The 576,716-nt window shown below is 44.0% G+C and overlaps 2 protein-coding genes and 1 non-coding gene across 7 annotated transcripts in view; 2 read left to right on the plus strand and 1 right to left on the minus strand.

Annotated features, from left to right (window-relative positions):
- Positions 1-906: 906 nt before the first annotated feature.
- Positions 907-301,133, minus strand: MAP1A (microtubule associated protein 1A). The gene is made up of 7 exons (XM_077474271.1): positions 300,899-301,133; positions 189,442-189,543; positions 33,391-33,473; positions 30,500-30,640; positions 21,254-29,942; positions 15,612-15,847; positions 907-5,631 (listed from the first exon to the last, which is right to left on the minus strand). Exons 1-7 carry the CDS (start codon positions 301,116-301,118, stop codon positions 5,476-5,478), a joined length of 9,627 nt encoding a protein of 3,208 aa, XP_077330397.1. The 5' UTR covers positions 301,119-301,133; the 3' UTR covers positions 907-5,475.
- A 131,771-nt stretch (positions 301,134-432,904) lies between these two features.
- The window catches only part of TP53BP1 (tumor protein p53 binding protein 1), a 170,256-nt gene continuing 26,444 nt past the window's right edge, over positions 432,905-576,716 (plus strand). For 3 of the 5 annotated variants that reach the window (XM_077474293.1, XM_077474295.1, XM_077474296.1), the window contains exons 1-18: positions 488,750-488,910; positions 508,309-508,496; positions 515,019-515,109; positions 516,584-516,671; positions 519,496-519,569; positions 529,097-529,222; positions 530,979-531,051; positions 531,948-532,123; positions 543,078-543,186; positions 545,551-545,645; positions 546,252-546,439; positions 549,102-551,049; positions 555,670-555,789; positions 558,111-558,347; positions 559,818-559,872; positions 561,794-561,886; positions 563,930-564,413; positions 571,178-571,330. In XM_077474293.1, the coding sequence (XP_077330419.1) occupies positions 508,317-508,496; positions 515,019-515,109; positions 516,584-516,671; positions 519,496-519,569; positions 529,097-529,222; positions 530,979-531,051; positions 531,948-532,123; positions 543,078-543,186; positions 545,551-545,645; positions 546,252-546,439; positions 549,102-551,049; positions 555,670-555,789; positions 558,111-558,347; positions 559,818-559,872; positions 561,794-561,886; positions 563,930-564,413; positions 571,178-571,330 (4,290 nt within the window). In that variant the 5' untranslated portion in view covers positions 488,750-488,910; positions 508,309-508,316. Of the gene's footprint in view, positions 433,000-488,749; positions 488,911-508,308; positions 508,497-515,018; positions 515,110-516,583; positions 516,672-519,495; positions 519,570-529,096; positions 529,223-530,978; positions 531,052-531,947; positions 532,124-543,077; positions 543,187-545,550; positions 545,646-546,251; positions 546,440-549,101; positions 551,050-555,669; positions 555,790-558,110; positions 558,348-559,817; positions 559,873-561,793; positions 561,887-563,929; positions 564,414-571,177; positions 571,331-576,716 lie in introns of those variants that run through there. The other 2 variants (XM_077474294.1, XM_077474297.1) reach the window with 2 other exon arrangements.
- LOC143965202 (small nucleolar RNA SNORA35) lies at positions 523,681-523,804 on the plus strand. Its single transcript, XR_013271585.1, has one exon. It is a non-coding gene; the product is annotated as a small nucleolar RNA SNORA35 (small nucleolar RNA).

The raw sequence follows: 576,716 nt of genomic DNA on the forward strand, positions 1-576,716 counted from the left end.
AGATTTCAGCTCTTTCAGTCATGGAGGCTCAGCATTGTATGTAGGCCTTACCTAGGAGGGTGTGCATACAAATACAGCCTGCCCAGGAACATTCACTCTTCAAGACTGACATCACCCATCAAAACATTTAGATTTTTGCATATCCCCTTCAAAAATTGGGCCTACTGTTTTTAATAGGGTTAATGGCTCTTAAGAGGTGTACTGAGGCAGGATGCTGTGATGTTTTTAGGAACCTATGTATTGCCCCCTGCAAGCTCCCCCCCACCAGCCATGACCTTCCTACATTCCATAGAGAAGCAGTGATGAGATCACTGGTCTAAAATAAAAGATGTCATAAAACAGAAATGTTTTATTTTTGTATTACTTCTTTAAGAAATGTTTTATTTAAAATTTCCATTAACATGTTGATAACTGTTGAAAGGAAGAGCCAGGCAAGGCAAAATATGGACCCCCCCCCCCCCCCCCGTCCAGCTATACAGGAGTCCCGCTGTCACCAGCTGTGAGACACTGGGCTTTGAAATCCTCCTGGTTTCCCCTCCTCTAGCGCTGACAGGATGGACTAGGCAGGTTCTGATTGGTCAGTGCCATCCATTTGACAGCACCAACCAATTAGAATTCATCCTATCCGTACACGCTGAGAGGTACGGATAGGAGATTAAGCTGCAGGGATTTCAAATCCCAGGACTGGTGAAGCTGGGACTGTCTCACAGCGAGGGATCGCGGGACTCCTTTATAGCTGTACCGGGGGGTGGGGAGGGAGTCCAGTGTAACTTTACCATACAGATTTTCTGTAAAGGTGAACTTACACTTTAAGCTTAAAGTGGAGAATAGATAAGAGGAAAAAAATATATCATTTTAATAACAACCTTTTCAACCTTGTAAAATAAAGGCAAAAAGAACGACAGACCTATTCATGTCATTTTATTGTTAGAGTTTCAGGCGTTTTCCATTTACAGAAATTCAAAATGACAGAATATTGCACACAGAAAAGTGGACATTAAGAAACAGAAGTAGAGAACAAATTTAAAAAAAAAAATGTTTTCGGTAAACAAGTTTCTTAGTAACGCTGCAGAACATTAAAGGAAAAGAATGAAAAAGTCGGGGGTCTTATTTATACAACATCCAACGTAGAAAGAAGCTATCAGGAATACAGGTTGCAATTTTCAATACAATTAAGACGTATTCACTTTTTTATATATTTTGTAAAATAGTTATTTATTCTTTTGTTTCACCTATTACATACAGGGGTATAACTCATTGTAGTCCACATGCAGAAACAAGCAACAGCTGATTTTAAATGTTTCTATATTTATATATCGCCTATATGTTACGTTGTAATGGTAGTAATGAATTTACAGAGATTCTGCATTTATTTGTGATACATGTTAGCGAATACAGTCTCTGCCCATGTTGTCTGGTTAGGAGGGCGGAATCATGAGATTGACCTTGGTTAACTTTGGGTTGTTCCCTTTATGCAGGGCCCCAACACAAGCCCTATAGCTATTGTCAGATTAAACAACAATTTAGAAATAGCTGAGAACCTAGGTCTGACCCTTCTGCTTTAGTGCTACAAAACTACTAATACGCATCAAAAGGCAGCAATGAGAAGCTCTGTTTGGTAGTCTGTTGTAGGTTTACTATTCTTGCTATTGGTCAACTATTTAAAGGGGAATCACAAAAATTAAACTTGTCAATGCACAGTAATAAAGGGAAAAGGTCTAAGGTCTGTGTACATTCTTATTCATAACATCATTGCTGTGTTTAAGTGTTTCCATTCAGTATTGTCATGTGCAAGGCAGGTTTCTTAGTGACCATGGTTATCCTGTTTCTTGGTCTTTATTTTTTTTGTATTAGCTTTCAAGTTTAAGAGAAATAGAAACATTCATAGCTCATTTCTTTTTAGTGCATTATCTATTCTGCCTAGACACCCGTATGGATGTGATCAAAGGAAATGGCTGTACGCTAGCGTGTTCCTTTTGGGTCGTCATCAGATGAGTGCGCTAGGCATCCAGGCACCTATGTTACTGGCTTAGAGCCACAAGCATTGCAGCAAGTAGGTGGGGCTTGTAGGTCGAGCATCCACATTAATAAAAATGGAACATATAAGCAGATTCAACAAAATCTAACAGCCATATGCAGAGAACATAACGCATGCATACTTTAAGATTTAGCTTCATTAAAAGAAATCAAGCATACCATTCCAGTACAGTGTAGTGCTGATACAATGTGCATTTTTTTCCTTAGTTCAGCACTAAAAGAAGACAGGGACTTGGTTGGGGTAAAATGCGTAAAAGCATGTAACAAAATAATAGACAGTTGCAAATACATTTTAGAAAAGACACCTGATCGCCTTCTTAGTTAAATTTTAAAAACATTCAAAACAACAAAGTCATTCCATTCTAGTAGCTTTACTTTGGATATTATATGTCATTATTTTGGTTTGTTGGGTTTTAGCCTACAGGTCCTTACACATACACAGTATACTAATCACAAGGGATGGTCAGAATGTAGCTATCTTGTGATAATACATAATGACAGCTGGGGACCGACCCCCCAGTCCCATTACACACCATTCCTATCTGTATCACTTTGCTTTATTACAACAGTACAATCAACTCATATCATAACACTATATACCCACTGCCAGCCAATCCATAGCAAATATTTCACAGACACTTGGTTAGATAAGAAGAGTATGAGCTTTCCAAAAATCACCACTCCAAAAATCATTTACTTGGATCTGTTCTTACAAAAACTGGAGAAAAAAAAAAACATTTCATGTCATGGTACATCCTGTATTTATATTTCCACAAGTTAGCCTAGGAGTCACCATGGAACTAATAAAAAGCAAGATCATTTTTTTTTAAAAGGACTTCATTTTATATGTGCAAAATCGCGAGGGGTTATATTGATTTGTAGAGTATGGACAACTAGTGCAAAAAATGTACTAAAACATCATTTCATACTATTAAAAGCAACAGTATGATGACTACACACAGATAAAATTACATACCTACGATTCTCTAAGTCTTGACTATGGGTAATTTCCCTTTATAACTCTGTGTGTTAAAGAAAAATTAACAGCCTATAAAATGATATCCCAATTAATAAGCAATTGGCTTATTGCCAAGTCCAGTGCGATAATCAATAGATTATATTAAAGGTTAGATGCATCTAAATAGTTTAGCCTACAAAAAAAAAAAAAATACAAACATCGCCTACTGTTAGACCCATAAATTAATAACACATAGCTTAGTTCTGACAATAAAAATAAATATATAAATTAGACAGCAAAATACACCATTGATATATAAATGGTTTGCTCAGCAATAAAGAAATGTGTTCTGTTGTGTAAGGCAGGTAGCTCCCTAGAGCAGCCAACAAAATCTAAAATGTAAACAAACAAGCTATAAAAATGTTTTTTGTGTAGCAGCTTCCATGGTCGGTGAAATAAAAAGATCTGATAATGTTCTTAAGCTTTGTGGATCTACCACCTATACAGCTGATATGAGCAAGAATAATAGTAAGTGATAAATACCCAACATTCACTTTATCTTATTTAATGGTTTGTATGTGGGCTGCCCGCTAAGGGATCACTAGGACATGTCCCCACTGTAAGAAAGCACATCAATAGGTACATCACAATCACACTATCGGACTTATTCAGTAAGGCAAAGAAAAAAACAAATTGAAGATCACATGTTATTTTACTTAAGTGAGACCACTAAAAAAAAAAAAAAACATTCTACGTGATTGCTATGTGTTACAGCACTTTGCTCTTCGTCCTTATTAAATAAGCCTGAGTGAGCGATCAACTGTGTACAATGGAGGAGCCAAAGGAAATCAAGTGCTCTAACCAAGCAGGTTATAGGATTATAGATAAGTAGAATACTGAAGCTTAATATTATATGACAGTCAAACTACCATCTACTGACACTACCAGTAAACATGTTGATCATATCCTTCCTGGAAGCTGAGATAAATCACTGAAAAATATAAATTGTTCTTAATGTCATTACACGTTTTTTATTTCTGGATATTCATATAAAATGGCATTTATTTGTTTTGACCAGTGGTATAAGCCAATAGGTATAAACTGATAACCACCATAACAGGGGCCGGGTGCAGTATATTATAGGCAATTCAGCAGTGTCAAAGAAAATATTAAGTCAGCAGTCTGAGTTTCATTTATAAAAATAGGATGGTGGTATTCTTGTGTTTATGACACTATGGGAAACTTTCATTATCTTTCATTGCAGCTATTACATTCATGCAGACTATCCATCCACAAGGTTGCTAACTGCTTCCAGGGACTCCGCTTCATTGCTCTGACTGGGCACCTAGGGCAGGACCTGAAAAATAGGGCCATACAACAGTGTATATAAAGTTAGACCCAAGGCCTCTCATTCGAGTGGGAGGCCTTGGAGAGAGAGGCCTTCTAGTGAGAGGCCTACTAGTGAGAGGCCTTCTAGCGATTTCATGGCAATGTACATTTTAGGGGTCTATGTTCCACATTCTACGATTGAGCAATGCCCAAATTGTGTTCAGTCTGTCGCAAGTAATTTTATGCTACAATACTCATACAGCTAAGAACTTTTTCGATATTTTTCTGGAAAATCCATGGGAAAAACTCCCAGATAAAAATGATCTTTTTAACTACATATCCAAACAGCCCTAACAAACCCCCCTTATGCAGATCATACTCTAGGGTTTCAAAGCTCAGCATAAGTATGTCCCTAGCCGACTCTCTGCTTTCTTACTCTGAAAATACTTTGGTTTGTTACAGAATATGGACCCAATGTGTCTTCTTGTGTGTGGGTGTATAAGTAATCCATATGTTTTATGTATCTGAGAACATTTCAGACCATTCCTCTGGTTTTTGATCCAGATTTACAATCCTAAACTGATAAGTTAAAATAAACAAGTAGTCATCTATTTACAGTATTTTTCATTACATGGTAACCGAGTCTCAACTGCCATCAAAAATCATGTTATAATATCTAATGGCTGTATTTTCTGCCAGTAACTGACCTCCCTTAACCCAAGTCTCTTGAATGATCGTACTACAGAAATGAGGCTGCTAAAACAATATTCATTAATGCATCTATATAAATAATCCCTTGCTGCTGTTATCATACATTATTGGTTTTATCTTTCTTCCTGCTGATAATTGGCAATGCATGAAAATGTAACAAAAATTACACAGATAACGGCAACATATAGCAAACGAAAAAAGTTTGCCGTAACGGTCTTGTCGTGAAGAAAAATAAAAGCTGCGTGTGTCACAGACATCCAACATTGGTAGATATGTCACCAATACAGATCCTAACCAGCTAAAGAGACGCTGGATGTTCAGTTGACAGGGTTTGCCAAGGTGGACTGCTACAATCCAGATCTGTAGAAAGAACCGGATTGTGCCTGGACACACACCTAAAACACAACATACACATAGACACACTGTGACTGCTGTGATCCTTAGAATTCTATTTTGCATGCTGGGAAGGATTCGTCTTGCATCACTACAGTACTGCTGCTAGCTAACACCATTATATTAAGCTCCTGCTGCTTCTCATGGGTTTGCTGGTACCATTCACGTGTCACTTCGGTGTCATGGGTTGGGATTAGTGTCACCTGGATAAAAGGGAAAAAAAAATACTAAAATAATATTGTTAAATACACTGTATTGCGAATTAAATAGGTCAGCTGGTAATCATTAAGCTGGTCATAAATGGATCGGAATTTGTCTGGTTCCGCAGGGACCACCCGAATTTTTGATCCATCTATAGGCAGGCTGGTTGTACAGAAGTCGATCTCTCAATCGACTTATGTACAACCAGCCTGTTGGAAACTTTTCACTCAATCAAAGCCCTGGCTATAGCTGGCAGTGCTGATGAAAGTATTTTGATGGCAGGAAAGCCTACCCACTGTCAGAATACAATACCAGAGCAGGAGGGATTCCTCCATCCACCTTCAATGTGTGGATGGGGAATTGATTCATTTTCTTTTGTTTAACCCACTGGTTGAACGAAAGAAAATGAATCATGCATAGCCTGCCTTAATTTAATATATATACAATATATATTTTAGCCTCTAGACCTGCTGTACTCTACAGTAATTAACAAAAGACAAAACTTTTTTTTTTAGTTTTGGATCAAGTGGAGAGGGATTAGAACACCTGTCAGTTTTTATTGCTGTCTGTGCCCGTTTCGTAACATATGGCGACCCATCACATTTGGCTACCCGCTGGACTGCGCATGCACAACACCGCCATATGCGTTCCAACATTGTGGCAATCTGCCCACACCCCTGAATCCAGGTTCAAGCCCCACCATCCAAGTGGACATAGAGTCAGATCCTAATTAGGCAGAGCGAAGCGAGGCTGTGCCCGAAGCGTGGCAAGCAAAGCGAGCCCGCGAGGGGCCCTGTGTTGGAAAGCATATGGTGGTGTCGTGCATGCACACTCCTGTGGGTAGCAAAATGTGATGGGTAGCCGAATGTGATGTGACACCCCCATTAAGGAGATTCATTCTCTCTATTTGTCCTGTTTACTATTATCATGGAAAGTAAAAGTAAAAGAAAATCCCACATTTTGGGTTGTCCACAGAAAAATACTAGAGGGGCAATTTTCCAATGAGGACACTATTTCTGGTGACCTAGGAGTCCCCAAGAGATTCCCTTAATTTGCCAGGATTTCCTCTAACTTTGTGTTTGGCTATGGGGCAGAAAGCAAAGGTATATTTCCTCAATGGGACAACAATGGCAAAAATAAAGTTTACAGGGTTATAACCCTTCTATACTCTATCCAAAATGAAAAAAAAAGTTTTGCCTATAGTTTTACTTTAAGCTAAGTAGGTGTAAAGGCTTCAGGTCTCAGTACTTCTGGTTCCAGTAATGTCTGAAGTTTCTCATTTATCTAGGTCATGGTAAATTTTATAGTAGGCAGTCAGATTAAACGTAAAAAAAAACGAAGCCAACAAAGATGAAACATGATGCCGATGTATTATAAAAAATAGTAATCAACTCTACCCTCTCATTTTCACTTTATACTGGTACTGGTGTGGTGGATGTGTGTGGTGTGCATGATAGGGGATCAGATGACAACACTGACAGTTTTATAACTTTCACCTTGAGAGGAGAGCTCAGTCATTTACTATTTGAGATAATAAATTATTTTTGCAACAGCTGTGTCCTGTTTGATCTTTCTTTGCTTTTCTTTTGAATATGATACCGTATATACTCGAGTATAAGCCGAGATTTTCAGCCTCTTTTTTGAGGCTGAAAGTGCCCCCCTCGGCTTATACTCGAGTCATCGCTGTCTGCCTGCTCGATCAGCGTGTCGAGCAGACAGACAGCGGCCATTCTATAATTCAAAAGCCGCGCCTCCGGCTCCGCCTTCGCCTGTGATAGGCGGAACACTGAATTTCCCAGCAGCCTGTGTTCCGCCTATCACCGACATCGTCTCATCCTCGTACTACGGACCAGGATGAGACGATGTCCGTGATAGGCGGAACACAGGCTGCTGGGAAATTGTGTTCCGCCTATCACAGACAGGGAGGCGCGGCATTTGAACAGGGGAATGGGCGCCGACGAAGAGCGGTGATCCTGGGACGGGACCGGACGGAGGCTCGGCTCGGGACGGGACGGGACCGGACAGAGTCTCGGGACGGGACGGGACGGGACCGGACGGAGGCTCGGGACGGGACCGGACGGAGGCTCGGGACGGGACGGGACCGGACGGAGGCTCGGGACGGGACGGGACCGGACGGAGGCTCGGGACCGGACGGAGGCTCAGGACACAGGTAGGCTGGACACACAAGGCCACACACACACACACACACACACACACACACACGGATGGACACACACACACACACAGGGATGGATGGATGGATGGACACACACACAGGGATGGATGGATGGATGGACACACACACACACAGGGATGGATGGATGGATGGACACACACACAGGGATGGATGGATGGATGGATGGATGGACACACACACACAGGGATGGATGGACACACACACACACAGGGATGGATGGATGGATGGACACACACACAGGGATGGACAGGCATATCTCACCCTCGGCTTATACACGAGTCAATAGGTTTCCCAGTTTTTTGGGGGTAAATTGGGGGCCTCGGCTTATACTCGGGTTGGCCTATACTCGAGTATATACGGTATGTTGGTATTGGATTGCTTGGTATGTTACATCTCTATACAATTAGGGTATAACTGATCTATGCATATCTATGCGTATAACTGATCTATGCATATTGTAGACCATATCAACATCCTCCTGCGCAGAAGTGTGATGCTCAGACTCAATGTTTCTTACTCATCCACTTCTCCGCAGTTCACTGTCCTCTTAGGACTGGGGGGTGCCCCAATAACATGGCATTAAAAAGCAAAGAAAGAGGGCACACCAGCCTAGCTCATTCCCTTTGTAAACTCTTTATTAATAAAAGCAAGATGGATATGTACTCACAAACGACAGTATACCACAAGCTCATCAAAAACAAACCAAGGATAATGACCACCCCCCCCCCCCCATCCACTGCACATGTTCCTTGACCCAGGAACCCAGATGGATCGAATTGGCGTACACCTTTGTAAGTGGCTCTGATAAAGAGGGGAACCCCCTCGAAAAAACACATCAGCTAAGTAGATTCAGGCGGCATCTTCCTGAGCAACATTGTCTTTGGTTGTTTTTGGTATGTAGTCGTTTGTGAGTATACATCCATCTTGCTTTTATTAATAAAGAGTTTACCAAGGTCATGCACTAGGCTGGTGTGCCCTCTTTTTTGCCATCTTTTGTGACATGAGTGTTTATATTTTACTTTTTTTTAGCTAGTCACATACAACTTGACTTGTTTTGTAATGCTGAAAGTGTTTTACAAAACATCCAACTTGGATAGGAAGCAAAACATCCTCAACATTAGAGAACAAGAACATTTTAATGTGACTAACTACTAACAGATTCCAGTAATATTTTTTCTAGCCTTTACTGTATAAAGAGCTGACAATATAGGTACCACATTGTTTAGTGTTCTATGCAGTACAACCTCTCAGGCCGCGTACACACGCGCGGACTGTTTGCCCAACCTTGTTCGTCAAACAGTTTCGGCAAACAGTCCGCTCAAAATTTGCATGAGCGGACTTGCCCACACACGAGCGGACTGTTTCAGCGAACTGTTTGCCAAACAGTTCGCTCAACTTTTGAAATGAACGGACTCGCCCACGTAAGGAGGAGGCAAATCCGCCCATTTCGAGCGCGTGTACAGGTAGGCGGGGCCCGCGAAGGAGACGTCGCGGGCTCCGCCGACTGGAATGGGCTTAAAGGGGAACCCCAACGCCGAAAAAAATCGGCGTGGGGGTTCCCCCAAAGTCCACACCAGACCCTTGTCCGAGCACGCTACCCGGCCGGCCAGGAAAGGGGGGCGAGCGAGCGCGCCCCCCCTCCTGAGCCGTACCAGGCCGCGTGCCCTCAACATGGGGGGGTGCCTTGGGGAAGGGGGGGCCGCGTGGCCCCCCCACCCCAAAGCACCTTGTCCCCATGTTGATGAGGACAAGGGCCTCTTCCCGACAACCCTGGCCGTTGGTTGTCGGGGTCTGCGGGCGGGGGGCTTATCGGAATCCGGGAGCCCCCTTTAAGAAGGGGGCCCCCGGATACCGGCCCCCCACCCTATGTGAATGAGTATGGGGTACAATGTACCCCTACCCATTCACCTGTGAAATAAAGTACAAAAAAAAACACAACACAGGGAAAAAATATTTTATTGCACAGCTCCGGGGGTCTTCCGTCTTCGGGGGTCTTCTCGCCGGACTCCTCCGCTATCTGTGTGTAGCTCTTTTGCTAGCGGAGGAGTCCGGCTTTCTTCCTCCCCGCCGCCGGCCTCTTCTCCCGACTTCGGGGGTCTTGTCCCCCTCTTCGGTTCTTCTGCCGGGCCACCGCGCCTTCTTGTAGCTCTTTTGCAGGCGGTGGCCCGGTCTTCTGTCGCCGCTGCCTTCCGTTCTTCTGTCGCCGCCTTCGGTTCTTCTGCCGGGCCACCGCGCCTTCTTGTAGCTCTTTTACAGGCGGTGGCCCGGTCTTCTGTCGCCGCTGTCGTCGCCGCCGCCGCCTTCCGTTCTTGTTCTTCTTCTTGTTCTTCTTCTTCTCCTGGAGATGTTGACTCGACGAGCTCTCCGGCCGGAATGCCAGGGACACGCTCCGCTGCCACTTATATAGTGACAATGGGGCGGTGTCACATGGTATATGTCACATGGGTTGGTCACATGGTGACCCCGCCCCCTTACGATGTCATAGTCCCCATGTGACATCAACCCATGTGACCAACCCATGTGACATATACCATGTGACACCGCCCCATTGTCACTATATAAGTGACCGCACAGCGCGGCTCTGGCATTCCGGCCGGAGAGCTCGTCGAGTCAACATCTCCAGGAGAAGAAGAAGAAGAACAAGAAGAAGAACAAGAACGGAAGGCGGCGGCGGCGGCGGCGGCGACGACAGCGGCGACAGAAGACCGGGCCACCGCCTGTAAAAGAGCTACAAGAAGGCGCGGTGGCCCGGCAGAAGAACCGAAGGCGGCGACAGAAGAACGGAAGGCAGCGGCGACAGAAGACCGGGCCACCGCCTGCAAAAGAGCTACAAGAAGGCGCGGTGGCCCGGCAGAAGAACCGAAGAGGGGGACAAGACCCCCGAAGTCGGGAGAAGAGGCCGGCGGCGGGGAGGAAGAAAGCCGGACTCCTCCGCTAGTAAAAGAGCTACACACAGATAGCGGAGGAGTCCGGCGAGAAGACCCCCGAAGACGGAAGACCCCCGGAGCTGTGCAATAAAATATTTTATCCCTGTGTTGTGTTTTTTTTTGTACTTTTATTTTACAGGTGAATGGGTAGGGGTACATTGTACCCCATACTCATTCACATAGGGTGGGGGGCCGGTATCCGGGGGCCGCCTTCTTAAAGGGGGCTCCCGGATTCCGATAACCCCCCCGCCCGCAGACCCCGACAACCAACGGCCAGGGTTGTCGGGAAGAGGCCCTTGTCCTCATCAACATGGGGACAAGGTGCTTTGGGGTGGGGGGGCCGCGCGGCCCCCCTTCCCCAAGGCACCCCCCCATGTTGAGGGCACGCGGCCTGGTACGGCTCAGGAGGGGGGGCGCGCTCGCTCGCCCCCCTTTCCTGGCCGGCCGGGTAGCGTGCTCGGACAAGGGTCTGTTGTGGACTTTGGGGGAACCCCCACGCCGATTTTTTTCGGCGTTGGGGTTCCCCTTTAAGCCCATTCCAGGCGGCGGAGCCCGCGACGTCTCCCTCGCGGGCCCCGCCTACCTGTACACGCGCTCGAAATGGGCGGACTTTCCGAGCGGGAACAGTTTGCTCATTTCGAAAGTAGCCTACACACGGGCGGACTGTTCGCTCAAACACAGTTTCAGCGGACAGTTTTTCGGAATTTCCGAAAGACTTTGTCCGTCCAACTGTCCGCTGAAACTGTCCGCTGAAAGCCCACACACGGGCGGACTGTCCGCCCAAACACTGTTCAGCGGACAAGGTTGGGCGAACAGTCCGCCCGTGTGTACGCGGCCTCAGTGTTCCTGTACTGTATAATTTGGACTTTGCCTGTTTTTTAGAAGTTGGAATGAAGCTGGCCATATACAATGCTTTATTTTGGTGTTTCTCTACTCCACTCCTCAAGGCGCCCCAATAGGTCATGTTTTCAGGATTTACCTCAGATAAAATGCCTGTGGTAATCACTGAAGCCCACATTTGGGTATCTGATGTTGTTAAGCCTAGAAGAGCAATAATGTGAATGAGCTGTAACCGAATTGTAGCAATGCTGGAAAGTTAACTGAAACTCAAGTTGGCACAAAGACAATATCAGACATTGCTTCTTATTTAACCACTTCCGGACCCACCCCACCCCCCATGCATTTACACTGAGCAAAATTATTACGCAACACTTTTGTGTTTGCTCCTATTTATCATGAGCTGAACTTAAAGATCTACGACTTTTTCTATGTACACAAAAGACCTATTTCACTCAAATATTGTTCATAAATCTGTCTAACTCTGTGTTCGTGAGCACTTCTTCTTTGCCAAGATAATCCATCCACCTCACAGGTGTGGCATATCAAGATGCTGATTAGACAGCATGGTTATTGCACAGGTGTGCCTTAGGCCGGCCACAATAAAAGGCCACAGATGTCGCAAGTTTTGAGGGCGCATGCAATTGGCATTCTGACTGCAGGAATGTCCTACAGAGCTGTTGCCCTTGAATGTTCATTTCTCCACCATAAGCCGTCTCCAAAGTTGCTTCAGAGAATATGGCAGTACATCCAACCGGCCTCACAACCGCAGACCACGTGTAACCACACCAGCCCAGGACCTCCATAGCTAGCATCTTCACCTCCAAGATCATCTGAGACCAGCCACCCGGACAGCTGCTACAACAATCGGTTTGCATATCCAAAGAATTTCGGCACAAACTGTCAGGAACTGTCTCAGGGAAGCGCATCTGCATGCTTATCATCCTCATCGGGGTCTCAACCTGACTGCAGTTCATCATCGTAATTGACTTGAGTGGGCAAATGCTCAGATTCGATGGCGTCTGGCACTTTGGGGAGGTGTTCTCTTCAAGGATGAATCCTGTTTTTCACTGTACAGGGCAGATGGCAGACAGCGTGTATAGTGTTGTATGGGTGAGCGGTTTGCTGATGTCAACGTTGTGTTTTTGAGTGGCCCATGGTGGTGGTAGTGTTATGGTATGGGCAGGCATATGCTATGGACAATGAACACAGGTCCATTTTATTGATGACATCTTGAATGCACAGAGATACCGTGATGAGATCCTGAGGCCCATTGTTGTGCCATTCATCCACGACCATCACCTCATGTTACAGCATGATAATGCACGGCCCCATGTTACAATGATCTGTACACAACTCCAGGAAGATGCAAACATCCCAGTTCTTGCATGGCTAGCATACTCACCGGACATGTCACCCATTGAGCATGTTTGGGATGCTCTGGATTGGCGTATTCAACAGTGTGTTCTAGTTCCTGCCAATATCCAGCATCTTTGCACAGCCATTGAAGAGGAATGGACCAATATTCCACAGGCCGCAATCAACAACCTGATCCACTCTATGCGAAGGAGATGTGCTGCACGGCATGAGGCAAATGGTGGTCACACCAGATACTGACTGGTTTTTGGACCCCCCCCCCCCCCCTCCAATACAGTAAAACTGCACATTTTAGAGTGCCTTTTATTGTGGCCAGCCTAAGGCACACCTGTGCAATAATCATGCTGTCTAATCAGCATCTTGATATGCCACACCGGTGAGGTGGATGGATTATCTCGGCTAAGGTCACTAAACACAGATTTAGACAGATTTGTGAACAACAGAAATAGGCCTTTTTTGTACATAGAAAAAATCATAGATCTTTGAGTTCATCTCATGGTAAATAGGGGAAAACACAAAATTGTTGCATTTATAATTTTGCTCAGTGTACGTCGCTACTTTGACGTAAAAGCCGTTATGGCCATAACCCTGGTATTATCTTCAAGGGCGGGCAGTCCGCTTTAGGATAAAAGTGGTCTGCGCGGAGGATTCACCGCAAGATCACTATTATCGTTGGAGGGAAAGGTGCCCACCCCCCTCCGGCCGCATCCCTATCATCTCCGACCGATTCTTTTGCCTGATAGGCAGGAAGTCAAGTGAGGGAATGATGGCCCCCACTCGACTCTATGCCATTGGATAAAAGGAGCGGCGTCAAACGTCACTTCTGCCACAACAGAAGTGTAAATGTGATATCCGATGTCTTTTTGACCCCAGATCTCACATTAAAGAGGTCCTGCTTTTTTTCTATTAAAAGGGATGTTAAATTAAAATTAATAAGAAAAAAAATCTAAATTTAAAGCGCCCTGTCCCTCCGTGTTTGTGCACAGAAGCGAATGCATAGGTAAGTTGCACCCGCATATGTAAACAGTGTTCAAACCACACATGTGTATGTGTTGCTGTGATCGCTAGAGTGGGAGCAATAATTCTAGCAAAAGAACTCCTCTGTAACTCAAAACTGGTAACCTGTAGAAATCTTTAAACGTGTAGATTTTTAAGTGTGAGTTTGTTGCCATTCCACGAGCAGGTGCCATTTTGAAGCATAACATATTGGTTATCAATTTACTTGGTGTAACATTATCTTTTACAATTTAAAAAAAAAATTGGGCTAACTTTACTGTTTTCTTCTTTTCTAATTCAAAAAAGTGTATATTTTCCAAAAAAATTGCACCCGTAAGACCATATCCCCTTAATGACCAGGCAATTTTATGTGATATGGCACTGCGTTACTTTAACTGACAATTGCGCCGTTGTGCAATGCTGTACCCAAATAAAATTCATGTAATTTTTTGCCATAAATAGAGCTTTCTTTTGGTGGTATTTGATCACCTCAATTTAGACCAATATGTATTCTGCTACATATTTTTGGTAAAAAAAAAACTCCCAATAAGCGTATATTGATTGGTTTGTGCAAAAGTTATCGTGTCTACAAACTGTGTGGGGGGATGGTCTGACTGGATGAAGACAGTGATCGGTGTTCCTGCTTTGCAGGAACACAAGATCTGTATCTTCTTCCCTGTCAGAACGGCAATCAGCCTTGCTTGCATAGGCAGATTGCCATTCTGTCTCTCTGGGGAACAATCACGGGTGGCATGCCAGACCCGCTGACTGGCTCCCCCTCTATCCAATCAGCACGTACGCCCCCAGTGTTTATTGCACCAAATGACGTACGGGTACGTCGTTTCGCATAATAGAGCAGACCTGCCTTAATACATCTGGCGGTCAGGAAGTGGTTAAAATAGGCAAAACTTTTATTTTTCATTTTTTAAAGAGTAAAGGAGGGTTATAACCCTTGACAGGTTTTCTTTTGCCATCTGTGTCCCATTGTAGAGATTTCCTTTCACTTGCTCTCCTTTAGCCTAACAGGAAGTGAGAGGAAATCCCTGCAAATTAAAGGAATTCCTTGGGGACCCCCAGGTCACCTGAAATAGTGTCCCCATTGGAAGATTTCTCCTCTATATCTTTTCTGGGGACAACCCAAAATGTGGGATTTTCTTTTACTTTCCCTTTCAATGATAATAAGAAACAGAACCAATAGAGAGGATGAATCTCCCTAACGGGGCACAGACAGCTTTAAAAAACTGACAAGTGTTCTAATCCTCCTCCACTCTATCAAAAACTAAAAAAAAAAAAAAAAAGGTTTTGTTTTTAGTTATACTTTAAGCAATGCCATTGCCATCTAGTTAAACCATGGAGCAGGGTGGACTTTGGCAAATTTGACCATATTGTACATGTGTATAAGGAGGATTCAGAAAGTAGTTGTAAGATACCATTTTAATCACCTTTTGTATGACCACTGCTGTTCTGCATTCTAAAGTGTTGCAAGTTACCTTTTTATTTATTTTTTTACACTGGAACAGTCGCTGTTTTTTTTTTAAATGAACTATGCCACCACTTTAATGTAACAGTTGTATTGTTCTGTAATTTATGGTCTGGTAATAAAACCAGTATATGACAATATAAGAATTTTGACAAAAATCTTACTTACTTGTAAATTCTCTCCCCATTGGGCCTTTCCTTCCAGAAGCGAATCAAGTACAGCTCGATTTGGTTCTCCATTGGCTGCATCATTGCCACTTACAACATAATACGCAGCTCGAACTCTTTTAAAAAACTCCATATCAGTATTTTTGCTATTGCAGTGATTAGGAATGTATGCCAGATCCACATAGACAGGTGGGCCAGGAGGAATAGTAGAGCTTGACTTAGTTGTGCTGCTTGTACCTTGAAGAGAATACAGGTGGACGCTCAGTAGTGACCAATGTATTCAACATACTTATACTTTCATTTTAGATCATTTTAATAGGATAACAGTAATAGCATATAATTCTAGTGATCAACTGCGCATTTCCAAAGCTTCTGTCAGTTAAATTTAGGTAAGTATGCATCTGTTGGGGTGGGGGAGATGGTTGTGAGCTGAATGAAGCTCCTTTCTTTTTGCAGTCAGCCAGATTAAGAACTGAAATTGGATGGAGTTCTATATATCATTATAGCTATATTTCCTTAGATAATTTTGCAAATGAGTAGTTCATAAAATACCTCATTGCTCTATTAACAAGTCTGAATATTTCAAGTTTCATTTTTCTATTGCTATTTCACCATATTTTATCATTGAAACCACAAATCTCAAAACTCTGTAATATTTTTTTGTAGATATGAATTGATTCCTGATGCTGGTCAGTGGGATTATACTGGACATCAACAAATGTTTTCTGCATGCTGGACAGTATGTACTGAGTACTGGGCTATGGGAGTATAGAATATTCTGGCAGCAAAAATGAACCTCATTGCCAGCAAATTATTTGTATACTTGGGATGGGTCCTATACTATATGTGATTATGTATTTTGTATGCAAGGCAATTAGACTATACAGTACAGTGCAAAGTCATCAATTTACGTAAGCTGGTTCATGAATTTTAAAAACTGCCTTACTTGACAAATTATTACTTTGGTATGACCCATTTGTAACCACAGAAATATAGTAAAACATCCCTTAGTGGATTATAATCTTACAGTGCCTGATTTACACAAGAAAACGCTTGCAGTGCAGGCTTACATGAGCATGCGGATGACCACATCCCTAGTGAATGCAATCCCTAACTCTGTCTAGCCTTGCATTCTGTTCTGATAAGGTACACAAATAATTGTGTGTCAACATTTGACTCTATTTTACTAAAGCAACCGACTTGCTAAGCAATCAAATCTAAATGCGCTTAGCAAAGCATCAGGTAAAAAGAGGGGAATTTTGAATTACTCGTACATTCTATAACTTGGAGCATAGGAGACAGGCTCAGTATTCATAGATCCTGGGTTATAGGTTTGTACCTTCAGGTGAATGGACACCGGCAAGCTTTTGAAGACACACTCCCTGGACACCTCCTCTTTCACTCTACCTCACTCCATGAGTCCTCAGTTTTATAGTTTGTAATGCATAGAAACCAAGGATAGACGGGAGGGTGACTTGTGTCCTATACTGTACTCCAAAATATGGAATTCACAAGTAAGTCAAAATTTCTCTTATATAATGTAATCGTGCAGTATAGGACACAGGCTGATAATTCATAGACCTTGGGATGTCCCCAGGCAATGAATGAGAAGGGTGGGCAACAACTGGGAAAACAAAACTGTGTCAACAGACCCAACAACAAGGGTCAATAGATCCAACTTCAGAGTGTCGCTGCAAGATCCTTGTGGCTAAAAGCTGCTTGCTCGGAAGACTGGATGTCCACCTCACAGAACTTTGAGCATGAATAGAGGACTAGGTAGCAGCCTTACAAAGCTGGGCTATGGGATGCCAGAATGGCCAGAAAACTCCCACCAACCTGGAATGGACATGTAAAAGCAAAGAAGGACATTTGTCTTGGAGAGTGTAAGTGCTAGTGATCAGATGTCTTATCTGTGGAGCGATGGTGGACATGGAAGCAGGATGTAATTTGCAAGGTCCTGAGGATGAGACAAATATGGAAATCCATCTTCCTAATTGATGCTGTTTGAAAAATCCAACAGATTCTCCTCTCATTCACATATAGATACTGTAAGCGCCACAGCTCTTAAATATCAGGGTTCCCAGAGTTGACTGAAGAATTTGAAGGTAAAATGATAAATTGTTAAGCTAAGAGGGATTTCTCTGTAAGGGAGAAAAGGTCAATCCCCTTAGGAGACTATCAAAAAACTGAGGACTGAACAGGGTAAAGCTCGTTACACACAGGTCGAATGTTGGGACACCTGTCCGACAAAAGCCTTGTGGCCAGCTCCTGTCAGATGAGCACGCTGGAAAACCAGCAGCCGGCCGCGATCAGCGCTCTCAGTCAGTGGTGGAGAGCACTGATCGGAGTGTTCTGGCGGGGGAACGTACCCCTGTCAGAATACAACAGCTCAGTGGGGGAGATCACTATACTAACTTTGCATAGTTAGTGCAGCTGCACCAAACAGAGCTGACAGTTTTTGGGTTGAACGAAAAAAAACCTCATAGTGTGTACTAGGCTTAAGGTTAAATGGAAGGTGCCCAGAGGGAATTTCCTCAAAAGCTTACAAATGTCCAATCACCTATAACCCAGGGTCTGTGAACAGCCTGTGTCCTGTACGGTATGATTAAGATAAATATATACACCATGCTGTGGGAGCAAAACAAGCAGCGTATAGGTATTTATCGTAAAGAACCTGTTCAGAAGCAGCAGCATAAAAGATTGTGAACTCACTTTGGCTGTCACCACAGCAGACATATCTGCACATGCGCACTGTAATGCCCAATTTTTACTTGCCCATGTAAAATATCTGAGAATGGTTAGATGGAGCCAACAAAAATTTGAAATAAAATACTTTAGACATCTATTCAGGTGCTGGAGCAAATGCTCCATAGCAACTCACACCTATCAATAAAATTGCCATGGATGCCTAAAGCAATATTACATTGAAAAAACAAAAAGGATCTTTATTGCAACTTACCAATCCCGAAATGTTGTGGCTGTAACAGTTTTCCTTTATTTTGTAACCTGAATATCTGCCCAGTAACACACTTCCTGTTTTAGGGTGTCTAGATGCACTAGCAGATTTAGGGCTCACTTCACAAAAGGAGATTACATATCATATTTGGGTCATGTATCCAAATATCACATGCGATATATTGAAAAGCTCAATTTACTGTAGATTTATGCATTATTTACCACAAAAATAAGAAAATACCACATAAACCTAGTTAAAAGTAAATTTACTAACAAAAATGTAAACAAAAGCATTTGTTAAATAAGTTGTGGTCTAGCCGGTTGTTAAGCAGCCAGCATCTGCCGGCATCCTTAATAACCAGGGAATAGCTGTTTTTTTAAGGAGCCAACATCCACTGTGTTCGTAAAGCGGGATTCCACCCTAAAGTGGAACCCCCGCTGATCGGATCCCTCCCCCCCTCCGGTGTCACAATTGACACCTTTCAGGGGGGAGGGGGGTGGAGATACCTGTCAAAGACAGGTATTTACACCCACTTCCGGGCATAGACTCCCGTGGGAGTCTACGCCATTTCCTGCCCTGCCGCGCTGTCTGCTGGGACACACACGGGTCCCAGTGACAGCGCGGAGATTTCCTATTGCGCGGCGCAACTCGCGCATGCGCAGTAGGGAACCGGGAAGTGAAGCCGATTCACTTCACTTCCTGATTCCCTCACCTAGAATGGTGGCGGCAGCAGCCGAGGGCCGAGCGATCGATCGGCCTCGGCTGCCGGCATCGCTGGAACCCGGGACAGGTGAGTGTCCATTTATTAAAAGTCAGCAGCTGTAGTATTTATAGCTGCTGGCTTTTAATATTTTTTTTTTTGGTGGAATCCCTCTTTAACAACCAGTGTTTCATCTTCTGTCAGCAGGGATTCCCCACTGACAGAATGTAAACAAGAGCCAAAAAATTATAATGTGCAGTTTCCCCCCTCAATCCACCTGGCACATCAGGAAAGAAGGGGTGAATGAGCATACACCCTCTGAACCCACCCCCAACAATAACAGATCACATGCCCTCAACATGCCACCCCTGACACTTGGCTCCTGCCAAATGACATGCCACGCTTAAGTCAATGAGGGAAGCATGGTCAATGGCATCATAAAGGGAGGGATCACCTGGAGACATCATTGATCATACATGGTTAATGACATCACCGGGTGGCCACATCCCTTGTAAGGCCATTGACCCCTGCCATAGTCGATGTCACCGAGTGGCCCTGCCCCATGTGACATCATTGGCCCCACTCCCTCGTTTACATGGTAAGTGGTGTGCCAGTGAGCAGAAGCCAAGCAGTAGATTTTTTTGTGCATGTGGTGTTCTTCTTGATTGAAGATAGATCTACATGGGGGGGGGGGGGCATTTTTCTTTTTTTTAATAAATGACTTGTTGAGGGGGGCTTCCAGATTCTGGTAAGTCATTACCTCCATGTGCGAACAACCACAGGGCCAGGGTTGTAAGGAAGAGGCAATTGTCCTCATCAACAAAGCACCACCCCCCATGTTGAGGCCATTTGGACTGGTATGTTTTATTTTTGACATGAAGTCCCCCCAAAAGCTTTAAAGGAACCGAAGTGTGTGCTGTTTTTTTTGTGTTGTTTATTAATTGAAATGTCAGCTCTTTTGTTTACATTCTGCTGGGTGCGTGAAGGGTGCTGGCTCCTTAATAACCTGCAGCCCTAAGCTGAACTGTGACATTTAGCAGTGGTAGGAATCAGGGGCATACCTAGAGCATTTGGCACCCGGGGTAGATCCTATATCTGAAACCTCCCTACTTAAAAATGTAAAAACACCCCTCTGTGCCCCCTGCATACCTCCGCACCCCCGAATATCTCTTTGTTACTACTGTGTACTCCCTCTCCACAACTGCACCTCTGGACCCCTTTACATTACCCAGCCCCCACAGCTCTGGACCGCTTTATACTACACAGCCCCCCACTTAACTTGAAAAGTTAAGTCCAGCAGTTACCGCCCGTCCTCTATTCAGAGCTGCTCACTGTCTCTCTCCCCTGGCTATGAGCGGTGCAGAGTGAATCCGGTGGCCGGCCCTGGGTGTCAGTCATGCACACGGGCACCCCCGGACCCTGTCACAGCTCACCTCTCCCTGCCCTGACTCTCACAGAGCTGTCGCTGCTGCCTGTGCCCGGGGCCCCCGCGGGCTGACACCCCCCCAATGCGTGACACCCGGGCAGGCCGTCCCCCCCACCCCCCCTCGTTGGTAGGCCACAGGTAGGAATACCACTGTTAAATGTTTCACTTCATGTTGCAGCTGGAGGTCCAGAATGAGTTAAAATAACATACAAGGGCACCTTAAATAATGCAAAATAAAATATTTAACTCATGAGATATTTACTGTATTTTTTTGTGAACTGAACATTCATGAGTTAAATATCGCATTGGTTATTGATTTGATATTCAACTCTTAGTGAATTGACTCCTTAGATAGACTGGACTAATAAATTAAAGCCTCTCTCATAATTAATACAAATAACTCCTAATTCTAAAAAAATAGCTTTGACATATGCCAGCAATATGCATATAGGTAGTACACAACATTCTTCAACACCCATCAAACCTCTAGTGTGCACACAATTTTAATTATGATAAGCGGGCATTAAATGAACTTGAGGCATAGTTCAAAAATGAAATTACCTGTAGATTTGATGCTGTTTACCAGCTTGCTAGGATTACTGCTTCTAGAAAAGTCTTCTTTGTCTTCTCCCCTAGAGGAATGGGTCTGCAATGAAGTTTTTGTTTTTTGAGATTTCTCTGTTGTTTCCTTCCTTGCTGTTGTATGCTTTGAAGATTTCTCTGTTGTCTCTCGGGATGTCTGCTTTGATAGTGTTGGAGAATGTTTTACTTTAGATTCCAGCTTCCTAGCCGGCGAAGTAGATTTGGGTTTATTTAAAGATTTTCTAACACCTTTAGTTTTCTCCTTTAAATCTTTTTTGAGCAGTTTTTCTCCTTTACCCAGGGATAATTCATTTACTAACATTTCAGGGTCTACCATACAGACATCAGGATGTGGAGGATGAGGATAGGGATCCATCATTGGAGCTGGATGTGGATCATGACCTTGTCTTGAGCTGCTGTGGTGAGAATTTCCCACTGCTTTATCTACAGGAAGGAAGTCCGCATCCTCATCAGAATCCATTGCTGCATCAGCTGTTATTGATGGACATTCTTCAGTTTCTGGTGGGACATCAGAATCTGATTGGGAGGATCTAGAATCGCTAACAGATGTTGGAGGTGTTTCCTCAGCAGTGGTCCCCTGTACATGACGGGTTGACCCATGATGAGACCTTCCCTTAACTGAAGGATGACCCTCATCTTGTGACACATCACTATCATCTGAAAGGTCAAGGGGGCTAGGGTTTATAAAAGATGGAGAGAGTTCATCTTTCTTGTGTAAATACTCAGAGGAGGATATTTTGTGCTCATACTCACTTGATGTTCCTAGGCATGGTTCATGTTCATGGGAAGCATCTCCATGATCTTCAGGTCCTCTACCTTTCTGTGTATCTGGAAAGTAAGGTTGGAATGTGTGGTCAGGAGACACAAGAGAAGAGGGCCGGTTTGGTTTTTCTGTATCTTCCTCAGAGTATGGAGAGTCTCTATCAGAATCTGGAGATGCTTTTTCACCCGTTATATCTGAAGAGTAGAACTCCTTTTCAACATACTGTGAATGTTGAAATAATTCCGGCATTGTGTTAACCTCTGTGGGGCCATTTGCCGCTGACAGTTCTTCTTGTTGATGGGGTGGAAATGAAGTCAACACATTAGAAATTGTCGAAATGCCATCCATATTTTCTGCCTGCATAGGTGCTATATGGCCACTAAAAATTTCTTTAACAGTATCTGTTTTTGAGGTGCACGGTGTTCCTTTGCATTCAATTCTACAAGGCAATGTACAGTCATCCATATCATAGGCGCTTGCAGACTCATGATCATCAGTGGCATCCCTTTCCCCTGGTATACAGGGTTTGGCAGCATCAGCTGGAACAAGAGGAGAAACATCCCACAGATTCCTGACTGCTGGCTCAGTATCCGAAGAATAACTGCTAACAATCTGTGAGTAAAGTCCTTCAGCAGTGTCTTTTTTTACTGGAGTGCTAGCTTCAGAAGATGTTTCTGATGCACTGTGAGAATCTTTTTGGTAATCTGCTTCTGAGTATTGTTGACTTGAAACTTTTGCATATAAAGGATTATCTTCAGATGAGCTTAGTGGTGAGAATTGGGTTAAAGAGAAGGAATCTTTTTTGCAAGCGCTTTCAGAAACCTCAAGGTATTCGTTCTGTCCTTTTAACGATGCAACTAAGACATCTACACCTAATTCTTTAGAATCTGAAAATGACAAAGAGTCATAATGTGGTTTGTATGATGCAGAAGCTGCCAAACCTTCAATTTCTTTTTCTGTAACTAAAAACATTCCAGATGAATACTCAGATTCAGTAGCTGAGATTGCAGTTTCTGCAACACCAAAAGATTGCTTCTTGTCCTTACCACATAAAACACCACTTTCTAAAAATGAATCTGCTTCATGGGATTCAATAAAAGCTTCTTTCTGATGGTAATCTATATGGAATTCAGATTCAGGTATATCCTTTGTAAAATCACTTTGTAACTTGAAAGGAGAGTATGTGTAATCCATTTCACGATCGTCCCTCTGCTCTTTTTGTTCATCTTCATGAAAGCTGTGTTCTGTTCTTCCCAGTAAAGAATGTTCAACAGTTTGAGCTCCAATTAATTCCTCAGTTTTTGCTCCAGCCTGAACATTAAAGTGTTCTATTTCTACATCTTTGTGTTCAGAAAGAATACTAAAATTAGCCAAGTCATTCCTTTCCTTAACATCATCAAATGTGTATGTTTCGTATGGCCTTTCTATATCTGCATGCGGAATGGGATCCTTTGTCTCCTTTTCTGACTTCTCTTTGGCTCCTTTCTCCAATTCAGAATCACTTGCATTTTCTTCCCACATGTCTGTTTTTTCATAATAAGAATCTTTAACCTTAACAGGACTTATTTCAGAAAGGGCAACATTCTGACTAGCTAAATCGATGTTACCATCATTTTTTTGTGAAGCATCGAGGTAAGAAACAGCCCTATCTTGGTGACTAGGTTCTATTGTATCTGATTTTTGTGAATGGTCCATGCAGCTAGATGATAATTCGAACTGATCATCTGCTTTTTGTCTTTGTAGCTTTTCAAATGACATATCCGTGTCTAATTTTTCATTACTGACTGATTTAATACTTGACATTTTATCAATGCCTGAGCTTGCTAAATCATGTTGTTGTGTTTCTGTGTACTCAAATGTTGAACGGTCTCCTTTCCCTTTTGGAGACATTGGTGAAGAGAGCTCCTTTTCTCCTGATGTATATAAATGTGACTCTTCCTCCTTTAAGGACATTTGATGACACTGTATGCTTGTAGATACTGCATCAACAGAAGGAATAGTTGACTTTTCTTTCTCTAGATAACTAGCACTTGTTGGCTCAGTCTCTTCCATGATGTGCCCAACACCGGAAATAGCAATCTTCTCATATATATCTGCATACTGAAATGATTTGTCACCTGGATAAGGTGTTGGTTCCCGTTCTTCAATTTTTTTTGTAGAACAATATATTTCTCTTTCTTGTGCACTGGGCTCCAATTGACTATGAGATGATGTAAAGCTGGAATCTGTAGGATAGTCCAGTGAAGTTGGAGAAAGTTTTTTGTCCCGTTTTGAAAGTACATCGCCTTTTGTGTTATCTAGTTTGTCTCCCAAACTATACTCAGTAGTGACTTTAGACAATGGTAGAGTCTCTTGGTATGATGTTTCCACGTATTCTTGCTCCGTGCATTCTCTGGAATATTCATATTGTTCATCTTCCTGTTTTAACTTTTCTTTATAGGCATTATCACTTGATTCCTTGACTGGAGAATGTTCATATGCATCTAATACATTAACAGCATCTGTGCCAAGCTGAAGATCACATTTCTTTTCAACAAAATCACTATCATGAAAATAAACCCTTGTATCAAAGACAGGTTGTGAGTATGGATACTCTTCTTCCTCTTGTGAATCATGGTCTTCAAACCCCTTTGCTACAGGCAAGGAAGCTTCCTTTATTTTTTCTGTATTGCCATCTTGATGGAATATAGGCTTGATTTCTCCATCGTTCCTGTCCAATAAAGCATTAACGGGTGAAGATGTTGTTACATAGGACAGTTTATCTAAGAGGTCAGCTTCATCCGATTGATATGTTGTTTCTTGTTGCAAGAGAGATTCAGCAGGTAATACCTTGTCATCGGTGAGATGAGTTTCAGCGGATATGTAAGAAGACTCCTGCAAAGGGTCTATATGTTTATCCTCTTGGAAATGTGCATATTCTGTATCCAAAATATCCCTCTCTACTCTATCAGGTGTTGACTGTTCTGAACCCTCTAAATTGGAGGCTGGCTGCTCCTCCCAGTCAGAAACATCATCAAGGAAGGTGCTCTCGCCTTCTTCAGTATATCGTAGCTTACTTTCTTTTTTAACATATTCTATTTCTTTAACTTCTTTTGACTCTGTGAACCATATTTTCTTCTCTGAGTTTAGTTGTTTAAGATAGTTATCTTCTGTTTTAGTCAAACCTTCATTATTAGCTTCCTTTTCTGATAATATGTCCTTCTCGAACATCTTTGAGGAACTATTATTTTCCTGTGTGCTTTCTGTAGAATCTACAGATTTTAAATAGTCCAGTGAATATTCCACATCTTGGTAATCTTGGCATGGTTCTTTATAAGAGCTTGTTTTTACTGATTCACTTTCTTTAAGAGCACTGTGATCTGCAAAAGATAGAGAATCCGATTCATCAGGGCTTGAGGAGGAAATTACTGGAGATTGTTCCTTATGCAATACTGGTTCTTCAAGGTGATATGCATGTATCTTTGCCACAGGTGATTCCTCTGAATGGGTTTCTTTATCCTCTCTAGGTTCTGTGGTATGGAGAGAGAGAGGCTGAAACTGATCGTGAAAATGTGTTTCAGGAACCTCTTCTAGATGTTTTTGATCATCCTCAAAGCTTTCCTGTGTGGATAGCAAAGATTCCACATATCCCTGTGATGTTTCATCAGACCCATATCTTGTTTCTTTTTTTTCAGTTTGATCTTTAAACTGTAAAGAACTTTCATTATCCAAATATGTTTCTTTTGTTGGACTATCTTGATATGTTTCATTCACAATTGGACTTTGCTCTATTAATGACATCTGTAAGGAGGTGTCATCTTCTTTTCCTTGTTCTGTGAAGGAAAGTGACTTAGCATCTCCTAGGAAAATATCCTGACTACAACTCACAGGTGACATTTCATCTTTTCCAGGTTTTTGGTCTTTAATATCAACATACTCTGCATACTCTGGCATCTGTTTGGGTGACACTGACTGGAATAGATCAGTGTCTGTTTCTTGTACATGTGAAGATTTCCAGTCTTCATGGGATATTTCCTTAGATGCAATTGTTTCTTCAAGCTGCATGTATGGTCTAGAACCCATTGATATCACTGGCTCTGTAGGAAGCTCACTGAATGGAGCAAGGTCAATGTTTTTATCAATTACTTCGTCTTCCACGCTCTGGATTATTTCTTTCATTGCTGGCAATGTTTCATTGCTAAAATTATCATAATCTTGATCTCTGGTGTATGTTGGCTCTTTTGACGTAAGGGTTTCTGATAGAGTCACCTGCTCTGCAGTTTGAGAAGGCACTTCTTTTGATTTATAATGCTGCTCTGTGCATTTTTCATATAATTCATATTTGTCATGTGCTTCATCTTTCACATCTTCTGCATGTGTAAGTATATCTGCTGCTTCAAAGAGTTCAGCTTGTGTAGTCTCAGATCGGTCCTCAACAGGTGACTGGTGGAATGGTGTGTGTCCTGTGCTTGTAGGCCCAGACTGAGTTGGAGATGCCATTTTAACAGTACTATCATCAGGACTCAAACATCTTTCCTCAGTCTCTGCAAAGATGGAGTCAACTTTCTCTGATTCACCACAAGGAACAGAGGAGGAGAACTTCATATCCATGCCATATGTATATTGGACATCAGCTTGGTCATGCTCAGAAAATAAAACGGAGCTGTAATTTCTTTCATCTGTTGCACCAATATCTGTAGTCTGATCGCTTTCCTCCACCTCTGCAAGACAGCTCTCATAGAGATGACCTTTAGCAGAAGCAATAATTGCCTGAAAATCTTCTGGAGGTGGAGATTTGAAGCACTTATCTTCTTCTAGAGAAGAGGTTGGGGATATTGTACCAGCAGATGGTAAATACTCTATGCCCTGGGTAGCTTCAGTATGGGAAGAGGGAATGCTGTTAGCAGTGTCAAGAAGCAAAGAGCTTTTGCCTGTCTCTTCTGTTTTTGGTGCAGTGATAGAGGCAATAGACTGGTCTTCTGCAACAGATGTGGCAAAAGAAGATAATTTGTCACATTCAGTAATCGATGTTGCTGAAGAAACATGTTCCTCTTCTGCAAGAGGTGCTGCAACAATATTAGTGGAATAACCCACTATTTCAGGCTCTTGTACTCCATACCCCTTCACAGTCACCTCAGAAGAAGGTATAGCCATGATACCATGTATTGCATCAAATGATCCAGGATGATCTGGAACTGAAATATCATAACTTCCTACATCATATTGTAGGTGAGGAATTCTTTCTTCCTGCTCATCATGTATTTCTTCGTCAGAAATTGTCTGCTCGGTTTCTGAATAGCCAGGCATAGTTTCATCTTGGATGTATGATATGTGCTCAGCAGCAGTTCCAGATGACAAAGGGACACCAGCCAGATATGATGGCTCCTTTTCTGCATCTTTTCCATAAAGATTTGATGTATCTGTCTCCTTTTTTAGTGACATTGTAAAATCACATGATATATTTTCTTCTTTTTCATTTAATTGTTCTCTGTACTCACTGTCCTTACATTTCAGTTTATCTTCAGCTTCTTCTACATATTCCTCCATTTCTTCTACATCGGCTTTTTCTACCACCTCGATGCTCTTCTCTGTTTCCTTTTCATCTTTCTCTTTTTTACTGACATAATCATCTTCACATCGCTCAATTATTTCTTCCTTTTGCTTTCTATCCAAAATGCCCTTTTCATCCAATTCATTTTCTTTATCTTCATCAGTTTCCAAATCTTGTATGTCCAAAGTTGGCATAGATTCTAACCTGCTTCTCGCAGACACTTTTGTTTCCACATCTGGTGTGTTCTCATTCTCTTCTTCTGTTGCTACCTCTTCCTCATATTCTGCCATCTCAGCAGGTTCATCCATTGCCGCACCTTCATCTACCAGTTCATTTGTGTCATCTATTTGGTACAATGGCTTCTCTTCATGCTGTGAATCTCCCTCCACATCAGTAGTGGTAATACCCTCATCTGGAGACTCAATAGGGCTTTTTTTATCAGATGTCATCTCTTCTATTTCATTTTCATCTTTGAACTGATTTTGTATAACTAACATATCTGATAGTATGTCTTTAGTAGTATCCTTTTCTAAAAGAATAGCATCCTCTTGTTTTTCATTGAATTGCTCCAGTTTTCCTTCAAACTTCAACTCCTCAAAATCTTTGGTTAGATCTTCAGGAGATGACATAATTGATCTTTGTTCTGCTATATCAGCCATCTGTGGCGACTTTCCCATGGGAACTTGTTGTACGCGACTTACTTTTTGTTCTGATATAGCATCTTTCTCTGCTTTACTTTTTATTTTTTCAGCCCTAAATTTGCCTGGAACTTTTGCTTTATGTAGTGTTTTTCTTACTTCAGGTGTAAACGGTCGTAAGTCAGGCTTGGGTAGTTTCCTAATTTCAGGTTTAACTTCTCTTTTTTTCTCTTCTTTCTTTACATCTTTCTTTTCTTCCTTTTTAACATTTTCTTTCTTGATATCAATTTTTTCTTTCTTTATTTCTTTTTTCTCTTTGTCTTTTTTTTCATCAAGTTTAGAAATCTTGTCCTTGATAGACTTCTTGCCTGTTTTCTCTTTCAAAAGTTTCCGCTTTTCTGCTTTTGCAGAATCAGTTGATTCTGTTTTTGTTTTTTCAATCTTTGAAGGCTTTTCAGTATGTTTTTCTAAAGCTTCTTTAACCTTTTTCTCAGTTTTGGGCTCTTTTGTGATCTCTGATTTAACTTCCTTGACCACCTCTTCTGAAATGTCTTCCCTTTTACTTGGTTTACCTGTGCTTGGTCTTGTAGATGATTTGAGACTTTCTTTGCTGTCTGCCCTTTGTTTGATTTTTGTGTGCTTACCAATAGATGGTGGGCCACCAGCAGAAATGTCCTTTTGTGTTGCAACTGGATACCTCAAGAAATCTAAATGCTTAAGCTTTTCAAGACCTTCAAGAATTTTATTTTGTGGTGCATTTCCAGGAAACAAGACACGTACTATTTTTTCAGTTGGGCTGGCTGGGAGCCAGACGACTAGGGCAGTGATGGATGTAAGATATGGTACTGAAATTTCACCCTCTTTGCCATTTGGTAGAATTATGCCAGTTTTTGCTTTGCTGTTTCCAGCCCATTTTTGCATTAAAAACTGCATTTCTTTGCTGTCTTTCACTGGATTCAACACATACATATCCAACCTGCCAACACCCATTTTATGAAACAATGTTATGGGCTCTATTGTGTTGCTCACTACCCTGTACAAAGGCTCTGCTTTTATTCCTAATTTATTTAAGTATTGTAATGTTAGACAAGCTTCTTCAATACTTCTTTTAACCTTCATACCAGATTCAGGCATTTTGAGTTTATCTGGTACATTGAAGAACACAACCCCAAGTTCTGGGGATATTAGGTTCTTCATCCAGTCACTATAAGCAGTAGAGCCCTGAGATTGTTCTTCATCTTGTTCAGCTATCTTTCTTTGAAGAAGTCCATTTATTCCAGGTAGATTATCTGCTCCAATATGTGTCAGCAATATGGAGTCAATCCTATCTAAATGCCGAACTAGCTTCCAAAAGCAGGATTTCCTTTCAGATCCACCATCTACTAGAATATTAAATCCATTAACAGCAAAAAGGGCAGAGTCTCCTCTGCCGCCAGGAAATATGTAACAACATGGCTTTGACAGTTTCAAAAAACCACCAGAATTGGGTGGCTCCAGGAGATCAAAAGGAGAAGGAACATCAACAGTCTCTGAGACATAATCTGCAAATTCCGAAACACCATCCATTGCAGGTAAGACTGGTTCAGGATTGAGCTTTAAACTGATGATATCCTGGAAATTGGAATGTCCAAGGTTGCACCAATCACCTTCTTCCAAACAAGAAACCGTTAAAGAAGCCTTGATCTCTGGATCAGTGTTACTGAAAAGCTGACAAACCTGCAGTGACAAAAGCAGAAAAAATGAGTTACTCAACCCTGATGAGAAAGCAATCTTGGTCTAAAGGAAACTGACATTTTTTATTTATTGATCAACCCAGCCATGAATGATACATAAAGATAAAACCTCCCATCTACAGCCCTTGAATACAACAGCATAATGCAAAGCAACTAATTGGAGGAGTACTGTCCTGGGTTTTGATCTCTGTTCACCAGCTGTGGCAATTATAAATAGTTCCCACTCCCTATGTTGCAATTTTATCTAATTTATGACACAGATAATGCAGCATGAGGAGCTGGAACATTAGTATATAGTGTATACAGTGTAAACAGTATATGATATATACACTACTTTGCAACCACAATGAACCTTTCACTAATATCACTTTTAGGTGGACAGACATTGTAAGCTGAAATTGGCTCATATTTGAACCAAAGACAAACATATCACAAAAGTCCAACCAGTATGGCGCCAAGCTCCAAAAAGAAAAGCTGATTACTGATAAGTAAAACAGTTTTACATCATTTAGTTAATGATTTTGACTATACGATACTTACCTCTGGGTCACTGAACACCTCTCCAAGTCTTCGAAGGGGAAAAGTGCCACTTTGTAGAATTAAGTCTCCTTCTTGGTCTGAACACTGACCACTTAAGATGAGTAGTTTGTAGGCAGAAGGATCCGTGATCAAGGAGCGTACCTTAAAAATAGAATTCAGAGCACATTTAGCAATGTGCAATGCAAAACAATCTAATATGCTTTGAATAACCAGAGAACTTGGCCCCTCAGAGTGACAACATATATGGATTTTGCCTCTGCACAGAATAGGGATAATGTCTCAATTTATACAAAGTGTTGGGTACAAATATAGACCAAGCTGTGAATGTTACCAGTACCATTTTTGTTCTAGAAATAGTGATGATTTAATATTTAACAATCCAATATAAATGGCATCCTTTTTTTCTAATCAGAGCTCAGGAAAGTTAACCTACTTTCCTGGCTAGGGCTTAAAAAGTAACTTCAGGCTAAACTTTTTTTTCTTTGCTTGAAAAAGTATGTGTGAGTGTGTGCTTTCCATTTATTCTACACATGCTTACCTCACTGTCTTGAAAGATGTTTAAAAACACTTCTCTATTACTTCTGCCTTACTTCCTCGACAGACTTTAGGTTATGACAGAGGAAGGAGTTGACCAGCTGATGGTAGATGATGCAGGGTGTGTGCTAATGAGATCGGCTGGTCAACTTCTCTCTGTGTTGTGACCTAAAGTCTGTCCAGGAAGTAAGGCAGAAGTAATTGATATGTGTTTTTTTAACAGCTATGCAGAGAGTGAATTTAAGCCTATGTAGTCCTAATGCAAAGCTGTTTTATTTTTGCAAAATAAGTACATTAATCCTATACTGGTACATAGGCGAGCTGGAATTTAGAAAAAATGGTGAACAAAGATGAACTTAGCCTTTAAGCTAGCGATACATTATACAGTTTTCTAGTTTCGTTTCCTTTAGATTTACCTTCAACTACGTAGAGCAGCCTTTCTCAACCTTTTTACCCCAGGGGAACCCTTAAAATAATTTTCAGGTATCGGGGGAACCCCTGATAAAACCCATTGATTGGGGGTCAGTGGGAACAATGCCCCTTACTTTGGTGGTCATTGAGAAGAATGCCCTTTTTTACAGTGGTGGTAAGAATGGCCCCCTTAAAGAGAGCTATAAAGATCTTTGGTGTCATACCACTGGTTCCTCCAAATGACATTGGCTCAGAACTATGTAGGCACCATCAAAACAAGAGGTAAATCAGCCACAGCTCAGGGAACCCCTTGCCACCTCTGGAGGAACCCTGGTTGAGAATGGCTGACGTAGAGCAAGGTCCTGCCTGACTGAGTACAAACTGTGTTTAAAGGAAAGTAACTTTGTGGGAACAAAAATATAAAAAAATATATTAATATAGCATATACAATTGCAACACAAGTCATATTGTAATGTAATATGGCTACCCACAGGTGTCCTGTACAGAACACCCTGCAGATAATTTCCTGCTTGTGTGATTGGCTCACTGATTTTCCCAGAAGTCTGCACTAAGATACAAGTCAGATTTCAGGCATCCCCTGCAACACAAAACTTTAGGTGAGATACTCTCAATAGGAAATCAAGTCTAAAGGGATGCAGATCCAGAAATTTTCCTCATTAGAGCTTTGCAGGTGCAGCAGCTGGTTGATAATTATGAAACAACTCCCATTAGACTCACTCTAATGGACACAGACAAACACACAGGGATTTCTTTTGAATAATAGAAGTTAGTAATCTGCAATAAAGTTTGTCAAAATCCTTGTAATGTACATACTGTTGATCATCCAGAGGGGAATGCTTTTTTTTGCAAAAAAAGTAGAGTTACTCTTTAAGTTTGACCTCACATGATATGTTTTTTGTAAATATAAAGGAACATTTTACAAGAATATAGTTTAATGTATGGCCAGCCTTACACACAAGAACAAGCACACCAATTTGGGAGACTTCCTCTTAAGGCTTGTTCCAGTGACAACAATGACATTTTGGGTCTTCCCTCACTTTCTCTTCTATTGTAAAAGATCTAAAAGTATGGCGAAATCTCAACAAAAAGGACAAAAAAGTCAGGAAAAAAAGGGATGGTGTCCCTAACCTTTTTCACGTTTTCTCCAAAGGCTTTGGCCCCTCTATAAAATATGCAAGTTCATATACAGTATAAGCTATGCAATTTATATTCTTGATGGATAACACTGGGGAGATATTTAAACTTGTTTTATACATGTACTTATTGGATCCAAAGGATCAAAAAATGAGTTTGAAAGCTGGCTTTTTATGTCTACTGCAAGGGTGGACTAGCACCTCCTCTTGCGTGTATTGTTCTAAAGCAGTCTTAGCCCTTGTACACACGGTCGGACATTCCGACGGAAAATGTCCAATCGGACCGTGTTGTCGGATAATCCGACTGTGTGTGGGCTCCATCGGACTGTTTCCATTGACATATCCGACGGACAAAGTTTTAGAGCTAGGCTATAAAACTTTCCAACAACATGATCCGATCGCCTTTGTCCGATTGTGTGTAGAGAATTCCGATCGGACAAAGTGCCACGCATGCTCAGATCAAATTCCTAGACCAAAGCTATTGGCTACTAGCCTGAACGTAGTCCCGTGGTAATGAAATAACGTCATCACGTTACGTACGATCGGATTTTCCGACAACTTTGTCCGACCGTTTGTATGCAACACAAGTTCGACGGATTTTGTTGTCGGAATGTCCGACCGTGTGTACAAGGGCTTAGACTTTTCAATTACAGCAACAGGTTGTGAGATGGGCACTAGGAACCAATGTTTAATCCAAAAGTTGAAATTTGAATCATGCATGCTTAGAAGGTAACTGTACAATCAAATATATATACACAATTTCAGCAGTATACATTTTAGAAATGGTTGTACCTCATGAACAATGCTTTCGGCATTGGGATTCACCAAGATCACTGTCTCTAGGACATCACTTTGATGCTGTAGAGTTCTTTGGCCTATGGAAAATATTGATATAACAATATTATTTTGGATATTACAGAAAACCGACAATTAACCCTGTCACTTGTCTGCTTGAATGATAATTGAATTCACGAATAATACATTACTGGGAATGAAACACATTTGTGGAAAATATGTGAATAAAAGCCATTCAAATGAAGGAAAAAACGAAAAATGTGCTATTCATTTTACTTCCAAATCAGTTTGTAATTTTCCTCCCACACAGCACTTGCATTCTGTAAACCTAATGCAAGAATATTATCTTACCAGCTGTAAACACTTGAGGAATTTACATCTATACAAAGGCTACCCACAGACAATTCGGAAGTAAACTCAGCAAATCATTAACAAGTAATTTTATGTTAAGATCCAAAATCATAAACTAAATAAGAAAATAGAATGGCATCCTTGGATTTCTACTAATTGAGTTTTCTTTTGTATTGTGCCAATTAAAAATGTTATAATAAATAAATGCCAATTGCCTTCTTTAACTGAGAGTCTAAAGGAAAAGGCCCCTTCAATATGTACGTATCTGGAAAGAAAAAGCCCCCGAGTATATATGTGATTTATGAGCTTTAACTTACAGTAGAACTTTAGTCAGGTGAAGTCCTTCTAGGTCACTAGATGTTGGTCCCTTTTGCAGGTATAGCTATGTAAAACATTAACCACTTGCCGACCGCTGCACGCCGATATACGTCAGCACAATGGCAGCGGTGGGCAAATGAGCGTACCTGTACGTCCCCTTTAATCGGCGAGGTTAGTGGGCGTGCATGACCGGTGGATTTAATGTCCGCCAGTCTCTCGTCGATCGTGCCATGGAGCCTCAGAACTGGGAAGTGCCTATGTAAACAAGGCACTTCCCCGTTCTGTCTTGTGTCATGACAGAGATCACTGCTTCCTGTCATCGGGAGCAGTGATCGCTGTCATGTGAGTTGTAGCCCATCCTCCCAAAGTTAGAATCACTCCCTAGGACACAATTAACCCCTTCATCGCCCCCTAGTGGTTAACCCCTTCCCTGCCAGTGTCATTTACACAGTAATCAGTGCATTTTTATAAGCACTGATCGTTGTATAAATGACAACGGTCCCAAAATAGTGTCAAAATTGTCCGATGTGTCTGCCATAATGTCGCAGTCACGATACAAATTTGCAGATCGTCGCCAGGGGGTAAAATCTTGCGGGGCTGAAGCAGTTAAAAATATGTTTAACACCCAGTAATATACTGTCTCGCGCAGCGTCTTGCAAGAAGAAAAAGGAGCAATGCTAATGCTGAAGGCAATTCACAGTACACACTAATTTTGGTAGAATAATCATCAATGTAGAATGCATGATACTTGGTAAAGAACATCATTTTTTTTATCAAGTTGTTATGGGTAAAATTTTAAGCCAGAAGAATGGCTTAAAGCTCAACTCCATGTTTTTCCTCCCCCCTAGCAATCCTCCCCATCCATAAAATCCCCTCAGATCTTAACAGGAAAAAGAAAAGAAAAAAAAAACTCAACACAATACATACCTTCCATCCAGGGCTTTTTTTCAGCTGGAACATGGGGGAACGCAGTTCCGGCACCTCCATTACTGATTTTAGGTAATGGCAAAGGGTGCTGGGGTGTGCTGGAGGGTCTATTGTTGCTGGAGATCTATTTTTGTGTTGTGGTCTATTGTTGCTGGAGATCTATTTTTGTGTCGTGGTCTATTGTTGCTGGAGATCTATTTTTGTGTGGTGGTCTATTGTTGCTGCAGATCTATTTTTGTGTGGTGGTCTATTGTTGCTGGAGATCTATTTTTGTGTGGTGGTCTATTGTTGCTGGAGATCTATTTTGTGTGGTGGTCTATTGTTGCTGCCGGAGGGACTTATGTTGCAGTAAGGGATCTACTGTTGAGGAGAGGAAATGTATGATGCTGGCTGCTCAGAGAACTGTTGCTGCTGCTGTGGGTCTGTTGTTGCTTATTGTTTCTTGGGGGGGTCTATTGTTGCGTAGGGGGGTCAATTTTATTACTTGTTACCATTAACAAATTCCATACAAATTATTTTGCACCACAAAATTATATTTGTGTTCTCTAAAATGAGCAGTACTGGGAGGTGGGTAAGGGGTGGAAACAAGGGATGGTGCTCGGAGGTGGGTAGGGGGCGGAGGCAAGATGTGACTCGTAAGGGAGGGTTCCTGCACCTATTCTCTGATAAAAAAAGTCCTGCTTCCATCTATACTTTTTCTAGCGTTCTTAAAGCTAATCTTCACCTTTAGATTTAGGTTCCCTTTCCACCCCTCCTCTACACACAGAGCGCACTTTTGTTTTGTTTACTTTTTTTTTTTTTTTTATGTAAAAGTCCTGCCCCCCCCATACACTCACCTAAGCCCAGTGTTGAAACAAAGGGTCACGTATGTTTATGGGCTATTTCCATGCATTGACAGCCTATACAAAATAAATGGGTGGTTTTAACAGAGAAGTATAAAAAAAAAAAACATGCATACTCACCTAGGTGGATGCAGCATTAATCTGTCCCTTGCTGCCTCTAGACCGAGAACTGAGCAATCAAACACTACCGTCATTTTACCTCTCTCAGAAGCCTTCCCCCTGGCAGCAGAAAAATACCCGATGATTGTAAAAGTGTCTAAAGCTTTTGCAAGTGTTTACAGGGCAATAATTAATTTCATTGCCCAGAATAATAATTTTTTCTGGCCATTGAAATTAATTAATGTTCTAGCGCTAAACATGCCTAGCATTAACATGCATTTAGATGTATTTACAAGCATCGTGTGTTTTTTCTGCCCAAACTCTGCTGCTCCTGGACGCACGGCCAGTGTTTTTTTTTTCCTGCCTCTAAACTCTCTTGCCACTAAACGCTACTAAAAGTCTGTGTATGCATGAACACATAGGCCAACATGCAGGGGAATCTAGAGGCAGGAAACCAAAAATCTAGACGCTAGAGCAACTGTAAAATAAAGTCCAGTGTGTATGAGGCCTAATACAGAAGCGCTGACATATAGTACCTTGATCCTGTATAAGCAAACCCTGTAAACAAAAAGCTAATGCCCCATTCACACTTTTTGTAGCAGGAATGTACGTCCCTGCTCACAATTTTTTGGGGTAATTTACATGCATTTCTGTGTGTTGTGCATAGGGAAGCCCATTCATGTATCTTAGCGTGGTAAGTTTTCTGGCTGTGCTGGGTGAACAGCATAACTGCCCTCCAATGGCCAAGACTTGTGCTGACATGCTCCCTGCACAGCCATTCGCTGGGAAGATCAGTGTACTGCTATTTCTCCACCCCTAACTCCCCAAACCCCTTATGAAGCTGAGAACAGAGATAATGTGATCACTTATAAAAACAGAAAAAAAGTATTTATGCTGTAAATATTTTATATATATATTCAAATGTTTTACAAGGTCACATATACTTTTGTCAGGACTGGGCTCATGGTATTCACAAGCAGCTCTTTCTTTCAGTACACAGAGGCTGCTCAGCTTTCGGTTAGTTACCAGCCACTAATTGGTTCCACAGTGACTGACCTACTTACCATTACCTGCCTCATTAGTCCAGCCTTCAGCCAGCCCCTATTGTCTATTTAAACAGCTTTGTTAATTTCCTCCATGCCCTTGTGTGGTCAACATCTCCTGTGTTTTCCTGCTGTGTTCCTGGGTATCACTTGGCCTGGCCGACTTCTCTTCTGATTCCTGCTCCTGATTTTTGGTTCCTAAAAATGCTGACTTCTGGTTCCCTGACCCTGGCTCGTCTGATTACCCCCTCTGGCTTCCAAACCCTGACTTCTGTTTTTGACTAGGTTCCTGAACTATTTTTGCTATTACTCTAAAAGTGTGATTTTAACTGCATTTTCTGTCTCTGCCCGGTTCATTGCTCCTGACACTTTAAATTTAAAGTGGGTCTGTAATCACCTATGCATGTTTTAACTAAATCATTGGGTTTCATGCATAGGCAAACATTAAATCATTGTATTTAAATAGTACTGGGCATTACAGTTCCACTTTAAGAGAAAAAAATATTACCCAATATCTAGAAATATAAAGATAATTACCCAATATCTGTATCCATTTGATAGAATCCTGCCATCTTTAATAAGCGAAAAGCAATACAATACAGTATCTAGTCTGGAATCCTGGAGGCAGTTTCAGTTTCAATAAAACCTCTGTAGTGTTCCTGTTTTTTCAGCTGTGCAGGCAGCATCAATTACTGCCATCATAGTGAAACATATGTCTTTTATCTGGTTAGCGCACACATCATCATATAATATTTAACTGCATATGCAGGCCTATTTTTGTGGGTAGAAAATACCATCCACGGACAATGTCACACAGAATAATCTGCTTCTGTCTCATTATCTTGTCAGTTTAAATCCTTTAAAATCATGTAAATTTGCAACCATTCAACAAACAATATATTAGCTTCAGTTATAAATACTATTTACTTATGTATGTTATAAATGGTTTAAAAAAATGTACAGCCAAAACAATTTGTAGTCCTGTAAAAAGCCTAATGCCCCATACGAACGGTCGGAGTTTCAGACGGAAAATGTGCAATCAGATCATGTTGTCGGAAAATCCGATCGTGTGTGGGCTCCATCTGACTTTTTCCGTCGGATTTTCCGACGCACAAAGTTTGAGAGCAGGATCTAAAATTTTCTGACAACAAAATTCAATCACATAAATTCCGATCGTGTGTAGACAATTCCGATGGACAAAGTGCCATGCATGCCCAGAATAAACTAAGAGACGAAAGCTATTGGTTACTGGCCCGTTTATAGTCCCAATGTACGTGTTTGACCTCACCTTGTTCAGAACAGTTGGATTTTCTGAGAACTTTGTGCGATCGTGTGTATGCAACACAAGTTTCGGCCAAAATCCGTCTGAAAAAATCCGACGCATTTTGTGGTAGGAATGCCCGACCGTGTGTATGAGGCATTACAGTAGTGGCTCAGGATGCACATATCTGGAATTTAGCAATGGGTGCCTGTGGATGTTTATTGGTACTGGTTAACAAACATCATATTTCTACTAATCCCTCATATTTAATTTAATCTCTAACCCTGATAAATTTGAATATGTTGTTATATCTGTGACAATCAGTATCTGTGTACATTAATCAATTTCAGAGTTCCCATCAAAGGGAAAGTGCACTTTTTAAATGACAAGAACATGGTAACATTTCAAAGGGGGGGGGGACAATCTAAAGAAATATTGAAATATCGTTAACCTCCGTTTTTTGCCATTCCTTATTGACTTTGTTCTGTTCTCTTTTTCCTTGTTTGTCTGGCAAGAGCCATCTTACACAAAGACCTAGGCTAGTGAACAGGCAGACATAGCTAAAGGTAAATTTCCACTTTTTTTTATACAAGCCAAGCGGTTTTCAAAGTGTGGCCTTTTGCTAGCCTTTATCCAGTTTTTGGGGCACTATTCCTCCCACTGATATGAGGTGGTATTCCTTTCATGGACACCAACAGTGGGGCACTATTTTCCCCCACTAATACTAATGATGAGGCACTATTCTTTCCACTAATACCAATGGTGGGGCACTATTCCTCCCAATGATACCAATGATGGGGCACTATTCCTCCTACTGATACCAATGATGGGGTAATCATTTTACTACCACTGACCACCAAGCCTAAGGCATTGTTTACTCCCTCTGATGTCAGGACTTTCTGAATCCCCACTGGTCCCCGTTCAGGCCCACCTAATGTTTGAAGGCCTTGCTATGCATTTTAAGAAAGTTTATTTAACTACTTCCCACCCGGCCAACATACATATACGGCCAGGTGGGAGCTCTCTCCTTCTGAGTGGACGTTCAGGAACGTCCTTCAGAAGGAGGAGAATGGCGAGCAGAGGTGCAATCCCGATGCACTTGTGTCACCAGGTCACGTCGCATCTCCAATCGGCAGGTGGGCTCTGTGATTGGCTCTCCTGATCACATGACGCCCGTGTCCAATCACAGCCGTCATGTGACGTAAACAAACCGCCGGGTTGCTAGGCAATCGGCTCTCCTCTCCTCACATGGAAGTTGTCGCTGAGGAGAGGAGAGCGGATCGCTGCAGCCGGCTGCTGATCAGTGAGTATGAGCTGTTTGACACACACATCCACCCAGGCTGCAGCCCTGGGCGTTGAAGAACCCCGATCACCTGACTCCTCCCGAATGAATAACCTATTCCAGCTTGCACAGCGGCCAAAGAAACTCCTGCTGATTGGCTGAGACAACTTATTTACCCATCACCTGAATTCACTGTAATCCATCATCCTAGTGCCAAAGGCCCAGTGCCACCTATTGGCAGAAGAGAGAGACTACAAATTAAACTCAGACTTAGGACAGAAATCAGTGGATCAAAGACTACCAATTAACCAGGCTAGTTACCACCTAGCACAACTAGATTTATTAGCAGCCCTGTTTAGGACCAGGGTGCTACATATGCATAAAGGTGAAAAACCTGTGCTGCAGCTGCCCCACAGAGCCCCCCCTTTTTTATCTGAACCCGATCGTTCCAAAGACAAGCACGAGCACAGGTCCTCATTGGATATTGGAATTGCCATTGGCTCCTGTTGCTGTCAATCAAATCCAGTGACACGGGAGCCGGGAGTGGGGGCGAGTCCTGCTGTCTGTGTCAATGGACACAGCAGCAGGACTAGGAAGCATGCCCGCATGGGTGCCCTTCTCTGTGGAATTCTGATATTCCTTGGCAAGATATATTATAAAAGATCAGTGGAGACAAAACCTAAAATAAGATAATGTATCTCTTAGGCCCCTTTCACACTGGGGTGTTTTTCAGGCGCTACATCGCTAAAAATAGAGCCCCTTTCACTCCAGTGTGAAAGCCGGAGGGCTTTCACACTGGAGCGATGCGCTAGCAGGACGGTAAAAAAAGTACTGCTAGCAGCATCTTTGGAGCGGTGAAGGAGTGGTGTATTGAAATCAATGGGGTAGCGCAGCTATACCGCCGGCAACGCACCGCTGCAATGGCACTTTGCGGGCGGTTTTAACCCTTTACTGCTAAAACAACGGTAAAACAGAGTTAAAAATAGCGCCGCTCCCGCCCCAGTGTGAAAGGGGCCTTACTGACTTGAAGGCTTTATACCATGGTCAGTGGGTCTGACGGACCCGATGTCCGCTGGTCACCTATGATCATTCCCAAGAGAGGCAGAATGGCGGTCTGCCTATGTAAACAAGAAAAATCGCCATTTTGACATGGGAGAGGATGGAAATCTTGTGTTTCTGCTAAACAGGAACCCTGATCTTTGTCTTCACCCAGTCAGAGCATCCCCCACACAGTTAACAAGTACTCCCAGGGAATACATTTACCCTTTGATTGGCCCTTCCCTGCCAGTGTTATTAGTACAGTAACAGTGCAATTTGTATTAGTGTCACTGGTCCCCAAAAAGTGTCACTTAGTGTCAGATTTGTCCTCCGCAATGTCACAGTCCTGCTAAAAATCGCTGATCGCCGCCATTGCTAGTAAAAAAAAGAAAAGTTCCAGAAATCTATTCCATAGTTTGTAGAAGCAATACATTTTGTGCAAACCAATCAATATACACTTATCAGGATATTTTTTACCAGAAATATGTAGCAGAACACATATTAGCCTAAACTGATGAAGAAATTAAATTTTTTACATCTTTTTATTGGATATGTTATATAGCAGAAAGTAAAAAATATTTTTTTCAAAATTGTCGCTCTTTATTTGTTTCTACCGCAAAAAATAAAAACCGCAGAGGTTTGGGTACAGCATTGCATGACCATGCAATTTTCAGTTAAAGTAACGCAGTGCCGTATCGCAAAAAAAAAGGTCATTAAGAGGGTAAACCTTTCTGGGCTGAAGTGGTTAAATGACAGCTTTGTTTTAAAGGTGTATACAAAATGAAAATGTAATGGAATACAATATGGCTATACGTTTTGCATCTGTGGCCTAATTTCTTGCACAAAGGCCCAAAAGAAAAACAGGGTTAATCAAGGCATCAAGTAGAAGTTGCACTGTATATAGATTTTAAAGGTTTAGAACAAGGGTCTCCAAACTTTTCAAACAAAGGGCTAGTTTATTGTCATTCAGACTTTAAGAGGGACAGATTGTGCCCAGCGGGTGCAGAAAATGTCCCAGGCCTGGCATCAGTGAGAATAAATATGGCCTCAGGGTTGGTGGTCAATAGGAGGAGGAGTGTGTCTGTATTAGTAGCAGGAATAGTATCCCATCATTGGTATTGGTGGAAGAAATAGTGCTCCATTGTTGGTATCAGTAGGAGGAATAGTAACTCAAGGGCCGGATAAAGGCTAGCAAAGGGCCTTGGGCCATAGTTTGGAGACCCCTTGTTTAGAAGATAGATATGCGAGTATAGCAGCACTGGAAATAACATGCCTACAAGTCAGAAAATACAGACACAAGTAGAGAAGTTAATTAAGGATGTAACAGAGCAGAAAACACCATGATTAGAGAAGACAATCTTAAAAAAGGCATAGACTCAACCCATTCCATAAATGAAGAGAGAGCATTGGTGTGCTCGGAAACATGCTGTGTTGTTAAAGATTAATATTTTATACATTTGACCATTGTACCTTTTTACAAGCAATTTATTTCCTTTGTTATTTCAAGCGCCAATTACTGTGGATGTTTCACCTTGTAATACTTTGAGTTGAGCCTTTGCTTTTCAACTTTGCTAAGTGGATAAACTTAGATACAATCTTTTTTTTTCTAGCATGTCATCAACAAAATACATCTTCAGAAGGACTCAAAATCCTGGATGAAGGGATTACTGTTTTACAAACAGCTTGAAGGTGAGCGTACACTGTTTTACCTGAAATTTAATGCAAGTATACAGATACTGTAATGCCGTGTACACACGGCCGGACTTTGACAGCATAGGTCCAAAGGAACTAATCTAATTCGACCGTGTGTGGGCTAGTTTTATGGATTTTTTTTATTTTTATTAGTAATGGAGGTGATCTGCGTGAACCCACAATGCCGCTTCTTAAAGGAGACATACTTTTATGCCCATTTGCCCAGCCGTGCCTGACGTATATTATCGTGCGCTGGTCGGCATGTGATTAATTATCACCTAGTTATCCAGCCAAGTGAGTCTGTCATTTTTCAATTTCCTTTAAAGTGCAACTTCACCCTAAGGCCCCTTTCACACAGGGCTGTCTGCATTGAGCCCGTAAATAGCTCAGAGGGGATCCCCACTGAGCCGGCGGATGACAAGTCCGCCTCTGCACTCTGTGGATTGGATGATTACCGACCACCTGTCCGTTTTCATCCAATCCGATCTACCAGATGGATGAAAAATAGGGTTGCATCCATCTGGTTTTAGTGGAAAGGATCGGATTGGGGCTGATCGGATGTCCACTGACATCCACCGCTCCATTAGGTACATGGAGCTCCCATTCAGACCCGCCTGAAAAACTGGCAGGCGGATCTGAAGGGTCCGCAGGTGTGAAAGGGGCCTAAAGGTCTACTTTATGTACCCTCCTTTCTTTTAGATTTTCTTTGGGGGGGGGGTTCCTGGTTTTGGGCAAGTACCTACTTCCACTTTTAGATCGCCTAGATGATTACACTGGAAGTTCTTTACAGTATTTGTAGCTGCTTACTTTACATTTTTTTCAAACAGGGTGAAGAATCTCTTTAACTTGACCAAGCTGTTCAGCAAAAGTGGCAATAAAAAAGTTTAACGCAGGGGTGTGTATAATGGTCAGCTTTTTATGCAAAGGAAAACAGAACTGGTGCTGTAACTGATTAAAAACGTTAACTAGAATTCAGCTTAAAGCAGAGCTCCAATTAAAAGTTAGAAGCTACAAATACTGTCGCTCCTGACTTTTAATATTAGGACACTTACCTGGCCATGAATCCAGTTGTGTCCTCACCTGAGACGATTTTTCAATTGGCCCTCAGGTGGTGCCTCCTCCATGTCGGGTAAGAGAAACCATCGGTGAAACCTTGTGGCTTCACAGCCAGTTCCCTACTGTGCATACGTGAACCCTGCTGCCCTTTGTGAATGGCCCGGCGGCAGGGGAAGGATGACTTTGCCGCGGCAATGCCATCTGGAAGTGGGGGAAAGTACCCACCACCCCCCCCCCCCTACAAAAGGTGCTAAATGTGGCAGCAGAGGGGGGAGGAGGCAAATAAGCAGAGCTTCCCCTTTTGGGTGGAGCTCCACTTTCAGCTTATTAATTTATTAGTTATGCCCATCTTCTGTGAAGGTTGACAAACTGCTGTTCAAGTGGGGCTTTGTGTTCCGCCACAAAGTGGAGACATCCTAAAGCCTCCTACATACTACTATTTTTTTTGTTCAACCCGCTGTGTTGAAGCTGACAGCTCAGGTTGTATCCGCTGTACTAATAATCCAATGTTGGTAAATCGCTCTCCCCTGCCGAGATATCATGTTCTGACAGGGGGACGCCCAGTCCCCCCACCAAAACACTCCTGTCAGCACTCTTAGCCAAAAGGAAGACCTTTTTAGGTTATGAGCCGACATTCGGCGCGTGTGTATCAGGCTTAAAGAAGTACAGCCTGAGCTTTTTAGGCTGGGCCTCTCCTCTGGGTCACAGGAGTGCAACTTGTTTTGCACTCCTGTGACCCATTTTCAACGGAGAGTGGTCTGAAGTCTGCTCTCCGCTGACATCACTACAATCAGTCCAGGCAGCGTGTCATCCCGACTTCCCAAGTCTGGATCCGCCAGGTGCCTGGACTGATGGCAGTCTCAGTGGCTTAGTGAGCCCCTGAGACAACCACTCCCCTCCCCTCCACAGCTCATTGGTCCAATGAGCGTGTAGGATCAGAGCAGGAGAGATGCTGTTTGACAGGCAGCGTCTCTCCACTCGGGGAGGAGTGAGAACCGAGCCATCGGCGATGTTCGTGGCTCGGTTTTCAGTGCAGAGACAAAGGTAGACAGCTGCAGCATCGGTCTGATGCTACATCCACCTAGGTAAGTATGAATCTACAAAAAAACCAAAACCCATACCCCTCTTTTAAGGCTTGCTATATACTGATCAAAATTTGGCTGGTTCAGCAGGGATTGGCTGGATTTCAATCAGTATGTGGCAGTCCCTGCTCAAATAAAGTTGGTCAAATGATCCACTTCTGTCGAAGGGACATGTTGGATAAACTTTTATTGATCAGTGACTGTAGCCAATTGCCTGCAGCCTCTGATCAGTGTATTCTGACATCTGCTGGTGCAACTGTCCGAATGCAATATCCTTATTTGTGTAGATAGAAGAATATTTTTTTTTTTTGTTGATTTTTTTTTTGTTCAGCTGACTGGCTGAATTAAAAAAACTAACAGTGTATAGTGAGCTTTAGACATGAATTCTGTTACTGGCTCCATCACCAGGTGAAAATAAAAGAAAAAAAAGCCACCAAATCAAGGGATTATTTTTGCGTTAATACAATTTTAACTTCATAAATCACACGTTTTTGCATTCATCTTTTTTTCTATTTTTTTTAAATCTTCCCTAATATCTGAATAAACTATGGTAATAGAGAATACATAAACAATTTCATTAAATTAGTTCTAGATGAAAGGAGATATTTATGTTGGTCCTGGTAAATCACAAATGGTTTATTTTCTGGGAGTGGTATACTCCTGAGAGAATTACAGGAGCTTGGCCTGCCACCGCTCACCCCAAGCTCTCACATCACACATCCCAGGAGGCGCTGGTGATGACAGTGATGACAGCGCTGGTGATGACAGTGATGACAGCGCTGGACTCCTGGATAGGGGTTAAAAGTCAGCAGTTACAGTATTTGTAGCTGATGACCGCTATTTTATTTTATTTTTTAAAGAACCAAAGTTGCCCTTTAAACAGGTTCACTGGCACTCAGATATTCTTAATGTGAGAATACGTTTTGTAAGATTGCTAATTTTAAAAGAAACCTGTCGAGACTAAAATATAGGAACTGCTGTTGGTGACCCGTTTTTAAAGGCGCATGATCCAGATCTGTCACCCTGACCATGCCTTTACTACTTGGTGAGTCATTGACCTAGAAGAAGTATGTACATACAATATCATGTATGCAACTTCTTGTTCTGGGTCCATGACTAGCTAAATTGTGAAGCAAGGGTCGGGATAACAGATTTATGCATCATGAAAAATAGTTAACAATAACAGATCGTATTCTGTATTCTTCCCCTGACAGATTTCCTTTTTATACTCCTAAATGCCGGCCAAGCCCAGCCACTGGGGTTCAGGCAGCAGTTGTAGTAAGACCTGGACATGTGAAACCAAAGGTCTTGGCTTAATATATAAGATCACAATTTCACAGGTTCCGCAAACTATTCCTTTAATTTTATTTTCAGATGTTAAAGTCTGTGGGGCGTACACAGCATATCCTTGCAGATTACTCCATGTTGTGGGTGGGACCACCTTGCCCTGCACATGGGAGTACCTTTCATGTGTATGCACACTCATTAATGCCTGGGACCAGGCGGGGATGTTCATGTGAGAATCAAACTTTATGATGGGTCGACATCTTAGAGATGAGCTGTAGACCGTGTGCAAAAGTAAAAGTACAGAGTCCTTCTGTCAAAGTGCCTGTCCTGTGACACTACACACCTTCCTTGTTGTATATCGCATTTAGGAGGGACACCACTGAGTCTATGACCTCTCCACCAGTCCAGAATACCCCTGTCACCTTGCTCCCAGTGACATCAATGAGGTCCCACCATGCACCTAGCGCAGACCTCATGCATGCACTTAATTCACTCCTTCCACTCACCTGTACTATGTGGCCAGGTACACAAGGTCTCTAAACCACGGGTTCAGTTCCAGTTACTTTAGAGAAACTGACAGCTAGGGAGGGAACCAGACCATTCATCCCGTCGCTACCAAAGACCAGTCACCTACACCAGGTAGCATGCTTCGTGACTGGCTGCAATGTACCTTACACTAGTTAATGGTTACCAATAGCAACTGCATACTTCCTCCTACTTGTCTTACTGTGTGAACCGTTTGTGGTGGCTTTGCTTCGTAACCCATCTGTGCTTTACTGACTCTGTTCTTTCTTACGTCAGAAACCATCATACACCCCCCTGAATGACTTCAGGCTAGGCTGAAAACATTACTACAACTTCTTATGGTAAAACAGACAATGTGCATAACAAAGTCCCAAGCTTAAACTGGCTAACAGAGGTGGCTGCCCAGGCATACCTTTACAGGTGCTAGTCCAAAGCTGGCAATCCTCAATGACTGGTACTGTTTACCGGAACATCAGCATCTTGTGCTGAATATATGCTAATTCTGAGGTTCCTGGGCTCCATGTGCTGTGGTTCTTCATTCTTAAGCTCCTGCGGCAGCCCTTCTGAATCAGACATTTCTCCTATTTACTGGGGCCGGCCCAAGACAATAAGCCTGGGAACTGCAGTGCATAAAATGTAACCTTTCCCCAGCCTGGGCACGCCAACTTCCTGACTAGTACAGAAAACTCACACTGTCTGCAAAGTTTACATAGTAAGTAATTAGTTGTCTTTACACAGATATGGCAGAGCACATTAGGGTATAGTTCACATATATGCATTTTTTTTTGGGCGTGTAAGGATTAGTAAACATCCTGCTTGCTGCATTTACCATCAGTTGCAGTTTCCAGTACATGCATCCTCCATACTGCATCAAAAATGCCCTAAACTGCTTATGAGGACATGTTTTTTTTGATTCGGCTGCAGTAAAAAGTACACACAGTTTAGTATAACAGATGCTATGGGAGCCCTAATTGGCTACAGCTCCAGGGTTATCTAGCAACTCAATTCCCTGGACTGTTACTTGTTGTCAAGTCATCAGGGACAAACCTCCTAGAACAACATGTATACTCAAACACGCCACCCTGTATCATCTAAGAATCAACTGCTGATGCCGATTATAGCATCTAAGCATAGTAACCCCAACTCAATCTGTTCACAATCTTCCCTATATGGTTTAAAACTAGTTTTACATCTCCAGATTGTTTATGTGACTACAAACTGCTATGGACTTATTGCCCAACTCTGGGAAAATGTTAAATAATTCCTTGCCAGGGGCTATGCCTGTACTAAATGAGTTAAAGGGATTGTAAAGTTAATACATTTTTTTTTTTTAAATAACAAACATGTTATACTTACCTCCACTGTGCAGCTCGTTTTGCAGCTCTTCTGGGGTCCCTCAGCGGCTGTCTCTGCTTCCTCCCGCAGGTACTTCTCACGTTCATGCGAGCTCCCTCGCATGGTGAGAAGCATCTGCAGGCGCGCTCCCGTGATACAGCCGGCTGCTATAGCCGCTCGCTGTATCACATGGCCCCGCCCCGTCAGTACATGTGATTGACAGCAGCGCGAGCCAATGGCTGTGCTGCTTTCCATCCATCCACTCCAGCCAATCAGCGACCAGGCTAAGTGGTGAAGAAGAACGGCGGGGGCGAGCGCGGGATTTTCGAGGGGTGAGGTAAGTAAAATGGGGGGGCTCGGGGCGCCGGCACTGTCAGATGTTTTTTCACCTTAATGCATAGAATTCTAGTTTTGAACGCTGGAGCTCTTCCAGTGAAGCTCCCAATCAGTCACACAGTCAGGTGTGCACAGAGCCTTATGGGACAGAGATTTCTCCAAAAATGTTAACCATTCCCTGCTCTATTCAAAACTGATAAAAAGTTTTGGCTTAGAAAGACTCCATTCACCTGGGGCAGATCTGTCCGAGTGGAATCCGCCAGCTCAGTGGGGATCTCTCCGCTCATCCCTGCTGAGCAGGCGGATGACAGGTCCGTGTCTACTCCGCTCCGCAGAGCAGACAAGGACAGAGCCCGCTCTCCTCTAAAGGGCGGTCAGATGGAAATGAACTACATGTCTGTTTCCATTCGATTGTCATCCGATCCGACCTGTTGGATGGATGGCAAACGTATTGCCATACAACTGTTTTCAGCAGATTTCGATCGGGATGACCGGCTGGTGTCCGCTGACATCTGCCGCCCCATAGAGGACAAAGGATGGCCCGATCAGGTCCGCCGTAAAAATGGACAAGGGGACCCGATCGGTCGGCTGGTGTGAAAAGGGCCGAATATGTGAAAGGGGCCAAATACTTTAAGAGTTAATGAGTTTCCTAATTTGAAACATTTAAGGGCCATGATGGATGATCTGCTAAAGGGTTTCTCACCATTACATTTTTTAGATGTAAAACTGAAGTGTGGTCACATGCACACAAAACCACATGGCAGACAGTCATTCTATGTATAATATGAACCAAACCATATATGGATGCCAAAACATACACAACAAGAATATGCGCATGATGAGGCTGTTAAAGCTGTGATACTATTCCAAATTTTTCAAAGCATATTTGAATGTTTTCAATATGCTAAACAAAGCAAATAAAATTACAAGTATCTTTGCTCAGAGCATAAATGTAACATTTTAAAAAGAAAAGACCCAACTACATCGCTTCAGGCTACATTCACGCCTATGTTTTTCTGTAATGTGAGTTTCTGAAAACACGCTAAAAACGCAGCAAAACATGCAATTATTTCTTAATGGTACTCCAAACGTGGGTAGCAAAAAGCACAGCAGAATGCAGAATGCAAAACGCTCTTGGCATAGGTACATGAGCTACTTTGGTACTTCCTTCACACGTAGGCCAGCGCGTTCAAGGAAATTGGCTGCCCTATGCTGTTACAAGACAAAGCGCCAAACAACACACTAAAGACAGCAACATGATGTGTTTCACAGGTGTGAATGCGGACATATGATTAATGAAAAGCTCTAATGCATTTTAAATAACACTCATTAAGATTTTCTAAATGTGTGGATCCCATAGGTCACCCATGAATCTAATACGGTAGACTTTACCTCACTCTCTTGTGACCACAGTTTATGCCCATGAGCCCTCGCACCTAGCACTGGTTGTGCCACCTACCCCTTTCCCCATCACTCCTTACTGCCTACTCTTTACTTCTGTTATCCCATTCTACCTTACTTGCTCTCTTTTCAGTATTTCAAGTTGTCCACTATGTCCACATATGACCCTTCTACTTAATTTGGAGCGAGATGGTTCGCATCTCACAAGCTTGCTTTTACAATCAGGAGGCATTCATAATTACATATAGTTACATAGTAGGTGAGGTTAAAAGAAGACACAAGTCCACCCTATGTGTGTGATTACATGTCAGTATTACATTGTATACCCCTGTATGCTGCGGTCATTCAGGTGCTTATCTAATAGTTTTTTTAAACTATCAATGCTCCCCGATGAGGCCAGCACCCGTGGAAGGCAATTCCACATCCTTGCCGCACTACAGTAAAGAACCCTCTACCTAGTTTAAGGTTAAACCTCTTTTCTTCTAATTTTAATGAGTGGCCACGAGTCTTGTTAAACTCCCTTCTGCAAAAAAGTTTTATACCTATTGTGGGGTCACCAGTATGTTATTTATAAATTGAAATCATATACCCTCTCAAGCGTCTCTTCTCCAGAGAGAATAAGTTCAGTGCTCGCAACCTTTCCTCATAACTAATATCCTCCAAACCCTTTATTAGCTTTGTTGACCTTCTTTGTACTCGCTCCATTTCCAGTACATCCTTCCTGAGGACTGGTGCCCAGAACTGGACAGCATACTCCAGGTGCGGCCGGACCAGAGTCTTGTAGAACGGGAGAATTATCGTTTTATCTCTGGAGTTGATCCCCTTTTTAATGCATGCCAATATTCTGTTTGCTTTGCAGCTTGGCATTGCATGCCATTGCTGAGCCTATCATCTACTAGGACCCCCAGGTCATTTTCCATCCTAGATTCCCCCAGAGGTTCTCCCCCCCTGTGTATAGATTGCATTCATATTTTTGCCACCCATCTGCATTATTTTACATTTTTCTATATTAATCCTCATTTGCCATGTAGTTGCCCACCCCATTAATTTGTTCAGATCTTTTTGCAAGGTTTCCACATCCTGCTGAGAAGTTATTGCCCTGCATCACAATCCTATGCTCAGGCCTCATAACTTTTGATAGCTTAAAGAGGAAGTAAACCCTGATGAGTTTACTTCCTCTTTTTTTCCCTGCAAAGGTAAAGCATAATGGACTACTATGCATCGCATAGTAGCCCATTATGTGTCACTTACCTGACACAGGAGCCAGCGATGTCACCGCTGTCCCCTGTAGTCCGCCGCATCCATCCTGCTGGTGGCGTCTCGCAGCTCTGCCGCTGTCATTCGGCAAAGGCGCGATGACGTCACTCCCGCGCATGCGTACGGGAGTCGACAAATGCGGCAGCTCCATTTTTGGAACTGCCGCATTCAGTGCGCCTGCGTGCCGCTGTCTACGGCGCATGCGCCGTAGACAGCGGTGCCCGTTTTCGGGCAAAAATCTCCTAAACCATATAGGTTTAGGAGATATTGCTTGGACCTACAGGTAAGCCTTAATCTAGGCTTACCTGTAGGTCAAAGTGGTTTGTAAGGGTTTACAACCACTTTAACATGCATCTATCCCATTTCAGCCAATGCTGGAGTATGCACAAATTCACAGGGAGTTCATACAATGAGTCTACAGCAGCCTTTCTCAAACTTTTTACCCCAGATGAACATCATTTTCAGGTCTCAGTGACCCCTTAATAATTGACTGATTTAGGGGTCAATAGGATAAATGGCCAATATACTGGGGACCAGTAAGAGGAATGCAGCCCTTACAGTTGTGTTTAGAATGCCACCCTTACATATATTTAAAAATTGGCGTCATGCTGTTGGCTTTGCTAAGTGGCACTGCTCTTGAAACTTTGCAGGCGCCATCAAATAGGTGATCAATCAGGCAAAGCTCAAAGAACCCCTCTTAATAGCTGAAGGACCTTTAGGGTTCTACAGACCCCTATTTGAGAATGGCTGTTCTACATGATGTGCACAGTACAGGGAGATAAAACATAGAGTAGGAAGAGGTTACATCTTCTTCTTTTTTTTTTTTTTGCTGTTGTGCTGTTGTCTGTGTCCCTCTTAGGGGATTTCCCTGCACTTCCTGTCCCTGGGATGCAACAGGAAGCAAGTAAAAATGTCTCCAAATTGGATGAACATCTCACTAGAACAAGCAATATCATTGTATTTCCCCTTTATTCCTTTTCTGATGATAACTGTAAAATTTAGGATTATTCATCACTTTCTACTGCAGTGAAAACTGAGAGGGTAAATCTCAGTCTAGTGGGGACAGCAGTTCTGTTTTCTACTATATCCCGAAAGTAAGATTTGGTTAGACATACACTTTAACATATTTTTTTTTGTCTGTGAGCTACAGGCCACCAACTTCCTACCAACCCAGGTTCCAGAAGACCACTGATTCCAAACATGAAGGGTAATACATTGTGCCAAGTATAACTTTTCTAACAGTAGTCAAAAAAGAGAAAGAACTGAAAAGTGTACCAAAAAAGAAGTTCTCAGAAGGACAAACATAGTCATCTGTGTTGCCTGTAAGCTCCTCGCATCTGAACTTTCCCCCCATTACTGACTTCTCATGCCTTGTTCTGTACTATGTGTCTGTGTTTGGGTGACTATCTTGGTATAGGCAGTGATTTGTTTCTTCATATCTAAGCTGCACCTTCATAAGATTGCTGGTTATGTAGTGACTGATGGGGAAATATTCAAAAAGCAGAAGCAGATGTTCAAAAAACAACATGGACAGAATGAATGAAGAGCAGGAAGATTCTTGCATTGCAGGTCTTCGGATACAGCTTCCTCTCCAGCAAGGAGAAGTTAGCAGCACAAAAACGATAACACCTAATCTCCTGACACTAGAAGCCAGAGGCATGGCGCCTTAGTCACAGTGCATTTCAAGGTACTTCTAAGGCACAATCAACAATTCTAGATGTCCCCCATAACATAGAAAATGTTCACTTTTCAAGATCAGGTCCACTTTAAGATAGACCTCTAGGGACATGTCTAATCTGTATATAAAAACTGTTCTCTCTAACACTAATTGTAACTTTACACCAAGTAATTTGCCTTTGCTTTTTCTTTTCATGGGTGCAGTAACTAAGCTCCAGCACCGCCTGTCACTAGGAAATACCTTCAGATTCATTCGTGACCTAATCCACTGCAGCTGTTTACATCGGTGTGTTCATCTATTTTATTTGGTCATGTTTTATTTAAACATTTTCTAAATCAGAAACCAGAGCAGGACCGTTTTTAGAGATCCAATCATAAAAATATATTAAACATGCCTGGAAGGGGCTTGTGCTGACAACTGCAACAAAGTCATATTAAATGGAGCAGGCGATGAGTTACAAAGATTTGTTGTCCAACTTTGTTTTACATTGAGATCTTATTTTAGCATTCATGCAAACAATGACTTTTAAGTTAATATTCTGCTCACAGCGCGCTGTTTTCCTGCTGCCACTATTTAAGAAAATCTTGTGAGTTACTGGATTTTAATGCAAAGCAGGTTAGTGCTGCAGGGCTGCAAGATGTAAAATAACTGCAAGGAGGTCTGGAGCTTTATAAAATGTAGGACAGATGCCTGAAGCTCTGAATCTGCTTTAATATAAAAGTGAAATAACTGTATGTGTGTGAATGTGTGTGAATTTGGTCATTAGTGATGTCACACCTATTGATGTCATACGTGAAATTATCACCATGTGTGATTCCACCACCCGTACTCCCACCTTTATCTGCTTTCATGGCCCCCAAGGACAATATGTGGCTGTACTGTATAGAATGTTGAATGGTTTTTTTTTGTAGGATTGTGTGTATTGAAAATAATACTGGGAGTATGCTATATGCCCCCTAACCTAAGGGAGGAGGGGGAGACAGATCTCCTATCACATTTGGATTAGCAGCAAGGATGGGAATTGTTATCATAATGGGGATTTTAATTATCAAGATATAGACTGGGCGGAGGGAACCGAGCATTCATCTAAGGCTCGCCAGTTCCTAAATGTCTTGCAGGACAATTTTATCGGTCAGGCGGTAGACGCACGAACTAGAAATAAACCGTTACTGGATCTACTGATTACCAACGATACAGACCTGATCACGAATGTGGAAATACGGGCAATTTAGGTAACAGCGATCACAGGTCAATTGGCTTCAGTATAAATCACAAATAGGAAACATAAGGGGAATACAAAGACACTGAATTTCAAAAGAGCCAACTTCCCTAAACTACAATCCTTGCTAGAAGGCATAAATTGGGATATAATCTTAGGAACAAAGAACACTGAGGAGAGATGGGTTTGCTTTAAGAGCATATTAAATAAGGGCATTAGCCAATGCATCCCATTGGGTAATAAATTTAAAAGAGAGAACAAAAGTCTTGGATGGCTTAACTCCAATGTAAAAATGCATATAAAAGCAAAGGAGAAGGCCTTCAAAAAATACAAGGTTGAGGGATTATCATCAGCATTCAGACTTTATAAAGATTGCAACAAGAAATGTAAGGACGGCTAAGATAGAACATGAAAGACACATAGCAGAGGAGAGCAAAAAAAAAAAATCCAAGAAATTCTTTAAGTATGTAAACAGTAAAAAAAAGGAGGACAGACCATATTGGTCCCATAAAGAATGAGGAAGGACATCTGGTTACAAAGGATGGGGAGATGGCGAAGGTATTGAATTTATTCTTCTCAGTCTTCACAAGGGAATTGGGGGGCTTCAATAAACCAAAACTGCAGTGTTTATCCCAATGACACCTCACAGGAAGCACCTCCATGGTTAACAGAGGACAGAATTAAAATGAGACTTGGGAAACTTAACATTAATAAATCACCAGGACCAGATGGCTTGCACCCGAGGGTACTTAGGGAACTCAGTCAAGTAATTGCCAGACCATTGTTCTTAATTTTTACTGACAGCCTACTGACTGGAATGGTACCAGCTGATTGGAGAAAAGCCAATGTAGCACCAATATTTAAAAAGGGCCCAAAATACATCCCTGGGAATTACAGACCAGTTAGCCTAACATCAATAGTATGTCAGATATCAGGCTGGCTAGCATACAACCACGAAGGCCTGATAAATAAACAAGAACAGGGATAATACTAATCATACATCAAATCATATATCGCAAGATGACATAAGATCAGATGATACATGCACAGCCAACGCGATCCCCGAATCTAACAAATCATTCTCTGATGTTTAATGTCTATGGTGTGCCCTCCATTTGTGGTGAGCTTGGCACATCCAATTAATGCTGCTTTACGTCTTTCCATTGCAGTAAGAAATGGGCGTGGCAACATTTTATCTCAAAATTCAACAAAAATGTGCATGTTCCAAGCAATTAAACATGTCAAAAACAAATGTCTTGCTGTCAGAGCAAACACGACATCTTATGTACAGGTATTTATCACTGGAAACCTTTGTAGAGGCATCAGCAGCATGTAAGCCCTGGTTCACATTGATGCGATTTGGTATTAAATCGGTTATTGCCTGCAATGCCACCACCTGAATCGGCGCCACACCGATTCGGAACCGCACCAATTCCCAAAAGTCGTTTCTGTACTACTTTGGCGAACTTGCACGATTCCAATCCTGCAGCAGTGTGAACCTGGGCTAACATTGTGTAATAATGCTTGCTGTGGTCACCACAGGCATAACTTTGCATTATGCTGCGTACACACGGTCGAACTGTATGACGTACTTAGTCTGTTGAAACACATTTCAACGGACAATCCGCTCGTGTGTGGGCTTCAGCTGACTTTTTCAGCGTGCAGTCCGGAGTACTAAGAATTTCGGTTTGCACAAAAATCTTTCCGTCGTACTTTGGTTTCAGCGGACAATACGGTCGTCAGTATGCTAGTCCGACGGACTAAGAATGGCGCATGCCCAGAAAGGATTTACAGGGCGGAAGCGCTCTGTCTTGTAAAACTAGTGTTCGTATTGAAGCTAGCATATTCGTCATGCTGCTAATTTTGTGTTTTTTTAATATAGCACATTCTTTTCTTCTTCATAATGCAAGAAAAGTGAAGTTGCTTTGCTGCTTATATTCACACAGAGTTATCACAAATGTCTTTATTCATCCTCATCCTATGATTAATATTCCAATTCGAGAATAAATAAAAATAAAAGCGCGAATCGTCTCTAACCAAGCTTCCACTAACGCAAAGTCAGCAGAAGGAGCCCAAAGGGTGCTTTGCTGTGTCTTGGACCTCCTATTTCTAGTCCCGTCGTACGTGCTGTACGTCATCGCGCAAGCTTTCGTCGGACTGTTTGTGTATCCGTGTGTGGTCAAGTCTGTTCAGTGGAAAGTACGCCGGATTGTCCGTCGGATTGTATGACAGACTAAGTACGTCATACAGTTCGATCGTGTGTATGCGGCATAACTATTGTAATTCCCACCCAGACCACAGTTTACATTATGGCATTTTTTTTTACTTTTGTTGTTTTCAGTCGCCTTCATTATATTAAATGGTCAACATTGCCCTGCCAATTTGTCACTATGTCAGTATAATTAAAGAAGCCCCAATGACTACCCACCCCTTTCTGCACTCTCTTCCATTCATAAAAGTCCTTGTATTTTTTTACTGAATACAACATATCCTGTGAATGGGATATGGGATCCTGCCATTCATTTGCCTCTCCTCCATTCACCGAAAGTGCTGCATGCTGTAAAATACTGTTAGGGCTTTTCTGAATGAAGGATAGGACAAAAAAAAAGGGGTGGACAGCCATTGGGACTTTTTTAATGTTCTACAATGTAAGAGCTGAGGAAGTTAACCCCTGCAGCACCAGAAGGGGACCTGTCATTACTGCAGGAACATTCCTTCACTTAAGGGCAATCAGCAGGATGTGGGGTATACTTCATTAGAGGCATAGGGTGTACACTCCAAAGTTCAAAGACACATGCCTTTTTCTGCAGTCTCAGCTGCATTGGACAGTGAATAAATGGGAAGTGCTCTATGCTGGCTTTCTTGTTCATTCACAGACTGAAGCATAGTAAACACAGTTTACTATGCCTCAGTTATGATTTAACACAGTGAGTGAGTGTGTTGATGTAGAAAAGGAAGGGGCCTTTAAATGACATATTGAATAGCCCCTTCCCCCAGCCTCCATCCTGAAACATCCCCTGCAACTAAACTTTAACTTTAAAAAGTGTGATTTCATTAACTAGCCTCATCTGAATCACAATCAGTTTATACTATATGGCTACATTCACATGGGAGTAAAAATGTTTGTAACTCAATTGTAAAAAACCCTGATTCAGCTCAACCATCCCCATGACAATAAACCAATAACGCAACTCACTGTACATACCAGAAATATATATGTTTATTATATCTATATCAAAAAAGGAATAGAATCAACATTAAAAACAGTATCAAACAGACAATGAAATACATACTATAAAAACATCATGAACACCTCCTGTAAACATAATATAACCACAGTATCAAAACCAATATTTACAATGTAAGGTATAGTACCCCCAGACTCAATGGGCCCATATGGGGAATACATGTAAATAGATATATGCAAGACACTGGGGTGTATGGCTAGTGACCCTGTGAAAAGGAGGCTGTTCACAAAGGCTCCTAATTGGTTGAAAGTTGTAAACAAAGTCTATGGATCCAATGATTGCTCAACAGAAGTAAACACAGTCCAAGCTGAAATCAACACAATGGGATGATGATAGGGTAGCATAGCTAAGTTTGCTAGGTATAATGATGATTGTGCAGGGGAGGTATCAGGATCAGGATTAAGGCCTCGTCCACACTCGACATTAAAATAACATTATAAAAACGCCAGTAGCTTTGCAGTGAGTTTTTCAACTTCTTTCAAAGTTTTTGTGGGTTTTTTTTTTGCGTTTATTAGCGTTTTTCCGTGCTAGCGTTTTTTACCGTTTTTTTTTTCATATTTTTTTCAATGGATCAAAATGTTAAAAAATGCTGGTGAGCGAAGTTTTTGAGTGTTTATCGACGTTTATCAGCGTTAGCGCTTTTACAGCTGAAAAACGTCTCTCAGAACCCACTAGCTTTGTTTTTGTTTTTACTGCTCAAAAACGCAGATAACAGCCTATAGAAAAACAGCCCCTGTAAAAACGTCAAAAAACATCCAGTGTGCATGAGGCCTCACACACAACCGTTTTTTCCAACGGAATTTCAGTCAAGCTGTCTTGGGTACATACGGTCACACCAAAGTCAGACCATCAAGAACGCGGTGACGTACAACATGTACGACGAGACTAGAAAAAGGAAGTTCAACAGCCAGTAGCCAATAGCTTCCGTCTCCTACTTGCTTCAGAGCATGCGTCGTTTTTGGTACGTCAGAACAGCATACAGACGAGCGGTTTCCCTGATAGGAATTGGTTCCATTGGAAAAATATAGAACATGTTCTCTTTCTAGGTCTGTCAGAATTTTCGAAGGAAAAAGTCTGATGAGGCATACACACGATTGAAATATACAATGAAAAGCTCTCATCTGACTTTTTCTGTGGAAATTTCCACTCCTGTGTATGGGGCATTAGGGTTGTAAAAGGTTGAATAGATGATATCAGAAGTCTACTGTAAACCAATCTGTTTTCTGAATTGCCTCCCTCGCACTGTATTAATGATCCACAGGCAAAATCACATTGTGCAATAGAGCTACCAGTTCCGGTCCTGTAGGGACCAATTGTAATCCATGCTAGAAATACACAAGAGAGGAATGATCAGTCCCAAATCCAAATGTATGGGCATTCCATACATTGGGCCATGCCCATCTGTGCCGCCTATCCATGCCCATCCGTGCCGCCTATCCATGCCCATCTGTGCCGCCTATCCATGCCAATCTATGCCACCTATCCATGACAATCTGTGCCATCTATCAGTGCCTATTTGTGCCACCTATCAGTGTCTATCTATGTCGCATATCAGTGCCACCCATCAGTGCCGCCTATCAGTGCCACTTCATTGGTGCCACCTCATCGGTGCCCATCAGTGCCACCTTATCAGTGCCTGTCACTGCAGCCCCATCAGTGCCCATCAGTGAAGGAGAAAAATTACTTATTTACAAAGTTTTGTAACTGAAACAAAAAAAAAACATGTTTTTTTTCAAGATTTTCTGTCTTTTTTTATTTGTTTAGCAGAAAATAAAAATCCCAGAGGCGATCAAATACCACCAAAAGAAAGCTCTATTTGTGGGAACAAAATTATAAAAAATTTGTTTGGGTACAGTGTAGCATGACAGCGCAATTGTCATTCAAAGTCCGACAGCGCTAAAAGCTGAAAATTGGTCTGGGCAGGAAGGTGTATAAGTGCCCGGTATTGAAGTGGTTAATGTTAATACAAAAGCAATGTTAAGTTTGTCTAATGCCACGTACACACGATCGGAATTCCGGCCAGAAAAAGACCGATGAGAGCTTTTCTTCGGAAAATGCCACCGTGTGTATGCTCCATCGGAATTTAGCTGTCAGAATTTCCGCCAGCCAAAAATTGATAGCATGTTCTCAATTTTCCCGACGGAAAAACTTTCTATCGGTAATTCTGATCATGTATATGCAATTCCGACATGCCAAAAATCACGCATGCTCACATTCAACTATGAGACAGAAGCTATTGGCTACTGGCTATTGAACTTCCTTTTTCTGGTCACGTTGTACGTGTTGTACGTCACGCGTTATAAATGATCGGAATTTGATGTGACCGTGTGTAGGCAAGACAGCTTGAGCCGAATTCCGTCGGAATTCCGTCAGGAAAACCATCAGAGCTTTTTCCGACGAGAATTCCGATCGTGTGTACGCAGCATAAGGCCTCTTTTACAGGGCTGCTTAGAGGCATACAGCAGATTGCAGTAGCAGGATTCAGCGGATTCTTGCAGCTTGGATGACGGGTGTATGCCAATAGATGTGACCGCTCAGCCTGTAGCAAACCCTGAACCCTCACACATCATCCATCCCTATCTGCAGGTAACCACTAGGTAGTTACTGAGAGAATGGCTCCTGTCAGCCTATCATTGTTTTGTACAGGCTGACTGGCTGCAGCTGTTCGCATATACTGGTCATCTATGCTGCAAGAATCTGTTGGAATTTTCTGTTTGTCCCTAATTGTCTGAGTGAAGGAGCCCTAAAACTGCAGCTTTTGTTACAATAAATATGTGAACCTACCTGTCCTTGTTCAGGTACTTCCTGTTATAGTGTGACAACGCACTGTCCCTGTAATTCTATAATGATTTTGCATTGTCACCCTTTCAGATGGGCTTCCAATGGAGACAAGTGCCTGTTTCAAAACACATTGAATGTAGGCATGGTCCAGCGGTATCGTCTTCTGCAAACCTGTCCTGAGAAGTGCCTTGCAGCTATAACAGGAATGCATGCATACCGACAGAAAGTGGCTGCAAAGAAGCATTGGCTAAAAAAAAACATTAAAAAAGTACTTTTTTTAAAAAAACAGTAGTTTATTATGACATACAATGCATTAGAAAACAAAATGTTATTCAGTAGGGGATTACATCTACTTTAAATAAAACAAGGTTTAAATTATTATTTTACTGAAACAAACTCAAAATGAGGACAACCAAACAAGAACAAAGAAGTCAGTGCTTCTTTACCCTATACAAAATATAATGGAATCCCATAGTATATACATAACGATTGGGTCCACTGAGCCAGGGGCTATTCTACTCTCTGGGGGGTATTTACTAAGACTAGAGCACTCAGAATCTGGTGCAGCTGTGCATGGTAGCCAATCATCTTCTAACTTCAGCTTGTTCAATTAAGCTTTGACAATAAAACCCGGATGCTGATTGGTTTCTATGCAGAGCTCCACCAGATTTTGCACTCTCCAGTTTTAGTAAATCAACCCCAATGTGCCTACTGTCGTCTTCTTTAAAGGGAAACTATAACGCTGTGTACACACGACCGGACTTTCCGGCAGACTAGGTTCGACAGTCTTCCCGACGGACTTTCAGTGGACTTCCGAACAAACGGACTTGGCCACACACAATCACACTAAAGTCTGACGTATTCGACTGTGATTATGTATGACCGGACTAGAATAAGGAAGTTCATAGCAAGTAGCCAATAGCTGCCCTAGTGTCGGTTTTCGTCCGGCGGACTAGCATACAGACTAACGGATTTTTCGACCGGACTCGAGTCAGTCGGAAAGATTTGAAACATGTTCTAAATATAAAGTCCATCTGATTTTTTTTACAGCAAAGGTCCGATGAAGCCCACACATGATCGAATTGTCCAACGGATTCATTCTGTCGGACCTTTGCTGATGAAAAGTCCGGCCGCGTGTACACGGCATTAGGCCTCATGCACACTGGACATTTGCTCACCTCTTTTAAACACCTTTCTCCAAGCAGGAGAAAAGCAGCTTCAAAAACACACCTAAAGCCATGTTTTTGCAAACGCGTTTTAGGTGCTTTTAAGCACATCATGTGCTTGGTCATTAAAGCCTCGTACACACGATTGGATTTTCCGACGGGAAATGTGTGATGACAGGCTGTTGGCAGAAAATGTTTGTACACTCCATCGGACAATTGTCGGATTTTCCACGGACAAATGTTGGATAGCAGGTTTCATAATTTTCCGCGGACAAATGTCTGTTGTCCGATTTTTCGAGTGTGTGTATACAAGTCTGTCGGACAAAAGTGAAAACACGCATGCTTGGAAGCAGAAGCGGTCGGTCTTATAAACTAGCATTCGTAATGGAGAATTAACATTCGTGACGCAGCAAATTATGAAATCTCGAAATGCAGCGCACAATTCTCTTCTTCTTTAATGGAATAATAATAAAGCTGCTTTGCTGGTGATACTGATGGAGTTATTGCAAACAAATTTTCAAAGGCTTTTTTTTTCTAGTGATCAAGAATAATATTTATTTATTTTCTTTTTTGGACAAGTTACCACAACACCATTATCCTGTAGTTTTTAACATCAAAGATACAACTATGTTGGTGTCCCTTGTCAATTTGACATTACATTGTATTTTTTAAAATGTAACTGCCTACTCCCAAACTGTCACTTGAAGTAAAACACATAGCCAAGTATTATTCGCCACAATTTTTTTATTGTGCATTAAAAAAAGAAAACAAATAAAATTAGACATGCTATCTGCCAATAGAACTTAACCAAAAAGTGCATTCTATGCATCCAAAAATATAGAAAATATGCCAAATCAAATCCTTATTCAACCAAAAAATTATGTCAAAGCAATAACTCCACGACCAATAATACATAAAACATTATCTCCTCCGATTCTGCAACTGGTTGACGAACGACCGTTCAGAAACGAACTGAAAAGCACGAAGTGAAAAGCACGAATCAGCACTCACCAAACTTCTACTGACACAAAATTAGCAGAAGGAGCCCAAAGGGTGGAGCTAAAGAGCTGAAAAACCATGTAGTACGTCACTACGTTCGTGATTGTTAGCCAATAATTGTGTGTCGTGTGTATGCAAGACAAGTTTGGGCCAAAAGTCCACGGTTTTGTTGGCCAACAATCCGATCGTGTGTACGAGTCTTTACTCTTTCCATTGGCTAGAATATTAATTTGCGCTTAAATATGTTTACACGCGTATAGGTGTGTCAAGCATTTTTTATGCCAAAACGCTGCTGCTCTTTTTTCCTGCATGTAAATGCCTATGTGTGTATGGACACATACTGTAGGCTTGTATTAAGTCATGTTTAGAGGCAGAAAAAAATGCAAGATGCCTCTAAAAGGGGCATTTAAAACACTCAATGTGCTATTTTAGTGTTTTCTTTGTTTTTTCTTGTATTATTACACTGCCCTGGGTAACATTATTATTCAATAGTACAAATGCATTAGAATAGTAAAGAAAATAGTAAAGTACTATTGTAGATCGTCTTCATGGTGCAAATAATTCCCAGCCATGCTAATAAGGATTTAATAACGTCTGGCCTCAGACTTATTCCCTGGGAAGGGTGAAATCCAGAAAAGGGTGTGGGACATGGTGCCTAAATGGGGCTATTTGTGTGTCTAGAATGATGTCATGCATTATGTTCCAAGGCAGATCTCATTCACTTGGAAATAAGCTCTGCTTCAATGAATGCACAGACATGCAAATACTAGTGAGGTCTAATTCTTTCTCGGGTCCACCTCTTAACTTTGCATAGAGGCCGAAAAACACAGCGACAAGCCCATAGGAAGATCAGCTCTACAGAATGACCTCATAGTTCTCCAGCAGTCTCAATGCATAGCAGTTCAGTCCTGACACCTGCATACACTGTGGCCTGTCCAATATAGAGGATTAAAGACAACGCCGCCAATCTTATTATTTTTAGTGAACAAAAAAAATTAAAGATGTAAAACCTTTTTTTTTAAATGGTATATGGGAAATCGTTTAAATACTTACAATGCTTTTTACACTCTGAAACACAAGCCTTGTAAAAGTGGCAGCTGTTGCCCTTCACCAAAACACCAGATTAAAGAAAATAAATCTCTCACATTTACACGTATACCGCAGAGTTCATGGACTAAAAGACCGAAGAAATTTACTTGTCAAAAAGAATAAAATGAAGCTTCAATCAACCAATCAGCAAGGCAAAATCCAATTTTCATAAAAGATTCACCCACATATGACTGCACAGTTAAAGTGAACACTTAACTCCAATATATATATATATATATATATATATATATATATATATATATATATATATATATATGTACACTCACTGGCCACTTTATTAGGTACACCTTGCTAATACTGGGTTTGGACCCCCTTTTGCCTTCAGAACTTTGTCAAAAGCGCCTTCTGCCCTCTTAACAAAAGCACAGGCGCACAAACATGTCATCTACGGCAACCCTCTAATTTGCGGTCTATCGCATGTGTCTCGGTCTCTGCACCCGGAAGAGTGCTGACGTCACATACGCGTCTTTGCGCATGCTCAGCCACGGCCGGCATCCCCATCTCTTGCGTCTCGGCTTCACCTCCCGGGACTGACGGACACCATCCCAGCCAGCAGTCCATTGAGGGACTCTAGAGGTTAGCTCTGCACACCACTGTGGCCAGCAGAAGTATCCTTCGTTCAGAGGCGGACTGACCATTCGCACACTCGGGCACTGCCTGAGGGCCCCATGCCACCAAGGAGCCCCATTAGGGTTGCCAGCCTCAATAAAACCAGGGACAGTATGTAAAAATCTGTGTTTTTAAAAAAATCCCAAGATTATAGCTGCTCCACCTCTCCAGTACCTTTTCAGTGTGTGTATATGTGTATTCTGTGTGTCTGTGTGTGTATAATTTATTGCCCGGGGGCCCCATAATCTCCTATTGCCTGGGGGCCCCATAATCTCCTATTGCCCGGGGGCCCCATGAGTTGTCAGTCCGCCCCTGCCTTCGTTCCTCCATCTCTACACTCACCGACCCCGGTATTACAGGCGGAGCCCTCTGCCATTCTAACCATTGGACCCTGAGCGTTTTCCACTACATAACTTCCTGCCCGTGGAATTGTGAGCCTTCCGAACCCTTCAGGAACATACTGTTGGTACCGTGCTAAAAAACGCTTTCTTTTTATTTTATACATTTTAAATGTATAGTCTTACCAAACATTTTTTTATATATACTATATCATATTAAACTCTCCTTTTTAGCCCCATGGATATTGTGGGGCCCCAATCTTACTTGCAATAAAATGCTTTCTCATAAATCCAATCTAATGTGTATATACATTTACATGTCAATACACATGTGGTCACTGACATTTTGACTTTTTTTTTTCCCATAGAGCACTCATTGTGTGTTTGTATGCCTTCAGAACTGTCTTAATTCTTTGTGGCATAGATTCAACAAAGTGATGGAAACATCACTCAGAGATTTTGGTCCATATGGACATGATAGCATCACACAGCTGCAGCAGAGTTTTTGGCTGCTCATCCGTGATGCGAATCTCCCGTTTCACTACATCCCATAGGTCCTCTATTGGATTGAGATCTGGTGACTGTGGAGGCCATTGGAGTACAGTGACATACCATCCAACTTTTTTAGATGGGAATGAGGGACACCTATCAGCAAAAAGTGTGCAGGCATAGGACACATCCCTGGTCATGCCCCCTTAAAGGAGAATTGTACAAAAAAAACAAGAGTGCTTTTTTACCACTACTATTCCTTTATATTGGCTTTTGGAATTTACAAATGCAGCAATTTAAATGCATCAGATGAAAGGTTTAGTGCTAGAAAACACTTTTTGATAGATAAGTGCATTTTATATACAACTCTATAGATCAGACCAAAATGAGGGACAAATGAGGGACTTTGTTCCAAATCAGGGACAGTCCCTCAAAATCAGGGACAGTTGGGAGCTATACAGGGACCTCATTGTCATGTTCAAGAAACCAGCGGTGAGATGATTTGATCTTTGTGACATGGTGCATTATCCTGCTGGAAGGAGCCATTTGAAGATGGGTACACTGGAAACATAAAGGGAGGGACATGGTCAGCAACAATACTCAGGTAGGCCGTGGCGTTTAACCACTTGCCGCCAGCCCTATAGGGAATTGACGGTGGCAAAGTGGTTTCATAATCCTGATCGGACGTCATATGACGTGATCAGGGGGCGCGCATCGTGGCGATCGTTGTTGCGGGGTGTCAGTCTGACACCCGGCAACTACGATCTCGGTAAAGAGTCTCCGACGGAGACTCTTTACCACGTGATCAGCCGTGTCCAATCACGGCTGATCACAGTGTAAATGGGAAGAGCCGGTGATCGGCTTTCCCTCACTTGCGTATGTCAGACGCGAGTAGAGGAGAGCCGATCGGCTGCTCCTCTGCCAGGGGGGGGGTCTGTGCTGATCGATTATCAGCACAGCCCCCCCGAGGATGCCCACACTGGACCACCAGGGACGCCACCAGACCACCAGGGAAAAGGTAATCCTCCCTAGACCACCAGGGATGCCAGTCAGCACAATGGATGCCAATCAGTGCCCATAATGGATGCCAATCAGTGCCCACAATGGGCATCACTGATTGGCATGCATTATTGTTTGGCACTGATTGGCATCCATTAGTACAGTATAACACCAATGCCGCCTATGAGTGCCCACCTGTGCCGCCTATGAGTGCCCACCTGTGCTGCCTATCAGTGCCCACCTGTGCCGCCTATCAGTGCCCACCTGTGCCGCCTATCAGTGCCCACCTGTGCGCCTATCAGTGCCCACCCATGCCCATCTGTGTCGCCTATCCATGCCCATCTGTGCCGCCTATCCATGCCCATCTGTGCCACCCATCCATGCCAATCCGTGCTGCCCATCCATGCCAATCCGTGCCAGCTATCAGTGCCAATTTGTGCCACCTATCAATGTTCATCCGTGTCGCCCATCCGTGTCGCCCATCAGTGCCGCCTATCAGTGCCGCCTATCAGTGCCACATATCAGTGTCCATCAATGCCACCTCATCAGTGCCACTTCATTGGTGCCACATCATTGGTGCCCATCAGTGCCGCCTTATCAGTGCCCATCAGTGTAGCCCCATCAGTGAAGGAGAAAACGTACTTATTTACAAAGTTTTGAAACTGAAACAAAAAAATAATTTTTTTTTCCAAAATTTTCGGTATTTTTTTATTTGTAGCGCAAAAAATAAAAACCGTAGAGGTGATCAAATACCACCAAAAGAAAGCTCTATTTGTGGGAAAAAAATGCTAAAAATTTCATTTGGATACAGTGTAGCATGACCGCGCAATTGTCATTCAAAGTGTGACAGCGCTGAAAGCTGAAAATTGGTCTGGGCAGGAAGGTGTTTAAGTGCCCTGTATTGAATTGGTTAAACAATGCTCAATTGGTACTAAGGGCCCAAAGTGTGGCAAGAAAATATCCCCCACACCATTACACCACCACCAGCAGCCTGAACCATTGATACAAGGCAGGATGGATCCATGCTTTCATGTTTTTTAGGCCAAATTCTGACCCGACCATCTGAATGTCGCAGCTGAAATTGAGACTCATCTGACCAGCAATGTTTTTCCGATCTTCTATTGTCCACTTTTGGTGAGCCTGTGTGAATTGTAGCCTCAGTTTCCTGTTTATAGCTAACAGCAGTGGTACGCGTTGTGGTCTTCTGCTGCTGTAGCCCATATGCTTCAAGGTTCAATGTGTTTTATGCTCAGAGATGGTATTCTGCATACCTTGGTTGTAAAGAGTGGTTATTTGAGTTACTGTTGCCCTATCTATCATCTTGACCCAGTCTGCCCTTTCTCCTCTGATCTCAACCAGGCATTTTCCTCCACACAACTGCCATTCACTGGAAATGTTCTCTTTTTTTCTCTGTAAAACCTAGAGATGATTGTGCATGAAAATCCCAATAGATTGGCAGTTTTTTAAATACCTAGACCAGCCCGTCTGGCGCCAACAACCATGCCACGTTCAAGGTCACTTAAATCCCCTTTCTTCCCATTCTGATGCCTTCATCACGTCAAGATGCCTAAATGCATTGAGTTGCTGCCATGTGATTGACTGATTAGCAATTTGTGTTGCCAAGCAATTGAACAGGGGTGCCTAATAAAGTGGCCAGTGAGTGTATACAGTGTATACGGAAAGTCTTTTAGTAAATCTTTGCAAATTTATTAAACATTAAAAAAAATCACATGTACATAAGTATTCACAGCCTTTGCTCAATACTTTGTTGAAGTGCATTTGGCACAAATTACAGTCTCAAATCTTTTGAGTATGAAGCTACAGGCTTGGCACACCTTTTTTCTGGGCAGATTCTCCCATTCTTCTTTGCAGAACCTCTCAAGCTCCATCAGGTTTGATGTGGAGCGTTGGTACACAGCCATTTTCAGATCTCTCCAGAGATGTTCAATCGGGTTCAAGTCTGGGTTCTGGTTGGGCCACTCAAAGACATTCACATAGTTGTCCCGTAGCCACTCCTTTGTTATCTTGGCTGTGTGCTTGGGGTCCTTGTTCAGTTGGAAGTTGAACCTTTGCCCCAGTCTGGGGTCCAGAATGCTCTGGAGCAGTTTTTCATCAAGAATGTCTCTGTACATTGCTGCATTCATCTTGCCCTCGATCCTGACTACTCCACCACCATGCTTCATAGTAGGGCTGGTATTGGCCAGATGATGGTGCCTGGTTTTCTCCAAACATAACGCTTGTCATGCAGGCCAAAGAGTTCAATCTTTGTTTCATCAGACCAGAGAATTTTGTTTCTCATGGTCTGGGAGTCCTTCGGGTGCCTTTTGGCAGACTCCAGGTGGGCTGTCTTGTGCCTTTTAGGCTGGGTTCACACCGCTGCGGCTGGGAGACCCGGATGTGATTCGCACCGCACTGCAGTGCAAATCACATCCGATCTCTGTGCGATGCGAGTTCAGCCATACAGATAGTATGGCTGAATTCGCATCGCACCCGCTCCAAACTCGCACAGGACCCTTTTTTTGGTCCGCAGCAGAATCAGATCGCATGGATGTTCACACCATGCGATCCAATTCCTGTCCGAGTTTGCAGATCGCACTGCGATATGTGAACTGATCTGGGGGTGTCATCAAGGTTTCACTGACACTCCCAGCAGTCTGCATAGGGCAGTGTGAACTGCCGGCGGGAGGCATGCGATGCGGGAACCCGCCACGGATTCGCTGCGTTCCCGCATCGCTTCAGTGTGAACCCAGCCTTATAGAGGAGTGGCTTCCATCTGGCCACTCTACCATACAGGCCTGATTGGTGGGGTGCTGAAGAAATGGTTGTTCTTCTGGAAGGGTGTCCACTTCTCCACAGAGAAACACAGAAGCTTTATCAGAGTGACCGTCGGGTTCTTGGTCACTTCCCTGACTTAGGCCCTTCTCTCTGGACCGCTCAGTTTGGCCGGGGGCGGCCCACTCTAGGAAGAGTCCTGGTGGTTCCAAACCTTTTCCATGGAGACCACTGTGCTCATTGGGACTTTTCTGTACCCTTTCCCAGATTTGTGCCTCGATACATGTACATGTGATTTTTTTCCTTTTTTCTTTTTAATAAATTTGCAAAGATTTAAAACAAACTTTTTTCACGTTGTCATTATTTTGAGGAAAATAATGAATTGAATCCATTTTGGAATAAGGCTGTAACATAACAAAATATGGAAAATTGAAGCGCTGTGAATACTTTACGGATGCACTGTATATAGTATTATAATATAGTCTACATTATATTAAAGTATGTTCCTGAAACAAAATTATATTCAAGGTGGTTTTAGATGGGTGATGCTCAGGATGTCACGTGTGAAGATATGGCAATCCATAGTACCCTGAAAAGAAGCTGTTTTTTTTTTTAGAATACTGCACCACTGGTACCAGTCAGGCATGTCAAAGGTAAGTGATGTCACCATTATTTTAGTCTTTTTGCATACTAAGTAGCAGCACTAAATGGGGATAATAAAAAAATAAAAAAAATAGGTCTCACCTGTTGATCTAATTCCCAAAATTAAAGATAACATCTGTCTCTATACAACTATCTATACATATTTAGATTTACATAGGCTGAACAAGAGAAATCAGTCAATTCTCCCCCATCCACACTAGACAGGAATCTCTCCTGCTGATTATTGTATTTAGGCAGCCACAGCGCCTACGGTTGTCAGAATACCGGAACAGTGTCTGCATCTGATTGGATGCCGTCACTGGTGACTGTTTGGCTGAAAATTTTCCACCTGGTTCCTTTGAGTTTTTTGGTCAACTTTTGTGGAGCTGGGTGGTGCCCAAATCCAAGCCATGTATGGCTAGCACATATGTCCCTGCATTTCAGTTTATGGCCGAATAGACAATAAAACTCTGGTTTTAAACAAACATTTGGCCTCATTACCTTTTGAAATCCAATACTATAAACCCTGTTTTTTTTATATAATTTAATACTTACTGAGTATGACTGCTTACATGGCTATAAGGTTTATTGAGTCTAATTTGCATACCACTTGGATTGTTGCCAACTTTGCTCTTATATCACCGTTGACATCTTGCATGAAAGTAAGCATTCCCTGAAAATGGTAAGATGATTGCAACGATGATAGTAATTCTTTAAAGTGAACCTTGACTTCCCAGGGATTTGCAAAGCAGGCTACAAAACTATTTCATCTTCTTTCCTTGCAAATGCTTGATATCCCCATTAACACTTTAGTGTTACGGTCAGTGCAGCGGAGGGGGGGGGGGGGGCTAGTGGCTATAGCTGACAGCAATAATTATATGCAAAAAAATCCAACAGGCTGGTCATACCCAAGTTGATCTGTGGATAGTCCCTGCTGAAATGACTGAATTTCGATCCATGTATGTTCGGCTTTAGGTCCTCTTGGTCGCTCCTCCCCACCCCCGCAACATAAACCGCATAATCCTTTTTTATTTTTTTAGCTTTGCTTACTTATTGAATTATTTTTTGTCAGGTCAAGCCCACCTACCCCTCACATCCTGCCAACCCCCCCCCCCCCCCTTTCCCACTGCCATCCTTAGGTGAAAATAAGGTCACTAAATCACTGAAGAGGACCAAGATGGTGGCAACTAAGCTTCATCACCTGAACAATGGATCATAGCAGGACAACTGACAGCTGGATCCACTGGACAGGTGAGTATGTGAACTGAAGACAAGCTATCATCACATGTAACGGGAGTAACAGAGTGAAGTTCCACATTAAAGCTGGCCATACATTGATTGAAATTTGGTTGAATATGGGGGCCGACCAAATTTCGTTCAGTGTGTGGCTCTCCCAGTTTGACAGAAGAATGTTGTTTCATTAAAGGGACATGACAGGAAACTTTTATCGATCAGCAGCCAAAGCCATTGATTAGTGTATTCTGAGAACTGTGGGTCCTACTGTCAGAATACAATATCCCAGCAGGGGGAATTCCTCCATCCACCTCATTTGTGTGGATGCAGAAGTATGTTGGTTTTTTGTCTCCTGGCCATCCATGTATGGCCACCTGTGGTTTGCTTATTTAGGTCAATGCAATTTGTTTGCTTTAACCTTCTCTCCTCAACAATATCTTTCATTTGTATTCTGCCACACTGTGACAGGTAGATAGAAGCGGAGAACACAGGAAGCGCCACCTAAGTGCAGTATTAAAATCATGGTTTTAATGACGAGGTACATGAGAACACTCACAAGAGATAAAAAAGATATAGGCTCATCTGTCATCCAGTAGTCCTGGGGGCTCCTTGCATCCGGAAAGGGCTCCAATGCGTGACTGTGTAGATCAGGGGTCTCAAACTGGTGGCCCTCCAGCTGTTGCAAAACTACAAGTCCCATCATGCCTCTGAGTGTGGGAGTCATGCTTAAAACTGTCAGCCTTGCAAAGCCTCATGGGACTTGTAGTTTCACAACAGCTGGAGGGCCACCAGTTTGAGATCCCTGGTGTAGATGGTGTGACCTCGCTTTCCACGCTGGTTCCGTTTGCCTTTCTGGTGGCCACAGGATGTGCTGAGGGCACACCATCTATACAGCCACGCATTGGAGCCCTTTCCGGACACAAGGAGCCCCCAGGACTACTGGATGACAGATGAGCCTATATCTTTTTTATCTCTTGTGAGTGTTCCCATGTACTTTGTCATTAAAACCCTGATTTTAATACTGCAATTAGGTGGTGCTTCCTGTCTTCTCCCCTTCTATCTTTCTGTATACAGAGGTGACTCTCTGAGGACATCAGCCGCCTCTACCACCCCACCATTCTTTTGCCATGAACTGATGATGCACTTATGAACTGCTTATATACTGAATATAAGTGATTTTTTGTTTGTATTATCACTACTTTTACTACTAATTTTAAACTTAGTTATACTGTTCTTTGCGCTAACAGTTAATGATACCACTGTTTACTCTATGACTGGTGCTAAAGGAAGTACCTAGTTTATTATCCGTATGTAGAAACATGTAAATGTGTCAGGGCTGGGCTCAGCCCTTCCTTCTCAGAGCTGGCCACTCAGCTGTCAGCTAATTGTCAGCTCCTATCTCTCCACAGTTACTCAGCTGTTGATGATATGCTGCTCATCAGTCCTGCCTACTTAAGCCATTCAGCCCAGTGGATCTCTGCCTTCGCCTTAGTCAACATCACAGAGACTATCTCCTGCATTCCTGTTAAAAGACTTGCTTGGCTGACATCCCTTCTGGCTCCAGATCCTGCTTGCTGTTTTATTACACTCATCTCCGCCTCCCTGACGTTTGGCTTGTCTGACTATCCCTTCCGGTTCCTGAACTATGAAAGCTATGTTTTGACTACGTTTTGTTCTATTTACTTTTATTATTAAACAAGTGTGATTTAACTGTACTTCTGTCTCGGTCTGATTTCATGGTTTCTGACAGAATGACTCCACATGACTCCACGTGACAATAATGGGCCAACAAGCACTGACACACAGAGAGTTTATAGCACTGTGTACTCCGGTGATTTATAGTTTACATGGGGCTTTTCTTTGCTTTCCATTGGCTAAACGGAGCAGCAGGGAGAAAAAGGAAGGTAGGTACAGTTAATGCTACTACTATATCTGAATAACTGTGATGTTTTTTTTTACCCTTTAATTATATTTAGCGATGACTGTCATGGGGTATTAGCGATTATCTGGCTTTGTAATATGACAAAAGGCCCAAGTCATATCGCTTTCATCATAATTTTTCAGCATTGTTGAAATCAGATAGGATCATGTGTTTATGATGTCACTGGTTTTAAGGGGACAGATCAGTCTTCAGTGTATGAGGGAATGGTGCATTCAAAATTCAAAACTTTATCAATACACCTAGGTAAGCCAAACAAGAGAGGTGTCAGCTATCGAAAATGGTTAAAGAATATTCAATAGCCCCCATGCTTTTCTAAATCACTACTTACTATACATTCTTCATATGCAAACAGGGCTTTGGATTCCTCCTACTGTTTTTTTTTTTTCCATATGACCTGTAACAATTCATGGAGCCTATGCATTTTTAGTGCACTCATAGACATTACATGTCAGTAACCCAATCAGTTATCTAATGGACACTGTCTGGGGAAACACTCTATCAGCAACTGTCTCTGCTGAAATAAGCAGCACCAGCAGTATCTGCCATTACCACTTCCCTTCCCCCTTTTTCTTTTCCATAGCAACAAACACAACGCTTGAGCTGAGCAATGTACAAGCTAATTCTGGTACCTAAAGGTCTGCCATGCACACCTGACTGCCCACGTAGGTCTACGGGAGACCTTAGATCTGTTCAAATCTGAGATCAGGGAGTGTCAAATGCATACATGCTCTTTGTTGAGAGATAAGCTGTCCTTAAATAAAGCGAAAGAGGTCAAGTTGCAGTGTGATCTCGTGGTTTACAGACCCCGAAAAAGAACAATGGTCAATCATATTAGCAGACCCACAACAAAAAATAGGATTTTTACAGGCAATGGGAAATATTCTGGGAATCCATCAGGGATAGGGGAAAAATGACAAAATAAGGGAAACAATATTAGTAAAAACTGTATTTATACTGCAATTATTAGTAATTATAAGCCAAAATATATTGTCCATAGCTGCTGTTTGTATCACAATTGATGGTTTTAAAGTTCAGGTTGGAAAATAAATGGAAAATGCCAACTGGTTGGCAACATAGACAGTTTTTCAAATATGTTTGAAGTATGGGGAGCTTCATATGCTAAATTATTATTATCATCATCTTCTACGGTGCTTTTCTTGTTCTTTTATTACATGGTGTGCTGGATCTTGGTAGAAAGTAACACACCAAAGCCAGTCTTCCTAAATAGCTTAGAACTCTATACAGCTGTAGATGAGTAGATACTGTATGTAATTACTTAGTTATGTAATTGTATCCTAAGGCCATGTAAGCAACAAACACAATTATAGGGAAGGTTCAATCCTCTACTGGAGCTGTCAGCTTCTTTAAGATCTCCCATTTTTTTTAATGATGACGATCTAAATTCTATAACCTACAATATAATTTGAAAAGTGGTCTTCATGCTTCTAAATGACAGGTGCATATTCAGTCATTAAAATTTTTGATCTCTTGTGCAAATATTCCTTCTCCACAGAACTTCACAGATAAAATCCCCAAATGCTTTGGATCCTTCCTGCTCCACTTCTAATGACCTGAGCTCCCAGCCATCATGGTATGGGGTAGGTACATATTGTAGTTTATGAAGGAACCTGGTATTGGAGAGTTGCTAAGATACTCTACCATTTCAAGAAAAGCACGGAAAGCATTAATTGTATGGGATTATTCATTTTAACATCTGTCCGTTTTAAACAATATCCTGTTTTTATACAGACTGTAGTTCTGCTGTTAGGTTTTCTAAAGCCATCTGTGGTCACTACAATGGTGACTTGTGTAAAAGCTACATAAGTCTGCTCTCGTGAATGTATCCCCTCCTCTGCCAGTTGAACCATTTATGTCCATGATGGTACATGTAGACTGTGGTCTGTTGAAATCTGGACATTATGTTTACATACACAACTTTCTTAGGGAAAGGAAAGCATGACCTTGGGTTGAGATGCCAAATGGGGTCCCAGAATCAAGCTTTGGCAGTCAGCACATTGTTAGAATTGTGTTTTATCCTATGCAAAGTTTGCATGCTTCAATAATGATGACAAATGCTTGTAAAATAATCCATCTTTCCTCAACTGCTAGGCTTGCAATAGAGGCATTTGTTGTTGGGAAAAGCACTTGATGTGTCGATACAGTGAAAATAGATATCTTATTAAAGGTAAAATGGCTTGCTCTGCAGCAGACAGCTTGTAGGAATCAGCTGCAGCCTTTGCCGCAGTGTGAGTGCGTGTGTATGTGTGTCACGACCAGCCCCTCCCAAACCAACAATATCTCCCTGTGATGAATGGGTCTGTACAACTCCCCTATCAGACTTCCAATGTCAATTCTTCTTCTCAGCTTGCTCTTGGTCATTTTGTTATAGTTACTGACACCGTGATGCTCCCTTCTTTCCTCCCCCACCTCCTCATTAAGGGGACTTTTGCTGATGTATCCTCCTTGACAGCACATTGGGTAATGCCTATGACTCCCTTCCTCTCCAGTCCACCTTATATTCAGCAAAACTGATAATTGGGATTACTATGAGAAAAGTGACTGTGTTTGTAATGCAATACATTTACTTTAGACCCCATTTTTTCCTTTACAGAAATGATAACTGAAAATCAAACAAAATGAGAGATTATAAAATCATGCTACATATGGAATTGAACTATCTATACACACACATGTATGTGTGTGTATATATATATATATATATATATATATACATTGTATATGTCATTTGTATGCTCATTTGTGTCAATGTAAAATTCACAATGTCATATGTCTTTTATATATATATATATATATATATATATATATATATATATATATATATATGGTTGTGTTTGGTAGTAATGGAATTTACCTATTACTTTATCTATCTATCTATCTATCTATCTATCTATCTATCTATCTATCTATCTATCTACCTACCTACCTATCTACTTACACCTCTCTTTCTCTCTCTCTCTCTCTCTCTCTCGTCTTCTCTCTTTCTTTCTCTTCCCCTCTTTTTTTTCTCACTATAGGTATAGAAGGAAATCAAAGAGCTTCTACAGATTAACAAGGACAGTATAATAGTTTTATTGCACCGGCTTTTAAGCAAGTCAAAGCCCACCTTTCTCAAGGATATATATCCATATATATATATATATAGAGAGAGATATATATACTGTATATATACAGGAAATAGATTAATATGGGTATTTATAAAACATAGTGATAGCTTTTTATTATAGCACAGTTAAGACTACCCAAGAATGGCAAAAAAAACACATCTGTTAAATGTTACCTTTCCAATGTCAAAAAATCTTTAACAATTCAGTGATATCTGAATAATCTACTGAAAACATAAATCTGACTTGATTGTTATGTATCTATAGCTATATAGCTATCGATGTATAGATAGATACAAAATCGAGAGACATAACCTAATACTTATGGTACCACAGGCATGAGGAACACAAAAAGAAAAAATAGGAATTATTGGACTTTAACTGTTGCCAACTGTAATCCCAATCAGGAAAAATTGCTCAATGTATAAAAATGTACAAAATGTATTTAACAACACACATATATATATATATATATATATATATATATATGTGTGTGTGTGTGTGTGTTTGTGTGTATATAGTTAAATTCTATATGTAGCATGATTTTATAATCTCTCATTTTGTTTGATTCTGAGTTATCATTTCTGCAAAGGAAAAAAAGTAATTAGGCCAGATGATATGCGACCTGCTGAAATGGAGTTGATCGTGATTGTGGCAAGCGTAGGCCTCAGACTTCGCCCACAGAAGTCATTTAGCCTGCCAGCTTTGAAGGTCTCTATATGTTCTACAGCTCTTAAAATAAAGATTAGTCAATAAAGGACATGGCACTATAGCAACAGAGAGATGCATATGTAGAAGTAGAGAGAATAATACATGGAAAGAGACTTAAGAACCAGACCATCAGATAAATAACCCAGATAACCAGACCATCAGATAAATAACCCAGATAACCAGACCATCAGATAAGTAAATACATGCCTATATGATTAACAATTGAACAATTATAACGCTTCCAAAAGAGAAAACAGATCATCATGATAGACATGATATGATGCACAAAAAGCCTTTTCCTTTACAAGGCAATCCAAACAAATACAAATAAATCAGATTTTCACCATCGTAAAGCAAACGTTGGTAGATCTATAGACCAAGAAAAGCAGCTACACTTTGACGGTAGTGTAAGGGTTACAGAGCTCTAAACGTAGGATAAGTCTTGGAAGGCTTCAGGTACCCAGAGGAAACAGTCGCCATGGAGATAAAACCTCCTATTGAAATACTGCCTCTCTGAGTTCCTTATTTTGCTGTGCCGGGAGGTATATGAAAGGCCTCTGAGCATGAGCGTGACACAGAATATTCGAGTCCAGGCCTTGGGTTTATCCATGAAACCTTAGCTTATCTTTCATATTTTTACACTACAATATGTCCCATCCAAATGAACAAAAGCATAATGTAAAAGAAACCACAATATGAGATATAGAAACCCTGTAAATCAATGGCCAACACATCCTGGCCGAGTAACAGGTCCTAAAAGTGTAACATCTGGATTGAAAAGATGTCTGTTTCTTAGACACTCAATAAAAATACATTATTTTACTTATTCATCTATACATACATACTGAGCAAAAAACATGTAAAGGAGCCATCAGTGCCCTTCAGATGTCAGGCCTCCATTTGGGACGGGAGTGACAAGGGAGGAGCAGACACACCTATCACAAAAAGACGCTACTTTACGTTCATGCCATCCCTAATGCCCTTTTGACTTTTATTATCATTATTGTTTCATCCGAGATGGAATGTGGAGAATCAGGCAAGGAGCTGCACAGATGGTCCTTCTTTTACTTTCTCTAATGACGAGAATTAGACAGACCAAGGCATCACTTAAAGGATGCCGGAGGAGCGAGGATCAAATAACAGCCTGTGTCTGAGAGCAGCAATGATGAGGAAAGCAGGGAAGGGATTGGGAAGGCTGGTGTTAGGAAAATGAGAAATGTACATAGCTCTGCCTTCTAAGGCTGGCTTCTCCAGAATTTCCATCCTAGATTCCAGCTGGATGAATACACCCAGACATAACAATCGCATGAGCAAAGGGGACAGCTTCAATTAATCTGTTTTTAGTGCAAGGCTTCTTATATGCAGGCGGCGGCTAATCTCAGCTTTACCAATACATTAGCACACTAATTCTTCAGTGTGACAGCGTGAAAAGATTTACATGTTGCATTCTGGTGATTTTATGTCCTACAAATTGAATCAAGCTTAAAAAACAAAAACAAAAAAAAAAAGATAGAGATCAGCAATCTAGAACTACTATGTTACAGCGGAAAGAGTCATCTTAAACATACCATTCCATATCAGGACTCCAGAGTTGTGTCAGTCGCTGCTGGAGATGCCGCACAAGCAGGAGGTCAAACAAAGAGTCTTTAGATTGTGATTTCAAATAAATAAATAAAATAAAATGTAAAAGAATTGGGAAAGAAGAGAGAGGTGCAGTGATACAATCATAGAGAAGAGCCAGCACAAGGCAGCTGCTTTCTGAACGCAAACCAGGGAGGAGCGGTCCAGCCTCTCTCTGACACCCACTCCACAATGCACCAGGCAGACTTAACCCCTCGCCAGCCAGCCATAGATCACACACACACAGGGATTCCAATCCAGCCTGGACAGTGACAGATCCTTGCGCTAGACAAGGGTTAACTAACCAAAATGACATGGGATTTTAATGCACAGTTATGGATTTTTATGTAGTGGCTGAAAAAAAAAAAAAAAAAACTTTAGTAAGGTATGACATTTTGGTAAATGAAGTGTGGTCCGCAATTTTAGAGTTTACATCTAAGAAATTAGACGGGAGGTAAAAATCTAAAACTACAATTTTAAAGTAGAAGGAAAACAAGATATCCTTCATGTTATATAGCATTAATATTACACATTGCTTTAGACAGTAAATCTATACTTAGAAAAAAAAGGATATATATATATATATATATATATATATATATATATATATATATATATATATATAAATTAAAATTAAAAGGTGGAACAGATTTAATAAAGCAACTGATCTTTTTTCTGCCGTAACTCTTCGAAACAGAGCTTGCAATCTATTATCTTTACCATAGACACAGAAGAAGCCCCAACACACATACTCAAAGAAGACAGTTTGGTATGTACTAGGGATTGGCTGTGCCTTTAAGATGAACAGGCTTTCCTAGTACTCCACCTTTTCCTAAATGACATCTCCCATGATGCTCTGCATGCCAGAATCACGTAATGATGGAGTATCTCAATTTCTGGTTGGACGTAAAATAAAGCTGTACATGGGTAGAAGTGACAAGAGCTGGATTCTCTGTGCTAGTCAGCTGATCCATCCTGATACTGTAGGTTACATTCTGTGCTACTATTAAGTACTGATAGTCAGGGCCGTCTTTAATATTGATTGGACCCTGGGCAAAAAATTTCTTGCCCCCACATGCAATTTCACTCTGCGCCTGCTCTGAGACATACAATACATAGCAGCTAGACTTAACATCAGTTTACTGTATCAGATCAGGCATCAATTTTGATTGGTTGCTAGCGGTTACAGCATATAATTACTGCTTACTGACTGGTTGCTAGAGGTTACAGCACACATTACAGCTCACTGATTAGTTGCTAGAGGTTACAGCAAAGGATTTCTGCTTGTTAATTGATTGCTAGAGATTACTGTACAGTAATACTGCTCACTGATTGGTTGCTAGAGGTTACAGCAGAGCTATGCACACTGTACAGTAATACTGCTCACTGATTGGTTGCTAGAGGTTACAGCAGAGCTATGTACATTTCTCAATGCTGCTGGCCACAGCTATTTACTTATGAATGCCGCCGCTATTTACATATGAATGCTGGTTATTTACATGTAAACACAGGGTCTGCAGGTGAGTCATCTGTACACAACAATAGGGCAGAGCTGGGCAGCATTAGTGCCAGCACTTCACACTGAGATATCGGGACACAGCACAGGACTAAAATTTCAAAGGACAAGGGAATTTAAACTGGGATAGTTGACAAGTATAAGGCATCTGCTTTGGGCCCCACAACAATGACAAGCTGCCCCTTTTGCCCTGCCTTATAGTTGGCCCTGCTGATAATACAGGCCACATCTGCCAATCAGTAAAAAGAAGTGATCAAGCCAATGCAAATGAGAAAGCAAATGAATGGCCACTCTTCTACACAATTACACTTAGTAAGTAAATAATCCCTTGAGAATGGTCAGCTGGTAGAGACCCGCTCTAGAAAAGATACACTTTACTGTTAATGGATACACACAGCAGAGAGAAGAACGTTCAACAGCAGGTCCACTGTGGAAATCAACCATTTCATCCAGGGAAAATTAGTTGCAACTCTTTCCATTTTTACATGTCTGCTGAAAAGACCCAAGTCTCCTGAAGGCTTGCAGCTGTCAATTTATTTTACTTAAAGCTCTTATAAAACTAAAAACTACATTTAAATTCCTAAATTTGGTAGTCAGTTTCTTTTTTTAAACCCTTTTCTTTACTTTTCACCTGGTGATCCTGCCAGTAACCCACTTTCTGTCTTAAGGTGTTTCCACTGTGGATGGACGAGCAACAGAGACACCTTGCGGCAGCAGCATTGTCAGTCTGGGGAGATGGTGTTGGATACACTGGCAGATTTAGATGGGCTCAAAGTCGAACACCAGCTAATACTATTTAAGAAGGTATAGCAACATTTATTACCATTTTTAAGATAAAGTTTTTACATAAATGAATAAAAGCTGATCATTGAAAGCACTCCTGTTAGTGTTATATGCTACATTGAGGAGAAAAAAAGTATTTGATCCCGTGCTGAATTTGTACGTTTGCCCACTGACAAAGAAATGATCAGTCTATAATTTGAATAATAGGTTTATTTTAACAGTGAGAAACAGAATAACAACAAAAATATGCAGAAAAACGCATTTTAAAAGAGTTATAAATTGATTTGCACTTTGAGTGAAATACGTTTTTGACCCCTTCGCAAAACATGACTTAGTACTTGGTGGCAAAACCCTTCTTGGCAATCACAGAGTCCAGACGTTTCTTGTAGTTGGTCACCAGATTGGTTGGTCACCACTCATCTCAGGAGGGATTTTGTCCCACTCCTCTTTCAGATCCTCTCTAAGTCATTAAGGTTTTTCAAGGCTAACATTTGGTAACTCGAACCTTCAGCTCCCTCCATATATCTTATATGGGATTAAGGTCTGGAGACTGGCTAGGCCACTCCAGGACCATAATGCACTCCTTTGTTGCCTTGGCCGTGTGTTTTGGGTCATTGTCATGCTGGAATACCCATCCACAACCCATTTTCAATGCCCTAACTGAGGGAAGGAGGTTCTCACCCAAGATTTGACAGTACATGGTCTGTCCATTGTCCCTTTGATGCGGTAAAGTTGTCCTGTCCCCTTAGAAGAAACCCCCCCCCCCCCAAACATAATGCTTCCACCTCCATGTTTGATGGTGGGGATGGTGTTCTTGGAGTCATAGGCAGCATTCCTCCTCCTCCAAACACGGCGAGATGATTTGATGCCAAAGAGCTAAATTTTGGTCTCATCTGACCACAACACTTTCACCCAGTTCTCCTCTGAATCATTCAGATGTTCATTAGCAAACTTCAGACGGGCCTGTACATGTGCTTTCTTGAGCAGGGGGAACATGCGGGCGCTGCAGGAGTTCAGACTTTGATGCCAGCTGCCTTGAGATCATTAATAAGATTCTCCCGTGTAGTTCTGGGCTGATTCCTCACCATTCTCATGATCATTGAAACTCCATGAGGTGAGATCTTCCATGAAGCCTCAGACCGAGGGAGATTGACAGTTATTTTGTGTTTCTTACATTTACGAATAATCGCACCAACTGTTATCACCCTCTCACCAAGCTGCTTGGCGATGGTCTTATAGCCCATTCCACCCTTGTGTAGGTCTACAATCTTGTCCCTGACATCCTTGGACCACTCTTTGATCTTGGCCATGATGGTGCAATTGGAATCTGATTGCTTCTGTGGACAGGTGTCTTTTATACAAGCAACAAGCTGAGATTAGGAGCACTCCCTTTAAGAGAGTGCTCCTAATTTCAGCTTGTTACCTGTATAGCAGACAACTGGGAGCCAGAAATCTTGCTGATTGATAGGGGATCAAATACTTATTTCACTCATTAAAATAGAAATCAATTTATAACTTTTTTGAAATGTGTTTTTCTGGATATTTTTGTTGTTATTCTATCTCTCACCGTTAAAATAAACCTACCATTAATATTATAGACCGATCATTTCTTTGTCAGTGGGCAAACTTTCAAAATCAGCAGGGGATCAAATACTTTTTTCCCTTACTTTATGTCTCAACTGTATAACTTCCAGGGAGTGAAGGGAGTTGAAAAATAACAGACTTACAGGTGAAAAAAAAAAGAAAACAAATGCAGCCACCACATTTAGGAACTGGTAAGATGCAATATAATACATTCTTGTTTTTGGGTTTAATACCACTTTAAATATAACTGTATTTTTTGGAGGCCCATTTATAATGGTGGATACTGTTATACACTCTACGCTAGACATGTGCGCCGTCAATAAATTTGTTTCATTTCGTTCCATTGCATATTAGCCGTTAATTCGTCTTTTGTAATTCATGTCCAAAATTCTATTTTTATTCGTATGAAATACGAATTTTCGTTAGGTTTGTTACATTTTCGGAAAACAATTCTGAATGTTCGTTATGATGAATTTATCATTATGAGGGGCTCCCACCATCCCTGTGCTGTGCTGACTTCCTGGGTTCTTAACTGCATCATAACCAATAATCATAATTAACGAACATTCTTATTTTGTCCAATGCTGAATCTCCCATCGACTACCAGTACCAGTCTCCCACTCCCATATTAAAAAAGGTCATTTTTCCAACCCTCACTCAGCAGCAGAAGAAAACCTCTGATTGGTCAACAAAACACCAGTCATGTTTCCGTTGTAACGGAATTTGGATCCGAAATTCGTAAATTAAATTTCGTACAAAATTTGGAAGCATAGCGATTCGTATTTCGGATCCCACCGAATGTACGAATTTTCGATTCGTACAAAACTAATCACACATGTCTACTCTACGCTGGACACCACAGTACTTACTCCACCCTGCCCTCTACATTTTGCTTGTAATTCATAAAAGGCAGGCCGAGGTGCGCAGTCTGTGGTGCCCCAAGGAGTATCACCTTTAAAGCCTTGTATACCTGCTGACACTTTGTTTTGTTTTTAATGCCCCTATAAGGCAAAAGGCATAATGAGCTAGTATGCACCGCACCTGATAGTACCTGATTTTGGGGCATTCCCACCATATGTGGAGCATGGAGCCACGCAACTTATCATATTTTCCGCACAATAAGACGCACTTTTTCCCCCCAGAAATATGTGGGAAATGCCTCAGAGTCTTATGGAGCAAATGGCACCGCCCCCCCCCCCCCCGGCAGCGCCCCCCCCCCCCCCCCGCCGCCACCGCCGGAAGAGAGGCAGCAGAGCGGAGGACAGACATCTTAAGTCCCTGTGAGCGCCAGACGATCTCCCGGCTGGGTCTGACATTGTTGCTGAGACAGAAGACAGAGCATTCGGCCGCTCGGGCTGCTCTGTCTTCGGTCAGGAGGATGGAATGACATGAGGCTGTGTTGAGCCACTAGTAAGGCTACATTTTTTATGGTAATGTTCAGGCTTCATTTATGGCAATAGTAAGGCTGCATTTCATGGGCACTGGTAAATATTTTTTGGTTCAGAGTATTTTTTTTTCTTGTTTTCCTCCTCTAAAACCTAGGTCCGTCTTATGGAGCAAAAAATACGGTCCAAACCCTAAAACACTCCGCAGAAGCCGCACTTCTGCCATTTTTACCAGTACAACATTGTTTTAGGCTCTAAACCTATTATATTGTAATTAAGAAAGGTTCTTACATTGATCAAACTCTTGATCCTGTATGGTTGGAGGAACACTGCTAGGACAGTACTTCTCTCATACATTATGATGACGATCTGAAAATGTGCGTAAAACTGAAGTTTAATCTGTCTATATTTGTCTTCCCTACCATTCGCCCCAGCAACCTCCCACATGTTTATGACATTTTTAAACCCTTCCATATCATTTATATACTTTATTTTAGACCCAGTGACATCATCACTGGGTTTCTGTGCTTAAATGACAAAAGAATAGTAGCGTGGGATCCTCATTAGAATAGTAAGAAACATTTATTGAACAATTAACCACTTGACCTCTGAAAGATTTACCCTTCCTGACCAGGCCATTTTTTTGCGATACGGCACTGCGTTACTTTAACTGACAATTGGGACACTGTACCCAAATAACAGGCGTACCCAAAATGATCTATCGCTCGGCTCTCGGGTGCTGCCACTGCCATCTTCGCTATTGGAATCAGGAAGTGAAGACTTGCGGCTTCACTTCCCAGTTCCCTACTGCGCATGTGCGAGTCAGGCTGCGCAATACGGATGGTCCCTGCTGTCTCTGGGACCCATGTGTTTCCCAGCAGACAGCAGGGAAGGGACAGGAAATGGCGTAAATACCCGCAGATTCTGCGGCTATCTATGCCTGGAAGTGGGTGCAAATACCTGTATTATACAGGTATCTGCACCCCCCTCCAACCTGTAAGGTGCCAATTGTGCCACTGTAGGGGGGAGGGTTCTGATGAGCAGAAGTTCCACTTTAGGGTGGAGCTCTGCTTTAAATAAAAGACAGTTTTTTTACATCTAGGGTGATCAAGGGGTTAAATATGTGCCTAACTATGTGTAATGTGTGTAAAGTGTGATGCTTTTACAACTAGATCTCTCAGTTTCTCATTCCTGCTTTGCAGGGATGAAAAACTGACAGATTGCTCCTCTGTACCAACATAAAGCTCTAGGCTGTGATTGTACACAGACAGTTAGCATGTCCTGGCCGTGAATCAATGGGTGAGACCTAGTGACAGACTCCCACTGTGTAAAATCACAGCGCGTGCCAGGTGCACGCGCCCCAAAAAAACTCAGGTGTTCTAATCCCTCTAAACTCTTTAACTACTTGCTGAAAGACGGCTTCAGCGAAGGCCTTAATTGCCAGAAGGGCGTCCATGGACGTCCTCCCGAGCAAGCACAGTCTGCGTGACCCGGGTCACATGCGGCTCACTCTGGGATCACTGAGTCTATGAGACTCAGATGATTACAGATCCAAGTAAGGGGTTGATCCCGGCCCCTTACCACGCGATCAGCTGTCAGCCAATGACACCTGCCAGTGCCCACTGTGCCACCTACCAGTGCCACCTATTAGTACCCACCAGTGCCACCTACCAGTGCCCACAGTGCCACCTACCAGTGCCCCTCAGTTCCACCCATCAATGCCCACCAGTGCTGCCAATCAATGCCCATCAGTGTCTAATTATCAGTGCCACAGATCAGTGCTGCCTATCAGTGTCACCTACCAGTGCCCATTAGTGCCACCCATCAGTGCCCATGAGTGCCATCCATCAGTGCCAATCAATGCCAACCATCAGTGCCACCTATCAGTGCTGCCTCATTAATGCTTATCAGTGCCACCTAACATTGCCCATCAGCGCAGTCTATCAGTGCCCATCAGTGCAGCCTTATCAGCGCACATCAGTGAAGGAGAAATATGATCTGTTTTCAAAATTTTATAACAAACTATGAAACAGTTTTTTTTTTTTAAATTTTGGTCCTTTTGTTTTGTTTTGCAAAAATAAAAAACCCAGCAGCAATTAACCACTTACGGACAGCCCACCGCAGTTTTACGGTGGCTGTTTGAAGGAGGATATTGTTGTTATGGCAGCAGCTAGCTGCCATAACCCCGGTATCCCCTTCTTCAGCGGGTAGTCTACTACAAGATAAAAGTGGTCTCTGTGGCGGATTCACCGCAAGATCACTTTTATTGGTAGCGGGAGAGGGGCCCCCCTGCCATGATCCGGTGCCCTCCGCTGCTTACTGGAGCCATCGGCAGCGGTGGAGGTGATCACGTCCTGCCTCCTGTCAGGTATGGAGATGAGTGAGGAGAAGATGGCCCCCACCCGTCTAAATACAATTGCTGGGTGGAAGCGACGTCAAAACATCACTTCCGCCCACAGCTCTTAAAGGGTCAATTTTTTTAAATTACAATTTTTTTGTAATTTTAGTCTAAATGTGAGATCTGAGGACTTTTTAAACCCAGATCTCATATTTAAGAGGTCCTGTCATGCTTTTTTCTATTACAAGGGATGGTTAAATTCCTTGTAATAGGAAAAAAAGTGACATATTTTTTTTTTAAAACAGTATAAAAAAAAAAAAAAAAAAAGGTAAAATAAATAATAATATATATATATATTTTTTTAAACGCACCCCGTCTTGCTTAGCTCACGCACAGAAGCGAACGCATACATGAGTAGCGCCTGCATATAAAACACACATGTGAGGTATCGCCGCGATCGGTAGAATAATTCTTGCCCTAGACCTCCTCTGTAACTTAAAACAAGCAACCTGTAGAATTTTTTAAACGTCGCCTATGGAGATTTTTAAGGGTAAAAGTTTGTCGCCACTCCACGAGCGGGCGCAATTTTGAAGCGTGACATGTTGGGTATCAATTTACTCAGCGTGACATTATCTTTCAGAATATAAAAAATGGGCTAATTTTACTGTTGTCTTATTTTTTTATTCAAAAAAAGTGATTTTTTTTTCCAAAAAAAAGTGCGCTTGTAAGACCGCTGCGCAAATACGGTGTGAAAAATAGTATTGTAATGACCACCATTTTATTCTCTAGGGTGTTAAAAAAAAAAATAACAATATATAATGTTTGGGGGTTCTAAGTAATTTTCTAGCAAAAAAAACATTCAAACATGTAAACACCAAAATCTCAAAACGAGGCTGGTCCTTAAAGTGGTTGTAAACCCTTACAAACCACTTTGACCTACAGGTAAGCCTAGATTAAGGCTTACCTGTAGGTCCAAGAAATATCTCCTAAACCTACACGCTTTAGGAGATATTTGCCAAAATACAGGCACCGCTGTCCACTGTCAATGGTGATATGCCGCGAGTGGCGGCTCCCGTGCGCATGCGCGGGAGTGATGTCATCACGGTTTCGTCGACTAACAGCGGCAGAGCAGCAAGACCCACCGAGAAGATGGACTCTCCGGACTACAGGGGACAGCGGTGACTTCGCTGGCTCCTGTGTCAGGTAAGTGACACATAATGGACTACTATGCGATGCATAGTAGTCCATTATGCTTTACCTTTGCAGGGAATCAAAAAGGAAGTAAACTCATCAGGGTTTACTTCCTCTTTAAGTGGTTAAATACCACCAAAAGAAAGCTCTATCTGTGTGAAAAAAAAAATGATAAAAATGTCATTTGGGTACAGTGTAGCATGACCGCGCAATTGTCATTCAAAGAGTGACAGCGCTGAAAGCTGAAAAATGGTCTGGGCAGGAAGGGGGTTTAAGTGCCCAGTAAGCAAGGGGTTAAATCTAAAACTAAAAAATAGTTTTACCTTCCTTTATACTTTTAATATCTATGGACAGTAACTATGTAAATAAATGATGATCAATACTTTGTAGCTGTCAACATGAAATCTTATCTGCATGGCTATAAATACTTCCACGGATTTCTTTGTAAAGTATTTCCAATGGACAGATCATGTGTCTAATATAATATATTATATTGTTTTTGTTTTGTTTTTTTGTTTTTACAAAATGAGACATTCCAGATATATCTCGGTCTATATTGGATTAGAACGATCACATTTCTTTTCTGCTTCAACCACTTCAACCCCGGGGCCAATAGAGATCAGTCATCTTACTGTAAATGGCCTGGATTCAATCCCTAGCTAGTTTCATATTAGCAAATCAATGCATAAATGATTACTGCGATGTTTCTGGGATATTTTTGACTTTTGGTGAGTCTGATTTATAAGCGGGCACATTAGATGGAAGTACCGCTGGTAACTACGAAATCCCTTGTTTTTCATCCAGCACTCACTTCCCCGTAGTGCTCATTCTTTGGAAGTCATTATGAATGTGAAGTCCTATTACCAGGGACCTGCTGTTTACTTTAGATACTGACCTAGTTTTTTAATGACCAATACCCATTCTCCAACTTCATAAGTGGGCAGATTTCGCAGAAGCTGGAAAGCCACCATTTACGTGATTAAGATTGATGAGAAAAACTGAACAAAGCACAAAGGCACCCGAAAATATTATTCTCAGAAACCCTTTATTAAGCACGATGTCCTTTCCAAAACATCAACATCATACTAGCAATGCAGAAAATAGAAACCCATTTCCTAACTGAGATATTCAATGCATTGCTTACCTCCAAATACAGCTTAATAGGTTGTAGTAAAAATACATAGTAATATTGTGGCTACTCTCGGATTCCTTAAATCAAATGAATCCCCGCTCTATCAAATGCATGTGAAAAAAGAAATATGAATATGTTAAAAATATATATAAATAAATCAAAAATATATAAATAAATCAATACAATAATTTATATATTCCCTGCAGCTGCAATATATCCCCCTATCAAATGTACCAATTGTGCAGACAAAATCACTAAAATCTACTTTGCAGTGCTATAAATGTATTTGCACAACTGGTACTCTGAGATTATACCATCTGAAAAGACTGAATAACCACACACAGATGTCAATTGTATATACTGTAGATAAATAAATAAATATAATATATATATATATATATATATATATATATATATATATATATATATATATATATATATATATATATATATATATATATATATGTATATATATGTATGTGTATGTATATATATATATATATATATATATATATATATATATATATCACAGTGGGTATAGAAAAGAATCAACCCACCCCTTTAAAATAATCACATTGTGTTGCTCTGTAGCCTGAAATGAACAGACACAGTTTTTGTTTTATCCAGCTGTATTTACTTTGTGCAACTTATAACATCCAAGTGAAAGATATAACACCATGTCAGAAAAAAAAAATCAAAAATAGAATCACTGAGTTGGAAAAAGGATCACCCCCTCCAGACTTTCAACAGTGATCAGCTGTAGTGATTTTGATTAGCTCAACATGAAAAGAGCTTTCCTGGAGCATTTCAGTCCCTGTTATGCCACGTACACACGATCGGACTTTCCGGCAGACTTGACAATTCGATCGTGTGTGGGCTCCAGCTGACTTTTTCTTCCCAAAAGTCCGGCGGACCTAGAAATAAGACTGGCTTCAAATTTGTCCACCGGACTCGGCTTTTAGCGGACAATCCTTTTGTCTGTGTGCTAGTCCGACGGACTAAAACCAACACTAGGGCAGCTATTGGCTACTGGCTATGAACTTCCTTATTCTACGTCGTGACATTCAAATCCGTTGGACTTTTGGAGTGATCGTGTGTGTCCAAGTCCATTAGTTTGAAAGTCCGGTGGACCTCAGCTGCAAAGTCCGTCGGATTGTCCGCCGGACCAAGTCCGCCGAAAAGTCCGGTCGTGTGTACACGGCATTAGTGTAACTGAAGCCAACAATCAATTATGGTTTGCAAGGCACTGGCACCAGGATCTCTGGGATAAAGTTGTGGACAGGCACAAGTCAGGTATGGATGCAAAAAATAATTCAAAGGCTTTATCAAAGCCTAGAAGTACAGTGACATCTATCATTAAGAAGTGGAAGGTATTTGGTTCAACAAAGACCCTCCCTGGATCAGGACATCAATCCAAACTGGAAGAAAGAACCAGGAGGAAACTGGTGAGAGAGGCTACCAAGAGGCCTACAGCAACTCCGAAGCAGTCGCAGGAATTTATGACAAAGAGCAGACTAAAATTTAATTATTTGGCCTCAACACCAAACAATATTTTTGGGAGAAATCCAATACAGCTCACCATCCAAAATAACACAGTTCCTACAGTAAACATGGAGGCAGTAAAATATCCTGTTATGGGGGTATTTCTCTGCAGCAGGGACTGGAGCACTTGTCAGGATAGAAGGAAAAAATAATGGGGCAAAATACCATCAAATTCTTGACGAAAATCTGCTGCCCTCTGCCAGAAAGATGTCAATAGGAAGAAGGTTTACCTTCCAACATGACAATGACCCAAAGCACACAGCAAAAATGTCCACAGGGTGGTTGAAGGATAAAAAGGTGAATGTCCTTGCATGACCTAGTCAGAGTCTAGACTTAGACCTCATTGAAAATGTTTGGAATTACTTGAAGACTCCAGTCCACAAACTAAAAATTTTGAATACAATTTAACTGAACTTGAACAGTTCTGCAAAGAAAAAGGGGCACATTTGCAACGTTAGTAGAGACATCTCCCAACAGACTAAAGGCTGTAATTAAAGACAAATGTGGTTCAACAAAATACTGACACAAGGGGGTGATCCTTTTTCCAACTCAGTGATTCTGTTTTCATTTTTTGCTGACACATTGGTGTTGTATCTTTCACTTGGATATTATAAGTTGCAGTGAGTAAATACAGCTAGATAAGACAAAAATTGTGTCTGTCTTCATTTCAGGCTACAAAGCAACAAAATGTGATTATTTGAAAAGGAGTGATTTTCTTCTATACCCAGTGTGTGTATATATATATATCAGTCAAAGTCCAGGGGTCCCTTGAGGCCTAATGGTATCCTTCAGAGTAAGGGAAAGCTGACATCCTTCTGTGTAGAGTGGGTTACAAGCCACGGTGGGTGTACTGCGAGATGAAATGGTGGGCACCAGACTCTTTTTGAATGCAAACAGATTTATTGTCTCTTGAACAAAACTGTGAGAGAGGGTTAGGGCCAGGACACGCTTAAGTAGATGCAATGATAATTGTCAGACTCCAAGACTTCTATAGACAGACAGCTATACAGGTGAAGGCCTCCAGCTGGGCACTGCTTCTGTATAGGTAGGACCGCTGTCTCCTATGGCAACTATCTTGTAAACGTTACTAACGGTAGTTGTTTTCAACTACTGACAGCACGAACAGTTCTCCACTTACTCCACAGTCACTCCCTGTGGGTCTTCACTTAACAAACTCCCAGTCTTTTACTAGACTTCAGATCCACTAGCCACTGGATCCTCTGAGTTCTTCCACTTTTAGCACTCGGTATCTTCCTCAAGCGCCACCTGCTCTTCCCTGCTGGGTCTCTGGCTTGGCAATCACAAATACCCTTCAAGTGTCACCCCTGCTGACCCGCTGGGTACCTGGCTTGGCCTCAGCTGATGCTCCAAAAGCGTCACCTCTGCTGTTCCGCTGGGTCCCTGGCTTGGTACCCACTGATACTCTGCAAGCCTCACCTCTACTGTCCCACTGGGTCCCTGGCTTGGCACTCGCTGAAGTTTTCCCACTTCTTCACCATCCCCGGCTGGTGAGAAGACTGCTCTGGTACTGGCTTTAGCTTACTCAGAGTGGTCTCTGGTAATGAGGTGGATGGTCCCTTAGTGACAACAGCTTCCCCCTCTACCTCCAACCACAGCTGCTTCCCCCATCCAGCTGAACTACTACTTCTGGTTTGACTACAACCCAGCAGTCCTAACCCTACGCTGCTCTCCTGCTTCTGGATAGGCCCTCAGACAGCCCAGCAGCCAGAGATCCCTGGGATAGGCCTCAGGCTTCCAGCCTAGGAGCCCGAGGCAGCATAACACACATCCATACAGACAGCCATTCAGGTGGAACAGAACCCCGGTCACCTGAGTCCACTCAAACAAATAGGCTCTCCCAACAGGCCAAGGAACCAAAGAACATCCCTTCCCATTGGCTGAGACACCCCATTAATTTGTGTGTGAGGTTGCAAAGCCCCTGTCTTGTTTTTTTTTTTTTTTTAAACAGAGATGTTTATTGGAGATCAAATCAGCATAACAATGTTATATCAGAAAAGACTTAAAATACACATGATAACATCGATTGGAGAACAAAAAGGGGAAAGAAAGAGAGAAACACAAAGGGGGGGAAAACAACGCCCTTAGTAAGTTCAGCGTCGTTCTAGGGCGCCGGTCCCAGTTAAGTGTTAGTATACCAAAGCCACCTGGGGATTGCCCCTACTGCAGTCAGGATTTGTTAATACGCCCCTGTCTTGTTTAATGTCACAGGCATATTGCCACCTAGTGACAGAAGAGAAAGGGTGCGATAAGTCCAAATTTAGGGAGGAATCAATTTATCTCCCAACAATTGGCCAAGGCTACTATCGCCTGGCAAATAAATTTGATAGCAATCCTACCTAAGCATCAGGGTGCTACACACACACACACACACACACACACACACACACACACACACACACACATATATATATATATATATATATATATATATATATATACATATATATATACATATATATATGTATATATATATATATATATATATATATATATATATATATATATATATACACTCTCAGGCCACTTTATTAGGTACACCTTGCTAGTACCATGTTGGATCAACTTTTGCTTTCAGAACTGCCCTAATTCTTCATGGCATAGATTCAACCATGTTGTTGGAAACATTCCTCAGAGATTTTGGCTCATAGTGACATGATAGGATCATGCAGCTGCTGCAGATTTGTCGGCTGCACATCCATGATGCGAATCTCCCATTCCACCACATCCCAAAGGTGCTCTATTGTTAGTCTACCCCTACGTGAAACGATAGGGGGACACTGGCAGACATCCAGTCCACGGGACCCGCGGGCACAGTCACGGAGTATGTGGCGGCGTGCGCATGCCCACAATGTCGTGTCTTAAAGGGGACTTTACAGGTACGCCCATTTGCGCAGCTGTGCCATTGTGCCAACGTACATCATTGTGCGCTGGTCGGCAAGCGGTTAAGAAAGTGGAAAGAAGGGTAAAAGCAAAGAAGAGGGGAGGGAAGGTAGAATGCAAAAGATGAAGGGAAGGGTAAAAAGAGAAGAGAAAAGAAAAGGAAGAAAAGAAAGGCGATAAAGAGAGAAGGGATAGTAAAAAAAATGAAGGAAACAAGAAAGGAAGGAAAAAAGGATGAGGAAAGAGAGAGGGGAATAGACATAAAGACAGGAGGAAGGAAAAGAGAGGGTGTTGGAATGAAAAGAATGGGGGGAGGGGGTGGAACAGAAAGAAGAGAGTGATGAAGAGACTGAAAGAGGAAAGAAGAGAGGGGGGGGGGGTGGAAAGGAAGTCTGGAGAAAGAAAAAAGGAAGTAAGGATTGCAGAGATGGGGGTGTAGAAGGAAAAAAGGAGTGGAGGAAGGAAGAGGGGGGATGGGAAAGAAGGACAGAAGGGGGAAAAAGAAGATGTAAGAAAAGAATAAAGGGAGGGAGGGAGAAAGGAAGAAAAAGAAAGACACAAGGAAAGATAAGAAAGCGAAAAAAAACACAAAAAGAGGGAAGGAAGAGAGGGGGAAGGGAAAAAAATAGAGGAAAGGATAGAAAAAGAGAGACAGGAAAAGAAAAGGAAGGAAGGAATAAAAAAAGGATAAGAAAAGAAGATACAGAGGAAGAGGTCAAAAGAGGAAAAGAAAGAAGAGAGGGGGAGAATAGAGAGAAAAGAGAGGAAAGGAGGGAAAGGGAGAAAAGAAATAGGAGGAGGAAGGAAAGAAATAAAGCTAGGAATTAGGAGGGTGGGAGAAGGGGATACCGTGGAACAATATTTGAATAAATACATGCTTTTACAAACTGAACTCCGATTAGTATCAAAATGTTCAGTTTCATGTGCCCTCCCTCCATACTGTAATGCCGCATACACACGATTGGAATTTCGTTCAGCAAAAGACCGATGAGAGCTTTTCATCGGAAAATGCGACCGTGTGTATGCTCCATCAGAATTTAGCTGCCCGAATTCCCGCTAGCAAAAATTTGAAAGCATGTTCTCAATTTTTCCGACGCAAATTTCTGATCGTGTGTATGCAATTCTGACACGCAAAAACTCACGATTGCTTAGATTCAACTACGAGATGGAAGCTATTGGCTACTGGCTATTGAACTTCCTTTTTCTAATCCCGTTGTACGAGTTGTATGTTACCGCGTTCTTGACAGTTGGAATTTGGTGTGACCGTGTGTATGCAAGACAGCTTGAGCGAAATCCCATACACTTTATTAACGGAAAAACGAGGGATCCCCAGCATTACATCTGAAGCAAGCCAGAGAGCGACACAATAGCTGATATTGTGAAGGCTGATCCACCCCGGATGGGGTCTTTTTTCCGGTGAGAGCATAATATAGAAGTGACCACTGAGCACGGGGAACAACATTTGAAATCATCACCCCCCCTCCATCACTTACGGAAGATTCCGTCACCTACCAGAGACTATTCACAATTTTTCAAATTTTTCAAATATATTTTTTAATTTTTATTGCACACGTTTGCACTTTTATGTACCAGCATTGTGTCATTTATTATTTATTATAATATTAATTTGTTCATATTTCACATTAAGTTTTTGTAAACACCACAGTTATCACATTCACTGGCAGTTTAAGATAACACATCCTGCCTTATTCGTTTTTAATTTTATATTTAATTTTTTTCTATTCATTTTACTTATTATCATATATAAATATTGGCACATGTAGACGCACTGGCACTTGCACTTTACCAATAGTAGCATATTGTTATAGCCATTTTTTGGTATATGGATAAGCATTTTCCACTCTATGGTTTTTATCCCACTAGTTTTCATTTAATTGCCAGCACGCTAAAAAAAATTATATATAATTGAGTTCTTATTGATAAGTTTTCAGTAGTAAAAGGTATGGCGCCAGATCTATTCCTTGTTGTCCCCTTTAATATCTTCCACCTTATCAGGTAGAAATTAATAGAGGCTGCTCTTACCTATTTCTGTATATATACATATATATTTTCTTGGTACTTTTTAAGCTGAGTACTCCATAGCGCAACCTACCCCCCTCTTAATTATTTACATTAGCCCTTGTTCCTGCAGGTTTCGACTGATCACAGAAGGCCGTTTTTCTTTGTCGCTTTTCTGGTCACACTTTCTCTGATGTCATCATGTACAACACAGGACCAGCAATACTGCATTGTACATGAGAAAAGCAAAGGTCCATCCGAAAACCAGGAGCAGAGTTGATCAGAGCTCAGCTGCCAGGGAAGTGACTAATACATTTTATGCATCCCTTAGACCAAATGACGGATTAAATCTTGATATATACTGACTGGATTTCAGCTTTAAACTTGGTAGATCAAGTAACTCTCTTGCATGACCTACAATGCCATGCATTAGTCTAGATTGTCTATCTATCGATCGATCTACCAACCTAGACTATCTAACTTAAAGTGGTTGTAAAGTCTAATTTTTTTTCCTATAAATATAATGAACCTGTTATACTTACCTGCTCTGTCTGATGGTTTTTGCAAAGAGTAGCCCAGATCCTCCTCTTCTCGGGTCCCTCTTCAGTGCTCCTGGCCCCTCCCTCCTCTTGAGTGCCCCCACAGCAAGCAACTTGCTATGGGGGCACCCATGCTGAGTCACAGCTTCCTTTGTCCATTCAGACACAGAGCCCAGACATGGCCCTCCCCCTCTTTCTCCTGATTGGCTAGCTGACTTTGATTAACAGCAGCCGGAGCCAGTGGTGCTGCTGCTGTGTCTCAACCAATCAGAAAGGAGAATCTCGGCATTGCTGGACAGAGAGGGAACCTCAGGTAAGTATTAAGGGGGCTGAGGGGGGCTGCTGCACACAGAAGGCTTTTTATCTTAATGCAAAAAATGTTTTCAGATAAAAAAAAACCTTCTGCCTTTACAGTCACTTTAATATACAGTACATATATAAAGCCTATAAGTTTTGGAAATTATTTATATGCTTTACCTTTGCAAAATCCTAACATCCTTATCTTGCTTGCAGTCCACGTTTCATAATTATTTTTTGAGAAGGCTCTGTAATTATTTCAGCAATTTGAGATGGTTAATGTGGTCACACTGAGCCAATGTAAATGATAAAATCCCTGCAGCGTTCTTGAATGCTTATCGTATTCTCTGACTGCACTACTTAACGACAGTCCCTGAGCCCTGAAAAGATGCCCAATCTGCTATCTCATATGTAGGAGAAAACAATGGGGAACAGCAAGAACAATCAAACCTCAAATCAATAACCCCTTGAATAATTTATCCTGGTGAATTATTGATCAAAATGCACAACTAAGGGCTTCAAAAAATCAAACTACCCTACTTCAGTCCAAGCAAATTTAAATCAAATAGGAAAAAGCTGATCACGAGGAAAATATCCACGCTGTACAGTATCTGTTTACTACATGATACATGATTCATCAAGTAGTCTACATTACTTGTACAGATTGTATCTCCTGGAATTTATACCACTGATGGGCGTTACAGTTTTCATTATTTTTCTCTCTTAGGGCGTTCACATCATGCCGTTCCGAATCGCAGTTGGAATCGTGGCGATTCTGCCCACAATTCAAAATAGTGGCAAATCGCAGGACGCCCGTGCATTCCCTGTCACCTCAATCGCGATACGATTCTTGGGCAACAATTGCATTAAAACCGCGCAAACAGAATCGCAGGATGCCTGTCACCCAAAAGAAGTACAAAAGCTTTTTTTGGGCGACAGGTCTCCCATGATTCTGTTTGCGTGATTTTTACCTCAATTGTCGCATGACTAATTGCAGAAAAATCGTGCCGCAATTGGGGTGCCATTGGAAGTGACGGGGATCGCACACGATTTGCTGCTAATTCGAAACGAGAGCAGGATCGTGGTGATTCCGCCCACGATTCTGAATGCCAAGATGTGAACGGAGCCTAAAATACAAATAAATCGACGTTGTTCTGATCATACAGTTTTGTGAAATGATCATTTTCATCTAAGTAAAAGCTTTGCCAGTAGCCTGAGCAAAACGAAGTAATTCACAAAAGAAAAAAAAACATTTTGTAGCAGACCATATTCCTGACAATGGTGAATTATGTTATTATTTAAATTATGTCTATGGTTACATTGTAAAATCATATATTCATATCCACATTGAATTTCAGTTATTTCTAGTCTAATACTAATAGGCCAAGTTCAGATCTGGCCTTTTGGGATCTCTGTACACACGGTCGGACATTCCGACAACAAAATCCGTCGGATTTTTTCAGACGGATTTTGTTCTAAACTGGTGTTGCATACACACGGTCGGACAAAGCTGTCGGAAAATCCGATCGTTCGTAACGTGATGACGTTCGTTCGTTACGACAGGACTACGTTGAGGCTAGTAGCCAATAGCTTTGGTCTCGTAATTTGATCTGCACATGCGTGGCACTTTGTCCGATCAGAATTCTCTACAAACGATCGGAAAAAGTCAGATCTGATTTTTTGGACGCAAAATTTGAGATCCTGCTCTCAAATTTTTTCCGTTGGAATTTCCGACACATGATCGGATTTTCCGACAATATAATTCGATCGGACATTTTCCGTCTGAATTTCCGACCATGTGTACAAGGCATAACGCTGTTATTCTGCCCACGATCTCGACTCACACTGCAATAGTGGCAAAATGCACCACACGTGTTTGGGTGACATTCTTTTGTAATGCATACTAGCACATTATGCAATTGTCTTGCAGGGTTTAAAAAATAAAAAGTGCGGTTTACTACCGCTTTTAGATCCAGTCACTTTGGTCACTCCCAAGATGGCGGCGTGCTCACTTCCACTTTTGAAGCATGACATCATCGGTTCCTCCCCAGGCATATGGAGAAGCCAATGATGTCATGCTACAAAACCAAAAGTGAACACACCGCCATCTTGTGAGTGACCAAAGCTGCTTCACAGGGGGACACTCATGGATGCTCGAACCTGAGCCCTACTGCTGTGTCAATTGACACAGACTGCGGGACTCAGCTCTGCCTCCCCCTCCCTCATCACTGGCTTTGATTGACAGCACTTGTGCGCAGTCATGTTGGAACAGGATCGGGCCATCCCAAAACTGTTCCCACAAAGTTGGGAACATGAAATTGTCTAAAATGTCTTGGTATGCTGACGCCTTATAAGTTATCTTCACTGGAACTAATGGGCCAAGCCAAACCCTGATAAACAACCCCACACCATAATCCCCCCTCCACCAAATAATTTGGACCAGTGCACGAAGCAAGATCCATAAAGACATGGATGAGAGAGTTTGGAGTGGAAGAACTTCACTGGCCTGCACAGAGTCCTGACCTCAACCTGACTGAACACCTTTAGGATGACTTGGAGCAGGGACTGTGAGCCAGGCCTTCAAGTCCACATCAGTGCCTGACCTCACAAATGCGCTTCTGCAAGAATGGTCAAACATTCCCATAGACACACTCCTAAACCTTGTGGTCAAAATTCCTAGAAGAATTTAAGCTGTTATAGCTATAATTAAAGTTTATGTGTGTGTAAACACAGGTGTCCCAATACTTTTGGTAATATAGTGGTTATGGGACTGCTTGTACAGGGATGCACAAAACACCTGGGCATTGCTGTGTGGGTAAACACAGCTCATTGATACCCCCAGGGTTCTGTGCTGGGACCAATCCTGTTTAATTTGTTCATAAACGACCTGGAGGATGGGGTAAACAGTTAAATCTCTGTATTTGCGGATAATACTAAGCTAAGCAGGGCAATAACTTCTCGAAGGATGTGGAAACCTTGCAAAAAGATCTGAACAAATTAATGGGGTGGGCAACTACATGACAAATGATGTTCAATGTAGAAAAATGTAAAATAATGCATTTGGGTGGCAAAAATATGAATGCAATCTATACACTGGGGGGAGAACCTCTGGGGAATCTAGGATGGAAAAGGACCTGGGGGTCCTGGTAGATGATAGGCTCAGCAATGGCATCTTTACATTAATCTCCATTTGAACCATGGTTATATCACAGTAGCGGTAATGAATGTATATCGGTACTATCTATGTTTTGTGGAATTTTAAAAGGTTTTGTAAACATTGACATATGTTTTTATGTTTATATCAATAAAATTATATTATTTTGATATTTAAATGTTTTTTTATTACTGTGCCTAAAAAGTCTATAGTCCCTTCTCTATCCTTTTTTGTTATGTTAGGATGTGGCAGATTGTTATTTTGATCCTGTATCCACAGCACCACTCTGCGATTGGATACATAGAATTTTTTTTTTCAAGACTCTGGTCCAGCCATACCTGGAGTATGCTGTCCAGTTCTGGGCACCAGTCCTCAGGAAGGATGTACTGAAAATGGTGCGAGTACAAAGAAGGGCAACAAAGCTAATAAAGGGTTTGGAGGATATTAGTTATGAGGAAAGGTTGCGAGCACTGAACTTATTCTCTCTGGAGAAGAGACACTTGAGAGGGGATATGATTTCAATATACAAATACCATACTGGTGACCCCACAATAGGGATAAAATGTTTTTGCAGAAGGGAGTTTAACAAGACTCATGGCCACTCATTAAAATGAGAAGAAAAGAGGTTTAACCTTAAACTACGTAGAGGGTTCTTTAATATAAGAGCGGCAACGATGTGGAATTCCCTTCCACAGGTGGTGGTCTCAGCGGGGAGCATTGATAGTTTCAAGAAACTATTAGATAACCACCTGAATGACCGCAACATACAGGGATATACAATGTAATACTGACATATAATCACACACATAGGTTGGACTTGATGGACTTGTGTCTTTTTTCAACCCCGCCAACTATGTAACAAGGTCTTAAACAGGCCATAGACCAGCCTTTCTCAACCCTTTTACCCCAGTGGAACACCTGATAAAACCCATTCATTGGGGGTCAGTGGGAACAATGTCCCTTAATTTGGTGGTCAGCGAGAAGATTGCCATTTTTTACAGTGATCGTAAGAATAGCCCCCTTAGGCCCCCTTAAGCCCCTTTCACACTGGGGTGTTTTTCAGGAGCTACAGTGCTAAACATAGTGCCTGTATAGTGGCTGAAAAAATATGGCCCCTTTCACTCCAGTGTGAAAGCCAGAGGGTGAAAAAAGTCCTGCTAGCCGCATCTTTGGAGCGGTGAAGGAGCGGTGTATTCACCGCTCCTACCCATTGAAATCAATGGGGCAGCGCGGCTATACCACCAGCAAAGCGCTGCTGCAGCGGCGATTGCGGGCGGTTCTAACCCTTTTTCGGCCGCTAGCGGGGGTTAAAACCCCCCCACTAGTGGCCACATAAAAATAAAAAAAAATAGCGCTGCTTTACCGCCGACGCCGTTCCCGCCCCAGTGTGAAAGGGGCCTTTCTGAGAGCTATAAAGATCATTGATGTCATAACCCTGGCTCCTCCGAGTGGCTCAGAAGTATGTAGGGACCCTAAAAAACAGGAGGTAAATCAGCCACAGCTCGAGGAACCCCTAGCCATCTCTGGAGGAACCCTGGTTGAGAATGGCTGCCATAGACCGTGCATATTTCTTTCCTGCAACCATGGGTTGAAAGACTTGTCAATTTTACAAATGGTTTGATGTCTTCATATGACAAATGGACAACTGGAAGCATGATAAAAATGCGATGGACAATATATGTTTTATGGACATTTATAAATGTACAAACACGTTAAAAAAAACAAAAAATGAATTTCATGTACCCTTTGTTATAAAAGAACACATTAATGTAACCAACTAAACGTTAAGTAACACTGGCATAGAAAACAAATAAAGAATGTTAAGATTTATATTGCTCATTGCCTGAATTAATGTTGTAGAACGTAATCACAGCTGTGGAAAGAAAACTGTGCTTTTGAAATTTACGGTCTCCTAAGATATGAAAATGTATTTATGCCTTCACTGGTTTTATTTCCAAATTAGTTATTCATTTCAAGCCCAAGTTTTTTTTTTTTGTTTTGTTTTTTCCTATTCCACATTATTAGGAACAGTGACATATGGCATTATATTTGTCCTAAAATAAAAAGAGCAAATGTTAGGATTTTGAAAGTCTGACGCAGCAAATTCTTTTTTGGATGTAGGAATTTAATATGCAAATAAAACTTTCAGAACTCACAGGAAAGTATTATTTCCAAGGACTTTTCTTCTAAAAACAACCTTATCTCTGCTTGAAATATTTTAATAAGAGCTGGCAGGTAGCTTCATGACAACATTGCTTCAAAACAATTTTAATAGATGGGAAAAATGAGGCTGTCTTCCATTTTACGTAAGGAGGCTAAGGTGCTTGCAAATTAACTAACTAATTAGAAAGAGAATGATCAAGAACATCTTCCTGGAGCTCAAGTTGGGATTCCCAAGAGTCCAACAAAGCGCATTTTTGCTTCATTATTGTTTAAATAGAAATCTATGTGTAAATTGAGAGAATTTAAGCACCATAATTAGAGCTTTTTACTGTTATTTTTTTTTTGAAAAAGCTTGAGGCAAACATCACTGGCTAGTGTCCATAAACACTTCCAGCAACATATGTTCCCTCCAGGGGTGGTGCAGGAATTATTGCATTAGGACTATAATGACATATGACAGCAATTAATCTGATACCAAAATGGGATTACCAGATTGTCTTCGCTTTACTGCTTAATGCTCCTGGGAATTCAGTTGGAGTTAATTTTTTTTTCCCCCGAAAATGACAATGAAGTTTCTCTACGAGTTACCTAATTTTAGTATTCAAAAAAGACGGGGCTTTCACTGTGTCAAAAGCTGTGGCATGGCGGTCCCATCCCTACATCAAATGCAAAAAAGAAACCCCCTTGATGAGACTTTAATAGACCACCAATACCACCAAAATTGCAGGTAAAACTTATATTTTTATTCATTACAAAATAAAAAAAGACACCCAGACACAAAGTGTCTACAATAAAAAATATACAATCGAAGAAATACACAGAAAAAACATCTATACAAAAACCACTGATACTCTCATAGGTGTCCCAAACCCGACATATTTCCGGTCTCTGCTGTTACAGAACTTTCATCAGGGGTAGAGAGCAGGAAATAACAATATTGTGGTAGTTCTTAACACCAGTGTTCCTCCATGTATATAAGGTAGGAACGCTTAACAATGCCGAGATCATATGGCCACACTTTCAAGATCTTTCATTAGAATAGTCACACACCGTACAATCCTCCAGAATTGTTTCACGATAGGGGATGTAAAATATACATCCGCTTCCCCAAACGGGGCTATGGGTGTTTTTTTTTTAAATAATAAATATTCCCTCAACGACATGTTTGTCAGCCCCAAAATGGGGCTCCCCAAGTCAAATACCGACAAGATGGGGGTGTGCGCTGCAATCTGTCCTTGAGCTAGTGGTGTGACTGGTCAGGGACAGATTGCAGCGCACACCCCCGTATTTGTATCCATAGGTGACTTGGGAGCCCATTTTGAAATGGTGGCGGCTTAGTAAAGATGGTGGCGGCAGCATCCAAGGACCGAGAGGCGGTTCGGTCTCGAGTGCCGCCATCACTGGACCCTGTGACAGGTGAGTGTCCTTATTTTAAAAGTCAGCTGCTGCAGTATTTGTAGCTGCTGACTTTAAAAAAAAAATTTTTTGGGTCACCCGCTTTAAAGTTGGAGTAAACTCCCATCTCAGAATTACCTAAAGGTACAGTAAATATCTCCTAATGTGCACCATTTAGGAGATATTTACTGTACATGCAGATGGTGATGTCAAAACCCACCCGACCCGGGCTGTTCCTTCAGAGTCCTGTGCCGTAAACGGCGGCTCCAGCACACATGCGCGGGAGTGATGTTATCGCGTCTCCGGCCAGTCACACAGCCGGAGTCAGCAGATCCGGAAGGAAGACCTTGTGAAGATGGAAGCACCTGTAGCGTTGACAGCTCAGCACAGGAAAGCTTAATTTTCAGGTAAGTTTAACCACTTGCCGCCCGCCCTATTACAAATTGACGGCGGCAAAGTGGTTTCATTATCCTAACCGGACGTCATATGACGTGATTAGGATTATGAGCCGCTGCACGCCCCCGGGGGCGCGCATCGCGGCGATCGTTGTTGCGGGGTGTCAGTCTGACACCCGGCAACTACGATCTCGGTAAAGAGTCTCCGACGGAGACTCTTTACCACGTGATCAGCCGTGTCCAATCACGGCTGATCACAGTGTAAATGGGAAGAGCCGGTGATCGGCTTTCCCTCACTCGCGTCTGTCAGACGCGAGTAGAGGAGAGCCGATCGGCTGCTCCTCTGACAGGGGGGGTCTGTGCTGATCGATTATCAGCACAGCCCCCCCGAGGATGCCCACACTGGACCACCAGGGACACCACTAGACCACCAGGGAAAAGGTAATAAAAATCCATAATCCTCCCTAGACCACCAGGGTGCCAGTCAGCACAATGGGTGCCAATCAGTGCCCATAATGGATGCCAATCAGTGCCCACAATGGGCATCACTGATTGGCATGCATTATTGTTTGGCACTGATTGGCATCCATTACTATAACACCGATGCCGCCTATGAGTGCCCACCTGTGCCGCCTATGAGTGCCCACCTGTGCCGCCTGAGTGCCCACCTGTGCCGCCTGAGTGCCCACCTGTGCCGCCTATGAGTGCCCACCTGTGCCGCCTATGAGTGCCCACCTGTGCCGCCTATCCATGCCCACCTGTGCCGCCTATCTATGCCCACCTGTGCCGCCTATCTATGCCCACCTGTGCCGCCTATCCATGCCCACCTGTGCCGCCTATCCATGCCCATCCGTGCCGCCCATCCGTGCCAGCTATCAGTGCCAATTTGTGCCACCTATCAGTGTCCGTCCGTGTCGCCCATCCGTGTCGCCCATCCGTGTCGCCCATCAGTGCCGCCTATCAGTGCCACTTCATTGGTGCCATATTGGTGCCCATCAGTGCCACCTTATCAGTGCCCATCAGTGTAGCCCCATCAGTGCCCATCAGTGAAGGAGAAAACTTACTTATTTACAAAGTTTTGAAACTGAAACAAAAAAAAACATTTTTTTTTTCAAAATTTTCGGTATTTTTTTATTTGTAGCGCAAAAAATAAAAACCGTAGAGGTGATCAAATACCACCAAAAGAAAGCTCTATTTGTGGGAAAAAAATTATAAAAATTTAATTTGGGTACAGTGTAGCATGACCGCGCAATTGTCATTCAAAGTGCGACAGCGCTGAAAGCTCAAAATTGGTCTGGGCAGGAAGGTGTTTAAGTGCCCTGTATTGAAGTGGTTAACATAATGTGCTAGTATGCAATGCAAAGCTTAATTGAACAAGCTGATTGGTTCTATGATGGTCTCTATGCAGAGATTCACTCGATTTTGCACTCTATAGCTTTAGTAAATCAACCCCTATGTGTCCATGCACACATAGGCTTTTACCGGAGTTTAGGAGTATTAGAGTTTAAAGCTCCTCTCCTGAATGCAGAACATTTAGGAAAGGAGCTTTTGGGCATACAAAATGCTAAATGCATCTAAAAAGCTCCAGGTGCATTTAGCACTTCAGCATTTATTCATTTCAATTGCCAGAGCAAATTCAAATTCTGGCCAATGAAATACATAAACTCCAAAACACCAAATGTCCCTAGTGGTCTGCCCAGTGTCCTGCATGCAGTTTTATATGATAAAAACTGTTCTTTCTGCCTGGAAACTGTAGATTGTCCATAGCAACCAAAACTGTCCTTTTATATCAAAAGTGGTTTTAGACCAGCTAGAAAACAGCGATAATAAATTAGAACCACTTGCAGAATTGAGCGATAGTGATTTGTGGGGAGATCCGTCATCAAATACTGAAAAGTAATGACAGTGACAATTCTGCAACTGAGCAAATTTCAGTGTTTTTGATTTGATTACATTTTTGAATAATTATTATTATATTATTATTTGGTATAATTCTTTATAGATATTTATTATATATTAATTTATGATTTTGTTTTTCAAATTTTATCATACCCGGAATGTGTACTTGATTCTGGTTTGGACAGATTTAAAGCGGGGTTCCACCCTAAAGTGGAACCTCCGCTGATCGGAACCCTTCCCCCCTCCGGTGTCACAATTGGCACCTTTTAGGGGGGAGGAGGGTGAAGATACCTGTCAAAGACAGGTATTTACACCCACTTCCAGGCATAGACTCCCGTGGGAGTCTACGCCATTTCCTGTCCTGCTGCGCTGTCTGCTGGGACACACACGGGTCCCAGTGACAGCGCGGACAATTCCTATTGCGCTGCGCGACTCGCGCATGCGCAGTAGGGAACCGGGAAGTGAAGCCGATTCGCTTCACTTCCTGATTCCCTCACCTAGAATGGTGGCGGCAGCAGCCAAGAGCCGAGCGATCGATCGGCCTTGGCTGCCGGCATCGCTGGAACCCGGGACAGGTGAGTGTCCATTTATTAAAAGTCAGCAGCTGTAGTATTTATAGCTGCTGGCTTTTAATATTTTTTTTGTAGGTGGAATCCCTCTTTAAGTGAATTATTCCTAAGAATTGCAGGCCTACAATATAAAACGCCAAATTTCCAAAATCATTGTACCGCTTTCAGCACCAAAAATCTGAAATAATCATACTGCCAGAGAGGTTAAAAACCTTCTGACTTTAGAACCACTTTAAAAGGATAGTTCACCTTTTCAAAAACCTGCCTTTGCAGGTAAGATATGATAGTCGATTAAAACAAACCGTGCAGCTCTGACTAAAGATAAAGATAAATAATACCCTTGCTATAGGTGTAGGTCATGTACATACCTTATGAAGCCTGACTGGAATACTCCCAGGATGTTGCTAAGGCTGCTTTCACACTGGGGCGGTGCGGGCGCCGGACGTTTTACTGTCGTTTTAGCGGCAGTATTCAGCCGATAGCAGGGGCGGTTTTACCCCCCTGCTAGTGGCTGAGTAAGGGTTAAATCCACCGCAAAGCGCTGCTGCAGCGGCGCTTTGCCAGTGGTATGGCCGCGCTGCCGCATTCATTTCAATGGGCAGGAGTGGTGAAGGAGCGGTATACACACCGGTCCTTCACCGCTCCAAAGATGCTGCTAGCAGGACTTTTTTTTACCATCCTGCCAGCGCACTAAATTAGGCTTAGTCATCAATGCTCACCTCCCCCATCGCAGGAGTGAGTTCTTTCTCTGATTCAAACCCCCTCACCTACTCTTTCTCTCCTCTGATACAGTAGCTCTGAGTGAAGGTGGGCAGTAATGACTAGGCCTCACTTAACAATGTCCTGGGAGTATTCCAGTAAGGGGTTATAGGGTATGTAAATGGCCTACACCTGTATCAAGGGTATTATTCAAATTTAGTCAGAGCTGCACAGTTTATTTTTATCAACAAATGCCCCTTATGGGCAGTTTTGTGGTAAGGGTCAACTATCCTTTTAAGCTCTACTCTGGGCATTTTGGATATCCCCATAGGATTTTTTTTATGGCCCGCTACCTCATTTCAACAGATGAAGAACAGGATGAAAATAACAGAGGTGCCCCAGGCAGCACAAGAACATCATGGAGTTGAAGCTATACAGCAGAATTGCTAGTGAAGGATGCAGAGCGGTGCTTTAACATGCACCATTTACTCACCTTCCAAAGCAAGGCTTCTCTTCCTGTTTCTTACTAGAGATATTGCCCCCTGTACCCAAAGCAGATTGAAGAACTGGCTTGGGGGATGACATGACTGGATCCCTGGACAAGTAAGTATTCTTATATTATAAGTCAGCAGCTGCAGTATTTGTATCTGCTGACATTTAATTTTTTGAGGGGAGCCTGGAGCTCCTCTTTAACAATATGTAAGAAAAAATGGCAACCCTGACAATATAGGTGCTAGAAACGGCAACTGTGATAATCTGCAGGCAACTAATGGGTGATGATTGCTATACACAGGAAACAAATAAGCAATTACAACAGCAATGACAATAACTGGGGCCTGTTTTGTCTTAACCACCCTCTTCATAGACCCCCACCTCTTCCATAATCTCTCCTCCTCTCCAGCACTGGCTTACTGCTCTGGTCATTGGCTGACAGGGAGAGCGATGTCACAAATGCCAAATAGATTAGCCAATGGGTTTAATCTTGAGAGCTCCCAGATATGGGAATGGGTCAATAGATTGCATGCATTTTTGTTCTTTAAATACATGTGCTAAAAGCTGTTTGAGGCCTGATAAAATAATCCCACCGCCACGCGCTGACTCCAAAAAACAAATAAAAATGAAAAAATTTGAACTAACGAAGGCTACGAATATAACCAATGTTCGAATGAACAATGGGTCCAAGTCTGAAGTAACGAATGCGGCATCCAAACAAACAGAACTAAACAAATACGAATGCATCCGAAGTTACGAATGATCTGAAGTAATAAATGTTGATCATAACGAGTGATCCGATAAACGAAAAAAAACAAAAAACAAATGAAACGAAAAGAAACAAATTTTTCGTCAGTACACATGTCTAGTGTTTGGGGTTTAGTGCTTATGTTTTATCACTACTGTACCTGTGTATTGAAGCTTTGCTTGTCAAAGTGTCCAGGATAAGGCCAAGACAGGGCAGGTTTGGAGGTTGCTGCATGTATTGTAAAAGACTCTTGGTGCCTTCACTTTATAACTGCAGCAACTTTGTTTTTTGTTCCCAATGACAAAGTCTCTTTAATGCAAACACAAATACACACTCCTGCAAACATACACTATTGGGGCTATTTATGAAAGGCAAATCCACTTTGCACTGAAAGTGTACTTGGAAGTGCAGTCGCTGTAAATCTGAGGGGTAGATCTGAAATGAGGGGAAGCTCTGCTGATTTTATCATCCAATCATGTGCAAGCTAAAATGCTGTTTTTTATTTTCCATGCATGTCCCACTAGGATTTACAGTGACTGCACTTCCAAGTGCACTTGTAGTGCAAAGTGGACTTGCCTTTCGTAAATAACCCCCCACGTGTACTGTATTTTATTAATAGTATAGTTTTTGTGAATTAACAAGTTATAAATTCATTTAATTCATCTGTATTCTGCTTGTATTTTTTGAATATTGTAATAATGAATATATTCAATGAGATATACTGATCCAGATAAATAGATGTTTATTTATGGATATAAATGGGTCTGATTTCAGCTCACATTATACAGTCTGCAATCCATAGTGCATTCTTAAATCCTGACTTCTATCATATTGTGAATAGACTTTTAGAATGTTATCACTGAGAATTGGGATACTCAATGAAGAGTGTTTAAAGCGTAATTACTTTCTTTCATAAAAAACAGAAGATGTAATTTCTGCTCATCTGGAGCAGGGGACAGCACACTGTGCATGCACACTACCGCCATTATTAGTATATATAAAAAAAAAAAATCCAGTATATATACCATAGTTTGTAGAGGCTATAACTTTCATGCAAATCAATGAATATACACTTACTGGATTTTTTTTTTTTTTTTACCAAAGACATGTAGTAGAATACATTTTGGCCAAAATGTATTAAGTGATTTTATTTATTATTTATGAGATATGTTTTATAGCAGAAATTAAAAAATAGTGCTTTTTCTCTTTTAAAATCACTGATCTTTTTTCGTTTATAGTGCAAAAGATAAAAAAACCCAGTGGTGGTCAAATACCACCAAAAGAAAGCTCTATTTGTGGGAAAAATGACATGAATTTAATTTGTGTATAGCATGACTGTGCATTTACCAGTTAAAGTAACGCAGTGCCGAAAAGCAAAAAAAATGGCCTGGTCATGAAGGGGAGTAAATCTTCTAGAGGTCATGTGCTTAAGTAAATATTTATTACCGTAAAGTTCAGGTTTTCAAATCTCGCCTAGACGAGGATGATGTACCCGGACCCCACACATGTGCAGGAACGTCGCAGGTCACTCCAGGATCTGTTACAGCGTTTGTTTGCATGCGTCCGGTCCAGAGAACTGCCTCTTGGTTTTTTCTATGTCATGCGTCCCAAGAGGCAGCTCACAGGATGTCATTCATACGCAGAAACACCATGGTGCCTGAAGACCTGGAAAAGATCCCTGCACGTGTCTGCACTTGCACTGTGTCTGAATTCAAGATGGTGGCACCGGAGAGGAGCAGGATAAGGAGAAATTTCCTTACAAGCAAGACAACATTGATCTTCATGGACTAGTAAGTATGTTTTTTTGTACTTTTATATAGGGACAAGTTTTAGGATTTATGTTAAAAAATTTTTTTTTTAAAAGGGTAGAGTTCCTGTTTAACTTTGAATTCATTTATGTTTAATTTCTACATATTCTCAATGTTTGCTGAACTAGGACATGGTTTTATATCTATTCTGCTTCGTGGTGCATCCAAAACAAAAAGCAATCCAAGGTATGTGTCTATGGCTTATTTGTTAATGGATGCTTTTTTTTTAAGTTATCTTCTAATTAGGTGTAGAGGGTTAGATCAACCATATGAAGGTACTGCATCATTTAATAAACACATTTAAAAAAAAAAGTTAATTGAACATATGCAGTGGTGTAGACTATATGTCATTAAATGTATATTGACGTCAATATATATGTTATGCTCCTTTAAGCGTGACTACTATTTCCTCGGATCCTCTAATTAGATTTCCTTCAGATTTAAATAATAATATAAATATCTATGTGTCAATGTGTGCGTTAATTGAATTTCTACATACTTAGGATGTTGATGGTAATTATAAAAAAAAATCCATACTATAGCCAATGGAATTGACATCTCAGAACTGGGCCTATTTAAAGCGGAGTCGGGTTTACGTTTGTTAAAAGTCAGCAGCTACAAAAAGTGTAGTTTCTGACTTTTAATAAACAGACACTTATGCCGCGTACACACGACCAGACTTTCCGGCAGACTAGGTCTGAAGGGATTAGTCCATCGGACAATCCAATCGAGTGTGGGCTAGTCCGATCATTTTTGAAAAAAAAATCTGACGGACCTAGAAATAGAACATGTTTCAAATCTGTCTGACGGACTCAATTACGACGGACTAAAATCAGGAAAACTGTTCATCTGTGTGCTGGTTCGAAGGACCAAATGCGACGCAAGGGAAGCTATTGGCTACTGGCTATTGAGCTTCCTTGTTTAGTCCCGCTAACATCATCACGTTCAAAATGAACGGACTTTCGAATAGACTTAGTCTGTTTGTGTGTGGCCAAGTCCGTTCTTTCGGAAAGTCCGTCGGAAGTCCACCGAAAGTCCATCGGGAAGACCGTCAGACCTAGTCTGCAGGAAAGTCCAATCATGTGTACGCGGCATTACCTGTCCCACGATCCAGTGATGCGGCCATCCGTAGCCTCGTTCCTCTCCCTCTCCTCTCCATGGCAATGGCATTGTAAGTGTGAGCACCTGGGTGTGACAGCATGCGGCTTCACAGCTGGGTGTGTACTGCGCATGAGCGAGTCGCTCTGTGACATATCCCAGAAGATTGCAGGAAGGGAGTAGAGGAGTCGCCTAGGCGGTGAGAGAGGAAGTGAGAACTGTGTATCTGTCAAAACTATGTACCCGCCCCCCCCCCCCCAAAAAAAATACATGCCAAATGTGGCATGTAAGGGGACGAGGAGTGATTAAAGTGGAAGTTCCACTTTTTGGTGGAACTCCGCTTAACCACTTCAATACAGGGCACTTAAACACCTTCCTGCCCAGACCAATTTTGAGCTTTCAGCGCTGTCGCACTTTGAATGACAATTGCGCGGTCATGCTACACTGTACCCAAATGACATTTTTATCATTTTTTCCCCACAAATAGAGCTTTCTTTTGGTGGTATTTGATCACGTCCATGGTTTTTAATTTTTTGCTAAACAAATAAAAAAATACCGAAAATTTTGATTTTATATGTTTTCTCCTTCACTGATGAGCACTGATGGGGCTGCACTGATGGGCACTGATGAGCTGGCACCAATGAAGTGGCAATGATGAGGTGGCATTGATGGGCACTGATATGTAGCACTGATGGGCACTGATAGGTGACACTTATGGGCGACACGGATGGACACTGATAGGCGGCACAAATTGGCACTGATAGCTGGCACAGATTCGCATGGATAGGCGGCATGAATGGGCATGGATAGGTGGCACAGATGGGCATGGATAAGCGGCACAGATGGGCATGGATGGGCACTGATCGTTGGCATGGATGGGCACTGATAGGTGTCACAGATGGGCACTGATAGGTGGCATGGATGGGCCCTGATAGGCGACATTGTATTGTATGGTTTTGTGCTGATGGATGCCAATCAGTGCCAAACAATAATGCATGCCAATCAGTGATGCCCATTGTGGGCACTGATTGGCATCCATTGTGGGCACTGATTGGCATCCATTGTGGCACTGACTGGCATCCCTGGTGGTCTAGGGTGGCATACCTGGTGCTGGGTATCCCTGGTGGTCCAGTGTGGGCATCCTCGGGGGGGCTGTGATGATAACCGGTCAGCCCAGACCCCTCCTGTCAGAGAAGCAGCCGATCAGCTGTCCTCTACTAGCGTCTGACAGATGCGAGTGAGGAAAAGCCGATCACCGGCTCTTCCTATTTACACTGTGATCAGCCGTGATTGGACACGGCTGATCACATGGTAAAGAGTCTCCGTTGGAGACTCTTTGCCGAGATCGTAGTTGCGGGGTGTCAGACTGACACCCTGCAACAACGTTCGCCGCTATGCGCGTCCCCGGGGACGTACAGTGGCTCAAAATCCTGAGGACGGTTTATGATGTCCAGTCAGGATTTTGAATCCACTTTTCAGCCGTCATTTGACAATTGGCGGGCGGCAAGTGGTTAAACTGGCCAGTACAAAAAGCTAGGATGTATACAAAAATAGGTAACCAATCAAATCTCATTTTACTGAAAAGAGGTTTAAACTGGATAATATGTAGTTTCTGACTTTTAATAAAAGGACACTTACCTGTCCAGAGATCCAGCGCCATCCTCACCTGGGCCAGTTCTTTGCAGGTGTTCGGTTTCCCGGCGCTGGCATGTTTGTTGTGGGAAGGTGGCAGTGACTCCTTGTGGTTTCACAGCTGGTCTCCCACTGCACTGTGTGAATGGTCCCGCCGCCTCTTGGGAAATGTGACATGTCCCAGAAGTTTTTAGGCAGAGAGGAGGGGGGATCAAAGCAATTCCAGCAGAATTGGGAGAGCAGGTGCATTAGAAACCTAGGTGCTCATCAACCCCCCAAAAAAAGGTCCAAAAGAAGAAGAGGAGGGGAGAGGAGGACATAAAATAGTGTTCCTCTTATCTGCTCCCTTGGTCTCTCACACATTTGGAGACAATTATTTTATTTTAAGCAGAATCTTTAACCACTTGACCTCCGAAACATTTACCCCCCCCCCCCCCCCCCGATAAATGGCACTGCATTATTTTAACTGACAATTGCACAGTCATGCAACACTGTACATAAATTAAATGTATGTGATTTTTTCCCACAAATAAGGCTGTCTTTAGGTGGTATTTTATCACCACTAGGTTTTTTATTTTTTGCGCTATAAAAAAAAAAGCCCGACAATTTCAGTTAAAAAAAATATATTTGTTACTTTCTACTATAAAATATATCCAATAAAATAATAGATAAAAAAATCAAATGTCTTCATAAATTTAGGCCAATATGTATTCTGTTACATATTTTTGGTTAAAAAAAAAATTATTTGATCACCTGCAGATTTTGTAAGTTTACCCACTTACAAAGAATTGAAGGGTCTATAATTGTTATCATAGGTGTATTTTAAATGATAGAGGCAGAATATCAACTAAAAAAAAAATCAAGAAATAACACAATACAAATGTTATAAATTGAGCTTCAGTTCAGTGAGTAAAATAAGTATTTGATCCCCTACCAACTAACAATAATTCTGGCTCCCACAGACTGGCTATAGTATGTGCTCATGTGGTACACAGATTAGACCTGTCAATTTAAGACGACACTCCTAACAACAACTAGTTGTGTGTATAAAAGACACCTGTCCACAAAATCTCTTTTTTCCATTCAAACCTAACCATCATGGGTAAGACCAAGGAGCTGTCAAAGGACAATATTGTAGACCTGCCCAAGACCATCAGCAAGAAACAACACTTTCTATTGAGCCTTTCCATCTCAAAGCTGGCCGCTCAGCTGTTGGCTAATTGCCAGCTCCTATTCTCCACAGTGACTCACCTGTTGATGATATCCTGCTCGTCAGTCCTGCCTACTTAAGCCGTCCAGCCCAGATGATCTCTGCCTTTGCCTTGGTCACAGAGACGCTCTCCTGTGTTCCTGTCAAAGACTTGCTTAGCTGACAATCCTTCTGGCTTCAGATCCTGCTTGCTGTTCTACTACTGTCATCTCTGGCTCCCTGACATTTTTGGCTTGTCTGACTATCCATTCCGATTCCTGAACTCTGCCTATGTTTTGACCAAGTTTACTGTTTACCTTTTTTTATTATTATTAAAGAAGTGTGATTTAGCATTCTGTCCCAGTCTGCTTCATGGTTTCTGACAAGAGCGTCTAAATTCAAGTTTCTCAAAGTTGTTGGCTTTACAACTCTTGCCTTTCCATCTGGTAGATTTTGTTTGCAGAATGTGCTGTACCACAATGGCAGGTTCCCAGTCACTATTTCTTTTCACGTAAGGCTTTTCACATAAGGCTATTCCAGCTCTCTACCATCACGTGGAAGGTAATGTTGTGGCATCATTGAGCAAGGCAGTCAGCCGCAAGGTCCACGTTACTGCTGACACATGGTCCAGCAAGCATGGCCAGGGAAGATATATTTCATTCACAGCACACTGGGTATCTATGCTTGCAACTTGGAAGGATGCAGTACAGGGCTGAGTGCTGCAGCTTGTTGTGCCCCCACATCAACATATACAGCTAGTGATGCTAGTCGCTGATGAGGCTATTCAATAAGTCAAGCTGAAAGGTGTCATGCAGTGCTTCAGCTGGTGTGTATAGGACACAGGAGCTACCCTGGATAAGAGATTCTGGCAGCTCTCTACAGGGGCAGGACCAGAGGTGGTTTATACCACGCCACTGATTTATTAAGGATAAATCAAGGTGAATAGAAAGTTCAGTTCCTGTAATGCTTTGCTGTGGCTTGTACAGTGTGATTCCGATGTTTCAACAAAGGCACGGGAAATTTCATTTGGAGTGCGGCTGTCCAGAACTTTCTATTCAGGTTGGTTTGCTATATGCATTAGCCAGCACCTGGGGCACTTCATTTCCTAGAGGAAAAACTTTTTGTTTCAGTGGACCTACCTGAAGCGGTGGTAACCCCATCTCTTTTGCTAATTAAGGATGCATGCACTGTACTGTCACCATTTGAGGAGGCCACAAGGGTGGTAAGCTGTGACAATGCATGCATCAGTGACACAATCCCTGTCGTGTTCCTGCTGGAGCAGACTCTGCATGGCAACATGGACAGGGCACTGGAGGCAGAGCAGCAGAAGGAAGAGGAGGACCTCCTTTCCTCTCAAGGCCCGCTTTATGCATTCTTCCTATGCCACAGAACACACAAGGGGAGAGGGAGGAGGAAGAGAATTCTGGCAGCTTTGGAGGCATTGAAGCAGAGCAATACATACGTCAACCCTTAACAGATGGTTTTCCATCCCCAGAACCCTTGGGAGTAGTATGTTTCTGGGAGGAGGCAGTTCCAGATACTGTAATCCTCAGTGACCCCGACGAGTCTGCTTATCATGCCTCTGCAAACTTGTGGTGCATGGGCTCCCTCATTCATTGAAGCAGAGCAAGACATATGTCAAGCCTTAACAGATGGTTTTTCCATCCCCAGAACCCTTGGGAGTGGTATGTGGCTGGGAGGAGGCAGTTCCAGATACTGTAATCCTCAGTGCCCCCGAGGAGTCTGCTTATCATGCCTCCGCAAACTTGCGGTAAATTGGCTCCCTCATTCTTCAAAGCCTGCAAAAGGACCCGAGAATACATGGCATCAAGGAGAAGGTGGGCAGCCCTCCTTGACCACCATTACAAATGTAAAGTCTCAGAACTGATCCCATCCCCACAGAGCGAGCAGAAGATGAAATCTCGAAGACACCTTAAAGAGGTGTTTATGTAACGCCTTTTCCGACTCTTGTAGGTTACAGTCTGGTGGAAAACATTGTTTTGAGGCTTCTGTTGGTCAAGAGAAGAGTGGTGGAGAAGGGGGCTGCCTCAGTAATGCCTTTCAAGAAAAATGTTGTCCTCGGTGCACAGGGCTGTCAGCTGCCACATCCCATCTGCAGCGTCTTCATTATATAGTGGGAGATTATCTAGTGGCGAAAGCAGATATGAGGAGCTAGGGATATGAATTATTGTTTTATATCTGGAGTGAATCCTCTTTTTAATGCATGCCAATATTCTGTTGGCTTTGCTCGCAGCAGCCTGGCATTGCATGCCATTGCTGAGTCATCTACTAGGACAGGCCAATTCTTGTTTTCATCACGAGCACCTTTGTAGAGTTATGATGTGAAGGCACCACCGACACCCAAAGCCCAATTTTTCTGCAACTGCTACTTCTATCCAAAGTCTGAGAAAGAGATACTAGAATTTATCCAAAAAATCTTTAATCTTGTTCTGAGTGCACTAAATTGTGGCCTCATCATACAGACTCGTCCCCCAAGCCATTGTTTATAAAATAAAGAAAGCTTGAATTGAAAATGTAATTTATTATTGCTGCAGCAGGCTCTATACACGCTACAGATGTGCTATATTGCAGGCAGACTAAGGGGACCCCCGTGCACCATATTTAAAGGAATTATTCATTTTTTTGTTATTTCTCATGCTGATGGTTTCACTTTAAGCATCAGTAAATCACTGCTCATTTAGAAATGATGTTTTTTACAAACTTTTTTCACTGATGCATGTCCCCCGGGGCAGTACCCGGACCCCATAACCATTGTATGCCCAGTTACTTGCATATAAGCCTTCAAAATGGGCACTTTTGATTTTTCCAGTTCGGTTCCCATAGAATTCAATGGGCTTCATTATTAGTTTCTGAACTTTTGAGATGTACGAAAGTTCTGCCGCGAATCAAACAGGGGGTTATTCCGCCCATCTCAAATGTACAGGTCATGCATCTTTGGAAGCAGTGTATCAGTGAAGAATGAAGCGTTGCTTAATCCAGCATGATTCATGTATTTGGGAGATATCTGCGCATGCGTAAGATCCCACAGTTAATTAACATATCGGAACACTGTTATAGAAATTACATTTAGTTTTAGCTAGGTGGGGTGGAATTCCCCTTTGAGCTGTTTCCCTCAATGGACGACAGAGAAAATACTTTTGCTTTGTTGATTTGTTTTTCACAAAGATAACTTTGTGAATGATACAACACAATGTAATTGAAAGAAATATGCCTGGCTGTTGTCAGGTTCCCAATACCATCTGAGGATAAGTCAATTTCTAGGTCTGCATGGTGTGTTTGATTTGTTACATTTCAGTATTCTGTATTATGAGAAGGACAGATAAAAAAGCTTGTGAAGACAAGAGCTCTGGCTGATGGCTGTGCATTTATGATGTGCTGTAAGCCAGCCAGGCTGAATAAGACTTCATGCGTCCAAATCTATTGTCATTTATCTTTATCACGTGTTTCCAAGAAATCTTACAAGGTGAAATCAAGGACTGCAGTATTTTAGCATTTATGGCAGACAGCTTGCAGGCCATATTAACGACATTTTCATTTAAAGCAGTATTAAACCCCAAACGGAAAATGTAATATATTACAGCTTACCAATCATTAGATGTGGCGGCTGCATTCGTTTTCTTTTTTAGGCTTTTTCCCCCTGTGTTTTCATATGCTGATCTGCCCAGTAGCACACCTTCTGTGTTAAGAGTACCCCCATTCTGAATGAGAGAGCACAGGGGGCACCTTTGGACAGCAGCATTGTCAGTCTGGGGAGAGGGTAATGTTAGATGTACGAGCAGATTTAAAGCGGAGGTCCACCCTAAAGTGGACCTTCCGCTCATCGGAACCCTCCCCCCCTCCGGCGCCACAATTGGCACCTTTCAGGGGGGAGGGGGGTGCAGATACCTGTACAGTACAGGTATCTGCACCCACTTCCGGGATAGCTCTCTGCGGAAAGGGGCGTAGATTACGCCCCTTTCCGCAAGTGCCCGCCCCTTTCCGCAAGTGCCCCGCTGCCTGCTGGGAAACACTCAGATCCCAGAGGCAGCGGGGACCGTCCTTATTGCGCAGCGCGACTTGCGCATGCGCAGTAGGGAACCGGGAAATGAAGCCGAAAGGCTCCATTTCCTGATTCCCATACCCAAGATGGCGGCGGCAGCACCCGAGAGACGATCCAGAGATCGGCTTCGGGTGCCGACATCGCGGGCGTGCTGGACAGGTAAGTGTCACTATTTTAAAAGTCAGCAGCTGCAGTATTTGTAGCTGCTGGCTTTTAAAAAAAAAAAAAAACGCAGAGTCCCGGCGGACTCCCGCTTTAATACACTAACAGACTCAGCATCATGTTCACTTCACCTTTTTTTTGTTCTTTATAATCAAATTTGAATAATGGTGTTCATTTAGTGACGACTCTTCTCTAGGTTTTAATGAGCAAGGACATATTGGTGTACATATATCTCCTGTGTGATTATGGCCTTATAAAGCATGACAAATCTGTCATATTTGGTGATTTATATCTAAGTATCTTTGGTGATCTATACCTTAGTATTTAGACTTGTTGATATTGAAACATGGATCCTGAGGAAGCCCTGTACTTGGGGCGAAACGAGTCGATCCAGACATACCCGATCCATATGTACCCAACCACGCTTTGACTAAATTAAATGGTCATAAAACATGTTGATTGATTGTACCTTTTAATATGTTCTGATTCATATGTTTTTCTGACTTTTTGTATAAATAAAACGTGGTTTTTACAACAATTTGCATCTATGTGGTACTCTGTGTTTAAAAATCCCCTTTTTTCACATTACCTCCTCCTAGTGAGGAGATGTATGGACCTACCTCCTATTAAAAAATAAAGGTTTTTTTTTTCCCATTTATAGCGCAAAACAAATAAACCAAGTGGTGATCAAATACCACCCAAAGAAAGCTCTATTTGTGTGAAATAGAGATATAAATTTATTTTGGGTACAGTGTTGCATGACTGCGCACTTGTCCATTAAAATAATGTGGTGCCTAAAAGCAAAAGTCCTGGTCATAAAGGGGGGGTAAATCTTCCACAGGGCAAGTTATAATTAGTTACAGCAAACAGTTTTTCTTTTAGGATACATGTTTAACAAGAATAAATAAAAGTTGATCATTTTAAGCACCCCTGTCAGTGGTAAATTGTTTATCTCAGCTTGTAAACTGATACAGTGGATATAAAAAGTCTAAACAACCCTGTTAAAATGTCAGGTTTCTGTGATGTAAAAAAAAGAGACAAAGATAAATCATTTCAGAACTTTTTCCACCTTTAATGTGACCTATAAACTGTACAACTCAATTGAAAAACAAACTTAAATCTTTTAGAAGGGGGGAAGTAAAAACTAAAAAACTAAAATAATCTGGTTGCATAAGTGAGCCCACCCTTTTATAACTGGGGATGTAGCTGTGTTCAGACTTAAGCAATCACATTCAAAATCATGATGAATAGGAGTCAGTACACACCTGCCTCTGATTAACCCCAAATAAAGTTCCACTGTTCTAGTAGGTCTTTCCTGACATTTTCTTAGTTGCATCCTACAGGAAAAGCCATGGTCTGCAGAGAACTTCCAAAGCATCAGAGGGATCTCATTGTTAGAAGGTATCAGTCAGGAGAAGGGTACAAAAGAATTTCCAAGGCATTATATATACCATGGAACACAAAGAAGACAGTCAATATGGCACAACAGTGACATTACCAAGAACTGGACGTCCCTCCAAAATTGATGAAAAGACGAGAAGAAAACTGGGCAGGGAGGCTTCCAAGATGCCTACAGCAACATTAAAGGAGCCGCAGGAATATCTGGCAAGCACTGGCTGTGTGGTGACAACAACCTCCCATATATTTCATATGTCTGGGCTATGGGGTAGAATGGCAAGATGGATTCTGCAAGGGAGAATGCTTGGTGCAAATTAAATTAACAGACAATAGGTTCCCAATATTATTAGCAGTTTAAAATTTACAAAAAGCAGAGCAAACATGGTTGCTTTGAAGGAAACATTGCTAGGATTATTTTCTGCAATACCACAGGACTTTATCTTCTGTATTTTAAAAAGGAACAAGGTCACCACGGCCACTGGTGTACAATTAAAAAAGCGCAGCACTGAAATGACATCCTTGACCAATGGCATTAAATTCTGCACCTGGTGCTAAGCTCCGTCCCATGTGATTCTGACCTTTTCTGCCTATTAACACTAGGACAACGGTGTAGGGATTCCTATACTGCACCCTTGTAACATTTTCACAGCAGCAGCTAAAAAATTATTAGGTAAAGTCTAATGCTCTTTCTCTTTTTTTTTTGCAAACTCTAGGTTTTGGCATCTGAGACAGGAATATTACCCCCCCCCCCCCAGTGGTTGCAGCCATGTATAAACATTGTCAGCGGATAGTAATGGTAACATCCTGCTATGTCAATGTTTCTGGTTATTTTCTATTTGAATACCTGGGAACTTGCCAGTCTTTGACCGAAGATGTTGGATTTTCATGTGGTTTACCATCTTTGAGGTTTTCAAGGTAAAACTACTGCCTAGTAACACACCTCCTATATTAAACTAATGCCACCATATGTGTGTGTATATTTATGTGTGTGTGTATATATATATATATATATATATATATATATTTATGGTTCAGAGCCCTCTGACCGATACGGATAAGGATGACAAACAAGGTTAACATAAACTCGCTTACTTGAAATGGACCTGAAAGTGTGCCCTGGTCTAACGTACGGTATACCAAAATAAGGGGGCATACCCTAGAGTGAGAAATGAGTATTAAATGAAATGAATATGAAATGGAGTGTAATGAGTACTCTCATGAGGAGTATAATGCTTGAGAAATGCCCTAAAAAGGGGATGGGTGGGTGGGTATCGCGCACCGGAACCGACAAGGAAGACAGGCGAACGGGCTGGTTATATACCCCACCGGGCTCCTCCCATAATTCCAGGCCACCATACTGGCCTTTTTATTTCATGGTTCAGAGCCCTCTGACCGATACGGATAAGGATGACAAACAAGGTTAACATAAACTCGCTTACTTGTAATGGACCTGAAAGTGTGGCCGGTACTAACGTACGGTATACCCAAAATAAGGGGGCAAAAACATTCAGGTAGGGGTTGTGCTTTATTGTTTCAAGTTTGTTACTGGGTGAGCTTGACAAAGGCCTGGGCCATCTCCACTTGTGGATTGGGTATGTAACGGGCAAAACAGGTGGACTTCCATCTGCCCAACTTCTTGATGACATGGTCCGGGACCCCTTGGCGGGAGGCTGTTGAGGCTGCTCCGATACGGAATGAATGTCCGGAGTAGTGAGTAGGATTGAGCTGAAGGATACTCAGGAGTATCCTGACATGTTCCATAAACCGGGCAGCATTCAGAGGTTTAGTATGAAATGGCAGAAGCGGGCTAGTTTCTGGTTGATCGGCCAGAAGGGTCAACAAGCGGGTAAGAGTGGCGACCGGGCACCAGCGGTTGTTGGTCTTATAGAAATGTATGTCCGTACCCGAGCCAAGCTGCTGCGTTTTGGAATCTGCTAAGTGTAAGATGAATGGTCTTCGTAACGGACCAGGTGGCGTTTGCACAGCATGCGTGCTGTGGGGCTGTTACAAGTAAACTCGCTTGGCCGTAAGAAGCCGTAGAAGGCCAGATGTATGGCTGCTTGTAAGATGACACTAGGGCGGAGACCTAAAGGTGATGTGGCCAGGATATCCGACATGTTTCTAAAAATATCTCCTGTGATAGGCAGCCATCTGGTGCTGGCCACTGGCTGGCGCTTCTGGACGCCGCGTATGATAGCCCGAACAGCGTGGTAAGAAAATAAGGAAGGTTCGGTAGGGTCCTGGAGGGACGTGAAATGTTGTACACCGGCCAGGTATAGCCGGATCGTATTATAGGATAATGCCATCTCCGAGTGGCAGTAGGAAATGAAGGCCAGGACTTGCTTGACACGGGACGTCTCTGTGCTGTGACGTGTCATAAAGTGGTTAAAGGCCCTCCAGGCCGTTTGGTAGGCCTTGAGGGTATTACGTGAGAGGGAGAGATCGATGAGCTGGGTTGCCGCTAGGAGGTGTGGGGCTAGTCCAGGGTCAGCTGAGACCAGTCCGGGATAGCTGCTGATGTTGGTCCGGCTCCGGGCACCTGATCGAAAAATGAGACAAAGTTAAAGCGGGAGAGGGCGTCCGCTGCCTGATTGAATTTACCGGGGATAAAGGAACAGTGGATGTTGAACTGAAATAATAACGAGAGCTGAACCAGCCGACGTAGGAAGGACATCATCGCTAGAGACCTGGACCTGCCTTTATTAATGACCTCTGCAGTGGCTCAATTATCTGTTGAAAAGGTCACAGTTTGACCCGACCAACTGCGGCCCCATGTGTGTGCTGCAGCTACGATGGGGTATAATTCAAACAGGGAGGATGTTTCGGCGAAGCCAGGTATCGCCAGTATCTGGGGAGGCCAGGGAGCTGCGAGCCAGAGGTGGCCAAAAATTGCTGCAAAGCCTGTGGAGGCCGCCGCGTCGGTCACCACCTGGGGTGAAAGGGAAGACACGGAGGGAATGAACAGGGACACGCCATTCCAAGATGATAGGAATTCCTCCCACATAGCGAGGTCCGCTATCGCCGCGGGATCAACGCTGAGGACTTTCTCCGGGTCCTGTGTGAGGGACAGTAAGACCAATAGGCGTGACACAAAGGCGCGACCCTGAGGGATGATGCGCATGGCGAAATTCAACATGCCGAGTAGGGATTGTAGCTGTTTCTTGGTGCAAGTTCTGGCGTGGGTGAAGTCCCTCAGGACCGTCCTGATGCGGGCCAGTTTACCCGGGGGGAGGCTGGCCTGCATGGTGTTGGTGTCTAGGTTAACCCAGAAAAAGGTGATGGACTGCGTTGGACCATCCACCTTGTGCTCGGCAATGGGGACGTTGAGGTTTCTGAAGACCACCCTTAACTTATCCAGATCTCCTGGCAGGGAGCCGGGTGGCTCGATCAGCAGGAAGTCATCCAGATAGTGTATGACTCCCTGACACCGGGCTACATGCAGCAAGATCCATGTGATTGACTGCGCGAAAGTGTCAAGGGGCTGCTTTTGGACCCGAATGTCAGTTTGGTGGCAAAATAGTACAGCTCCCTCCACTTGATGCCATGCCAGCACCAGAGAGATGGATGGATGGGAAGGAGCTTGAAAGCATCCGAGATGTCGGCCTTGGAGAGCCAGGTGCCCGTGCCTGTTTCGAGAATGGCCTGGATGGCCGTGTCTACGGATGCATACTTAAGAGAGAACTCCTCGGAGGGGATAAGGGAATTAAGACTGGGGACAGAAGAGGAATGAGGCGCTGACAAATCGTACACCAATCTGAGTTTATTTGAGAACTTGCCCTTGACAAGCCCAATAGGGCTGACTCTCCAGGTGTTGAATGGGGGCTGTGTGAAAGGGCCTATGATAAAGTTCTGGTCTAACTCTGTCTGTAGGAGTTGGTCAATGGCTCGTTCATCCATGGCTGCTGACCGCAGGTTCCGGCATTCGTGCGTGAGGTGAGGGAGAGAGATAAGTCCAGTGTGAAAGCCTTGAGTGAAGCCCTGAACAAGGTAGACGGATAGTGAGGGAGTGGGATGAGCTGTAAGGTAGATGCTGAGCCATGAGACGTTGACCCGGCTCAGTCAAGATTTCTTAATCTGTTTGACCTCGCACATAAGCCTGGGATGAGCCCTATGACACTGCGTGCATATGTGGAGCAGCCTGCATTGACTAAAATTGCATGACCCGCTATTGTAGTTGTTGCAGATTGCTGCACCTCCCATGGTCTTGACCGGGCGCCCAAATTTATCTGTCTGCGGCAGGCGTGCCGGCGCCTGTGGGCCCTGAGCAGTACCTGAGGCAGAAGGATTGTCTGAGGGCCGGGCTGTCACTGAGTTAGCGCACCAGGTCGCGGTATGGGTAGCCGACTGGCAAATCGCACAGAGGGGAGACCGTAGACCCGCGAAGTGGCGGCAAAATAGCTCGGTATCCATGACGCTCCAGTCAGTAGGCGTCTGGAATTGGAAGAGCCTGGCGGCCGCTTTAGCGGAGAAGGAGCGGTGGTAGTCATAAAACGAAAAACTGCCGTATTTGTAACCTAGATCTACTATTGCATGGAGGTAGCGATCCAGCTCCTCCCTCCTGTTGGGGGAGGCTGAGCAGATGATATCCCTCAACATGCCGAAGGCCAACGTAAACTCGGTGACCGAAAGCTTTCTGTCCAGCCTGGGGTCTTTGGCCTTGAGGACCACTGACACGTCCCCCCACGTATAAGCCTTGTTCTCCGCAAGCTCGTGGATGGAGATGAGTAGAGAAGCCAGATTGACGTCCTTGCCCTCTAGGATGTCCTTCCTGATGCTAGCCGATACCAGATGAGAAGGGTACACAACTGACGTACACCCGGTGATACCTGCGAGTGGGCTAGTCACTGCCTGGGCTGCTGGTACTGGAGGAGAAACGGGCGGGCGGGTCTCGAGGAGGGCCACCCGATTCTGGACCTCTGACATTGAGGTCGCCAGGGAAGATACCAGGGTATGTAGCTGCGAAATTGAGGAGGCGATAGAGCCCAGGGAGGCCTGCTGGGTACTAGCTTCTGCCACAGCTGGGGGAGGAAAGAGGAGCCTGAAAAGCTCGGCCTTTCTGGCTGTTGCCGGAAAGGGTACACCTCTGCGCCTCAGCTCAGCTGTCAGTCTGGGAATGGTCCATGCTCTGGGGGACCGCTGGCTGCCACTCTCTGAGACTAGAGATGGAGATAATGGGGCTCACTGCCGGCCCGGGACATGGTGGCGTAATCCAGGCCTAGGCGAGCCTACTTGTCCTCGGGTTTGGGTTTTCTTCTAAGCGGAACCTACATAAGGGTGACATGGATTACAAGACTCGTTGGTGACTCCTGAAGAAATACATACTTGATGAGAAGGACACTTCCGCTCATGTGCGTTTCCTTCACAGATGTTTTTTTTTTTTTGTCTTTTGTTTTTTCTTACCTAAGGAGGCACCGTCCGACCAGGTGCAGGGTGGACCTACTGAAAACTCGACTGACCTGAGAACATGAAGGTGAAGTTTGTTTGAGGGTTCAATACCTAAACCGAGATGGCTAGCTAAATAGTGACTTCATGGAGGTGAGATTTAGAAATGAAAATGAAATGAAATAAATGAAATGAGACAAACAAATGAAATGTTGCCTTTTGAATGAAATGCCTACCATGACAGAGATGTGATTTGGTCGCGTTGCAGATGCAACTGACAGCGAACCGAACTCTGGAGCATGTATTGAAATTTGAGGCAACCTTAGTGAAATGAGGCCGATGAGCAAGGCCCCCCGGCCGGAATCAAAACATTGAAAAAACAACTGGATTCAAACCGGGAAGCGGTACGTGACAGTGAAATGAGTGAATCTGCCATGCCAGAGGTCCGGATCGTCATGCCGCAATCTTGTGACCGAGCACGAAACGGGTTCTGGAGCATGTACTGAAATGAGGCCTGTCCTAGGGCACACCGGGACGAATTTGGTACACAGGTGTGACTATTCGTACCGGAGCGTGATAGGTGAGATGAAATGATACCCATGACAAAGACAAAAATCAGAGGGTGAGCCCATGAAATGGAAAATTAATCCTGTCTTTGGAGCATGTACTGAAATGAGGCGTAAACAGCTGGGCACACCAGAACAAATCGGTGCATTAAATAAATGCAACAGGATTCGAATCGGAGCGTGATAAGTGACAGAAATGACCTGCCATGACAGAGACAAGAATCAACGACTGGACTGATGGTTGTAACAAAGAATCCGTCTCTGGAGCATGTACTGAAATGAGGCGTAAACAGCTGGGCACACTGGAACAAATTGGTGCATCAATGAATGCGACAGGATTCGAATCGGAGCGTAATAAGTGACAGAAATGATATGCCATGACAAAGACTGGAATCAGGGACTGTGCCTGAACCTGCGAGTGACTCCGTCTCTGGAACATGTATCGAAATGAGGCTGAAACCTGGGGCACTTCGGAGCGAATCGGTGCATCGGGGATGCGACAGGATTCGAACCAGAGCGCGGTAAGTGACAGAAATGAACGAAAGATTCGAAATGATATGAAATGATTTGAAATGATTCGGAAATGACGTGAAATTATTTGAAATGATTCGAAATGACATGAAACTGATTGAACTGATTCGAAATGATATGAAATGATCGAAATGATTCAAACGAAAAGATTGAAATGATTCAAATTATATGAAACGATACGAAATGATTTGAAATGACCCGACAAGGTTTGACGACTCGTAACGATATGAGACGATTCGAAATAAATTTGAACCGGACTGCTTGATTTTGACATGACGAGCAGTCGGTTGTGTTTTCGAAATGAATCGAACGATTTAAACACTTTGAAATGATTGGGGAGTCGTTTCGACTAGAAATGTAAGCCTACAATATGAAGTGCCTGATGTGGCATGATCGACATGTCACGAATAGGTGATAACGACTTCTCTTCGAAAGGAGAAGGAGTAGTGACATGAGGTAACAAGTAAGGGTGACATGATTTAAAACATTCGTGAAATGTAAAGTGAGAGGTTCGTGAGTTCAGGATATCGTGTTTAAGTGACATAGAAAACATGAAATGAAAAAATGGGTGCCGAAGCCCTACCTGCAACAGCCTGCCCAGCTGTGTTGTATGACAACGGCAATTCCTTTGAGTATGCGACACTCAGACCGGAAAACACACAAACGCTTTAGAAAGACGAGACAATTGACAACACGGACACGATCGGGACTAACAAACACGGAAACTCACGAACACAACTCACTGCGAATGGTCTCGAACAGTCGGCCCTTGATCTCTGACGTATCAGATATCGCGCACCGGAACCGACAAGGAAGACAGGCGAACGGGCTGGTTATATACCCCACTGGGCTCCTCCCATAATTCCAGGCCACCATACTGGCCTTTTTATATATATATATATATATATATATATATATATATATATATATATATATATATATTCAAAAGTATTGGGACACCGGTCTTTACACGCACATGAACTTTAATGCCATCTCAGTCTTAGTCCGCAGGCTTCAATATTGAGTTGGCTCACCCTTTGCAGCTATAAAAGCTTCAACCCTTCTGGGAAGGCCATCCACAAGGTTTAGGAGTGTGTCTATGGGAATGTTTGACCATTCTTCCAGAAGGGCATTTGTGAGGTCAGGCGCTGATGTTGGACAAGAAGGCCTGCCTCGCAGTCTCCACTCTAATTCATCCCAAAGATGTTCTATCGGGTTGAGGTCAGGACTCTATGCAGGTCAGTCAAGTTTCTCCACCCCAAACTCGCTCATCCATGTCTTTATGGACCTTGCTTTGTGCACTGGTCCAAATTATTTGATGGAGGGGGATTATGGTGTGGGGTTGTTTTTCAGGAGTTGGGCTTGGCCCCTTAGTTCCAGTGAAGGGAACTCTTATGCCACGTACATACGATCAGACTTTCCAGCAGACTAGGTCCGACTGACTTTCCGGCGGACTTTCGGCGAAGATCCAACAGACTTTCCGAACGAGCGGACTTGTGCACACACGAGCGGACTTTCAGGCAGACTAGGTGTGACGGACTTTCGTCAGAGTTCCGATTTCTAAATTACTTTAAAAACCTGTCTAGTGTGTTTTTTTATTGACACTTTTTTTCCCCAGGTGAAAGGGTAGGGGTACGATGTACCCCATACTCATTCACATAGGGTGAGGGGCCGGGATCTGGGGGCCCCCTTATTAAAGGGGGCTCCCGGATTCCGATAAGCCCCCCGCCCACAGACTCTGGCAACCAGCAGCCAGGGTTGTCGGGAAGAGGCCCTTGTCCTCATCAACATGGGGATAAGGTGCTTTGGGTTGGGGGGCCACAGGGTGACCCTTTCCACAAAGCACCCACCCCCCCATGTTGAGGGCATGCAGCCTGGTACGGTTTAGGAGGGGGGGCGCTCGTCCCCACCCCCTTTCCTGACCGGCTGGGCTGCGTGCTCGGATAAGGGTCTGGGCTGGACTTTGGGGGGACCCCCACACCATTTTTTCAGCGCAGGGGGTTCCCCATAAAATCCATAGCAGACCTAAGGGACATTGGCACCTATCTCTCATGCTCGCTGCAATAGGAAAATGTGTTTTTCCTATTGTAGCCAGTGCGAGATGTACAGTATCCTGCAGCCAAGAACCGAAGGTGCAGGTGCTGTAGCTGCCCGCATGTCGTATTTGGTCCGTCAGACCAGCATACAGCCGAACAGGCTTCTCGATAGGAACTAGGTCTGGCGGACTTCCGACGGCAAGATTTAAACCATGTTCTATTTCTAGGTCCGTTGGACTTATGGGAAGAAAAAGTCGGACGGAGCCCACACACGATCGAATTGTCTGATGGATACTGATCCACCGGACCAAGTCTGCCGGAAAGTCCGATCGTATGTACGGGGCATTAAGGTGTCAGCATACCAAGACATTTTGGACAATTTCATGCTCTCAACTTTGTGGGAACAGTTTGGAGATGGCCCCTTCCTGTTCCAACATGACTGCACACCAGTGCACAAAGCAAGGTCCATAAAGACATGGACTTAGCAGGGGTGGTGGGAAATTAACTTCAAGTGCAAAAATATATAAAATTATAACCATAACTAAAACATATACAATAAAGTGTAACATTCTAAAAAATTTAAATTCCAAAGTGCTTTAATGGTGTGAACCTCCCAACTAAAAAGTTGTTGCACTTGAAGGTAATTTGTATTGCAATTATCTGTAGAGGGGTTTCCACCATCCCTGCTAAGGCACTAATAGGAACTAATAGGCTGCACTAATTGACAGCACTGATTGGCAGCGTTGATGGGCACTAATTGCTAGCACTGATGTGCACTGATAGGTGGAACTGATAGGCAGCACTGATTGGCACTGATAGGTGGCACTGATGGGTGGCACTGATGGGCACTGATATGCATTACTGATGGGCTCTGATTGGTAGCACTTATGGGCACTGATAGGCTCTGAATGGCAGCACTGATGGACACTGGCCCTGATAGGCAGCACTGATTGGAAGCACTGATGGGCACTGATTGGCAGCACTGATTGGCAATGATAGGTGACACTGATAGGCAGCATTGATTGGCACTGATAGGCAGCACTGATATGCAGCACTGATGGGCACTGATAGGCAGCACTGATGGACACTGATAGGCAGCATTGGTTGGCACTGATTGACGGCATTGGTTGGCACTGATTTACAGCATTGGTTGGCACTGATAGGCAGCACTGACTGACACTGGTTGGCGCTGATAGGCAGCTTGGTTGGCACTGATAAGCAGCACTGGCAGTGATAGGCAGCATTGGTTGGCACTGATTGGCAGCACTGGTTAGCACTGATAGGTAGAATTGGTTGGCACTGATAAGCAGCACTGGCATGGATAGGCAGTACTGGTTGGCACTGATAGGCAGCATTGGTTGGCACTGATTGGCAGCATTGGTTGGCACTGATAGGCAGCATTGGGTGGCAAAAATTGGGGAGAGGGGTAGTTTCACATTCATGAGAATTGTCAGAGTTGTTCAGTGTATGAATCTGTCGGATAGTGACACTGCATGCAGAGAGAGAGACCAGCTGTTAAAAGTCAGCGGTGATGTCGGTGGTGGGCAGGACTGAACAGTTACCAAACATTAGCCAATAGGATGGGTCTGGGAGGGCCGCTACATTTCTCTGGCTCCGCCCCCTCTCTGAAGCAGCCCAATCATTGGCTGGCGTTGGAGCTTGGTCATTGCGGCTGAGTTGTGATGACTTACAACACAACCACGATGTCAGGGTGGGCGGGACCAAGCGCTATAAACACCAGCCAATGTTTGAGCTGCTTCAGAGAGGGGGCGGGGCCACATAAATGTAGTGGCCCGCCCAGACCCCATCCCATTGGCTCGTGTTTGATGGCCGTTCGGTCCCCCCCCCCAAACATCACCACTGATTTTTGACAGTTTCATACACTGAAGGCTCTGGCAATTCTCACAATCTGCATCCAGATGTTTCAGTTTCACAGGCAGCGTTGGCCACACACTCTCTTGGATGCAGCATTTTGGGGCAAATCTCTGGAGACAGCACGGGGTGATAAGAGTGTGCCCAGGCACAAAATTCCAAAGTACTAACACACATGCTCGGAAGCAAGGACGAGCCAGAAGCGGTCGGTCTTGTAAACTAGCGTTCGTAATGGAGAATTAACATTCGTGACGCAGCAAATTATGAAATCTCCAAATGCAGCGCACAATTCTCTCCCTCTTTAATGGGATAATAATGAAGCTGTTTCGCTGGTGATACTGATGGAGTTATTGCAAACTAATTTTAAAAGACTTTTTTTTATAGTGATATCAAGAATAATATTATTATGTTTTTTTTTTTTATTTGGCCAAGTTACCAAAACACCATTATCCCATAGTTTATAAGATCAAGGATACAACTATGTTGGTGTCCCTTGTCAATTTTACATTGTATTTTTTAAAATGTAACTGCCTACTCCCAAACTGTTCTTTGAAGTAAAACACATAGCCAAGTATTATTCTCCACAATTTTTTTATTGTGCATTAAAAAAATAAAACAAATAAAATTAGACATGCTATTTGCCAATAGAACTTAACCAAAAAGTGCATTCTAATAAAAAAATATAGAAAATATACCAAATCAAATCATTATTCAACCCAAAAAATAATGTCAAAGCAATAACTCCAAGGCCAATAATAAATAACACGTAATCTCCTCCAATTCCGCAACATGTCTGGTTGACAAACGGCCGTTCAGAAACAAACTGAAAAGCATGAATCAGCACTCACCAAACTTCTACCAACATGAAGTTAGCAGAAGGAGCCCAAAGTGTGACGCTAAAGAGCTGAAAAACCACGTAGTACGTCTAGTTTGTCACTACATTTGTAATTGTTGGCCAACATTTGTGTGACCGTGTGTGTGCAAGACAAGTTTGAGCCAACACCCTACAAACTAAATTCCACAGTTTTGTTGTCGGAAAGTCCGGTCGCGTGTACAAGGCTTAAGATGTACTAGCAGATTTAGGGCTAGTTTACACTTGCTTCAAAACAAGGCTTCAGACATACTTTTTTAAAGCTCTCTGATAGCCAGTCAAAGCTCCTGTCACTAAATATAATGGTTACCTTACAGTCTTGTTTACACCTGCTTCAATGGGGCCTCGTGGGGCTTTGGAGGAGCTTCAATGGGGTTTTGTTGGGGTTTTAAAGGGGCTTCTAGCAAGTTTTGCCGTAGACTTCTATGGAGTATTTTTAAGCCCCATACACACTATCAGATTGTCTGCTGATTTTTTCCATCAGATTTACCAAAACCATATAATATGAGGTCAAACCTTAGGGGTTTCAATGTGTATGCAATCAGGCAGGCCCTTGTACTACATGGTTTTGGTAAACCTGAAGGAAAAAATCATCAGACAATCTGATAGTGTGTATGGGGCTTAAAGCGGAGGTCCACCCTAAAATGGACCTTCCGCTCATCGGAATCCTCCCCCCCCCTCCGGCGCCACAATTGGCACCTTTCAGGGGGGAGGGGGTGCAGTTACCTGGATAATCCAGGTAAATGCACCCACTTCCGGGATAGCTCTCTGCGGAAAGGGGCGTAGATTACACCCCTTTCCGCAAGTGCCCGCCCCTTTCCGCAAGTGCCCCGCTGCCTGCTGGGAAAACACACAGATCCCAGAGGCAGCGGGGACCGTCCTTATTGCGCAGCGCGGCTCGCGCATGCGCAGTAGGGAACCGGGAAATGAAGCCGAAAGGCTCCATTTCCTGATTACCATACCCAAGATGGCGGCGGCAGCACCCGAGAAACGATCTACAGATCGGCTTCGGGTGCTGACATCGTGGGCGCGCTGGACAGGTAAGTGTCACTATTTTAAAAGTCAGCAGCTGCAGTATTTGTAGCTGCTGGCTTTAAAAAAAAAAAACGCTTTAAGATGCTTTGAAACACCACTGAAGCTACATGGGGTATAATTTTTGAAGCAAAGCCGAAGCAAATCAAAAGCAAGGTCTAAACAGGACTGTAAGCTAACCATTTTATTTAGCGACAGGAGCTTTGACTGGCGTTCAGTGAGCTTTAACAAAGCACGTCCAAAGCCTTGCTGAAGCTGAAGCAAGTGTAAATGAGCCCTTAGGCACACCAACAAGTTGAAGACAAACTCCAGCTAACACTTTATAATGTCAGGGCCCATGCATACCAGAAACTGCACATACCTGCGCGCTTGTGACTGCATGTTTACATGCACTTGAAACGTGTTTGAAGCACTCTTGAGTCAGTTTTGCATGTGTTTTGTGATGCATATTCTATGCACGTTTCCTGCCTTTGCGGTGTGGAACAATGTAGCATGCTCTACAGTTGGCTGCAGCTGGATGCATTTTGCTAGAGCATGCTGCATTCTTTCGTATCGAAAATGCAGATAACCTGATACAAATGCACTTCAAATGCAATGCTTTTCAAATGCAATGCACTGTGCCCCTTTAAGCCCAGAAAGCCAAGCCCAAAAACGTATGTAGCGCCCACCCACGTAGTGGGTGCTAAATAGGTTTTCTGTACATAGTGATAGGTAAATTTGGCCAGGGCCTTACACTTTTTAGGCCTGGTTGTTTGTTTTGGGAGGTGGGAATGACAGAATAGAGGGAGGTGTGGCCACCTACACTCTGTCTCAGAGAGATCCCCTTTACCTTCCAGTGGAAATGTTCTGGAAGGGAGACTGGATTTGGGACTGGAGTGGCAGGCAGCTTGTATGGAGAGCTCTGGACCAATCATTAATTTGTGTTGGCAGGGGCAGGTCTCGCATATAAGCTGGAGGTCACATGCTTCCTGGGGGAGTTCCTAGGAGGAGGAGGAGCTGAAGCAGGAGAGATGTGGTGTGCAGTGGGAGCAGGCTTGAAGGCCTGGGGGTTCAGAGACCCCAGTGCTGCATAGCAGGAGCGGGTTTGAAGGCCTAAGGGTTCAGAGAGCTCAATGCTGGATAACTCACACAGTCGGTATGAAATCTGAAGGAGAAAAGTCCCAGCCTGGGATGTACCGGTCCATGCGGAGGAGGAAGTAGATGAAAACCGGACGGAGGAAACTGGGATCGACCTTCTGTGGCAATCTGGATTGGTGATGGGAGAGAGTAAAGGGAGTGCAACCCACGGTGCTTATCTGTCAAGGACACTTTCCAGAACTGACACTGGGCGGATTGCAGGAGTCAAGGTAGGTGGGGAGGCCTGGGACTTTTAATATCCATAACCCACAGCATCTTTTAGAGGGGTACTGGTCAGTTCATAAAAGTAAAGTACAGAGTATCAGAACTAGGAACCAGATTATTGGAGGCAACTCATATCCTCTATTTCATCGGATCATCACTAAAGTTTAAGCAATAAAGCTTCATAATGTTTTGCAAAAGACTGTCTGCTGCTTGTGAATTCTTGCATGGGAGGAACGGGACAAGTTAACACAAAGGTAATGAATAGGGTTGCCATCTCATCCATTTAAACCCAAACACATATTCACTACACAGGTTCTGAGGCTGATTAAGATGGTAATGAAACTCACTCGTTGTCTTATCTGAATTAAATTAGCCTTCAGAATCTGTGTAATTCATATGTGTTCCGGCTTAAAGGGATGAGGTGGCAATTCTAGTAATGAACACACTTTGCAGCTTCCAAGGGAGTAGTGCGCTACATGTATAGAAAAATGCACTGCAAACGCAGTGCCAAAACACAGCACAAAACACATGTGTAGCACTCCCCCCGAAGGAGCTGCCAGCTAGATTTGGGCTTACCGTTACCTTCTCTTCTCCTCGTTTCATGTCTAGGGGTGTCCCGTGGTAGATGGCCCAGCAACTTGAGAGACTGACAACAGATCCACTTGAATTGATTTTATTTGCAAAACGTAGAAAATTAACAGTCTCTTAAATTGGGATCAAGGGTTGGAAAGGAAGTTCAGGTTCTCTTAGTGTCAAAGTCAAAATGTTGAAGAACTTGCTTACTTTGACTGCATCCAGAGAATGGCCATTCGCAACTGGATGTTCACTCAAGTTGGACAGTCCTTCTCTCACAAGACCTAGCAGCCAAGAAGGGGCTGGTCAGGAGGACCAGGACCATAAAGTCAGTACATCATTCTGGACCGGAACACCAAACCACGTGACGTCTGCATCTTAAATACCCTCTCCCATAAAGCACAGTGAGAGCGCCCCTCTTTGGGGGCGGGCTCCAAGAGAGAGTAACTTAACCACTTTCAGACCGGACCATTTTGCTGGTAAATGACCAGAGGTCTTTTTACACTTTGGCACTGCGCTGCTTTAACTGGTAATTGCGCGGTCATGCAATGTTTTACCCAAACAAAATTTGCGTCCTTTTCTTCCCACAAATAGAGCTTTCTTTTGATGGTATTTGATTGCCTCTGCGATTTTTATTTTTTGCGATATAAACGTAAAAAGACCGCAAATTTTGAAAAAAAATTATATTTTCTACTTTTTGTTATTAGAAAAATCCAATAAACTCAATTTTAGTCATACATTTAGGCCAAAATGTATTCAGCCACATGTCTTTGGTAAAAAAAAAGTCAATAATTGTATATTTATTGGTTTGCGCAAAAGTTGTCACATCTACAAACTAAGGTACGTTTTCTGGAATTTACGCAGCTTTTAGTTTACGACTGCCTATCTCATTTCTTGAGGTGCTAAAATGGCAGGGCAGTACAAACCCCCCCCAAATGACCCCATTTTGGAAAGTAGACCCCCTAAGGAAATTGATAAGAGGCATGTTGAGCCCATTGAATATTTTATTTTTTTGCCTCAAGCGATTGAATAATGACAAAAAAAAAAATTTTTTTTTTTTTTTACACAAAGTTGTCACTAAATGATATATTGCTCACACATGCTATGGGCGTATGTGAAATGACACCCCAAAATAAATTCTGCTGCTTCTCCTGAGTACGGGGATACCACATATGTGGGACTTTTTGGGAGCCTAGCCGCGTACGGGGCCCCGAAAACCAAGCACCGCCTTCAGGCTTTCTAAGGGCGTAAATTTTTGAGTTCACTTCTCACTACCTATTACAGTTTTGAAGGCCATAAAATGCCAAGATGGCACAAAACCCCCACAAATGACCCCATTTTAGAAAGTAGACACCCCAAGCTATTTGCTGAGAGGCATGTTGAGTTCATGGAATATTTTATATTTTGCCACAAGTTGCGGGAAAATTACAAACTTTTTTTTTTTTTTTTTTTTTTTCACAAAGTTGTCACTAAATGATATATTGCTCATGCATGCCATGGGCATATGTGAAATGACACCCCAAAATAAATTCTGCTGCTTCTCCTGAGTACGGGGATACCACATATGTGGGACTTTTTGGGAGCCTAGCCGCGTACGGGGCCCCGAAAACCAAGCACCGCCTTCAGGCTTTCTAAGGGCGTAAATTTTTGAGTTCACTTCTCACTACCTATTACAGTTTTGAAGGCCATAAAATGCCAAGATGGCACAAAACCCCCACAAATGACCCCATTTTAGAAAGTAGACACCCCAAGCTATTTGCTGAGAGGCATGTTGAGTCCATGGAATATTTTATATTTTGCCACAAGTTGCGGGAAAATTACAAACTTTTTTTTTTTTTTTTTTTCACAAAGTTGTCACTAAATGATATATTGCTCACGCATGCCATGGGCATATGTGAAATGACACCCCAAAATAAATTCTGCTGCTTCTCCTGAGTACGGGGATACCACATATGTGGGACTTTTTGGGAGCCTAGCCGCGTACGGGGCCCCGAAAACCAAGCACCGCCTTCAGGCTTTCTAAGGGCGTTACAGTTTTGAAGGCCATAAAATGCCAAGATGGCACAAACCCCCCCCCAAATGACCCCATTTTGGAAAGTAGACACCCCTAAATTTAGGGGTACACTAGTGAGACTAGGTAATAAATGGCGGGTGCCCTGAAACTATAAAAAAATAACTAACCAACCAGCGTCACCTGTAACAGTTATATGGTGATCACTGGTGAAAGGGTTAACTAGGGGGCAATCAGGGGGCTTTATGCGGTAAAAAAAAGGGTCCCGTGCAAATTTGCGGCGGGTGCGGCGGGTGTGGCGGGTGCGGCGAATGGCTGAACTCGAATCGCACAGAGATCGGATGTGATTTGCACTGCAGTGCGGTGCGAATCACATCCGTTCTCATAAACCGCTGCAATGTGAACCCAGCCTTAGTGACACTGGCGACAGGGGGTGATCACGGGGTTAAACCTTTATTGGGGGGGTTGGGGGGGTACCTTAGAACTAAAGGGGGCTAACCCTAACTGCCCTAACAGTTATTAGTCACAAATAACACCCGCCGGGTGATCAGGGGGTTAAACCTTTATTAGGTAATAAATGGCGGGTGCCCTGAAACTATAAAAAAAATAAACTAACCAACCAGCGTCACCTGTAACAGTTATATGGTGATCACAGGTGAAAGGGTTAACTAGGGGGCAATCAGGGGGCTTTATGCGGTAGTATATGGGGGTCCCTGGCGCTATAAAAAGCTGCGGCGAACCTAAATACCTACCTGCCTAACTAGCGTCACCTGTGACACTAATACGGCGATCAGAAAAATGATCGCTTATTAGGCTGGGTTCACACTGGAGCGATGCGGAAACGCCGCGAATCCGCGGCGGGTTCCCGCATCGCATGCCTCCCGGCGGCAGTTCACACTGCCCTATGCAAACTGCTGGGAGTGTCAGTGAAATGTTACTGACACCCCCAGATCAGTTCGCATATCGCAGTGCGATCTGCAAACTCGGATCGCATGGTGTGAACACCCATGCGATCCGATTCTGCTGCGGGCCAAAAAAAGGGTCCCGTGCGAATTTGCGGCGGGTGCGGCGGGTGTGGCGGGTGCGGCGAATGGCTGAACTCGAATCGCACAGAGATCGGATGTGATTTGCACTGCAGTGCGGTGCGAATCACATTCGTTCTCATAAACCGCTGCAATGTGAACCCAGCCTTAGTGACACTGGCGACGGGGGGTGATCACGGGGTTAAACCTTTATTGGGGGGGTTAGGGGGGTACATTAGAACTAAAGGGGGCTAACTCTAACTGCCCTAACAGTTATTACAGTCACAAATGACACCAATGCAAAAAAAATAAAATAAATGACATTGGTGTCACTGTGACTGGGGGGCAGGGGTAATTAGGGGGGTGATCGGGGGGTAAAGGGGGGGTGTGAGTGTGCCTGGCATGTTCTACTGTGTGTGTAGAGTGTTGGTGCAACTCACCGATCCGCTCTCCTCCGTGTCGGAACGAAAAATACCGACACGGAGGAGAGAATACATCACTTCCTCTCCTGTGTTTACATTACAGGAGAGGAAGTGATGTCACGGGGGATTTCTATTCGTCGAGAGCGATCGCGAGGGGGTGGCCATGAATAAATGGCCGCCCCCTCATCCCGGATCGCTCTCGAAGGAATGCCGACCGCCGCAGGCACCGGGGGGGGGGGCCCGATCGGGCCCCCCACCCGCGGGCAGGCAGGGACTTATATATACGCCCATATGCCTGCCCGTGCCATTCTGCCGACGTATATCGTCGTGCGGCGGTCGGCAAGTGGTTAAGCACCTAAAGAGTTCCATGCCTACCAGAAGAGACAGTGCCCCCTGTGGCCAGGCTGAACATCTCACAGTCCAGTCAGACTGATGCCAATGTCTAAATTTAGACAATTGTACCCAAACCAAACTGCAGTTCAGGCATAACTTTAACTTTGAAAAACTCATAGCGCGTGCTCTTCAGGAGCCGCCACTACACATGCAAAACATATTCCAGCGCATATCAAGCTTGCTTCAAATGCATGTAAACATGCAATAACTGTTACTGCTATTTCTTTTGTTGAAAAAAAACACTTACTGGCCATCTTACTGGATCATCAGATGAAAATAGAAGAAAAAAGGCCAAAAAAGAAAATGAATGCATCCATCACTCCTAAGAACTGGTAAGATGCAATATAAGAAATGCTTGCTTTTGTAGTTAGGTGTAATGCCGCGTACACACGAGCGGACTGTATGGCGTACTTAGTCCGTCGAAACACATTTCAGCGGACAATCCGCTCGTGTGTGGGCTTCAGCTGACTTTTTCAGCGTGCAGTCCGGCGTACTAAGTATTTTGGTTTTTTTGAAATTCTGTCCGTCGTACTTTGGTTTCAGCGGACAATACGGTCGTCAGTATGCTAGTTCGACGGACTAAGAATGGCGCATGCCCAGAAAGGATTTACACGGCGGAAGGGTGCTTTGCTGTGTCTTGGACTTCCTATTTCTAGTCCCATCGTACGTGCTGTACAAGTCATCGCGCAAGCTTTCGACGGACTGTTTGTGCATCCGTGTGTGGTCAAGTCCGTTCAGTGGAAAGTACGACGGACTGTCCGTCGGATTGTATGACGAACTAAGTACACCATACAGTCCGCTCGTGTGTACGCGGCATAAGCTGAAATTCCACTTTAAGCTCTGAAAATGAAAGTCAGAAGCTGACTGGTTGCCATGCACAGCTGCTCCAGATTCTGTCTGCTCCAGTTTTGATACGTTCCCCTCATTGCTTTTTACTGTACAAACAGAAATCTTCAAGTATAAAGCTTTAATCAATTTCTTTCCAATTTGATTGTAATACATAAATGCACTTCTCTAACCTCAATATTTCTGTAGACTCCGATCTCCAATGTAAATGGCACTACAATTCTGGAAAGAGGTGTAAATGTGAAAATGTAGCCTGGTGCTGAATGAGGTTAGCTGCTAATATTAGCATAAAGCCAAGAGAGCAAATTAAATTCTTGGCATCTATTCTTAAAATAGGACAGCAAAACCCCAAAAACAGAATACTAGAGAAAAAAAAGAAAGGAACATCTTTCATGAACTGGATATCTTATTCAGCACATAAATTAGCTCCGGTATTTCTCTATTGTGCTTTGACAATGAAAATTTGAATTACCGTCTAAGGAAGTCAGGGAGGCATTATCTGTCATTTCACCAAGATAACCTGTCATAATACTAAATATTTTAGTTTCCCTCTTGTCACAACAGTTACAAGTATTGTAATTCAAAAAATTTACATTTGCTTAGTGGAAGTAATAAAGAAAATACAAATTGCAGGCATTATTTGAAGATATTTCTCTGCTGAATTTAAACCTATGGATTTGGTGGAGTAATGAGCAATGTGTCAAAGGAAAGCATCATAGTAGTATATTGTAAGAACCGCCATTGTGAGTTTAAAAAAAATATATATAATATTGATCTGGGGATCCTGTGTCTCCTAAAGGTCTATATAAAATATGAGTTTGTTTTCTTTACAATTCTGCACTTTAAGGCCTCATGCACACTGTATTCTCTATGACGCCTTTTCTCTAAGCCCTTGTACACACAGTCGGACATTCCGACAACAAAATCCGTCGGATTTTGCCCAACGGATTTTGTCCGAAACTGGTGTTGCATACACACGGTCGGACAAAGTTGTCGGAAAATCCGATCATTCGTAACATGATGACGTTATTTCATTACGACGGGACTACGTTCAGGCTAGTAGCCAATAGCTTTGGTCTAGGAATTTGATCTGAGCATGCGTGGCAGTTTGTCTGATCGGAATCCTCTACAAACGATCATGTTGTCAGGAAATTTTATAGCCCAAAACTTTTTCGGCTGGATATTCCAACGGAAACAGTCCGATGGAGCCAACACACGGCCGGATTATCCGACAACACGGTCCGATCGGACATTTTCCGTCGGAATGTATAACCGTGTGTACAAGGGCTTACAGGAGTTAGCAGCAGACAAATGTGATGAAAAACTGTTTTTGCATGCGCGTTCATGCATTATATTAGCCAGAAAGTAAAAGTTTTACTAAACCCAGGACCCTGCATTCACTATATCTGGTCTCCCACAGTATACAAAACATGGACATGCAATTTATTTAGTAACTACGAACTGCTAAATACCTTTTCTCATCAGCAATTAGAGCAGTCTTGTGGCTTCTATCAGTGTCTGGTCAAGCACTGGTTGAAGCTTGTAGGAGTTTTCATCGCTGATTGTCCTATGAGGCTGCATGACCCCTGACCCTCTGTCTGGACAGTGCTGGTTGGCACCATGCTGATCACATGCACTCTCCCAAGAAAAAAAAAAACTCTCTAGCAATACAAACCAAACTGGTAGCAACACACCCAACCACGACACTACCTGCGTGGAGTTTGCATGTTCTCCCTGTGCTTGCGTGGGTTTCCTCTGGGTACTCCGGTTTCCTCCCACATTCCTAAAGACATGCTGGTAGGTTAATTGGCTTCTATACAAAATTGGCCCTAGTATATGAATGTGAGTTGGGGACCTTGGATTGTAGGCTCCCTGAGGGTAGGGACCGATGTGAGCATGCAATGTATGTGTAAATTGACGGCGCTATATGGGTACCTTAAATAAAATAAAAAAATAATAACATAATAGATGAGCATCTTAATGAGATGCAATGTACACAGATAGTGATAATTGTAGACACTCTCTCAGGTTGAACTGAATGGACTGGTGTCTTTATTCAACCTTACTAACCATGTAACTATGTAACAGCCTTTTTACACAATGCGGAGTATTAATCCCTTAGGTTCCACAGTAAGTATAGCAAACATGCTTTACTGCATATACAGACTGGTTTTACTGTTGTGGGTTTAGTAACACTTTAATCACTTAGGGGCCGAGCCTCTTTTTGAGATTTGTTGTTTACAAGTTAAAAACAGGTTTTTTTTTCGCTAGAAAATTACTTAGAATCCCTAAACATTATACTTTGTAACACCCTAGAGAATAAAATGGCCGTCGTTGCAATACTTTCTGTCACACCGTATTTGTGCAGCAGTCTTACAATCGCAATTATTTTTGGAAAAAATACACTTTTTTAAATTAAAAAATAAGACAACAGTAAAGTTAGCCCATTTTTTTAATATATTGTGAAAGATAATGTTACGCTGAGTTAATTGATACCCAACATGTCACGCTTCAAGATTGCGCCCACTCGTGGAATGGCGACAAACCTTTACCTTTAAAAATCCCCATATGCGACGTTTGAAAAATTCTACAGGTTGCATGTTTTGAGTTACAGAGGAGAACTAGGGCTAGAATTATTGCTCTCACTCTACGGATCGTGGCGATACCTCACATGTGTGCTTTGAACACCGTTTTCATATGCGGGCGCTATTCACGTATGCGTTCGCTTCTGCGCGCGAGCTCAGTGGGACTGGGCAAGTTTAAAAAAAAAAAACTTTTTTTTTCTTATTTATTTTATCTTTTATTTTTACACTGTTCGTTAAAAAAAAACAATTCTGTCACTTTTATTCTTATTACAAGGAATGTAAATGACTGGACCTCATACATCTGGGGTCAAAAAAACCTCATAGTTACACTAAAATGCAATTTAAAAAAACAAAAAAATTGTCATTTACATCTTTTTTTTTTAAATGACCCTTTAAGAGCTATGGGCGGAAGTGTCGTTTTGACGTTGCTTCCACCTTGCGATGGTATGGAAACGATGGGAGCCATCTTCCCCTCACTTGTCTCCATGCCAAGGAAGGAGCAACATTCGATCACCTCCACCACTCCAGACGGCTCTGGTAAGAGGCGGAGGGCACAGGAGCGCGGCGGGAGGGGGAGCCCTCTCCTGCCATCGATAAAAATGGTGAATCCGCCGCAGAGACCACTTTTATCTGAAAGCGGACCGCCGGCCAAAGAAGAAGATACTGGGGTTATGGCAGCTAGCTGCTGGCATAACAACGATATTCCTCTTCAAAGTTAGAACGTATATCGCTGTGCGGCTGTCCGTAAGTGGTTAACTTATTCTGGTCATTAGAATGCATTAAGATTCAAATGTGCATAAACACACCTTGTGTTTATGTGCGTTTAGGCACTTTTTGTGTTTTTTATGCTCAAACGCTCCTCTCCTAAACAAGATTTTCAGCCCCCTCCTCCTTCCCCCCACAGCCAGCCTATTCACAAAGCGCAATGCGGTTTTCACATGCACAGAAGGAAACCGGCAGTGAAGCCGCAAGGCTTCACTGCCGGTTTCCCTTAGCCAAGATTGCGACGCCAGCACCTGAGAGCCAATTCAAGAATCGGCTTGGGTGAGGACACTGCTGGATGCCTGGACAGGTAAGTGCCCTAATAGTAAAAGTCAGCAGCTACAATATTTGTAGCTGCTGATTTTTCATTTTTGGAGGGAGGCGGATTCTTAAATCCGCTTTAAGCTCAGGTATGGAGGCAGGATGGTGTGCTTAGCTGAGAAAAACTCTTCTCCCCTCCTGAGATGAAATAAATCATTTACCAAAGCCTGGAAAACAGAAAGTAGCTGAAGAAATGTAAGAAAAAAAAAGTTTGAAACAAGTGAAAAGTCCACATTTTGTCATGTTACAACCAAAAACGCAAATGTATTTTATTGGGATTTTATGTGATAGACCAACATAAAGTGGCACATAATTGTGAAGTGAAAGGAAAATGATAAATGGTTGTCAAGTTTTTTTACAAATAAACATGTGAAAAGTGTGGCGTGTATTTGTATTCAGCCCCCCTGGTCAATACTTTGTAGAACTTCCTTTCACTACAATTATAGCTTGCAAGTCTTTTTGGGGATGTCTCTACCAGCTATGCACATCTATAGAGTGAAATTTTTGCCAATTCTACTTTGCAAAATAGCTCAAGCTCTGTCAGATTGGATGGAGAGCTTCTGTGAACAGAAATTTGCAAGTCTTGCCACAGATTCTCAATTGGATTTAGATCTGGTCTTGACTGGGCCATTCTAACAGATGAATATACTTTGATCTAAACCATTCCATTGTAGCTCTGGCTGTATTTTTAGATTTGTTGTCCTGCTAGAAGGTGAACCTCCACCCCAGTCTCAAGTCTTTTGCAGACTCGAACAGGTTTTCTTCTAAGATTGCCATGTATTTGGCTCCATCCATCTTCCCATCAACTCTGACCAGCTTCCCTGTCCCTGCTGAAGAAAATCATTCCCATAACATGATTCTGCCACCACCATGTTTCACAGTGGGGTTGGTGTGTTCAGGGTGATGTGCAGTGTTAGTTTCCCGCCACGCATATCGTTTCGCTTTTAGGCCAAAAAGTAACATTTTGGTCTTATCTCCCAGAGCACCTTCTTCCATGTTTGCTGTGTCTCCCACATAGCATCTCACAAGCTGCAAATAGACTTCTTACGGCTTTCTTTCAACGATGCCTCTCTTCCATAAAAGCCAGATTTGTGGAGTGCATGTCTAATAGTTGTCCTGTGGACAGATTCTCCCACCTGAGCTGTGGATCTCTGCAGCTCCTCCAGAGTTACCATGAGCCTCTTGGCTGCTTCTCTGATTAATGCTCTCCTTAACTGGACTGTCAGTTTAGGTGGACGGCCATGTCTTGGTAGGTTTGCAGTTGCGCCATTCTCTTTCAATTTTCAGATGATGGATTGAACAGTGCTCTGTTAGATGTTCAAAGCTTGGGATATTTTTTTTTTTATAACCTAACCCTGCTTTAAACTTCTCCACAATAATATCCCTGACCTGTCTGGTGTGTTTCTTGGCCTTCATGATACCGTTTGTTCACTAATGGTCTCTAACAAACCTCTGAGGGCTTCACATAACAGCTGTAGTTACACTGAGATTCAATTATACACAGATGGACCATTTACTATATCGGTGACTTCTGAAGGCAATTGGTTCTAATACATTTTGGTTAGGGGTATCAGAGTAATCAGGCTGAATACAAATGCATGTCCCACTTTTCACATATTTATTTGTAAAAAATGTGGAAAACTATGATTCATTTTCCTTCCACGTCACAATTATGCGCCACTTCTGTTGGTCTATTACATAAAATGCCAATAAAATACATTTACGTTTTTGGTTGTAACATGACAAAATGTGGAAAATTTCAAGGGGTATGAATACCTTTTCAAGGCACTGTACCTTCCTATTTATTTACTAATGCTAGCAACATGAGAGTTAAAAATAGTCAATGTTAATTAACAGAGTGAAGTTCCGCTTTAAAGCACAACTATCCCATTCATTTAACTGTTTCCCAAAACAGATGCATTCAAGGCATACAACAAATGATAACTGTCACAGTTACTTGTGCACTCAATCGAACCGTCAAGCCATCAGATGGCTGGTGTCATAACTGATCACATGTGCAGCACCGTGACAACTGCAGAAAAAAACAGAGGTTAACATGACAGCTTCTTTGGCTGTAAAGGAAAGGAGCGTTTAACTATGGTCTAAAAAACCTTTTTCCCTACAGTTTACATTCATGCGGCGCTTCGGACCATTATAAGAGAAACTGCTACCTGAAGAATGATGGGCTTCCATTAGCTATGTGGAGGACAACCAATCATCAACCACAAAGAAAAAGAGGTGAAAAAAGAATCTGAACAAGGATTCCTCAGGAGAGGATCAGGTTAAAGAGAGTCAAGCATCTCAGGAGGTGCAATTATCTGTGATAGAAAAGGACTCTCCTGGAATGAGGAGTGCAGGATCGAATTCAGAGGCCCCAGGGTTAGTGGGAAACAAAAACAAACTTGGGAATGTAATAGAAAGAAAATGTGTGCCTAGAGTAAAAATTGTGTCCAGAGCTGCACTCACCTGAATGCACGATGATAAACAAATTACAATTTTTTACATTGTAAAGTGCTGCATATACTGTTTGCGCTATATAAATCCTGTATAATAATAATAATAATTACATACACAAATACACCAGGTAAAATAAATATTGAACATGTCACCATTTTTCTAGCTAAATATATTTCTGAAGGCGCTATTGACATGAAATTGGCACCACATGTCGGTAACAACCCATGCAATCCATACATACAAATAAACCAAAACAAATTAGTTCAGAAATTAACTTATGTGTAATAAAATGGGAAAAAGTATTGAACACACTAACTGAAATGTATTTAATACTTGGTACAAAATCCTTTGTTGGTATTGACAGCTTCAAGATGAAGGAGAAACTAGTCGCATGCATTGCTCAGGTGTGATTGTGGCCCATTCTTCCACACAAACAGTCTTCAAATCTTGAAGGCTCTCTGGGCCTCTTAATTGAACTCTGATCTTTAGTTCTTTCAATAGATTTACTATGGATTCAAGTCAGGTGATTGGCTGAGCCATTCTAACAGCTTTAATTTATTTATTTCTTTGACAACCAGTTAAGAGTTTCCTTGGCTTTGTGTTTGGGATCATAGTCTTGCTGAAATGTCCACTCTCATTTTATCTTCATTACCCTGGTAGACGGCAGCAGATTTTTATCAAAAATGTCTGAGTACATTTTTCCATTCATCCTTCCTTCAAGGACATGAAGTTTGCCAGTACCGTATGCTGAAAAACAGCCCCACAACATGAGGTTCCCACTGCCAAACGTCACTGTTGGTATTGGGGTGTTTTTGAGGTGATATGCAGTGCCATTTGACCTCCAAATATGGTGTGTATTATGGCATCCAACAAGTTCAATTTTGGTCTCATCTGTTCAGACTATATTCTCCCAGTATTTCACAGGCTTGTCTAAATGTTGTGCAGCAAACTTTAAATGAGCTTCAACATGCTTTTTCTTCAGCAATGGAGACTTGTGTGTTGAGCGTGCATACAGGCCACGGTAGTTGAAACAATTTTACCTAAAACAATTGTACCTGCTAATTCCAGGTCTTTCTGATGCTCTCCACAAGTGGACCTTGGCTCTTGGATAACTCTCTTCTAACAATTCTTTTCACTACTCTGTCAGAAATCTTGCATGGAGGAACTATGATTGGCCTCCTGCTATTTTTGCCAGGAAAGTTGTTACGTTGTGCTGAAAGAAGTGACCCCCCCCCCCCCCCATTATGCAAACAACAAGTTAATAATGTTCTACCCTATTATAAAGAAACGTATGCAAATAGGGGTTGCCCCAAGAACTACTTCAGGGTCCCTTGGGGCTTTTTGGACATGATGTGGTATGGTGGGTTGGTTGTCACGAGTCTTATTAGTTGTTGGTTTTGTGAGTTGTTTTTCTCCATAAGGCTAATGTTCAATATCATCCTTTTTTCATATATTGTGTACACTCCTACATGGTCTAAATGCCTGAGGTATTAACAGGTATGGCGTGACTTTATTTTTATGTTTCTGTACCTACTCAAAATAATAAAAAGATTAAAAAAATAAAAGAAATCTCGTGAGGAGCACCTGGTCATGGCTGGTTTATGGTGAAATTACGTTCTTTCCACTTCTTGATTATGGCCCCAACAGTGCTCACAGGAACATTCAGGAGTTCATAAATCCTTCTGTAAACAATGCCATCAGTATGTGTTGCCATGATAAGGTTTCGAAGGTCTTGAGAGAGCTCTTTGCTTTTATCCATCGATAGATGTTTCTTGTATGACGCCTTGGTAAAGAGACATCTTTTTATAGGCCATCGGTTGAGACTGAACCAGCTGATGGGGCAGGATTGCTTTCTAATTACTGATAGATTTCAGCTGGTGTCTTAGATTTCCATGCCTTTTTGCACCTCCCTTTTTTCATGTGCTCAATAATTTTCCCTGTATCACTCCATTTTATTACACATGACTTAATTTCTGAACTTATTTGTTTTGGTTTCTTTGTATGTATGGATTACATGGGTTGTTACTGACGTGTGGCACACATTGCATGTCAATAGCACCTTTAGAAACATATTTACCTAGAAAAATGCTGTTGTGTTCAATGCTGTTTTGCCCGTTGTAAGCGCATCCAAACAAATCACAAATAGTATAAAAATGTGTGAGAAAATCTCCAGAAAATCAATATAAAAGAGACCAGGAATCAAACGTTATGAAACAGTGAGTCCATCAAACGAATAACTGTATGAAAGAATCCCGCCTTCCATCAATGAAGTGAACACTTCTTGAAAAAATAGATCTGAACACCTTGTGCGCTCCACCACAAATATGAGCCTCTTACTGGATTACATTGATCCCTTTTGACAGAGATCAATAACGCATGTTGTTATCAAATGATTCCAGGTATTCAGCGATAGTCTACATCAGACCGCCATCAATTGTAACTCATGGCTCCCTAAGTAGTTATACCAGACCAGATATGATCATGAACCGTATTTGGAAAAAGGAACAAAGGCTGCACATAGTGTACAATTGCTACTACAGCATTTATTTAAAATAGAGACAGGTACCTACAATTTAAAATCAAATCAACATACAATACAAACACCACACCAGCGAAGCCTCTGCAGATGTAATGATGTCACAAGTCAGGCTCCCCCCAATGCATTTTGCATCAATACACGTCATAAGGGGAACGGGAGTATCTTGGGACTTGAGGGTAGTCCCAAACTTGGAAAAAACATTGTCATAGGCAGAGACACCTACTTTTAATGGGCAAGTAAACCAAGTGTTCCTCAACTGCTTCATGTGCCAGACACAAAACCAAAGCGACCTAGATATATGAACAGAAAATATGCCCATGCAAGACACAAACTTAGATGTTTGAAGGAGACCATCGCAGCTGAAATGCAGGGCACAAAACATAATTTTTCCAAAACTTTAGAACATGATGCTTTGTCTTTGATATGTTGATTTGATCTACAATGACACAGATTCACCAATCTGAGTCACCACTAACAGGAGAAAGCCCAACTGTCAGTCAGGGAACCTGTTTAGTGGTTTGCTTGGTAAGCTGGAAAACGATTATTTACAATGAAAAGAAACCACTTATCAGTAAATTCCAGTTCAAAGGGAAAAAAGCTCATTCACCCTGTCAGGATGGAGTCAGTATTCCATAGGTGGTTTCCAGTGCTCATGGAGGAATGTCTTACATGCTAAATATATTGGGAAGGTCTTTGCAGCCAAAAGAGCTCTAAGCCCTTGTACACACGGTTGGAGATTCCGTCGGAATGTTTCCTATCAGACCGTTTTGTCGGATATTCCGACTGTGTGTGGTCTCCATCGGACTGTTTCCGTCGGAATATCCGTCGGACCAAGTTTTCCAACTTGCCGGTAAAATTTTCCGACAAAATGCTCCTATCGGACATACTCCGATCATGTGTAGCCTACTCCGACGGACAAAGTGCCACGCATGCTCAGATCAAATTCCTTGACCAAAGCTATTGGCTACTAGCCTGAACGTAGTCCCGTCGTAACGAAATAACGTCATCACGTTATGTACAATCGGATTTTCTGACAACTTAGTCCGACTGTGTGTATGCAACATCACTTCCGGACCTCTTCCGAAATTAATCCGTCGGAATTACTCCGACAGATTTGGTTGTCGGAATCTCCGACCGTGTGCACAAGGGCTAAAAGACCCTATGCATGAAACAGCGGGCAAATCCTCCATCTGCAGAATGGAAAGTACTGCATCAATCAGATTATCAAAACCTTCTCATAAATCTGAGTCATATGGAATTTGCTGAAATACAGTCACTTCAGCACTCAGCTGTGGGGACTCTGAATCGAAATCAGTAATCTTTATAGAAGCCTCATGTACATTTAGAGGTGGGTCTCCAACTGGAGCAGAATTATAGAATCGTAGATGGCTTTGATGACTCTGCAAGCAGATTGTGCCATTTTTGTGCACAAACTGACAAGTGGGTAATAGGGGTCTTATGTACACATGGGAGGCCAAGCGTATGTAAGACTCCAATGAGGGCAACTCCATTGTGGTAGGGGACCCAGAATCTAGGTTACAGCCATTGGTCCCTTCTGAGGTTATCAAGAAAGGTTACCATAGAAACACTAGACTCAAAGTCAAGCATGACACAGTCCCAAACCCAAGCATCTGATGCTAAAGAGGGTCATAGGTGGACAGACATGATCAAGTCATTGTAGGTGAGCGATGAAAAGATATACACAAAGCATTGCAGAATCAGGAGCTTTTTGTCAAGTACTTGCTAATACCAATTACCGATACCTATTTTTAGTGTCGTGACAGTTATTTTTAGCACTTGTTCACACCATACATACATGAAAACTAAAGGGAATATCACACAGATTTCACTTGCAGAAACATCAGTTTCACATCAGTTTTCATGTGCATTTCAGTGAGTTTTTACAGCCTGTTTGCAATGCGATTTGAAAGAGTCCTATGCGTTTTCAGCCTAGTTCAGGTTCCATTTCTAATCTCATACACTACAATTCACATGGGAATTGCACCTGAAATCACACTGCAAACCGGCCCGGAAGGTATCAGTTTTAGTACCGGAGCATATGCATGAGAACATGCAAATGCTTAGTATCGGCATACCGATACCACTATCGGTATTGGTGCAACCCTTGTATGTACAATTACTTGATAGAGGAAAACACTGCTAAAACATATTGTTAAACAGGACTTATGCAGTATTTTGTGAAATGTACAGTATATATTACCCACATCTTGGCCAGCACATATGCCATTGCTTTTTTAACAAACATATTAATATTTTATCCGATTGAAAAAATGTATATTTATATTTAATATCTAGCATATAAAGCAGCCACATAAGCATTTTAGATATTTGAGACAAACTACCCTATAATGCCTGCTTAAATTATTTTTTATTATAAGGAGTTTACATTTCAAAAAATATGTCTAGAGAGAGGGGATGCCTCACGTTAAGAAGAAGATTCCATCTAATTTACAATTTTAAAAATGTATGATTGTGGGTAGCCTATGTCAGTATGGCGAGCAAGTAAATATTTTATGTGTTGGACTCAGACAGACGATATGCCATAGGGTAGCCACAAAGACTAACAAATATGCTCAAGAGAAGGCACCAGGGTTATCGGCATTCCTCAGATCCTGGCAGTCTATCCACAGATGGATATAGCCCAAGGAAACTGCTGCAGGGAAAAATCTATTATTTTTTAAAGACATGTTGTTTTCATGAGACTAAGCCCTTGAATTGAAAAAAAAAAAAAAGAGAGCGCATAGATCATCCTATCGGGACCATGCCTTTTTTTTTTTTATTTTTTTTTTTTACATTATATATTATGCACTACTTTGTTTCCAGGTATGTATTACAGCTGTTATAAACAGTATCTCTTTATCACTGGAAAATGCAAATTAGCAAAAGAAAGTACTGCATGAGGGGATATAATGGAGTTAGTTAGTTAGTTAGTTAGGGATATAATGGGTCTGCAACAAGAGTACCATTTATTTCTGCATTTGTTTTAATAACTAAGCCCAAGTTTGTGGTGGAAACAAATAACCTTAATGAGCAAGCCCAGTAGACAACAGACACAGAAGGTCTGGGATCATGCATTTTATATTGAGAAATAAAAACACACTAGTTAAAAAAATTTGCATGGTTACATGTCCATCTCTGCCCTAAAATCTTTCCTTAAACTTGACGTGTCACAATCCTTGGCAATTCAAAGCCAAACTTGACCAACACTGGCCGTAAGTATTCCCACGCTACACTGTCAAAAGTGTTAGTGACATCTAATAACCGAATAGCTCTATTCCCAATATTGACAGGAGAGGTTTGAAAGTTCAGATATAGACATCTGATATTTGTGTCAGTGTATCGAAATGGGATAACTCCGAATTGTATAACCTTATGAATGCATTTGGATAGGCAACTGGCAAAAATGTAATCAATTGCTTTTTATATCTGAGGTAAGGAGGGAAATTGGACAGTATAATTCAGGGTGTAAACAGATTTTATCTGGCTTGCAAAGAACAATTATCACCCCCTTCCATGAGCATAAACCTCATTAATAGTCATATGTTCTGAACTATAACTTTTATAAAGTTCTGATGTTGGGACCATGGCTGCCCCATACAGCATACCTTACAGACCCCTTCCCATTCGTTGTGACTGTTGGTACAAGTGTGTAACGGTAGGGCAGGTCAGTGAGGTATAGGTAGAGATTGGGCAGTGCAGTAAGAATTATGTAGTGGCAGGGCAGTCTGTGAGCAGTATGTAGCTGCAGGCAGTGAGAGGTATATAGTAGCAGGGCAGGACAGTGAGCAATATTCAGGGACAAGACAATGAATAATAAGCAGTGACAGGGCAGTAAGTGGTAAGGGTAAGCAGTGGTAGGACAGTGAGCAGTATGTAGTGGTAAGGCATGGCAGCGAGTAGTATGTAGAGGTAGGCATGGCAGCGAGTAGTATGTAGAGGTAGAGCAGGGATTGGTACGTAATGGCAGGACAATACAGTAAGAAGTATGTAATGGCAGGACAGGGCAGTGAACAATATGCAGTGGTAGGGCAGGGCAGTGAGAAATAGTGGTAGGGCAGTGAGCAGTATGTAGTGGCAGGGCAGTGAGCACTATGTAGTAGTAGGAAAGCAAGCGTTATGTAGTGGTAGGAGAGGGAGCAGAATGTAGTGGCAGGGCAGTGAGCACTATCTAAGGCAGGGCAGTGAGCAGTATGTAGTAGTAATAGAGTGGGCACTATGTAGTGACAGGGCAGTGAGCACTATGTAGTAAGGCAGTGAGCAGTATGTAGTGGTAGGAGAGCAAGACGTATGTAGCGGCAGGGCAGTGAGAATTATGTAGTAGCAAGGCAGTTGGTTAGTAAGAATTATGTAGTGGCGGAGCAATGAGCAATAAGTAGGGGCAGGGCAGGGTAGTGAGCAGTATGTAATGGTAAGCAAGGGCTGCCCCATACAGCATCTCTTACAGATCCCTTCCCATTCTTTGTGACTGTTGGTACTAGTGTGTAAAGGTAGGGCAAGTCAGTGAGGCATATTTAGAGATTGGGCATTTCAGTGAGAGCTATGTAGTGACAGGGCAGTCTGTGAGCAGTATGTAGCTGTAGGCAGTGAGCAGTATGTAGCTGTAGGCAGTGAGCAGTATGCAAGGCAGGACAGTGAGCAGTATGTAGTATCAGGAGAGCAAGCACTATGTAGTGGCAGGGCAGTGAGCAGTATGTAGTAGTAGTGACAGAGCAATTAAACCAGAAGTATCTAGCCAAGAGTATAGTGCAAGAGAAGTTCCTCAGCCATCTGTTTGTATGCAGTGGCCCCAGGCCCATAGCAGGACAGATAGAAGGAATTCCTTTAGGGGAGCCTTTCCCCATCAGTCACTTACTGCATGGCTTCAGGTGAAAAACCTATCCCACTGCCATCTCTGCTTTGCATTTTCAGCATCACCACATCTTCAGCAGCTTCAACCAAAGTGAAACAGATACCTGTTCGGAGAGGACAGGAGGCAACAACACCCCAGACCCTGAACACCAACTACACTTGTCCGGGAATAAGCTGTTTAACCTGAAAGAGCATCTGCCGGCTACCTGGTATGGGTGGACCCCGTATACGCCTCTATCAAGGGCCCTGGGTAGGCCATCTACACCCAAAGGCCTAATGGTTGAAGGCCTCAAACCAATTATATGACAACAACATGCATAAGCACAGGTTATCTTTAATGAGAACTGCATGTCAAAACAATCAATAGGTTCAGAGATATGGTCAGCTGAGGTTTGCTCCTATCAAGTCCACCCTCTGAGCCTCTCTATTACTCCCATAATGTGATGTGCTGTCTCACTGACCAGCATGGAATTCCAAGAGGTGGAAGCAGTGAGGTTAAACTGAAGACATGCAAGGTAAAAAAAAATATTCCATAAAAAATATTCCATATAAATATGAATTAGGGCTCAGGTTTAGGTTAGATGCTACTATTGGTTTGGGAAGAATGCCCAGAATTTGCGAAGTTCCCTAATCACAAACTTTTGCTTCAACCAACTTCAACAGAGTTTACTGCAAAGTTCAGGAACTTTGGGCAAGATCTGCAAAAGATCTATGTGGGTACCGAACCCAGATACATTTTCGTATCCCTACTCTGGATCTACTAAATATTTTGACCTTCGGCATTCACTAAGGGGGACTTCTGCTTATACATTTCTCATCTTCTGTTCTGAATTGTGGTTTGTGACAATAATCCAGAAATGTTCTTGGAAATGTTAAGTCAATCCTTCCAATAATAAGTTTTAAGAGTTTTATATCTCTCAGGGACTCCAATATACTGAATTTTATGGTCTGCCCATCTGTCACAACCATGAATAGTAAGGAAGGCATTCTGTTTTCCTGTTGCAACTCATGTTACATTATGGACAATGGAGAAGTGAAACAATGTGGGGATCAATGTGGGGATCAAAACTAGATAACTGCTTAGGATCTAGTTTCTGAGAGATATTTATAGTGTGTGTAGCACCCTTGTCCTAAAAATGGCGGGTAGCAAATTTAGTTGTGCCAGGTGGTAACTAGCCTGGCTAATTTGTAGTTTGATCAACTGCTTTTCTCCTAAGCTTGAATGGAACTGTGATTCTCTCTTTTTGTCAATAGGTGGCACTGTTACCTTTTGGCATTAGTATGATAGATTACAGTTAATTTCAGGTTACGAGTGGATGTACTTTCTCAGCCAATCAGCAGGAGTTTATTTTACTGCTGGGATAGTCTATTGGAAGAGAGTCAGGAGATCGGGGCTCTTTCCACCCGGGCTGCAGCCTGTGTGGGTGTGTGTGGAGCAGCAGTACAGGTGTAGGCCTGAGGCCTAGCCACGTGTAAAGGGGCTCAGCCCAAAGGGATTTTTAGATCAAAAAGCACATAAGAAAAAATCTACTTTATAGGCACCAATTATAAAAATAACCTAATCGTTTATTAAACACAAAATACAAAAGGGAATTTTCATTAAAACGTTATTTTGCAAAATCAATACATGTAAAACTATGTTGTTACTTTTCTCTCAAAACAGCAGAAAAATCATACCAAACATCATATTAATCCTGCACCAGTATATGGTATGCAGTAACACGGCGGATACCCATAAGTGACATGCAACAGGCAATTTGAGGTTGAGCGTGGGGTTGTGCCAGTTAGAAAACAGGGAAAGACAGAAAAAGTAGATATTTGTAGAGAGAGGCAAGGGTATGTATCCCCATTGTCAAGACGTCCATTATTAAAGTGAAAGTAAAGATAACAAATTTAGAAAGAGACAATTCCTGCACAAAAACAGATGAGAGAGAATAGCAGCTAGTATTATTAGCCAAAAGCCTACCTCCACACATAAACCATAATGGAGCTATCTCATAGGCAGCCAGATACTAGGTAGTATTGATAAAATGATAAAAAGCATAAACAGACCACAAAGTGACCTAAAGCACAGAAACATATGATAACAAAGGATTAGTATATAGTACCTAGTACTAATAATAAGAAAGAGAGGAGGTGTTTAACACTTAGCTCCTCTCACCTGTTAGATAACACTAAGCCCTTGTACAAACGATCGGAGATTCTGACGGAATGTGTCCGATCGGACCGTTTTGTCGGATAATCCGACTGTGTGTGGTCTGCATCGGACTGTTTCCATCGGAATATCCGTCGGACCAAATTTTCCAACTTGCCAGAAATATTTTCCGACAAAATGCTCCGATCGGACAAACTCCGATCATGTGTAGAGAATTCCGATCGGACAAAGTGCCACGCATGCTCAGATCAAATTCCTACATCAAAGCTATTGGCTACTAGCCTGAACGTAGTTACATCGTAACGAAATTACATCATCACATTCTGAAAGATCGGATTTTCCGACAACTTTGTCCGACCCTGTGTATGCAACAGTTTCGGACAAGATCCGTCGGACAAAATCCGACGGACAAAATCCGATGGATTTGGTTGTCGGAATCTCCGACCGTGTGTACAAGGGCTTAGTTGAATGAATCAAAGCCATCTGGTATATTTGTTAAAGCAAGAAGACAGACGGTGTATTGGGCTCCTGATAGTTGGCCCAAACACACAGTTTCCTAACTAAAAGCCATAAAGCTGACAGGGAGCATGTATCCAGTGACTGGATCTGAAAGGTAAACAAAGATATTGTAGCAATCTAGCAATTAATAAGAACAAGTCCAAGAAGCAACAAAGTAGCTAAGATAGCCCTCATAGTAAAGTGAAGGGGATACACACCTTGATCTGCAGAAAATTTGTAAGCAACTGGAAACAACAGACAGCAACAAACCACTGCCTGTGGAGGATGTCATGGTATAGAGCTAGATAGAGCTGCTCTATATACACACCCCAAACAGGTGTGCGGCTAATTGCCACATCACCCGACTCGGACAGCACAAGGGTGCACACCCACACAGGTGTGCGTGCAAGCGCGGCATGTAGCGCACAGGCACAACAGGGAAAACAGCCCAAAGGGATCCTGATCGTTGCCAGGAGGCTTAGGAGAAGAAGTTGCTAGAGAGTGAACCACTCTTGTTCAGGGCCCCAGTGCAAGAAAGCATGAAGGACCCCCACCAGGAGCATTGCTTGGTCTACAAAAGATCTTGGGCGAAAGCCCGTAGCAGAGAAGTAAAGAAAAACATACGCTTGGCCGGGCATACACATGTATATAATATACGTGTGTGTGTGTGTATTTATTTATATATATATATATATATATATATATATATACAGTCACAGTACATGTTGGCATTCATGGTTCCTTCAAGGAACTGTAGCTCCCCAGTATCGGCAGCACTAATGCAGTCCTAGACCATGACACTCCCACCACCATGCTTGACTGTAGGCAAGACACACTTGTCTTTGTACTCCTCACCTGGTTGGCGCCACACACATCAGACACCATCTGAACCAAATAAGTTTATCTTGGTCTCAGACCACAGAACATAGTTCCAGTAATCCATGTCCTTAATCTGCTTGTCTTCAGCAAACTGTTTGCAGGCTTTCTCGTGCATCGCCTTTAGAAGAGGCTTCCTTTTGGGATGACAGCCATGCAGACCAATTTGATGCAGTGTGCAGAGTATGGTCTGAGCACTGACAGGCTGACCCCCCACCCCTTCAACATCTGCAGCAATGCTGGCAGCACTCATACATCTATTTCACAAATACAACCTCTTTATATGACGCTGAGCACATGCACTCAACTTCTTTGGTAGACCATGGCAAGGCCTGTTCTAAGTGGAACCTGTCCTGTTAGACCGCTGTATGGTCTTGGCCACCGTGCTGCAGCTCAGTTTCAGTAATTATATAAGAGATGAACCATAAAGGAAAGCATCAAACTTTCCAATATCATTGCCGCTGACATCCCAAAACGTGTAAGTAGAAAGATCCCCTAACAAGGAGATCACAGTACCCCCCGGTACAGCGGGACTTTTAAGGCAGACAAAAATATGAGTAAAAAATATATTACAAATGCATTCACAAAAATAATACACAAAATCGTTTTACAGGACAGTATAAAAATCCATACATATATCAATGTGTGGAATCATACATGTAAATATATAGTCTGCACAACATAAAATGTTTCATATATAATTTTTTGATGTGAACTCCAAAATGCCTGACATGTTTCAGGAAAACATTCCCTTCTTCAGAGGCATATCTAAAGAGAACAAATAGCTGTAATCATTTATTTGTAAATTAAGAAAACTATTGAGAATAAATCTCATATCAAGAGTAAATAGTTGTGTGTGAGTACATATATAAATGTATATCAAAAATGTTGTCTGCCAGAATTATTGATAGATCACCCCACGGAGATCCACAGCCAGAAAGTGCTAGGGACCCATGGGTGGCCTGCATCAAACCCGCACATAGGTCTTATATTGTGCTGCTGGGGGAACAAACTATCTCCATGTGTGGTGTCTAGGCAGTTGAACAGCGCTCAGTTTCAGGGTCTTGGCAATCTTCTTATAGCCTAGGCCATCTTTATGTAGCAACAATTCTTTTCTTCATATCCTCAGAGAGTTCTTTGCCATGAGGCGCCATGTTGAACTTCCAGTGACCAGTATGAGATAGTGAGAGTGATCACGCCAAATTTAACACACCTGCTCCCCCATTCACACCTGAGACCTTGTAGCACTAACGAGTCACATGACACCGGGGAGTTAAAGTGGCTAATTGGGCTCAATATGGACATTTTCACTTAGGGGTGTACTCACTTTTGTTTGCCGGCGGTTTAGACATTAATAGCTGTGTGTTGAATTATTTTGAGGGGACAGCAAATTTACACTGTTATACAAGCTGTACACTCACTACTGTACATTGTAGATAAGTGTCATTTCTTCATTGTTGTCACATGAAAAGATATAATAAAATATTTCCAAAACTGTGAGGGGTTTACTCACTTTTGTGAGATACTGTATATATGTTATATATAAAATATTGTTACATATTTGAGTGCGGATCCTCCCTTACATCAGGGTCCCCAGAGATCCCCCACTTACATCAGGGTCCCCAGAGCCCCCTTATTACATCAGGGTCCCCAGAGAGCCTCCTCTCATTACATCAGGGTCCTCAGAAAGCCTCCTCTTACATCAGTGTCCCCATAGACCCTCCCCTTACATCAGGGTCCCCAGAGCTTCCCCTTACATCAGGATCCTCAGAGAGCCCCCTCCTTATATCAGGGTCCCCAGAGAGCCCTCCTCCTTATAACAGGGTCCCCAGAGAGCCCCCCTTTACATCAGGGTCCCCAGAGAACCCCTCTCCTTACATCATGGTCCCCATAGAGCCCCTCCCTTACATCAGAGCCCCCCAGAGTGCCCCCCTTACATCAGGGTACCCAGACAGCTTCCCCCCCTTCCAGAGGTTCTCTGCTGTGCACCTCCAACCCCCAGCACATCTCTGGACCCCCCCCACCTGGGTGATGGTGGGAGGTGGTGATCGGCAGCTCTATGGTGCCCACGGCCTGTGGGATCTTCCTTGGGCTTGTAGTTCTCTTCCTGAGTAGTGATGGCCGAACGGTTCGCCCGGCGGTCGTTTCGCGGCGAATTGCGGGTGTTCGTGATTCGCCCAATCGGCGGACTATTGCCACCGTTCGCCCGGCAGACTTCCGTGTTTTCTGTGTAAAAGAACTTTGACCTATGATGACACATCCATCATGGGGTACAGGACAGCCAATTGAGACATTACAGCACATGGACACTTGGACATTCCCCCTAACTTATAAATACACCCGATCCAGCGGCCATTTTACATTCTTTCTTCTGTCACTATAGGGAGAGGTTGCTGTGTGGAGAAGGGAGAGATTGCAGTGACCCAAATCGCTAGCTATTTGGTACACAAAAGTTCTTTTCAGGACTGGTATAGGTGTTAGGTGTATATAGGTTTGCTGTGCTACTGATTGTTGCAGCAGCCTGAGTGTCTTTTGTCAGTTTAGAGAAAGGGACAGGACGGTGTGTCTGCTGTAGGGACAGTTAGTTTAGTCATTAGCTGTTACTATCAGGTCCACAAAAGTGCTATTCCAGTTATTGTTCTAGTTGCCTCTGTTTTGTCAGTTTATATAGGAACAGGCAGGAAGCAGTGTGTGAGGCAGTGAGGGTCAGTTTAGTCAGTAGCTGTTACTATATTAGGTCCACAAAGGTTCTTTTCAGGACTGGTATCAGTGGTATGGTAATAGGCTTGTACACGTATAATATTCTTTCTTCCAAATATAGAAAGAATATTATGCTTGACTGCTGCCCTTCTGCTGCAGTCTGCTAATCATTCACAACCTACTTGTTCCACAAAGGTCCTTATAAGGACTGGTAAGGTAATAACCTGGTGTAGGGTGCTATAGTACATAGGGTTGAGTGAGGTACAGTCTGCTATTCTATAAGGACTGGTATAGGTCCACAATACATAGGGTTGAGGTGCACTACTGCTGACCGCTGCCCTATACTGCAGCAGTCCTTCATCAGTATAGGGACTGACGTACAGTCTGCTAATCACTCACACACAACCTACTTGGTCCACAAAGGTCCTTATAAGGACTGGTAAGGTATAGGGTACTACAGTACATAGGGTTGAGTGAGGTACAGTCTGCCATTCTATAAGGACTGGTATAGGTCCACAATACATAGGGTTGAGGTGCACTACTGCTGACCGCTGCCCTATACTGCAGCAGTCCTTCATCGGTATAGGGACTGACGTACAGTCTGCTAATCAGTCACAACCTACTTGTTCCACAAAGGTCCCTATAAGGACTGGTAATAACCTGGTGTAGGGTGCTATAGTACATAGGGTTGAGTGAGGTACAGTCTGCTATTCTATAAGGACTGGTATAGGTTCACAATACATAGGGTTGAGGTGCACTACTGCTGACCGCTGCCCTATACTGCAGCAGTCCTTCATCGGTATAGGGACTGACGTACAGTCTGCTAATCAGTCACACACAACCTACTTGTTCCACAAAGGTCCTTATAAGGACTGGTAAGGTATAGGGTACTACAGTACATAGGTCCCTGTGCTGTGCTGACATCCTCCTGGGGCTGTACCTCTGCTGTGCATATTATGAGGGGCTCCCACCATCCCTGTGCTGTGCTGACTTCCTCCTGGGGCTGTACCTCTGCTGTGCATATTTTGAGGTGCTCCCACCATCCCTGTGCTATGCTCATTATGAGGGGCTCCCACCATCCCTCTGCTGTGATGACTTCCTCCTGGGGCTGCTTATTATGAGGGGCTCCTACCATCCCTGTGCTATGCTGACATCCTCCTGGGGCTGCTTATTATGAGGGGCTCCCACTATCCCTGTGCTATGCTGACATCCTCCTGGGGCTGTACCTCTGCTGTGCATATTATGAGGGGCTCCCACCATCCCTGTGCTGTGCTGACTTCCTCCTGGGGCTGTACCTCTGCTGTGCATATTATGAGGGGCTCCCACCATCCCTGTGCTATGCTCATTATGAGGGGCTCCCACCATCCCTGTGCTATGCTCATTATGAGGGGCTCCCACCATCCCTGTGCTATGCTGACTTCCTCTTGGGGCTGCTTACGGTGCAGGTGTCAGTGCTGTATATCACGGTGCTGATGTCAGTACTCTCTATCACGGTGCTGCTGTCAGTGCTGTATATCACGGTGCTGGTGTTAGTGCTTTATGTCACGCTGCTGATGTCAGTGCTCTCTATCACAGTGCTGCTGTCAGTGCTGTATATCACGGTGCTGGTGTTAGTGCTTTATGTCACGCTGCTGATGTCAGTGCTCTCTATCACGGTGCTGGTGTCAGATCACTCTATCACGGTGCAGGTGTCATTGCTGTATGTCACGCTGCTGATGTCAGTGCTCTCTATCAGGGTGCTGCTGTCAGTGCTGTATATCACGGTGCTGCTGTTAGTGCTTTATGTCACGCTGCTGATGTCAGTGCTCTCTATCACGGTGCTGGTGTCAGATGACTATCACGGTGCAGGTGTCATTGCTGTATGTCACGCTGCTGATGTCAGTGCTCTCTATCACGGTGCTGCTGTCAGTGCTGTATATAACGGTGCTGGTGTTAGTGCTTTATGTCACGCTGCTGATGTCAGTGCTCTCTATCACGGTGCTGGTGTCAGATGACTCTATCACGGTGCAGGTGTCATTGCTGTATGTCACGCTGCTGATGTCAGTGCTTTCTATCACGGTGCTGCTGTCAGTGCTGTATATCACGGTGCTGGTGTTAGTGCTTTATGTCACGCTGCTGATGTCAGTGCTCTCTATCACGGTGCTGGTGTCAGATGACTCTGTCACAGTGCAGGTGTCATTGCTGTATGTCACGCTGCTGGTGATCATCTCCTGCACCCTCTTCTTTGCCTACCCTGGTCCCTGACCTTCCCTCTCCTCCATTGCCTTCATGCGCTCCACAGTCCTGAATTGTCACAACAATTTCCCATATAAAAAAAGAATGCTTGTAGTTGTCGATCCCAGATTCACCTCATACATGTGTTATGTCATTGGCCATGTGGTGGGACTATGTTTGCACAGCTATTAATTATTTTGTGGCTACAAATTTGACCTGTAGGTTTGCGAAGTTCGCCTCCCATTGAAGTCAATGGGGCCCGCCGCGAACGTTCCGGTTCGCGAACTATCGGCCGCGTTCGCTGTCCGCGTTCGTGAAACGTCCCGTCGGAAGTTCGTCCATCACTATTCCTGAGTGTATACAGTGAAGAGGGGAAGGGCATGTATCAGAAAGAGTGTAGAAAGAGTGTAAAAGCAGAGCGACTTACACTGAGTGACACAACCGGGTCAGAGGCCCTTCTCCTCTCTACTTTATACTGTAGAATGGAAGAGAACTACAAGCCCCAGGGAGATCCCGCCACCCGTGGGCACCATAGAGCTGCTGATCGCCGCCTCCCACTCCCCCCATCACATCCCACACTGACAGCCAGTGGTGCAGGGGGAGATGACGGGTCTTTGTGCCCCCCCCCCCGAGGCAGAATGCCAGGGCCCAGTCGCAAGTACTACTGCTGCTACCCTGAAAGTTCTGCCACTGACTCTTGTTGCCAGAGGCATGTGTCGAAGGCATGGAGTTCTGAAGGAGTACTAGAGCAGACTCTTCATCAGCCGGGGACTGTGAAGTGTTGGGAAAGCTTCAGGAGAGAACTCATCCAAGATGTACAGTGGGCAGCTGTAAGTAAAGCTTAAAGAGAAGTACAGCGGGTAGTGTGAGTAAAGCTTGAGGGATCCAGCAGGTAGCTGTGAGTCCGAGGAACCCAGTGGGTAACAGTGGGTGAAGCTTGAAGAATACAGCTGGTAGCTGTGAGTGAAGCTTCAGAAGCCCAGCAGGTAGCTGGGAGCTAAGCTTGAGGATCTACAGTGGGATACTGTGAGTGAAGTTGTTGACATAGGAGACAGCAGTTGCTACAATATACAGATCGCTGCATTCAGCTTAAAGAGGAAGTAAACTCTCCCACTCTGATGCTTCTTTTCATTTAGTCCATTATAATATTTAATTATCAAACTATAGCCACTGTAATCCAGCCCAAATCGCATATTACTGTTTAAAGAAACTTTAAAAAACTTGTTTCCAGGGTAAGGCAGCGCCATCTTAAGTATTGTTTTGTTTATTGTTATTATGTATTTCCGCCCTTACATTGAGCACTTCCTGTACTGTTAACTAAGCCTCCTTCTCAAGCCAACGTTTCTATGGCAACCCTGCTTCCCTGTTCATAGCCAACTTGTTTTATTTCATAGTATTTACTTGTGCTGATTATCTAATGTTTGCCTGTGTGAGTCTTATCAGCTCCAGCTGATAAGACCGCAGTAATGCTGTCCAATGCCCTGCTTTACACTGCATGTGATGTCACATGGTCACATGGGGGTGTAGGAGGAAGCTCTGAGTGACTATGAAGTCTCCTCGGATTTCAGTAATGTGCTGTAGAAAGTCTTGATAACAGATAGATAATCACATAGAGAGTGTGCCATAAATCAGGGGAGATCTGGGCATGTTCAATGATGTCATTCTAAAGGAAAAAAAGGATTACAACAATACTAATCAAGTAAGGAGATATCTACAAGCAGTGTTCATTAGGGTTTTTTATGCTGATAACATATTCACATATTAAATTGTTTATTTCAACAAAATGCAATGTTTTGTGTTGATGCAAATGTCAGTATGTCCAGTGGGTGGAATTCTCCAACTCAGGTAATAGGAAAGATGTGCGTTTGGTATTAAATTGGAGCAAATTGGTGAGTGGGAGTTCAAAACGGATAGGCTGATGTTATTGCTTGCCATGTAGACAAGGTTATTACTGTGTGGGAGGGCACTGTGCTTGTGTAGGAGAGAATTAAATTATAAATCAGCGTGTGGGTAGCTTGTGTTTGTCACTAGAAGTCAAATACAACATTGTCAACAGCAACTATGTGTCAGTTGATTGATTTAAAGGAAAACACCACTTCTGATAAATTGGGATATGACATTATTGTTACACAAGGCATTTTGTAATATAATGTTATTAAAAATTTCCCATTCATGTTGATCTGCAGCCAATCATGATTTTCCATGTCTGCAAACATTCAAAAGTCCAAAAAGAGATTTACTAAAACTGGAGAGTGCAAACACTGGTGGTGCAGCTGTGCATGGCAGCCAATTAGCTTCTAACTTCAGCTTGTTCAATTAAATTACATTAAATTACATTACCATGTACTTGTATGAGAAAGTATCCTGTTCTCTTTGTATTGCTTCCTTTGTGTGAATTCCCTGCTGTTCCTGCTAGTCCACTTGCTTTTCTATTAAATACTCACCACACTAAGCAGGAGAGCACAGCGTGGTCACTTCTCTAGCTATGCTGGGAACTCAGTGTACTCTCCTCCAATGAGGAGAGCTTCTTGTGTCACTTTTCTAAGATACTGACTTGCTGTTAATATGGACATTGGATTGCAAGCTCCTGAAGTGAATGGTTCGTGTACTCAACAGGATGTGCCTGATCATCTCTTGATTGTAAAAAAAGGACAAGTAATATGTGTTACATTTAGAAATCTTACTGTTGTATACTGCTGGTCAGTGGTGGTCAATTTCTTGAAATGGGAACTTACATCATCACATGGCCACACATACAATTTAGTGAATGTTCATAATTAGAGACCGCAGACACAACAGAATAGAATTAAATACTATAGGCATGATATGGGAAATGGTCAGAGACTGCAGACATAATACAGGAGATGGTCAGAGATTGCAGACATAATACAGGAGATGGTCAGAGATTGCAGACATGATACAGGAGACGGTCAGAGACTGCAGATATAATACAGGAGATGGTCAAAAACTGTGGACATGATACAGGAGATGGTCAGAGATTGCAGACATTATACAAGAGATGGTCAGAGACTGTAGACATGATACAAGAGAAGGACAGAGACTGTGGACATGACACAAGAGATGGTCAGAGATTGTGGACATATTACAAGATATGGTCAAAGATTGAGGACATAATACAAAAGATGTTCAGAGACTGTGGGCATAATACTCGAGATGGTCATAGATTGCATACATAAAACAAGAGATGGGTATAGACTGTGGACATGATACAAGAGAAGGACAGAGACGGTGGACATATTACAAGAGATGGTCAGAGAATGAGGACATAATACAAAAGATGGTCAGAGACTGCGGACATACTACAAGCAGTGGCGGTGCGTCCATAAGACCCCTTTCACACTGCCGGCATAAAAAAGGTTGAATGCAGACCTTTGGCCCAACTACAACAAAAGCTACCCTTACAGTGGGGCCCCTTTAAATGCTCATTAATTTTAGGGTATGAAAATAATGTATAATACACATCTTACGCCTCATTGTGGCATTCTCTTCCTCTCCAGGTTGTGGGCAGGTCTTTGCCCTCTGCACATACACTGCAGAACTATTGGTCCTTCATTGTATTTCATGAATTAACTTTTTGACTGCAGCCCAGAGCATCTTATAAAAGAGGGTTTGAGGGATCAGTTGCACAGATGGAAGGAGCCTGCTGGATCATAGCAAAGAGCAAAGTATAATGCCTTATTCCTAATTTCCTAGTATTGAGAAGCATTTTACCCTTTCAGGATGGGGGGGCACAGCAAGTGCATTTTTTTTTGTAATTCTCAGCGTTGAGCTTTACTATTTGCCAGCACCAGGGGCAGTTGTTACTTATGAGGCATAACAACTGGAAGCTCTATCACATGACAATGACCAGTAGGGTGTGGGTGAAGTGTGGGTCATTAGTTAGCTACTAACTGGGCATTTATACCTACTTTATAGGAACCTGTAGCCTACATTCCAGCAGTAAGCATAAGCCAAACACCCCCTGCCTTTGGCCAATTATGGCTCTCTTAGCAGAGGGCACTGTGATAGGCCAAAGCATGCAGGTCAGGTGCATGCTTTGGCCAATCATCCAGCAATGCACTGCGATCTCGCAGTGCATTTTGGGGCATTCTGCGGCGCTAGAATTTGCTGCGAATACCCCATAATGTTCGCTCTTCGGCAAACGGGTGAACACCTGATTTTCTAACTTATGTTTGACCCGATCATCAAGCTCATCCCTACCCAGCAGCAGTCTAAATAGATAATTCACAGCACTTGCACACAGCCCACAGCGCGGGGAGCATAGTATTTAAACTAACTTTAAACCTGTTCTCTGCCACATTCTAAACCTAGACATGGGCGGCGTCAATAAATTTGTTTAGTTCTGTTCCGTTTCGATTCGTAATAAAATGAATTCGTACTTCTTATTTCGTGTCTGAAATTCCGTTCTGTTTTGTACGAAATACAAATTGTCGTTAGGTTCGTTAACGTGTACGAACGTTCTTTACGATGAATTTAAAGGCAAAAATATACCTCAATATGACAGTTGATGCTGATGGAAGTTTGGTTTTCATCCGAAATACGAAATTCCGTTGAAGAATTTCCTATCCGAAATACAAAGTTTCATTAGATGAGAAGCGGATTGTCTGCCATGCACCGCTGGTCCAGTTTGCGCCTGCTTCTCCTGGGGCTGCTTATTATGAGGGGCTCCCACCATCCCTGTGCTATGCTGACCTCCTCCTGGGCCTTCTTATTATGAGGGGCTCCCACCATCCCTGTGCTATGCTGATTTCTTCCGGGTGCTGTACCTCTGCTGTGCATATTATGAGGGGCTCCCACCATCCCTGTGCTGTGCTGACTTCCTCCTGGGGCTGCTTATTATGAGGGGCTCCCACCATCCCTGTGCTGTGCTGACTTCCTCCTGGGGCTGTACCTCTGCTGTGCATATTATGAGGGGCTCCCACCATCCCTGTGCTGTGCTGACTTCCTCCTGGGGCTGCTTATTATGAGGGGCTTCCATCATCCCTGTGCTGTGCTGACTTCCTCCTGGGGCGGCTTATTATGAGGGGCTCCACAGGGATGGTGGGAGCCCCTCATAATAAGCAGCCCCAGGAGGAAGTCAGCACAGCACAGGGATGGTGGGAGCCCCTCATAATATGCACAGCAGAGGCACAGCCCCAGGAGGAAGTCAGCACAGCACAGGGATGGTGGGAGCCCCTCATAATAAGCATAATGACTGAGTCGTCGTCGATTCGACGACAACTGATCCGAAATCCGAAATTTGTAAACAAAAGTTTGTATTCCGTACAGAATTCGGACGCACGGCAATTCGTACTTCGGATCCTCCCGAACGTACGAATTTTGGGAAATTCATACGAATTTGAGATTCGAACGAAACGAATCGCACATGTCTAAAACCTAAGCTATCTAACCATGTAAAGCAAAAATCACTGTACTTACATATTCTTCAAACCATGGAACCTGTGCGCAGGAGAGAACTGACAACCATTCTGAAATAGCTGGCAAGTGACGTCACCAATAGACTTACTATGGGGCTTCCGTTGGCGGCTGCCTCTCCTGCACTTGCCTGCACACTGAAGCCACTGCTGGCAGCTGATGCTGGGACCGGTCCGGATAAGCTGGAGAAAAGGTAAGTATAGCGATTTTTTTCTTTACAAGGTTAGATAAATTAGGTTTAGAATGTAGCAGAGAGCAGGTTTAGCGTTAGTTGGTTTTGTTTGAACTTCCACTTTAATGAATTAAAAAAAAAACACAATATTTACCCCAATTTTTTTGTATAATGTGAAAGATGATGTTACACCGAGTAAACAGATACCTAGCATGTCTCGCATTAAAATTGTGCACGTGCATGGATTGGTGACAAGCAAAGGTACTTAAAAATCTCCATATGCAACACTTTAAATGCCTTTACAGGTTACCTGTTTAGAGTTACAGATGAGGTCTAGTGCTAGAATTATCACTCTTGCTCTCCTGTTCGTAGTGATACCTCACATATGTGGTGCGCATAGCGTTTACAGATGCATGCGTGACTTACATATGCGTTCACTTCTGTGTGTAAAAATGGAGGGATGGAGGCGCTTTAGAAAAAAAAATCTTATTTGTTTTACTTTTTTTCACTGTCCCTTTATCTATTTTTTTTTAATCACTTTTATTCCTATTACAAGAAATGTAAACATCCCTTGTAATAGAAATAAGGATGACAGGTCATCTTAATGGAGAGATCTGGGGTCAAAAAGACCCCAAACCTCTTCTTTACCTTTAAAAGCAAAAGATCAAAAAAAGAAAAAAATGTTGATCTTTTGCTTTAAAAAAAAAAAAAAAATTATTTACTTCCAGCCCAGACCGGAAGTGACGTCGCTTCCAAGGCCATAGAAGCGATCAAAGAGTATCTACACTTTGATCGCCTATGGCAGCAACCGACCACACTGTCGCATCATTTCTCGGGCGAACTGGCGGAAACGGTAAACCCGAGACATCAAAGCATCGCACTTAACCCATATAGGTAGGCGGGCGGGCAGCTTGTCCAATGGGTGGCGGGCAGCGTGTCCGATGGGTAGCGGGCGGCAGCTTACATCGTTCCTCCTTCTGTGGATCATGGTGGCTTCCGCCATGCGTCTCCTCCCTCCTCCTCCTAGGCATCCAGTAGGATCGCCTGTCCTTTCAGCCAATCGAGTGACAGATCTCATGACCCGCTTCCTAATGCCGGGAGGAAGATCAGTATGAAAATTGCAAATATTTATTCACTATAGTCACGCAACTGGGTGGACTCGGAGCTCTAATCACGTGCTTAAAAAAAAAAACACCCCCCCATTGGAATCCATGGATCCGGCACCCTGTATGTAGATCAGGAGGCCAGACGCATGGACAGAGGGGGCGGCGCTCGTGCACCCCTAGTGGACGGGCTGCCACTGCTCCGGCTTCAAAAAAAAATGATACTGGGGTTATGGCTGATATTTTTAGTCATAATCCCAGTAAACCACTTGCAAACCGCAATGTAAATGCCTGACAAATTTGTATTGTGTCTAGATAAGGGTTTGATAGAAAAGCAAAGTACTCCTTTTCCTGTAGTTTTACCATGATTTGGATCCTCTATAACGTCTTTTAAGTTGCTGATCTCATTTGCTTTTTCACCTCTGATCCCTCTAATGTATTGATGTATTTTTGGTGTAAAGGCAGTAATGGCTGAATGATTTTACCGCAGTGCTCCCCAGGGCACATCAGCACCTCCACAAAGTCTACTGTCAGCAGAGCCATGACAACATCATTTGTTGCAGCTGACACCGTTGCTGTACAGAGAGGTAGCCAGGAGATGACAACGCTGTACATTTAAAAACATGTATTCATCGGGTGCATGGTTTACATCAACATCAGCTTAACAAGTAGTGCTATTTACAAAGCAGATTTCAAATTCATTACTCATCAGGTTGATTTGTGTCCATTTAATTTAGTGAATGATCTTGACACAATCTAGCGCAGTTTCGTGACATTGAATAAACATTAGGTTATTAGATGAACAAACTGCACTGAAGAGTAACTAATAGATTCTGACACCTAACAAACAACTCAATTTTAATTGTTCCCATCTCCTCATATACTTAAAGTAGAACTTTACTTACAAAATAAATATTTGTGATCAGGCAGGCTTTTTATTGCAGAAGAGACATAATGGGGGTTGATTTACTATAACTGGAAAGTGCAAAATCTGGTGCAGCTGTGCATGGTAACCAATCAGCTTTTAAAGTGGTTGTAAAACCTTACAGACCACTTTAAACTACAGGTAAGCCTAGGTTAAGGCTTACCTGTAGGTGCAAGAAATATCACCTTAACCTACATGGTTAAGGAGATATTTTCCTAAAAATGGGCACCAATTTCTACGGCGCATGCATGACGTAGACGACGGCGCAGGCGCACTGAGCGTGCCATTAGTGAAGGCGATCATGCCGTCATTGACAGGTCCCGTGCGCATGCACCGGAGTGACATCATCGCTGCTCCGGCCAGTCACAGCACCGGAGCAGCGATACCCGGAAGTCACTAATGTCAAGTCATTAAACCTTTGTTTTTTTTTTAAATGAAAACAACAAACATGTTATACTTACCTGCTCTGTGCAATGCTATTGCACAGAGAAACCCTGATCCTCTTCTTCTGGGGTCCCCCGCTGGGGCTTTAGGCCCCAGAACCACTTTGAAGGTATACTCAGCTTCCACACCCCATGCATAGCTCCCAACTGTCCCTGATTTTGAGGGACTGTCCCTGATTTGAAGCCTATCTATCCCTCTTTCCTACTCCTTTGTCCCTCATTGGGGTCTAAACTATATAGATGTATATAAAATGCACTATTTATCTTTCAAAAAGTGTTTCCCAACGCTAAATTTTTCATCCAATTTTTAAATCGCTGCATTTGTAAATTTCAAAAGCCAATAAAAGGAATAGTAGTGGCTAAAAAAAAGCACTTGTGGGGTTAACTAATCTTTTATTTTTGGTTAATTCTCCTTTAAGGGGGCGTGACAGGGGTGTGTGTCCTATGCCTACATATTTTTGGTAGTAGGTGTCCCTCATTACAATCTCAAAATGTTGGGATGTATGTCCATGTTGTTTTCATTTTCCCCTCTTCCCTCTCGCAAATCTATTCTAGTTTTGTCCCATTATGATCTGCTATTCCAAGTACATACCTGAGTCCCGCACCGCCTTCCTGGTCCTCCTCACCCGGCTGCCTCTTCCCGATGCAGGCAGCCAGCTACCAATGACAGGCTGGGTTCTCCCTCTGACCTGCCCTCCAGCCCATCCCCTTCAACTCTGTTTGCTCAATCATGCAGCCTCCTGAGAGATGTAATGTAAGTATCCCAAGAGGCTGCAGGACAAGGTACACAGTATTTTGGCCTAGGTCAGACTGTCAGCAGAAGGTGAAGCCAATAAGTAAAAAATGCAATTCTGCCTGAGGAGGGGATTGTTTGAACAGAACTAACTTCCATTTTGGAGTTAAGTTCTGCCTTAATACATCGTAAAATTTATTTTTAAAATACAAGCAGTGCAAGTACGTGAATGTGACATGGTAGCAGCCTCTTGCAGTCCTTGTGCATTAGGTCTGGAGTGTTAGAGGAAAAAGCAGCACAAGAAGCCATTCAGTTCATATACTAATAGGAGGAGAAAGCAGAGTAAGGCCCCTTTCACACGAGACGGATCCGTAATGATCCACCCGCGATGATCCGCTTGCTCAGTGGGGATCGCTCCGTTATCCCCGCTGAGCCGGCAGATGACAGGGCGGTCCCGGTACACTGTCAGATCTCCACTCTCCTCTATGGGGGATCGGATGAACACGGACCTTCTGTCTGTGTTCATCCGATCCGCTCTGCAGACGGATAGAAAAATAGGATTTTCCTCCGTCTGCAGAATCGGACCATTGTGGAGACAGACGATATCAGGTGTCTGCGGATGTTCATCCGCAGACACCTGTTATCCCATAGGAATGCATGTATGTCCGTATTTCATCCGCAAACGGATGGATAAAATACGGACATAATGTCCGCATGTGTGAAAGGGGCCTAACAGAGAGATAACCTCATGCCTGTATACTCACTGTGCTGACAGGTCTAGGACAACCTGGGCTCAGAGGAAGTGGGGTAAAAGATGCTGGGTACTAGACTGTGGACATCTAGAGGCAGAAAAAATGTATTGTTGGAGAAATCTCTGGCTTGAAACTGAGAATTACAGCAAAATCTTGTTTTTTTGTAATCTTTCAGTTTACCTGTTATCTTTTAATGGCATATTTATTTTTATTTTTGACTGGAGTTCTGCGTTAAATGCACATTCTGGTCAAAACTAAAAAGATTATCCTTGAGATGCTTCCGGGATGCCTGTTTGCTCATACTCAGTATTTTAACCTTACTTCCAGACATTGCTGTAATGCACTCATCTACCCCCCTTCCCTTTTGTTAGTAATCTAGTTTGTGATTCAGGAGAGCTTTCCATACACATCCACAGCAGGACCTGTGTTTTTCCTCAAAGCTTGGAATAGAAAAAAAAGTCACTGCCACAAACCCTATTCCATCCCACCATATAGATTTAAAGCTGAGCTCTGGGGAAAACAAAAATGATTCCATGCAATGGGGCCCTAGCCACACTGAAAGGTTAAAAGCTTGTTTAGGTCTAGGAGACCACAAACATTGGAATTTTGACTGGTAAATTCCAAATCTTCGAGTACAGTACAGAACACAAAGTCATAGACCATGAGTTATATGTCACTATCTTCAGGCGATTGGACACTGGCAAAAGTTTTGCTGGGAATGCCTTCAGTGCACCCTCCTTTAACCCCACAAACTCTGTGGGGCTCCAGTTTTGTTGAAAGCAATAAGGAGAAACAAGGAATAGACAGGAAGGATCTGTGTCTTTTTACGTACTTCAAGATATGGAAATTACTGGTAAGACAAAAAGTCCCATTACTGTAATCATACAGTATAGGACATCGCACAGGAAGTCACAGACCATGGGATAACCTCAAACAATAAACTGAGGGCAGGGCAACAACATAGAAAACGTCAGAAACGTGTTTCGGGCAAGACATAGGGGAAGAAAAACCATATCCTCACTGAGTTGAAAGAAAGAGACTATCTTGGGGAGGAAGGAGGGCCTGGGTCTCCTGGGTCTAAGTATCACCTTGTTAGTATGTGGCCTGCTCTCACACCAGCCAAGGTAAGCCCTCCAGGTGCAATGTTAGACCCTAAGAGAGGAAGATTTTCTTGCCTTGTGCAAGGTGGGAATAACAGTGTCAGCAATGCCCTTATCCTTTAGGACCTGGGTTTTAACAGCCATGCCATTAAAACTAGCAACTAAGAAGTAGTGTTGTCCTGTGACAGGAGGTCTGTCCTGTTTGGAAGAGGCAAGGATCATCCACCAGGTGTCTGTGTATATCTGTGTACCAAGTTCTCTTTGGCCAATTTGAAGTGATGAGGATCATCAGAATCCATTCTTCCTCTATGTTCCAGAGCAGTCAAGGCAGAATCTTCACTGGTGGGAATGCACCAGGCCAGAAGATTCCTGGACTTAGTCACAAACCTGACAGTTTCTTATTGAATCTAAGGGCCTTAGAGTCCACATCTGGTGTATCCAGAGCAGCAGGGAGATCTTGGGGGGGGACCACTCCCACTCCCCTGAGTCGTAGCATTGGTAAATGAGTCTTCTCAAATGTAGGCAGCAGAAAGAGATGGAATGTGGTTCTCCATCCAAAAGAGGATCAGGTTTGCTTCTTCATAATTGTCCCCTTGGTGGTTTATGTAAGCCACAGCTGTAACATTGTCCAACTGCACCCTGACTGACATATTATGAGTATCGCCTCTGGTCTAAATTTTTATAAATATTGTATAATGTACCATCATCCAGAATTTGTAATTAAAGGAAAGAGGGCTTAAATGGGAATACCGGGTAGTCGCTCACACCAACCCCATATGTAGTTCCATTCGGCCATATAATAAATTGGACTATACCGGTACTTGGTAATGGAAAAACACTAATAAAATTTAAAATCAATATAATGTTTAATAAAGATATAAAACAAAACAACACTGAAATATCACTTGAAGGAGTACAATAATATGCACATCACAGTTGAGGTATTCCTGACGGGTTCTCCATAGGGAACATTCAACCGTAGAGAGTGCACAATAAATTTCCTCGACTAGTTTCGCGGGAAAAGGCCCGCTTCTTCAGGAGGATATCTATATAAAAGTATCACAGTCATTAAACAATACACACATGTAAAGATATAAGCAATACAGTTATCATAATGTTATTGATTTTACATACACAAATTCCCTATATGTTTAAAAGAGGAGGTCAGCTCACCCTACTTCAAGGAACAGGCTGCAGGTAAGGAGATCCGCAAATTCCCCCCACGGTGAACATGGGGGATTGGTAAACGCCGGCTCTGGATAAATAATATTATAATAATTTGTCAATTAGGAGGGGTATATCTTGAATTAAGGAAGAAAGGGGAAGGGGGGGAGAGAGACAAAGAAGAGGAAAAAAGGACCTCGTGAGGGTAAAACCGTGATATTGAGTGGCTAGAAAAGTGAGGAGGGGGGGGAGGGGGGGGAGGAAAGGGGGAAGGGGAAGGGGAAGGGGAAGGAAGGGAAAAAGGGGAGGGGAAGGGGAGGGGGGGGGGGGAAGGGGGTGGGAGGAGTGAGGTGAAATGCTCCAGGTGACTACATATAATTACCAGAGGTATAAGGTCAAAAGTGATTAAACCATACTATTTGATATAAATGTGTGAAAATTATTAGCAAAGCAAACGTGAATAGTCAAGTGTATCCATGTGGATTGAGCAGTGTAAAAGGAGGAAAAGAAAAGAAACCCTTCACCCCAATAAGGATCCTTAATTCCAGAGAGGGTTACAATAAGAACGAATTGGCTTACCAACAAGCCAATCAAAAGATCGTATAAAGACAGGACATCAAGGTTGAGCTGGTTAAAACAAGCTTGTAAGGATATTGTACCGTTCGCTGAGTATCAAATACCAGGTCCACTGTTAGATAGCTTAATGGCCATCAATACTGCAAAAGGTATATAAAACATTTGAATATAGACAAGGTAAAAGGTCGACGGGCATTATAAAGCCAAAACGTCAGAGAAATTTTTTTTGGATAAATTCATAAGTAAGTAACATCATATAAAGTGGACTCTCAGTTCCAGAATGTTGATAAGGAGTGTCGACTCTGGACTAGACCAGGTTCCTTGGACAGTCAGGAAATGATAGATCATGCTACAGCCCATTGGGCTTATATCCATTATTACCACCTTCCAAGGAGAGGAAATGAATGATTTCCTGGATACTAGGGCTGAGGTGGAAGTCCACCATGCCAAACCTTGCTTGACAGCAGTAGTGGGCAATTGAGAGAAAGAACCAGCTTGTCCCACATTGTGGGAATGTTGAGCTGTAAAGGTCTTGAGTTAAACTGAGCAAAGGGATCCAAATTAAGGATGCCACCACAAGGCCTGATTGACCTGAGAGTCCAACAGTTGAACCTCAGGAAGCAACCTTTTCCTAAAGAAGGAAAACTGTGGCCTGAGCCCGTGTTCAAGATGGTCCCCTAATACTCCAGGTGAGGAGTGGCAGACTTCTTGAAGTTGATCAGCCATGAGAAAGTTTGTGTTTTTAGTTAATGGCTGAGGAATCTTTCAGCAGAAGGTTGTCCAGTTAACCCCTAAGATGTTAGCAGGGTAAGGAGTGGAACAAGTATTTTTGTTAAGACTTATGGTGCAGAGGAGAGTCTAAATGGCAGGGTCACATATTGAAAATGTTGGTCTCCCACACCAAAACATATAAAGTGTTATTGGGCAGGAAAGATTGGAATGTGAAGTGGGAAGGGAAATTCCCCAGATCTGAGAGAAGCGATGATCTTGCAGACTTCATGCAGAATTTTGGGACATGCTGCTTACAGATTTTAGATGCAAAATGAGGAAAGTGCCTCATTTGGTTTAAGGGCTGAGAATAGGTTCAAGTGAAACCCTTTGAACCTTTCCTCTGCAGGAACTGGGATTACCACTCTTTGTGCCTGAACATGACTCAGGGTGAGGCACAAATTTGCTTATCTTTGAGGCAAAACTGGCAGACTAGAAGTTAGGAACCAAGGAGGGTGCAAAGATAGAAAAGTCTATTTTGTAGTCCCTGGAAATTACAGATTGGACCCCGCCCTGTTGATTGTGAGGAGGGCTTCTGGGCAGGGTTAAAGGGGTTTGGGTCCAAGGTATGCAACAAAAGGATGGACCTGCTCCATCTAATGTTGTGGTAGTTTCCTGATTCACTCTATGAAGAACATACGACCTGGAAAGAAAATAGCCTAATAACATTCATTTTTTTTGCCCCCATGCGGTTTCACGGGACAAATAGCCCTGCAAATGCTTTTTATAAATGCACTGCTTAGCATCTGCGTGTCCCTGGAAATAAATGTTGTAATTTTAGATAAACTATAGAGTAAAAAGTCTTTGTGGAAGCAATTCAAATAGTATTAAAGTTAGCTCAGTGGAGAGTGTTTCTTCACAGTTGGGGTAAATGGGGAGGTTGGTTCATATTTGTGTCCACATAAGTATTTAATAAACATATGGAGTTAGCTTGTGTTTTACAACATTTGTATCTGCCATACTGCATGGCTAACTGCTTCTGTACAGTTCCTAACAGTTTGCATTTGTATTTCTCACATACTGCTTTTCAACGGTTTATCTGAAAAATATCTGCAGTTTGCTGAGATCTATGGATAGGAACAGGAGAGTTCTGTTGCCATAGCAACCCACGCATACCCTTGTTACAGCACCACCTGTTCTGCAGCAGTCTGGAGACGGTTGCATGCTCTCTGCAATGTTTAAATGAACATTCCAGCCCTTATCCTGCTGCAGCTCATGATAAAACTGGCTTATGGGACCGGCCATCAATCTGGTAGTTATATGAAAATGATTTCACAATGGATCCATTCTGCTCAGAGAACTGAGTGAACGTTATAAAATATAAAATACATCAGTGTTCTCTACACACCATAAATTAAACAGATGCACCATGGATTGCTGATGAAAGCAACTATTTGTTAGAAATAACACAAGTTTGCATTCAGACTTAAAGTAGTATTAAACCCTTATTTGTTTTTAATTGAACACATTGAGCACAATAAAAGAAACATTTTCCAGTAAACAATTTGTTACAATTCTTAACCCATTACCTGCAGTTTTCACCCTACAATGCTGCTGTCTCTGGATGTCTCAGTGCTACTTCCCTGAACTTCCAGTCATCACAGGACAGTGCTAACAGTGGAAAATGCAGTCTCCAGTCAGTCTTTTAGCTCAGAGAAGAAAGGTGGGAGGAGGAGGAGCAGGGCAGTACCATGCAGGGGCGGACTGACCACTCGGGCACTGTCAGAGGGCCCCGGGCTACTAGGTGGCCCCATCAGGGTTGCCAGCCTCAGTAAAACCAGGGACAGTATGTAAAAATCTGTGTTTTTTTTACATCTGTGTCTAAAATGTCTCTTACCGACATCCTTTTGGTCTAAAAATCTAGAAATTATAGCTGCCCCACCTCTCCAGTACCTTCTCAGCCAATAGAAACATGTCTGTATATACTGTGTGTGTGTATACTGTGTGTGTGTGTGTTTGTGTATACTGTGTGGCCCCATAATCTCTGATTGCCTGGGGGCCCCATAATCTCCTATTGCCTGGGGGCCCCATGAGTTGTCAGTCCGCCCCTAGTACCATGTCATTCTAGACTACAAGGCTGTGTGTTTCTATTGATGCACACAGTGTATGGAGGGACAACTCTAGTCCCTGCATGCAAGGGTGACTTCATAGGATTCTGAAATCCATGGCACCAGCTGGATTCTGACTTCCAATGATATCATTGTGTTCCACAACTGGAACACAAGCAAGAGATTAAAAGGTAAAGAATCTGCATACTTAGTAAGTGATCAAATCAGCTGCCGAAAGTACTTAAAAAAAACTGAGGGTTTAAAATCACCTTAACCACTAGCTGACCAGCTCACACAGATATACTGCAGCAGGTCGGCTCTCCTGCACAAACCGATATACCTATAAGTCGGTCTGTGCAGGGAGGATAGTGGGCGCATGCCCGTGGGTCCCATGGACTCGATGTCGGCCGGCAACCCGTGATCACGGTGGGGAGAGGCAGAATGGTGGAACTATGTATGTTTCTCCATTCTGCCTAATGACATGACAGATCTACTGTTCCCAGTGATCGGGAACAGTGATCTCTGTCAAGTCCCTGGTAGCCCACCCCCCCCCCCTACAGTTAGAACACACCCAGGGAACACAATTAACCCCTTGACCGTCCCCTAGTGTTAACCACTTCCCTGCCAGTGTCATTTTTACATTAATCAGTGCGTTTTTATAGCACTAATCAATGTAATTATGTCACTGGTCCGATTTGTCTGCCGCAATGTCGCAAGCCCCGCTAAAAATCGCAGTTCACCGCCAGTACCAGTAAAAACAATAAAAAAAAAGTCTCTGAATCTATACCATAGTTTGTAGAAGCAATAACGTTTGCGCAAACCAATCAATATACGCCTATTGCAATTTTTTTTACCAAAAATATGTAGAAGAATACATATCGGCCTAAACTGATGAATACATTTTTTTTTTATATTTTTATTTGGATATGTATTATAGAAGTAAAAAAAAATATTGGTCTTTTTTTATAGCACAAAAAATTAAATCCGCAGAGGTAATCAAATACCACGAAAAAAAAAGCTCTATTTGTGGATAAAAAAAGGACGTACATTTTGTTTGGGTACAGCATTACACGACCACGCAAATGTCATTTAACCAATTTAATCAATCAATCAATATATGCTTATTGCGATTTTTGTTTTTACCAAAAATATGTAGAAGAATACATATCAGCCTAAATTGAGGAAAAAAAATGTTTTTTTTATACATTTTTGGGGGATATTTATTATAGCAAAAAGTAAAAAAATAATGTGTTTTTTTAAATAATTGACACTCGTTTTTTGTTTATAGTGCAAAAAATAAAATCCGCAGAGGCACTCAAATACCACCCAAAGAAAGCTCTATTTGTGGGAAAAAACTGCCGGCACACGACCGTGCAATTGTCAGTTAAAGCGACGCAGTGCCGAATGGCAAAATGTGCTCTGGTCAGGAACAGAGGTAAATTCTTCTGGGGCTGAAGTGGTTTATAAAGAAACATTTGTGACAAATGGAGTATTAAATGTTTATTTTAGAATAAATGAATGATCTTATAAAAGCACTGGCAATAGTCAGGATCTCTAATTCCAAGCGGGTGAATAGTGAGTCTTGCAGAATCAATTATGGCCGGAAACCATAGAGAACAGAAATGTATAGGTACATGGAACCCAGCCTAGGACAGAGAGGACAGGATGTCCCATGCGCTTCATTTGTGTATTATTTGTAACTGAAGTGAAACTCCGGCTTCTCTTAGCTCTCTCTCAGTAGGGGGTATGAGAATACTGGGAACCCTATCTATAAACAGAACTATTGCCATGGAAAGGATATTGTATTTTGTGTCAGTTTGGGGAGATTACAGCTAGCAGCAGTTTAACCACTTCAGCCCTGAAAGGTTTTACCCCTTTACTGACCAGGCCATTTTTGCGATACGGCACTGTGCCGCTTTAACTGACAATTGTGCGGTTGTGCGACATTGTACCCAAACAAAATTGACATCCTTTTTCCCCACAGATAAAGCTTTCATTTGGTGGTATTTGATCACCTCTGCGTTTTTTATTTTTTGCGTTATAACCAACAAAAGAGCAACAATTTAGAAAAAAAACTATTTTTTTTTACTTTCTGCTATAAAACACATCCAATACATTTTTAAAAAAAATCAAATTTCTTCATCAATTTAGGCCAATATGTATTCTGCTACATATTTTTGGTAAAAAAAAAAAATCCCAAATAAGCGAATATTGATTAGTTTGCGCAAAAGTTATTGCATCTACAAACTATGGGATAGATTTATGGATTTTTTTATTGCTTTAAAGCGGTTCTGCACCTAAAATAAAAATATTAAAAGCCAGCAGCTACTAATATTGCAGCTGCTGACTTTTAATAAAATCACACTTACCTGTCCCAGGGTCCCGCGATGTCGGCGGCAGATGACGAGCGATCGCTCGTCTCGCTGCTGCCCCCGCCGCCATCCTCTGTCAGGGAATCGGGAAGTGAAGCATTACAGCTTCACTGCCCGGTTCCCTACTGCGCATGCGCGAGTCGCGCTGCGCGTCTCTTATGGTCCCCCGCTGTGTCTCTGGGAACTGTGTGTTTCCCAGAACACAACGGGGGGGGGGGGGGGGGCGGGGCGTCTGCAGGAGTCTGCGGCGGTCTGGCCGGAAGTGGGTGCAGTTACCTGGATTATCCAGGTAACTGCACCCCCCTCCCCCCTGAAAGGTGCCGATTGTGGCACCGGAGGGGGGGAGGGATCAGATTAGCGGAACTTCCCCTTTAGGGTGAAGAACCGCTTTAAATTTTTTTTACTAGTAATGGCGGTGATCAGTGATTTTTAGCGGGACTGCGACATTGCGGCAGACAAATCTGACGCTAAGTGGCACTTTTTGGGGACCAGTGACACTAATAGTGATCAGTGCTAAAATAAGAAAATTGCACTGTCACTGTACTAATGACACTGGCAGGGAAAGGGTTAACATTAGGGGTGATCAAAGGGTTAAATGTGTTCCCTGGGAGTGATTACTAACTGTCTGGGGATTGCTCTGATTGGGGGAAGACAGAGATCCGTGTTCCTGCTTAGCAGAAACACAAGATTGCCATCTTCTCCCGTGTCAGAATGGCATTCTGCCTTGTTTACATAGGCAGACCGCCGTTCTGCCTCTCTCGGGAATGATCGCGGGTGGCCGGCGGACATTGGGTCAAACGGAACCAACTGATTGGCTCCCCCTCTGTCCAATTAGAGCGTGATCTGATCTCTGGCATTGCGCGCGCACCCCCAAGAGGATACTGCACGAAATGACGTATAGGTATGTGAATTCCCACAATAGAGCCACTTTGCCACAGTACATGTACGTTACGCGGTTGGCAAGTGGTTAAAATGTAAAAGTTACTTTTAACCACTTGCCGCCCGCCCTATAGCAGAAACACGGCGGCAAAGTGGTTTCAAAATCCTGACCAGATGTCATATAACGTGATCAGGATTTTGAGCGCCCATCGCGGCGATCGTTGTTGCGGGTGTCAGTCTGACACCCTGCAACTACAATCTCGGTAAAGAGTCTCCGACGGAGACTCTTTACCACGTAATCAGCCGTATCCAATCACGGCTGATCACAGTGTGAATAGGAAGAGCCGGTGATCGGCTTTTCCTCACTCGCATCTGTCAGACGTGAGTAGAGGAGAGCCGATCGGCTGCTCCTCTGACAGGGGGGGTCTGTGCTGATCGATTATCAGCGCAGCCCCCCCGAGGATGCCCACACTGGACCGCCAGGGACACCCCCAGGGATGCCCAGGACAAGGTATGCCACCCTAGACCACCAGGGATTCCAGTCAGTGCCACAATGGATGCCAATTAGTGCCCATAATGGATGCAAATCAGTGCCCACAATGGGCATCACTGATTGGCATGCATTATTGTTTGGCACTGATTGGCATCCATTAGTACGGTATAATGTAATACAATGCCGCCTATCAGTTCCTATCTGTGCCACCTATCAGTTCCCATCTGTGCCGCCTATCAGTGCCCATCCGTGCCGCCTATTAGTGCCCATCCATGCCCATCTGTGCCGCCTATACATGCCCATCAGTGCCGCCTATCCATGCCCACCTGTACCGCCTATCCATACCCATCCATGCCGCCCATCCATGCCAATCCGTGCCAGCTATCAGTGCCAATTTGTGCCACCTATCAGTGCCCATCCGTGTCGCCCATCAGTGCCACCCATCAGTGCCGCCTATCAGTGCCACATATCAGTGTCCATCAATGCCACCTCATCAGTGCCACTTCATTGGTGCCACCTCATCGGTGCCCATCAGTGCCGCCTTATCATTGCCCATCAGTGTAACCCCATCTGTGCCCATCAGTGAAGGAGAAAACTTACTTATTTACAAAGTTTTGAAACTGAAACAAAAACATTTTCGGTATTCTTTTATTTGTTTAGCAAAAAAGAAAAACCGTAGAGGTGATCAAATACCACCAAAAGAAAGCTCTATTTGTGGAAAAAAAATGATAAAAATTTCATTTGGGTACAGTGTAGCATGACCGCGCAATTGTCATTCAAAGTGCAACAGCGCTGAAAGCTCAAAATTGGTCTGGGCAGGAAGGCGTTTAAGTGCCTGGTTTTGAAGTGGTTAAATCCATTTCTTACTAAAATGACGTTCTATAATTTATTACACATATGAACAAGGTGGGCACTGTATCAGCTACATTCAGTACATTTGTAGTGGGATTGGTAATTTGTGCGACATCTCTAAAATTATCCTGTTAACAAATATATACAGTATCTCACAAAAGTGAGTACACCATTTTTGTAAATATTTTATTATATCTTTTCATGTGGCAACACTGACGAAATGATACTTTGCTACAATGTGCTGAGTGAAAATGTCCAAATTGGGCCCAAAGTGTCAATATTTTGTGTGGCTACCATTATTTTTCCAGCACTGCCTTAACCCTCTTGGGCATGGAGTTCACCAGAGCTTCAGAGGTTGCCACTGGAGTCCTCTTCCACTCCTCCATGACAACACCACGGAGCTGGTGGATCTTAGAGACCTTGCGCTTCTCCGCTTTCCATTTGAGGATGCCCCACAGATGCTCAATAGGGTTTAGGTCTGGAGACATGCTTGGCCAGTCCATCATCTTTACCCTCAGCTTCTTTAGCAAGGCAGTGGTCATCATGTTGGAATACTGCCCTGCGGCCCAGTCTCCGAAGTGAGGGGATCATGCTCTGCTTCAGTATGTCACAGTACATGTTGGCATTCATGGTTCCCTCAATGAACTGTAGCACCCCAGTGCCGGCAGCACTCATGCAGCCCCAGACCATGACACTCCTACCACCATACTTGACTGTAGACAAGACACACTTGTCTATGTACTCCTCACCTGGTTTCCGCCACACACTTGACACCATCTGAACCAAATAAGTTTATCTTGGTCTCATCAGACCACAGGACATGGTTCCACAATCCATGTCCTTAGTCTGCTTGTCTTCAGTAAACTGTTTGCAGGCTTTCTTATGTATCATCTTTAGAAGAGGCTTCCCTCTGGGACGACAGCCATGCAGACCAATTTGATGCAGTGTGCGGCGTATGGTCTGAGCATTGACAGGCTTTCCCCCACCCCTTCAACCTCTGCAGCAATTCTGGCAACACTCATACGTCTATTTCCCAAAAACAAACTCTGGATATGACATTGAGCACGTGCACTCAACTTCTTGTGCCAATACCCTGCCAATACTCTGCAGTACCCTGCCAATACTCTGCAATACCCTGCCAATACTCTGCAATACCCCGCCAATACTCTGCAATACCCCGCCAATACTCTGCAATACCCCGCCAATACTCTGCAATACCCCGCCAATACTCTGCAATACCCCGCCAATACTCTGCAATACCCCGCCAATACTCTGCCATACCCCGCCAATACTCTGCCATACTCTGAAATACTTTGCAATACCCTGCCAATACTCTGAAATACCCTGCCAATACTCTGCCATACCCAGCCATACCCTGCATTACTTGGTGATACCCAGCCATACCCATCCATGCTCAGCCAATATTACATTGGGGGAGATGACGTGGATATTACAGTGGGGGAGATGCATATTACAGTGGGGAGATTGTGGATATTACAGTGGGGACTATATGGTGGTGGAATTTTCACAGGTTTTTGCAAATTCAATTATTATTTGCTGATCAGAAAAATGATCCGATCCGTGACTCTGATCCGAGGAACGATCCGATCCGTGAGTTTTTTGATCCGTTGCGCCCCTAATGTTATACCATTAGAGAATCCTCCAGAAACCTGCGATTGAAGCCCCAAGGTTTCAACTGCCTAAAGGCAGTTCATCTGCTACACCCTGCACTCCTCCACAGTAAGGATACAGGAAGAAGGCGGAAAACAGACATCTTGTTACACCCACCGGAGTCTTTCATTGCAAACTTATTTTTAACAGTAAACTCAGCTTATATAGTGAAATACAGTATTTCAAAATCCGTCTGACTCTTTAGATGTTGAATTTGTGGAAAAAAAATCAACATCAAAACAGTCTGATGGATTTCAAAATACTGAATTTCACTATATAAACTGAATTTACTGTTAAAAATTAGTGTGAAATGTAAGACTCTGGTGGGTGTAACAAGATGTCCGCGTGCCGCCTTCTCTCTGTATCCTTACTGCGGACGAGTGCGGGGTGTACCAAGATGGCCACAACGGAAGGTCACTTCCGTTATAAAATCGAACAAAACACCGACACTGGCTGCAGATACTGATTAAGAAAAGTATCCATGTCCTTTTAACACAAATGATCAACTTCTGTTGAGTTGAAATGGCCACACACCAAGTAAAATGTGTCCAGTCCCTGCTTTACCAGTCAAATGTCACTCAGTGTATGGCTTTAGATGTGATGGCTGCATTTAGTTTCTTTTTTCACACTTTTTGAAAAAACAAATAATTCTGCCATTTAATAGAATGCCCTCTCCTAGGGAAACTGTCAGGGCTGGGCTCAGCCCTTACCTCTCTGAGCTGGCCGCTCAGCTGTCGGCTAATTGCCAACTCCTATCTCTCCACAGTTACCCAGCTGACGATGATGATGATGATCCTGCTCGTCAGTCCTGTCTATTTAAGCAGTCCAGTGCAGAGTAGCTCTGCCTTCGCCTTGGTCAACATCACAGAAACTATCTCCTGCAATCCTGGTCAAGACTTGCTTTGCTGACATCCCTTCTGGCTCCAGATCCTGCTTGCTGTTCCACTACATTGATCCCTGACTTCTGGCTTGGCTGACTATCCGTTCCGGTTACTGAACTTTGGCTATGTTTTGACTAGGTTTGTTCTTTTTACTTTTAATATTTAAAAAAGTGTGGTTTAACTATAATTCTGTCTCGGCCTGATTTCATGGTTTCTGACAAACAACTGTACTAAGCAGCATTGTCAAACACTGTGTTGGGACTACACATCACCTCCCTCTCTTCTCCACAACAGTGGAGGTGTTTTGTAGTCCACAATGATAACAGGGAACAATGCTAACTGATAACAGTACAGAGGCAGAAAGCGCAGGCAGTTATCAACTCACAAGATTTCAGGTTGAATGAATGGCTGTTTTTTTTTTTTTTTTTTTTTAACAGGTATAATAAAACACTTTCAATGTCACATTTAACAGATCAAAAAGGAGCAAATAAGTGAAACACTTTAATAAACAGCTAAAGACTCCAGAAAGATCCATGATTTGCAGCTAGGAAAACATTTTTTTTTCAAAATAAAAGTTCTCGAGGTACCAAATACATGAGCACTGTAGTATTCTGTAAATATCTTACATTGTAATTCATTTGTCACTGCTAGGTGGCAGCAAAGCACCTTTACTACACATTGAAAATACTTTGATGCTATGATCACAAGGAAGTATAGAACATCACACGTCAGGTTCAATAGTAAAATCAACATGACTACAAAAAGTAAGCTTATTCAACAAGGTTCCTAGAGTACAACAGCTCACAGCAACATATCAGATGTCCTTTTTATAATAAGATCAGTTAAAAAAATAAAAATAAATAACGGGTTGTTGTAGGTTATTGCCATTTGCACATTATTTTTTTTACTCTTTGCACTGAATCACTGAATCATCCTGGATAGTACATAAAAGCCTTTTTAAACCAGGGTGCTTTGAGGTTTCTCCAGGGGTGCCTTGGCAAAATGCCTAAAAATTGCCCAAAAATGCATACAAGCCAGTAGGTGGATCAAGCCTGCTTTTAGTTACTTAAAGCCACAGGCTTTTATTGTGCACCACTTCAACTTTCCAGCCACCGGCGTCCTAACAACCAGTGATGTCATCAATTTTATTAACTTTTTTAAAAGCCAGTGATGTGGGAAACACACCCAAAAACTCCCCCCAGAGCCACTAAGACCCCTTTCAAATTGAGCAGCCCCGGGCGTCATCGGTAAAGTGGCGCTATTTTTTGCACCGCTTTACTGTCGTTTTAGCGGCGCTATTAGGCTTTTTTCAGGAGCTATACAGGATCTATTTTTAGCGCTGTAGCGCCTGAAAAACACCTCAGTGTGAAAGGGGTCTTAAAGAGTGACACGAAATGTGAAATATGGTCCTCCCTAGGAAAGACCTTACCCCGATCCCCTGGGGCGTTATGCTCCAGACGGGGACTGAGGTACACACTATGGCCCGTCTGGCCGAAACCAGACAGACCCCATTCTCTGGAGGGTCTGCCGAAACAGACCCATCCAAGTACTTGGTGGGGCTCCCCCAAAGGGATACCCCATAGAGAGGGCGACCCAAGCCAGAAGGCCATGTCCGCCTCCTCCCAAAACTTTCAGGGTAGGCCCGAGGACCCACACCCTACCAGTCACACAGTGACAAACATGTACACAATCAACAAAAAAAAATACAAAAAAGTGACAAACACGGGGTAAATAAATGAGTGATGGAGAGAAACTAAAGCAGAGGAGAAACACTGGAATACTAGTCGGTACCACTGTGCAAAAGTGTATTTGTTTTTGCAAGAATAAATCACCATCTAATGTTGGGTATCCTACATGTGGATGTTGCTGCATTTCGTAAAAACGATTAGAATAGTTTTTCACATTTTAGAATGGGGTTTGTACTCCCCTGTCAGAACGGGGATCTGTTTGTGTACATTGACAGATCCCCACTCTGGCTATCTGTAGAGTGATTGCGGGTGGCCGGCAGACATTGGGGCCGCTGGCCATATGCATTTGCTCCCCCGCCGTGCAGCACGCACCTACTATAGCTGTTAAATGGACAGACGTACAGCTATGGCGATTTGCGGGAACAGGCCGACCTGCCGCAGTATAATGACAGCGGCTGGTCTGAAAGCAGTTAAAGAGGGACATCGTTCCCTGTGAAGCTGATCCTGCTCCTCCTTGCTGGTGTTGCCATCTTTGAAAATCTGGTTCGTGCACAGAAGTACCAAAGGGCTTTGTTTGACCTTTGGGAACTGGCACAGACCTGCGGCACATCCACGCATGTGTCAAGTTTTAATGCGCATGCGCTGATAATTACAGATTCAGGACCTTCAGAACTGCAGCATCTTCACGCATGCACAGGGAAAACTCAGTGCACAGATTTGCCAAAGGCATGTCAGAGTCCTGTGCATGTGCGGAATCTGGCTGCTAGGTGGCACCAAGACCACAATGTCATTTTAACCTTGGTGAGAAAAGAGGAAGTGCTGCAATGCAGCAAAAAATTTCAAGAACACTTTAAAACAATGATCTAATTGTGGTAGAGGGAGGGGCTGGTGCCAGGTGAAAACAACATGTTTTTTGGGGGTGAAGTTCCACCCTAACCCCTTCAATACCTGCCATTTTTACCCCCTTCCAGTCCAGGCCAATTTTCAGCTTTCAGCGCTGTCGCACTTTGAATGATAATTGCGCGGTCATGCAACACTGTACCCAAATTAAATTGTTATCATTTTTTTTCACACAAATAGAACTTTCTTTTGGCAGTATTTAATCACCACTGGGGATTTTATTTTTTGCTAAATAAATGAAAAAAGACCGAAAATTTTGAATAAAAACATGTTTCTCTTTTGTTTCTGTTATAAAATTTTGAAATTAAATAATTTTTCTTCATAAATTTGGGCCAAAGTGTATTCTGCTACATTTCTTTGATGAAAATAACCCAAATCATTGTATATTTAGTCTGTAGGAAAGTTAGAGTCCACAAACTGGTATATTTCAGAAAATCAATCAATCTTGATGTACTGACAGCCTATCTAATTTCTTGAGACCCAAAAATGAAAGACAGTACAGATATCCCCCAAATGACCCCTTTTTGGAAAGTAGACAATACAAATTATTTAGTAAGAGGCATGACAAGTTTTTTGAAGTCGTCATTTTTTTGTCATGAATTTTTGGAAAATTAAGAAATATATATATATTTTTTTTACATACTGTCACCAATGCAGTACAGTGTCATCATATAACTTGTGTAGCTGTGATCAGGGATACTGACTGGTGGCATTACGGAAAAAAAAATTATTTAATCCAATATCTAATATACATCAATTAACAAATTAATGAATGGATTAGATCTTTACAGAATAAATATATATTCAATAAACCAACATACAGATAAATGCTACAAGATAGTCCCTATCCCCAGACATTCACTGTTATATGATGTCTTTACGACGAAACGCGTCAGTGTGGTAACGTACGATAGAGAAACCTATAGCCGCAGAAGAGAGATCAGGGGAGGCCGATGCGTGTAACAACACAGATCCCAGCGATGGGTGAGCAACATTGTGAGCCTTAGAGAACCTGATGACCCTTCTGTGACTCTGATTTTTGCCTATTGAGGAATTTGTGTTTGTGAGTGGATAATTTGCTGTTTTTATATGAATAAAGTTAAATGGTGTTTTATTGAATTACATTATATGTGGCCCTTTTTTTCTACATAACCAATATCTGGGAGAATTGGAGTTAGTGAGATGAAAAGTTTTTGTGGAAGAAGGAGCAATGAAAACCAAAACCAATATGGATATGGATTATGAATTATGTTCTTGTGAAATTTTGACTATATCAGTGTATTCTGGTAAGAATATCACCAAAAGGGGGTCCTCACTCATCACAAACCTCCTTTGAGTGGAGTGCACGTGTGAAGGTGGTGTAGAAAGACTGGTGGTGGTGAAGGACTTTCCAGCACAAAGAACTTATTCTGGGGCATCTTTTATGAGAGATGGACTGATTTATATGGATGCACAGATATATGGATTGATTGTGATTGATTTATTTATTGATCTTTTTATTGATCCATTTATTGTATTTATTGATTGATTATATTTCATGGATTAATGGCAATAGATATCCACTAATAATATTAATGATCGAAATAATCGATCGATTAGAATAGCGCTGCTTGATCAATATAACAGTGAATGTCTAGGGATAGGGACTATCTTGTAGCATTTATCTGTATGTTGGTCAGTTTTCATGTTTTATTGAATTTATTCATCTTTGGGAAGAATAAATACAAGCAGCTGCTTGATTAGAGATCCCACAGCTTCCAATAGATACACACATTTGTGTGTGTAAGCGCTTGTGTTTATACGCAGTGGTTGTTATAGGGCGTGAGAGTATAAACAGAAGTGGAATATATATATATATATATATATATATATATATATATATATATATATATATATATATATATATATATATATATACATATATACATATATACATACATACATACATACATACATACATAATATATATATATTTATGGAAAAAGTGAAATTATATTGACTTTTATACTTGTGAAAGTATACATATTGTTATAAGCTTCACAAGCATTTCTATAGAGTGCCAACATGTGTTAGTAATTAAGTTTATTAAGTTTAAGTTGGGTTCTTACTATCCTCCCATGGCAAATGAGATGAAAGGTTTCACATTTCTTAAGATGCATAATTTTGTGTATATATGAGAATATAAGTTCTTTATATCACAATATTTATTGAATAGGATATTATTAAGACCATTGGGTTTTCAATGAATATAATATACATACTGATTTATGTAGTATTTGATGTAGATGTTATATTGTATATGTTTAATGCTTTCACACATTGTTCTTGCCCATTCCTCAGGAATGTCAATGCATAGAGACTGAACAACCCCCATCCTTGCGTGAGAGGTTGGAGGGAAGCTATGTCTCATTAGAAGAGTATGTAGGACAATAATGCTCAGAGGAACTTTAAACAAGCCCTTTTAAAGATAAAGTGGGGGTCAGATTTTAGTAGTAAAGGCTATAAACAGAAACACAGTTGGGCAGACTGATTCAGGTAGACATTGAAGGAAGCTGCCACAGCTTCACGCACACACAAATACACACATCTAATTCAATCTTCATCTTAAGATAATAATTGCATTATTGGTGTTATTTTTACATTTTACATTTTGATATTATTCTTGTAATATTTTGCTATTTTATTGTTAAATCAATTTTTGAGTTTTTACACAAGAACTGAACAGATTTTCTTGGAACTTTCCTTATCAATATAATTTAAAGAATATTGATATTAACCACTTAAGGTCCGCCGCATGGCAATGTACGTCATCAGAATGGCATGTACAGGCACAAGCACGTACATGTACGTGCTTGCCTTCCAACAGGTGGGGGGTCCGATTGGACCCCCTCCCGCTGGATGCGGTGGTCCGTTTCGCTTCAGGAGCCATCCGGGATGAGGGGATGGCCGTTGGTTTCTGGCCATCCCCTCTCGATCGCTCCTGGCGAATGAGAAGCTTCCTCCCGCTGTGTATAGTAAACATAGGCAGGGAGGAAGTGATGTCATTCTCCTCGGGGCGGTCTTTTTGACCGGACTACAAGGAGAACACTGAAAGTAAGTGCACCAAAAACTACACTAACATGTAGGCACACATAGGCACACAAATTCCCCCCCCCCCCCAATCTCCCCCCTTCCCCTCCCAGTCACAGTGTCACTGATTGCAGTGATCATTTATTTACTGATCACTGCATTCAGTGTCAGTTGTGACAGTAAAAAGTGTCAGGGCAGTTAGTGTTAGGTCCAGGGTAGCCCCCTACCCCCCCAATAAAGGTTTAACCCCCTGATTGCCCCTAGTTAACCCTTTCACCCCCTTCTGCCAGTATCACTAAGCGATCGTTTTTCTGATCGCTGCATTAGTGTCACTGGTGCCGTTAGGTAGCTAGTTATTTTTTTAGGTTCACCGCCAGGTTTTTATAGCACTAGGTACCCCCATATACTACCCAATAATGGTTTTAACCCCCTGATTGCCCCTAGTTAACCCTTTCACCAGCGATCACCGTATAAGTGTCACTGGTGACGCTGGTTAGCCAGTTAGTTATTTAGGTTCCCCGTCAGGTTTTTATATAGCGCCAGAGACCCCCATATACTACCTAATAAAAATTTGAACCCCCTGATTGCCCCTAGTTAACCCTTTCACCAGTGATCACCGTATAAGTGTTACGGGTGACTCTGATTAGTTAGTTTGCTTTTTATAGCATCAGGGCATCCGCCATTTATTACCCAATAAAGGTTTAACCCCCTGATCACCCGGCGGGTGATATCAATTAGGTTTTAGGGTCAGGGTCTGCGTCGCCCCAGGCAGCCCTAGGTTAGTGCCAGTACCGCTAACACCCACGCGCAAAGAATAAACCTCCCGTAGTGGTATAGAATCTATACAGATCAATATCTGATCTGATCAGATCTATACTAGCGTCCCCAGCAGTTTAGGGTTCCAAAAAAACACATTGTTAGCAGGATCAGCCCAGATACCTGCTGGCACCTGCGTTTTTCCCCTCCGCCCAGCCCACCCAAGTGCAGTATCGATCGATCACTGTCACTTACAAAACACTAAACACATAACTGCAGTGTGCGCAGAGTCAGGCCTGATCCCTGCGATCGCTAACAGTTTTTTTTGGGAGCGTTTTATATTTAAATCCGGAAGGCAGTGCTTGGTTTTCGGGGTCCTGTACGTGACTAGGCTCCCAAAAAGTCCCCCACATGTCGTATCCCCATACTCGGGAGAAGCAGCAGAATTTATTTTGGGGTGTAATTTCACTTATGCCCATAGCATGTGTGAGCAATATACAACTTTGTGCAAAAAATAAAATAAAAAATTGTAATATTCCTGCAACTTGTGGCAAAATATAAAATATTTCATGGACTCAACATGCCTCTCAGTAAATAGCTTGGGGTGTCTACTTTCCAAAATGGGGTCATTTGGGGGGGGGGGGGGGGTTGTGCAATTTTGGCACTTTATGGCCTTTGAAACTGTGATAGGTAGTGAGGAGTGAAATCAAAAATTTGCACCCTTAGAAATCCTGAAGGCAGTGATTGGTTTTCGGGGTGCCGTACGCGGCTAGACTCCCAAAAAGTCCCACATATGTGGTATCCCCGTACTCGGGAGAAGCAGCAGAATATATTTTGGGGTGCAATTCCACATATAACTATGGCATGTGTGAGCAATATATCATTTAGTGACAACTTTTTGTAAACTTTTTTTTTTTTTTTGTCTCATTATTCAATCACTTGGGACAAAAAAAAAAATATTCAATGGGCTCAACATGCCCCTCAGCAATTTCCTTGGGGTGTCTACTTTCCAAAATGGGGTCATTTGTGGGGGGGATTTGTACTGCCCTGCCATTTTAGCACCTCAATAAATGAGATAGGCAGTCATAAATTAAAAGCTGTGTAAATTCCAGAAAATGTACTCTAGTTTGTAGACGCTATAACTTTTGCGCAAACCAATAAATATACCCTTATTGACTTTTTTTTACTAAAGACATGTGGCTGAATAAATTTTGCCCTAAATGTATGACTAGAATTGAGTTTATTCGATTTTTCTTATAACAAAAAGTAGAAAATATCTTTTTTTCTCAAAATTTTCGGTCTTTTTCCATTTATATCGCAAAAAATAATAATCGCAGAGGCAATCAAATACCATCAAAAGAAAGCTCTATTTGTGGGAAGAAAAGGACGCAAATTTAATTTTGGTACAACATTGCATGACCGTGCAATTACCAGTTAAAGCAGTGCAGTGCGAAATTGTAAAAAGACCTCTGGTCCTTAGGCTGACAATTGGTCCGGGGCTGAAGTGGTTAATACAACAATAAAGGTATTTTAACAGCACAGAGCTGTCATTCAAAGTGTGGTAGTGCTGAAAGCTGAAAATTGGCCTGGGCAGCAAGGGGGTAAAAATGCCGGTGTTGAAGTGCTTAGAGTGTTTCATGGTTGTTATTCTTTAATCCTTATTTATGGGTAGAATATGTTATCCACTCTAATTATTACAATACAATAATAATACAATACAATAAATGAGGATTTGAAGATGAACAGTGTTCATCCCTAATTATAACACGGAAATTATTTTTTAATTTTTTTGGACACATGAGGATTTGAAGATGAACAGGGTTCAGCCTTAAGCATAACACGTAATTATTTTTTTTGCACATTTGCAGATGAACAGACAGTGTACAACACAGAGAATTTTTTTTTTTCTTCCTTTTTTTTCTCTCCTGTTGCTGTCATTCTCCTTTCATATCCTCTTTTGCTGAGGAGGGGCAGGAGTTAATGCTAGGGGGGGGGGGGGGGGGTTTCTGTTTTTTTTTTTTTCCTTTTCGTGGTTTTATTTAATTTGTTATTTGTATATAAATATAAGTAGAAAAAACAAGGTATTTATAAACATTCAAATGTGTACAATGTGTAAGTAAAGAAGGAATATATGTTGATATATGTTAAAGTGGAAGTAAACCCTTCTATCGTTTTCAGTCAAGGAAGCTGCCATCTTGGCCTCTAATGATTCTTCAACTGCCATAATGCTGCACATGTGATCAGTTATGACACCAGCCATTGGATGGTTTGAAAGTTTGGTTGAGAGCACAATCAATGTGAAAGTTAGCATTTCCGGCACGCCGGGAATGTAAGTGTTTTTTGAAACTGGGTTTACTCCCGCTTTAATTTTCTCCCAATTGGAAATGTTTATTATGGTACTTTGATTCAATAAAGATATTTAAAAAAATAAATAAATACAATACAACATGGCATAATGGTGTCATTAGGAAAAGATAATAGGGATATATTCAAACCTTTGACATCTGGAGAAAAGTGAGCAAGATGCCGGGTCACAAAGAGTTTGAGCTGTGCGTCCAGGTCACAGGAGCCAAGGCTGATATTCCATGAGCGGATTCCTGGAAAGAGAATATCAGTGTGTTACTGAGTGCAGTATAGATTTTTATGTAACTCTATGTACATTGATTGGACCCTGGGCAAAACTTTTCTTGGGCCCCCCATTGCAGTTTTTCTCTCCACCTGCTCTGAGACATGCAATAAATAGCAGCTAGACTCAAAATCAGTTTACTGAATCAGATCAGGCAGCTATTGCAATTGGTTGCCAGAGGTTACAGTGTATTATTACCACTCACTGACTGGTTGCTAGAGGTCACAGCACACAATATAGCTCAATGGTTAGCTGCTAGAGGTTACAGCACAGGATTTCTGCTGGTTGATTGGTTGCTAGAGATTACTGTGGATAGGACCTCAGGGGGGCATGAAATACATATAAATACCGCCGGCTGTCGCTATTTACATATTAATGCCATCACTATTTACATATGAATGCCGGTAATTTACATGTGAACAAAGGGTCTGCGGTTGAGTCATCTGTACACAAAAATAGGGCAGAGCTTGGCAGCATTAGTAGCAGCACTTCACACTGAGATATTGGGACACAGCACAGGACTAAAACCTCAAGGGGTGAGGGAATTTAAACCAGGATAGTTGCAAGTATGAAGCAGCTGCTTTAGGCCCCACAACAATGACAGGGCCCAGGGCAGCTGCCCCTTTTGCCCTGCCTTAAAAATGGCCCTGTCTGTATCTGTTTTATCCATATCACAATGGTTTAAAGGCACACAGCATGGCGAAGAGCAGGTGTAACTAAGACCCTGGATCCTGGCATTCAAATTGATGATGGTATGCATTCCATCTCAGTGGAAAAGTCAAGATGACGGTCAGCAGTTCACACTTTGTTCAGTGCCATCAAGGATTTTTTGCCACAATGCAGGAGACACACCATGGACCAGAGCTGTCTTTAATATTGATTGGACAGTGGGCAAACATTTTCTTGGGCCCTCCCAAATCCACTTATCAACTATTTGTGGACAATGTCCGCTCCAGGGGCAGCTGCTTTGGGCCCCCAACAATGACTGGGCCCAGGGCAGCTGCTCTTTTTTCCCTGCGTTAAAAACGGCCCTGCCATGGACCACATGGCTTCAAGCATGTTCTCATATCACCTATCTTGGTCACCATATGAACTAAAAGGTTCTCTAGCCACCCTAAACTATTTGTTTGCTTTGAGGACACACATGATTGACACACATGTCAACACTAAGGGATTTCTCACACATGCTTTGATCACCGAAGAGCCATCTGCATTCAGATCGCTCTTCAGAAAGCATTTGACAGGCAGTGGGGTGACGTTGTATCCTGCTTTAACCCCTTGCACCTGCAATAGTGTGCAGTGGGGCCCCATTACCTTGAATAGGTCACACTCAGCTGGCTCTACACCCCCTGAAAGCAATGGCGGGTATAATTCACACCACCAACACTACATGTGTACATCCCTGGCTGCCCATGCAGCTAAAGGTGGAGCGGTTAGGGGGGGGGGGAGCGATAAAAACGTAGTCGAACCATGGGGTTTTCCTGCCCCCTCAAGTGCTAGTGTGAACAAACCCTAAAAACTAGGTCCTTTAAAAGTAGAACTATAGGGAAATCGTTTTTGCTTTACTTTAAGATAGAGATGACAGGTTTACTAATCTATCTCAGGATTTTTTTTCCTGTCTGTTCCCCCATCAAAAAGATTTGTCTTCCCAATTTGTCCCGATGACCATTATTGCCAGGAGTGATAATGGTCCCAAATTTTGGGATGTCACCAGAACAGGGAAAGAGGAGAAATCTTCCAATGGGGACAATAGTTATGGTGACACCTAGGGATTCCCTCTCACTTCCTGTTGTGACTATGGAACAGGAAGTGAAGGTAAATCTCCCCAATGGGACGCAGATGGCTAAAAAAAAAAAAAAAGCACTGACAAGGGTTATATCCATCCCTTATTCTATCCAAAATTAAAAAAAAGTTAACTGAACACCAGGCAGATTTTTTTTTAACGTTTTATCACAATAAAGGTGTTCTGTGAATAAAGACACAGAAAAATTGAGCACTATTCTTCTCACTGACACAAATGATGGGGCACTATTCCTCCCAGTGACACCAATAAAGAGGCACTATTCCAGTGACACCAATGAAGAGTCACTATTCTTGATATTGACACCATCAATGGGGCCTTATTCCTTCTACCGATATCATTTTCTACTCCCACTGGCCACTATCCGGCCCCTCTAAAGTCTAAAGGGCAGTAAACTGGCCCTTTGTTTAGAAAGTTTGGAGACCTCTACTCTAGTGCAAGGATATCCAAACTTTCTAAACAAAGGGCCAGTTTACAGTCCTTCAGTAGGAGTAGAAAATGTCTTTGCGTTAGTGGGAGTAAACCAATGTCTCAGATTTGTTGGTCAGTGGGATTAAAAATTACATAGTGCCTGTGGTCAGTAGGAGGAATAGTGCTCCAGGATTGGTATTGGTGGGAGGAATAGTGCTCCACTGTTGGTGCCAGGGAAAGGAATGATGCCCCATTGTTGGTGTAAGTGGAAGGAATAGTGCCCCCGGTGTCTGTGGGAGAAATAGTACCCCATTGTTGGTGTCAGTGGGAGGAATAGTGCCCAATTATGGGTGTAGGTGGAACGAAAATTCCCTCATTGTTGGTGTCAATGGGAGGAATAGTGCCAAATTATTGGTGTAGGTGGAAGGAAAATTGCCCCATTGTTGGTGTCAGTGGGAGGAATAGTGCCCCATTGTTAGTGTCAATGGGAGGAATAGTGCCCCATTATTGGTGTCAGCAGGAGGAATATTGCTATGTATTAGTACCCCACTGTTGGTGTCAATGGGAGGAATTATGCCCCACTATTGGATTCAGTGTGAGGAATAATTCCACCTTTGTTAGTGTCAGTGGGAGGACGAGTGTCCAATCATTGGTGTAAGCAGGAGGAATAGTGCCCCATCACTGGTGTCAGTGGGAGGAATAGTGCCCCATCACTGGTGTCAGTGGGAGGAATAGTGCCCCATCATTGGTGCCAGCAGGAGGAATAGTGCATTGTATTAGTTGGTACTGTTGGTATCAGTGGGAGGAAAAGTGCTCCAAGGGCCAGATAAAGACAAGAAAAGGGGTGCATCTGGCCACTGGGCCACAGTTTGGAGACCACTGCTCTAGTGCAATATTACAATTTATTTCCATGCCTGAGCTATTTCCACACTGATACATTGATTTCTTTAAATTTTCCGGCCAGTGCAGAGTTCCCCTTTTTGTTATTTTGTACACTCCTTAAATAATGACCATGAGATAAATAACAAATGTTTTTTTTTTTTTTTTTTTTGTGAATTGACTTTAATGATTTATCTCAACTAGCTTGTACTAATTATCTCATATATTTATTGAGTTTTCAGTATTTACTGTAAATTCCATGTTACTTTGATGAATTGACTCTTTTATTATTGCATGCAATATTTCCAAAATAACACAAATATCACATGTGCTAACAGTTAGTGAACTGACCCCACTGTGCCATAGATATATTGCTGATAATTATGTCATAACATAATGCAAAACAATGTCATCACATCCACCTCCGTTTCTCTATCAGGCTCCAGCAACCACATGCTATTCTTCAAAATTATAGTCGTTCTGTGCTAGTAATTTTAATCTATTGTATATATAAATTTCCAGCAAGAAAATTCAAATACACAATTGCACATTTTATGTATTTAAATGTCGTTTTTATTAAGATAAGGGAACTATCTGGCACTATATGGTAGCAATTAGATGTTTGTGAAACACACATCATAAAAAAACATTATCTGTCCCTAAAAACGACGTTGTGATTTTGTGATTGCAATATGTATTTGGCTATAAAACTGTTTAATCCGGTAAGCCATGCAAACAAAAAATGTGGTTAGGGAAGCCATAAACTGCAGGAAGCAGTTCAGAATCAGTGGAGAATAAGAACACACTACATGTAAAACACACACAATTTTTCTCAACTTGTTTTTTTTTTTTTTTTTTAACACCCGACGGCCGGGCAATGGCTTTCTCATCCTGACTGGACATCATATGACGTCCTTCAGAATGCGCCGCTGGTGTGCGTCCCTGGGCACATCACCGATCGTGATAAAGAGCCTATGACGTAGGCTCTTTACCATGTGATCAGCTGTTTCCAATCACAGTTAATCACAGTATAAGACCTCATGTACACTGGATGTTAAAATAACGTTATAAAAACGTCAGTAGCTTTGCAGTGAGTTTTTCAAAAGTTTTTGCAATAGCGTCTTTTAGCATTTTCCGTGTTAGCGTTTTTAACTTTTTTTATTTTCTTAAATATTAAATTTTTTTTTTTTTTACAATGGATTAAAAAACATTAAAAAAAGGCTTTTGAGTGGCGTTTTTGAGCGCTTATCTACGTTTATCAGCGTTAGAGCATTTTTACAGCTGAAAAACGTCGCTCAGAACCCACTAGTTTTGTTTTTGTTTTTACTGCTCAAAAACGTTACTGCCCAAAATTGCTGCTAACAGCCTATGTGTGCATGGACACATAGGATAACATGATGGAGAGTTTAATGACTGTAGAATAAAACGTCTACTGCCAAAAACAGCTGCTGTAAAAACGTCCAAAAACATCCAGTGTGCATGAGGCCTGAATAGGAAATGCATTCCTCTCCTCACACTGACAGCGCATGAGGAGAGGAGAGCCAATAAGGGGCATTCCCCAGTGGGGACATCTGCACTGATAATCAGTGCCCTGATTGTCAGTGCTACCCTTCAGTGCTGCCTACCAGTGCCATCATGGCCGCCTATCAGTGTCCATAAGTGCTGTCTATCAGTGTCGCCTATCAGTGCTGTATATCAATGTCTCCTCATCAGTGCCAGTCAGTGCAGCCTCATCAGCGCACATCAGTGAAGGAGAAAAATTACTTATTTACAAAATTTTATAACAGAAATATTTTATAACAGAAATCCAAATTTTTAGTATTTTTTCATTTGTTTAGCAAAAAATAAAAATAAAACAGCGTTGATTAAATACCACCAAAAGAAAGCTCTATCTGTCTCAAAAAAATTATAAAAATGTAGTTTGGGTACAGTGTTGCATGGCCACGCAACTGTCATTCAAAGTGCTACAGCACTGAACGTTGAAAATTGGCCTGGGCAGGAAGGGGGTCAAAGTGCCTGGTATTGAAGTGGTTAAACAAGATTCCTGAAAATATTACCTTTCTTTTCCAGGCATTAATATGTACATATGTATATGGCCTCGTATTAAAGTGGTTATACCAGGATCATGGTTGACAGGTAGTTCACACTGCCTTATGCGAACGGCTGGGGGTGTCAGTTCACAGATCGTAGTGCGAACTGTGAACTCGCACAGGAATTGGATTGCATAGGGGAGAATACCGATGCGATTCGATTCTAGTGCGGGGGCAAAACAAGTCCCTGCACTATTTTCTGTGCGAATATAATGCGAATTCAGCCACAAAACCGTATGGCTGAACTCGCATTGCTCAGAGATCGCATGTGATCGGCACCTGCAGAGAGGGTTGCAAATCACATGCGATCTCTGAGATCGCAGCAGTGTGAACCCGGGCTTAGGCTACAACCATGATCACAGTACCGCTTTTTATACAGTAAGCGACTCTAAATGGTAAAACGAATCCTTTACAGCCGCTAGATTACTTTTACAGGCGATGGAAGGGAGTGCCACCCTTTTCTTGCCACCACTTTTGCTGGGCTCTCCTGTCTGATAGGGGAGACCGGTAAAGCCCCATACACGCTATCAGATTTTCTGCTGATTTTTTCCTTCAGATTTACCAAAACCATATAGTGCAAGATCCTGCCTGATTGCATACACATTGAAACTCCTAAGGTTTGACCTCATATTATATGGTTTTGGTAAATCTGAAGGAAAAAATTAGCAGAAAATCTGATGGTGTGTATGGGGCTTGGCATCATCTTCCCCAGAAACAGTTAGAGGAACTGATGTTGTCCCTCCTACTGTGTGACATCAGAAACCAGAAGAGATGAGGATTTCGTTTTTTTTTTTGTTTTGTTTTTTACAAGCTATTGCCGGCATGTGAAGCAGCAGATTAAACCGATCTTGTTTTGATCCGGTGCTTTTGAGTTAAGAGACGAAATCTAGGGTATGCGCAATTTTAAAGCATGATATGTTTGGTATCTATTTACTTGGGGTAACATCTTCTTTTATATTTTACTAAAAAATGTGGGTATTATATTGTGTTTGTGTTCACTAAGATTAATTAACCTCCCTGGCGGTACCATTATTTCGGATTTTAGGTGCTAAAAGCGGTACCATTATTTTGCATGAAAATTTGGCGTTTTATATTGTAGTCCTGCAATTCTTAGGAATAACTCTCTTAAATCTGTCCAAACCAGAGTCTAGCAGACATCCCGGGTATGATAAAGTTTGAAAAATTAAATCATAAATTATAATATAATAAATAACTATAAATAATTGTACCAAATAATAATATAACAATAATAAAAATTATTCAATAATGTAATCTAATCAAAAACACTGAAATTTGCTGAGTTGCAGAATTGTCACTGTCATTACTTTTCACTATTTGATGACGGATCTCCCCACAAATCGCTATCGCTCAATTCTGCGAGTCATTCTAATTTATTATCGCTGTTTTCTAGCTGGTCTAAAATCATTTTTGATGTACAGTGACAGTTTTGGTTGCTATGGGCAATCTCCAGTTTCCAGGCATAAAGAACAGTTTTTACAATATAAAACTGCATGCAGGACACTGGGCAGACCACTAGGGACAACGGGGATGTGAAATATTTACATACAGCAATGTAATCTGTAAGATTACATTATACTGTATGTATACTGTTTATTTCACTTTTTGAATTTGGCGCCGATCTCCGTGCCCGTGCGTCGCAACGCTCGCAGGGCACGGAGATCGCCGATGTGATAGATCGAGCGAGACACGGCTCGCTCGTACAGCGGGGAGACAACGCTGGATTCGAAGGAGAAGGTAAGGAAACCTCCTCCTGGATCCAGCGACGCTGTCCCGAGTCTGGCTCGGGGATACCGCTTTTGGTATAAAAAATCCACCCCGAGTCAGACTCGGGAATACCGTCAGGGGGGTTAAGGTGTATTTTTTCCCAAAAATTTGCATTTGAAAGACTTCTGCGCAACTACAATATGACATTAAAGTTGCAACACCCCAAATATTTTATTCTCTTCGGCCTCTGATTAAAAATAAATAATTGTACTATATTGAAAAAAAATGGCTAAAGTGTACCACATCCTAAAATATTACAAAAATAACAAAAAAACTCATATGTCAGATGTTATTGGTATGCATTTTCTATAACTTTGATATATTAAAGTGTCTGACCTCTCTAATACCAATAACGTCCAACATATATGTTTTTTTTTTTAAGATAAAAATATGTTTGGGGGTTCTAAGTCATTTTCTAAAAAAAAATGCAGTTGTACGCCAAAACTGTGAGAAATAGCCAGGAAAACAAGTGGTTAATACACATAAAGCATCTCAATCCAAAAACAAAAATGTAATATCTTGCAGCTTGCCAGTCCTTAGATGTAGTGGCTGTATTTGTTTTCTTTTTTTTAAGGCTTTTTTCCATAATGTTCTCCTGTCAGCAGGGCCGGACTTACCATTGGGCTTGACTGGGCTCAAGCCCATGGGCACCCCTGAGATACATAGCCGAGTGCACTCGGCTCGGCTCCACTCACAGTCATGCCCAGTCCCGCCCTATGATGGACATAACACAGGGACTGGGCGTGACTATGAGCCGAGCCGAGTACACTCGGCTACTCTCGGCTCCACTCCGGACTGCGAGAGGACCCGAAATCCACCGAGAGGACCCGAGAGCTGCCAAGATACACAGGACTCTGTATCTCGGCGGCGCCATTTTTAAACGTCAAGACTGCAATGACAAGGCTGCAAATGACACTGGACAAGGCTGTAGATGGATGGGCAAGGCTGCAGATGGACACTGATAAGGCTGCATTTGATGGGCTTTTCTTTAAACTTCCCTCCTAAAAGTTTTTTTCTTTAAAATTCCCTCCTAAACTTGGGGCGCATGTTATACGCCGATAAATATAGTAATGTATAGAAGGTAGGGCCTGAAAGTAACTCAAACCCAGGGGCCCCCACCACCCAATATCCTGCCCTGCCTGTCAGTAACACACTTCCTGTCTTTGGGTGGCTACAGGCACTCCTCCATTGCATCTATCGGTGTGTAACATGTAACTCAGCTGTAAAGGCCCTTTTTACTTACCTAAAGCTGTGCTGTGGTCACATGAAGCTCCAGTCTTAAGTCCTTTCTTTTACATAGTACAGGAGGTTGAAAAAAAGACACAAGTCCAACCTATGTGTGTGATTATATGTCAGTATTACATTGTATATCCCTGTATGTTGCAGTGGTTCAGGTGCTTATCTAATAGTTTTTTGAAACTATCCATGCCGCCTGCTGAGACCACCGCCTGTGGAAGGGAATTCCACATCCTTGCGGTTCTTACAGTAAAGAACCCTCTATGCAGTTTAAGATTAGACCTCTTTTATTCTAATTTTACTGAGTGTCCACGTGTCTTGTTAAACTCCCTTCTGCGCAAACGTTTTATCCCTATTGTGGGGTCACCAGTATGGTATTCGTAAACTGAAATCAAGTCCCCTCTCGAGCATCTTTTCTCTAAGTTCAGGGCTCGTAAACTTTCCTCATAACTAATATCCACCAGACCCTTTATTAGCTTTGTTGCCCTTCTTTGTACTCCCTCCATTTCCAGTACATCCTTCCTGAGGACTGGTGCCCAGAACTGGACAGCATACTCCAGGTGCGGCCAGAACAGAGTCTTGTAGAGCGGGAGAATTATCGTTTTATCTCTGGAGTTGATCCCCTTTTTAATACATGCCAATTGCCAATATTCTGTTTGCTTTGTTAGCAGCAGCTTGGAATTGCATGCCATTGCTGAGCCTATCATCTACTAGGAACCCCAGGTCCTTTTCCATCCTAGATTCCCCCAGAGGTTCTCCCTCCAGTGTATAGATTGCATTCATATTTTTGCCACCCAAATGCATAATTTTCGTTTATATGAGAAGCGATCAATCTTTGAGTGGTTATGCCACTGCCAGCATTATGTGGACAATCTTACTGGCTGACTAGTGGGGTGGTTCTCTCACGGTCCAGAAGGGCATTAAGTGCAGGGGGACTGTCAGGAACAGAATGGTGTGGGAAGATCTGCAGTGCAGAATTAACAGTCCCACACCCTTTAGTAGCACATGTGAATATTATAGATGGTAAACTTAGGTAAGTATACCTTGTTTCAAAAGGTAAGAAAATGTATGTTATGGTTAGATAAGGTTTTTTTAGGTTTTGAGAGGGTTCATGTTATGGGCTTTAAAGTGGAAACAATCCCTCCAACCAGAAAAAAAAAATGCTAGGAAGTCTACATTTGTGGCATAGGAAACATTGGCAGCCAATAATGGTAACAGCAGTGGATGGAGCAGCGACAGGGTGGCAGACTAATTCTGAATGTGATTGTTGTGACTCACTAAATATAGAAGCAAGGATAAGAATAACATCAGAAGTCACAACTTCAAATTCAAGTCTGTAGGTGATACCTAACCAGCGAACCCAAGAACTAAGTAAACACACATATATTCCCAAACTTTTTTTTTTTTAATGTAGAATTTGAATGTTCACAGAAATAAGGCAACTTACAGCAATGGTACCATATATATTGCAGGTTATTCACTTCTTCAGGCAGCAGAGGGCACTACTTATCCAAAAACCACCTTCCAATAGAAATATATCAAGCACTTAAAGCGGTGTTCCAGACGCAATTTTTTTTTTTAAGTCAGCAGCTACAAACACTGCAGCTGCTGACTATTAATAAGGACACTTACCTGTCCTGGGAGCCCGCAATGTCGCCCCCCCCCCCCCGGCGCCGCCATCTTAACAAAGGGAAACGGGCAGTGGAGCCTTGCGGCTTCACTGCCCATTTCCTACATGCGCGAGTCCTGTGGTTCTTTGTGAATGGCCCTGTTGATTTTTGGGACACACAACGGGGCAGCTCGCCAAAGAGGAGCAAGTGAAGGAACAGCACCGTGGAATAGGAAGAGGCAGATTAGGAAGATTGCCTAGCAACAGGGGTTTCTGGCAATTTTTTTTATATATATTTTTGAGAATATTAATGTAATTTTTTATTTTAGGGAGGACCTCTGCTTTAAATACCACAGAATGCCAGAGGAGCACTTCCCTAAGAGGGGTTACGACATTACTTGGTCATACTGCAATCCTCAACTGACCCTGCAGATATACTGCCAGAGGGAGACTATTCCAAAAAGCTGACAGAGGAGACACCATGTATGGGGAAACATACTTTTCCCTTCTTCCTAATGCTAATCCTACTTATACCCCAAACAGCATAAGCTCTATCCCTATCAAGAGTCAAGTTGGCCTTCAGACTCTCGCAGGATTTTTGTATCCAATAGAATTGTCATTCTTCTTACGATGGCTGCCTGGAGCCCATAGCAGGGGACATACTGGTCCTTAAGGGTGCCCTGCCAGCCTTAAGAAATGGTACAGTGCCACCTTTGGGTGGGAGGATATACTGCAGCTCAACACCTGCCTGCAAGTCAGCAATGGCAGTTCACATGGCCCTGTCCTTTTAGGGGGGTAGAAAACTTTGGAAAGGGGACTTTCCAGGGTCCCTCGTGACATCAAATATGGTGAATTTTGTAATGCTATTTTCTATAATAGTCTAATACCATATTAGGTATAATAACTTTAAACTAATATGGTGAATAATAAACTGTATAATTATTTGGTGAACCCTGAGTAATCCCCCACTCCTCAAACTTCCCTGCAGCTTTAAAACTGCTCTTCAACTAGAGTCCATCTCATTCCGGAGTATGAAGAAGACGTGTGCGCTTTAATAAAACAAGATCCTTCTTTCCGGTCATTTTCACTATAAAAATTGCTCACATTGTTATTTAATATATATTAATCTTTGTATGCGTATCAGGAGCCCCAACTGGGATTAATGTTTAATGAAAAAATAAAGCCTTCTTTATTATTTTCTTTACACTTAAAATATACAGTTATTTGGGTGTAAAACTGAACTCCGGGGAAATCTCCCAAAAGTGAAGGGAATTCTCCTCTTACGTTTCATTCACACATGCGGACCGGGGGGGGGGGGGGGGTTGAAACCAGGCGGTTATGCTACGACATTTACCACCCTCTGACCTCTCGCCAGAACACTAACATGCAGCCGCTCATGGCTGTACACACTGCGCAGTTGAGTCCTTAGCCAGTTGATGCCCAGAACAGGTGCTCTTATTGGAAGATTTACCCTTACCTTGTGTTCTGGGCACAGCTTTAAAATTTTTAATTTCCCCTCAAAAAATTGTTTTTACCAAGAGGCACACTTTCAAATAAATGTTAAAGCTGTAGTAGTAGTGTAGTAAAAAAAAGTTGTACAAACTAGAACTTGAGTGGTCCAGTCACTAGTGGGGTACCACAAGGCTCTGGACTAGGTCCTGTTCTACTTAATCTATATAAGTGATATAACAAAGGCCCCTTTCACACAGGCAATATTATCTGGTCCACCTGTCAGTTTTTCAAGCGGTTTTGATTGGAAGGTCCATGCATTCCTATGAATAGATGGGATAGACGGGTGTAAAGGGACTTGTGTCTGTTTACATCCACCTACCTCTGCGCCTGATCCAGTCTGCTAAAAAAAAAAACGGAAGGAGATCCATCCTCTTCCGTTTAGGCAGATCAGATCGAAGGGTAGTTAGGTGTAAGTGGACAGTGGAGTCCATTTACTCCTGGCCACCCATAGCGCAGAGCAGCCTCTGAGCATACATGGATGTGTCATCTGCCTGGTCTGCTCCGATCATCAGGGGATCTGTGAGCTGATCCCCTACAGATGGCAACGAAATCCACCCTGTGGGAAAGGGGCCTAAAGATTTTTTCGCAAAGATATGTCTTTTTGCTGATGATACAAAGGTGTGTAATAGGGTTGAAATCCCTGGAGGTGTCTGTAACATGGAACATGGATTGGCATTGCTGGAAAATTGGTCAAAGCAGTGGAAACCATAGTTCAATGTTTTTCAAGGTATAATAATTCACCTAGGGAAAAAGAATCTCTTTATAGAGTATAATATTAGGGTGTACAGTGTTGACTAGCACTACAGAGGAAAAAGATTTTTCTTTGGGGGTGGGGGCTTATTTTAGATGACTGCAAAATAAACAGTGTGGGCAGGCTGTAGGAAAAGTGAATGTAATTCTGTGATGTATTACTAGAGGGGTCACCACAAGAAGGAAGGAAGTCCAGACTCCCCTATATAGATCTTAGGTATCACTAGAGAGGTCACTAGAAGGAAGGAGGTCCTGATTCCTCTATATAGATCTTTAGTTATCACTAGAGGGGTCACCAGCAGGTAGAAGGAGGTCCTGATTCCTCTCTATATATATCTTTAGTTATCACTAGAGGGGTCACCACCAGAAGGAAGGGTGTCCTGATTCCTCTATATACATCTTTAGATATCACTAGATGAATCACCAGCAGGAGGAAGGAGATCTTGATTCCTCTATATATATATATATATATATATATCATTAGTTATCACTAGAGAGGTCACCACCAGAAGGAAAGAGGTCATGATTCTACTATAGAGGTCTTTAGGTATCACTAGAGGGATCACCAGCAGGAGGAAGGAGATCTTGATTCCTCTATATATATATATATATATATATATATATATATATATATATATATATATATATATATTATTAGTTATCACTAGAGGGGTCACCACCAGAAGGAAGGAGGTCATGATTCTACTATAGAGGTCTTTAGGTATCACTAGAGGGATCACCAGCAGGAGGAAGGAGCTCCTGATCTCCCCTATAAAGATCTTTAGTTATCACTACAGGGGTCACCAGCAGGAGAAAGGAGGTCCTGATTCACCTATATAGATCTTAGTTATCACTAGAGGAGTTACCACCAGAAGGAAGGAGGTCCTGATTCACCTATATAGATCTTAGTTATCACTAGAGGAGTTACCACCAGAAGGAAGGAGGTCCTGATTCTATTATAGAGGCCGTTAGGTATTACTAGAGGGGTCACCAGCAGGAGAAAGGAGGTCCTGATTCCCCTATATAGATCTTTAGTTATTACTAGAGGAGCCTCAGCAGGAGAAAGATGGTCCTGATTCCCCCACATAAATCTTTAGTTAGACCTTATTTAGAATACAGTGTCCAGTTCTGGAGACCCCATGGTCCTTTTTCTGCCATCAGTCATAAATTCTATGTTTCTATATTGTTCTAACTGCTCTTTTTGCTTATGGCATGATAAATAAGTTGGTACATTTACCCAATTTCCCCACCACAAGTGACACACATGGGGGGGGGTGTCAGGCACTCCCCAGGGACCCCGGGTGCATGTGGGGCCCCTGCACTTTCCCTGTCATCACAGCTTTGTAAAAAGTTGATCGTTTCAGCACAGAGCCCAGTGGTGTGGGGGAGGCTGTCTGTAACTACCCCTGTCATCTCATCAAGTTAGGCCAGTGATGGTGAACCACTGAGTTAGGCTATCCCTCGAGGATGTTCACTATCTCCCGAGGCAGCTGCAGTTGGTGGGGGGGAGGGGGGGAGGGTGTGGCTGCCTTCACCACTCCTCCTACAGACTCCTCCGCTCAGGCAGAAGAAAGAGGAGAAGAGACCACAACAGGTCGTCATCACATGACATGCTGTAAAGCGACTGATCAGTGCACACTGTCACTACATGCAGACCTAACCTGTCTCTATATCACCCTAACCTGTCTCTATATCACCCTAACCTGGCCCTATCTATCACCCTAACCTGGCTCTATATACCACCCCAGCCTGGCTCTATCTATCACCCTAACCTGGCTCTATCTATCACCCTAACCTGGCTCTATCTATCACCCTAACCTGGCTCTATATACCACCCCAGCCTGGCTCTATATATCACCCTAACCTGGCTCTATCTGTCACCCTAACCTGGCTCTATCTGTCACCCTAACCTGGCTCTATATATCACCCTAGCCTGGCTCTATATATCACCCTAACCTGGCTCTATATATCAACCTAACATGGCTTTATATACCAACCTAACCTGGCTGTTTATCACCCTAACCTGGCTGTATATATCACCCTAACCTGGCTCTATATACCACCCCAGCCTGGCTCTATCTATCACCCTAACCTGGCTCTATCTATCACCCTAACCTGGCTCTATCTATCACCCTAACCTGGCTCTATATACCACCCCAGCCTGGCTCTATATATCACCCTAACCTGGCTCTATCACCCTAACCTGGCTCTATATACCACCCCAGCCTGGCTCTATATATCACCCTAACCTGGCTCTATATATCAACCTAACATGGCTTTATATACCAACCTAACCTGGCTGTTTATATCACCCTAACCTGGCTCTATCTATCACCCTAACCTGGCTCTATCTATCACCCTAACCTGGCTCTATCTATCACCCTAACCTGGCTCTATATACCACCCCAGCCTGGCTCTATCTATCACCCTAACCTGGCTCTATCTATCACCCTAACCTGGCTCTATATAACACCCCAGCCTGGCTCTATATATCACCCTTACCTGGCTCTATATAACACCCCAGCCTGGCTCTATATATCACCCTAACCTGGCTCTATATATCAACCTAACATGGCTGTATATATCACCCTAACCTGGCTCTATATATCACCTAACCTGTCTCTATATATCAACCTAACATGGCTCTATATATCACCCTAACCTGGCTCTATATACTAACCTGTCTCTATATATCACCCTAACCTGGCTCTATATACTAACCTGTCTCTATATATCACCCTAACCTGGCTCTATATACCACCCCAGCCTGGCTCTATCTATCACCCTAACCTGGCTCTATCTATCACCCTAACCTGGCTCTATCTATCACCCTAACCTGGCTCTATCTATCACCCTAACCTGGCTCTATCTATCACCCTAACCTGGCTCTATATAACACCCCAGCCTGGCTCTATCTATCACCCTAACCTGGCTCTATATAACACCCCAGCCTGGCTCTATATATCACCCTAACCTGGCTCTATATATCAACCTAACATGGCTGTATATATCACCCTAACCTGGCTCTATATATCACCTAACCTGTCTCTATATATCAACCTAACATGGCTCTATATATCACCCTAACCTGGCTCTATATACTAACCTGTCTCTATATATCACCCTAACCTGGCTCTATATACTAACCTGTCTCTATATACCACCCTAACCTGGCACTATATACCACCCTAACCTGGCACTATATACCACACTAACCAGGCACTATATACCACCCTAACCTGGCATTATATCACCTAACCTGGCACTATATCACCTAACCTGCTAGTATACTACCCTAATGTCACTTGACATTGATTTGCGGTACACTGCCTGCCTGGGGGGGGGGGGGGGTCGATCAGTGGAGGAGAGCACCAGCTGCCATGGGAGCAAGAAGTCAGATAAGTATATACAGTGCATATCCTAGAACAGAAGAAGCACACATTTCATACTAAATGAAACAATTGTTTCGGACATCCCTAAGGGAGGGTGGGGATGTCCTGAAACAGTTGTTCCATGTGAGATGAAAGATTCAATTGTAGAAACAGCAAGAAGAAATCTGTGCTTCATCCCTCCTATTTTGGATTTATATGATTAGCTGACTGGATGTTGGAGTACTAAGGATTGGATCACATGGGACTCACCACTGGTTAGATTGCATATAACTTCCTGTTGCAACTCTGGGACAGGAAGTGAAGGGAAATGACCGCAATGGTACGCAAAGAGAGGAAAATAAACTGAAAGGTGTTTCATATTGTATTCTTTCATACTCTATCCAAAACAAAACAAATGTTTTGGTTATACATACACATTAACTCCATTTTTAAAACTAAAAGATAATCCTATAATATACAGTAAATGTTTACATCAGTGCTCCTGTGATATAGCAGAAGCACTGTGAGACCCGATGATCAAACATATTTAGTGAGTGTGTCTAGCACAACAAAGTAGATAACAGTGTTACTTAGCTACAACTGGCAGGTGGAAAGCTAAGTGAGGCTGCGTTTACACCCAAGCATAGCGGGAATGCACATTTCTGCTCGTGTTTTTTTCCAAGTTTTTTGAGAATTACTACTTGTCACGCAGAGGGCACAACAAACGCCCCACAGAGGCTCCAAAAACGTTTTTGAAGGGGAGCATAGCGAGTTTTGGCAGGTTTTGCTGCATGACACACATCTGCTACCCGCACTTGGGGCGCCATTAACAATAAATGCCACCGCAAGCACAACATGCCTTTGCAGCATGCCTGAGATGGACCAGATCGATTCACTGTGACAGGTGCTGACCACTCAGCATCGATCTGTCCTGAAAGTGCTGCACAGAGAAGTAGAAGAACTGGGATTTCAAATCCCTGGACTGCCACACTGGCTACAGGAGTGCTGACAGCTCAAAATCACCCGAGGTAAGTATAGAGAGGAAAGGGGAGGGTGTAAGGTCTTAGTTCGCCATTGTTTTTTGTAACGAGACATGGGTGACGTCACCGGCGGCTGCTCACTAGAATATCTCCTAAATGGTGCATGTTTAGGAGACAATCAATTACCTACAGGTGAGCTTTATTATAAGCCTACCTGTAGCTAAAAGTAGAAGAAACAAGTTTACTATCACTTTAAGACAGAGATTCATCCGTCCCTTTCTGTGCACCTCAGCTGCACTGGACAATGAATGAATGGGAGGCTCTCTGAGGCTTTTAGTTCATTCAAAAACTGAAGCATAGTAAATACAGTGATGAATGAACACAGGAGCGATCTGTACCAATCTCTCAAAGTGCTCATTCAGAAAAGGAAGGGGGCAGTAAATGTGACATTTGCTGTCCCTCTTCCACTATTCATCCTTAAACACCCCCCTGTGTTCCAGCAGAAAACTAAAGGACAGAAACTGTCAACGCTGTGGGGGGCACATGGGGCCTTGACAGCGGGGGGGGGGGGGGCGGGTGATGGAGCAGATACCAATCCCTCTGCAGTGCAGCAGGAAGGAGAAAAACAAGGAGAAGCCAACAATGCTGCAGGGGAAGGAACAGGAGTTGGCAGCCAGCCCTCCTGCCCAGCCTCCTCCCCTTTTGAACTGATGGGGCACAGGCCTAGTACAGGAGGGCTGGCTGTACTGCCTTATCAGCGGCCCTGGTCCTGTACCAAGTGGCTGCCCTGCTGCTTACTGAGCATAGGAAGTCATCCATTTGGCATGAATTCTATTCAGGGAACACTGCATTTTCTCAATGAATGCAACAGTTTTTTTACTGGAAAAGGTAGACAGGTGGGGCGGTGACATCATGATCTCTACCTCGTCCAAGCAGAGAATGCTTTTCATTAATTGAGAAAAGCAAAGAGTTCTCTGAACGGCACCCATGCTATGCTTGTGTTCAGTAAGCAGAGGGGCAGCAGATTGGCATAGGACCTGGGAGCTAATGGAGATCACTGTAATAGCGTTACCTACGACAATAATTTTCAGCTTCCATGGGGATCCCACAGGTATGGCACATACATGCTTACATTGGTCGAAGCTGGATCAATATACAGGCATACCCCACTTTATGTACCCTCACTTTACGTACACACGCGAGTATGGACACATCGGTGTCTATGGAAAATCTTGGTCAGCTTGACACGGCACTGCTCCCAGTTTTTTTTTTTGTAAATTTTTATTTATTAACAGTTTATCAACATATACAGTACAAACCCATAGGTACCAAAAGCCCCCCCCCCCCCCCATCCCCCTGTGCAGCCTTCCAACCAATACCACATTCCATACTATATTCCCAAACGCAACAGAATTACATTTTTCAAACTTCAATAACAGTATCATCCAACCCATATACAGAGAAATACCATACTCATTACACTCCCCCACCCAGCAAGCAAGCTTTATACCAAAACCCAGCCCCAGCACAATGGATCAATTCACAGTATCTTTAGCATCTAGCCAACTTTGTCACACTTTATCAAACTTTTTGGGACATCCCCTACTTAGGTAGGTAGCTTTATATAGGGGTAGTGTTTTGTTAATTATACTTTTCCAGTATGACACCGTGGGCAGTTCAGGTCTCTTCCAACACAACAGAATAGCCTTGCGAGCATAGAACAAGGAAAGCAAAATCATAGTTCTTTGTGCTCTCCCGGGCACCAACTCCTCCACGAGCCCGAGCAAACATGTCGCGACCGTAACAGGAATCAGCACTGAAAGCACCGTTTGTATAGTGTGTGTCACCCCTTTCCAGAATTCTTGTATCTGCCGGCACTGCCAGAACACATGGTCAAAGTCAGCATGATTGTCCGTGCAGCGACAGCACACTGCCATAACTGTGCCATATATCCCAGCAATCCTTGCTGGGGTATAGTACACTCTATGTAAAAGTTTGAATTGAATTAGTCTATCTCTAGCGGACACCAGTGTCTTAAATGGGTGATCCCACATATCCCAATCTTCCCCCCCAAAATCAGTTACCAATGCACTCCACGTGTCTCTACATTTCTGAAGCATTTTCGGCCTTTCCACAAATAGTTCTTTATAAACTGCAGAGAGGGGTTTAACCAGGGCCTCCTTCCTCAACATCCTCTCCAGGGGAGACACACCTAACACCAAAGCATCAGAGCCAAACTGAGTAAGGAAGGCCTGTCTCTACTGGAGGTAACGAAAGAAATACCAGTTAGGAAGGTTATATTTGTCTTTCAGTTGGTCAAATGTGCATAGCCTTGTCCCCCCACTATATGCTTTAATTGTTTGATGCCAACTCTGGCCCAAATTATTGGATCCGGAATTGCACCAAAGTGGGACAGTCTGGGATTAAACCAGAGAGGGGTGTCCTGTGACCAGCTCCCCGCCTCTGTTTTCATCAAGGCCTGTGCCTTGTCCCACGCGCGTACTGTTGTTCGCATTGAAGTAGTCAGGGGGGAGGCAGTTTGTGGGCCCCTATATACTAAATAGGACAAACTCTCATATGAGCCTAGACGGGCTGCCTCCAATACTGTCACCGAGTCCCCAGCGTCCTTTGTCAACCAGCGCCTAGCAATTACCATCTGCCTCGCTATAAAGTATTTGAACAGATCAGGGAGCGCCAATCCACCCTGACCCCAAGGCTCCTGCAATGTACGCAGACTTATTCTAGGATGTCCAGCGGCCCATAAAAAGGAGCTAAAAAGACTATCGGCATGTTCCGTAGAAGGTACAGAAAGACCGGCAGGATTTTCATTTTAAGTAGGGTAACCCTACCAATCAGAGGCAACGGCAGATGTTTCCATGCCTCCAATTGCACTTTTACCCTGGTCAGCAATGGCAGAAGATTAAGAGACATAAAGTCACCAACTCGGGGCGATATATGTATACATAAATACTTAAGCTCTTCCACCCAAGCTATGGGTACCCTGTTGGTTGCCAGAGCCCTGGCATCCGAGTCAATAGCCACTGCTCCCAGTTTTTAACATTTAACATTGGCGTCTATGGGAAATCTTGGTCAGCTTGACATGCACTGCTCCCGAACCATAAGTGACAGGAACACCAAACTTGGGGAGCACCAAGAGGGGACCCAGGACCACAACATATCTGATTTTTTTGGTTGGCCAGCTTGCCTAGTAAAAAAAAGGTATTGCTTCACTTTTTACAAAGTACTTTTTAGTTTTACATACATATTCTGGTCCCATTGTGTATCTAAAAGTGGGGTATGCCTGTAACTATGTAAACTATGTACAAGCTGCCATAAATAGAACTCAGCTTTAACCTAAAATAAGCATTTCCAAGTAGGGAAACAGCTTTGTAAATTAGATGTTAAAGTGATTCTAATGCTGCATACACACAGTCGGATTTTCCGACGGGAAATGTTGGATGCGATCTTGTTGGCTGTGTACGCTCCATCGAACATTTACTGTCGGACTTTCTGCCAACAAATGTTTGCTAGCAGGTTCTCAAATTTTCCGCCAACAAAACTTTGTTGTCAAAAAGTCAGATTGTGTGTACATAAGTCCATCGCACAAAAGTTCATACATACTCAGAATCAAGAAGAAGAAGCCTCACTGGCTATTGAACTTCCTTTTTCTCAGCTCCTTGCATGTATTTTACGTCACCGCGTTCGCAATTGTTGACCAACATTTGTGTGACCGTGTGTATGCAAGACAAGTTTGAGCCAACATCCTTTCGAACAAAAATCTACAGTTTTGTTGGTGGAGTTGGTCCAATTGTGTGTGCGGGGCATAAGGCTGGGTTCACACTATTAAGAATTGGATGCAGTTTTCCCATTTCCAATTTGCAATAGCAGGAGATTTTGACCGGTTCACACATCTCTGCTGTGGCTCCGGTGCGAATTTGCACAAGTGCCCTGTGTGTCTTTTGGTCGGCTTCAGGTCTGAGTTCAGCCAAAAATTCAGGCTGAAATGGGACCTGAAATGGTGAACGGAGACGCACTGGATCCCTGCTGTGAGCTGCATGCGAACATAGTGTGAACCCAGCCTGAAGGTTTATTTCTTGTTGTTTGTTTTTTTAGGAACTTACCTGTTCTGTGCAATAGTTTTGCTCTCCACCTCATCCAATCAGAGAATGTTTTGCAATGGGGGAAATCTTCCAACGGGAACACATTTGTTCTGGTGGCAAAACTGCACACTGAAATACGATCCATCCCAGATTGTTTTGCCAGTAGAGAGTGCCGCTTCTATAAACAAACCCTAAACACTATATACTGTATTCCACGTTGGTAACATGGTACTGAATTGTACAAAATTGAAGCCGTAGGTAGTGTTCACACCACCCAGTTCAAAATAAGTCGATTTTTTTAATGGACTTTAGTCGAAGCCGCCCTCTGAAAAGAGATCCACTGCCATCCAATCAGATGTAGTCACTGTTCTGGTATTCGGATAGCCCCAGGTGACAGAATGCAATAGCCAGCATGGGAGATTTCTTCATCAAAGCTGGTTAGCCTAAATCAGTTATGACTTTACAAAAGTTACCACCTTCATCAAAGAATGGCGTAGCTCAGTGATGGCGAACCTTGGCACCCCAGATGTTTTGGAACTACATTTCCCATGATGCTCATGCACTTTGCAGTGTAGTTGTGCACCATGGGAAATGTGGTTCCAAAACATCTGGGGTGCCAAGGTTTGCCATCACTGGCATAGCTAAGCGATTTAAACCAAGATAAAAGCTTATCTATAATAGAATTGGAGGCTTTGCCTGTGCTGCACCTGTATAATTCTAATTTCTGTCAACCAGTATTAGTGTAGGTTCATACCTTGACACCTTAAAGTGATTGTAGAGTCTTGTTTATTTTTGTTATAGGTACCTGCTCTGTGTAGTGGTTTAGCTCAGAGCAGCCCAGATCCTCCTCTTCTCGGATCCCTCTTCTCTGCTCCTGGCTCCTCCCTCCTGCTGTGTGTCCCCACAGCAAGCAGCTTGCTATGGGGGAACACAAGCCAAGTGTCCATTCAGACAAGGAGCCCCGGCTCGGCCCCACTTCCTCTTTTTCCTCATTGGCTCACTGACTTTGATTGACAGCAGTGGGAGGCAATGGCGCACAGGGAATGAGGAGGGAGAGTCCTAGACAGCCGAGTTTCTTGTGCAACATCGCTGGATCTAGATGGATGAGGCTTAGGTAAGTATTGAGGGAGGCTGCTGCTCACAGGTATTTTAGCTTAATGCATAGAATGCATTAAACTAAAACACCTTCTGCCTTTAGAATCACTTTAATTGAAATTGGCACCCCCACATATGTGCTAATGTGCGCATTTTCACCAAACTGCATGGTGCCGCAGCAGGTTCCGTGCAGTGTGATTTTGCTTTTCAACGTTTTTATTGAAGTAACAATGTCATGTAAGGAACAATCAATGAACAGTAATGTAAACAGAGGTGAAACTGAGCACAAACACAAAGTGCCTTTCCTTCAAAATGTTCATAAGCACAAGGCCTTTGATTATTAACCACTTGCTACCCAGGCCAATTCTGATACTTTGCTCCTACATGTAAAAGGCATCATTTGTTTGCTAGGAAATTACTCAGTACCACCAAACATAATATATTTTTTTAGTAGAGACCCTAGGGCAGTGATGGCAAACCTTGGCACCCCAGATGTTTTGAAACTACATTTCCCATGGGAAATGTAGTTCCAAAATATCTGGGGTGCCAAGGTTCGCCATCACTGCCCTAGGGAATAAAAAGGTGGTCATTTTTATCTTGAACGGTATTTGCGCAGTCATTTTTCGAATGCATTAAAAAAAAGAAAAACTGTAAAGTTAGCCCAATTTTTTTGTATAATGTGAAAGATGATGTTACGTCGAGTAAATAGATGCCTAACATGTTATGATTTAAAATTTCGAACACTCATGGAATGGAGCCCAACTTTGGTTCCTTTAAAATCCCCATAGCCGACGCTTGAATTTTTTTTACAGTTTACCTCTTTAGAGTTACAGAGGAGGTCTAGCGCTAGAATTATTGCTCTCGCTCTAACGTTCGTGGCCATACCTCACATGTTTGACTTGGGCGCTTTAAAAAAAAACATTTTATTGTTTATTTCACTTTTATTTTTCTATTTGGACACTTTCTTTTAACTGTTTTGATCACTTTTATTTATATTACAAGGAATTTAAACATCCCTTGTAATAGAAATAGTGCATAACAGGTCCTCTTTACAGCGAGATCTGGGGTCAAAAAGTCCCGACACCATGCCTCCTGGCTGGGAAGACTGAAAAAAAAAATGATCCTGGCTTCCCAGCCGAGGCGGTGGCATATTTTCAAATGCAGAAGCCGGGCGTGATGTCATAACATCGTGCCCAGCCTCCAAAACATCATAGAGACGTTCGGGGGCCATCAGGCCCACAGGATTCTCTATGGTAAACTTCCAGCATGGACCGATTCATTCTGCTCTTGCCGAGCGTACGGGCGATCCGGGAGACGCACCGGAGGGCAGCGGGAGCCTGTCCCTCTATGATTGTTCTTACGGTGCAGGGAAATAGCCGGCTCTAAAAGAAGATATCTGAATGAGGCCTGCATCTGCAGGCATTATTCAGATATCGCTGCTCAAAGTCATCTACATCATATGACGTCATTGGGTGGGAAGTAGTTAAACATAGAAATCTCAACATAAGATGTGCTTGGTGGGAATACCGATAAAAATGACCATACAACATGAAAAAATACAAGTCATTAACTGTAGGGTCGAAAAATATATTGTGCAGTACGAGCAAAAGAGGGTCAGGGACTACTTTTCTGGACTTGACTGGAATGAATGAATGAGCTGCCCTACGTTCTATGCACAGAAACGTGCGTGTGTGCCACCGCACATGTATGTATCTATGCATACCTCCCAACTTTTTGAGATAGGAATGAGGGGCATCTATCAGCAAAAGTATGCGGGCATTGGACACACCCCTGGCCACACCCTCTTAAAGGAGAATTGTACAAAAAAACAAGATTGGTTAAACCCACAAGTGCTTTTTTACCACTACTATTCCTTTATATTGGCTTTTGGAATCTACAAATGCAGCAATTTAGAAATCAGATGGAAGGTTTAGCACTGGGAAACATTTTTTCATAGATAAAAAGTGCATTTTATATACATCTATATAGATCAGACCAAAATGAGGGACAAATGAGGAGGAATAAGGGACAGAGGGACATTGCTCCAAATCAGGGGCAGTCCCTCCAAATCAGGGACAGTTGGGAGCTATGTATAATCATTTCTCTTTGGGATTAATAAAGTATTCTCAATCTGAATGTATAGCGTGAACTTAACCTAATGTAGGGATTAGGATAGTCAGACACATATTTTGTAAGTGTATCTAGCATAGAGAAGGAGGTATTGGTATTTGCCTACATTTAGTAGTTTTAATAGCTCCTCTAGACTCCAGCTTAGAGTTCTGGTTTAAATGAAAGCCTCTACGTCTAAATTTCAGTGTCTGCTCTCTAGACTTTTGCATTTTCTTTATATTTGTATTTCACACATTGTGAAAGATAAATTAAAAGTCATTGATCTCTTGTAATAGATCTTCCAGCAGAGGTGACAGTATCTTATTAGTTAACAGAGCCCAGGTTGGAAATCAATGACATTTTGCATAATGCGTTGTGTCCTACGTGCACTGTGTGGGAAAGATAATGGTATAATGGTTCCGCTTCCTCTGCCAGTAATAGGCATGTCACTGCTCATTCCCCGCCGGGACTCCACTGCTTTTCTGGAAGTGCACACAAATTACAGACAGAGGGCAGCCAGTTAGACAAAAATGTTACAAATGCATACAAGACTGGCACCCCAGCCATGGTACTAATAGTCTGAATATGAAGCAGTGAAGGGAGCACAATATGAGATGCTGCTGATGATTGAAATCCTGTCTGCTATGTAATATTTTATAGATCAGGGCATTATTAGAACTAAAAAATATTACATATCCATCTCTAATGAGGCCTTAAAGTGGACCTTTAGTCAGAAAATTAGGTCCTGCTAGATCAGTGGTTCTCAACCTGGGGGCCGGGACCCCCTCGGGGGTCGAATGACGATTTGCCAGGGGTCACCGAATCCTGGGCTGTTCCTGAATCCAGCACCGCTCTCCCAGCTTTTTCACACCCGCCCAGCTGGGCTGTTCCTGGAGCGTGCAGCCGCCCACTCAGCCACTTCACAGCCGCCCATTCAGTTCATGGCATAGAGACTAGAGGTCAGCTGAATGGTGAGGAATGTGAAGTGGGAGGGGCTGGATGAGACCCTATCTCCTGATTCAGCATAGGTGTCACTGCTATGAGACACCCCAAATTCGGAGACAAAGTGAAGCCGGAGACACAGTGAGTTAACCCTACCTGTGATTAGAGTTGCCATTAAAAGTCCCCACTACCGTTCTCAGATCAGCAGATGACCTTGATCAAGAGCACCTAAGTTGGTTGATCAGAACTCCCCCCAGCACTGCCACTCATCTCAACTCCACGCCAGCACTGCCACTGATCCCATTCCCTCCACCAAGGAGTAAGAGAAGGAATAAAAATAGAGAATACATGGAAGGGAGAGGAAAAGAGGGGGAGGAACAAAGAAAAAGGGAGAGAAAGAAAAAGAACAACTAGAGGGGGGTGGGGAAAAAAACAAGAAATTAGGATAGAGAGAGATGAAAGGGAAAGAAAGGAGACCAAAGAGAAAGAGTGGTACATCGTAAAAATATACCATAATACCCCTCTGGCTTTCACACTGGGGCGCTGCGTTGGCAGGGCGTCGCAAAAAGTCCTGCCAGCAGCTTCTTTGCAGCAGTGGAGTGGTGAATACACCGCTTCTCCACCGCTCCTGCCCATTTAAAAAAATGGGGCATTGCTGCCATACAGCCGGCAAAGTGCCGCCGCAGTAGCGTTTTTCAGGCTGATTTAACCCTTTTTCGGCCACTAGCGGAGGTTAAAACCGCCCGATATCGGCCGAATAGCACACTAAAAAGAGTGCCGCTTTACCGCCAACGCCCGGGGCGGCTCAGTGTGAAAGGGGTCTAACGGTTTTAATACTGTATGAGTGGAAGGGACTCAGGGAGAGCTAAATGTCCATGGGTAATGGGCGCAAATTACTTATCTTGCCTTGGGTGCTGACAACCAATGCCACGAAAATAATTTTACTGTTAGGGGTCCCCACAGCTTGGGAAATGTTATCAAGGGGTCGCGGCACTAGAAAGGTTGATGATGTCTGCACCTACAGGCATCATCCTGGTATTGATCTTTTCAGCCAGCGATTCTGAGTAAGGCAGAATTAAGCTGAGTGGCTAATTAACCACTCAATCACTTCTGCGAGTGGTGGGAGAGAATAGACCCCAATTCTCTCCATAAAGAGGACCTGTCATGGCCCATGTCATGGTTGTTCATCCCTTGTGATAGCAATAAAGTTAGTACAGAAAAAGTGTAAAAACTATTTTTTGTATAAAATAAATAATAATTAAAAAAATGTAAACCGTAAATGTAAAAATTTAAAAAATGTAAACCAAAAAAAAAAAGTAAACAAAAATGTCAACCGTAAACCGTGCTTACGTGCAAATGTGAACACATAAGTTACCCCTGCACGCATATGTAAACGGCGATCAAACCACACATGTGAGGTATTGTCATGAATGCCAAAGCTAGAGCAATAATTCTAGCACCAGACCTGCTACACAACTCTAAACTGGTAACCTGTAAAGGCGTTTAAAGCGTTGCCTGTTAAGAATTTTAACCACTTGCCACCCAGGCCAATTCTGACATTTCTCTCCTACATGTAAAAATCACAATTTTTTTGCTAGAAAATTACAAAGAACCCCCAAACATTATATATGTTTTTTTAGCAAAGACCCTAGAGAATACAATGGCGGTTGTTGCAACTTGTTATCTCGAAAAAGAAAATAGTTAGCCCAATGTTTTTGCATATTGTGAAAGATGAAGTTATGCCGAGTAAATAGATAACTAACATGTCATGCTTCAAAATTGCACACGCTCGTGGAATGGCGCCAAAATTTGGTACTTAAAAATCCCCATAGGCGATGCTTGAAATTTTTTTACTGGTTACATGTTTTGAGTTACAGAGGAGGTCTAGGGACAAAATTATTGCTCTCGCTCCATCGTTCGTGTCGATACCTCACATGTATGGTTTGAACACTGTTTTCATATGTGGGCGTCGCTTCTGCATGCGAGCTCACGGGGACTGGGGCGCTTTAAAAAATATATTTTTTTTATTGTTAATTATACTCTTTTATTTATTTTGACACTTTTTTGAAAAAAAAATGTTTTTGATCCTTGTAATAGGAATATGACACGACAGGTCCTCTTTATAGTGAGATATGGGGTCAATAAGACCCAACATCTCACCTCTAGGCTGGGAGGCCTGCAATCCCCCCCAAAAAAAATAAACTGATCACCGCTTCCCAGCCGAAGCGGTGCGGTTTTTTTGAATGCAGAGGCCGGGCGTGACGTTGTAACATCGCGCCCGGCCTCCGACGATCATAGAGACTCCGGCGACCATCTGGTCCACCGGGAAATCTCTATAATCAACATTCGGGGCCTCTGTCTGATTCACTGATTGTAGCGGTAAGTCGGTAGAAGCACCAGAGGGCGGCGGGAGGGGGGGACATCCCCTCTCGCATCCCGTAAGAACGATCAAGCGGTGGAACAGCCACTATGATAGTTCTTATGGTGTAGGGAATCGCCAGCTGAAAACGGCAATATCTGAATGATGTCTGTAGCTACAGGCATCATTCAGATATACCCGCTCAAAGTCCATCACGTCATATGATGGCGGGCGGGAGTTAGGCCGTTAATCATCTTGGTTTGCCACTATTCCACGGGCAGATACAATTTTAAAGCGTGACATGTTAGGTATCTATAACATCAGCTTTCACATTATACAAAAAAATGGGGCTAACTTTAGTGTTTTTTTTTGTTTTTTTATTCATGAAAGTGTTTTTTTTCCCAATAAATTTCTTTTTTAAAAAACAAATGCCGTATAACAAAAAAAATGGAACACCCACCATTTTATTCTATAGGGTCTCTGCTATAAAAAAAATAAAAAAATAAAGAAATATATATATATATTGTAGACATGTCACTGGAGAAGTGATCGAGGGGGTGTACATCTCACCTAGGTTGCTACACAGTGTGAGATGGTAAATCCAGGATGGATCAGTTTCTCAGCAGCGATATGCTGCTGAGTTGTTATTTAAATTTTGCCGGGCCTGGGTTTATATGGAATGGCAGGTAGGTTTGGTAGAGGGACCTGTCATTCCACATCCCCCGATCCAGTTCTGGGTTTGGGATCAGGTGAGCTTTGATCCTAATTAGCCTGGGAAGCTAAAGGCTCTGCAGAGTCTGTAGGTGATTGCTCAGCCAGGGAATGAACAATCTGTGTGTTGAAGGAAGCTGCAAGCACAGCCACTGCTGGAGCTAAAACTCACCCTGCGATATCCAGGTGAAAGACGCTGTGTTTGTAAGTGTCAGATAGGTGAGCAGAACCTGTTAGTAAGCGCCCAGCCGGGCTAGGACTTTTATTTTTGTTGTACTTAGAAAGCACGGTGTTGCTGTATATTTTGTTTGCTGGACTGTTTGTACCACGAATAAACGCCAAGATTAGTGATGGACGAACTTCCGACGGGACGTTTCGCGAACGCGAAACGCGAACGGACACAAACGTTCGCGAAAACGACCGTTCGCCGCGGGCTCCATTGACTTCAATGGGAGGCGAATTTCGCAAACCTTTAGGTCGAATTTGCGGCCACGGGGTAATTATTAGGGGGTAGCACGTAGTCCCACCACCTGGACAATAGCATAATACATGTATGAGGTGAATTTGGGATCGATAACTACAAGCATTTTTTTTTTATTTGGGAAATTGTTCTGACAATTCAGGACTATGGAGCTAATGAAGGCAATGGAGGAGAGGGAAGGTCAGGGACCAGGGTAGGCAAACAAGAGGGTGCAGGAGATACAGAGCACTGACAGCAGCACCGTAATACAGAGCACTGACATCAGCACCGTGACATACAGCGCTGACAGCAGCTCCGTGACATACAGCGCTGACAGCAGCTCCGTGACATACAGCGCTGACAGCAGCTCCGTGACATACAGCGCTGACAGCAGCTCCGTGACATACAGCGCTGACAGCAGCTCCGTGACATACAGCGCTGACAGCAGCACCGTGACATACAGCGCTGACAGCAGCTCCGTGACATACAGCGCTGACAGCAGCTCCGTGACATACAGCGCTGACAGCAGCTCCGTGACATACAGCACTGACAGCAGCTCCGTGACATACAGCGCTGACAGCAGCTCCGTGACATACAGCGCTGACAGCAGCACCGTGACATACAGCGCTGACAGCAGCTCCGTGACATACAGCGCTGACAGCAGCTCCGTGACATACAGCGCTGACAGCAGCTCCGTGACATACAGCGCTGACAGCAGCTCCGTGACATACAGCGCTGACAGCAGCTCCGTGACATACAGCGCTGACAGCAGCTCCGTGACATACAGCGCTGACAGCAGCTCCGTGACATACAGCGCTGACAGCAGCTCCGTGACATACAGCGCTGACAGCAGCTCCGTGACATACAGCGCTGACAGCAGCTCCGTGACATACAGCGCTGACAGCAGCACCGTAAGCAGCCCCAGGAGGAAGTCAGCACAGCACAGGGATGGTGTGATCCCCTCATAATAAGAACCCCCAGGAGGAAGTCAGCACAGCACAGGGATGGTGGGAGCCCCTCATAATAAGAACACCCAGGAGGAAGTCAGCACAGCACAGGGATGGTGGGAACCCCTCATAATAAGCAGCCCCAGTAGAAATATGACACCGCTCAACCTCTTCAAAGAGGAGGGTAGGGGCATATAGTACGGTGTGCTTTTTTGGGTCAGGGAAGTGAGCCAAATGAATTAAGAAGGTCTGTGTGCTTGATTCCAAAAATTGTTTATAGACATATACATGGTCTACTGATCACATGTGTTGAATTCCTCCGAGATCCATGCCTCATTCATTTTTAGAAATGTGAGGTAGTTAACACTGTGGTGAGCTAGGCGAGTACGCTTATCGGTCACAATCCCCCCTGCTGCGCTGAACGTCCTTTCGGACAGGACACTGGATGAGGGGCAAGCCAACAGTTCGATTGCAAATTGGGCAAGCTCTGGCCAGAGGTCAAGCCTGCCCACCCAGTAGTCTAGGGGTTCATCACTCCTCAGAGCGTCCACATCGGCCGTTAACCCAATGTAGTCGGACACCTGACGGTCTAGGCGTTCCCTGATGCTGGATCCGGATGACACCTGTCGATGGGTCGGCTGAAAGAATGACCTCATATCCGAAGTCACCAACACATCTTCAAACCGGCCTCTTCTTGCAGGCGCTGTTGGATTGGTACCCGCAAATCCTTCTCTGGGAGTGGGAATTGCTCCTCTGCCAGCGCACGCAAAAGCAGAATGCAGCATTTCTCGAAGCAAGGCCTGGAAGTGCTGCATTCTGACAGCCCTCTGCGACGGCGGTAACATTTCCGCCATTTTGTGTTTGTACCGGGGGTCTAAGTACGTTGCCACCCAGTACTGGTCCTTGACCCTCATGCTTTTTATACGGGGGTCCCTATTAAAACACTGGAGCATGAAGGCCCCCATTTGCACTAAAGTGGAAGCGGTGTGGTGGCCTGGCTCCTGCTCATCATCCAGGATAATGTCGTCCTCTTCATTCTCCTCTCCCCATCCTCGCACAACAGGGATCCCAGAAAGGTTTAAAGCATGCTCTTCTTGCTCCTGCTCATCCGCCCCGGCACCATCCTCCTCTGACTCCTCATCAGACTCCTGTTGTTGACTTGTCTCAGATAGAGTAGCCCCCCCTGGGAATTCATCCAGCATTGCGACTTCCTCATCTTCCCGCTCCTGCTCCTCCACAGCCTGATCAATGACACGACGCAATGCACGCTCCAGAAAGAAGGCATAAGGTACCATGTCACTGATGGCGCCATGGCTGCGACTGACCAGTTTGGTGATCTCCTCAAATGGCCGCAGAAGTCTGCATGTGTCGCGCATGAGCAGCCACTGGCGCGGTGAAAAAAAACCCAGCTCCCCAGAACCGTTTCTTTCGCAGAGTTCATACAGGTAGACGTTAACTGCACGTTTCTGCTGGAGCAGCCTATCAAGCATATAGAAGGTTGAGTTCCATCGCGTCGGGCAATCGCAAATAAGACGTCTGACCGGCAGATGGTGTCGCCGCTGAATGTCAGCAAGGCGAGCCATGGCCGTGTAAGATCTTCTGAAATGGGCCGAGATTTTCCTTGCCTGCCGCAAGATGTCCTGGACCCCAGGGTATTTGACAAGGAATCGCTGCACGACCAAGTTTAAGACGTGTGCCATGCACGGCACGTGCGTGATTTTGCCCTGTTTCAATGCGCTAAGCAGATTGGCACCGTTGTCACACACCACTTTACCAACTGTCAAATTGAGCGGTGTTAGCCACTCATCTGCCTGTGAACGCAAAGCTGAAAGGAGTGCCGGGCCAGTGTGGCTCTTTGCTTCCAGGCACAACAGACGCAGCACGGCATGGCAACGTCTCACCTGGCATGTGGAATAGGTTCTGGGGAGCTTGGGCGGTGCAGTGGAAGAGACGCTAGCAGCGGAAAAGGAGGAGGCAGCTGAGGAGGAGAGGGAGGAGGATGGAGTAGGAGGAGGAGAAGAAGAGTCAGGCCTGCATGCAATCCGTGGCGGTAAAACCAAATCTACACGGGTGCCACGGGTTACATGCTTGACGGCCGTCAGAAGGTTCACCCAGTGGGCAGTAAAACTGATATACCTTCCCTGCCCGTGTTTGCTAGACCACGTGTCTGTGGTCAGATGTATCTTGGCACCGACACTGTGTGCCAGAGATACATTCACTTGCCGCTGAACATGGCCATATAGCTCTGGGATGCCCTTCTCTGAGAAATACTTCCTTCCTGGGACCTTCCATTGTGGTGTTCCAATGGCCACAAATTTGCGAAAGGCCTCCGAGTCCACCAGTTTATATGGCAGTAGTTGGCGGGCTATGAGTTCTGACAAGCCAGCCGCCAACCGTTGGGCAAGAGGGTTATCCGGCGTCATCATTTTTTTACGCTCAAACATTAGGCCCACGGAAGCCTGCCTTTTTGCAGAAAAATGTGAGCTTGGCGTGATGGAAGGTGGAGTGGAGGACAATTGTGAGGAGAGAGGAGAAGGAGAAGTAGAAGACGAGGCTGGACGGTGAGAGCCTGCAGTGTGGCTTTGTGTGTTCCGTTGCTCCCACTGGGCTCGGTGATGGCTGCTCATGTGCCTTCTTAAGGCGGTCGTCCCTAGGTGAGTATTGGGCTTACCGCGACTAACGCGTTGACTGCAAAGATTGCAGATGGCAACGCTATTGTCAGCAGCGGACACGTTAAAAAAAGCCCACACTGCGGAGCCATGTGCCGGTGTCCTGGGAGCGCCAGATGTGACCGTACATGGTCGATGACTCGCTCCTGATACATTTGCAGTCTGCTTTGTCCCTGCTGTGCAATGTAAGTCATTGCTGCTTCTCCTCCCTATCTGCTGGTCCATATCTCCCTCTGAACTCCCCTCCTCTTCCTCTCTTGTGGGCACCCACGTGACATCACTAGACACGTCATCATCAACGTCACCTTCCCCACCGCTATAAGTAGAGTAGGCAGCAACACCGGGGACCAACCTCCTCCTTGGGCTGATCTGGGTACTGGCGTCAGACTGCTGAGTAGCGCTTGTTGCTACCTCCTCTTCCTGATCCAATACCAAGAGTGGCTGCGCATCAGAAATGTCCTCTTGATATGGATCGGAAAATAATTCCAGTGACTCAAGCGGAAGGTATGTGGTGGTGGTGGTGGTGGTCGTGTTGTTGGTGGTAGTGTCTTTGGGGGTGCACATAGCAGAGAGTGAAGAAGAGGGTGCAGATCGAGAGGATGAGGAGGGTGCAGAAGAGTAAGGCTGAGCGAGCCACTCAACCAAGTCTGGTGCATCCTTTAAAGTAATTGAACGCACCTTCTGCAACTTCCCACTTTGGCTCAAGCCTGTTGCTCCTGCCCTACCCCTACCACCCCTGCGGAAGGGCCTGCCTCTTCCTCTGCATGTCATTTTTTAAATGACCCTGTGACAAAACTCTTAGTCCCTATACCGCTGAAGGACTGCTGCAGTATAGGTGAGCGGTCAGCAGTGGTGCACGTCAACCCTATCTATTGTGGACCTATAGCGGTCCTTACAGAACAGCAGACTGTACCGCACTCAAGCCTATGTACCGTAGCACCCTATACCAAGTTACCAGTCCTTATAAGAACTTTTGTGGACCAAGCAGGTTGTGTATTAGTGTTTAGCAGACTGTACGTCAGTCCCTATACCGCTGAAGGACTGCTGCAGTATAGGGCAGCGGTCAGCAGTGGTGCACGTCAACCCTATCTATTGTGGACCGATAGCGGTCCTTACAGAACAGCAGACTGTACCGCACTCAAGCCTATGTACCGTAGCACCCTATACCAAGTTACCAGTCCTTATAAGAACTTTTGTGGACCAAGCAGGTTGTGTATTAGTGTTTAGCAGACTGTACGTCAGTCCCTATACCGCTGAAGGACTGCTGCAGTATAGGGCAGCGGTCAGCAGTGGTGCACGTCAACCCTATCTATTGTGGACCGATAGCGGTCCTTACAGAACAGCAGACTGTACCGCACTCAAGCCTATGTACCGTAGCACCCTATACCAAGTTACCAGTCCTTATAAGAACTTTTGTGGAACAAGCAGGTTGTGTGTTAGTGATTAGCAGACTGTACGTCAGTCCCTATACCGCTGAAGGACTGCTGCAGTATAGGTGAGCGGTCAGCAGTGGTGCACGTCAACCCTATCTATTGTGGACCGATAGCGGTCCTTACAGAACAGCAGACTGTACCGCACTCAAGCCTATGTACCGTAGCACCCTATACCAAGTTACCAGTCCTTATAAGAACTTTTGTGGAACAAGCAGGTTGTGTGTTAGTGATTAGCAGACTGTACGTCAGTCCCTATACCGCTGAAGGACTGCTGCAGTATAGGTGAGCGGTCAGCAGTGGTGCACGTCAACCCTATCTATTGTGGACCGATAGCGGTCCTTACAGAACAGCAGACTGTACCGCACTCAAGCCTATGTACCGTAGCACCCTATACCAAGTTACCAGTCCTTATAAGAACTTTTGTGGACCAAGCAGGTTGTGTATTAGTGTTTAGCAGACTGTACGTCAGTCCCTATACCGCTGAAGGACTGCTGCAGTATAGGGCAGCGGTCAGCAGTGGTGCACGTCAACCCTATCTATTGTGGACCGATAGCGGTCCTTACAGAACAGCAGACTGTACCGCACTCAAGCCTATGTACCGTAGCACCCTATACCAAGTTACCAGTCCTTATAAGAACTTTTGTGGAACAAGCAGGTTGTGTGTTAGTGATTAGCAGACTGTACGTCAGTCCCTATACCGCTGAAGGACTGCTGCAGTATAGGGCAGCGGTCAGCAGTGGTGCACGTCAACCCTATCTATTGTGGACCGATAGCGGTCCTTACAGAACAGCAGACTGTACCGCACTCAAGCCTATGTACCGTAGCACCCTATACCAAGTTACCAGTCCTTATAAGAACTTTTGTGGAACAAGCAGGTTGTGTGTTAGTGATTAGCAGACTGTACGTCAGTCCCTATACCGCTGAAGGACTGCTGCAGTATAGGTGAGCGGTCAGCAGTGGTGCACGTCAACCCTATCTATTGTGGACCGATAGCGGTCCTTACAGAACAGCAGACTGTACCGCACTCAAGCCTATGTACCGTAGCACCCTATACCAAGTTACCAGTCCTTATAAGAACTTTTGTGGACCAAGCAGGTTGTGTATTAGTGTTTAGCAGACTGTACGTCAGTCCCTATACCGCTGAAGGACTGCTGCAGTATAGGGCAGCGGTCAGCAGTGGTGCACGTCAACCCTATCTATTGTGGACCGATAGCGGTCCTTACAGAACAGCAGACTGTACCGCACTCAAGCCTATGTACCGTAGCACCCTATACCAAGTTACCAGTCCTTATAAGAACTTTTGTGGAACAAGCAGGTTGTGTGTTAGTGATTAGCAGACTGTACGTCAGTCCCTATACCGCTGAAGGACTGCTGCAGTATAGGGCAGCGGTCAGCAGTGGTGCACGTCAACCCTATCTATTGTGGACCGATAGCGGTCCTTACAGAACAGCAGACTGTACCGCACTCAAGCCTATGTACCGTAGCACCCTATACCAAGTTACCAGTCCTTATAAGAACTTTTGTGGAACAAGCAGGTTGTGTGTTAGTGATTAGCAGACTGTACGTCAGTCCCTATACCGCTGAAGGACTGCTGCAGTATAGGTGAGCGGTCAGCAGTGGTGCACGTCAACCCTATCTATTGTGGACCGATAGCGGTCCTTACAGAACAGCAGACTGTACCGCACTCAAGCCTATGTACCGTAGCACCCTATACCAAGTTACCAGTCCTTATAAGAACTTTTGTGGACCAAGCAGGTTGTGTATTAGTGTTTAGCAGACTGTACGTCAGTCCCTATACCGCTGAAGGACTGCTGCAGTATAGGGCAGCGGTCAGCAGTGGTGCACGTCAACCCTATCTATTGTGGACCGATAGCGGTCCTTACAGAACAGCAGACTGTACCGCACTCAAGCCTATGTACCGTAGCACCCTATACCAAGTTACCAGTCCTTATAAGAACTTTTGTGGACCAAGCAGGTTGTGTATTAGTGTTTAGCAGACTGTACGTCAGTCCCTATACCGCTGAAGGACTGCTGCAGTATAGGGCAGCGGTCAGCAGTGGTGCACGTCAACCCTATCTATTGTGGACCGATAGCGGTCCTTACAGAACAGCAGACTGTACCGCACTCAAGCCTATGTACCGTAGCACCCTATACCAAGTTACCAGTCCTTATAAGAACTTTTGTGGAACAAGCAGGTTGTGTGTTAGTGATTAGCAGACTGTACGTCAGTCCCTATACCGCTGAAGGACTGCTGCAGTATAGGGCAGCGGTCAGCAGTGGTGCACGTCAACCCTATCTATTGTGGACCGATAGCGGTCCTTACAGAACAGCAGACTGTACCGCACTCAAGCCTATGTACCGTAGCACCCTATACCAAGTTACCAGTCCTTATAAGAACTTTTGTGGAACAAGTGAGTTGTGAATGTTTAGCAGACTGCAGCAGAAGGGCAGCAGTCAAGTATAATATCCTTTCTATATTTGGAAGAAAGAATATTATACATGTACAAGCCTATTACTGTACCACTGATACCAGTCCTGAAAAGAACCTTTGTGGAACTAATAATAACAGCAAGTCTTTAAAATTACCCTCACTGCCTGACAACACTGCTTCCTTCCTGTCCCTATACAAATTGGCAAAAAAAGAGAACGATTAGTGGTTACTGGAACAGCTCTTTTGTGGACCTTGATAGTAACAGCTAATGATGATGATGATGATGATGATGATGAAAGACTAATCTGGCTGTCCCTGTAGCATACACCGTCCTTTCCCTTTCTCTAAACTAACAAAAGACACTCAGGCTGCTGCAAGAATCAGCAGCACAGCAAACCTATCAACACCTAACACCTATACCAGTCCTGAAAAGAACTTTTGTGTACCAAATAGCTAGTGGTTTATCTCTCCCTACTCCACACAGGAACCTGTCCCTATCTTAACAGAAGAAAGAATGTAAAATGGCCACCGGATCGGGTGTATTTATAGGTTAGGGGGAATGTACAAGTGTCCATGTGCTGTCATGTCTCAATTGGCTGTCCTGTATCACATGATAAACGTGTCACCAAAGGTTAAAGTTCTTGTATACATTAAACACGTAAGTCCGCCGCGGCGAACGACGGAAAAAGGCGTTCGAACGTGCGGACCGCGAATGTCGGAAATTCGCCGCGAAACGACCGCCGGGCGAACCGTTCGGCCATCACTAGCCAAGATCTGCTTTATAAATTCCAAGTCTGCTGTGAACTGTCTCCAAACACACCCTACCCCGGGAAGATCCCTTACAATTGGTGTTCGAATGCGGGCAAAGTCGGTTGCTAGGGGCAACGGTGTGGACAGACTTGGCTACAGCTGCTTATGTCTTGGGTGAAAGCTGCAATGACACTCCAGGAACAGTCCAGCAACATGGAGGAGATGCTGAAGCAGTTTATGCAAGTGAGTTTGCAACAACAGCAACGACATGAACAGTCCATGGCTGCACAACAACAACTTATCGAGCACCTGATAGCAAATCGAGAGGCGCCTGTGGTGATGGGAGCCGCTCCAGAGATTTTTTCTGGGAGAAGGACTGTGCAGAAAGCGCTGCAAAAGATGACTGCTGAGGAACGATGTTGAGGCCTATCTAACAGTATTTGAGCGCGTGGCTGAGCGAGAGAAGTTACCAGCCGCTGAGTGGGCAGAAGTAATTGCGCCCTATTTAACAGGTGAACCCCAAAAGGCCTACTATGACCTCAGTGAGCAAGAGGTTAAGGACTATACTCTGCTAAAAGAGGAGATACTTGCCCGACTAGGAGTTACTACTGCAGTCCGTGCCCGGAGGGTACGCAACTGGAGCTACAGTCTGGACAAATCAGCGAGGTCCCAGATGTATGACCTAATCCATTTGGCAAGAAAGTGGTTGGAGCCAGACACTTCTACTCCTGCACAAATCCTAGAGAAGGTCGTGATGGATCGCTACCTCCGAGCCCTTCCTACTGACTTGCAACGCTGGGTGGGACAAGGTGATCCTAAGAATGCAAACGAACTTGTCAACCTTGTGGAGAGGTTCCAGGCGACTGAGGACTACCTCCGTGATGTTCCTGCAGCATCTTCACCTCCCCGGAGCGCCAGATCTGTGCCGTCGGCTGGTAAGAGACTTCCATCTATTGGGGGAGTGTGGAGGGGTGCTGATGGGGGGAAAAGGGCTCAAGTGGTGTCTCAGGGACAAAAGACTGGTGATGGTCCCGGGTGGCTAAGGGGCTCTCGAAAAGACTCCTTGCCAAAGAGACCAGGCCCTATCCAGTGTTGGAGATGTCATGAGGCGGGACACGTGTCGGCCCATTGCCCTCTTACCTCTGAACCCATGGAATGTGACGCTAGCCGGCGTCAGTCGCTATTTGCGGAACCATCTTGTGCTGCAGTTCCTGGACTAGAGACTGAACCGCAAATCTGCGATATTACAATCAATGACTTTCCTGTTAAAGCGTTAATGGACTCAGGAAGCCTTGTAACCTTGGTGCATGCTAGCCTGGTGACTGGGGACTTAGAGTCTAAAAAGCATATGAGCGTTGTGTGTATACATGGTGATACAAAAGTGTACCCTATAGTGCTGGCTAAAGTCGGGACTGAACAAGGCACAGTACAATATGAAGTGGGTGTGGTTAAAAACCTCATGCATAATGTAATATTGGGGCGCGATTTTCCTTTATTCTGGGCTCTCTGGGAAAAAAGAAAAATCCCCAAAAGGAGTGAGGATACCTCTAAGGTGGTTGCCTTGTCCACGGTGAATGATAAAAGTGTGCAGGATGAAAATGATTGTTTTCCTTTGCAGGTCCTGGCTGGGGAGGAGGAGGCTCCTCCCACTGAGCAAAATATACTAGATTTAGAGGTGTCTAGCGATAATTTTGGGACTGCACAATTACAGGACCCCACTCTCAAAAATGCGAGAGAGCAGGTTGCTGTTATGAACGGGGTACCTCAGGAACCAGATGCTGAAAAAAGATTTCCACATTTTTCGGTGACTAATGATCTTTTCTATAGAGTTAATAAGGTTAAGGATGAGATTGTGGAACAGCTTCTGGTACCTAAGCCGTACCGGCGTCAGGTGCTTGACATGGCACATAACCATGTTCTTGGGGGACACTTGGGGACTGACAAAACGCGAGAGAGGGTTCTCCAGAGGTTTTTTTGGCCGGCCATATATGATGACATTAAAAAATACTGTGAGTCGTGCCCCACATGTCAGGTTAGTGCCCCAGTGTCACATTTTCGCAGTCCTTTGGTTTCGCTCCCTATTATAGAGATGCCTTTTGAGCGTATTGCCATGGATTTAGTGGGTCCCATTGTAAAGTCAGCTAGAGGACACCAGTATATTTTGGTAGTCCTGGATTATGCGACCCGCTATCCTGAGGCTGTACCCTTAAGAAACACTGCATCTAAAACAATTGCACGTGAGTTGTTTTATATGTTCTCTAGGACTGTGATCCCTAAAGAAATCCTAACTGACCAAGGTACGCCATTTATGTCGAAAGTAATGAAGGAATTATGCAGACTATTTAAAATCTCACACATCCGTACCTCTGTGTACCACCCCCAGACGGACGGATTGGTGGAGAGATTTAATAAAACTTTGAAACATATGTTGAAGAAAGTGGTGGCAAAAGATGGTCGTGACTGGGATCATTTATTACCCTACCTCATGTTTGCTATTAGGGAGGTGCCCCAAGCGTCCACAGGGTTCTCACCATTCGAGTTGGTCTATGGTCATCACCCTAGGGGTCTACTAGACATTGCAAAAGAGACATGGGAGAATGAGTCCACCCCATACAAGAGTGTTATTGAGCATGTAGCACAAATGCAGGACCGTATAGCCACTATAATGCCCCTGGTAAGGGAACACCTCCAGAGGGCTCAAGAGGCCCAAAGTAGAATTTACAACCGGTCCGCAAGAATCAGGACATTCAACCCAGGCGATAGGGTCCTTATACTAGTCCCCACTGTTGAGAGTAAATTCTTGGCGAAGTGGCAAGGTCCCTATGAAATTGTTGAAAAGGTCAGTGAGGTGAACTACAAGGTGCACCAACCAGGTAGAAGGAAGCCTTTCCAAGTTTATCACATAAACTTGATCAAGCCCTGGAAAGACAGGGAATCCTTGGTGGCGACAAATACTGTTAATAATTTGTCACCACCAATCCCTCCAGTCAAGGTAGGTGATACTCTATCAGTGTCACAGAAACAGGAGGCTCAGGAATTTTTACAGAAAAACAAAAACAAGTTCTCTGACCTCCCAGGGCGTACACACCTCATCCATCATCACATTGAAACTGAGCCTAGAAGCAGAGTAAACCTTAAGCCCTATAGGATACCCGAGGCACGTAGGGAAGCCGTATCTGCCGAGGTAAAACGTATGCTTGCTCTGGGGGTAATTGAGGTGTCACAGAGTGAATGGTCCAGCCCAATTGTGCTAATCCCAAAGCCCAATGGAACTTGGAGGTTCTGTAACGATTTCAGAAAGTTGAATGAGATCTCCAAGTTCGATGCGTATCCTATGCCCAGGGTAGATGAGTTGATTGAGAAGTTGGGTAACGCCAGGTACATAACCACCCTCGATCTCACAAAGGGCTATTGGCAGATTCCACTTTCTGGTGAGGCTAAAGAGAAAACTGCATTCTCCACCCCTGATGGGCTATTCCAGTATGTAGTGATGCCATTCGGGTTACATGGAGCGCCTGCAACTTTCCAGAGGTTGATGGACTTGATTCTGCGACCACATCGTGATTACTCAGCCGCCTACCTCGATGATGTGGTCATTTTTAGCCCTGATTGGGAAAGTCACCTCTGTAAGGTACAGGCCGTGTTGGATGCCATAAGTGATGCGGGGTTGACCATAAATGCCGAGAAGTGTGCTCTAGCCCTAGAAGAGGCCAAATATCTAGGCTACATTATTGGGAGAGGGTTGATTAAGCCACAGCTAAATAAAATTGAGGCAATACAGAATTGGCCTAGACCCCTGACAAGGAAACAGGTTAGAGCTTTCCTGGGTATTACGGGGTATTACCGTAGATTTGTGCCGAACTTTGCCTCAGTTGCTGCTCCACTAACTGACTTGACAAAGGGCGGAAAGACAGCAATGGTCACGTGGACCCCAGAGGCCGAGAAGGCTTTCCAAAGCCTTAAGTCTGCCTTGTGCCAACCACCTGTCTTAGTTACCCCCAATTTCAGGCGAGAATTTCTGGTCCAGACAGATGCCTCTAACACAGGCTTAGGTGCAGTACTCTCACAAATAGTGAATGGTGAGGAGCATCCAGTGACGTACTTGAGTAGAAAACTAACCCCGGCCGAGAAAAATTATGCCATTGTGGAGCGAGAATGTTTGGCAGTAAAGTGGGCCCTAGAATCGTTAAAGTATTACTTGCTAGGCAGGAAATTCAAGTTGGTGACAGACCATGCCCCCCTAACATGGATGAAGTTAAACAAGGAGAGAAATGCAAGAGTGACTAGATGGTTTCTCTCCCTACAAAACTTTAATTTCACTGTGGAACACAGGCCAGGGAAATTACAGGCAAATGCTGACGCATTGTCAAGGGTAAGTTGTCTGTGGGGACAAAAGGCTCAGCCCTCCGGTCTGAAAAAGAGGGGGGGGATATGTAGACATGTCACTGGAGAAGTGATCGAGGGGGTGTACATCTCACCTAGGTTGCTACACAGTGTGAGATGGTAAATCCAGGATGGATCAGTTTCTCAGCAGCGATATGCTGCTGAGTTGTTATTTAAATTTTGCCGGGCCTGGGTTTATATGGAATGGCAGGTAGGTTTGGTAGAGGGACCTGTCATTCCACATCCCCCGATCCAGTTCTGGGTTTGGGATCAGGTGAGCTTTGATCCTAATTAGCCTGGGAAGCTAAAGGCTCTGCAGAGTCTGTAGGTGATTGCTCAGCCAGGGAATGAACAATCTGTGTGTTGAAGGAAGCTGCAAGCACAGCCACTGCTGGAGCTAAAACTCACCCTGCGATATCCAGGTGAAAGACGCTGTGTTTGTAAGTGTCAGATAGGTGAGCAGAACCTGTTAGTAAGCGCCCAGCCGGGCTAGGACTTTTATTTTTGTTGTACTTAGAAAGCACGGTGTTGCTGTATATTTTGTTTGCTGGACTGTTTGTACCACGAATAAACGCCAAGATCTGCTTTATAAATTCCAAGTCTGCTGTGAACTGTCTCCAAACACACCCTACCCCGGGAAGATCCCTTACAATATATATATATATATATATAATGTTTGGGGATTATAAGTAATTTTCTAGCAAAAAAGTAGATTTTTACATGTAGAAGCAACGTGTCAGAAATGGCCCGGATGAAAAGTGGTTAAAATCCAGTAATACGGCCCAGTTCCTTTCTTGAATTTACTGTTTATAAATGTTTATACTTTGAAAAAGAATAAGAAAAGCAAATCCAGTAATACACTGTATCGCCCTGCTCTGCACATGCTCAGTTGCTCTCAATTTTCGGCATTGTGCCTAAAATCAGAGCCACTAGAGACCAATAAGCTGGCAGACTAAAGATTTACTGCTGCTCAGGGACACTGGGCTTCAGCAAAATGGCAGCCTTTGACAAGAAAAAGTAGGAACAATGCTGGAGGCAATTTATAGCACACACTCATTTTGGTAGCATAATTATTAATGTAGAATTCCTTGTTAAAACACAAAATTGTATCAAATACTTCCTGTAATTTTCCTTTCCTGATGCCAATCCATGGCAGAATACATATGATATAGATCAGTCCCTATATCCACCCACAGAAAAATAAGTTTAAATCTAAAAAAGTCAGACTGAGAGCTACCTCCCCCATTCTCCGTAAAAATACCAAGATCAAAAAAGGGAGGATTTATATGCTGCCGTGGATTTGCATCAGGAAGGAAAATTATGGTAAGTATTTGATACAATTTTCTATTGTCCTGACGCCAATGGCATCATGTATATGATAAATAACAAACTAAAGAGGGAGGGCTAAAATGTATAATTAAACATTATTACAATAGACATGGAAGCCTGGACTGTCATTCCATTGAAGTCCATTGATGGACGAGCCCCTGGATCTTCCCTGTAGCGCCTGAGGCAGGTGCACTGCGCCAACCAGCCCGCTGCTTTGCAGATGTCTCCATAGGCAAATGCCTGAATTTAGAGATGTAAAAATAGACTTAGCTGAATGAGCCTTAATCACTTCTGGAAGCTCTTGCCTGGCCACACTATGTTTTCTGGATGACTCTCCAAGATGACAAGGTTTTGCTGTAGTTTCCATCTCCGAATTTGCCTGATGGAAGCACAAACAGCCTTCCAGAGGCTTTTAACTAGGAAGCTTCTTGTAGATAGGCATTTTAGGCACTTGGCATATCCAGTGTAGGTTAGGTACTGTCTCTGGAACCGCCATTTTGTAAGATGAAAACAGAAGCCACCTTGGGAACAAAGGTGCCCGAGAGGCATAGGCCCCAACTTGTCTGGAAAAGTTCTCCTTACATTGGAGTTCCCATTACATCAGGGTTCCTATCAAAGTTTCCCCCTTACATCGGGGTTCCCATCAGAGAACCCCCCCTCCCCCCTTGTAGGCAGGTGTAGATCTTGTTAGTGTTTTAGTCTGCCCAGGCAGGGAGAGGGTTTTAGGCTACTTTTCTGAATTGTCTGGGCCCTGCCTGTCCTCCCTGTCATATATAAATAGGGGGAAGGCCTGATTGCCTACTCTCATACTTGCTGCTTCCATCATGGGACACCAAAGTAGGGCTGCTCCTCCCCATAGTCCATTAAGAAGGCACGGAGGACTGCCAAGCTATGTAGAATGCCAAAACTGGACTTTCAACTTTGTTTAGGTATGCCTGGGCAGCATTAGCTTAGACACGTATTGCACTCAACATGTTGTACTGTTGTGGACTTTGTCATAAGAAGCAGGAAGTAAAGTCTTAAAACATTCTAAGCCTGATCTGAAGTTATTAAAGGGGTGTATGGTAGATACTACATATCAGAATAACTTAAGTCAGTAAAGCACATGTGGGGTATGAAGCAACACTACTACTACGTAACTAACTTAACTTGACAAGACAAGGAAATGGAATGCAGTTGCTAAGGGTAACCAAGGACTAGTACAAGGTAGTTGTAGCCAGTCACAAAGCATGGTACCTGAAACAGGTGAGGGATTCTCTGGAAGTGAGGGGGTAGGTGTTCCAGCTCCCTCTCCAGAGGTTGGTCTTCCGTAGCAGCCAAGACCAGACCCGTGTTGCAAAGACCTGAAGCCTGGTCACATGGCACGGGAAGGAAGGAGTTAACAAGTGCACGCATGAGGTCCGCACTATGTGCATGGTGGGACCCCATTCCATTAGAGGTATGCTGGACTGGTCGAGAGAGCACAGGCTCAGCACGTGCCTCCTAAATGCAACTGACACGGGATAGTATTTTTTGGAGGAACCCTATACATTATTACTGCACACAGTGACACGGCTCATTTCTAAGTCTGGGAACTGCTTTAATGTTTGATTCTCACATGAAAGCAGTCCCCATCGGGTCCCGGACACTGATAAAGGGCCGTTCACGGCGAAAGATACCCCCACTTGCAAGGAGAGTGGCCCTCTCCACTCCCTTACATCCGAGTCCCTATTGGAGTCCCCCCTTACATCAGGGTTCCCATCAGAGTTCCCCCTTACATCAGGGTTCCCATCAGGGGTGGCCCGCTCAGTAAGGGTGCACATTGGGCGCGATTGGACGCCTAGGAGGAGGAGGGAAGAGACGCACAGTGGAACCCACTGTGATGCAGAGGAAGAGAAGACCCGATGGAAGCCGCAAGCCACCTCCCTTAGCCCGTCCGCAACCTAGATGAGGTCCGGGAGATCGATCAGGGGTGGTGGTCATTTGACGCCCCCCCCTTACATCAGGGTTACCATCAGAGTTCCCCTCTTACATCAGGGTTACATAGTTACATAGTAGGCGAGGTTGCAAAAAGACACAAGTCCATCAAGCCCAACCTATGTGTGTGATTATATGTCAGTATTACCTTGTATATCCCAGTATGTTGCGGTCGTTCAGGTGCTTATCTAATAGTTTATTGAAACTATCAATGCCCCTCGCTGAGACCACCGCCTGTGGAAGGGAATGCCACATCCTTGCCGCTCTTACAGTAAAGAACCCTCTATGTAATTTAAGGTTAAACCTCTTTTCTTCTAATTTTAATGAGTGGCCACGAGTCTTGTTAAACTCCCTTTTGCGAAAAAGTTTTATTCCTATTGTGGGTTCACCAGTATGGTATTTGTATATTGAAATCATATCCCCTCTCAAGTGTCTCTTCTCCAGAGAGAATAAGTTCAGTGCTCGCAACCTTTCCTCATAACTAATATCCTCCAGACCCTTTATCAGCTTTGTTGCCCTTCTTTGTACTCGCTCTATTTCCAGTACATCATTCCTGAGGACTGGTGCCCAGAACTGGACAGCATATTCCAGGTGCGGCCGGAGTCTTGTAGAGCGGTAGAATGATCGTTTTATCTCTGGAGTTGATCCCCTTTTTAATGCATGCCAATATTCTGTTTGCTTTGTTAGCAGCAGCTTGGCATTGCATGCCATTGCTGCGCCTATCATCTACTAGGCCCCCCAGGTCCTTTTCCATCCTAGATTCCCCCAGAGGTTCTCCCCCCAGTGTATAGATTGCATTCATATTTTTGCCACCCAAATGCATTATTTTATATTTTTCTACATTGAACCTCATTTGACATGTAGTTGTCCACCCCATTCATTTGTTCAGATCTTTTTGCAAGGTTTCCACATCCTACAGAGAAGTTATTTGCCCTGATTAGCTTAGTATCGTCCGCAAATACAGAGATTGAACTGTTTACCCCATCCTCCAGGTTGTTTATGAACAAACAGGATTGGTCCCAGAACAGAACCCTAGGGGACCCCACTACCCATCCATGACCATTCTGAGTACTCCCCATTTATCGCCACCCTCTGAACCTGCCCTTGTAGCCAGTTTTCAATCCATGTACTCACCCTATGGTCCATGCCAACGGACCTTATTTTGTACAGTAAACGTTTATGGAGAACTGTGTCAAATGCCTTTGCAAAATCCAGATAAACCACATCTACGGGCCTTCCTTTATCTAGCTGGAAACTCACCTCTTCATATAAGGTTAGAGTGTAATTCCCAGAGATGTATTTGGGGCCCTTTTTAAATATTGGTGCTACATTGGCTTTTCTCCAATCAGCTGGTACCATTCCAGTCAGTAGACTATAAGTAAAAATTAGGAACAATGGTCTGGAAATTACTTGACTGAGTTCCCTAAGTACCCTCAGGTGCAAGCCATCTGGTCCCGGTGATTTATTAATGTTAATGTTTCCCAAGTCTAATTTTAATTCTGTCCTCTGTTAACCATGGAGGTGCTTCCTGTGATGTGTCTTGAGGAAAAACGCTGCAGTTTTGATTACTGAAGCCCCCTGATTCCCTCGTGAAGACTGAGGAGAAGAATAAATTCAACACCTTCACCATCTCCGCATCCTTTGTAACCAAATGTCCTTCCTCATTCATTGTGGGGCCAATATGGTCTGTCCTCCCTTTTTTACTATTTACATACTTAAAGTATTTCTTGGGATTTTTTTTTGCTCTCCTCCGCTATGTGTATTTCATGTTCTACCTTAGCCGTCCTTATTGCACCCTTACATTTCTTGTTGCATTCTTTATAAAGTCTGAATTCTGGTGATGATCCCTCAACCTTGTATTTTTTTGAAGGCCTTCTCCTTTGCTTTTATATGCATTTTTACATTGGAGTTAAGCCATCCAAGACTTTTGTTCTCTCTTTTAAATTTATTACACAATGGGATGCATTGGCTAATGCCCTTATTTAATATGCTATTGAAGCAAACCCATCTCTCCTCCATGTTCTTTGTTCCTAACATTTTATCCCAATTTATGCCTTCTAGTAAGGTTCATAGTTTAGGGAAATTTTGAAATTCAGTGTCTTTGTATTTCCATTATGTTTCCTATTTGTGTGATTTATACAGAAGCCAATTGACCTGTTCCCTAAATTGCCCGTATTTCAACATCAGTGATCAGGTCTGTATTGTAATCAGTAGATCCAGTAAGGCTTTATTTCTAGTTGGTGCATCTACCATCTGACCAATAAAAATGTCCTGTAAGACATTTAGGAACTGGCGAGCCTTAGACGAATGCGCAGTTAACCTCCGCCCAGTCTATGTCTGGACAGTTAAAATCCCCCATTATGATAACACTTCCCATCCTTGCTGCTAATCTAAATTGTGATAGCGGATCAGTCTCCCCTTCCTCCCTTAGCTTAGGGGGCCTATAGCATACTCCCAGTATTATTTTCCCCTTAGCTTCATCCCTTTGGAGCTGTACCAATAAGGATTCCACCTCCTCCCTAGCTCCCTTAGTGATGTCATCTCTCACATTCACTTGTACATTATTCTTGATATATATAGGCATACCCCTCCCCCTTTTTTTTAACCTCTCTATCCTTGCGATAAAGGGTATACCCTTGAATGTTTGCCAGCCAATTATGAGAGCTGTTGAACCAGGTCTCTGAAATTCTCACAAAATCCAAATCCTCCTCATACAATAGTATCTCTAGTTCACTCATATTGTCCGCCAGACTCCTGGCATTGGTGAACCTGCTATGTAGTTTAGTTTTGGGGGTTCCTATCAGAGTCCCCCCCTTACATCAGGATTCCCATCAGAGTTCCCCCCTTACATCAGGATTCCCATCAGAGTTCCCCCTTACATCGGGATTCCCATCAGAGTTCTCCCCTTACATCGGGATTCCCATCAGAGTTCTCCCCTTACATCGGGATTCCCATCAGAGTTCTCCCCTTACATCAGGATTCCCATCAGAGTCCCCTCTTATATCAGAGGGCTGGGTAAAATCTTGCAGCAGGCTGTAGTTTAGAGACCCCTTCTCTAGTGGTTTCTGCAAAGGACTATATAGAGTATGTACTCTGAGGAGAAATCCAGTAAACATTCAAGCTTTCGCTGTCACAGCAAGGCTGGTATTGGTGAGAGATATCCCTGATGTAGTTACTGACCAAAATGAAGCACGGAACAGGGATCACAACATGAAGAAATGTATAAGTTTGTATAGATTTCCGCTCAAAAGTAAACAAGCGTTAAAAGAATAGAGGCAATATTTTACTAGCATGTAATAGTCTTGCTTTGTTTCTCCCACTTTCCTTATGGTAATAAACAAAGTATATCACAAACATGCATATGCAAAAAAAAGAAAAAAAATTATATTTAATATTTATTGGTTTTTATAATTGAAAGAAATGTGTCACAAAAGTGTTTGATGAGAACACAATTCTCTTTCTTGTATCTTGTTTGTCACCATTGTATCTGCTATTACTTTCCTTTTAATTTTACTGTTCAGATCAACATCATCGAAATGACTTCAGCAGGAAAATATTGAGTCATTAGAGTGAAAATAAAACAAGTATTAATGAATATTTTCCATGCCATTATGTACTACAGTGTTTACTGCACTATAAGCTATAATACCCACTCAAATGTTAGATTTAATGGCAGGACTTGTAATAAAGTCTGCTCTTATCAGTTTTCAGAAATGTGACCAGTATTGATTATTTTTCAGTCTATTTCTAGATGCTTAAAAATAGATCATGAAATACTTCACTGCTGAAGATCAAATGTTAGTATAAGACTCCTTAAAGGGTAAGTCTAAAGAAAATGTATCAATTCTGGATCTCAGCAAAACCTAAAGCAGATCAAAAATAAAATAAAAGTATAAAACAAATCAGATCTAAAATGTGAAGCCTTAAGCCTCGTAAACACGATCAGATTGTTGGCCAACAGAGCGTCAAACTTTTGTCAAAAGGGCGTGTGCCTGGAACTTGTCTTGCATACTAACAGCACACAATTATCGGCAAACAAACACGAACGTAGTGATGTAATGGAATGTGCTGCTGTCAATCAAATCCAGTGACGAGGGAGCAGGGCCAAGCCGCATTGTGTATGTCAATAAACACACACAGCGCAGCCAGGATAAAGACCTGCGCGAGCACCCTCCCAGCAAGCTGCTTGCTAGGGGGTACTCAGAAGGCAGGAGGAGCCAGGAGCACAGGCGCGGGCCCCCAGAATAGGAGAATTGTGGCTCCTCTGTGCAAAACCATTGTGCAGAGCAGGTATGACATATCTGTTATTTAAAAAAAAAAAAATTAATAAAAAACTTTACAATCACTTTAAATAGAAGTTTGCTGTTTGTGACTCCACTGCTGAGATTATCCCTCATTTTCTAGATTTGAAAAAAAAAATTCTAAAATGCAAAAACTATGGACATTAAAGCCCAACTCCAGGCAAAAAAAAAAAAGTTTTCCCATGCAATGGGGTTGTGCCCGCACTGCACAGGTTAATTGCTCGTCTTTGTCTAGGGGATTGGAGAACCTACTCCTCCAATTCTTCCCACACAAGATTGGTTCCTGTAGCATTGACCCCCACCCCCGGCAGACTAGCAGTTTTGTGCAGTTGACTGTTCCTGACATCATCATGCCATTAGACCAGCTCTGGATGTGAGGACATCAGGAACAGTCCACCGCTGGATCATGGGGGAGTGCATTTTGCCGGTGGAGCGGAGGATCAGGTGAGTATACAGCTCTCTCCCTTGGACAAAATGAGCAGTTAATCCGTGCTGTGCAAGCAAAGACTCACTGCACGAGAACTTTTTTTTTGCCTAGAGTTGAGCTTTTTAAGTATATTATCCTTGACAAGCAGTAAAAGTGCTTTTAAAACAAGCCCCTCTGGTCTCTATACCGGCCTCTATACTTGCATGTACAAGAACGGCTTGGAATTCAGGTGGTTGACATTAGAAGGCTGGCAGGATGTCAAGATCTACTCTCCATATAAAATAGATGAGATTTCATTGCATCTGATGTGAACTTTGAAGATTAATTTCGCCACAATGCCTACAGAGATGAATAAGAGCTTGTTTTAGAGTGCTTTTTGTGACACATCCTAGAAAATACAGAACACTTTAATCTCTTTACCATTGTGATTACCCTCCTGTAAATGCAATTACTTAACCCTTGTGAAGAGTTTCTTTATATGTCAGGTTAGTATAATCAGTAGGGCAAAGACTTGACCAGGAGCAGAGGTTTCTGTACCTACTGGAGTGGGTCATCTTGCAATCACGGGTAAGTTACTCTGGTCAGTATTTCGCATGACTCAGCACACTTAGGTCCATGGCACGCTAGCAATCCTGTTGCTGGAGGCAACTTGCCAAGAAAAGGATCACTATGCCCCCTCACTATTTAGAATATCTGTCCTGTTGCTGATGAGTTGTCACCAGTAACTGGATCCCTAGCAGTGGCGGCTGATTCTCAATATTTTTTGGGGGGGCGCAACAAACCAACGCCAACCTTGCCTTTTATGGAAACCCTGACGCTACATCTTCAACCAACACCCCATGACACCACTCATATTCTATTGTGCTACAGACCACCGGGACCAAAGTCCAATCTTCTTTCACCCCTCACGGAATCCTTTGCAATGCACACCCTAAAATTCAAAAATTTCCTGGCACTCAGAGATTTCAACCTTTGGGCAAATGAGCCTAAAGACCCCATTGCGACTGCCTGCATCAATCAACTAGAAGAACTGGGTCTCCAGCAACTGATAAAGACTACCACGCATGGGTCAGGACACACCCTGGACCTCATTTTCAAACAGAACATTGACGTCAACATACTCGACAACATAACTCTGCCATGGACGGATCACCACGCCATCAAATTCAAAATAGCTACCAACATCACCAACGAAAAACGTAAACCTGTAACAACAACGCACTGGACCAGATCGCATAAAAAACTGTACTCCGAATCCTTCAAATCCACTCTGTCCAACAAGATAACTACAATAACCTTAAACCACTCTACGGAGGAAACACTCAACTCCCTGAACAGGGCATTGCTGCAATCAGCAGACTCGGTAGCACCAAAATGCAGAGCTCTCATCAGGAAGAAAAACTCTGGATGGTTTAATAGCTCCCTCGCCGTACTAAAGCAAGAACGCAGAAGAGCGGAAAGAACATGGAGAAGAAATACCACAGAGGAAAACCACTTTAACTACAAAGGTCTCACAGAGAATTATCGGAAAGCAATCTTCAAAGCCAAAAAGGACCACTTCTCATATACAATCTCAACGGCTGCAAACCAACCACGGGAACTGTTTAAACTGGTTAATCAATCAATGAATCTGGTGTGCCTAGAACCCCCAGAAAGCGAATCCCAGGATTACTGTGACAAACTGTCGGATTTTTTCATCGATAAAGTCAAAACCATCAGGGAAACAATTTGTCAGAAGAAAACATCCAACCTCAGCCAGAAAATACATAAAGAGGATGTCTGCACCAACATACCGCAACCGCTGAAATTTTCACTATCCCCAATTACCATAGACACCGCAAAAAACATCATTAATCACCTCCCGCCCGCCCTATAGCCGAATGACGGCCGTAGAGCAGGCGGGTTCCTTCGAGCGGTCGTCCCTGGACGTCCTTGTGTTTACTTCCACAATGCGCGCCGCCGGGGGCGCGCATCGCGGAAGTTTTGTATTCGCCGTGTCTCCCGGAGACAGGCAAACATAGATCGCCGTGAGTGGCCAATCAAAGCGGCCGTTCACAGCGCGATCGCAGCTGCCAATGGGAGATTATCTCAAATGTAAACATATGAGATCATCTCCCATTGCCGTGTCTCTCCCTCCTCACACAGAGACAGCGTGTGAGGAGGGAGAGGATCTGTGAGTGACATATTTTTACCTTGACTAAAATCTGTCAGCCCCAGTGCCAACTGTCAGCCCCAGTGCCATCTGTCAGCCCCAGTGCCATCTGTCAGCCCAGTGCCATCTGCCAGTAGTGCCATCTGCCAGTAGTGCCAGTGCCGCCTGCCAGCGCCAGTGCCATCCGTCAGCCCCAGTGCCGTCAGCCCCAGTGCCGTCAGCCCCAGTGCCGCCAGTGCCAGTGCCACCTGCCAGCACCAGTGCCACCTGCCAGTGCCATCCGTCAGCCCCAATGCCGCCAGTGCCACGTGCCAGTGCCACCTGCCAGTGCCTCCTGCCAGTGCCACCTGCCAGTGCCATCCGTCAGCCCCAGTGCCGTCAGTGCCACGTGCCAGTGCCACCTGCCAGCGCCATCCGTAAGCCCCAGTGCCACCAGTGCCAGTGCCACCTGCCAGCGCCAGTGCCATCTGCCAGCCGCAGTGCCATCTGCCAGCCCCATTTGCCAGAGCAATTAGCCAGAGCAAATAGCCAGCACCATCTGCCAGTGCGCCTCTGTATGTGGTCAGGCTGTGTAAAAGTCTCACACATTTGGTATCGTTATACTCAGGAGGAGTAGTAGAATGTATTTTGGGGTGTCATTTTTGCTATGTACATGCTATGTGTTGGAAATATCTTATAAATGGACAACTTTGCGTAAAAAAAAATGCGTTTTCATTTTTTTTCCACATTTTCCCAAAACTTCTGGAAAAAAATGAACCATTCAAACGACTCAATATGCCTCATAGATTATACGTTGGGGTGTTAGCTTTCCAAAATGGGGTCACTTTGTGAGCATTTCCATTGTCCTGGTGCTCCAGGGCCTTCAAAAATGTAATAGGTGGTTGAGAAATGAAATGTGTAATTTATGCTCCTAGAACGCCTGATGGTGCTATTTCAATATTGGGCCTCTGTATGTGGCCAGGCTGTGTAAAAGTCTCACACATTTGGTATCGTAATACTCAGGAGTAGCAGAACGTATTTTGGGGTGTCATTTGTGGTATACACATGCCATGTGAGAGAAATAACCTATTACATTGAAAATTTTGTGAGAAAAAAAAATAAAAAAAATCTTCATTTTGCAAAGAATTGTGGGAAAAAGATGACAACATCAAAAACCTCACCATGCATCTTAGTAAATACCTTGGAATGTCTACTTTCAAAAAAGGGGTCATTTGGGGGGCATTTGTACTTTCCTGACTTGTTCTGGTCGCAAGAAATGAGATAGGCCACCAGTACGTCAGGTGTGATCAATTTTTTATGATTCGCACCACAGCTTGTAGACTCTCTAACTTTCACAAAGACCAAATAATATCCACTAATTTGGGTTATTTTTACCAAAGATATGTAGCAGTATAAATTGTGGCCAAAATTTATGAAAAAAAAATTATAATTTGCAAAATTTTATCACAGAAACAAAGAAATATGCGTTTTTTTTAACATTTTCGGTCTTTTTTCATTTATAGCGCAAAAAATAAAAACCCCAGAGGTGATCAAATACCACCAAAAGAAAGCTCTATTTGTGGGAAAAAAAGGACACAAAATTCATTTGGGTACAGTGTTGTATGACTGAGTAATTGTCATTCAAAGTGTGAGAGCACCAAAAGCTGAAAATTGGTCTGGGCAGGAAGGGTGTTTAAGTGCCCAGTAAGCAAGTGGTTAATAAACTGCGTGACAGTACCTCACCTATTGACATCATCCCCACAAAACTACTGAAAGAATGCTCCGACATCTTGGCTCCAACCATAACCCACCTCATAAACCGATCATTCCACGAAGGGATTGTTCCTAGCATCCTCAAACAAGGCATCGTCAAACCTCTACTCAAGAAACCAAACCTGGACCCTCAGGATCCAAACAACCGTAGGCCGATTACAAGCCTCAACACCATTTCTAAGATCATGGAGAAAGCTGTAGTACATCAGCTACAACTTCACCTGAATACTCACAAACTCCTGGACCCGCTGCAATCAGGCTTCCGCCTGGGTCATGGAACAGAAACAGCTCTCCTCAAGATTTGGGATGACGCCCTCGAAGCAGCAGATGACGGAGAGCCGTGTCTCCTCGTACTGCTAGACCCAAGTGCAGTGTTTGATACAGTAGATCACAATACTCTACTCGTCCGCCTCACAGAAGCCGGAGTCCAAGACATAGATCTCCAATGATTCGCGTCCTTCCTAGGAAATCGGTCATAGACAGTGAAACTAGGAAAATTCCTCTCCGAAACTCAGGCAGTCACCTGCGGAGTCCCTCAAGGCTCTCCTTTATCACCCGTTCTCTGCAACATTTACATTCGCCCACTTCTCCAAATCATCAGATGCTCAGATCTCTGCTTCCACTCTTACGCTGACGACACGCAACTTTATTTCCGGATCAATGGAAAAAAAGATCACCAACAACAACTTGAAAACTGCCTCAAATCAATAGAGGACTGGATGACCACTAACTGCCTCCAGCTGAATGAATCAAAGACAGAGCTTCTTATCTTACACCCAAATCATAAGCCCGCAACCAAAACCTCCTGGTCTCCACCAACCGTCTTTGGGCAGACTATCTCCCCAAAGACCAAAGCGAAGAGTCTCGGGGTTATTTTAGACGCACAAATGTCAATGGATGCGCAAATACGATCTGTAGTCAGTGGATCTCACCATCTGCTACGCATGCTTCGCAGACTCATCCCTTTTATCCCAAAGAATGACAAAGCAGTGGTAGTTGGAACAATCATTAATTCACGACTGGACTACGCAAACTCGCTTTACATAGGATTACCACAATATCAACTTGCGCGATTACAACTGATCCAAAACACGGCGGCAACGCTGATAACAGGAAAAAACCCTGGGAATCCATCTCTCCTTCGCTGAGGAGCTTACATTGGCTAACCGTAAAAAATCAAATCACGTTCAAGACCCTTTGCCTCTCCCACAAATGCGTGCATAGAGAAGCTCCGCAATACCTAATGGAGAAAATAAATCATTACACACCAAACCGCAGTCTTCGATCAGCCAACAAAAACCTCCTCCTCGTGCCCAAAGCCCGGTATAAATCCAAGGGGGATCGGAGATTCGCTGTCCAAGGGCCTCGGCTATGGAATGCTCTACCAATCAACATCCGCCTGGAAGAAAATCACCTGGCTTTTAGGAAAAAACTCAAGACCTTCCTCTTTTAGCAGATGATCAAAGCTCGCCACAGCGCCTAGAGGCGATTCAGTTTGCATTGTGCGCTATATAAGTATTTCATTCATTCATTCATTCAACCCCCCCTGCACGCAACGATCAGAGGCCTCCTTACCTTGGGAAGGAGGCAGTTCAGGCAGACATGGATCCGGGTTGCAGCTCCTCACTCTGGGGACCATTGCTTCTCCTCAAGGCCGAACAGGGAGTGGGTACTGACTGAGAGTCCTAAGACTCCCTGGCCAATCGGGTCTCAAGAACTGCTTCCTGATTGGCCAAGAGGGGAATCAGGAAGACAGTGTCATGGTTTTTATTGATATTGTCACCACTACCTGTAGCACACAAGTGTACATTATTTTTTCTTATAGTAGTGGATGTCTATAGTAGTCAAACCAAGCAGGTAGCTGGTTGATAAACTAAAAGCCAGGAAGATGGAGAAGGCTGTCAAAAACTCTGTTCACTTTTCTACATTACTCTTTAGCAGCATATCATTTACTAAATAATGAAAAAGTAGAAAACGTGGGAAATAAAACAATGTAAGTACAATAATCCAGACAGACGATACCTTTTATATGGGTTTTTATTTTTATAATTAAATAATTTCACACGACCATTAAAATATAAAAATACATATGTGTTACATTGTTTGTATTTAGAAAAATAATCTCTAACATATTAAATATTAATTGTCTCCTATAGTGGTTTCAATATTTAAAAAATAAGGTTTTGCAAATACCTTATAGAAAGTGGCACAAATGAAAGTGGTGCACTTTCTTCTGTTTATGTCAATGCAAATGATTTAGGAAGTGTGCAAATGATCATTAATTGTTTCTGAGTTCAATGTTATGTCATTATAATCATATTAAAATATGAGAGAATGAACTGACCCTAGACAGAATTGATAGAGAGTGAATAAGGTTATGGAACACAGCCCTGGCCAAAAGTTTTGAGAATGACGCATATTCATTTTCACAGTCTGCTGTCTCCATTTTTATTATTTTATTATGGCATCAGATGAATTGGAAATAATTGCAAAGTCCCTCTTTGCCATGAAAATGAACTTAAAGCGAAGTTCCACCCAAAAATGGAACTTCCGCTAAGTACTTGTGACCCCTGACATGACATGACCCATTTTTTTGGGGGGGGGGGCGGGTACCTAGTTTTCACAGGTACCCAGCTCCCACTTCCTCTCCTGGCGCTGCGGCACCAAGCAGAAGCTCACCTCTCCCCCCCCCCCGCAATCCTGGGAGATGTCACAGGTCCCAGAAGATTACTCGGCCATTCACAACGAGCAACCGGGCGCCCACACTTCTAATGCCGGGGCTGCAGAAAGGAGAGGGAGTGAAGCGAGGCTTCGGGCGGCCGCATCGCGGGAGTGTCTGTTTATTAAAAGTCAGCACCTACACTTTTTGTAGCTGCTGAATTTTAAATGGGTGGAACTCCACTTTAATCCCCCAAAAAAACATTTTTATTGCACATTTCAGACCCGCCACAAAAGGAGCAGCTGACATCCTGTCAGTGATTCTTTCGTTAACACAAATGTCAGTGTTGACGAAGACAAGGCTGGAAATCACTCTGTAATGCTAATAGAGTTAGAATAACAGACTGGAAGCTTTAAAAGGAGGGGGGTGCTTGAAATCATTGTTCTTCCTCTGTTAACCATGGTTTCCTGCAAGGAAACACATGCAGTCATCAGTGATTCACACAAAAAGAGATTCACAGGCAAGGATATTGCTGCTACCAAGATTTCACCTAAATCAACCATTTATGGGATCATCAAGAACTTCAAGGAGAGAGGTTCAACTGTTGTGAAGAAGGCTTTAGGGCACCCAGGAAAGTCCAGAAAGCACCAGGACTGCCTCCTACAGGTGATTCAGCTGCAGGATCGGGGCACCACCAGTGCAGTGTAGTGCAGAAATTGCAGCAGGCAGGTGTGTGTGCATCTGCACACACAGTGAGGTCAAGAATCTTGGAGGATGACTTGGTGTCAAGAAGGGCAGCAAAGAAGCCAATTCTCTCCAGGAAAAACATCATGAACAGCCTGATATTATGCAAAAGGTACATGGATTGATTTGCTGATGACTGGGGTAAAGTCATTTTCTCTGAATCCCCTTTCCGATTAATTGGGGCACCTGGAAAAAACCTTGTCCAGAGAGGAAAAGGTAATCGCTACCATCAGTCCTGTGTTATGCCAACAGTAAAGCATCCTGAGACCATTCATGTGTGGGGTTGCTTCTCAGCCAAGGGAGTGGGCTAACTCACAATTTTGCCTAGGAACACAGCCTTGAATAAAGAATGGTATAAAAACATCCTCCGAGAACAAATTCTCCCAACCATCTAAGTTTGGTGATGAGTAATGCCTTTTCCAGCATGGTGGAGCACTTTGCCATAAGGCAAAAGTGATAACTGCGTGGCTTGGGGTACAAAACATGGAAACTTTGGGGTTTATTTACTAAATGCAAATCCCCTTTGTACTACAAGTGCATTTGGAAGTGCAGTCTCTGTAGATCTGAGGGAGGCATGCAAGGAAAATAAAAAAAAACTGTATTTTTGCTTGTACATGATTGGATGATAAAATCAGCAGAACTTCCCCTGATTTCAGATATTCACCTTTAAATCTACAGTGACTGTACTTCCAAGTGCACTTTCAAGTGCACTTGTAGTACAGAGTGGATTTGCCTTTAGTAAATCAATCCCTTTGGGTCCATTGACAGGAAACTCCCCAAAACCCAATCCCATTGAGAATCTGTGGTCAATCCTCAAGAGGTGGGGATTCCAAAAATTCTGACAAACTCCAAGCATTGATTATGCAAGAATGGGCTGCCATCAGTCAGGATGCGGCCCAAAAGTTGATTGACAGCATGTCAGGGCGAATTGCAGAGGTCTTTAGGAAAAAGGGTCAACACTGCAAATTTTGACTCTTTGCATAAACTTAATGTAATTGCCAATAAAAGCCTTTGGCCCCTATGAAATGCTTGTAAATATACTTCAGTATACCATAGTAACATCTGAAAAAAGTTGAAAAAAAACACTGAAGCAGCAGACTTTGTGAAAAATTATATTTGTGTGATTCTCAATACTTTTGGCCAGGGCTGCACAAATACAGAATTTCTCTACTTAAGAACAATATGAATATTTTCAGTATTCATGTTTAAAAGTTACTGAAAACTGGGGATGTGGCTTGCCAATGTAGGAGCAAAGACGCAAGTTAACTCTCACCCAAGCTACCCCTTGATCATGACTAGAAAGAGGAAGATAGGAGGACATTGCAGATCAACCTGGCTCCCAGACATCCAAAACCTTCTTACCTCTCAGCATATCCTGCCACCACATGCAGAGGCCAACATGCCAAAACAGGACTCTAGGTTAAAGGAAATGGTGACCTACTCTAACTCTTCCAAAAATTGCAAAAATGAGCATGCTCAACCTGGATCCCCAACATCCTCCATGTCTCCCCTGACACAATGGGAGACTGATTGCCATAGGGTTGATGCAGCGAAATGTGGGTGTGGCCAAATTTCAAACAAACAGCAATAAGTGACTTTGAAGTACGCACATCCATTCAGCCAAGTGCTCTAGAAACCCAAATCCTTCCCTCTCCACCAGGCCTCCAGCCTTGCATTCAGTTCTCTAATCTCACCGTCTTTCCTGTGTTTTGCATGGCACGGGCAATATTCCAGATATTATATCTTTGGAGGTCCTTCCGCTCAACTTCAGGTTAGCCATTAAAAAGTAAACTTTTTAATGGCTTGTAGACTTTTTGTGATATTGTGCGGGCTATTTTCATGCACTTACGCCTGACATGCATAGGGCAGCCCATTCACTTCAATGAGCTGCCCTGTGCGCGTTTTTTTTTTTTAGCAACAAGCTTCATGTGATTTTTATAGTCACGTCTTGTTGCAATTGCAACGCCAAGCCTGTTGAGCGACAATCGCAGCAAAACTGCACCATGTTCAGGGTGCCATTTTAAAATTGCAAGTTTTTCACCGATTACCACACGATTTGGAATCACAAGTGGAATCGGGCGGTTCTGCCCACAATTCCAAACCACAAAGTGTGAATGGAGCCTAAAGGCATCTCCCAAACATGTCATTGAAAGGATTGGTGTTTTTCCCATGTTGCCCTCAAAGTCACAAAAAAGTGACCCCACTCCCTTATGGACAAAAAGTTTTTTTACACTGGTATATGTCTACCATGGCAGTGACTAACACCCCATGCCCTTTCTTTGGCAACCCCTTGCCTATTAACAGAGACCACAGAAGCTGACCAGAGTAGCATGGACAAAGACCACAAAGAACTCAAACCCTCAATCTTCTGAAGTCAGATGGCTTCTCCATAAGGCCACACGGTCTTTTAATAGAATTTTGGGGCCTTGAACTCCTTTTCTCTCCTTTATCTCTCCTCCATAACCTCCAACACACCTGAGGCTTATTCATTTAACATGGTTTCCTATGGCACGCACTCACATCTACGCTTTTTTCAGCCACTGTGTTTTTTTGGAAAGGGTTAGAGACTTTTTTTAAATGCAAAACGCTGCTTTTTTTAGTTCAATAGACTTTAATGGAGAAGCTGCAGAAAAGCATGTGGTATGTTTTGCCTTGATTTTGGTGCGATTTGCATTTTTTAATCTGCCCAACAACAAATTGGCCAAAAGAAATCATAAGAAAAATGCAAAACGCAAATCGTGGAAAAAATTTAACAAAAACAAAAAGCATTGCAGAAACGGATCAAAAACAAACTGCCTAGGTGTGAACCTGGGCCTTAAGGCCTGGGTTCATGCATATTCATTTTGTTGGTGCTTTTTACAATAATGCACTACTGTTCATTTAACATGGTTTCCTATGAGACACATTCACATCTATGCTTTTTTTCAGCCGCTACGTTTTTGGAAGGAGTCAGGGTCTTTTTTAAATGCAAAATGGTGCTTTTTTGGTTCAATAGACTTGAATAGAGAAGATGTAGAAAAACATGTAGATCGTTTTTGCACGCGTGATTTTACCACAATTTTACAAAAAGCACCGAAGAAACAGATCAAAAGCAAACTGCATAGATGTGAACTGAGCCTAACAGTAGCTTGCCCTCGGTCACTAAGGGATTAACTTGCTGTGTACATGGCATAGTAAACATCTCTGTTTCTTCTTTGTGATTATTCGTATTGTCTATAGTGGGATTCAGAGATTTACTAGATTTCTGCGATCTGGTGATTTTCTCTAGAATTACAGGATGTCGAATCTTGCTTGCCAGGAATATTTACATCTCTTTCCAGGCAAAATTGTGAAATTAGATCTCACTGCCTACCTGCGTGTAGGAGAAAGGAGAAAACATCAGAATGCCAGGCTCAGCCTTCTAAGCCCTTGTACACACGGTCGGACATTCCGACAACAAAATCCCCCAGATTTTGTCCGAAACTGGTGTTGCATACACACGGTCGGACAAAGTTGTCGGAAAATCCAATAGTTCGTAACGTGATGATGTTATTTAGTTACGGCGGGACTACGTTCAGGCTAGTAGCCAATAGCTCTGGTCTAGGAATTTGATCTGAGCATGCGCGGCCCTTTGTCTGATCGGAATTTTCTGCAAACGATCGGACAAAGTCGAATTGGATCATGTTGTCGGAAAATTTTTATATCCAGCTCTCAAACTTTGTTGATCGGAGATTCCGACGGAAAAAGTCAGATGAAGCCCACACACAGTCGGATTATCTGACAACACGGTCCGATCGGACATTTTTTGTTGGAATGTACAAGGGCTAAGAAGTAAAAATCTGATATTTCCCATCAATAACCAGTAGGGGACCAATACAAAGTGACAGGATATAAAACAGAATTTATTTATAAGTGAGATTTATTCATAAGTGATCGGCATGAGATATTGAATGTGTCAGTAATGTGAAATACAGATCATATTATTGTCTGTTATATAACCGGCCCAACCAGTCTGCTGTCTGTAGCTAAATATAGACCTTTGGAATTGAAATTTGAAATTTCTCCAGCCAATCAATGTATTCTCATCATAGGTGTGTGCAGCCTATTGTATTATCATGTGCAGCCCAAAGCTCAAACACACATCCATGTATATATATATATATATATATATATATATATATATATATATAGATAGATAGATAGATAGATAGATAGATAGATAGATAGATAGATAGATAGATAGATAGATAGATACATACATACATATATACATATTGTATATACACACAAACACACACACTTATAATAATGATTTCTGAGTATGTTTTCATTGTTCTTTTTTTTTATGCAATGCAATTTGCAGCTTATGATTATAGGATGAATATAGTCACTAAATAGGAAATTATGAACACAGATCAGAGATTTTCTTTTAGCCCAGACAGCTCAGCAGGAAAAATAGATGAACTGGGGCATTTTTTCACAGTTGATCTATATTTTACAAATTCCTTGACAATTGTCCATAATCACCTGTTTAATGAATAAGCCCCATTTGTGTCAATCTAAAGTAGTGGTCTCCAAACTGCGGCCTGGGGGGCAGATGTGGCTCTTTGCTTGCCTTCATCTGACTCTCGGGGCACTTCTCCTCCGCTAACTAACAATTGGAAACCCTTTAGACATGTGCAATTTGTTTCATTCCAAATTCATTTTTTGACTAAATTAGAAAAATTAGGTAATTTGGAAATATTCAAATTCACAAAAAGTCCATTTAAGAATTTTTTGGAAAATTTGAAAATCCAAACATTCGGAAATTCGAAGTTTCGAAAACTCAGAAATTCAAAAATCCGAAAGGTGAAAATTCAAAAATCCAAAAGTTAAAAATTCAAACATTCGGAAATTGGAAAAATTCGAAAATCCACAAACCCGAAAATAAGAACAAAAATCTGAAAAATTCTAAAGAACGAAAAACCTGAAAATAAGAACAAAAATCCAAAAATTAGAAAACCTGAAAATTCGAAAATCTGAAATAATAACTAATAATAACTATTACTAACTATTTCATTATAGGTATTGGAATTTCCTTTGAAATTTGGCTTAGTGAATCTCCCTCTGGCGGTCATAAATTAAGTTATTTCCGATCTCCCTGCCATATTATGTCCCTGCCTGAAGATTCAGAGTAAAAAAGAAGCGCTGCCTTACACACTTCTCTTATAAGCAGAGTTGCTCAGTGGGAGATCTTTCCCATCTCTACCTGCCACCACACAGAGCAATAATGATAATGCACACGGGGTGTTCCCAGGCACATCTGCCACATCCTGTGCGCACTCCTATGATTCTCATATATGGCTATGGGAATGTAGAACCACCTTGAAGCAGGTCATCTGCAGATCGACTGCACCTATTAATGAATTCTGAATGATCACAGAAGCATTTTAAACTGATGTCAATCCAATACCACTGAAACAAGCCCAGGGTCCTTCAACACAGGTCGTTACTTTATCTCAGGCTGGTTCTCAGGGGCGAGAATTGTCATGATTACTAAAAGAGCAAATTAACCTGGACTTTTCCTTACAAACATGGGACCAATCTCCTGACCAGGGTATCATGTCGGGCGGGGGGGGGGGGGGGGGGGGGATTTTAGGATTAGTGATGTGATCTTCCTACTGACTGTGATCCATATTTTGATTTGTATCTCTTGAAACTGAATAAACATCATTGAAAGAAAAAAAATACGTGACAAGGTTTTAAATAGTCCATACTAACAAATATTTTCTTTGTTTTCAGAATCAGAAGTGAGCCTGTCAAGGCCGATAAGCCGGCCACTACACCAAAGCCACCGACCAGCCAGCCACAATGGCAGCTGAGTGAAGAGCTGGTTTCTCGTTTTTCCAAAGCTGCGGGAATGTACCCAAGATGGGCCAAACTGTAAATTTTTTGTTAAAAACAAATTTTGGAGTTCTTTCATATTTACAATGCAAAGCATAGTCATAAAAACGAAAAAGTCCTCGGACCCAGATAACCTTGTGACTGGGTCACTACATAAAATGAGGCTCGGTTCATCAAGCTTTAACACCAGGATAAGTACCGGTATACATCTTTTCAAAATTGAAGTTATTTTCAGCTAAAGCCAATGTGGTTTGAACATTACAGTCATATGGCTGAAAAAAGACCCTTGTTCAGATGTTAAAGCTTTGTGAATTGTCAAAAAAAATGCCATTGCCAGAAGTGACATGTAAAAAACAGTATATAAAAGATTTGCAACCTTTATTAAAAAAAGTGCAAAATTTACATAGTTCCTTATCACTGAATGAAGGTTTCCTGTCAGCTTCATCCCACAATACATAGCCATAAGACAGTTATAATAAAATAAATAATAATATAAAATAAGGGCGACTGGATTTTAGTTAGAACATATATATTTAAATGAATTATGTTTCTGAAGCCAGCCTGCATTATGCAGGAAACATCATATGAAGACAATGTTTTCATTAACGTTCACCTTAAAAATGTACAATGTCTCCAAAGTTCATAGGTGTCCTATAGTCTACTCTTAGCCTGCAGCATCCAGATTTGTTCTCTGGATTCCCTCTGTCATCCATATCAATATAGCCACCATTTTCCAGTTTGGCCTACATATATTCTGTCCTTACTAGAGCAGAATTGAGAAGATATAGCCTGGCTGAAGAATTTGGTCTGATCACTTTAGGGAAAGTCCATCACTATAATCTCTGTTGTAGGATGGGCATTTCTTTAGAGCTGAATCCACCCAGAACTACATTTCTCTTTTGGTCTTTTGTGGTTACCTTTCATGAAATGGAAATGGAAATTCTTTGTGGATTTAACTGGGCTTCTGACAATGAAAGGGGACCCATCGAATGGGAGGAATTACACATTCTAGTACAAATATACTCAATGGGTTTTTAAAACAATCTAAATTACTTTCTTCTTTACGTCCTATTATTATATTCTCTGTACCTTTTCTTACCAATATTTTCTTCTCCAGGTGTCTCAGACAAAACAATGGTAACTACAGTCAAGCCATGAACATCTTCCAGAAGATGAAGGCTGAAGATAAAATCCCCCGCCATTTCTTCCTCAATAGGGGAAAGTTGGAGTCTAGCCACGATGAGCTACTTGACAAGTTCATTGAAGTCACCGGAATGTTTGAAGAATACACCGGTAAGTACGTTTCTGTTAAATCCATTGGGACACCCTGTTTCTGGGGAATGGTTTTCACACGTTTTTGTTTTCCATTCTTTAACAACTAGGTCTGACGAATTCTCATATGAGATTGTCATTGTTGAACATGTGGAAACCGAGCAAATGGTTTAACCCGTTTTACTTATTTAAATAGGTCCATATGTTATTTATTTTTTAATTTCATCAAAACAAAAATGCTCTATTATGTCTTCTGCAACCCGTCCTAACCTCCATATTTCTTTACAAGTGTCTCCGGGAAAACAACCGGGACTGGGAACAGTCTGTGAACGATTTCAACTTCCTGAATTCAGAAGGCCAAATTCCACCACAATGTTTTTACCAACATGAGGGACAGACCATCTTCCCATCAAACAAAAAGATGATGGACTTTGAATTTTCCAGCATGACCAACATGCGCCCTCAGTGGGCGGAAAAGTAATTCTGGCTTTCCATTTCTATTCTATTGTTTTTTATGTAATTAAAGTTGGCCATAGACTAGAAGATTTTTATCAGGAGCCAGCTGAAATTCGCTCCATGTGTGGCCCTTTCTCCACTCTGTTGCCTCACAATCTTTGATTGATATTTTTTATATTGATAATATGAAATTGTGTTATGGTCACTGCTACCCAGATGTTCTTTTATATGAACATTAGTAATAAGCTCTGCAAGGTTTGAGGTTACCAGGTCAAGGCCTCTATGAACTATGTACCATAAAATTGTATTGTAATTGTTTTATACATTTCTGCCCTTTTGCTGTTCCAAGCAAGGGTTGCCACCTTTTCTTTAAGCCAATCCTGAACATTGCTTTTGCTGACATCATCATCCTGCCCCCCAGTGATGCCACCCGCAGCTCCAGGATAGCAACAGATTTGTGTGTGACTATCTTGGTTACTTGGGGAGCCACAGCCCAGGCTAAATAATGTGTTCAGGTTTCAGGTGGACTGAAACCCAGACCCATGATTCAAAACCCGGACTGTCCAGGTGAATCCCGGACAGATGGCAACCCTAGATTGTCCACACAAGCCTGAGCAGAAACCGACCTACTCATTCTTACTCTTCTTCTATTCTTTCACTCTCCATGAGAATGGAACTGGAACGTCTGATCAGCAGGATCGAAAATGGCTTCAAAACCAAAGTAGAGAAAGGTAAGCACAAGGCTATACTAAAAAGATTACAAGCTCTCAACTCTTGAGGGAATCCAAACAACTACAGAGGAAGACTTTAATGCCTTAGAAGTTCTGTGCAATACCCACCAGCAACAGTTTACACAATTTCTGGGGAATGGTAAATTTCGGAGGAACCTACCAACAAAACCCCTTGAACCTGATTGGGTAAAAGGTACAACAAGGGTGAGAAACCTCTCACCTTACCAGTCCTGTAAAGGGTAAATTTTTATGTAGTAAAAGAAGAAATCCTTCAAAAGGCATGGCAAAAAGGTCACATCTCTTTTGCAGGTGCCAAAATATGTACCAGCTGCTAAAATCCGATGTAGAATGGATCCAAAGCACTGGAGCCACCTACAAGTGGACATCCATTCCATCTGATAATCTGCAAACAAGGATTCTTCTTCACTCTCTACTCACCCTTCCAGCCTCTTTTACTGTTTCAGTTCTCTAGTTGCAAGAAGATCTTTGTCTCTGGCTGGCTGGCACCTATCAATTGACAAAGGCCTGTGGGATCCCTTCAGCCCTTGGCCCTAGAAACAGCGATTCACAATCCAGAATTCACTCCAGGGATAAGGATGACATCACCGCAAATGCCAATAAAGCCAGAAACTGCCACTTATCCCTTGGTAATACATTTCCACACCCGACTCAGGATGCTGGTAACACAGTTCATGTTTCTTTGTTACTTATTTTGTTATGTTAGTTCTGAATTTAAAGCTTGATTCAGCCCTGTTTGACCAGGCTGCCCTCAATGTTCTCCTGATGCCTTTTTGTTGATTGTATTAAGAGGGTTTTGGTCCTTGGGTCCACCCTCCTATACCTTTCCCACACTCACTGGATGTCTGAAAAAACCATTTTAATTTCAGACACTGATATATGTGTCAGAAACCATGAAATCAGACCGAGACAGAAGTACAGTTAAATCACACTTGTTTAATAATAAAAGTTAAAAAAACGAACGTATTCAAAACAGTAAAAGTTCAGTAACTGGAATGGATAGTCAGCAAAGCCAGAAGTCAGGGATCATTGTAGTGGAACAGCAAGCAGGATCTGGAGCCAGAAGGGATGTCAACAAAACAAGTCTTTGAACAGGAATGCAGGAGATAGTCTCTGTGATGTTGACCAAGGCAAAGGCAGAGATCCACTGGGCTGAATGGCTTAAGTAGACAGGACTGACGAGCAGGATATCATCAACAGCTGAGTAACTGTGGAGAGGTAGGAGCTGGCAATTAGCCGACAGCTGAGCGGCCAGCTCAGAGAAGGAAGGGCTGAGCTTTCCCTATTGCTTGTTTAATGGTGGTGAGAACATGGGTCAAGAGAATAAATTGATGTTTAGATATCCCCTACGACTTCCTATTAAAGTAATATTAACAGCAGTTTTTTTAATAACAAACATGTCATACTTACCTGCTCAGTGTAATGATTTTTCACAAAGCAGCCCTAATCCTCATCTTCTTGGGTCCCCGCTGGCTCTCCTGGCCCTTTCCCCCTGCCAAGTGCCCCCAAAGCAAGCAGCTTGCTATGGGGGCATCCAAGCAGGCTTGCTCCCAAGCCGCTGCTTTGACTGTCCATTCAGTGGCTCCCACTGCTGTTATAATGGTATGCAAGCCACACCCTGCCTTTAGTAACATCAGGTATAAGAGGCAAAATGCTGTTCTCCAGCCCCGCTCTGAGCTATACATAGGGCACATACACATAAAATTCATTGATAATTAATGGCTTCCTGGTCTACACAAGAATGTCCACTTGTGTAAAAGTCAATCCTCTTTGGCTTGGTAAAAGGCTAATGCAATAACAAGCAGTGGTTGTGCACACAGGTGTAATTGTGCTGAAGTTCATCTCATCACTCCTTTCAATCCGGAGAGGATAAGGCCCCTTTCACATGGACGTTCCGTTCGGGTTTGTCTGTCAGTTCCCGATCGGAACCTCCATTCTCCTCTATAGAGCGGCGGGTGTATATGGCCATGTGTCAGTTTACACCCGCCTACATCCAATCCAACCCGATCTGCAAAAAACAGACAGATGAGGTTACATTCACCATCCATCCGGTGAATCAGTTGGATGGCAGTGGGGTTTAAAAGGACAGGCAGTTTGTTTACATCCAGCGGCCCATAGAAGAGAGTGGTCCTTGTCCGTGTCCGCTCTGCATGAGCGGACTGGACAAGGACCTGTCATCCGCCTGCTCAGCAGGGATCAGCAGAGAGATCCCCTGCTGAGCAAGTGGATCGCAGCCACAGTCAGCCCTGTGTGAAAGGGGCCTAAGGTATCCAATGTGATGGGCCATGAACACGGCATCCATGCCGAATGTGTGGGCAGGCTGAAGACTGCTGACCCACACAATCCTTGGCATCCTCATAGCAAAGGCATGGTGAAAGCCTTGCTAGACGCACACACCAGCGTGCACACCAGTATGCCAACAGGACCTCAGGCCACGGGCGTGCCCCCTGACGCTTTGATCATTTTACTGCCAGCCGCCTGAAGTGTGTGTAAATCAGACAAGCTGACCATTGGCTATCATTTGGAATCAGTCTGGTGGCTGTACAACCGCCATTCCCTATGGTGTCTGCTTTCAGAAAATATATGATGTTTTGGGGCATTTACATAATCTTCAGGCCTTATATTCATTTTTAAATGTGTGCAAAAGATGCAAAAACAGCTCTGGCAGTGCAGGATTTTAAGAAACCCCTAACCCGAAAATTTTCATTATTTTAACCACTTGAGATCCGCGCTATAGCCGAATGACGGCTACATCGCGGACCTCCTTTGCCGGGACTACGTCTATTGACGTCGTCCCGTGCACGAGCGGCCTGAGCGCCCCCTGAGGGGCGCGCACGGCACGCTCTGTGATCGGCGAGTCTATGAGACTCACCTGATCACTGATCCGAGCAAGGGGTCGATCCCGACCCCTTATCAGGTGATCAGCTGTCAGCCAATGACAGCTGATCATGTGATGCAACGGAGTCGGTAATCGGCTATTATTCCTCCTCGAAAAAAGAGCCGATCACCGGCAGCCGTGATCGGGACATCAGTCCCGATCACGGCCAGCCCTGCCAGTGCCCACCTGCCCCCTGCCAGTGCCCACCTACCCCCTGCCAGTGCCACCTTAATAAAACATAAGTGCCCCCGTCAGTGCCACCCAGCAGTGCCCACAGTGCCACCCAGCAGTGCCCACAGTGCCAGCCAGCAGTGCCACCCACAGTGCCCACAATCTGCCTCAACAACGGTGCTGCACCCCAGTGCCACATATCCGTGCCCATCAGTGTCATCTACCAGTGCCCATCAGTGCCGCCCATCAGTGCCCAGTAGTGCCACCTATCAGAGCCACCTATCAGTGCCCATCAGTCCCATCTATCAGTGGTACCTATCAGTGCCCCTTAGTGCCACCCATCCGTGCCACCCATCCGTGCCCATCTTTGCCCATCAGTGCCGCCTTATCTGTGCCCATCAGTACTGCCTTATCTGTGCCTATCGGTGCCACCTTATCTGTGCCTATTAGTGCCGCCTTAACTATGCCTATCAGTGCCCGCCAGTGCAGCCTATCAGTGCCCACCAATGCAGCCTATCAGTGCCGCCTCATCAGCGCACTTCAATGAAGGAGAAAAATGACCTGTTTGCAAAATTTTATAACAAACTATTAAACATGATTTTTTATTTTTTTTCATCTTTTTTTGTTTGTTTAGCAAAAAATAAAACTCCGAGCTGTAATTAAATGCCACCAAAAGAAAGCTCTATTTGTGGGAAAAAAATGATAAAAATTTCATTTGGGTACAGTGTTGTATGCCCGCGCAATTATCATTCAAAGTACATCAGCGCTGAAAGCTGAAAATTGGTCTGGGACTGAGGGGGGTTTAAGTGCCCAGTAAGCAAGTGGTTAAATATAATTATATATAATGTTTTATAATTCCTTTCTAGGCCAAGCTAAAAAAGTGGAAGATAATTCTTTAGATTTAACCAATTAGCATCTATTTTAACTGCAATTGAACAGCATCTTTTTTGTTTAATACATACGTAGATTTGAAAACAGAAGTATTCCAGAAGGCCGTATACTGAAGGACACCGAGAGATGCCTGTCCTTGAGACTTTGCCTCTTGTAATTTCATACGTTTATATGGTTATACTTTAAATCCCAATGGTAAGAGAGCTTTGGATAATAGCTCTGCAGGGCTGATGTGCACTGTTGATTAGAATTCTAAGTCTGAATTCTTATTATCAAGAGACGACTTTTTTGCCAAGGGCAGCCCATGTCCCCAATGAGACACATCAGAAAACACAATGACAATACAGTGCAAAGAAAGAGCTGCATCCTAATTGTATCCAAGATTATTGTAATTGTATGTAATTGCTTATACATGTCTTATTTTGTCCCTCTTTTAATGTAATAACATGGCACAAAGATGAAGTGGGAACAATATCTATTAGCTAACTGGATATTATTTTAATGCTCTAATAAAGAGACACAAATAACACCTCTGAAAATGCTATCACCATCCAATACTTCTCCTGCCCTAAATGCTATATAAACATTTCTGCATAGGCAACTGAGGACTCACAGAAAGTCGTCGCCTCCTTGGACGCCGAGAAGGCGTTTGACTCGGTTGAGTGGCAGTTCCTTTGGAAAGTCCTGGAGAGGTTTGGCTTCGGACCCCAATTTATATCTTGGGTTAAGCTGCTCTATAGGGCTCCCACTGCCAGGGTGCGCACTGACGGCCTGTTGTCTGAAAGCTTCTCCTTGGGTAGGGGTACTAGACAGGGGTGCCCTCTATCCCCGGGCTTGTTCGCGCTTGCCATTGAGCCCCTGGCTGTGTTGTTGCGTGACTCGGCGGAATTAGGAGGGCTATGGGTTGGGTCGGTGTGTGAAAAGATTTCGCTTTATGCGGACGACACCCTCCTTTATCTCCCGGATGCCTCCGCTGCGTTGGACACGGCCCTCGGGCTCATTGATGAGTTCGGCTCCTTATCGGGGGTACGCATTAACTGGGACAAGTCACTGCTTTTCCCCCTGTCTCCCGCTCCCCTGGTAGTATCTGCCCGTACCTCTTTGCGGACGGTAGATAAATTTCGCTACCTGGGCATAGAGGTGCAGAGGGGGCCCAGGGAATATCTCGCGGATAATGTCTACCCTGTCCTCCAGAGTCTGATAGCTAAATGCCAGGTGTGGAAGGCCCTGCCCCTCACCCCGGTGGGGAGGGTCAACCTACTTAAGATGACGTTTCTTCCAAAGTTTCTTTATGTATTTCGTAACACCCCGGTTCCGATCCCAAACTCATTTTTCAAAAAGATAGATCAGGTGGTGTCTACTTTTATTTGGGCTGGGGCGACCCCGAGAATAGCGAGGGCTGCCCTCCAGTTGCCTCTGTCCCGGGGGGGCCTGGCCCTTCCCTGTTTCAAGGAATATTACTGGGCGGCCGTACTGGTCACGGTGCGGTGGTGGTTCCGGCAGATCCGCTCTAACCCATCTGTTAACCTGGAGGCGGCGATTCTAGGTTCCCATGCTGATTTGAGTGCCTTGGTATACAAGGGACCGAGGGCTCGCCCTGAGGTCACCACCCCTATGCGAACTACGCTTCGGGTCTGGACTCAGGTTGCGGCTAGGTTGGACCCACCCGCTGCACTGTCGCCACATACTCCGCTATGGGGGAATCCTCGACTGAAACATCTCCAGTCGGTTCCTGATCCGGCTCTATGGACTAGGTACGGGGTCACTACCCTGCAACAAGTGATGCCTGGGGGCTCCCTCATTCCCTTTGACTCCCTTAGAGAGGACTGTCAATTCCCTTCCAGAATGATTTTTCGTTATATACAGCTACGCCATGCCCTTAGAGCTCAATTTCCTACAGGAGTAATCCTACACTCTAACAATGTTGAGAGATTTCTTTTGGCCCCGGATGCGGACCGTGTTCTATCGTCTCTCTACCTTAGGATTTCGATCGAGTCGCCCGGAGGGGGAACAGGTCTCTTCCAGAAATGGTTGGCGGACCTCCCCACCCTGGCGGCGGATGATTGGGAAGAAGGTATACAACAGTTTTTGCCACTGATGATCTCGGCCAAAGACAGGTTCATTCAGTTAAAATTCATCCATAGGGCATACTACACCCCGCAACGCCTGTCCAGAATATATCCGGAACACTCGGATAGGTGCCCGAAGTGTACTGCCGCAGTGGGCTCCTTCTTCCATGTAGTATGGGAATGTCCGGCTATAGGTCAATTTTGGGAGGGGGTGGTGCGGGAGATCAATGAGGTCGGGGGCCTCTCTGTGGGCATGGACCCGGTAGTCCTACTGCTGGGTGTGTGTGACCGGGTCACACCGAGCATACATCGTCAGTTGTTTGTGTTCTATGCAGCATTTTACGCCCGGAAGGCTATCCTCATGCAGTGGAAGAAGGCGGACCCACCTAGTATAACTCAGTGGAAGGCTTTGATCGATGCTGCCCTTCCGTTGTATAAGCTTAGTTATATGAGTCGTAAATGCCCCAAGAAATTTACTAAGATCTGGGGTTGCTGGGTACGGGAGTGAGACACTTGCTTGTCCGCTCCTGTGCGCGTGGTCCTCAGGTTTCTGGAGCCCTCCTGTTTCCGGGGACCCCCCCCTTTCCGTCTTTCTTGGGCTTCGGAATGGGAGTCTATATGTATGCTCGGTCTTGTGCCCTGCAACTCTGTGGCAAATGCACTCGATTGCTGCCCCTCTAGATAGTGGCTCGGGTGGGGGGGAGATGTGCTCCAAGGTCTGTAACTGCTGATTGTGTCTGAAACATGCTAATGTATGAATAGGATGTGCTGATTTTTTTTTTTTTTTTTCTTTTTGAGTTTTATTTTTTGTTTCTATCTACTACGTGATATGCTGTAGTTTCTCTGTGAAAAAGGAAAAAGAGCTGTGATGTACTGTTGTATCCGTTTTATGACTAATAAAACGTTTCTGTTAAAAAAAAAAAAAAAACATTTCTGCATAGACGTGGTTAATCTATGTTAAGGTAAAGCACCAGAATACTGCACTCATTATTGACATGACACTTGTCACACTGACTGGTATGATGTCATCCTCCATGCACATAATTGCATCATCACGTGTAAGTATCTCATGGCAAAGGCTCAGATCCAAATGCAAAAAGAAAGCAAGGAACTCTGACCTCATTGTGTAGAGAGAGTCAAGGAGGAGTCACATAGAAGCCGGGTCCTATCTGCAGCCTCTACAATTTATCCACTGCTGTTCTGGCCTTTAATATATGAAACTGGATAGCTGTCAGGGCTGGGCTCAGCCCTTCCCTCTCTGAGCTGGTTGCTCAGCTGTTGGCTAATTGCCAGCTCCTATGACTCCACAGTGACTCACCTGTTGATGATATCCTGCTCGTCAGTCATGCCTACTTAAGCTGCCTAGCCCAGATGATCTCTGCCTTTGCCTTGGTCATATCTCTAGAAACGCTCTCCTGTGTTCCTGTTAGACTTGCTTGGCTGACATTCCTTCTGGCTCCAAATACTGCTTGCTGTTCTACTACGTTCATCTCCGGCTCCCTGACGTTTTGGCTTCTCTGACTATGGCTTCATGTACATGGGACATTTCTCAACCTCTAATGAACACTGGAACATCACAGCTAGTAATCCATGTTTAAAAACGTGCGTTTAGCAGGGTTTACTAAAGATAACCTCAGGCGACCCTCCCAAATGATTAGAAAGCACTAAAAACAAGTATTTATTAACTATTACAGCCATTCTGTGAGAGAACAGTGTGAGTAGCAGCTTAGAAAGCAGTGTGCTTATAGCTAGCTGTTATTTTTTGGTTGGTTTGTTAATATGGATCCCATGATAAGCATGTGTGAGGAAATGCTCCGGATGTTGCTTTTGCTGAGGCTCCGAAGATGTAGAAAATTGCGTGAGAGGACCAGAGTTCGCCGCTACTGGACACATCCATTGATGGCTCAATGCATATCCACAGGATACTTTCTAATATCTATGTTCAGCTGAGTAATTACCGAGAGACTTTTTATTAAATTTTACACGCATGTCAATTGTCACCTAAAAGATTAGACCCCCATCTAGTTCGCGTGGACACCAACGTAAGGAAAAGCGTGCCACCAGAGGAACTTCTGTTGGTGACTCTCAACTTCAGCGTCAAGTAATGCAAGTCGTGTATTGTATAGCATAATTGGCTGATGAGGGGAATATCACATGGTATATCAAGCTTGCAGGCAGTGATAATTGAGTTTTGGTGTGTTTTAGCATTTTCGAGGCTCAAAAGTAATACATAAAATGTTTCCCTTTAAAAACGCTTCTAGACGAAAATGCGCCTAAACACGAGTAGCCGCGTTTGGCACTTGAAATGCCTGGGTTCTAAAAAAGGACTCTAAACTTAACTGCCTTGAAACGACTATAAACAAACCTGTGTACATGTACTGATAAGATAACAGAGTAGAGTTCAGGAGCAGTTGAAAAAAATGCCCAACTGCTACGTCCGTTTACCAGCAGCAGTGCACATGAGGCCTATCCATTCCAGTTCCTGAACTCTGGCTATGTTTTGACTACGTTTACTCTGTTTACCTTTTTTTTAATTATTATTAAACAAGTGAGATTTAACTGTACTTCTGTCTCGGTCTGATTCATGATTTCTGACAATAGCATTTTGATGTGTGGGTTTGGTACAATAAAGGCACAGATCATTCTCTGTGCCTTTTCTAAAGGCCTACCTTGGCCACTTTGGGTACTCCTTACCATGTATCATAGACTCTAAATCAGTGGTTGTCAACTTTCTTGACATGGGGGGCCTCAAGTACAGCCCGCGACATAACCAAAGGGACGCACATAAAATTCAGGGAAGTGTCAGAGACAGCAGACACACAACAGTATATAGTCAATGACTATGGGCATGACACAAGAGATGGTAATAGACTGAGGACATGATACAAGAGATGGTCAGAGACTGCAGACATCATACAGGAGAAGGTCAGAGACTGAACAAGATACAAGAGATAGTCAGAGACTGAGGATATAATACAGGAGATGGTCAGAGAATATAGACATAATACAGGAGATGGTCAGAGACTGTAGACATGATACAATAGATGGTCAGAGACTTCAGACATGATAAAAGAGATAGCCAGAGACTGATGAAATAATACAGGAGATGGTCAGAGACATAATACAGGACGTAATACAGGAAATCAGAGACTGCGGACAAGATACAAGAGATGGTGAGGTACTGCAGACATGATACACCAGATGGTCAGAGACTGCAGACATGATAAAATAGATGATCAGAGACTAAGAACATAATACAGGAGATGTCAGAGACCACAGACATGATGCAAGAGATGGCTAGAGACTGCAGACATGATTACACCAGATAGTCAGAGACTGCAGACATAATACAAGAAATGCTCAGAGACTGTGGATATGATACAAGAGAAGGTCAGACTGCAGACATGATACACCAGATGGTCAGAGACTGCAGACATGATACAAGAGATGGTCAAAGACTGTGAACAAGATACAAGAGATGGTCAGAGACTGTGAACAAGATACAAGAGATGGCCAGAGACTGCAGATATGGTACACCAGATGGTCAGACTGCAGACATTATACACGAGATGGTCAGAGACTGTGAACAAGATACAACAGATGGTCAGAGATTTCAGACATGATACAAGAGATGGTCAGAGACTGCAGACATGCTGCAGGAGACATTCAGACACTGTGAACATACTATAGGAGTTCTTGGAGATTTGGGGCAGGCCTCAGGAGACATTCTATAAGAGACTGCTAGAAATCATTGCTATTGCAGGTTAACAGGGAAACACAAATTAGTGTCTGCAGGGCCCCAGCGCTGCTCAAAAATGCCAAAATGGTCACAGGTAAGGTACCGGGGCTCTAAATGGTCACATAGTGTTTGGTGTAATACTTCATGGGCATGGAAGAAGGGGGGATGGGTTGTGAATGTGTTTTAATAATTGTATCTGTTATTATACTATTACTTCTACAGTAGGAGATATTTTTGTCCTGCTGATTTAAATAGGACAATGTGATACATACAGTATGCACACATTCAGCAAATGCACCAAGAATAGGCATAGCTAATTTGGTGGAGTCACAGATGAGGTTCCTGACCACATTCATTTGTATATTCTATCTCTGGTGGCAGCTGGTCACCATTAGGCAAATACTATAGAGCAATTTCCTATATTCCAGCATCGTAGAATTCTAATATGAGAGAATGTATTGGTTCATCGGTTATTGCAAGCTTTTAAGCCATTTATCACCAAAAAGACAAACTATCTCACCACTCCGCATGTCGTATTCTACTTTGTTTAATATAATTGCAATTCAACTAAATCGGATCACTTATACAATTGCCGGTATAATATTCACTGGGCCTGTTATAATTGCCTATGTTCTGTAGAATGAGCTCACACTAAAGTAATAAGGTAAAAATGGTAATTTGTCTATTCTGAATAAATAATTTAATCGTGGTCTATTTTTCTTAGCTTAAAATTCCTTATTATTCTCAGAGGGTTTTTGGAGCTCCTGCTTCATTTTAAAGCTGGGTATTTGATGTATAATTGAAAATCAAACATTCACATTTGCATCAAAGCTATCTTAAAACTGTCTTTGATCATTTATTTCCCTAAATGGATTTAACACTCCTAACAAAAAATGCTCTATTAAATGAGTAAGTAGATGAATAAATGTAATAGATCAGCAAAGAAAGAAAGTACAATATGACAATGATTTAATATACACATTTAGAAAAGCATACTTTGCATTGTACTTACCCATGTGACTTATAGCGGAAGATGCATATGTTTGATATCAGCTAAGCAGGCAACGCCCTACATGTTACAGTCTGGCTGTACAACTCTGTAGGTCCAAAGCATACCCAACAAGATAAAAAAATAAAAACATTTTTAAAGTGGAACTAAACCCTCCTATTCTTTATAGCAGTGGTCTCCAAATTGCAGCCCGGGGGGGCCAGATGCGGCCCTTTGCTTGCTTTTATCTGACCCTTGGGTTATCATTCCATCCACTGACACCAGGGTGGATAAAAATCTATGATTAAGAAAAAAAAAAAAAAAAAAACAGATTTTATACCATTCCATCCACTGACACCAGGGTGGATAAAAATCTATGATAAAAATAAAAAAATCTGATTTTATATCATTCCATCCACTGACACCAGGGTGGATAAAAATCTATGATTAAAAAAAAATTTAAAAATCAGATTTTATCAGATTATTTAGATTTTTAGTTTAACCGGTTCCCGACCGGCGCATGCCGATGTACGTCGGCAGAATGGCACGGGCAGGCATATTGGCATACAGGTACATCCAATCTTTATTGCCGCCCTGCCATCGCGAGCGAACCGCCTCGCGTGACGGTCGGGACCCCCGTGAGTCTGGTCGCGGACTCGATCGCCGCGGGCATACCCGCGATCGTCTCACGGGGAGGCTGAATGGAGAAATGCTGTTGTAAACAGCATTTCCCCATTCTGCCTAGCAACTAGTGATGCTGATCTCTGCTCCATGTGATTGGAGCAGAGATCAGTGTTCACTAAATGAAAGCCCAGCCCCCCCACAGTTAGTAACACACCCCTAGGAACACTAAACCCCTACACTGCCACCCACTGGTTAACCCCTTCACTGCCAGTGTAATTTACACAGGAATCACTGCATTTATATAGCAGTGATTGCTGTATAAATGACAATGGTCCCAAAAATGTGTCAAAAATGTCCGATGTGTCTCCCATAATGTCGCAGTCAATAAAAATCACTGATTGCCGCCATTACTAGTAAAAAAAATTATTAATAAAAATGCCATAAAACTATCCCTAATTTGTAAACGCTATAACTTTTGCGCAAACCAATCAATAATCGCTTATTGCGTTTTTTTTACCAAAAATATGTAGAAGAATACGTATCGGCCTAAACTGAGGGAAAAAAATGTTTTTTTATATATTTTTGGGGGATATTTATTATAACAAAAAGTAAAAAATAATGCATTTTTTTCAAAATTGTCGCTCTATTTTTGTTTATAGCGCAAAAAATAAAAACCGCAGAGGTGATCAAATACCACCAAAAGAAAGCTCTATTTCTGGGAAAAAAGGACGCCAATTTTGTTTGGGAGCCACGTCGCACGACCGCGCAATTTTCAGTTAAAGAGACGCAGTGCCGAATCACAAAAAGTGGTCTGGTCTTTGACCAGCAAAATGGTCCGGGCTGAAGTGGTTAATAAAGTGTTTTCGCATAAAAATCTATCTAAAGATCATTTTCTATTTAAGAAATATTAATAATTTTGTTTATTCACCATGAAATGGAGCTTAGTTATGCAGCATTAATCTGTATTTTCAGCAATATTTACATCTTTGGTAAACTCCTTCAATGAATCCAAGTTCTGCAAGCTGAGATAACATGCACGGCATTGATGCATTTACACAATGTCACAGTAACCATGAGATAAAACAAAGGGATATTCCTTTATCCCATTGTGTTGAAAATCTATGTACACTACAAACTGTATGATTGAATCCGTTCTGATATCGCAGTGGAGATAAGTCTACACCTGCCTACAAAATGATTTGAGAATCAGTTAAATTAATGGGTTTAGTTACACTTTAGTCTCAGTTCACACTGATGCAGTGCAGAATTTGCAGTGATTCCTATGCTATTCCCACACCACATCACAATTGCACTCCATTCAAGCGAACCGCTGCGGGTTTCAATGTTAAGTTAACGACACTACAAAAACAGGTTTCAAAACACGATTGGCTGAATTGGATCGTATGGGTGTGAACACGATGCAATTCAATTCAGTACGGCAGAAAAAAGGTGCATGCACCTTTTTCGTGAGAGGGCGTGCAAATTGAGCAATACAAAATGAACAGGATCGAATTGCACTGCAAAGAATCGCATGTGATTTGAACAGGAATGCAGTGAGATTCCTGTCCGAACAACATGCAGTGTTTTACATCGCATTACTGTGAACCACCACTGAAAGTGGAACTAAACTTTCTCAATCAACATTAACACTCGTAATCCCTATTTTGCTAGCATTAGTAAATAGATAGGAAGGTATATTACCCACTTGCCTACTGGGCACTAAACCCCCCTTCCTGCCCAGGCCAATTTTCAGCTTTCAGCGTTGTCGCACTTTGAATGACAATTGCGTGGTCATGCAATACTGTACCCAACTGAAATTATATATTTAAATTATAGAGCTTTCTTTTGATGGTATTTAATCACTGCTGGGTTTTTATTCTTTGCTAAAAAAAAAACGAAAAAGTTTCATAGTTTGTTATAAAATTTTGAAAACAGGTAATTTTTCTCCTTCATTGATGTGCGCTGATGCGGCTGCACTGATAGGCTGCACTAATGGGCACTGATAAGGCGGCACTGATGGTTAGCACTGATTATGAGGCACTGATGGGCATTGACTGGCAGCACTGGTGGGCATTGATAAGTGGCACTGGTGGGAAAAGGTAGGTGGCACTGTTGGCTCTCTGGGTGAGGGACCGATGTCCCTCTGACAGAAGCCAGTGATCAGCTTGTTTTGACAGATTACCGATCTTCTGTTTTCATCACGTGATCAGCTGTTACACCCTCCTGCCTGAACTGAAGGGCAAAAAGTAAATGCTAAATGAATCATCTGCCCTTACCCAAGATGGCCATGGCTAGAAATGCTGGGGGGATGCATTTGAAAGTGATTTCTCAACAAAATAAAGCACGAACACATGGATGGATGGATGGGGGAGTTTGCTTTGAATATTAAACATTAATTAAATAGTGTTTTTTTAAATAGTGTTTTTGGTTTGCTGTGCTCAGATTTAGTTCAGTTCTGCTTTAAAGTGGTTGTAAACCCTTACAAACCACTTTGACCTACAGGTAAGCCTAGATTAAGGCTTACCTGTAGGTCCAAGAAATATCTCCTAAACCTATACGGTTTAGGAGATATTTCCAAAAAGACAGCCACTGCTGTCTACGGCGCATGTGCCGTAGACAGCGGCGCGCAGGCGCACTGGGCAGGCCGCAGATCGCGGAGATATGCCTCGAGTGTCGGCTCCCGTGCGCATGCGTGGGAGTGACGTCATCGCTGCTCCGGCGAATCACAGCGCTGGAGCAGCAAGACCCGGAAGTCACTCCGGGATCCATGGCAGCGGCGAAGATGAAGACGGAGGACCGCTTCGGGGGCTTCGTTATCAGGTAAGTTATTCATAATGCTATGCATACTAGCTCATTATGCCTTTGCCTTGCAGGTTGCTTCCCCCCCCCCCCCCCCATGGTTTACAACAAACTTTAAAGTTGGCCTTTATATTACATAGTTTTATTAGATCTAAGTAGATCTACATAGAGTGTACAATCTGACGGCAATGTGTATGGCCAACTCTAGACGCGGAGTTGGTGGCCAGCAATAGCTACAGCCAAATGAAGACTTTGCGTTTTCCCATAAATTTGTTTAAGAGTCTTAGTTTCTCTTTCTTCAGTACAACAAACAATATCATTGCTCACCATGGGGAAACATCTCGCCTTGTGAATGGTCCTGTAGTCTTCTGGGACCTGTGATGTGTCAGACTGCGGGGGAAGGGGGGCCCAAACTTCCAGCTCAGATTACCACGGTGATCTGAGCCGGAAGTGGGAGCCCCATAAAAAAAGTGCCAAATGTGGCAGTGGAGGTTGCAAACAAGCAAAGCTTCCCCTTTTGGGTAGATCCCCGCTTTAATAACATTATAAAGCTTCCTACCTGCACCTTGTGTATTTCATCTGCATAAGATTTGACTTGATCATGTAGTTTCATGGTGTCCTTTGCTGCCTCGGTATGCACAGCCTATAGTTAAGTATACCTTCAAATTACTTTATCAGCAGTTTCTGTTTTTGTTCAAACATGAGGTATGTGGCATGGCACTGCACAGGTTAATGCATGACCTCTGTAAATAGTCCAAGAACTGACACTTTTTGTGAAGAAATTACCGATATCTCATAATCCTTGCGTCTCTAGTGCTGGTGCAGATGGGAGCTAAATAGTAATTCAGTCAGACACAGCCAAAGCAGGCAGAGAAGTTAACAGAAAGATTGCCATGTAGGCCATCATAATATTAGCACTCCCGCGTTGGTATTGAACACACAACCTGTCCCTTTAATGAATAGGGACAAGCTAGGTGAATAAATATATGGACATAGGGGAATCGATCAGCCATGACACTACAAACTGGAGCTACCACATTTAAACCTATAAAAACACAAAAACTAAAATGTGTTGCGTTGTCCCCTTTATGAACAAAAACTTAAAACTTATGCACAAATATGCAACACAAAACAATATTATAAGTAAAAAAAACATAAACATTAATAAATATGTGACCATGAACATTTCTCACATAAAATTATTTGTTCGTTGACAACCAATATGCAAAAAAACAACTCAAAGTCTATGAAAATCAATGATTTAAAGAGGAGTTACAGTCGCTTCTAACAAATTTAAAGTCAGCATCTAAAAATACTGTACCTGTTGACTTTATAATAAACACACTTATCAGTCTAGGGATCCAGCGCTATCTTCACCCAGGCTCTTTCTTCGCTTTTTTTGGAGTCCCCGGGGCCACCATATTGCTTGTGGGGCTTCCTACGGCTTCACAGCTGGGTTCCCACTGCGCAAATGCGAGTCGCGCTGCACTTTGTGAATGGAAGCGCAGTCTCCTGGAACCTGTAACATGTCCCAGGAGGTTGCGGGTGGGGGGTGAATTTCTACTCTGATTGTCTGGGCAATCCAAAAGAAAATGGGAGTGGGTACCATTCAAAACTAGCTAGTAGTGGAGGGGTTAAAGCAAAGCTTTCCTTCTTAGGCAAAGTTCTGCTTTAACTTCAAAAAAATGTATCACACAGATATGCAATGTGGTTCTTCAATGTGACTACTTTGGTGCACCGCCACTTATGAACACACTGCCGCTTACCAGCTACTTAGCCCCCTAGATTATGAGGTCTATTAGCGCTTAAAGTATGCCAGGGAGCCTGGATGTAACGTAACATCGATAGTCTCAGCCAGTATGGATCAAACAGCATCTAATGTAAGAAAGAAATAAAGGTTCCATAGTACCTATACACAGTATCTCACAAAAGTGAGTACACCCCTCACATTTTTGTAAATATTTTATTATATCTTTTCATGTGACAAAACTTGCTGCAATGTAAAGTAGTGAGTGTACAGCTTGTATAACAGTGTAAATATGCCGCCCCCTCAAAATAACTCAACACACAGCCATTAATGTGTAAACCGCTAGCAACGAAAGTGAGTACACCCCTAAGTGAGACTGTCCAAATTGGGCCCAAAGTGTCAATATTTTGTGTGGCAACCATTATTTTCCAGCACTGCCTTAACCTTCTTGGGCATGGAGTTCACCAGTCCTCTTCCACTCCTCCATGACGACATCACGGAGCTGGTGGATGTTGGAGACCTTGCGCTCCTCCACCTTGCGTTTGAGGATGCCCCACAGATGCTCAATAGGGTTTAGGTCTGGAGACATGCTTGGCAAGTCCATCTCCTTTACCCTCAGCTTCTTTAGCAAGGCAGTGGTCATCTTGGTGGTGTGTTTGGTATCGTTATCATGTTGGAATACTGCCCTGCAGCCCAGTCTCCAAAGGAAGGGGATCATGCTCTGCTTCAGTATGTCACAGTACATGTTGCCATTCGTGGTTCCCTCAATGAACTGTAGCTCCTCAGTGCTGGCAGCATTCATGCAGCCCCAGACCATGACACTTCCACCACCATGCTTGACTGTAGGAAAGACAAACTTGTCTTTGTACTGCTTACCTGGTTGCCGCCACACACGCTTGACATCATCTGAACCAAATAAGTTTATCTTGGTCTTATCAGACCACAGGACATGGTTCTAGTAATCCATGTCCTTAGTCTCCTTGTCTTTAGCAAACTGTTTGCAGGCTTTCTTGTGCATCATCTTTAGAAGAGGATTCCTTCTGGGACGACAGCCATGCAGACCAATTTGATGCAGTGTGGCATATGGTCTGAGCACTGACAGGCTGATCCCCCCATCCCTTCAACCTCTGCAGCAATTCTGGCAGCACTCATATGTCTATTTCCCAAAGAAAACCTCTGGATATGACACTGAGCACATGCACTCAACTTCTTTGGTCGATCATGGCGAGTCCTGTTCTGAGTGGAACCTGTCCTGTTAAACCGCTGTATGGTCTTGGTTACCGTGCTGCAGCTCAGTTTCAGGGTCTCTCCAATCTTCTCATAGCCTAGGCCAGTGATGGCGAACCTTGGCACTCCAGATGTTTTGGAACTACATTTCCCATGATGCTCATGCACTCTTCAGTGTAGTTGAGCATCATGGGAAATGTAGTTCCAAAACATCTGGGGTGCCAAGGTTCGCCATCACTGGACTAGGCCATCCTTATGTAGAGCAGCAATTATTGTTTTCAGGTACTTAGGAAGCTGCAGGACAGATGTCGCAAGTGAATTGTGCGGTTCCTTCAGGAGTTTTGCCGTGACCGGCGGCTCCTGCGCACATGTGCGGGAGTGAGGTCATTGAGGCTTCAGCCAATCACAGCACCAGAGCCGCAACCCCAGTAACTCCAATGGAAGATGCCCGCCCTGTACTTGGAGGGCTGGCACTGATCCAGGGCATCGTTCTAAGGTAAGTATTTCATAATGAGCTAGTATGCAATTTTTTTTTTCTGAGGTTTACAACCTCTTTAACATCCATACAGAATCACAGATATCAATATACTATATTTATTTATATACACTCACTTTATTGCTAAAATTATCCTGAAATTCAAGACATGGGTGTAGTAAGATATCTGGATGGATGTTCTATCAAATGACTGCTACCCATCAGATCATAAAGTGTGCAGAACGCATTGCGCCGCGGAACACATGGTGGAGAGCATCGCGCATGCGCAGTATGTTTTTTTGGTCGGAACGTTCCTTCTGTTACACAATCTGATGGGTAGCAGTAATCTGGCTCCATCTCTATCCTAGAAGACACCCCTCTGTAGTCTGAGACTGTGCAAATGATGTAACTTCCTTCACAGCTCTGATGGTGGGTGGGATGGAATACATCCTAATTAGCATTCGGTCCCGCCCAGTCACACCTACAGGAACAGTCCAAACCTCCCAAGTCCCACCTCACAGATCCCAGCATTATTGAGAATCACATAGTACACGGCTTCATACACAGACTGCTCTGAGAACTCGCTGTACTGCTGCTGGGAGGGATGAATATACAACCGTGGTACACACAGCACCACATGAAGGTCACGTGACTTCCAGCGCCACTTTCACAGACTATAACTATCACACAGAAAATGCGTGCTTTTCTTGCAGATTGGCTTGCGTTCGGAAATGCGCAGATGTGAACAAATGACAACCCAAGTATGACATGCATTTACAATAGTTTTCAATATGTATAGTAAAGCACGTTTTCTGTGCAGGTTGCCGCTTGTTTGGAAATGTACAGATGCAAATGGAGCCTAAATGGTAAACCACTGCTATGCATTTTTAAACACACGGCTTGCTGTGCATTTGTAAACGCACAGATGCGAATGAATACTAATCCAAGCGCACTGCGCATTGGCACACGTTTTTTTACACACACAGAAAAGCATACATTTTCTTGCAGGTTGCTGTACATTCAGAACTGCGCAGATGCAAACGAACGGTAACACAAACTCAACGCGCATTCCGAGTGTTTTAGAAAAGCATGGTGTGCATTTTCTTGTGGGTTGCCATACTTTCAGGAAACGCACAGATGCAAACAAATGGTAATGCCAGCAAGCCGCAGGTTGCCAAAACCATTTGAAATGTTTACCAAAGCGTGCGTTTTCTTGTGAGTTGCCGTGCATTCGGAAACACGCAGATGTGAACAAGTGTGATGCATGTTGCCGTACGTTTTTAAAATGCGCCGCAAAGTGTACGTTTTTGTGCAGGTTGCCTGGATTGGCCTGATACTGACAACATCATGTATGCTGTGCTCACACTTGCGCCTTTGTACGTTTATGAGCCGACAGTCTTCTGGAATCCTTTTTGCCTTGTACACTTACAAGTTGTATTAAGGTACTTTTTATAACTTAACCACTTCAGCTCCGGAAGGTTTTACCCACTTTCTGACAGGCCATTTTTTGCGATATGGCACTGCATTGCTTTAACCACCTGCTGACCAGCCACCGTCATTATACTGAATGGGCATTTTCAGCCACTGATTTTTCTAGTGAGCATATAGCATTCCTATTGGAAAGCTTGAAGTTCTGTTTGCGTAATAATTATTTTTGGTATAATAGAGACTATTTTTTACAAACAAGAGGTGTAGCAATGGGCGCGCGTTTTGCTCCCAGTGTGGCCAACTTGTTTATGGCCCAAGTTATATTTCAAGATCGCCCACCCCAGTTATTATGTTATAAGAGGTACATTGATGATTTAATAATGATTTGGGAAGGTGATATGTCCAGTTTGCAGGCGTTTATGGATAGGCTTAACAACAATAACAAAAACATACAGCTTACTTGGAATATTGACCATCAGCAGATCACATTTCTGGACCTTGAAGTTTTCAAGAAAGATGACCACTTTTACACTAGGAATCATTTCAAGGCCACTGATAGGAATGCCTTTATTCCTTTAAATTGTTGTCATCATAGGTCATGGCTGTGTAATATTCTGAGGGGTCAATTTATTAGACTCCGACGTAATTGTACGTTGGAGGAGTTTGTATCGCAATCCCAAATCTTAGCTAATCGGTTTAATCAAAAGGGGTACACACAATCTACAATCAATGCAGAAATTGAGAGAGTTAGACTCATTGATAGAAAGTCTATTGTGGCTGATAAAACTTCTAGTGCTGAGGCTGTTGATACCTCTTCTGGTTTTAAAGTTGTGATGGATTACAACATCCAACGTAAGAAATCTGAGAGAATTGTAGCCAAACATTGGCCGATTCTGAAGTCAGATAGGATCCTTGGACCTGTCCTTCCAGATCGGCCTGCATTTATATACCATAAAGCGCCCTCCCTTCGTGATCGTCTGCCATCTGGTGTTATTGACCCACCCAAAATTGCAGATAATCTGTTATTTAGTTTTTTGTCTGGCTTTTATGGATGTGGCAAGTGTGCCACTTGTAAAAATGCCAGCAAAAATATTAAGAAATGGAAGGATTTTGTGGTCACTGTTACGGGTAAACAGTATAATTACTTGTGCCTCAGAAGGAGTAGTATATATGCTCGAATTTGACTGTGGGCTACAGTATGTAGGCTGCACGTCCAGAGCATTACATGTAAGGGTGGGAGAGCATATTAGTAATATAAAAAGGGGTATCAAGACTCATAGGGTATCACAGCATTTTAGGATGTGCCATAATAGGGACCCCAAATGCCTGAAATTTTGGGGCATTGAAAAAGTTCCCCGGCATTGGAGAGGTGGCCACTATCGTATTGGATTTTTGAGACTAAGGTTATGACTCCTGCTGGAATGAAGGTTGATTTTGATCTTAATTGTTTTATTTCCAACAGATCATTTTTTATTTTTTTTATATGTTTTAATATGTTTGAAAGATAATTTTTATATTTTTTTTATATGTTTGAAAAGTATTGTGTAGCAGTGTGATGGTTGCAGACTGACGTTTTACATTTTAGAATATTATTAATATTAATTTTAGTATCTAAAGTGCCCCCTTAAGTGAGACGTTTATGTCTCCTACAGAACCTATAGGCACTTGGGTTCCTCTCTTAAATATTACGGAGGAATTGGTTGTCCTAGTAATTAATGTAATATAAATTACGCTAAAGGATCGATAAGGGACACTGTTTTGGTATTTATTTTTTACCCTTGTCACCAGTGTACAGCACGAAATTGGAGCCTGTAATTTATAAATAGCGGTGATTAGTCCGCGGCTTCCGGGTTCACTGATTGGCAGACTGTGGGTTTCTATGGTTACTTATACACTTTGTGGGCCGTCTGCATACACCCTGCCCTGCGCTGAGGAAGTCCCACTTACGGACGTAACGCGTACGAGGAGTCAGGTGTTACGCATGACGTCACCCGCGGCCATCACATTGGTTTGATACACACTGTAACGTGGATGCTTAGCACTCGGCTTGGAGTACGATATTTTGTAAGTGCAATTTTGTTCGTTTTATACTATTAAAGATGCAACACAGAGAGCATTAGATCGTATGTTCTTTTTTACATATGGCTTTTTGAAACTTCAGATCCCGATATTACTATGATATAAGGACCTGTTGGCTCCACCGTTCGCTCACTGCATAGTGATTTGCACTTGACAGAAGGTTGCAAGATTTGTGGGTTTTACCGTTTGTTTACTGCATAGTGACCTTTAATAGGTCGAAGGTTGGAGGTGAGAGGTCATCCCTTTATGTGGTGAAGGGATCACTAAATATCAGACCTATTAATCTACATCTATCCACTTGCACCTTTTCGAATTGTCTCCCATAGATTATGGACATTTAATATTTTTTGCGCAGCACTGTTTATATGTTTTTACTGTGGCAGGTCGGCATGTTCCCGCGAGCCGTCGTAGCTATACGTCGGCCCCTTTAAACGGGATAGCAGGTGCTGCATTGCGGGGGTGCCGCCGGCCACGAGCGATCATGGGTACAAGAGGCAGGACAGGGACGGGTGTGTTTAAACAAATCCCTGTTCTGTTCTGAAGGGAGATGCAGATCATGAGTTCCTAATAGCTAGGAACCACAATCTGTCATCTCCTATAGTCAGTCCCCTCCCCCTACAGTTAGAACACAGTTAACCCCTTGATCATCCCCTAGTGTTAAGCCCTTCCCTGCCAGTGTCATTTATACAGTAATAATAATATAAAATACACAATGTGCTCTTTTTTTTACTGCACAGATCATCAAAAACCACCAAAAGAAAGCTCTATCTGTGGGTAAAAAAGGACATCAATTTTGTTTGGGTACAATGTCGCACGACCGCACAATTGTCAGTTAAAGTGACACAGTGCTGTATCGCAGAAAATGCTCTGGCCATTGAGTAACCAAATCTTCCGGGGGTTACGTGGGTAACTGATAATTGCGCAGTCGTGCAACGATGTTTCCAAATAAAATTGATCTCCTTTTTTTTCCCCACAAATAGAGCTTTCTTTTGATGGTATTTGATCACCTCTGTGGTTTTTATTTTTTGTGCTATAAACAAAAAAAAGATTGACTCATTTAAAAACAAAAAAAAAAAAAAAACAATATTTTTTACTTTCTGCCATAAAAAAATGTAAAAAAATTATTATTTTTTTTCATCAATTTAGGCCAATATGTATTCTGCTACATGTTTTTGTTTAAAAAAATCCCAATAAGTGTATATTGATTGGTTAGCGCAAAAGTTATAGCATCTACAAACTATGGGATAGATTTATGGACTTTTTATTTTTGTTATTGTTTTTACTAGTAATGGCGGCAATCAGCAATTTTTAGCGGAACTGCAACATTGCGGCAGACCAATCTGACACCTAGTGACACTTTTTGGGGACCAGTGACACCAATACAGTGAACTGTGCTAAAAAAATGCACTGTCACTGTATAAATGACACTGGCAAAGAAGGACTTAAAACTAGGGGCGATTAAAGGGTTAAGTGTGCCCCTAAGGAGTGCTTTCTAACTGTGTGGGGGATGCTGACACTGGAGGAAAACAGATATCTGTGTTTCTGCTTATCAGAAACACAAGATCTCCATTTTCCTCTCTGGCAGAACGGTGATCTGCTTTATTTACATAGGCAGACTGCCGTTCTGCCTCTCCTCTGAACAAACAACGGCCACTGGACCCGCTGATTGGCTCCCGCTGATTAGCTCCCGCTGTGTCCAATCACAGCGAGAGCGGGGCTCTAGTGGCATGCATGGCACTCCAGAATAGGAAGGAACAATGACGTACAGGTACGTTAATTTGCGCTAAAGGGCGGTCCTAAGCGATTAATAAAAGAGGGAAAGTTTAGACAAGCTTCACTATATTGGCTTGTGTTTACTACTCATTATATTCGGAGCGAATACCATCATCTGCTTCTGATGCTGGTTTCCTATGGTGTATTTATGACCATTATAAATGTTTGGTCCACCACTTTTGGTAAGAGGCATTTACTGATTGTTTGTGTTCAGTGGTGGATTTCATCATTCAATTTCATTTGCCCTTCTGCACTTTTTGGACACTTCACATCGTTTTCATACATTGAAAGGACTTTCTCACATCTGTGTTTTATATATTCTCAATGTTTGGGGTTTTGTTCACACTTTTTTCACTTTTGTATTAAATGTATTTTATTGCAGAAGAGACACAATCCACAATAAAGAGCATGCCTGTTGCAATTTTTAATTTGTGTTCAGTTCTGCTTTAACGATAGTAGTCCTTTGAGGGAAACCTTCAGTCTAATGGGAATCTACTGACACATGTAACAGCACTGACAGTTTGCTCTCTCTCCCTTTTAGTGTCTCTTATCAAGTACAGTGCATCCGGAAAGTATTCACAGCGCTTCACTTTTTCATATTTTGTCATGTTACAGTCTTATTCCAAAATAGATTAAATTCATTATTTTTCAAACAATACCCCATAATGGCAACTTGAAAGAAATTTGTTTGAAATATTTGCAAATTTATCAAAAATAAAAAAAATGAACAAATCCCATGTACATAAGTATTCGCAGCCTTTGCTCAATACTTTGGTGAAGCACCTTTGGCACATATTACAGCCTCAAGTCTTTTTGAGTATGATACTACAAGCTTGGCACACCTATTTTTAGGCAGTTTTTCCCATTCTTCTTTGCAGGACCTCTCAAGCCCCATCAGGATGGATGAGGAGCGTCGGTGCACAGCCATTTTCAGATCTCTCCGGAGATGTTCAATCGGGTTCAAGTCTGGGCTCTGGCTGGGCCACTCAAGGACATTTACAGAGTTGTCCCGTAGCCGCTCCTTTGTTTTCTTGGCTGTGTGCTTAGGATCGTTGTCCTGTTGGAAGATGAACCTTCACCCCAGTCTGAGGTCCAGAGCGCTCTGAAGCAGGTTTTCAACAAGGATGTCTCTGTACATTGCTGCGTTTATCTTTCCTTCGATCCCGACTAGGCTCCCAGTTCCTGCCGCTGAAAAACATCACCACAGCATGATGCTACCACCACCATGCTTCACTGTAGGGATGGTATTGGCCAGGTGATGAGCGGTGCCTGGTTTCCTCCAGACATGACACTTACCATTCAGACCAAAGAGTTCGATCTTTGTTTCATCAGACCAGAGAATTTTTTTTTCTCGTGACCTGAGATTTCTTCAGGTGCCTTTTGGAAAACTCCAAGCGGGCTGTCATGTACCTTTTACTGAGGCGTGGCTTCCGTCTGAAAACTCTACCATACAGGCCTGATTGGTGGAGTGCTGCAGAGATACAGTATCTCACAGAAATGAGTACACACCTCACATTTATGTAAATATTTTATTATATCTTTTCATGTGACAACACTGAAGAAATGACACTTTGCTACAATGTAAAGTAGTGGGTGTACAGCTTGTATAACAGTGTAAATTTGCTGTCCCCTCAAAATAACTCAACACACATTAATGTCTAAGCCGATGGCAACAAAAGTGAGTACACCCCTAATTGAAAATGTCCAAATTGGGCCTAATTAGCCATTTTCTCTCTCCGGTGTCATGTGACTCGTTAGTGTTACAAGGTCTTAGGTGTAATGGGGGGTCAGGTGTGTTCAATTTGGTGTTATCGCTCTCACTCTCTGATACTCGTCACTGGAAGTTCAACATAGCACCTCATGGCAAAGAACTCCCTAAAGATCTGAAAAAAAGAATTGTTGCTCTACATAAAGATGGCCTAAGCTATAAGAAGATTGAGAAGACCCTGAAACTGAGCTGTAGCATGGTAGCCAAGACCATACAGCAGTTTAACAGGACAGGTTCCACTTAGAACAGGCCTCGCCATGGTGGACCAAAGAGGTTGAGTGCATGTGCTCAGCATTATATCCAGAGGTTGTCTTAGGGAAATAGATGTATGAGTGCGGCCATCATTGCTGCAGAGGTTGAAGGGGTGGGGGGGGGGGGGGGGGTCAGCCTGTCAGTGCTCAGACCATACACTGCACACAGCATCAAATCGTTCTACATGGCTGTCATCCCAGAAGGAAGCCTCTTCTAAAGATGATGCACAAGAAAGCCTGCAAACAGTTTGCTGAAGACAAGCAGACTAAGGACATGGATTACTGGAACCATGTCCTGTGGTCTGATGAGACCAAGATAAACTTATTTGGTTCAGATGGTGTCTTGTCTACAGTCAAGCATGGTGGTGGGAGTGTCATGATCTGGGGCTGCATGAGTGCTGCTGGCAATGGGCAGCAGGGCGGTATTCCAACATAACGACCCCAAACACACCTCCAAGATGACCACTGCCCCGCTAAAGGAGCTAAGGGCAAAGGTGATCGACTGACCAAGCATGTCTCCATATCTAAACTCTATTGAGCATCTGTGGGGCATCCTCAAATGGAAGGTGGAGGAGCGCAAGGTCGCTAAAATCCACAAGCTCTGTGATGTCATCATGGAGGAGTGGAAGAGGACTCCAGTGGTAATCTGTGAAGCTCTGGTGAACTCCAAATCCAAGAGGGTTAAAGCAGTAATGGAAAATAATGGTGACCACACAAAATATTGACACTTTGGGCCCAATTTGGACATTTTCACTTAGGGGTGTACTCACTTTTGTTGCCAGCAGTTTAGAAATTAATGGCTGTGTGTTGAATTATTTTGAGAGGACAGTAAATTTACACTGTTATACAAGCTGTACACTCACTACTTTACATTACATTGTAGCAAAGTGTCATTTCTTCAGCGTTGTCACATGAAAAGATATAATAAAATATTGACAAACATGTGACAGTGTACTCACTTTTGTGGGATACTGTAATTGTTCTTCTGTAAGGTTCTCCTCTCTCCACAGAGAAACGCTGAAGCTCTGTAAGAGTGACCACCTGGTTCTTGGTCACCTCCCTGACTAAAGCCCTTCTCTCCCGATCGCTCAGTTTGACCAGACGGCACGCTCTAGGAAGAGTCCTGGTGGTTCCAAACTTCTTCCATTTATAGATGATGGAGACCACGGTGATCATTGGGACCTTCAATGCTGCAGACATTATTCTGTACCCTTCCCCAGATCAGTACCTCAATACAATCCTGTCTCGGAGGTCTACAGACAATTCCTTGGACGTCATGGCTTGTTTTGTGCTCTGACATGCACTGTTAACTGTGGGGCCTTATATAGAGAGGTGAATGCCTTTCCAGATCACGTCCAATCAACTGAATTCAACCACAAAATTGAACTCCAATCAAGTTGTAGAAACATCTCAAGGATGATCCGTGGAAACATGATGCAACCTGAGCTCAATTTTCAGTGTCATGGCAAAGGCTGTGAATATTTATGTACATGGGATTTTTTATTTTTAATAAATTTGCAAAGATTTCAAACAAACTTCTTTCACATTGTCATTATGGGGTGTTTGTAGAATTTTGAGGAAAATAATGAATTTAATCCATTTTGAAATAAGGCTGTAACAAGACAAAATGTGGAAAAAGTGAAGCGCTGTGAATACTTTCCAGAAGCACTGTATATTGCACTAGAGTTTTGCTTAATACATGACAAAATGCAACTTTTTTTTCCATCTTTATATTTTTTATTTTATTTTTTGCTTAGCGCAAAATAAATATTTCAGCTCCTTTGTTAGCACCAGCAAACACAATGTTAGAACATGTACACTGTAGAGTTACCGTTTGCTGCAATTCAATCATTTCTTGCTGAGTCACTTCCATTGCATCGGCTACATACATTGATTCCTGTTCACTAAGACACCAAGAAAGGCAAATGAGATTTGTAGGCACTCACAATAAAATAGAATACAGAAAATAAAACTGCTGCTATATAGCAAAGTATGATTACATAATACAAAGCTACCTATACTTTACACCATCATGGATTGTTGTCATCACAACTGGGGATAACAGACATTGAAGGATGTATATAATATTCCCATTCTTATTGCTAGTAAAGATAAAGAAAAAAACAACTACGTTAGTTCTAGTGTCTCATGCACGCTAGGCTTACAAAAATGTCGCTTTTACAGGCATTAAATGAATGTGAAAGCACCTCTATGTAAACCTATGTGTCCATACACAATATTGTCAAAAGTATTGGGACACCTACCTTTACACGCACATGAACGTTAAGGGCATCCCAGTCTTAGTCCGTAGGGTTCAATATTGAGTTGGCTCACCCTTTGCAGCTATAAGAGTTTCAACTCTTCTGGGACGGCTGTCTACAAGGTTTAGGAGTGTGTCTATAGAACCATTCTTCCAGAAGCGCATTTGTGAGGTCAGGCCCGACTCTCAGTCTCCACTCTAATTCACCCCAAAGGTGTTCTATTGGGTCAGGATCAGGACTCTGTGCAGGCCAGTCACATTCCTCCACCCCAAACTCGCTCATCCATATCTTTATGGACCTTGCTTTGTGCACTGGTGTGCAGTCATGTTGGAACAGGAAGAGGCCATCCCCAAACTGTTCCCACAAAGTTAGGAGAATGAAATTGTACAAAATGTCTTGGTATGCTGACTCCTTAAAGGGGTTGTAAAGGTAAATGTTTTTTCACCTTAATGCATTCTATGCATTAAGGTGAAAAAACATCTGACAGTGTCTGCGCCTCCAGCCCCCCCCCCCCCCCGTTTTACTTACCTCACCCCTCGAAAGTCCCGCGCTCGTCCCCCGACGTCCTTTCCACCGTTCAGCCTGGCAGCTGATTGGCTGGAGTGGATGGATGGAAAGCAGCGCAGCCATTGGCTCGTGCTGCTGTCAATCACATCCACTGACACGGAGCACTGGGGGGCGGGGCCGTGTGATACAGCGAGCGGCTATAGCTGTCGGCTGTATCACGGGAGCGCGCCCGAAGATGCTTCTCACCATGCGAGGGAGCTCACATGAACGTGAGAATTACCTGCGGGAGGAAGCCGAGACAGCCGCCGAGGGACCCCAGAAGAGCTGCAAAACGAGCTGCACAGTGGAGGTAAGTATAACATGTTTGTTATTTAAAAAAAAATAAAAAATCACTTTACAATCCGTTTAAGAGTTCCCTTCACTGGAACTAAGTGGCCAAGCCCAACTCCTGAAAAACAACCTCACATCTTAATCCCCCCTCCACAAAATGATTTGGACCAGTGCACAAAGCAAGGTCCATAAAGACATGGATGAGCGAGTTTGGGGTGGAGGAACTTGACTGGCCTGCACAAAGTCCTGACCCAATAGAACACCTATGGGGTGAATTAGAGCGGTGACTGCGAGCCAGGTCTTCTCGTCCAACATCAGTGCCTGACCTCACAAATGCGTTTCTGGAAGAATGGTCAAACCTTCCCATAGACACTCTCCTAAACCTTGTGAACAGCCTTCCTAGAAGAGTTGAAGCTGTTATAGCTGTAAAGGGTTGGCCAACTCAATATTGAACCCTACGGACTAAGACCGGGATGCCATTAAAGTTCTTGTCCGTGTAAAGGCAGGCGTCCCGATACTTTTGGTAATATACTGTAGGGATTTACAGGTGTATTAGAAGAGGAGCGTTTATATCACAAGCCACTAAAACAATCACAAGCATGTCCAGAAGATCTAAAGAAGTAAAAAAAACTTAACATGTTTAAACACATCACTCTAGGCACGTTTGAACATTAATGAATTCCAGAGGCCAGAATAAATTATTATTTTGGCCAATGGAATCCATTAGCGCTCAAATAATTAACGCACCTAAACATGCCTAAACGCGTGTGCAATACACAGCTTTAGGCGTGTTTTTAAGCAGCTTTCTCCTGCCAGGAGTTCTGGCGTTTAGAGGAGAAAAGCATGCACCTTGTGTGCAGGAAACCTACGAAAGAGAGAGAAACAAGAGATTTAAAGCAGATCTTCACTGCATCTGAGCACCACAAACCAAAAACACTGTTTTATTCATTTTATTATCCAAAGTAATCTGACCCATCCCTCCATGTCTCCATGCTTTATTTTGCTTAGACATCACTTTGAAAAGCACCCCCCACCCCAAGCATTTCTGGCTGTGGCCATCTTGAGTGAGGGCAAATGATTCATGTAGCATGTACTTCCTGGAATCCATCTGCCCTTAACTCAAGCATGCAAGCAGGAGACTGTGCTTAGCTGAGAAAACAAAACCAAAGAAAATTCCCAGCTGCGTTAATAACAGGGGTTTCCTTTGCACACATTTGCAAATACATGTATAAGCTGCAGAGCCACTTCATGGCACTCCAATATTATCTGCAGTCCTAACTTATAATGGGCTCTCCTGCCCTCTGCCTATCTATTATTATGCATGTTCTTCTATTATGGAGGCTCTCAAAATTTAGTTAGGACTGTAGATAATACTAGGGTGCCGTGAAGTGGCTCTGCAGCTTATGCATGTATTTGCAAATGTGTGCAAACTAAACCCGTTTTTAAGACAAACTATTAAACAGGAGAATTCGGTTGGTTGCATGTTGGTCGGTAACTTGAGCTGGGAATTTTCTTCAGTTTTGTTTGACACGCGTCACCCTTCCATTTGCTCCTTGCTGCAAAGGCCAGTTATAGGTGGGGGCAGTGGCCATTTGTTTGTCTTAGCTGAGGAAAAAAAACCTCCTCCCCTCCTCCCCTCCTGAAGACTCCTGGGATGTATGACATCATCTGCCTAGGCAAGAAACCAGGAAGTAACTGAAGAAATGTAAAACAAACGTTTAAAACAAGTAAATATCATATACTTTCCTATCTATTTACTAATGGTAGCAGCATGAGGATTAAACATAATTAATGCTGACTGGGAGAGGGAAGTTCCACTTTAACCACTTGCCAACCGCTGCACGCCGATATACGTTGGCACAATGGCAGCAGTGGGCAAATGGGCGTACCTGTACGTCCCCATTAATTGGTGGGGCTAGCAGGCATGCACGTACGTACGCGCCCTCTGCATACAGCATGACCGTGCCAGCAGGACCGGTGGTCTAGATGTCTGCCGATCTCCCGGCGATCGTGTCACGGACCCGCAAAATGGGAAAGTGCCTATGTAAACAAGGTATTTCCCCATTCTGCCTTGTGACATGACAGAGATCACCGCTCCCTGTCATCAGGAGCAGTGATCGCTGTCATCTGAGTTGAAGCCCACCCCCCCTCCACAGTTAGAATCACTCCCTAGGACACACTTAACCCCTCGATCGCCCCCTAGTGTTTAACCCCTTCCCTGCGAGTGTCATTTACACAGTAATCAGTGCATTTCTATAGCACTGATCGCTGTATAAATGACAATGGTCCCCAAATATGTCATATGTGACATATATGTCAAATGTGTCAAAAGTGTCCGATGTGTCCGTCATAATGTCGCAGTCACGATAAAAATCGCAGATCACCTCCATTACTAATAAAAAAAAAATAATAATAAAAATGCCATAAAACGATCCCCTATTTTGTAGCTGCTATAACTTTTGTGCAAACCAATCAATATAGGCTTATAGCGATTTTTTTAACAAAAATATGTAAAAGAACACACTTAACCCCTTAACCCCTCGATCGCCCCCTAGTGTTTAACCCCTTCCCTGCGAGTGTCATTTACACAGTAATCAGTGCATTTCTATAGCACTGATCGCTGTATAAATGACAATGGTCCCCAAATATGTCATATGTGACATATATGTCAAATGTGTCAAAAGTGTCCGATGTGTCCGTCATAATGTCGCAGTCACGATAAAAATCGCAGATCACCTCCATTACTAATAAAAAAAAAATAATAATAAAAATGCCATAAAACGATCCCCTATTTTGTAGCTGCTATAACTTTTGTGCAAACCAATCAATATAGGCTTATAGCGATTTTTTTAACAAAAATATGTAAAAGAATACGTGCCTAAACTGGAGAAAATTTTTTTTTGGGGGATATTTATTATAGTAAAAAGTAAAAAAATATTGGAGGTTATTTACGAAAGGCAACTCCACTTTGCAATGCAAGTGCACTTGGAAGTCGCTCTAAATCTAAGTGGTAGATCCAAAATGAGTGGAAGCTCTGCTGATTTTATCAGCCAATCACATGCAAGCTAAAATGCAGTTTTTTATTTTCCTTGCATGTCCCCCTCAGATCTACAGCGACTTTACTTCCAAGTGCACTTGCAGTGCAAAGTGGATTTTCCTTTAGTAAATAACCCCCATTGCGTGTTTTTTTTTTCAAAACTTTTGTAATTTTTTTTGTTTATAGCGCAAAAAATAAAAACCGCAGTGGGGATCAAATACCACCAAAAGAAAGCTCTATTTGTCGGGAAAAAAGGACATCAATTTTGTTTGGGTACAACGTCGTATGACCGTGCAATTGTCAGTTAAAACGACGCAGTGTCAAATCCCAAAAAGTGCTCTGGTCAGGAAGGGGGGTAAAATCTTCTAGGGCTGAAGTGGTTAAAGAGGATCTTCACCCTAAGAACAAAAAAATTAAAGTGAAATCAAATACTGTAGCTTTTGACTTTTAACAAAGGGACATTTACTTTTCCAAGGATTCAGCGCAGTCCTCAACTGCGGCCAGTTCTTCACTGGTCTTACTGACCTCAGCACGGCCATTTTTGGTGTGGGAAGCTGGCTGTGACTTCCCACTGCGCAAGGGCGGAGGGGGGGGGGTCTTTGTGAATGGTCCCTTGGCCTTCTGGAACCTGTAAAGTGTGACCCAAGAGGCTGTGGGCAAGGGCGTGAACTTCTGCTTGGGTTGTTAGAGTAGAAGTGGGAGCAGGTACCTATCAAACCACGGTACCTGCTCCCCCTTAAAAAAATTGAATGTGCCTAAAGTTGTAGAGGGAGAGGCAGAAAACGTCCCTTTTTAGGCGAAGTCCCGCTTTAATATAAAAAAATACAAAAACCACATAGATTATGCCAACCTTGGTCCTTCCAGAAGTTTTACATCAATATTTATAGAGCAATTTGTAATTATAAAATACATTGATTGTCTAGTACAGTGATGGCGAACCTTGGCACCGCAGATGTTTTGGAACTACATTTCCCATGATGCACCACTACACTGCAGAGTGCATGAGCATCATGGGAAATGTAGTTCCAAAACATCTGGGGTGCCAAGGTTCGCTATCACTGGGCTAGAATATCTACAGCTTCAGTTGCAAGCTAAGTGCCAAGAAAATATACTAGTTATAAATGATTAAAGGAAACTGTTGTGAACGCGCTCTGTATGTTCTATAATTAAAGAATATTTTAATAAGCAAGTGTAAAAAAATCTGAACTCCGCACAACTAAATACACAAATGGAAGGCATATACAGTAGCGGAGTAGTCTTCCCTATCAGAATATTCCCATTTCTGTTCTCCCCGGCCCAACGGCTGGCACCTAAGAAATGACACCTTGCAGTGGGTTGCGCCAGCACTGCAAGGCTTAAAGCAGATGCAAACTCTGCTTGTTTTTTGGCATAATGTGCTAGTATGCTTAGAATATTAGCATATTATGGTAGATTTACCTGGCAGATTATGCCCTCCAGCGCTGCGCTGTCAGCGATCCCGCTGGTCCTGGGCGCTTCCATCTTCTCCAAGTCTTCCTTCCTCTGTCCGTCCGTCTGTTCAGCCACTAGAATCACCAGGATTTAATAGCTTGTTTTGCTCCCCACGCTCGGGTGGTGGACGTCCATCACCACGTCCAGTGCAGGGCCCGTTTACTGTTCTTCAGACTTTAGGGGGCCCAAGCGGAGTAAGCAATAGCCGGTCTTCGGTTTTAGGGGGAAAAATAGTTGGTGTAAGCGGAAGGAAGTGCCCTACTGTTGGTGTCATTAGAAGAATAGTACCCCAGTGCTGGTGTCAGTGGAAGGAATAGTACCCCATTGTTGGTGTCAGTGGAAGGACTAGTACTCCATTGTTGGTGTAAGTGGAAGGAATAGTATCTAATTTTTGGTGTCAGTAGAATAGTACCCCAGTTTTGGTGTCAGTAGAATAGTACCCCAGTGTTGGTGTCAGTGGAAGGAATAGTACCCCATTGTTGGTGTCAGTGGGAGGAATAGTACCCCAGTGTTGGTGTCAGTGGGAGGAATAGTACCCCAGTGTTGGTGTCAGTGGGAGGAATAGTACCCCAGTGTTGGTGTCAGTGGGAGGAATAGTACCCCAGTGTTGGTGTCAGTGGGAGGAATAGTACCCCAGTGTTGGTGTCAGTGGGAGGAATAGTACCCCAGTGTTGGTGTCAGTGGGAGGAATAGTACCCCAGTGTTGGTGTCAGTGGGAGGAATAGTACCCCAGTGTTGGTGTCAGTGGGAGGAATAGTACCCCAGTGTTGGTGTCAGTGGGAGGAATAGTACCCCAGTGTTGGTGTCAGTGGGAGGAATAGTACCCCAGTGTTGGTGTCAGTGGGAGGAATAGTACCCCAGTGTTGGTGTCAGTGGGTGGAATAGTACCCCAGTGTTGGTGTCAGTGGGTGGAATAGTACCCCAGTGCTGGTGTCAGTGGGTGGAATAGTACTCCGATGTTGGTGTCAGTGGAAGGAATAGTACCTCATTTTTAGTGTCAGTAGAAGAATAGTACCCCATTTGTATTCAACTCCCCCCTGAGTAAATATTTTGTAAAACCACCTTTCGCTACGATTTTAGCTTACAAGTCTTTTTGGGGATGTCTTTACCAGCTTTGCACATCTAGAGAGTGACATTTTTGCCCATTCTACTTTGCAAAATAGCTCAAGCTGTCAGATTGGATGGAGAATAGCAATTTTCAAGTCTTGACACAGTACAATTAGATTTAGGTCTGGACTTTGGGCCATTCTAACACATGAATATGCTTTGATCTAAACCAGTGACTCTCAACCAGGGTTCCTCCAGAGGTTGCTAGGGGTTCCTTCAGCATTGGGCAATTTCCGCCTCTCAGATAAGTTCCCACTCACACCATTGATCTTTTTAGCTATCTGTAAGGAGGTAATTCTTCCCAATGACCACAAGTGTAAGGACCATTCTTCCCACTGACCATCACACCAATGTATCATGAGTTGTAGATTTCTCATTTTTGGCAGGGGTTCCTCGAGACCGGAGAACTATTTCAAGGGTTCCTCTGTGTTGAAAAGGTTGAGAAAGGCTGATCGAAACCATTCCATTGTAGCTCTGGCTGTATGTTTATGGCCCTTGTCCTGCTGGAAGCTGAACCACCACCCCAGTCTCAAGTCTTTTGCAGACTCTAACAGGTTTTCGTCTAAGATTGCCCTGTATTTGGCTCCATTCATCTTCCTAACAACTCTGACCAGCTTTCCTGTCACTGCTGAAAAAAAGTATCCCCACAACATGATGATGTCACCACCATGTTTCACAGTGGTGTTCAGGCTGTCATGCAGTGTTAGTTTTCTGTCACACATAGCGTTTTTCTTTTAGTCCAAAAAGTTAAATTTTGATCTCATCTGACCAGAGCAACTTCTTCTACATGTTTGCTGTGTCCCCCACATGGCTTCTCGCAAACTGCAAACAGGACTTCTCATGGCTTTCTTTCAACAATGACTTTCTTCTTGCCACTCTTCCATAAAGGGCAGATTTGTGGAGAGCACAATTATTAGTTGTCCTGTGGACAGATTCTCCCACCTGAGCTGTGGATCTCTGCAGCTCCTCCAGAGTTACCATGGGCCTCTTGGCTGCTTCTCTGCTCTCCTTGCCCGGCCTGTCAGTTTAGGTGGACGGCCATGTCTTGGTAGGTTTTCAGTTGTGCCATACTCTTTCCATTTTCGGATAATGGATTGAACAGTGCTCCGTGAGATTTTCAAAGCTTGAGATATTTTTTTTATAACCTAACCCTGCTTTAAACTTCTCCACAATTTATCCCTGACCTGACTAGTGTGTTCCTTGGCCTTCATGATGTTGTTTGTTCACTAAGGTTCTAACAAACCTCTGTGGACTTCACAGAACAGCTGTATTTACACCGAGATTAAATTACACACAGGTGGACTCTATTAACTAGGCAACTTCTGAAGGCAATTGGTTCCACTAGATGTTAGTTAGGGGTATCCGTGTAAAAGGGGGCTGAATACAAATGCACACCGCACTTTTCAGATATGTATTTGTAAAAAAAAATAAAAAAACATTTATAATTTTCCTTCCACTTCACAATTATGTGCCACTTTGTGTTGTCCTATCACATAAAATACATGCACACTTTTAGTTGTAACATGACTAAATGTGGAAAATTTCAAGGGGGTATGAATACTTTTTCAAGGCAATGTATAGAATGGGGTGCTGCCAGTTTACAGCCAGTATAATTGACCTTTAGGCCTAGCTTATAAGGGCATCGAAATTGGTTCTTAAATGAAAACAAGGCAGATCAACGTTCTGTGAGAAGTGAAGGTCGTGATCTTGTGTTCCTACCAAGCAGGAACACAGATCTCTGCCTTCCCATAGTATAAGCACCTCCCACACAGTTAGCAAGCACTCCCTAGGAACACATTTAACCCTTTGATCACCCCTGATGTTAATTCCTTCCCAGCCAGTGTCATTAGTACAGGGGACAGTGCATATTTTTAGCACTGATCACTGTATTATTGTCCCTGGTCCCCAAAAAGTGTTGCAGTCCCGCTATAAATCGCTAGTAAAAAACAAATACAAATTCCATAACTCTATCCCACAGTTTATAGATGCTATAACTTTTGCACAAACCAATTAATATACACTTATTGGGACTTTTTTTTTTTTACCAAAAATATGTAGCAGAATACATATTGGCCTAAATTTATGAAGAAACTCGATTTTTTAATTTTAATTTTTATTGGATTGTTTGTGAGTTTTGTTGCACAGCAAAAAGCCTGCTTTCTATACATGTTTCAGGTTCCACTAAGAATTAAAGTGATATTAAACTTCACATTTTTTTTTAATAGCAAACATGTCACACATACCTACTTTTGCAGTGGTTTTGCACAAAGCATCTCCGATTCTCGTTTTTTTAAATCCCCCGTCGGTGCTCCTGGCTCCTCCTCCTGGAGCAGTGCCCCCAGAGAAAGCCGCTTGCTCTGGGGGCACTGCTGCATGCTTGCTTCTGAGCCGCTGCTCTATGCGTCCATTATACACATAGTGGTGCGGCTCGGCCTCTCCTCCCCTGCCCTTTCCTCATTGGCTCACTGGCTGTGATTGACAGGGCAACCTGGTTGTCAGGGTAAGAGGGAAAAAAATCAACAGGAAGGAGTTAAAGTGTCTGTAAAGTCATCAATCACAAATCCTGGCATTCCCTCTGTTAGAGGAGGATATACTATGCAGTGTATGTGTTTTTAAAAATTATTCAGCGAAATACCTTATTTTACAGCACTGCTGTGCAGTCACATGACCTCCTGATGCTCTCCTTCCCTGATCCAAGGACTTACAGTAGGAGGAGCTGAGATTCCCTCTGATGTCAGCCGGGAGGAGAGGAGGAGAGTGGCAGGAGGTCACGGGAGTGCACAGCGGCACTCTGAAATAAGGTATTGCATCATTTTTTTTAAAACAGACACTGCACAGTATATCTTCTTGTAGTAAACAGAGGGGCTTCCAGGATTTGTGATTTTACAGCGACAGCAGAATAGCAGTAGGAGGGGAGGAGCGGGGAGGAGAGGACTTACACACACACAGACTCCCGAGCTGACAGGTAAGGAGGGAGGGGGAGAGAGGAGAACAGCAGAAGACGAAGGCACATAAACTGACCATGGTAATCATGGATCAGCAGCCATGATTACCGTGGTCAGCACACTAAGGAGGACACAGGAACATGCAGTATCAACCAGGTAATTTACAGCATAGAGAGGGACAAATGACATAGCATAAGCATTATCCTGCTTTAAAAGAACAGGATCATTTTTTTTTTTTTTTTAGGGTTATAACCACTTTAAGCTTTTTAAAAAATGGTCTTTCAGTAGCGATTCTAAAACTTTTTTCAGAAGCAGCAATCTTTAAAAGTATGCATAATCTTGAGGTCCCCCAGTCTAAAATGTAAAAAAACATAAATCAATGAAAGCCCGGGACAATTTATCTGCCTTGATGGATTGAAAGGGGTTGTAAAGCTTAATTTTTTATTTTCTAAATAGGTTCCTTTAAGCTAGTGCATTGTTGGTTCACTTACCTTTTCTTTCGATTTCCCTTCTAAATGTTTTTTTTCTTTGTCTGAATTTCTCACTTCCTGTTTCTCCTCAGTAAACTTCACACCATCATCCGAGCGGTGTTTAGTCAGCCAGAACAGCTTACTGAACAGCTTACTGAGGAGGAACAGGAAGTGAAAAATTCAGACAAAGAAAAAAACATTTAGAAGGGAAATCAAAGGAAAAGGTAAGCGAACCAACAATGCACTAGCTTAAAGGAACCTATTTAGAAAATAATATATGAACCTTTACAACCCCTTTAACATTAGAGTCCTACAATTACATCAGAGTCCCCCTCTACATCACAATCCCCTTCACATCAGAAGTCCCCCCATAATGTCAGAATTGCCCCTTCACATCCGAGGTCCCCCATCATGTCAGAATCACACCTTCACATCAGATATCCCCCCCATAATGTCATCATGTCAGAATCACTCCTTCACATCAGAGGTCCTCCTATACATCAGAGTCCCCAACTACATCAGAGTTGCCTCTTTACATCAAAGGCCCCCTATAAATGAGTCCTCCAAACCGCACAGAGTTTCCCAGTCCCCCAGTCTCCTCTTTACATCAGATTTTTGACTCCAGCAGAACATCAGAGGGTCAGAGGTGGAGGAGATCTGGAGAAGTTGGACCTTTGTCTTCTCCTGGATGCTGTAGGAGGCACTGCATGCCTCCTGCTCTGAATCAGAGTCCTGCATTGCTATGGTGCAGCCAAGCTGGATGCCATCAGCAAACCAATAAATGACACGAAACGTCCTGGGCATAGAGCGTCATTGGTCACCATCACCACAGGAATGAATGATGCTGTGCATCCTAGCCGTATACAGTCACTGGCCGCCATCACGATTGCAATAATTGTCCCCTGCCATCCTGCCCATAGAGTGTCCTTGGTTGTTATGGTGCTGGTGGCCGGCTTGACCACACCATGGCAACTCATTTTCCTGATCAAGGGCAAACTGAGTTATATGCTTGTGGCACCTCGGGGGGACCCAGATGGCACCCCGGTTAAGAAACGGTGAGCTAGGCTTTCCATCTACTTCAATAACAATATAGATAATACAAGCAATTTGTGCCAATGATAGCACTGCAATACAGAGAAGCACGAAGCCTCAGTACAAGCAGATGCAGTAAAACGCACTTCAATAGAGAAAGTTTTATGGGCTCCCGTTTTCCGCTTTAGTTGGAATCATCATAATCTATCAGTGAGATTATATACAGACGAGGCAGCAGTACACGGTCTGCACGCTGAGCTGGGATCTGCATTAGAAGTAATGTAAGCCGTGTCGTAGCCAATAATCTCCCCCAGTGCAGGCCGGTGACTCAGTGATTTGAGAAGTACAACAGCAATGCGTCACGTCTCCCTGTAAATCTAATGAGCTCCTAATATTCCATCCCACATTCCCTGCAGAACAGACTCTATATGGGTGGGGCGCCTAGGAGGTCACCTAGACTATCAGACATACAAACAAGACAATGGTAAACATGAGCTGCAAAATAAATGGTTGCTTCAGTTCTTACTTTTGACTTTTTTAACTTAAAGCTGGCCATACACCATGCAATTTGATTGTACAATTATTTTGTTTTCCAAAACTTTATAATATGGGGACAAACCTAAACAGCCCACTCTATTAGTATTAAATCAGACAGGCCCTTGGCCTATATAGTTCATGGCAGATTTAAGGCCGTCTACTGTGCAATCTGATTGTGCAATCATTCCTTTACATCTTTCATCAACTATGTAGTGCAAAGTCCTGCCTGATTGGATATTACTAGAATTAAATGTTTAGGTTTAACCTCCTGTTGCATATTTTTGGTAAATCTACCGGCGATTGTGTAGTGATTGCATTATTGGTTGGTATAGAGCAGTGATGGTAAATCTTGGCACCCCAGATGTTTTGGAACTACATTTCCCATGATGCTCATGCACTCTGCAGTGTAGTTGAGCATCATGGGAAATGTAGTTCCAGAACATCTGGGCTGCCAAGGTTCGCCATCACTGGTAGAGAGTATGGCCAGCTTAAATGATCCTAAAGCTGCCCATACGCTATGCTATCTGATTGTACAAACGACTTTAGGCCCCTTTCGCACCAGAGGACCGATCGAGTCTGCCTGTCCATTTTTCAAGCTGACCCAATCGGACCATCCATTGGTCTCTATGGGTCGATGGATGTCAGTGGACATGGGTCTGTCTTAAGCCGCCGGTGTCCGATCCAATCTGGTCTGCTAAAAACAGAGGGATGGGGATTGTGCCCGCTCTCATATATGCGGCAGTTGGATGGAAACGGACATGCAGTCCGTTTCCATCCAACTTCCCCATAGAGGAGAGCGGGCTGTGTCCATGTCCGCTCTGCATAGCGGAGCAGACACGGACCTGTCATCCACCTGCTCTGCGGAGATCAGTGGAGAGATCCCCCCGCTGAGCAGGCAGATCTGCTTGGACGGATTCTGCTCCATCTGAAAGGAGCCATAGATTTACTTGTAATATGAGGACCCACCTAAACAATCGAATCTGTATCCAATCAATCAGGTCCTTGCATTACATGCTGTTGGTAGATCTAAAGAGGATTTTATAGTGTATGGTCATCTTAAGCCTGGCCCCACACTATACTTTAGATTTACCAAAAACTTTGTAATAAGAGGACAATATGAAACAATATACTCATTTAGTACCAAATTCAAAGGTAGGCCCTTGCTGGTAGCAGGGCCAGGACAAGGGCTGGACAGGAGGGATAGGTGCCCTGGGCACCGCTAGAGCAATGATGGCAGAGAACAGACACAGGGCAGTAAAAACTCATTCTACAGCATGCGTTAAGAGTGGGGGAGGGGAGCAGTTCTGCATCTTTACCCTGGACTATATTGTGGGTCACCTAAAGCTCTTCACACGTTACAACCGATTGTACAACAACTTAAATCTACCAACTTAAATCTCCTAAAATCTACCAATAAAATCTACCAATAAAATCTACCAATTAGTATGTAATCCAAGGGTCTGTCAGATCAGATATAGACAGATTGGCTAGTTAAAGTGATTGTAAAGTCTTGGGTTTTTTTAATAAAAATAATAAACATGTTCTACTTCCCTACTCTGTGTAATGGATTTGCACAGAACAGCCCCGATCTTCCTCTTCTCGAGTCACTCTTCTGTGCTCCAGGCCCCTCCCCTCTGTTGAGTCCCCTCACAGCAAGCAGCTTGCTATGGGGGCACCCGAGCCAAGCCAGAGCTCCCTGTGTCCATGCAGACATAGATCTGTGATCTGGCCCTGCCCCCTTTCTCTCCTCATTGGCTGACTGACCTTTGATTGACAGCAGTGGGAACCAATGGCGCTGCGCTGCTGTCTCAGCCAATGAGGAGGGGAGTCCAAGGCAGACGAGACACTCCTACAACATCGCTGGATCTAGGTAGGCCTCAAGTATTAGAGGGGCTGAGGGGGGCTGCTGCACACAAAAGGCTTTTTATCTTAAAGCGGAGTTCCACCTAAAAGTGGAACTTCCGCTTTAAGCACTCCTCGCCCCCCTGGCATGCCACATTTGGCATGTCATTTTTTTTGGGGGGGGGGGGGGGGTTACCCTTTTTTTCGTGGAACTTTTTGTCCCACTTCCTGCTTCCTATCTTCGGCCACCTAGGCGACTCCTCCTCTCGCCCTAGGCGGCCCCTCCCTGCCAGCAATCTTCTGGGACACAACTCAGGTCCCAGAAGATCGGCTGGCCAATAGGAGAGCGAGGCGCAACTCGCACATGTGCATCGTGCGCTTGGCCGCAAAGCCGTAAGCTGTCATGGCCGGGTGCCCACAGTTACCATGACGGCGCCAAGGAGAGGAGGGGGGAGGGGCTAGCCTCCGGGTGGCCACATCGCTGGACCGTGGGACAAGTGTCGGTTTATTAAAAGTCAGCAGCTATGCTTTTTGTAGCTGCTGACTTTTAATAAACTAAAAAACAGGTGGAACGCTGCTATATAGTGATACTAAAGAATCTTTTTTTTTTTAAAGTAAACATAACAAAAATATCATACTTACCTGCTCTGTTGCTGGCGGTTTTGCACAGAGCAGCCCAGGTCCTCCTCTTTTCGGGTGCCGCTTCAGCTCTCCTGGCTCCTCCCTCCTGTTGAGTGCCCCCACAGCAAGCAGCTTGCTATGGGGGCACCCAAGCTGAGCCGTAGCTCCCTTTGTCCAGGCCTGGCCTCACCCCCTCTCTCTCTCATTGGCTCACTGACTTTGATTGACAGCAGCATCAGCCAATGAGGGCGAGTTCTGGACAGCCGGGTCTCTTGTGCAATTGCTGGAGAGAGAAGGTTCTCAAGTATGTATTAGGGGGACTAAGGGGGGCTGCTGCACACAAAAAGTTTCTTTATCTTAATGTACAGAATGCATTAAGATATAAAACCTTCTTCCTTTACAGCCACTTTAAGAAGGTCCTCATATTACATAGTTTTGGTAAACCTAACCTAACGACTGTACGAAGATTTTACAATCAGGTAATATATTGTATGGTTGTTCACACATGAGGTTGGGGAGGTGGTAAAAGCCTATGATCAAGCTGTGCTTTTACCGACCCCCAACCAGTGGCGACCCGTCCACTAGGGGCGCTGCCCCCCTAATCTATGCGACCCCTAATCTACATGCAGGGCGCCGGACACATGGATTTCAAAGGTTTTTTTTTTTTAAGCACATGATTAGAACCTGAGGATCTAATTGGCTTAAAAAAAGGGTGGGCTCAGGGCGAAGTGAGCCCATCCTGTTGTGTGACAATAGCAAATTAATATTTGCTATTGTCTTCCTGCTTCTCTTCCCGGCCAATCATGAAGTGGGTCCTGAGACCAGATTGGCCAGGGAGTCTTAGGATGGGAGGAGAGCGTCTGTTCGGCCGGGAGGACAGGCAACGGTCCCGGCTCTTCCCTCGGCAAGCTGGAGTAAGGAGCAGCATTGGCCTCCTAAAGTAGGGCCACTGATTGTCGCCATACAGCTACCGTGGGGGGGACTGATTACCGCCATCCGTCTGCTGTGTGGAGGGGACTGATCACTGCCATCCGTCTCCTGTGTGAGGGAAAGCACTGATTGCCGCCATCCGTCTCCCATGGGCACTGATGTCCATCTACCGTGGGGGGGGGGGGGCAGGTTTGTTTGCCCCCCCAAAATATTGAGCACCAGCCCCCACTGCCCCCAACCACTAACCATTTTAGCTGCAGAGGTAACAGCAAGGGGTGTAATCAAGCTGTGACCGAGATGCTTTGCTTCACAACTTGTTAGGAATTATACCGCCGTTGCTTTCGGTATGAGTAGCCCCTGCTGAGTGTGACCCCTACACTAGTACACCAATCAAGTGGTTAAAACAGGCAGTATGGAGCCAATACAACGCCACCTCACTGCCTGTCTAAAGTTCTTTAAAGAGCCATCTAAATGCAAAGTTAGTGTGAGTCCTAAGCCCCTGTACACACGGTCGGAGATTCTGCCAACCGGACTAAGTTGTCGAAAAATCCGATCTTTCAGAACGTGATGACGTAATTTAGTTACGATGGGACTAGATTCAGGCTAGTAGCCAATAGCTTTGATGTAGGAATTTGATCTGAGCATGCGTGGCACTTGGTCCGATCAAAATTCTCTACACATGATCGGAGTATGTCCGACCGGCCCAGTTGGTCGGGAAATATTTCCAACATGTTGGAAAATTGGGTCGGACGGAGATTCGGACGGAATCAGTCCGATGCATACCACACACAGTCGGATTATCTGACGACACTGTGCGATAAGACGCATTCCGACGGATTCTCCGACCGTGTGTACGCGGCATAAGGGTGGCCATACACACTACAATCCGATTGCACAATCCCTTTACAACCTCATTTAAATTTAACAAAGCTGTGTAATATGGGGCCATACCTATGCAAGGGGGGAGATTTACTAAAACTATAGAGTGCCTGTACTGTCTAAACCCAATAAAAGCATATTGTTCTAAAACTAGAGCGTGTAAAATCTGGTGTTCAGCATACTAACCAATCAGCTTCCAGGATTTATTTTCAAAGCTTAAAGTATAACTAAAGGCAAAACATTCTTTAATATTGTATAGAGTGGAGATGGATTAGAACCCCTGTCAGTTTTTATTGCCATCTGTGTCCCCGTTAAGGAAATGCATTCTCTCTATTTTTCTTGTTTACCATGATCATTGAAAGTGAAAGAAAAGTTACCCAAATTTTGGGTTGTCCCCAGAAAAGTAATGGAGGGATAATCTCCCAATGGGGACCTGGGGGTCCTCCAAAAACTCCATTCATTTGGAGAGATTTCCTGTCACTTCCTGTTTGGCTATGGGGCAGGAAGTGAAGGGAAATCTCTGCAATGGGACACAGATGGTGAAAAAATCTGACAGGGGTTATAAGGGCTCATGTACAATGCAGCTAAAAAAAAAAAAAAAGCTGCTTTACAGGCATTTGAGCTTTTACTTCAGCTTGAAGAAACTTGTGTTTTTTTGTGTTTTTTATTAGCTTTTTTAAGCTTCTTCTTGCTTTTTTGGGCATACGCATTTTTTTTTCATATACCCTCCCCTCGGCTCATTTTTCCTATTTTTTCTTTGTGTGTTTTCAAGCTTCTTTGAGCTTTTTCGTGCTTTTTCGCACATCTTTGTGCATCTTTGTCATCTTTTCTGCTTGAAAACTCCTCCCAAATACGTGAGTTTGGTGGGTTTTTTTCTGCCTGTAAGAATAAATGCCTGGAAACTCCTGAAAGCTTCATAGTGTGCATGGACACATTGGATAACAGGTAACAGTGTTTTCAAGCATAAAATATGAGAGCTCAGTAAAGCTCAAAAGCCTGTAGGAGTCGCTTCTTTGAGATGCAGTGTGTGTGTGAGCACTTACTCCACCCAAAATGAAAAAAATAAGTTTTGCCTATAATTTTACTTTAATTGATCAATGAGTTAGAAGCTGATTGGCTGTCATGCACAGCTGCACCAGAGTTTGCACTCTCCAGTTTTAGTAAATCAACCTCAATGCAATGAATTTCCATCCAATCACATTATAGTGTTAATGGTAAATGTAAAGGAGATTGTAGAATGTATACGGCCAGCTTAGGAGAACTGCAATGCAGGAAAACGTAATGACCTGGGCACAGTGCAATGTTCTGACTCTCACTCTAGTGATGTGTAGAAAGATGAACCCGGTGTTTACTAATCAGCTTCATAGGGAAATATATTGTAACTTTCCTCCTACACAGTGTGGGGGCCATTCACCGAGGACCGGGACACTGACAGACATGGGACTGTCGTTTCCACATCCTACTGGGAATAAACATTATCTTATCAGGGGGGGTCTATGTCAGTTCTCTGTATGAAAATACTGGGGGGGGGGTCTATAGGACTTGGATATGGGATAGATGTTAACTCTCTGTATGATATTACGGGGGGGGGGGGGCTATATAGGAGTTTTATATGGGATAGATGTCAGTTCTCTGTATATTACTGGGGGGGGGGGGTCTATAGGACATTTATATGGGATAGATGTCAGCTCTCTGTATGATATTACTGGAGGGGGTGGGGGGTCTATAGGAGTTTTATATGGGATAGATGTTAACTCTCTGTATGATATTACTAGGGAGAGGCTTTATAGGACTTTTATATGGGATAGATATCAGTTCTCTGTATGATATTACTGGGGGGGTCTATAGGACTTTTATATGGGATAGGTATCAGCTCTCTGTATGATATTACTGGGGGGGGGGGGGGGGGTCTATAGGACTTTTATATGGGATAGATATCAGTTCTCTGTATGATATTACTGGGGGGGTCTATAGGACTTTTATATGGGATAGGTATCAGTTCTCTGTATGATATTACTGGGAGGGGGGGTCTATAGGAGTTTTATATGGGATAGATATCAGCTCTCTGTATGATATTACTGGGGGGGGGGGGGGTCTATATGACTTTTATATGGGATAGATATCAGTTCTCTGTATGATATTACTGGGGGGGTCTATAGGACTTTTATATGGGATAGATATCAGCTCTCTGTATGATATTACTGGGGAGTCTATAGGAGTTCTATATGGGACAGATGTCAGCTCTCTGTATGATATTACTGGGGGGTCTATAGGAGTTCTATATGGGACAGATGTCAGCTCTCTGTATGATATTACTGGGGAGTCTATAGGAGTTCTATATGGGACAGATGTCAGCTCTCTGTATGATATTACTGGGGGGTCTATAGGACTTTTATATGGGATAGATATCAGCTTTCTGTATATTACTGGGGGGTCTATAGGAGTTCTATATGGGACAGATGTCAGTTCTCTGTATGATATTACTGGGGGTCTATAGGAGCTCTATATGGGACAGATATCAGCTCTCTGTATGATATTACTGGGGGGTCTATAGGACTTTTATATGGGATAGGTATCAGTTCTCTGTATAATATTACTGGGGGGTCTATAGGAGTTTTATATGGGACAGGCATCAGTTCTCTATGATATTACTGGGGGGGGGGGGGGGGGTCTGTAGGAGTTTTATATGGGACAGATGTCAGTTTTCTGTATGATATTACTGGGGGGTTTATAGGAGTTTTATATCAAGTATCATCAGACTTTGTCACTGACCCCGATGTGACATGACTGCAGAGCTCTGCATACAATCGGGGGAGTCGGGTGACACAATGATGAACAATACTGCAGTGTAATATACAGGAGAGCAGATCACCGTCTCGGATTCTCATACACACCCAGAGACATCATTCCCCCATGATTACAGGGGATACATGGGGGGCACACATGGCAGAATGAGGAATGAAGATAGCAGGGAGAGGAGGATGCCGTTGGGGGGGGGGGGGGGGTGATTTAATAAATCTTAGAGCAGATTGTACAATTAGATTGTATAGTGTGTGGCCCCCATAAAGCAGATTGTATTGTGTATGTCCACCATAAAGTTTGCCTGTGGGTCTGCAGTGTGCGGGAGATAAGCTTCCTTCTATGGGCAGCAAACATGTCTGGAAGTTGCTTCACTGAAGACAATCAGACGTGTTCAGTTTAGTTAAGCAAGGGAATTTTCCCTTCGTTTAGTAAATGTGTTCAAATTTACTTTGCAAAAAACATCCAATCATGTGCAAGAAAAAAAAAACAGTATTTTTTTTCTTGCACACGATTGGATGATAGAAGACAGCAGAGCTTCACCAAGAGAAGGGGAAGTTCCCTGCAGTGTGATCAGCCCGCTTGTCTTCAGTGAATGAGCCCCGGACACGTTATCTGCTCATAGGATTGGCCGCCGATCTCCTGCAGACCCCCCAGACACATTGTAAGGTGTCCATACATTATACAATCTGATGTATGGGGGCCAAAGATGCTTCAATAAATCATAGATTTCCATTCTGATAGATCTCCCACAATAGGAATTGTTAATCGATAAATGATAACCCGTTCAATCGATATGGCACAACCAGGGAAGCAGATTTCGATCACTAGCTACGATCTTAGGACACAACTTGCGAGTTATCGATCGTATCTGTCATCATCATGTAATTTCATAATCTGACCGGTCGCCATTCGATTATTTTCTTGAACAGAGTATCTCGGTACCGCCGATCAATGCTTAACGATCGATAATATTCTGCCCCGGGCCGATCGGAAAGTTCTGTCTATCGGATGGGATTGTGCACATGGATGAAATAATACAATCACAGCATAGATGGCCACTATTAGATGCAGCCTGTCTGGGTGTTGAGGTTTGTCCTCCTATCTCATAGATCGCACAGTGTATGGCTCCAGCCACCACACCCCCCTCATCCAATCACCCCCGAGGCCGGCCGCTCACCGTGCTCCAGGTGATCCCTCACCGCCTGCAGCTGGCTCTCGGTGGCGATGTCCCCGATGACGATGAGCAGGTAATGTCTCTGAGGATCCCACCTGGCGGCCGAGGCTGCAGCAGTGGCCGAGCGCCGCTCTCCGTGGTGCTGAACCTCCAGCACCGAGCCTGCTGCGCCGGTCTCCATAGCAACGCCGAAGGCCTCCGCACAGCCCGCCTCGGTCTCCATGGAAACGTCCGGGAGGCTGAAAGGGGAAGGGAGGGAGCGCGCTCGGGTTCTTAAAAGAAGGCTTGGGCGCCGCTGATTGGTCGAGAGGGCCTCACCAGGGCGACGCGGGCAAACGGGGCGTGGCTAAAAGAGAACGCTTTGCTCTTATTGGCTGATGAGGGAAAGCTTAGTACTCCTTCATGGGAGGGAAGTTGCCATAGTTAACCTCTGAGGTGCCGAGGGCAGGAATTTTTTTGCAGAGTAATTTCTGCAGTCATGGTGTTCCTCAGAGGATTTACTTCAACAATAAATTGTGGTTTTCTGATGTCATAAAAGTCACAAAATAGTCACATGAATCAAAACACTGCATACAGGTTAGAGTTACTCATAGGAGTGCATGGAGGGTGTGCCAGGTGTGCCTGGGCACACCCTAATCACTATGTGCCCGGCTGATTCAACCTACTGCCCGGACTTCCACCTGTGTTGCCCCCACCGTAGTGCTACTGCATACCTCCCAACTGTCCCTGATTTCGAGGGACTGTCCCTGATTTGGAGCAATGTCCCTCTGTTCCTCATTCGTCCCTCATTTTGATCTGATCCATATAGATGTATATAAAATGCACTTTTTATTTATTTAAATGTGTTTTCCAGCACTAAACCTTTCACCTGAAATTGCTGCATTTGTAAATTCCATAAGCCAATATAAAGGAACAGAAGTGGTAAAAGAAGCACTTGTGTGTTTAACTAATCTTTTTTTTTGTACAATTCTCCTTTAAGGGGGTGTGGGCAGGGGTGTGTCCTATGCCTGCAAACTTTTGCTGATAGGTGCCCCTCATTTCCATCTCAAAAAGTTGGGAGGTATGCTACTGACTTCTCTCTTCTCCCCCTAGCTGCTGTGAGGGATGTTTCAGGATGGAGAGGGGGGAAGGGGTTATTCAATAAGCATACCTCCCAATCTTTTGAGATGGGAATGAGGGGCACCTATCAGCAAAAGTATGCAGGCATAGGACACACCCCTTGCCACGCCCCTTAAAGGAAAATTGTACAAAAGAACAAGATTGGTTAAACCCACAAGTGCTTTTTTTACCACTACTATTCCTTTATATTGGCTTCTAGAATTTACAAATGCAGCAATTTAGAAATCAGATGAAAGGTTTAGCACTGGGAAACACTTTTTGAAAGATAAAAAGTGCATTTTATATACAGTTATATAGATCAGACCAAAATAAGGGGGACAGAGGTACTTTGTTCCAAATCAGGGACAGTTGGGAGCTATGCAATATGTCATTTCCAGCACCTTCCTTTTTCTAAATGAACGTAGTTAATACACTCACTTACTGTGTTCATTCACAAGTGAAGCATAGTAAACTGTATTTGCCATGCTTCCGTTTGTGAATGAACAGGAAGCTTCTCAGCACAGAGAACAACCTATTCATTGCTCATTCATAAAAATGAATCAGTCTTGGATGAGCAGCTATGAAGCACCTGATGCCGATGTAACTGATTGAATTTGCTATGGATGTGGGATCCCCTGAAGACTGCCTCTGCTCACTATCCTATTCCTCTTCAATCTTGATTATGCTAGCTTCCAACAATATTTTTGGTTTACGGCACCACCACTACCACTGCCTAAGGGCCAATTCTTCTGCTCCTGTTCAACAGGGAATGTAATTACAATTTTTGATATACTATTTTAATGCAGTGCCCATTCCAGCGCCCACCAAGAGTATCTGTGAGGGGTTACAGTGTTCTGGTGTTCTCAACACCTAAGGCCCAATTTTCTGCAGAGTATATAGGGAAGGCCGTATATATATATATATATATATATATATATATATATATATATATATATACTGCTGTTCAGAGTATATAGTGCCTGGGGGACAACCGCACAATTAAAAAAAAAATATGGGTGCGGGGTTCCCCTTAATATCCATATCAGACCCAAAGGACCTGGTAATGGACAGGGGGGGGGGGGTCCAGGCCATTTTTTTCAATGATTTTCATCTATATTGCCGGGAGCCGACAATACATTACACCTGCGAGTAGTTTTAGATTACATTTTTTTACTTTAGAAATTTTGCGGTGGTATTGTTCTAAGCACAGGAAAAATGCTCTACTTTACAGACTAAGGACACCCCCAGGCAAGATATTTAAAGGAATATTTCATTTTTATTGTTTCACTTTAATCGTCATTAAAATCACTGCTCCCCAAAAAAGTCAGTTTTTAAAACTTTATTTTGCATTGATAAATGTCCCCTGGGGCAGGACCCGGGTCCCCAAACACTTTTTATGGCAATAACTTGCATATAAGCCTTTAAAAATTAGCACTTTTGATTTTTCACGTTCGGGTCCCATAGACTTCAATGGTGTTCGAACAAATTTTTTGTCTGTTTGCATGTTCTGCCGGGAACCAAACCAGGGGGCGTGTTTAGCTCATCCCAAGTGAGCAGTAAACAGCTAGGAGTCTCTTAGCAACAGATTGGGATTTTTCCAATCAGGCTACATAGGGTACATAAATGGCCTACACCTATAGCAAGGGAATTGCCGAACTTTGGTCAAAGCTACACCTATATACCTACAGACCTCTCTTGAAGTGGTTCTAAAGACAGAAGGTTTTTTACCCTTATACATTTTATGCTTTAAGGTAAAATAAACCTTCTGGGTGCAGCCCCCCTTTATACTTACCTGAGCCCTATCTCTATCCAGCGATGTGCATGAAGGCAGCGGCTCTCCCAGGTCTCTATCCTCAGTGGCTCACACCAGGGCCATCTTAAAGTGGTTGTAAATCCCATTAATAAAATTTGACCTGGGCACATATACAGTATCTCACAAAATTAAGTACACCCCTCACATTTTTATAAATATTTTATTATATCTTTTCATGTGACAACACTGAAGAAATGACATTTTCATACAATGTAAAGTAGTGAGTGTACAGCTTGTATAACAGTGTAAATTTGCTGCCCCCTCAAAATAGCTCGACACACAGCCATTAATGTCTAAACCACTGGCAACAAAAATGAGTACACCCCTAAGTGAAAATGTCCTAATTGGGCCGTATGAGTGCTGTCAGCATTGCTGTAGAGGATGAAGGGGTAGGGGGTCAGCCTGTCAGTGCTCAGACCATACACCAAACACTGCATCAAATTGGTCTGCATGGCTGTCATCCCAGAAGGAAGCCTCTTCTAAAGATGATGCACAAGAAAGCCCGCAGTTTGCTGAAGAAAAGCAGACTAAGGACGTGGATTACTGGAACTCTCATCCTGTGGTCTGATGAGACCGAGATAAACATATTTGGTTCAGATGGTGTCAAGCGTGTGTGGTGGCAACCAGGTGAGGAGTAAAAAGACAAGTGTGTCTTGCCTACAGTCAAGCATGGTGGTGGGAGTGTCATGGTCTGGGGCTGCATGAGTGCTGCCGGCACTGGGGAGCTACAGTTCATTGAGGAAATCATAAATACCAACATGTACTATGACATACTGAAACAGAGCATGATCCCCGCCCTTTGGAGACTGTGCCGCAGGGCAGTATTCCAACATGATAAGGACCCAAAACACACGTCCAAGACAACGATTTCCTTGCTAAAGAATCTGAGGGTAAAGGTGATGGACTGGCCAAGCATGTCTCCAGACCTAAACCCTATTGAGCATCTATGGGGTATCCTCAAACAGAAAGGTGGAGGTGTGCAAGGTCTCTAACATCAAACCAGCTCCTTGATGTTGTTATGGAGGAGTGAAAGAGGATTCCAGTGGCAACCTGTGAAGCTCTGGTGAACTCCATGCCCAAGAGGGTTAAGGCAGTGCTGGAAAATAATGGTGGCCACACAAAATATTGACACTTTGGGCCCAATTTGGACATTTTCACTTAGGGGTGTACTCACTTTTCTTGCCAGAGATTTAGACATTAATAGCTGTGTGTTGAGTTATTTTGAGGGGACAGCAAATTTACACTGTTATACCAGCTGTACACTCACTACTTTACATTGTAACAAAGTGTAATTTCTTCAGTGTTGTTACATGAAAAGATAGAATAAAATATTTACAAAAATGTGAGGAGTGTACTTACTTTTGTGAGATACTGTATCTGTAGTGTTTACTTATCTTTCTCCAAATCTCTGATTGCTGTGTCTTTCTGCTGCTCTGTTCTTCTGTTATCAGGAGAGTCACTTCTGATAAGTTCGGTGACACAGGAGATAACAGCAGCTGAAAATTTGTGTCGGGAGAACGCTTAGAGGTAGATAAGCAGAGAGCTTTTCTATTCACAGCACAGCTCTGCATGTTCCTTCATTCCTCTGCCTATGTGCCTTTCCTCCAATCAGCTCACACACAGTGTAAGCGCAGACTCTTCTCCCACTGGTGGAAGAGGAAGAAAGATTTCTAACAAGACCTGCACTTTCTAAAGAATGTATAAATTGGAAACATCAATTATCACATGAAATGTGATATACCGTATGTGTTTGTTGAAACCCATAAATTTTACTAAATTAATTTTAATGATGTATAATAAATATTCAGATACTTTTTAAACATATTTTGTGTTTACTCGCACCTTTAAACTCCCCCAAATTCTCTATTTTTTCTCTAATTAATATTGGGATGTTGTGCCAATTTCCTCCTACTTCATCTAAAACAAAATAGTAGTGAAAGTATATTAAAGTCAAGCACTAATGTAAAAGAAGAAAAACAATTACACCTACAAAATGTGTAATACCAGAATACTGACAGAATATGGTTCCACTGATGAAAATCAGTCGGTGAAAATCATACTGTTCCATAACACCACGTACAGCTTAAAGCGGTTCTTCACCCTAAAGGGGAAGTTCCGCTAGTATTATCCCTCCCCCCCTCCGGTGCCAGAATCGGCACCTTTCGGGGGGGAGGGGGGTGCAGTTACCTGGATAATCCAGGTATCTGCACCCACTTCCGGCCAGACCGCTGCATGGCTCCGCCCCCCCCCGCATGGCTCCGCCCCCCCCCCCCCCGTTGTGTTCTGGGAAACACACAGTTCCTAGAGACACAGCGGGGGACCATAAGAGAAGCGCAGCGCAACTCGCACATGCGCAGTAGGGAACCGGGCAGTGAAGCCCTCATGCTTCACTTCCCGATTCCCTGACAGAGGATGGCGGCGGTGGCTGCAGCGAGACGAGCGATCGCTCGTTATCTGCCGCCGACATCGCTGGAACCTGGGACAGGTAAGTGTGATATTATTAAAAGTCAGCAGCTGCAATATTAGTAGCTGCTGGCTTTTAATATTTTTTTTTTTAGGTGCAGCTCCTCTTTAAAGCAGTATTAAACCCAAAAGCAAAAATGTATCATATTGCAGCTTGCCAATTCTTATGCCGCATACACAGAACCGGACTTTTTGTCTGACTGAACTGTGACTGAGTTTTCAACAGAGTTCCGCCGAAATGGACTTGCCTACACACGATCACACCAAAGTCCGCCAGTCTAGTACGCACTGACGTACACCAGGTCCGACGAGACTATAAAACTGAAGTTCAATAGCTCGTGTTCCACCCTTTGGGCTCCTTCTGCTAATTTGGTGTTTACCTCGTGTTAGTAGATGTTTGGTGAGAGACGATTTGAGCTTTTCAGACTCGTGTTTTTCAGTTCGTTTAACTGCTGTCCAGTTTGTGCTTGTGAGGTTTGTTTCCTTTTTTTCAGTGCGTGTAGTCAGTTTGTATCTGTATTTTGCAGTGCGTTCTGTTCCACTCGTTGCTGATTTTCAGCTCGCTCTTCACAGGCCTTGCTGTTCTTCAGTGCATTTTGTTAAGTTCGTTCTGACCAGCCGACCATTTTGAAGCCATATTGCCTGTACGTACTCGTCGTAGAGTTTGTGCTTTGCTCAGGGCCGCTGATAGAAATCATGGGGCCCCGTACAGCCTACCTGACGGGGCCCCCTTCAGCTCCACCCTGGCCCGCCCCTAGTCCCTCCTCCAGCCCCACCCCTGGCCCCACCCATTGCCCCTCCCCAGACCCCACCTTGAAACAAAGTGTAGGTTTGTCTACAACTCGGTGCTGCATATCACTTGGCAGGTGTCATTGCTGTATGTCACGCTGCTAGTGATCATCTCCTGCACCCTCTTCTTTGCCTACCCTGGTCCCTGACCTTCCCTCTCCTCCATTGCCTTCATGCGCTCCACAGTCCTGAATTGTCAGAACAATTTCCCATATAAAAAAAGAATGCTTGTAGTTGTCGATCCCAGATTCACCTCATACATGTGTTATGTCATTGGCCATGTGGTGGGACTATGTTTGCACAGCTATTAATTATTTTGTGGCTGCAAATTTGACCTGTAGGTTTGCAAAGTTCGCCTCCCATTGAAGTCAATGGGAGGTTACGGTTCGCAAACTATCGGCCGCGTTCGTGGTCCGCTTTCGCGAAACGTCCCGTCGGAAGTTCGTCTATCACTAGTCAGGGCCATCTATAATATTGCTTGGACCATGGGCAACAATAATTTGGGCCGCCGCCGCCCCCCCACACACACACACACAGATTTACATTCCTGCAGCCACGGGTTGCAGGAAAGAAACTAGCTAAATTCCACCATCAACACAGACAGTGTTCACAGGGGATTCTCTCCTGCTAAACCATTGTGATGTCCTGGCAGGAGAAGCAGTCCCCACCAAGAAAACACAGTGCACATTATTACCACACACCCATTGGTTTCTAGAGGTTACTGTACATTATTACCACACACCCATTGGTTGTTAGAGGTTACTGTACATTATTACCACACAGCCATTGGTTGCTAGAGGTTACTGCACATTTAAATAGGTGCAAGCCGCAAAGTGCTAAGCAGCATATATCAACCACTTACTTTTTGCAGACCTTTCAGTAGCTGATAAAGAGTCCCAGGTATCATAATATATACATGTACATGCGACTGCATTGCAACCTAATTACTTTCTGTGGAGAACAAGTCACACCGAAGATGAAACAAAGTAGTGCAAAAAACATTCATGGAGTCACTGCGACTTAAGTCGCACCAATTAGAACGGGGACCATTGAAATACATAGATTTTGACTTGTCATGCGACTTCACATTTGTCAACTTGCACAACTTTCAGTAGTGGAAACAGAGCCTTTAAGGGCACCTATAATGCTGATGCGGCCCATGGTGAAATGGAGTTTGTCACCCCTGCTTTACAGGCTCCTTACAAAAAAAATAATTATAATTGCATACATTTTTACCTTCAAAAAAATGTGCACTTATTTTTTTGTAAAGGTGAACTTATCTTTTACCCTTCTCTTGTGAAAAGTGATCCCTACAACATGAAAAGATTTTGATTAGCAAAGGTTATTGTATAGCTTATACAGTAGTAGATAGTCACATTTAATTGAACATGCCCTGCAATGTTGAAAATGTTTTGCTGCTTATCTAAGCAGCTTGTCAATGCTATTGCCTTTCAGAAACAAACCCCAGCAACATCTTCCTCTTTAAAGAGTAAGTGCAGCTGAATGAGACTAAGTACTACTGGTTGTACCATAATCTGGGTATATAAGAACCTTCACTTACATATAGTCCATTGTTGTGCAGGGGATATGTGAAAAAAACAACAAGAAAACGTGCAAATTACAGGAACCACCAACGCTTTAACATCAGATGTTGACATTTTGGGATTACCCTAGTAGTTTGAGCTTGGGATTCACGGTAAAAGATCTTCTATACTTGATCTGGGACCAGTATATTTTTAAGAGAGCTCAAAACAACTGATAAATGGGCAGGTTAAACAGACCCATTTGACCATTGATACCCTGGAACAGAAAGCTGATAATATTAAACAGAATCTGGTATCAAAAAAAATTTGATGAGATCCTAGAAAGGGTAGATAAATCTACAGAGAAACCTCAGCAAGTCCAACTCTAGGGATGAGGTTCAGGTTAGCTGAATACTGCATGCTCACAGTTTTGGGGACCTGGAGAAATAATGTGGGGGTTTGCTATAGTATGTACAGATCACTGATTGATACTGGGACTTTGCTGGTGCCTAATCAAATATAAAAACACATTTTCTAGACTTGTAAAAACTTTAGTCCCTTATTAAAAAAAACTTACATTAAAGTGTATGTTCCTTTCAATACAGGGCCTCAGGAGGCTTCCACATGACAAACACTATTTTTAAACCGATTTAAAATATTGAGTATATTGCTCTCTTTCACTTAATACCATTATTAACCACACACCTCACCTTGTCCCCAACTTCAAGATTTCGCCTCGATCGCCCGGCCCCTGCTCTCTCTGCTTCTTGTTAGTCACGTGTAGAGAGAGAGAGAGAGGATTGGGCATATCACTCCGCAACATAACCTTTCTATGCTAATGCTGTGCAGTGTGCGGAGCGGGTGCAGAAGCTGTATTCCTCCGCGCCCGAAATAGAAGAAAGAGTCCCCCCCACTACAGGCAGCCGCATACACAGAGCGTAGAGCACATATAAAAACAAAAAAACTGTACCAAACGGTGGGGGTGGGAGAGGGGTATGGCTGGATGTTATCTGCTGATAGTGCGTGTTATTTATGGCAATCCATGATCGTGGAGGAGGAACTTTTTTTTTTTTTTTTTATACATAGAATTTTTTGCAGTTCAGGTTGCTCGGGCCCCCCTGCTGGTCAGGCCCGGTACAGCAGGGCCAGATGTACTGGCCTATCAGCGGCCCTGGCTTTGCTTGGGCTTGGTGTTGTAATGGATATTTCAACCCAAGCCCAGTCCATGAACAGGGTGGGAAGAAGTTCACGGACGAAGAATTGGTTACTGCAGTGTGACCAATTCTCTCATATGCCTTTGCTTCGTGAGATCTGGGAAAATAATCCTGACAATTTCAAGAGCTTTCTCAGGATGATGGACCCCGTTTTTCACCGTCTGTTGGCTTTGCTGACGCATTATATCAGCAGGCAGGATACCTGCATGAGGCAAGCCATCACTCCGGAGCAGAGGCTAGTTGCCACGTTGCGGTACTTGGCGACAGGGAGAAGCGTTCAGAACCTCAAGTTCTCGACAGGCATCTCCCCCCAGGCTCTGGGGATCATTATTCCAGAGACCTGTTCTGCCATCATTCAGGTCCAGCAGAAGGACTATATTAACCACTTCCTGACCGGCACATGCCAATGTACGTCGGCAGAATGGCACAGGCAGGCATATTGGTGTACAGGTACGTCCATTTTTATATGCCGCCCTGCCATCGTGTGCGCGCCAGCGGCGGCACGCTCGCATGCCGGTCGGGTCCCCCATGAGTCCGGTCGCGGGTCCTGCGGACTTGATCGCCACGGGGATACCCGCGATTGTTTCACGGGGCGGCTGAACAGGGAGATGCTGTTGTAAACAGCATCTCCCCATTCTGCCTAGCAACAAGTGATTGGAGTAGAGATCAGTGTTCACTAACACAAAGTCAAGCCCCCCACAGTTAGTAACACGCCCCTAGAAACACTTAACCCCTACACTGCCACCCCCTGGTTAACCCCTTCACTGCCAGTGTCATTTACACAGGAATCAATGCAAAAATGTGTCAAAAATGTCTGATGTGTCCGCCATAATGTCGCAGTCACAATAAAAATAGCTGATCGCCGCCATTACTAGTAAAAAAAAAATTATTAATAAAAATGGCATAAAACTATTTCCTATTTTGTAAACACTATAACTTTTGCGCAAACCAATCAATAATCGTTTATTGCAATTTTTTTACCAAAAATATGTAGAAGAATACGTATCGGCCTAAACTGAGGGAAAAAATGCTTTTTTAATATATTTTTGGGGGATATTTATTATAACAAAAAGTAAAAAATATTGCGCTTTTTTCAAAATTGTTGCTCTATTTTTGTTTATAGAGCAAAAAATAAAAACCGCAGAGGTGATAAAATACCACCAAAAGAAAGCTCTATTTCTGGGAAAAAAAGGACGTCAATTTTGTTTGGGAGCCACATCGCACAACTGCGCAATTGTCAGTTAAAGCGACGCAGTGCCGAATCGCAAAAAATGGTCTGGTCTTTGGCCAGCAAAATGGTCCGGTCTGAAAGTGGTTAAGGTAAGATTTTTCCTTTAACATAATATTTTATTGTATTTAATGTTTGCTAATGTATTGTATCTCTTTCCTCAATCCCTAATTACCATGATTGCAATATGCTGTGAATTTCCCCTTTATCCTCATGCATGCTTTAATCTTTTAATGCTCTTTTTTTGTCCTTCATGCATCTTTGCATTCACTAACCTCCCCGGCATGCTATGTTGGGCTCATATCCAACTAGTCTAGTCACTTAACAATGTATTTTGTCAGCTCCATTGTAGTGCTTTAGCCTAAACACCCCCTTAAAATGTGTCCAAATGGTCTGTGTGTCCTTAAATAAATTTATAAGGCCCCCCCCCCTTAAAATCTGTCCAAATGGTCTTTGTGTCTTTACTTAATTTATAAGCCACCCCCCCCCCCCCCCCCTTAAAATGTGTCCAAATGGTCTGTGTAGACCATAGTACTTTTTGCGATTCGGTACTGTGTCGCTTTAACTGACGATTGCATGGTCATGCGATGTGGCTCCCAAACAAAATTTACGTCCTTTTTTGTACCACAAATAGAGCTTTCTTTTGGGGGTATTTGATCACCTCTGCGTTTTATATTTTTTGCGCTATAAACAAAAAAGTGTGACAATTGTGTCAAAAAGTTCATTATTTTTTTTCTTTTTGCTATAATAAATATCTCCCAAAATAATACTAAAAACATATTTTTTTTTTTTTGTTTAGGCTGATATATATTCTTCTACATATATTTTTAATAAACAATTCGTAATAAGCGTATATTATTTGTTTTGCTGCAAAAGTAATAGCGTCTACAAAATAGGGGATATTTTTATGGCATTTTGATGAATACATTTTAATTTACTGATAATGGCAGGGATCAGTGATTTTTATCGTAACAGCGACATTATGGCAGACACATCAGACAATTTTGACACATTTTTGTGACCATTGTCATTAATACAGCGATCAATGCTATGAAATTGCATTGATTACTGTAAAAATTTCACTGGCAGTGAAGGGGTTAACCACTAGGGGGCGGGGAGGGGTTAAGTGTGTCCTGGGGGAGTGTTTCTAACTGTCTGGGGGATGGGCTAGCAGTGACACGACACTGATCGCTGCTCCCGATGACAGGGAGCAGACTATCAGTGTCCTGTCACTAGGAAGAATGGGGAGATGCTGTTTACATTGGCATCTCCCTGTTCTTCAGCTCCGTGACATGATCGCGGGTATCCCAGCGGCTATTGAGTCCACAGGTCCTGCGGGTACGGTCACGGAGCTCGCGGAAGGTGTGCGTGTGCGGCAGAAATGTCAAAGTAACGTACCCGTACGTTACTTTGCTAAGCCGTGCCATTATGACGACGTATATTTGCTGACAGCGGTTGGCAAGTGTTTAAATAATAATTTGCAAAAATATTAGACTGATGTTATTCAAGAATGTTTTTGAGTAATGTGCTTGCAATGTTTTGTGCAAAAGTACTTATCTATTTTTTTTTCCGTGTTTGACTCCCCAGTTTCCTTCAACACCACAGGAACGGCAGACTGTGGCATCCCACTTTGCCACCCGTTGGCACTTTCCCAACTGTGGAGGGGCTATAGATGGGAAGCACGTCCATATCGTTCCACTTCTCCATTCGGGTCATACTATTTTAACTATAAGGGGTTTCATAGTATCATGTTAAGGGCGGTGGTGTTGGCACAATATGAGTTTCTGTATGTGGACGTGGGGAAGAATGGCTGGATGACGGCTGGAGGAGTCTACACCCAGACGGAGTTCTACCAGCATCTCCCGAGTGGTGGCCTGGGATTTCCACCTGATGCCGAGAACGTGGGAGGACTCCTCTTTGTATTCATCGCAGATGAAGCCTTCGGTCTGGACAAGCACCTGATGAGGCAATTCCTCCAAAGGACCCTCACCCTGCAGAGGAGGGTTTTTAACTACCGGCTGTCCAGGGCGAGAAGGAGAATACCTTTGGAATAATGGCCAGCCAGTTCTGCCTGTTTCTCACTCAAATCCACATGGCGGAATACAAACTCAAACATATTGTCCTAACATGCTGCATCCTGCACAATTTTTTAAGAACTCATTCCAGAAATTACATGTCAACAGTTGGCCCTGACTTGCTCCAGAAGATGCTCTGATGGGCCTGGATACTTGCCATACTGGCTTGGGCCCCCAAAGCATCCGTGAGGTTCGGGACAAATATGTGAATTATTTTACCGGTAGGGGGGCCATTGTAATGCCAGATGATGTGTAATAAAAACAAAAAACAAAACATCAGATAAAATCTTGAAAAGTATTTATTGTTTGCTTTTCTTTTTGCTGTAGGTTCTCGTAGTGCACTTGTAGTGCCAAGTGTATTTTCCTTTAGTAAATAAGCCCCGTTGTCACTGTAAACACCAAATAACTTACAAAACTGGTATTGAGCATTGAAAGAAGAAGCCACACATTGTTGATTATTAAACTTTTTAATCTGGGCACATTCACATGTATGTTTTTAATATAATTTTTAAAAGTAATATTTTTTTTTGTTTTTCCCCCCAAAAAATTGGGGGTTTTAAAAACTTTTTTTAAAAAAAACTATTTTGGTCTTTTTTTGATTTTTTAAAAACTTTTTTTTTTTAAATAGGTTTTTTTAACAATAAACACAACTTTCGAACTTACAAAGTTCAACATTGGGGTTAAGATGTGCACATCTAACTAAAAAGGAAATGAAGAGCATGATTGATTTTCTGGAGAAATGGATTATATTCTCCACAAAATATCAATCATGTTCTTCATTTCCTGCTGCATATTGTTCAGACGATTACGCATGTCATCTATCTCCCCATTCCAAGCCATTATCTGCCCAATCAGACTTTGTGCGCTGACTGAAGTAAATGGGTCCCTTTCCACAACCAGCACATCACCTAAAATAGATGAAAAAAACATGTTTTTAGAAATATGCAGCCATACACAGATTACCTGAAGCTGGGGTATCAGACACTCATCTGGTGGGGTGCCCATCTACACCACTTCCTCCACCTCTCCTTCCTGCACATCCTTGGGGGGTGGGGCTAACCAGTGGTGTATTTAGGTTTTGTGCTGCCCTAGGCCTGACTAAACTCATGCACTCCCTAATTTTAAATATGACCCACCCCTTCCTGTTTAAGACCCGCCCGGTCATCTGTAAACCACACCCCTTCCTATTTAGGCTCCACCTCTTTATCTCTCCATATTAAAAGTCGGTACCGAGTGCAGCATCCTCAGTGCCCATCAATGCAGCATCATCAGTGCCCATCAATGCAGCTTCACCAGTGTCCATCAGCGCAGCCTCACCAGTGTCCATCAGCGCAGCCTCACCAGTGCCCCACCAATGCAGCCTGATTAGTGCCCACCACCACCAATGCAGCCTCACCAGTGCCCAATAAGGGTCTCCAATTGCATTCTAATTATACCTTGCCTGGGGGTTCCCCTCATCCTGTTCTCTCCTATTAACACAGAGCCTGGGCAGGGAGGAAGTTTGTGATATGTAAAGATGCCGCAGAGGAAGGCAGGCAGAGCATTAGGCTCACCCTTTTTTAATAAACTTCTTAGGAACAAAGTGGATGGATGGGAAGGCATTGGCTATTGGCAGCTTTCTTCTTCTGGCTGCTGGGTTTTAAACTTCCCGTCCAAACATCCAGGGCCATCTTAGTAGCATCATGGGACCCTGGGAAATGTAATGCACTGGGGCCCCTACAAGCCTGCAATAATATTTCCACCTACTCTCAAGAATTACAACCTACTATTACTAAATGCAACTCATTCAAATAAAAGGGTCTGTGCTGCAGCATTTAGGGTTTTATTACAGATTTATTTTCAGAGGCAATTGACAGGCAGCAAGGAGGCGATATGCTGCCTCCTCACTACCTGTCAATTCCCTCTGAAAATAAATCTGTGTGTGGATTGTTTTTCAGAGGAGTGGCAGTCTTTTTCAATCAGAGCAGCAGAGGGGGGCATTAGTGTAATTGTCTAGGAGGAGGTGGTGTTTAAACGTACTCACCAATTTTCCAGCCTCTAGTGTGCATGTACTCCAATTTGCCACCCGTCCTGCACGCCTTAAGGCTAATTTCTCACTGAGGTGGTTTTCAGGTGTTTCAGTGCTAGAAATAGCCTCTAAATAACACCTGAAAACCGCCTCTACATTCATTTAAGTGTGACTTTTTACACCGGGGCGGAGCGCTTGCGGGAAAAATTCCTACAAGCAGCATCTTTGGGGTGGTTTGGGAGTGGTGTATACAGCACTCCTAAACCGTCCTGCCCATTGAAATGAATGGGTAGTGCTTCCGAAGCACCTAAAAAGCGCTTGCGACATGCCACAACACAGGTGCTTTTAACCCCTTCTTTGGGGTTAAAAGCGTCCTGCTAGCAACTGAAAATTCCCGCTAAAATGACAGTAAAGCACCGCTAAAACGAGCGGCGCTTTACCGCTAACGCAGCCGTGGCCCCAGTGTGAAAGTAGCCTAATATATACACAGAAAGTGTGTCTGTGTGTGCATCAGGGGTCAGAGTATGGATGTAGCTAATGGGGCAGGCACAACAGAGATTGGAGGTGGGGCAAAAGAGACTGTCACTCTCTATGCTCCATGAGAGAGATAGACTACCTCCGAATGCTGCAGCCAGCAACCCAGATGGTGAATAGGCTGACTCAGGACTAGGGAAGGGCTTTCTTCGTGGGGAGGGTGCCGCCCCTCTGCAAAGTGCCGCCATAGGCCTGGGCCTTGTCGGTCTTGGCCAAAATACAGCACTGGGGCTAACCTCACATTCAGGCCGACGAGGTCGGGGGTCCCTGGCATCCTTTTGTCTTTTCTCCCCTATGAGAATGAAACAAAAGGTATACTTACTATGCACTGTTTTTAACTCTTTCTTGATAAATTAGCTCATCTTCTGGTGGGGTCGATTTATCCTTACAGAGTTTTCTTTTGCACAATAGTGATAGGGCTGTATCAGTGTATAGAGCCTAATTAAAACAGCTGCTTAAATAGGAACGAAATTCCACACCCCCCAGAATATATACACACAGTTTAAAGTGTAAGCGTTTGTTATATTTTTTTGCATCTGGCTAGGCGGCGCTAGGTGTAAGAAAATTGGGGTATTTAAAAGGTATACTTAGCACACAGATATTTGAGTCCAGAACTAGTGCTTAGAAGTGGTGTACAATTGTCTGTTTGGGAAGAGATCCAAAAGTTGAAGACATGATTAAAATCCACTTTGAAAACAACTGCAATACTTACCTTTTTTGGGCAAGTTTCACAGATGGGCCCCCCTCCCCCCCCCCCCCCCCCAGGATCCCCTGGAGTCCCTGTGTATGTTACCCTAAAAATGTTCTCTGGTGCACCACTAGTGTCCTCTCCTTACATTCCACTGAATGAAGTTTGATATTCATTCTAGTTTCAAAGACATCTACAGAACAATGTCCTAAACTTCTTTTAATAAGACAAATTACCAACACCAAAATGTTGTTTAAACCCTGTATCCAATAAAGACATTGTATATAATATAAAACAATGTTTTCCTTAGACCGATGTTTGTTACGAACGATTACTGTGTCCACGAACATAAAAGTAGCCATTTTAAGCTGGACAATAGTAAAGAAAAGCACATGGAGCAGCATGCAAGTTAATAAACAGAATAGGAACACACGACAATCACTTACTTTTTTGAATAACTTTCTTTATTCTTCTGTACTGATCCGGCTCCCTCAATTTCAGGTCGGTCCAGCATTTCCTCAATTGGTCTTTGCCGCGTCATACCTCAAAATTCTGCTGCAGGGTCTTCACAACTTTGGCTATGATTTTGTGCGTAGAGCAAAGGGCGGGAAATATTTGTGAAAAAGAACGCCGTGGGCGGGCGACGCAGGCATGCGTCGTTTGAGTTTCACGCATGCGTACTGTATATAAAGCTACCACGCAAGTGTAGTACGTGCGCGGAGGAAATAGGAACGGAAGTTGCGAGCAAAACGAAGAGAATTTTTTTTTATACTAATTTACGAACAACAGTGGCCTATACTGCTTATAGATTGAGGCCTATATCGGGCTAAGATTATGAGAGTTGGATGGACAGCAATATGACACCAATGTGCAGACATGATGTCTGCACATTTGGTGCATTGTCTTATTACACCTGCTGACCCTTTACACGTCCTCTTTACATGCCCTTTATCTTTTATGAGCTGCAATTGGCTGCCATCCTCTGTCCATCCTCACTCTCTAGCTATTTAATTCTTACAGGTGCAGCACATGATTGCTGCACAGCCTAGGTGGTCATTTCAACTGCATGAATTTGAAAGGAACAAGACCAAAGGTAAGAGACAAGCTGTGTGTTTGTCTGCCCTGTATATACGCTTTATATACTTCACCACTCTCTTTCTGTTTGAAATTCTAGCTTTTTGCTATATACTTTTGAAGTCTCTCGATCACTTTTCTGCTTTCAAGCTGGGAGATGATTCCTGCACAGCCCATTTCTGAGCACCTCATTAGATCTGTATATGCACATATTTATGCAATGTGTGTGTGTGTGTGTGTGTGTGTGTGTATATATATATATATATATATATATATATATATACAGTGGTGTGAAAAAGTGTTTGCCCCCTTCCTCATTTCCTGTTCCTTTGCATGTTTGTCACACTTAAGTGTTTCGGAACATCAAACCAATTTAAACAATAGTCAAGGACAACACAAGTAAACACAAAATGCAATTTGTAAATGAAGGTGTTTATTATTAAAGGTGAAAAAAAATCCAAACCATCATGGCCCTGTGTGAAAAAGTGATTGCCCCCCTTGTTAAAACATACTATAACTGTGGTTGTCCACACCTGAGTTAAATTTCTATAGCCACACCCAGGCCTGATTATTGCCACACCTGTTCACAATCAAGGCATTACTTAAATAGGAGCTGCTTGACACAGTAAGGTCCACCAGAAGATCCTTAAAAGCTACACATCATGCCGAGACCCAAAGAAATTCAGGAACAATTGAGAAAGAAAGTAATTGAGATCTATCAGTCTGGAAAGGGTTATAAAGCCATTTCCAAAGCTTTGGGAATCCAGCGAACCACAGTGAGAGCCATTATCCACAAATGGCGAAGACATGGAACAGTGGTGAACCTTCCCAGGAGTGGCCGGCCGCCCAAAATTACCCCAAGAGCGCAGCGACGACTCATCCAAGAGGTCACAAAAGACCCCACAACAACGTCCAAGGAACTGCAGGCTTCACTTGCCTCAGTTAAGGTCAGCATTCATGCCTCCACCATCAGGAAAAGACTGGGCAAAAATGGCCTGCATGGCAGAATTCCAAGGAGAAAACCACTGCTGAGCAAAAAGAACATCAAAGCTCGTCTCAATTTCTCCACAACACATCTTGATGATCCCCAAGACTTTTGGGACAACATTCTGTGGACCGATGAGACAAAAGTGGAACTCTTTGGAAGGTGTGTGTCCAAGTATTTCTGGCGTAGAAGGAACACTGCATTTCATAAAAAGAACATTATACCAACAGTAAAATATGGTGGTGGTAGTGTGATGGTCTGGGGCTGTTTTGCTGCTTCAGGACCTGGAAGACTTGCCGTGATAAAAGGAACTATGAATTCTGCTGTCTACCAAGAGATCCTGAAGGAGAATGTCCGACCATCTGTTCGTGTACTCAAGCTGAAACGAACTTGGGTTCTGCAGCAGGACAATGATCCTAAACACACCAGCAAGTCCACCACCGAATGGCTGAAGAAAAACAAAATGAAGACTTTGGAATGGCCTAGCCAAAGTCCTGACCTGAATCCTATTGAGATGTTGTGGTATGACCTTAAAAAGGCCATTCATGCTCGAAAACCCTCTAATGTAACTGAATTAGGACAATTCTGCAAAGATGAGTGGGCCAAAATTCCTCCAGGACGCTGTAAAAGCCTCATTGCACGTTATCGCAAACGCTTGGTTGCAGTTGTTGCTGCTAAGGGTGGCCCAACCAGTTATTAGGTTTAGGGGGCAATCACTTTTTCACACAGGGCCATGATGTTTTGGATTTTTTTTCACCTTTAATAATAAACACCTTCATTTACAAATTGCATTTTGTGTTTACTTGTGTTGTCCTTGACTATTGTTTAAATTGGTTTGATGTTCCGAAACACTTAAGTGTGACAAACATGCAAAGGAACAGGAAATGAGGAAGGGGGCAAACACTTTTTCACACCACTGTGTATATATATATATATATATATACATACATACACCATTTTTATTTGCTAGATCTGTGCTTTCCATGCATGCTTCCCCCCTTTTTCTCTGTGGTTCCTGTGAGCTCTGACTTGCCGCCCTGCAGGAGTGAAAATTGTTCCGAACTCCTATACAGATCCATTTAATACCAAATTCTTGATATACTTTAGTCAGTAGCACGATCCTAGTGATTAGGGCAGAATTCTATCTGCCCCTACCCCATGATTGCTATACAACCTAGTGGATTTTTAGAAGTGGGACACCATTTCGTTTGCAATGATGCTGTATATAATTTTTATTTTTTTATTTTTATGGCAGCCACTTGCCATGGCTGCCATACCCTAGATACGCCTCTACTCGGCTGCCCCCGCTGCCCCCGCTGCCATCCTTTGTCAGGGAATCGGGAAGTGAAGCGTTGCAGCTTCACTGCCCGGTTCCCTACTGTGCATGCGCGAGTAGCTCTGCGCGTCTTCACTGGTCCCCATTATGTCCTGGGAACTGTGGGTTTCCCAGAACACAACGGGGGGCGGGGCATCTGCGGCTAGCTGCAGCTAGCTATTCCTGGAAGTGGGTGCAGATACCTGGATTATCCAGGTATCTGCACCCCCCCTCCCCCCTGAAAGGTGCCAATTGTGGCACCGGAGGGGGAGAGGAATCCGATGAGCGGAAGTTCCACTTTAGGGTGGAAATCGGCTTTAAGTAGATGTTATAATATATTAATGATATTAACAAAAAATGAAGCATACATATCAATTGACAGTAGTGGTCAAAAATGATCACCAGCTTAAAAAAATGCTGGGGTCAGAATGATACTTTTTTTTATATATGTATTAACATAGAATTTCAAAGTTATGAGCTGAAAATTGTGTGTGATTGATGAACCAAAAAATATTCCTATAAATTTTATTTATTTTTTTCTATGGTGGTGCAAAAAAGAAGACAGTGGGACTTTAAATGAAGCTCAGGATGACAAAAATGAGTAAAATGGTGGAAAATAAAGATTTAATGATGAATAAAAACAAGTTTACATACAATTCATTCCATGTACACAGAAATGCACCCATAACATGGTGCCAATTTGTAACCTGGCAATAATTGATAATAACATGTTTACAACCATTGATATTCAAGATAAAACAAGAGGGTTCACCAAACTCATAGTTGGATACATATGTTGAGATAATAACATCTGCACTGTCAGTAGGCTTAAGAACCCAAATATGTTCGAAGAAGTATAAACAAATATCGTGGTGGTTGTGTAGCTCATACACCAGTAGCTCGATGCGTTTCGCGGCTTTAAACCGCTCTTCAGGAGCAGACATGTAAGTTATCTGCAATAAGAAAATATTTGGCTAGGTAAGTATACTAAGTCAGGGTAGGGGAGGATGGATAAAGCCCCCCAAAACCATATAAAACAAGATGGCTTACAAATATGTGTGCGCTGGAAGGCAAGGCGCCAAGGACCTCAGGCCACCCCAGAGCATCAGTGTTGGGAGCCGAGAGGGCATGTATAGGGCAGCAATCATCACAGGCGGATGTCCGGCAAGCTCCGAGCACCCCGAGCACCCCTAGTGTAAATGTGGGAAATGGTGTAGTGAAAGCAGTAATTGAAAACAAAAAACAAACCAAAAAAAAATTTTTTAAGGGTGAGTGTATGGGATGTGAGACCAGTGAATAAAGAGTGAATTGGTAAGAAAAGTGATAGATGCAAGGGTGAAGAAATGAACTGGAGGCCAAACAGAAGTGACGGTGGGAGACCATGGTAAGAGATCATCACCAAAACATTCAAGGGATAAAGGTGAAGATGAGGTGTAAGATGTACCTGTGTTAGGAAGAAAAGGGAATCAGTCCATAAATAATGTGAAGCCAATGTGATGGAGGGCTCAGAGAAACTCAGAGCATACCCGGACCACCGCCCATAAATGCACGCAGCCACAGCCACGCTCCCTACGCCACAGCCTCAGACATGAAGGGGGCCGGGAGGATGTCGACGCCCGGACGTAGATACGCCAGGCAGTCGGCGCCACCCCAGCCCAACCTACAGTCGGGAGAATGGATAGTACTGGGCCGGAAGGAGCACGCAACAGAGGCGCTGCACAACCCAACATGTAACGTTGACGCACAGTGGTGGCAGGTCCGCCCCCGAGCGTCAAAAGCGGGCGGGCGGGAGGAAAGCCCCAGTGTGCGTCACGGCTCCCGCACCAATTGAATATGAGCAGCAAAAAAGCAGAGACTCCTAGACAGCCAATGCACACAATATTGGGAATAACAGTATACAATGTATACAATGTTATACCATAAGGTAACCGCAGTAATTATAGATAAAAATATTATACACTTAAAACAATTATGCAGATAGTCAGGGGAAGCCAATATTGAGCCAGTAAGGCTAGGTGCAGAAATTACAGTTACAAAAACGCTCACCCGGACGTCCGCCTGTGATGATCGCTGCCCTATACATGCCCTCTCGGCTCCCACCACTGATGCTCTGGGGTGGCCCGAGGTCCTTGGTGCCTTGCCTTCCCGTGTACACATATTTGTAAGCCATTGTCAGGTCACCTTGAGGCGAGGTGACAGATGCACACCGTAGGAATCAGGAGTGCACCCTACGTGGACCCTACGGCTGACTGCTGCGGACGGGAGACAGGTCCCACCGGGGTTAGAGCGTAAGATTCCCTGGGGCGCGGAGTCTAAGAGCCAGCAGGTGTTCACCAGAGCCTCGAGTGGTGAGCATGGACTTGGCTGCAACTGGCTCCAGGTCGCGACCCCCAGGGTCCCCCAGCTCACACCCACAGTAGGCAATAGGAGGATAGGGATGGTGAGGGACAAAGCCAAGGTCGGGGCCACAAGCAGACTGGAATAGTCAGGGACACGCCAAAAGGTCAGGATTACAGGCAAACCGGGATAGTCAAAGACACGCCAAAGTTGGTAACGGAACAACAGAAGATCACACGGCAGGTAACAGGAAGCTAAACACACAAAGGAATACACAATGGTTGATCAGCACTCTTGGCTTGCAGTGCACAGGTTAATATAAGGTTCCCTGATAGGGCCTGGGGTGGAGCCATGCTTAGAGGAGAGGTTATAAAAACCACCAGGTGGAAGTGGCTGGCCTCTTAGTCTGAACACATGAGGGGAGGTAAGCAAACAGGAAGATCACTGCATAACCATGACAGTACCCTCCCTCTTACTCCCCCTCCCCCTCCCCCGCCTGGGTCCAGGCTTAAAGGGAAACTCCAGATGGAACCTCCTCAACAGATGAGGAGCAAAGACCTCAGATGCAGTGATCCAAGACTTCTCCTCAGGGCCCAAACCTTTCCAAAGTACGAGCTACTGAAGAATGTCTTTACGGAGCCGGGAATCCAAAACTTGACTAACCTCGTATTTTAGATTATCCTCAGATACCGAAACAGAGGTAGGGAGAGGACTTGAGGACTAAAGGCTTTTTAGGAATGGGTAAGGGCATGAGAATATCAGGAGTCTGAGCAGGGTCCTCCACACCCTTAAAGATGAGCTGGGCATCCATAACAGGACCACCAGACTGGGCAGAGGTCAGTGGATCCCTGAGGTCAGGTTGGTTAGAAGGTGACATGTCACAGGAGTCAAGCTGGATAGCTGCAACACAAACAGAATGCAGAGAACCCTGAGAAAAAGATTGAAAACCCCTCCTGGCCGAATGAGGTATTCTATCCAAAGGATGGATTGAGCCTCTTAAACGGGTTTGAACGGACATAGTAGCAGTAGGATGAGGCCAGGTCACCGAAGGTGCTGAACAAGAAGCAAGAAGCTCATTGGGCATGGGCTGGACTGGCATAACTGGTGCAGAGGTCGACTGAATAGTATTGTCAGGTGTAGCGACCATCTCAATCGCATCACAGGGCATAGCAACTGTGGAACTTGCAGACAAGTTAGCCTGGCTGTGTGTCCAAGGGAGATTAGGGACAGGCAAAGGTAAATGGTTATGCGAACTGGAGTGAATGATCGACTCAGGTTCATAGGTGGGCCCCTCATCCAGAGTACCACATGACCTAGAGAGTGCATCAGTCCGACTATTGCAGGACGCATCCCAGAGATTGCTATATAAAGCGGGAAGAGCAGAAGATACTGGGATGGTGGTAACAGGAAGTTTCTCCTTTGGGGTACTCTTGAGTAGGCAGGAAGAAGAACAGGAGGAACCCCAAGCCAGGATCTGTCCAGCAGACCAGTCAACGTGTGGAGAATGGAGCGTAACCAAGGAAGACCTAATATGATAGGAGATGAAGCCTTAGGTAAGACAAGGAAGGATATCCACTCCTGGTGGAGTGTCCCTACTGACATCTTAACAGGAAGAGTCTGAAAGCGGATTGGGCCCCCTGGGAGAACCGTGCAATCAATCGCCAAGACCACCAATGGTGTTGTAAGGGGCAAAAGGGTAAGTCTCATGGAGGATACAGTTTTCCAATCCATGAAATTGGCAGCGGCTCCGGAATCCAGATGTCCTGAGACCGAACGAGAGGAAGCACCGACATGAAGCAACACAGAAAGGAGAAGACAAGAAGGTGAAGGTGATATTTCAGGGTCTAATACTCCACCTTCCAGATGTATTAGCCCTGAGCGTTTTTCCAGACGAAGAGAACAAGTGTCACGGAAATGACCTTTGGCCCCACAATAGAGACCTAGGCCCAGAGTTCTGCACCTAGCACGTTCTTCGGGAGATAACTTGGTCCAGCCCAACTGCATAGGTTCCTTAGTAGGCAGGGGGTGCTCCTCGGATCGAAGAGAAGGGACTGGGGCCGTCTTTTTTTTCCAGGGCCCTCTCCTGAAAGCGAATATCGATCTGGTTACACAAGGTGATGACACTGTCCAGATCAGCAGGAAGGGATCTTCCTGCTAATTCATCCTTCACTCTATCAGAGAGGCCATGTAAAAAGGTTGCAACTAGGGCCTCATTATTCCAGCTCAATTCAGCTGTGAGGATACGGAACTGAAGAGCATACTGTCCCACAGACGCGGACTCTTGACGGAGACGTAAAAGAGCGCTAGCCGCTGAGGAGACACGACCCGGTTCCTCGAAGATATTCCGAAAAAGTTTCAAGAAATCAGACAGGCTAAAAACCACTGGATCATTCATTTCCCACAGAGGGGCAGCCCAAGCTAACGCCTCGCCAGACAGGAGGGATATGATATATGCAACTTTTGCCCGATCGGACAGGAAGTTTTGGGGCTGAAGTTCAAAATGAATTGTGCACTGGCTAAGGAACCCCCTGCAAGCCTTGGAGTCCCCAGAGAAACGGGCCGGAGCTGGTAGTTGTAATGAATGTGTGGCTGCGACTGATGCGATAGGTGCAGCGGCAGATATCGGTTGAGTTTGTTGAACCGGGGGTCCTAATGAGGCCTGAACCTGTTCAACACGGGATGCCAAATCCTGAAGGAATCGCATCACCTGGATCTGATGCGATTCTTGGGTCTCAAGTCTGCGAACTAAGCTCTGCAATGGATCATCTGCAGGAAGCGGCACATCAGCCGAGTCCATGGCTGATCAAACTGTCAGGTCACCTTGAGGCGAGGTGACAGATGCACACTGTAGGAACCAGGAGTGCACCGCAAGGTTGTGGACCCTACGGCTGACTGCGGACGGGAGACAGGTCCCACCGGGATTAGAGTGTAAGATTCCCTGGGGCGCGGAGTCTAAGAGCCAGCAGGTGTTCACCAGAGCCTCGAGTGATGAGGATGGACTTGGCTGCAACTGGCTCTAGGTCGCAACCCCCAGGGTCCCCCAGCTCACACCCACAGTAGGCAACAGGAGGATAGGGATGGTGAGGGACAAAGCCAAGGTCGGGGCCACAAGCAGACTGGAATAGTCAGGGACACGCCAAAAGGTCAGGATCACAGGCAAACAGAGATAGTCAAAGACACGCCAAAGTCGGTAACGGAACAACAGAAGAGCACACGGCAGGTAACAGGAAGCTAAACACACAAAGGAATACACAATGGTTGATCAGCACTCTTGGCTTGCAGTGCACAGATTAATATAAGGTTCCCTGATAGGGCCTGGGGTGGAGCCATGCTTAGAGGAGAGGTTATAAAAACCACCAGGTGGAAGTGGCTGGCCTCTTAGTCTGAACACATGAGGGGAGGTAAGCAAACAGAAAGATCACTGCATAACCATGACAGCCATCTTGTTTTATACGGTTTTGGGGAGCTTTATCCATCCTCCCCTACCCTGACTTAGTATACTTACCTAGCCAAATATTTTCTTATTGCAGGTATCTTAAATGTCTGCTCCTGAAGAGCAATTTAAAGCCGCGAAACGCGTCGAGCTACTGGTGTACGAGCTACACAACCACCATGATATGTGTTTATACTTCTTCTAACATATTTGGGTTCTTAAGCCTACTGACAGTGCAGATGTTATTATCTCAACATATGTATCCATGAGTGTGGTGGCCCCTCTTGTTTTATCTTGAATATCAATGGTTGTAAACATGTTATTATCAATTATTGCCAGGTTACAATTTGGCATCATGTTATGGGTGCATTTCTGTGTACATGGAATGAATTGTATGTAAACTTGTTTTTATGCATCATGAAATCTTTATTTTCCACCATTTTACTAATTTTTGTCATCCTGAGCTTCATTTAAAGTCCCACTTTCTTCTTTTTTGCACCACGGCTGCTCCTTGCCACTGTGATGCTTTTGTTCTCAAATGATAGGGATGGAGGCACATGACTCTACCCAGCCATGGCTTCACTCAAAGTCTCAATTTCCCCAATCCCCTTTTTTTATTTTTTTCTATGCAGGATGAGATCAGCCAGGGGAAAGTTGTGGAAAGTGGCAGGCAGGAGGAGGCCGGGCCCTGTAGGAGCCTCACCCAGTCACAGGTGCCTTCCCTTCGCATTCAGACAAAAAAGGGCCAGGAAGGGGACGGTCACAGAGGAGAAATCACTGCGCCTCATTAGAGAGGTTACAAAGCTATTAAGGAGCCCCCCCCCCAAAGCTGAAGAGGCCTATGGGTGCTATATAGCCAGAAGGTTGCAGGAACTGGAGAAGGGCCAATGCCTCCAATGTGAACAAATTAATTTTTGGCCCTTCAGAAGGGGCTGAGTGGCGAGTTAACAGCTAACAGCCAAATTTATAATCAAGCCCCTCCTCCTTCTCCTCCTCCTGCCACAAGTCTATCACCAGAGCCACAACCTCCAAAGAAGGCTGCAGGGAAGGCTGCAGCGAAGAGAAGAAAGTGATGACCTGGCTTCAGTCTGGTCTGACAGAAGACGTAGGCTGGTGTAGTACCACAGCCTGGGGACATATATGTCATCTGCTGCTGGTCTTGATCTCTGGGATTCCTGGACCAGATTGTGCTCCCTATTTTATGGACTTCTCAAGATCCCAATTTTCTTTTCCATAGACTTGATGAGGGCCAAAAGCTGCAAAAAAATCCTCAAGTTTCTCCAGCGTTGCCTTCATCTTTATTTTGTTAACCAGAATAAATGGATATGTTTTTTTTCTGTAAATACTTGCCTATGTGTTTTTATTCAAATACATTTCTAAAAGACAATGACAATGTCAAATTAACAAAGGACACCAACCTCTTTGAGGTTCCAAAAAATACAAATATATAATGTTATTGTGGTAACGACACACACACACACAAAAAAAAACATTAATAATGTTATTGTGTTAACTGGACACAAAAAAAATGGAGATCACTAGAAAATAATTAATAAATAATCATAAAAAAATCTGGATGAAATCAAAAATGAAGAAAAGATGACTACAAAAAAAATAGTTAAACATTATTATGGAGATAGGCCTTTTAAAAAATACAATATCATTCATGAGATCAGGCTAAATAATGCAGAAATCTGTTTGTGAGAACTCTGTGTGAAGATGAGCAGCAAAACAACTTCGTTCTTCTAGCATTATAAAGAAGACAGTAAGCGCTGCATTTAAACTATCACAGAATTTGCAGAGTGAGGAATGTGCTAGCGCCAATACAAACTGTAGTTTTACCAGACGGAGCTCTTCTGTCTCGTACTTGCTTCAGAGCATGCATCGTTTTTGGTCCATTGGGACAGCATACAGACGAGTGGATTTCTTGATACGAACTGGGTCCGGCGGATTTCCGATGGGAAAATTTAAAACATGTTCTATTTCTAAAGTCTGCCGGATTTTTGGCATACAAAGGTCCAATGGAGCCTACACACTATCGAATTGTCCGACGGACTCGTTCCGTTGGACCTTTGCTGTCAAAAAGTCTGGTCGTGTGTACGCGGCATAAGATGTAATAGCTGTATTGGTTTCCTTTTTATAGGCTTTCTTTCCCTCCCCGTCTTTCAGGACAGCCACATTGAGAGACCTTGGCTCCTCCCCTTCCTTGGAAACACTGCTCCAGCCCCCATAAATTTTCACCTCCCCCTGCCAGCCTCAGTTATTTGTGTTTCCCCCGGTGGGGAGACACTACGCTAGGAACCAGGCCTAAACAGTCAGGGAGACTGGAGGCTGTATTGCTAAAAGTCCCTACCTAAGAGACAGGGGCTCTCTAAAGCAGCGGCAGGATTCTTACCGGCCGCATCTTGTCTGCCTCTCCCGCTTCACCGAGCGCTGGTGGAAGTTTGGGGGGCCCTCTTTTACAGCCACAGAGCTGCTGCAGGAAGCATCTCATTCCCCCCTGTACAAGCGTACAGGCCGCAGTGGAACCAGGTGGGCCGTATGGCGGGTGACGTCATCTCCTGTGGGGGGGGGGGGGGCGGATGTGTTTCCTCTGATCCTCGGCTTCCGGTTCTGGGTCGGGCGGCACTGATAGAGGGCCAGGTACACTCTGAAAAGTAGTCCTACACAGCACAGGCAGTGAGAAGACTCCGCAGGCAGCTCCACCAGCATGTCGAAAGCAGATCCTCAGACAGCGCTCAGTGATGCCAGCTCCAGCCATCCTGAGGTAAGGACACCCTGGCGAGGGGTCCCTCCCTACCTAGGTTTTCCCTCCCCCTCATGGTTCCTGCAGTGGGAGCAAGGGAAGGAACCCCTCTAGGTGGGCGGAGGGGGGGAGACCAGGTCCCTTATTTTATAGCAGAGGCTTGGATCTCCCCATGGTTGTATTTCTAAATGATGTCTGTGAGGATATTGATGGGTGTTTGCTTTTTTCATGTTTCCAGAAATCTTCTGAGAAAAGACCCCCACATAGCTCTAAAAGAAAATGTGCCTCCTGTAGGGATACACTAGGGGAGGCTTGGAAAAAGGTCCTATGTAACGACTGTATTGACGCGTTAGTCAATAAAAGAGCACCTGAGCAGGAGTCAGGGTTAGCGGCATCAGTTAAGGAATTATCCTCAACATTTCAATAATTTAAAACCCTGTTTGAAGGTTTTCAGGTGCCCCTTAATCCCCCACCTGCATCACAGAATACAACCCCCCTTGTAGCACAAGGCTCTGCATCTTCCCAACCTGGGGCCTCTGCTTCAACAAAAGAAGTCTCAGGGGCTGCTAGAGAGAAAGCCAGGGAAGAACCAGACAGTGCTACCTCCAGTTCAAGGTACAAGTTGTCCCTTAATGAGATAGAGGACCTCTTGGGGGCTGTCTACACCACCCTGGGTATTCAGGAGGACAAAAAGACTCTTTCTGTCCATGATCAGATGTATACAGGCTTAAAGGAAGAGAAAGGGAAAGTTTTTTTTTTTTTCCTGTTCATGAGGTCCTAATAGAAACAGTCAAAAAAGAGTGGCAGGATCCTGAAAGGAAACCCTTCTTTTCTAGGTCCCTGAAAAGAAGATTTCCATTTTCGGACGATCCTGCCTCAATCTGGAACAAGAACCCCAGATTGGATGCAGCATTCTCGCAAGTTTCCAGGCACAGAGATCTGGCCTTTGAGGATCTTGGAGCTCTGACGGATACCATGGACAGAAGGATTGATTCCCTATTAAAAAAGAAAAAAACAGAGATGGCGGTCACTGTACTGGCCCGGAACCTCGAGCACTGGCTGACTGAGATTCAGGCACACATCGAGGCAGGCATGGCAAAAGAGACTAGTTTGTCGTCCTTTCCGACTATTCTGCGAGGGGTAGCATATATACCGGATGCTTCGGCTGAGTCGGTTCGCATGTCTGCCAGTCTAGACAACTCAGCCAGAAGAGCCCTCCGGCTCAAAACATGGCCAGGTGACAATGCCTCAAAGATCAAACTATGTGGCATTCCGCTGACTGGGGATCTTCTTTTTGGCCCAGGTCTAGAGACGGTTTTAGACCATACCGCCGATAAAAAGAAGGCATTCCCAGTGTAACGAAAGCCCCCCAAAACAACCCAAGAGGGGATTTTGTCCTCAAAAGAGTAAAACTCCCAAACCAGAGGGGAAAAAGACTTGGAGCCAAAGGGGTAAGGGCAAAGGAGGAGCGATTTTTCGCCCTCCTGAGCAACCCCATAAAACCCAGTGACTCACCGGTCACAGTGGGAGGAAGGCTGGGGGCCTTCCTTCCACAGTGGGAATTTATTTCCCACAACCAATTCATCTTGGGGATGATATGAAAGGGGTACTGTCTAGAATTTACACGGCCCCCTCCATGGCAAAGCTTGGTAAAGCTTCTCCCCAAGTGTGCGGCAAAAGCAGAAGCCCTCTTGGAGGCATTAAAGGAACTAGAGCAACAAAATGTGATTTGCAGAGTTCCAAGAGACGAGGCGGGACGGGCTTTTATTCACACATCTTCATCGTGAAAAAGCCCTCAGGAAGTTAATTCTAAATCTGAAACCCCTAAACAAGGTGATTGTCTACAAAAGGTTCCAGATGGAATCGATATTCACAGTCAGGGCTTTGCTGCCCCCGAACCGCTACATGTGTCATTGGATTTGAAAGACTCTTACCTCCACGTCCCTATTGCGGAAAATTTTCAAAAGTTCCTGCGCCTGCCAGTAAAGGTAGAGGAGGAAACCATTCACCTGCAGTTTTAGGCACTGCCATTTGGTCTATCTTCATCACCCCGAGTATTTACAAAGGTCATGGCAGAAGCCATGGCTTATCTGCGAATCAGGGGGGTATCAATTATTGCATACCTAGACGATCTACTTCTTTTCGCTGCATCCTCAGAGCAACTTATCTGAGATTTGGAACTAACCAAAAAGACCCTGAGAGGGCTAGGAAGGCTACGAAACTTGGAAAAATACAGTCTATTTCCAGCTCAACAAATTTCATACCTAGGATACCTGCTGGATTCTACTCACCAGAGAAAATTCTAAAGCTGGACCGAGCTGTAGCGTACCTTCAGAACAACCAGCAGGTATAAATACGGATGTCCATGTCAACCCTAGGCCTACTAACCTCTGCCATTCCGGCAGTCCAGTGGGTAGGCCTACACTTCCGTCCCCTGCAGGCCCTGGTCCTAAGGATCTGGGACCACAACCAGGAGTCTCTAGACAATCTGCTTTCAGTTCCTCCTCGGGTCAAAAGATCCCTCTGGTGGTGGAGGAAGCAGATAAATCTATCACAAGGGCGCTTGTGGATTATTGCAGTGTCCAGAGTAATTACCACAGATGCAAGCTACAGAGGTTGGGGAGCACACCTGGGATCTCGTTGGGCTCAGGGGACATGGTAGAAAGAGGAACTCAAGAGGTCGTCCAACTGGAAAGAACTAAAGGCAGTGGGACTGGCACTCAAAGCCTTCAGAGGGGACCTCCTGGAACAACATATCCAGGTCAGGTCGGACAACTCTTCAGTCACTGCTTATATAAACAAGCAAGGGGGCACGAGAAGTGGGGTCCTGTTAAAACTAGCCTCAGAGATCCTCAACTGGGTATAAGCCAATGCTCTTTCCCTTTCAGCAGTGTTCCTAAGGGGGGAAGAGAATGTGGTGGCCGACTTCCTCAGCCGACCGAAGCTGAGAGAGGCAGCCTGGGTACTCAATCAGGAGGTTTTCAACCTAATAGTCAGAAAGTGGGGCCCCCCAGAGTTGGACCTTTGGGTCTCCAGGAGCAACACAGACTCCATGTTTCTTCTCTCTCAACAGATGGGAAAACACGCTAGGTGTAGACGCCCTGACACAAAACTGGCACTTCAAAGTCTGTTATACTTTCCCACATCTGGTGCTTCTGCCTGCAGTGCTAAGGAAATTTTAGGTAGAAAACACCACTCTGATTTCAGTGGCTCCATACTGGCCAAAAAGGGCATGGTTCTCGATCCTCGGGCAGTTGGCAGCGGATCCTCCTTGGCTCCTTCTGCCCCAAAAGGATCTCCTATCACAGGGCCCAGTTCTCTGTCCCCAGGTAGGCCGCTGGAGCTTAGCGGCCTGGCTTCTGAAGAAGAGATACTAAAAAGTTGTTCAGATCAACTAGGAGCCACCCTCCTTAATAGTAAAAAGGAGGAGACGCTCCAGATCTACCAAAAGGTTTGGGGCCACTTTAGAGTATGGTGCCCTGAGAACTCTTTTAAGGTGAAGAGCCCTATAGCAGTCCTGGTGTTTCTGCAGTACGGGGCAGATAAGGGGCTAGCCACCAGTACCCTTAGGAGCCAAGTTTTAGCACTTAGCACATACCTAGAGAGATCTCTGGGCACCAATCCCTGGGTGGTCACATTTTTCAGAGCCCTTTCAAGACAGAGACCAGTGCAGGGTCCTTCCTTCCCTAAGTGGGACCTTTCCCTGGCCCTGCAGGTTCTGACTGAGACCCCCTTTGGGCCCTTGTAAGATTGTGCTCTAAGGGACCTAACTTATAAATCAGTTTTTTTTGGTGGCAGTGACCACTGCCAGGAGGGTCAGTGAAATAAAGGCACTTTCAGTTAGACCCCCCTTTTGTGATGTTTTTATGGATTGAGTGGTTTTTAAGACTGACCCGGCTTTTTTACCGAAGGTGGCTTTGAAATACCACAGAAGCCAGGAGGTAATTTTGCCAACTTTTTGCCCTAATCCCTCAAACGATAGGGAAGTTAGGTTCCATACTTTGGACGTTAGGAGATGTATCCTACGCTATTTGGAGCTGACAAAGAGTTTTAGGAAGTCAGACTCTCTCTTTATTTATTTTTGTGGAGCAAGAAAGGGAAGAAGGCGTCTAGACGCACCATTGCCAGATGACTCAGGATAGCTATTAGCCAGGCCTACAAGCTGGCGGATAGAGAGGCCCCCATGGGGATTAAAGCACACTCTACCAGAGCTATGGCAGCTTCTCAGGCGGAAAGAGCTGAAGCAACGCCAGAGCAGATCTGCAAGGCAGCTGTATGGTCCAGTTTCACCACATTTGTGAAACACTACAGAGTGGATCTGTTATCAGCTAGTGAGCAGGCCTTTGGACGAAAGGTTTTGCAAGCCGTTGTCCCACCCTAAGTGGTAAGTGTTCGTTTATCCTCTCAGTGTGGCTGTCCTGAAAGACAGGGAGGGAAAATTAGAGTTACGCTTATCGGTAACACCTTTTCCAGTAGTCTTTCAGGACAGCCCTAGTTACCCACCCGAACGTTTGGGGGGGACATGAGGAAGACTTAAGATGCAGGCACAATAGTAATATGTGATAGTATGTTATTAACATGTTCTTGTGTCTCCCTAGCTAACCAGAGGTGCTCTAGAAAAAACTGAGGCTGGCAGGGGAGGTGAAAATTTATGGGGGCTGGCGCAGTGTTTCCAAGGAAGAGAAGAGCCAAGATCTCTCAATGTGGCTGTCCTGAAAGACTACTGGAAAAGACGTTACCGGTAAGCGTAACTCTAATTTTACTTTATATTCATATTGACGTGGCCAGTGAGTCTGTTGTTTTTCAAAAGAACAAGCTGTCCTGCAGATGTATCAGTTACAGGTACGAGACAAACCATTTACCACTGGCAAGGATGCTTACAACAATCAGCTTTTGTTTATTTATGTAAAACCTTTATCCCAAAAGGAAAAAGGCTGTTTGCTGTGACTGCTTATAAAGTGTGAACTGAGGCTCGGCTTCAATTTGTTATTGCATTTATATCTGCTAGTCCAGCTAACTCTCCCCTCCCCCCAGACTGTCAATGCTGCTGTCCAAAGGTGCCCCCTGCAGTCCTTCATCCAGAGTGCAGGTATTTTAATACAGGAGGGGTATTACTGGCCAGATCACCAGGTGAAAACAGAGGGGAAGGAAAAAAAAATGCAGCCACCACATCTAATAATTAGTAAGCATCAATATATTACATTTTTTGTTTTGTGTTTAATACCACTTTAAAACCATCTCCCAAGCATGTAATTGAAAGCAGTGACACTGCTTATACACAGATAGCAATATTTTTATTTTGTATCTACACTGAAATGACACTTTGCTACAATGTACAGTAGTGAGTGTACAGCTTGTATAACAGTGTAAATTTGTTGTCCCCTCAAAATACCTCAACACACAGCCATTACTGTCTAAACCGCTCTCAACAAAAGGGAGTAAACCACTAAGTGAAAATGTTCAAATTGGGGCCAAAGTCAATATTTTGTATGGCCACCATTATTTTCCAGCACTGCCTTAACCCTCTTGGGCATGGAGTTCACAAGAGCTTTACAAGTTGCCACTGAAGTCCTCTTCCACTCCTCCATGATGATATGACAAGCTGGTGGATGTTAGAGACCTTATGCTCCTCCACCTTCTGTTTGAGGATGCCCCACAGATGCTCAATAGGGTTTAGGTCTGGAGACATGCTTGGCCAGTCCATCACCTTTACCCTCAGTTTCTTTAGCAAGGCAGTGGTCATCTTGGAGGTGTGTTTGGGGTCGTTATCATGTTGGAATATTGCCCTGCAGCCCAGTCTCTGAAGGGAGGGGATCATGCTCTGCTTCAAGATGTCACAGTACATGTAGGAATTCATGGTTCCCTCAATGAACTGTAGCTCCCCAGTGCCTGCAGAACTAATGCAGCCCCAAATCATGACATTCCCATCACTATGCTTGACTGTAGGCAAGACACACATGCCTTTGTACTCCTCATCTGGTTACCGTCACACACACTTGACGCCATCTGAACCAAATACATTTATCTTGGTCTCATCAGACCACATGAAATGGTTTCAGTAATCCATGTCCTTAATCTGCTTGTCTTCAGAAAACTGTTTGAGGGTTTTCTTGTTGAAATAAATTCTGGGGTGCCAATTGAAATAAACTCTAAATACATATTATAGAGCATATAACAAAAGAACATATATACTTATCGCAAGGCTGTCCTCTAGATATTGTCTCATCAGCTGGGCTCAAAAATGGTAACAGAGAGCCATGAGGCTCAGAGAACCATCAGGCACGAGCCAAGAGCGGAAAAGGGGGATGATTTCCCTTCTGGGAAATCAGGTGAAACATCAACCAGCCGTATTTCCCCCATATCCAGCTCTGGTGTCCCACATGTCCAGTACCCAAGAACCTCTCTGTAGGACTGCTAAGATTGAGACACCACCCCTACAAGGAAATTTTCACCCCATTGATGTGTCACCTGGCACCCTCTAGTCTGGCCAACAGACACCTTTATTATGCATAAGTGCCAGCCTCCTGGGTACCTGCGCCATATTAATTCAGTTATGTCAATACATGTCACACATTAAAAACCTTTCCTTCTTTCAATTCCTCTCTCCATAAAAAACAAAACATATTTTACATTTCTTGTTCTGACGGATTGGATAGGTTATATTCCTTCCCCAACCTCCAACCCATTGCACTTGTATTCACCGTACGTTTGCATTCACAAATGACAGGAGAGATTTCCGGCAAAATGTTTCATCAGTCTTGTTGCTGGGCAAAGTCTTTCAGATGCAGCATTAGCACAAAATTGTCCATGAGAAAAAGAAACCTTATATTGTACGTATTACTCTAAATCTTCTCCTTTGTCCTTTCTCTACTAAATGTTTATCAGAACAAATTTACGGTGTGCTATGGCACAGACATACCAGCCAACCAGATGAACATCTTTCATCTCTGTTCCAGAAACCTCTCCAATCTCGCTCCACCAGGACTCTGGAAGTGAAAAACAAGAGCAGAATCAAATTCTTATCCACAATATCTGCTTGCTTGCTATGTTTACTTATAGTTCCCTCCTTGGAACCCAGGAATTTAGGATGAACCCACTCTAAGCCCCTGTACACACGGACTGAGATTTCCACAACCAAATCTGTCGGATTTTGTCCGTCAGATTTAGTCTGACGGATTGTGTCCGAAACTGTTGCATACACACGGTCGGACTAAGTTGTCGAAAAATCCGATCTTTCAGAACGTGATGACGTAATTTCGTTACGATGGGACTAGATTCAGGCTAGTAGCCAATAGCTTTGATGTAGGAATTTGATCTGAGCATGCGTGGCACTTGGTCCGATCAAAATTCTCTACACATGATCGGATTACGTCTGACCGGCCCAGTTGGTCGGGAAATATTTCCAACATGTTGGAAAATTGGGTCTGACGGAGATTCGGACGGAATCAGTCCGATGCATACCACACACAGTCGGATAATCTGACGACATGGTCCGATAAGACGCATTCCGACGGATTCTCCGACCGTGTGTACGCGGCATAAAATGGATCACCATGATAGGAACAAAAAAAAAAAATGAATGTGAATGTTGCTTCTCAATCATTCTAATTTTGAACGCTAAAAAAAAAAAAATGCATTTATCTGTACCTTAAGACCTATACACTAACTTCCCTTTCAGGTGGACCAAGCCTAAAACTTTTGGAACGTTTTCCACCTGAATGAAAATAAAAACAAAGAAAAAACTACAATAACTCCAGCGGCTAGAATGGCTTCCTACCAACTCTTGTCTTAAACAAAATGTATTCAGCTGCTAATTGAGGGCATAGCCAATTACCCCCCTTTCAGGTGGACTAAACCTAACAATTTTTCCACCTGAACAAAACAAAAATAAAATAAATGAATAAACAAATAATAAAAATTAAAATTGAAAAAAAAGATTTTTTTTAAATAAAAAAACAATTAAAAATAAGAGGAGGAGAAAAAAAAACATAATAATCATAACAGAATAAAAAAAAAAAAAGAAATAACAATCCAGAGGCTTATCCTTGAAAATACAAAAAATATATCAAGGTCCTCTATAATATTCCAAACGTGAAGGGCAAATCTCTGAAACTCACATCTAAACCTTATTCATAGCAAAGAAACATTAACCAGAACATTTTTGCCATCCATGCAGCTCACTAAGGGCTGCTAACATTACTTCCCCCAGTGCTATATTTGAATGAACATGCGGCTACCTCCATTTTGAGTTTATGCAACTGTTCTACATAGTGATGCCTTTCCTGTCTTAAATTGATGTTACACACAAAAAAAATTATTCAAATTCCTAAAAAAATGAAAAAAACATTTGGATTTTTTTTTTAACTTACCTCTAAATGCCTGTTGCTAGGGGGTCCCTCGTAGTCTGCCTTCTTCAGTGCCTGGGCTGGTGACATCACTTCCCCCAGCGCAGGAAGGGCTCAGCTCTGCCCCCTCCCTCCTGTCAGTCATCTGGGACATGTGACAGGTCCCAGATGACTGCGCGGCCAATCACGGAGCATGACGCCGCTCCCACATGCTCAGTGGGTGCCCACAGTTGCAATGCCGGTGCTGCCGAGCGGAGGGGGGACGAGCTGAGCTTAGACCCCCCGCATCGCTGGACCCTGGGACAGGTAAGTGTCTGATACTTAAAAGTCAGCAGCTGCAGTATTTGTAGCTGCTGACTTTTACATTTTTTTTCAAATGGAAACTCCTCTTTAATTTTACTATTTTCAGTTTGTAGTCTCAGAATTTGGGTCTTAAAAAGGAAATGGGTTTGATTACTATGGGCTCTATGCCTTGGATTGCTACCCCATCTCACAGAATAAACTTCATAACCCCTTGGTGTAATTTTAGGGTATTTCCTTTGCATATCTTTATTAGCGACCAAACAATACCTAGCTATGTGACCCCCCTTTTTACAAACAAAGCATTTGAGTGCTGGTCTCCCTGCACAGGCCTTTCTCTGAGCATATGGCGAATGAGACTCACATTGCTGCATAATATTACTATGATTGAAATGAACAGATTTTACATTGTCTGAGGAGTCACTAGCAATTGACTCATCTCTCCTCCACTGTTTCAACTCCTGAATCAATTTGAAGCGCAGTTACCACACTTTTATTTAAATATTCTTCATTTAGATCTCCAACACTGATTCCTAGCATAGCAACATCACTTGCGGCAACACTTGCATTTGGCTTTTGTACATGTTGTTCCAGAACCTCTATTTTTGCTAAGCACTGAGCATGTGTGGAGGAGAATTCCATGGCAGACTGGGCTTCATGTAATTCCTTCCTAAGCAGTAATATAATACGCTCATTCTCAGCCTCTCTCTGATTCAAAGAGGCAATGCAATTTTCTCTTTGTTTACAGGTTTCCTCTAATTCATTAATTTTCTGTTCCAATAAACATTTTTCAATTACTAATTGATCAATGTGATCACGAACATTTGCATCTGCCTTTGCAACCATTGTTAATATATTCTTAGTTACACTTTGTACCTGCTCCAATAATTGCTTTCTCTCAGCATATCATTGGCATTCTTTCGCTATAGCAATGTCTTTCATTTTCAATAACATGCATACAACATTGGCCATCTTTACTTTCCTGCCTTTTTTTAAGACTTGTATGTTTTATCCAGGGCAGGACTTAGGGTGGTGGGGGCCCCTGGGCTTGAGTCACTTTCGGGCCCTACCTTCTATACATTACCGTACTCATCGGCATATAACACATGCCGGTGTATAACATGCACCCCAAGTGGATTGAATTTTAAGATTAAGTTTAAGGAAAAAAACTTACATTTAAATGCCCATCAATGCAGCCTTATCAGTGTCCATCTGCAGCCTTGTCCAGTGTAGCCTTGTCATTTGCAGCCTTGCCCCAGTGTCATTTGCAGCCTTGTCATTTGCAGCCTTGTCATTGCAGTCTTGAAGTTTAAAAATAGCACCGCCTAGATAAAGAGTCCGTTGTATCTCGGCGGCTCTCGGGTCCTCTCGGTGGTTCTCGGCAGCTCTTGGGTCCTCTAAGCGTCTCTCGGGTCCTCTCGCAGTCCCGAGCGGAGCTGAGAGTAGCCGAGTGTACTCGGCTTGGCTCACAGTCACGCCCAGTCCCTGTGTTATGTCCATCATAGGGCGGGACTGGGCATGACTGAGCGGAGCCTAGCCGAGTACACTCGGCTATATATCTCAGCGGGGCCCCCTATTGGGCGGGGCCCATGGGCTTGAGTCCAGTCAAGCCCAATGGTAAGTCCGGCCCTTTTTTATCTGATCATTATGAATATTACATTGTCTCAACTCATTAAATTGGTGCGTTAAAGCGTTTTCTGCCACAGTGCTGAAATTAACACAGGCTTGTCTCTCAAGAAAATCTTCAATGACCTCTATTGATATGTTAAGTTCACACTGAATCTTGTTAACCAGTCTATACAACAGTTGCTTATACAATGCAGACAGACAGAACAATGATAAAAAGCTGTTTAAAAGCTAACTTTAAAGCCCCATACACACTTTCAGATTTTCTGCAGATTTTTTCCTTCAGATTTACCAAAACCATATAATATGACATCAAACCTTAGGAGTTTCAATCAGGCAGGCACTTGCACTACATGGTTTTGGTAAATCTGAAGACAAAAATCAGCAGAAAATCTTAGTGTGTATGGGCCTTACTTGTCACAAGGCAGAGCACACTCTTAATCAATGCTCTACTATTACCACTGACTTTAGACATATTATCTCAGAACACAGGCCACATTAATCTTCTTTTGGAACAGAGAGCTATTTCACTCTCACGTGAGGAAAAAAAAAAATAAGTAAACTAAAATCTCTATTTCTCCCACTTTCTACTCAAAGATGTCTGGTTTATCCTGTCAATCTGCAGGCTACATCAGATAACCAAGGGCGATCAGCCCCTCAGTCGCCAGCACACTTGACCAGCAACACAGGCCTAAAACAATTTTCATTAGCAATACAATAAACATTAACACATACACATATACCAGCCAAAAATCTCACCAGGTTTTGCGTGTCCGCTCCCTGATGAAATATGTCATAGAAATTTCAGGACCACTCACGCAGGGCTTCAGAATTCACGAACCAGCGCAAATCTTGTCCACAATAGAGAAGGCTTTCAGTTATGAGTGTAGTTGAGGACTCGTTAGCTTTATAGGGACTCAAGACAAAAATAAATTAGGGTTTGGCTTCTGTGCAGAAATAAATTCCACACGCCTTCTGGGGTGCCAATTGAAATAAATTCTAAAATAAATATTATAGAGCATATAACAAAAGAACATCAAATATACTTACCTCTAGGTATTGTCTCATCAGCTGGGCTCAAAAATGGTTACAGAGAGCCATGAGGCTCAGAGAACCATCGGCACGAGCCAAGAACGGAAAAGGGGGATGATTTCCCTTTCCTTCTGCACTTTTTACACATTCATTCAGACCTACTTGTAACCACACCCTACTACCCTCCTTTCCAATGAGATATTGCCAAGAGGTAGTCCTTTTACTATATTATATTTCTGTCTGTCCTGCTGTATTGGCCCTCAGGGGCAGTTCTTAGCTTGCCTTTTGATCTTCCGTAGCAGGACATTGATCAATCATCTTGTCAGCCATGATCCTTTTTGAAGCCTGCTGGCAGAGCGTTACCACACCGCCCCCCCGTCAGGAGCCAAGCTTTTGTTCAGCCTTGCTTCTTTCAGATGGATATTCTTATAGGTTACAAAGCTTATATGTGCAATTTGGTTTGGTATAGCCATAGTTCGTATTTCAAACACCTCTTGTATTTATGAAATAAAACATGTTGTCTTCCAACACTTGTGCATCATCTTTAGAAGAGACTTCCTTCTGGGACAGCCATGCAGACCAATTTTATGCAGTGTGCAGCATATGGTCTGAGCACTGACAGGCTGACCCCCCACCCCTTCAACCTCTGCAGCAATGCTGGCAGCTCTCATAAGTCTATTTCCCAAAAACAACCTCTGGATATGATGCTGAGCATGTGCACTCAACTTTTTTGGTTGACCGTGGCAAGGCCTGTTCTGAGTGGAACCTGTCCTGTTAAACCTCTGTATGGTCTTGGTCACCATGCTGCAGCTCAGTTTTAGGGTCTTTGCAATCTTCTTATAGCCTAGACCAGCCTTTTTCAACCTTTTCAACACAGAGGAACCCTTGAAATAGTTCTCCGGTCTCGGAGAACCACTGCTAAAAATTAGAAATTTACAACTCATGATACATTAGTGTGATGGTCAGTGGGAAGAATGGTCCTAACACTTGTGGTCATTGGGAAGAATTGCCTCCTTACAGATAGCTAAAAAGATCAATGGTGTCAGTGGGAACGTATCTGAGAGGCAGAAATTGCCCAATGCTGAAGGAACCCCTAGCAACCTTTGGAGGAACCCTAGGGTTTTCACAGAACCCTGGTTGAGAATCACTGGCCTAGACCATCTTTATGTAGCGCAACAATTCCTTTTTGTAGATTCTCAGAGCGTACTTTGCCATGAGGTACTATGTTGAACTTCAAGTGACCAGTATAATAGAGTAAGAGTGATAACACCAAATTTAACACACCTGCTCCCCATTCACACCTGAGACCTTGTAACACTAATGAGTTCCAGACACCGGGGAGGGAAAATGGCTAATTGGGCCCAATTTGGACATTTTCACTTAGGGGTGTACTCACTTTTGTTGCGAGCGGTTTAGACATTAATGACTGTGTGTTGTGTTATTTTGAGGGGACAGCAAATTTACACTGTTATACAAGCTGTACACTCACTACTTTACATTGTAGCAAAGTGTAATTTCTTCAGTGTTGTCACATGAAAAGATATAATAAAATATTTATAAAAATGTGAGGGGTGTACTCACTTATGTGAGATACTGTATAAAATATGTGTTCTTATTTAACCCCTAGTAACCCTTAGTTTACCCTAAGCAACCCATCAACCCATCCTAATTAACTTTTTCCATTTTTCCTGTTAACAAATATTTTCATATTGATATTTTTATCATTATTTCTATTTCTAACTATTATTATTTGAACTTTTTTCATTTTATTCGTTTTTTTTTTTTTTTAAGCCTTTCATTTGTTTGTAATTGCTTTGCAAAGCTTTGTACCAAAATCAAAATGTTAGTGTTATTTTAATTGGGGAATATGGTAGAAAAAAAAATGATATAAAGTAGAAAAAAGCTTTCATTTGAGTTTTGTTATGATTTTTTTTTTCTATGGATTACATAAAAAATAAAATTAGTTTAGCAAGCACAGAACAATACAGAAACAAATATATAAAAAATCAACCAACCACATACAATGGCCCAAGTTATAAGGAGTAATGATCACCCTGTGGCTGCAGTGTCCCTATGGATAGCTTTACAGAGATTTCACAGACATATTTTCTCATTACTGAATAAAATACAATAAGTGAAAAGAAAAAAGACTGTATACAGCACATTATGATGAATGATTAATATTTCAGGTTGTTTGTGTTAAAATCAATGGAATATGTTACTTATTTTGAATCATTTAGCAATTGTCACAGTAAATATTTACTTTTAGCCCCCTTGGGGACCTGTGTGTGTATCTTTAGGACTGGGTTCACATATGAGCACGGAGCAGCTCACAGCAGGAGTCCGGTGAGTCCTCCTTTACTGCTTCAGGTCCGATTTCACCCCGAATGTTTGGCTGAATTCGGACCTGAAATGGATCAAAAAACGCACAGGGCTCTTCTGCAAATCGCACCGGAGCCGCTGCGGAGATATATGAACCGGCTCCATAGAGAGACGGTCACAATCTCCTGCTGTGCGAATTGGATGCAGGGAAAGTATGAACCCAGCCTTAGCCTGTCATAAAGCTCCTATGGGCTATGAGGCAGCTTGTACCAGTAACATAAGCCAGTTTATGTTCAAACCCACAAAAACACTTACATGCACAATCCACAAAAAAGGGAATCTTTATCGTTATTATGTATCAGTGACTGACTGCCATGCTCCAAACCAGAACTTGCTACACAGTTACATAGTTAGGCAGGTCGAGAAAAGACACAAGACCAAGCATTATGGGAAATGTAGTTCCAAAACATCTGGAGTGCCAAGGTTCGCCATCACTGCCCTAGAGAATAAGATGGCGGTCGTTGCAATATTTTATGTCACACTGTACTTGTGCAGCGATCTTTCAAATGCAATTTTTTGGGTTAAAAATACACTTTAATGAATATTTTTTTTTTTTTTAAAACAGTAAAGTTAGCCCAATTTTTTTTTATAATGTGAAAGATGATGTTACGCCGAGTGAATAGATACCTAACTTGTCATTCTTTAAAATTGTGCACGCTTGTGGAATTGACGACAAACTACGGTACTTAAAATTTTTACAGGTTACCTGTTTAGCGCTACGGAGAAGGTCTTGCGCTAGAATTACTATTTCTCTCGTTCCAGCGATCTTGGCAATACCTCACATGTATGGTTTGAACACTGTTTACATATTCAGACGCAACTTATGTATGCGTTCATTTCTGGACAGGAGCTCAGAGAGATGGGGGCGCTTTAATTTTTTTTTTTTTTTTTGCTTGTTTAATTTTTTTTGATCACTTTTATTCCTATTACAGGGAATTTAAACATCCCTTGTAATAGAAATAAGCATGACGTGTCCTCTTTATTGAGAGATCCGGGGTCAAAAAGACTCAAGATCTCTCATTTACATTAAAAAGCAAAGAAAAAAAAATGACATTTTGCCTTAAAAAAAACAAATAAACAAGTGATGTCAGATGTCGCTCCGGTCCTTCAAGGACATAGAGCCGAGTGGGGGCTAGCTTGCCCTAACTCGACTTGCTGCCTAGCTATCGGCCACACAGGATCAGTTCCAGGCTTACCGTTACCGGCGGCTCCGGTAAGCTTGGAAACAAGGGGAAGCGCAGGAGGAGGGGTCACCTCCCCAGCCACCTATAAAAGTGATTTTATCGTTGGGATCACTTTTATATTAAGACCGATTACCCGTGGAGAGCTGCCTTTTGAACCAGATTTTCATTGCTCCAGTTTTAGTAAATCAACCTTATAGTTTTGTGCATCAAGCCAATTGTTAAATTGGCTTGGCTTCTGTCCCAAATTGGCCCTAATATATGAATGGGGACCTTGTATTGTTGGATCCTTGAGGGTAGGGACCGATGTGAGTGTGTGATGTACAATGTACAGGGATAGGGACAAATGTAGACACTCACTCAGGTTGAACTGGATGAACTGGTGTCTTTATTCAACCTCACTAACTATGTAACTATGTAAATTAGAACTATTTCTCAACCTTCCTTGGCCCTGGGGAACTCTTGAAATGATTTTCAGGTCTAAGGGAACCCCTGCTAAGATTAATCAGTAGGGGGTCATCAAAAAATTTCCCCTTACTTTGGTGGTCAGTTGGAAGAATGCCACTCTCACAATGGTGGTTAGAATTCCACCCTTACAGCCAGCTAAAAAAAATATTTTGGTCATACTGCTAACTTTGCCAATGGCGATGGACTGGACTTATGAAGGCACCATCAGATAGGAGGTTAGTTATGCAGAGCTCAAAGATGAACCCTAGGTTTCCACTGAATCCTGGTTAAGAATGGTTGGGCTAGAGTAGAGGTGCCCAACCAGAGACCCGCAGAGCCCTCTGATGTGGCCCATGACCTCCTGCTCTGGGATGGCGGGTTGGCAAGCCCAGATCATCAGTGTTGGGACATCGGTGGTAAAGGAAGCAAGCGGCTGCAGAGCAGAGTCGCATAAGCAGATGCTTCCTGCACAGGTGGAAAGACACTGAGAGGACCTGTTGGGACCTGCCCCCCTCGACTATACTCCACCTATTAGAAAAAGAATTCATCTAGAGTTAAAGCGGTAGTAAACTCTTCCCCCTGCAATGCACTCATATGCATACTAGCACTTTATGAAAGACTTACCTTAAAACGAAGCCCTACAGCGGCACGCTGTCACCACTGCAGAAGCTTCCATCTTAACCCAGTCTTCTGTCTGGGTTTGGGGACTCCAGCCACCTGACTGGGCGAGCAGCAATGAAGTCTTGGCCATGGCACATAGCTCTGAAGGAATGGCACAGGAATGCCATTACTTCAGAGTGGATGCGCCGGTGACGTCACCAGCTGCTGCTTGCAGGAATATCTCCTAAACAGTGCACATTTAGGAGATATTCATTTTACCTACATGCAAGATTTATTATAAGTTTACCAGTAGGCAAAAATATACAACAAGAGTTTACTACCGCTTTAAGTTTTCTGGTTGAAAATAGTGACAAACTAGTAAAAAGAGCTTTCAGCAATAGCATTGTGGCTAGTTGTAAAATTCTAATTTATTTTACAGAATTGCTGTAGAATCCTTTGATTCATATCCCAGGGGCCTCCAAAAAACTGTGACGTAAAGGATGTGCCCAAATTCAGTGAATGGCTGTTGCTGGTCAACACTAAAGCATTTGTGGCATTATACATTAGTCAATGGCAGTGCCAGCTTTCTTGCTGTGGCAAATGCAATTCACTTCTATTAGGCTCCATGCAAACAGGACGTCCAAAAATATAATTTTGGACGTTGGATTGCTGGCAGGAAACTGCTTCTTTAAAAACGCGCTTTTGACAGTTTTTTTTTAATCGCGTTTATGCACATTTTTGAGCGTTGGTGAGCGTTTTTGGAAGTTTTTGTAAAATTACACCAGCTTACATTCAGCTCTGCAATGTAGAAAATGCTGAACACTGATAAAAATGGAAAATTTATATCAAATACTTACCGTAATTTTCCTTTCCTGATGGGCTCCATGGCAGCATACGTGTGGGTTAGCCCCGCCTCCATAATTACCCAATAGGACCTCTACTCCCATAAATCTTTGCTCCAAGCTGCTATCCGTGTTCCGTAACTAGCCTACTCCAACATTTGGGAGGGAACTCCTGCTGCCATGGAGCCCATCAGGAAAGGAAAATTACGGTAAGTATTTGATATAAATTTTCCATTTTCCTGACAGGCTCCATGGCAGCATACGTGTGGGAAATAACTCGCCAAACATACCCGGGTGGGCTAAAAATGTTGAGCAAAGAAACTAGAATTTTATTTTTCATTGTCCACTGACAATACTTGTAAACCAAAATTAACAGAAGAAAGCGCAGCTGGCTCTACACAATAATGGGAAACAAAGGTATTAATTGAAGACCAGGAAGCTGCTCTACAGATAACTTCTGGTGCGACATGTCGAACTGCTGCCCAAGAGGTCGAGATGCCCCGAGTTGAATGAGCCGTCACTGCCTCAGGAGGAACCATGCCCTTTGCCTTGTATGCCCTTTGAATCGTTTGGACCACCCAAGATGAGATTGATCTTACTGATGCTCGCATCCCTTTATTTTTGCCATGAAGAAGGACAAAAAGAAAGTCTGTTCGTCTGAACGAGGCTGTAGCGTCCAGATATTGTTTCAAGGTGCGACCAACATCCAGGGGATGAATCTCTTGGTTGTCTGACATTCTAAACGTAGGTAGCACGATCTCCTGATTTTCGTGAAATACTGATGTGACTTTTGGATTTGATCCAAGCATAGGGATCAGGACCACTCTGTCCGGAAAGAAAGTTAGAAATGGTTCAACTGACCCAAGATTCCTAATTTCCGACACCCTTTTGGCTGAAGTTATTGCCACCAGAAACACCGTCTTGATAGTGAGATCTCCTAAAGACAGGGGAGCATCCAAACCTTTCCCAAGATCAGAAAGAAAGTCCAATACTAACGGAAGGTACCATTTGGGAAACCTGGGTCTCTTTTGAGGCCTAAGCCTGATAGCTCCTTTAAAGAATTGTTGAATTAAGGTGTGATTCGCCCACGAAACTCCTGTAAAGGCTGAAATGGCTGAAACTTGTACTCTAAGAGAGCTAACTGCCAGAGACAAGTCTAACCCTGACTGAAGGAAAGACAAGATATCTTGAACTGCTGGAGAATTATATGAATTTGACCTAGAAGACATGTGGCCCATAAACCTGGCCCATATACGTTCGTACACTTTATTGGTACTCTTCCGTCTGGCACTAAGAAGGGTTGGAATCGCTTCTTCTGGGCAACCTAGAGCTTCTAGCCTTCCCCTCTCAAGAACCATGCCCTGAGGTGTAGACAGGATGGGCACGGGTGTAACAGCGTGCCTTGAGACAGTAGATCTGGCCTGAGAGGCAGGGGAACTGGGTCCTGATAGCTGAGGAGCAACAGCAGAGGAAACCAAGGCCTGTTGGGCCAGAATGGTATTATCGCAATGATTTCCACCTTCTCCCCTCTGAGCCTCCGAAGGAACTGTAGGATTACAGGAACTGGAGGGAAGGCATAGGCTCTCTGGAACTTCCAACAATCCGTGAGAGCATCTATCCCGAACGCCTGAGGATCCCTGAACCTCGAGTAGTATCTGTGCATCTTGCGATTGTACGGCGAAGCGAACAGATCGACCTCTGGAGATACTCCCAGAGTCAGAAGCCACTCGAAGACATCCCTGTGAAGGGACCACTCGTTGTTGTCTATTTTGACCCTTGACAGAAAATCTGCTTGAACATTCTGGACTCCTGGGATGTATACAGCAGAAATGTTGACCACATTCTTCTGAGCCCAGATCATTATTGGTTCTACTTCTCGTAATAGAGACCAACTGCGAGTCCCTCCTTGTTTCTTTATATAGGCAACTGCAGTTGTGTTGTCCAGTCTTAACATTACTGACGACCCTGCCACCAGATGGTGAAATGCTATGAGTGCTCGAAAGGCTGCTCTCAACTCCAGGATGTTGGAGACCACATACCGCGACGGGAACGACCACCTTCCTTGAGCTACTTCCGTAAGGCAATGGGCGCCCCAACCTTTGTTGCTGGCATCTGAGGTTACTATTATCCAGGAAATGGGGACTATCGAATGATGGTTGCGTAGATTCTTCCCTTGAAGCCACCAGAGGAGAGACATCCTCATCGCTGGTGTAAGGTGTATGCGCTGTGTTTGATTGGACGAGTCCCACTGTTGCAGAAACCCTTTCTGGAAGGGACGAGTGTGCCACTGGGCCCACTTCACCATAGGGATGGTGGCCGTCATTGTGCCGATCACTTTCAAACATTGTAGAGCCGAAAGATGAGATGATTCCCAAACCTTGAGAATCCTGTCCCGGATCACACTGATTTTTTCCTCCGGCAGGGAGATAGTGCCTTTTAATGTGTCGAACTGAGCCCCTAGAAACACGATCACTTGAGTTGGAACCAGATGGCTCTTCTCTAGGTTCAGGAGCCAACCAAACGTCTGCAGAGTGGAGATGACTAAACTCTTGTGTTCCAGAATTTGATCTCTGTCCTGAGATAATAGGAGCAAATCGTCCAGATAATGATGGAGACGAACTCCTTTGACTCGTAAAAGAGCTACTATCGCTAGGAGTACCTTGGAGAAGACCCGAGGAGATGTCGTCAACCCGAATGGGAGACAGGTAAACTGGAGGTGTTGATCGCCAACTGCGAAACGAAGAAATTGCTGGAAATCCCTTGCTACTGGCACATGAAAGTATGCGTCCTTCAAATCGATTGAGATTAACCAATCCCCTAGCTGCACTGACTGTTGGATTGTAAGAAGAGACTCCATCTTGAACTTTTCCTTGCGAATGAAGGAATTGAGGTGGGTCAAATCTATCACCGGCCTCCATGCGCCATTTCTTTTCTGAACCATAAACAGAGGAGAATACATGCCTTCGCCACGTTCGTCTTCTGGCACGGGCACGGCTGCACCTTGATCCAGCAAACAACTTACGTAGGTCAATAGGACCTGTTTCTTTTCCTCTGAGCCTGGAATTGTTGTGGGAATGAACCTTAACCTCGGAGTGTTGATGAAAGTCCACTTGTGACCCGAGGAAACCGTCTTGACGGTCCAATAATCTTGAATTGAGGCCACCCAAACATGTCGGTAGTGAAGAAGGCGAGCCCCCACTTGACATGTTTGAGCGGGCCCAATTTTAAAAAGATTTGGTAGAATCTTGATTACCTGCGGAAGCCCCCTTTGAGGTTTTCTTAAGGGAGGATTGTCTGGACCTCCAAGATCTAGAGAACTCCCTGCCAGGCCTATAACTGCGCGCTTCTCTAGCGCGATCCGAGGTCTGCCTTCTTGAGAAAATACGTTTTTGGTTTTGAAGATGTCTGTCTTGAGGGAGGAACCCAGACCTCCCACCCGTGGCCCGGGATATGGCGCTATCTAGTTTATTACCAAACAAGGAGGTACCCTCAAATGGTATACGGCACCATGCCTGCTTAGATGTTGGATCCGCCAACCAGGGACGGAGCCACAAAGCACGGCGTGCCGAGACTGCTGCCAACATAGCCCGAGACAGAAGGCGGGTAATGTCAATAGATGCCTCCCCCAAAAAAGCTGATGCCATTCTGATCTCCTGAATAGGAGAGTCTTTAGCCGTATTCACTGAGATACCTCTCAAGAACTCTTCAACATTGTCGGCCCATATTTCAATAGCCTTTGAGACTGCAGCTAAAGCCAAAGTTGGTTTACAAGCCATCCCTGAAGTTAGATAAATTCTTTTCAGATCTGAGTCAATTCTTCTCTCTAACGGATCTTTGAAAGATACCGTGTCTTCCAAAGGGAGAGTCACGTATTTAACTAAACGCATAAGTGCTGCGTCTACCAGAGGAGCTGATTCAAGGTGCTTCACATCATCCTCCTTAAAGGGGTACAATTTAGACACCTTTGATTGCATGGAGCTCTTCCTATCAATCTTGCTCCACTCTTCAGTAATGATTTCTCCCAATTCAGATAGGAAAGGAAAATGTTGCCGTTCCTTTTTGAGTTGTTTGAAAAACTTTCTTTGTTTGGGGAGGGGGGAAGAAGTGGGTTCTTCCCATTTTAAAGCTTCTTTCACTGCCTTGACAAGAGCAGGTACTAAAGCATAATCAAATCCTACTCCTGGATCCTCTGGATCCGATTCGCTGTCAGACAAGAGCACAGAGTGGTGGCTTGGTTGAGAAGATTCCCCAGTCTCTTGTAAGAGCCCTTCACCTCCTGAAGGACATAATGGGTCTGAGGGGGATTCCATAGCGTGATGAGCTTCCCTCTGCTGCAGGGATTCCTTTACCACTCTTCTCACCATAGATTCCAAGCGTTGATCCGCACCATCTCTTTCATCTGCGACTTTAGAGAAGCAATGATCACAGAGCGATTTGTCTGATGAAATGGGCATCTTACAGCCCCAACATGAATTATCTGGTCCTCTGCTTGAGTGCGAGTGACCACTGCGTTGTCCAGATCTGGAAGACCTGCGGTAACCAGACTTTGACGATGATTTGCGGTGGTGCGATTTTGACGATCCACTGCGACTATGCGCACTGTAATGCGGTTCAGACCTAGAAGGGCTATAAGGAAATATACAAGAAAGAGAGAGAGATACAGACCAGGCTGGTATCAAATGCTAAGGAATACTCCACATATACACAGCAATCCAGCCATGCACATACCTGTTACAAGCGGGCAGGTCACTAGTAGGCAGTGAGGCATCCATGACTAAGAACGCTGACTGTAACAACAATAGACCCTCATAAGCAGCCATACAAAAACACAGGAGCAATAATACATCAGAGCAGATCGTAACCTACCTTACACCAACCAGAGAATGGCCCCGGGAAGTCGCTGAATTTCCTGCAATCATTCCCAAATTCTGACATCTCTCACTGTGTTTTAAATATGGCGCCCATGACGTCATCAGCGGCGTCAGACGCGAGATGCCCGCGCGCATGCGCGGGAACCAAGCCTCGCTTTGGATTTGGGTCCGCGCATGCGCAGAACGCAGCGCTGGACCCGGAAACAGGGGGAGAAAGGCTGCTGGAACGCGGAAGCGTCAGCGCCTATGCACAAGAACCAGCTGGCATATGAAAAGACACAGATAGAAAAAGAAAAACACATAAACACTGCTGCCATGAAAAACTGAATTTTTACAGCTCACCACTCCACCAACGATCGCCTGGCCGAACAGGTTCAAGCACACACCACCGATCCATCGGGCAGATAATGGCCACCTTACATAGCAGGTAATAAGCCGTGCGCACTTTATCTTCGGACAAACCAAGCCTTCAGCGCTACTCTGCCATACACTCCATACCCATGCTTAACAGACAGGGCCTATCGGAGGAACAAAAGCTTGATAGTCGGCCGACTTGATCGTAGTGAAGATCTCTTCAGATAGGAAACACCTGTCCTATGGAGGAGGACAAAAAAGGAACACGGATAGCAGCTTGGAGCAAAGATTTATGGGAGTAGAGGTCCTATTGGGTAATTATGGAGGCGGGGCTAACCCACACGTATGCTGCCATGGAGCCTGTCAGGAAAGTGTGTTTATGAACGTTTATGAGCATTTTTCAGCATTTGGCATTTTTTGTTGTCAGAAGAACTGCTCTTCAATGTGATTTTAGGGCATTCAGACAAACTCTCCTGCTGATAAACTTCAAAAAACATCCATGTGTGCATGGGATAACACAGAGGGAAGTTTAAGGCTCCATGCACACTGGAGCTCATAAACTGCAGTTTCCTGACGCATCATGGCAGCACACACAGTGGGTTGTGACTCCGCCCCCACAACCTGATAGGACTGGTTAGCTATAAGATTTGAAGAGGAGTCCACCGTTGCATTCTCCTTTTTTTCCTCACCTGTATGGGACATTACGTTTCGAGTTCGGTTAGCATGGAACCCCTTACCGCACCACCCCAGCTAGGTTCAGCCTCTCCTACTTGGAAGTCCCTGTCCGTACGGTCTCTAAATGAGCCATAACGCAGGGAGCCCCACTCTGGTGGTCTCAGGGGCAAAAAAAAAATTACAAAGCAGCTGGCTTTTTAAAGGGAAAAACCTTAAAAAGGTTATAATGATTGCAGCGGTCTCCCCCTTCCTATCTGTCGTCCTCCCCAGCATGTCTCCTTTTTCTGCCTACCTTCTGTTTTCTTCATCCTTTTTTTTTTCTCTCTCTCCTTTTTTTTTTCCCCTCTGGGCACGCTGAGCCCTGTAGTTCCACGGCGCTGTGACCTTTCCATCATGGCGGTTCCGTCCGGACGATCGGCGCTCAGGAAGTGACGTTTTCCCCTTGCCCTCTGCATTTGCCAGCATCCAAGATGGCGCAGGACGGCGCAGGCGGCCAGTGCGCATGCGCGGCGGTGACGTCACTCCTCCAGCGACGGCGGGCTATTTAAAAAATGTCATTTTCGTTTGGAAGTGCTGCTTGTGCTTTCCACGCCATCTACCATCCTGATCTCTGCACACAGCCTGCTGCCTTGCAAAGACAAGTCCTCCTGAACTCTGGTAAGCTTCTTTTCTTTCATCTTTATGCACTTTGCCATTCATTTATGTGCTGCACCTTCTGCCCATACTCTGCATTGGCTCTTATACTGAAAACCTCTGGTCACAGGTGTACTCTATTCTTCCCATGGAGACCGCTGCCTTAGTAGACCATCCTAGAACCACAAGGTAAGGGGGCGTATGGTTTGGTAAGTAGTGAAGAGGAGGAAAAGAGAGCACTGCCACTAATACCTTTCATTTTGGTAGCTCTGGCAGGTCTTCGGGGTCATCCCATTCTAAAAGAAAGGAACGTTCCCCCTCAAGACACTCTCATTCTCGGCGAAGTCGGTCAAGGTCTTCCCGTCATCACAGAGAACCGCCATCCTCTCATCGAGAGGAACACCATACCCGTCCTGCGGTTAATACCTGCTGGGTCTGTGGAGCGCAAGCATTACCTAGTAAGCTTGTTTGCCAAATCTGTCTGGAGGAAGCAACTCGGGACAAGGAAGCTGACGCTAGAGAAGCCTCCAATATTATAAGAGACTCAGTTAAGGAAACAATCCTACAGGTGACAGCTTATGATCCAATCAGGTCATCTAACTCAGCCTCAACCTCTCATTCCCCTCAGGATCCAGATGACTCCCCAGAGGATGAGGATCCCCTGACCCCTACAGTTTTCGACTTTGCATTAATAAATCCTTTTGCGAAATCGGTTAAGGAAGCGATCGGATGGGAGGAAGAGAGAGATGTCCCGCCTAAGTTAAGGAAATACTTCCCTAACCTAAAAAAAAGACCCTGAGGTCTTCCCCTTTATCGAAGAGCTAGAGGAGCTCATAAGAGATGAATGGCAAAAACCAGAAAAGAAATCCGGCTTAAACAACAGATTAGCGAAGCTCTATCCCCTAAAAGAGCCAGCAGTGAACCCTCTTATCTCCGCTCCCGTGGTAGACTCCTCACTGATGCGCTTAGCGCGCCATGTAACCCTACCAATAGAAGACGCCGTAACCTTTAAAGATGTGATGGATCGCAAAATCGATCTCGACCTTAAGAAAGCCTACTCAGCAGCGGGGGGGGGGGGCCTGTAGGCCTGCAATCGCTCTAGCAGCGGTCGGTAGAGCCATCACCTCCTGGACAGCTGGAGTTGAAAAATTAATCGCAGAAGCAGCAGACCAAGACAAAATCATTTCAGCACTGCAGGAACTCAGCCTTGCGGGTGATTTCGTAGCGGAGGCGGCGGTGGACGTTATTCGGTCCTCAGCAAGAGCAATGCTGGCCGCAGTAACTTCCAGAAGGGCTCTCTGGCTAAAACCTTGGGTTGCTGATGCGACTTCCAAATCCAGCTGGTGTAAGATCCCCTATGATGGCACTAACCTTTTTGGTTCAAAATTAGATTCCGCAATATCAAAGGTCACGGGGGGAAAATCGGGTCTAATACCGTCGGACAGAAGATCCAAGCAACAGAAAAATCCGCCCTTCAGACGTCACCTTCCGGAAAGGTACCGGGACGTAAGGTCTTATAGACCCGGGAAAGAATTCAAACGGAATTGGCGAAGCACACAACCCTCTTTTGTGGGAGTCCAAAAATCGAAGACAACCGTTCCGGGAGACCAACAAAAATCTTTTTGATGCCACGCATGCCCAGCCCGCAATAGTTGGTGCGAGGCTGAGGCTATTTGCCCAAACTTGGATAGACAAAATAAAAGAACCCTGGGCGATATCCACCATTCAGCAAGGTCACAGGTGGAAATTCAAGCGAAAACCGCCAAAAAACCACTACAAATCTACCAAACTACCCTTTTCGCGCCTGAAGCGAAAGCTTTTGGTCATATACATTATGGAGTTGCTCCAGAAGCAAGCAATCATAGAAGTTCCACAGGAGCAGAGAGGAGAGGGGTTTTACTCTCCCCTTTTCTTGGTGTCAAAGAAAACAGGAGACCTGAGGCCCGTGTTGGATTTAAAGAAGTTAAACCAAATGATTCTAGTCGAATCATTCAGGATGGAGAGTCTCCAATCAATATTACTAGCAATAGGGGAGAAAGATTGGATGCTCTCGGTCGATTTATCCGACGCTTATCTACACATTCCAGTGCATCAAACCTTTCAAAAGTACCTACGCTTTGCGATAGGCAGGCAACACTTTCAATTCAAAAGCCTCCCATTTGGGATATCAACGGCGCCCAGGACCTTCACAAAGGTGTTACTTCCGGTTATAGCACTATTGAGAGAAAGAGGTCTAAGAGTCCTACACTATCTCGACGATATTCTTCTTCTAGCAGACAGTCGAGAAACACTTCTACGACATCGTTCAATTCTGATTTCCACGCTCCAGCAATTCGGGTGGATAGTGAATTGGAGGAAGAGCAGCCTGGTCCCAGTACAGAAGATGGTCTTCCTAGGAGCCGAATTGGACACCAGATCCAACACAGTAGGGCTCCCCCAGGAGAAACTTCATCCTCTTATCCGCAAAGTGAGAAAGCTACTATCAGTAGACCACCTATCTGCAAGAAAATGCTTAAGCGTTCTGGGCTCAATGTCATCAACCTTTCTAATGGTTCAGTGGTCTCAATGGAACTCCAGGGTATTCCAGAATTCGTTCCTAAAACAATGGAACGGGGTGTCAATGTCACAACAAATAACAATCACCAGAGCAGTCAAGGAGTCAGTACGTTGGTGGACTCAAACCAGCAATTTAACTCGCCATCGTCCCATCGTTCATCCACTCCCAGAAATAGTAACGTCAGATGCCAGTTACCTTGGCTGGGGAGCGTATCATCTAGATCGGGGAGCACAGGGCCGCTGGTCCTTCTGTCCACAGGGGATAGTCTCAAATGTTCTGGAACTCAGGGCTGCATGGCAAGCACTTCTAACTTTCAGTCCCCTCCTTTCAGGGAAGAGTGTCCTCCTGCGTATGGACAACACAGTGGCTGTGAATTATGTCCACAGGCAAGGGGGCACCAGAAGCAAAGTCCTAATGCAGGAGGTACGTCCTATAATCGAGTGGGCCCATGTCTACCTGACGGATCTGAAGGCAGTATACGTACCCGCAATTCACAACCAACTCGCGGACGATCTAAGTCGAATATTTATTTCAAACAACGAGTGGTCTCTCAGTCACAAGGCCTTTACTCTTCTGACACACAAATGGGGTGTTCCCGATATAGATCTGGCAGCGACTCCAGCGAATCGCAAATGTACTCGCTTCTTAGCAAGGACCGCCTATCCAGCAGCAACAGGGATCGACTGTCTCCACCATCCTTGGGAATTTCGCCTAGGTTACATATTCCCTCCGGTGCCCTTGATAGCCAGGTTTCTGGCCAGACTGAGGACTTCGTCTTCCACGGTAATAGCAGTGTTGCCCTTCTGGCCCAGAAGACCATGGTTTCCGACCATCCTGCAATTGAACACAGAAGAGCCTCTCCCACTTCCGCTGTTCCCAGACTTGCTCTCACAGGGGAAATTTCTACACCCGTCACCAGAGCGACTACACCTGACGGCTTGGAAACTGAAAGGGAAAGGTTACTAGATCAGGGTTGTTCATTAAGAGTAATATCCACCTTACAACAAGCAAGGAAGAAATCGACAAACAACATATATAATAAGATTTGGAAAAGATTTTCTGCAATAGCCCAACTACAGTCCTGGAATCCCCTTTCTCCATCAGTCTCTCAGGTATTAGAATTCCTACAACTAGGCCTAGAGAAAGGCTTAAGGTCAAGCACTTTAAAAGTTCACGTCTCTGCCATATCCGCAATGACAGGAATCAAGTGGGCTTTAAACCCCCTCATCATTCAGTTTCAGAAAGCATGCCTAAAAATAAGGCCTCCTAGAAAACCAATTTTTCCGACCTGGGACCTATCGATCGTCCTGGAAGCTTTAACCAAAGAACCTTTCTCGACAGGGGGATCAATATCCCTATGGGACTTGACACTAAAACTATCGTTTCTAGTTGCAATCACATCGGCCAAAAGGGTCTCCGAGCTGCAAGCTCTACTAATCAAAGAACCACACCTAGTTTTTTTCCCAGACAGGGTCGTACTCAGACCTTCGGAACGGTTTGTGCCAAAGGTAGCATCTAGCTTCCACTTTAATCCGGAGATCAATCTTCCCGTTTTTCTCAACACAGATGGAAATCCGCACCCTCTGGACGTGAAGTCTGCAATATCCGCCTACCTGGAGGCTACCGCTCCATTCAGGAAGTCAGAAAACCTCCTAGTCATTCCGCATGGCGCCAAAAAAGGTCAAGCGGCTTCTTCAAGAACAATATCCTCATGGTTGATTAAAGTCATCAAGAAAGCATATCTAGTTCAACACCTTCCAATACCGGAAAACCTGAAAGCGCATTTGACGAGAGCGATGGCGACCTCATGGGTAGCGTACAGCAGAGTATCACCAGAGACTATTTGCAAGGCAGCAACTTGGTCATCAAAAACCACATTCATGTCACACTATAGAATAGACCCGGCTCAATTAACTACGGTTGAGTTCGGGAGATCAATTATTCAATCAAACTCATCCATATCCTGTACTTGAGTAAATAAAAAACTTCTAAAAGGCACCCTCCCATGTAGCGAGTTATTTCCCACTGTGTGTGCTGCCATGATGCGTCAGGAAAACGGAAAATTGAATACTCACCTTTCCGTAATTTTCCTTTCCTGACGCATCCCATGGCAGCACACAGGATCCCACCCCTCTAAGGTGATAGTTACTGAGAATGCAACGGTGGACTCCTCTTCAAATCTTATAGCTAACCAGTCCTATCAGGTTGTGGGGGCGGAGTCACAACCCACTGTGTGTGCTGCCATGGGATGCGTCAGGAAAGGAAAATTACGGAAAGGTGAGTATTCAATTTTCCATTTTATTGGAGTTTGGACGTTTTTTTTAAAAGCCCATAAACTCCACTCTATGTTAGCCTATGTGTCCATGCACATATGGACGTTTTTTAGCTTTAATGAGCAGTGGAGTTTATGGGCCTTTTTCTGAACACCATAACTTTGCGTTCAAAGTGCCGTTTTTCACTGCCAAAAAATGACAAACGCCAATAAACGCGCATAAACGCTCATAAACACGCGTTAATTAGTGTTCAGCGTTCTATTTTTTTCAATGCATTGTGGGAGTTTGGAATGCACTGTGGGATTTTTGGAGTGTCCTCTGTGTATTTTTATTAAAAACGCCCATAAACGCTAACGCTCATAAACGCTAGTACAAAACGCTGTTAAAAGCAGGTTTTTCAACCAGCGTTTTCTGCCAGCAATCTGGCGTCCAGAAAAAGCTTTTTTGAGCTTCAGTGTGCATGGAGCCTATGGGCTGTTTAAAAAAACACCGAAACTCGCAAAAATGTAATTTCATCAGCTGCAGTGTGCATGAGGCCATAAGTAGCATAAAACTATGACTAAAGAGTAGGGAACATTCTCCATTTTTCAATATTAGGCTCAATGCACATTAGCTTAAAAAAATAAAAATCAATGTTTGTGTATTAGCATTTAGGAACATTTTATTTGTCTGCCAGAAAAACGCAAAACAGAAGGTTCTTTTCTTCTGTTTTTAAATGCTGAGCTTAAAAAAACACCTCTAGACTACCTAATGTGCGTGGATACATAGGATAAGATGCCTCAATAAAGCAGTTGTATACCCCTTTAGCACATTTGTACCTACAGGTAAGCCTATAATAAGGCTTACCTGTAGGTAAAATTAATATCTCCTAAACCTGCATGCACAGTGAAGGTTCGGCATAGGTCTGGCGTATTGTGCCGAAACTTACCGGAATGGAGGGCTCCCGTGCGCATGCATCAACGTGGCTCCGGCCACTCACAATGCCAGAACCATGATCCCGGAAGAATCGCAGAGGTAAAATGGCAGCTCCCTCGGCGGTGACCAGGAGACAGTGCGGGTTGCTTTGTTCTAAGGTATTTCATAATAAGCTAGTATGCGGTGCATACTAGCTCATTATGCCTTTGCCTTATAGTTTTTTTTTTTTCTCTTTTTCTTCTGTGTATACAACCGCTCTAATCCAGGCAGATGTTCTGTCGGAATCGGATCAGATTAGGTAACGGAAATGATGTTCCATCACCTGTGCATGTGTACACTGCTACCAGGTTGCCTAATCTGATGGAAGACCTGTAGTCACAAGAAGACAGCAGACATCTTACTACACCCGATAATAATTTTGGGGCGCTCTAATTAGTTATTAAATATAGCAGTGCAAATCTTATCCAATAAGCCATAGGAAAAGATACACAATAATACAACATATGAAAAAATGTGAAAACAATATTCATATATTCCCACTCGTGATCAAGTGACTATAAACAGTTAATTCAAAGATTACTTATAATTTTCTAATCAAAAAAAGTCCCATCAATATGACACAAACAGCTTCTTTGATAGGTGATCCCAAATCCACCAGTACAAGAAATCTTGCAGGATGTGACAAAGATGATTCCAAAGAGATTGCATATACCTCCACCAAAGAAATCAATGCAACGACACCCAATTGTGAATAAAAATACAATCTGCTTACGAGATTCGTTTGACCACTTTAATTAAAAAGTAAGCCAAACAACGCATGTACAGGTTAGTGCCTGTTCACATGAATACTGACATGGATACATAGGACAATATATCTCCTTTCACAGGCTCAAGCGGTATATAGGAAAAAGCAGTGGCGTAACTAGAACCTTCAGGGCCCCGATGCAGGAAACCATGGCAGCCCCCCCCCCCCCCCCGACCTCCGGACAGGGCTCTTTTCTCCAAGCCCGATGGTGGAACACCAGGGCACGGTCCCAAGTGGGTGGCCGCATATAAAGGAACCGATTTAAAAAACATAAATTACAGCCACTGTGCCCATCAAACGCCACCACTGTACCATCAAACACCACCACTGTACCATCAAACGCCACCACTGTGCCCATAAAATGTCACTGCTGTGCCCATCAAACTCTACCGCTGTGCCCATCAAATGCCACAGCTGTGCCCATCAAATGCTGCCACTGTGCCCATCAAATGCTGCCACTGTGCCCATCAAATGCTGCCACTGTGAATACCCACCGCCCGCTCGCTGTCTGCCCACCACTTACCCTGTCTTGGTGGGGCAGCGGGTAACAGCCATGAGCAGGGTCCTCCATGCATCTCCTGCCATCTTCCTCTCCCGTCCTCTCCTCCTGATGGGCGTCCAATAGCTGTGTCTATCGTTTCAGCCAATCAGGTGATGGGTAACAGACCCGCACACCTGATTGGTGGAGAGGCGGTTCAGTGTTAGGAAAGTGAATATTAATTCACTTTTCTAACACACCTGGGTAGACTGTGAGCGTCAAGCATGGCGCTCGCAGTTCACCTATTTTGAAGCCTATTAGAGCCAATGGCTCTAATCAGGGGCTGCAAACCCCCCCCCCCCCGCTGCTGTAATTTAGGCACCCGGCACCCCAAAAGGGACCAGACACCTAAATATGGGGGTGGCAGCAGCGGTGGCCATGGATAGATTCATGCTATGCTATGCATGAATCTATCCATTGGTCATAGAGGGGGTGGAACCTGTGCACCCTTTTGGATGCACCGCCACTGATAAACATGCACATTCACATACATACATATGCATACATGCACACTCACATACATGCACATACACATGTATACATACACATACATATATGAACACACACACACACATACATGCATGCTCTCACACACACACATACAAGCATGCTCACACACACACACACATACAAGCATGCTCACACACACACGCACATACAAGCATGCTTACACACACACATACAAGCATGCTCACACACACACATACATGCATGTTCACACACACACACACACATACACGCATGCTCACACACATACACGCATGCTCACACACATACAAGCATGCTCACACACACGCACATACAAGCATGCTCACACACACGCACATACAAGCATGCTCACACACACGCACATACAAGCATGCTCGCACACACACGCACATACAAGCATGCTCGCACACACACATACAAGCATGCTCACACACGCACATACAAGCATGCTCACACACACGCACACACAAGCATGCTCACACACACACGCACACACAAGCATGCTCACACGCACACACAAGCATGCTCACACATACATGCATGCTCACACACTCACACACTTCACCCTTGTACACACGGTCGGAAATTCCGGCAACCAAATCCGTCGGATTTTGTCCGTTGGTTTTTGTCCGACAGATCTTGTCCGAAACTGTTGCATACACACGGTCAGACAAAGTTGTCGGAAAATCCGATCTTTCAGAACGTGATGACGTAATTTCGTTAAGATGAGACTACGTTCAGGCTAGTAGCCAATAGCTTTGATGTAGGAATTTGATCTGAGCATGCGTGGCACTTTGTCCAATCAGAATTCTCTACACACGATCGGAGTATATCCGATCGGAGCATTTTGTCGGAAAATATTTCCGGCAAGTTGGAAAATTTGGTCCGACGGAAACAGTACGATGCAGACCACACAGTCGGAATATCTGACAAAATGCTCCGATCGGACACATTCCGTCGGAATCTCTGATCGTGTGTACAAGGGCATACATGCATGCTCACACACACACACACACACATACAAATACAGTAGCTAGTCTTATTTAAAAAAAAAACGGAAGGCATTTACCTTTGCTCTTCCTGCTGGGTACTGCACTGTAGGGGGAGACAAAGAGCACACACTGTGCTTTCACTAAAGGCTAATGTGAGGAGCTCCCTGCATAGTGCCGATTTCAGTTCGACTGATGACCAGGGAGCTCCTCTCAGCCTCCCCTCCTATTGAAGAGTACAGGGGGCCCCCAAGGGCCCCCTGCAGCAAGGGGCCCAGTCGCCATGGCGATCTTGGCGACCCCTATAATTCCGCCACTGGGAAAAAGCATAAAACATCCATAGCATAATACTGTTTTTATAAAAAAAAGTGTTTAAAAAACATAGCCAAATGGCTCCTTACATTGTCATGTGCCCGACCCGGCACTGGGGCTGCTCACCTTCAAAATGCAGATTCGATGGGTGAAGTGTTTCCACTCTATACCGTTGTTATGGCGTGCGTTCCAAGCAGTCAGACCGACAACCAGGTAACCGGATATGGCGTCAGGAAAAACGTGACCAGGTACCGTCTCGACGTACGTTTCGTCATTGATGTCTTCACGAAGCGTACCTGGTCACTGGGGTCAGTGCTTTTAAGTTATCAATAAAGGGCCAGGGCCAATAGAAAAGGCAGATTATGCGCAGCCTCAGTCCCGCTCAAGCAGTTGAAGAAGACACACACTCTATTTATTACCGTTCCTGCCTCTGCCCGTACGCAAAAATTGATTACCAAGTTTATAAAATCAAAACAATATTTTACATAAAAATGTATTTAAATTCATAAGACAGTATTAAATGATTATCAAATGTACATTATTTTCAAAACAAGTTCCCAAATTACAAAATTAAAAATCACATTCCAAGTCTAACACTGATTAATTATAAGTACAGACATTGCACATATTGGATTATTCCCATACTCCAAGTATTATTATTATATCTTCTTTTATTCCTTCGATAACCTACTGTATACCTTTCCAATGAATCCCATATTTATACCCAAAATTCCCATCAATCACTTAAAGGTTCTAAAAAAATATATAAATATATAATCCAATATTTTATTACACAATAACCGTATCCATACCTACATCTTACTACACCCAGCTACGTCTTTAATTTAACAATAATTTTAGCAATAAAGTGAGTGTATATTCATTAATATATTATGCTGACATCTGTGGTGCTTTTTGCATGTTTAATTTTGAAAGCCTAAAGGTTTAGCGCAGAGCAGTGTGGGGTGTACCAACATGGCCTCCGCCACCTTCCTACTGCTTGCATCCAGCTTCTTTCAAAATCGAACATCAAATCACCATCACAGATGTTAATATACTATATTTATTTACAGTATTTCACAAAAGTGAGTACACCCCTCAATTTTTGTAAATATTTTGTTATATCCTTTCATGTGACAAATAAATAAATTACACTTTGCTACAATGTAAAGTAGTGAGTGTAAAGCTTGTATAACAGTGTAAATTTGCTGTCCTCTCAAAATAGCTCAACACACAGCCATTAATGTCTAAACCGCTGGCAACAAAAGTGAGTACACCCCTAAGTGAAAATGTCAAAATTGAGCCCAAAGTTTCAATATTTTTTGTGGCCACCATTATTTTAAAGCACTGCCTTAACCCTCTTGGGCATGGAGTTCACCAGAGCTTCACAGGTTACCACTGGAGTCCTCTTCCACTCCTCCATGATGACATCACAGAGCTGGTAGATGTTAGATGCCTTGCGCTCCTCCACCTTCCGTTTGAGGATGCCCCACAGATGCTCAATAGGTTTTAGGTCTGGAAATTTGCTTGGCCAGCCCATCACCTTTTCCCTAAGCTTCTTTAGCAAGGCAGTGGTCGTCTTGGAGGTGTGTTTGGCATCGTTATCATGTTGTAATACTGCCCTGTGGTCCAGTCTCCAAAGAAAGGGGCTCATGCTCTGCTTCAGTATGTCACAGTACATGTTGGCATTCATGGTTCCCTCATTGAACTGAAGCTCCCCAGTGCCGGAAGCGCTCAAGCAGCCCCAGACCATGACACTCCCACCACCATGCTTGACTGTCTGCAAGACACACTTGTCTTTGTACTCCTCACCTGGTTTATCTTGGTCTCATCAGACCACAGGACAGTAATCCATGTCCTTAGTCTACTTGTCTTCAGCAAACTATTTGCAGCCTTTCTTGTGCATCATCTTTAGAAGAGGCTTCCTTCAGGGACGACAGCCATGCAGACGAGTTTGATGCAGTGTGCTTATGGTCTAAACACTGACAGGCTGACCCCCCCACCCCTTCAACCTCTGCAGCACTCATACATCTATTTCCCAAAGACAACCTCTGAATATGACATTGAGCACATGCACTCAACTTCTTTGGTCGACTGTGGTGAGGCCTGCTTTGAGTGGAACCTGTCCTGTTAAACCATTGTATGGTCTTGGCCACCGTGCTGCAGCTCAGTTTCAGGGTCTTGGCAATTTTCTTATAGCCTATATCATCTTTATGTAGAGCAACAATTCTTTTTTTTTAGATCTTCAGAGAGTTCTTTGCCATGAGGTGCCATGTTGAACTTCCAGTGACCAGTATGAGAGAGTGAGAGTGATAACACCAAATTTAACACACCTGGTCCCCATTCACACCTGAGTCCTTGTAACATTAACGAGTCACATGACACCGGGGAGGGAAAATGGCTAATTGGGCCATTTTTCGACATTTTCACTTGGGGTATACTAACTTTTGTTGCCAGCGGTTTAGACATTAATGGCTGTGTGCTGAATTATTTTTAGGGGGCAACAAATTTACACTGTTATACAAGCTGTACACTCACTACTTTACATTGTAGCAAAGTGTCATTTATTCAGTGTTGTCACATGAAAAGATATAATAAAATATTTACAAAAATGTGAGGGGTCTACTCACTTTTGTGAGATACTGTATATACGCTCACTTTATTACTAAAATGACTCTTGAATTGAAGACCTAGCTGGGTGTACTATGACCGCTGCCGCCTTCTTCTGACTACAGTGTTCCATCAGGTTAGTAAACCTGGTAGCGGTGTACACAATGCATAGCTGATGGAACGTCACTTTAGTTACCTAAACTGACAGGTAGCCGGTTCTGACGTAACACAGGCAAATATTTTTGTATAGAAGGTTAAAGTTCATGTGGCAGCTTATTCTAAACACAACTAGTATGGGTTGTAGATGATTGTATTATAATAATACAGGTATACAGTGATAAAAGTCAACACTGAGATTGCTTTCAAAATGGAGCTCCAAAAACCATTGACCCATTATGTGATTTTTACTTGAAACCTTGCTTGTTACATCTTTGCATAACAATGCAGCCTGGTCTTTGCCCTAGAGGGCCCATGGCAAAAAAATAACAGTAATAATAACTTTAGAGGGCCAGAAAAATAATAGCTTAATAGCTAGTACTGGAAATGTATGCTATAGACGTATTCTGAAAGAGTTTTCTAATTTAAAATATAAGCTGTCAAGAACCTTACTGACAATCTCTGATACAAATCCAAAGGGAATGATTTCCTGTGGTAAGGAATAATATGAAGTTTATATCTGACATATAAAAGTTGATGATCAGAAAGCATGTATTTCGGAAGTGAGCAAAAATATTTGTTTACTTCCAAGAAAGGCTTTATTTGCAAGGCTTAAATGTTAAATTACCCCTCCAATTACACAGCGTTTTTCAGCTTGTTTCCTTAGGCCTGACTATGCCTGACCCACAGGAGAAAAAAAAAGTAATTGAATAAAGTGGATGTGGCCAAATTGCACAGAATATACAGCATATAATGTATACAGCACCAAAATCAGTGGTGGCCCATCCATAAGGGGCGATGTCCCCCTAATCCATGCGTCAGGCCCCTACATGCAGGGCTCTGGACACATGGATTTCAATGTGTTTTTTTTTTCTTTTTGGAATTATTATTATTAGAGTCTGAGGCTCTAATTGGCTTAAAAAAAGGGTGGGCTCAGGGCGAAGGACACTACGCCCTGAGCCCCCCCAGTTGTGTGACAATAACAAATTAATATTCTCTATTGTCTTCCGGGTTCTGGTACCAGCCAATCAGGAAGCTGGTCCTGAGACCCGGTTGGCCAGGGAGTCTTAGAACTCCCAGCCAAATAGGTCTCAGGACCCACTTCTTGTTCGGCCAGAAGAAGAAGCAACGCCTGTTTGGGGCGGGGGGAGAAGCCCTGGCTCTTCCCTCGGCTGGAGCGAGGAACAGTAGCCCTACCCCTCGTCCTCGATCCTTTTAATCTCCTAAGGCAAGACTGCCTTCCTGTCTGTCTCCCATGGGGAGGGGGGTCGGTGTGGTGGTGGCGGTGCGAGTGAGGGAGGAGGTTTGGAGGTTTGTTTGCCGTCCCCCCCAAAATATTGGCCAGGGAGTCTTAGGACTCAAATGGGTCTCTGGACCCACTTCCTGTTCGACCGGGAGAAGAAGCCCCGGCTCTTCCATCGGTTGGAGCGAGGAACAGCAGCTCTACCCCTTGTCTTTGAGCCTCTTAATTCCCTAAGGCAAGACTGCCTTCCCGTCCGTCTCCCGTGGGGAGGGGGGTTGGTGTGGCGGTGTGAGTGAGGGGGGAGGTTTGGAGGTTTGTAGGTTTGTTTGCCACCCCCCCAAAATATTGAGCATCAGCCGCCACTGACCAGAACATGTACTGACCAGCACCCTCATAGTGCTGGTCCCCGGTGCGTACTGAACCCTTGGAATGCCACTAAGTATGCCATGGGTCTGACTAGGCTCAAAAATGCATTTTTTCTAATTGTCCTAGTTCACACTTGTACACTCAGGTTCCCTAATACACAAGCTTATTTTTTAGCATCTATGGGTGATTCTGGCCCCATAGACTTCAATAAGAAAGCCTGTAAACACGAATGGGCTTCCCTATGCATGACAAATGCACCACTCGTATTTTTTTGTGCATTCTTCATGTGTTCTGCTTGTCACACTGTCATAGGGCAGCTCATACATTTGAATGGGCTGTCCTATCCACGATAAATGTGCCAAAGAAGCTCTCAAACCTTTTTGGGTGTGGAGCATCAGGCTTTTTTTTTTGTACGTGCGTTTGGCACATTTGTAGCGTATTTGCTATGCGGCACGGCGCACATGTGCTAACTGCATTTGGGGGGCTCCATTAACAATTAATGGCACCACAAGTAAGATGCATGTTTGCAACACAGTTCTGAAACATGCAGGGAAAACATGCGTTTCCTATGCATTTAGTCACATGTTCAATCAAAGCGAAGTGTGAATGGTGCTGAAGAGATGTTTCTACATAAATGCTGCATCTGTATTCATACAGTCTCTTCATACTTTATCATTTATTCATTCTACTCTATGATTAAATGAATATATGTATCATCCTCAATGACAGCCACTCCAGACTTTTGACGTATGCCTATACTTTCACATATACTATATACTATACTTTCACATATGCTGCAAAAATATTTACTGAACTATATTGTTTTAAGAAACTTGAGTTTTTTTTTATTTTTTTACTATCTTCTATATACTTTGGTTTCACAATTGTTATCTAGATTGCACAGATTGGTCAGTGTGTTAGGATATTTATTCCTAATTATCAGATTGCCTTCCCAGCAAAGGATTCTGCTGCAGTGCAGAACTGTACATTCAATTGGCTTCTTTCCAATAGTAAGGCATGAGTAGAAGAAACAAAGCTGATCCTGAACAAGCACATGAAGACCTGTATATAGCAGCAAGGTGGATCTATTCAGGCTGTATAGAAAACAGATACGTAATGATCCACAACTGCATGGTGTCTTAGCTGTGGCTGTTAAAGTCGTATTAACCCCCAAACCAAAAATGTAATAAATTTCAGCTTACCAACCATTAGATGTGGTGGCTGCATTCATTTTCTTTTCTTTTTTTGGGGGGGGGGGGGCTTTTTTCTCTCTAGTGTTCTGGCCAGTAACACTAGCATACCTCCCAACTTTCTGAAATGGGAACGAGGGACACCTATTAGCAAAAGTATGTAGGCATAGGACACACCCCTTAACCACTTAACAACCGGCCCATAGCTGAATGACGGCTAGAGGGCGGTTGCTTAACTTTGGGAGGACGTACTATAATGTCTACTCTCTCACAGGGGGCGCGCCCACTCGAGGGCATCCTCCCGATGCATCACGGTTCACGGTAAACAGACACTCATCGCGGCTGTTTACCGCGTGATCGCTCCCTCAAATGATGGAGCGATCACTTGTAAACAAACCGGCATCATGTTCTGTTGTCGATTCCTCCCTCCCCTCTCTGTATCGATCGGTACAGTGAGAGGGGAAAGATCGGTGTCTAGCAGCGTTGTGGACTGGATCTGTAGTGCCCACAGCGCTGCTCACCGACAATTAACCCCGCAATGCCCTGCCAATACTCTGCAATACCCAGCAATGCCCAGCCAATACTCTGCAATGCCCAGCCAATACTCTGCAATGCTCTGACAATACTCTGCAATGCCCTGACAATACTCTGCAATGCCCTGACAATACTCTGCAATACCCAGCAATGCCCTGCCAATACTCTGCAATATACAGCAATGCCCTGCCAATACTCTGCAATATACAGCAATGCCCAGCCAATACTCTGCAATATACAACAATGCCCTGCCAATACTCTGCAATGCCCTGCCAATACTCTGCAATGCCCTGCCAATACTCTGCAATGCCCTGCCAATACTCTGCAATGCCCAGCCAATACTCTGCAATGCCCAGCCAATACTCTGCAATGCCCAGCCAATACTCTGCGATGCCCTGCCAATACTCTGTAATACTCTGCAATGCCCTGTCAATACTCTGCAATGCCCTGTCAATACTCTAATACCCAGCAATGCCCTGCCAATACTCTGCAATGCCCTGCCAATACTCTGTAATACCCAGCAATGCCCTGCCAATACTCTGTAATACCCAGCAATAATCTGCAGTACCCAGCAATACTCTGCAATACCCTGCCAATACTCTGCCATAAATTGCCATACCCAGCAATAGGGATGAGCCGAACACCCCCCGGTTCGGTTCGCACCAGAACTTTCGAACGGACCCCAAATTCGTACGAACTTTAGAACCCCATTGAAGTCTATGGGACTCGAACGTTCTAAATTAAAAGTGCTAATTTTAACGGCTAATATGCAAGATACTGTCCTAAAAAGGGTTTGGGAACCTGGCTCCTGCCCCAGGGGACATGGGTCAATGCCTAAAATGTTTTTAAAAATGGCCATTTTGGCGGGAGCACTGATTTTAATGACGATTAAAGTGAAAAAAAAAGTGAAATATTCCTTTAAATATGGTGCCTGGGGGGTGTCTGTAGTATGCCTGTGAAGTGCCACGTGTTTCCCGTGTTTAGAACAGTCCCTGCACAAAATGACATTAAAAGGAAATAACATAATTTAAAACTGCTTGCGGTTTTAATGTTATATCTGGTTCCTGCAATATGGTTGAAAATCATTGAGAAAAATGGCATGGGTAGCCCTCCCTGTCCATTACCAGCCCCTTTGGGTCTTGTACGCATATTAAGGGGAACCCAGTACCCATATTAAAAAAAGGAAATGCGTGTGGCCCCCAGGCCCTATATACTCAGAACAGCAGTATACAGGCGGTGCAAACAAGACAGGGACTGTGTAGGTTTGTTGTGTTAAGTTGAATCTGTTTGTAATTTTCAACTGGTGCATTTTTAAAGTGTAGCTCCAGTCAAAAAAACTATTTTTAAGCTTTTTGGAAAACATAGGGAAGGGTTATCACCCCTGTATAGTTTGTTTTGTCGTCCATCTTTTTTCATCTCACTTGCTGTTGTCTCCTTCCATTTGCAAGTAGGAGATGTTTGTAAGTTGGATGTTTGAAAGTAGGGGCCTGCCCTATATGCTCTGCAGAAATGGTGGAACAAGGTGTTGGTTTTGCCACAACATTGTAAGCCCTGAAAGTGACACTTGGTGGGCGCTGGAGCGCCCTGCTGTGAACGATTATATCAAGAATTGTAATTACATGCCATTGTTGAACAGTGGTAGAAAAATTGACCTTTGGTGGTTGTGGTGCTGGTGCCACAACACTATAATCCCTCACAGTTACTCTGGGTGGGCACAGGAACGGGCCCTCCTGTGAAATATTATATCAAGAATTGTAATTACATGTCCCTGTTAAACAGGGGCAGAAAAATTGGGCCTTAGGCACTGGTGCTGGTGCCACCACACTGCAACCTCTCCCATATACTCTAGTTTTATTGCAGGAATTAGCCCTGCTGCAAAGCATTGCATCAAAAATTGTAATTAAACGCCCCTGTTAAACAGGGGCAGAAAAATTGGGCTGATGGCATCACCCAGAACCAGAAATGTTCTTCCAACATATCAGCGGAGGAGGAAGAGGATAGACAATCAACATAACAGGACAGTCACTCAGCATCAGCATAGGCAGTCTGGAAGGGATGTGATATTTCAAAAAAAATTATTCGGTTACATCAGCTTCAGGTGCTTGGTAGCTGTGGGTGATCCAAGACTGATTCATCTTGATGAAGGTCAGTCGATCAACTGATTCAGTGGACAGGCGCACCCTGTTATCGGTAACAAAGCCACCAGCAGCACTGAAGGTGCGTTCCGAAAGAACGCTGGATGCAGGACAGGCCAGTAGCTCAATTGCATACTGTGCAAGCTCTGGCCAGTGATCCATCCTCAAGACCCAGTAAGCCAGAGGATTTTCGGTGAGAAAGGTGTCCAAGTCTGACCTTGCCCCTAGGTATTCCTGCACCATGTAAATCAGACGCTGGCGATGGTTGCTGGAACCGATCATACCTTGGGGCTGCGGACTAAAAAACTGTCTGAAAACATCAGTCAGACGGCCACCTTCTCCACCGCTCCTTCTGACCAATGCCTCAGCAACACGTTGTCCAGGACCAGGAGTTTGTAACCTCCCAGTCTCTGGAAACGCGTTGCACAGACCTTTCTGCAAGGCCTCCCGGAGATGTCTCATCCTCTGCTCCCTCTGCGATGGCAAGATAAGGTCGGCAACCTTACCCTTGTACCGTGGATCAAGGAGAGTGGCCAGCCAGTAATGGTCCCTCTCCTTGATCCAAAAATACGAGGATCCTTCCGCAGGCTTTGCAGGATCAGAGAGGCCATGCAGCGTAGGTTAGCTGAGGCATTCGGTCCGGAGTCCTCTGGGTCACTAAGGACAACATGATCCGCAGCTACCTCCTCCCAGCCACGTACAAGTCCACGTGTTTCTTGGGACTGTAAATCATCCCTACAAGACTGCTGCTGCTGCTGATGCTGAGTGCCAGCCTCCACCTCCATGCTGACACAATCATCCTCCTCCTCCTCTTCCTCCTCCTCATCCTCTTCCTGTGTGATGGGTGGCACAGCAGGAACACTGTCTGGATAAAGGGGGCCTTAAGAAGCAAGGAAGTCCTCCTCTTCCTGCCTCTGTTCTGCCTCAAGTGCCCTATCCATTATTCCACGCAGTGTATGCTCCAAGAGGTGGACAAGAGGTACAGTGTCACTGATGCATGCACTGTCACTGCTCACCATCCTTGTGGCCTCCTCAAACGGTGACAGGACAGTGCATGCATCCCTGATCATGCCCCACTGGCGTGGTGAGAAAAAACCGAGCTCCCCTGACCCTGTCCTGGTGCCGTAGTCGCACAGGTACTCATTGATGGCCCTCTGCTGCGTGTTCAGCCGCTGCAGCATGGCCAACGTTGAGTTCCACCTGGTGGGCATGTCACATATAAGGCGGTTCTTGGGCAGGTTCAACTCCTTTTGGAGCTCAGCCAGCCGAGCACAGGCATTAAATGATCGGCGGAAATGCACACAGACTTTCCTGGCCTGCTTCAGGACATCCTGTAAGCCCGGGTACCTGCCCAAGAACCGCTGCACCACCAGGTTAAGGACGTGAGCTACACTGGGCACATGGGTCAGTTGTCCCTGTCGGAGGGTGGAGAGGAGGTTGGTGCCATTGTCGCAAACCACCATTCCTGGCTTAAGCTGGCGTGGCGTCAACCACCTCTCGGCCTGCCCCTGCAGAGCTGACAAAACATCCGCCCCAGTGTGGCTCCTGTCCCCCAAACAAACCAGCGCAAGTACGGCATGGCATCGTTTTGCCTGCGTACTTGCGTAGCCCCTGGAATGCCTACGGAGCACCGCTGGTTCTGAGGACAGAGCACTGGAAGAGGCCATGGAGGAAGAAGAAGAGGAGGGGGTGGAGGAGAGAGGTGTGTCACAACCAATAGTAGCATTTTGGAGGCGTAGTGGCGGAACAACCTCCAACACTACTGCACCTTGTCCTGCATCCTTCCCAGCTGCCAGAAGAGTGACCCAATGGGCCGTGAAAGACAGGTAACGTCCCTGTCCATGCCTGCTGGACCATGAGTCAGCGGTAATATGCACCTTACCGCTGACCGCCCTGTCCAGCGAGGCAAGGACATTGCCTTCCACATGCCGGTAGAGAGCCGGAATCGCCTTCCGTGAGAAAAAGTGGCGTTTGGGGACCTGCCACTGAGGAACCGCACATTGTACAAACTCACGGAAGGGGGCCGAGTCTACCAACTGAAAAGGCAGCAGTTGAAGTGCTAGCAATTTAGCCAAGCTAGCATTCAACCGCTGGGCATGTGGATGGCTGGGAGTGAACTTCTTTCGCCGGTCCAGCAGCTGGGGCAGGGACATTTGCCTGCTATAATCGGACGTGGGTGTACTGCTAGCAGAGTGCCCGGAAGCACTTGGCTGTGACACACCTAATTCTACACCTTCATTCCTCTCAGAGCAGGTTTTAGAGAGGACTGAAGGTCTAGTGGGGTTGGAGATGCCAGCTGATGAGGAGAAAGGAGAGGTCCGCTTTGTTCTTTGGTGTGGGTCTTTGAGGTACGCTTGCCAACGAGCTGCATGGCAGGTCAACATATGTCTGGTCAAGCATGTGGTGCCCAAGTGGCTGATGTTTTGGCCACGCGAGATACGCTTGAGACATATGTTGCAAATAGCAGTGGTGCGATCTGATGCACTCGTCTCAAAAAAGGCCCACACCAAAGAACTTTTAGAATAACGCGCAGAGGCAGCGCCCTGCACAGGCGGAGATCTGCGGTGTGATTCAGTCGGTGTGCTGCCCCTAAGCTGGCCCCCGGAGGGCATCCTGCCTCTTTGGACATGTGCCTCCTCCTCCTCTCTCCTACCAGGCACCCACGTGGAGTCAGTGCCCTCATCATCCCCTCCCTCTTCATCGCTGTAGCAAACCTGACAGTATGCTGCAGCTTGTGGAATATGACTGCCAGATTGCTGTCCTTCTTGAGCATCCCCTCTCTCTGCATTCACGCTACTGCCTTCCTCTTGCTGAGTGTCATCATCAGAGCCTACAAAACACTGGGCATCCTCCTGGAGCATGTACCCAACACTGTGCTCAAAGAGTTCAGGAGACTCCTCAGGAGGACGTGGTGGGTCTAGGGAAGGAGTCACTGATGATGACATTGAGACGAGGGAAGACGATGCGTTGGCGGCTGCTTTGCTAGTACCCTGAGACTGGGTGAGAGAGGATGAGGAGGATGAAGAGGGCTTGGTCATCCACTCTACCAAGTCGTTGGCATGTTGCGGCTCAACATGTCCAGCTGCCGAAAAGAAGGACAAGCGTGTCCCATGGCCACGTGCTGATGACAATGCACCGCGTCCACGACCAGCACTGTTGTCTCTAGACACAGAGCCTGCTTGCCCTCTTTTATCGGCTCGCGCCTGTCTGCCTCTCCTTGCTGGCCTTCCAGACATGGTAATGGCCTGAAGGAAGTTGGGTAAAACAGCAGTTGGGTAGTGTATATTGTGCTGGAGGCACACAACACCCACTAACTCCTGCAGATGCCTTTATTATAGAACACCAGAGATAAAGGGGTATATACAGATGTATACTGTGCTGTGCTGGAGGCACACACAATTTCCAATAACTCCTGCAGATGGCAGATGGCTCAAATAGAGAAGAGCTATGTAGGTGGATATAGCGGTGTGTACTGGGTACAGAGCGCGCAGACAGCACGCACAAGCTCCTAACACTACTGACTGCAAGCTCTAATATAAAAGATAGATATATCGCTAGCTATATAGGTGAGGTGAATATAGCGGTGTATACTGCGGTCAGGGCACGCAGACAACAACCACTACAGAAGAGCAAGATCGAAAAATCGGCCGATCACGATCGGTGTATACTGTGTTGAAGATACACAGAACACCCACTAACTGCTTCAGACGCCAACACACTACACAAGGCCGCCTCGCTGGCGGCCTTATATAGTGTGGGGCGTGTACTACACAGCCTGAGCTATGATTGGCCACAGGCATCCTGCCTGTGGCCAGTCATGGCTCTCCTCGCTGCTGGCGCTGTGATTGGCCAAGCATGCGGGGTCACAGTGCATGCTTGGCCAATCGTCATCGCAGTGCATTGTGGGCAGTGAGCGCCACACGAATTTGGCGCGAACGGCCCATAATGTTCGGAATTCGCCGAACGGGCGAACAGCCGATATTCGAGTCGAACGTATGTTCGACTCGAACACGAAGCTCATCCCTACCCAGCAATACCCAGCCATACTCGGTGATACCCTGCAATACCCAGCCATACTCGGTGATACCCTGCAAAACCCAGCCATACTCGGTGATACCCTGCAAAACCCAGCCATAGTCGGTGATACCCTGCAATTCCCAGCCATAGTCAGTGATACCCTGCAATTCCCAGCCATAGTCGGTGATACCCTGCAATACCCAGCCATAGTCAGTGATACCCTGCAATACCCAGCCATACCCGGTGATACTCTGCAATTCCCAGCCATACTCAGCCATGCTCAGCCATACTCTGTGATACCCTGCAATACCCAGCCATACTCGGTGATACCCTGCAATACTCTGTGATACCCAGCCATGCTCGGCCATGCTCAGCCATGCTTGGATGTACTCAGCCTCTGTATGTGGCCAGGCTGTGGAAGTCTCACACATGTGGTATCCCCGTACTCAGGAGAAGTAGGAGAATCTATTTTGGCGTGTCATTTTTGCTATGTACATGCTATGTGTTAGAAATATTGTATAAATGGACAACTTTGCGTTAAAAAAAATAAATGCATTTTAACCACTTCCTGCCCGCCGGCCATCATATGACGTCCTTGACTTTGTGCAAGGATATCTGAATGATGCCTGTAGCTACAGGCATCATTCAGATATCAGCTTTTACAGCTGGCGATTCCCTACACCATAAGAATGATCATAGCGGCTGTTCCGCTGCTTGATCGTTCTTACAGGAGGCGAGGGGGGACTTCCCCCCCTCCCGCCGCCCTCCGGTGCTTCTACCGACTTGCCAACACGATCAAAGCCAGAATCATTTTTTTTTTTTTGTTTTTTTTTTATTTCAGGTTTCCCAGCCTAGAGGTGAGATGTGGGGTCTTATTGACCCTATATGTCACTGTAAAGAGGACCTGTCATGCCATATTCCTATTACAAGGGATGTTTACATTCCTTGTAATAGGAATAAAAGTAATCCAAAAATTTATTTTTGGGGAAAAAAGTGTCAAACTAAAATAAATAAAGTAAAATGAACAATAAAATTTTTTTTTTTTTTTTTCAAGCACCCCTGTCCCCATGTGCTCACATGCAGAAGCGAACGCCCACATATGTAAACGGTGTTCAAACCACACATGTGAGGTATCGCTGTGAACGTTAGAGCGAGAGCAATAATTTTGGCCCTAGACCTCCTCTGTAACCCAAAACATGTAACCAGTAAAAAAAGTTAAAATGTCGCCTATGGGAATTTTTAAGTAGCGACGTTTGGCTCCATTCCACGAGTGTGTGCAATTTTGAAGGGTGACATGTTAGGTATCTATTTACTCGGCGTAACTTCATCTTTCACATTATGCAAAAACATTGGGCTAACTTTATTGTTTTGTTTTTTAAAGCACAAAACTGTTTTTTTTTTTAAACCGCATTCGAAAAGTTGCTGCGCAAATACCGTGCAAGATAAAAAGTTGCAACGACCACCATTGTATTCTCTAGGGTCTTTGCTAAAAAAAGATATATCATATTTTTTGGTTCTATGTTATTTTCTTGCAAATAAATGATGATATTTACATGTAAGAGAGAAATATCAGAATTGACCTGGGTGCTCCAGAACGCCTGATGGTACTCCCTGCGTGTTGGGCCTCTGTATGTGGCCACGCTGTGTAAAAGTCTCACATATGTGGTATCGCCATACTCAGGAGTAATAGCAGAATGTGTTTTGGGGTGTAATTTGTGGTATGCATATGCTGTGTGTGAGAAATAAACTGATAACATGACAATTTTGTAAAAAGAAAAAAAAAAGGAAAAATAAATCTTGATATTGCAAAGAATTGTGGGAGAAAATGACAACTTCAAAAAACTCATCATGCCTCTTACGAAATACCTTGGAATGTCTTCTTTCCAAAAAGGGGTCATTTGAGGGGTATTTGCACTTTTCTGGCATGTTAGGGTCTCAAGAAATGAGATAGGCCGTCGGTACTTCAGGTGTGATCAATTTTCAGATATTGGCACCATAGCTTGTGGACTCTATAACTTTCACATAGACCAAATAATATACACCAATTTGTACTTATTTTTCCCAAAGATATGTAGTAGTATAAATTTTGGCCAAAATTTATGAAGAAAAATTACTTTTTTTTTAACAGAATTTTCGGTATTTTTTATTTTATAGCACAAAAAATAAAAAACCCAGTGGTGATTAAATACCACCAAAAAGAGAGCTCTATTTGTGTGAAAAAAAAGGACAAAAATGTCATATGGGTACAGTGTTGCATGACTGAGTAATTGTCATTAAAAATGTGAGCTCACTGAAAGCTGAAAATTGGTCTGGTTATTAAGGGTGTTTAAGTTCCCAGTAGGCAAGTGGTTAGCCACTTAAGGACCGCCGCATGGCAATGTACGTCGGCAGAATGGCACCGACAGGCACAAGCACGTACATGTACGTGCTTGCCTTCCAGCGGGTGGGGGGTCCGATCGGACCCCCTCCCGCTGGCTGCGGCGGTCCGTTTCGCTTCAGGAGCGATCCGGGATGAGGGGATGGCCGTTGTTTTCTGGCCATCCCCTCTCGATCGCTCCTGGCGAATGAGAAGCTTCCCCCGCCTGTGTAGTGTAAACACAAGCAGGGAGGAAGTGATGTCATTCTCCTTGGGGTGGTCTTTTTGACCGGACTGCGAGGAGAACACAATAGTAAGTGCACCAACACTACACTGACATGTAGGTACACATAGGCACACAAATCACCCCCCGATTGCCTCCCGATGCCCCCCCCCCCTCCCAGTCACAGTGTCACTGATTGCAGTGATCATTTATTTACTGATCACTGCATTTAGTGTCAGTTGTGACAGTAAAAACTGTCAGGGCAGTTAGTGTTAGGTCCAGGGTAGCCCCCTACCCCCCCAATAAAGGTTTAACCCCCCGATTGCCCCTAGAGTTAACCCTTTCACCCCCTTTTGCCAGTGTCACTAAGCGATCGTTTTTCTGATCGCTGTATTGGTGTCACTGGTGCCGCTATGTAGCTAGTTATTTTTGTAGGTTCACCGCCAGGTTTTTATAGCGCTGGGTACCCCCATATACTACCCAATAAAGGTTTTAACCCCCTGATTGCCCCTAGTTAACCCTTTCACCCCCTTTTGCCAGTGTCACTAAGCAATCGTTTTTCTGATCGCTGCATTAGTGTCACTGGTGCCGCTAGGTAGCTAGTTCTTTTTTATGTTCACCGCCAGGTTTTTATAGCATTAGGTACCCCCATATATTAGAGTTAACCCTTTCACCAGCGATCACCGTATAAGTGTCACTGGTGACGCTGGTTAGCCAGTTATTTAGGTTCCCCGTTAGGTTTTTATATAGCGTCAGGGACCCCCATATACTACCCAATAAAGATTTTAACCCCCTGATTGCCCCTAGTTAACCCTTTCGCCAGTGATCACTGTATAAGTGTTACGGGTGACTCTGGTTAGATAGTTTGCTTTTTATAGCATCAGGGCACCCACCATTTATTACCCAATAAAGGTTTAACCCCTTGATCACCCGGCGGGTAATATCAATTAGGTTTTATGGTCAGGGTCTACGTCGCCCCAGGCAGCGCTAGGTTAGTGCCAGTACCGCTAACACCCACGCGCAAAGCATACACCTCCCGTAGTGGTATAGTATCTAAACAGATCAATATCTGATCTGATCAGATCTATACTAGCGTCCCCAGCAGTTTAGGGTTCCAAAAAAACGCATTGTTAGTGGGATCAGCCCAGATACCTGCTAGCACCTGCGTTTTGCCCCTCCGCCCAGCCCACCCACGTGCAGTATCGATCGATCACTGTCACTTACAAAACACTAAACACATAACTGCAGCGTTCGCAGAGTCAGGCCTGATCCCTGCGATCGCTAACAGTTTTTTTTGGTAGCGTTTTAAATTTAAATCCTGAAGGCGGTGCTTGGTTTTAGGCTCCCAAAAAGTCCCCCACATGTGGTATCCTCGTACTCGGGAGAAGCAGCAGAATTTATTTTGGGGTGTAATTTCACTTATGCCCATAGCATGTGTGAGCAATATATTTAGTGACAAAAAAAATTGTAATATTCCTGCAACTATAGCTTGGAGTGTCTAATTTCCAAACTGGGGTCATTTGGGGGGGTTTTGTGCTATTTTGGCATTTTATGGCCTTCGAAACTGTGATAGGTAGTGAGGAGTGAAATCAAAAATTTGCACCCTTAGAAATCCTGAAGGCAGTGATTGGTTTTCGGGGCCCCGTACGTGGCTAGACTCCCAAAAAGTCCCACATATGTGGTATCCCCGTACTCAGGAGAAGCAGCAGAATATATTTTGTGGTGCAGTTCCACATATAACTATGGCATGTGTGAGCAATATATCATTTAGTGACAACTTTTTGTAAATATTTTTTTTTTTGTGTCATTATTCAATCACTTGGGACAAAAAAAAATAAAAAATATTCAGTGGGCTCAACATGCCCCTCAGCAATTTCCTTGGGGTGTCTACTTTCCAAAATGGGGTCATTTGGGGGGGGGGGGGGGTTTGTCCTGCCCTGCCATTTTAGCACCTCAAGAAATGAGATAGGCAGTCATAAATTAAAAGCTGCGTAAATTCCAGAAAATGTACTCTAGTTTGTAGACGCTATAACTTTTGCACAAACCAATAAATATACGCTTATTGACATTTTTTTTACTAAAGACATGTGGCTGAATACATTTTGGCCTAAATGTATGACTAAAATTTAGTTTATTTGATTTTTCTTATAACAAAAGTATCTTTTTTTTTTTAATTTTTCAGTCTTTCCTTTTATATCGTAAAAAATAAATATCGCAGAGGCAATCAAATACCATCAAAAGAAATCTCTATTTGTGGGAAGAAAAGGACGCAAATTTTGTTTGGGTACAACATTGCTTGACCGCGCAATTACCAGTTAAAGCAGTGCAGTGCGAAATTGTAAAAAGACCTCTGGTCCTTAGGCTGACAATTGGTCCGGGGCTGAAGTGGTTAAAGGAGAATTGTATAAAAAAAAAAATGATTGGTTAAACTCACAAGTGCTTTTTGCCACTACTGTTCCTTTATATTGGCTTTTGGTATTTACAAATGCAGCAATTTAGAAATCAGATGAAAAGTTTAGAACTGGGAAACACATTTGAAAGATAAAAAGTGCATCTTATATACATGTAGCGCCCACCACCTTTAGGTGGGTGCTAGTTAGTTAAGTGTTAGGTAAATTTGCCAGTTCCTTGCACTTTAAGGCCTGGTTGCCCTGTTTGGTTTGGATGGGAAGAGTGACAGAGTAGAGAGGGGAGGGTGTGGCCACCTGCATATTGCCCTGGAAGATCTCCCTTACCTTCTATTGAAAGTTCTAGAACAGCCATTCTCAACCAGGGTTCCGTGGATCCCTGGGGTTACTCCAGAGGTTGCTAGGGGTTCCTTGAGCTGTGGCCGATGAACCACCTTTTTGATGGTGCCTACAGAGTTTAAGGTTCAGCACCACTTAGCAAAGCCAGCAGCATGACAGCAAATATCTTTTTAGCTGTCTTTAAGGGTGGCAATCTGAGCACCACTTTAAGAGGGAAATTCTTCCTATTGGCCACCAGTATAAGGGGCATTGTTCCTATTGACCCCTGATGAATTGGTTTTAGGAAGGGTTCCTTGAGACCTGAAAATCATTTTTGGGGTTCCTCTAGGGTTAAAAGGTTGAGAAGGAAGGCTGGCTGGGGAGGGGATGTAGGCCGTTTGTATGGAGAGCCCTGTTCGAATCATTACCTTGTATTTGCAGGGGCAGGCCTCACATATAAACTGGGGTTCACATGTTCCTAGGAGGAGATGGGAGGAGTTGGATCCAGAGCAGCAGCAAAGATGTAAACCACAAGGACCAGGCTTGAAGGAGTGGGGCCCCAGCAGTGGATAGCAGGAACAAAACATGAAGGCCTGAGGGTTCAGAGACCTCAGTGCTGGATGGTTCTACAGAAACCAAGTCACCAAGTAACTCCGGGAGAAGTGGACCGGACATCCCAGCTTGGGATGATTCTAACCATGCAGAGTGGGAAGTAGCTGCAAAGAGATGGAGTAGACCGGGATATCATCCAGGATTTTCCTGAACTGACGCGGGAGGATCGCAGGAGTCAAGATGGGCAAGTGAGGCCTGGGGCTTCCAGCATCTGCTGTATTAGAGTGCCCCCACTCTGGATGAATGAGAACCTTGAACAGCAGCACTGTCAACTACTGTGACCTGACTCTTTCACAACGAGCCACGGGGGTGCGTCGGCGGTAAAGTAGCGATATTTTTTGCACCGCCTTACCGTCGTTTTAGGGTTAAAATCACCGCAAAGCGCTGCTGCAGCAGCGCTTTGCCGGCGATATAGCCGCGCTGCCCCATTGATTTCATTGAAGGACTTTTTTTTACCATCCTGCTAGCGCACCGCTCCAGTGTGAAAGTTTTGTTTTAAAAATAAAATAAAAAGCAAGTATAACATCCTTTTATATTTTATTTTTAAAACAAAACTTTACAATTACTTTGGATTTGCAGTCAATTTATCCTATTACATATTTATTAAATGAGGCCCAAGTTATCGTATGATGCCCTGATTTTATGCCGGAAAAAAGTAGAACAGGATTCATTTGATAATTATCAGTATCTTTGATAGATAATGTACATACACTGCATGATATTACTCTGAGTAAGACAAAACGCTGCACTACAGCATCCTCTAGAGGCACTACATGGAATGATAAAGATGTATGGTTTGTATCCTGTGGCTTAATTCACTGCAGTATGCAAAGGTAGAGTCCAGAAAAACGTTCAAAGGGCTTTAATAAAAACAACATATTATATACTCACAAGTGCATATAGTCTATGAGAAAGAGCCTACTCATCACACAACACAGTGACAGGGAACGGATGGATGAGCAGTGTCTGGATCGCTGTGTGTCCAGCTGACAGGTGAAGACCCGGGCTGGATGACAGCAATCTCTGCTGCTCCTGCTCGACTCACTCATTCCCAATGACAGCTCTCCGTGGACGTTGGTCTCCTGCAGAAGTGGGGTCACAGGACACATTTCAAGGACTCCTCCTCTTCTTCAGCTAACCCCCACAGGCTACCCGCTCTCATTTAACCACTTGCCGACTGGCACCTGTACTTTTACATCAGCAGAATGGCACGGCTGGGAAAAGTAACGTACGCGTATGTTACTTTGAATTTCCCACTGTGCGTGCACGCGCGCACCTGCCGCAAGCTCCGTGACCATGCCCGCAGGACCAGCGGACTCGATGTCCACTGGGTTTACCCACGATCGTTTCATGGAGCTGAAGAACGGGGAGATGCCGGTGTAAACACAGCATTTCCCCGTTCTGCCTAGTGACAGGACACTGAGCGTCAGCTCCCTGTCATCGGGAGCGGCGATCATTGTCGTGTCACTGCTAGCTCATCCAAAAGACAGTTAGAATCACTCCCCAGGACACATTTAACCCCTCCCCCACCCCCTAGTGGTCAACCCCTTCACTGCCAGTGACATTTTTACAGCAATCAATGCAATTTTATAGCATTGATCGCTGTATTAATGCCAATGGTCCCAAAAATATGTCAAAATTGTCCGATTTGTCTGCCATAATGTCGCAGTCACTGATCGCCGCCATTACTAGTAAAAAAAAAAATATTAATAAAAATGCCATAAATCTATCCCCTATTTTGTAGACGCTATAACTTTTGCACAAACCAGTCAATAAAATGGAAAATTTATGTCAAAATACTTACCGTAATTTTCCTTCCCTGATGGACTCCATGGCACCCAACGTGTGGGTTTAGTCCCGCTTCCATTACTCTATAGGACGATACTCCCATAAATCTTTGCTCCCTGCCAGAGGCCGTGTTCAGTAACTATCCTACTCCAGCCATTTGGGAGGCTGCTGCCATGGAGTCCATCAGGAAAGGAAAATTACGGTAAGTATTTTGACATAAATTTTCAGTTTTCCTGACAGACTCCATGGCAGCCAACGTGTGGGAAATAACTCGCCAAAACACCCCCGGGTGGGCAAAATGCTGCATAACAAAGATTTATTTGACACCGTCAACCGACAAAACTTTAACACCAAAGTCAACTGAGGATAGATAGAGCCGCCGGCTCAACACAATAATGAGACATAAAGGTGTGTATTGAAGACCACGAAGCCGCCCTGCATATCACGTCAGGAGCCACATGGCGAGAGGCTGCCCATGAGGTAGAAAGACTTCTGGTCGAATAGGCCGTCACCGCCTGAGGAGGAGCCAAGCCCTTTTCTCTGTATGCCCATTGGATTGCTTGAACTATCCATGCCGCAATTGACCTGACTGATGCCCTAGTGCCCTTGTTCTTCCCACAGAACAGAACGAACAGGAAATCCGACTGACGGAATGGAGCTGTAGACTCCAAATACAGCTTTAATGAGCGACCAACATCAAGCGGATGAACCTCAGAGGAATCCGAGGATCTGAATGTGGGTAGAGAGATTTCTTGATTTTCATGAAAAACCAAGGTGACCTTAGGGTTTGACCTCAACATTGGAACTAGGACCACCCTGTCCGGAAAAAAAATGTTAGAAAGGGTTCTTTGACTCCTAGAACCTGAATCTCTGATACCCTCTTTGCTGAGGTGACCGCCACCTGAAATGCAGTTTTCAAGGTGAGTTCTCTGATGGAAAGAGCCTTATTGAAATAAGAAAAAAAGTCCAGAACTAGTGGCAGATCCCACTTAGGGAATCTGGGTTTTCTCTGGGGTCTCAATCTTACTGCGCCTTTGAAGAACTGTTGGATAAGGGCATGCTTGGCTCACGAAACCCCTGTAAATGCGGAGATAGCCGAAACTTGAACCCGAAGGGAACTAACTGACAAAGGTAAGTCCAAGCCTAATTGCAGGAAACCCAAAACGTCATGAACTGCAGGTGAAACGTAGAAACTAGTACTGGAAGACATATAGGATACAAATTTAGCCCAGATCCGTTCATATACTTTATTAGTACTTCGTCTCCTTGCACTTAAGAGAGTAGGAATGGCCTCCTTAGGACACCCTAGTACTTCCAGCCTTCCCCTCTCAAGAACCAGGCCCCCAACTGAAGGTGAGCCGGACATGGGTGGAGAATCGAGCCTTGGGAGAGCAGATCCCATCTGGATGGGAGAGGAACTGAGGAAGGATAGGAGAGGAAACCAAGGCCTGTTGGGCCAATGCGGAATTATTGCCAACACTTCTACTTCCTCCCATCTGAGTCTCCTCAGAAACTGAAAGATAATCGGAATTGGAGGGAAGGCGTATGCCTTGTGGAACCACCACTGTTCTGTTAGGGCATCTATCCCATAGGCCTGCGGATCCTTGAACCTCGAATAGAACTTTGTTAGCTTCCTGTTGAAACGGGAGGCAAAGAGATCCACTTCTGGAGAAATCCCCAGGGACAGAACCCACTGAAACACATCTTCGTGAAGGGCCCACTCGTTGTTGTCCAAGGGGACTCGTGAGAGAAAGTCCGCTTGGACGTTGAGAACTCCAGACACATAGGCTGCTGTTAAGTTGGCCAGATTCTTCTGGGCCCAACGCATTATTGGATCTACTTCCCGCAGCAGAGACCGACTTCTGGTCCCCCCTTGCTTCCTTATGTAGGCGACCGCAGTCTTATTGTCCAGCCTGAGCACTATGGATGTTCCCACTATCAGATGCGGAAATGCCAACAACGCTAGGAAGGCTGCCCGTAATTCCAGCACATTTGACACTATTCCCCGAGAGGGGAAGTCCCAAATGCCCTGAGCCACTTCCGACAGACAATGTGCCCCCCAGCCCTTGTTGCTGGCATCTGACGTCACTGTGATCCATTTGATTGGAAGAAGGGAGTGGCAATTCAACAGGTTCTCCCGACGAAGCCACCAGAGGAGGGAACCTCTTATGGTCTGAGTAATCTCGATGGACTGGACCTTCTCTCCCGACCATTGGCGAAGGAAACCCATTTGAAATCCTCCATTGTGCCCACTTCACCATCGGAATGGTGGACACCATGGTGCCTATGATCTTTAGGCAATGAAGAGCACTGAGACGAGACGAAGAGAGGGCCAGGAGGATCCTGTCCCGTACTACTGCAACCTTCTCCTCGGGCAGAGAGATGGTACCTCTTGCCGTATTGAAAAGAGCACCGAGGAACACGAGGTACTGTGTAGGAACTAACTGGCTTTTCTCTGAATTCAGGAGCCACCCGAATACCTTGAGGGTTGCGATAACTAGATCCCTGTGTTTCACGAGACAATCTCTGTCCTGGGTCAGAAGAAGCAAATCGTCCAGATAATGATAAATCCGGATTTTCCTGATTCTCAACAATGCTACGACTGCTAGCAGGACCTTCGAGAATGTGCGAGGGGAGGTTGACAGACCGAAGGGAAGGCAGGTAAACTGTAAATGAAGCTGGCCAATGGAGAAACGAAGAAACTGTTGGAACTATGTTGCCACCAGGATGTGGAAATATGCGTCTTTGAGATCTATTGAGACAAGCCAATCCCCTGGCTTCACCGACTGTTGGATCGTGGGCAGGGTCTCCATTTTTAACTTTTCCTTTCTTATGAAACGATTTAGACGCGTCAAGTCTATTACAGGTCTCCACGTACCGTTCTTCTTCTGGACCAGGAAAAGAGGGGAATACATTTCCATGCCGCGTTGGTTGTCTGGAATAGGAATAGCGGCGCCTTGATCCAACAAAGATTTTATGTAGGCTAAAAGAATTTGTCTTTTTTCTTCTGACCTTGGAATGGATGTGGGGACACGCTTGACTTTGGGGACACTGCTGAACGTCCAAGTGTGCCCAAAAGAGACCATCCTGACGGTCCAAAAATCCTGGATCGAGGCCGCTCAGACATGGCGAAAGTGAAACAAACGAGCTCCCACCTGGACCGCCTGGACGGGCCCGATCTCAAAAGGACTTAGTAGGCTCTTTTTCCCCCATCGAACTGCCCTTTGCAGACTTTTTGAGAGATGTCTGTCTGGACCTCCAAGATCTGAATAATTCCCTTCCAGGCCTGTAACTGCGTGCCTCCCTGGCACGGTCTTGACCCTGCTTTCTTGGAAACTATCTCCTTTGACTCTGCAGACGCCTATCCTGGGGGAGAAACCCTGACTTACCCCCGGTGGCCTGAGTTATAGCACTATCCAGCTTATTGCCAAAAAAGGAAGAACCATCAAAGGGAATACGGCACCAAACCTGCTTAGAAGCGGGATCGGCTAGCCAAGGACGGAGCCACAGGGCACGCTTGGCAGTTACAGAAGAGAGCATAACTCGAGCCACCAGTCGGATAATATCAATCGAGGCCTCCCCCAAGAAAGCCGAAGCCAGCCTTAGTTCTTGAATGGGAGAACCCTTGGCAAGTTCCTCTGAGACGTTTCTGAGTGTCTCATTAACACTATCGGACCAAACTTCCATCGCTCTAGACAGGACCGCTAAGGCCAGAGCTGGTTTACAGGCCATGCCGGCCGTAATATAGATCCTCTTCAGGTCAGAATCAATTCTCCTGTCCAGAGCATCCTTAAAAAAGACTGTGTCCTCTAAAGGAAGGGTCACATGTCTGACCAGTCTCATTACTGCCGCATCCACCAGAGGGGAAGACTCCAAATATTTGACTTCTTCCTCCTTGAAAGGGTAAAGTCTCTGAATCTTAGATAGAAGAGAATTATTTTTCTCTACCTTGCTCCACTCATCCGAGATCACTTCTCCCAACTCTGAAAGGAAAGGGAAGATAATACGCTCCTTCTTTAGTTGTTTAAAAAACTTTCTTTGCTTCGCTGGAGCCACTACCGGCTCTTCCCAGTTCAGCGTTTCCTTGATGGCTTTGACCAAAGGAGGAAGCAGGGAAAGTCAAAACCCGAACCAGACTCTTCTTCCTCAGATTCACTATCTGAGAGGACAGCAGACGGATGGCTAGGCAGAGAGGAATCCCATGTGTCCTGGGCCTGAGCATCCCTCCCTGGAGAATTTGGAGACTCTATGGGAGACAAATGGGGGGCTTCAAATTTCTTTAGACTGTCCTTGACCAATTTCTCGACCATAGACTTCAGCTGTTGGTCAGAGTCACTCCTTTCACCTGTCGCTTTGACATAACAGGCATCACAAAGGGACTTGTCAGTAGGAACCTGCGTCCTACACCCCCAACATAATCCTTTGGCTGCGTGACTTGAGCAAGCCGTAGAAGGGCGGGAAGGTTCTGAAAAAGGGAGAAACCAACAGTGTTAGCGGAACATACCCTAATGTTCCACTTCCCCCCCCCCCCCCGGCAGGTAACCCAAGAACAAAAGGTACCTTCTACAAGAGGGCTGGCCACTAGCGGGCGGCGAGGCATCCAAGGGATCCACCAGGGCTGGAATAAAACAGCCCAAATTAAACACAGAGAACAGCTAGGACAAGCAAAGATAATCTGACCTTTTCCCCATGGACACATACCTATTACTGAAGAAATCAGGGCTCAGGAATGGCACTGCAGGCTTTACAAGCATCCCAGAGGCTCTGCAAGCTGTTCTCTGTTTTTAAAACTGCCGCCTAAATGACATCACCCATTACGCCATAAAAACGCTAGTGTGCATGCGCGAAGCCCGCAACGCGCATGCGCGAACCAAGTCTCGTCCTCGCGCCGGCCTCGCGCATGCGCAGAACGACCGAGTGGCGAATGAGGAAGTAGCTGGGCGGCTGGAACGCAAGGAAACCAGCCGCCCAGCTTGCCAGATACACCGCCGAAAACGATGTAAGGGGGAAAAAGAGACACAGCGCAAACAACAAAAACATACAGAAAAGGACATAGAATGGCTGCCATGGAGACAAACATAAAGCTCACCACTCCTGTACATGGACACCAGCCGAGGTAGGTCCCAAACACATGCCGGACTTCTGGGGGGCGATAGTCACCTGCTAGTAGCTAGGCTCACGACTAACACGCGGTTTAACCTGTCAGTGACCAGGAATATACCTCTTCAGCGCCTCTTCCATATGCCCCTTTTCCATACTCCGCTAGTAGCTAGAGCTTATTGGAAATATGCGACTCCAAGTCGCTCGGCCGGTCCGTGTCGCAGAAAGTAATGCAAGTTTTCAGAGTAAAAAACACACATGCAAGGTCCTATGGAGGAGGACAAAAAAAAGAACACGGCCTCTGGCAGGGAGCAAAGATATATGGGAGTATCGTCCTATAGGGTAATGGAGGCGGGACTAAACCCACACGTTGGCTGCCATGGAGTCTGTCAGGAAACACTTATTGCGTGTGTTTTTTTTTACCAAAAATATGTCGAAGAATACATATTGACCTAAACAGAAGGAAAAAACTTTTTTTTTATATATTTTTGGGGGATATTTATTATAGCAAAAAGTAAAAAATAATGCGTTTTTTTTAAAATTGTCGCTCTTTTTTTGTTTATAGCGCAAAAAATAAAAAACACAGAGGTGATCAAATACCACCAAAAGAAAGCTCTATTTGTGGGGAAAAAAGGACTTAAATTTTGTTTGGAAGCCACATCGCACGACCGCACAATTGTCAGTTAAAACGAGCCAGTGCCAAATCGCAAAAAGTGCTCTGATCTTTGGCCAGCAAAATGGTCCGGGGCTTAAGTGGTTAAATAGACCCCTACAAGCTGCAAAGCATGGGGTAGGCGGTTTTCTTCTTTAGGCTTTTTCTCCTTTATTTTTCCCCCTGATGATCTAGCCAGTAAGTCTGTTGTTTTTAAAAAGAAAAAGTTATTAGAATAAATGTATCAATTAGAATGTGAGACAAACCATTTAGCCCTAACAGGGGTGCTTACAATGATTGATATATTCATGTAAAACCTTTATCCCAAATAGAAACTGTTGTTTGTGTAACTGCAGTGTGGCTTCAATTTGTTAGTATATCTAAATCTGCTAGTCCATCTAACACTCCACACCCCTTCTTCCAGACTGACAATGCTGCCATCCAAATGTGCCCCCAGTGCGCCTTCATCCAGAGTGGGTGCTCTATAATACAGGAGGTGTGTTAATGGCCAGATCACAAGGTGAAATTTGTATAAAAAGATTAAAAAGAAAAAAGGAAACAAATACAGTCAATACATACTGTGTAAGGACCAGTAAGCTGCAAATAATTACAGTTTTGATTTGGGGTTTAATGCCACTTTAATCATTCACACAAACTTCACGAATCCTTACTGTAATTTTACTAATAGGTTTATTTCCCAGGATCATCAGCATCATCTTGTGGCAATAATGCAGTATTTTTGCTGTTTGAGGTATTTCAGGAAAAAATACCACAATATTGCCACTAGATGGTGCTCACAGTCCTAGGAAACAAACCTTTTACTAAGGTGTTGGTATAGATTCATGCAGGTTGTGTGATCATTGGCACATTTACATGGAAAAAAATGTATGCATAGACCCCAAAATGTATGTCCATACAAATAACATATTAACCAGTTAAAATAGTTGTAAACCCTCTCTTATACCCAGTGAAGTGAACAGCTTCAGGTGATACACAGACACAAATCTCCTTACATAAGTTCTATTTACTTATCTACAGTCTTCACTTCCCTATATATATTCAAAAGTGCAGATTTGTGGTAAAATCCTTCTGCATCTATGAGGAGCAGAGAGGAGGGGGTGGAGAGCTGCAGTTATAGTGTGTGAGAGCTGATTGGAGGAAAGGGACACCCCCCGCCATCCAGACAAGCTGTGTGCTGAGCTCCCTCCCCCATCACATATTTATCTAATGCGTCAGATAAACTTCTTAGCTGTGGCTCATGCTGATTACAGAGGAATGAAGCACCAGAGAGAAAGGACACTTAGGGCTTTTGAGAGAGACAAGTAAACAGTACAGATATAGAGTATCTCACAAAAGTGAGTACAGCCCTTGTATTTTTGTAAATATTTCATTATACCTTTTCATGTGACAACACCGAAGAAATGACACTTTGCCACAATGTAAAGTAGTGAGTGTACAGCTTGTATAACAGTGTAAATTTGCCTTCCCCTCAAAATAACTCAACAGCCATTAATGTCTAAACCGCTGGCAACAAAAATTAGTCCCCCCCCCCCCCAAGTGAGAATGTCACAATTGGGCCCAATTAACCATTTTTCCTCCCCGGTGTCATGTGACTCATTAGTGTTACAAGGTCTCAGGTGTGAATGGGGAGCAGGTGTGTTAAATTTAGTGTTATCACTCTCACTCTCTCATACTGGTCACTGGAAGTTCAACGTGGCACCTCATGGCAAAGAACTCTCTGAGGATCTGAAAAAAAGAATAGTTTCTCTACATAAAGATGGCCTAGGCTATAAGAAGATTGCCAAGACCCTGAAACTGAGCTGCAGCACGGTGGCCAAGACCATACAGCGGTTTAACGAGACAGGTTCCACTCAGAACAGGCCTCGCCATGGTCGACCAAAGAAGTTGAATGCACGTGCTCAGCGTCACATTCAGAGGTTGTCTTTGGCTGCCATCAATGCTGCAGAGGTTGAAGGGGCGGGGGGGTCAGCCTGTCAGTGCTCAGACCATACGCTGCACACTGCATCAAATTGGTCTGCATGACTGTCGCATCAGAAGGAAGCCTCTTCTAAAGATAATGCACAAGAAAGACCGCAAACAGTTTGCTGAAGGCAAGCAGACAAAGGAAATGGATTACTGGAACCATGTTCTGTGGTCTGATGAGACCAAGATAACCTGATTTGGTTCAGATGGTGTCTGATGTGTGTGGCGGCAACCAGGTAAGCAGTACAAAGACAAGTACGCTTGACTACAGTCAAGCATGGTGGTGGGAGTGTCATGGTCTGGGGCTGCATGAGTTCTGCCGGCACTGGGGAGCTACAGCTCATTGAGGGAACCATGAATGCCAACATGTATTGTGACATACTGAAGCGGAACATGATCCCCTCCCTTCAGAGACTGGGCCACAGGGCAGTATTCCAACATGATATTGACCCCAAACACACCTCCAAGATGACCACTGCCTTGCTAAAGAAACTGAGGGTAAAGGTGATGGTCTGGCCAAGCATGTCTGCAGACCTAAACCCTATTGAGCATCTGTGGGGAATCTTCAAAAAGTAGGTGGAGGAGTGTAAGGTCTCCACCAGCTCCATGATGTCATCATGGAGGAGTGGAAGAGGACTCCAGTGGCAACCTGTGAAGCTCTGATGAACTCCATGCCCAAGAGGGTTAAGGCAGTGCTGGAAAATAATGGAGGCCACACAAAATATTGACACTTGGCCCAATTTGGACATTTTCACTTAGGGGTGTACTCACTTTTGTTGCTAGCGGTTTACACATTAATGGCTGTGTTGAGTTATTTTGAGGGGACAGCAAATGTACACTGTTATACAAGCTGTACACTCACTACTTTACATTATAGCAAAGTGTCATTTCTTCAGTGTTGTCACATGAAAAGATATAAAAGAATATTTACAAAAATGTGAGGGGTGTACTCACTTTTGTGAGACACTGTATGTGGTTTGTTCAGATTACATGACTGAGATTTACAGACGATTTAAAGCGGAGTTCCACCTAAAAGTGGAACTTCCGCTCATTTGTCTCCTCTCCCCCTCCTGTGCCACAATTGGCACCTTTTTCGGGAGGAGGGGGGACAGGATACCTGTCTTTGACAGGTATCCTGTTCCCATTTCTGGGAGTCCGGGCCACAGCCTGTGACATCACAGTGGGGGTCCCTCTTTCTCCCTCCTCCTCCCTCTGTTGCCAGGCCAGTAGGAAAGAGGAGCGGGGCCTCCAGCATGCACAGTATGGTTCTCAGCATGAAGCTGTAAGGCTACACTGCCGGGTACCCTTACCCACAATGGCGGCAGCAGCACCCGACAGCTGACAGAAACATTAGCTGCAATGCCGACATCACTGGACTCCAGGACAGGTAAGTGTCCTATTGTTAAAAGCCAGCAGCTGCAGTATGTGGCTGGCTTTTAATTTTTTTATTTTTTTTATGGGCGGAACACGGCTTTAAACATGGGCTCATGATATAAAAATTTGACATATATTGGTTTTGGGGACAAACAATGTTTCCTTTGGTGGAATTATCTTCCATAAGTTGTTTCATTTTTTTTTAATAAGTTATATGTTAAAGGCTTAACGACTTCAGCTCTGAAAGATTTGCCCCCCTTCATGACCAGGCCATTTTTTGCGATAATGCACTGCATTATTTTAACTGACAATTGCGCGGTCATGCGACCCTGTACCCAAATAAAATGAGCTTTCTTTTGGTGGTATTTGATCACCTCTACGATTTGTATTTTTTGCGCTATAAACAAAAAAACACCAACAATTTTGAAAAGAAAAAAAAATCATATTTACTTTCCGCTATAAAACATATCCAATAAAATCCAAAAGGCTATAGGGACGATGACACCAGGGAAGGCCCCGAGACCTAACGGATATACCCTGCAATACAATAAAAAGTTATCCACAATACTAGAGCAGCACATGCTTAAGTTGTTTAATGCTATAGGATCTGGAGGTGAATTTGCTAGGGATTCCCTGAGTGCCCATATATCAGTAATTCATAAGGAAGGGAAGGATCCAGCGTCCTGTGGTAGTTATAGACCGATATTCCTTCTGAATATAGACCTCAAAATCTATACTAAGATCTTGGCTACCAGGTTAGCAAATCATCTCCAACAACTGATCCACCTTGATCAGGTAGGCTTTATCCCTTCTAGAGAAGCGCGGGATAGTACCACGAAGGTGCTAAACCTGCTACACGTTGTGAGAACAGCGGGCACTCCGTGTGTCCTGCTAAATACTGATGCTGAAAAAGCCTTTGACAGGGTGAGTTGGCCGTTCATGTTTGCAGTTCTCAAGCATGTGGGTCTGGGAGAGAACATGATGAATAGAATAGCTGGAGTATATTCTAAGCCGACGGCCCAAGTGAAAGCCAATAGGATCCTGTCGGAGCCCTTCCCAATAGCTAACGGGACGAGACAGGGGTGTCCCCTGTCCCCTCTCCTGTTCGCATTATTCCTAGAACCCTTCTTGGCCACAGTCAGACGAAACCCCGATATAGGGGGGGGGGTGACTGTCGGGCGGTCGCAACACAAGATTTCGGCCTACGCCGATGATATGCTCTTTACGCTAACCAACCCGGGAGTGTCGTTACCAAACCTGCTTAGAGAATTTGAAACTTATGGGAAGATATCCAATCTGAAAATAAATTTCTCTAAATCGGAAGCTATGGGACTGTCCATACCTCCACGTATACTCCCTACATTACAACCTAATTTCCAGTTCAGGTGGACATCCACCGCCTTGACTTATCTAGGGACTAACATCCCGCCAGACCCCTCACGCCTATATGAACGCAATTTCCCTCCTCTGTTGGCAAAGGTGAAGTCGCTTTTAGACCTATGGCATAAGGGGACCCACTCCTGGTTTGGTAGGTGTAACTTGCTGAAGATGAGCATATTACCAAAGTTTTTGTATCCCTTCCAGGCCTTACCGATTAAAATACCACCGGCATACTTTAAACATGTACAAGCTTTGTTTACCCGCTTTGTCTGGGCACAAAAGCAACCGTGGATACCGCGTTTCCAACTCTCCCTGCCGAAACATTATGGAGGGTTAGCGCTACCAGACATAAAAAAATATTACCAAGCCATCCATTTGGGTAGGATAGTTGACTGGAGCCGCCACCTTGACACTAAGTTGTGGGCATAAATTGAACAGCATCAGTGCTCAGTCCCGTTAAGGACTGCTCTATGGTGCAGAGACTCTCTCCCACGGGAGACGAAATCACATCCCCTGATCGGTAACACCCTCTGGCAGGGCACACAGGCAACACTACAACACTCTCTGACAACTAAAACGTCGCCATTGACCCTGATCCTAGGTAACCCTCGATTTACACCAGGACTAGCAGCTTCACAATTCCAGACATTGCGGGACGCTGACCTTACTACAGCCTCTAAGTTTGTCTCAAGAAATGACTGGCCTTCCGTACCAGATCTTACGAACCCTACAGGCCCCTATCGACTGGACTTTTGGAACGCTGCCCATCTACACCACTTTCTCCAGTCCATCTCAAATCCCCAAGAGTACAATAGACCTATGACTACATTCGAGGAATACTGCTCGGACACAGAGCCACTATCACGAGTACTCTCTAAAATGTACTCATTGATAAATACACCGCCTCAACAACTACGCATTACAGGTATTGCAAAATGGGAAGTGGACTTAGGTCGCACCTTCACGCCAACTCAACTTCATAACATATTACGATTCTCTCTCAAGTCCTCAATATGCACAAAAATTCAGGAGATGAATTACAAAATTCTTGTGAGATGGTACTTAACGCCTAGTCGCCTACACCTTATTTTCCCAGATACACCAGAATACTGCTGGCGATGTCGAGAAGATAAAGGCACAATGCTACACATTTTCTGGTCCTGCCCCAGACTGACAGAGTTCTGGACAGCGGTTCGAACCATCTCCCAAAAACTTAGGCCGCGTACACACGCGGGGACTGTCTGCTGAAACTAAGTTCGTCAAACAGTCCGCTCAAACTTTTGAATGAACGAACACGCCCACACACGGCACTTTTTGAGCGGACAAATACGGCAAACTTTGTTCGTCGTACTAAGTCCGTGCAACTTTTGAAATGAACGGACTCGCCCACACACGAGGCAACAGTCCGCTCATTTCGAGCGCGTGTGCAGGTAGGCGGGGCCCGCGACGGAAACGTCGCGGGCTCCGCCGCCTGGAATGGACTTAAAGGGGAACCCCAAAGTCCACAACAGACCCTTGTCCGAGCACGCTACCCGGCCGGCCAGGAAAGGGGGGCGAGCGAGCGCTCCCCCCTCCCGAGCCGTACCAGGCCACGTGCCCTCAACATGGGGGGTGCCTTGGGGAAGGGGGGGCCGCGCGGCCCCCCCACCCCAAAGCACCTTGTCCCCATGTTGATGAGGACAAGGGCCTCTTCCCGACAACCCTGGCCGTTGGTTGTCGGGGTCTGCGGGCGGGGGGCTTATCGGAATCCGGGATCCCCCTTTAATAAGGGGGCCCCCGGATACCGGCCCCCCACCCTATGTGAATGAGTATGGGGTACAATGTACCCCTACCCATTCACCTGTAAAATAAAAGTACCCAAAAAAAAAACACAACACACGAGATAAAATATTTTATTGCACAGCTCCGGGGGTCTTCCGTCTTCGGGGGTCTTCTCGCCGGACTCCTCCGCTATCTTCTTGTAGCTCTTTTGCTAGCGGAGGAGTCCGGCTTTCTTCCTCCCCGCCGCCGGCCTCTTCTCCCGACTTCGGGGGTCTTGTCCCCCTCTTCGGTTCTTCTGCCGGGCCACCGCGCCTTCTTATAGCTCTTTTACAGGCGGTGGCCCGGTCTTCTGTCGCCGCTGTCGCCTTCCGGTCGCCTTCCGTTCTTCTTCTTGTTCTTCTTCTTCTCCAGGAGATGTTGACACGTCGCTCTCTCCGGCCGGAATGCCAGAGCCGCGCTGTGCGGCCACTTATATAGTGACAATGGGGCGGTGTCACATGGTATATGTCACATGGGTTGGTCACATGGGTTGATGTCACATGGGGACTATGACATCGTAAGGGGGCGGGGTCACCATGTGACCAACCCATGTGACATATACCATGTGACACCGCCCCATTGTCACTATATAAGTGGCCGCACAGCGCGGCTCTGGCATTCCGGCCGGAGAGAGCGACGTGTCAACATCTCCTGGAGAAGAAGAAGAACAAGAACAAGAAGAAGAACGGAAGGTGACCGGAAGGCGACAGCGGCGACAGAAGACCGGGCCACCGCCTCTAAAAGAGCTATAAGAAGGCGCGGTGGCCCGGCAGAAGAACGGAAGGCGGCGGCGACAGAAGACCGGGCCACCGCCTGTAAAAGAGCTATAAGAAGGCGCGGTGGCCCGGCAGAAGAACCGAAGAGGGGGACAAGACCCCCGAAGTCGGGAGAAGAGGCCGGCGGCGGGGAGGAAGAAAGCCGGACTCCTCCGCTAGCAAAAGAGCTACAAGAAGATAGCGGAGGAGTCCGGCGAGAAGACCCCCGAAGACGGAAGACCCCCGGAGCTGTGCAATAAAATATTTTATCTCGTGTGAGTTTTTTTTTGGGTACTTTTATTTTACAGGTGAATGGGTAGGGGTACATTGTACCCCATACTCATTCACATAGGGTGGGGGGCCGGTATCCGGGGGCCCCCTTATTAAAGGGGGATCCCGGATTCCGATAAGCCCCCCGCCCGCAGACCCCGACAACCAACGGCCAGGGTTGTCGGGAAGAGGCCCTTGTCCTCATCAACATGGGGACAAGGTGCTTTGGGGTGGGGGGGCCGCGCGGCCCCCCCCTTCCCCAAGGCACCCCCCATGTTGAGGGCACGCGGCCTGGTACGGCTCGGGAGGGGGGGAGCGCTCGCTCGCCCCCCTTTCCTGGCCGGCCGGGTAGCGTGCTCGGACAAGGGTCTGTTGTGGACTTTGGGGGGACCCCCACGCCGATTTTTTTCGGCGTTGGGGTTCCCCTTTAAGTCCGTACCAGGCGGCGGGGCCCGCGACGTCTCCTTCGCGGGCCCCGCCTACCTGGAGACGCGCTCGAAATGAGCAGACTTTCCTCCGAGCGGGAACAGTTTGCTCATTTCGAAAGTGGCCTACACACGGGCAGACTGTCCGCCCAAACCAAGTTTCAGCGGACAGTTTTTCGGAATTTCCGAAAAACTTTGTTCGTCAAACTGTCCGCTGAAACTTTCCGCTGAAGCCCCACACACGAGCGGACTGTCCGCTGAAACACTGTTCAGCGGACAAAGTTGAGCGAACAGTCCGCCCGTGTGTACGCGGCCTTACAGAGTGGCAGATCCCGAATTACCCGGCGTTCTTCCTGCTGCATGTCTCGTCGTTGTCCCCCAGGAAATACAAACAGTCAATACTATGCCACTTAACGAACGCAGCCAAATCCTGCATTCCTTTACTCTGGAAACAACAAACTCCACCGTCCACGGCAATGTGGCTACGGAAGGTGGAGGAGGTCAATAAACTGGAAGACCTGATATTGACAGCCCAAGACAGGCAAGATGCTTATAGAAGGACTTGGTCTCTTTGGAATATATACATATGCTCGGAAGAGGGCAAAGCCCTCCTTGGAACTTGAGTTACCAATTAAATGGCACATAGATAGCCGCAATTGGAATGACAACCCCTTCCCCCCATCCCCCCTCATACCCTCCCCCCCCCCTTAACTCCCCCCCTTCTCCCTCTCCCACCTTCCTCTACCCCCCTCTTTTTCTGTACACTCCTCTCTTCTATTCTTATCTTCTATTATCTATTTTCCGACTCTCGGTCCAAGTCGTAGCCCTAGACAGGCCTGATCCAATTTCTCGATAAGATGGTGATCTAGGGTTTAAGTATAGCGAACGACCATAGCTACATTCTGTGATCCCCTCTATGGTGATTAGCCGAGACCATATCCATACATCCATACAGCTCAACTACTTTTCATGACAAACTGGATTGTTCTGCGGTGCTATATTTTCAACTGTACTGTTTATTTGGGAGGCTGCGACCTTCACTGTTTCAGTTACTACTGTATTCTTTGGGGCTATACCCCACGTATGTTAAAATAATAAAAATCATATTTGCAAAAAAAAAAACATCCAATAAAAAAAATGTAGAAAATCAAACTTCTTAATCAATTTAGGCCAATATCTTTTTTGTTATATATTTTTGGTAAAAAAAAAAAAAAATCCCAATAAGCCTATATTGATTGGTTTTCGCAAAAGTTATAGCGTCTACAAACTATGGAATAGATTTATGGAATTTTTATTTATTTTTATACTAGTATTGGCGGCGATCAGCGACTTATAGCCGGACTGCGATATTGTGGCGCTAGTATTTTTATACTAGTATTGGCGGCGATCAGCGACTTATAGCCGGACTGTGATATTGATCGCGCTGTAAACGGCCGCTGTGATTGGGCGTTTACAGCGATCTGTGACTGGCTGTGTCCGGGGGACACGGCCAGCACAGAACTTCCCCGAAGTCCCATTAGGCATTGGCTGACATTTACTCTGAAAAGCAGAGGCATGATGGGACTTAGTTCTGCAACAGCTGGAGGGTTTGGGTAGACATAATGAGACTTTAACCCATGCAGTGCTGGTGGGCCAATGCAAGGCTGGATTTTTTTTCATTTTCATAGGGTTAGGCTTTACCCATTCCTGCCTGCCCAGGTGTCCCTTTAAGCAGTACCTGGGAGGCAGGAAGGATCGGCAATTACCGTATGTGACCACACAGTGATCACATAATCAGAAGCTGGTCCCGCCAGTCACATGATCAGAAGCTGGACCAAGAGCCAATTGCGGCTAGTGCTCAATATTTTGTTTGGGGGGGTGGCAAACTAACAACAACCCCCCTCCACGGGAGACGGATGGGAAGGTGGCGATTTCCCCCCCCTCCACAGGCGAAGGACAGGAATGCGCCGATCGACCCCCCCATGGGAGATGAAAGAGAGGCTGCGATCAGAGGCCTTACCTTAGGAGGCAGAGGGAAGTAAGAAGCGGGCCATTGCTTCTCCTCCCGGTTGATCAGGAAGTGTGTCCTGAGACCCGATTGGCCAGGGAGTCCTAAGACTCCCTAGCCAATGGAGTCTCAGGATCCGCTTCCTGATTGGAGGAGAATCAGGAAGAAAATATTGAATATATTAATTCGCTATTTTCACATAACTGGGTGGGCTCAGGGCGCAGTTCTCTGCTCCCAGAGCCTACCCTTTTTTGATGCCAATTAGAGCCTCAGTCTCTAATCATGTGCTTAAAAAAATAGAACATTGAAATCCATGCCTCTTGCACCCTGCATGTAGATTTTGGGGCCGGCTACATGGCTAAGGGGGCTGGCGCCCCTGCGCCCCTGTGCCCCTTATGGACGGGCTGTCTTCGACAGCTCGGTCTTTGTGCTAGGAGTGCGCAGTGTGATCGCTCTCAGCACATAAACATCAGCCGCCTGGTGTGTAAGCGTTAAAACTCACCCTTTTTTCTGCCGCACAAATGTGCTGGGCAGTCTTAATAAAGTTAAAAAATGCAGCAAACACCTCCAGTATGTGAGAAGAAAAACAATGTTATTATGAATGTTTTATAGATGTCAGGGACAGGCACTAGGTAAAAGGCCTTGTCATTGAATCAGCAAGTGTTGTTCTCAGCCATTGTTCTCTAGGCCTTTCAATGGCGTAGTCTTCATCCTGTTCTGGTATAAAACTTTATTTTCCAGTATATTCTTAGCTTTGAACATGCTGAGCTCTCTGAAGAGAAAGGAAGATAAAATGCAGTATATTGTTAGAGACACTGCAGTCAGAAGAGGTAAATCAGTCAAATCTAAACATGAGATTAAACTCTCCTGCAGTTTAAACCTATACATATATATCTTATCCAGTCACAGCATGACCCCATTAGGGGTGACTGGATGTCGTATTCTTTAGACTGCTTTGCTTATCTATCTGTGTCACAACTTCAGAAATATTTAATGTGACACCCGCATCCTCTCAATGGGTCTCATAACTGATCCTACCATCTCTCTTGGTTCAACAAGCTCAGTAGCTCAAGCCACTTGACGTTGCTGTTCGAGGCCCGAGAATCAAGGCTAAAATCAGAAACTACATGTTCTACGAAAATGTTATTTGTTACCTGTAACAGCATGTATTTTACTAGTTGCCTTCGTTATAGAACTGTTGTTAATACAATGTTATTGCTATTGTATACCTGAATAATATCAATAAAAACTTCTTAAAAAAAAATAAAAAATCAGTCAAATCTGCTGTTCAGGGCCGGGACAAGATGTGGGCAGGACGGGAAAATGCCCTGGGCACTGTGGTATCTTGTGAGGTGGGGTGCCAGGAGGAGATTGAGGGGGAAGGGATTTGTGTTGGGAGGGGGAAATTAGGGGGGCAGCAGGGCATAGGAATTGTTCTAGGAGGGAAAATTTGGAGGGTGTGCTAGGAGTAGTGTTTTAGGGGGATTTGTGTTGGGGGGGGTGAGGGAAGAGGATTTGTGCTAGAAGTGGTGATATGATAGTGGGGGGAGGGGATTTATGCTAGATGGGGACATTTCTGGGGAGATTTGTGATGATAGGGATACATGGGGGTTATACAGTGCCTTGAAAAAGTATTCATAGCCCTTGAAATGTTACAGCCAAAAACATAAATGTATTTTATTGGGATTTTATATGATAGATTAACACAAAGTGGCACATAATTGTGAAGTGGAAAGAAAATGATAAATGGATTTCATTTTTTTTTACAAATAAATATCTGAAAAGTGTGGAGTGCATTTGTATTCAGTCCCCTTTACTCTGATATCCCTAACTAAAATCTAGTGGAACCAATTGCCTTCAGAAATCACAGTAGTAAATAGAGTCCACCTGTGTGTAAATTATTCTCAGTATAAATACAGCTGTTCTTTGAAGCCCTTAGGGGTTTGTTAGAGAACCTTAGTGAACAAACAGCATCTTGAAGGCCAAGGAACACACCAAACAGGTCAGGGATAACGTTTTGAAGAAGTTTAAAGCAGGGTTAGGTTATAAAAAAATATACCAAGCTTTGAACATCTAATGGATCACTGTTCAATCCAACATCCAAAAATGGAAAGAGAATGGCACAACTATTAGTCACGCACTCCACAAATCTGGCCTTTATGGAAGAGTGGCAAGAAGAAAGCCATTGTTGAAAGAAATCCATAAGAAGTCCTGTTTGCAGTTTGCGTGAAGCCATGTGGGGGACACAGCAAACGTGGAAGAAGGTGCTCTGGTCAGAGGAGACCAAAATTTAACTTTTTGGCTTAAAAGTAAAACACTTTATGTGGTGGAAAACGAATACTGTACATCACCCTGAACACACCATCTCCACCATGAAACGTGGTGGTGGCAGCATCATGTTGTGGGGATGCTTCTCTTCATCAGGGACAGGGAAGCTGGTCAGAATTGATATGAAGATGGATGGAGCCAAATACAGATCAATCTTAGAAGAAAACCTGTTAGAGTCTGCAAAAGACTTGAGACTGGGGTGAAGGTTCACCTTCCAGCAGGACAACGACCCTCAACATGCAACCAGAGCTACAATGGAATGGTTTAGATCAGTGATTCTCAAATAGGGTTCCTCCAGAGATTGCTAGGGGTTCCTTCAGCATTGGGCAATTTCTGCCTCTCAGATAAGTTCCCACTGACACCATTGATCTTTTTAACTATCTGTAAGGAGGTAATTCTTCCCAATGACCACAAGTGTAAGGACCATTCTTCTCACTGACCATCACACTAATGTATCATGAGTTGTAGATTTCACATTTTTAGCAGAGGTTCCTTGAGACCGGAGAACTATTTCAAGGGTTCCTCTGTGTTGAAAAGGTTGAGAAAGGCTGGTTTAGATCAAAGCATATTCATGTGTTAGAATAGCCCAGTCAAAGTCCAGACCTAAATCCAGTTGAGAATCTGTGGCAAAACTTGAAAATTGCTGTTCACAGACGCTCTCTATCCAATCTTAGAGAGCTTGAGCTATTTTGCAAAGAAGAACATGCAAAAATGTCACTCTCTAGATGCGCAGAGCTAGTAGAGACATCCTCAAAAAGACTTGCAGCTGTAATTGCAGCAAAAGGTGGTTCTACAAAGTATTGACTCAGGGAGGCTGAATACAAACACATGCCACACGTTTCATATATTTGTTTGTAAAAAATAGTAAGGCAACTTGCTCTAGCAGAGGAAAAATAAATTCCTCCCAGATCCCCCGAAGGCAATCGGATATTTCCTGGATCAACAATTCCTGTTTTTATTACCTATAAATGATAACATCCAGTTATATTTTGTGCATTTAAGAATGCATCCAGCTATTTATAATAATCAAGGAAATGGATGTATTTATAATAATCTACTGAGCTGGCTAGAAGGGATTTTTGAGGGAGTCTATTGCACATTTTCACAACTCTTACTGTGAAGAAATCTTTCCATATGTGGAGGTTATATCTCCTGTCCTCCAAATGTAAAGAGTGCCTTCTTGTATTCTGTAATAACCTGAAAGTGAAGAACTCTACACCAAGTTCACTATATGGACTACTTACTATATGTATTTATACATGGTGATCATATCCCCCTTAATTATTTTCCATTATGGATGACTTGTCCTGAAGATTGCATAAAGGGCTATTCCTCCCACTAATTTAAACGTTGAAACATTATTTATTTTACTAACAATTGAGATGAGGTACTATTCCTTCCACTGATACCAGAGATGGGGCACTACTTTTCCCATTGACAACAACAATGGGGCACTACTCCTCCCACTGACACTGAAGATGGGGCACTATTCCTTCAACTGACACCAATAACGAGGCAATATTCCTTTTTTTCCCCCCATTTTTTTACTCTCACAGACCACAGTCTGGCCCCCCTAAAAATTGAAGTAAACTGGCCCTTTGTTTATAGGATAAGTTCACCTTTGATACATGTTATATGTTCCACCCATATTTAGGGTGGAGCATAATATGTTCCACCCCTTGCTTCCTCTCCCCCTCATCCCACCTCCCTGTGACAGCGGGCGGTGGGTCCTCTCCTCATACTCGCTGTCACAATTTGAAAAAAATTGAAATCCACCCACACTGCTGCATCATTCATTCACAGAGTTCTGTGAATTAATTTACTACAAGTACCGTCGCCCACTGCAGCCAACGACTGCAGTGAGCATCCTCATAATTCATTGATCCTTCCTGCAATTCAGTAGTCACCTGGCCGTATCAGAGGTACGGGCAGACAGTGTACTGAGAGCCTGCAGGATCCTGGCATTGCACCTACAATCTCCTGATTGCGTGTGCAATGCTTTAAGGGCTTCAGTGTAAAAAGAAATAATAAATGCACATTTTTTTACCTGCAAAAATATGTGCATTTATTATAATTTTTTTTTATATAAAAGGTGAAGTTATCCTTTAACCATCTGCCGACCGTCCCATAGCACATTTACTGGTAAAGAGTGGCTGCTCTGCACAGGTCCATAAAAATTTGGACAGAGGCACAATTTTTATACCTTTTGGCTCTGTATGCCACCAGAATAAAATTAAAATGAAACAATCCAAATGAATTTGAAGTGCAGACTTTCAGCTTTAATTCATGGGGTTGAACATAAATATCAAGTACAAATTTTAGGAACTGCAACCATTATTATACACAGTCCCCCCATTTTCAGGGGCTCAAATATAATTGGACAAATGAATATAATTACATAGTAGGTGAGGTCAAAAAAGACACAAGTCCTTCAAGTCCAACCTATATGTGTGATTATACGTCAGTATTGTATATCCCTGTATGTTGCGGTCATTCAATTGCTTATCTAATAGTTTCTTGAAACTATTGATGCCCCTCGCTGATACCACCGCCTGTGGAAGGGAATTCCACATCCTTGCTGTTCTTACAGTAAAGAACACTCTACGTAGTTTAAAGGTTAAACCTCTTTTCTTATAATTTTAATGAGTGGTCACGTGTCTTGTTAAACTCCCTTCCTCGAAAAAGTTTTATCCCTATTGTGGGATCACCAGTACGGTATTTATAAATTTAAACCATATCCCCTCTCAAGCGTCTCTTCTCCAGAGAGAATAAGTTCAGTGCTCGCAACCTTTCCTCATAACTAATATCCTCCAGACCCTTTATTAGCTTTGTTGCCCTTCTTTGTACTCACTCCATTTCCAGTACATCCTTCCTGAGGACTGGTGCCCAGAACTCGACAGCATACTCCAGGTGCGGCCGGACAAGAGTCTTGTAGAGCGAGATAAATATCGTTTTATCTCTGGAATTAATCCCCTTTTTAATGCATGACAATATTCTGTTTGCTTTGTTAGCAGACGCATGGCATTGCTGAGCCTGTCATCTACTAGGACCCCAGGTTCTTTTCCATCCTAGATTCCCCCAGAGGTTCTCCCCCCAGTGTATAGATTACATTCATATTTTTGCCACCCAAATGCATTATTTTACATTTTTCTAAATTGAACCTCATTTTTCATGTAGTTGCTCACCCCATTAATTTGTTCAGATCGTTTTGCAAGGTTTCCACATCCTGTGGAAAAGTTATTTGCCCTGATTAGCTTAGTATCGTTCGCAAATACAGAGATTTAACTGTTTACCCCATCCTCCATGTCGTTTATGAACAAATTAAACAGGATTGGTCCCAGCACAGAACCCTGGGGGAACCCACTACCCACCCCTGGCCATTCCGAGTACTCCCCATTTATCACCACCCTCTGAACTTGCCCTTGTAGCCAGTTTTCAATCCATGTACTCACACTATGGTCCATGCCAACGGACCTTATTTTGTACAGTAAATGTTTATGGGGAACTGTGTCAAATGCTTTTGCAAAATCAAGATACATCACATCGACGGGCCTTCCTTTATCTAGATGGCAACTCTCCTCCTCATGGAAGGTTAATAGATTGGTTTGGCAAGAATCATTCTTCATGAATTCATGCTGATTTCTGCTAATGATACCGTTCTCATTACTAAAATCTTGTATATAATCCCTTATCATCCCCTCCAAGAGTTTACATATTATTGATGTTAGGTTAACTGGTCTGCAATTCCCAGGGATGTATTTTGGGCCCTCTTTAAATATTGGTGCTACATTGGCTTTTCTCCAATCAGCTGGTACCATTCCAGTCAGTAGACTGTCAGTAAAAATTAAGAACAATGGTCTGGTAATTTTTTGACTGAGTTTCCTAAGTACTCTCGGGTGCAAGCCATCTGGTTCGGTGATTCCCTACGTGGCATCAGCGGACAGAGCCATGCTGAGCGGGCACAACCACTGGCGGATCCTATGTGTTTTTACCTCTTTTTTGAAAGCTGCCAAAAACACAACAGACCGGTGTGAAGAGTCAATAGAATTTAAATAAGTTTTTTTTTTTCTGCATTTTTTTCTGCTTATTTTAAACTGATCAAAACTAATCAGTGTGCAGGGGCCCTAAGCTGTTCGTACACCTAATAATAAGGCAGATAAGATAGACTTCCTATCAGGAATGGGCAGCTTGATATTGAATTTTTTTAGGTTGAACACACATTTTTTTTCCATTCTTACTTGTAATTTTGCACCTGTGCCACACTTTTGGTTTGTGCGGGTAAAAAAAAGTTTTCCACCTTTTCATCCCAGAGGACCTCTTGAAGTAAATTTTTAAAAAAAGGGGAACCCCTGCTACAAGCAATTCATTGGTGGCCAGTTGGATGAAAGCCCTTTACAGTGGGGGTCAGAACACCACCCTTAGAAACATGTTGCTAAAAAGATCATTAGTATTGTTCCACTGGCTATTTTAAATGGTGTGGATCCCCAGACCTATGTAGGCACTAGGGATGAGCTTCGTGTTCGAGTCGAACATACGTTCGACTTGAACATCGGCTGTTCACACGTTCGGTGAATACCGAACATTATGGGCCGTTCGCGCCAAATTCGTGTGACGCTCACGGCCCACAAGGCACTGCGCCATCGCAGTGCATTGCTGGCTCATGATTGGCCAAGCGTTCACTGTGACCCCGCATGCTTGGCCAATCACAGAGCCGACAGCGAGGAGAGCCATGATTGGCCACAGGCAGGAGGCCTGTGGCCAATCATAGCTCAGGCGGTGTAGTACACGCCCCACACTATACAAGGCCGCCAGCGCGGCGGCCTTGTGTAGTGTGTTGGCGTCTGTAGGAGTTAGTGGGTGTTCTCTGTGTACCTTCAACACAGTGTACACCGTTCATTATCGGCCGATTTTGCGTTCTTGCTCTTCTGTAGTGGGTGTTGTCTGCGTGCCCTGACCACAGTATACACCATTATATCCACCTATATAGCTAGCTATATTGCTCTTCTGTAATAGAGCTTGCAGTCAGTTGTAGGAGATTGTGTGTGTGTGTGTGTTGTCTGCGTGCCCTGACCACACTATACACCATTATATCCACCTATATAGCTAGCTATATTGCTCTTCTGTAATAGAGCTTGCAGTCAGTTGTAGGAGATTGTGCCTGTTGTCTGCGTGCCCTGACCACAGTATACACCATTTTATCCACCTATATAGCTAGTGTAGACATGTCACTGGAGAAGTGATCGAGGGGGTGTACATCTCACCTAGGTTGCTACACAGTGTGAGATGGTAAATCCAGGATGGATCAGTTTCTCAGCAGCGATATGCTGCTGAGTTGTTATTTAATTTTGCCGGGCCTGGGTTTATATGGAATGGCAGGTAGGTTTGGTAGAGGGACCTGTCATTCCACATCCCCCGATCCAGTTCTGGGTTTGGGATCAGGAGAGCTTTGATCCTAATTAGCCTGGGAAGCTAAAGGCTCTGCAAGGTCTGCAGGTGATTGCTCCCAGCCAGGGAAACGAACAGTCTGTGTGTTTGAGGAAGCTGCAAGCACAGCCAGTGCTGGAGCTAACATCCACCCTGCGATATCCAGGCGAAAGACGCTGCGTTTATAAGTGTCAGATAGGTGAGAAGAACCTGTTAGTAAGCGCCCAGCCGGGCTAGGTTGTTTTGTTTTTGTTATTATTTTGTGCCTGTTATACACAAGAAGCACGGTGTTGCTGTATACTTTGTTTGTTGGACTGTTTGTACCACGAATAAACGCCAAGTTCTACTTTATAAAGTCCAAGTCTGCTGTGAACTGTGTCCAAACACACCCTACCCCAGGAAGATCCCTTACAATTGGTGGAGGTAGCGGGCAACGCGGTTGCTAGGGGCAACGGTGTGGACAGACCTGGCTACAGCTGCTGATGTCCTGGGTGAAAGCTGCAACTACACTCCAAAAACAGTCCAGCAACATGGAGGAGATGCTGAAGCAGTTTATGCAAGTGAGTTTGCAACAACAGCAGGCTCAGACAGAGGCCAATAGACGACATGAACAGTCCATGGCTGAACAACAGCAGATGATCGCTGCACAACAGCAGGCTCAGATAGAGGCCAATAGACGACATGAACAGTCCATGGCTGCACAACAACAACTTATTGAGCACCTGATAGCAAATCGAGAGGCGCCTGTGGTGATGGGAGCCGCTCCAGAGATTTTTTCTGGGAGAAGGACTGTGCAGAAAGCGCTGCAAAAGATGACTGCTGAGGACGATGTTGAGGCCTATCTAACAGTATTTGAGCGCGTGGCTGAGCGAGAGAAGTTACCAGCCGCTGAGTGGGCAGAGGTAATTGCGCCCTATTTAACAGGTGAACCTCAAAAGGCCTACTATGACCTCAGTGAGCAAGAGGTTAAGGACTATACTCGGCTAAAAGAGGAGATACTTGCCCGACTAGGAGTTACTACTGCAGTCCGTGCCCGGAGGGTACGCAACTGGAGCTACAGTCTGGACAAATCAGCGAGGTCCCAGATGTATGACCTAATCCATTTGGCAAGAAAGTGGTTGGAGCCAGACACTTCTACTCCTGCACAAATCCTAGAGAAGGTCGTGATGGATCGCTACCTCCGAGCGCTTCCTACTGACCTGCAACGCTGGGTGGGACAAGGTGATCCTAGGAACGCAAACGAACTTGTCAACCTTGTGGAGAGGTTCCAGGCGACTGAGGACTACCTCCGTGATGTTCCTGCAGCATCTTCACCTCCCCGGAGCGCCAGATCTGTGCCGTCAGCTGGTAAGAGACTTCCATCTATTGGGGGAGTGTGGAGGGGTGCTGATGGGGGGAAAAGGGCTCAAGTGGTGTCTCAGGGACAAAAGACTGGTGATGGTCCCGGGTGGCTAAGGGACTCTGAAAAGGACTCCTTGCCAAAGAGACCAGGCCCTATCCAGTGTTGGAGATGCCATGAGGCGGGACACGTGTCTGCCCATTGCCCTCTTACCTCTGAACCCATGGAATGTGACGCTAGCCGGCGTCAGTCGCTATTTGCGGAACCATCTTGTGCTGCAGTTCCTGGACTAGAGACTGAACCGCAAATCTGCAACATCACAATCAATGACTTTCCTGTTAAAGCGTTAATGGACTCAGGAAGCCTTGTAACCTTGGTGCATGCTAGCCTGGTGACTGGGGACTTAGAGTCTAAAAAGCATATGAGTGTTGTGTGCATACATGGTGATACAAAAGTGTACCCTATAGTGCTGGCTAAAGTCGGGACTGAACAAGGCACCGTACAATATGAAGTGGGTGTGGTTAAAAACCTCATGCATAATGTAATATTGGGGCGCGATTTTCCATTATTCTGGGCTCTTTGGGAAAAAAGAAAAATCCCCAAAAGGAGTGAGGATACCTCTAAGGGGGTTGCCTTGTCCACTGTGAATGATAAAAATGTGCAGGATGAAAATGATTGTTTTCCTTTGCAGGTCCTGGCTGGGGAGGAGGAGGCTCCTCCCACTGAGCAAAATATACTAGACTTAGAGGTGTCTAGCGATAATTTTGGGACTGCACAATTACAGGACCCCACTCTCAAAAATGCGAGAGAGCAGGTTGCTGTTATGAACGGGGTACCTCAGGAACCAGATGCTGAAAAAAGATTTCCACATTTTTCGGTGACTAATGATCTTTTCTATAGAGTCAATAAGGTTAAAGATGAGATTGTGGAACAGCTTCTGGTACCTAAGCCGTACCGGCGTCAGGTGCTTGACATGGCACATAACCATGTTCTTGGGGGACACTTGGGGACTGACAAAACGCGAGAGAGGGTTCTCCAGAGGTTTTTTTGGCCGGCCATATATGATGACATTAAAAAATACTGTGAGTCGTGCCCCACATGTCAGGTTAGTGCCCCAGTGTCACATTTTCGCAGTCCTTTGGTTTCGCTCCCTATTATAGAGGTGCCTTTTGAGCGTATTGCCATGGATTTAGTGGGTCCCATTGTAAAGTCAGCTAGAGGACACCAGTATATTTTGGTAGTCCTGGATTATGCGACCCGCTATCCTGAGGCTGTACCCTTAAGAAACACTGCATCTAAAACAATTGCACGTGAGTTGTTTTATATGTTCTCTAGGACTGGGATCCCCAAAGAAATCCTAACTGACCAAGGTACGCCATTTATGTCGAAAGTAATGAAGGAATTATGTAAACTATTTAAAATCTCACACATCCGTACCTCTGTATACCACCCCCAGACGGACGGATTGGTGGAGAGATTTAATAAAACTTTGAAACATATGTTGAAGAAAGTGGTGGCAAAAGATGGTCGTGACTGGGATCATTTATTACCCTACCTCATGTTTGCTATTAGGGAGGTGCCCCAAGCGTCCACAGGGTTCTCACCATTCGAGTTGGTCTATGGTCATCACCCTAGGGGTCTACTGGACATTGCAAAAGAGACATGGGAGAATGAGTCCACCCCATACAAGAGTGTTATTGAGCATGTAGCACAAATGCAGGACCGTATAGCCACTGTAATGCCCCTGGTAAGGGAACACCTCCAGAGAGCTCAAGAGGCCCAAAGTAGAATTTACAACCGGTCCGCAAGAATCAGGACATTCAACCCAGGCGATAGGGTCCTTATACTAGTCCCCACTGTTGAGAGTAAATTCTTGGCGAAGTGGCAAGGTCCTTATGAAATTGTTGAAAAGATCAGTGAGGTGAACTACAAGGTGCACCAACCAGGTAGAAGGAAGCCTTTCCAAGTTTATCACATAAACTTGATCAAGCCCTGGAAAGACAGGGAATCCTTGGGGGCGACAAATACTGTTAATAATTTGTCACAACCAATCCCTCCAGTCAAGGTAGGTGATACTCTATCAGTGTCACAGAAACAGGAGGCTCAGGAATTTTTACAGAAAAACAAAAACAAGTTCTCTGACCTCCCAGGGCGTACACACCTCATCCATCATCACATTGAAACTGAGCCTAGAAGCAGAGTAAACCTTAAGCCCTATAGGATACCCGAGGCACGTAGGGAAGCCGTATCTGCCGAGGTAAAACGTATGCTTGCTCTGGGGGTAATTGAGGTGTCACAGAGTGAATGGTCCAGCCCAATTGTGCTAATCCCAAAGCCCAATGGAACTTGGAGGTTCTGTAACGATTTCAGAAAGTTGAATGAGATCTCCAAGTTCGATGCGTATCCTATGCCCAGGGTAGATGAGTTGATTGAGAAGTTGGGTAACGCCAGGTACATAACCACCCTCGATCTCACAAAGGGCTACTGGCAGATTCCACTTTCTGGTGAGGCTAAAGAGAAAACTGCATTCTCCACCCCTGATGGGCTATTCCAGTATGTAGTGATGCCATTCGGGTTACATGGAGCCCCTGCAACTTTCCAGAGGTTGATGGACTTGATTCTGCGACCACATCGTGATTACTCAGCTGCCTACCTCGATGATGTGGTCATTTTTAGCCCTGATTGGGAAAGTCACCTCTGTAAGGTACAGGCCGTGTTGGATGCCATAAGTGATGCGGGGTTGACCATAAATGCCGAGAAGTGTGCTCTAGCCCTAGAAGAGGCCAAATATCTAGGCTACATTATTGGGAGAGGGTTGATTAAGCCACAGCTAAATAAAATTGAGGCAATACAGAATTGGCCTAGACCCCTGACAAGGAAACAGGTTAGAGCTTTCCTGGGTATTACGGGGTATTACCGTAGATTTGTGCCGAACTTTGCCTCAGTTGCTGCTCCACTAACTGACTTGACAAAGGGCGGAAAGACAGCAATGGTCACGTGGACCCCAGAGGCCGAGAAGGCTTTCCAAAGCCTTAAGTCTGCCTTGTGCCAACCACCTGTGTTAGTCACCCCCGATTTCAGGCGAGAATTTCTGGTCCAGACAGATGCCTCTAACACAGGCTTAGGTGCAGTACTCTCACAAGTAGTGAATGGTGAGGAGCATCCAGTGACGTACTTGAGTAGAAAACTAACCCCGGCCGAGAAAAATTATGCCATTGTGGAGCGAGAATGTTTGGCAGTAAAGTGGGCCCTAGAATCGTTAAAGTATTACTTGCTAGGCAGGAAATTCAAGTTGGTGACAGACCATGCCCCCCTAACATGGATGAAGTTAAACAAGGAGAGAAATGCAAGAGTGACTAGATGGTTTCTCTCCCTACAAAACTTTAATTTTACTGTGGAACACAGGCCAGGGAAATTACAGGCAAATGCTGATGCATTGTCAAGGGTAAGTTGTCTGTGGGGACAAAAGGCTCAGCCCTCCGGTCTGAAAAAGAGGGGGGGGATATGTAGACATGTCACTGGAGAAGTGATCGAGGGGGTGTACATCTCACCTAGGTTGCTACACAGTGTGAGATGGTAAATCCAGGATGGATCAGTTTCTCAGCAGCGATATGCTGCTGAGTTGTTATTTAATTTTGCCGGGCCTGGGTTTATATGGAATGGCAGGTAGGTTTGGTAGAGGGACCTGTCATTCCACATCCCCCGATCCAGTTCTGGGTTTGGGATCAGGAGAGCTTTGATCCTAATTAGCCTGGGAAGCTAAAGGCTCTGCAAGGTCTGCAGGTGATTGCTCCCAGCCAGGGAAACGAACAGTCTGTGTGTTTGAGGAAGCTGCAAGCACAGCCAGTGCTGGAGCTAACATCCACCCTGCGATATCCAGGCGAAAGACGCTGCGTTTATAAGTGTCAGATAGGTGAGAAGAACCTGTTAGTAAGCGCCCAGCCGGGCTAGGTTGTTTTGTTTTTGTTATTATTTTGTGCCTGTTATACACAAGAAGCACGGTGTTGCTGTATACTTTGTTTGTTGGACTGTTTGTACCACGAATAAACGCCAAGTTCTACTTTATAAAGTCCAAGTCTGCTGTGAACTGTGTCCAAACACACCCTACCCCGGGAAGATCCCTTACACTAGCTATATTGCTCTTCTGTAATAGAGCTTGCAGTCAGTTGTAGGAGAATGTGCGTGTTGTCTGCATGCCCTGACCGCAGTATACACCATTTTATCCACCTATATAGCTAGCTATATTGCTCTTCTGTAATAGAGCTTGCAGTCAGTTGTAGGAGATTGTGCGTGTTGTCTGCGTGCCCTGACCGCACTATACACCATTATATCCACCTATATAGCTCTTCTCTAATTGAGCCATCTGCCATCTGCAGGAGTTAGTTGGTGTTGTGTGCCTCCAGCACAGCACAGTATACACCAGTATCTACCCTTTAATTCCTGTTCTATAATAAAGGCATCTGCAGGAGTTAGTGGGTGTTGTGTGCCTCCAGCACAATATACACTACCCAATTGCTGGTTTTCCCATCTCCCTTCAGGCCATTACCATGTCTGGAAGGCCAACAAGGAGAGGCAGACAAGTACGAGCTGATAAAAGAGGGCAAGCAGGCTCTGTGTCTAGAGACAACAGTGCTGGTCGTGGACGCGGTGCATCGTCATCATCAGCACGTGGCCATGGGACACGCTTGTCCTTCTTTTCGGCAGCTGGACGTGTTGAGCCGCATCATGCCGAAGACTTGGTAGAGTGGATGACCAAGCCCTCTTCATCCTCCTCATCCTCTCTCACCCAGGCTCAGGGTACTAGCAAAGCAGCTGCCAACGCATCGTCTTCCCTCCTCTCAATGTCATCATCAGTGACTCCTTCCCTAGACCCACCACGTCCTCCTGAGGAGTCCCCTGAACTCTTTGAGCCCAGTGCTGGGTACATGCTCCAGGAGGATGCCCAGTGTTTTGTAGGCTCTGATGATGATGATACTCAGCTAGAGGAAGGCAGTAGCGTGAGCGCAGAGAGAGGGGATGCTCAAGAAGGACAGCAATCTGGCAGTCATGTTCCACAAGCTGCAGCATACTGCCAGGTTTGCTCCAGCGATGAAGAGGGAGGGGATGATGACGGCACTGACTCCACGTGGGTGGCTGGTAGGAGAGAGGAGGAGGAGGAGGCACATGTCCAACGAGCCAGGATGCCCTCCGGGGGCCAGCTTAGGGGCAGCACACCGACTGAATCACACCGCAGAGCTCCGCCTGTGCAGGGCGCTGCCTCTGCGCGTTATTCTAAAGGTTCTTTGGTGTGGGCCTTTTTTGAGACGAGTGCATCAGATTGCACCGCTGCTATTTGCAACATATGTCTCAAAAGTATCTAGCTTGGCCAAAACATCAGCCGCTTGGGCACCACATGCTTGACCAGACATATGTTGACCTGCCATGCAGCTCGTTGGCAAGCGTACCTCAAAGACCCACACCAAAGAACAAAGCGGACCTCTCCTTGCTCCTCATCAGCTGGGATCTCCAACCCCACTAGACCTTCAGTCCTCTCTGAAACCTGCTCTGAGAGGAATGAAGGTGTAGAATTAGGTATGTCACAGCCAAGTGCTTCCGGGCACTCTGCTAGCAGTACACCCATGTCCGATTATAGCAGGCAAATTTCCCTGCCCCAGCTGCTGGACCGTCGAAAGAAGTTCACTCCCAGCCATCCACATGCCCAGCGTTTGAATGCTAGCTTGGCTAAATTGCTAGCACTTCAACTGCTGCCTTTTCAGTTGATAGACTCGGCCCCCTTCCGTGAGTTTGTACAATGTGCGGTTCCTCAGTGGCAGGTCCCCAAATGCCACTTTTTCTCATGGAAGGTGATTCCTGCTCTCTACCGGCATGTGGAAGGCAATGTCCTTGCCTCGCTGGACAGGGCGGTCAGTGGTAAGGTGCATATTACTGCTGACTCATGGTCCAGCAGGCATGGACAGGGACATTACCTGTCTTTCACGGCCCATTGGGTCACTCTTCTGGCAGCTGGGAAGGATGCAGGACAAGGTGCAGTAGTGTTGGAGGTTGTTCCGCCACCACGCCTCCAAAATGCTACTACTGGTTGTGACACAACTCTCTCCTTCTTCTTCCTCCATGGCCTCTTCCAGTGCTCTGTCCTCAGAACCAGCGGCGCTCCATAGGCATTCAAGGGGCTACGCAAGTACGCAGGCAAAACAATGCCATGCCGTGCTTGCGCTGGTTTGTTTGGGGGACAGGAGCCACACTGGGGCAGATATTTTGTCAGCTCTGCAGGGGCAGACCGAGAGGTTGTTGACGCCACGCCAGCTTAAGCCAGGAATGGTGGTTTGCGACAATGGCACCAACCTCCTCTCTGCCCTCTGACAGGGACAACTGACCCATGTGCCCTGTGTGGCTCACGTCCTTAACCTGGTGGTGCAGCGGTTCTTGGGCAGGTACCTGGGCTTACAGGATGTCCTGAAGCAGGCCAGGAAAGTCTGTGTACATTTCCGCCGATCATTTAATGCCTTGCTCGGCTGGCTGAGCTCCAAAAGGAGTTGAACCTGCCCAAGAACCACCTTATATGTGACATGCCTACCAGGTCGAACTCAACGTTGGCCATGCTGCAGCGGCTGCACACACAGCAGAGGGCCATCAATGAGTACCTGTGCGACTATGGCACCAGTACAGGGGAGCTCGGTTTTTTCTCACCACGCCAGTGGGGCATGACCAGGGATGCATACACTGTCCTGTCACCGTTTTAGGAGTCCACAAGGATGGTGAGCAGTGTCAGTGCATGCATCAGTGACACAGTACCTCTTGTCCACCTCTTGGAGCATACGCTGCGTGGAATAATGGACAGGGCACTTGAGGCAGAACAAAGGCAGGAAGAGGAGGACTTCCTTGCCTCTCAAGGCCCCCTTTATCCAGACAGTGTTCCTGCTGTGCCACCCATCACACAGGAAAAGGATGAGGAGAAGGAGGAGGAGGATGATTGTGTCAGCATGGAGGTGGAGGCTGGCACTCAGCAGCAGCAGTCTTGTAGGGATGATTTACAGTCCCAAGAAACCTGTGGACTTGTACGTGGCTGGGAGGAGGTAGCTGCGGATCATGTTGTCCTTAGTGACGCAGAGGACTCCGGACCGAATGCCTCAGCTAACCTACGCTGCATGGCCTCCCTGATCCTGCAAAGCCTGCGGAAGGATCCTCGTATTCTTCGGATCAAGGAGAGGGACCATTACTGGCTGGCCACTCTCCTTGATCCACGGTACAAGGGTAAGGTTGCCGACCTTATTTTGCCGCCGCAGATGGAGCAGAGGATGAGACATCTCCGGGAGGCATTACAGAAAGGTCTGTGCAACGCGTTCCCAGAGACTGGGAGGTTACAAACTCCTGGTCCTGGATAACGTGTTGCTGAGGCATCGGTCAGAAGGAACGGTGGAGAAGGTGGCCGTCTGACCGATGCGTTCAGACAATTTTTTAGTCCGCACCCCCAAGGTATGATCGGTTCCAGCAACCATCGCCAGCGTCTGATTTACATGGTGCAGGAATACCTAGGGGCAAGGTCAGACTTGGACACCTTTCCCACCGAAAATCCTCTGGCTTACTGGGTCTTGAGGATGGATCACTGGCCAGAGCTTGCACAGTATGCAATTGAGCTACTGGCCTGTCCTGCATCCAGCGTTCTTTTGGAACGCACCTTCAGTGCTGCTGGTGGCTTTGCTACCGATCACAGGGTGCGCCTGTCCACCGAGTCGGTTGATCGACTGACCTTCATAAAGATGAATCAGTCTTGGATCACCCACAGCTACCAAGCACCTGAAGCTGATGTAACCGAATAATTTTTTTTTTAAATATCACATCCCTTCAAGACTGCCTATGCTGATGCTGAGTGACTGTCCTTTTATGTTGATTGTCTATCCTCTTCCTCCTCTGCTGATATGTTGAAAGAACATTTTTGGTTCTGGGTGATGCCACCAGCCCAATTTTTAAGCCCCTGTTTAACAGGGGCGTTTAATTACAATTTTGATGCAATGCTTTGCAGCAGGGCTCATTCCTGCACTACAACTAGAGTACATGGGAGAGGTTGCAGTGTCGTGGTACCAGCACCAGTGCCTAAGGCCCAATTTTTCAGCTCCTGTTTAACAGGGGTGTTTAATTACAATTTTTGATGCAATGCTTTGCAGCAGGGCTCATTCCTGCACTACAACTAGAGTATATGGGAGAGGTTGCAGTGTCGTGGCACCAGTGCCACCAGCCCAATTTTTCAGCCCCTGTTTAACAGGGGTGTTTAATTAAAATTTTTGATGCAATGCTTTGCAGCCAGGCTCATTCCTGCACTACAACTAGAGTATATGGGAGAGGTTGCAGTATCGTGGCACCAGCACCAGTGCCTTAGGCCCAATTTTTCAGCCTCTGTTTAACAGGGGCATGTAATTACAATTCTTGATATAATATTTCACAGCAGGGCCCGTTCCTGTGCCCACCGAGAGTAACTGTGAGGACTTATAGTGTTGTGGCACCAATACCAGCACCACAACCACCAAAGGCCCAATTTTTCTACCACTGTTCAACAATGGCATGTAATTACAATTCTTGATATAATCGTTCACAGCAGGGTGCTCCAGCGCCCACCAAGAGTCACTTTGAGGGCTTACAATGTTGTGGCAACACCAACACCTTGTTCTGCCATTTCTGCAGAGCATATAGGGCAGGCCCCTACTTTCATACATCCAACTTGCAAACGTCTCCTACTTGCAAATGGAAGCAGACAACAGGAAGTGAGATGAAAAAAGACGGACGGCAAAACAAATTATACAGGGGTGATAACCCTTCCCTATGTTTTCCAAAAAGCTTAAAAATAGATTTTTTGACTGGAGCTACACTTTAAAAATGTACCAGTTAAAAATTACAAACAGATTCTACTTAACACAACAAATCCCTGTCTTGTTTGCACCGCCTGTATACTGCTGTTCTGAGTATATAGGGCCTGGGGGCCCCACGTCTTTCCTTTTTTAAATATGGGTACAGGGTTCCCCTTAATATCCGTACAAGACCCAAAGGGGCTGGTAATGGGCAGGGGGGGCTACCCATGCCATTTTTCTCAATGATTTTAATCCATATTGCCGGAACCAGATATTACAGTAAAAACGCAAGCAGTTTGAAATGACTTTTTTTCTGTTAAATGTCATTTTGTGCAGGGACTGTTCTAAACACGGGAATCACGTGGCACTTCACAAGCATACTATAGACACCCCCAGGCACGATATTTAAAGGAATATTTCTTTTTTTCACTTTTATCGTCATTAAAATCAGTGCTCCCGCCAAAACGGCCATTTTTAAAAACATTTTAGGCATTGACACATGTCCCCTGGGGCAGAAGCCAGGTCCTCAAACCCTTTTTAGGACAGTATCTTGCATATTAGCCATTAAAATTAGCACTTTTTATTTCGAACGTTCGAGTCCCATAGACTTCAATGGGGTTCTAATGTTCGTACGAATTTGCGGTCCGTTCGAAAGTTCTGATGCGAACCGAACCGGGGGGTGTTCAGCTCATCCCTAGTAGGCACCATTAAATGGGAAGCCGATCAGTCACAGCTCAAGGAATCCTTAGTAACTTCTGGAGGAACCCATATTGAGAAAGGCTGGTCTAAATGGTAGCTTGAACTGTACACAACTGCATAGCTTCCAACTGTCCCTGATTTCGAGGGATCGTCCCTGATTTGGAGCAATGTCCCTCTGTCCCTCATTCCTCCCTGTTTGTCCCTCATTTTGGTCTAATCTACATATATGTATAAAAAAGTGCACTTTTTACCTATCAAAAAGTGTTTTCCAGCACTAAATCTTTCATCTGATTCTAAATTGCTGCATTTGTGAATTCCAAAAGCCAATATAAAGGACTAGTAGTGGTAAAAAAAGCAGTTGTGGGTTAACCCAATCTTGTTTTTTTGTACAATTCCCCTTTAAGAGGGTGTGGCCAGGGGTGTGGCCTATACCTGCATTCTTTTGCAGATAGGTGTCCCTCATTCCCATCTCAAAAAGTTGGGAGGTATGCAACTGTACATCGGGAAGAAACCTGTATATACGTATATAACTTTTGAACTTCAGAATGAGGGACAATTGAGGGAGTAAGTAAGCTGCAACGCACGTAATGGCAAAATGTGGGTGTGGGCAAAGTCTTAATGTGGGAAGGGCCCCCTCAGCTCACTCAACATTGCCCCAGCTCTCACTAATGCCCCCCAGCTCTCTCACCAATGGCCCCCAGCTCTCTCACCAATGCTCTCCTCTCTTACTAATGCCCCCCCAGCTCTCTCACCAATTCCACATCCTCTTTTACTAATGCCCCCGTCCCAGCTCTCTCACCAACTCACCCCTCCTCTAGTGCCCCCCCCCCCCCCCCCCAGCTCTCTGAAATGCAGATTAATGTGAATCTCTGTGCTTTTTTAAGCACAGTGCTGCTGACAGCTGCAAGTGTCAGGACTGTAGCGTGGAGCCCAGGAGAAGTTTCACTGGAAAGATAGGAGAAGAGGTGAGGTGGCGATGTCTGAAGTATTCTGAGGGCCCTGACCAATCCCTCAACTTGGATTGGCAGGCCTCCTCAAATACTCAGGGTCAGCCCAGCTTTGGAGGAGTTGTTCGGGTGGAAGATGGAGCGTTAGGTTGTCGTGGCCTTTGAGGGAGCTCCCCAGTCTGGGTTGGGTGACCTTGGGCCTGAGCTCAGGTGCAGACGGACCTTCCTACAATCAACAAAGGTGGCCTGGACAGGAGGTACAGGAGCAAGAAGTGGACAGCAGGAGGATACTGCCAGGCAAGTCTCCAAGAGGAACAACAAGGTGCAGTCAAGAGGGCTGGTGTGTGACACACAGTCAGGAGAACTGGGAGGCACACGTGAGAGGGCTGGGTGCAAGCATTCTGGGATGGGTGCAGAGTCAGAAAGGAGCACTGTGGTGGCACGGGCAAGGGAAAGTGGCAGCTGAAGCCAGGAGGGCTGGCAGGGCCTGAAGAGGTGGTACTGGGATCAGTAGCCACTTGGAACAGCTAGCACTAGGACTACCATTTTTTGCTAACCATATGGGCCCCACGGTCCCTGCGGGCAAAGGACATTTTTTGCTTTGGGCCTGGCTGAGCAGGTGTCAGGCCTGCAATTCAGTGCTAGCTGGTCCTGGGAGGTGTAGTTCTACAAGCAAGTTTATGCTGGAGGTAGAAGAGGAAATGTGTTTATATACCAGCGGTGTATATAGTTTCAGTCCTTCATTTTCTATCTGCAATCAAGTGGGCATTCCATAAGTACCCTATCCTCATCCAAGTTAAATCCCTTAAATAAAAAAAACAAAAGCACAAGGCCTATTTCTTGACTGTTGGATGTCTGGGAATTTGTGTGCCTGGCTTTGCAGGGTGAGAGACTGACCCTACAGGGGTACTGCTACACATATGTGAGTAAATATACTCATCGGAGAAACAGTTTCAAATGTTCTATGCTATCCATATAATCACATGCTCATTACCTACATATAGTTGACTCCATTACATTTTTGGCCAGGGATTTTCTGCTCCAGAAACTGGTCAGGTGAACAAGTGCCATGCTTTTAAAAAATCTTTTGCACTTTTATTACATTTTTTGTTGTGATCAAGACACTGCACAGTAAATGTTGCTGCCGCGCGCCCCCTGGGACGCGCACTTGGGAACATCCGTGACCGCCAGGTCCGGAGGACCCAGCACATCACGGATCATGGTAAACTCCCACTTGTAGCGGCCGTTTACCACGTGATCGCTCCATCAAATATGACATGACGCTGGTTACTCCCTCCCCTCTCTGTACCAATCGGTACAGTTAGCCCTTGTACACACGGTCGAACATTCCGAGGGAAGGTGTCCGATCGAACCATGTTGTCGGATAATCCGACTGTGTGTGGTCTCCATCGGACTGTTTCCGTCTGAGTATCCGACGGACCAAGTTTTCCAACAACAATTTTCCAACAACATGCTCCGATCGGACATAGTCCGATCATGTGTAGCCTACTCCGACGGACAAGGTGCCACGCATGCTCACAATCAAATTCGGACACGGAAGCGCTCGCTCAGGTAAAACTACCGCTCATAAACGATATAGCACATTCGTCACGCTGCAATGTTAAAAATTCTTTCATGAAGCACATTCTCTTGTTCTTTACAATGCTGCAAGAATGAACTTGTTTTGATGCTCATAGTCACACACACTTCTCCCGAACTTATTTCTTTAGTCTTTTTACTCATTTCAGCAATACAATATTTTAAATCGTCACATCTACACAATCTTTTTTTTTTTTTTTGGATGGTTGGTTTTTTTTGTGGTTGTTTTTTTTTATCAACATCTCCTTTTTTTGACAGTTTGCTCATCTTTGCATTTTTTTGGGTGTGTTTTGGGTTTCAACTTACCACAACACCATTATTATGTTTTTTGTATTTTCTTTTTCTTTTTTAATCTACAGGAGGTTGTCTAGTGTTGGTGCCCCTTGTTATTCATTTCACTTTGTATTTTTGAAATGTACCTGCCTGCTCACAAATATACTGTCCTTATTGAAGTAAAACACATACGCAAGTATTTCTTCAAACAAAAAAAAACCTTTATTTAGATGTCAAACAACTAAAGAGGAAGGCAGCGCTTGAGAAACTTGTCAATTTGGCGAAGCCTTTGGCCCCCAGGGCAGACAAGAACTAATTTGAAAATGCTAAATTGGTGGCCTGAGGAGTACATATCTCAGGGAGAGAAGTCTGGTCCAGAAGTCCTAGAGATCAGGAAGAGCAGATGGCATCTATGTCCCCAGGATGTGGTTCTACAAGAGGCTGCATCTTCTGTCAGACCAGACTGAACCCAGGCCATCACTCTCTCGTCTTCCTTGGGCACTTCCCTCCAGGCTTCTTTCCAGGCTGTGGCTGGGCTCCTGTAGTTGTGGCAGGAGGAGGAGAAAGAGGGCGATGGTCGACCTCCCGCCTGCCACTTGCTACAGCCTCCCCCCGGCTGAGGTCTTCCTGTGTATGAAAATGGGATATAGTTTTAGTTTTTTGCTCATCAATCACACCATTTTGTGCTCATGACTGTTGCAAATTGAATGTTACCAAATAGAACAGACTATCATTCTGAGCCCAGCATTTTTCATTCTTGTCCCAAACATTTTTGGTCACTACTGTCTATTGAGATGTAAACCACTTTGTTAAATCACAACTTACTGATCAATAATAACATCTAGTTAACATCATTAAATGTACGACAAGAAATATGTTCAACAATGCTATACCTGTCTCAAACTGGGCCCCTCCACGTGTTGCTGCCTGGAAGGCCCAGGTTGGACGTTGGAAGCCTCAGCTGGGTCAGAAGGAAGCCTTGAAGGAAGACCATAGAGTGGTGGCCTGGGTTCCCCCTGGTCTACCAGAAAATGCAGCCTCTCGAAGTACACCATCCTGGGGTAATAAATGGCATCTGGATCTCCTGATCTCAGGGACTCCAGGTGCTTCTTTCTCTCCCTGGGATATGTACTCTTCATGGCAAAATTTTGGCCATCACATAGGTCATGTCTGCCGTGGGGACCATGATCCCCACCAAAGCAAGAAGTTTCTCCAGCGCTGCCTTCCTCTTTCTTCGGTCATTATAAAATGGGTTGTTCATCTGCCACAGGCAGGGCACTTCCCTGAGCAGTTCAAGGAATAGCCCCATAAAATTGGCGTTTTGGAAGGGATCCATCTTGTCTGCAAGACACAACACAAGACAAACCCTAAAATACTAATAATGCCATGCTAAACCCTCCTAATCTTTTCCCAACATAGGCCTAGATAGAAGCAGTCTAGTCTAGTGATGTACCAAGTTAAAAATTGTACCTTCGTTTGCGCATTCGGTGCGTCAGCTCCTCACTCTGTTCACAGATCGTACCTACGACACACGCGTGTTGCGTTTTATATACAGTGCACATGCGTGAAACTCCGCCCGCCCCTGACGTTCTTTCTAGACTATTCACTGCCCCTTCTCTTTCGGGACAGTGGGGAGAGCACATGGCGGAGACAACGCAGGTGCGCAATCAGAGTTCCACTAATGAGGAAGAGGGCGAGGAAAGCCCGGAGCCTGAAACGTTCCGAACCTGGCGGAGAAGATTTAAGGCCTCAAATATGTATTTTGGAGAGATGTTAGAGATGGTGGATATATTGAAGAGGACCGACTATGATGGGAAGTATGGACCTTACCCAAACTCAAATATCAGAAAGGCCGAGATCATGACTAAAGTTGTGAACAGTCTTCAGAAGAATTTTGGGGTACGACGATCCAAGGATCAACTGAGAAAACGCTGGTCAGACCTGAAACTGAGAGAGCACGATCAGTACAGAAGGATCAAGCGTATTCTTAAAAAAAGGAAGTAGTTGTCGTGTGTTCATATGATTATTCTTGCTTGCATACTGCTCCATGTGCTTTGATTTCATGTTGTACAGTTTAAAATGGCCACTTTCAAGTTCATGTGTTCAATCGTTCGTAATAAACATCGTTCGTTAGCCCACTCCCAAAACAAAGTTTTCACAAATTACACTTCACTAAATTTCTTCACACTGCAGGTAAGTATTCCAGCTTAACAAAGTGTCCAAAATAATGTTCTCACCTTTGAACTCGGCCAAAAAAACACAATTGTACCACACTTCCGAGCAATGTTTCATATTCCTATTTCTGCCCTCTGTGTGCTAAGTATTCCTTTTTTACATTCTCATAGGGGAGAGAAGACTCGGGAAGTCTGAGGACACCAGGGACCCCACACCTCCCAAAGAAAGTGAAATTCCAACACCAGAAGCAGAGGAGCAGGAGGAGGAAGGAGAGATCGTTGAAGTTGGACAAATTGTCACCACAACAGGTGAGTGTCGGAGACCACAGCTTCCAGTAAGCTCATCAATGTATATTGTCATATTTATAATACATGGTGTTTTTTTTTGCTTTTTTTTTATTTTTTAGGTGATGTGGAAGAAGAATCACATTTTACCAGTGAAATTGCCCAGATCCTGATTGGGGAGATAATGGGGTGCAATCGGGATTAAGAAAATATACAGAAAAACATCAATGATGTTCAAAATAAAATGAAGAACATCATTGATGTTTTGGGGAGTCTGAAACAGCCCAAACTAGCTAGGGTTTTTTTTGTGTTTTGAAACAACACATTTTGTATTTTACAAAAAGCCAAAATTTGAAGATGCACACAGTGTGTCAACATGCCCTATCTCCCATCATGGGGGATCAATGTACATGTTTTGTGGAAAGTGGCTGAGATGAAGGGATTGCAGCCCCAAAACATGTACATTGATCCCCCATGATGGGAGATAGCACATGTTGACACACTGTGTGCATCTTCCAAATTTTGCTTTGCCAAGGGTGACACCCCATGTGATGAAGGCAATATCAGCCCAGTTTGTACATACTCATGTCTGATATTGTCTTCACTTTTCAAAGTTGAACTTTGTATGTTCCTGTGTTCTGTATGTTATGCTTTGATACATGCCTGTTTACACAAAAATGCCAAGTTACAAAAAAGTTACCTAAAATAATGTTTTAGATACACCCAATATGTTGGTTTGTTGTAAAACCCTTTTCTAAACGCACATGTGAATGTGCTTTGATTAAAAAGTTAAATTATCAAAAATGTGTGGCTTCCTTTTTCAATGCGCAAAAGCAGTATTTGGAGTAAAATTGTTGTTTTCGGTGACAATGGGTGTTATTTACTAAAGGCAACTCCACTTGCACTCCAAGTGCAGTTTCAGGTGCACTTTTGCAGTGCACTTGTAGTGCATAGTGGATGTGCCTTTAGTAAATAACACCCACAGTGATGTGTACATTTTGCCAATCATGCCATTTTCCTGACCCCACATATTTCTGCCATGGTGCGGAAAATGAGCAAGATTTTGGTCAGTAATGGACTACATACATTAGTTAACAAAAACAAGGTGTGTGTGTAGCAGACCCACAACATAATAAGATTATCTGAAGAAGAGACTGTCCCCTCATCTCGCTCAGAACTTGGGTTTGCACTGTTGTAGAAAAAGGCACAACAACAAAAATAAAAAAATGTACCTAGGAGACACCTAAAACCAAGCCAAGCAGTAAATGAAAGCAAAGATTATTGTAGTTTCAAAAAAAATTTATTACAAAAATGCCTCTCAGACATTGTCTGGCATATCAATGGCCCCCCTACCCACAAAGTACTCCATGTATTGGGTTCGGACCTCGTGGGCGCTTTGGGGGGGCAAGCTTCAAGGGCCGTGAGATTCTCATTTTCTGGCAAGTCTGCATCTGGGCCAACTGAGACCACATAGTTTGCTGAATGTCTTTTCAAGAAATTGTGAAGAGCACAGCAGGCAAGCACTATGTGATTGATTTTATATTCAGCCATGTGGATTGGCGTTATAAAAAGGCGGAACTGGCTGGCCAGTATTCCAAAAGTGTTCTCCAAGACTCTTCTGGCTCTAGCCGGAAATTAAAGATCCTCTGATCCGGGGTGAGGGTCCTCATTGGCAAAGGCTGCATCAGATGGTTTGCCAGGGCAAACGCCTCATCCGCGACGAATACAAACGGGAGTCCTGATTCTTCTCTAGGGGTGGCAAGCCCAGACTGCCACTCTGGAGACGCCAGTAGAATTCCGTCCGTGAGAACACTCCACCATCCGACATCCGGCCATTTTGCCCCACGTCCACATACAAGAAGTCATAGGTCGCAGACACCACCGCCAACATCACGATACTATTAAACCCCTTGTAATTATAATAGTAGGACCCCGAGTTGGGGGGTGGGACGATGCGGACGTGTTTCCCATCAATTGCACCTCCACAATTGGGAAAGTCCCAACTGCTAGCAAAGTGGGAGGCCACAGTCTGCCATTCCTGTGGCGTTGAAGGAAACTGTGGAGTGAAACAAGAAAAAAAAATTGTAATTTTGCACATCAACATTGCAAGCAGATTAGACACCAACATTTTTGGCCAAGATCAGTATAACATTTTGGGAAATTAGTATTTAAAGCCTAAAGTATAAGGTCCCCTTATCAGAGTAATCACCCCCTCCTCCCCATCTGATGGGCCCTTGCCAAAAATGAGGGGGGGGGGATGTTTTGGACAGGTAACCCTCTCCAATTGATTGAGAGCTCAATGCCTAAATAATGTGTGATACTTTTGGCAGCCCCTCCTTACTTACACTATTGGCAGCCCACCGGACAGGTAAGAAGTGTCATAATACAAAAAATAAAACAAAATGGAAGCACATTTTGACATTCTGCTATTACCTATCAAGATAATAATAGGAGAAAAAAAAATATAGCATTTGAAAGTATTGAGGCAGGCCCTTGCACTGCATGCTTTGGTGAATTCTTCCATAAATGTGACAATCAAAAAGGTAGGTAGAGTATGTATTGGGTTTGGTAAAGTCAGCAGATTGCTATCAGCTGACCTAGCAGTTGGGGGGAGGGGGGTTCCTAATGAGTTTGGCCCAACCAAAAAAAAAATGTCACTCTGCATGAATTGAAGCACACACATAACATTTGTAGACATTTTAGGGGGTTTTTAGGGGAAAACAATACTATGGAGCTGACAAAAGACATTGCTAAGTGACTAGACTATAGGTTTATGGGCCCAGAAGAGCATGGTGGGGAAGTTAGTGAAGGCAAATATGCATTAAGGACAAAAAAAGGAACTTGAAAAGCTTCCAGCCTGCATGAGGACAAAGGGGCAGAGCATATGAATTAGAGCATATTGCAATCATGGTAATTAGGGAATGAGGAAAGAAATCCAAGACATTAGCAATCATGAAATACATAGAATGTGATGTTAAAGGAGAAAACTTACCTTCATATAGTCCTTCTGCAGGACCTAAATGATGGCAGAACAGGTCTCTGGAATAATGATCCCCAGAGCCTGGGGGGAGATGCCTGTAGAGAACTTGAGGTCCTGAAGGCTTCACCCTGTTGCCAAGTAGCGCAATGTGGCGATGAGCCTCTGCTCCGGAGTGATGGTTTGCCGCATGCAGGTATCCTGCCTGGTGATATAAGGGGACAGCAAAGCCAGCAGACGGTGAAAAACGGGGTCCATCATCCGGAGATAATTCCTGAAATCATCAGGATTATTCTCCTGGATCTCACGGGGCAAAGGTATGTGCGAGAACTGGCCACGCTGGTGCAACCAATTCTTGGTCCACAAACGCCTCCTCGCCCTGTTCATGGACCGGGCTTGTGTGAAAGCTAAAAGCCCAACACCAAGCCCCTTCACAGCACAAACTCTACGATGAGTACGTACGCGAAACATGGTTTAAAACGGTCGGCTGGTCAGAATGGACAACAGAAAGCGCTGATAAACAGCAATGCCTGAGAGAACGACCTGAAAAGCAGAAGCAAGCAGACAATAAGCAATGCAAATCAAAGAGTACTATACCAAGATATAGTCCACAATGAGAAACAAATGCTTACTGACTGCACGCACTGATAATCAGATACACAAGACAAGCACAAACTGAAGAGCAGTACCGAACTGAAGCACAAATCTGAAAAGCGCGAATGGTCTCTCACCAAACTTCTACTAACACGCGATAAACACGAGATCAGCAGAAGGAGCCCAAAGGGTGCCGGACGTGGTGCTGAACTTCCTTTTTTTAGTCCCGTCGTACGGGGCGTACATCACTGCGTTCTTGGCAACCAGAACTTCCGTCAACTTAGTCCAACTGTGTGTATGCAACACCACTTCCAGACCTCTTCCGGACTAAATCTGTCGGAATTAATCCGACGGATTTGGTTGCCGGAATGTCCGACCGTGTGTACGGGGGCTTAGAGGGGAGAGGGGGAGAGATTGCAGCAGTGCTGTGGGCACAGTGACACAGTGACAATAATCTGCAGTACTCTGCCCATACTCTGCAACACTGTGCAATACTCTGCAACATTGTGCAATACTCTGCCAATACTCTGCAACACTGTGCAATACTCTGCCAATACTCTGCAATACTCTGTAATAACCGGCCAATACTCTGCCAATACTTGCCAATACTCTGCCAATACTCGCCAATAAATTTAAAAAGAAAAAATAATTTTTTTTTTTTACCAATTTTTTTTGTCTTTTTTGATTAACAGCGCAAAAAATAAAAAGTCCAGCGGTGATTAAATACCACCAAAAGAAGGCTCTATTAGTGTGAAAAAAAGGACAAAAATGTCATTTGGGTACAGTGTTGCATGACTGAGTAATTGTCATTCAAAGTGTGAGAGCACCAAAAGCTGAAAATTAGTCTGGTTAGGAAGGAGGTTTAAGTGCCCAGTTGTCAAGTGGTTAATGTCTGTCTCCTGTCACATAATGTATGCGGTGAATGCAGTGAATGCATTTATATATAGATATATATGCCTAATAGGACAGAATTTGACCTTTGATGTATTGGTAACCATAGTGCAAGGCTGTATATATCAAGGATAGATACATGAATATACTACATACATTCTTTTAGAAAAAAATTTAATAAATAAAAATAAATAATAATATTTTAAATGTTTTAAAGCTATAGGTCAACTTCACTTTTGTGGGGAAAAATATCAAATAAGAACAAAAATAATATAGCATATACAATTTCTACACAGTCCACATTGTAATTGAATGTTATTCAAAGTTATCTTTCCTTTTTAATCTGCAGCTCTGTCATTTTATGCAAAATTCAATGCAGTATGGCAGCCTGGGGGTGTTCCGTACAACACTGGTGTAGAGAACACCCGAGAATTTGAATTTCCTGCTTGCGTTATTGGCTCATTGATTTTCCCAGAAATCTGATTTTAGGCATCCCCTGCAACAAAATTAAATTTTTTGATTTTTGGTGAGATACTTCCAAATGGTTAATCACTTCTAAAGGGACTCTGCGTTTTCCTCATTAGGACACTGCAAGTGTTTAACTGATTAACCATGAAAAACAAACTCCCATTCAGATTTACTCTGAATATTGTCATAAACAAACAAACAGCATTTTCTTCAGAGCAGAAACAGATAGGAATCTGCAACAATATTTGTTAAAATCCTTGCAATGTACAGTACTGTTAACACGTTTTGGACAGGTGTGAAGAAATGTTGTAAAGTAAGAATGCTTTAAAAAATATATATTTAAATGTTTATGTAGCACCCTCTAGTTAGGGAGGTGCTAGAGTCAGGATTTTCTGGCAGAGTAGGAAAGGCAGGTCTAGCTGGTGGCTAGGCCTGTTTGTTTTCATTCTGGGCTGGGAGTGGCTCAGGGCAGCAGCTGGTGACTCACAGACAGCATCACTGTCCCCTCCCTTTTCCCCTCCCTTTTCTTTCTCAAAGGTCCTGGAAGGAGAGGAGGAGAGGTGGAGCTGCCTGGGGTATTCTGGGAAGCCTTGACCAATCCCCAACTTGGATTGCCAAGGGGAAGGCCTCCTTAAATACCTGGGGTCAGCCCAGCTGTGGAGGAGTTGTCGGGTGGAAGAGCTGGAGTAAGAGAGTGTGGAGGCTGTCAGGGCCCACGGGGAGCTCCCCAGTCTGGGGGGGGGTGACCATGGGCCAGGGCTCTGGTGACGAGAGGCACATGGAAGCTAGGGTTGCCACCTGTCCAGGATTTACCTGGACAGTCTGGGTTTTGAATCATGTGTCCGGGTTTCAGTCCACCTGAAACCCGGGCACATTATTTAGACTGGTCTGTGGCTCCCTAAGTAACCAAGATAGTCACACACAAATCTGTTGCTATGCTGCGGGCAGCTGTCTGGGAGCAGGTTCGGCATCACTGGGGGACAGGGCAATTTGGTCACACCCACATTTTGGTGCAGCACACTATGTGCATTGCATTACTAAATGTTCGTGTTTGGCTTAAACAAAAGGAGGCAACCCTACCCATACACGCATGGACATCTGCAGGTAGGGGCAAGGGGGGGGCGAGTAACCCCCCTGGAATCAGCAAGGGTCTGCCATTGGTTGTATCTGCAGTTGTGCTGGGCTCTCTGTGTTTGTGCGAGTTGGCTCCAAGCTGCTGCAGATCTGTGTCATTGAGCTTACAGAGCACTTTACTGCCACCTCTGGCTGCTTCCTGTATGTCTGCCCCTTGTGTTTGCTGCCTTGTATCATCTTTCCTGTCCTGTATACAGCTATATACACCCATCTTCCTTCCTGTATTCCTGACTGCAGATATACATCATCTGTCCTGTATATTTAGCTGTATACAGGACAGATGATGTATATCTGCAGGCAGTGATGATGGAGGAAGGTCTGTATATACAGGTAGCTGTATATATATGGTTGCCGCCTCATCCCTTTAAACCCAAACACATATTAATTACACAGGTTCTGTGGCTGATTAAGGTGGTAATTAAACTCGGTGCTTTAACTGAATTTAATTAGCCTCAGAACCTGTGTAATTCGTGTGTGTTCGGGGTTTAAAGGGATGAGGTGGCAACTCTATATGTATATACCCCCTTCCTTCCTGTATATAGAGTGTTCCCTGGCTGTAAACGTGCATATTCTAGCAAGCTTCCCATCCAGCTGTAGGAACCACGCAGTCATGTGATTCAGGTACAGTAGGGATCCATACTAGGAACTGTCGTGAGCACAGATAAAGGAGAAAGGAAAAAAAAACACAACAATCAAAAAGTAAAACAAAGGGGTAGTTGCAAGAATGTACAGGTTCGGGCTGAGCTCCTGGGTCGTGATCATGCGACTCTTTCAGGTGGGGCTCGTTGCTCCAGCCAAGAAATAACATCCTCCGGATCCTCAAAAAATATTGGGCGGCCATCATGTTCCACCCTAAAGGCGAGCGGGGAAAAGCATGGAGTATTTGTAGCACTGATCTCTGTGCTTGGCCTCCATAAAGGTTTGTCGGCGGCGTTGTATCTCTGCTGAAAAGTCCGGGAAAATGGCCACTTTAACATTACCCACTGGAATATTACCCTTCTCTCTAGCCATTCTCAGTGCTGCATCCCGGTGTTTATAGTTGAGAAGTTTAGCTATAAAGGTGCGGGGGGGGGGGGGGGGGTCTGGCTGGCATGCGGTGCGCCCCCGCTCCACTGCAAACATGGGGAGAAGGATTCCCGCCCATAGGCAGTAATAAGGAGTTGTTCCAGGAACGTGGTAGTGCCCTTTCGCCTCAGTCCCCTTTGGCAGGCCAATGAAGCGTAAAATGGCATCGTCTCAGCCTGTTCTCCATGTCATCCTGCTTAGCCTGGAGTTGGCGGATCTGTTGTTTCATGCGGTCGGAGGATGACTGCAAGGGGCGGAACAGCGTCCTCCACTATGCTCAGCCTGGTTTCTGTCTCCATCACCCGGTCTCTGAGCTTTTGAAAGTCTTGCCTAATGAGGGAAATATCCATCCAGTGAGGTTCTGCATAAAGTAATTGCTTCCAACAGTCTATCGGTGTCATTTGTAGGTTGTTCAACCTCCCTCACCTTCTGTGAAGTGTCCTCGACCTCCATAGCACTCTTTTCCTGTCTGCGAAATGTATCTAGTTTTGACGCTGCCGCCTTTTGCGATTTTGTTGGTGACATACCTTAAGGGTCTGGGGTGACTCTGCAATCAATGCCAAGCACACGCAGAGTGCTCCTGTAGGCCGCAGGGCCCAAATACAGCGTCGTCTGGTGATTTGGGTGTACCAAGATGGCCGCCAGCTCCAGGAGTAGGCCGAAGCCGGGGACTTTCCTAATTCTGCCGGCCGCCGAGCGGGAGATCGCTGCTCAGCATGGGTTGCCACTAAACCAAGGGCCTCCGGAGGTTAGCTGGGAGATGGTGAAGATGCCCAGGTACCTTTACAGGCGATGTAGTGATCGATTCAGGTGCCACGGGAGTAATTTGCAGGATTAATAGCCGGAGCTCTGATCAGCACATCCTACCCCATGCAGCGTCAGGCCACACCCCCCTCCTTCCTGTATATAGAGATCTTCCTCCATCACCACTGACTGCAGATATACATTATCCATCCTGTATAGTTTTGCCTAAACTGCAGTTCGGCTTGGGTACAATTGTCTAAATTAGATTTCGGCATCAGTCTGACTGGACTATGAGATGTTCAGCCTGGCCACAGGGGGCACTGTCTCTTTTGGCAGGCATGTAAGTATGGTCTGGTTAGGTGCTTAAGTTACTCTCTCTCTGAGCCTGCCCAGTGGGAGTGGCGCTTTCGCTGTGCTTTCTGGGAGAGGGTATTTAAGATGCGGACGTCACGTGGTTCGCGGTTGCGGTCCAGAATGATGTACTGACTTCATGGTCCTGGTCCTCCTGACCAGCCCCCAGGAAGGCTATGACCTGGGGTGCGGATCCACCTGATTTTGATGTCTCGGGGCTAGCTAGCCCGAGGCAAGGAAACTAACAGAAGGATTCTGAGATGGTTGGGTGCCGTCTCCGGTTCGGGAGAGACCCAGTGACTTCAAGCATTCCAGGGGAGGACTCTTCAGAAGAACACCACGTACAGGTTGGTTTCTTAGTAAGAGCCTGGAAGGGCTGAAGTAACCGAGAGAATCCGATCTTGTGGATATCACCAAGCAGGCTGAGAGATCCAGGTATCCTACAAGTGGTTTCAAGCTTAGTTTCCCTACGTGTTCTACAACAACGTCTGTGACAGAGACATTATCTTGTACATTCTACAACAGCATCTGTGGCAGAGACTTGTTCCTGAGTAAGCACCTTGTTAGCTGCTAGGCCTTGTGAGAGAGGGACTGTCCAACCTGAGTGATCATTCAGTTAAGAATGGCTATTCTCTGGATGCGGTCAAAGCAAGTTCTTCAAAATGTTGACACTAAGAGTACCTGAACTTCCTTTCCAACCCTCTGATCCCAATTTAAGAGACTGTTAATTGTCTAAGTTTTGCAAATAAAATCCATTCAAGTGGATCTGTTGTCAGTCTCAAGTTACCGGGCCATTTACCACGGGACGTGCAACGAGGAAAACAGAAGGTAACGGTAAGCCCAAATCTAACCAACAGCTCCTTCGGGGGTTAGTGCTACATCTCATTAAAGAGAACCTGTCTTAAAAATAATATCTCACATAGGAGACTTGTGTCTCCTAGGTGATATACTGTAAAGTTTTAGTGAGAGTTAAAAAAAAAAAAAATACCCAAGTACTTAAACCTTCCCCAAAAATGTTTTGAGCCCCTCCACCCCTTAAATCAGAGCTCCACCCTAAAATGGGACTTCCGCTCAGCGGATTCATAACCCCCCTCCGGTGCCACAATTGGCACCTTTCAGGGGGGAGGGGGGTACAGATACCTGTATAATACAGGTATCTGCACCCACTTCGGGGCATAGCTAGCCGCAGAATAGCCGCAGACAGTTCCCAGAACACAACGGGGACCAGTGAAGATGTGCAACGCAACTCGCGCATGCAGAGTAAGGAACCGGGCAGTGAAGCCGCAACGCTTCACTTCCTAATTCCCTGACCGAGGATGGTGGTGGGGGCAGCCGAGAGACGAGCGATTGCTCGTCATCTGCTGCCGACGTCGTGGGCACCCTGGACAGGTAAGTGTCCATTTATTAAAAGTCAGCAGCTGCAGTATTTGTAGCTGCTGGCTTTTAATATTTTTTTTTTTTACGGTGGAGCTCCGCTTTAACTAATGGGCTTGATAAACCAATGTGCAAATGTCATATGAGATAAAATTGTATCTACTACCATTATACGCTCCAGGGGGTCTCTGCTTTCAGTAAAGATATAATGTTTTGGGGTTTTAACTAATATTCAGGCCTAAAACTATTTTTTAACCACTTCTCGCTCCCACCATATAGCAAAATGATGGCCGGAAAGTGGTACATTTATCCTGACTGGGCGTCATATGATGTCCAGCAGGATAAGCCACCATTATGCCCCTGCCGGGTGCGCAGCGGGGGTATTGTTGGTGTGGTGTATCAGTCTGACACACCCAGGGCCGGGCCTACCATGGGACCCGATGGTACCATTGGTCTAACCCCCTCCCTATAACCCCTGTCTGTGTCTAACCCCCCTACCACCCCTGTCTGTGTCTAACCCCCTCCCTACCACCCCTGTCGGTGTCTAACCCCCTCCCTACCACCTCTGTCTGTGTCTAACCCCCCTACCACCGCCGCCACTTCTGTCTGAACCCCACCACCAATGTTGCATGTAAATCTGACTTTCTGATAAATGTAATTTTGGTTTTAATTGTCATTATATAAAATAATGAATGAATGATTATCAGTGCAGACACGTTGACACCCGTGTCCACCAGGGATGCGCACCCATGAGTACCAGGGATGCCAATCAGTGCCCATTAGACGTGCCAATCAGTGCCCATCAGTAATGCCTGCCAGTGCCTCCTCATCAGAGCTGCCTATCAGAATAGCTCCCAACTGTCCCTGATTTCGAGGGACTGTCCCTGATTTGGAGCAATGTCCCTCTGTCCCTCTTTCCCCCTCACTTGTCCCTCATTTTGGTCTGATCTATATAGATGTATATAAAATGCACTTTTTATCTTTCAAAAAGTGTTTCCCAGTGCTAAACCTCTCATCCAAATTATAAATTGCTTCATTTGTAAATTTTAGAAAGCCAATATAAAGGAATAGTGGTTAAAAAAGTCCCTTGTGGATTTAATTAACCTTTTTTTGGTTAATTATTCTATAAGGGGGCGTGTCCTATGCCTGCATGCATCTGCTAGTAGGTGTCTCTCATTCCCATCTCAAAATGTTGGGAGGTATGCTATCAGTGCCATCTATCAGTGCCCATCAGTACCGCCTATAAGTGCCCATCAGTACCACCTATAAGTGCCCATCAGTGTGGCCTTTCAGTGCCTATCAGTGTCGCCTATCAGTGCCCATCAGTGCCACCTATCAGTGCCCATTAGTGAAGCCTATCAAGGTCCATCAGTGCTGCATATCAGTGCCACCTAACAGTGCCCATCAGTGCCACCTATTAGTGCCTCATCATCAGTGCCTATCAGTGCCACCTCATCAGTGCCTATCAGTGCAGCCTCATCAGTCCCCATCAGTGAAGGAGAAAACTTACTTATTTACAAAATTTTATAACAGAAACAAAGAAAACCTTTTTTTTTTCAAAATGTTTGCTTAGCAAAAAATAAAAATCTCAGCGGTGATCAAATACCACCAAAAGAAAGCTCTATTTTTGGTAACACAAAATTAGTCTGAGTACAGTGTTGCATGACCGTGCAATTGTCATTTAAAATGTGACAGCGCTGAAAGCTGAAAATTGGTAGGAAGGGGGGAAAGTGGCCTGTATTGAAGTGGTTATCCACTTGCCGCCCGCCCACCCTCCGTGAAATGATGGCTGGGCGGTGTGGCTCTCGTTCTGGGTGGGTGGCATATGACAGCTTCCCAGAACGACCGCCCTCGGTGGGTGCGCGAAGGTTGTGGCCACGCAGTGTTGCTAGGACACAGCGTGACCCCGATATTTTTCTCTGCCGCGGCTCTCTTACCTTGTGATTGGCTGTATCCAATCACAGCTGGTCACATGTAAACACGGAGATGCCGGTAATCGGCACTTCTCACCTCACACTGACACACTGAGTGTGGGGAGAGGAGAGCCGAACAGTGGCATCTCCTCACAGAGGACATCTAGGGATGTAATCAAGGCGCTGATCATCAGTTCCCTGATCACAATTAAGTGCCCATCAGTGCCAGCAATGTAGGCCTTCCACTGCCAGCAATCAGTGCCCACCTTTGCCCACAAGTGCCAGCAATCAGTGCCCGCAAGTGCCAAAAATCAGTGCCCACAAATGTCAGAAATCAGTGGCCATTAGTGGTACCAGTCAGTGCTGACTATCAGTCCTGCCCATCAATGCCCATCATTGCTGCCCATCAAGGGACATCAAGGCCACCCATCAGTCCCACCCACCTGTGCCCACCAGTGCCACCTAAATGTGCCCACCAGTGCCGCCTATCAGTGCCCACCAGTGCCACCCATCAGTGCCGCCTATCAGTGCCACATATTAGTGCCACCTATCAGTGCCCATAAGTGCGGCATATTAGTGCCTCCTCATCAGTGCCACCTAATCAGTACCCATAAGTGTCACCTTATCAGTGCCCATCAGTGCAGTCTATTAGTGCCCATCAATTCCACCTCATCAGCGCCCATCAGTGAAGGAGGAAAATTACTTATTTACAAAATTTACTGACAGAAACTAAGAAAATCTTTTTTTTTTCAATTTTTTTTTTTGTTGTTTTTTTTTAGGAAAAAATAAAAAACCCAGAAGTGATTAAATACCACCAAAAGAAAGCTCTAGTTGTGGGAAGAAAATAATAAAAATAAATTCACATGGTTACAGTGTTGCATGACCGTGCAATTGTCATTCAAAGTGTGACAGCGCTCAAAGCTGAAAATTGGCCTGGGCAGGAAGGGGGTAAAGTGCCCGGTATTGAGGTGATTAAACATGTGCAAGAAAAACGCGAAAGCGGCTCTAGCAGCTAAAGAGTTAATACAGCTTTAATTGATTTAAATTACATATACAGAACATACTGATTATATAGCAGCATTTATTATCCCATTTTCTGATGACTGTTACAAGTAAAATCCCTGGTCTTGCCTGGTTGGGATAGTATAGGGTGCTGGAACTTGTAGTCCCATAGCAGTTGGAAAGCTATGGGTTTAAAAATCATACACTGTACACAGTATACACTGTAAAACTATCTCCGGAATAGTTTTTGATACACTGGAATAGAATAAACTACACAAGCTACAATGTTGAAATACAAAAATGATTGAATGAGCCATTAATGTTCTATAACAATAATTGATTGTCATTTGTCATTACAAAGAACTCCACCTATTAAAGCAGCAGCTCCACCACTGGCAGTCTAGTGAACTGCAACCCATATGAACAGCATCCTACAGCAGCAGAAACCATTCTTGCCTGTGTTCCTCCCATCCTTGCCTGCTTTCCTTTCTACAGCTGCTGAGCCCATTGAGGTATAGTAAATCTGCATTAACATCTGAACATTGGTTAGGATCATGCATGCCTCTGCTTTAAGCATATTTGAATGCAAGGGTTAAAAAAAATACTAGGGTGCACAATCATAGAATCTGAAGTGTACAATGGCAGGTTTGCTGCGTAATGCTTTCATTCATTCCCCCATTACAAGGGATGCTATGACGTATATCATGTCCTAGGAGTAGCAGATGGCGTTAGCAAGGTCTGAGCACCCCAGAACTTTGCATGTCTTGGGGGGTGACATCCATAAAACCTCATTGTAGCTTGGTCCTTCTTCTGTAGAGGAGAGCTTCTTTGTTCTCTGCCTAAAGAAGAATGAACTGAGATTTCTGCAAGCATCCTTTGCCCTGCAGTCTCCTGCTGGAGGAGTACCATGTCAACCTTGTTGTGTCTATAATGTTGGATGATGTCACTCTTGTAAAGCCGTATTGTTTATTTACACATCTGTATTAGCGGTGCACCCCATGCACATCTGTTTACATACGTATGCAGGTCTGATTTGGTTGACACCGAGCAGTTGGGATGTACAAACAAGCGACGACGGCATTCAATATAACGAAAAATAATGTCGTTTAGCAATTGCAATATTGATCTATTGATCAGAAACGTAAAAGAGGAAGAAAAAAAATATATATAGATATATTTATGTATGTATGTGTATATATATATATATATGAAAAAACATAAATACAATATAAATCAATTTCGTTAGGGAATAGGTGGATAAGGGCTTTGTTCTCTATAATGATTTAACAGAAATGGTACACAGACCCCGATCATCGGAAAGCATTAAAAAGCAATAAATCATAATATTCATGGTATGGTTCAATCACATGATGATCAGGGACAAGGTGAATGTTACATGACAGTAGAAGCATTGAACACAATGAAGAATCTTAGAAATGTTGTTAGCATGTTAGTAATACATCAGATCTGTCTATTGGAATAGAGAGCAATGAAGTCTGGTGAAGACAATTGGACCATTCAGTCTAGCCACGAGTCATCTGGGTAGTTCTGAATGCCAATGAACTACAAGGCTTAGCATGCCCAGGCAGGTCCTGGAAAGGCCACAAGTTATCTAGCTGTAATGTAGCCCGGTGTTTCTCGACCTTTTTTACCCCAGAGGAATGGCTCTCAGGTCTTATGGAAACCCTCCTAAAATTATTAGACCTACAGCTCATGGTACATTTTAAATTAAAGAATAAAGAATGGGGTTATGTAATAGTCATGAAGTGAAACAAATAGTAATTAATGGCCAGAAAAGAAACACAAACAGGGAAAACTGTAATGACCCCTTACATTGGTGGTCAGTGTAGAAGTGACCCCTTACATTGATGGTCAATGTAGAAGTAACCCCTTACATTGGTAGTCAGTGTAGAAGTGGCCCCTTACATTGATGATCATTGTAGAAGTAACCCCTTACATTGATGGTCATTGTAGAAGTGACCCCTTACATTGATGGTCAATGTAGAAGTAACCCCTTACATTGGTAGTCAGTGTAGAAGTAACCCCTTACATTGGTGGTCAGTGTAGAAGTGACCCCTTACATTGATGATCATTGTAGAAGTGACCCCTTACATTGATGGTCAATGTTGAAGTAACCCCTTACATTGGTGGTCAGTGTAGAAGTAACCCCTTACATTGGTTGTCAGTGTAGAAGTGACCCTTTACATTGATGGTCAATGTAGAAGTAACCCCTTACATTGGTGGTCAGTGTAGAAGTGACCCCTTACATTGATGGTCAATGTAGAAGTAACCCCTTACATTGGTGGTCAGTGTAGAAGTGACCCCTTACATTGATGGTAAATGTAGAAGTAACCCCTTACATTGGTGGTCAGTGTAGAAGTGACCCCTTACATTGATGGTCAATGTAGAAGTAACCCCTTACATTGGTGGTCAGTGTAGAAGTGACCCCTTACATTGATGGTCAATGTAGAAGTAACCCCTTACATTGGTGGTCAGTGTAGAAGTAACCCCTTACATTGGTAGTCAGTGTACCAATGGTGGTCAGTGTAGAAGTGACCCCTTACATTGATAGTCAACGTAGAAGTGGACACCTTTGCATTGGTAGTCAGTGCAGAAGTGACCCCTTACGTTGGTGGTCAATGTAGAAGTGACACCTTACAATGGTGATCAGTGTAGAAATGACCCCTTACGTTGATAACGGAGAAGTGTACACCTCTGTGATCAGTGTAGAAGTGACCCCTTACGTTAGTGGTCAGTGTAGAAGTGACCCTTACATTGGTGATCAGTGTAGAAGTGACCTTTACATTGGTGATCAGTATAGAATTAACCCCTTACATTGCTATAATGTAAAGTAGTGTGTGTACAGCTTGTATAACAGTGTAAATTTGCTGTCCCCCCCAAAATAACTCAACACACTAATGTCTAAACTGCTGGCAACAAAAGTGAGTACACCCCTAAGTGAAAATGTCCAAATTGGGCCCAAAGTGTCAATATTTTGTCTGGCCATAATTATATTTCATCACTGTCTTAACCTTATTGGGCATGGAGTTCACCAGAGCTTCACAGGTTGCCACTGGAGTCCTCTTCCACTCCTCCATGATGACATCACGGAGCTGGTGGATGTTTGAGGATGCCCCACAGATGCTCAATAGGGTATAGGTCTGGAGACATGCTTGGCCAGTCCATCATCTTTACCCTCAGCTTCTTTAGCAAGTCAGTGGTCATTTTGGAGGTGTGTTTGGGGTCATTATCATGTTGGAATACTGCCCTGCGGCCCAGTCTCCAAAGGGAGTGGATCATGCTCTGCTTCAGTAAGTCACAGTACATGTTGGCATTCTTGGTTCCTTCAATGAACTGTAGCTCCCCAGTGCCGGCAGCACTCATGCAGCCCCAGAACATGACACTCCCACCACCATGCTTGACTGTAGGCAAGACACACTTGACATATGACGCTGAGCATGTGCACTCAACTGCTTTGGTCGACCTTGGCAAGACCTGTTTTGAGTGGAACCTGTACTGGTAAACCGCTGTATGGTCTTGGCCACCATGCTGCAGTTCAGTTTCAGGGTCTTGGCAATTTTTCTTATAGCCTAGGCCATCTTTATGTGGAGCAACAATTCTTTTTTTTAGATCCTCAGAGAGTTCTTTGCCATGAGGTGCCACGTTGAACTTCCAGTGACCAGTATGAGAGATTGAGAGGGATAACACACACTGTTTTGCTGTTGGTCACGTGATCCAACATGTCTTCAAGTCACATGAGACAGAAACAAAACACAATGTGATATGCTTTTTGCCAAGTAGATTAGTAATTAGGCAGCCAATTTCATTAAAGTAAATCCTGAAAAATCTGGTTCGCTGATCACTGGATTTGAAGGCCACTGATCTAATATTGTCAACAAATATTTCTAATGCCGCGTACACACGTAGCCGACTATCCGGCGGACTTAGTCCGGCGGACTTCCCACCGGACTGTCCGGCGGACTTTCCGAACGGGCTACTTGCCCACACACGGCACTTTTTCAGCGGACTAATACGGCGTGCTAAGTCCACCGGACTATCCGCCATACTTTTGAAATGAACGGACTCGCCCACACACGCGGAGGAAAGTCCGCTCATTTTGAGCGCGTCTCCAGGTAGGCGGGGCCCGCAAAGGAGACGTCGCTGGCCCCGCCACCTGGTATGGACTTAAAGGGGAACCCCAACGCCGAAAAAATCGGCGTGGGGGTCCCCCCCAGGTCCACATCAGACCCTTGTCCGAGCACGCTATCCGGCCGGCCAGGAAAGGGGGGGACGAGCGAGCGCCCCCCCCCCCTCCTGAGCCGTACCAGGCCGTGTGCCCTCAACATGGGGGGTGCCTTGGGGAAGGGGGGGCCGCGTGGCCCCCCACCCCAAAGCACCTTGTCCCCATGCTGATAAAGACAAGGGCCTCTTCCCAACAACCCTGGCCGTTGGTTGTCGGGGTCTGCGGGCGGGGGGCTTATTGGAATCCGGGAGCCCCCCACCCTATGTGAATGAGTATGGGGTACAATGTACCGCTACCCATTCACCTGTAAAAAAAAGTAAAAAAACACAACACACAAGGGTTAAAATAGTTTATTGCACAGCTCCGGGGGTCTTCTGTCTTCGGGGGTCTTCTTGCCAGACTCCTCCGCTATCTTCTTCTAGCTCTTTTGCTAGCGGAGGAGCCCGGCTTTCTTCCTCGCCGCCGGCCTCTTCTTCCGACTTCGGGGGTCTTGTCCCCCTCTTCGGTTCTTCTGCCGGACCACCGCGCCTTCTTCTAGCTCTTTTACAGGCGGTGGCCCGGTCTTCTGTCGCCGCCGCCATCTTCTGTTCTTCTCTTCTTCTCTTCAGATGTTGCCTCATCGCTCCCTCCACTCTCAATGATGGGGACCGGGCGCACAGCGACTTATATAGGGACATCACCGGATGATGTCCCCGCCCAGTATGATGTCACAGTCCCAGCATCCTCTGGGACATGTCTCCGGGCGGGAAAAGTCAGTTTATTTCAAAGTACGGCGGACTGGCATACGCACAGCCGGATTGTCCGCCGAAATGCAAGTCCGGTGGGAAGATTGGAGTGCAAAACTACTTTCTAAGTCCGCCGTACTTTCGGGTAAAAAAAGTCCGCCGGAGACTACACACGGGGGGATTGTCCGGCGGACTTGAGTTTGCCCGACTTTTCCACCCGATTGTTTGATCGTGTGTACGCAGCATAAATGATAGTTAAAGCTGAACTTCACTCTCTCAATCAACATTGACTATTTTAATACTTTAATTTTATTAATTTAATATTTGAATTTGCTTAATTCATTTTATGCTGCTGCCATTAGTAAATAGATAGGAAAGTATGTAATATTTACTTGTTTTAAACTTTTTTATTTTTTTACATTTCTTTAGTTACTTCCTGGTTTCCAGTGTTAGGCCAATGATGTCATACATCCCAGGAATGTTCAGGAGGGGAGGAAGGGTTTTCTCAGCTAAGCACACCCCCCTGCCTGCATCCCCAAACTAAGGGCAGAAGGATGCCAGGAAGTAAATGCTACATAAATCATCTGCCCTTACTCAAAATGGGCACATCCTGAAATGCTAGGGGGTGTTTATAAAGTAATTTCTCAGTAGAATAAAGCATAGAGACATAGATGGGGGAGTTTGCATGATAAAGATTCATTAAAAATCAATTTAGGTTTGTTATGCCCATATGCAGTGTAGTACAACTTTAATGTCTGATAATCCTCTGTATCATCATTATCTGTGTTTTGGATTCAGATTTAGTTTACAGCTGTGATGATAGCAAATACTGTAGATTAGTGATTAAGATTCAATCAAGGTAGGTTATCCTTTTTTTTTAGGCACGGTAATAAAAACTAGGGGGGAAAGAAATAGATATGGGCTCTGAATGCACATGCATTAGAAAAGTGACAACTGGTTTGTGATTGGTTGATATGGGCAACATTCTTTTATTGCTTCCAGTTTTTAAAATTTACCCCCAATATTTTATCTTTACTCTGCTGGCAAAATGGAAACACAAATATTATCTATATTATTGTTTGTGCGCCGCTGCTTCCATAAGAGCGTGTTAGAATTGTCTCAGTTGAGTGGTGTTCATCTGCATTGGGTGCCAAGCGTTGGTGTATCATTTGTCTGGACACCAAAATATAAGCTGTGCCATTGTTCCACAACCTCTTAAGTTTTAACATACAGTACAGAGTTATTACAAATCTGGTAATCTGGAGACCCAAACTACACATTCTGGGATTCCATTAGGACTCCCAAACCTGGAAGTGTGGACCACTATGTATATTTTGGAGTACATTTAGTAGAGTTGTTTTCTGAACATGACCATAAAGGATGCTGAAAGAAGAACTACATCAGTTTAAAGAGGAAGTAAACCCTGATGGGTTTACTTCCTCTTTGTCTCCCGGCAAAGGTAAAGCATAATGGGCTACTATGCATCACATAGTAGCCCATTATGTGTCACTTACCTGACACAGGAGCCAGCGACACAGGAGCCTGACACAAGAGCCAGCGATGTCACCGCTGTCCCCTGTAGTACAGAGCGTCCATCTTCTTCTGGGTGTCGCTACTCCGGCCACTCACAGCGCCAGAGCAGCGATGACGTCACTCCCGCGCATGCCCACAGGAGCCGCCACTAACGGCATATCACAACTTCTTAAGTGGAATACAATGGGACATTTTCTAGAACCGGTCAACCACCATAAGGATAACTGTGTTGCCCTGGGAGTTGGGTAAATCCATAAAGAAATCCATAGACAGGTAGGTCCAGGGCCTCACTCTATTGGGTATGGGTTGTAGAAGGCCCACTGGAAGGTGTCGTGGAGTCTTACTCTGAGCACACACGGAACAGGCAGCTACCAAGGCGGTTACATCAGCACATAGACAAGACCATCAGAATTGTTGGGAAATGACCCAAAAGAGTTGGTTCTTCCCAGGATTGCCAGCAACCCTCAGAGAATGGTAAGTTTGGAGCATGGCAGTACGGAGACTCTCTAGGACAAAGCAGCGGTCACAAGGTTTATCAGGAGGAGCATGGGCATGAGCAGCAAGAATTTTGTCACCCAAAGGAGAAGTGAGACTGGTGCGAACCGTAGCCAAAATACAATCGGGAGGAATCACAGGAACCGAAACCGACTCCATCTTGGAAGTGGAGGAAAATTGTTGTGACAAAGCGTCAGTCCTTACATTCTTAGTACCTGGTAAGAATCAGACAATGTCATTGAAACTCGACAAGAATAGAGCCTATCTTGCCCTTCTGGGAGAGAGGCGTTTAGCCTCAGACAAGAATGTGAGATTCTTATGGTCAGTAAGAATGAGAACCGGCACAGTGGTACCTTCGAGGGGATGCCTCCATTCTTTTAGGGCCAAAATGATCGCTAAAAGCTCTCTGTCACCAATCTTGTAATTGCACGCCGCAGGTGACAATTTCTTGGAAAAGTAGCCACAAGGATGCATAGTGCTCTCAGAGGTAGGGCGTTGAGACAGAAGGGCGCAAACTCTAGTCTCAGAAGCATCAACCTCAAGGATAAAAGGTAATGTAGGATCAGGATGTACCAACACAGGAGCAAAAACAAAGGCAGCCTTGAGACTCTCAAAGGCCTTAATGGACTCCGGAGACCAACTCTGTGGGTTACTGTCCTTTCTGGCCATATCAGTCAGGCTTGACCAGAGACGAAAAGTTACGAATAAACTTCTGATAATAGTTGGCAAAGCCAAGAAAACGCTGCAGAGGATGTAAACCCATGGGTCAGGGCCACTGTAGGACTGCTGAAAGTTTCTCTGGGTCCATCGAAAATCCAGCAGTGGGAATTACATAACCCAGGAATGTAACCTGTTCACAATGGAATTCACACTTTTCCAATTTACAAAAGAGATTTGTTCTCTCTTAGTTTCCAAAGCACACGACAGACATTTGTGTGGTGGCTCTCCAGGGACTTGGAAAATATGAGGATATCGTTGAGATAAACCACCACACAAAACTGCAACAAATCTCAGAGGACATCGTTAATGAATTCCTGGAAAACTGCTGGGACGTTACAAAGGCCAAAAGGCATAACAAGGTACTCATAATAGTCTGTTCTGGTATTAGACTCAGTATGCCCCTCTCAAATCAAGCTTCGCGAAAACCGTTGCTCCCTTGAGGCGTTCAAATAACTCCGTAATCAACGAATAGGCATTCTTAATCCTGAAACTATTGAGACCCCTATAATCAATACAAGGTCTCAGTTCACCACTCTTCTTCTTCACAAAGAAGAAACTAGCACCAGAAGGAGACGAGGATTTGCGGATGAAACCTTGAGAAAGTGCATCCGGAACATACTCCTCCATGGCCTTATCCTCCAAGACCGACAAAGGGTAAACCCGGCCACGAGGGGGTATGGCACCAGGTTGAAGGTCAATTGCACAATCATATGACCGGTGTGGAAGCAAACTACCGGTTTGAAAGACATCGCTAAAATCGTGGTACTCCTCCGGCAGGGAGGAGAGTGAAGAGGTGCACAGGACCCTGGCTACTTTCTGGAAGCATATCTTACTGCATTGTGGTGACCAGGAGAGAACCTCAGCACGGAGCCAATCAAAAGAAGGTTTATGCATCTGTAACCAAGGAAAACCAATAACTTAGGTGAGGAAATAACTTGGAATTGGATTATCTCATGGTGAAGAGCCCCTACAGCAGGGGTCTCAAACTGGCGGCCCTCCAGCTGTTGTGAAACTAAAAGTCCCATGAGTCATTGCAAGGGTGACAGTTACAAGCATGACTCCCAAAGGCAGAGGCATGATGGGGCTTGTAGTTCTGCAACAGCTGGAGGGCCATCAGTTTGAGACCCCTGCCCTACAGCCATGGACAACGGAACAGTCTCATGAGTCACAAGGGAAGGCTGTAGTGTTACGCAGCTGCAGCGGTATCGAGTGCTTTGATACAAAGGCAGCATTATTGAACAGTCCTGCATCCCCAGAGTCGATTAGAGCCTCTATCTCGACGGACTACTCAAGAAAGGGTAACCGAAACCAGGGGCTTATCCTTCTGGATAACTGGGGACGAAACATCGCCACCTAAAGTCTGTCCGTGACAGGACCTTAAGGTTCGGGCGTTCCCTGGACGGGTAGGACAAGACTTCAAAAAGTGACCTGCCTGGTCAAAATAAAGGCACAATCTCTCCCTCCTCCTAAGGGTTCTCTCATTTGCAGAGAGACACGTGAAGCCCAAATGCATAGGTTCATCTTCAAAGACTGACTCGGTACCAGGAGGCATGAGAGGTGAGGAAGTCAATGGTGGGACTGCAAAGTTCGGAGACAAATGTACAGGAGGCTTCCGCAAGCGCTCCTTAAAAGGAAGTCTTTATCTGAGTCTGGAGTCAATGAGAATGGCAAATGAGATAAACTTCTCCAGCTCAGTGGGTATATCTCGGGCTGCTATCTCATCCTTGATGGTATCTGAGAGACCATGAGAAAAAGCAGCCCTGAGGGCCTCATTGTTCCAAGCAACCTCTGCTGCCAGAGTACAGAATTCAATGGCGTAATCGGCAACAGTTCTCATAATCTGTTTAATGGACATAAGGCACTTGGTAGCAGAAGCGGAGCATGCGGGAACATCAAATACCCTTTTAAAAGAAGCCACAAACTCTGGGTAACTCAAGACAACAGGTTTTTGTGTCTCCCATAGAGGGTTTGCCCAGCCCAAGATTCTCTCAGATAGCAAAGATATCACAAAACCTACTTTGCTTATGTCCGTGGGAAACGCCTGGGGCAGCATCTCAAAGTATATCTCAACCTGGTTGAGAAACCCTCTGCATTGGACTGGATTGCCCCCAAATCGCTGGGAAAGTGGAACAGAACCAGACATCCCTAGAGGTAATACTCAAGGCGGGTGCCTGCACAGAGACTGGAGCAGCAGGGACAGCCTGCAATACAGGTTGTACCGGAGCAGCCACAGTGGGAGATTCCAGGTGAGCCGTGTGACTCAGGAGAATTTGTAACGCTATGGCAAAGTGATCCATGTGGTGATCCTGCTCATCCAATTAATCAGATTTAGACAGAAATACAGTTAAATCACACTTGTTTAATAATAATAATAATAATAATAATAAACAGGTAAACAGAGTAAATGTAGTCAAAACAGAATTCAGAAAACTGAATGGATAGTCAGACAAACCAAAACATCAGGGAGCCAGAGATGAGCATAGTAGAACAGCAAGTAGGATCTGGAGGCAGAAGAAATGTCAGCCAAGCAAGTCTTTTTTATTTTTTTTCACAAGAAAAAAAGTCTTTAACAGGAACACAGGAGAGTGTCTCTAGTGATGTGACCAAGGCGAAGGCAGAGATCATCTGGATTGGACAGCTTAAAGTGGAAGTAAACCCATCGATTTAAACAGTTAAAAAAAAAAAGGCATGCCGGGAATGCTAACTGCACATTGGCTGTGCTCTCAGCCAAACTATCAAACCATCCAATGGCTGGTGTCATAACGAATCACATGTTCAGCACCATAGCAGTTGAAGATTAAACAGAGGCAAAGATGGCAGCTTCCTTGGCTGAAAACGATAGGGGAGTTTACTTCCACTTTAAGTAGGCAGGACTGACGAGCTGGATATCATCAACAAATGAGTCACAGCTGAGCGGCCAGCTTTGAGAAGGAAGGGCTGAGCCCAGCCCTGACAATTCTACAGTTTAGGGAGCTAACTCCATGAACTTTAGGTATTATTTTTAATTTTAGCAAGGACTCTCCAAGACCTGAAGAATATTTCAAAGGTTCCTGTGGAGTAAAAGGGTTAAGAAAGTATATCTACAACCAATAACAAAAATTTCAAAAAGTTAGGGTTCATTCTTACTTCTCCCCTGTTTCTGCTCATGGCACCTAGGTGATGATGGTTTACAGAGAAGTTGTATTGTATTGGTCACACTCCTTACAGGCTCACCAACAGTTCATGTAGGGTGCTGTAGTGAATTCATGGATGGCGCTACAATAATAATTGTAAAATGGGAATCTTCACCAGCCTATCTTGGTAGTGGAATAATCTTGTCCTTCATTCTGTGACACCTGTGATGCCTGTTACTTTATGTGAATAAAGAGCAAGATGATGACTATACCAAGGTGTTCTGGTAAAGATCCCTATTTTACGATATTAGGTGAGGTTAATGTCACACTGCTTCCAGCTAGCTGAAATCTTGCCATGGGCTGGAGTGTCTTCTTAAGAGATTTCACCTGCTCTGCATTGCCCGGGAATCTTCCCGAAAGGATGGTGACATCACAACCAGTGCTGGGATAGGGATAAGGTAAGTATAAATCAAATTTTTTTTTAGGTACATTTTACAACCCCAATTCCAAAAAAGTTGGGACACTGTGTAAAATATACATACAAACAATGCATTGATTTTCAGATCTCATAAACCCACATTTTTCTTAATAGAAAATATAAAACATATCAAATGTTTAGACTGAGAAAGGCAATTTCGAATTTGATGACAGCAACACGCCTCAACAAAGTTGGGACAGGGCAACAAAAAGCTGGCAAAGAAAGTGGCACTAACAAGGAAGAGCTGGAAGAACCTTTTTCAACTAATTAGGTCAATTGGCAACAGGTCAGTAAGATATTTGGGTATAAAAAGAGCATCTTGGAGAATCAGAGAGTCTCAGAAGTACAGATGGGCAGAGGTTCACCAATCTGCGAAAAGCTGCATCTAAAAATTGTTGAATAATTTCAGAATGTTTGTCAATGTAAAATTGCAAATACTTTAAATAATTCAAAGAAATCTCCTAGTGCACAAGGGACAAGGCCTAACCACAATATTTGATGCCCATGATTTTGAGGCCCTCAGATGACATTGCATTAAAAACATGCAAGATTCTGTGAAGGACATCACTGCATGTAAACACAGTTCGCTGTGCCACCCAAAAATGCAAGGTAAAGCTTGCAAAGAAGAAGCCATATCTGAACATGATTCATCAACGCCGTTATCTTCTCTGGGCCAAAGCTCGTTTAAAATGGTCTGTTGCAAAGTGGAAAAATGTTCTGTTGTCATATGAATTTAAATTTGACATTCTTTTTGGCAACCATTTTCTATTATGAATAATATTTGGGTTTATGAGTTTTACAAATCATTGCATTCTGTTTTTGTTGAATTTACACAGCTTCCCAACGTTTTTGGAATTGGGATTGTACATCTAACAGTAGATGATTTGTAAAAGAACCTCCAGCAATTTCAGCCTAACTTGCATTTTGATGCAGGGACTGTTTTCAGGATAAGGCCCTTTTCACACATGCGGACAGTATGTCCGTATTTCATCCATCCGTTTGCGGATGAAATACGGACATACATGCATCCCTATGGGATAGCGGGTGTCTGCGGATGAACATCCGCAGACACCTGCTATTGTCCGCCTCCGCTACTGTCCGATTCTGCAGAAGGAGGAAAATCCTATTTTTCTATCAGTCTGCAGAGCGGATCGGATGAACACGGACAGACGGGCCATGCTCATCCAATCCCCATAGAGGAGAATGGAGAGCTGACAGGGCGGTCCCTGCACAGTGTGCGGAGACCGCCCTGTCTGCCGCCGGCTCAGCGGGGACAATGGAGCGATCCCCGCTGAGCGAGCGGATCATCACTGATCCGCCCCATGTGAAAGGGGCCTAAGATCTTTTATGTTCCAGAAACATATTCAAATATTGGCAGTTATGCAATAATTAATATAGTTTTAATAAAATGGGAGAATTTAGATATAGGCGCATTTTGTAAAAAGCTGCTGGCTCTGGGACTGCCACCTTCATCCATGCTTCACTGTAGTTATGTACAGTAATGTAGTAAGTCCCTGACAGATAACAAGCAGCTAGTGAAGTCTGCAAGCCCCACAGGCTTGTTTGTTGAATTACTGGGTAGTGATGCCAGGTTCAAGGTGGAGCATGCATCTTCTAAAAACAAGTCAGCAATGTCAACGTCCATATTTCTGTCTTCACACAACCATTCTAAAGACAAGTAAGATGGGGCTATTTTTTAATTTTTTTGCTTTGCTTGAATAGGGAGATATGCTACAGATTAAATTGGGTGCTGGTGCCAACAATAGTAGTTAGGTGGCACTTTGTCCTTTAGCATCTAAGTACATGCTCTGTCTACTGCTTAGAAGTGATGTACAGGAGTGCCGAAATTTTCCTTTATTTAGTTAAACCTGTTTAACAATGAATACAGACATTATTCAGTCTAGACTGAGGGAGCAGCGGGTGTTTGTATCATAGAAGAAGACAACCCACAGATCACAGCAGCAAGGGGAGGATCATGGCGGAACAATACAGATGATGTCGAGAAGATTGATAGTGTAAAAAGCAGGGCAGTGAAATAAAATAATAAGCTGAGAAAATGGTATTTATTATTTATCTTCCTTCACTAAAGCAAATCAGCTTGTCATGTTAAAAAAAAAAGTTCTGCCTAGAAGCATATACCACAAGGTACCCACTATTGGCTTTGTTAGCTAGAAAAGGCTCATCTCTAGTTCTGGTCAGTGAGGTTCAGAACCCCAGGGTTCAACAACCTCTGAAGGTGGTCCAGACCAGTGGTTCTCAACCCTGTCCTCAAGTACCCCGAACAGGCCATGCTTTGGGAATTTCTCTTAGATAAAATAGCTGTTCAAAATACCAAGCCATTGACCCTGATTTAAAGCACGGTGCAAGATAAAGGAAAACCTGCAAATAAGGCCTGTTGGGGGTACTTGAGGACAGGGTTTAGAACCATTGGCCCAGACCACTACTGCTGCTGGAAAACACTGTCTGCCTGGGGCTTCTACCATGCACAGGGCACTGGCCATTTAGCATTGGTGCATGGGGCTCTGCCGTTTAGATGCAAGGGAAGAGCATAAGTGTCCCAACCAGCCCTGCTGCCAGCACAGAATAAGTGTAGGTAGTCACCCTGCAGCTACCCCAGGCAGAGTAGCAAAGCATAGAATAGAGAAAGAGTAGCAAAGCAGCGCCCTGGTCAAATTGCACGAACCTGTGTAGGAAAGTGCAATCTTGTCTATATTTTCATTGCATACTTTCCTGGAACAGGGCTGGTTAGTAGCGGGTGCTGCAGCGACTACCAGCTGGATACTGGATGCATCTCAGATAAATGCACATAATCGCCAGCACATTGTGGATCTTCAAATGTTGTCCAAAGCTTTCATTGCAGAAAGATCACATCACAAAAGAACAAGTGCAATGTTTCAGAGCCTTGCAGGACCACTTCATTAGGCATGTGATGTTTTTACATGCCTGATGAAGGGGTCCTGCGTGACTCCAAAACATTACATTTGTTCTTTTGTGATGTGATCTTTCTACAATAAAAGCTGTAGGCAGGCACAGTCTATTTTCTCCACAGCAGGTGGTGCGCGGCATAGTGGCACTGTTGATGGAGAGGAAGTCAAGAGGTACAAGGTTCATCAATGCTTTCCTGGGCCACCATGGGAGCTATCCTATTGGATGCTGCCACCCCATGTGACTCAAGAAGCCAGGGTCAGGCAAAACCTATTTAAGGCCCTGGCTCCCAGGTTTTGGCATGCTTAGTGAGTGGACAGAATACTCCATCTATTAGGGACAGTAACAGCACTAGGAAAAGGTTTCTAACATGGAGGGTAAGCCTAGGGCCTCACCTCTTCTGACCGATTCTCAATTGGGATCAGATGCTCTAGGCCGCATTCAGTCCTCTCTCAACAAGTGCTGTCATTCAGGCTGGAATCTACCCTGTCACTCTACTGAACTGTGAGTGTGCCCCGCTGGATGGCTGTCCCATCGGGCTTGTTGTGAACTCTTTTTGCATCCCTTCAATACACGTTCTATTGCACCTGCCTATGTGAACTATTGTCTCTCCACCACACTGCACCCCACCTACGGGTGCATAGTTACATAAAATCTGAGCCTACTGAGCAGGGATGCAGGGCTCAGCACTGAGCATTTAAAAGGATGCAGGGCTTAAGCGTGCATAGCACACAGGGTAAAGGGATCAGAAGTGCATATTGTGTAGGGCGCAGGGAAAAGACACATTGTACAGGAAGCATCAATAGTGCTTATTGTTCAAGGAGCAGGGCTCAAAAGTGTGTATCATATAGGGTGCAGGGCTCAGGAGTGTGCATCCTGCAGAGAGCAAGTGTGTAACACACAGGGTGCAGGAACCAGGAGTGCATTATTGCACAGGGAAAAGGGCTCAGAAGTGTGACGGACCCCCCTAGTCAAGAAGTGTCTGTCCACCATATAATCTTCCTTTGCCTGGTACCAGCATGATCCAAGACCCCTTAGCTCACCCAGTTACTTGTTGAGACATTAGTGTAGGGTGGAAAATATAAGACTGTTTATTCAAACACAGGCACAAAGAGATATACACTCAGGGGACAACCCCCCTGCTTTGCATAATGACACAGGGTGTCACAAATTACCTTTGTGTTGTGTTTTAAAAAAATTCCTGGCTGTAACTATCCAGAACCAATACAACAATTTGTATAAGTGACTATCACGCCAGTTGATACTTCCACAATCATTTTATTTTAGAACAGGGATGTGTAAATTATACACACAATGGAAACATGGGGGGTTATTTTACGAAAAGCAAATCCACTTTGCACTGCAAGTGCACTTGGAAGTGAAGTCGCTCTAAATCTAAGGGGTAGATCTGAAATTAGTGGAAGCTCTGCTGATTTTATCATCCAATCATGTGCAAGCTAAAATGCTGTTTTTTATTTTCCTTGCATGTCCCCCTCGGATCTACAGTGACTTTACTTCCAAGTGCACTTGCAATGCAAAGTGGATTTTCCTTTAGTAAATATCCCCCACGGTCACGTGATTTACAAAGTGCATTACAATTTTTTAAATTATAGAATGGTCTTTCTGACTAATGAATGCAAGACTTTTACATTTTATGTTTGCATATTTATCAGCACACTAACATGATCAACAAGAGCACATTTAATAATCACAAGAAGAGTAGAAAATCTTCAGAATCCTGTAGGACTTTGTCATCAGGCAGTTGGTCAAGGCTCCAAAATGTTGCTTCTCCTTATATGCTTAATAAAGATTTTTTTAAAGCTTTTGAGCATTTTTTGCCACCCTGCCGCAGTATATCTGTGTGGGGCAGTCCTTAATAGGTTGATAGGATCCCCTGAAGAAGCCATCCGGCGAAACGTGTAGAGATCCATAATAGTGATGCTATTTTGATTCCTGTACTTGGTCCTATACGCGGAGACCGATAATCAGTTATACTACAAGTTGATTGGGCCATTAAAAACAGGTACATGTGCACTAGGAGTGTCAATCATAGCCAGTTGGGAAATGCAGGATAGATAGCCTTATCTGCATTGAACATGTTTTTATGGTTTTAACCATGTTATGAAACAAACTTTTGTATATTTTATATATAATTTTTTTAGTACTTGCTTACTTCTTTTGAGGTTATGTTTCACAACCCATAAAGTCCTATGCTCCTTTCCTTTTTTTCAATTGAATTTTGTAATGGATGTGGTGCCATGCTAATTGAGTCATGTCTCTATGCACTAAACTTTAAGGCTACATTCACACTGGCAATTTAGACTGGTGCAAATTGTAGCACAGCAACCTGTCGTTATAATGAATGGGGCCGGCAGCCGTACTTAGCCGCTCAGAGCTGCAGCAGAAATAAGACATTTTCTGACACTACAATTTGTCTAAGTCGCCATTGTGAATGTGGCCTAAGACTAGGTTCACACTATACAGGTGTGGTCGAGTGCACGTGCCTCTTCATGTGTCATGCATGGGGCAGCCCATTAATTTCAAGAGAAATGCGCAAAATAAATCCCTGACCCTTTTTCAAAATTGTGAAGCACCATACGGATTTGGGCACAAGAAAACATGTGTGTTAGCAGATGCATTGGGATCCCTTTGACAATTACTGGCACCCCCATGTGTCTGCTAAAGGCCAGCCTGTTTCTGTGCATGTCAGGAAAGAGTGCGATTTCGCATGCATTACCAACACACAAGGTGTGAACCTAGCCTAAATTGTCCTTCCTACTGCCACCTCAACCCCTATCAATTGTGAGTTCCTCAGTGGCCTATAAAGGTATCGTACTGATTCAACCATCAATGTGATGGACAGCGTCCCTGATCAATCAAGTGACAAGGGCAAGCATCAACTAAGCCAGTTTTTTTCATATTGGAGCACCACAGATAATAACTTCTCCAGTAAATTGTAAAATGTTTTCATCCAATCTCTCCCTTCTTATCTGTAATCAATAATTTCTTTTTTTGCCAAGAATTTATACATTTATCTCAATATATTTTGAATTTTCAAAGAATACAAGTTTAAAGCCTGGGATCAGTCCACCTAAAAGTGGATGCTACACTTCTCAGCCTAGTACCTATCCCCATTTCCGAGAGATCTCCCCGTGGCGAGATCCCTCAGAAGTTTGGACCTTCTCCTCCTTTCCCTCACCGCCAGGCTATTCCGAAAGGCTGCACTGCTGGGCCTCCTTACTACGAATGGTGGCGGCAGCACCCGAGAGCCGATGGAAACATCGGCTGGGGTTCCGACATTGCTGGATTCCAGGACAGGTAAGTATCCTAATATTAAAAGTCGTAGCTACAGTATTTGTAGCTGCTGACTTTTCATTTTTTTCTGGGGGGGGGGGGACTCCTCTTAAACGTTATCAAATTTGTCCATGTATGGACAGCCTTATGCTGGCAATAGTCATTGACTAGTGGATTTTCTTAATGAACATTCGCACTAGTATTCATATGACTTGACAAATGTCATACAAAAATACTTAAACATGTCATTTTCTTTTAGAATTCTATTTTTAAAATAATATAATGCCCCCAAAAAAATAAACGTCATGGTCAGGGGTTAGGTTCGGAGACCAGTAGCTACAACAGTAGATCTGCTCCCACCAACCAGCAGGATAAGTACATGAGAAGGTTACAGTGGTGGATGATGTGGGCTCACCCAAGGTGCAGGGTCCAAGCACTAATCAGTCTTCACCAGAGCTCCTCATGGTGGAAACCGGTTTTGCTTGTGTGCTAGTGCCAAGTAGCGTTCCTCAGGCTCTCCCCACCAGGAGGTGAACAAGCTGGTAGCAGATCAAGTGTGTAGGGTCAAGCAGAAGCTCAGCAATGATACCGGTTTGGGTGTTGTATCACATACTTTGTGGTCAACTACATTGGTGCAGCTAAAAGTCATTGGATGCTAGTATGTGTTATGTTAGTAGAAGGTACAACACCAGGAAAATATATGTTGCTATGTTGCTTTTTCCGGCATTTGGGGACATGGCCATTTGTTTTTATTCTTTACTCTTTTTATGTTTTTAAATGTTATTCTTTTGATTATATTGTGTCTATATTATTATATTATTTTCTCATTGTATTTTAATTATATTTTATTTTATTCTCTACTTTTAAATGTTTACAGTAATAATCGCATACAAAGTAAATGAAAGTAAATGTTTTCAGATGTTATCAATCATATTTTTTTCATGTATTAAAGAATATGAACTCATAACAAAAGACTTATGCACATTAACATCTGAAAAATGCAGATTTATTCTTAAACCCAACCAACCTAATGGACCTCTGTGAAGATTATGCCAATTAACATGCACTTTACAGCCTATAGTCACCATAGGGGTTTTAGACTAAATTAAAGTCAGTATTTAAGTTGGCAGGCAGACATCCACCAGCTGACAGCTGTCAGGAGAGGGTAGGTTAGAAAACATGTCCTCCTCTCTGCTTCTCTCCCCAAGAGGTGTTGGCTATGTCTTCTTTATTTTGTAATGAGAAATGTCCCGGGTGACCAGCTTTAGCCCTTGTACACATGGTCGGAGATTCCGACAACCAAATCCGTCGGAGTAATTCCGACGGATTAATTCCGGAAGAGGTCCGTAAGTGATGTTGCATACACACGGTTGGACTAAGTTGTCGGAAAATCCGATTGTACATAACGTGATGATGTTATTTCGTTACGACAGGACTAGGTTCAGGCTAGTAGCCAATAGCTTTGGTCTAGGAATTTGATCTGAGCATGCGTGGCACTTTGTCCGTCGGAGTAGGCTACACATGATCGGAGTATGTCCGATCGGAGCATTTTGTTGGAAAATTTTACCGGCAAGTTGGAAAAATTGGTCCGTCGGATATTCAGACGGAAACAGTCCGATGCAGACCACACACAGTCGGAATATCCGACAAAACGCTCCGATAGGAAACATTCCGACAGAATCTCCGACCGTGTGTACAAGGGCTTAGGCTCTGTTCACACCATGCAGGTGCAATGCAGCATGCATCTGTTTCTGCAAGTTTTCTGCATGTTTCCGCACATCATGTGTAGAGCAGTCCATTCATTTTAACGGGCTGCTCTATGCGTGAGAAACGTGCAAAGGAAGTCTCTGAGGGCCTTAACAAAATTGCACTGCATTAGACCACATGGTGTTGTTGCGCCTTACATTTTAGTGTATGTGAAAATGCACACATTAACATATACCATTATGAATGAAAGGCACCACGTGCTAAAGTGCGGCATGCTTCTGTCTGTGTCAGGAAATTGCACAAATTTGCACGCCTTCCCGACGCGCACAAAGTGTGAACATAGCCTCAAGTATAATTGAAGGGAAACTTTTTGTTGGTTTTGGGTAAATTGGAGAGGGATTAGAACACCTGTCAGGTTTTTATAGTTGCCTACGCCTCTGTTGGGGAGATTCAACCTTTCTATTTGTCCTGGTCACTGTTATCAGTGAAAGTGAAAGAAAATCTCACATTTTGTATAGCCACCGGAACAGGAATTGGAGAGAAATGAGGACAGTAGTTCTGGTGATCTGGTGACATTGGAGGGATTTCCTCTCATTTCCTGTTTGGCTATGGAAAAGGGAAGGAAATCTCCCTGATGGGGCACAGATGGCAAAAAAACTGACAGTGGTTGCGACAGACCCAACCAGGACAGGGGCTTTTGGAGAAGATTAGGGGCAAGCCTCCTACCCACTGAATATGGCCCATGAAGAGCAGATCATTTTCTAATGATGGACAACCATTTAATGGACCCTGAGAGCGAGGCTTGGATTACTTCTCTGAATAAGGACCATAAAGCTTCCCTTCTGGAGTGAATGAGGAGGTGTAATATTCATCTGGTACAGGTTAATGGCCAGAGGGTATATGGTGGCCCTCTTGCAGACATAGTTGGAGAGACTCCTTCACTTGGGACAGAAATATTAAGCAACCATAATCTTTAAGAGATCTATAAAGATAAATGAATTCCACCTTTGCAGACTGTTGGAACATTGTATGCGTTTATCCCACAAATTGTAAACTGGTGCCGGAAAGTCTGAATAAGTGGGATCCCTGATTAATCAAAGTACGGACTGGTCACCTAGGTTTGTTTAGGTGACTAGTTAATTAGCGCAGGTTGATTAAATCACCATCAGATATTAGTTGCTAGATGGGCATTATGTGTATGTTGGCTGTTGTCTAACATGTCTGTGCTTATCCCTAGTGATGAGCTTTGTAGTACTGGGGTGGGAGCGGGGGAGGAGCTTTGTAGTGATGTTTGTTCCAGTGACATCACTACCACAGGGACATCTTTTCCTTTCAGTGACACCAACACAAAGTCATTTTTTCTTCTCAGTGACACCATCACGACAGGGACTTTTTTCCCACCAGTGACATGACAGACGCAAGGAGATTTGTTCCTCCTACTGAGATCACAGACTCAGAGACATTTTTTCTCTGAGACACCACCAAGGCAGGGTCACTTTTTTCCCTTAGTGATACCACTAACTCAGGGGCATTTTTTCTTCTAGGTGACACTACTAACTCAGAGACATCTTTAAACATTCAGTGACACCACCAATTTAGGGACCTTTTTTAATTTCAGTGACACTCCTGATGCAGGGACATTTCTTTCTTTTCAGTGACACCACCAACCCAGGGGCATTTTGTGTCTTTGCCACTGTTAGTACAATATTAGTGCACTGATCTTAAAGAGGAAGTAAAGCCTTAATAAAAATAAAAATAGACAGGGCAAAGGCTTAATGAGCTAGTATGCATAGCATACTAGCTCATTATGAATAACTTACCTGAGATGGAAGCCTCCGAAGTGACCCTCGTTGTCCTCCTCCGATGCCGCCATGATACCCGGAGTGACTTCCGGGTATTACCGCTACGGTGCTGTGATAGGCCGGAGCCATAATGACATCACCCCTGATTGCTGTTAGCAGCGGCATGCTTAGTGCGTAGACAGCAGTGCCTGTTATTTGCAAATATCTCCTAAACCGTGTAGGTTTAAGAGATATTTCTTGGACCTACAGGTAAGCCTTAATCTAGGCTCACCTGTAGGTCAAAGTGGTCTGTAAGGGTTTACAACCACTTTAAGCTTTTCAGTTTGCTGGAGTGTACTACAAACACTTGTGCTACTTCAGTGCATACCAAAAACATTTTGGTGTGCGATGTTATTTGTGCTGTCCCCTTCCCCTTGAAGTGCCTGATAGATGGGAGAATTTGTGGGGAGGAGGGTACTGGGGAAAGTTGTGTTTGTTGGGGGGTACGGGGGGAAGTGGGGGTGGGTGCAGTCCCTATCATTACTCTGGGCACTAGAGGACCTTGTCCCAGGACTAAGTGTATGGTCAGCGTTTGTCTGCTTTTGCCATATAGTAAATGGTAAATTAGATGCACTGTACCAATTTTTGGCATACATTTGCATATACGATCACTGGCCACTTATTAGGTACATCTGTTCAATTGCTTGGTAACACTAATTGCTAATCAGCCAATCACATGGCAGCAACTCAATGCATTTAGGCATCTAGACACGGTCAAGAACACTTGCTGAAGTTCAAACCGAGCAGCAGAATGGGGAAGTGACTTTGAACGTTGCGTGGTTCTTGATGCCAGATAGGCTGGTCTGAGTATTTCAAAAACTGCTGATCATCGGGGATTTTCACACACGATCATCTCTAGGATTTACAGAGAATGGTCCGAAAAAGAGAAAATATCCAGTGAGCAGGAGTTGTGTGGAGGAAAATGCCTTTTTGTGAGGTCAGAGGAGAATGGGCAGACTGGTTTCAGATGATAGAAAGGCAACATTAACTCAAATAACCCCTTGTTACAACCAAGGTATGCTTTGCATACTAGCTCATTATGCCTTTATCTTGCAATGTGTTTTTTTTTTTCCAGGAGGGTTTACAACCACTTTAAGGCCAGAACACCGTAACCACTCCTAACCACGGGCTCTGCTGTGAAAAATTTGTTCAATAATTGAAATGACATGCCCCAGTCAAACAGGTGCAGAAAAATTGGGCCTTGGGTGTTGGTGGTGCCAGAGCACTGTAACCCCTCACAGTTACTCTTGTTGGGTGTAGGAATGGGTCCTGCTGTTAAAAATTAAGTCAAACATTTCAAATTACATGCCCCTTTTAAACAGGGGCAGAATAATTGTGCCTTGAGTGGTGGTTGTGGTGGTGCCCGAAACAAAAATATTGTTGGAAGCTAGCATCATTAGGATTCAGGAAGAATAGGCTAGGCATGATAGGCAGTCTTCAAGGGATCACTGATCTGTAGCAAATTCAATCAGTTCCATCAACATCAGGGGCTTGATAGCTGCTGATTCACTACTGATTCACTTTTATAAATGTGAACCTATTAATGGAGTCTGTGGACAGGCGCACTCTTTTGCCGCGCACACATGACCGGACTTTCCGGCAGAATAGGTCAGACGGAATGATTCCGTCGGATAGTCCTATTGTGTGTGGGATAGTCTGATCATTTTTCTTTAAAAAAATTCAGACGGACCTAGAAATAGGTCATGTTTCAAATCTGTCCGACGGACTCAATTCCTATCGGGAAAACCGTTTGTCTGTATGCTGGTTCGACGGACCAAATACGACGCAAGGGCAGCTATTGGCTACTGGCTATTGAAGTTCCTTTTCTAGTCCCGTCATACGTCATCATGTTCAAAACAAACAGACTTTTGAACGGACTTTAGTCCGTCCGTGTGTGGGCAAGTCTGTTCGTTCGGAAGTTCATCGTAACTCTGTCGAAAGTCTGTCGGACCTTTTCTGCTGGAAAGTCCAGTCGTAGGTATGCGGCATTTGATCCATTACAAACCCTCCAGCAACACTGAATGTCCGTTCAGAAAGCATGCTGGATACAGGATAGGCCAGTAGCTCAATTGCATATTGAGCAAGTTCTGGCCAGTGGTCCATCCAGGTGATCATATGTCTTGTCAAGCATGTGGTGCCCAAGCGGTTTCTGATCTGGCCACGCTTGATCCGCTTCAGACATAGATTGCAAACAGCAATGGTACGATCTACTGCACATGAGGAAAGAAGCCAACACCAATGAACTTTTGGAAGTCAGCAGGGAGTCAGCAGCGCCCTGCACCTGTGGAGCTCTGTGGTGTGATTCAATAGAGTGGCTCCACTTAAAGTGGTTCTGCACCTAAAAAAAAAATATTAAAAGCCAGCAGCTACTAATATTCCAGCTACTGACTTTTAATAAAATCACACTTACCTGTCCCAGGGTCCAGCGATGTCGGCGGCAGATGACGAGCGATAGCTCGTCTCGCTGCTGCCCCCACCGCCATCCCTTGTCAGGGAATCGGGAAGTGAAGCATTGTGGCTTCACTGCCCGGTTCCCTACTGCGCATGCGTGAGTCGCGCTGCGCATCTCTTCTGGTTCCCCGCTGTGTCCTGGAAACTGTGTGTTTCCCAGAACACAACGGGGGGGGGGGGGGGGGCGTCTGCGGGGGTCTGCGGCGGTCTGCCCGGAAGTGGGTGCAGATACCTGGATTATCCAGGTAACTGCACCCCCCTCCCCCCTGAAAAGTGCCGATTGTGGCACCGGAGGTTGGGAGGGATCAGATTAGCGGAACTTCCCCTTTAGGGTGAAGAACCGCTTTAAGCTGGCCCCTGGAGGACATACTGCCTCTTTGGAGTTGTGCCTCCTCCTCCCTTTCCTCCTCTCTTCTCTCAGGCACACAAATACAGTCAGTGGTCACACCACTCTTAGACACCCTTAATATAAAAACAAAATTAATGTATTGGTGTCTAATACAAAACCTGTAAAATCAAATCCCAGGTTATTGAAATATACATCAAAACCAAAATGAGCACAAATTAAGTATCCAGTAATTCACGTGTGCTAAATAAATCGTGAACAAAATAAATGTGCAAGTGAAAAATTAGGGTATTATATAGATTAATGAAAATCAATCTCAAATTAATAAATTAAAAATAAAAATTGAAAAATGAGTCCCACAGAATAAAGTCCAGCAAAACGTATGCACCCATATGTGAAAATAGGTGAAAAAAGATGACATACAAGTCCATCCACAAATATCTTCACAAATTGTGAGCCGTCTAAAATCCACCATCAACTATGTGAAGATTGGCTCCTTACTAGAAGATTCTGACCCCCGATCCAGAGGGTCACAAACAGCATAAGAATAATATAGCAGCTTCTCCAGCCATCACATTCCTCCGCTGGTACATATGGCCTCCACAGTGTACAGTATATAATACACTTCAGGCGGTGTGTAGTATATAATACAGTGTGTACAGTATATAATACACTTCAGGCAGTGTACAGTATATAATACAGTGCAGTCGTTGTACAGTATCTAATACAGTGCAGGCGGTTTACAGTACATAATACAGTGCAGGTGATGTACGCAGTATATAAAACAATGTGTGCAGTATAAAATACACTTCAGGCGGTGTACCGTATATAATATAGTTCAGTCGGTGTACAGTATCTAATACAGTGCGAGTGGTGTACACAGTAAATAATACGCTTCAGTCGGTGTACAGTATATAATACAGTGCATGCGGTGTACAGTATATAATACAGTGCAGGCAGTGTACACTCTATATAATACAGTGTGTGCAGTATATAATACACTTCAGGCGGTGTATAGTATGTGTGTGGTGCATGGACTTAGCCCCTGAGCTATGATTGGCCAAAGGCATCCTGCCATTTATGGCTCTCACAGAAGATCGTGCTGTGATTGGCCAAGGCATGCAGGTCAGGTGCATGCTTTGGCCAATTAGCAGCCGTCAATGCACTTTGATCTCGCAGCGCATTATAGGGTGCTCTGTGGTGCTCAAATTTGTCGCGAACGCCCCATATGTTAATTTGTTCTGCAAACAAATGAGCACCCAATGTTCACGCCGAACACATCCGGACCATCCCTAACAACTTTATAGATCAGGCCCAAATGAGGGACAAATGAGGAGGAAAGAGGGACAGAGGGACTTTTTTCCAAATCAGGGACCGTCCCTCAAAATCAGAGGCAGTTGGGAGCTATGTATATGTACTCTAGTCACTCAAACCCAAAATGATTTCTAATCCTCACTGCAAAAAGCAAATGTAAGCAATGTAAATAGCGTAGAGTAATGACTGCCTGCAAATATAGACATTAAATTACTACCGTGGAGCCTGCTGTCTTTATTTTGATTTAATTACAGAGTACAGATTTCACATGTTATGCTTGTCAAATATCAGACCTTGTATATTCTGTTAGAGAAAGATTTTTCAAAGCCTTTGTCTGTAAAGGAGAGGAAAAGAGGAGCTGAATGCCTCCAAACAGACAAGTAGTCAGTGAAGCGATTCTTTCATGCTGCATTGAAGGTAATGGAGGCCGCAGCATCTGTTTGCTCTGGTAGGTCTACATCCAAGGCCTGGGTGTACTTACCATATTTTTCGCTCCATAAGACGCACCTGACCATAAGACGCACCTTGGTTTTAGAGGAGGAAAACAAGAAAAAAATATTCTTAACCTAATGGTGTACTAAAATATTTACTAGTGCCCATGAAATGCAGCCTGACCAGTGGCAATTAAATACAGCCTTACTAGTGCCAATTAAATGCAGCCTTACCACTGCCAATTAAATGTAGCCTTACCTGTGCCAATAAAATGCAGCCTGACCTGTGCCATGAAATGCAGCCTGACCTGTGTCATGACATGCAGCCTGACCTGTGCCATGACATGCAGTGTGATCTGTGCCATGACATGCAGCCTGATCTTTGCCATGAAATGCAGTCTGACTTGTGCTATGACATGCAGCCTGATCTGTGCCATGAAATGCAGCCTGATTTGTGTCATGAAATGCAGCCTGACCTGTGCCATGACATGCAGCCTGATCTGTGTCATGAAATGCAGCCTGACCTGTGCCATGACATGCAGCCTGACCTGTACCATGACATGCAGCCTGATCTGTGTCACAAAATGCAGCCTGATCTGTGTCATGAAATGCAGCCTGACCGGTGCCAATAAAATGCAGCCTGACCGGTGCCAAAAAATGCAGCCTGACCTGTGCCATGAAATGCAGCCTGACCTGTTTCATGACATGCAGCCTGACCTGTGTCATGACATGCAGCCTGACCTGTGCCATGACATGCAGTGTGATCTGTGCCATGAAATGCAGCCTGACCTGTGCCGTGACATGCAGCCTGATCTGTGTCATGAAATGCAGCCTGATCTGTGCCATGAAATGCAGCCTGACCTGTGTCATGACATGCAGCCTGACCTGTGCCATGACATGCAGTGTGATCTGTGCCATGAAATGCAGCCTGACCTGTGCCGTGACATGCAGCCTGATCTGTGTCATGAAATGCAGCCTGATCTGTGCCATGAAATGCAGCCTGATCTGTGCCATGAAATGCAGCCTGACCTGTGCCATGACATGCAGCCTGATCTGTGTCATGAAATGCAGCCTGATCTGTGCCATGAAATGCAGCCTGATCTGTGTCATGAAATGCAGCCTGATCTGTGCCATGAAATGCAGCCTGACCTGTGCCATGACATGCAGCCTGATCTGTGTCATGAAATGCAGCCTGATCTGTGTCATGAAATGCAGTCTGACCTGTGCCGTGACATGCAGCCTGATCTGTGCCATGAAATGCAGCCTGACCTGTACCATGACATGCAGCCTGATCTGTGCCATGAAATGCAGCCTGACCTGTGTCATGAAATCCATTTGGGCGCTCGGGCTGCTCTTTCTTCAGTCTTCTCCGAGTGACAGGCCCAGCGGGAGATCACTCGGCACTCGCCAGCCCGGTATTGTAACATGGCGGTGGCGACGGGTGGGAGGCTGGTCAGTTTTCGCTCCATAAGACACAGAGACATCTCCCCCCATTTTTTGGGAGGAAAAAAGTGTGTCTCATGGAGCGAAAAATACAGTAGCTTACAGCTACTCTGAATTAAACGTAAAGTAGTGAACTAACTTCAGGCTAGGTTCCCACCACAGGTGCTCTAACTGTTTCCACGCATTCCTGGGCATCGCATTTATTGCAACCCATCGATTTCAATAGGCTGCCCTGTGTGTGGAAAATGCAGAAAAGAAGTCCCTGACCCTTTTCTAAAATCCCAACACACTGAACCATATAGAGCTGCAACACCATGCAGTTTGGTGCACACAAACACGTGTGTGTTAGCGGATGTGTGGGGGTGCCAATTATTCTCCTTTAGATATACCAACAACTATTTCTTCCTCCAAACATGGCGAGTCAAGTTAATGTCAAATAGCTCAATTTTCATCTCATCTGACCACAGCACTTTCTCCCAATCTCTGAATTATTTAGATGTTCATTGGCAAACTTCAGATGGGCCTGTACATATGCCTTCTTGAGAAAGGGGGACCTTGCAGGTGCTACAGGAATTCAATCCATGGAGGGGTATTGCGTTACCAATGGTTTGTTTGGTGACTGTGGTCCCAACTGCTTTCACATCATTCACAAGTTCCTCCCGTGTAGTTCTGGACTGATCCCTCACTTTTCTCATGATCATCTTTACCCCATTAGGTGAAAACTTGCATGGAGCTCCAGACTGAGGGCGATTGATGGTATTTTGTATTTCTTCTATTTGCGAATAATCGCTCAAACAGTTGTCCCCTTCACACCAAGCTTCTTGCTGATGGTCTTGTAGCACATTCCAGCCTTGTGCAGGTCTACAATCTTGTCTCTGATGTCCTTTGACAGCTCTTTGGTCTTATCTGTGATGGTGAGGTGTGAATGGAAGAAAGAGATTCTGTGAACAGGTGTCTTTTATACACATAACAAGTTGTTGTTAGGAACATCTTAAATTGATAGGACCAATCTGTGTACCATCCAATCTAATGTAGCCAGTCTGTGGGAGCCAGAATTATTGTTGGGTGGTAGGGAATCAAATACTTATTTTACTCACTGAACTGCAACTCAATTTAGAACATTTGTATCATGTGTTTTTTCTGGATTTTTGGTAATATTCTGTCTCTATCATTTAAAATACACCTATGATAAAAAATTATAGACCCTTCATTGCTTTGTAAGTGGGAAAACTTACAAAAACTGCAGGGGTTCAAATAATGACTTCCCCATTGTATATCCCATAGTTTGTGGACTCTTTCTTACAGACTAACTAATAAACACTGATTTTGGTTATTTTCACCAAAGAAATGTAGCAGAATACATTTTGGCCTAAATTTATGAAGAAAGGTTCATTTGCTAAATTTTATAACAGGACCGTTTTTCGTTTATTTAACAAAATTAAAACACCCAGTGGTGATTAACCACTTCCCGCCCAGCCTATTCCAAAATGATGGCTGGGCGGTGGTTTAGTTATCCTGACTGGGCATCGTATGATGTCCTTCAGGATAAGAGCCGTCGCACGCCCATGGGGGCATGCATCGCGGCGATCGATGGTGCGGTGTGTCAGACTGACAAACCGCTACACCGATATTGGTAAAGAGCCTACGACGGATGCTCTTTACCACGTGATTAGCCATGTCCAATCATGGCTGATCACAATTTCAACAGGAAAAGCCGCTGATTGGCTTTTCCTCACTAGCGTCTGACAGACCCGAGTAGAGGAGAGCCGATCGGTGGCTCTCCTGACAGGGGGAGTCTGTGCTGATTGTTTATCAGTGCAGCCCCCCCTCGGATGCCCACACAAGATCACCAGGGAAGCCGCCAGGACCACCAGGAAAGGGGGCAACATGTAGATGGCCAGGTATGTACCCCATGGCCATCCACATGTGCAAATTATGCCCAATCTGTGTCAATCAGTGCCCACAAATGGGCACTGACTGGCACCATTATATAACATTTGATATCAGTGATGCCCAGCAATGTCACCCATCAGTGTCACCAATCAGTGTCATCAGTGCCACCCATCAGTGTCCATCCGTGCCCATCATTGCCACCTATCAGTGCCACCCATAAGTACCCATCAGTGCCGCCTAGGAGTGCCCATCAGTGCCGCCTACGAGTGCCCATCAGTGCCACCTATGAGTGCCCATCAGTGCTGCATACCAGTGCCTATCAGTGCCACCTATCAGTACCGCCTATCAGTGCCCATTATCTGTGCCACCTCATCATCAGTGCCACCTTATCAGTGTTCATCAGTGCAGCCATATCAGTGCCCATCATTGAAGAAGAAAACGTACTTATTTACAAAAAAATTAACAGAAACAAAGAAAAACTTGTTTTTTTCCCCAAATTTTTGGTCTTTTTTTTATTTGTTGCGCAAAAAATAAAAACGCAGAGGTGATCAAATACCACCAAAAGAAAGCTCTATTTGTGGGAACAAAATGATAAAAAAATTGTTTGGGTACAGTGTTGTATGACCGCGCAATTGTCATTCAAATTGCTACAGTGCTGAAAGCTGAATATTGGCTTGGGCAGGAAGGTGTCTAAGTGCCTGTTACTGAAGTGGTTAAATACCACCACAAGGAAGCTCCATTTGTGTGAAAAAAAAATAAATATATAAATGTCTTATTGTACAGTGTTACACGACCGCGCAATTGTCATTCAAAATGTGACAGCTGGTAATTGGCCTGGGCAAGAAAGGGGTAAAAGTGTCCGGTATGGAAGTGGTTAAAATCTGAACGATTGTGTTATAAATGTGAAAACTGAGTGGAATTCTCATAGGGAATAATTCTTAAAGCTTTACACAAGCCTAAGGAAGATTATTTATAGCCAAATGACTGTAATTTTAAAATCTCATTGGACTAAACTGAAAATAACTGTCACTTTTTTTGAAAATAAGAATTCTTCTCCTGGGTATTAGTTTTGTGAATTGAGCCAATAACCTGTTTGTATCAAAGCAATGCACAGTAAAACTACTTTTGCAATCTTGGATGGGATTCTTGTTGTTTAACCTCTTCAGCCCCGGAAAGTTTTACCCTCTTCATGACCAGGCCATTTTTTGTTATACGGCACTGCGTTTATTTAACTGACAATTGCGCGGGCATGCGATGATTTACCCAAATAAAATTGGTGGGTTTTTTTCCCCCCACAAACAGAGCTTTCTTTTGGTGGTATTTGATTACCTCTGCAGATTTTATTATTTGCATTATAAACAAAAAAATCTGACAATTTTGAAAACTAAACAATATTTTTTACTTTCTGCCAAACAAAACAAAAAAAAAACCTCCAATTAAAAAAAAAAAAAAATGTCTTCATCAATTGAGGTCAGTATGTATTCTGCTACATATTTTTGGTTTTAAAAAAAAAAAGTACCAATAAGTGTATATTGATTGGTTTGTGCAAAAGTTATGGCGTCTACAAACTATGGTATATCTTTATGGAATTTTTTTTTTTTTACATTTTTAGCTAGTAATGGTGGTGATCAGCGATTTTTAGCAGGACAGCAACATAGCTGTGGACAAATCGGACACTGAGTGACACTTTTTGGGGATCAGTGACACCAATACAGTTATCAGTGCTAAAAGAAATGCACTGTCACTGTACTAATGACACTGGCAGGGGTGAGGTTAACATCAGGGGTGGTCAAAGGGTTAAATTAGGGTTGCTACCTTTTCTTCAAGTCAAACCCGAACACTTTTGCGGGCACACAGCATTTTTTTCTATAGTATAAACTAGAGCTGCACGATTCTGGACAAATCACGATTTTTTTCCTTAAAATGAAAAGATCACGATTCTCACGATGTAAAATCTTTCACATTATACAAAAAAAAAAAAATGGGCTAACTTTACAGGTTCGTTTTTTTTTTTTTTTTAATTCATTAAAGACTTTTTTTCCAAAACAATTGCATTTGAAAGACCGCGGCGCAAATACAATATGACATAAAATATTGCAACAACCACCATTTTATTCTCTAGGGTGTCTTCTAAAAAATATATAATGTTTTTGGTTCTAAGTAATTTCCTAGCAAAAAAAAAATGATTTTAACTTGAAACCAACAAATGTTAGAAAAAGGTTAGTGTTTAAGTGGTTAAACTTTTTTCACTTACACAGGAAGTCTTTTCCATTGATAAATTGTTACAATGTTTATACTTAAGTTCATCTGATAAAGAATGTTTTGATTCTTGGCAGACTTCCCAGTTTTTTCTCTTCCTTTCTTTTGACTGCTGTGGCTTCAGAAGAGCAGAGAGAATTCTCTGCATAGAAAGAATTGTGAAACACTTTAGTTAAGATCAGGATAACGATTCCTGACGATTAATTGTGCAGCTCTAGTATAAACTATACATATATTTTGCTATTAAACAACATTTCTAATCATATGAAGTTAATAACAAGAGTCCCCTTTACATCAGAGACCACAGAGTTCCCCTTTTACATCTGAACTCGCAGAGTTCCCTTTCACTGTAAGGGGAGACTCTGCAGCCTTTGATGTAAGGGAGAACTCTGGGTACTCTAATATAAAGGATGCTCTGGGAACAATGATTTAAGGGGGAACACTGAGAACTCAGATGTACGGAGAAGACTCTGATGTAAGGGGGAGCACTGCAGCCTCTGGTGTAAAGGGGAACTCTGATGTAAGGGGTGCTCTGAGAACTCTGATTTTCCTTAGTGTACTTACTCAGAGGTGGGAGAGAGAAGAGGAGAGACTTCAGTCACAGACAGGGATGGATGGTGAGCTCACTCACCCCTTGGCAGTCAGCACCTATCATCCAGATGTATCTGAGACTGCTGGACTTCGATCCCTGGCACTGTGGCTCAGAAAAGGAAACTTGGGGCTGGAAATGTGGAATGTGGGCAGCCATAGAGGAGTAGGGGTGAGGGGGAAGAGGTGCAGATTGAGCCCTCTCTCCTCCCCAATCTGTGTGTGTGTTTGAAGGGGGCGGGGTCTGTTAATGCTGGCTTTAGACAGAAAGAGTAGCAGACACTCTCAGCTTAGACAACTGCAGCCAGCAACCCTGCTGGGAAGCCATAGTCCAGTCTAAATAATGTGCCCGGGTTTCAGGCAGTTTGAAACCCAGACGCATGATTCCAAACCCAAACTGTCCGGGTGAATTCTGGACAGGTGGCAACCCTAGGTTAAATGTGTCCCCTGGGAGTGCTTTCTAACTGTGGGGATTGCTCTGACTGGGGGTAGACAGAGATCCGTGTTCCTGATTAGCAGATAAACAAGATCTCTGTCGTCCCCTCTCACAGAATGGTGATCTGCCTTGTTTACATAGGCAGATCGCTGTTCTGCCTCTCTGGGGAACGATCAAGGAGTGCCGGCGAACATCGGGTCCTCCAATCACACCGGGAGTGGGTCGCCGGCGGCACACATACGTGCCTCATACTTGGAACTAAAAGTCACATACAGGTATGTGATTTCATCCAGGAAGACCGCCCTGCCGCAGTATATGCGTGGGGTAAGTCCAGAAGAGATTAATTCATTTAAAGTGGAACTAAACCCATCCATTTAATGTTTTTTTTTTTTTTTTAAACTGTTACACTACATTCCCAACATGCCGGGATTGCTAACTGTCACAGTTGCTTGTGCTCTTAACCAAACTGTAAAACCACCAAATGGCTGGTGTCATAGCTGATCACAGGTGCAGCACCATGGCAGCTGCAGATCAAACAGAGGCTAAGATGGCAGCTTCCTTGGCTAAAAAGGAGAGGAAGGTTTAGTTCCACTTTAATTCTCAAAGCTTTATATAAGCCTAAGGCAAGTCATTTTTTTTTAGCCACGTGACTGCAATTTTAAAATCTCATTGGACTTGGAGGAACTGTAGTCTGCTCATATAATTTGTAATAAAAACATCTTTTCCATTCTGAAGCTTCCCTCCAACCACTTTGCTTGTTAATTAATATATACTGTGATTCTGTACTCCACTGAGTCTGGCTGCAATAATTTTAACTGTGGGCAGTGAAGCTGCTGCCTGTGTACTTCCTGGATTTACAAGAGGCACACCTCCAGCTCTGCAGCTCTCATTGGCCCTTTTATGGTTCATCCCCCACCCCCTTCCTGGCAAACTCTCGCAAGAGTAAAAGAGAGATAGCTGTGCATGATGTCATAAGCTGAGGCTAATGACCAGACAAGAAACAGGAAGTGGGCTGTATAAGGTATTTATTGGCAGAAAAATAAATGTTTTACTATCCAAAGTTAAAACAACAAGGGCAGAAAATTTAATAGATGGAAAGATGAAAAAATGACTGAAGTTCCACTTTAAATGAAAATAACTCACTTTTTAAAATAAGTATCCTTATCCGGGTGTGTTAGCTTTGTGAAATGAGCCTGTGATCTGTTATTATTGAAGCAATACAATGGTAAACTACTTTTGCATCCTGGATGAGATTTTTGTTGTTTAATCCATTTCATTACTGAATAAGAAGCACTTTCAGGCCAGCTTTTTCCACTCTGCAGAAAAGTAATGAAGCCGGAGAGAGGCAATGCTTTTGCAGCATCCATATTTCTCAGGGTACAGGTCTTGCTTCACCATAGTTATACCTAAGTCAGCACACAATGTACTGATGTGTTCTTATTGCATTGCACTGAAGTTTTTATAGGAGGGCAAAAAGCGGCATGCTATAGGTTCCTGCAGCAGGAATCCCAGATATTGCGATCAGCGATGATGGCTCAGCTTGTATTACAGTGGTCTCCACACTCCAAACGGCTTTTATCAGGCCCTTGGAGCACTATTCTCCCACTGACACCAACAATGCAGCACTATTCTCCACTGACACCAACAATGGGGCATTATTCTCTCACTGACACTAACAATGGGGCACTATTCCTCCCACTGACACCAACAATGGGGCACTATTCTCCCACTGACACTAACAATGGGGCACTATTCCTCCCACTGACACCAACAATGGGGCACTATTCTCCTACTGACAACAACAATGGGGCACTATTCTTCCCACTGACACCAACAATGGGGCACTATTCTCCCACTGACACCAACAATGGGCACTATTCCTCACACTAACACCAACAATGGGGCACTATTCTCCCACTGACACCAATGGGGCACTATTCCTCCCACTGACACCAACGATTGGGTGCAATTCCTCCCACTGACACCGATGATGGGGCACTATTCCTTCCACTGACACTGATGATGGGGCACTATTCCTCCCACTGACACAAACAATGGGGCACTATTCATCTTTCTGACACCAATGATGGGGCACTATTCCTCCCACTGACACCAATAGGGCATGGTTCCTTTCATTGACACCAACAACGGGATGCTATTCCTCTCACTGACACCAATGATGGGACACTATTTTTCCCACTGACACCAATGATAGGGCACAGTTTCTCTCACTGACACCAATGATGGGGCACTATTCCTCCCACTGTCACCAGCAATAGGGCACGGTTCCTCTCACTGACACTAACGATGGGGCACCATTCCTTCCACTGACAGCAACAGTAGGACATGGTTCCTCTCACTGACACCAATGATGGGGCACTATTTCTCTCACTGACACCAACAATGTGGCACTTTTTCTCCCACTGACACCAATGATAGGGCACAGTTGCTCTTACTGACACCAATGATGGGGAATGATTCCTCTCACTGACACTGATAGGGCACTATTCTTCCCTCTGACACCAATGATGGGGCACTATTCCTCCCTCTGACACCAATGATGGGGCACTATTCCTCCCTCTGACACCAATGATGGGGCACTCTTCCTCCCTCTGACACCAATGATGGGGCACTATTCCTCCCTCTGACACCAATGATGGGGCACTTTTCCTCTCTCTGACACTAATGATGTTACACTCTTACTCTCTCTGACACTAATGATGGGGCACTATTCCTCTGTCTGACACTAATGGTGGGGCACTCTTCCTCCGTCTGACACTAATGATGGGGCATTTCTACCAACATTAGGACAATTTCTGTTACTACTAGCCACAGTCTAAAAGATAATAACTTGACTCTTTGTTTAGAAAGTTTGTTGACCCCTGCTGTATGGCCTCATTCATACTTACCTCTCCTGTCTTTGACCTCATTGGATGCACAGGTGTTTGCGTTCAAGGACATACACCCATACCGGCACAGCTGTCATATTGGGACCAGCGGCTGTGTCTGTGCAGCTGCTGCATCCCAGTAGACATGAAAGGGACAGCCTGCAGATAGATGCATGGAACACCCATGTGAATGAACTTTCTAACGGAATGACAGGCTGAAAAGAGCCCCGCCTCTCTGCTGCTGTACACATCTATATGCAGGTATCAGCACATCTACTGGTTAAATGGGGTTAGCCACAGAAATCACCCCCCCTACAAACTCCCCCCCCCCCACACTCCACACCCAGAGAGATTGAATTGAGGGGCAGACATCTGTCTGTAACTGCAGGAAACCACTCAATGCGTATTGAGAGTTATAACGGCATGGAGGTGCGCCTGCCATGTGCTGCTGATGGTAATCCCTGAGATCCCACGTTCCAGTGTCCACAGGAATCTGCAGGAAGGGACTTTTGGCCCAAATGAAAGACTTTTCTTCTTTTTTTTTACACACCTGGAATGTATTTAGCTGTACATGAATGTGGGTGAGAGGTGCTTACATGTATCACACAATCTTGACCTATCACAGTCAGATTGGGGAATGCCCATACATTTACATCAGTGGTGGTCAACTTTCTTGATATGGGAAGCCTCAAATGTGGCCCCTGACATTACCTAAGGGCCATACATAAAATTCAGTGAATATTCATTATCAGAGACAGCAGACCCACAGCAGGATATAGTCAAAGACTGCAGATAAAAAATAAGAGATGGTCAGGGACTGCAGACATGATACAAGAGATGGTCAGAGACTGCAGACATGATACAAGAGACAGTCAGAGACTGCAGACATGATAAAATAGATGGTCAGAGACTGCAGACATGATAGAAAAGATGGTCAGAGACTGCAGCAATGATAAAAGAGATGGTCAGAGATTGCAGACACGATAAAAGAGATGGCCAGAGACTGCAGACATGATACAAGAGATGGTCAGAGACTGCAGACACGATAAAAGAGAAGGTCAGAAACTGCAGACATGATAGAAAAGATGGCCAGAGACTGCAGACATGATAAAAGAGATGGTCAGAGACTGCAGACATGATACAAGAGATGGTCAGAGACTGCAGACATGATACAAGAGATGGTCAGAGACTGCAGACATGATACAAGAGAAGGTCAGAGACTGCAGACATGATACAAGAGATGGTCAGAGACTGCAGACATGATAAAAGAGATGGCCAGAGACTGCAGACATGATACAAGAGATGGTCAGAGACTGCAGACATGATAAAAGAGATGGTCAGAGACTGCAGACATGATAAAAGAGCTGGTCAGAGACTGAGGACATGATACTAGAGATGGTCAGAGACTGTGGACATGATACTAGAGATGTGAAAATGAATATAACAGGAGGCGCTATAAAATAAATTATTAATTACTAACCAATGAATTAATTAGCGTGTCAAAATAAATACAAATGAATGTAAAATTCCAAATGAACCTTATTATGTGACTAATACTAAAACATTACGCTAGTATTATACCTATACTTGAAAAAATCCTAGGTGAGTTGATTACACATAAGTTTGTATCCTATGTATAAACAATGTGAAACAATGTCAACCATGTGAAACATTTTAAAACAATATGTGCACACCATATGCTAAGAAATAAATATATAAAATCCAACAATATATCCACAATATATGCTGGTTGATGTAGTCCACCAGTATAATCACAACTTGTGCTGGAAGTGACGAATCAAAAAATATAAGATAAAATAAAATAAGTGTCCAATCCAGTGAATGAATGCCAACCATTTTTTTCCTTTAGAGATAGGCCACCTTCACTGATGTGTTGTACATCCAAAGTGCTCCCTATATAGATGTCTATTTACCAGATGCTGTTGACCTTTTTTTTCCCAAAAGAAGGTCAATTAAAGCCTTTGCAAGATGTTGCTTGCTGCAATACAATAAGGGTTGGGTGCAATGCCCTTGAGAAACCTTGATTCTCCCCCAGATGGTTAGCCAAGTGTGATGGTCAGAGACTGAGGGCATGATAGAGGAGACGGGCAGAGACTGAGGACATGATAGAAGAGATGGGCAGAGACTGAGGACATGATAGAAGAGATGGGCAGAGACTGAGGACATGACAGAAGAGATGGGCAGAGACTGGGGACATGATACAAGAGACGGTCAGAGACTGGGGACATGATACAAGAGATGTCAGACACTGGGGACATGATACAAGAGACGGTCAGAGACTGGGGACATGATACAAGAGACGATCAGAGACTGAAGCAATGATACAAGAGATGGTCAGAGACTGAACACATGATACAAGAGATGTTCAGAGACTGAGGACATGATAGAAGAGATGGTCAGAGACTGAGGATATGATAGAAGAGACAAGCAGAGACTGAGGACATGATAGAAGAAACGGACAGAGACTAAGGACATGATAGAAGAGATGGTCAGAGACTGAGGACATGATATAGAGGACTTTATAGAAGAGACGGTCAGAGACTGAGGACATGATAGAAGAGACGGCTGAGGACATGATAGAAGAGACAGTCAGAGACTGAGGACATGATAGAAGAGATGGTCAGAGACTGAGGACATGATATAGAGAAAGTCAGAGACATAATACAACAGACGGTCAGAGACTGAGGACATTATACAAGAGACGGTCAGAGACTGAGGACATGATAGAAGAGATGATCAGAGACTGGGGACATGATACAAGAGACGGTCAGAGACTGAGGACATGATACAAGAGACAATCAGAGACAGAGGACATGATAGAGAGACGGTCAGAGACTGAGGACATGATAGAATAGACGAGCAGAGAATAAGGACATTATACAAGAGATGGTCAGAGACTGAGGACATGATACAAGAGACGGTCAGAGGCTGAGGACATGATACAAGAGACGGTCAGAGGCTGAGGACGTGATAGAAGAGACGGTCAGAGACTGAGGACATTATAGAAGAGAGGGTCAGAGACTGAGGACATGATACAAGAGACGGTCAGAGACTGAGGACATGATAGAAGAGATGGTCAGAGACTGAGGACATGATATAGAGGACATGATACAAGAGACGGTCAGAGACTGAGGACATTATAGAAGAGACGGCTGAGGACATGATAGAAGAGATGGCTAAGAACATGATACAAGAGATGGTCAGAGACTGAGGACATGATAGAAGAGACGGTCAGAGACTGAGGACAGGATACAAGAGACGGTCCGAGACATGATAGAAGAGATGGTCAGAGACTGAGGACATGATAGAAGAGATGGTTAGAGACTGAGGACATGATACAAGAGACGGTCAGAGACTGAGGACATGAGATAGAGACAGGCAGAGACATGATACAAGAGATGGTCAAAGACTGAGGACATGATACATGAGACGGTCAGAGACTGAGGACATGATAGAAGAGATGGTCAGAGACTGAGAACATGATACAAGAGACGGTCAGAGACTGAGAACATGATAGAAGAGACGAGCAGAGACTGAGGACATGATAAAAGAGACGGTCAGAGAATGAGGACATGATACAAGAGACAAGAGACAGACAGAGGCTGAGGACATGATAGAAGAGACGGTCAGAGACTGAGGACATGATAGAAGAGACGGCTGAGGACATGATAGAAGAGACAGTCAGAGACTGAGGACATGATAGAAGAGATGGTCAGAGACTGAGGACATGATATAGAGAAAGTCAGAGACATGATACATGAGACGGTCAGAGACTGAGGACATGATAGAAGAGATGGTCAGAGACTGAGAACATGATACAAGAGACGGTCAGAGACTGAGAACATGATAGAAGAGACGAGCAGAGACTGAGGACATGATAAAAGAGACGGTCAGAGAATGAGGACATGATACAAGAGACAAGAGACAGACAGAGGCTGAGGACATGATAGAAGAGACGGTCAGAGACTGAGGACATGATAGAAGAGACGGCTGAGGACATGATAGAAGAGACAGTCAGAGACTGAGGACATGATAGAAGAGATGGTCAGAGACTGAGGACATGATATAGAGAAAGTCAGAGACATAATACAACAGACGGTCAGAGACTGAGGACATTATACAAGAGACGGTCAGAGACTGAGGACATGATAGAAGAGATGATCAGAGACTGGGGACATGATACAAGAGACGGTCAGAGACTGAGGACATGATACAAGAGACAATCAGAGACAGAGGACATGATAGAGAGATGGTCAGAGACTGAGGACATGATAGAATAGACGAGCAGAGAATAAGGACATTATACAAGAGATGGTCAGAGACTGAGGACATGATACAAGAGACGGTCAGAGGCTGAGGACATGATACAAGAGACGGTCAGAGGCTGAGGACGTGATAGAAGAGACGGTCAGAGACTGAGGACATTATAGAAGAGAGGGTCAGAGACTGAGGACATGATACAAGAGACGGTCAGAGACTGAGGACATGATAGAAGAGATGGTCAGAGACTGAGGACATGATATAGAGGACATGATACAAGAGACGGTCAGAGACTGAGGACATTATAGAAGAGACGGCTGAGGACATGATAGAAGAGATGGCTAAGAACATGATACAAGAGATGGTCAGAGACTGAGGATATGATAGAAGAGACGGTCAGAGACTGAGGACAGGATACAAGAGACGGTCCGAGACATGATAGAAGAGATGGTCAGAGACTGAGGACATGATAGAAGAGATGGTTAGAGACTGAGGACATGATACAAGAGACGGTCAGAGACTGAGGACATGAGATAGAGACGGGCAGAGACATGATACAAGAGATGGTCAAAGACTGAGGACATGATACATGAGACGGTCAGAGACTGAGGACATGATAGAAGAGATGGTCAGAGACTGAGAACATGATACAAGAGACGGTCAGAGACTGAGAACATGATAGAAGAGACGAGCAGAGACTGAGGACATGATAAAAGAGACGGTCAGAGAATGAGGACATGATACAAGAGACAAGAGACAAACAGAGGCTGAGGACATGATAGAAGAGACGGTCAGAGACTGAGGACATGATAGAAGAGACGGTCAGAGACTGAGGACATGATAGAAGAGATGGTCAGAGACTGAGGACATGATAGAAGAGATGGTCAGAGACTGAGGACATGATAGAAGAGATGGTCAGAGACTGAGGACATGATATAGAAGACATGATACAGGAGACGGTCAGAGACTGAGGACATGATAGAAGAGATGGCTGAGGACATGATACAAGATAGTCAGAGACTGAGGACATGATAGAAGAGACGGTCAGAGACTGAGGACATGATAGAAGAGACGGCCAGAGACTGAGGACATGATACAAGAGGTGGTCAGATACTGAGGACATGATAGAAGAGATGGTCAGAGACTGAGGACATGATATAGAGATGGTCAGAGACTGAGGACATGATATAGAGACGGTCAGAGACTGAGGACATAATAGAAGGGATGGTCAGAGACTGAGGACATGATAGAAGAGATGGTCAGAGACTGAGGACATGATATAGAGGACATGATAGAAGAGACGGTCAGAGACTGAGGACATGATAGAAGAGACGGCTGAGGACATGATAGAAGAGACGGCTAAGGACATGATAGAAGAGATGGTCAGAGACTGAGGACATGATAGAAGAGATGGTCAGAGACTGAGGACATGATACAAGAGATGGTCAGAGACTGAGGACATGATACAAGAGGTGGTCAGATACTGAGGACATGATATAGAGACGGTCAGTGACTGAGGACATAATAAAAGGGATGGTCAGAGACTGAGGACATGATATAGAGGACATGATACAAGAGACGGTCAGAGACTGAGGACATGATAGAAGAGACGGGCAGACAGAGGACATGATACAAGAGATGGTATGAGACTGAGGACATGATACAAGAGACGGTCAGAGACTGAGTACATGATATAGAGACAGGCAGAGACATGATAGAAGAGATGGTCAGAGACTGAGAACATGATAGAAGAGACGGTCAGAGACTGAGGACATGATAGAAGAGATGGTCAGAGACTGAGGACATGATAGAAGAGATGGTCAGAGACTGAGGACATGATAGAAGAGATGGTCAGAGACTGAGGACATGATACAAGAGACGGTCAGAGACTGAGGACATGATATAGAGACGGGCAGAGACATGATACAAGAGACAGTCAGACACTGAGGACATGATACAATAGATAGTCAGAGACTGAGGACATGATACAAGAGACGGTCAGAGACTGAGGACATGATAGAAGAGACAAGCAGAGACTGAGGACATGATACAAGAGACGGTCAGAGACTGAGGACATGATACAAGAGACTGACAGACGCTGAGGACATGATAGAAGAGATGGTCAGAGACTGAGGACATAATAGAAGAGACGGTCAGAGACTGAGGATGTGATACAAGAGGCAGTCAGAGACTGAGGACATGATAGAAGAAATGGTCAGAGACTGAGGACATGATATAGAGATGGTCAGAGACTGAGGACATGATATAGAGGACATGATACAAGAGACGGTCAGAGACAGAGGACATGATAGAAGAGACGGCTGAGGACATGATACAAGAGATGGTCAAAGAGTGAGGACATGATAGAAGAGACAGTCAGAGACTAAGGACATGATAGAAGAGACAGTCAGAGACTAAGGACATGATAGAAGAGACAGTCAGAGACTGAGGACATGATAGAAGAGACGTCAGAGACTGAGGACATGATACAAGAGACGGTCAGATACTGAGAACATGATAGAAAAGATGGTAAGAGACTGAAATGATATAGAGATGGTTAGAGACTGAGGACATGATAGAAGAGACGGACACAGACTGAGGACATGATATAGAAGACATGATAGAAGAGACGGACAGAGACTGAGGACATGATAGAAGAGACGGCTGAGGACATGATACAAGAGATGGTCAGAGACTGAGGACATGATACAAGAGGTTGTCAGATACTGAGGACATGATAGAAGAGATGGTCAGAGACTGAGGACATGATATAGAGACGGTCAGAGACTGAGGACATAATAAAAGGGATGGTCAGAGACTGAGGACATGATATAGAGGACATGATACAAGAGACGGTCAGAGACTGAGGACATGATACAAGAGACGGGCAGACAGAGGACATGATACAAGAGATGGTATGAGACTGAGGACATGATACAAGAGACGGTCAGAGACTGAGTACATGATATAGAGACAGGCAGAGACATGATAGAAGAGATGGTCAGAGACTGAGAACATGATAGAAGAGACGGTCAGAGACTGAGGACATGATAGAAGAGATGGTCAGAGACTGAGGACATGATAGAAGAGATGGTCAGAGACTGAGGACATGATACAAGAGACGGTCAGAGACTGAGGACATGATATAGAGACGGGCAGAGACATGATACAAGAGACGGTCAGACACTGAGGACATGATACAATAGATAGTCAGAGACTGAGGACATGATACAAGAGACGGTCAGAGACTGAGGACATGATAGAAGAGACAAGCAGAGACTGAGGACATGATACAAGAGACGGTCAGAGACTGAGGACATGATACAAGAGACTGACAGACGCTGAGGACATGATAGAAGAGACGGTCAGAGACTGAGGACATAATAGAAGAGACGGTCAGAGACTGAGGATGTGATACAAGAGGCAGTCAGAGACTGAGGACATGATAGAAGAAATGGTCAGAGACTGAGGACATGATATAGAGATGGTCAGAGACTGAGGACATGATATAGAGGACATGATACAAGAGACGGTCAGAGACAGAGGACATGATAGAAGAGACGGCTGAGGACATGATACAAGAGATGGTCAAAGAGTGAGGACATGATAGAAGAGACAGTCAGAGACTAAGGACATGATAGAAGAGACAGTCAGAGACTAAGGACATGATAGAAGAGACAGTCAGAGACTGAGGACATGATAGAAGAGACGTCAGAGACTGAGGACATGATACAAGAGACGGTCAGATACTGAGAACATGATAGAAAAGATGGTAAGAGACTGACATGATATAGAGATGGTTAGAGACTGAGGACATGATAGAAGAGACGGACACAGACTGAGGACATGATATAGAGGACATGATAGAAGAGACGGACAGAGACTGAGGACATGATAGAAGAGACGGCTGAGGACATGATACAAGAGATGGTCAGAGACTGAGGACATGATAGAAGAGACGTCAGAGACTGAGGACATGATAGAAGAGATGGTCAGAAACTGAGGACATGATATAGAGACGGTCAGAGACATGATACAGGAAATGGTCAGAGACTTAGGACATTATAGACGAGACGGCTGAGGATATGATAGAGATGGTCAGAGACATGATACAAGACATGGTCAGAGACTTAGGACATGATGGAGAGGACATGATAGAAGAGATGGTCAGAGACTGAGGACATTATAGACGAGACGGCTGAGGATATGATAGAGATGGTCAGAGACATGATACAAGACATGGTCAGAGACTTAGGACATGATGGAGAGGACATGATAGAAGAGATGGTCAGAGACTGAGGACATTATAGACGAGACGGCTGAGGATATGATAGAGATGGTCAGAGACTGGGGACATGATTCAAGAGATGGTCAGAGACTGAGGACATGATAGAAGAGACGAGCAGAGACTGAGGACATGATACAAGAGACGGTCAGAGACTGAGGACATGATACAAGAGACAAGAGAGGGACAGAGGCTGAGGACATGATAGAAGAGACGGTCAGAGACTGAGGACATGATACAAGAGGCAGTCAGAGACTGAGGACTTGATAGAAGAGATGGTCAGAGACTGAGGACATGATATAGAGATGGTCAGAGACTGAGGACATGACATAGAGATGGTCAGAGACTGAGGACATAATAGAAGGGATGGTCAGAGACTGAGGACATGATAAAAGAGATGGTCAGAGACTGAGAACATGATAGAAGAGACGGTCAGAGACTGAGGGCATGATAGAAGAGATGGTCAGAGACTGAGGACATGATAGAAGAGATGGTCAGAGACTGAGGACATGATACAAGAGACGGTCAGAGACTGAGGACATGATATAGAGACTGGCAGAGACATGATACAAGAGACGGTCAGACACTGAGGACATGATACAATAGATGGTCAGAGACTGAGGACATGATAGAAGAGACAAGCAGAGACTGAGGACATGATAGAAGAGACGGTCAGAGACTGAGGACATGATACAAGAGAAAAGAGACTGACAGAGGCTGAGGACATGATAGAAGAGACGGTCAGAGACTGAGGACATAATAGAAGAGACGGTCAGAGACTGAGGACGTGATACAAGAGGCGGTCAGAGACTGAGGACATGATAGAAGAAATGGTCAGAGACTGAGGACATGATATAGAGATGGTCAGAGATGGTTAGAGACTGAGGACATGATAGAAGAGACGGACAGAGACTGAGGACGTGATATAGAGGACATGATAGAAGAGACGGACAGAGACTGAGGACATGATAGAAGAGACGGCTGAGGACATGATACAAGAGATGGTCAGAGACTGAGGACATGATAGAAGAGACGTCAAAGACTAAGGACATGATAGAAGAGATGGCTGAGGACATGATACAAGAGATGGTCAGAGACTGAGGACATGATATAGAGACGGTCAGAGACATGATACAAGAAATGGTCAGAGACTTAGGACATGATGGAGAGGACATGATAGAAGAGATGGTCAGAGACTGAGGACATTAAAGACGAGACGGCTGAGGATATGATAGAGATGGTCAGAGACTGAGGACATGATACAAGAGACGGTCAGAGACTGAGGACATAATAGAAGAGACGGCTGAGGACATGATAGAAGAGATGGTCAAAGAGTGAGGACATGATAGAAGAGACAGTCAGAGACTAAGGACATGATAGAAGAGACAGTCAGAGACTAAGGACATGATAGAAGAGACAGTCAGAGACTAAGGACATTATAAAAGAGACAGTCAGAGACTGAGGACATGATAGAAGAGACGTCAGAGACTGAGGACATGATACAAGAGACGGTCAGATACCGAGAACATGATAGAAAAGATGGTCAGAGACTGACATGATATAGAGATGGTTAGAGACTGAGGACATGATAGAAGAGACGGACAGAGACTGAGGACATGATATAGAGGACATGATAGAAGAGACGGTCAGAGACTGAGGACATGATACAAGAGACAAGAGACTGACAGACGCTGAGGACATGATAAAAGAGACAGTCAGAGACTGAGGACATAATAGAAGAGACGGTCAGAGACTGAGGATGTGATACAAGAGGCAGTCAGAGACTGAGGACATGATAGAAGAGATGGTCAGAGACTGAGGACATGATATAGAGGACATGATACAAGAGACGGTCAGAGACTGAGGACATGATAGAAGAGACGGCTGAGGACATGATACAAGAGACGGTCAAAGAGTGAGGACAAGATAGAAGATACAGTCAGAGACTAAGGACATGATAGAAGAGACAGTCAGAGACTAAGGATATGATAGAAGAGACAGTCAGAGACTGAGGACATGATAGAAGAGACGTCAGAGACTGAGGACATGATACAAGAGACGGTCAGATACTGAGAACATGATAGAAAAGATGGTCAGAGACTGACATGATATAGAGATGGTTAGAGACTGAGGACATGATAGAAGAGACGGACAGAGACTGAGGACATGATATAGAGGACATACTAGAAGAGACGGACAGAGACTGAGGACATGATAGAAGAGACGGCTGAGGACATGATACAAGAGATGGTCAGAGACTGAGGACATGATAGAAGAGACGTCAGAGACTGAGGACATGATAGAAGAGATGACTGAGGACATGATACAAGAGATGGTCAGAGACTGAGGACATGATATAGGGACGGTCAGAGACATGATACAGGAAATGGTCAGAGACTTAGGACATGATAGGGAGGACATGATAGAAGAGATGGTCAGAGACTGAGGACATTATAGACGAGACGGCTGAGGATATGATAGAGATGGTCAGAGACATGATACAAGACATGGTCAGAGACTTAGGACATGATGGAGAGGACATGATAGAAGAGATGGTCAGAGACTGAGGACATTATAGACGAGACGGCTGAGGATATGATCGAGATGGTCAGAGACTGAGGACATGATAGAAGAGATGGTCAGAGACTGAGGACATGATAGAAGAGATGAGTAGAGACTGAGGACATGATACAAGAGGCGGTCAGAGACTGAGGACTTGATAGAAGAGATGGTCAGAGACTGAGGACATGATATAGAGATGGTCAGAGACTGAGGACATGACATAGAGATGGTCAGAGACTGAGGACATAATAGAAGGGATGGTCAGAGACTGAGGACATGATAGAAGAGATGGTCAGAGACTGAGAACATGATAGAAGAGATGGTCAGAGACTGAGGACATGATAGAAGAGATGGTCAGAGACTGAGGACATGATATAGAGATGGTCAGAGACTGAGGACATGACATAGAGATGGTCAGAGACTGAGGACATAATAGAAGGGATGGTCAGAGACTGAGGACATGATAGAAGAGATGGTCAGAGACTGAGAACATGATAGAAGAGATGGTCAGAGACTGAGGACATGATAGAAGAGATGGTCAGAGACTGAGGACATGATAGAAGAGATGGTCAGAGACTGAGGACATGATACAAGAGAGACGGTCAGAGACTGAGGACATGATACAAGAGACGGTCAGAGACTGAGGACATGATATAGAGACTGGCAGAGACAAGATACAAGAGACGGTCAGAGACTGAGGACTTGATAGAAGAGATGGTCAGAGACTGAGGACATGATATAGAGATGGTCAGAGACTGAGGACATGACATAGAGATGGTCAGAGACTGAGGACATAATAGAAGGGATGGTCAGAGACTGAGGACATGATAGAAGAGATGGTCAGAGACTGAGAACATGATAGAAGAGATGGTCAGAGACTGAGGACATGATAGAAGAGATGGTCAGAGACTGAGGACATGATATAGAGATGGTCAGAGACTGAGGACATGACATAGAGATGGTCAGAGACTGAGGACATAATAGAAGGGATGGTCAGAGACTGAGGACATGATAGAAGAGATGGTCAGAGACTGAGAACATGATAGAAGAGATGGTCAGAGACTGAGGACATGATAGAAGAGATGGTCAGAGACTGAGGACATGATAGAAGAGATGGTCAGAGACTGAGGACATGATACAAGAGAGACGGTCAGAGACTGAGGACATGATACAAGAGACGGTCAGAGACTGAGGACATGATATAGAGACTGCCAGAGACAAGATACAAGAGACGGTCAGACACTGAGGACATGATACAATAGATGGTCAGAGACTGAGGACATGATAGAAGAGATGGTCAGAGACTGAGAACATGATAGAAGGGATGGTCAGAGACTGAGGACATGATAGAAGAGATGGTCAGAGACTGAGAACATGATAGAAGAGACGGTCAGAGACTGAGGACATGATAGAAGAGATGGTCAGAGACTGAGGACATGATAGAAAAGATGGTCAGAGACTGACATGATATAGAGATGGTTAGAGACTGAGGACATGATAGAAGAGACGGACAGAGACTGAGGACATGATATAGAGGACATGATAGAAGAGACGGTCAGAGACTGAGGACATGATACAAGAGACAAGAGACTGACAGACGCTGAGGACATGATAAAAGAGACAGTCAGAGACTGAGGACATAATAGAAGAGACGGTCAGAGACTGAGGATGTGATACAAGAGGCAGTCAGAGACTGAGGACATGATAGAAGAGATGGTCAGAGACTGAGGACATGATATAGAGGACATGATACAAGAGACGGTCAGAGACTGAGGACATGATAGAAGAGACGGCTGAGGACATGATACAAGAGACGGTCAAAGAGTGAGGACAAGATAGAAGATACAGTCAGAGACTAAGGACATGATAGAAGAGACAGTCAGAGACTAAGGATATGATAGAAGAGACAGTCAGAGACTGAGGACATGATAGAAGAGACGTCAGAGACTGAGGACATGATACAAGAGACGGTCAGATACTGAGAACATGATAGAAAAGATGGTCAGAGACTGACATGATATAGAGATGGTTAGAGACTGAGGACATGATAGAAGAGACGGACAGAGACTGAGGACATGATATAGAGGACATAATAGAAGAGACGGACAGAGACTGAGGACATGATAGAAGAGACGGCTGAGGACATGATACAAGAGATGGTCAGAGACTGAGGACATGATAGAAGAGACGTCAGAGACTGAGGACATGATAGAAGAGATGACTGAGGACATGATAGAAGAGATGGTCAGAGACTGAGGACATGATATAGGGACGGTCAGAGACATGATACAGGAAATGGTCAGAGACTTAGGACATGATAGGGAGGACATGATAGAAGAGATGGTCAGAGACTGAGGACATTATAGACGAGACGGCTGAGGATATGATAGAGATGGTCAGAGACATGATACAAGACATGGTCAGAGACTTAGGACATGATGGAGAGGACATGATAGAAGAGATGGTCAGAGACTGAGGACATTATAGACGAGACGGCTGAGGATATGATCGAGATGGTCAGAGACTGAGGACATGATAGAAGAGATGGTCAGAGACTGAGGACATGATAGAAGAGATGAGTAGAGACTGAGGACATGATACAAGAGGCGGTCAGAGACTGAGGACTTGATAGAAGAGATGGTCAGAGACTGAGGACATGATATAGAGATGGTCAGAGACTGAGGACATGACATAGAGATGGTCAGAGACTGAGGACATAATAGAAGGGATGGTCAGAGACTGAGGACATGATAGAAGAGATGGTCAGAGACTGAGAACATGATAGAAGAGATGGTCAGAGACTGAGAACATGATAGAAGAGATGGTCAGAGACTGAGGACATGATATAGAGATGGTCAGAGACTGAGGACATGACATAGAGATGGTCAGAGACTGAGGACATAATAGAAGGGATGGTCAGAGACTGAGGACATGATAGAAGAGATGGTCAGAGACTGAGAACATGATAGAAGAGATGGTCAGAGACTGAGGACATGATAGAAGAGATGGTCAGAGACTGAGGACATGATAGAAGAGATGGTCAGAGACTGAGGACATGATACAAGAGAGACGGTCAGAGACTGAGGACATGATACAAGAGACGGTCAGAGACTGAGGACATGATATAGAGACTGGCAGAGACAAGATACAAGAGACGGTCAGAGACTGAGGACTTGATAGAAGAGATGGTCAGAGACTGAGGACATGATATAGAGATGGTCAGAGACTGAGGACATGACATAGAGATGGTCAGAGACTGAGGACATAATAGAAGGGATGGTCAGAGACTGAGGACATGATAGAAGAGATGGTCAGAGACTGAGAACATGATAGAAGAGATGGTCAGAGACTGAGGACATGATAGAAGAGATGGTCAGAGACTGAGGACATGATATAGAGATGGTCAGAGACTGAGGACATGACATAGAGATGGTCAGAGACTGAGGACATAATAGAAGGGATGGTCAGAGACTGAGGACATGATAGAAGAGATGGTCAGAGACTGAGAACATGATAGAAGAGATGGTCAGAGACTGAGGACATGATAGAAGAGATGGTCAGAGACTGAGGACATGATAGAAGAGATGGTCAGAGACTGAGGACATGATACAAGAGAGACGGTCAGAGACTGAGGACATGATACAAGAGACGGTCAGAGACTGAGGACATGATATAGAGACTGCCAGAGACAAGATACAAGAGACGGTCAGACACTGAGGACATGATACAATAGATGGTCAGAGACTGAGGACATGATAGAAGAGATGGTCAGAGACTGAGAACATGATAGAAGGGATGGTCAGAGACTGAGGACATGATAGAAGAGATGGTCAGAGACTGAGAACATGATAGAAGAGACGGTCAGAGACTGAGGACATGATAGAAGAGATGGTCAGAGACTGAGGACATGATAGAAGAGATGGTCAGAGACTGAGGACATGATACAAGAGACGGTCAGAGACTGAGCACATGATAGAAGAGACAAGCAGAGACTGAGGACATGATACAAGAGACGGTCAGAGACTGAGGACATGATACAAGAGACAAGAGACTGACAGAGGCTGAGGACATGATAGAAGAGACGGTCAGAGACTGAGGACATAATAGAAGAGACGGTCAGAGACTGAGGACGTGATACAAGAGGCGGTCAGAGACTGAGGACATGATAGAAGAAATGGTCAGAGACTGAGGACATGATATGGAGATGGTCAGAGATGGTTAGAGACTGAGGACATGATAGAAGAGATGGTCAGAGACTGAGGACATGATAGAAGAGATGGTCAGAGACTGAGGACATGATATAGAGATGGTCAGAGACTGAGGACATGACATAGAGATGGTCAGAGACTGAGGACATAATAGAAGGGATGGTCAGAGACTGAGGACATGATAGAAGAGATGGTCAGAGACTGAGAACATGATAGAAGAGATGGTCAGAGACTGAGGACATGATAGAAGAGATGGTCAGAGACTGAGGACATGATAGAAGAGATATTCAGAGACTGAGGACATGATACAAGAGAGACGGTCAGAGACTGAGGACATGATACAAGAGACGGTCAGAGACTGAGGACATGATATAGAGACTGGCAGAGACAAGATACAAGAGACGGTCAGAGACTGAGGACTTGATAGAAGAGATGGTCAGAGACTGAGGACATGATATAGAGATGGTCAGAGACTGAGGACATGACATAGAGATGGTCAGAGACTGAGGACATAATAGAAGGGATGGTCAGAGACTGAGGACATGATAGAAGAGATGGTCAAAGACTGAGAACATGATAGAAGAGATGGTCAGAGACTGAGGACATGATAGAAGAGATGGTCAGAGACTGAGGACATGATATAGAGATGGTCAGAGACTGAGGACATGACATAGAGATGGTCAGAGACTGAGGACATAATAGAAGGGATGGTCAGAGACTGAGGACATGATAGAAGAGATGGCCAGAGACTGAGAACATGATAGAAGAGATGGTCAGAGACTGAGGACATGATAGAAGAGATGGTCAGAGACTGAGGACATGATAGAAGAGATGGTCAGAGACTGAGGACATGATACAAGAGAGACGGTCAGAGACTGAGGACATGATACAAGAGACGGTCAGAGACTGAGGACATGATATAGAGACTGCCAGAGACAAGATACAAGAGACGGTCAGACACTGAGGACATGATACAATAGATGGTCAGAGACTGAGGACATGATAGAAGAGATGGTCAGAGACTGAGAACATGATAGAAGGGATGGTCAGAGACTGAGGACATGATAGAAGAGATGGTCAGAGACTGAGAACATGATAGAAGAGACGGTCAGAGACTGAGGACATGATAGAAGAGATGGTCAGAGACTGAGGACATGATAGAAGAGATGGTCAGAGACTGAGGACATGATACAAGAGACGGTCAGAGACTGAGCACATGATAGAAGAGACAAGCAGAGACTGAGGACATGATACAAGAGACGGTCAGAGACTGAGGACATGATACAAGAGACAAGAGACTGACAGAGGCTGAGGACATGATAGAAGAGACGGTCAGAGACTGAGGACATAATAGAAGAGACGGTCAGAGACTGAGGACGTGATACAAGAGGCGGTCAGAGACTGAGGACATGATAGAAGAAATGGTCAGAGACTGAGGACATGATATGGAGATGGTCAGAGATGGTTAGAGACTGAGGACATGATAGAAGAGACAGACAGAGACTGAGGACATGATATAGAGGACATGATAGAAGAGACGGACAGAGACTGAGGACATGATAGAAGAGACGGCTGAGGACATGATACAAGAGATGGTCAGAGACTGAGGACATGATAGAAGAGACGTCAGAGACTAAGGACATGATACAAGAGATGGCTGAGGACATGATAGAATAGATGGTCAGAGACTGAGGACATGATATAGAGACGGTCAGAGACATGATACAAGAAATGGTCAGAGACTTAGGACATGATGGAGAGGACATGATAGAAGAGATGGTCAGAGACTGAGGACATTATAGGCGAGACGGCTGAGGATATGATAGAGATGGTCAGAGACTGAGGACATGATAGAAGAGACGAGCAGAGACTGAGGACATGATAGAAGAGACGGTCAGAGACTGAGGACATGATACAAGAGACAAGAGAGGGACAGAGGCTGAGGACATGATAGAAGAGACGGTCAGAGACTGAGGACATGATACAAGAGGCGGTCAGAGACTGAGGACTTGATAGAAGAGATGGTCAGAGACTGAGGACATGATATAGAGATGGTCAGAGACTGAGGACATGACATAGAGACGGTCAGAGACTGAGGACATAATAGAAGGGATGGTCAGAGACTGAGGACATGATAGAAGAGATGGTCAGAGACTGAGAACATGATAGAAGAGACGGTCAGAGACTGAGGACATGATAGAAGAGATGGTCAGAGACTGAGGACATGATAGAAGAGATGGTCAGAAACTGAGGACATGATACAAGAGACGGTCAGAGACTGAGGACATGATATAGAGACGGGCAGAGACATGATACAAGAGATGGTCAGACACTGAGGACATGATACAATAGATGGTCAGAGACTGAGGACATGATAGAAGAGATGGTCAGAGACTGAGGACATGATACAAGAGACGGTCAGAGACTGAGGACATGATAGAAGAGACAAGCAGAGACTGAGGACATTATAGAAGAGATGGTCAGAGACTGAGGACATGATACAAGAGACAAGAGACTGACAGAGGCTGAGGACATGATAGAAGAGACGGTCAGAGACTGAGGACATAATAGAAGAGACGGTCAGAGACTGAGGACATGATACAAGAGGCGGTCAGAGACTGAGGACATGATAGAAGAAATGGTCAGAGACTGAGGACATGATATAGAGATGGTCAGAGACTGAGGACATGATACAAGAGATGGTCAGAGACTGAGGACATGATATAGAGGACATGATACAAGAGACGGTCAGAGACTGAGGACATGATAGAAGAGACGGCTGAGGACATGATACAAGAGATGGTCAGAAACTGAGGACATGATACAAGAGACGGTCAGAGACTGAGGGCATGATATAGAGACTGGCAGAGACATGATACAAGAGACGGTCAGACACTGAGGACATTATACAATAGATGGTCAGAGACTGAGGACATGATAGAAGAGATGGTCAGAGACTGAGGACATGACACAAGAGACGGTCAGAGACTGAGGACATGATACAAGAGACAAGAGACTGACAGAGGCTGAGGACATGATAGAAGAGACGGTCAGAGACTGAGGACATAATAGAAGAGACGGTCAGAGACTGAGGACGTGATACAAGAGGCGGTCAGAGACTGAGGACATGATAGAAGAAATGGTCAGAGACTGAGGACATGATATAGAGATGGTCAGAGATGGTTAGAGACTGAGGACATGATAGAAGAGACGGACAGAGACTGAGGACATGATATAGAGGACATGATAGAAGAGACGGACAGAGACTGAGGACATGATAGAAGAGACGGCTGAGGACATGATACAAGAGATGGTCAGAGACTGAGGACATGATATAGAGACGGTCAGAGACATGATACAAGAAATGGTCAGAGACTTAGGACATGATGGAGAGGACATGATAGAAGAGATGGTCAGAGACTGAGGACATTATAGACGAGACGGCTGAGGATATGATAGAGATGGTCAGAGACTGAGGACATGATACAAGAGATGGTCAGAGACTGAGGACATGATAGAAGAGACAAGCAGAGACTGAGGACATGATACAAGCGACGGTCAGAGACTGAGGACATGATACAAGAGAGGGACAGAGGCTGAGGACATGATAGAAGAGACGGTCAGAGACTGAGGACATGATACAAGAGGCGGTCAGAGACTGAGGACTTGATAGAAGAGATGGTCAGAGACTGAGGACATGATATAGAGATGGTCAGAGACTGAGGACATGACATAGAGACGGTCAGAGACTGAGGACATAATAGAAGGGATGGTCAGAGACTGAGGACATGATAGAAGAGATGGTCAGAGACTGAGAACATGATAGAAGAGACGGTCAGAGACTGAGGACATGATAGAAGAGATGGTCAGAGACTAAGGACATGATAGAAGAGATGGTCAGAGACTGAGGACATGATACAAGAGACGGTCAGAGACTGAGGACATGATATAGAGACGGGCAGAGACATGATACAAGAGATGGTCAGACACTGAGGACATGATACAATAGATGGTCAGAGACTGAGGACATGATAGAAGAGATGGTCAGAGACTGAGGACATGATACAAGAGACGGTCAGAGACTGAGGACATGATACAAGAGACAAGCAGAGACTGAGGACATTATACAAGAGATGGTCAGAGACTGAGGACATGATACAAGAGACAAGAGACTGACAGAGGCTGAGGACATGATAGAAGAGACGGTCAGAGACTGAGGACATAATAGAAAAGACGGTCAGAGACTGAGGACATGATACAAGAGGCGGTCAGAGACTGAGGACATGATAGAAGAAATGGTCAGAGACTGAGGACATGATATAGAGATGGTCAGAGACTGAGGACATGATATAAGAGATGGTCAGAGACTGAGGACATGATATCGAGGACATGATACGAGAGACGGTCAGAGACTGAGGACATGATAGAAGAGACGGCTGAGGACATGATACAAGAGATGGTCAAAGAGTGAGGACATGATAGAAGAGACAGTCAGAGACTAAGGACATGATATAGAGGACATGATACAAGAGACGGTCAGAGACTGAGGACATGATAGAAGAGACGGCTGAGGACATGATACAAGAGATTGTCAGAGACTGAGGACATGATAGAAGAGACAGTCAGAGACTAAGGACACGATAGAAGAGACGGTCAGAGACTGAGGACATGATAGAAGAGACGGCTGAGGACATGATAGAAGAGACGGTCAGAGACTGAGGACATGATAGAAGAGATGGTCAGATACTGAGAATATGATAGAAGAGATGTTCAGAGACTGACATGATATAGGGATGGTCAGAGACTGAGGACATGATAGAAGAGATGGTCAGAGACTGAGGACATGATATAGAGGACGTGATAGAAGAGACGGTCAGAGACTGAGGACATCATAGAAGAGATGGTCAGAGACTGAGGACATGATAGAAGAGATGGCTGAGGACATGATTGAAGAGACGGTCAGAGACTGAGGACATGATATAGAGACGGTCAGAGACATGATACAAGAGATGGTCAGAGACTGAGGACATGGTAGAAGAGACGGCTGAGGACATGATAGAAGAGATGGTCAGAGACTGAGGACATGATATAGAGAAGGGCAGAGACTGAGAACATGATATAGAGACAGGGAATATGATTGAAGAGATATATTTCATAATGGGGGAGAGGCTTGTGCTAGGGATGGAGCATGGCAGACCCCCTGGGTGAGGCTGGTGCCAGGGATGGAGCATGGCTGACCCCCGGGAGAGGATGGTGCCAGGGATGTCTGTGTTCTCCTCCCTCTCACACATTACCAGGCTAGGAAGGTTGATGTTTGTGCCTCCACCATAGAGCACACATCTGATTGGACGGTCAGGGGGATATGAGATCAGACAGACCTCTGCATGATTGCTATGTGAAGGAGCCCCGCCCCCTTGGAAGGTGACACCCCGAGCCATGAGTGATCAGTGTGTTGTCACATCCATGCCTGTCTCCTCTGTGTGGGGGGAGTGTGTCCCTCCATTCAGGCTCCGCCTCCATACAGAGAACGTCCCCCCCCAGTGCAGTGTGAAGAAGGGGGTTGGGAGGGGGCAGCCAGCCGAGTCTTATGTCTCTGGAAGGAGACCATAGAGATGTCAGATCACAGCACAGACTGGCAGATCGCTCTATACTACTGAACGGGCTTAAGGTCTATAGATTTCATCTACCAGTGGGAGGCGACTAGCCTGTGCTCCTTAGCAACAGTAACTATGGCGAGGCCGAACATGCTGAAGGAAGGTGGGATCTCCTTCCCGCTCGGCCAATGGCTGCAAGCCCTGAGGTCTCCGTCCAGTGGGAGTGGCGGGGGAGTGACGTGGTTCCCGGGCAGGAGGTACTGGTAGCGTGTTGCTGGCAATCCCTGTGCTCCCCTCCAGCAGAGATCCGGGGTAGAGCAGCCCGGCCTGAAGCCTGCAAGAGTGTGTCTTCCCCGGGGATGCAGAGAACGTGAGTCGGGGAGGAGATACGATGTATGAATGGTGCTCCGCCATCACTTCCTATGTGTAGGCCACAGAAAACAAAGGGAGTGCATGACCAGAGCATGGAGGAGAGCAGGAGGATCCATGTGTGACATGGCATGGAGGGGCTCTGATTGGTCATGTATACCTGATCGCAATGCATGGATGAGATCATTGATTGGTGTGATCAGATTGTGTACAAATCTGATCAGTGGTGGCCCTGGCCTGTCCATACACCATGCAATCTGATTGTACAATCTCCTCTAGGTGACCACACACACACACACACCGTGCAATCTCCTCTAGGTGACCACACACACACACACACCGTGCAATCTCCTCTAGGTGACCACACACACACACACACACACACACACCGTGCAATCTCCTCTAGGTGACCACACACACACCGTGCAATCTCCTCTAGGTGACCACACACACACCGTGCAATCTCCTCTAGGTGACCACACACACACACACACACCATGCAATCTCCTCTAGGTGACCACACACACACACACACCATGCAATCTCCTCTAGGTGACCACACACACACACACACACCATGCAATCTCCTCTAGGTGACCACACACACACACACCGTGCAATCTCCTCTAGGTGACCACACACACACACACACCATGCAATCTCCTCTAGGTGACCACACACACACACACCGTGCAATCTCCTCTAGGTGACCACACACACACACACCGTGCAATCTCCTCTAGGTGACCACACACACACACACACACACCGTGCAATCTCCTCTAGGTGACCACACACACACACACACACCGTGCAATCTCCTCTAGGTGACCACACACACACACACACACCGTGCAATCTCCTCTAGGTGACCACACACACACACACACCGTGCAATCTCCTCTAGGTGACCACACACACAAAACACACCGTGCAATCTCCTCTAGGTGACCACACACACACACCGTGCAATCTCCTCTAGGTGACCACACACACACACACACAGACACCGTGCAATCTCCTCTAGGTGACCACACACACACACACACACACACACACCGTGCAATCTCCTCTAGGTGACCACACACACACACACACACCGTGCAATCTCCTCTAGGTGACCACACACACACACACACCGTGCAATCTCCTCTAGGTGACCACACACACCGTGCAATCTCCTCTAGGTGACCACACACACACACACCGTGCAATCTCCTCTAGGTGACCACACACACACACACCGTGCAATCTCCTCTAGGTGACCACACACACACACACCGTGCAATCTCCTCTAGGTGACCACACACACACACACCGTGCAATCTCCTCTAGGTGACCACACACACACACACCGTGCAATCTCCTCTAGGTGACCACACACACACACACACCGTGCAATCTCCTCTAGGTGACCACACACACACACACCGTGCAATCTCCTCTAGGTGACCACACACACACACACCGTGCAATCTCCTCTAGGTGACCACACACACACACACCGTGCAATCTCCTCTAGGTGACCACACACACACACACCGTGCAATCTCCTCTAGGTGACCACACACACACACACCGTGCAATCTCCTCTAGGTGACCACACACACACACACCGTGCAATCTCCTCTAGGTGACCACACACACACACACCGTGCAATCTCCTCTAGGTGACCACACACACACACACCGTGCAATCTCCTCTAGGTGACCACACACACACACACCGTGCAATCTCCTCTAGGTGACCACACACACACACACCGTGCAATCTCCTCTAGGTGACCACACACACACACACCGTGCAATCTCCTCTAGGTGACCACACACACACACACCGTGCAATCTCCTCTAGGTGACCACACACACACACACCGTGCAATCTCCTCTAGGTGACCACACACACACACACCGTGCAATCTCCTCTAGGTGACCACACACACACACACCGTGCAATCTCCTCTAGGTGACCACACACACACACACACCGTGCAATCTCCTCTAGGTGACCACACACACACACACACACCGTGCAATCTCCTCTAGGTGACCACACACACACACACACACCGTGCAATCTCCTCTAGGTGACCACACACACACACACACACCGTGCAATCTCCTCTAGGTGACCACACACACACACACACACCGTGCAATCTCCTCTAGGTGACCACACACACACACACACACCGTGCAATCTCCTCTAGGTGACCACACACACACACACACACCGTGCAATCTCCTCTAGGTGACCACACACACACACACACACCGTGCAATCTCCTCTAGGTGACCACACACACACACACACACCGTGCAATCTCCTCTAGGTGACCACACACACACACACCGTGCAATCTCCTCTAGGTGACCACACACACACACACCGTGCAATCTCCTCTAGGTGACCACACACACACACACCGTGCAATCTCCTCTAGGTGACCACACACACACACACCGTGCAATCTCCTCTAGGTGACCACACACACACACACCGTGCAATCTCCTCTAGGTGACCACACACACACACACCGTGCAATCTCCTCTAGGTGACCACACACACACCGTGCAATCTCCTCTAGGTGACCACACACACACCGTGCAATCTCCTCTAGGTGACCACACACACACACCGTGCAATCTCCTCTAGGTGACCACACACACACACCGTGCAATCTCCTCTAGGTGACCACACACACACACACACCGTGCAATCTCCTCTAGGTGACCACACACACACACACACACACACCGTGCAATCTCCTCTAGGTGACCACACACACACACACCGTGCAATCTCCTCTAGGTGACCACACACACACACACACACACACACACACACCATGCAATCTCCTCTAGGTGACCACACACACACCGTGCAATCTCCTCTAGGTGACCACACACATACCGTGCAATCTCCTCTAGGTGACCACACACACACACACACCGTGCAATCTCCTCTAGGTGACCACACACACACACCGTGCAATCTCCTCTAGGTGACCACACACACACACACACCGTGCAATCTCCTCTAGGTGACCACACACACACACCGTGCAATCTCCTCTAGGTGACCACACACACACACCGTGCAATCTCCTCTAGGTGACCACACACACACACACACCGTGCAATCTCCTCTAGGTGACCACACACACACACACACACCGTGCAATCTCCTCTAGGTGACCACACACACACACACACACCGTGCAATCTCCTCTAGGTGACCACACACACACACACACACCGTGCAATCTCCTCTAGGTGACCACACACACACACACACACCGTGCAATCTCCTCTAGGTGACCACACACACACACACACACCGTGCAATCTCCTCTAGGTGACCACACACACACACACACACCGTGCAATCTCCTCTAGGTGACCACACACACACACACACACCGTGCAATCTCCTCTAGGTGACCACACACACACACACACACCGTGCAATCTCCTCTAGGTGACCACACACACACACACACACCGTGCAATCTCCTCTAGGTGACCACACACACACACACCGTGCAATCTCCTCTAGGTGACCACACACACACACACCGTGCAATCTCCTCTAGGTGACCACACACACACACACCGTGCAATCTCCTCTAGGTGACCACACACACACACACCGTGCAATCTCCTCTAGGTGACCACACACACACACACCGTGCAATCTCCTCTAGGTGACCACACACACACACACCGTGCAATCTCCTCTAGGTGACCACACACACACACACCGTGCAATCTCCTCTAGGTGACCACACACACACACACCGTGCAATCTCCTCTAGGTGACCACACACACACACACCGTGCAATCTCCTCTAGGTGACCACACACATACCGTGCAATCTCCTCTAGGTGACCACACACACACACACACCGTGCAATCTCCTCTAGGTGACCACACACACACACCGTGCAATCTCCTCTAGGTGACCACACACACACACCGTGCAATCTCCTCTAGGTGACCACACACACACACACACACACCGTGCAATCTCCTCTAGGTGACCACACACACACACACCGTGCAATCTCCTCTAGGTGACCACACACACACACACACACACACACACCATGCAATCTCCTCTAGGTGACCACACACACACCGTGCAATCTCCTCTAGGTGACCACACACATACCGTGCAATCTCCTCTAGGTGACCACACACACACACACACCGTGCAATCTCCTCTAGGTGACCACACACACACACCGTGCAATCTCCTCTAGGTGACCACACACACACACACACCGTGCAATCTCCTCTAGGTGACCACACACACACACCGTGCAATCTCCTCTAGGTGACCACACACACACACCGTGCAATCTCCTCTAGGTGACCACACACACACACACACACACACCGTGCAATCTCCTCTAGGTGACCACACACACACACCGTGCAATCTCCTCTAGGTGACCACACACACACCGTGCAATCTCCTCTAGGTGACCACACACACACACACACACACACACACACCGTGCAATCTCCTCTAGGTGACCACACACGCACCGTGCAATCCCCTCTAGGTGACCACACACGCACCGTGCAATCCCCTCTAGGTGACCACACACGCACCGTGCAATCCCCTCTAGGTGACCACACACGCACCGTGCAATCCCCTCTAGGTGACCGCGCGCGCTCCCGTGCAGTCTCCTGCAGGTGACCGCGCGCGCTCCCGTGCAGTCTCCTGCAGGTGACCGCGCGCGCTCCCGTGCAGTCTCCTGCAGGTGACCACTCGCGCTCCCGTGCAGTCTCCTCTTTGTGACCATACATCATGCAAGGAGATACAGTATGTCACCCTATAAATGGTTGCACGCCAGCTGTGTGTTGTGGTTGTAGGGCAGTTGTGTTGTGGCTCCATACACTTAATTGCGTTGCATTTGGTAATTGTACTACCTGCTGATTGCAGCCTGCAGTTTGATTTTTGTCAGCAGGGACTGAGGCCCTTCACACTGAGAACTGCATGTGGATTGTACAGGATGGCGCTGTGCGATTCACATGCAGGTTTTTGTGGTGTGATTTCAGCCCATTCATTTTGAATGAATGAAAGTACTACTTTTGGAAGCGTACTGTAACCGGATCACACCGTACTTCTGTACCGTGTGAGCAAATGCACTGCGTTTATGACTTGCACTTGGGGTGTCATTAAGATTGCACTGCTACTTGCTGCACGTTACAAGGGCAGTGCGATTTGAATGCGGCGTGGGAAGCGGGCACAGAACAGGGGTTTCCTGCACTGCATTCTAGTGTGAGTGAAGCCTAAAACCATCTTTAGGTGGGTGGTAAGACTACAGCCTAAACATTTGCTGTTACCACCCCCTTGCTGTCTATATAAATGTTGCCCATATACTACACCAGTGGTTCTCAACCACCCGGCTGCAACCTGTCCTTCCACGCCTCCAGCCAGCTACAGATCTCTAATGCCACGTACACACGATCAAACTTTTCGACAGCAAAGGTCAGACGGAACGAATCCGGCGGACAATTTGATCATGTGTGGGCTCCATCGGACCTTTGCTGTCCACAAATCTGACGGACTTTAGAAATAGAACAGGTTTCAGATTTTTTTGCCGGAACTCCGCCGGACCCAGTTCCTATAGAGAAATCTGCTCGAGTGTATGCTAATACGACAGGCAAAACCCGACGCTAGGGCAGCTATTGGCTACTGGCTATGAACTTCCTTATTCTAGTCCGGTCGTACGTCATCACGTTCGAATCCGTTGGACTTCAGTGTGATTGTGTGTGGCCAAGTCCGTTCATTCAGAAAGTCTGCGGAAAGTCAGTCGAAATTTCAGCTCGTGTGTACGCGGCATAAGGCTCCATTCACACCTGATTTGGATCGCAGACAGCACAAAACGCGTTGCGATTCTGCCTGAAATTCCAGAATTGTGACAAAATGCGCAGCGCATTTTGCGATGCCGCTATTTCTTAATGGCACCCCGAAACCTGGTGGTGCAATTTTTTTTCCCAGTGATTGTTGGGCGAAAAAATGTGCTACAATCGCAACAACAATAGCTCCTGGCTCTGTGCCAAGATTTGGTACCTGAGCTGCTTTGGAGTGGAGGGGGGCCCATTCAAATGAATGGTGCCTTTCCAAAAAACACGCCGCTAAAAACAAAACAAACAAAAAAAAGCTAAAAAAAAAAAACTAGCTGCTGTGGCTACGCTCAGGTGTGAATGGAGCCTTAACCAGTTCCTGACTGGGTGGGTGTCTTATGATGTCTTCCCGGAACACGCATGCCCCACGGGCTGTGTTGTGGAGCGAGCTGTCGCCCGCTGTGTCCAGCGGCCGCTGCCGGTACCATGTGATTTAAATCTAATCCACCCTGGCTGTAATTGGTCAAAGCCAGGGTGGATTAGATAAGGACGGCTGGTGATGTGGCAGTGACACAACAAGGTGAGGGACGTGGCGGCAGCAGGTGATTGAATGCCCGATAACAGGCGCTGCCATGATGGATCTGAAATGACAGGTGCTCTTTAAATATAAAGACTTATTCTTGCCAGTTGTTAGAATCTTTAATATTTGCAAACAAAATGAAGGTTTCCTATTTAGAATAATAAGCTTTCAGGTTAGTAAAACAGATTATCAGAACCGATTTTAGGTTAATACAACAACTCAAATTCTTTTTATTTAACTAAAACAATAACGTTATGTTACATATTCTTGTATTTGCCTAAACATTAATGTTTAGTAACCGAAGAGCATAAACAAAATATCTTTGAAAAAACAAACAAAAGAACTCAAACAGAATATATCAGCTGGATCCACATAAAGAAACTTCAGACACGATCCTTTTTGATCACAGCACGACTTCTCATGATGTTTCAATCGGGCCACCAGGCCCTGTATCTTAGTTGCATTTTGCAGGCATACCTGCTAGAGGAACTTCATTAAAATATTCCTAAACTGGATCTTTTTTACGGCCTGCTGCCATTTTGCTCCTCGGTGGAGGAATAAAGCACTTCAAGCTATGCGCAGAAAGATCACAAGGTTTATAAGCTGCTGGGGTTTCACTTTCAGTTTTACTGCTTGCCCTTCCTCCTCACACTTAGAGCCAGGTACAGATCCATCTCCCTCCAATCATACAATTTGTAGCGTACATAGAGTTGGAAAACAATGGGATAAAGGAATATTCCTGAACTTTGTTTTATCTCATGGTTACTGTGAAATTGTGGGAATGCATCAATGCCGTGCATGTTATCTCAGCTTGCAGAACTTGGACTCGTTGAATAAATTTAGCAAAAATATAAATATTGCAGAATATACAGCCTCATGTTGCATACCTAAGCTCCATTTCATGCTGAATAAACTAAATTATTAATGAATCTTAAATGGAAAACTATCTTTGGCTAGATTTTTACTCCAAAAGAATTTTATTCAAATAAATTTGATTAAAAAAAAAAAAAAAAAAAAAATTTCCCACCCTGATCAGAGCAGATCACATGGCAATTGTGCACATAAATGGCTTTGATTTATACCATTCAATGTGTACAATTGTGTTTGGTCACCGTGATCACATGGTACAAACAGGGCTGATCACAGTCTATTTGTACCATGTGGTTAGCTGTGGCCAATAACAACAATACACACTGAATATCAATTTCATTCACTAAAAATGGTTGCTTTATAAGACTAAAAATTCACTGGTATAAGCAATCATTGTTCTAAAAAAAAACGTACTTTGGTAACACTGTATATTGCTCTGCTCACAGTGTGTTAAACAATTGTGGAAAAAAAAAAAAAATAATTGATTGATTAACTTTTTTTTTTGTTACATACTGTCACTAATCAGTGTAACTGATCACCACCACACAAATTCTATGATAACGCTGTACTGCACCGGTGACAATATGTTAAAAAAAAAAATAAAAATCTTAATTTTCCAAAGAATATTGCAACTTCAAAAACTCGCCGTGCCTCTTACTAAATACCTTGGACTGTCTGCTTTCCAAAAATGAGTCATTTGGGGGATAATTGTACTGTCCTGGAATTTTAGGGCCTCAATAAAAGAGATGGGGCGTCGGTACATCAGGATTAGTTGGTTTTCAGATACATACCATAGTTTGTGGACTCTCTAACTTTCCTACAGACTAAATATTATACACTGATTTGTGATTCCCCCCCCCCCCCCCCACACACACACAAAGAAATGTAGCAGAATACGTTGTGACCTAAATTTATGAAGATTATTTGTTTGCAAACTTTTATAACAGAAACGAAGAAAAATTTGCGTTTTTATTTATTTTTTTTAAAAAAAAATTCTGTCTTTGCTTATTTAGCAAAAACAGTAGTGATTAAATACCACCAAAAGAAAGCTCTTTGTGTAAACAAAATGATAAAAATGTCATATGGGCACAGTGTGGCATGACTGCGGCATTGTCATGACCAGGCAACATTTTTTCCAATCTTCTATTGCCCAATTTTGGTGAGCCTGTGCAAATTGTGGCCTCGGTCTCCTGTTTATAGCTGACAGGAATGGTATGTGGTGTGGTCTTCTGCTGATGTAGCTTCTAGGTTCAATGTGTTTTACGCTCAGAGCTGGCATTCTGCATACCTTGATTATGTGAGTTACTGTTGCCTTTCTATCATCTCGAACCAGTTCTGCCCATTCTTCTGTGATCTCTGACAACTTTTTTGGACCGTTCTCTGTAAACTGGAGAGATGGTTTTGTGTGTGTGTGTGTGTGTGTGTGTGACAATCCCAGAAGATCAGCAGTTTTTAAATATCTCAGACCAGCCCGTCTGGAACCAACAACCATGCTGCATTCAAAGCCACTTAAATCCCCATTCTGCTTCTTGGTTTGAACTTATTAACCACGTCCTAGATGTATTGAGTTGCTGCCATGTGATTGGCTGATTAGCAACTTGTGTTATCAAGCAATTGAAAGCTATATACATTTTTTTTTATTTTTTTGCAGAACATACTTGTAGAGTATAAAGTTTGTCATGAAACATACAAAAGAAATATGTAGTCAGATTGTATAGTGTATGGGCAGACTAAAACGGTTGCTGTTTATTAACACTCCCTAGTAGGAAGCCTATGAAGAACACCTGAAATAAAATGAATGGATTTGGAGCCAGCTGCTATTACAGTTATGGCCTGTCCTGCTGTGTAGCTGTATGTCTTGCTGTAGTTGATATTGTGCTGTGTGGATCCGCTCTGTGCTCTTTTCTTCAGTTTTTTTAATCACCGATGTCAGCGTGATGTCAGCAGGCAGTATGGCTAAAAGCGAAGTTGCGATGGATTTGAGGCATAGCTTCTGGCTGTGAAAGGCTTAAGAACGTCTTGAAACATAACCAAGAGAATGGAAGTCTTTGAATCTAGAGTTTTTTTTATTTTATTTAATACTTTGTTATGATTATGTTGTAAATGGATACAGAAAGAACAGTACAAGTAAAAAAAGTAGTACAAAGTATAAGGCCCCTTTCACACATGCTGATGGTATGTCCGTATTTCATCCATCCGTTTGCGGATGAAATACGGACATCCATTCATCCCTATGGGATAGCGGGTGTCTGCGGATGAGCATCCGCAGACACCCGATTTAGTCCGCCTCCGCAACAGTCCGATTCTGCAGACGGAGGAAAATCCTATTTTTCTATCCGTCTGCAGAGCGGATCGGACGAACACGGACACACGGTCCGTGCTCGTCCGATCCCCATAGAGGAGAGCGGAGAGCTAACAGGGCGGTCCCTGCACAGTGTGCGGAGACCGCCCTGTCCGCAGCCAGCTCAGCGGGGACAACGGAGCGATCCCCGCTGAGCGAGCGGATCTTCACGGGGCGGATCATTACTGATCCGCCCCGTGTGAAAGAGGCCTAAAGCAGACATTTTCAGCCAGGGTTCTTTGAGCTGTGGCTGACTGGCCCGACCTTTAAATGGTGCCTGCATAGTTCAGGGCCAATGCCACTTGGCATTGCCAGCTGATTGACACCAGTGAACTTTAGCTGCCTGTAAGTGGGCCTTTTGACCACCACTGTAATGGGGCCCTTCTTGCCCCTGAACACCGATTTTTATTTTTTTTTTGGAGCTTTTTTTTTTTCCCCAGTGAATTGGTTTTAGCAGGGCTTCTCCAAAACCTGAACATTATTTCAAGAGTTCCTCTGGGGAAAACATTAATGCAGACTTGTATGAAGGTTTATAACCTATTGTTGTATTTTCAATATCTATAGCCAGCACTGGATAGAAGTAGGTTATTTAATTTTTTTTTTTTTAAATCCATGTCTGGACTTCGAGTACCGCACCACCATTAAAGTGCTTGTAAACCCACTACAAAAAAAAAAAACAACTGAAAGACAAAGACATAATGAGCTAACGTGCATAGCATTATGAAATACCCGTATTTATCGGTGTATAACACACACCCCAAGTTTAGGAGGGAAGTTTAAGGAAAACAACCTTACATTTATATGCCCATCACTGCAGCCTTATCGGTGTCATTGTAGCCTTCCAGTTTAAATATGGTGCCGCCCAGATACAGAGCTGGATGTCCAGTGCATCTCGGTGGAGCTCGGCTCCTCTCAGCCCCTCTCACAGTCCCACCCTATGATGGACATAACACAGGTCCAATGGCAGCACTGGGCGTGACTGAGCGGAGCCGAGTGCCGCCGATATACACATAGCTGAGTGTATTTGACTCCTCTTGGCTCCGCTAAAAGTCACGCCCAGTCCCTGTGTTATGGTCATCATAGAATGGGACTGGGCGTGATTGGGAGCGGGGCCGAGCCTAGCCAAGTACACTCGGCTATGTGTATTTTGGCCCTTGCTATGCTCAGAATCAGTGGGGATCAGCGTATAACACGAACCCAAGTTTTTTTTTTTTTCCCCTGATTTTTTAAGGGGGGAAAAGTGCGTGTTATATGCCGATTTAAATACGGTACTTACCTTGGATCAAAGCCCCCTCTGCGCTCCCTGCATACTGCTCTGATCAGCGACATCGATCCCGGAGGTATTGACAGGTATCGCGGGCTCCGGTGCTGTGATGAGGTCACTCCTGCGCGGGAGCCGCCGGTAACGGCACATCAGCTGAAGCAAGTGCACGAACGAGCCGTTGACATTGGCAAATACTGATACAGGGGATATGTAAACCGTACAGGTTTAGGAGACATGCACGGTAGATACAAGTAAGCCTTATTATAGGCCATACACCGTTTTGAACTGCTAATGGGATGGCTGAATGTAACAAATTAATTGCTCGATTAACTTGGGTACAACCAGCTTGCTGGATTTGCTTCTGAATATTGCATGCAACATCTATAGCCGCTAGCCAAAATCGATGTCTTCTGTTGGGAGAAGCTGTCCCTGCCAGGAGAAGACAATTACTGATTCCCCTGCCAGCACTGTCTGTGGTTGCGGGAAAGAAATTTGCACTGTGAAGGGCTGGTCTAAGTCTTACTGTGCAGGTAGATAAGGACTGGACTGCAGTTTATAATTTTTTTTTGTCTAGGGCTGCCTTCATCAACTCATCAACTAGGGTTCCTCCAGAGGTTGCTAAGCAAAAGACAATTTCTCTCAGTAATTTATCTTTTCAGATCTTTTAGAGAGATAGGCGCGTGTGTGTGTGTGTGTGTGTGTATATCCATCTATCCAAACATACTATAATGTACCATGAGCTGTAGGTATAATCATTTTGCAGGGGTTTCCTGAGACTTAAAAATTACATCCAAGGGTTGAGAGGCTGGTGTAGGGCACTGCGGCTGTTGAATACGACTCCAGTTACACTGTTGTATTAAAAATAAGTATTCCGGGAGCAGACAGTTCTACCTAGAGACACTTTGAAGGTGCATATTTCTATAATCCCTAAGGAAGGCAAAGACCGACCTCATGCAGCAGTTATAGACCAATTTCCTTATTGAATGTTGACCTCAAACCGTTTACCAAAATCCTTACAACCCCTGCTTAGTCAGTCATTTACAGGAATGGGTCCATTTGGACCAAGTGGACTTTGTCCTTTACCAGGGAGACAAGAGATAACACAACCAAAGTTCTCATAAAGTTCTCCATGTTCTACCCATACGCCCTATGTTTTCCTCAGCATAGACGTGGAGAAGGCATTTGACCGTGTGAATTGACAATACCTGTTCTCGGTCCTTCGTCATCTCGGCCTAGGGAAAACTATCAATAATTGGATTGCCAAAATTGACTCCAACCCTACCACTCAGATTAAAGCCAATGGAGTTCTATCTGACCCTTTTCACATTACGAACGGAATGAGACAGGGGTGTCCATTGCCCCCCCTCCCCTGTTCACTCTATTGCTGAAACCATTTCTCTGCAGAATCCGTTTGAACACAGACATTCAAGGTTGGTCTGTTAGTGATACCCAATACACAATTTCGGCATATGCAGACAATTTGTTCTTTTCTCTAATGAACCCTACCATTTCACTCCCAAATCTTATTCGAGAATTTGAACTTTATGGATCTCTCTCTCCCCAATCTGAAGATAAATTTCAATAAATCGGAAGTAATGGGGATCCTCTCTCCCTCTCTCCCTCTCTCCCTCTCTCCCTCTCTCCCTCTCTCCCTCTCTCCCTCTCTCCCTCTCTCCCTCTCTCCCTCTCTCCCTCTCTCCCTCTCTCCCTCTCTCCCTCTCTCCCTCTCTCCCTCTCCTCCTTTTTTTTTCTTTCTTTTTTTCGAGACCCAAGGGACAATAATAGATATCAAACCCATATCAGAGATTACATTACCAAAAGAAAAAAATGTGACCAATGTATCAATATCACTTTCTCCCGTAGAGTGGTATTATGTACGTGTTCAATCAGTCTGAGGTTGCTGTAGAGGCCTCGGCTAACCATTTAGCCCACACTCTTTCGTATTTTTTTGGGGCATCCCCTGTTTTGGTAGGATTCCTTATAGAGTGGTAGTACTTTATTGACGTAACGTTTTCCATAACAATATGGACGGCGGGGTGCGTTTTTTTTTCCAGCAGAGATTGATCGTTTTCCTGGCATAAAAGATCAGGAGTCCTATGAGGGTTCTCTCTGCTATCCTGGGGGCTAATTCTTCCACTAAACCTAGAAGGCAGATCTGTGGGGTTGGGGCTATATCTCTTCCCACCACTTCTTGTATTACAAATAGTACTTGTGACCAGTAGTTTTTAATTGCTGAACAGGACCAGAAGATGTGTATAATAAAATCACCCGGATCCCCAGTACATCTCCAACACTCTGAGGACAGGGAGGTTCTCATTTTATACAATCTATACAGGGTGATATATACCCGGTGTAGTATTTTTTATTGTATGAGACGGTCTCGAAGTGGGCCCAGGATTTTGAAGGGGAAATCCCATGGAGCTTTGACAGATATGGAGAGGAAACTGAGGAGATGCGCATAAAGGACCGAAGTTGGTGCATTCATATCTTGTGACCCTCTCTAGATCGCATTGCACTATTTGCGTATCATTGGGTATTATTTGAGCTTTAAACACGTGAGAATATATAGCGAAATAGATGCGAGGGGGGCACATTGTTGTGGGATACGAGGTGATTTGAAGGGGTGTATGGTGGTGAGGTCTGATATCAGTGTAATAATGTGTTTGGCCCATATTTTAGGGTCTGGTAGTGAGTATAGATGGGGTAAAGTAGGGTTGTTCCATAGGGGGGGGTGTGCGGGGAGACCGCATTCCGTGGGAACGTCTCCAGGCCCTTAGAGTTTTGTGCATGGAGGTGGTCAAATCATATGGAGCCCTGGGCCCCTGAAGGGGTAAATGTGTTACGGCCTCCGCAGCCTGCAGAACCACAGCGGGGTTGGACGCATCCAGTACTAGCCACCAAACTGCCGTGACCAGCTAGACTGCCAGAAAAACGCCAACCACCCCGCCCGCGACACCGGATTCATCACTGTGGAGAGTTTAAATCTAGTGGGGCTTGGGCCCCAGAGAAAAGGGGAGAAAATTTGGTTCAGTTTCGGGAAAAATGCGCAATATATGCATTGTGGGGAATTACGAAATATATAGGTAAATTTGTGTATGATTTTCATTTTAATTAAGTTAATGCGGCTTATTAGGGCTAGAGCAAGGTTCTCCCAGGCTTTAAAGTTGTTGTATACTCTTTTTTTGTAACTTTTACCTGCAGGAAAGCCTATAATAAGGCTTACCTGTAGGTAAAAAAAATATCTCCTAAACCTGTACGGTTTAGGAGATATTCCCCTCGGTATGTGCCGCTGACTGCAGCGGCGCATGCGCACGAGGGGATTCTCGGCCTGAAAATCCGGCAGTGGCCGGCGGCCGGAAAGAAATCTCACAGCGCCGGAGCCGCGATACCCGGAAGAAACGCAGAGGGAGCATGTCAGCTCCCTCGGCGTGGATCGTGCCAGATGTCGGGGCCTCGTTCTAAGGTAATTATTTCATAATGAGCTAGTATGCGGTGCATACTAGCTCATTATGCCTTTTGCTTTGCAGGTGTTAAAAAAAAAAAAAAAAAAAAATACCGGGTTTACTACCGCTTTAAGTTTAGCCTTGACTCCTTGGACCACCGGGTCTAGGTTAAGGGGGATAAAGCTGGATGTGTCTCTCGAGACGCGTATCCCCCCCCCATGTGCACCATTTTGTCCACCGATTGCATCTGCAGATCCCCACTCTCTCTTTATTCATTTTATCTGGGGGCACATAAAAAAAAAACACGCCTACCTCATAGATTTAGACTTTAAGTGGTTAAACTTCCTGCATTTACACTGGTTAAAAGCTTGGCAGACTTCCCAGTTTATTTGTTTACACAAGAAGTTCTATGCCTTTGATCTAAGAAGTTAGTTACAATGTTTCATGCAAGTTCTAAATTTGGCAGATTGCCTGGGATGCTTTATTTTGACAGCTGAGTGAGCAGATAATCTCTCCACTTGCTTATATGAAAGAATCGCCTATTCTCAGTGGGAGAGATTGTCAGAGGAGAGAATCGAGATCGCGTTTTTTTTTTTTTTAACGATTAATCGCGCAGCTCTACTACCTCGCCATTTATTAACACTGCCCAAACAGTACGATGGCCTAGCCCTTCCTGAAATACTACCAGGAAATTCATCCTGGTAGAATTGACTGGTGTCGTCACCACTAATAAAATATAGGCACAGATGAAACAGGCCCAAACTAACATCCCACTGACGGGACACACAGACACAAACACTCTTATAAATAAAAGTAAACAAACATTTTAAAACATGGAGGGTGTAAGTAGAGCAGTTGGAAATTTGCACTGCACAGGGTGATTTAGGGTGTGCCTGGGCACACCGATGTAGTGGTAAATACAAATAACCAGCTACAGTAAATGGTTAGAGAACAAAATATCTAATTGACTGAGAATAACAGATATATGGGCTCTTCAAAAAGTTTCCAAGGAAAGTGATCGTAAACTTTAGACTATTTATTATTAGTATTATTGTTTCTAAAAAATTATTTATATATATATATAAACAACAAATTTTTATCATACTGGCTTCTCTTGCACAGAGTAGCACCGTTTTTCTGGTGTTCCCCATTGATGTTATTAGGAGTGCCCTGAAGGCAGGAGGCGCCCTTCGCAAGCCACAAAGTACAGTGTAGAGTGCTCCAGGGTGGGTTTGATTTTATATCACTAGTTAGTAAAAAGGCTTGATTTTAATCAACTCCAATTTAAATCATACTTTTTAAAGAGCAACTGTCATCTCTGTCCTGCAGCAGCTCCTCCTCTGACCCGCTGTTGACTCGCTGACAGTCCCATTCACTTTAATGGGACGGCCGGTGATGCGGCAGTGACGCAACAAGGTGAGGGATGTGGCGGTAGCAGGTGAAGTGCATACCCGCTAACAGGCACTGCCATGATGGATCTGAAATGACAGGTGCTCTTTTAAATGTAAAGACTTATTCTTGCTAGTAGTTAGAATCTTTATTTTTGCAAACAAAATTAGGGTTTCCTATATAGAATAAGATGATCTCAGGTTAGTAAAACAGCGATATCAGAACTGATTCAATCGTGTACATAGATTTGCAAAACAATGGGATAAAGGAATATTCCTGAACTTTGTTTTATCTCATGGTTACTGTGAAAATTGTGTGAATGCATCAATGCAGTGCATGTTATCTCGGCTTGGATTCACTGAATGAGTTTACCAACAATGAAAATATTGCAGAATATACAGCCTCATGCTACATAACTAAGCGCCATTTCATGCTGAAAAAACAAAATTATTAGTTTTCTATTTAAGATAGATTTTTTTATTTTTTTTTTACCCCCAAAAGCATTTTATTAAAATAAATTTGATAAAATCTGATAAAATTTTTTATTTTTTTTTTTATTTTTTTTTAATCGATTTTTATCCACCCTGCTTATGAACAAGTTTTTATATGTGGAAGCTGTTGGTACAAGTCACAATATGCTTTAACAATAAGCTAAGAGCTACATGAAGACCGTGTCATGTCAAACACAGGTATTCAGAGTTATGCCCCGTATACACGATCAGAAAATCGTACGAAAAATACCGCTTTCTAAGCAATCGTACGATAATCGGATCATTCGTACAGGGCTTTCGAGAGCCGATCAGGACAGTTCATCCGATATTATTCTATCGGACATGCATGGAAATTTTTTTCGTACGATGCCAGATTGTACAATTTTTGTTTTTAATCAGTACAGCTATCGTTCGAAAATGCAATACAAATGCATTACAACACATGACATCACTTCCGAATTTTTTTTCTGTCGTGCGGGAATTTTCATGACTTTAGTAAATTTATCAGATTCGATCTGAGATTAGCATGAAATAAAAAACGACGACCAGTAATCTCATCGTGTGTATGGGGCATTAGGATTTCACAAATATTGGGTGAGATGGTATAATGCTGGTGCCGCCCTCATCATTGACGTTTTTTGGTCTTTTATCTCCATATAACTGAAGCTTGTATGTTGCAGTCCAAAGATCCTACGTGATTTATAAACTGTTCATAGAGCAACATCTCCATGTTTGTATACATACATTAGGTATGTACATTCATAATGTTATCACCCTCCATGGTTTTCAAGCCTTATTAGAATTTTTTTTTTTTAAGTGATTTTAAGTGATTTACTCTGGCATATGCTAAAACACTACTTAAAGTGCCACCAAAAAAATAAGTGTTTAAAATTCTTAAAAAAAAAAAAAATAATTGGGAAAATAAAAAATGTTTTAATCACCTCTAAATACCTGTTGCTAGGGGGTCCCTCGTCTGCCTTCCTCCTTGCCCGAGCTGGTGACGTCACTTCCCCATCGAGCCGCACAGTCATCTGGGACCTGTCACGTGTCCCAGATGACTGAGTGGCGTATCACGGCGCCCCGCGCCGCTCGCGCATGCGCAGTGGGTGCCCGGGTGTGAAGCCGCAGCCTGGTGCCCACAGTATGAATGACGGCGCCGCGAGCGAAGTGGGGAACGAGGTGGGGCTTCGTTCCCCCGCATCGCTGAACCCTGGGACAGGTAAGTGTCCAATTATTAAAAGTCAGCAGCTGCAGTATTTCTAGCTGCTGACTTAATTGTAGGGGGCACAAAAACACAAGAAATTACCCATTGTTTTGGTAAAATAAAAAAAGCAAAGGTTGCACCGAGTAAATATATGCCCAACATGTCAAATCTTAAAGCAGACGCCGCCCAGGCCTTTAAGGGGTTTATGATGCAGTGAGGCAGGGCAGGGTTTATAAACATGTGATTGGCTGTCATGGCGCTCACATGATCGGAAAGCTTGGCACAGCTGTATTTGCATTAAGGCACGCAAATATGCGGCTGCTCGGTGGTTAAACATGTCAGTACTCTATATTTTCCATAAGTGATGCTTTAAAAGCCCCCTGCAAGTCATCGGTTTAGCATTAAAGCGGGAGTCCGCCGTTTAAAAAAAAAAAATATATTTTTTTAAAGCCAGCAGCTACAAATACTGCAGCTGCTGACTTTTAAAATAATGACACTTACCCGCCCAGCACGCCCGCGATGTCGGCACCCGAAACCGATCTCTCGATCGTCTCTCGGGTGCTGCCGCCGCCATCTTGGGTATGGGAATTTCGGCTTCATTTCCCCTGTTCCCTACTGCGCATGCGCGAGTCACGCTGCGCAATAAGGATGGTCCCTGCTGTCTCTGGGATCCGTGTGTTTCCCAGCAGGCAGCGGGGGACCTTCGTAAAGGGGCGTAGATTCTGCGGAAAGGGGCGTAGCTTCTGCAGAATCTACGCCGGAAGTGGGTGCAGATACCTGTACTGTACAGGTACCTGCACCCCCCTCCCCCCCTAAAGGTAAAGGTGCCAATTGTGGCGCCGGAGGGTTCCAATGAGCGGAAGCTCCACCTTTGGGTAGAATTACTGCTCTCGCTCTGGCACACATGGTGACGGGTAACGTGTATCGCAATCAATATTTCCAGGCGTAGGCATTTACATTTGTAAGTGCGTATATGTGGGGGGGGGGGGGGCGGCTTATGTTTTTGGATTTAACTTTTTTACAATTAAAAACATTTTTCCTTTTACTGTAAAGCTTTGTAAAGTGACTGTAAAGCTTTGATTTTGATTTTTTTTAAATAGCAAAAATGTTATACTCCCTTTGTGCAAGGGTTTTGTACAGAGTGCCCCCGATCCTTCTTTTCTGGGGTCCCCCGATGGTGCTCCTGGCTCCTCCTCCTTCTTCTCGAGTGCCCCCACGGAGAGCCGCTTTCCATAGGGGGCACACATGCGGGCACACTCCCAAGTCCTGTTGCTGCGTCCATTGACACAGACAGCAAGACTCGGCCCCGTCCCCTGGATCACTGGATTTGATTGACGGCAGCGGGAGCCAATGGCTCCTGCTGCTATCAATCTATCCAATGAGGACCCCAGACAGCGACTGGAGCTGCTGTGCTCATCCCCATCAATGGAACAATCGTGCTTAGGTAAAAAAAAAGGGGGAGGGGAGTCTGGATGGCTGCTGCAGCACAAAAGGTTTTTCACCTTGATGCATTAAGGTGAAAGACGGTGAGGGTTTACAACCCCTTTTTAACTTTCCTTTTTTTTTTTTCTAATGCATTCTTTCCCAGCCTTAATGACCGGGGACACTGTTAACGGGGACCCCCGGCCCCTCTACCCGGCGGCACCTGTTATGCTGGTCCTAGGCACGTGCATGGGCAAGCAGAGCCCAGGATACATGGCATGGGCACGTGTGGGGAGGGAAACTTCTGGTCGCCATGGCAATCCCCCTGCATTATGGGATATTACCATGATGCAGTCTGCTACTGTTGGTGAAATCCAAGGTGATTTGGGTAGTTTGTGATTTTTTTTTTTTTTTTTTTTTTTTTTTTTAATCTATATATTCCGTGTTTGATGTCTTCCTCCTATTGTCGTTGTCACTTATAGTCAGCCTTTTATGTGTATGACTTACTCCTTACTGTTATGGCTATTTATAGGGAAGAAGATGGACCCCACAAGGAGTCAGTTGGACTCTGACTTTTCACAACAGGACACACCATGTCTCATTGTTGAAGACTCCCAACCAGAAAGTTTGGGGACAGAAGATGACCTAGACCGTGCCCGGTTTGGACTGCTTCCTCAGCATCTGTCAAATCTACAGTCAAATGTTGAAAGTCCCGTCTTGGTAAAAATTTATATTTCATTTACTCTATTTGTACGCCATTATATTCTAGTATTTAAAGGTCCGCTTCACCCACAAATTATATTCCAGTCAAGTTTCTTTGCTGTCAGGTTGAGTCAGATTCTTATTTCTCATAGTTTTTATGAGATGACATTTTTGAACAGATACCAGAATATAATGTGACAGCGCTAAAATATCAACAGTCCATATAGAACAGTGATGGCGTACCTTGGCACTCCAGATGCTTTGGAACGACATTTCCCATGATGCTCCACTACAGTGCAGAGTGCATGAGCATCATGGGAAATGTAGTTCCAAAACATCTGGAGTGCCAAGGTTCGCCATCACTGATCTAGAACATCAATGTAGGTTTGTAGGATCAATCAACTGTCCTACGTGGTGTTTATCAGCAATTGAATTCTCTACCCAAGACCTCAGAAAAGGAACCCTGCATGTGGCATAAACCATATGAAGTCATTTTAAAGTGGGCCCCCCCCGATGAAAAACAGGGGGTTGATGCTCAAGTTTCCCTGGTCGTTTTTGGTGTACTATCCAAGTGGCCCTCCCTGTGGATTTCCAGCATCGCCCTGGACAGAGGCACCAGCTGGGTAATTAGCCGCGGGCTTGCCTAAGCTTGCCTTTTGGTAAGCATGCATTCTATGTGGTGGAGATGCACGCTCTTTGAGAGGTGTATTTCAAGAAGAACCTACATTGATGTTCCATAGGGACTGTTGACCAATTTTCACGTCATTTGTGGTTTAGATCACTCCTCTTTATTGCCTTTATTGACTTTTTTTTATTTATATAGCCCTTGGGCTTTCACACTAGAGTGAGAGGAGGGGCCCTTTACTGGCTTTTTTTTTTTGTAATTGTTTATTTTAAATTTTCAACATCATACAGAAGAAAATATACATGAAATATTAATATTAACATATCGAGATTGCAGGTATACTTTGATTACAAGGCATACAAACTCTAAACATATAGAGGCATAGCGATGTGATTAAAGTAGTGATCTTCTACCGTATCTTTAAGGGGGTTATAGACAGAAACTGTAAACAGACTATGTAACTTCAAAGAGCTTTAAGGAAAAAAAAAAAAATAGATTTCAGACCTTCTCTCGGGGACATGTATGTATCCAGGTTTAACTAAGTAGGAGCAATCCCATCAGAGCCATATGTAGACTCATCCCATGTTGACCAAATTTTAGAAAATTTCTGCATCTTACCCTCCACTACGGCCGTCAAGTGTTCCATTCTGCGTATGTCAGCTACAGTGGTGATCAATTGCGGAAGTGTAGGTGGAGAGGTGGACAACCATAACCTGGGTAGGACCCTTTTAGCAGCCAATAAGATGAAGGACAACAATCTGCGCAAGGCCTTAGAAATACCAGAGAAAGGGAGGCCTAGCAGATAATGCATGGGCGTCAGGGGAATAGGAGTGCCAGCCAGTGTTTCCAACAGATTTTGGACTTGGAGCCAGAACTGGTGGACTAGGGGGCAGTCCCAAAAAATATGGTAGTGAGAGCCGACTTCCCCACCACATCTCCAGCATTGCTTCGAAATTAACCTGTTACGGGCATGTAGAATATCTGGAGTCCTATACCAGTGCATTAGAACTTTGTATGCAGTTTCCTTGTGGGTCACACATCGAGATATTCTGGAAGTGTGCTCCCATATGTTCCCCCAGTCCACCAGGGAAATATCGTGTTGTAGAATCTGAGACCATTTCCTCATGTAGTGGTGGGTGTTCACCGTCATAGGTATGGCGTCATGTAATATCGTGTAAATAGTAGAGATCAGTCTGGGTTCGTAAGGACCCTTAGCACATAGGCTCTCAAAGTCTGTGGGTTTGTCCAGAGTCAGAGAAGGGGACCTGATAGAGAAAAAGTGTCTGATCTGTAAGTATGAATGTAGAAGCCTTTGGGGATCTGGTGTTGCTTTTGCAAGGTGGGAAAAGTCAATAAATGGCGTGTCGCCGGGTTAACAAAGTGTCGGAGTTGAAAGAGTCCCGCTTGGGTCCATGGTAGCATACGATCATAGGACAGGCTATCTGGGATGTCTGGGTTAAATAGGATATTTAAAAGCGGTGGACACGGTGAGGATAGGGAAAAGCGGTCATTGCACCTTTTCCAGATATTCAACGTGAACAACATGGGAGCTAGGCATATGCGCCGTAATTGGGGCATATGAAGGGCAGTAGCAGGCCAAAGCATATAGCAAGGATGTACCGGGGCTGTAACACTCATTTCTATTTCTGACCATCTATTTGGGGCCTTCCGGGAGGTCCAGGAGGTAAGAACTCTCAGGTGTGTGGCATAATATTATTTAATGAAATCTGGGCCTCCGAGTCCCCCCCTATTCCTCCGAGCCAGGACCACTGTCCCCGCTAACCTGTGGGAAGCGTTATTCCAAACAAAATGGAGGCTTCTCCTTTGAAGGGATTTCAACTGTGACATAGGGATAGCCACAGGTAAAGTTTCAAACAAATATAATAACTTAGGGAGGATAGACATTTTAAGGACATTGATTCGGCCCAACAGGGATAGGGGGAGAGATGTCCAGTATGTCAGCAAGCGATTAATTTCCGAGAACATGGGGGGGAAATTGGCCTTATATAAAGTATCATAGGAAGCAGTAATGCGAACTCCCAGGTATTTAAGTGAGTGAGGACACCAGTGGTAATTATACTTACTTTGGAGCGAAGATAAGAGGGACGGGGTTATGTTTACAGGTAATGCTTCGGTTTTAGTATCATTAATTTTGAAACCCGAGAGGCTACCAAAAGTGGATAGTAGGTGGTGAAGGTGTGGTAGGGATGTGTGCGGGTGGTTGAGAGTTAGGAGGACATCATCCGCGAATAAGGATATTTTATATTCTGCGTTGCGGAGGCAAACTCCTTTAATATCTGAACATTCCCTTACTGGCTGTTTTTAGTGCTATAGCGCCTGTAAAGCACCTCAGTGTGAAAGCAGCCTAAAGGTTTCCATTTGTATTCATTCAGGCAGGCCCTTGCACTACATGGTTTTGGTTAATCTGAAGATGACAATCTGCAGAAAATCTAATGGTGTGTATTGGGCTTAAGTTCCACTGAAGGGAACTCTTAATGTGTCAGCATACCAAGACATTTTGGACAATTTCATTCTCCCAACTTTGTGGGAGCAGTTTGGGGATGGCCCCTTCCTGTTCCAACATGACTGTGCACAAAGCAAGGTCCATAAAGACATGGATGAGCTGGTTTGGAGGAACTTGACTGGCTTGCACAGGATCCTGGCCTCAACCCAATAGAGCACCTTCAGGATGAATTTAGATACTTTCACACTGAAGGCATCGGCGGTAAAACTAACAATGCTTTACTGTATCTTAGCGGTGCTTTTAAGCCTCTAGCGGTCGAAGAAAGGGTTAAAAGCATCAATGTTGCGGCGCTGCCGAATCTCTTTGCAGGCGCTTCGGCAGTGCTGCCCACTTTTTTCAATGTTCAATGGCAGAGTGTTTTAGGAGCAATGTATACAGCGCTCCCAAACCGCCCCAAAGATGCTGCTGGCAGGACTTTTCAGAAAATCCACCCCAGTGTGAAAAGTCACACTGAAATGAATGGGGAGGCGGTTTTCAGGTGTTAGAGGCTATTTCTAGCGCTAAACGCCTGAAAACCGCCTCAATGTAAAAGCAGCCTTACAGCGGAGACTGCCTTCTCGTCTACATCATTACATGATCTCACAAATGCGCTTCTGGAAGAATGGTCAAACATTCCCATAGACACACTCCTAAACCTTTGTGAGCCTTTCCAGAAGAGTTGAAGCTGTTATAGCTGCAGAGGCTGGGCCAACTCAATATTGAACCCTACGGACTAAGACTGGCATGCCGTTAAAGTTCACGTGTGTAAAGGCAGGTGTCCCAATACTTTTGGTAAGTGTGTGTGTGTGTATGTGTGTGTGTGTGTATGTGTATGTATGTATATGTGTATGTATGTATATGTGTATATATATATATATATATATATATATATATATATATATATATATATATATATATATATATATATATATGTATGTGTGTGTATATATGTGTGTGTGTATATATATATATATATATATATATATATATATATATATATATATATATATATATATATATATATATATATATACAGTGCCTACAAGTAGTATTCAACCCCCTGCAGATTTAGCAGGTTTACACATTCGGAATTAACTTGGCATTGTGACATTTGGACTGTAGATCAGCCTGGAAGTGTGAAATGCACTGCAGCAAAAAAGAATGTTATTTCTTTGTTTAATTTTTTTTTTAAATAGTGAAAAGTTTATTCAGAGGGTCAATTATTATTCAACCCCTCAATTCAACAGAATTCTGTTTGGTTCCCCTAAAGTATTAAGAAGTAGTTCAGGCACAAAGAACAATGAGCTTCACATGTTTGGATTAATTATCTGTTTTTCCAGCCTTTTCTGACTATTTAAGACCCTCCCCAAACTTGTGAACAGCACTCATACATGGTCAACATGGGAAAGACAAAGGAGCATTCCAAGGCCATCAGAGACAAGATCGTGGAGGGTCACAAGGCTGGCAAGGGGTACAAAACCCTTTCCAAGGAGTTGGGCCTACCTGTCTCCACTGTTGGGAGCATCATCCGGAAGTGGAAGGCTTATGGAACTACTGTTAGCCTTCCACGGGCTGGACAGCCTTTGAAAGTTTCCTCCCGTGCCGAGGCCAGGCTTGTCCGAAGAGTCAAAGCTAACCCAAGGACAACAAGGAAGGAGCTCCGGGAAGATCTCATGGCAGTGGGGACATTGGTTTCAGTCAATACCATAAGTAACGTACTCCACCGCAATGGTCTCCGTTCCAGAGGAGCCCGTAAGGTACCTTTACTTTCAAAGCGTCATGTCAAGGCTCGTCTACAGTTTGCTCATGATCACTTGGAGGACTCTGAGACAGACTGGTTCAAGGTTCTCTGGTCTGATGAGACCAAGATCGAGATCTTTGGTGCCAACCACACACGTGACGTTTGGAGACTGGATGGCACTGCATACGACCCAAAGAATACCATCCCTACAGTCAAGCATGGTGGTGGCAGCATCATGCTGTGGGGCTGCTTCTCAGCCAAGGGGCCTGGCCATCTGGTCCGAATCCATGGGAAGATGGATAGCACGGCCTACCTGGAGATTTTGGCCAAGAACCTCCGCTCCTCCATCAAGGACCTTAAGATGGGTCGTCATTTCATCTTCCAACAAGACAACGACCCAAAGCACACAGCCAAGAAAACCAAGGCCTGGTTCAAGAGGGAAAAAATCAAGGTGTTGCAGTGGCCTAGTCAGTCTCCTGACCTTAACCCAATTGAAAACTTGTGGAAGGAGCTCAAGATTAAAGTCCACATGAGACACCCAAAGAACCTAGATAACTTGGAGAAGATCTGCATGGAGGAGTGGGCCAAGATAACTCCAGAGACCTGTGCCGGCCTGATCAGGTCTTATAAAAGACGATTATTAGCTGTAATTGCAAACAAGGGTTATTCCACAAAATATTAAACCTAGGGGTTGAATAATAATTGACCCACACTTTTATGTTTAAAATTTATTAAAATTTAACTGAGCAACATAACTTTTTGGTTTGTAAGATTTATGCATCTGTTAATAAATCCTGCTCTTGTTTAAAGCGGAGGTCCACCCTAAAATGGACCTCCGCTCATCTGATCCCTCCCCCCCTCCGGCGCCACAATCGGCACCTTTCAGGGGGGAGGGGGGTGCAGTTACCTGGATAATCCAGGTAACTGCACCCACTTCCGGGCTAGCTGTCTGCGGAACGAGCGTAGGTTACGCCCCCGTTCCGCAATGCCCCGCCCCCTTCAGCAAGTGCCCCGCTGCCTGCTGGGAAACACACAGCTCCCAGAGGCAGCGGGGACCGTCCGGATTGCGCCGCGCGGCTCGCGCATGCGCAGTAGGGAACCGGGAAATGAAGCCGAAAGGCTCCATTTCCTGATTCCCATACCCAAGATGGCGGCGGGACCCGGCAGCCGAGCGAGCGATCGGCTTCGGGTGCCGACATCGCGGGCGCGCTGGACAGGTAAGTGTCACTATTTAAAAGTCAGCAGCTGCAGTATTTGTAGCTGCTGGCTTTTAAAAAAAAAAAAAAAAAACGCGGAGTCCCGGTGGACTCCCGCTTTAAAGTTTGAAGGCTCTAACTTATTTGCATCTTATCAAACCTGCTAAATCTGCAGGGGGTTGAATACTACTTGTAGTCACTGTATGTATATGTGTGTGTTGCGTCCCTTTGCCTGTAGCCATTCAGTCTATGGTAGGCTGAAATACTCCCATGTCTGCAGTATCTTTTTAACTTTTTAGAGTTGGTCTGGTAAATATAAAATGGTGTATTACCCAAACTTCGCTATACGTAGAACATGTGTAAGAAGCTCATCTAGATAATAGATGTTTGTGTTCTTCTATAGAACCTCTATATGTGTGAGATTCAGTTTGGCCAGGGAATGTATCCAATGTGCCTTTTCTGTTTCTTCTTGTAGGAGTATGTACAAGGCTGTCCAAGCAATAAACATTCTTTTGGGGATAAGGAGCACATGGAAATCAATGAGCTTTCTAAAGAAAACCATAAAGGTAACCTGTCTGCTGTTTTTGGTAATGTAGGCTGAATGCATTGACACTGTCTGGAGAGCAGCAAGCTTTCTTTCTTGCATATATTTGATGGAAATATAAAATGTTTGCAGGCAGACCTGTGCATTGTGTATACATAGTAAAGTATATTGCCCCTGTGCCACTATTCTGTTCAATGGGGGTATAATTTTTTTCCATGGCTGCAAAGCATTGCATCATGGCTGATGCATTTTAAACAAAAATATAATTTGATATTTTCAGAGAGGAGCCCCATGATTTCTATCAGCAGCCCTGGATGTGGTCTTGTGGGCGGCACCCCGCATGGTCACACGGTTTAAAAAAAAAAGTGACAGCTAGTATGTGGAACATTTCCCTGTACCGCTGTCACAGGAGAGGAGGAAATGTTGAGCGACTGCAGCATTTGGAACATGTTGCATGTTCTACACTTAAAATGAGTGGAACATGTAATATGTTACCCAAAAGGTGAACTTATCCTTTAAGGCCACAGATTTATTCTAATGAGCTGCTTAATAATGCTCCAGACCACATATACCTGCATAATTTTAGCAATGCAGAACACCACAATGCAGGTTATTGCATAACGAGTGCTATTTAGAATGAATGGCAGGAAACTCATCGAAACGCATAATGTACGTTTCAGAGAAGTGTCTTACCACAGCACAATAGTATGATTCCAGCCTGAAAGCTGAAAACATTTAAAATATAACTTGTGCAGTTTTTGTATAAAAATTAGACATGTGCACTGACAAAAAAAGTGTTTAATTTTTTTGTTTCATTATTTTTATTTTTTAATTTTTTTGTTGCTTTTTTCGAAAATTCAGAAATTCGAAAAATAAGAAAAAATCTGTAAAATTCAAAATGACTAATGGCAAACTATTGAATTATAGATATTAAAATTTCCTTTCAAACTTGGCTGTTTATGAACATAATGAATAAAAATGTATCTGAAGTTACGAATTATCTGAAATAACGAATGCCGCAGCTAAACAAATGGAATGGGACAAATTAATAATAATTAATAGGTTTTATTATTGCGGTTATTGTTGTTATTATTTATTATTATTATTATTAGATCATTGCGTTCCATTCATTTAGATACGGCATTCGTTATTTCAGATAATTTGTAACGTCAGATAAATTCGTACTCGTTCCGTTCACTAACAGCCAAAATTGAAAGGAAATTCCAATACCTATAATTTAATATTTATTAGTTTGGTTATTTCAGTATTTTCGTATTTTCATTCTTTTGAATGTTCAGATTTTCATTCTTCTTTTTGGATTTTTGAATTTCTGAATTTTTCAAGTTCTGAATTTTCTGAATTTTGGAAATTGAAAAATTCAGAAATTAACCAATTTTGTTAAAATTCATTAAACGAATTCAGAACTAAACGGTTTGCACATGTCTAAAAAAAAAAAAATAGCCCAATTAATAAATGCTTGTTTGTTGTTGTATTAGATTCAGGGGAACCGATGAACACACCAGGAGGGGATGCTGCTTTTAGCCAAGTGATTGAAAGAATTCCATGCCCAGCCAACACACTCAGGTAATCTGGCTTTCTGTAAGGAACTACATGCGTCGTTGAAGTGCATATTTGTGAACCGTTTCTTCTGCCACACGATTTGTATTTGTTTAATCCGCCTAGTGATCCAGATCGGATCCTAAGTGGCATAGCCTAATTGGTGATATCACGTTTCTCCACTGCGTTTAAAATGTAACCCTGTATTTTTGTTTGCTTCTTTCCCCCCATCATCCCCATACACATTGTTGTGGTCAGTGATGCTTTTGTCGAGGTGCAGCAAAACTTGCACCTTCAGACTTACTCCATAGAAGTGAATAGGGCTGAGTTGCCGCCATGTTTAATGGATGCGGTTGTCGCGTGAAGGATTTCAGTCTCCTTTCAAACAAATGTGCAGGAGGCAGTATAAGGTCCCTGCCTATGGCCCACCCCTCTAAGCCGTTTCACTCCATATGGATTGATTGATGGAATCATACCAGACGGTGCAATCACAGGGGCACGTGACTGCTATGCATGTCTGTGTTTTTTTCCAGGCATGGTTACTCACAGGTGTTGGTTGCATCCTCTGCAAGCATTGTCTATTGAAGTCTATTGGGACAGAGAGCCGCTGTGTCCCAGTATGACGCGCGCGTCCCCGAACTCACACTGTGCAGCCGCATGTCCCAGTAGACTTCTATGGACTGCTGGCACAGGAATGTATGCAACACATTTGTGTCTGGAAAACACAGACCTGCACAAGGCACTCGGTCAAGCACTCCGTGTGACTGGACCCTATGATTAAGCCCTATAATATAAGGGTGAAATGGGTTAGTGGAGGTGAGGCCACAGGCAGGGACTCTTAGCAAGCCAGATTGATGTCACTCCATATAGATTTATTCCACAATGTGCAGCCTATTCATGGACTATTGCTATGTGTATACAGAGTGGGGTCACGTGCTTAGGCTATGCGCCTGATCCCCCCTGTGAACCATTGGGGAATTAGGCCCCTTTCACACAGACGGACTGTTCGGGTCCCCCTGTCAGGTTTTTTTTTTTTTTTTTTTTTAACGTGGACCTGAATGGACGCTCCATGCAGGTCTATGGAGCGATGTGCGTCAGTGGTGACCGTGTCCGCTGAAATCCGATCCGCTAAAATCAGACGTATGGCGATACGTTCGCATCCGTCCCATCGGATGAGATCTGATGAAAATGGACATGTGGTTTGTTTTCGTCCGATCTCTCCATAGGAATCAGCAGCACTCTGACAGGCCCCTGCCCGTTCAGTGAGCGGAGACCGACCTGTCATGCACCGGCTCAGCGGAGAGAAGTCCTGCTGAGAAGTCACTCACTACTTGTAGTGTTAAGTAGGAGGTTCTGTGTCCTATAGTCACATTGTTGGGTTTGGTGTCGGTAAGAATAGCAGCCAGGGAATCGCATGATCAGCGACTTACTTTTTTGTTACACCGATTCAGAGTGGCCACGTTGTCATGGTTTTACAAAGAGGCTAATTTTTGGGGGGGAATAAAAAAAACAAAAAAAAAAACGATCATATAATAAATGAAGCATACAGTTTTTCCTCCCCATGTACTTCTAGTGCAAAATATGTTCTATTTTTCTAGGTATATTCCCTTCACACCCCCCCAAACCCCCCCCCCCCCCCCCAACGAGCTTGGATCATCATAGTTAGTCAACTTCTTTTTTTATTTATTTTTTACACAACCATTTTTATTGATTTTAATTTGTTTCATACAAGTGTACTTTAACCACTTCAGCCCCGGAAGATTTTCCCCCTTAATGACCAAGCCATTTTTTGCGATACGGCACTGCGTCACTTTAACTGACAGTTATCAGTGGTCATGCGATGTTATACCCGAACAAAATGTACATACTTTTTTCCCACAAATAGTTTTCTTTTGGTGGTATCTGATCACCTATGCGGCTTTTATTTTTTTCAGTATAAAGAAAATAAAAAAAGTGTAAATTTTTGAAAAAGGAATTTTTTATTTTTGCTATAATGACCTCAAAAATGTTTTAAAAAAAATAAATAAAAATGTCTTCCTCAGTTTAGGCCAATATGTATTTTTCTACATATTTTTGGTAAATAAAATCGCAATAAGCGTATATTGATTGGTTTGTGCAAAAGTTATAACGTCTACAAAATAGAGAATATTTTTATGGCATTATTTTATTTTTTGCTAGTAATGGAGGGAATCTGCAATTTTTTTTATCGGGACTGTGACATTGGGGCGGACAGATCGGACACTTTTGACACACTTTTTTTTTTTTTGGGGGGACCATTCACATTTATTCAGCGATCAGAGCAATAAAAATGCACTGATTACTGTATAAATGTCGCTGGCAGGGAAGGTGTAAATAGGGGGGTGGTCAAGGGGTTAACTGTGTTCCCTCGTGAGTGTTTCTAACTGGGGGGAGGGGAGTGGACTGACTGGGGGAGGAGACATTTGCAATTACTATGAACAGCAGATCTGTCAGAACAAAGATTTGTGTGTTTACACACACACAAATCCCCATTCTAGCTTTCATGCATGGGATCGCGGGTGGCCACCAGTGATTGCGCCCGCCGGCCACACGCATTGGGTCCCCCGCCATGCAGCGCGCCTGCTATGGCTCTTAAAGGAGCCGATGTACGGGTATGTCGTTTCATGGGAACAAACCATTTTACCATCGTAAATGTGCTTGAGCCGGTTGGCAAGTGGTTAATAGCAGTTGATGGAAAAAGTAAGATTGTACTTTACCGTGATTCTAGTCCTTTGTCTGCAGTAGTGTTTTGTTGACCTTGAACTGGTTAATTTAAGAATATGATGTTGGTGTTTTATAAAAATTTTTTTTTTTTTTTTTTTGTCACTTTCAGTAATTTTAACTGTGATGAAAGTATTGAACCCGAAGAAGCCGCCAACTGCTCCACGCAGTCACTTGAAGCTGAAGGTATAATGTCTAAAGAGATATGTTATGTTTTAGAGCTGAGATTTTTATATACTCATTACAACACAGGATTTAGAATTCTCAGAAAATTTGCAACCAAAATACTGGATGGGTCATGAAATTGCTCCCATTCGCAGACAGAGGAAACAAAGTGCGATTTCTGGTATTTGGCAAACTTGTTAAACGAGAAGTATAGCGCCAAAGCTGGTTTGGCTGTACTTCTGTGGATTGCAGGGGTGCTGAAGCCCGCTTTCAGCCGACGTCACAGAGCCGGTCCAAGCTGGGGCAAGATCGCAACATAGTCGGGATCTGCCCACAATCCTCAACCAGCACCCGGCTCAGCCTCTGGGCGAGCTGCTGAGATGCCGAGCTGGCCACTTCTGCCCCCTCCACAGCCCAGCACTCCAGTGGGCAGACAGCAGTGACTGACAGTCACCAGCTCTCTGCTCACAGGACCCTGAGAACCGAGTGATCAACGGCCTTTGATCACTCGGTTCTCAGTCTTAGAGATGGTGGGGGACAGATGCAGCATTGGACTGTGCTGCATGCACCTAGGTAAGAATGATTTTTATATGGGACCAAGCTGGCCCAAACAAACTATTTTCATTACTAAATGATGTGAATGTGGAGTTGGCATTCACACATACAGTATCTCACAAAAGTGAGTACACCCCTCACATTTTTGTAAATATTTTATTCTATCTTTTCATATGAGAACACTGAAGAAATGACACTTTGGTAGAATGTAAAGTAGTGAGTGTACAGATTGTATAACAGTGTAAATTTGCTGTCCCCTCAAAATAACTCAACGCACAGCCATTAATGTCTAAACCGCTGCCAACAAAAGGGAAAATGTCCAAATTGGCCATTTTCCTTCCCCGGTGTCGTGTAACTCGTTAGTGTTACAAGGTCTCAGGTGTAAATGGGGAATAGAGTTCAATTTGGTGTTATGGCTCTCACTCTCTCTCATACTGGTCACTGGAAGTTCAATGTGGCACCTCATGGCAAAGAACTAGGAGGATCTGAAAAAAAGAACTGCTGCTCTACATAAAGATTGCCAAGACCCTGAAACTGAGTTGCAGCACGGTGGCCAAGACCATACAGTGGTTTAACAGGACAGGTTTCATCATGGTCGACCAAAGAAGTTGAGTGCACTTGCTCTGCGTTTTATCCAAAGGTTGTCTTTGGGAAATGGATGTATGAGGGCTGCCAGCATTGCTGCAGAGGTTGAAGGGTGGGGGTCAACCTGTTGGTGATTAGACCATACGCCACACACTGCATCAAATTGGTCTGCATGGCTGTTGTCCCAGAAGGAAGCCTCTTCTAAAGATGATGCACAAGAAAGCCTGCAAACAATTTGCTGAAGACAAGCAGACTAAGGACCTGGATTGCTGGAACCATGTCCTGTGGTCTAATGAGACCAAGATAAACGTATTTGGTTCAGATAGTGTCAAGCGTGTGTGGCGGCAACCAGGTGAGGAGTACAAAGACAAGTGTGTCTTGCCAACAGTCCAGCATGGTGGTGGGAGTGTCATGGTCTGGGACACATGAGTGCTGCCGACACTGGGGAGCTACAGTTCATTGGGGAAACCATGAATGCCAACATGTACTTTGACATACTGAAACAGCGCATGTTCCCCTCCCTTCAGAGACTGGGCTGCAGGGCAGTATTCCAACACAACGACCCCAAACACACCTCCAAGATGACCACTGCCTTGCTAAAGAAGCTGAGGGTAAAGGTGATGGACTGGCCAAGCATGTCTCCAGACCTAAACCCTATTGAGCATCTGTGGGACATCCTCAAATCGAAGGTGGAGGAGCGTAAGGTCCCTAACACCCACCAGCTCTGTGATATAGTCATGGAGGAGGAATGGAAGAGGACTCCAGTGGCAACCTGTGAAGCTCTGGGGAACTCCATGCCCAAGTGGGTGAAGGCAATGCTGGATAATAATGGTGGCCACACAATTTTTTTTACACTTTGGGCCCAATTTGGACATTTTCACTTAGGGGTGTAATTACTTTTGTTGTCAGCAGTTTAAATATTAATGGCTGTGTGTGTTATTTTGAGGGGACAGCAAATTTGCACCGTTATACAAGCTGTACACTCACTACTTTACATTATAGCAAAGGGGTAATTTCTTCAGTGTTGTTACATGAAAAGATATAATAAAATATTTACAAAAATGTGAGTGGTGTACTCACTTTTGTGAGCTACTGTACGGCCTGCTCTGCGTGCCATGGGCTGGCCGTTCAAGCGGCCGAAGATACGAAACCCAGAAAGACAGACTGGGTGGATGTGCTGGGGGAGCCGAGACAGTGCTGCACTGCAGGCAAGTCCGTTTGCAGAGAGAAGTCTGAGCATACTAGCACATTATGACTAAAACCTGCAGGGGGACCATATTTGTTTACTTATTTTTTAAACTTTACTACCACTTAATGTAAGGGAGATCACTGGTGAAAGTGCGGCTGTTGTACAAGTTTCATATATATGGGACTTGGGCAGGCCATAGACCGTTAGAATCTCGGCTGGTTCAACAGGAACCTGCCGAGATTAAAATCATGTTTCATGGGCTGAATATACCTAAGTTGATCAACTTTGATACAACCAGCCTGCCGGATCTTAAATGAGGTTATTGCTAGCGGTTGATATAGCTTCTAGCAGTAATCACTGTCATCTTGGGTGAATACAGTGGCTTGGCGGGAAAGATTGCCCTGTCAACACCTGTGGTTGCAGGAAAGAAATTTGCTCCGTGCATGGCCTGCATTACAGTGCACTGACAGTACATTACCTTGTGTTGGTAATAAGAGCGGGACCATTGTAAAGTAATGGACATTTGGAAAATAATGAACAGCATAAAGGGTGCGAGGATGTAACAAATGGAGGAAACACATTAGGATAGAAAGTGGTGTGACTGGGTGGGGGGGCACAGTACCCATTGTGAGAAGTAGCCCGATGCTCCAAATATCAGGGAATATAGGATACTGTATATATTGTGTGATATTGCTGCCCATTAAGTGGTTTCATTCCATAACCAATTCCTTCATGGTTGGTGTGCTATGGGATTTCCAGTGTCTTGGTATTGTCGCTCTTGATGAAAAAGCAAAGGAGATGCCCAATACTGAGCTTGGGGGTTACAGTGAGTGCCTGTTCTGTCACTTGTCTACCTAGGTCCTGTTCCCAATCAGTAATATAATAAAGGTTTGTGAGGGAACATCAAGTCTTGAGAGTATTTGTTGGCCCAAAAAAAAAAAAAACCTGTTTTACAAATTTTTTATATCTATTTTTTTTTTTTTTTTTTTTTTTTTGTTACTTTTTGAGCTTTTTTTTTTTTTTTTTTTATAATCGCCATAATACGAGTGAAAGAGAAGTACAGTAAAACAAAACAAAGAAATTCAAAATAAACTCGATCCACTAATAAAGCTCAAACGAAAATAAATGAAATCTGAATCTTTCTGCTCAGGGTCCTCCTTACATCAGAGGGAAGCAGTGGAGACTTCACATCAGCTGTTGGGGGAGAAAGGGGGGCATAGATTGTGTACATCAAATTAATTGTTGTGTTTTGGGTTTGGAAGACCCCTGGTATAGAGCAATGAAATAAAATTAGAAGGTACAGTTTCTTGAAGACACAGCCATTCAAAAAATTATAAGTCTTTAAGTAGCCTTCTTTTCTTTTACAAGTATAAAACCACTTTAGCTGGGAAGTATTGGAGCCAGTGCTCCAGGTAGGTATCCATTCCCCCAGTGAGGGTTGAACGTTTTTGTGGGATCTTATTGAGAGCTTCGTGCAGTGGAGATGGGGCACTGCTGCTTGAGCTGGTCTATTCAGAGGAGCCACCCTCAGCCTGGCTTTTGGAGTGCTGTTTCTGCATTGCATGTTACGATACTAGCCTGGAAGTGACCTTTTGGGTACTGGTTCCAGGTAGGTCCCTTTTCAGACTCCATTCTGCTAAAAAGTGGCTGTATAGTGCTTTCCAGGTTAAGTACAAAGAACACTAGTGGATTGGGGTTAAACCTATGACACTGAGCATTTGACATTATCCACTGGGTGGAGTGTGGCACCACTGCTGCTTCTACTTTGCAAAGAGTCCTAAGGAACTTCAATCCTTAGTCCTTCGGCACTGCCAAGGCCCCCCTGTCTTGTGGCTCCGGGGGTTTAATTCAGTGCCAGAATAATCCCCTTCTTGCAGAAAGGCCAGCCTCATCTGTGGGCTGATCTTTCCGAAAGTTGGGAACAAATTTTATCTGCGGGAAGATGGAAAATCCAAATTTATGTGAATTCAGGAACGATGTCCCTTAAAGTGCAACTCCAACCTTGTTTTTTTAGAGTAAGAGGTTAGAACCTCTGCCAGCTTCTGATGGTTAATCTGTTGGGTTAAAAGTTTACTGGGCCTGGAAGAAGAGGGGATGAAATATCGCTGCTAAAGTCTCCCAAGAAGTGGCGATTTCAGCTCCGGGGGGGGGGAGGGGCCCACTAGATGCCAACAGTGCCAGTGCTGGCAAGAGCCGCTCGTACTGACAGCTTTAACCACTTGTGGACTGCCCCCCCCCCCCCCCCCCGAGAGCCACACATATTGCACACACTTCCCCTGATTGGGAGGAAACTACCAATAAGTGAGTTTATAACGAGGCTCATCTATGGGCACCATACAGAAGAGATTTACTGCATCTGATGACATCACTGTGCATGTGCTCTGAAGGAACAGCGACTCCTGAACGCATGTGCAGAGAGTGACATCATCACCGGCTCGGCAATTCATAGTGCTGAAGATGGAAGTGCCTTCAGTGGTGACAGAGAGCTTTGTTTTCAGGCTAGTATGGCATAATGTGCTAGTAGGCCATGCACCTCCCCCATACATCTGATGTAAACTGCCCAGAGATCTATTTATAGTTTTTACTACCATTTTAACCCCTTCCCAGCCAGTGTATAATATTATCACTGTTGGTGTCAGATCCCCCCGCCATTATAACTTGCTGACACATCCAAATAATTGTCCCACAATTTGTAGCCTCCACACCTCTTATGTCAATGCTTATTAGGATTATTTTTTAACCCAACAACATTCATATTTGCCTAAAATTATGAAGGTTTTTTTTTTTTTTTTGTACTGTATGTTTTATAACAGAAAATAAAAATGTTATTCAAACTCAATCCTCAGTCCTTCCCTACTGCCTGCCTACAGTGACTTTGGTCACCTCTCGTTATCTGACCCTCATCTGCTACCAGTTGTTTGAGTTTTGTGACACTCACGCTACTAACTGTTCCACGGTTTCTTGCATTACATCGTCTCATGCTCAGCCTAGAATCACGTTGCCCTCTGCTCCTAGAATCTCTCCCATCTTCTAAACCTTCCCCAGCTTATTTGCTTTTGGGCGGCTCCTCTACCCTCTCGGCTAAGGTTTTTACTAGTCAGGAAAGACTTCATGGCCAAAAACCATTTATTTGCCGGCAGCATAGGCCATGAGTGTTCGCATGCCTTCACCTGCAGGTTATCTGACCTGCTTGTGGCCTCAAAGCCAATAGCCACTCAGACGCCTTTTCTGAGTCATTTAAGGCCTTATCAGATAGGCTTGCCTCCAAAGCGTTGGAGTCTTCTGCTATTACTCCCAAACTAAGGGGGACCATTTTGTTCTTATTGTTGTGGACCCTATCTTGGGTCTTTTAGAACTTCAAAGAAGGCAAAGACTCTCCCGGTATTCCTGTACAGAGTATGGAAACACCCTGGCATGCCCTATTTTTGAAGTCTGACTTTGTGAGAGAACGGGTCAAACCGCACCTGGAGCTACCTCAATTACATAGGTCACTAGGCACCTTTTAAAATTCTTGTTGGTTTCCACCATGGAAAAAGTTAAGTGATATTAAAGGTTATGTCAACTTTTGTTTGTTTTTTAAAACAAACATGTCATACTTGCCTCCTCCTGTGCAGCTGGTTTTGCACAGAGTGGCCCTGATTCTCCTCTTCTGGGGTCCCTCGGCGGCACTCCTGGCTGCTCCTCCTTCTCGAGTGCCCCATCGGAGAAGCACTCTCCCTCGGTGCACCCGTGTGGGCATGCTTCCCTGTCCTGCGTCCATTGACACAGACAGCCGGGCTCGGCTCCACCCCGACTCCCACGTCATTGGATTTGGAGCCAATGGCTGCGCTGCTATCAGTCTCTCCAATCGGGATCCAAGATGCCGGCTGGCGCAGGTGTGCTCGTCCCCGGCGCAGGAACAGTCAGGCAAGTAAAAGGGGGGGCTCTGGGGGACTGATCCACTACAAGAGGTTTTTCATCTCAAAGCATAGAATGCCTTGAGGTGAAAAACCGCAAGAGTTTAAAAACCTTTTAAAGCAGAGGTCTGCCCACCACTGCAAAAGTTAAGTCAGCAGCTGCACATACTGCAGCTGCTAACTTTTAATAATCGGACACTTTCCTGTCCTGGAGTCCAGCGATGTCGGCATCGCAGCTGATGTTTCCATCAGCTACCGGGTGCATGCCGCCTCCATTGCGAGTAAGGGAACCCAGCAGTGTAGCCTCAGTGCTTCATCCCGGGAACCCTACTGCGCATGTGAGAGGCTCCGCTCCTTTCTCCTACTGTCCCAGTGGCCAGGGAAGGAGGAGGGAGCCCCAGTGATGACGCAAATACCTGTGGCTGAGGCTCCCTGAAGTGGGGATAGGCTACCTGTGAAAAACGGATATCCTCTCCGCCCTCCCTTCCAAATGTGGCACCGGAAGGGGGAAGGAGTACAACGAGTGGGAGGTTCCACTTTTGGGTGGAACGCCGCTGTAAGTGTATTTTTTATTTGTGTGTGGGTTTTTTATTTATTTTAGTTTTTTATACTTTCCTGCTCTGTGCAATATCTTTGCACAGGGCAACCTCTATTCTCTTCTTCTGTAGTCCTCCGCCAGTGCTCCTGGCTCTCACCAAAACCCCCCCCCCCCCCCCCCCCCCCCCCCCCCCCCCCCCCCTGCTATGAGGGGCACTGGTGTGTGCTGGCTCCTGATTACGCTCTATGGGCCTATAACGCACATAGCACACGCATAACACAGTGGGCGTGGCTTGGCCTCGCCCACTGCTCTCTCCTCATTGGCTCACTGGCTGTGATTGACAGCAGCGGGAGCCAATGCTGCTGTCAATCACAGCCAGTGAGCCAATCCCATTGCTGTCTCAGCCAATGAGGAGAGAGAGACCCAGGAGAGCCGAGGCTCCCTTGCTGATCGCTGAATCGAGAGTGGACTCAGGTGAGTATTGGGGGGGGCTGTGGGGGGAGAAGCGCACAGATTTAAAAAAAAAAAAAAATTTTACCAATAAAATACTTTGCACAAGACATACAGTATGCAGCTGTTCTATGTATCATATTCTTATCTTCAAAGAATTTGGCTTCTGTGCCAACTGTCATGAACAATAAGTGTTCTGCCGCTATGATTGGCTATTTTCAGGGACATAGAACAAGGTGCCCTTTACTTGCATATGCCCCTTATCTCAAATTACTGTAACATCTAGTATTGCATTTTTGGTGATGTCCATGGAAAGACATTGAAAGCAAAACAAACTGACGTGCTCTGTACAGCTGGATTGTTTTAATATAGACAGTGTAAAAAGAAAGTAAATAGACATTGTGAATGTTGGCAATATTTGAAAAAGAACTGCTAACCAATGGTCCACAAATGGTTTCAGTCTTTGCAGATGTCACCAAGCTATGGAGTGGAGTAACGTCCTTACAGGATGTCTCCAACTTGCAAGCTGACCTTAATGCACTGTTTAATTGCACAACTATGTGGCAGATGCATACAACTGGGGGAATCAATGGTGGAGCAGGGTCTGGGTGTTCTGGTAGATCATAAACCTAAAGAGCAGTATAGACTCCAGAGAGAGAGAGAATTTTGCCCCTGTACAAACCATTAGTAAGACCTCATGCGGAAAATGTATTTCAGTTTTTGGCACCAGTTTACAAAAAAGGATATCGGAACTGGAGAAAGTGCAGAGAAGGGGAAACAAACTGATAAGAGGCATGGAGGAGCTTCGTTATCAGAAAAGATTATAGGAACTGAATTTATTCTCTCTTGAGGAGTGAACTTGGCGTTTTTGAGTTTTTCAATTTAAGGTCATCACAGAGGACAGGGGGGCAAGCTTTGTCTGGAGGAAAAGAGTTAATCTCCCAATACGGAAAGTTATCTTCACAGTAAGAGCTGTGAAAATGTGGAATAGATTACCTCAAGAGCTAGTTCTGGCCAGTTCAGTATATTACTTTAAAAAGGCCTGGATTATTTCCTAAATGTACATAATATAACTGGATACTAATATTTATAGGTAAAGTAATCCAGGAAATATCCGATTGCCTTTTGGGGAGGATCAGGGAGGAATTTTTTCCCTTGCTGGAGCAAATTGGATCATGCTTTGCTTGGGTTTTTTGTCTTCCTTTGGATCGACTGTGGGTATATGGGATTGTGTATAAAAGATTGTATGATTTATTTTTTTCCCTTTTTTATTGGTTGAACTGGATGGACTTGTGTCTTTTCAACCAGACTAACTATGTAACTACTGCCCTGGCCAAAAGTTTTCAGCATGACACAAATGTATTATTTTTCAAAAAGTCTGCCCAAGAAAGTCCAGCAAGTGCCAGCACCGTCTCCTACAGCTGATTCTGATCGCGGGAACCACCAATGCAGATCTTGCTCAGGAATGGCAGCAGGCAGGTGTGAGTGCTTCTACATGCACAGTGAGGAGAAGACTTTTGGAGTTTGGCCAGGTGTCAAGAAGGGCAGCAAAGAAGCCACGTCAGGGACGGACTGATATTCTGCAAAAGGTACAGGGATTGGACTGCTGTGGACTGGGGTAAAATAATTTTCTCTGAATCCTCTGTCCGATTGTTTGGGGCATCTGGAAAAAACCTTGTCCAGAGAAGAAAAGGTGAGCGCTACCATCAGTCCTGTGTCATGCCAACAGTAAAGCACCTGGAGACCACTCATGTGTGGTGTTGCTTCTCAGCCAAGGTAGTGGGCTCACTCACAATTTTGCCTAGGACACAGCCATGAATAAAGAATGGTACAAAAACATCCACCAAGAGGGACTTCTCCCAACCATCCAAGAACAGTTTGGTGAGGAACAATGCCTTTTCCAGCATGATGGAGCACTTTGCTAGAAGGCAAAAGTAATAACGAAGTGGCTTGGGGAACAAAACGGTGAACATTTTGGGTCCATGGCCAGGAAACTCGCCAGACCTTAATCCCATTGTGGTCAATCCTCATTAATGTCATTTTCAATAAAAGCCTTTGACATGTATGAAATATTTTGTAACTATACTTCAGTATATCATAGTAACATCTGACAAAAAGATCTAAAAACACTGAAGCAGCAGACTTTGGGAAAATAACATTTGCGTCTTTATCAAAACTTTTGGCCATGGCTGTATATGCAACATACAGAGTAAAATATTACGGGATCAAATGTGCAAAGTGGTTAGGGAATTATTCAAATTCACAGCGACAATTGGTTATAAGGAGGGGGAGGAAGATGAATACTTGTGTAACCAATTTTTTATTTTATTTTTAGACTTTGGAACATTTGGGGCACTGGAGCTATCACAGAGCCAGGATATAGATAGCCAACCCTCAAGAGCGGATGATGAAAGTAGCGTACCACACCCTAAACCTCAGACACTTGAATGTATCCAAGAAGGTATTTTACTTTTTTTCTTTTTTCCTTTCATACTCGGGCTTGCATGTTACCTGGAACATTAGGTGTAAGCTGTAAATAATTTTTGCTGTAGAGGTATTGCACAGAAAGGGCAAAGATAGGACAAAGGACTAATGAACAGTTTCTGTAGGCTCCCTGCAGTTAAACCTTTTTGTTATTACTGATGTACTATATCTTGTTCTTAACTATGTCTCTGCGTGAAAGCAAATATCTTGGGAGAGTATCGGAATTTTCTTCCCCATGTCAAAGCTGCCATAATTGATGGACTGATTATAAGAATCAGCAGAAGTACAAATCCACAGAATGGTCAGAAGTGGGGGGGTCTGTGCATTGCAAGTTCCTAGTTACAGCTTTCTCTCCAGCAATTCCTCTCGTTTGTCAGCCACAAAGTAGTAAGATGCCAGTGTGGAGTGTTACTAGACAGACTGCATTTGCATGCAGACCACCCTAAGCAATGCCCATATGTTAAGCTGAGCCGTTAAGATTAAAATGATATGAATGAAAAGGTTGTCCAGAGAGAGGCTGGATAAATGCAAGAAAAGACTAGATAAAGACTGGATGTTCTTCAGACAGGAAATAGGGCATGGTCATACTGCTGTTTCTAATGCACACTCTGAGATGCTCAGTCTGCAGTGAAATCAGACTAAGGATTTTCATTAAAGACTAGCCAGTACAACTAGGGTTGCACTGATACTGATGTCGGTGCAAATACTCCATACCCGAAACCGATACCTTTGCTGAAGCCTTGTCATAGTGACTTCAGCCTGGGTTCACACAGGAGTGTTAAGGGAAACGGCATATGTTTAGGACAGGAATCGCACTGCATTCCTGTTCTAATCGCATGCACTTCTTTGCAGTGCGATTTGAGCCCATTTATTTTGTATGGGCTCCAATCACACAGCAAAGGTATCAGTACTTTTAGTGTATCTAAACTGTACAAGACTGAAAGTGGTGCTGGAGTACAGCTTTATGCATAGACACAGAGAAATCTGGGTAAATTGAAAGACCCTTTACACTGTTTATCGTTATTTTGGACTGGCTGTTAATTAATCCCCCCCCCCCCCCAAGTGTTAGAGGGAGTAAACCCTGATGGGTTTTACTCCCCCCCCCCCTTTTTTTTTTCCTCCCCTGCAAACTAAAAGCATAATGGGCTAGTGCATCGCATACTAGCCCATTATGTGGGACTTGCCTGCACACAAAGCCTGCATTGTCCCTGCTGGTGGCCGCATCCATCTTTGCCCCTCCTTCCTTCCGGGTCTGCGAACTCCGGCTCTGTGACTGGCCAGGGTCGCATGATGTCACTACCGCACATGCACGCGGGAGCCGCCAGTCGCGGCACTTGCTAGTGAAGAAACGGCACAGAGGGTCGTTTCTGCACAGCGCCTGCACCGTTGGCGCAAGTGTATATGGTGAATCTCCTAAACTGTGCAGGTTTATGAAATATTTACAGTACCTACAGGTAAGCCTTTATTATAGGCTTACCTGTAGGTATAAGTGGTGTAACAGGGTTTACAACCATTTTAAGACTGATTTTGATGTTATGACCATCATTCTGTGTTCCAGAGTAGCACATTATTGAACCCTACATAGCTTTTTAAATATAACCTTCTTAAATACATAAATTATTTGGTGTATGCTTTGCTGAGATCCCGGGTTATGTAAAAACCTGTGGCTTTGCTTGTGTGTTAAGTTTTGTGTGACTTGAAAGTTTCCATAATGTGTTACTTATCTACTACAGAGCCTGATGAAGATGGCGCTGAAACACATGAAAAAGAGAATGTTACAGTTCACATGGAAGAAGACACAAAACGGTAATATTTTTTAACGTCTAGAATATGGCTAGTGTGGTTTTGGGTCAATTGTGAAATAGAAATGAATAGGCCAAACAATGATGCCATCACGGATGAAATACTAACTATATACTAAATGGAGGATTCACAATATATAGTCTTGCCTGTCTACCTCCCGCTCCAATGCATTTCATCCCACTAATACTCCATACACATGATTTGGAATTTTGGTCGGAAAAAGCTCTGTTGGTTTTCCCGGTGGAATTCCAAAGGGATTTCGCTCAAGCTGTCTTGCATACACACGGTCACACCAAATTCTGACGTCAAGAACGCGATGACATACGACAGGACTAGAAAAGGGAAGTTCAATAGCCAGTAGCTTCCGTCTCATAGTTGAATCTGAGCATGCGTGAGTTTTTGCGTGTCGGAATTGCATACACAGCCAGCAGTCCTGCAATGGAAATGGAGATTTCTGTTAGAAACTTTTTCCATCTGAAAAATTGAGAACCTGCTCTCAATCTTTTGCTGGCGGAAATTTGGCCAGCAAAAATCCAATGGAGCATACACAGACTAAAAGCTCTCATCGGTCTTTTGCTGGCTGAAATTTCCGACTGTGTGTACGTGGCATAAGAGCTTAATCATGGTCTCCATAGTGTCCATTTGTGAAGTAGAAATTAACAGACTGTGTTGCATACTAGCACATTTATGAAAGAGGGGTGTGTCCCTTCCCTCCAATCAGCTCTCAGAGCTCACTGATGAATCTTCAGCTCTCCACCAGTCACTTCACTGGGTATATCGAAGGGTTTACAACCACTTTAATTTTTTTTTTTTTTTTTTTGCAGTGATGTCTTTTGTTCTTGCTTTACTTCCTGTGACCAGGAGATCTGTGTCTTATCACATTCTTACTTTTCTTTTAGAAATCAAGAAACTGGAATTGGAAAAACTTCTTGTAATGTAGATGAGAAAAACACATCCACTGCCTTAGAGGACCAGCTGAAAGAATCCAATGTAGCAGAGCCATTATGCTCAAAGACTGATGAAGAGATGGAAGCCGCAGATCTCGCCTCCAGTCAAGATCTATTCGGACAAGCTGGTAACACGTCATACTTTTTTGATACCTGAACAAACAGTAATGTGTTCATTGTTGAATATAACATTTTAGCCTGATGTCATGCCTCTAGTCTGTAAATATATAATAATTTTTTGTAGACTATTCCTCCAATGAAAGCATTGTATCACTGTAGTTATACCAATTCCTTTATCTAATTATTACTTTTGTTTTATGCATCATTTGAAGATAATTTTTGATTTCCTTCAGTTTAGAGTCAATCTTATATTTTTTTAATCTTCTTGTGGGCGTAGCTGATGGTTTGTTTCCCCTGATTGGCTGATTGCTGGACTGCTGACCTGGTTCATGAAGTACATGCCTTGCCACATCAAGGCCACCATCAGTTTTTACCTTTTTTTTATTTTTACTCCTATTCTTTTAACAATTTTTTTTTTTTTTTTCACTTTTCCTATTACAAGGAATGTGAACATCCCTTGTAATAGAAAAAAAAAACATGGCAGGACCTCTTAATTAAAAGATCTGGGGTCAAGAAGACCTCAGATCTCATATTTGCACTAAAATGCAATAAAAAAAGTTGTTTACAGTATGGGGAAGATGGCCTCCACTCATCTCCATACCATTGTAGGGCGGAAGCGACGTCAAAACTTTGCTTCCGCCCTACAATGGTATGGAGATGAGTGGAGGCCATCTTCCCCATACTCGTCTCCATACCCAGTAAGGGAGAGGATCCGATCGCCTCTGCTGAAGGCTTTGGTAAGCGGCGGAGTGCAGCGGGAGGGAGGTGATCTTGCAGTGAATCTGCCTCAGAAACCACCATTATCGGAAACCTGACCACCGGCCAAAGAAGAGGATAACTGGGTTATGGCAGCTAGCTGCTGCCATAACAATAATATTCCTCTTCAAATTTATGACGTATATCGGCGTGCGGCGGTCCGGAGGTGGTTGTAAATCCTCACATATATCCAGTGAAGTGACTGGCATCAGGTGATACAAAGATTAAACAAATACTCCTACATAAATTATACCAGTTTATCTGCAGTCTTCGCTACAGCCATTCAAAGTCCAGAATTTATAAAGCTTTTCTGAGCTGTAAGAAAAAAAGGTGAGGAGAACTGAAGTTGCTCTCTGCAGAGCTCAGTGAGAGCAGATTGAAGCAAGGCAGCAGCCATAAATGAGACTTTGTGTATACTTGTCACAATTGAGAGCACTACCAGGGGATATGCTTTGTTCATATTTCATGTCTGAGGTTTACAACTACTGTAATAGGCCACTGCATGTTACTGACTAATTGGCAGAAGATATGAAGCAGCCAAAAGAGAGAATATTAATGACCATGTGCAAATTCCAGAAATGTTCAAATTGCTGGAATCTGGCACATCCGAGACCAAGAAGGGTGAAGCGGGGTTTGGAGGAGAGCCTCTTTGGGAGTCCCTAATGGACAGTGTCACACTTGAGGAATTGCATGTGACTGCTAGGTGCTGGGACTCTCCTGGCTTGAAGAGACCAAAGTGTCTTTGACATGTTGTTGTTGTTGTGTTTTTTTTTATTTTTTTTTATTTTTTGGGGGGGGGGGGGGCGCAAAATTATGAAACATTCTGATAAAAAAATAAATAAATCAAATGCTGCCACTGTGCCACCCGCCCAGCATTTACCTCATCTTGATGGGGGATCAGGCAGCGGGTCCAGGGTGGTGAGCTGTGGGTTGAAAAGCAGGTGGTGATGGCGGCTCCTGTGTCCTCCCATTTGTCTTGTCTTTTCTGCAAGGCGTCCAATCACAGTGCCAGTGCCTTCAGCCACTCAGGGGATGGGTATTAGACCCACGCCTCCTGATTGGCTGAGAGGCAATTCAGCGTTAGATAAGCCAATATTCATTCGCTTTTCTAACACTCCTGGGTGGGCTTGTAGTGCAATGCTCTGTGCCACCAGTCCACCTTTTTTGAAGCCTATTAAAGCCTATTTCTCCAATCGGGTGATTAAAAAAAACACCCCGCTGCTGGAATAAAAGGTCCGGGTGCCTGACTAAGGTGTGGTGATGATTCATGCTGCGCATGAATCTATCCATACTACACAGAGGGGGCAGTGCCCCTAATGGATGCGCTGCCACTGACTCAGCCCAAGACCACCAGGACCTTTCTGGTGCACATGTTTACCATGGTACTTTTACAGGGACTTGAAGAACCCGGACTAAGTGCTCAGTCCTCCTCAGAAGCTCTGCATCCTATACCCATTTAGTAGACTACTCCTGCTAGGCAGGGGATCAAACTGCCATTTAATCTGATCCTGTAATTATCAAGTGATTCAAGCTCATGCTTGCAGGCTTGAGCTATTATGTGCTGGTTCACCAGTCGCTTTTCTCATATGGGTCTTCTGTCTGTGAACATGAGGAGAAAACTCATGGCTGCAGAACTGGTATGTAAAAAGCATCTGCTTTGCTTGCCCTGCTTTGAGTGAAAGCATATCTAAAGAGTGGCCCTGAACACCCTCATCGAGGATACCGGGGGGAAAAAAAAGAGTACCCATCTGTCTCAACAGAAACCTAGGTGCTGGGAAGCCCCACCCCTGCTTGAAGGCCAGGAAAATTCCCTATGTTACTTCCAAGCCTCAGATCTCCAAACTCAAGCCTGGCAATCGGTCAGCCTGCAGCAAACCTTGGATCCTCAAGCCTTTCAGACAAGTCTTCCTCAACTTGAAAGGAGGGGGGGGGGGTGTTGGGCATCTGTTAGGTTTTTCTGCACAGTTTGATCAACCAGCATATCAGATGCTTGGGTAAGGAAGGTGGCTTACAGGGGTTACAAGCTAGAGTTCTGCCCTCAGTCTCCTCTTCAGTTTGTTTTCAAATCTGCCCGTATCACTGCACAGTTTAGAAGATTTTCATGCTGCCCTCTCAGGGCTTCTGTAGCAAGGAATTATAGCCCAGTACCTGTCGCAGAACGCTTCAGTCCCCAAACCCAAAGGGGACATCTGCCCTATCATTAAATGATAATAATGGGCTGATGGCGCTACCTCAGACCTATTGTTATATATTTATATCCAACTAATTCTTTCTATTGTTTCCAAATTTAACCAAGTGCCACTACAAATCTGTTATATTCCTTACCCTAAAAAGGGTAAGTGCACACAGATCCTTACTAACGTGAACGAACACTCAATCAAAATCCCAAAGGGATAAAGAAAAATGTGTTAAACCCTAAAAGGCCCCCACAACCACATATAAAATCCAAAGATCCCAAACAATATTCAAACTATATTTTTTGTGATAGTAATTCTTGTGATCTCAAAAAATATATATTACTATACTACATAGCCGACTACCACACACAATATACAAAACCCCTATTCGGGGGAAAAAGTTACACTTATAATCGCACTGCGTTTGTGCAATTCCTGTGCAATTCCTATACCTATGCACAATTTATATTACCACTATACTCCCCGTGGGTGAAAAAATATATTACAATGAAGAAATAAAACCCACCAAAACCATGAAAAATACAAACAATAAAGAAAAAACTAGAAAAAAATAATAAAAATAAAAATAAATAATAAATGTGCGGGGTAATTCCTAACCCCCTTGCGAGTGTGCAAAAACCTGAAAAAAAGTGTAAATAGAATCCAAAACGTATCAATAGGTTTATATATCTATTCATATAAGGTCCACAAAAAGTCTCATAAATGTGCTTTCAACCATGCGATTATTCCTTTTCAAATAACAGGAAGGTGACTTTTGTGATTAAGCCTGCTTTGTATAGTTATATATATGTATTGTCTACACTGCCATACCCCATAAAAATTGCAACCAGTAATATATTATCAATAGAGGTAGGGGGTGATATAGGTACTCACATATACCCCTGTGAGACTGTGACCTGTTCCATAAGCGCGGCCTTTCGTGTACAGTTGATTTATCTGCCCTATCATGTATCTCAAGGACTTAAATGTCCTTCATTTGGGCCCAGAAATTCTACATGGAACCCACCAGTTCTGTCCTAGCATCCCCATTAGGAAGAGTTTCTGGCTTTGTACATCAAAGATGTGTACTTGCATGTCCTCATTTTTCCAGTGCATCAATGGTTTTATTTTTGCTGTGGGCCCCTAGCATTTCCAGTTTGCAACCGTGCCATTTGGCCTAGCTTCTGCACCTCCAGCATTTGCAAAGTTTCTGGCCCATGTGTTGGCCTTGCTATGTTTTCAGGCCATCTCCATTGGAGGACTGCTGGCTGTGGAAAGAACAGTTGGCATAAGTTCTGGCTGACAGTGTGGTGTGAACAGTTCAGACCTGGCAAGGGTTCAGTTGGATCCCAAACCTTCAAAAGGCAGTACTGGAGCCAGTTCATCATTTGGAAAGTTTTTTGGGTCCCATCCTAGATACAACTTATGCCCTGTACACACGAGTGTGGAATTTCCGTCTGAAAAATCTTGGATGGTTTTTTCGGATGGAATTCTGCTCAAGCTTGGCTTGCATACACACGGTCACACAAGTTCTCTGATCTTTCAACTGTCAAGAACGCGGTGACGTAGAACACTATGACGAGCCGAGAAAATTAAGTTCAATGCTTCCGGGCATGCGTAGGAATTTTGCATGTCGGAATTGTTACAGACTATCGGAATATCCAATCTGAACTTTTTCTGTCGGAAAAATAGAGAACCTGCTCTCAATATTTTGCTTTTGGAAATTCCGCCAGCAAAAGTCTAATGGAGCATACACGCGGTTGGAATTTCCGACCAAAAGCTCACATCGGACTTTTGCTGGCGGAATTTCTGATCATGTGTACGGGGCATAAGTCTCTGCTCCCAGACTTGGTGGGAGGAGATAAAGTTTAACCACTTCAATACCAGGCACTTATGCGCCTTCCCGCCCAGACCAATTTTTTGCTTTCATCGCTCTCACACTTTGAATGACAATTACTCAGTCATGCTACACTGTATCCAAACAAAAGTTGTATCGTTTTTTTTCTCACAAATAGAGCTGTCTTTTGGTGTTTAATCACCACTGTGTTTTTTCTTTACATTTTTTGCGATATAAGCGTTAGAGTTTCTATTGTAAAATTTTGCAAATAAGTAATTTTTTTTTATTCGTAAATTTGGACCAAAATTTATACTGCTACACATCTTTGGTAAAACAACCCAAATTAGTTTATATTATTTAGTCTTGTGAAAAGTATAGAGTCTACAAGCCATGGTGCCAATCACTGAAAAATTATCACACCTGATGTACCGAGACCCTAACAAGCCGGAAAAGTACAAATACCCCCCAAATGACCCCTTTTTGGAAAATATACAGTCCAATGTATTTAGTAAGAGGCATGGTGAGTTTTATTTTTTTTTTTTTTTTTTTTTTTTACCCACAATTTTTGGGAAAATTAAGAAATGTGTTCTTTTTTTACGCAAATTTGTCATATTAACAAGTTTATTTCTCACACACAGCATATGCATTCTTGCAACTACACCCCAAAATACATTCTGCTGCTACTCCTGAGTATGGCAATATGTACCACATGTGTGAGACTTTTACACAGCCTGGCTACATACAGAGGCCCAACATTGAAGTAGCACCTTCAGGTGTTCTACAAGCATTAATTGCACATCTCATTTCTCAACCACCTATTACATTTTTGAAGGCCCTGGAGCATCAGGACAATGGAATTGCCCACAAAATGACCCCATTTTGGAAAGCAAGCACCCCAACGTATAATCTGAGGCATAATGAGTATTTGAACAGTTGATTTTTTTTCGATCGTTTTTTGGAAAATGTAGGAAAAAAATGAACACAGTTGTCCATTTATAAGATATTTCTAACACATGCATGTACATAACAAAAATGACACCCAAAATACATCCTGCTACTCCCTCCGAGTATGGTGATACTTTTACACAGCCTGGCCATATACAGAGGCCCAACATCCAAGTAGCGCCAGCGTTCTAGGAGCATAAATTACACACCTAATTTTCTGACTACCGATCACATTTTTGAAGGCCCTTCATATTTCTAACACATAGCAGGTACATACCAAATAACAAAAAAATACCTGTGGTTTTAGAAGTGCAGTGGTCCACAGAGGAGAGCATCAGTCCAGGCAGCAGGCAGGGATGTGGCCAGCGACGGCAAAAGCAATTGTCCAGACGGCAGGCATGAATACTGCCCATAGTTCGTACAGGCAGAGATACTGTCAGCACAGCCAAAGAATTGTTCCAGGTTGCAGGCAGATGTGTCCAGGCAGAAATACTGTCTTTAGTCAGTAGAAGCAGCAGGCAGATGTATGGTCAACACAGCCAAAGTATTGGTCCAAGCAGCAGGAAGAAACATGGTCCATAATATCCTGGGTCCTTTCAGGCAGCCATATGGTCAACACAGCCAAAGTATTGGTCCAGGCAGCAAGAAGGACCATCAAGCTTAGGGCCAGGGGGACAGTGGTAGAGGCTTCTCTCACCAAAATCTCTTTGAAGCCTCTGGCAATCAGACCCTGTTCTGGGAGCACAGAAAACCAAAAACTGGTTTTCTCTTTTGTTCATTGACAGACATAGCGCTCCATTATTCAGAACCATAGGGTTATATCACCCCATACAGGAGTAGGACACTAGGCAGAAAAAAGACTTGGCTATGCCTATGGGGAGTCCTAGGTGATATACACCGTCCTCTCTGCTATAGGCCTTCAGTTTTTTTTCTTCTGCCTAGTCAGGAGTAAAGGCCTAGTTTCCTGCTGGGATCTCTGGTCCTGGCAATTTTTTTGGTTTTGCTTTTTAAGCTACTTCTTTTTTCTCTTGGATTTTTTTCCTGTGAGATTTACAGTCAACTGCCGGACTGGGCGACTGGCTGGAAATGACGATCCAGTGGTCTCCCCAGTCTGGCCAGAGAGTGTGTGCAGACCGCAGCTACACGCTAGGTCAGCCGTGACATAGCCCCACTGGACGGGGGCTGGCCCTGCGAGTTAAACATCTCTCAAGGTCGCAAATGACTGGGTCCCAGCCTGTCTCGCAGCGTTCCTCATGGTCGACGGCCCCCCCCCACTTCAGTGGCTAGGAGGATCTGTCTGGAAGTGTTACCCACGCACTCGCTGGACCGGTAAATAATGGGCCGCCTCCTCTCCTTCCCTGGAGTGGTGTGGGGCGTGGGTATTCCCTGGAGTGGTCGGTCCCTCCTGGGGTTCTCCTCCACAACCCCCTTCCCCGGGTGAGGCCCAGTCCTCTCGCTTGGGTATAAACAGAAAAGTCAGCATCACTACCCATATACCACATAGCTAGCAGAGCTCCCAGGTACTTGATCCACAGTCGCTGGCTGAGTAGAGTAATGTGGAAAAAACGATCCACGCTCAGGTTGTTGCTCTTAAAATTTCTTCATTTTATTGAATAGCCACAGTGAACAAATGCAGTTTTAGTCAGTGTTTCAGCCTATAAGGCCTTAACCCAAAATTAAGACATTTTAAAAGCAACAACCGAAGTGCAGATCATTTTTTCCACATTACTCTGACTTGGGTGTTTGACACTCTCTGTCCACTCCCCTCCCCTCCAGGGTTGTCACTATGGGGGGGGGGGGGGGTTACACCTGGGCACCTGATGGGTGGGCGACCAGGCATATGCAGATCCGCGCCCCCTACGGCAGCCCTCCACTCATTTTACACCGCGGCTTTGCAGCCTACCGAGCACTCGCGGCAGGCGGGCGAAAATTTGGGCAGCATCTTTTTCGGCCTACAGACCGGGCAACGTGCAGGGCAGCCCTAGAGCGGGCGGCAGAGGTCGCCGTTTTACGTTGCGGGCATCCGCCCTTCTTCCTCGGCTCTAGCCTGGTCCGGTCCTGCCATGGACCTGTGCACTCACTGTGGGCAGCCGAAAGTTTAGGCTGTGGCTTTTGCAGCCTACAAGGCCGTGGCCTGCTAGACCGCACGGCTACGCCGGACGACTTCTTCAAGAGGGACAGCACTGTAGGGGCTCTGAGGGCCACCCCCCATTTGAGGGGGTTTATGTGGGCCATCCCTTGGTGCCCCAGTGAGGGACCTTAGTGAATGCCCCCCCCCCCCAGTGAGGGGCCCTAGTGGATGCCCCTTTTGCAGGGTTTCTGTAGGCGCCCCCTGTGCGGGGTTCAATGGTGTCCCCTGTGTGGGGTATCAGTAGGCAGCCCAGTGCGGGGTCTCAGCCGGTGCTCCTTGTGAGGAGCCTGGGTCGGCGCCCCTTAAGCGGTGGAAGTCTGTCGGTGGCCTCCCTGTGTTCTTTGCGTTTTCACAGGTGACGCTTGGGCATATAGGCTAGTAAATGGCTCCTCCTCTGCCTCATCGGTCTCGACTGATCCTCTGTCTGGCTCTGCCGTCGTGGATGTGGCCCACCTTGCGGGGTTGGTGACCACACTCCGTCCTGTCATTTAGTGAGGTTGTTCCTCCATAACTGCAGTGGCACACAAGAAGGTGCTGGTTGTCTCCCTTATTACATCTGTGTGGGAAACTTTAAGGAAGCAGCTGTGGCTGCGGTCGAGGTGCCAGTCCCCTTGGCACCCATAAACTGTCTCGCATGGCAAAAGTGTTCTCTTCTCCCTCCTATTTTAGAATATTTGTTCATAAAGTAAAGTAGTGGATCCCCCATCTCTAAGTTGCGCAAGGCGACCATGATTCTGATAGTCTCCGGCTTTTAAGGATCCAGCTGACATACCTGGAGGGGGAGCAGATTCCCTCTGCTTTCACTGGGCTTCTAAAAAAGCTCTGGCTGGGTTACCATTTCAAGGCAATTTTTCTGTTCGGGGCTACCCTGGATGACATTGTTTCGAGACTCACAGGAGGGAAGTGTAAATGTCTTCCACAGTCTGAAATGGGGGGGGGGGGCTCGTAGTGGATGCAGTCCTTCGTCTAGGCACGCAATGGACCTGGTCTGGCGAGCCATGAGCGGGGCTCCCTAGACGCATGGACAAGGCCCCTTCAGTATGAAGGTGCACCCTCACCTATGTCCTAGTGTTCCACCCTTGAACCACAAAATATTATTTATTTTTTTTCCTTCCAATTGGCGTCTGTCACCGGATGGTTGCCAGTTCTCCTTGGGGATGTGCAAGCCCTGTTGCTTCAGGGTGCGCTTGTCCTGGTTCCAGTGGGTACAGAATGTTGTTCATCCACACGGTGGTGGCGTCCCTTCATCATGGGGACTTTCGTGCTTCTGTCGACATCACGGATGCTTATTTACGCACTCCAATATGTGCCCAACACCAACACTTCCTCCATTTTACTGTGGGAAAAGAGCATTTTCAGATCACAGCATTGACTTTTGGTCTCGCCTCCACCCCTCGCGTACTCACAAAGGTGATAGCCCCAGTTTTGGCGTGGTTACATAAGTGGGGGATTGCGGTCCTGGGCTGCTTGGATGATCTTCTTCAAGCAGAGTCCTCAGCTACCCTGAGGGGCAACGTAGCTCCCTATACAGACCTCAGTTTTCAGTTGACTTCTATACTACCTGAAGTCTGCTCCGGCTTCTTCCAGAAAATTGGATTATCTGGGACTGACTCTGGTTTCATCTCTGAACAAACTCCAGAAGTTGCATGCCGCGTTTCAACTACTGCTGTCTCGCAGGTGGGTCTCCCTGTGGTCCTGCAGATGGGTGTTGGGCCTGATGGTATCTACCTTTCTGAGGCGGTTCCATTTGCACAGTTCCATACTTGCTCCTTTTTCAAGTGAGATCCTGGTGTAAAATGCCCGAGGTCTCTGGGCTATCAGATTCGTGTCTTATCAAAATAAAAAATCCAAAGCTCATTAACAAATTTACTATGACTTTATTTTTGTTTTTTGTGCATAGTTCTGGCTTGAAGCGCCCTTCTCAACTATCTGTAGGCCTTTTTTGGTGTAGTATAGAGCCTCAATGTCCATAGTGAATAAGAGTGTTTTCCAGTACTTGTATGTGATTTAGCAGTGTCAAATGGTGTCTCTGACATAAAAAATTAATTACAAAAGTTTACAAAATATAGTCTGTATATGTTATATAATAATGTTATTTTCACCAATGTGTTCTGTAAGTGACCTTTGCCACAAGTAATGGGGTGACCAGGAGGGTCTTTTATTTACTTGTGCACCTTTTTGAGAGCATGTAAAAACAAACAAAAAAAAAAAAAACTGGTGTCTGGAAAATCCACTTTCAAAAGTTCAGCCATTCGCTTATTAATGACACTGATCTGATATGCTGTGCCAAACAATGTAAGGTTTTTTTGTTTGCAGCTAAATTCATGGAAGGAATAGAACTATACCAGTTCCATATTAATTGGTAACGTTTGGGTCTTCAGGGGTTTTAACTCCCAATATTGAAACCTAAGGGGTTACTTTGACTCTTTGTCATATACAGTACTTTATATGCAATTTTTGTTGATCTAGGACAGGGATATGCAATTAGCGGACCTCCAGCTATTGCAGAACTACAAGTCCCATGAGGCATAGTTAAGACTCTGACTGTCACAAGCATGACACCCAGAGGCAGAGGCATGATGGGACTTGTAGTTTCTCAACAGCTGGAGGTCCACTAATTGTATATCCCTGATCCAGAAGGATGCCAATTTGTGTGTTTTCATTTAAGTACTTGGCCATGTAGGCAGTTGCAGTCTATTTTCTCCACTGCAAGTGGCACCCAACCGTATCGGCATTGCAGAGGGAGAGGAAGTCTAGAGGAACATAGTTGTTGGTCTCTGTTTTATAGCACAAAAACTGAGTGGTGATCAAATACCATCAAATAGTTCTGTTTGTGGAAAAAATTACATCAATTTTATTTTGGTACAGCGTTGCATGATTGTGCAGTTGTCAGTTAAAGTAAGTAGTGCCGTATAGCAAATAATTGCCTGGTCATGAAGCGGGGAAATCTTTCGGAGGTCGAGTGGTTAAAATGAGCTTTGCGCTGACATGAGCAATATGTTACCACCAAACTCTTGGGTGTTTTTCGGGTTGCATAGCATGAGTATAATAAATGGCTTAATTGTTTTTAGGGTTTGGGTCTGCATTAAGAACTATGTAAATATCTTCTTTTGTAGATGAATCTGTCAGTCCTAATGTATCCAAGATTGTCTCTACACCTGCCGAAAGCCTGCGCCTCCTGCAATTCTCTGGACAGGCCAGCCTTGCATCTGTCAGTGTCTCAGAGTAAGTCATTCTAGTTGGCATTTTTATTTTACCACAAAATGTATATAGCAGGGTTGATATTTTAAAGTGTTATTAAATACGGTTTAATTTTCATTGTTCCTTCTATTTCCGTATATGAATGATGGCACTGTATCTATTTTAATTTAAAAAATATCTTCTTTTTTAATCGATATACAGCTGTCACATGACCCAGCTCTTTCCCAGCCTGTCTGCAGGGAAACAGCAGGAGGAGCTTCTAGTCCCCTACTGCTGGTCACACATTCAAAATCAAAATAAAAAAAATAGCCTTTGGCATGCTGAGTAAAAATAAATAATATCAAAATGTTATCGTCATAAAAAATATATATATTTTAAATCACATTTTTATAATGTTTGGCAACAATTGTTTTATTGCCAAACAATAACACCATGTTACAGTCACAGGCTGTGTCTCGCCCCTCCAGCCTGTGTCTTAGAATAAGAAGGGGGTGAAGCCTCCATCAATCCACATGTAATATCCCACCCCCATTGTGTTTAGCTGGTTAGTGGGCATGGAGGAGGAGGGAGGGGGGGAAGGTGTGGGCTGTCAATTACCACTGTGTATACACCCACATGTGTGACTTTATAGTTACGTGGGCTGCTCAGTTGTGATGGGGAGGGAAATGCTCAGGATAGAAACTCACTGAAAACTGAGCATGTGCAGAGTTGCCAACACTGCTCTGCAAAATCCCCAGCTGAATTGGGGACATAAACAGAAGGTGGAGATGGAGAACAGCATGATAAACTAGTTGAATAAATGAATCTCTTAGTGACTGGGGTTGAACAGCATGTAATACACCATTTAATGACCCCCTTTATATATATATATATATATATATATATATATATATATATATATATATATATATATATATATATACATACACTTCTGATCCTCTGTTCCTCCACAGTCTGGCGGTGGACTGTTCTTGGCGTCAGCACATCCAATGCAGGATAATTTTTTCATTGCCCATAGCTGGGCTTTAACTATACCATTTAAATAAAAAAATAAACATTTTGATCTTGGTAGAAATACAGAGCCACCCTTTTATTGGTTTGCTCCCTGCCAGTGATCTCTCAGATTGCCTGTTTAGCCCTGTAAGTTCTCAGGACTACATGTAAATTGTGCCTACGCTTTGGAGATGACAAATTATGCACAGTTGAGTAGTTTAGCAATAGGAAATGGACAGGGCCGACACCAGAAAAGTACTGTGTGTTGTCTGTTTCAAATAAATTAAGAGCCAATCGCATTTCTGGCAGATCAGCGGGTATTTCCTGTCTTTGCAGGGTCTTTTTAAGAGATAAAACTGAAGGAAATGTGCATGTATTGAAGAGATGTACCTTTATGCTTTTTTTTTTTTTTTTTTTTTTTTTTTTTTGCTTTGCCTTTTAATAAATGAGGTAAAGCGAAGTGAAAATTAATTTTGTCATTGACCCTGACCCACCACTGTACTGGGCTTCTTTTCGTAGGGCCGCATATTTGCATATCTCTTTTGTGCTTGGAGCAAGCCGCACAGCATGCTCCCAGCACATACGGGGGTCTCGCAGAGAGCCCTGGACCCCATACTAATGATCAGGACCTGGAACTCCCCATTCTGGGTTACCTGATCACTATGGTAGCCTCTGATTGGCCCAGCCCTGTATTTCTCTCCCTGTGAATGGAGACGGATGATGCACTGTGACTTTGTCTCTCCTTGCAGAGAAAAAAGTGTGTCTGTAAAGAAAAAATAGATCAGTGCCAGGGTTAGTGTTTGGGTCAAGTAAAGGGTCAAAGGTCAGGATCCATATATTGTGGGCAGGATTTTTTTCTAAATTTGTATTGTCAGTTAGCTTCAGTGTGTTTTTAGGTAGAAAAAAAAAAAAAAAGCAAAATGTGCACTATTGCTTCTGGGCTGCACTACCGGTACAAACATAAATGTATGGGATATTGCTGCAAATGTCAGGAACAGGTGAATTTATTTTGGGTGGTTCTTTGGTGGTAGGTTATGGTAGTAACAAGAAATATAGCCACATTAAAAAAAAATTTTTTTTTTTTTTCCCTTACTATTTTGGGACAGTTTTTTCCTTTCATCATAAAATATAAATCAGGAGGTATCCATAACTATTTACCACCAAATGAAAGCCCAATTTGTCCTGGAGAAAAAAAACAAGGTATAATTCACATGGATGTACAGAGTAGTTGTGATGTTTTACTAACACATGCCCAAGTTGCAAAATTGTGCTTGGGCATTAGGATTTGTTTTACTTTTAGGTGTGAAGGGGTTAATGAATGAGGTGAAACTCGGTGCATGTGATATATATATTCTCTGAATAACTAGTATGCATGTATTTCCTTTCCTCCTGTAGAGTTCCCACAGACCTTGCTTCTCCCTCCCCAGATGATATCCAACCTACTCCCATCATTGTTCCCAGCTCCCCCACAGGCCAACCTGAAGGAGAAGGTAATCGTCTGTCTGATTCATCTCGTCATCCTTGTCTATTTATACATCAAGTTACAAGGCTTCATTTCTGATCCGTTTTTCCTCCCAACGTAGGCTCTTCCTTACAGCTAATTTTGAGTTGGAAGTATTATAGTGAGGTTCCCCCCCCCCCCCCCAAAAAAAAAGACCATGCACCATGCAATATTGGTAATTGAATAAAATCTTGTAGAGGTCCTTTTGGTCTGTGTTGAGTGATGCTTGCACTTTACCACTTAGTTTTCTTGGTCTGCTCATCAGTGGTCATAAGTTACAAGAGGTGACTAAAAGAAGATGCTATTATGGTGCAGAGTACAGTGATGGAAATGAGGATTAGAGGCAGTAGACACAGTTTGAGTATTCAGAGTTGAGGTCCCTTTGGTAAGTTCCTATGGACTGGCTACAAAAAGAAAAAGTTGATCCCCTGGGCAGAACATTTTGGATAAACTGTATTTGTAGTAATTCTACAGATGCCTCTGATCTCTAGGAATGTTAAAAAGAATGAGTCATTTATGGAGTGCGTTTCTTGATATTTTGCGGACCGCTTATGCAAATTTTATTTTACCACTTGTATGCATTTTTATTTTCTAGTTGAAGACATGGAAGTCTCCGTACCCTCAAATAAGATAGAAGTGGCCATGCAGCCCCTGGAAGAAGCTACAGGATCCAAGAGTTGCCCCTTTGTCCCTGTGCCTCAAGTATCCACTCCAGTTTGCCAAAGTGCTCCAACATTTGCGCCAGGGTCCCTTGCTGTTCCCTCACAGCCGGAGTTCTCCCATGTAAGTTTCTTGTGCGTCTGTCTTTTCTGTTGTATAACATGATGTGGTATTATTTGAATAGCTGAACACTTCTGTAAAATTAAAGCATGACTCCACCTTTGCTAAAATTCTATTTCTTTCACATCTATTGAGGGCAAGGAATTCCAAAGACTGTTGGGTTATACTGTGGCCTATGGAAGGATTGGGCACTGGCAAACAAACTGTGGGACACCCATTATAATCCCTCCTACTCCCAGTATGCCTCAATTTTTAGGCCAGCTTAGAAATGTCTAATAAATTTTGCTAACTGATACTTTATTCTTTAATTGGGATTCCTGCTACATCACTGCTGAACCGGCTCTATATGCAGCTGTCAGGATCAGCCTTTCCTCAACCTGACTTTGGAATGGGCTATGGATTGCGGTACTTTTCAAGACCAGAGTGTGCTTGCTGCTGAACACTCTCCAGGTCCAGAGTGGTGGCACAGCTCCAGGTGTTATCCTGGCTCAAATATTGAGTAGGACATGCAGAGGCTGAGCACCAGGAGTAGCCACATTACTAGAACTGTTGGCTTGGGTAATATTTTCAGAGGAGGTTGGCCTTGACCAGGAAAGGATGGGTTTAGCTTGGTGTCCTGTGAATTGGGACATCTTAATTTCTTCTTAACCTCCTTTTTGCTTTTGGTCTAACCATTTTTTTATACAGCTTAAAATAGGATCACTCTGGGGTTCCAGAATTGTTTGGCTGCTAAGTGTACAATCAAACCCTATGGATTTCTATGGGGCCATTTCTCAAGCTGCTGCTCCATCCAGGGATGGCCACATAGAAATGTATCCAGAGAAGAAAATATTGCAGCGGATGGTACAATAAAAATTTTTTTCTTTTTATTTCTTTTTCCTTTTGGGATGTTTGTAATTTATTCTAGTGTGTGTTCTACCAGTTTGTTCAAAAAAATGCTGTAGATTTAATTTGTAATTAATGGCTAACTTTTCTAATCTTGATGCTCTAATTAAAGCAGTTGTAAACCCAATATTTCATATTCCTGATATGTGCCTGCTGTACCATGTTCTTGTATGAAAGAGTATCCTGTTCTCTTTGTATTGCTTTTTTTGTGGGAAATCCCTGGTGTTCCTGCCAGTCCCTCTGCTTTCCTATTAAAAACTGACCACATTAGGCATGAGAGCACAGCGTGGTAAATTTTCTGGTTGAGCTGAGAACTTGCAAAGATCAATATTTGGTGCACTCAGGGGAGAGTCCTAAGGGTCGCATCAAATGTCCATAATTTAAACACAGTCTCTGAATGGGAACTCCAAAGAGTGTCAGCACTATGAAGCAGCCAGTTCAGTAGAGCTAGAGCGGACTCTGTGGACAACAAGGAAAAAAAGAGCAGTGCTTCTAACTGGCTTTTGTATTGACACCTTAAGTAAAAGGGAGGCAACGCATAAGTGAAAAGAATGGTGATTGTAGTGGCATGCAAGCTCAGCTGGTTATGCAGTCCTGGGTGATTCCACTGGGTGTCTTTGGAACCAGGAAACAAGCTGGCAGCTGCCCTGGTGGCTTCCGGTGCTTCCTACAGTGTCCATAGAATTCTAAAAATGGAGGGGAGGACTTCACTACCCGGTTAAGAGGCAGAAGCAGTGCCTTTTTTTCCTGCTAAGCCAGGATTTAGGAAGCAATGGAAGCAACCAGCACGGCCACCAGCTTGTTTCCTGGTTCCATAGACGCCCAGTGGGATTATCCGTGATTGCATAACCAGTGGAGCTTACATGCCTCTACAAGCACAATTCTTTTCACTTATGTGAATTGTCTACCTTTTTACTATTAAAGTGTTAATACTCCATTTAGAAGTGCTGTTTCTTTTGTCATCATGTTGAGAACTTAGCTTGCTCTTCTTGATTAGACTTGTGCTGACACCCACCCCCTGCACAGCCAGTCACTGGGAAAACCAGTGTTCTGCTGTTTCTTCTCCCCTGGCTCTCTGTGCTCCTTATGCAGCTGAGAGCAGAGGGGTATGAGATCATTTATAAGAAAGGTATAAAAAGGTATTTATTATAATAAATAATATATATAATATTTTTTATCTATACACAAGTGTTTTGCCTTTCATTTCTATTTTAAACCAAATGGGTTGTTTTACAAGGTGAGGGTTTGCAATTACTTTAAAGCGGAGTTCTCTGTCTTGTGCTTATTAAAAATCAGCAGCAACAACAAAGTAGCTGCTGACTTTTAATAAGCACACACTTGCCTTTCCAGCGATGTGGCCGCTTGAGCCCTTGGTTCTCTCCAGAGCCGGCATCACAAGTGTGGGCATCCGGCTGTGACAGCTTGTGGCTTCACAGCCCGCACCGCACTGCGCGAGTCGCGCTGCGCTTCCTCAATGGCCAGGAAATCTGCTAGGACCCGTGACGTGTCCGAGAAGATTGCAGGGAGGGAGCGGGGAGAACTTCCGCTGGAGTTACCTAGATGGCTGGAGCGGAACTAGGAGCTGGGTACCCCCCCACCCCAAAAAAAATTACATGTCAAATATGGCACGTGAGGAGTCCTTAAAGCGCCAGTTCCACTTTTGGGTGGAACTCTGCTTTTAAGGTATAATTTCTTGGTCTATTTCCCCATTTGTTTTGTAAATAAAAAGAGGAGTTTGGTATACAAGTCAACAAATGTTTTGCAACTATTTATTTTACAGGATGTTTTCATACCAACTCCAAGTCTTGAAGATTCTCCTTCCAGAGATCAGCCCCCCCAATTCCCAAAGATTGAAGAGGATCAGAAAGCTTCAGATCTAAAGCTTGAACTTTCTGAAGACCTGAAACCTACTGAGGGAGATGTAACAGGTGAATGTAATCTACAGCTATCCACAAGCGAACCTAGTCAACTCCTAGAGATGGACCATACTTGTGAAGGAGAAGATAGTGGGGCTACTCAAATTGAAGTGGCCGAAGAACCTAGTCGCCGTTCATTAGATCAAGAAAACCAAACTGTTTGTGAACCAGAGCTACTGGAAAATAAAGGAGAACCACCTACAAACCGTAAACTCTCCTCATTTGTATGTGACTTGAGTGATAAAAATGATAGCAAAGATGTTGATTGTATCACCGTTCCGAGCAGTTCTGAAAGTCAAGCACTCTTAGTCCCATCGTTAAATTCCGATGCTTCTTTAAGCATTTTAGACCAACACACATCAGAACAAAAATCAACTGTAGTTGTTGAAAGTGTGTCCGATGATGTAGAGGAAGTTCCTGAAACTCCATGTCAGAAGGACAGTGAGGATTATATGGTAACCGAAAGTGAGCATGAAAAAGAGGAGGGAAACTTAAATTTAGCACTGTCTGAGACTCAGCATCCTTGCAAAGACGATGTGGAACCAGTAGACAAGGAAGAAGCAATGGAAGTGGACCAAGAAGCACCCTCTCCAGAAAGTTTACCGAAGCCTGTTGAAGGTCAAAAAGAAATTCTGCAGTCAGAAAATGAAAACGATGCTGCTATGGACATGGAGACTAGCCCTTGTGTAGTACCCACAGTTGAAAATATTACTGCACAAACTGAAATGCCTGAATGTAACAAATCTCCAACCACACCTACTAAAGAATTACACATAGATAAATCAAGCGCTGATCAGAATGCTGAAAAAGCGAATGATTCAGATTCTGCCAAAGATGTTTTGGGCAAATCTGAGCACATTTGTCAAGTAGATGACAGCCCAGATAATGTGAAGTCAGACGTGCCTTTAGCTGTTGATTGTACCACTTCTGTGAACCCTCCGCAGCAGAGTTCAAACCTTCCGTCCACAAGCACTGATTTTCTTGAAACTAAAGAAGACAAGTTACCAGACCCAAACCAACAGCAATGTGCCCTTCTGGAAGAGCCAGTTGATATGGATATCATGGAGAAAGAAACTCAGCAGTATCCGGTGCCTATTGAAAAGAGAGAATGTAAAGTGGATACGCTTAAACAAAATGTGATACCCTCTGGAAAAGACCCAGAGCCAGTATGTCCTAATGCACAAAAACCACAGTGCACAGAAAATGCTGATCCAACGTTACAAGCAGAACAGAAGCTACCAGTAGTTGTAGCAGCACCAGATGTCAAAGAGGACCTGCATGGAAATAACTTGTGTGGATCTAGTACAAAACAAGCAAATGAAATCTGTAGTGTTATTGTTATAGAAGAGACTCAAGAGTTGTCAGATAGTAATCAAGAAGAGCCTACCATAGCGAAAGATGTGCCTGACTCTGGACAAAAGAAGAAAGCAGAGCTTTCTGTAACAGAAGTGAATGAACCAGCTGTGTGTGCTCTGCAAAATCCATGTGAGGCTCCACAAAACAAGACAAGTATACCTGAGGATTTGAAACTGTTAGAACCTCACAGCACAGATAAAGATGTTCCAGTTGTTAGTATTAATGTCCAGAAAGACTTGGATAGGAATCCTGAAACTTCTTCTGTCCAGAAAGAGCATCCGCAGGCTGTACAGCTGAGAATGGAGAACAACGCCAACGCTTTTCCTTTGTCATTTAATAAATGTACACCTGATACATCTGTTACTTCTTGTGAGGATGAGGCACATGGAGGGGATTCAGAGTTCCAGGAGAAAACAGGAGAACAAACGACACGTAGTATGTGTGAAAGCTCCAGTGGTAAGTGAAGAAAAAAAAAATATTTTATATATTATAATCATACATTCATTACAGTGGGGTTTGATGCACTGAAAATAGCCCTTTGTGTCATTTTAGTTCGGCCCCCACCGCAGCTGGCCCATTCACAAAGCGCAGTTTGCTTTGCGCATGTGCCAGTATTATAGGGCCGGCATTCTTTGTAGATGCTGACTTTAAAAAAAAAAAATTCTGAAGGAGCCTGAAGCTCCTATTTAAAGAATCCCTGTCATTACAAGGTCACTTGTATATAACACATATAAACCAATGGGTATAGTTTACGTATAAGTGACCCTTTACTGACAGGTTCACATTAAAAGATCACTGAAGGTTTGTGTATTTAAAAAAACCAAACATGTCATCCTTGCCTCCTCTGTGCAGAGGGGCCCCAATACTTCTCTTCTGGGGTCCCTCAGCAGCGCTTCCTGCTCCTCCTTGTGTACCCTGCCGGAGAAACGCTCTCCCTCGGGCCACCCGTTTGGGTGTGCTCCCATGTCCTGCTGCTGCGTCCATTTACACAGACAGCAGGACCTGGCTCCGCCCCCCCCGGCTCCCACATTATTGGATTTGATTGACAGCAGCGGGAGCCAATGGCTGCGCTGTTATCAATCTATCCAATCAGGACTCGGAGACACAGGCTGGAGTGGGTGTACTCGTCTCTGGCGAGGGAACGATCGGGCTCAGCTAAGTAAAAGGGGGGCCTCTAGGGGGCTGGTGCACTACAAGGGATTTTTCACCTCAATGCATAGAATGCATTGAATTTGAAAAACCACGAGGGTTTACAACCTCTTTAAAGCTGGAGTTCAACCACAATTTATAGAACACAATTTAATAACTTCTAAAGCAGCACAGTATAGCTTGGACAGATTAGTTGTTAATGCATGCTAGCTACTCTTTGATTTGTTGCTTAATTTTTATTAAAGAGCAATTTCATGCAGCAAATTGAAGCAGTCCATGAGCACCTTTTTAAAATGGAATTATGAGAACCCGAACTACTCTTAAAACGGCATCTAAGTCATTTTTTTTTTTTTTTTTTTTTTTTTTTTTTTAATGGATTCAGCTTTGAGCTTTCAAAAGTTAGCTTTTTGACACCGGCTTGATCACCTTTTCCATCAAGACCATAATCTCCATCTTTTCAGCTCTAAAAAAAAACTCACTGGCATTTAATACACATCATCAGGATAGGAATTTGGAGCTACCATTGCTTACCTGCTTGTAAGGCCGTGTACACACGGGTGGACTGTCTGTCCAACTTAGTCCGCTGAAACGTGTTTCAGCGGACAGTCCGCTCGTGTGTGGGCTTCAACGGACTTTTTCAGCGGACAGTCTGGCGGACTAAGTCTTTCGGAATTTCCGTAATACAGTCCGTCCAACTTTGGTTTCAGCGGACAGTCCGCTCGTGAGTAGGCAAGTTGGACGGACTAAGTATGGCGCATGCTCAGAAAGGATTTACACGGCCAAAGGTTGCATTGCAGTGTATTGGACGTCGTATTTCTAGTCCCGTCGTACGTGCTGTACACGTCATCGTGCAAGCTTTCAGCGGACTGTCTGTTCATCGTGTGTGGTCAAGTCCGTTCATTCAAAAGTAGGACGGACTGTCTGTCGGATTGTCTGACGGACTTAGTTGGCCAGACAGTCCGCCCGTGTGTACGCGGCTTAAGGTGCAAGTTTCCAGGCTGTCGTTATCATTCATTCCGTGTTTGGTGATTCACTGCCCTAGAACAAATATGTACAAATCTGACGTTTGAATGCCTGATATGAACATGTGTGTTTTTGGTAAGTATTTCACCAAATTCATTCATATACCATGTGTCTCTTTGAGCAAGTTCCCTTCAAACTTTTTTGTTCCTAGATGGGACTTCCCAGTGATGCGGTAAACTCTAGTTATAGTCTTTTGAATCTCTTGATTCAATGGTTATTCTTGTGCTATAATATTGTCCAGAAGAGTGTCGGAGATCTATGCTGTACTTTGTGCATAACCTTATTTCAGAACTTTTCTTGCTTTCCTTTCTGCATGAAATTGCCATTGAGTTAAATTTTATTATGGAATCGATTTTTTTCCAACATTCTAGCATTCTCCATCTTCTGAACAAGTTTCTTTTCTTGGCTCACCTTGGCTATGGTGAGAGTCTTCTCTGCTTACTTAGAGAAAACTAAGGACTTTTGAAAATCCAACCTCCTCCTAAGGGTGCCAGAAATGTTCTGCTATGAGCAAAACTATTTCTTTACATAATGTGGAAAACCTTTAGCAGACCTTCTCAATAAGAAAAAGGAGAACCAGTGGGACTTTATATGAGGCGGTGACCTGGTAAGGTCAGATGCCTTCATCCCTAACTATGTCAAAAAGGAGGGGAAAGGGGATTGGGACTTTGAGTGAAGCACATGGGTATAAAGAATTCAGTTTATTATATAAATTGACATACAAATGCATAATCATGAATGAGTGTATATCCAATAAAATTTAAATAACTGGTACAATTCATAAAAATGTATACATGCAATATAGATGGGGTGCCACATGATTATCAACTATTAATATCAAAAATTATTCATACTGACAGATATCAATTGAGTCATAGGGACACGCCATATAATAGCTCAATGCATTTTGTTGATTGATCCACTCTTCAGAAGCATGCGCGTGAGTTCAATAAAAAATATAATTGGAGTTGCTGTATGGTCTGATCCTACCCAAGGAAAAAAAGGAAAAATCATAAAAAATAAAGTAAAATAAAACCAAATATAAAAAGCCACTCTCTACCATACTTACAAGGTTGACTATATAATAATTGTGGCACTGTAGATGGGGGGACCCCCAAAGGGGAGCATCTCCACCAGGAACTGGGGTGGTGTGAGTAGCCTGCTATCCAGCAAGAAAATCATCCAGGGGAGACGGATTTCAAGAAATTGAAGTAGTCAGAGACCATAAGTGCTGAGACCATCAATGAAGGACTTCTGAAAAATATGTGAGAAAGGTTGAATAAAACAATTGTGCAGTGCAACTGGAAGTGAATTCTAGTTACCAATTGGACAGTGATTAGTTCATAGGGTCCTGGGATCCAAGGTGATTCATGTAGTGAACCGAAGTGAGAGACGACACACCAGTGTGAAGCCTGATGTCTTTTACTTCAACAAAGAGGAAGTAAAACCCATCAGGATTTACTTCCTCTTTAACTGGTAGAACCCCGTGGGCTGTGTTTGCATAGGTTGTGATTGGATTTTGACGACATTCTTTCGTCTCGTTTCACACTGCTGTAATGGCAAAGTCAAACATCTTCCTTCTGACTTGGATGCTATTTAGCAACCTATACAAGGGCTGAAATCGTACCCAAGTTGGACCAAAGTCCAACTTGTGTAGTGTTAGTTAAGACAGCTCTCATTGGGAAACATTGAATTTGACACATCATGTGATTTGGGGTCTCATAATTTGAATCCTATGTTGCAGCAGTGTGACCTAAGCCAGCGGAGGTCCACCCTAAAATGGACCTTCCGCTCATCGGAATCCCCCCCCCCCTCCGGCGCCACAATTGGCACCTTTCAGGGGGGAGGGGGGTGCAGTTACCTGGATAATCCAGGTAACTGCACCCACTTCCGGGATAGCTCTCTGCGGAAAGGGGCGTAGATTACGCCCCTTTCCGCAAGTGCCCGCCCCTTTCCGCAAGTGCCCCACTGCCTGCTGGGAAAACACACAGATCCCAGAGACAGCGGGGACCGTCCTTATTGCGCAGCGCGGCTCGCGCATGCGCAGTAGGGAACCGGGAAATGAAGCCGAAAGGCTCCATTTACTGATTCCCATACCCAAGATGGTGGCGGCAGCACCCGAGAAACGATCTACAGATCGGCTTCGGGTGCCAACATCGCGGGCGCGCTGGACAGGTAAGTGTCACTATTTTAAAAGTCAGCAGCTGCAGTATTTGTAGCTGCTGGCTTTAAAAAAAAAAAAACGCGGAGTCCCGGCGGACTCCCGCTTTAATGTATCTTTCGGCATTTTGGGAAAATTGAACAAAGAATATGGTTGCATGTTTTATTGTATGAATATTTCAATCTGTTATAATTAGATCCTGTCACCAACTTAAAAAAAAAAAAAATCAAGAAAAAGCAAGTATTTTAAATGCTCACTTGCAGTGTATTAGTTTTTCTTTCCATAAACTTGCTAGAAAATCCCTAGCATAGCTCTGTAATTTCTGCCCATGTTGGCCCAGCCTCTCCAACTCCACTCTTTACATAACCTTTAATGTAGCACCTGGGATTTTAGCAAATGGGAACCCCATAGACTCTATACAGGGTGTTGCTTGAGTACAGCTTTGAGTCTACTGGGCCTGCTGACATTTCTAAGATGGCACAACGCAGTAGTCTCGGAATTTAGATGTCTACAGAAGGAAGGGTTTTGCAGGCAAATGTGTTATGTGCATATATATTATCTTCTGGGAAGATTGTTTTTGAAATGAATAGTCTGGCGATGGGGGTAACTTCTTCCACAAAGACAGATACGTGAAGTTACAGAGGCATCTTTATTGTAAGCTATGACAGAAATCCCAAACTGTATCTAGTAAAAGCTTGCAGGGTCTTCATTTTTTATGTGTCAACGACCGTTTATACTTCCAGAAACACCATTCCACTTTACCTTGCCAAAGGAAGGGGACCTTATTCAGCCGGTAAGCACTGTTACCCCTCCCATGATTGGTCAGTTGAAACGGGGACCAAGAAGGCATAGTACCCCAATCGGTGAGTTTTTTGTTGCAGGTCTACAATTTTTTTTTTAAATACTATAATATACTATAATACTCTTTGGTGTTTCTGTAAAGGCCCGTACACACGGTCGGACTTTTTGACAACAAACATGCAAATTAGCTGTTTTGGAGCAACATCCGACTGTGTGTACGCTCCATCGGACAAACTTTTTCTGTTTTCATCGGACTTTTGTTGGCTCTGCGAACGGACAAACTTTTTGACAACAGAAGTCCGATGGAGCAAAGTCCGACCGTGTGTATGCAAAAGCATCGGACTTTTGTACAAGGTACAAACACGCATGCTCAGAACCATTGCAAACGATCAGACTACAATACAGAAGTTGACCAAAGGTGGCGCTGGAGTCATTGAACGTCCTCTTTTGAAGCGGCGTCAGTACGTTGTGACGTCATTACGTTCGTGTTTGTTGTCAAAAAGTCCGACCGTGTGTATGCAATACAAACTTGTGGACAACACACTTTGTACAAAAGTCCACGGAAAAGTTTGTACAAGTCCGACCGTGTGTATGGGGCTTTAGGCACACAGAATGTGGGTTTTCTTTAAATCCACCACATAATGTTATTTTATTGGTGTGATCAAGGACTAAAGGTTTCCATTCTCCAGTGTGATTCCCTCCTTCATAGCACATGGAATAAAGATGGCTTCTGTACAGCATACTTGAAATTGTAAATGAAGAGGACAGACCCAGAAAAATGTTCTTTATCTCTAAAGGAAAACATACTTGAGGGAGGAGTATGTTTTAATGTGCAGGGTCTGGTTTTTATTTAAGCAGATTAGCTTGTCTGTTTTTAGAGCAGTGGTGGCGATTCTGTCATGTCTTTGTAATCGTCTTCTTCATACACTTACTGAAATTCGGCTTGTTCAGCAGGGACCACCCAAATTTTGGTCAGTGTGTGGCAGTTACTGCTCAACAGATGTCAACCGTTTGATCGACTTCTGTAAAAGGGACATGTTCCTCCACCTCGTTTGCTTGGATGGGAGGATCAGTTTCTTTAAAGGAACAGTATATTGTCAGATTAACGTGCTACATTTTTTAATTGTGGGTGGACAAAATATTTGGGCAGAAAAACAAAATAAAAGTGCCCCTGTGTTAATATTTCTCAATATGCTGATGGTAGAATAAATGCGTCATAATACAACTCAAATCACCTATCTTTCTCCTGTTAACTTTCCCCTTGAGTCTTCCCCGGTATTTTTTATTTTTCAATTTTTTACTTATTTTCTGTCTTTTGACTAGACACATTACCTGTTTAGTCCTTTTTTCTCTTTGCTTTTCCTTTCCTGACAATGGGTGGTCCTGGATGATGTAGAGAGCAGTGCTGCGCACATGATGACATCACTGTCACTCTCTCAATACACAGAGTACAGAGTATTGTAGTGATGCACCTTTATGGGGAGGGGCCATGGCACTGGTCTGTCCTCCACTCTTTGTGAAAAAGTACTGCAGGGGGAAAGCTCAGGATTCAAGAGGATTTTTTATCTCTAGGAGAAGGTTTAAAAAAATAGCCCAGAACTGGGATTTAAATGATAAGTTCATCTTTTGGAAATGTTTCAAAAGTGATCTTATCTTTTCAAAGTGATTTAAAATTTTTGTTTTTTCATTAAAAATAACAAACGTGTCATACTTACCTGCTATGTGTAGTGATATTTTTGCACAGAGCAGCCCAGATCCTCCCTCCTCTTCTTGGGTCCCTCTTCGGTGCTCCTGGCCCTTTCCTCCTGACCCCACACCAAGCAAGCATGGAGCAGCTCCTGATTTCCTTTCTCTCCTTATTGGCTCACGGACTTTGACCACAGTGGGAGCCAATGGCACCACGCTGCTGTCTCAACCAGTGGGGAGGGGAGTCCTGGACAGCCGAGCCTCTTGTGCAACATCGCTGGATCTAGATGGACCTCAGGTAAGTATTAGGGTGGTTGTGAGGGTCTGCTGCACACAGAAGGCTTTTTATCTTAATGCATAGATTGCATTAAGATAAAGAAACCTTCTGCCTTTACAACCACCTTGAATAATATATTGTGTGTTTTTTATAAGCATTTCACACTTTTTGGAACAGAAAGTTTTTGAGCTATGTCCTTGTCGGCACTCCTAGTGGTTTGCCATAAAAGAGGACCTGTTGGAGCCTTGTGCGGCACCTGTTATTTTTTTGTTGTATTTCAAACTTTTTGGTAATTTTATTCTGTTTCCTCCTATGCATTCATTTAGGATTATACTCTAAAAGAAAATGAGATTTGGGCTTTTACAAAAAAGTTGTTTTGTTGTTTTTTACTTGAAAATGTTGACTTTCTGCTGTTTTTAGTGGTTGGAGGCTGTCCAGACAGCACCCTGGCAACCAGTGATGTTACAGCTGAGAGCACGGTGGCAACCAACAATGTCACAGTTGAGAGTGCCATGGTGACCACAGATGTGTCTGAGGAAAGCGAAAGGGGAAGTTCTGGATCTGCCTCTGATGGTGATGGAAAGCTGTGTCTGAGAATGAAACTGATCACACCTGTAAATGAGGAGAGCGATGGGGCTCCGCAGTTTAACTTGGAAAGTAAGATGCTAAATAAAAGAATGAAATGCACTTCTCAGGGCATTTGAGGGACCGATTCATGAAAACTGGAGATGATGAAAAAATGGCAGTTACTTGAATCAACCAGGTTCTGTTTTAGGATATAGAATAAAGAACACTGATTTGAAAGGTATAACTATCGCTTATAACAAACAAAATTTAAACGCCCAATCTGGCTGCTAAGGACAATGGCTCGGTTTGCTCCAGTATTCATTAAACATCCCTGTAGTGTAATAATCTGTACAAGTTTTCATATTTTGCTAGCTTTCATGCTTAAGGTACGCTCTGCTGTTTGTACAAAATGACTCCATGCATAACCGCAAGATTCATTTTATTTTGTGTTTTGGGGATATATTGTACATATCTAGCTGTAGAAAAGTAGCTGCATGCAGTACTACCAGTTAAGCACGGTGAATGCAAGTTCAAAATTGATCCAATATGTCAGAATTAGGCCACATGCTGCCAGTGTTACTCATCTGCCTCCTATTTTTAGGGTTAAAGTAGACCTATCACAAACCTCAGCACTTACAACTGGGCATATGATTAACAAAGTCATAAAGAGAAGCTACCATTAATCAAAAGCATATATCAAAATGATCAGTAGATCTATAGATATGGGCAAACTTTCAACTGTTCATGTCATGCTTGCCCTGCTCCTCCACCTCCCTAAGTATTCTCTTCAATATAAATTTTTTTATGATCAGTGTATAATGGTGACCATTAACCAGTTTTATTGTACAAACGTGTTAAAAGAATAGAAAAAAAATAAAAAAGCAAGAAGCATTCTTGACACATTAATATTAAAGGAACTGCAGTTGCATTGCAAGTTAGATGAACAGATCCCCAGATGGTAGAATGGGGTACTTCATGCAGCAGCCTCCGTCACGTATAGCAGGAGCAAAGCCCGCTTTCTCATGGAAAGCTGGCAACAAATTAAAGTATTACAAACCTAGCAAAAGTAAATAAAATGCATAGATTTCTATAATTAGACAGTTTGAGTCAATACCCTATTTGCCTATCAAAGACATTAGGAGTGCATGCAGTCTAGGACCAAGAGAGTGGAACTGCGACCATTGCACAGTGTATATTAGTCCAGTATGTAGGGCTGGAAGGGCTAGATCAAACTGATTTTATAGGAAAAAAAGCTGCATGTAGTTTAAAGTGATTCAGTCACTAGATTCAAAAGAATTTGAAAAGAGAGTAATGCTTTCACTGAAAGTATACTTTTTAGGTAGATGAGACCTCCGATTTTTCTGTAATGCCGGCATGAATTTTTAGAGCAGAAAGTGTTTCCTGCATTTCTTTCGTTTTGTCCTGTAACACGTGACTATACTTCACATGTGACAGTCACTTTTTGAAGTGTATTTTATAAGAAACTGTGAGTATTAAGTTAATAACAATGTCTGAATTTCTTATTAACTTGCTTTATGTGCCTCATATTTGCATTTTCAGAACCTGCTGCTGAGAGGACAAATGGAACCGCTGCTGTTGCCGGAGAAGTTGCCAGGTAATGCATTCTTGTTGCTATGTAAAGCAGTTAGACGAAAAGCCCTTTAGAGCAAAAATCCATGTATAAATGAATGCATTGGATGTATAGAAAAAGCAAAAATGTGTTGTCTTTGAATTCATGTAATGTAAATTGTATTCTTGAGATACAAGGGAAGAATTAAATTGATGATTTGGATTAATGCCACAGCTTGGGTTTTTTTCAATAAACAAAAACCCAGAAACGCATTGAGAATATTTTTAACCGATTACTGACCACCCGCCGTTTGGCGGCGGCAGAATGGCTCCCCTGCATGAATCGCTGTAGCTGTACAGCGGCCGCTTTAAGGGGTACTGTACTGTACTGAGGAGCCCATGCCCGGCGGCCGTGGTGTCCGCCAGGGGAAAAAACACTATCACTCCTGACAGAGTAGGGTTGCCATATCATCCCTTTAATCCAGGACACCTATTAATTACACTTCTGTGGCTGATTAAGGTGGTAATTAAACTCTGTGCCCTGAATCGGCCTCAGAACCTATGTAATAGGTGTCCTGGAGTAAAGGGAGGATGTGGCCAACCCTATGACAGAGCCAGAAGAGGATCTCTGTGTGTAAACGCACAAATCCACTTTCTGACAGGAGAGAGGAGACAGATTGTGTTTTCCTAGTATATAGGAACATCGATCAGTCTCCTGCCCCAGGCAGTTCCGCCCCCCCCCCCCCCCCCCAGAGTTGGAACACACTGAGGGAACACATTGAACCCTTTGATCTCCCCCTAGTGTTAACCTCTTCCCTGCCAGTGACATTTATACAGTAATCTGAGGCTATTTATACCTCTGATCACTGTATAAATATCAGTGGTCCCAAAAGTGTCCAATCTGTCCGCCTCAATATTGTAGTCTAAATAAAAATCGCAGATCGCCGCCATTACTAGTAAAAAAAAAAAAAATGCCATCAATCTATTCCCTATTTTGTAGACTCTATAACTTTTGCGCAAACCAATATACGCTTATTGCAATTTTTGTTTTTATTCAATTTGGGGATATTTATTATAGCAAAAAGTAAAATAATCAAGCTGTTTTACAATTCACGTGGGCGGCACCACCCAATTTTGTATGTTGCCTTGACCATCCAGACATGGGAGTATGGTGTCTAATGGTAGCATCCTTTTTGAGGCAGTTCCATTTGCCCAGTTTAACTCCAGACCTCTCCAACAAGTCAGGCCAGTCCTTCCACAGACCAATTCATTTGGTACAGAGGAGAGGACCAGGTTGTCCCTGGGTTGGTGGCTTGGGAATCGGGCTCTGTAATCATGGAAGTCCTTCCTCTCTGTCTTTTGCAAGATTCTCATGACACACAACTGCCACTCACTGGATATTTTCTCTTTTTTGGACCATTCTCTGTAAACCCTAGAGATTGTGTGTGAAAATCCCAGGAGAATCAGTCGTTTTTGAAATACTCAGACTGTCTGGCACCAACAACAATGCCATGTTCAAAGTCACTTAAATCCTTTCTTCCACATTCTGATGCTCTGTTTTAACTTCAGTGAGTTGTCTTTACCACATCTAGATGCCTAAATGCATAAATGCATTGAGTTGCTGCCATGTTATTGGCTGATTAGCAATTTGGGTTACCAAGCAATTGAACAGGTGTACTTAATAAAGGTGTGTGTGTGTGTGTATATATATATATATATATATATATATATATATATATATATTAGTGTGTGTGTGTGTAACCTGTTAATAATTATGATGAAAACCCAGCTTCCTGTAAACAGAAGCTACACAAATATCAAGCCCCAAAGAGGAGAGAGGATCTGCTATTTTTCACTATGAGAACAGTAGCCAGGGACCTTGGAGGGTCTTTGTTGCATTTAACTTGATATTAATCACGCCATTGACATCATTGAGTATTTATTTCTATTTGTGTTTTTTTCCTCAGCACAGAGAATTCCCCTTCTGTGTTTGTACGTGTGTGTGAAGTCCATCGGGAAGAGGAGAGCAGAGGTCACAATGTGCCTACAACTCCTGTTAGGTAAGGGTTGATACTTTTTTTTTTTTTTATTATTTTTTTTTTAACAAAAACTATTTTTCAACTATTTTTCAACTATTCTAAATGGTTAACTAGGGACATCTGTATTATGCACTAGCTTTAAAACGGCCTTTAGCCTGTTCTTGCATCAAACAATTATTTGCCTTAAATTGTGTTGCAGCCCTTGTAACCTTTTTTCCTTTTTTATTATACGTTTTGTTGTAGTTTATCCTCTTCCTAATGCACTTCAATTGTCTTTCTATTGGAGCTGCACGATTCTGGATAAACTGAGAATCACAATTTTTTTTGCTTGGAATAAAGATCACGATCCTCGGCGTAACATCTTTCACATCATACAAAAAAATTGAGCTGACTTTACATTTTTATTTATTTTTTTATTATCCATTAGTGTGTTTTTATTTTTTTGGTTTTTTTTTCCCAATAAATTGCATTTCGAAGACCGCTGCGCAAATAAAGCGTGACGTAAAATATTACAACGATTGCATTTTATTCTCTAGGGTCTTTGCTAAAAAATATATATAATATTTGGGGGTTCTAAGTAATTTTCTAGCAAAATATACTGATGCTTAAACTGGTTGTAAAGTCAGGTTTTTTTTTTATCTTAATGCATTCTGTGCATTAAGATAAAAAGCATTCTGTGTGCAGCAGCTCCCCTAACACTTAACTTAGGTCCCTCTCTGTTCAGCGATGTACACGAGTGTGTCAGCTGTCCAGATTCTCCTTCCTGATTGGCTGAGACACAGTAGTGGCGCCATTGGCTCCCCCTGCTGTCAATCAAGGTCAGCTAGCCTTTGGGAGGGGGGAGGAGAGGGGTCAGGACCGGGTTGGGGCTTTGTGTCTGAATGGACACACAGAGTTGTGACTCAGCTCGGTTGCCCCCATAGCAAGTTGCTTACTGTGGGGGCTCTGAGCAGGAGGTAGGGGCCAGGAGCACAGAAGAGGCACCCGAGAAGAGGAGGATCCTCTTGCGCTCTGAAGGTCTGCCAGATGCTGCCAGACCTTGCCGAAAAGAGGACACCCACATGCTGTGAGTGTCTGGAGTTGCGAATCCCGAAAGAAAGAGCGAGGGAACATGTCGGCTCCCTCAGCGGTGACCGGGAGGCACTTCGTTCTAAGGTAAGTATTATGCCTTTGCCATACGTGTTTTTTTTTTTTTTTGTCATACAACCACTTTGAGTGGTTAAACTGATGTTGTTTACAGACCGAAGTTCATCCCTTTGATCTAAGAACCAAATAATACAATGTTTCTTTTTATTTCAGCGCTAAGCAATGTGATAAACTTTGCTGGTGTTCTATCGAATCGCGCATCTCATCGGATAATGCCTCCGATCTGCACATGCGCTATAATGTCACTCCAGCTGATCTCTTGATAATCGGGCGTGACGTCAACACTACACTTTTTTTTTTCTTTGCTCTGAGCAGAGAATGGCTTTGCACTTGTTACGTAAATCTTGGAAATCCTGGATTAAAATCGCGACGGGGGTTAAATTAAGACCACTTTTTTATTTTAACGATTAATCGTTCCGCTCTACTTTCTATTTATGTGTACGGTAGATTCCTAATTGGAGGCTCTGCTTATAGCTAGTCTGTGCAATTGAAATCTATCTTCCCTTATGGGAGCTAACCTTCTGATGGACACAAAGCAAGCCAATTTAAACTTGGTGTTCTTTAGAAGTGTTGCTGTTATTTTAACGCTTAATTTCCATGGTGTGAAAAAGCACTGCAGGATCAAATGAACCAAATTATATTTCATTGTATTAAGACAGTGCAAAATCAAGCAGGAATCCATTTTACAATTACTTATGGATGTAAATGAATGTAGTATCTATATATTGCTCATTGTATTACATAGAGAGTAGATTTGTTGGGGGCTTGTCAAAGCTGATGCTGTAAGGTTGAGATATCATATTCGGCTTTTAATGAAACAAAGTACAAACATGCATTGCTTGTATATACTGCATGTATCATGACTTCCTCAGGTTGTACTTGTACGGTGAATTAAGTGCTCTTTTGTGGTCATTGTAGAGGAAGTCCCTTCCACTTCTCCAACAAGGAAAAAGATGGAGCATCTATGGCTTCGCAACATATAAAAGAAATGCGTGAGCAGGATAGGGATCACCAGACTACCTCGGGGCATTCTATCCAGGACTTATCATGTGATCAGGAGGAAGCCATGGAAACTGAGCATAGCTTGGAGGAAGGTGAACAAGATATCCAGAAAGAAGTTCCAAGGAACATTCAAAATGTAGCTAATGATTCGCAGGAGTTGAATGTAGAAGAACCTTCTTTGGGGCAGACAAACCAAGAAGTCCAAACAGTCAGTACAGTAGATCCTAAAGCATTTGCAGTGTCATCCTTCACCCAAACTGACAATATGTCTAGTCCACCAATAACGACCGCTGCTGGCATGACACTAGGAAAACATGTGAAACAAACTGAACAGGATGCTGGAAAACCTGAAAATACAAAACAGGGGCATGGAGATGACACTGAATCTGTACACAGTCAGGTAGGTGAATACATTTAAATTTGAATATTGTACTGTACAGTGTAATAACCTTTCCATTATGGCTGCTTTGCTTTCAGCCCAATGTTTGTATGTTAATGCACATTATGGCAAACCGCTCAATGCCTAGATCAGGAACTATAGCTGATGAGTGTTTCTTCATTTAGTAGCCCCTGTCCCTTAATGCAAGCAGGCCTACTGGTATTTAGTTGCCCCAGGTCGTGGAACACAATGCTATATTTCTTGGCTAGAGGGCACCAGGACTGAACTAATGAGACATGGAAGTGTCCCTGTAGTCTCAAGACTGGCCAGGCAGAGGGCAGCACCTGGTAGCAGAATCCTGGGACAGTCCAAGGTCGGGACAGGTAGCTGATGAGCTTAATTCAGTAGACTGTTGAGGCCTGGGCAAGTAGTGGGCAAACAATCCAGTATAGGGTTTGAGCTCAGAGCAGATAGTGGGCAAGTGTAATCCAGTAAACAATCTGAGGTCAGGAGTTAACCCAAAAAAGTAACCTGAGCACAAGGCAGGGGTCAGCAATGAGAAACACAAATGATAGGTAACACAGCAAGTGGCTCAAGGGGGTGGTGTTGTGCTGTTCTATATCCTAATCAAGCAGTACTGAGAGGAGGGGTCCTATATTGCCGCAAGTGGGACATGACAAGAAGGAAGCTAGGTAGCAGGCACCATTTATAAGCCCAGAGCCCTTGGCTTGTGTCCTATAAATACAGCCCCAGAGCCATGTAGCCAATCGGGGCAGAGCAGCAAGAAGCAAAGGTGTGAGGACTCCTGGCATATTAGTAGAAGGGGTAGGCTAGGCAGACAGTGACCCGCTGCCTAGTAATAAGAACACCGTGTGTAAGTCTGCTGCAGGCACATCTGCGTGGAGGAAAGTGCTGCCCTTGTGGATTGTCACTAAAACTGAGGAACAGCAATTCCCTTTTTTTTTTTTTTTCCAAATATGCATACAACTTGAAAACTTCTGGGATATAACAATACTCTGCATAGCAATGGAAATCTCAGCTTAACATCCTAGGAATTAATATTTCCTAATTCTTCCCTATGACTAGAACAGGGGTAGGCAACCTTTTGAGCATGTTGTGCTGGAAAATGATTTCAAAGAAATTGAGCGTGTCGATTTTATAACAAAAAAAGTCAACACATTCTCAATCGTGAAAAGGATTTTTTATAAAGTAAATGCTGTAACCTACTTGAGTAGTGAGAAATTAACATCCTGCACTCTCACACCTTAGATCATCCCCAATTGCTGCAACTCCACACCTCAGATCACTGTCCCCCGTGCAAATCTGTTTCACCACTGTACCCCCCCCTGCACATCTGCCCCACCACTGTACCCCCCCTGCACATCTGCCCCACCACTGTACCCCCCCTGCTCAATATTTCCACCAATGTACCGCCTTTCGCCTCTGTACCCCCCTGCTCCTCTGCCCCACCTCTGTACCCCCCTGCTTTTCTGAACCCTCTGCTCATCCCTCCCACCACTGTAACTCCTGCACATCTGTCCCACCACTGTAACCCCTTGCTCACATATGTCTCATCAATATACCCCTTTTTTTCATCTCCCCCACCACTGTACCTCCCTGCACATCTGCTCCATCGCCATATCTCCATGCTCTTCTGTCTCACTAGTGAATCACCTTCTCATCTGTCCTAACACTGAACCCATCTGCTCATCTTCCCCACCACTGTAATCACTTTCCCATCTGCCCCACCAATGTACCTCCTGCACATCTGTCTTACCTCTGTACCCCCTGCTTTTCTGTCCCACCACTGAACTCCCTTCTCCTCTGCCCCAACACTGAACCCCCCCCACACTTCTGTTCCACTCCTGAACCCCCTTCTCATCTCTTCCATCGCTGTACCTCCCTGCACATCTGCCCCACCGCTTTATCCTGCTGCACTTCTGTTCCACTTCTGAACCCCCTCCTGCTCGTTTTCCCCACCACTGTAACCTCCACTGTACCCTCTTATCTATGATATGCAGAGTGGTGAAAGGAAGCAGAGATGAGACACATCTACCTGTCCTGGCACACTCATCCTGCTGATCCACTTCTTGCATCCAGCCCACGTGCTTGCATGTGATGTCACGTACAAGCATTTGGAATGGATGCGCAATGATGAGCTCAGGTCAGGTATTTTCTGAAAGCAGTGGGCCTGTGTGCAGGATCATAAGTTGGACCCCCGCAGCTGAGAAAAAGTGTGGCGCTCTGCGCCCCAGCAAGAGTTGGGTGTGATTTTCATTGCGCTGAATACTGGCTGTGGCTTAAAGGGGCACAGAGTGCAGAGGGGTTCAGTATTAAGTGACACAAAGGTTCAGGAATAATTTCAACAAAGTTCCCAGAAGCTCAACAGTAATTCCACAAACTGTCACCTGATTGGGGTTTTCTCAATCACAGTGAAATCCCTTCTTTCTGAGATTGGTAGTAGCAACCAAGCGAGTTCTCTTCCTCCAGATGGTGGGCAGGGCTAGCAGGAATGTGATTGGCTTTCGCAATGGCCAATGACTGTTGTCCTCCTGGAAACAGCCCGTACCTTACTGGCTGCTGTTCTCTCTTTTTTTTTTTTTTTAAAGTAGAACTATAGGCAAAACTTTTTTTTAAAATTTTGAATAGTGTAAGGGAAAGTTATAACCCGTCAGGTTTTTTTTTTTGTTTTGTTTTTTATACCATCTGTGCCCCATTCCGTAGCCAAAACCAGAAGTGAGGAAATTCTTGCAAATAAAGGGAATCCATTGGGGCCCCACAGGTCACCAGAACTAGTGTCCATATTGGAAGCTTTATTCCCTATATTACTTTTCTGGGGACAACCCAAAATTTGGGTTTTCCTTTACTTTCAATGATAATGGTAAACAGGACATAGAGAGTGGGTGAATCTCCCTAACAAGGGTGCATACAGCAATAAAAACTGACGGGGGTTCTAATCCCTCTCCACTCCCAGGTGGCTGATTTAGATAATAGCAAACATACCATGAACTTAGACTATATATATTATCCCCCATCGAAAAATTAGCCTTGTTTGGTAACGCAAGGATCAGTAACATAGCACACATTTTAGCCCAAAAGTTATAATTTTTATTGCTCTTATTTTATTTCAGTAAAATACTTTGAATAAGAGTGTTTTGTTTTATAGCACAACATGTAAACTGAGTGGACCCTTGTGGAATAGATGCAAGAAAATTGTGACAGGAAGCCTGTTTTTAGCTGAACATTATTGCAATATGACTGGTACAACCAATCCTTAGATTAGACAGTCCTGGACACATTTTTTGCATAGCAGGTATGCTAGATTGTGTAAGTTATTTGACCATTTTGTGGTCAGTTCTATTTTCTCTGAATGAAAGATGTTGAAAGCTTAAAACTAGTTAAGAGAACTGATTTTTAGAAAGGTTTGGAGAAGGGGGTTGCAGATCCTGAATTTCCATTATTAGGGGGTTTCTTGAAATATTTGTTTCTGAAAAATTGAGACAAGAACCACTGGTCCTACTTATCCTCACTTTAGGTAATTGGTTAGCATGTGAAGCAAGAGAAAGGTGAAACCCACAGTGGAATGCCTTAAGCGAGCCTCTTCTCTATGGTCCATCATGCTCACTCTATTGACTGTTACCAGGCTAAAGAGCGCAAGATGCTCTACGCCAGTGGTCTCCAAACTGTGGCCCTTCACTTGCTGTTCTGCCCACTGAGATCAGCAACGGTGCATTGTTCCTGCAATTAGTGCCAATGATGGGATTCTTCCTCCTCCTGACCACATTTTTAAAATCCCACTGACCACCAAGCCCGAGACATTGTGGACTCCCATTGATGCTGGGGCATTTTCTACTCCTATTGGCCACAGGTCAGCCCTCCTAAAGTCTGATGGCTACTGTCATGGACCCCTGTCCTCAACAGGATTATGTCCGCCGTATACGCTTCCTTTGTCCGGTAGCCCACCCAATCACTAGCCGTAACTGTGTAGGGTGAAAGGAAACCTAACAATGTTTATTCAAATGGATGTACCAACAGATCAGGGACAATCCCCCCTTTTTGCATAATGACACAGGGCGGGGTAAACTAATTTCAGTAATAAGACGCGCACAGGTGTATTCAAACTCTGCTCAGTAGACTGTCTTATGAGCAGGGGAAGGGCTGTTGGAGGAATTCCCCCCTCCCTCCTACCTGCCCCCGGTCTAAAGTCTAGGAACCTCAATACATTCCATAATAGGTTGCTCCCAAGGCAGACAGAAACAATAGAACAATGGGATACACTTAGCAAACACATACCAACCCCCACCCCACCTCAAACGATGATGAAGTCTGAAAGGAGAAACCATCCATCTTCATACATTTCTTGAAGGATATTGCTCACAAACATTAATGTCCCAAGTGAATGAACCCCTTCCTTCTTTCAACTCAAACCACACATATAGAACCCTGGATAACACGGTTAAAGCGAAATGCTAAGTCCGGTGTGGTTGTACAGGGAGTCTGGTTAGGACAGACTCAACTGGGGTTCCCAGCCACCCTGTGCCCCTAATAGACACGGAGTAATTTACACATAGGGGAAGCTGGGGAAGCTGGATAAGGAGTTTCCAGAACTCTCCAAGGTAAGCTGGGTTCCACAAGCCCACCCCCCCCCCCCCCCACCCTAAGTGACTCCTGTCACACATCTCCCCTTTTGTCAGAAGGCTAACACAGGAAGAGACCCCAAATGGGCTGACCTGTGGCTAATCCCATCCACCTGGATGACTCAGATGTCACAATGCAGACCAGCCTTGCAGACTTCAAGCTAACTGCAGCCAATACACATTATCATAAGCATAAACACAGCAAACCTTCAAACAATTGCAGAAGACCCAATTACAATTCACAATACAAACCGTGATCTCCCCCCTCCTTGGCCTAGTGGGCAACAGACTATAGCAGGAGTTCCCAGTAGCAGACTGTCTGGCTCCAGAGGCCAAGGTGAACAGCTCTTTGAATTAACATGTATAGTTCAGAATCAAACAAACCAGGATTAGTCTTTGTATATTTCCTGGGAGATATTGTGGATAAATTTTACTGTTCCATTTTAAGTAATCCAAGCCACATTCTTAACCGCTTTAAAACCGGCCGCTGTCGTTTTGGCACGATGGCTCTCCTGCGTGAATCGCCGTAGCTGTATGGTGGCTCGCGCAGGCTCAGTTGCGGGCGGACCCGCATCGGCGGTGGCCCACGATTGCCTTGTACACAGGCAGAACAAGGAAATGCCTATGTAAACAAGGCATTTCCTCGTTCTGACAGGTGATATGACAGGGATCTACTGTTCCCAGTGGTCGGAAACAGTTATCTGTCTTGTCCCAGTAAACCCACCCCCCACAGTTAGAAACACTCATAGGGAACAGTTAACCCCTTGATCGCCCCCTAGTGTTAACCCCTTCTTTGCCAGTGACATTTACACAGTAATCAGTGGATATTTTTAGCTCTGATCGCTGTATAAATGTCAATGGTCCCAAAAAGAGTGGCCGTCACGATAAAAATCGTCGATCACCGGCATTATTATTTTTTTTCTTTAATAAATGGCATAAATCTGTTCCCTATTTTGTAGACGCTATAATTTTTGTGCAAACCAATCAATATACAGTTTATTGCGATTTTTTTTTTTTTTTTTTTTTTTTTTTTATTAAAAAAACATTTGTTTTTACCAAAAACATGTAGAATACATATCATTTTTATTTATTTATTTTTTCTAAATTGTCATTCTGTTTTTGTTTTATAGCGCAAAAAGTAAAAACCGCAGAGGTGATCAAATACCACCAAAAGACGGCTCTATTTTTTTGGGGGGGGGGGGGGGAGAGAAAAGGACACACATTCTGTTTAATTTAAGTGTCGCGCGACCTCAATTGTCAGTTAAAGCGACGCAGTGCCGGATTGCTAAAAAATGCTCTGGTCATTAAAGGAGTAAATCCTTCCAGGGCTGAAGTGGTTAACGTCCATTATTTTCTTGGTCACCCTGTGCCCCTAATATACACAGGGTGACTTAGACATAGGAGGTGCATGGGGAGCTGAAGCAAGGGTCTCCAAGGGATTCTGGGTTCCACCGGCCCCCCACCCATAGTGACTCCTGTCACAGGCACTAAACTGGCTTTTTTGTTTAGGAAGTTTGGAGACCCCTGCTCTAAACTACGGTAAGGGTCCACTTCTGTGGGCTGCAGTAGCCATTTTGGAGTGAGAAGTGCTTTATGCTAAATGTCTCATGGGCTGAAGGCAACAAGCAGAAGGATCTTTCCAAATGTTCAAGCGGGGTGGAAAAGTACAGATAAATTATAGCTGCAGAAGCTTTTGGTGGTACTGTTATTCTGAAAACTTCAAATGTACCTAATGTCTTGATGAGTACTCCTCAATCAGAGTTTAGGTAATGCTTTTCAAAGGTGTTTTTCATTCATGCTTCTGGAACCAATAAGACTGTAGGCACTGATACAATTCTAACTTGCCTGTTTGTGATAAATGAGAGTCAAGTGAAATGCTAAAAGTACATTATGAGACAAATCTGGAGACAGTCATTGTTAATCTTTCCTAAAAATGCATAAAATTTCCTGCCTGTCAATTTTATGCTTTGACTTCAGTACATCCTGAGTAATTCAGAAAACCTAGGGATGAGGAATTTTGACACAGCCAAACCACTAGAAATTTCAGAAAGGAAGCAATTGCAGTTCAAATATGCCATATTTCTCCCATAAAAGGGCTGCTTTCAAAAACTGCGAGACTAACAAAGTGTACTTTTTTGTCACTTTAAGGGTGAGGATGACTTTGAATTGCCTCGGCCTCCTCCTGGACGTAGCCTTCATCGCCATGTGCGTACAATTCGTGAAGTTCGCACCGTGGTCACCCGAATCATCACGGATGTCTATTACATGGATGGAACAGAGGTGGAACGCAAAGTTGTAGAGGTAATTTTTGTAAAAACTTTACTTGTTTTAAAATGGGGGGGGGGGGGGGGGAGGATTTCTGCTGAAAATAGAGATTCTAACTAGAGATTCTAACAGAACTTTTTCCTAGTTTATAAGAAGAAGGGTCAAGCCCTTGTCTACAGTCAACATAAAACTTGTATAAACTTTGGCTTTTATGGCTGATGTTATAAGCATTTTTACACTTTGTCTTTTAATCCTGCATTGCAGAACAAAGAGGGCTTCATATTCATGACTGCTTGGGTTATGCTGCTACCTACAGGTGAATGGACACTGGCCCCAAAAAAAAAACCAACACGTTCAGGAATCCCCACCTATGTGTAACTGCTCAGCCTCAGTTTGGGATGTACCTACATATCTTTCCCTAAAGAGCTAATTTCCTAAATCTTTGCCTGTCCTGAACACCCCTGCTGTTGTAGGGAAGGGCTAAGAGAGATTGACTGTACCAGGACCCCATATGAAATGTTGCTAGTTGACGCTGGATCCTGTGTGTATCATTTTCCATAGTAAAATGTATCCAGTGACCTTGCTGGCAGGGTGCCTAAAAGGTCCAGGGCAGTGATGCTGCTGGAGGGAAGTGGAGTCCTTGATGACCCCTGGAGGGTATGCCTGCCATGAGGGAACTGGGGAGTGCCTCTCAAATGGTGTTGTATGTTGTAATCTTTCCCTTATTCTGTTCCATGGGTGTGTGTACAATGTCAGCTTTTCTTTTACTTCTGTGTTCGGTGTTCTGGCTTAGGCCAACACTCCTTTCAGCTGGATGGCCGCTTCATTACTGGGTTTCCCAGGCTTATTTTACTTTAGCAAACCATGGCCTTGCACAGGCAGAGAGGTGGTGGGGAGTGTGGGCGATGGAGTGGGCTCTCATATCCCTCAATCAGGTAGGGAAGACCATCCTACACAGTTTGGCCTGCAATGGCTCCTCAAAGGGTCAGGTTAGTTCTTAATACCTGCCCTTATGCGTTTCAAGGGCACAACCTTCCACTTCCTTTGTGTCAAGGGAGGAATTTTCTGCAGCCCTTTCTTGGTTGCATGATCAGCTCTCATTGGTATGGAATTCCTGTGATGCAAAACTGGGCACTTTCTTTCCCCTATTCCCCTGCAGGAGAATTACATTTGAGGAAGACTCTCAGGATTAAGAGGAGCAAGCTGCTGGATTATAATGAGCAGGGCCCTCTGATTCCTCCTGTATCGAATTGTATTCTAACTTTACTGTCTCCCCTTATGTTGTAAAGCGCTGTGAAAACTGTTGACGCTTTAATAACAATAATAAATTCTTTGTGCAAGGCTCTGACCTCATGGGCGCATCATTCATTTACATTTTCCAGTGAATGGATAGACTACAAATATTGCCAGCCAATGCAGTTGATGGCTTGTAGTGCTCAATGAACTATGAGGGTGCTGGTTAATGCTCTCGTAGTCTGTTAATCTTTCTGTTCCCAAGTAATTTCCTGCCCTTAACAGGTACAGGCAGAGAGCTATCCTGAGTTTGCTAGAGCCTGAGATTTCACCCACGATCAGCAGCAATGCTCTGCAGGCTCCTTTAAAAAAATCAATGCACTTTTTTATTTATTTATTTTTACCTGCAAAAAATGTGCAGTTATGTTTTTTTCAAATGGGTAAACTTAGTCTTTTTAAAGTCACTAGTTTTGGGTCCTGGCAGACTCTTGTTTGGACAGATTTAAGTGAATTATTTCTAAGAATTACAGGCCTACAATATAAAACGACAAATTTCCATGCAAAATAATATTACCGCTTTCAGCATCTAAAATCTGAAATAATCATACCGCCAGGGAGGTTAAATAAAACACTTGTAGTCCCATTGAATGGGGCCCCAGTTCTTGGACACCACAGATAAGAGTTTAGAGGCCTTCTTTAAGGCATCCTCTGGTGAGAGTGGTTGTGCACCCATGGGATCCTGCCATCTGGCAGTTCCTGAAAGATTTGAAAGAGCCCAGAGTTTCTTGATGGATGCCTTGGAAGATTCCATACCATACAGCCACTTTCACGAGTGGGCATAAAGTCTGTCCACTTGAGAAGGATCTTATGGCTCTAATATTGATCGGTGGAAGTTCTCCACAAGAAGCAAACCAGGAAGCTTCCCTTATAGGGGGCAGATGTTTGTTTCCGCAATCTTACGGTTCCTTCATCTACAATGCGACTGCGAGTAAAACCGCGTTCTTACTCCTAAAGAGGAAGGTGCAGATGACAAGTCAGAAACCAGTGACACCTTTTTGGATCCCAAGAAGAGTTCCTTTTTTGTAAGCAGCAAGCGTATTCCCTAGTTTCTTAGGAATAACTGGATGCCCAAGTCCTTTGGAGGGAAGTCCTTTTCACAGTGAACACGTGCCACATTCCACCAGGGAGATGTCTATCAGCTTTTGCAGCTATCTGGATTCAAGAAGTCAAGTCTGAGAACTGGGTTTGCAGCATGTCCAGAGGCTACAGGGTCAGTTTTGTTTCTAGGATATCTTCAGAGCCACAAAAAGGAGCAGTTTTGTTTGCAGCCCCTGTAAAGCCTGCTCTTCCAGAGGGGAGTCATTGCACCCATACTAGAGGTCTTGAGGCTTTTATTCCAACCCGTTTACAGTTTCCATGCCAAACTGAGATGCCTGACCTATTCTGTACCTCAAGGGACTTGGCAAGCTCTTGAACGTACAAATATTATTGGTGATTGCTTCACTTTAACAAGGGGATTTCCTGGCATCAGTGAAGATCAAGGAATGCCTACCTACACACCATGACTTTCCAGCCTCGCCAAAACCTTCTTCAGTTCACAGCGCAGAGAATTGCTATGAGTTTGGGGTGGTACCCTTCAGCATGTTCACTGCCCCTAGAGTGTTTACCAAGGTGCTTGCTCAAGTTCTGGGGTTGTTGCAGACCCTGGCCATCCCCAAGTATCTAGGATATCTGAACAACCAGCTTCTCGGGAAGTAACTGGCTCAAAAGTTGATGTCAAATGTCCAGCAGAGATGGTATAAATCCTGGAAAGGTTTGGATTGGTGCTTAACCTTCAGAAGTGAGCCTTGGTTCTGATGGTCTGGAGTACTTAGGCTTAGAGCTTGCACAGCACAGGCAAAGGTTCCCCATAAGAATTGCCAGTCACTGCAATCCCAAGCAGAATTCCTGGGGTCATCGCAAGGTTCCTCAGTTCAGTTTGCATGAGGGTTGCTGGAGAAAATGGTAACCGACTTCTTCCATTGTCTGTTTTTACTTCAGAGCTCAATATCTTGTCGGGATTCCTTGAATGGGAGTGGGGTGCTGTGCACCCCACTCCCAAGACCAGGTCAGCTCTGGGACAGTGGATATTGATGCAGATCCTGGATACCAGGAAATCCTTCCAATAAATTGATGACAAATGTCAGCCTGTTGCGCTATTGGTGTGTTCTGGGTTGAAGGAACGTGGAGTTTTTCTACTTTTTTTTTTTTTTTCCTGCAGGGAACCTTTCCTAGTACTTCACCAGGCTAAGGTGGTGTTGAGGCCTCCACCCTCTTACCCCTCTCTACCTCCTCACAAGGCAGACTGATAGCCATTGGCTCCCGCTGCTGTCAATCAAATTGTGGTGGGGCTGAATAACGCTGTCTGTCAATAAATGCAGACAGGGCAGCTTGGGTGCGAGCCTGCACGAGTGCTCACATAGAAAGCGTATTTCTGTGGGACACTCTGTAGGTGGGAGGAGCCAGGACTGCAAGTGGGGAACCCTAGAAAAGGAGGACTGGGGTTGCTCTGGGTAAAACTATTCAACAATGCAGGCAAGTATAACATTTTGTTCTATTTAGAAAAAAAAAAATCTTTACAATCATGTTTAACTTGTTTTAAACTGCAGATTGCGGGGGAAAGGTTCCCTGGAGTTCTTTAAGGTTTTGGAGAGGCTAGAATTAGTCCCATCTTTTTGTTCTCGATTAATGCATATATACAGTGGAAAAATATTTATTTGATCCCCCTGCAGATTTTGTAAGTTTGCCCACTTACAAAGAAATTAAGGGTCTATAATTTTTATTGTAGGTGTATTTTAAATAATGGAGACAGAATATCAACCAAAAATCAAGAAAAAACACAAATAAATGCTATATTTAAGTTGCAGTTCAGTGAGTAAAATAATTATTTGATCCCCAAGCAAAACATCACTTAGTACTCGGTGGAGAAACCCTTGTTGGCAAGCACAGAGGTAAGATGTTTCTTGTAGTTGGTGACCAGGTTTGCACACCTCTCAGGAGGGATTTTGGTATATTCTTCTTTGCAGATCTTCTCAAAATCCTTAAGGTTTCTTGGTAACTCGGTTTCCATTACATCCATACATTTTCTATAGGATTAAGGTCTGGCGACTGACTAGGCCACTCTGTGACCCTAATGTGCTGCTTCTTGAGCCACTCTTTTGTTGCCTTGGCGGTGTATTTTTGGTCATTCTCATGCTGGAAGACCCATCTTCAATGTTTTGGCTGAGAAAAGAAGGTTCTCATCCAAGATTTTACAAGACATGACTCTGTCCATTTTCCCCTCAATTTTGCAAAGTCACAATACCTTTAGCAGAGAAACGGCCCCAAGCGTCATGTTTCCACCTCTGTGCTTGACTGTAGGGATGTTGTTCTTGGGGGTCATTGCATTTTCTACCTACGAACATGGTGAGTCAAGTTAATGCCAAAGAGCTAAATTTTAATCTCATCTGATCACAGCACTTTCTCTCAATCCTTCTCTGAATCGTTTAGCTGTTCATTGGCATGACTGTACATGTGCATTCTTGAGGATGGGAACTCTAACCCTAAGAACACCATCCCTACAGTCAACCATGGAGGTGGAAACCTTATGGGCCGTTTCTCTGCTGAAGCTACAAACTGACTTTGCCACATTGAGGGGCCAATGGACGGGGCCATGTATTGTAAAGTCTTGGATGAGAACCTTCATCCCTTAGCCAGAACACTGAAGATGGGCCATGGGTGGGTCTTTCAGCATAACAATAACCCAAAACGCATTAAGGTCATAAAGTGGCTTAGCCAGTCTACAGACCTTAATCCTATAGAAAATGTATGGAAGGAACTTAAAATTAGATCTATAAAGAAGCGTGGCCCAAAATCCCTCATGAAATGTGTGCAAACCTGGTCACCAACTACTAGAAACGTCTTAACTCTGTGCTTGCCAACAAGAGTTTCTCCACCAGTATGAAGTCATGTTTTGCTTGGAGATCGAATGCTTATTTTACTAACTGGAATGCAACTCCATTTATAACATTTGTATTAAGTTTTTTCTGGATTTTTAGTTGATATCCTGTCTCTATCATTTAAAATTCACCCATGATAAAATATAGACCCTTCATTTCTTTGTAAGTGGGCAAGCTTCCAAAATATGCAGAGGATCAACTTTACTATTTTT

Source organism: Lithobates pipiens, unplaced genomic scaffold (assembly GCF_037356315.1).
Source record: "Lithobates pipiens isolate NorthernLeopardFrog02 unplaced genomic scaffold, aLitPip1_a1.2 Scaffold_8, whole genome shotgun sequence".
NCBI lineage: Eukaryota > Metazoa > Chordata > Amphibia > Anura > Ranidae > Lithobates > Lithobates pipiens.

Excerpts from the sequence above, each read along its gene's own strand:
- MAP1A (XM_077474271.1), bottom strand. The coding sequence starts at position 301,118 with ATGGAGACCGAGGCGGGCTGTGCGGAGGCCTTCGGCGTTGCTATGGAG. Across the intron at positions 33,474-189,441 it reads CTTTTCTCCAGATGTCAAAG|GCCAAAGAACTCTACAGCAT; the intron begins GTTTGAATATAT and ends TATTTTCCATAG. Across the intron at positions 5,632-15,611 it reads AATGGGGAGAGAATTTACAA|GTGACACTAATCCCAACCCA; the intron begins GTAAGTAAGATT and ends CCTTTTATCCAG.